The sequence below is a fragment of the Saccopteryx bilineata genome, chromosome 4 (genome assembly GCF_036850765.1).
Source record: "Saccopteryx bilineata isolate mSacBil1 chromosome 4, mSacBil1_pri_phased_curated, whole genome shotgun sequence".
NCBI lineage: Eukaryota > Metazoa > Chordata > Mammalia > Chiroptera > Emballonuridae > Saccopteryx > Saccopteryx bilineata.
In genome coordinates this window covers 208,938,944-209,515,659 of record NC_089493.1, presented here as the reverse complement: position 1 = coordinate 209,515,659, position 576,716 = coordinate 208,938,944, and the positions used below count along the sequence as shown (strand labels likewise).

At 37.5% G+C, this 576,716-nt stretch overlaps 2 protein-coding genes, 1 non-coding gene and 1 pseudogene across 5 annotated transcripts; 3 read left to right on the top strand and 1 right to left on the bottom strand.

Moving 5' to 3' along the window:
• Positions 1–99,149: 99,149 nt before the first annotated feature.
• Positions 99,150–484,605, bottom strand: XRCC4 (X-ray repair cross complementing 4). 3 transcript variants are annotated; one of them, XM_066273726.1, is made up of 8 exons: positions 484,531–484,605; positions 455,815–455,963; positions 447,755–447,930; positions 360,657–360,823; positions 354,338–354,490; positions 352,806–352,909; positions 257,602–257,740; positions 99,150–100,444 (listed from the first exon to the last, which is right to left on the bottom strand). In XM_066273726.1, exons 2-8 carry the CDS (start codon positions 455,951–455,953, stop codon positions 100,333–100,335), a joined length of 990 nt encoding a protein of 329 aa, XP_066129823.1. In that variant the 5' UTR covers positions 455,954–455,963; positions 484,531–484,605; the 3' UTR covers positions 99,150–100,332. The 3 variants fall into 3 exon arrangements, with proteins under 3 accessions (XP_066129823.1, XP_066129824.1, XP_066129825.1); XM_066273727.1 differs by lacking the exon at positions 484,531–484,605 and adding an exon at positions 450,712–450,803 and having other exon boundaries at positions 455,815–455,958; XM_066273728.1 differs by lacking the exon at positions 99,150–100,444 and adding an exon at positions 255,323–256,204.
• A 119-nt stretch (positions 484,606–484,724) lies between these two features.
• Positions 484,725–511,688, top strand: TMEM167A (transmembrane protein 167A). The gene is made up of 4 exons (XM_066273724.1): positions 484,725–484,834; positions 497,131–497,240; positions 501,951–501,985; positions 507,512–511,688. The coding sequence occupies exons 1-4, from the start codon at positions 484,832–484,834 to the stop codon at positions 507,580–507,582; spliced, it is 219 nt and encodes a 72-aa protein (XP_066129821.1). The 5' UTR covers positions 484,725–484,831; the 3' UTR covers positions 507,583–511,688.
• Positions 498,997–499,133, top strand: LOC136336735 (small nucleolar RNA U109). The gene has a single exon (XR_010731557.1). It is a non-coding gene; the product is annotated as a small nucleolar RNA U109 (small nucleolar RNA).
• Positions 511,689–563,685: 51,997 nt separating the features above from the next.
• LOC136335636 (60 kDa heat shock protein, mitochondrial pseudogene) lies at positions 563,686–567,034 on the top strand (annotated as a pseudogene).
• The last annotated feature ends 9,682 nt before the right edge of the window (positions 567,035–576,716 follow it).

The window sequence follows — 576,716 nt, the reverse complement described above, 5'->3', positions numbered from 1 at the left end:
ACCAACATGGTGTCACTGAATACGCACTTGGGAAGAGGTACATACAGTGGACCCTGTGCTGGATTGTACAAGTCAGGTGCAGCTCACCAGTACAGTCACTGAACTACTGTTTCAACAGGAGTCAGCTAGATATTTTCTGTCAGAGATATGGTTCCCCTCTGACATTCTCTCCTAAAGACGCGTGCTTTGTAGTGCCCCAGTTCCCTCAGTCCTGGCTGTTTCCCACACATCTCGCTTGTTGCCAGGCTCTATTCCCAGCTTCCAGCCCATACTTCCCAACTTTCTGATCTTCATATGTTATATAAAATGATAATTTAAAAAACATTATAAGTACAAATTTTTTGCCTCAGTCATGTACTTTACCAGAAAATTTAATAATAAAAAAATATTACTAGTTAGGCCTCTCTTCAGCAATAACCACTGCAAATTTTTTGATATGTAGCTTTCTAGACATTTTTATTTACATATTTTCATAATAATGTGTATATACATATATTTTAAAATTTATTTTGTATCTTTATAAGTGTATAAAATAATACTACACCACATGTTTTATGATCCATTTATAGCTTCAAAAAATATTATAATTTTATAACTGAGGGACATAGAATTAAAAAGAGAGGTTACATGGTAGAAAACAGAATCCAAACTACAGTTGTTTCTCAGAGAGCTAAATCCATTAACTGTATCTTGCTAAAAGGATTCCTCAATTCTGTAAGCATTAAATACTAACCCTTCTTTTGAAAATTTCATAATATACTTTAGCATATTAAGTATTCTAAGTATTCCTGTATTTTTTTACTCAGTACTTACTGAATAAAATTATTACAATACTAACACTAATGCTATTAATATAATATAACAATACTAAATAAAATAATTAGTAAATAACTTCTTTCTCATGAAATACCTATTTCACAGAACATTTTTTAAAAATTTTAAGCTTCTGTTTGGATGTACAATGACTCACTAATTCAGTCTTCTACTACTGGAATGATCACTGACTCCAAAGCTGGGAGGGACATTTTGGAAGCAGAGTGGCAAAAGTGCACACACTTGACATTTCCCTCCAGAAGCTGATACACTCAGTGCAGCTCCTCTCGGAGCTCTCAGAAGCACGAGGTGGGACAGTATTTTTTAGTCTACACAATAATGTTTATTCTCCTTCTAGTGAACATTCCTTTGCTCACAAGTCTCCCACTCCATCTCCAAGCTCAGTAGAGGGGAGCTTTATTTGTTATTATTGTTGTTTGGGTTTGGTTTGATTGCCAGTTTTACCATAACATTATCACTGTTGGTATTTAAGTGAAAATAAAAACCTACATGTTACATTCTAGAAATATAAGTCATTGATATGAGGATAGCTAGAGCAAAGTGCTCACAGTTATAGGAAAGAGTAGAGACAAAAAGATGACTGTGTTCCCGCATTCTGTTTCCAAACACAACAACTTCTTAAAGGAATTTATAGAGACCACTACTTATGCTTGAAAATAGCTTAAATTGGCCTGACCTGTGGTGGCGCAGTGGATAAAGCGTCGATCTGGAAATGCTGAGGTCGCCAGTTCGAAACCCTGGGCTTGCCTGGTCAAGGCACATATGGGAGTTGATGCTTCCAGCTCCTCCCCCTTGTCTCTCTCTTCTCTCTCTCTCCCTCTCTCTCTCTCCTCTCTCAAATGAATAAATTAAATAAAAATAAAAAATAAATAAAATAAAATAAAATAAAAATTTAAAAAAAAAAAAAAGAAAATAGCTTAAATTACTGAAGAAATAGTAAAGATTTCTAGTATCCTCCAATTTAAAATATTAAAAAAGTTTAGTAATCTAAGCTCAATAACATGCATGTTAATAGATAAAGATTAATATATAAAAAGCAGCTGAATTTCACCTTAAATGTTATAATAAGTAATTTATCTTTAACAAACTTAGATGCGGCCCTGGCCGGTTTGCTCAGTGGTAGAGCGTCGGTCTGGCGTGCGGAAGTCCCAGGTTTGATTCCCTGCTGGGGCACACAGGAGAGGCGCCCATCTGCTTCTCCACCCCTCCCCCTCTCCTTCCTCTCTGTCTCTCTCTTCCCCTCCCGCAGCCAGGGCTCCATTGGAACAAAAGATGGCCCAGGCGCTGGGGATGGCTCTTTGACCTCTGCCCCAGGCACTAGAGTGGCTCTGGTCGCGACAGAGCGCTGGGGATGGCTCTTTGACCTCTGCCCCAGGCACTAGAGTGGCTCTGGTCGCGACAGAGCGATGCCCTGGATGGGTAGAGCATCGCTCCCTGGTGGGCGTGCCGGGTGGATCACGGTAGGGCGCATGCAGGAGTCTGTCTGACTGCCTCCCCGTTTCCAGCTTCGGAAAAATACAAAAAAAAAAAAAAAAGAAGAAGAAGAAGAAAGAAAGAAAAAGAAACTTAGATGCCTTTTGGAACACTTCAACACTTATTTTTTTGGGAAAGCAAATCTGTTTGAGAATTTAGTTCAGGCTGCTTATGTTTTATACCTATTTTTTTCCTTCTTCCAGAGAGCCTATTTTTCTTAAACCTATTTTACTTATTCTATTCTAAAACCATTTCATTTTATACCTCAAAAAATGGATAGATACTTGGCATTTTTATTAAAATCAGCATATGAAGTTGAAATTAGTGTTCTAGATGAGTTCATGGATACTTTTAAATATCTCTATAATCCACAAAATGGCTACAATTATTATACTCAGTGTCTGACAAGTCAGGAACCATAAGGTAAATTCATGTTTAAAAAGTGTAATGATACCTTGATTTATCAATGTCACTGCATTAAATTTAATATAAAATTAAAAAAAAAATTTTAAAAAGTATAATGGCTGTTTTCAAATAATATGCACACTATTTTTTCTTCAACCTCTGGACAGCTTTTTAGATGCAATATCTTTAAGTTGGACAATGGGTCCAATTTCTCATCTGTAAAGGAACTCTTAATACACTATTTCTTTATATTTTCAAACTCAAAGATATTAAAAAATCTGAGAAGCTTTCAGTTAAACACACATGTACACAATAATCCCACCCAAGATTTTTGCCTTGTTTAATCTAGCATTTCCTAAATACAACTTCTAGATGGAAAGCTCCTGGAAGGCACAGACACTGCACCCTAGCACGTATCAAAGTTACTAGCACTCAGAGATGTCAAGTATCAGATGAATGGATGAATGAATGAAAAATGAATGAATAAAGTTTGAGAAACCAACAACTAAGTCTGTTTAGCATTCCACATTGGACATATTTATAAAAATGTAATTCCAAATGAAACTTGTTTTGACACCTTAAAGAAGCCAATAATATGAGTGTCCTTTGCAGCCTTTAACATCTAGTACAAGTCTCACTCCCTCTAAGACTCCTTCTCTTATTATTCTAATTGTTATCAATGTTCTTCTTTGAAATTTTATAGCATGTTTAGTCTCTACCATGTAATTTAGCACTGAATTATATACTGTCTTATAGAATTCACTACAGTATGTTTGATTTATGACTATTGGACTTCTGGCTATGCATATTGTTAGTGCTCTGTGAATGATAACTATCATATAATAACAAGCAGGCAGTGAACAAATAAGCCTCTAAATTATTCTTGTTATATAATTACTAACTATATAGCCCATTATGTTGATAAGGGTCATTTAAAACTATTATATTATTTGGTTACACAATTATTCCATTTTATTGATGTAAAACTAAGAACCAAATAAGTCAAGCAGTGTCTCAATTATGAGATATTCATTAGATTATGGGTGAAACCCTGGCCTTTATGATATCCAAAATCCATTTACTTGCTTTCCAATCTGTTTTTTGAGTTGCTCAAGCTAAACCTTCCTCTCAGAACCCATCCAGTCTCCAGCCTTTCTGCCCTGAACAACTTTTATCCCCAAAACTAATGTCTAGACGTGATGATTCAAGAGCAAGAAGGGAGAGAGAGAATAAAAGAGAAAAATCCGAGGAGAGGAGAAAAAGGGAAAGATGCTAAGAAGTGGAGACCCAGGCTGGAAGACTGGAGGCCTACCTGGCCAGCAGATGTGTTTTGTTTGGCCATCACAGAGCATTATTTTTTAAAAGTGAATTCATTGCCAACTTTTAATATGGCAAGTGTTCTCATGTATATTTCTGGCTTCTCTTGAAGAAATGAGACAATGGCAAATTAGGCTCATATTTCTGCTGTGTGACAATTGGCTCCAGCTGAGTAATGGCAGCTCCCTTCAGGCAGGTGTGTGCCCTCTAGCGTACCTCAGTCCCAGCCCCCTCTCTTCTTTAATTCCAGGTAACTTCACTCTCCAGCCTCTTCAGGAATTAGTTGCTATTTCTTCAGCATAAAGAAATAGGTGAGCTTTATTTTATAGTTATCTCTTCCCATCTATCATGTTTATTTTAACATAAACATTCAATTGGAGGACTACAAAAGTCAAGCTTATTTTTAGCTGAATGAATTCATTTATTGAACAAATATTTACTGAGTGCATAATGTATATCTGGCATTGATTAGAAATCAGTTTCATTACTTCAAAGTTATATCTTAGATTTCCCCTAATATGACTATTGATTGCAAACAATATTAAATAGTCTTATGACTAAGATACAAATACTTTTAATAATAAACAATTTAGAATCAAATTTGTTATTGAATCTAAGCATAGCTTTAGGGATACCAACTGATGAAATAACACTGTAGTAGATCTAAGTGCACAAAAGTGTTTATTTGAACATTTTAAAGATTTCTGATGTTTTCTCAACTCTGCTACATACAGAAAAAAAAAATACAATTTTTAAATTTAGTTTGCCTCAAGAAGCCAGAAAGATTTTGGTTTGAGGATAAACAGATGAGCCAGAGTTTATTACCTAATTCCTTTATATGTTACCTAGAACTTTGAGTAAAGAAAAAGGTGAGAGCAAAGCAGATACACATAGATAAGTTTCTCTAAATCTTATTATTATTCCCAGACATCACCTTAAAGATGCTATCATACTACTCTGAGAAAATACTGAATTTCATATGGCTATACCTTTAATTTCTGTTTTATTATAGTAAAGGTAAGGCAGGAATTATGATGTTAAATGAGACCATTAAAAAGGTTTTACATGATGGTTTATCTTGTGTATTAGTGCCTTGTGGCTGCCATAACAAATCGCTACAAACTTAGTGACTTAAAACAACAGAAATTTCTTTTCTCACAATTATGTACAAGAAGTTGGAATCAAGGTGTTGGTGGGGCACCCTCCCTCTGAACTCGGTATGGGAGAACCTGCATTGCTCGGCCAGCTTCCTGTGCTCCCAGGGGTTCCTTGGTTTGTGGTTGCAAAATTTGGAAATCTGCTTTGGTCTTCACAGGACCTTTTTCTTCTGGGTATGTGTCTTCTCTTGTCTCTTACAAGGGTATTTGTAATAGGATTTAAGGTCCACCAGTGTAATCCAGGATAATCTCATTTTAAGATCCATAAATTAATAACCTGTGCAAAGACCCTTTTTTTCCTAATAAGGTCATATTCACAGGTTCCAGGGGTTAAGACATGGACATATTTTTGGAGCGTAGTTCACCATTAGTGAGGCTATGCCATATTTCACTGTTTGAGCTTGATACACTTGGTAAAAATATTTATACCATACAGATTTACTATTTATACTTAATTCAAGGTAGTGCTCATGGTTAATTCTATAAACATTTTTTTTTCTTAAGTGAGAAGTGGGGAGGCAGAGAGAAAGACTTTTGCATGAGCCCTGACTGGGATCCTCCCAGCAAACCCTCTACAAAACAATGCTCTGACCATCTGGAGCCCTTGACCTGGTGCTCCATTGCTCAGCAATTGAGCTGTTTAGTGCCTGAGGCGAGGCCATGGAGCCATCCTCAGTGCCCAGGGACAACTTGCTCCAATGGAGCCATGGCTGCAGGAGAAGAAGAAGAGAGAGAGAGAGAGAGAGAGAGAGAGAGAAGGGGGAGGGGAAAAGGTGGAGAAGCAGATGGTTGCTTCTCCTGTGTGCCCTGATTGGGAATTGAACACATGTGAAGCCAAGGCTCAACCAATGAGCCAGCTGGCCAGGGCCCAATTCTATAAACATTTTAATATAAAAGTCTTGGTCAAAAACAGAAGTCTTTTTCTGCCTTTATTTCTCTATGAAAATTAAATATGATTTGTGACATGTCTGCCTGTTTTTGACGAATTTTTAAATATTAGTTTTGCCATTTAAATAATATAGTAAGCTCTGAAAATCCAAGAACTGTGTCTTATATTTATTTCTGTTTTTTACCCAATACTTTAAACATACTAATACATATATATATAGATATTTATTGCCTGCTTTTTTATTACTACATTTATTTTGAAATTAGTCTTTCTCCATGGTCTCTGTAGAGACTTTGTTAAGGGTATGAATGTACTAGAGGAACAAGGGCAACTTTTGTCTGACAGTGTGTTTTCCTGTGGAGGCAGAGGGAAGCATGACCAAGGCTAGCTCTAGGCTTGTAATTTCTTAATTCTCCCTTCACCCCTAGTCTTTCCTTATGGCTGTTGAAATCACCTATGTACCTGCTTCTAGAAGGTGTAGGTAAGAAGAACAAGGCTTTAAAGTCTGTTCAAGAGCAGAGGTACAAGAATCTGGCTTAAAATGTTGACAGACTCCTTTGAGTGGCTTAGTTAGAAGTGAGGCTTTACCAAATTGCCACTCATGAGGTTGTATCAATACCTTAGTTAGAACTGTGTTGAACAATTTTCTGGGAAGGAAGAAAAGCAGGGGGGTAGAGAGAATGAAAGATTTTTAGTTTGAATATATACTAAAATCAATAGAAGAGTTAGTTTTAGGTTCAGAGAACTTCCAAAGGTTTTTGAGACATACCAAGAGATATCAGAAAAAGAGAAATTAAACAAAAGTCTGTAGAAAAGTAAAAAAAGTAAATAAATTTTTACTAAGTTGGACGTTGTAGGAAACAAATTAAAACAGAATGTCATGAGTTGGCTGGGGGCACTTAGTAGTAGAGAAAAACTAACACAAAGGAAAACATGTGTTTGTGGAGCCCGCTAGAGAAATACAGACCCTCAGCTCTGCAATTGCAGTGTGGGTGACCCGTCAGTCTGGCTGTGAGAGAGAATCATTAGCACTATTAAATGACTATGTCTGTCTGCTGCTCAGATAATCAGAACCCGGGCTGAGCTTTTGTAGCAATTCTCTTGCTATTTCACTGTTAACTAAGATCACCTCTCCTATGCGTCTTTAAACCTCCACCGACAGAACTCATGGATCTTTTTTCCTAGGTGGAGATAGAAAACCTAGTTTAATCTTATCCTTTTGTTTATTTTAAGTAGAGGTTACTTGGATTCCTTTAAGCTACATGAAAATATTACCCAGGAAAAGATTTCACTTCAAACTGAAATAACTTTATTAATCTAAAACCCTAGAATAGACTCTAAATGGTTTTCCTTTAAACAAGGAAAACTGTAAGACACAGCGTTCGGTGAGGATATGGATGAAAGGTTGGTTTCTATAGACAGTTCTGCTCAGGAGGTGTGTGAACTCTACTAGCCTTTTCTGTCTGTCTAGCCAAGGCACTTCTAAATGTTCTAGGATTGTTTTCAAACCAAATTGATAACAAACTAAAAAGACCCAGTCTGAGTTTTCTGGACCTTATCTTTATTCCTTCAAATGCCTACTACCCTGTAAATGTGAAACACAGGTAAAAATCAAATCAAACATGGTCAAAAAATACATTTTCTTTTACCACAATGAGTATCTCTGTGATTTTCTGGAAAGCAAAAGCAAAGACAGGGTTGAGATGTGTGTCAGGTGGAGAAAGGAGAAACTGTGGGTAGGATCCATCAGCCCCAGAGAACAAAGCTCTCTCTTGTTCTGGTGGAGAGGGCACTGCCTGGGACTGTGTCCACTAGGTGGCGATTCCTCTCTTACTTTAGCCCCATAATCAAAGAACCCATCTGCTAAGCAGTGCCATGGGCATAAAAAAGGCATATATGGGTCATCTACTTTTAAAATTGCTTTTCTCTAAAAATCATAGTTTTTAATAGTGGTGAGAATAATCCAGATCTCTCTTTTAAAGTGAAAATTGAATACTATCATTTTGGAAGATTTTATAACAAAGTTCTGGGTATTTTAAGCATAGTTACAGACTTTTGAGGCTGAAAATAATCTTAGATTTGGTCCTCGTTTAGCAGATGAGATACTGAGAACAAAGGACATCAAATCAGTTGCTTCAGAGTAGATTGTAAGTGGGAGAACCAGAATTAGATTCCATGTCATTTGAGTTATCCTGATCTAGGTTAAAAGTCAAGTTCTAAACACAAAACTGAATGCTGAAAATGCAGAAATAGCAAAATAACATCTGTCTTGAATCAGCACTTCTGGTATAGTTAGAGACACAAATAATCTAGCAGGCAATAACAATAAAGAGAGTGTATTAAACAATGACCAGCAACATCTGCCTGGTGCTCCGAGAAGAATAAGTCATATGACAAGACAAGAGCAGGCCCTAAGAAAAGTGAGGCAAGTCTGGGAGAGGAGGCAAGCCCAGAAGCTGACCAAGAAGTCAAACAAAGGCAAAGGTTAGGTGTTAGGAGCCAGAGCTTTGGTTAGCAATAGAGCACATAAGTGCCAGAGGTGAACAGTGAGACAGCGCGTAACCAGGCTCGCTCCAGGACCCCTTCAGAGTCAGACTGCTGCCCAGAGCTAAAGCCTGGGCCAGAGGGTAGAAAACAGCAGTGCTTCAGGAGTCAATCCCAAGGGCAGCCAGAGGACCAAGGCAATGAGGAAAACACCTTGATGAGGAAGCTGAGCAACAGTTGATCAGGTAACCCAGTAAGGATATAAGAATCTAAGGTACAAGTCCATTTTACCCCAGTCAGGAAGCATCTAATATGCTTTCTGCTGGGACAAGAAATGGTCACAAGACATGAGTAGCCTACAATCTGCTGGCAAGCACAAACAAGTAGAATTCAATCCTTCCTTTCCCTTTTCTTCTCTCTCTCTCTCTCTCTCTCTCTCCCTCCCACCCTCCCTCCCTCCCTCCCTCCCTCCATCCCTCCTTTTTCTTTCTTTCTTTCTTTCTTTCTTTCTTTCTTTCTTTCTTTCTTTCTTTCTTTCTCTCTTTCTCTCTCTTTCTTTCTTTCTTTTGTTCTTTCTTTCTTTTTTTCTTTCTCTTCTTTTTCTGTTTTTCTGATAAAGCTAATAGAGATTGAGTTTACTCACCTCACAGTTGCACCTAACTATGGTGTTACCTTCATCAAAACTTTAACAAAATTAGTATGCAAAATTTCAAAAATTCATGCTCATCTTAAAATGTATTTAAAATTTGGTGAAAGAGAAGGTGAGAAAAGGTATTACAGTAGGCAAGAGGCCCTTGTGAAAGGAAGCTGTCCTGGACCACCTTTGTGAAGAACCCCCAACTGTGTGTGACCTCCCACATGTGCTGCCAGCAGCAGCTTCCTGCGCACAGGAGGCATGCGCCTGGGAAGGAGGGAGCCAACACACAGAGGAAACTGTCTGTGAGAAAGACAAGTCTCCTTTTTGTCTAGAAACTGAATTCTGGATCAGGCCATTATTAATCAACTCCTGCACAAATTTTGCCTCTAGAGCTTACAATGTTTTCTTTTTTCTCTAAAAGGAAATTGACTTTTCAGATCACGAAGAAAAGCCCCTGGGTGGGTGTCAGACCCTCACACTGTAATATCACCACAAAGCAAGGGCAGACTGTTTTCTGTCGGATGCTGACTGCGCTCCACTTCTCTAATTCCTGTCTTGAAATGTTTCACTCAACCCAAATATAAACCTTGGCTTATTTTTGGTTTGAATTTTTCAAGATTGTTCAAATGAGTCTGGAATATGCCACTTATCTGGGACATTAATTTCTGAAGATATGATTCATGTTTTTGTCCTCCAAAGCCAATATGGGATTATTTTCATAACAACTCAGTATGTCGTGACCCTTGAGGAGGGCTTGTGGGTGGCTAACAGTGTTCTATTTCTTGGCCTATGTGATGGTTCCACAATATTTTGCTTTATAACCATTTATGTTTTATACTTTTACTCATTTGTATTACATTTCATAGTAAAAAGCTGATTTTAAAATGTCACGGTCTATGTCTTTGAATTTGTGAGGCCCTTCGGGAAACAGATGACACCCTTGCAAACCAAATGGAGTAGTCTCCCCTTATCTGTAGTTTTGCTTTCCACATTCTGAAATTTTTAAATGGAAAAGTCTATTTATAAGCTTTAAATTGTGTGCTGCTCTGAGCAGCATAATGAAATCTTGTGCTGTCCTGCTCTGTCCCACCCAGGATGTGAGTCATCTCTCAGTCCGTCATCTCTACCAGGCATGTGCTCCCTGCCCGTTACTCACTTAGTAGCCATCTCAGTTATCCGATCAGTTATCAGAGAAATAGAGGGACAAACAGAGAGAACTTAGTACAGTATATTGGTATAATTGTTCTATTATTAGTTATTGCTGTTAACCTCTTACTGTACATAATTTATAAATTAAACTTTACCATAGGTATGTATCTATAGGAAAAACAATATATACAGTGTTTGTTACTATGGGAGGTTTCAGGCATCCACTAGGGTCTTGGAACATGCCCCCCACAGATAGAGGGGGCACTATAACAGTATTCTATGAGATCAACTGACAATGAAAATCTAGTTTCTAGCTATATAATAAGTCCTTTTACCGTGGCACTTTGGAAGCATTTTCATACGTCTGTCCACTGTCTTTCTAGTGACTACAAACACCTCGCAAGTATCTTTTTGCTTTCACTCCTTGGAACCCCACGTGAGAGGGTGTTGACCCAGTTAACCACATGGTATAAATTAAGAAAATGAGAATTCTGAAAGTAATTGTTTTATGTTTAAATTCTATCTTTTGAACTCTTATGTCTTAGTTTTGGACTTTTTCTCTGAGGAGGAATGTATACGTGGCATTGTGCTATCTGCCATTCATTCTCCTGAGAAAAGTTAGCTGACCTCCAAAATCATTTGCCCTTCTGTTAGCTTACTCTAGGTGTGTTAGTGACAGAACACAAGGCTTGGGGGCTCCTGATTCATGTTTGCTACAACAGACCTGTGTTTTTAATCCTTTCCCGAATATTCTGCTAGTTTAAACTGATCATCTGTCCTTCTTTGTTAGAAGTGTCTATATAACTCCACATAATTCTAGACACAGTTCGTGTGAGTGTGACACTGCCAAGTTTAGATCCACTCAAAATTTGTGGTTTCAGTTTCAATCTGACCTGGAACCTTTTTTTTTTTTTTTTTTTTTTTTTTTTTTCCATTTTTCTGAAGCTGGAATCAGGGAGAGATAGTCAGACAGACTCCCGCATGCGCCCGACCGGGATCCACCCGGCACGCCCACCAGGGGCGACGCTCTGCCCACCAGGGGGCGATGCTCTGCCCATCCTGGGCGTCGCCATGTTGCGACCAGAGCCACTCTAGCGCCTGGGGCAGAGGCCACAGAGCCATCCCCAGCGCCCGGGTCATCTTTGCTCCAATGGAGCCTTGGCTGCGGGAGGGGACGAGAGAGACAGAGAGGAAAGCGCGGAGGAGGGGTGAAGCAAATGGGCGCTTCTCCTGTGTGCCCTGGCCGGGAATCGAACCCGGGTCCTCCGCACGCTAGGCCGACGCTCTACCGCTGAGCCAACCGGCCAGGGCTGACCTGGAACCTTTAGTGTTTGGGTACATATAATCTTGGCAAAAGGTTTTGCTTCCTGTTTCTAAGAATGAACTATTATTAGGCTTAAAGGCTTCTTGCCCATCTAGTACTTAGAAAGGAAATTTTCATGTGTGAATGAATTTATCAGAGTAAACATTCATAATAACAAAATAAAATCTGGAAGAATCAAATAAAAAACATAAAGAAAATATACTTGATAAAAATCATTTGCATTTAACAGAAGTCTAAAACATTCAAAATAGCTTATAATTTTATGTATTTAAAATTCTAAAGAAAAAATTCTAGATCCTAAAACTGACTTCTAAAGTATTTTATTATCATAAAACTAAATGAAATAACTTTCATTTAGTTTATTTAAAAAAGAAAAAAACAACTGAGGCTGGAAATCAGGATACAAAGATCAGAATTTCCTCTGCCAACAACAAATTACTATGTAAATATTGTTAACCTCTGCTACTAATTTGTTTAACTTTTTTTTCATAGATAAGTTAGTGTCTTTTATTTTTTGGTATGAAAATACTTTATTGAAAAGAATGATGCAAATGTGGGAAGAAAAGAGAAATGAACATTTTGATAAAGCTTCCTGAAATTGTGAAGGTGAATGGAGTTACGCACCAGAGGAAGCTGTCCCCATTTACCACGGGAAAGCCAGTCTGAAGCTTCACTCCCATTGTCACTGCTCTCAGGGCGGGCTTGTCAAAGATGCATACTGTGAGGCCAGATGTTGGAACCCCTCTCTTGCACAAGTTTATTTACATGATCATCCATTTTTAAAATGGATTTCACTTGTTTATTTAGATAATAAGTCTAGAGGAGGTCAAACAAATAGGAGTCATTTTTGTCCGTAGCTAGTTTTACAGTTAGCAGGAATAGATCTATGCATTGTCTGTCATACACACTTCATTGCAGTCACCCTGCTTTCTTATCATCAGGGGTGGCCTTATTGATAACCTGAGGCAAATTTGTCCACCTTTCTGGTTCTGCAGTCCTGGTATTCTTTTGGGGTACCTACAAAGAGGATGTGGTCATCGTGTCAGGTGACTGAGAAGAGCTGGCTGTTGCATGATTGAAGTGATGTGGCCCTTGGGACAGGTTGAGTCTAGAATGTCGTGGTGAAGTGGAGGCATGGCTCTGAGTGGCAGACCAGAACAGAGTTCCAGGTTCCAGCCAACCATGGTTGAGAAAGGACAGTACAGTCATTCTCTGCAGTTAGCATTTGCCCACTCACTAAAATGTTTACATGTAGTTTGAATTGAGAAGAGAATGACAGACTTGTGCTTTGGTCATGATGGAGTAACAGAGACCAGATAAATCCTTTCATCTTAAACAACTAGAAAACATGACAAAATAAATGGAACAATAACTTTATGATATGGGACAACAGGACTTACAAGACAGTGATCCCACAGAAGAGCCACAAAGGGAGTGTCTAGTGCCTGGAGGTATTTTGTAAGGCACAGCACATTGCAATGTGCAATGTACAAAAGACATTAGTTTCACTGAGTTGAAGAGATAGAAACCAGAGTTTTGAAAGGCCAAGGAGGTTAGGATTCATGGGACAGAGTGTCAGAGGAAGGAAATGTAAAGAGAAAGAGGGAGAAAGAGAGAGAGAGCATTCTGATATCTAAGACTCAAGGGGTCCCCTCGAATCTTGGACTGAGTACTGATCTACACAGCCATAAAACAAAAATAATGAAGACCAGGAAAGAACCACTAGAAAACAGCAGGCTAAAAATTACCGGAGCTCACACAAGGTTGGAAATATTTCATGTTTTAACCAGTTAGAGTAGAAAGATCCTGTCATATACAGTGCTTTGGGTAGAATCCTCTGAAGAGTATCCCCTAAGTCATGGGACTAAATTGGCCTTAGATAAAGGTTGCTCTATATCTGCCCTAAAAAAGCATAAATATAGCCAAGAAAGGACTCAGCTAATTTCTAGACTTTAACTGAATGCCAGACAAATACTCTTCAAAGGAAAACAATAAAATCTAGCAAAATAATGTAATATTCATAACATCTGTTATCTAATCAAAATTTACTAATCATGAAAAGAAACAAGAACATATGATCAACAACTAGGAAAATAATTAATTGAAACAAGCACATATAATTGAGATGATAGAATTGACCTACATACAAGGACATTAAAGCATCTACTATCAACGTGCTTCCATTTTCAACAAGGTGGAGGAAACATGAACATGAGGATCAGAGAAAAGGAAGATATAAAAACTACCCAAATAGCATTCCTAGAGATAAAAACTAAAGTATTTGAAATAATAATAACCATGGATGGGATTAATGGCTGATTAAATACTGCAGAAGAAAATATCAGCAAACTTTAAGTGACAGCAATAGGAACCATCTTAAATAAAGGAGAGAGAATGAGACAGAGAACTAAATCTAATAAACAGAATCTGACTGAGCTGTAGAACAATATCAATAGGACTACCACCTATATAGAATTACAGTTTCAGAAGAAGGAAAAAATAACAGAAAAATATATGAAGAAGTAAAGATAACATTAATGTCTGTTTTCAGACAAATAAATGTTGAGATAATTTATTATCAGAAAAGGGAGTTTTTCAGACAGAAGGAAAGGTTGGCTCTGCATAAAAAAGACTGTTAGCAATGGTAGGTATACATTTTTCTCATTTTTAATGTTAAAAGACAAATATTTAAAGCAAAAGTAGTAGTAGTGGTGTACTGTGAAGTTTATAATTTTTGTAGCAATAAAACATACTTGCAACATATAAATAACAGATGGTTTGTTTGCAAAATATAGAAATAATTTCTATGACTTAATAAGAAAAAAATTCTTTCTAATAGAAGGGAAAATACAAATGGCCCATAAACATGTGTAAAGCTTCTCAACCTCATGAAAAATTAGGGAAGTATAACTTAAAACCACGAGATCACACTTAAAATCCATCAATTGGAAAAGTTAGAAAGTTTGACATTTGATGTTGGTAACAACATACAGAAATAGGAACTTATACTCTTGTTGGTATAATTACTATGAGGAGAGGGGGTACATGCATTGTTTAGTAAATTCCAGTCATAAGTATTGTCTCCAGAGAAATTCTTACTAAGCATACTGGAAAATCTATACAAAAATGTACATCATGACAATCTGTAAGAATAGAGACTTTGAAACCTAAACATATGCTGACAAGTGAATGTATAAGTTACATTATGGTATATTCTACAATGGTGCACCACTGAAAAAACAATTTCTAGTTATATGCAACAAGGAATAAATCACAGAACCATAACATTAAGCAAAAGTTGCAAGTAACATATTGCTCATCATTTATGATACAATACAGAGCAAGCTAATATAAAATATTCTTGTTCATTTTTCTACTGGACCCTTTAGTATATTTACTATGATAATATTAAATCTCTGATATAACTTGGCTATCTCTGCACCTGATTCTGTTGACCATCTGACTCTATTTTCCTCTAGACTATGGGTCAAATTTTCTTACCACTTGGCATGACACAAACTTCTTTATTATGTGCCCAGTATTGTGTGTAAAAGAACAGTGGAAATTCAAATAATATTTACCCCTAAACTATGGCAAGCTCTACTTCTGTCATGCCACTAGTACTGACAATTAGTCAATCAAATCTACAGATTAGCTGGGTCTGGGTTCTGTTACAGCTTTAGTTATTCAGATCAAATAATTTGATGGAGGCATCAGGACCTTCCCTTTAGCATGGCTTGAGATCTGAGTCTCCCAAAACTCCTGAGACCTTTTTTGTGCTCTATAACCCAGCTGCCAGCTCTTTGAATGTGGGGGCTCTCTCTTTGCATTACTGCCTTGAATGCAGGCTTTTTGGGTTTCTGGAGAGCTCCCTTTGCTCTCTTGTGCTCTTATTAGCCTTCTGTATCCCAGGAAATTTCTTTCTGCAGTTTTGGGAGGTCTGACATGATGCATTCAATGCAGGCCTTGAAAGTATTGAAGAGCCTGACCTGTGGTGGCGCAGTGGATAAAGCTTGAACTTGGAATGCTGAGGTCACAGGTTGAAACCCTGGGTTGCCTAGTCAAGGCACATATGGGAGCTGAGGCTTCATGCTCCTGCCCCCACCCTTTCTCTCTCTCTCTCTCTCTCTCTCTCTCTTTCTCTCTCTCCTCTTTAAAGTGAAAAAGAAAGAAAGAGAGAGAAAGGAAGGAAGGAAGGAAGGAAGGAAGGAAGGAAGGAAGGAAGGAAGGAAGGAAGGAAGGAAGGAAGGAAGGAAGGAAGGAAATCTTGAAGAGATTTTACTCTCTTGCCCTCTCCAAGATCTCCAGATGCTACCTTGTCTCAAGGAAAGCCTGGGGATCCTCAGAGGGATTACTCTCCATCCCCCTGGGGTGACTCCAGCCTTTAGCACTTGATTCACAGGTTCTCTGAAAAGCCCCTGGGAAAGAGCTAGTGGGAGGTGGAGGTTTGCTCTAGGTCAGGGACAATTTGAGATTGTAATCTATCACACCAGCTAATAGGCAGCTGCTAAACGTCTGTTAAAAGTTTGACTAGTGTTTGTCACTCCCTTCTGTGGCAGATTTCTTCCCCTGTGCAGCAGAGGTGACAGTAGTCATGGATTGCTCCTTCTGTGGGAATGGCTAATTGCTTTTGGGATTTTAGTTCATTCAGTTTTCTTCACATCTGCAGTGCTCTGATTAGTTTTATATACCAAAATTTGTAACTTCTCTGGTGTGATAAACTTTTGTGATATACAAAAGATGAAGTTTGCATTTTAAAAAAGAATTCACAAACAGGTCCTTTAAAATTGTGTTGATTTGTTGCTAATTGAAAAGTATTGTGCAATCATTATCAAAATTCCAGTTATACAAATACTACAACCTCAGATACATAAATATTGATAGTCCCTCTTAATCCCATCCCACAGATATAACACATGTAAAAATTTGCTGAACTATTTTTCTAAATAACAAACACTATTTGTAAACTCAAAAATAATCTGATTGATCACAATTGATCTTTAACACAACTGTGTATGTTGACTGAGGTGAGTTAAGGCTATTCAATTATACATGTGATTAGGATAGATGGTGATTCCAAATACAAATGTTCTTAACATTTATAAATAGCATGCAATAACTTTCCTCTGCTCTTTTCTCAGGGAGTCTTGACCCTAATCTTATGACAACAGAATTTCACTGTAGAAAAATAACCATAGTGACATTTGGACTGAAGATCTGCACTGACCAAAGAGAAACAGATTAGCTGAAAGACGATTGCAATCAATTTAAGGGGCATACTTGATGGATAGCTTGATAAGAGAATCTGTGGAAATAATACCATTGGGCTGTTTTGTTAAAACATCAGGCAGAGCCCTGGCCGGTTGGCTCAGCGGTAGAGCGTCGGCCTAGCGTGCGGAGGACCTGGGTTCGATTCCCGGCCAGGGCACACAGGAGAAGCGCCCATTTGCTTCTCCACCCCTCCGCCGCGCTTTCCCTCTCTGTCTCTCTCTTCCCCTCCCGCAGCCAAGGCTCCATTGGAGCAAAGATGGCCCGGGCTCTGGGGTTGGCTCCTTGGCCTCTGCCCCAGGCGCTAGAGTGGCTCTGGTCCCAACATGGTGACGCCCAGGATGGGCAGAGCATCGCCCCCTGGTGGGCAGAGCTTCGCCCCTGGTGGGCGTGCTGGGTGGATCCCGGTCGGGCGCATGCGGGAGTCTGTCTGACTGTGGCTCCCTGTTTCCAGCTTCAGAAAAATTAAAAAACAAACAAACAAACAAACAAAAAAAAACATCAGGCAGAGATACAAAATCAGTAAGATAAATATATTATGTAAATACAAATTATGTATATATACACATATGACTTGGCTTATATTGTCCTGGAGGCCAAGAAGTCCCATGATCTGCTCTTTGTAAACTGGAGACCCAGGAAAGCCAGTGGTGTAAATTGGTCTAAGTCCAAAGGCCTGAGAACCAGGGGAGCTGATGGTGTAAATCCTCATCTGAGGCCAAAGGCCTGCGAAGGGGAAAAGTGTGGGTGGGGTGCTTATATAAGTCCAGAGACCAAAGACCACAGAAACAGGAGCTCTGATTTCCTAGGAGAGAAGAAGATGGATGACCCAGCTCAAGAAGACAGAGAACTCACCCTGCCTCTGCTATTTGTTTACTTAGGCTCTCAATAAATTAGGTGATGCCTCCCCACATTGGTGAGGTGGGATCTTCTTGATTCAAATGGTAATTTCTTTCAAAAAGATCCTTATAGACACACCCTACAGTAATGTTTTACCAGCCATTTGGGCATGCCTGACCCAGTGAAGATGACATAAAGTTAACCATCACAAAGCATTACTGAGACTGAAGAAACAGAAAACCATTGACTTATCTGAAAAAAATTGTGGATATAGAAATATTGTTCTTGCTTTTTCATCATTGTTAATAACTTTTTTAAATGGGTGTATGAACCTATTATAAGATAAAGAATTTTTTCCTGCAGACTTCAAATGAGAATAAGAATAGCACATTTCAGGTACTCCTTCTTTAAAAATTAGGAATATTAGATATCAATTAGTAAAAAGAATAGTTTCTGGTTGTGTAACAGCATGCTGCAACAAATATTTCAGCTTGGAGACTCAAAAGTTCTAAAGGCACATTGTTTTCTTAAGGAATAAGTTCAGTCTCAATAGACTATCTCAGTTTATGTCTATTTAATGGCTTATTCTGTCAACTTTACAGCATATGTTTCTCAATCATTGAACAATCATTATAGACTGCCTACTCTATATGCAAGGTGATGTGCTGGATGCTATTGGTGCTGGGATAGAAACATAAACAAAATCAAACAGACTCCCCGCCCTTTTGGTGCTTACACTCTGGGGAAGACAGATAGATACTGCTCGAGTAATCACAGTTAGTAATGGAAAGTTACAAGTGGAGATAAGTGCTCATCTTCTAAAGAATATGTTTTATAAAAGCATATAACAGGAGAACCTGACCTAAACTGAGATTGTCGGAAAAGGCTTCCCTGAATCTGAGATCTAAAGGATGACTGAGGGTTAACCAAGTGATGAAGAGATTTGGTTCAAACAAAATAAACAGCATACACAAAGGCCATGTGTCAAGTGTTTCTTTAGGGATTTAGGACTAGTGTAACCAAAAAGAAGAAATCAAGTGAGCTAATGGTTTGAGATATGGCACAGATGCATGCAGACATCTGAGCATGTAGAGTTGTAAATGATTTAAGAGTTCTCGTCTTCATCTGAACAGCACTAGGAAGCAATAAGGGTGATTTGGGGAACATTGCGGGAGGGCAGTTGGAGAGTGACTTAATAACATAAAAGGAAAACATTTTGAAAATGTCATTCTATTTTCAATGTGGGGAAAATTGGGAGGAACCATTGATGCCGGGAGACTAATGAGTAGAGTTTGCCACAGAGACTTGCTGGGAAGAAAAGTTTCTGTACCAAAATGTTGTCAGTATAAAATGAGAGAAATAAAGTATCATTTGAGATATTTCAGAGGTGAAGTCAGCAAGACTTGATGATAAATTTGAATTGGAGGAGCTAAGGAAAAAGGAAGCAGCAAGGGTAAGTTTCAGAATTTGGCTTGCATAATTGATTGCACAGTGGTGCCTTCTGAGGTGGGAAGCACTGTGTAAGGATGAGTCCTTAGCAGAAGATGATGAATTTGATCTTGGATATTTTAAGGATAAAGTGCCTTTGCAAAACCTAAGTGGAACTGTCAAGTAATTATATTTATAGATTTAGAGTTTAGAGAGGATGTTCAAAGTAGATTATTCATATTACTAAGATAAATATCTAAAGTATAAAAATGAAAGAAGTGGTGGTGGGGGGGGTTGTAGAGTGAAAAGAGAAAGAGAAAAACACAACTATGGCCATGCTTGAAGAATCTCAATGTACAACATGTGTCTTTCCTGACATGATGCCCAAGAAGGACGCAACATCACTCTGGTAGTATTTCTTCTCCAAAAGCATTACCCAATTCCATTTATAAGATAAAATGAGAAACTCAAATTAAGGAGCATTCTACAAAATAATAGGCTTCTATGGTTCAAAGAGTCAATGTCAAGAAAATGAAAAGAAGACTGAAAAACTGTTTCAGAATAAATATATCTATACAGAACATAAAGACTAAATGCAATGAATGATGCTGAATTGAATCCTGGAGCTTTTAGATGCTACAGCAATCAAAGGTGGTAAGTGATACAGCCTTATGGCATAAATAAATAGCCAACCATTCACCACTAGATTATCAATGACAAAATGGCAGGAACCATTTGAGTCTTATTTATTACTATATATCTAGTAACTAACACCCAAAATGCTTCACATATATAGGCACTCAACAAATATTTTCCAGGGCCTGACCTGTGGTGGCGCAGTGGATAAAGCATCGACCTGGAAATGTTGAGATCGCCAGTTCGAAACCCTGGGCTTGCCTGGTCAAGGCACATATGGGAGTTGATGCTTCCAGCTCCTCCCTCCTTCTCTCTCTCTGTTTCTCTCTCTCTCTCTCTCTCTCTCCTCTCTAAAAATGAATAAATAAAATTAAAAAAAAAGAAATATTTTCCTAAATAAGGAATGCATAAATGAGGAATGTTTACTTGGTAGATTTTTAGATCTATTAATTATTATTCCCACATTCTGAACTTAGTTGGTCTCTCAGCCAGCTGCCATTTTTGTTCCCTGATCTTCTCGGATCCTGTAGAACAGGGGTCGGAAAACTTTTTGGCTCAGAGAACCATGAACTCCATATATTTTAAAATGTAATTCCATGAGAGCCATATAACGACTCGTGTATGTTATGCATTATTCAATAAAAATTTGGTGTTGTCCCGGAGGACAGCTGTGATTGGCTCCAGCCACCCGCAACCATGAACATGAGTGGTAGGAAATGAATGAATTGTAATACATGAGAATGTTTTACATTTTTAACATTTTTTTAATTAAAAATTTGTCGCCCTGGCTGGTTGGCTCAGCAGTAGAGTGTCGGCCTGGCGTGCGGGGGACCCGGGTTCGATTCCCAGCCAGGGCACATAGGAGAAGCGCCCATTTGCTTCTCCACCCCCGCCCCCCCTCCTTCCTCTCTGTCTCTCTCTTCCCCTCCCGCAGCCAAGGCTCCATTGGAGCAAAGATGGCCCAGGCGCTGGGGATGGCTCTTTGACCTCTACCCCAGGCGCCAGAGTGGCTCTGGTCCCAGCAGAGCGACGCCCCGGAGGGGCAGAGCATCGCCCCCTGGTGGGCAGAGCATCGCCCCTGGTGGGCGTGCCAGGTGGATCCCGATCGGGTGCATGTGGGAGTCTGTCTGACTGTCTCTCCCCGTTTCCAGCTTCAGAAAAATACAAAAATACCAAAAAAAAAAAAAAAAAATTGTCTGCGAGCCAGATGCAGCCATCAAAAAAGCCATATCTGGCTCACGAGCCATAGGTTCCTGACCCCTGCTATAGAATGATAAGTGGGGAGAGCATGTACTTGACTGTTGCTCACATTATCCCCTGCTTCCTCTCCTCTCCCATAGTGACTAAGCCATTGACTTTCTTGCCTACAGTCACTCCATGGACACACCCATAAAACTGAGAATTTCAATATAGTTCAAAACCAGAAGAAAGTCCATTATCCCCAAAATAACTCTTTTCCCCCATTATACCACTCTAACTATTATTCCAAATCCCAATGTCTGGGATTTTCACTGCTTTTTATCCTGGAGAGCAGCATAATAACTTTTTTATTAAAAATGAGCCAGTTTGTTGGTACCAAATAAAGGCTATTGTTTCCTATAGGTAGCAGGACCATTTTGATCAATCTTAATATTTTCCATTAGTGCCTTATACATGGTACAACCATGACACACTCTCTCACTTTCTCTTTCACACACACACACACACACACAAATACATTTATTGTCTATGCAACACATTTCACAATAAAGACATTAATTGATCTCATAGGTTTCCAGTCTGCAAAACAGAAGATAGTTGGGGTTGATTAATGAAAGACTCCAGTATGTTTTATTTAATTGTGTTAAAGAAAAGAGGTCTGTATCTCCAACTGAACAATTTATGCTTCATTAAATTCCCCTCTCATCTTTGTACTTCAGGTATTTTGATTAGATGGCAGCTCTATTTTGAATGGCTCATTCAAGCATGACAAGATGCCAGTGGGAATCTGGAAAAGCAATAGAATTAAAGCACCCTTTACATCTGGAAGACACTCCTCTTATGTCTTCCAATACTCAATTGAACTATGTGGTTCATAAATATTCATAAGTCTGAAAACAGTATCTTAGATAAATGAACAAATATTACAGAATTCCTTGATGGGAGGCTCAACTAATATGGCAACATTAGAAATTTATTTCTACAGAAGTGAAATGTTTGCCTCATCTGGCACATATGAAAGGGTGTGGAGCTCTATCTATTTTTAATTTTAGTATGCATAGAATATTAACCTCTGAGTGATTAAATATGACCCACAAATATATAAAGCTTTCAAGTTGTAAAGCTTGAAAACTTATTTTCTGAAATTGAATGATACACTGTATATTTAAATATTTCCTTTGAAATAAGTTTAATGTCACTCCAAATATGAGCTATTTTTATATTCATATCTTGACTTAATTTTACACAAATAAGGAAGTTAAACGTTTAAATATGTGGGGATAAGATTTTATCTGAGTTCCTTTACCATTATCATACCTTCACAGAGAATCAGGAAGCCTGTAATTTCATTGTTACAAAGCTGAGAATCTTAAACTTGTTTGTCTTTGAAGATAATGAAATACTAAAGGTATTACAGATTCATTTTCCAATAAGCATTTACAGTACTTTTAAGTTGTTTATATTCATGAGCCAACAAAGTCATATAAAATAATTCTTTCAACTCTTATGATTTCAGCATACATAATTTTTAACCAAAACGCAGCCTCCATGACTAGATGCTCATACTCCTTAAAAAAAGAAAAGCCCCCTGTTTCTCCGCGGCTTCTTCATCACCCTGCATACTGTTTGACAAAATGCCTCACAGTGTATCCTCTCAGTTGCTGACATCCACATCATGGAAGTGGAGCTAGTAGTTACAGCATTCTCTTTGCATTTGTTTTCTCTTTCAAGATGAAAAACAAGAGCTTTTTAAAACAGTTTAATCACATTTCTCAGTGGTATAGGTTAATTCCAGAACAAAGTCAATGAAATATAAAGACTTTCAGAGAAAAGACGGAAAACCTGGAGAAACCATTTGAGACAGTATCAACGATACTCATGAACTGAGCCTTAACTGACAGATTTAATTATTCAAAGGCTACCTTACAATGTCACAGGCTTTCCTCTATGTCTGGGCAAATACTTTTAACAAAGATCGCCTCTTTAGCTCATTGACTATCTTGCATGCACAGAAGTCTTTCTGCCTGCTGGTGTTTGTTTCACGTGTCTCCTTTCCCTCACAGGGGCCGTGGCTCTCCACCTCCTGCCTCCACAATAACTTCCCTTAAACAAACATCCTTTAAAAAAAAGCAAAGGCAAAGAAAATCCCCACTCTCCATTTTTGTTTGACTTATCATACATTGATGTTAAGCTTTCCCAAAGATAGGTGAAAAACAGGCTTGGACTTTGCCACTGGTGGCTTTTTTTACAAGATCTCATCTTTTTAAGTATTCTGACTTATTATTCTGAACAAACAACAAACAATAAAATCTGTCTCTTTCAGGGTTTTTCCCCCCTCACCAGGAACTGGTTATTTGTGAACCTTGCCATCTTGACAGTAATAGTCTCCAGTGACAAAATATATACTGAGGAAATGACCAGGGTTCAGGTAAAAACAAACAAAAACAAAAAAACCTTCACAAGTTATATGTCTCTAAGTTGGCATCTTCTAAGTAATGAGAAAGAGTCAGAGATCAAAAGATACAAAAAGTAAACATACCAATAATCTCTCATTAAGAAAAGAAAGCATACACAAAGAGGAAGAAATGACCCTTTTTTGTCACTGAGCCAGGAAGGGTGTGACCTGTGTGCTCCCAGGTGTAGGATTATTGCAGGCTCCAGTTCAGCCTGTGCCTGCAGACATGTAGTAAGGACATTTACAGTGTCCTTAAAAGCACATTGCCTCTTAAAAGCAAGAAGATTGTTCTTAACTGTGTGTGTGCAGGGCAGGCGGAGGGCAGCTGAAAGAGGATAGAGTTTCTTTATCACACAGAGCAACTACTTCCCACATGAGGTCATATAAAAATCTACCTAGCACAATATCAAAATGATATAAAGCTTTTACTTATATATTATATATAAACAAAGAAGCTTAATGTAAAGGAAAAAGTACATGGTTGAGGGAATATCCAGAAATTAAACATTTATACTTTGGATATGTTACTCTTTACTTTACCTGTCTTTTTAAGTTTCCTTAGAACTAACTGTAGGTTTCCTTCTAATGTAAATGTTCATCCATAGATAAATAGGTTGATAGATCTGTATAGAGAGATATCTATTAAATGTTGATATAAATGGAATTCAATATAGGATAGTAATTCCCTCTATATATAACATATATCTATTACACATAACAGAGATCTCTATATTTCAATATATATCATAGAGGTATCTATCGATATCTATCTATCTATCTATCTATCTAATCTATCAGAAGGAGTCAATAGATTCAGTTACACAGGATAAGAATTCTAATTCATTTCTTCTTGAACTTTATTTCTATACACAACTTTGTACGCAAGTATGTGTACTGTGAATTAATGCTATTTTGTTCACTAATTATTTTTGAATTTCCTTCTTCCAGGCACCAGGTGAGAGTGCATTTCCCTGCCTTTATGAAACGCAATGAGGATATGTGAATGCCTGCTTGGTCAGTGAAATATGAGCAGAAGCAGTTTGCTTCACAACCAGGTAGAGATTTTGAGATTTGAGTGTTTCTCACATCACATTCCCTTCCATTGTTGTGGCTATGGTGAAAGTACATAATGACATGAGTCTCTGTCAGTCTGGCTGTGAGTCTCTGGATAAAGAGACTCCTGACAGCCTGTGCTGGGCGTTAAGTGTCAGTAAGAAGTACATTTTTGCTGGGTACAATCGCTGAGATGTGGGCATTGTCTGTTACCACAGCAAAACCTAGTCCAGAAGTTTGCATCATTTTTTTTTGTAAAAAGACAGATAGTAAATTTCTTTCTTTTTTTCTTTATAAACCTTTTAAAATTTTTGATAGTTTCCAGATGTACAAAAACGAGCTTCAGTCCAGATTCAATCTGGGCCTTAGTCTTCCATCATCTTAACCTAGACTATGCTGAGTGTTAAAGTTACTTATCTTTTCTCTGCATCATTCTCCTTAACTGTGAAATAGAGCCCAACTGTCTTGATTATTCTATCAAACTTTGCCAGGCAAGAAAAAGAAGAATTTGAGATAGAATTATTTAGAAAAAGATTTGTTATATGCTATGTAAAATGTTATTTCAACCTAAATAATGATACACAGCAATACTTCCGAACAAAAATTGTTAAAAAGAAATATTTTCTTCATCATATTCTATTTATTTTAATGTAAATACCCTGTTTCAGATGAGGCTTTCTTTGTCACATCTAGGTGTGCCTTACAGAGTGTTCTGCATACTCACCACACAGACACAGTTCTTGGGAGGGAGAAGAATGAGGCAATTGCACATATTGTATCCACAGAATAATTTTAAACATAATACCTGAGTTTAAAACATAATACTGGGTTTAAAAACAATACCCAGTGGAATTTCTACTGACCCCAATACACTCTGGGCAGCCTTGTTTTGCCTCTTACTTGGTACTGAGCTCCTTGAAGTTGTCATTGCTAGCTTGACTGGTCAAAGTCTAAATGCATTCGGCTTCTCTAAGTTCTGCATTTGCACAGCCCTGAAACCCAGCTCTAAGTATACGGCATCTCTGGACAATTTGCCTGGAATACTGGGACTTGAACACCAGTCATTGGTAATGATAAAAACTAATGTCTCACTAAGAACTGAAACTTCGACAAATGCCAGTTATCTTGGTTTAAAAAAAAAACACAAATTCAAGCCCTGGCCAGTTGGCTTAGCGGTAGAGCATCGGCCTGGTGTGTGGAAGGTCCCAGGTTTGATTCCCGGCCAGGGCACACAGGAGAAGCACCCATCTGCTTCTCCACCCCTGCCCCTCTCCTTTCCCTCTGTCTCTCTCTTCCCTTCCTGCAGCCAAGGCTCCACTGGAGCAAAAGTTGACCCAGGCGCTGAGGATGGCTCCATGGCCTCCTCCTCAGGTGCTTGAATGGCTCTGGTTGCAATGGAGCAACATCCCAGATGGGCAGAGCATCACCCCCTGATGGGCTTGCCAGGTGGATCCTGGTCCGGCACATGTGGGAGTCTGTCTTTCTGCCTCCCTGCTTCTCACTTCAGGAAAAAAAAATTTTTTTTTCAGGAGTAAGCATTGGAGGGGAGAAGCAGAAGAACAATTTTTGGTTATTTGAGTTTTTAACCTTTCTAGACTAATTATTTATAAGAATTAAGAGAATTTACTGTAGCCATTTCTGAAGAACTTCAGGCTTTTAAAAGCAACAGAGCTCTAGAGAGAGAGACCTTGCCATCTGTGATTGAAAATATATTGCATTGGATTACTTCACTTTCTTATATGATAATCATCTTTATTTGCTGTGTTATCCAAACCTAATTCTGTATTTGGGCTCCAGAAGGAGTAACAAATATTTTTCATTTAGAATTGCATTAGGATGCTTTAAGTTAACAAACCCAAGGAAGGGGGAATTATGAGACAATAAAGAAAATAAAAGCTAAATTAAATATGCTTCAGATATATTACATAGATCTCTCTCTCTTTTTCTTTCCCTCTACACACACACACACACACACACACACACACACACACACACACTATTTTATTACATGGCTGGCAAAAACTTGAAAAGTATAATAGTTGGGCCAGAATAGATACTTCTGCAACTCATAAAGAATTATAGAATGTTTTCCATATGATGATATTGGTGATATTCTGTAAAATGCAAAAGGAAGGAAAAACATGATAGAGGACCTTGTTTAAAGTGGTAAATAATGGTCTATCGCTTGAATGGAAATTGCCTTCAACTGAACTGATCTAGAGTTCTTCACGCATCTCCATCCTTCCTGCCCTGAATCACCAAAGTCCAAGTGCCTGGGTAATAGTACAAGAAACTGGAGTCTAGAGGCCTCAGCTCAAGTAAGAATTTTGCAGCAAGTAGCAATGTGACATGAGGAAAGTTACTGAACCACTCTGAACTTTTACTTATTCACCTAGAAAGTGTGGATAATGATTATGATACCTCTTCCCCTGAACTGGCGGTGAAGGTACTTAGAGATCACTTTGTGTGAAAGCGTCTACATTGTGACGCATGTGTTACATTATGTGCTTAATAACTGTGGATATAAATCTGGGTCAATATGTCTGAACCAAATTATCAGTGATTCAAAAATGCACATAACTTTTTTTTGAATTTATTTATTAAATTTAATGGGATGACACTGATAAATCAGGGTACATATGTTGAGAGAAAACATCTCTAGATTATTTTGACATTTGATTGTGCTGTATACCCCTCCCCCAAAGCTAAATTGTCTTCTGTCACATTCTATCTGGTTTTCTTTGAGCCCCTCCCCTCCCCCAACCCCCTCTCCTTCTTCACCCCATCCCTCCTCCCCCCACCCCCCACCCCTGTTGCCATCACATTCTTGTTCATGTCTCTGAGTCTCATTTTTATGTATGGATTCATATAGTTCTTCTATGTATGGATTCATATAGTTCTTAGTTTTTTTCTGATTTACTTATTTCACTCCGTATAATGTTATCAAGGTCCATCCATTTTATTGTAAATGATCCGATGTCATCATGTCTTATGGCTGGGTAGCATTCCATAGTATATATGTACCAAAGCTTTTTAATCCACTCGTTTTCTGACGGACACTTGGACTGTTTCCAGATCTTCACTATTGTGAACAATGCTGCCATAAACATGGGGGTGCAGTTCTCCTTTTGGAGCCGTTCTATGGTGTTCTTAGGGTATATTCCTAACAGTGATATAGCTGGGTCAAAAGGCAGTTCGATTTTCAGTTTTTTGAGGAATCTCTATACTGTTTTCCATAGTGGCTGCACCAGTCTGCATTCCCACCAGCAGTGCAGGAGGGTTCCCTTTTCTCCACATCCTTGCCAGCACTTATTCTGTGTTGTTTTGTTGATGAGCGCCATTCTGACTGGTGTAAGGTGATATCTCATTGTGGTTTTAATTTGCATTTCTCTAATGATTAGTGATGTTGAGCATTTTTTCATATGCCTATTGGCCATCTGTATGTCCTCTTTGGAGAAGTGTCTATTCATCTCTTTTGCCCATTTTTGAATTGGATTGTTTGTCTTCCTGGTGTTGAGTTTTACAAGTTCTTTATAAATTTTGGTTATTAACCCCTTATCAGACGTATTGTCAAATATGTTCTCCCATTGTGTAGTTTGTCTTTTTATTCTGTTCTTGTTGTCTTTAGCTGTGCAAAAGCTTTTTAGTTTGATATAGTCCCATTTGTTTATCCTGTCTTTTATTTCACTTCCCTGTGGAGATAAATCAGCAAATATTATATATTGCTCCGAAAGATGTCCGAGAGCTTACTGCTTAAGTTTTCTTCTAAGATGCTTATGGTTTCATGGCCTACATTTAAGTCTTTTATCCATTTTGAGTTTATTTTTGTGAGTGGTGTAAGCTGGTGATCTAGTTTCATTTTTTTGCAGGTAGCTGTCCAATTTTCCCAACACCATTTGTTAAAGAGGCTGTCTTTACTCCATTGTATTTCCTTACATCCTTTGTCAAATATCAGTTGTCCATCGAACTGTGGGTTTATTTCTGGGTTCTCTGTTCTGTTCCATTGATATATATGCTTGTTCTTATGCCAGTACCAGGCTGTTTTGAGTACAATGGCCTTGTAGTATAACTTGATATCAGGAAATGTGATACTTCCCACTTTATTCTTCTTTTTTAAGACTGCTGAGGCTATTCGTGTTCTCTTTTGGTTCCATATAAATTTTTGGAATATGTGGTCTATATATTTGAAGTATGTCATTGGTATTTTAATTGGTATTGTATTGAATTTATAGATTACTTTGGGTAATATAGACATTTTAATGATGTATATTCTTCCTAACCATGAGCACGGTATATGCTTCCACTTGTTTGTATCTTCCTTGATTTCTTTTATCAATGCTTTGTAATTTTCCGAGTACAAGTCTTTAGTCTCCTTGGTTAAGTTTATTCCTAGGTACTTTATTTTTTTGGTTGTAATTGTGAAGGGGATTGCTTTCTTAATTTCTCTTTCTGACTGTTCATTGTTGGTGTATAAAAATGCCTCTGATTTCTGAGTATTGATTTTATATCCTGCCACTTTGCTGAATTCATTTATCGGGTCCAATGGCTTTTTGACTGAGACTTTAGGGTTTTCTATATACAATATCATATCATCTGCAAATAATGATAGTTTTACTTCTTCTTTTCCAACTTGAATTCCTTTTATTTCTTCTTCTTGTCTGATTGCTGTGGCTAGGACTTCCAGGACCATGTTAAATAAGAGTGGTGAAAGGGGGAACCCCTGCCTTGTTCCTGATCTTAAGGGGATTGCTTTTAATTTTTGCCCATTGAGTATAATGTTGGCTGTGGGTTTCTCATACATGGCTTTTATCATGTTGAGGTACGTTCCCTGTATTCCCACTTTGCTGAGAGTTTTGATCATGAATGGGTGCTGGATTTTATCAAATGCTTTTTCTGCATCTATTGAAATTATCATATGGTTTTTCTCCTTCTTTTTGTTTATGTGATGAATCACATTGATTGATTTACGAAGATTGTACCATCCTTGCCTCCCCAGAATAAATCCCACTTGATCATGGTGTATGATTTTTTCCATATATTGTTGGATCTGGTTTGCTAATATTTTGTTGAAGATTTTAGCATCTATATTCATCAGAGATATTGGCCTATAATTTTCTTTCTTTGTGTTGTCTTTGCCTGGTTTTGGAATCAGAATTATGCTCACTTCATAAAAGGAGCTTGGAAGTCTTCCTTTCTCTTGAATTTTTTTAAATAGTTTGAGAAGGATAGGAGTTAGTTATTCTTTGAATATTTGGTAGAATTCCATTGTGAAGCCATCGGGCCCCAGACTTTTCTTTGTTGGGAGTTTTTTGATAACTGTTTCGATCTCATTTGTTGTAATCGGTCTGTTTAGGTTTTCTGATTCTTCCAGATTGATTTTTGGAAGACTGTATGTTTCAAGGAACTTGTCCACTTCTTCTAGGTTGTCTAGTTTTTTGGCATACAGTTCTTCATAGTATTTTCTTACAATATTTTGTATTTCTGTTGTGTCAGTTGTAATTTCTCCTCTCTTATTTCTAATTTTATTTTTTTGAGTCCTCTCTCTCTTTTTCTTGGTGAGACTAGTTAAAGGTTCATCAATCTTGTTTACCTTTTCAAAGAACCAGCTCCTAGTTTCATTGATCCTCTGTATTGTTTCTTTAGCCTCTATGTCATTTATTTCTGCTCTGACCTTTATTATTTCCTTCCTTCTACTACATTTGGGCTTTACTTGCTGTTCTTTTTCTAATTCTTTTAGATGCAGGGTTAAGTTGTTTATTTGAGCTTTTTCTAGCTTCTGAAAGTGTGCCTGTAGTGCTATGAACTTCCCTCTCAGCACTGCTTTCGCTGTGTCCCATAAATTTTGAGTTGTTGTATGCTCATTGTCATTCGTTTCTAGGAATTTTTTTATTTCTTCTTTGATCTCATTCTTTTTTTTTTTTTTTTTGTATTTTTCTGAAGCTGGAAACGGGGAGAGACAGTCAGACAGACTCCCGCATGCGCCCGACCGGGATTCACCCGGCACGGCCAACAGGGGCGAAGCTCTGCCCACCAGAGGCGATGCTCTGCCCCTCTGGGGCGTCGCTCTGCCGTGACCAGAGCCACTCTAGCGCCTGGGGCAGAAGCCAAGGAGCCATCCCCAGCACCCGGGCCATCTTTGCTCCAATGGAGCCTTAGCTGCAGGAGGGGAAGAGAGAGACAGAGAGGAAGGAAGGGGTGGGGGTGGAAAAGCAAATGGGCGCTTCTCCTATGTGCCCTGGCCGGGAATCGAACCCGGGTCTCCCGCACGCCAGGCCGACGATCTACCGCTGAGCCAACCGGCCAGGGCCTGATCTCATTCTTAATCCATTCATTATTTAACAACCTGCTATTTAGTTTCCATGTGTTTGAAAATTTTTGAGCTTTTCTGTTGTGATTCATTTCTAGTTTCATGCCATTGTGATCAGAGAAAGTGCTTGATATGATTTCAGTCTTCTTAAATTTGTTGAGAGCACTTTTGTGCCCTAACATGTGGTCTATCCTAGAGAATGTACCATGAGCACTTGAAAGGAATGTATATTCTGCTGCTTTAGGGTGAAAGGTTCTGAAGATATCTATTAAATCGACTTGATCTAAGTATATTCTTTAAGTCTGCTGTTTCTTTGTTAATTTTCTTTCTTGAGGATCTATCTAGTGATGTTAGTGGGGTATTGAAATCCCCTACTATTATAGTCTTGCTGTTAATCTTGCCCTTTAAATCCATCAAAGTCTGCTTTATATATTTAGGTGCTCCTATATTAGGTGCATAGATATTTATAATAGTTATATCTTCCTTTTGGATTACTCCCTTTATCATTATGTAGTGGCCTTCTTTATCTCTTACCATATCCTTTGTTTTTTTTTTGTTTGTTTTTTTTTATTAAATTTAATGCAGTGACATTGATAAATCAGGGTACATATGTTGAGAGAAAATATCTCTAGATTATTTTGACATTTGATTGTGCTGTATAACCCTCCCGCAAAGTTAAATTGTCTTCTGTCACCTTCTATCTGTGCCCCTCCCCTCCCCTAACCCCTCTCTCCTTCTTCACCCCCTCCCCCCTCCCCCAACCCCCCCACCCCTGTTGCCATCAAATTCTTGTTCATGTCTCTGAGTCTCATTTTTATGTCCCTTCTATGTATGGATTCATCTCAGTTTTTTTTCTGATTTACTTATTTCACTCCGTATAATGTTATCAAGGTCCATCCATGCTATTGTAAATGATCCGATGTCATCATTTCTTATGGCTGAGTAGTATTCCATAGTATATATGTACCAAAGTTTTTTAATCCACTCGTCCTCTGACGGACACTTGGGCTGTTTCCAGATCTTCGCTATTGTGAACAATGCTGCCACAAACATGCGGGTGCATTTCTCCTTTTCGAGCCGTTGTATGGTGTCCTTGGGGTATATTCCTAAAAGTGGGATAGCTGGGTCAAAAGGCGGTTCGATTTTCAGTTTTTTGAGGAATCTCCATACTGTTTTCCACAGTGGCTGCACCAGTCTGCATTCCCACCAGCAGTGCAGGAGGGTCCCCTTTTCTCCACATCCTCGCCAGCACTTATTCTGTGTTGTTTTGTTGATAAGCGCCATTCTGACTGGTGTAAGGTGATATCTCATTGTGGTTTTAATTTGCATTTCTCTAATGATTAGTGATGTTGAGCATTTTTTCATATGCCTATTGGCCATCTGTATGTCCTCTTTGGAGAAGTGTCTATTCATCTCTTTTGCCCATTTTTGGATTGGGTTGTTTGTCTTCCTGGTGTTGAGTTTTACAAGTTCTTTATAAATTTTGGTTATTAACCCCTTATCAGACATATTGTCAAATATGTTCTCCCATTGTGTAGTTTGTCTTTTTATTCTGTTCTTGTTGTCTTTAGCTGTGCAAAAGCTTTTTAGTTTGATATAGTCCCATTTGTTTATCCTGTCTTTTATTTCACTTCCCCGTGGAGATAAATCAGCAAATATATTGCTCCGAGAGATGTCGGAGAGCTTACTGCCTATGTTTTCTTCTAAGATGCTTATGGTTTCCCGGCCTACATTCAAGTCTTTTATCCATTTTGAGTTTATTTTTGTGAGTGGTGTAAGCTGGTGATCTAGTTTCATTTTTTTGCAGGTAGCTCTCCAATTTTCCCAACACCATTTGTTAAAGAGGCTGTCTTTACTCCATTGTATTTCTTTACCTCCTTTGTCAAATATCAGTTGTCCATAGAACTGTGGGTTTATTTCTGGGTTCTCTGTTCTATTCCATTGATCTATATGCCTGTTCTTATGCCAGTACCAGGCTGTTTTGAGTACAATGGCCTTGTAGTATAACTTGATATCAGGAAGTGTGATACCTCCCACTTTATTCTTCTTTTTTAAGATTGCTGAGGCTATTCGTGTCCTTTTTTGGTTCCATATAAATTTTTGGAATATGTGTTCTATATCTTTGAAGTATGTCATTGGTATTTTAATTGGTATTGCATTGAATTTATAAATTGCTTTGGGTAATATAGACATTTTAATGATGTTTATTCTTCCTAACCATGAGCACGGTATATGCTTCCACTTGTTTGTATCTTCCTTGATTTCTTTTATCAATGTTTTGTAATTTTCCGAGTACAAGTCTTTAGTCTCCTTGGTTAAGTTTACTCCTAGGTACTTTATTTTTTTGGTTGTAATTGTGAAGGGGATTGTTTCCTTAATTTCTCTTTCTGACTGTTCATTGTTGGTGTATAAAAATGCCTCTGATTTCTGAGTATTGATTTTATATCCTGCCACTTTGCTGAATTTATTTATCAGGTCCAGTAGTTTTTTGACTGAGACTTTAGGGTTTTCTATATACAATATCATATCATCTGCAAATAATGATAGTTTTACTCCTTCTTTTCCAACTTGAATGCCTTTAGATTAGCTATTATCAACAGGACAGGTAATACGTGTTGGAGAGGCTGTGGAGAAAAAGGAACCCTCATCCACCATTGGTGGGAATGTAAAGTAATAGAACCATTATGGAAAAAAGTATGGTGGTTCCTCAAAAAATAAAAAATAGAGCTACCATATGACCCAGCGATCCCTCTGGGTATATGCCCCCAAAACTCAAAAACACTGGTATGTAAAAACACAAGCAGCCCCATGTTCATTGCAGCATTGTTTACAGTGACCAAGACATAGAAACAACCAAAAAGCCCTTCAATAGATGATTGGATAAAGAAGAGGTGGTACATATATACTATGGAATACTACTCAGCCATAAGAAATAATGACAGAGGATCATTTACATCAACATGGATGGACCTTGATAACAGCATACTGAGTGAAATAAGTAAATCAGAAAAAACTAAGAACTATATGATTCCATACATAGGTGGGACATAAAAATGAGACTCAGGGACATGGACAAGAGTGTGGTGGTTATGGGGAGGGGAAGAGAAGGGGTGTGAGGATGGGAGGGGCACAAAGAAAACCAGATATAAGATGACAGAAGACAATTTGACTTTGGGTGATGGGTATGCAACATAATCAAATGTCAAAATATCCCGGATATGTTTTCTCTAAATCTATGTACCCTGATTGATCAATATCACTACATTAAAATTAATAAAAAAGAAAAAAAAGAAAAGAAAAGCCCTGCCAGGTGGCTCAGTGGATAAAGCATTGCCTGCTGTGCTGAGATCTTGGGTTCCATTCCAGATCAGTGCATGTTTAAGAAGCAATCAATGAGTGCACATGTGAATGCAATAATTAAGTAGAATAGTGATATAATGCTTCTCCACCTGCCACAAATAAATGGAAAAGTAAACAAAACAAACACACAAACAAAATCTTATATCAAAATGCAAAAAAAAAAAAACCCCAAAAAAGAAATCTGACTTTTTCTTTCTTGGAGGAGGAGGATTGGCTAACAATAAGATTATGGTAATTATAATAAGAGGTATTATTGAGTACCTATTATTTAATCCCCTCAACCACCTTAAATATGAGGTGCATATTAGTTTTTTCTCATTCTACAGATGAAGTAAGTGAGGATAAAAAGGCTAAATAATATCCTCTATGATCATACAACCACCAAAGGGAAAGCCAGGACTTAAGTAGCCTCTGTGTAAGGTGAACGCCCCTGCTCTTACTGAGTCATTACATAAACAGCAAAGAAATGTTTACATAATTTGGGATTAAAATTGTACCCAACTCCCTATTACTTTATCTAACGACCCTCCCCAATTTAATTCTCAGAACGATTGATCAATGGTTTCCTGGCATAATGCACGGAGGAGCAGAAGTAGGTTTACAGTTATCCACATGGAAAAATAATATAATAATAAATAATATTACAAGAATAAACTTCCATGCACTCACAACTGTAAACCTACTTTTGTCCCACCTGTACATTATGACTATAATGAAAGCCTCTTGCAAAAACAAGTATTTCCTCAGAGACAAAAATGCAGGGAATAGAACATGAAGTTTCTCACACATAATGACAGGGATGCAGATTCTCATCTAATTAGTGGAAAGTTATAACTGCATTGCTACTTTCCTAAAGCAGATATAATCTGCTACACTCATTTAAGGCATGTGTGCATCCAGCCACAAAAACAAAATGGAGAACAGTTCAAATTAAGTTTTATCATTTGTTCATATACATGTCTCTTTGGTCACACCTGCTTAATGAATAATAGCAGACAAGCACACAGCTAATAAGTTACTTTAATAGGATAATGTAATGGCGTGTGAACTGGTACCTCCTGGGAGAGTGAGTGACAGATTCCAGTTCTCATTACTGTGTACATTAGTCTCAGAGAATTCATTAGTGTCCAGTGTGGTAGCTCTGTGAGTAACCTTAATTTGGAAAAAGAGACAGGAGGCCTGTGTGCCCGAGAACTCTAAAGACAGATGATCTAAAAATGAAGGCTTTTAGAGCAGAGGACTCTACTGAGCAGATAGCAGTTGTTCACCTAGTTTTCCAGGTACTGGTGACAGCTCTCTTCCTACTAGACACCACAGACAGCTCCTGGGTTTCCCTCACCTATGAGAAGGCAAGTTTAATGCAGGGTGTTTCAAAGGGACTACGCATTTACATGACTTATGTCCATTGTAAATGACCTTTATATTTTACAGAAGGACAGCAGAAGTCGAGACAAAAATGCAACTTGTCAATGATACTGATATGGCATTCTTAGGTAATGGTTTTAACCCTCTCTCCCAAACTGCTACCCAAGCATGGTATTGATTGATTCTTAAATCCTATATGTGCTATATCTGCCACATGCTGGTAAAGATACTTTTTTGAGCTAGCTTCAAAACAAACACAATTTTCTGTTTTCTGGTGAATTAAAAGTGCCAATACGGTAGTTACTAAAAAGTTTTCAAACAATTTTGTTGACAACCCTTAGTAAGAAATATGTTTACATGCAACTGATACCCATATAATGCTGATATTTATTTAGGTAAAATAATGTTTCAGTAATAGTGATGCACTCTTATCTGTAGTGTCTTATTTTCATTTCTTTATTTAGTTTATACCATTCTATTGTTATCTACTCTATTTTTTTAATATTGGTTTTTAATATGTTGATTCTATTTTGAAAATTGATTTTACCACTTACCAATGAATTAAGCTTTGCAGTTTGAAAAACTGTATGAAAGAGCCATATCTCAAAGCAAAGACTTTTTTCACACTAATTTTTATAAGAATAATAATTTAATTATTGAATGCTTATTATAGACCAGGTGCTGTGCCATTGTTTCACAAAATGTCTAACTTAATTTATTCTCATAGCAAAGATAAAAGTGGATATTATTTTATTTCTCTGATAAAGAAATTAAAATCAAAGAGCTAAAGAAAGTTGTCCTAGTGCACATAGCTGATGAGGGCAAACCACAATACTGGCACACATTAGGTATATAGTAAGTACACTGGGGAACAAAGTTTTTGTTGCATCCACAAAAACACTTGTTCTTACCTAATTCAAGTGTGCTGATCTCAAATCTGACATTAGTTTTCTCTATAAGCTACAGGTTTTTTGCAATTCAAAATTTTAGGTTTTCATCTTATTGTAAAATTTTCAACATTTAGTTTAATATAATGAAGTAGAATGTCTTCTTGGGCATCATCTTTGTGAAAATATAATTTATATAATGCAGTGAATACACTAATACACTAAAAGATATGATTACATCAGAATTTGTCTATAATTTAGAAATAGAATATATTAAAACACTTATTTTCATCATAAAATTTGCACAAAACTTATCTAAATTCTATTCAGGCAAAAATTTGCAATTGTAGCTCTTGCGTTTCTGTACTTGTTGAAGACAATCTCGTTTGATACTCCAGCAGTAGTCTGCTCATCACTAACAGCTCCAAGATTTTCAGGAAACTATCAAGGTGACTGTTCAGGAAGTGAATCTTTTTTTTTTTTATTAATAATTTTATTTTTTTTAATGGGGTGACATCAATAAATCAGGATATATATATTCAAAGATAACAAGTCCAGGTTATCTTGTCGTTCAATTATGTTGCATACCCACCACCCAAAGTCAGATTGTCCTCTGTCACCTTCTATCTTGTTTTCTTTGTGCCCCTCCCACCCCCTATCCCTCTCCCATTCCCCCCTCCCCCCCGTAACCACCACACTCTTATCAATGTCTCTTAGTTTCACTATTATGTCCCACCTACGTATGGAATAATACAGTTCCTGTTTTTTTCTGATTTACTTATTTCGCTTCATATCATGTTATCAAGATCCCACCATTTTGCTGTAAATGTTCCGATGTCATCATTTCTTATGGCTGAGTAGTATTCCATAGTGTATATGTGCCACATCTTCTTTATCCAGTCATCTATTGATGGGCTTTTTGGTGGTTTCCATGTCCTGGCCACTGTGAACAATGCTGCAATAAACATGGGGCTGCATGTGTCTTTACGTATCAATGTTTCTGAGTTTTTGGGATATATACCCAGTAGAGGGATTGCTGGGTCATAAGGTAGTTCTATTTGCAGTTTTTTGAGGAACCACCATACTTTCTTCCATAATGGTTGTACTACTTTACATTCCCACCAACAGTGTATGAGGGTTCCTTTTCCTCCACAGCCTCTCCAACATTTGCTATTACCTGACTTGCTAATAACAGCTAATCGAACAGGTGTGAGGTGGTATCTCATTGCCGCAGGAAGTGAATCTTAACGCTCATGTTACATCCAATGTCGCGGAAAGCCAACAGCATCCTTTGAACCAGAAGTTCATAGTTTTCTGCTTTTTTGTTGCCAAGGAAGTTCTTTGTAACTGCCACAAAAGACTGCCATGCTGCTTTCTCCTCCTTATTCATCTTCCTGGCAAATTCTTCATCACGTATGAGGGTTTGAATTTGAGGTCCATTGAATACACCTACTTTTACCTTCTCGAAAGACAAGGTAGGAAAAGCAGAAATAATATGTTGAAAGCATTCACTTTCTCTATTCAAAGCCTGAACCAACTGCTTCATTAAGCCAAGTCTGATGTGAAGTGGGGGAAAAATTATCCTGTCTCGATTAACTACAAGTTCATTCACAATATTTTGCATCCCTGCTTCCAGAGCTTCACGTTTTGGCCACTCATACTTCTGCGTCCAGTGTTTCTCCCGAGCTCGGCTGTCCCACAAACACAGAAAGCAAAGATACTTCGTGAAACCTCTCTGTTGTCCTAGCAAGAAATTTACCATTTTAAGATCCACACAAATGATCCAGTTATGTTCCTCATACTTCAGAAAGTCAAGGACAATTTTTATGTCATTCTTACTATACTAAGTCATTCAATTCGGGTTGGCTATACTGCTGAGGGGTTAATGATTGCTTGGCATCAGAAGAAGACCCTTCAGATTCTACAACCATTTCCTCATGCATCTTATTAAAATACACTAGATCACTATGTGCAGTGTCTTCATCCTTAGAAGAAATAAAACCATTAAAAACTGGAATTAGGAGTGTCTCAGAGTGTGGGATAGGTCGTATTGCTGAAGGAATATTAGGATATGTGATCATATGCCATTTTTTCTTGCTGATGCCCTTTGTATGGATCAGACAGAAATAACAGTCACTGCTGTGGTCCTTAGGTTCACGCCAAACCATGGAAATACCAAAAGGCATTCCTTTGCACTTTCCTGTTGTCAGTCATGAAGCATTTCCTCACAATTATGACAGACAATATGAGGAGCCCAATTCTTGTCTTGATCACCCAGGGGAACTTGAAGATAGGCAATATATGCATGTGTCAGAAGTGATGAAATAGTGCGCCTTTGACGTTAAAGTGTGTAACAGCCACATATATAACAGAAGGTGTCAGGACTATTCTTACATTTATGCCTACTCGAAGAAGCCATGATTCAACCTTAAAACAAAATAAGAGGGTGTTTTTATCAGATAAATTTTTTTACATCTAAAAACAACTACTATTATGTATAAGTGATGTTTGTAAAACATTTATTGTCTTGTGATTATGTTCAATCCAAGAGTCATTGCCCTTTAACTCCAATTTAAAACCAATGCATGCCATTAACTGTAACAAAAAGAAATTAAAATTGCATAAAAATTAAAGCATGCACCAAGAAACGGATTTCATATTTGGAACAGCGATGCTGAAATATATAGAAACAGTTCTAAAACCTCATGCAACAAGAAAATGAAAAAAATTGTTCCCCTGTGGTATTGAATGAATGAATGAGTTGTGGTTGACAATGAGTTCACAAGCCTGCTGACTTTTGGTTACTCTATGTATTGATAACTAATTCTCATTGCAGCATTTCTTTCTAAACCATAGTCTAACACTTTGGTTTTAAATTATCTCAAAACAAAAATAACAATTTTTATCTAAAAATGCAAACAATTCTTCCTTGATTACAATGGATGAGAATAATAATAATAATGATAATGGCTAATATTTATTGATTACTTAATATCTGCCAAGTATTACTCTAAGTGTTTTTATATATATCAAAATAATAGTAGACATTCCATAAGGTTTTCTGCGAATTAAATGCATTTAATTTTTCATCAAGCTTTAGGCATGTACTATTATTATCTCTGTTTGATAGTGGAGAAGAGTGAGACACAGAAAGGTTAAGTGACTTGTCCAAGGACCTACAACCAAAAACACCCAAGAAGACTGTCTTAGAGGCTAAGTACTTGCTTGACCTTTACTCCCCACTGTAATCACTAACGATTAGCTAAACTTTTCTCTTATCACTAAACCAAGGTTGACTGCTGCCAAAGCGAGCACAATAAGAAACGTTCAAACCTTCGGTGGAGTGTGCTGTCCATGACAAGACACTAACCTCTCCAAACATACTCCCAGTTTCTTCATTTAGGAGCATTTTTTTGAAGGTTTAGACATAGCCTATATTACTCAACACAAATATTGAAGATTATAATTTCAAATATACTATATTTTTACATCTCAGTATTTATAAGGTTAGTAATAAAACATACTTGTTCAGAAATTAGTCATAATTTCATATTTAATAAATTCAAATTAAGAAATATTTGGATATTTAATAGCAATTTGCCTGCTACGATAATGCTGGAGGACTAAGAAAATACATTCTCAAATATAGCCATGAATACCTTAGTGGGTGCAAAAACAGTGGTGGAACATTTCATTGCCAGAATTTAAGTGATTAATGCCAGAGCTCGAATGGGAAGTAAGTTAAGGCCAGGAGCCAGGTTCACAGCTGATCCCATGAGGAAGCAAGAGAACATAACCAAGAAGGTTGTCCAGAATACAGATGAGCATTACAGAATCCTGCAAGCTAAGTTTTTTTCCTACTGATTTGAGAGAGAGAGAGAAAGAGAGAGAGAGAGAGGAAGGGAGTGAGAAAGACAGGAGGGAAGGGAGATAATAGATGATGATGATAGATAGATAGATAGATGATAGATAGATAGATAGATAGATAGATAGATAGATAGATAGATAGATAGATGATAAATAGATAGAAGCATCAACTCTTTGTTCCACTTAGTTGTTCCATTTAGTTGTATATTCATTGATTACTTCTCATGTGTCCTGACTGGGGATGGAACCTGTGACTTTGGTGCACCAGGATGATTCTTTACCCACTGAGCACTGGCCAGGGCCCTAGAAGCCAATCTGTAATGAGACTTTCCTTTCTGGTTCCCAGATTATCTCCTACATTAGGTGATGCCCATAAGACTTGCCATTAAATACAGTGGATGAAATTGGTTAGAATATTTGTAGCATCAAAAGACAATGCCCTTAGATACACATGACTTTCCTCTTCTACCTTAGGCCAACACTAAACCACATTTTCTATCCTCTTGACATTCTAACCAATGAAATATGGGTAAAAGTAATGTGCCTGGTCTCTAAGAACTTTTCTTGGGATCTTCTAGTCTCGCTTTCTTTCCTCATCATTTTACTGAAAGACAACAGGAAATCTTGTATTGAAGCAGGAAGCAAATTAGGTGGTCAAATGACTGGGTGGGGCAGTACCCCCAACCTGCATTAGAAAGTGGGTACTAAACTTTTACTGTATTATGCCACTGAGATTTTTATAACAACTAGCATTACTTACCCTAACTGAAACCATGCTAGAGTATAAACATTGGTACAAATGTGTTTTAAATAAAAGATTGTGATTAGTATTTAGTGTTGAAACTGGGAAACTGGGTGTGTTATTTGCACTTGTGGCCTTGCCTGCAAAGGTCTGAGAATGGGTGATCTTGCTTGGAGCCATGGCTGCTCCCAGTAGGCACTCTGGCTAGGCAGAATATATAGTCATATCCCTTCTCTCTTCATTAAACGTGCCAGAACTGGCTGAGGGACACACTGCCCTGCCCTCAACAAATCAGATGTGCCCTGGACTCCTTTAAGACTCATGTGATAGAGTCTGGGAAAACTACCCAAGTTCATAGCCTGTCTTCAACTTGTGGTAGCTGTGTCAGTCGGCAGTTTGATAAAAATCTTTGTGCTTATCTCACTTATCTGTCAAATCATTAAAATCAATACTATAATGCTATTTTTCAGTTTGCATCTTCTGTGTTCTCACACCATTAGAAGAAAGAAACATTCTCTTGGCTTTACTTTCAAATTTATGAAGTAAGAAAACTTTCAAATTCTAATTGCCTTAAAACACTCACAGGCACAAGATCCTAGAACTGAAGTCTTGGTCTAGGTGCGGTATCTGCCCCCTTCCCTGCAGATGAATGGAAAATTTTATAAGACATGAACCTGGCCCTCACTTTCTGTTGCCCAAGCCTACCTAGTCTTTGTCACAGTTCTCAGTATGGCTGGGTTACAATGGGAAGTTTAAGACCATCTTTTCTAGCATGGTTGTAAAGAATTAACTCCATTATAAGCCAAGATTTTGGTAGAGAGGAGGGTTTTCAAACTAAGACATTCTCCATTCCCCCCCACCGAAACATGGCAACAGGTAATATTAATGTTTACTAGGACATTTTTGTCCTTTCTCTTTCGTTGAACACCGTATTATGGTGGCAGCCAGACTCTCTTATGAAGGTAACATTGTAATTGTTGGCCAAAGTATATCAGTTTTGCTTTTCTCCATTTCAAATCCAATTAAATGTTCATAAATTTAAAAAGAGAACAAATGAGGTAGAAGCAGAGACCATAAATGTGACCAACGGTAACGTATCAACAGAAGAGAAGTTGTTGATGCTGCAATGATGATAATGGCTCAGACTTGCTTTTTTTTTTTTTTTTTTTTTAAGTGTGAGACAGGGAGGCAGGGAGGCAGAGATACATCCTCATGTGCCCCAACTGGGATCCACCCACCAAGCCCCCTACAAGGCAATGCTTTGTTCATCTGGGGCTGCTGTTCCATTGCTTGACAACCAGGCTATTTCAGCACCTGAGATGAGGCCATGGAACCATCCTCAGCTCCCAGGGCCAACTTGCTCAAACCATTTGAGCCATGGCTGCAGGAGGAGAGGAGAGAGAGAGAGAAGGGGAGAAGGAGGAATGGAGAAGCAAACAGGCACTTCTCCTGTGTGCCCTGATGAGGAATTGAACCCGGATTTCCATACACCAGGCTGACGCTCTACCACTGAGCCAACCAGCCAGGGCCAATCACTGAGACATTTTATTCACACCTAATAAGTGATATGTATCTAAAATTTAATAAAAATATTTGTGACAAAGAGTGTCTTCAAGGAGAGAAAGAAATATTTATATTTGGAAACAATGCAATGCATTTTGTTTGCCTCTTCCTTCCTTCCCTCCTTCCATTTTTTCTTTTCTTCCTTCTTTCCTTTAGGTCAGGATAGACAGTAAAGGAAATGGTGAGTTGTAAGAGACTGAACATTGGGAAGTAAAGTCAAATCACAAAACACACTCCATGTTTTGAATAGAGGGGAAAGAAGCAGGAGCTTGAAGGTATTATCCTAAGTCAGTGGCCATGGGTGTTGACAGTTCAAAGCAGCAGCAATAACCATATGTGGGAGATTGGCTCCACTGTATTATTTGAGACATTTCTTGTGGCTCTGTAGCTTTTCAGTCTGATATTCGTATGATCTCAGCAGATCAATCAACAACCCAACATGCTTTCTTTTTCTTTTTTACATTTTCCTTCGAAGAATCCTAGATTTAAAATAAGACGCTCTGTACTCATCTAATATTTTTCCCACCACAGTCCTAGAATCAAAAATTTCTCCAAGGAGCCCTCATTTCTTGGTAGAGAATGTTATTTAGAAACAAATGAGCTTGAAGTGCTTGATTCTATTGGGGTGTCACTATTTCTAGACACTCTCAGAACCATATATTTCTTGATATATCTAATTTCTATATTCCTTTGTATATTTGCATGTGTAAATATATATGCATATATATTACATATATATTTATTTCTGTATTTCTCTCTGTATATATGCAGATATGTGTTTACTATATGCCTTATGTAGCTAGCTATCTTTCTTTAAATATACAGACATGAGTTCATTCTGATCACTCTGACTCTAATCCACTATGACAATTTTCACTTTTGTTTGTAACTTCTTTCTCTGACAGTGAGAATTCACACTCCCAATATTATAATGTATTTACTTATTTGTTCAACCCTAAAAATATACATGTACTATAAAAACTGCAAAACTATACCTTGTGAGAAATTTACTAGCAATAGCACAGTTTTAGTGTACAGTTCCTTTTATATTTAATCTTACAGCATCAGTAAAAAACTATTTTTCCACATTACTTCATTTAGTTTCTTTCTTCCTCATGCCCTTCAGCAAAGTTATTTTATACACTTGTATTACAGTTAGATTCATTGGTCACATTCTGTATCTCATCCTGGGTTCTCTCAACATCCTGGTCAGTTTTTCACATTTGCGAATAGGATGCACAGTGTACATTACAGCTCTGTGGGTTTTGGTAAGTGCATAGCATCAGGTGTTGGATCCCGCGGTACCATAGCAACCAGCTCTGTCACTCATGATTGCCCTGTGCTTCCACTTTGTAGTCAACTTCCCCATCCCTTTACTCAGAACCCTGGAGATACTCATCTATTTTCTGTCCCTATGATTTTGCCTTTTCCAGAATGACCTATAGATGAAATCATATTCTACATAGCCTTGTATGTATGGCTTTCACTTTTCAAAATGCAATTAAAATTCATAAGTGCCATGTGTGAATTAGTAGTTCACATCAGGATTCTACTTTTAGACAGAAGCCTATGTCATGTTTTATTCTGAAGATCTGGAGTAGAGAAACATTTTATATGCTCAGTACTAGAAAATTTACTATTCTCTCATTGACATTTAAAACTCCACTTCTGGGCCATGCACACTGTGTTAAGTGCTGATAATTCCCCAGTGAAGGACAAACTCTCACCCCTCACGAAACTCCCAATATACTGTCACTGCACCAAAAGAGCAAAACCATGCAGAAAATGATGCACGTAGAAGAGCTACCTCAGCCAGTCAGGACCCAAGCCAACCCCACAAAGGAAGTGACTGACACCTTCATTGAAAGGTAAAGAACGAGGAGAAAGTAGGAGTAGTGAGAAAGTAGAAGTCAAACAGAACAGGTAGGGATGCAGATGGTTCTAGACCATAGAACAAGTATTAGTACATGAAGATTGAAATATATTCAGAAAAGATGAATCCTGAAATTAGAAGAGGGAATGAAGAGGATAACATGGCAGGTGACCATCAGGAATAGCTTTGTCAGCCATGTTAAAGTTCTTTTTTTAATGGAATTTATTGAAGTGACGCTGTTTCACAAAATCTACAGGTTTCAAGTGTACAACTCAACAAAACAAAACGTCATCTGCACACTGCATTGTGTACCCATCGCCCCAAGCAAAGTCTCTTTTCATCCCCATTTACTCCCCCTTTGCCCACCTTACTTCCCCTCCCCCTGCCCGTTTCTGGCCATCACCACACTGTTCAAGTCTTCGAAGTTCACCCTGAAGGGAGACTGCACCCAGGCCTGGGCACCCCCATCAGTCCTCACCTCCCACGCTGAAACCACTCACCTCCTGTTTATCTCCCACTTTCTTAGTGAGAACAGGGAAGTAAAACGGTACATTTTGGAAAACATAGTAGTTTAATTTTTCTATTTTGAGGTTGAAGTGAATGTAAGCAGTAACTTACATTAGCATAATGCTTTTCACAAGGATGAAGATGACCAAGTATTTGGAGTCAGAATTAAAAACATGCTTTTCTTCATGAAGAAAAATAAAAATCATGATGACAAATGCAAAACTGTGAATAAGATTAATAAATTCATTGTGCTTCTAATAATAAAGATTGGCTCAAAGGGCTGGGCTATTCAAATTTTTTTTCTCCAAAGCCAGTTGACAACTCCATGGCCAAACTATGAATGTTTTCACTGTACATTGACAGGGAAAAGGCTACAGCAGAAAACAAAATAAGTATTGGATGCAGAGAGCCATTTGGTGCCTAAAATGTTTGCTTCTCTTCTTTTACTTACTGACATGCAATTAACACCATAATGACTTAAAGGAAAAAAAGAATTGTCAGTCATCTCTTTCTTCCTGAAAAAGGTATTTGATAAAAATTTCTCTCATTCAGTAAAATAATCTCATTGGAGGTCTATTGAGTGTGTCAATATAAAGAAGGAATTAGACTGGTAATTTAAAAAGATACAGTTAATTACATTTAAATTTTCTATCAGAAATAGTCTTTTTAAAAGGGAATCTGAAGCTACTGTAACTCTGGCCAGTTATCTAGCCATCTTTTCTTACACTAGCATTGGTAATTGCCTATTGATGTGAATCCATGTACTTAAAATATGGTGACACTAAGACAGAAAAATATATACTGAACCTACATCTACCTATAAACTTCCTCCTCCCTGAATTTTCTTCACAATACCATTTAATGACTCCTCTGGAAGATACTATTAGTATCCACTTTTTACAGTTCAGGAAAATTAGGCCTACCAAGGTTAAATAATTGCTTAGGGTCACAAATCTGGTAAGAGGGTATGAGCTGGAATTGAACCAGATCTCCTTGATTCCAAAATCTGTGGTACCCATGTGCAGTTTGCTATCTGCTTTTCAGTAGTGGGATTTCGCTTGTCAATCTTTTTAGTAACTGTTGTCATCAACTACACATATGTAATTTGCTTCACCAGACCTCTACTGAGTTGCATTGAGGCTGTTGTCAGTTTCTTGCTATGATGAAAAAAAAATGCAACCATTAAATTCTTATACCCACTTCTTTTCCCATTTATGCAAATGTATTTAAAGGATAAATTCCTATATATTATATAGAAAAGGCATAATATAATTGACCAATTTTTAAATTTCTACATATAATAGTAGAGATAACATTTAATCTCTTGATAGAAAATTAGTGTTTCATTAAGGTGACCAATCATCCTCCTTTAGGGAGGACAGTCCTTCTTTTGTAACTTCCATCTTTCCTTGAAAAGTATCCTCCTACAAGTCCTCCTTTTTGATATTGGAAGACTAATCTGTAAATGTCTGTATTTGATCGATGCAGAGTCAATCCATTGCATGTATTTGTATTTGACACGAGGATTCATCAAGGATCAATACAGTGCAGAGAGATGTGATTAAGAGATGCATGCACTCTGCACCGGAAACCTTGAGAGAGTGCACAAAATACCAAGCACACAAATGGCTTTGTGTACTTTTTACTGAAACACAACATGACACATATAACATTGTAAACTCACGATTATTTCTTTCTTAGTGAATATTCAATCATAGACAGGTAAGCACAATTCATGTTTTATTAATTCATTATCTATTTAATAATTTCCAAATACATATAATTTTATTTACAAGTATTTTCCCGAAATTTGAGTTTTAAAGTGGAAGTCTAACCTCAAGCTATATCTATTAATAATGCATTTTGAATAAATAGTTACAGTTTTATGTTTTTTAATTAAAAAATAATAAATACACCCAAATACTACTCCAAATTAGTGGTTTTGTATGATATTTAGTTTTTGTTAATTTAGCTTCTGGAAAATTTGCCTACCATGATATAATGTTTTCAGTTCCTAATATGCTTGCATCATTCATGTAGCTCTATATTTTATTTTTAATTTTTAATTTTATTTAAGGGGTAGAAAAATCAAAAAAGAGAAAATTCCATTTCAATGACAAATTTAAAAAGGAATTTCCATTCCTCATATCAAAGAAAGATAACATTGTTTTCTGCAATATTTGCAGCAAAGAATTTTGTATTGCAGTTGAGGGCAGAGCAATGATAACGAAACACTTGACCACCAACAAACATAAGCAATCATTAGATGCATCAGCTTCCAGTTGTAAAGTAACAAGTTTTTTTAAAACTTCAAGTTATTCTGAAAATGAAAAAACAGTTGGCTGCAATGGAGGGAACATTTGCATTTCATACCATAATTCACAACCAAAGTTTTTGTAGTATGGATTGTATGACTAAATTATTGAAAAAGTATCACAATGCAAAATTTTCATGTGCTAGGACAAAATGCGAGGCTCTTTTGAAATCAATATTTAAAAATGACTGTGACAAAATACTTACAGAGGACTTGGAAACTGCAGCATCTGTAATGATTTTATCAGATGCATTAAATCATGATGAAATTTAATTGTATCCAATAATAGCAAGATATTTTAATGTTACCAAGGGCATTCAAGTAAAACTTTTAAATTTAGAATCCATAGAGGGCGAAACTTCTGAAATTTTGTCAAACCATCTATAGAGAGTAATAAATGAAAACAATTTGAAATCCAAAGTTGTTGCACTAATGGCTGATAATACAAATACAAATTTTGGTGGGTGAAGGCGCAAAGGGGTGAATAATGTGTATGTAAAATTACAAGAGTTACTCCAAAAGAAAATACTAGGAATAGGTTGTAATGCACATATTTTGTCAAATGCAATCAACACAGCATCATGTGCCATGCCAATTGATGTAGAAGTAATAATAACTACAATTTATTTGCATTTTAGTCATTTTACCATTCATGTTGCTACTTTAAAACAATTTTGTGAAGAAGCAAATGTTGAATACAAAATCTTTTAGGATACTTGAAAGTCAGATGCCTTGCTCTAACACTCGCTATAGACCGTGTTCTACAATTATTTGAGCCTCTCTGTTCATATTTTTCAAGTTTAGACAAGTGTCTAAAATCCTGGAATCATTTTTTAATAATAAAATATCTGAGATATTAATGTATTTTGTACATAATCAAGTATCTATTTTTCACAGAACTATTTAGAAGATAGAAAGTGAATGCATTTCATCTACGGATGTTAGTCTTATTTTGAATGACTTTATCCTTCAATATAAACCTCGTTTTAAAGAAAAATTTCTCCTTTAATTATAAAAAGAAAATTGTCAGACTTAGAGGAATCAAATCCTGGATAACAGAAAAGTTCATCAAAGAAGTGCATTTTTACCAGACATGTTTTCAATATATCGAAGAATGGTCTGAAACAAACATCAATGGTGTTTTTTTACATCATCGTAGGCATATTGGACAGATATTGAATCTTGTCTTGAATTTTTATCTAAAAAAAATGCCAGACTTCAAAATAGATGACAATTTTCTCTTTGAAGAAATTAGAAGACTGAATATATATTTAAATTCTGAAAAATTAATACAATGGGAAAATGAACATGTCAAAATTGATAAAAGATGAGTGGAAATATTCAACCATTTCAAAAATGAACATATTCCATGTGAAAATTTATTCTTGGTCAATTTCCATTGTGCTGCCCTGGAACTAATGCAGCAGTTGAAAGAGTTTTTTCAATTGCTGATGATTTTTGGACGTGAGAAATCAAGATTGAATGTTAATACTTTAGCTGCAGCACTTGCTGTGAAATTCAATATGAAGAATATTTCTTGTTCAGATATGTCCAATATATTGTTATAAAATGATATATTGACAAAAATTATAATTCAATAGAAAAATAATATCTAAATGAGTACTTTTTTCTTACAATTATTATTAAAAATTAGTAGGCATGTAAGCATAATTACAATATAAAAGATTACAAATGTTTGTTATGCATTTATGATATTATAGTGTATTATTGTTGCAATGAATAAAATGTTTCTTTTATTTACAATATTGTTTTCTTCAGTTTATTTTTTGTCCTCCTTTTCACTGTAAAGAAGTTGGTCATGAGAGCTTTAATTCTTCTAGAAGTTGTAAAATACATTTTTTAAAATTTTTCTTTGTAGCTATAGTCTGAGATTGATCCCGGGGAACATAAAGTCACCGAGAGACCAGAGTACTTTGAAAGAGAGTGGTACAAGGATGTTAAAAATAGGTATAATTCTTGAGCACATTATTACTATTTTCAAAGGCACTATTTCTCATATGGGATAGCCTAACCACTACTTTCTAAAGGTATAGTTTGCTGATTATGTAAGAGAAGTCATGTAAAATTCTTAACATAATGCCTGGCTCATAGAAATCAGTTAGTAAGTATTCATTATTATTATGTGTCTATCAGTTGTGAACATCTATCTTTTGTGTGTGTGATATTACTTTTAGTATCCAAATCTCCAGCGAGTTAATATATAATATAGTATTCATTCATTCATTTAACAATACTTACTGATCACCTACTATGTATTACCAGACACTGTTTTAGATGTTGGGGATACAAGGGCTCATAGAAAATGATTTATATACAGCTATCAAAGTTCTTCAAAATCAGATGTATTTTCACTCAGAAATAACATTAGCTAAAATAATATTCTTTAAAGTGGAATTTAGGACATTTAATTATAACCTTAAAGATTTGGTGTTATTTTAAATTGATTTTGATACTTTTTTAAAAATGAAAAATGAAACCACTGTTTATGGGTCAATAGCTAGTGGGAATTCTTTTTACAGCTGCCCGGTGTCATTTATCTTGATCAGACACTAAATAAGCCTCTTTTTTTTTTGTAATTTACAAGATCATTATGTTTTTTATACACTGGCTTCTGGAACACCAAAGAATCCAGCTTAAACTTTATTTTCATCTATCCATGTGGAAAAATAATATGTAACGGGGTGTCTAAATCCCACATTTCAACTCACCTGCTTTTAAAATTTCAGTTGAATAAAAATATCAACTGATAACACTGCAGAAAGCAAGAAATAAATGTATATTTCAGCAGATATACAAAAAATAAACTACTGAGTTTTTTAAATTCAATAATTTAATATCAAATAGGATATACTTTCCTTTTCAGTATATTTTTAGCCTCTCTGTAGATCTATGCATTATTATGCTTATATGTATGTGTATAAATATGCACAAATATATATGTAGTTATGTGTGTATATAATAAGCACACATATATACATATACATATATATATCTTTTTTTTTAACACCAGGAATAGTATTTAGTGGACAAGTAGCCATCTTCTTATTGTTATTTAAGTCTATATGTATGATTTGGAAAAGTTAGTTAGGGATCTAAGTCTGCCCAGAATTATGTCATAACAAGGTAATATGGCATCTGATTATGTGAAAGCTAGATATTTACACAAAGAGGTCAGAAACCAGCTGGCTACAGATAAACTAGAGAAAAACCAACAAATATTCTAAGCATGTTCTTATACTGAATCTGCTATGTACTTGCAAGCTTAGCACGATTTTGAGAGACCCAGATATTGAGAATGTTTTCCAAGTCAGCACAAATCCACTCAAAAATATTGTGTGTCTTGCAACCCAAATTATCCCAAAGGCAATAAGAAAGCATGTTTATTTTTTCTTTGTATGGTATTATTTAAAAAATACAATGTTGTTTGGAAAAAAACTGAAGCAACATTTTATTCTTTGATTTAGGGAAAACACCCTCTTAGATTCAATAAAACAACCTGGGGTTATTTTTATATATGCTTTATTTTTATTCTACAGATCTGAACTTTTGTTCAAATCGGATTTGGGATGGAAAGCCAATTGATTTATCTGGACTATTGCCAACATTGGAAGGAGACTGATATGAAAAATCAGCTCTGTAACTGTCTGCCTCCTCTCCTATCTTCTACTCTTCCTGCCTTTCTTCTTTTCTATTTTCTTCTTCTTTCCCTCCTTTTTTTATTTTGTTCCCTTTCATTTACTTTTATCCCCCTCACCTTCTTCTTATTGTTTTATGACTCTAAAAGATTAATAATCAATATCATAGAAGATTATATAGGTATATTAAAACTTGGGTCACTTAAAGTAAAAAAAAAACCCTATTAATGAATTGTTGAAATTATTTTATCTTCAGCAACTATTTCCTTCTCTTCAGAAGATTAAAAGTATATTCTAAACTGGGTAATGGATTACAGGAAGAGAAAGAGAAGCTAGAAATGTGATATTTCAGAGTTATTCCTCAAAAATAGAGAAGACCTCCAGTGAGAAAAAATGGTGACAAACCACAACTGTATATTCAGGTCTTTTAACAAGACGAGAAATAGGCTAGGATCTCAATGTTAACACTAGACTTAAGATAAAATGTCTTAAATTCATTGATGGAAGCATCACTAACTGTTATATTCATTGTATGATACCTTTATTGATTGGTTTTTAAACTCCTGATTGTCAAGATTATTACAATACCACCTACTTTGTGTGAGGTTAAAAAAGTACTCGATATTGGTATATGGAGCCATTTGTGTTAGAATGTTTAAACACCATAAAAAAAGATCCATACAAGTATAACCCATGGATTTGCTGATTATAATGTGCATTAGCTAATTGATGGACTTTTAATATCTGGTAGAAAAAATTGCTTTACCACAGAGAGATTTTGACATTTACAGTAAAACTCCTTTTATGAACATTTGGTTTTAATTATCTTGAAGATCCAATTTAACTCTTTCTTATACTTGTATAACTTTTCATCTGGCCAGTCTTTCAATATAAAAGAAAAATGGTTAATGATCGTCTTTCAGCAGAATATAGTGGAGCAATGGACCACAGCCTCAAGCGCAAGAGGGAAACACAAGTAGTTATAGAACAGTCGTGATGCAATGGCCTCTTTGTCACTGTGGCTTCGGGCACCCAAGCAAAGTCAAGATAAAACAGTTGTAACACAAAGCTCAAACGTCAGCATACACTTGGGCCTGGCAATCCTGTCTAAAGCAACTAATCCTCCCCTGACTCATGTCTCTCCTCCTCTCATTTGCCCCAGTGTCCACTTCTGCTTCACCGTTCCTTGAAGTTAAAAGAATTTATGAAACAAAATGTATTCTTTCACAATAACTAGTTTTTCCATTTCGTGTGCAAAAGGGCTGCCTGCCTTTGGGTTCTTCTTCCCCAGACCAGACCGAAGATGCAGGAGGTCCAGGTCAGACACTGCACACCGTCCTGCACACTGAGAAGCCTGGGATTGTCAGGAGACTGTAGTTGTTCCTTTGCAAATAAGGGATTGCAGTAGATGAGTTATCCATTCCTAGTAAGCCCCAATGAAAGCTTTGCTTTCTATTTCTTAAAGTGGAAACAGCTTTGTTGTTGTTTTTTCTCATAATTATGATAATATTTGAGGCTTACTCTATAAATATCAGAGATTCTAGAAAGGTAAGAAAAGAGATCTCAGCTGCGGCTTTGCTAGCTGGTACAACCATTTTGTTGCATACTATCCTATAATTTTTAGTAGGCATTCAAATATCTACTTATTTGTGAGTGTATGTGTGTGTGTGTTAAAAAGGACATAATATAAAATTTACCAGCTTAAACTTGTGAGTGTGCAGCTCAGTAGTGTTAAGTTTATTCATATTGTCCTGAGATATGTTAGTCTGAGAGTGTTTCTCTATCTCCCCTATTCTCACTAAAAAAGAAAAAAAAATTTATGAACATTATAATGAACATAAATATTTGAATATAATTAATGAATTATTTTCTAAGGAAATTCCTAGAAGTAAAATTGCTGAGTGAAAGTATGTATGCATGAAAAAAGAAACCCATATTTCATAGTAATACATGCACATAAAAAAGACCAAACATTACATTTTTTGTGTGTGTGTAATAGAGAGAGGAACAGATAGGGACAGGAAGGGAGAGAGATGAGAAGCATAAATTCTTCATTGCAACACCTTAGTTGTTCATTTATTGTTTTCTCATATGTGCCTTGACCAGCGGGCTACAGCAGACCGAATGACCCCTTGCTTGAGCCAGCAACCTTGGGCTCAAGCTGGTGAGCCTTGCTCAAAAAAGATGAGCCCATGCTCAAGCTGGTGAACTCAGGGCTTCAAACCTGGGTCCTCCACATCCCAGTCTGACACTCTATCCACCGTGTCATTATGATCAAAGTTAGTCTTTTTCCCCATGCTTCCCCATCCTCAGCTCATTGCCCAGATAGGTCCAGAAGCAACTTCGGAATATTGGCCTTTTTCCTTCTCTTGGTCCCCTGCCACAGTTATTCTGGAACACCAGATCTCAATCATCACTACACAGTCGAACCACCTCAATAGCTGTTTTAAAATATAGATATTTGGACTTCATCCCAAACCATTTAAAGCAGAATCCCTTAAAATGGGGTCTGGGATTTTGTCCATTTTTGCATAATATTTTAAAGCTTCCCAGGCTTAAGGCTCCATTGGAGCAAAGCTGGCCCGGGGCGCTGAGGACAGCTCGGTGGCCTCCGCCTCAGGCACTAGAAGGGCTCTGACTGCAGCAAAACCCCAGATGGGCAGAGCATCACCCCCTGGTGGGCATGCCAGGTGGACCCCAGTAGGGTGCATGTGGAAATCTATCTGCCTCCCGCTTCTAACTTCAGAAAAATACAAAAAATAATAATAATAATAATAAAAATAAATAAAGCTCCCAGGTTTTAAATGGTGCATAGCCAAAGCTGAGAATCACTGTTTTGGAAGAGTGCTACTCAAACTTTAAAGTGCATATAACCCCTGATGGGTCTTGTCACAATGCAGATTCCATTGCAGTAGGTCTGCCATGAAGGCTGGGATTCGACTTTTCTAACAGGAGATGTCAGTACTCCTGGTTTGCAGACCACACTTTCTAGATAATAATAAATATTCTTGTATTTACTGCTGTAGACAATAGGCAGAGCCTCGCTGAGACAGAAGAGAAGAATTTGCTCATTTTCATTATTCCCTCCTACCTCCTTTACTCAGTGTTTTATGTATCATTACTTGTAGTTTTTTATTGGATATTTGATAATTGTAGATCACTAAACTCCTGTTTATTTCTCACATTTTGACGGCATTTTAAAAGGAGGTTAGCATTCTAATTTTCTCCATTTTTACTCTCATACTTTTATTCCATTTCTTCCACAAGCAAATAACCCAATTAGTTAACATTTTTGCTCTTTCCTGCAACCACAGGCATTTCCATGTTATGACCCTGGTTTGCCTCTTAAAGGAGAAAACCAACAAACCGAGTTGCCATGTTACGCTTTAATGCATAAATACACACTGTGCTAAGTGACACACTAGGCAGCATTGCCTTTTCCAGAGGGCATCGTACGGGAGTCTGGGTCACCCACAGACTGTTCCTAGCAGGGAGACCCATGGATGCCTTAAAATCATAGTATTTAGTTTGTTTTCTACTTTGATCAAGATTTTCTAGTACAATCCTTCAATCCCCCTAGAATTTGGTTATTTGTCCTTAAGTTTTTCCACACTCTAAGCCAGGGGTCAGGAACCTTTTTGGCTGAGAGAGCCATGAATGCCACATATTTTAAAATATAATTCCATGAGAGCCATACAATGACCTGTGTACGTTATGCATTATCCAATAAAAATTAGGTGTTGTCCAGAGGACAGCTGTGATTGGCTCCAGCCACCCGCAACCATGAAAATGAGTGATAGGAAATGAAAGGATTGTAATACATGAGAATGTTTTATATTTTTAACATTATTATTTTTTTTTATTGAAGATTTGTCTGTGAGCCAGATGGAGCCATCAAAAGAGCCACATCTGGCTGAGAGCCATAGGTTCCCGACTCCTGATCTAAGCTATACTGGCTATTTTGCAAGCCATTGATTATCCCAGAAACGTTATCCTCTGAGGCTTATTGTTCCATTTCCCTTAGGACTGGCTGCTTCCCAGCCCTGCTGCTACCTGGGACATCCCTGTCCTCCTCTCTCTCATTGGGTCTACTGTTTCCGCCTTCCTAGAAAACTATCTTTTCTGCTGAAGCGCACTACAGTAGCGAACAGATGACACAATGGTGATAAGTCCACTTAGGGCTTCTAACTTTGAAATATATTTATAGAGAATTCTTGTAAAAAATCTTTTTACTTCAGAACTATAAAGATACCAATCTGAATCTCTCTCCTTTGTGACTTGTGAGTTTTTTCTTCTTAGTTTTTAGGTTCTTTGTAGTTATATCGCTCTGAAATTTCACTAAATGTGCTTAAGGGTATTTTTTTTTTTCATTAATGGAGTTGGGTACTCAGTGAGCCATGTCAGACTTAAGATTCTTGTCCTTTGGCTCTAGCACATGTCTTTTTATTATTTGCTAGAATAATTCCAACACTTCTTTGTCCCTTTCTTTCTGAGGCATTCATGAGTTGAATACAGGCCCTCTGAGTTTCTTCCTCATCTTTTTCATCAATTGCTTTTTGTTTAACATTTTGGAAGATTTCCTTAATTATCTGTATGTCTAACACCTTTTTAATTTTGGCAATTATATTTTAAACCTCTAAGACCTTTTCCTCATTCCATTGTTCTACTTCTTTATTGGTAGATGTAATAGTTCCTTGAATTTTTTGAGAATATTTATAAGCATGATTTCTAAAGTTCTTTTTATGTTCCTAAAATCATTTCAGTCTCATCCAAGGATATTTTTATGACTTTTGAGCTTCGGCATTTCTCTTTGCATATGGCTAGTTCTCCTGGCCCTCCAGCAACTGCTCTGTTATTGAATAAGGAGGCCTGAGTAGATAGAGTGGATGCTTCTGCTTTGTGTAAATAAGACTGTTTTCCTAGTAGATTTCTCCTTTTGTGAAATTCCTTCCCGTGGTGTGCTAAGCGGTGCTGACTGGTAAACTGTGACTGAGGATCAGTGCGCAGGAGGTTGTCAGGCTGAGTGCCTGCAAAATGCCTAGATGATAATGGCTTCCTTCCGGGCACCAACAAATTTAGAAATGTTATCTTTTCCCAGTTTGCTCCATTTCTTTAGAAAGGAGCCATGTTTTGCCTGGAGGTGACATCCAGCTGCCCCCACACTGTTTATAGTTGTGGATAGGGGGTGAGGAACTCAGAACATATTCAGACCTTTAAGTAATCGTCCTGGTTTTTAACTCGGCTCTCACTCTTCCCACTGTTGTGTCTACTGACTCAGCACTGAAGGCATCTCTGAGGTGCCACAGGCAGATGAGAGTTCTTTCTCCATAGAGCTGGCAGAGTCTATTCTAGGCTGATGATTTCTCGGCTTTTTTATTTTAATGGTTCCTGTCTACTTTCTGTATTCTAGAAATGTATTAATTATCTCACCCCTTAGTGACACACATATCCCCATTCACTCTCATTTATTGTGCCAGGCACGGGGCTCTCTGCTATTAGTGTTTCTTTCCCCTTCCCCTGCTTGGCTGTCTATCACAGGGAAGTGATCCTTGCAAATGACATTTCTATGCCAGCCAGCTCCCATCTAGATCCAGCCAGTGGAAGGGCTGGTGAGTTATTGAAGACAGGGCAGTGAAGAAAGCAGAATATTTCTTCCTTCTCTTTTTGCCTTTGGTAGCATCTCAAGAAGTGACTGCATTACTTCTGTCTTGTTCAATATCTCCTGATCCCAAACAAGCCCCTTCACCATGATTTCACCTCCTGTCATATAGTTCTGGCTCCTGGCTTCTGGCAATAATACCTTCTTTGGTCCCTAGCCTAGTGGTCATAGAAGTACCTAATACTGCTAATTTATCTGGCTTTTTAAAAAATATACCCACACCTTCAAAAAATAGTTACTCATATTGAGTTCTCTCCAATGATCTGTTTAGCTCAACTTTCCTGGCTGAACTCTGAGAGATACAGACATAAAGGGGTATTCTATTCTTTATTTCTATACTTTTAATTCAATGAGGTTTTGGAAGAAATAAGTAGTCAATGCATGTATTCAGTCTACATTTTGAGGGTTTTTAAAATACATATTGCCAAATTGCCTACTAGAGTATTTGTATCAAATTATATTTCCTCTAACAGTGTTATGGTGTCCATATCCTGACACCCTCAAAACACAGGGGATAGATTCTTCTTTTTAATTATCATGTTCAATCTTTGTACAAGAATCCAAAGAAACTTCAAATTTTCTTGGATTAGAAGATCTCATATTTGTGTTGTGCTAACAGCTGGGAAATGATCTATGAGGAGATAGAGACAATAGTCCTGGCCCAACATTTGATTCAAAATGGTTGCCAAGTTACTAAGGAGCCCAGAATCCCAACAATATGAGAAAGACACACAAGGCAACCTTTCCAGTGTCTGCTTCTGATATCCAAGAGGAAGGAATTATTCTGGCTCTCTAGAAAAGTAAAGTGCTCCAAGATAAATAAAAATCATTTCTGAGATCCAAATTGTTAAAACATGACTCAGAGAACAGAAACTGTCTCAAAAAAGACTGAGTCAAAATCAACTCGTAATTTCCCTTCCTTGTAGATTAGAAATTCACTGGAAAAAGTTGCCACCTGTCTACACAGGCTCTCCCTTGGATTTCCGCTGGAGGACTAAGAACGGAAGAAGATACTGGAAATAAGGAACCTCTGGTTTCACCTTCTGGAGTACTTTCACAATTGCAACCCTCACCGAAATTGTGTGGAAACATCAATTTGGAGTCCTGATTAGCCACATCTGTCTGTGACTCAGTCCATTTTATGGTGGCTTTGCTTGATATTTATTTTCCTTGCTACAATGCTCTCAAAATTCATCATCTTATCAACTGCATCCCACGCATCAAAGACCTCTCCTGTGCTTTCTACGTGCTCTTTATCTGCACAGAGTATATTGAGATGTTCTTTTTCATCAACTGTGCTATAAAGCACATAATTCACACTCTTTGGCCTCACTTTTCTTACTTTTCAGATAAGGCTAACTGATCATGAAACTTCCACCCAGCTCTGAGCAGGAGCTATGATGGCTGAGAAATAGCTGTCCACAGGAAGCCCAGTTAGAGAGAGCCTTCAATTCACAAAGGGCCTCAAACTTGGCCATTTGATTTTGCCTTCCAAAGAAAGGCCAATAAAATGTATTATTTTTATGTATTTAAAGCATGAGTTCAGTACTTAAAGGTGTTAGAATTTTTGCTATTCTGACCTAGAATTTTTTCTTCTTTTCTTATATTTTAAGAGACTTAGAAAGTGGAAGGGTTTCAGATTTCTCTTGACATCTGAGAGGGCCAGGCCTTATTACTCAACCAGTCGGTTCCCATCTCTCTCATTCTCCCTATGGTCTATGAACAGGTTGCTGTGGGATGGAGAAGAGATTTGGTTTTATGAAATAACGAATTGGTGTTCTGACTCTGTTTTAGTGACTGCTGGGGTGGAGCCCAGTAACTCTGCCAAGTGAAGATTAGCTCCAGCACTACTTCCCTTTTTCTGGGGGTTCAGTCCAAAATCACAACGAAAGAGAAATACCGGAAATTCATGGTGAAAATGGACTTCAGTTATAATAACCACCAGAAATTGTTTTCAAAGCTTCAAAGAAAGAAAAGTGGAAAACCTCTTCAAACACATTCACACACCATCTGTAATTTGCCTAGTGTATACCATTGTTAATAACTATTTCTAATGAGACAGATAAAGAGCCAAAGTAGCCCACAGATTGGGCCAAATCAGGCAAAACAAATGTCCCTGGGACATCTTTTATTTCCTTTGACCACAATTTTTTATGGTTTCTTAGTGGTCTTGTCAGTCAGAACCCATTCTTTTGAACCCTCAGAATCAAGAAAAGATTCACAAGTAATTTTACAATATCACTTTATATAGTCACAGAGGTTGTAAAAATGCATGAAGTATATGTCTTACTTTATATCTAAGGGTTTTAAATTTAATCCAGTTAGTTCCTTATTATAAAGGAGACATCAAACATTTAGTGTGATGATAACATTTTGTGTATGTTGGTCTTTTATTTAAACACAGGTTTGCTTTTAGAAATCAATTTGCTTTTCAGTCTGCTAGTGTGTCACATAGGAAGTAACTATGTAGGGTTCTAGAAATCTGGGTGCCAACTGCTCTGTGCTGTTTGGCTCAGCATGCAAACTAATTTGTCCTTATAAGATACGGCTTTTCAGACGTATTGTCGAATATGTTCTCCCATTGTGTAGTTTGTCTTTTTGTTCTGTTCTTATTGTCTTTAGCTGTGCAAAAACTTTTTACTTTGATATAGTCCCATTTGTTTATCCTGTCTTTTATTTCACTTGCCCATGGAGATAAATCGGCAAATATATTGCTGCAAGAGATGTCAGAGAGCTTACTGCCTACGTTTTCTTCTAAGATGCTTATGGTTTCACGGCTTACATTTAAGTCTTTTATCCATTTTGAGTTTATTTTTGTGAATGGTGTAAGTTGGTGGTCTAGTTTCATTTTTTTTTACAGGTAGCTGTCCAATTTTCCCAACACCATTTGTTAAAGAGGCTGTCTTTACTACATTATATGCTCTTACATCCTTTGTCAAATATCAGTTGTCCATAAAGGTGTGGGTTTATTTCTGGGTTCTCAGTTCTGTTCCATTGATCTTAATGCCTGTTCTTATGCCAGTACCAGGCTGTTTTGAGTACAATGACCATGTAGTATAACTTGATATCTGGAAGTGTGATACCTCTGACTTTATTCTTCCTTTTCAAGATTGCTGAGGATATTCATGTTCTCTTTTGGTTCCATATAAATTTTTGGAATATGTGCTCTATATCTTTGAAGTAAGTCATTGGTATTTTAATTGGTTATTGAATTGAATTTATAAATTGCTTTGGGTAATATAGACATTTAAATGATGTTTATTCTTCCTAACCATGAGCACGGTATATGCTTCCACTTGTTTGTATCTTCCCTGATTTCTTTTATCAATGTTTTATAATTTTCTGAGTACACGTCTTTAATCTCCCTGGTTAAATTTATTCCTAGGTACTTTGTTTTTTTGGTTGCAATGGTGAAGGGGATTGCTTCCTTCATTTCTCTTTCTGACAGTTCATTGTTAGTGTATAAAAATGCCTCTGACAATGGGAGAATATATTTGACAATATGTCTGATAAGGGGTTAAGAACCAAAATTTATAAAGAACTTGTAAAGCTCAATACCAGGAAGACAAATAATCCAATCAAAAATGGGTGAAAGAAATGAATAAAATTTTCTCCAAAAAGGACATACAGATGGCCAATAGGCATATGAAAAAATGCTCAACATCACTAATCTTTAGAGAGATGCAAATTAAAACCACAATGAGATATCATCTCACACCAGTCAGAATGGCACTCATCAACAAAACAACACAGAATAAGTGCTGGCGAGGATCTATTCAATGAAACAGAACTCTGCACTGCTGGTGGGAATGCAGACTGGTGCAGCCACTGTTGAAAACAATATGGAGATTCCTCAAAAAATTAAAAATTGAACTGCCTTTTGACCCAGCTATATCACTTTTAGGAATATACCCCAAGAACACCGTAGCACTGTTTGAAAAAAAGAAATGCACCGCCATGTTTATGGCAACATTGTTCACAATAGCGAAGATCTGGAAATAGCCCAAGTGTCTGTCAGTGGACAAGTGAATTACAAAGCTTTGGTATAGGCCCTGGCCGGTTGGCTCAGTGGTAGAGTGTTGGCCTGGCATGCAGGAGTCCCAGGTTCGATTCCCGGCCAGGGCACACAGGAGAAGCGCCCATCTGCTTCTCCACCCCTCCCCCTCTCCTTCCTTTCTGTCTCTTTCTTCCCCTCCCGTAGCCAAGGCTCCATCAGAGCAAAGTTGGCCTGGGTGCTGAGGATGGTTCTGTGGCCTCTGCCTCAGGTGCTAGAATGGCTCTGGTTGTAACAGAGCGATGCCCCAGATGGGCAGATCGCCCCCTGGTGGGCATGCGGGGTGGATCCTGGTTGGGCGCATGCAGGAGTCTGTCCGACTGCCTCCCCGTTTCCAACTTCAGAAAAATACAAAAAAAAATGCTTTGGTACATATATACTATGGAATACTACTCAGCCATAAGAAATGATGACATCGGATCATTTACAACAACATGGATGGACCTTGATAACATTATACTGAGTGAAATAAGTAAATCAGAAAAAACTAAGAACTGTATGATTCCATACATAGGTGGGACATAAAAATGAGACTCAGAGACATGGACAAGAGTGTGGGGGTTATGCGGTGGGGGGAGAAGAGGGAGAGGGTGGGGGAGGGGAGGGGCACAAAGAAAACCAGTTAGAAGGTGACGGAAGACAATTGGACTTTGGGTGATGGGAATGCAGCATAATCAAATGTCAAAATAACCTAGAGATGTTTTCTCTGAACATATGTACCCTGATTTATCAATGTCACACCATTAAAATTAATTTTAAAAAAAGATACGACTTTTATCTTGCCACTTATAAATGAAAGCTGTCCCTCTCTCAGACTTCACTACTGCTCTGCAATGACCTATTCCAGTCCAACCCAGTTTGTTGATAATGGCTGTGGCAAAAGTGCCATTTCTATGTATTTCCATAATGAAATGTTGCTCTCCATTCTCAGCTCACATGGCTATATGAGCATGTCTTCTCCATATTCCAGGTGATTCCAAGAGGCCAAGTATGATTGTAGATAACAGATGATGTCTCTGTTTTATAAAAACTGTTTCTCTGGAAAGAAAGTATTTAACAAAAAATCTCTGCAGGTATCTGAAAATTCAGTCCTAAAGCAACAATAAAAACATAACAAACACACAAAAATGAAAAAGCTAAAAATGTTCCATTTTAGATAATATCTACCAACATAGAGATATAAAAAGAAAGTCCATTCTTTTACCAAGTGTATCAAGATCCATGACTAACAAGCCTACAAATAGCCAAGGGCTGGCCTTCAGGATGAGAAAGCGTCTCTGACTGTAGCCTTAAGCATTGGTGGGAGTATATAGTGGTGTGATTTAAGAAATCCTGGGGCCCCAGGCCGTCTGGAAAGCACTTTTGCACCATGAATTAGGCTGTGGCAACTGCCTCTTTGCAGCATATGCCTTATCTGTGCTCAGATAAGAAGTACATGTGAGCAGGTCTCATTGGAGAGGAAGCTGACTTCTAAAAGGAGGTTAAGTGGCTGGCTGGACAGCCAGGCATGGGAGATCCCTTTTATCCTGCTGTGATGCTATCTCCACCCTACTGAAGAAAAAAAAGTATTGCTGGAATTATCCCTCACTGGGGCAGACATTTGTGCTATTTGCAGTCATCTGGGAAAATGTTTCCGGTTAGCAGTAAGAAACATGTACTTCTCCTGTTTCAGAGGTCATCATGAATGGGGCAGGTATGGGCTTAATTCTTTTTGGCAGTCACATCCTGAAGGGAAAGAGGGAGCCAGAATGATCTCACAGACAAACAGAAAGGAAGAGCAAGTTTTACACCCACTGGCTCTGGAACAATAACCAGTTCCCCTTGTCACATCTGGCTTCAGCTAAGCAACGTACTTGAGAACTAACTGTCTTGCCAGCCACTTCGAATAGAATCTTTAACCCCTTCTATCAATAGATCTGTGCACCATGGCATGGGAAAAATGATCCATTACCAGGTTCAAACATAACACAATTTAAACTCCTTTTGTTCTTCTTCACATTTAAGATGCTGGGGCAACACTATTGATAACGTCATATGCTACATGGTGGAAAGGCTCAAGTCCAAACTCTGTGACTCACCTCCTTATGACCATCACATTAACCTATTCTGGGTCCTCCTGTTCAGGATGCTGGTTGATGTATGGCTTTTCTGCCTTGAAAAACATGCTCCCTGGTTAATATTCTGTGTCTCCCAGTAATCTATTTGCTTTGAGATAGGGCGAGACCTCACAACCATCATTCTTGAGTAACTCACATGGTTTTGCTATACTATAAAACCATCAATATCTGTATAATATTTTCTTTAAATTGACTCACTTTTCCTATTCTTTTAAAAGATTATATCACCATTGTCAAAAAATAGAGTAGATTATTTGCCTTACATAAAAGGTAGCTATAAAATATATACACAATAAATGGAAAAAATGCTTAAAGTTTAGGTAAATATTGTTACCTCATGCTAAAGACTCTGTATGTGAAGCATAGAAACTCTGTTAAAAAAAAGAAAAAAGGAACAATGGAAGAAGGGCAAGCTGAGTGTTACATATGTGCCAACACTAAATGAAGAGATTCTCCTTTGTGTGATCAGAAAGATTGAAAAAAATTGACAAAGCAATCAATTTTTCATCAGCAGACTCAAAGTAATGATGCTGGGTGACTGTGCCATCCTCTATGCTGTCTCACTTTGGGAAATAATTCAGTGGAGAGTTTTTTGGAAAACATGTCTAAATTCAAAAAAGCATTCCTACTGCTTAGTTAGGCTAGTGAGAAAGAGAACTTGAGTTAGGGTAGATGTTGCTTTTTCTCCATAATCAATTCCATTCAACACTTAGTATGAACTATGTGCTCAGTATTTTAAGTGGCTAATTCTCTTACTGGAGAGAAAAGAGGAATACATTGCAAATAACTATAGAACAAGTCAACACTCAATTAATGGTGCACATAACTACCTGGGCAGATGACAGCACACAAGGACCCTTGGGGCTCCTCTGTATGAGTAAGGCACAAAAAAAGTCCCCTAGGGGAAGACAAATTAGAAACAGGGGCCACCGCTGAATAGAAGTGCCCCTTACCCTCTGTTGGTCTCAGAGAATGGCAAGCAAAGGACAAACAGGGGAAGGTGGGATTTCTGCTTGGACTTTGCCACTCCTGGACTTATTACTATCAATGTTCAAAGGAGGGAAAGAAACCCTACTCAGACTCCTAAATAACTGGCCCTTGGATGCTCTATATTGTTTTCCAAGATCTGATGGTGTGTGTTGTGCACATTATGGACCAAGCAGTGCTTTAGCAAAAGGAAAAGAGTAAATTAAACAAGTTTCTTGTTTAAACATTGAGAGTGTTTTAAAGAACAGATTTTTAGAATTAACACAATTATTAAAATGTTAAAGAGAATGTTTTTTTTTTTTTTTTGTCATTCGGTGGTTTTATACATGTTTTCTAGGAAAAGCAATAGCAATAGCCCAACCTTCTCTAAGTAAGAAGATTGGGTCATGCAAGACATTATACTCTCGATGTCTGTAGGTTGAGAAAATACATAATGATCAAAGGCTGCTATTAATCCAGTGAAGCAAGTGAATTTCTATTTTATTCATCACCTCATCTATAGACATTTCAAAGAAGAATAACATGACACATTATTTATTTAGTCTACCCATACGAAATGTGCATATGGACTTACAGACCCCTCACAATAAATTCTGCTACCCTTGGGGGTCCAAGACCTACTGGTTGGGAAGCACAGACAAGGACAGGCTTATGATTGATGACAACAAGGAGGGCCTGGGGCACATCTGCTGGTCTTCCATTGCTTTTGTCATCATGACCCTTGGCATTTTCTTTCTGAAACTCTGCACTCTGATTTGTTTACTGAAAATATTTTCTGTATAAACTTCAACAAATTGGTTATGACTTTTCACAGTGGAAACATTGTTTTCATGCTAGAAAGTGAATTGCACTTTGAACAAACACTTGTGCAACTGGGAGAAAAGTCATTTTCAATTCAAGGTGCAACAGTTCTTCTATTGCATCCAAAAATCTTTTATTCCTTAAGCATTCACTGTACGACTCTTTATACCTTTGTGACATATGTATCTAATAAAAAAGTGAAAGCAAAAGAATGTCTTCCACCCCAGTCTAGCTTCTTCCCTTTACATTGTTATCCAACAGACCCTGGTTGGCAAACCACAGCTTGTGAGCCACATGCGGCTCTTTGGCCCCTGGAGTGTGGCTTTTCCACAAAATACAATGTGTGGGCGCTACCTCGATAAGGAATGTACATACCTATATAGTTTAAGTTTAAAAAATTTGGCTCTCAAAAGAAATTTCAATCGTTGTTCTGTTGATATTTGGCTCTGTTGACTAATGAATTTGCCAACCATTGCAACAGACCAACAAAATCTAACAATAACATTACTACTTGCTGCACAAGCATAGCTAAGTAATATTGTAAACTTACTTTATGAAGGCTTTCTGAAATTTTAATTCATTTTAATTCTAGCAAATTTGTTAGAGCTTGTGATTCAAAATGTGCTTGTGAACTTCCTCCAGTTGTACTATCTTGTTTGGGGGGTCAGCCATTTGTGTGATCCTAGAAGGATTCTGACTGTCATACAAGCAGTTCTTTTGGTTTTTCACATACGTGTTTTCCTGCAGTCATCTCCTCTCTCTGCTGCAGAAAACGACTTTCTTTTATCGTGGCACACTTCCCAGTAAACTTGTCTACATTTGCTGTTCACATATACTCATATCCTAACCAGTTTCAACCCACTCCACTCGGGCTTCTGTCCCCATGATGTCACTGAAAGAGTGCTCTCATCATGGTCACAAAGTACTTTGATATAGACCCAACAGTCACTTTTTGGTTCCCAGCTTGCTTGCTTTCTCAGATGCATCTGACATGTTGACACTCCCTCTTTAATAGTTCCTTAAGTTTATTTCCTTTATACTCTTTCATGTATTTATTGAGAAAGACTTGTTCTGGTATAAAGAATAGAATAGTGAAAATGAAAGACTGTGCTCTTGTCTATGAATGACAGTATTAGGGAGACAGAGAAACAATATACAACGGCAATAGTGTGTTGAATGTTATGGTAGAAAAATACAATGCTGAGAAAGGAGCTATAAAGAACACTGAATCAGGATTTGTATAGTCAGGGAAAACTTCCTGAGAAAATAATATTTAATTCAAGACTTGAAAGGTGACTAGGAGTTAGCCAGAGAATGTAGGAAGTGTAGCGAAGGGTGCTCACGACACAGGGGAGAGTAGATGGAAGGTGTGGCAGTGGGGAGAGAGCAAGCAGGGCTGAGGCAGTTCAGTGCAATCAAATGTGGGAGTCTGGGGGTAGAAAAGGGTAAAAATATCACTGAAGTGAGGAGGCATTATTTTGTGACAGGCATTGTAAGACAATTTAAGGAAGTTGGACTCTTACTGAAGGCAGCAGGGAGCCAATGAAGAATGTGGAGCTGTAAAATGACTGAAGTGGGAGAAATGACTGGGATGGAGCCAGGTTAGAAAAAGAAGGACTTGTTAGGAGTCTGTGACATGGATTTAGACAATACTTGGTGGCAGTGTTAGTGGGGATAGAGAGAAATGGCCATTGCAGAGGAAGAAACAACAACATTTACTGATTAGTTAGGGGCCAGGAAGGGGGACAATCCCTGGGCAGAGAGGCAGGGAGGCAATAATAACAACCATGATGAGATATATGGTAGTGCCCTTTACCATTGTGGAAAGCACCTAAGTAGGAACAACACGTAGCTAAAGGTGGAGGGAGACTATAAATTCCTTTGGAGTTTGTGGACGCTCTTCAAAAGAAGACACATTTGGACAAACAGTCTGTGGGGACCCTGAAAGTTACTGGCTCTCCTCTGTCTCTCTCAAGGATAAGTAAAGGAATAAAGGAAGTACTGACATTTTTTCTGATCCTAGGAGCCTTCTCAAGGAGCATGTGAGTGACCCACAATACGATATGTTCCGAGTGGGAGTGACAAGCTTCTGGGGTGTGGGCGGGATCTGCCTTTCTTCTAAGCAAGAGGACACCTTCCATGTCAGACAGAAGCCACAGCTCATGGTCCACAGCTCTGAGAACTGGGTTGTCAGGGAATCTGCAACAAGAACTAGAGTGCTAAAGGTCATATGACTTCATTGTCAAGTTCTCTGAAATATGCTTTAAGAGGCCTCCGTGGTCACAGGGTTTAGGGTTTAGGGGTGGCTCTGAAATAGCAAAAGTCTGAGCTGGGGACTCTTGTACTTTCTCAGGGTCCTGGTAAACATCTGGCAATATATCCAGGTTTGAGGTCAGCAAATCAGGCCAAGTTTAAATGAGTATAGATAGATGAAATATAAAGGAAGAAAATATTAGTATTTTTCATCGCAGCATTGTTGGCTTATACATTTCCTTTTGCTTTTTTAATAGTGTGTACCATTTGCAGTAGAGGTCTCATTTCTTGCAAGATCATTGCTTTTGCAATTATATCTGGAGCAATATATAAAACAGATCATAAAAATGAGGAACTATACTTCAGTCCTTTCTAAAAAAATTTATATTAATAGATATTTATTTAATGCCAATATATTTCTGATACCCCTAGTTGAAATATTTTTGCTTCTCTGTGCTACTGGTGGGACAAAAGTGAAAAAATTCAAATATTATTATCTAAGGGGACCATTTTTTGTTTGTTTTCAACATGCATTTCTCTGTTTGTATTCCCATTATCATCCTATGTCTCTCTCCATGCTAATACTTTATAGAATAATACAAGTTGGTTCTTCAAAAGGCTAATACATTGTTAATGTAGTGTATTTCCCTTTAGGCTGTCTGTTAGGAGTCCCCAGAAAATTAAATTGAGTATATCTTAATGATAGAAACTTTTTCCACAAATGAGTAAACTTCTAAGGACTATGGCAGGGTTGCAAGGACTAGAGCTCATCAGTGACCTGGATTTCTGTAAGCGGGGCGGTCAATTTCTCCAGAGCTCCTTACACAGGGGTGGCCAGCTCCCTGCTGCTGTGTTAGTCACTGTTAGCCACACCAGGGTGTGATGAAACTCAGTTTACAAAAAAAGCAATTGTTGTGTTGCCCTCAGGGGAGTGTTCAGTTAGTCACCATGCCTCCCTCATCATACTGCACCCATCCTTCCTCCTGTAACAGTTTTGACTAAAATGGAAGTGTCAGTAGATTAACACTAATAATCCTGCACCCATAATGCAGCTCTTCTTATGAACTAGGAGCTATGCTAAATGCTGTTTAACACAATCTCATATAATCCTCAGAACCACTTGTGATGTGGAATTATTGGCTGCAGTTTAGAAATTACAAAACTCAAGTTCAAGGAGAGGAATGCATTTTCCAAAAGGTCACCCAGAACTGGGGCTTGAACTCGACTCTGATTCTTGAATCTGTTTCCTAGTCACTGGACCATGGCTTGCAAACTTCGTTCCCAAAGGATGAGAAGGCAGAACTCCAGGATCCTCCCCTAACCACAGTAACTCTTTCATTGTTTTATATATTAAGGTTTGGTGTAAAACTCACATAAATAAGTGTTCAGAGCCATGTTTTCAAAACAGTTTGAAGATCCTGTGTTCGCTAGGTTGTCTCTGTACAGCGTCTGAACCGGCTGTACATCTGTCGAACCCAGAACTGCCCATATTGTGCACTCTAGAGCCACAAAATAATTGTTTAAAAGGACAGCCCCACTGGTTGGCTATAAAGTGTACAATCTTATGTTAATAACTCTGGGTTAGATCAATGAAAGCTCGCTAAATTAATCACATGACAAGGCAAAGGGTAGCCCAGTACAAGTTAACTCTCCTGTGGCTTTGGCATCAATTTATTAGCTACCTTGTTACTCAAAACTATCTCCAAACAAGAGCCATAGACAGGTACATTTTGCTAGTGGGAAGGCTAGAAACAGTTACAGTAGTGGGGACCCACTGAAGAGATCATGAAAGATGAAATTGGAGAGATGGAGAAAAAAGAATTTTTTTCCCCCTAATGGACCAGTCCTATATAGCAGACTTTTTTTTTTTCTTTTCAGAGACAGAGCAAGATTGAGAGAAAGGGATAGAAAGGGACAGACAGACCAGAATGCAGAGAGATGAGAAGCATCAATCATTAGTTTTTCGTTGCAACACCTTAGTTGTTAATTGATTGATTTCTCATATGTGCCTTGACTGTGGGCCTTCAGCAGACTGAGTAACCCCTTGCTCAAACCAGAGGCCTTGGGTCCAAGCTGGTGAGCCTTGCTCAAACCAGATGAACCCACACTCAACTGGCGACCTAGGGGGGGTCTCGAACCTGGGTCCTCTGCATCCCAGTCTGATGCTCTATCCACTACATCACTGCCTGGTCCCTTTATTTATTTATTTATTTATTTATTTATTTATTTATTTATGTATGTATTCATTCATTCATTCATTCATTTATTTATTTTAATGAGAAGGCTTTGACTCATTGAAGAATGTATTTCCAGGGTAACAAATCAAATTTAATTTCTTATAGCCCATTCTAAGAAACTATATAATGAGTCTCTTAACAATTTTTCCTAATGACAATTCTATAGTTAGAAATGTGTTAGTCTTCATCCTAGACACAGCTATCATTGCACAGTTCAGAAATAATAATTGAGAGTTTACTACATAGCATGAAAGCCTTGTGGATTCAAAACGTTACTATGACCTGATAAGCAAAGGAAGTCCAGATTATAGTGAAGTAATGTGTATAAACCACTCAGCAATATATGCAGATGGTTTCCTGCACAAAACTGTTCTTCAGACTTTTTGGACAGGAAGCAGATCCCGAGAAATCTTCCATTTTTGATGCTATGAGCAGTTATTGTATTCCAAGAAGTGAGACCCAGAGCACACAGCCTTTTTATTCTGGAAGAAAGAACCCAACATTCACTTCAATTCTAAAAAATAAAATAAGTAAATATTTTGTATGCTTGGGGAAGAAATAACAACCTGCATTTAGGGACTTCTAACTCAGAGTAAGGTCTTTACTTTAGACACATATGTTGGTGTGATCTAGTGGAATTCTCTTTCTATTCAGATTGAGTTTAAGGCAGAAAAAGTTTCTTTTTCTTTATATGGATGTATGCTGCCTTATGATAGTACTGTGTATTATTGTTTATTGTAAGGGAGACCCTTTCAAAGCGGACAGGCCCATGGTATGTGTGTGTATGAGAGTGTACATAAATGCATGTGCTCATGTGTTATTGTTCCCATATGTCGAGATCTTAACATCAGAAAATCTGAAGACTGCAGGAAAATTGGGTATGTCTGAACCTGATAATTTATAAAAGGTGTGACTGGGCTTGGAACAGCTCTGTCTGAACTGCAGATGCCCTATACTTGGTGTAATAAGTTACTTAATAGCCTCAGCTTGGGAGATATTGAACCACTTGCTTGCAGAAGTATAGTTAAGGCCCAGGCTGAGGCAGGGGGGCTTCCCTTGGAAAAAGAACTGTCTTCCTAGAAAGAGGAAGACCCTTGGATATGTAATGACCGGCCAGGATGCAGGCTTTAGGATGAGGACATGAGAAACTTCTTTTTCCTGTGGAGCCTCATGACAGATCGGCAGGACAAGGATAAACATCAGAGGAGACTCCTATTGAGCTCACGTGTGTGCTGAATGGTGTGTGTTGATATGCTGGCCCTGGCATCATGGCCACATGATGCGGTGACTCCTTACAGGTCTGCCTACTATAAATTAAGTTAGTCAGTGTGGTACATGTCCCTTTCATTTTTTCTGACCTTTCAGGGTTTTAAACATTCAAGATTGCAGTGTGAATAAGATTATAACTGCAGAATGACCATAGAATTTAGCAAGATGGAGGTCATTGGTGAGCTTGATAAAGACTTATTTAAAGTAATAATCCGTTCTCTGCTGTGCTTTTGAAAATCAAAGAAGGCCTGATACCCCTTTTTGGGATGAAGCAGTATAATGCAGCAGTAACAGCTTAAGGAAACCCTTTCTATATTGATGAAGTGAGCAGTGGCCTGCAGAAAGAGCTGAAACCTCAGGTCTGAGCCGGACGGCTGGTTGAAATGATGAACAATGACCCAGATGGACTTGTAGAGAGATCCTAAGAGTCGCAGAGGATGAACACTCAGCTCTTTATTTTGGATATTTAAAGTTAATATGAATATGAAATGTAATTATCTCTTCAAAATAGTGATTTCATTTCTTTTGGATTTATACTCAGAAGTGGGATTGCTGGATCATGTGGTGGTTCTATTTATGATTTTGTGAAGAAACTCCCCCATTTTCTATGATGACTGAACAAGTTTTCATTCCCATGAACAGTGTACAAAGGTTTCCTTTCTCCTCATCCTCACCAATACTTGTTCTCTTTTGACTTTTTGATGCTAGCCATCCTAACAAGTGTGCAGTGATATCTCACTATAGTTTTAATCTTCATTTCTCCGATGATTAGTAATGTTGAGCATCTTTTCATGTACCTGTTGGGCATCTTCATGCCTTCTTTAGAAAATGTCTATTCTGGCCTTTTGCCCATTTAAAAAATCAGGTAAATTGGTCTTACTTTGCTATTTAGTTATATAAATTTCTTATATATTTTGGTTATTAATCCCTTATAAGATATGTGGTTTGCTAATATTTTCTCCCATTCTACATGTTCCCTTTACATCTTGTTAATGATTTCCTTTGTTGTGCAGGAACATTTTTTTCACACTTCTAATATTTTTGTTATTGATTTTAATTTACTGTGTTTACATATATTCTAGTGTCCCCCTGAATGCATCCCCCTGCCCCGTTTCCTCTTCAACAACTCCCTTGCCACCCTCCCCCCAACGCCCTCTCCCTGTCCGTCCAGGATTTGCTCTCTATAACGCCAATTCTGTGTTATGTGTATATAGTTTCACCAATCTCTTTTCCTTCTCTGATCCTTATCCTCTCATTCCCTTTCCCTCTGTTTGCTTTTCCTCTGGTCCCTTTGATCCTGCCTCTGTCTCTATTTCGTTCCTCAGTTCCTATTGTTCATTGGATTCCTCAAATGAGTGAGATCATATAAAATTTTTCTTTTTTCTGCCTGGCTTATTTCACTTAACATAATAGTTTCCAGGTCCATCCATGTTGTCACAAAAAGTAAGATTTCCTCCTTTTTCATGGCTCCATAGTATTCTATTGTATATATGTACCACTGCTCTTTAATCTACTCGTTCACTGATGGACACGTGGGCTGTTTCCAGATCTTGGCTATTGTAAACAATGGTGCAGTAAACATGGGACTGCATTTATTCTTTTGAATCAGTGATGTGGTGACTTGGGATATATACATGAGAGTGGGATGGCTGGGTCAAAGGAAGTTTCATTTTTAATTTTTGGAGGCATCTCCATACTGTTTTCCACAGTGGCTGCACCAGTCTGCATTCCCACCAGCAGTGCAGGAGGGTTCCCTTTTCTCCACATCCTCGCCAGCACTTATTCTGTGTTGTTTTGTTAATGAGCACCATTCTGATAGGTGTGAGGTGGTTTCTCATTGTGGTTTTAATTTGCATTTCTCTAATGATTAATGATGTTAAACAATATTTCATCTGCCTATTGGCCATCTGCATGTCATCATTGGAGAAATGTCTATTCATTTCTTTTGCCCATTTTTTTTTAAAAATAAATTTTTATTTTAATGGGGTGACATCAATAAATCAGGGTACATATATTCAAAGAAAACATTTCCAGGTTATCTTGTCATTTAGTTCTATTGCATACCCATCTCCCAAAGAGAGATTGTCCTCTGTCACCCTCTATCCAGTCTTCTCTGTACCCCTTCCCCTCCTCCCTCCCTCCTTCCCTCCCCCTACCCCCTGTAAACACTACACTCCTGTCCATGTCTCTTAGTCTCGCCTTTATGTCCCCCCAACATACGGAATCATGCAGTTCCTGTTTTTTTCTGATTCACCATTTTCACTCCGCACAATGCCATCAAGATTCCACCACTCTGCTGTAAGTGATCCAATGTCATCACCTCTTCTAGCTGAATAGTATACCATGGTGTATATGTGCCCCATCTTCCCTATCCAGTCTTCTATTTTTTTTTACAGTGATTAAAAGCCTTTAAGCAAACTCTTGGCCAATACAGCAAGAATCCATAAGAGAGTAGTGTCCTTAACATGTTCACCAAGTCCAAGTTGGCCCCATCACCATGCCAAATCCCTGAAAAATGCAACCCAACCACTGTTCAGTCTATTAGGAGCTGTCACAGGGAGCAGGAATCCAGGAAAAGTTCACATCCAGGAAAAGTCCACATGGCACTGGAATTGTTTTCACCATTCTATACTTTGCAGCTCATGTCCAAGTCCCAATGACCGCTGCTTCTAGCTGGTAATGATTCAGGTAGACTGGAAAAGCCATTGCAGCATGTGTGGATATGGAGCTTCTGTTCTCCTCTGCCTGGAGAGATGAGAGCAGGTTGCTTTTCCCTGGAGCTCTGCGACTGTGGCATGGTAAAGAGAACCTTGGGATACACTAAGCTGGGTGGCAAAGGTAGATTCATAATAGAAGTTGGCAAAAGGGGAAAAGAGAGCTCTAAATTAAGAGTAGGTCCCAGCCTGAAATATGAGTGGGGCATTGAGGTAGGAGGGATAAAGGAAACACTATATATTAAGCAAAGCAGCAGGAAATAGGACTATCAACACCCACAACAGAGATCTTTGAGGGAAGAATAAAAAACCTGACTATTCAGGCAAAACATAGTTAAGTGGCCCTTGTGCAAATGAGATCAGTTTACCTGCTTCTTGGAAGAAATACCCTAGGCTCGTCCACAGTGTTGCAGATGGGGCCGACGGCCCTGGGCACCTTCAGCCTTCAGTGGCAAACCCCAGCTTTCTGGGCAAGGTTAGGTCATAGGTGGCTGGAGCAGGGCTGGAAGAGACTGAACCCTCCCTTAGAGGGGTGAGGGGGAAGCCTACCTTCCAGTGTCCCTGTTTCCTCACAGCAGAGGCATGTAAGCCTGGCAGGCTTTAGCTCAATGACCTTCCTTTCCACTATTGAAGCAGGACCCAGATGACATCCTATGAGACCCTTTTGGGGCGTTGGAGCCTTTAAGGGTGTATCCTAAAAGCTGGTAGTTCCCCTGATCTCTATTGGGCTTTTTCTGCCTCTAGGTATCTTAAAAGCCATGCTCAGAAGATCTCGCTGAGGAGTTTGAGGATCCCCATCTGCCTATATAAATCTTATCCATATATCTGGAGCTATTTGGAAAAAGACAAAACAGTGTTATTAGCTGGATCTAATAAAGAAGGTAGTAGTTTGCAGGTGAAAAAGATTTGGTGTCTCCTGTTCATCAGCATTCAAAAGAAATGTAAATTTATTTTTTTAAGTAAAAAGCATGATATGGTAGACCCATAGGAATTCTAGGATATGACTACCTCCTTTTAATTTTTTTCTTTTAAATTGACCTTAAAATGTTTGCTGAGTACATTTTAATAATACCTTAACTTTAAAGATTGTAAGCATGACAAAATACAGTAAATGCTTTTGCTCCATATGCAGGAGCATTTTCAGTTTAGGAAATCCAATAATAGAACAATGCATACAGACAATGAGCTATAACATGCTTAGCAGCCTCTCCTGTTCTGACAGAGGTTACTATAGATCCGGAATATGTATCCACTGTAATGTGGACATACGACTGTTTGCCAAATGAAGGTATATGAGTAACATCCATCTGCCAAAGTTGTCCTGGTAGGGGTCCTTGAGGGTTAACTCCAAATGAAGGGGCAGTATAGGACCCCTTGGACAGGATTTCCCAATCTGCTGTGCTGCTTCCCGAGAAAGTTGAAACTGTTTACACCGGGCTGCAGCGTTCTGGTGATGAATAGTATGAGACTGACTTGCTCGGTCTGTCATGGTTGCTCCATATAATTTTCTTTTGGGTAGCTTGCTCAACAAGGGCATTTCTAGGCCCTGGCCGGTTGGCTCAGTGGTAGAGCCTTGGCCTGGTGTGCAGAATTCTCGGGTTTGATTCCCAGTCAGAGCACACAGAAGAAACTCCCATCTACTTCTCCACCCCTCCCCCTCTCCTTCCTCTCTGTCTCTCTCTTCCCCTCCCGCAGCCAAGGCTCCACCAGAGCAAAGCCACCCTGGGCACTAAGGATGGCCCCATGGCCTCTGCCTCAGTTTCTAGAATGGCTCTGATTGCAACAGAGCAACACCCCAGATGGGCAAAGCATTCCCCCCTGGTAGGCATGCCAGTTGGATCCCGGTCAGGTGCATGCGGGAGTCTGTCTGATTGCCTCCCCATTTCCATCTTCAGAAAAATACAAAAAATAAATAAATAAAAGAAAAAAATACAACAACAAAAAAAAGAGAAAAAAAAAAAGAAGAGAAAAGAAAAGCAAGAAGAAAAAAATAGGGAATTCCCTTGTCTAAAGCTCCAGGGAGCATGGAGTGAGCTTGAGTATATCCTATGAAACATGGAGCTCTATGTTGACATATAAGTCTTTGAAGAAGGAGACACTGCTGAAATAGTTCATCAGCATTTGTCCCTATGACAGCAGTCTTTATAGTGGAAACACCATAAGTAAATATTTGCTGTCTGTCTATAGATTAAAGGGGGAATATGGCAAAAGCTGAAAAGCCATGATCTTTGTGCCCCTCCCCTCCCCCAACCCTCTCCCTCTCCTCCCCCCACCCTGTAACCCCAGCACTGTTGTCCATGTCTCTGAGTCTCATCTTTATGTCCCACCTATGTATGGAATCATATGGTTCTTAGATTTTTCTGATTTACTTCTTTTGTTCAGTATAATGTTGTCAAGGCCCATCCATGTTGTTGTAAAAGATCCTATGTCATCATTTCTTATGGCTGAGTAGTATTCCATAGTGTGTGTGTGTGTATATATATATATATATATATATATATATATATATATATATATATATATACACACACACACCAGAGCTTTTTAATCCACTCGTCCTCTGATGGACACTTGGGCTGTTTTCATATCTTTGCTATTGTGCGCAATGCTGCCATAAACATGGGGGTGCATTTCTTCTTTTCAAAGAGTGCTATGGTGTTCTTGGGGTATATTTCTAACAGTAGTATAGCTGGGTCAAAAGGCAGTTCGATTTTATTTTCTTGAGGAATCTCCATACTGTTTTCCACAGTGGCTGCACCAGTCTGCATTCCCACCAGCAGTGCAGGAGGGTTCCCTTTTCTCCACATCCTTGCCAGCACTTATTCTGTGTTCTTTTATTGATGAGCGTCATTCTGACTGGTGTGAGGTGATATCTCATTGCGGTTTTAATTTACATTTCTCTAATCATTAATGATGTTGAACATTTTTTCATATGCCTATTGGCCATCTGTGTGTCCTCTTTGGAGAAGTGTCTATTCATTTCTTTTGCCCATTTTTGGATTGCATTGTTTGTCTTCCTGGTATTAAGTTTTACAAGTTCTTTATAAATTTTGGTTATTAACCCCTTATCAGACGCAATGTCAAATATATTATCCCATTGTGTAGTTTGTCTTTTTGTTCTGTTCTTATTGTCTTTAGCTGTGCAGAAGCTTTTTAGTTTGATAAAGTCCCATTTGTTTATTCTGTCTTTTATTTCACTGGCATGTTGAGACAAATCAGCAAATATATGGCTGCGAGAGATGTCAGAGAGCTTACTGCCTATGTTTTCTTCTAAGATGCTTATGGTTTCACGGCTTACATTTAAGTCTTTTATCCACTTTGAGTTTATTTTTGTGAATGGTGTAAGTTGGTGGTCTAGTTTCATTTCTTGCAGGTAGCTGTCCAATTTTCCCAACACCATTTGTTGAAGAGGCTGTCTTTACTCCATTGTATTTCCTTACCTCCTTTGTCAAATATCAGTTGTCCATAGAGCTGTGGGTTTATTTCTGGGTTCTCTGTTCTGTTCCATTGATCTATGTGCCTGTTCTTATGCCAGTACCATGCTGTTTTGAGTACAATGGCCTTATAATATAACTTGATATCCAGAAGTGTGATACCTCTTGCTTTTATTCTTCCTTTTCAAGATTGCTGAGGCTATTTGTGTTCTCTTTTGGTTCCATATAAATTTTTGGAATATGTGATTTATATCTTTGAAGTAAGTCATTGGTATTTTAATCAGTATTGCATTAAATTTATAGATTGCTTTGGGTAATATAGACATTTTAATGATGTTTATTCTTCCTAACCATGAGCACAGTATATTCCTCCACTTATTTGTATCTTCCCTGATTTCTTTTATCAATGTTTTATAATTTTCTGAATACAAGTCTTTAATCTCTTTGGTTAGATTTATTCCTAGGTACTTTATTTTTTTGGTCGCAATGGTAAAGGGGATTGATTCCTTGATTTCTCTTTCTGACAGTTCATTATTAGTGTATAAAAATGCCTCTGATTTCTGACTATTGATTTTATATCCTGCCACCTTGCCGAATTCATTTATCAGGTCTAGTAGTTTTTTGACTGAGACTTTAGGGTTTTCTATATACAATATCATATCATCTGCAAATAATGATATTTTTACTTCTTCATTTCCAGTTTGGGTGCCTTTTATTTTTTTTTTTGCCTGATTGCTGTGGCTAGGACTTCCAGAACTATGTTGAATAGGAGTAGTGAAAGGGGGAACCCCTGCCTTGTTCCTGATCTTAAGGGGATTGCTTTTAATTTTGCCCATTGAGTATGATGTTGGCTGTGGGTTTGTTATAGATGGCTTTTATCATGTTGAGGTATGTTCCCTGTATTCTCACTTTGCTGAGAGTTTTGATCATGAATGGGTGCTGGATTTTATCAAATGCTTTTTCTGCATCTATTGAAATTATCATGTGGTTTTTCTCTTTCCTTTTGTTTATGTGATGAATCACATTGATTGATTTGCGAATATTGTACCAGCCTTGCCTTCCAAGAATAAATCCCACTTGATCATGGTGTATGATTTTTTTCATATATTGCTGGATCCGGTTTGCTAATATTTTGTTGAGGATTTTTGCATCTAAGTTTATCAGGGATATTGGCCTATAATTTTTTTTGTGCGTGTGTTGTCTTTGCCTGGTTTTGGAATGAGAATTATGCTTGCCTCATAAAAAGAGTTTGGAAGTCTTCCTTCCTCTTGAATTTTTTGAAATAGTTTGAGAAGGATAGGAGTTACTTCTTCTTTGAATATTTGGTAGAATTCACTTGTGAAGCCATCAGGCCCAGGACTTTTCTTTTTTGGGAATTTTTTTGATAGCTGTTTCAATCTCATTTGTTGTAATTGGTCTCTTTAGATTTTCTGATTCTTCCAGATTGATTTTGGGAAGATTATATGATTCAAGAAATTTGTCCATTTCATCTAGGTTGTCTAGTTTTTTGGCATACAGTTCTTCATAGTATTTTCTTACAATATTTTGTATTTCTGTTGTGTCAGTTGTTATTTCTCCACTCTCATTTCTAATTTTATTTATTTGAGTCCTCTCTCTTTTTTTCTTGGTGAGTCTCATTACAGGTTCATCGATCTTGTTTACCTTTTCAAAGAACCAGCTCCTGGTTTCATTGATCCTCTGTATTGTTTCTTTAGCCTCTATGTCATTTATTTCTGCTTTGGTCTTTATTATTTCCTTCCTTCTACTACATTTGGGCTTTACTTGCTGTTATTTTTCTAGTTCTTTTAGATGCAGGGTTAAGTTGTTTATTTGAGCTTTTTCTAGCTTCTTGAGGTATGCCTGAAATGCTATAAACTTCCCTCTCAGGACTGCTTTTGCTGTGTCCCATAAATTTTAAGTTGATGTATACTCATTATCATTTGTTTCTAGAAATTTTTAAATTTCTTCTTCGATCTCAATGTTAACCCATTCGTTATTTAATAACATGCTATTTAGTTTCCAAGTGTTTGAATGTTTTTCAATTTTTCTATTGTGGTTGATTTCTAGTTTAATGCCATTGTGATCAGAGAAAGTGCTCGATATGATTTCAATCTTCTTAAATTTGTTGAGACCACTTTTGTGCCCTAACATGTGGTCTATTCTAGATAATGTACCATGAGCGCTTGAAAAGAATGTATATTCTGCTGTTTTAGGGTGAAAAGTTCTGAAGATATCTATTTAATTGAGTTGATCTAATATGTCCTTTAAGTCTGCTGTTTCTTTGTTAATTTTCTTTCTTGAGGATCTATCTAATGTTGTTAATGGGGTATTGAAATCCCCTATTATTATAGTATTGCTGTTGATCTTGCCCTTTAAGTCCATCAAAGTCTGCTTTATATATTTAGGTGCTCCAATATTAGGTGCGTAGATATTTATAATGGTTATATCTTCCTTTTGGATTGCTCCCTTTATCATTATGTAGTGACCTTCTTTATCTGTAACTATGGTCTTTGTTTTGAAGTCCATTTTGTCTGATATAAGTATTGCTACCCCAGCTTTTTTTTCATTTCCATTTGCGTGAAATATTTTTTTCCATCCTTTTATCTTCAGTCTGTGTGCATCTTTTGATTTAAGGTGTGTCTCTTGTAGACAGCATATAAATGGGTCCTGTTTTCTTATCCATGCAGCTACCCTATGTCTCTTGATTGGATCATTTAATCCATTAACATTTAAGGTTATTACTGATATGTAATTGTTTATTGCCATTTTTTTCTTTAAAACTGTATTCCTCTTTTGCTATATTCTTTTTTTTCCTTTGATCTGTTTACAACAGGTCCCTTAGCATTTCTTGCAGCCTTGGTTTGCTTGCAGTGAATTCCTTGAGTTTTTTTTTGTCTGTAAAGCTTTTTATTTCTCCTTCAATTTTAAATGATAGACTTGTTGGATAAAGTAGTCTTGGTTGTAGGTTCTTGTTCTGCATTACTTTGAATATTTCTTGCCATTCCCTTCTGGCCTCAAGTGTTTCTGTTGAGAATTCGGAAGTCATCCTTATGGGGGCTCCTTTGTAGGTGATAGTCTTTTTTTCTCTAGCAGCTTTTAATATTTTCTCTTTATCACTTAGCTTTGGTATTTTAATTATGATATGTCTTGGTGTTGGTTTCTTTGGGTTTCTCCTTAATGGAGTTCTCTGTGCTTCCTGAACATGTGAAATGTTTTCCTGCCTTAACTGGGGGAAGTTTTCCACTATGATATGTTTGAACAAAATCTCTATCCCTTGTTCTTTCTCTTCTTCTTCAGGAACCCCTATGATGCGGATGTTATTTCTCTTCATGTTGTCACAGAGCTCTCTTAGAGTTTCCTCAGACTTTTTGAGTCTCTTTTCTTTTTTCTGCTCTGCTTCTGTTCCTTTATTTATCGTGTCCTCTAACTCGCTGATTTGATTCTCTGCTTCATCCATCCCACTTTTAATTTCTTCCATTGTATTCTTTATTTCAGATATTGTATTTGTCATTTCTGACTGATTCTTTTTTATTATTTCAATGTCCTTTTTTATATTTGTTATCTCTTTATTTAGGTTTTCATAATGGCCATCTATGGTTGTTCTAATATCTTTGAGCATCCTAACAATCATTATTTTAAACTCTGCATCTGGTAATTTGGTTATATCTGATTCACTTAGGTCCTTTTCTGGGGATTTCTCTTGGTTTATTTGTGTTGTATTTCTCTGCCTCCGCATTTTCTCTTCACAGGAGTGGCTGTGATCACGCGCGCGGGTGCACAAGTGTTGGTGGCCTTGGCCTTTGCCCCGCCCCCATGTGTGACGTTATGCTCGATCCTGAGGGCACTGGCGAGCACCCTTGCTCAGCTGCGGGTCTCTGACTGTTTCTGGGCTTTCGCCATGCCCTTGCAGGAGGAGCCTGCTTGAGGAATGGCTGCTAGCCTTGGCTCTACCGCCAGGCAGGACTGCGTGTCCAAGCTCAGCTCAGTGGCAGAACTCCGCCTCTTCTGGCCTTTTGGCTCCACCCCCGTGGGAGGAGCCGGCTACCAAGTCAGACCACAAGCCTGGGTTGCATGGGCAGGGCAAGGCTGTGCTCCAGCGCCCTTGCTCAGGGGCTGGTCTCCACCCTATTTGGGGTTCCTGCCCTTCTCCCGCAGACTGGATTACAGGCTCCTGGCAGCTGATCTTGACTGCTTTTGCACGCTCCCTTTTCCCCAGCTGGGCAAGATTGAGCTCACACCTGAGCCCAGTGGTGGCCAGCTGGCTTCCGCCCCTGCCAGCGGAACTGCGCTTTTGTCTCCTGCTGCCGCCCGCCCTCCAGCGAGCCCTCAGCCGATTGGGTGGGGGCGTTGCAGCTTGGACCCTAAGACTCACTACTGTAGACCCAAAAGCTCCCTCCTTCTATGCGACTCTGCTCTGAGTGCTGCAGGGGAGCTTGTTTGGCTAATCTCCTGCTTCCCTTTGCTGGTATTGTGTTTCTGGGGGAAATATTCACTTCAGCTTTGGGGAGTGACTCGTCCCAGGGTTTAGGGTGGCTATCTCCAAAATGTTTCTCCCTATTGCTCCTAGATTACACTCTCTTCCTGTTACTCTGGTCCTCTCCTCTCTTCTGTCCCCTGGAGCCCCGGGTGAGTGGTTGTGAGAGAGATGTTCTGCGCGGTCCCATTAAGAAGGATCCTGGGTCTGAGAAATCAGACTCTTTCTCACAAACAGTATCCTGACTTGTTTCCAGCTAAATACTGTCCTTACGCCTCCTCTGGGCTCTGGGGCTGCAGGCTGGGGCTTTGTTCCTGGGGCTCAGGACCCTCCCCTCTATGCTAAACTCACTTCCCGCCACGTGAGTCTCTCCCGGCTGCCATTCGCTCCAGGGAGCTGGGCAGCCCTCTCCGTGTTTCTGCTTTTCCTACCAGTCTCGTTGTGGCTTCTTCAGTGTTCCTTGGTTGAAGAGTCCTCTTAGTTTAGTCCAAAGTTGGTTTTTCCAGATGATAGTTCTTAAAATTAGTTTGTAATCCACTTTGGTTCTGGGAGGTAGATGTTGGTACATCCACCTACTCCAGTGCCATCTTGTCTCTCTTTGCCCATTTTTGATTGGATTATTTATCTTCTTGGTATTGAGTTTTACAAGTTCTTTATAAATTTTGCTTTTTAACCCCTTATCAGAACTATTGTTGAAAATATTATCCCATAGTGTGGTTTGTTTATTTATTGTGTTCATATTGTCTTTTGCTGTGCAAAAGCTTTTTAGTTTGATATAGTCTGATTTGTTCATCTGTCCTTAATTTCCCTTGCCCGTGGAGACAAATCAGCAAATACATTGCTGCAAGAAATTTCAGAGGGCTTACTGCCTATGTTTTCTTCTAAGATGCTTATGGTTTCATGACTTACATTTAAGTCTTTTAACCATTTTGAGTTTATTTTAGTGAATGGTGTAAGTTGGTGGTCTCATTTAATTTTTTTGCAGATAGCTGTCCAGCTTTCCCCAACACCATTTGTTAAAGAGACTGTCTTTACTCCATTGTATGCTCTTACCTCCTTTGTCAAATATCCATTGTCCATATAGGTGTGAGTTTAATTCTGGGTTCCCATTGATCTGTATGCCTGCTCTTATGCCAGTACCAAGCTGTTTTGAATACAATGGCCTTGTAGTATAACTTGATATCAGGAAGTGTAATATCACCTACTTTATTCTTCATTTTCAAGATGGCTGAGGCTACTTGTGTTCTTCTTTGGTTCCATATAAATTTTTGGAATATCTGTTCTATATCTTTCAAGTATATCATTGGTGTTTTAATAGGAATTGCATTGAATTTATAAATTGCTTTGGGTAATATAGACATTTTATGATGTTTATTCTTCCTATCCATGAAACACAGTATATGCTTCCACTTGTTTGTGTCTTCCTTGATTTCTTTTATCAATGTTTTATAATTTTCTGAGTACAAGTCTTTAACTTCCTTGGTAAAATTTTCTCCTATGTACTTCATTTTTTTTGTTGCAGTAGTGAGGGGGATTGTTTCCTTAATTTCTCTTTCAGTCAGTTCATTGTTAGTGTATAAAAATGCCTCTGATTTCTGAATATTAATTTTATATCCTGCAACCTTGTTGAATTCATTTATCAGGTCTAGTAGTTTTTTGACTGAGACTTTGGAGTTTTCTATGTATAGTATCATATCATCAGCAAATAATGATATTTTATTTCTTCTTTTCTAATTTGGATGCCTTTTATTTAGTCTTCTTGTCTGATTGCTGTGGCTAGGACTTCCAGAACTATGTTGAATAAGAGTGATGAAAAGGGAACCCCTGCCTTGATCTGATCTTAAGGGGATTGCATTTCATTTTTGCTCATTGAGTATGATGTTGGCCATGGGTCTGTCATAGATGACCTTTATCATGTTGAGGTATGTTCCCTGTATTCCCACTTTGCTGAGAGTTTTTTTAAATTTAATTTTATTTATTCATTTTAGAAAGAAGAGAGAGAGGGAGAGAGAGAGAGACAGAGAGAGAGAGAGAAGAGGGAGGAGCAGGACACATCAACTCCCATATGTGCCTTGACCAGGCAAGCCTCAGTATTTCCAGGTCGACACTTTATCCACTGTGCCACTACAGGTCTGCTGAGAGTTTTGATCATAAAAGGGTGCTGTTTTTTTTCAAATGCTTTTTCTGCATCTACTGATATTATAATGTGATTTTTATTCTTCCTTTTGTTTATGTGATGAATCATATTTATTGATTTGCAAATAGTGTACCAGCCTTGCCTCCCCAGAATAAATCCCACTTGATCATGGTGTATGATTTTTTTCAAGTATTGCTTGATAGGTTTACTAATATTTTGTTGAGAATTTTAGCATCTAAATTCATAAGGAATATTGGCCTATTGTTTTCTTTCTTTGTATTTTCTTTGCCTGGTTTTGGAATCAGAATTATGCTCACCTCATAAAAGGAGCTTGGAAGTTTTTTCTCCTCTTGAATATTTTGAAATAGCTTGAGAAGAATAGGAGTTACTTCTTCTTTGAATATTTGGTAGAATTTGCCTGTGAAGCCATCTGGCCCAGTGCTTTTGTTTGTTGGCCTTTTTTTGATAACTCTTTAAATCTCATTTGTTGTAATTGGTCTGTTTAGGTACTCTGATTCTTCCAGATTGATTTTTAAAAGATTATATGTTTCAAGGAATTTGTCCATTTCACCAAGGTTGTCTAATTTTTTGGTGTACAATTCTTCAGAGTATTTTGTTACAATCCTTCGTATTTCTGCTGTGTCAGTTGTTACTTCTGCACTCCCATTTCTAATTTTTTTTAATTTGAGTTCTCTATTTTTCTTGGTGAGTTTGGTTAAAGGTTCATCAATCTTGTTTATCTTTTCAAAGAACAAGCTCTTGATTTCATTGATCCCCTTGTATTGTTTTTTTTAGACTCTATATCATTTATTTCCACTCTGATTTTTATTATTTCCTCCCTTCTACTTCTTCTGAGTTTACTTGCTGTTCTTTTTCTAGTTCTTTTAGATAGAGGGTTAAATTGTTTATATGAGCTTTTTCTAGCTTTTAAGGCATGCCTGTAATGCTATGAACTTTCCTCTCAGGACGCTTTTGCTTTGTCCCCAAAATTTTGAGTTGTTGTATGCTCATTTTCTTTTGATTGCAGGAAGTTTTTTATTTCTTCCTTGATCTCATTGTTAACCTATTTGTTATTTAATAACCTGCTATTTAGTCTCCAAGTGTTTGAGTGTTTTTTAGTTTTTCTATTGTGGTTGATTTCTAATTTCATGCCATTGTGATCAGAGAAGATGCTTGATATAATTTCAATCTTCTTAAATTTATTGAGACTCTTTTTGTGTTCTAACATGTGGTCTATCCTAGAGAATATACCATGAGCACTTGAAAAGAATGTATATTCTGCTGCTTTAGGGTGGAAGATTCTGAAGATATCTATTATATCCAGTTGATCTAGTGTTTCCTTTAAGGCTGCTGTTTTCTTTGTTAATTTTCTTTCTTGAGGATCTATCCAGTGATGTTAGTGAGGTATTGAAATTCCCTACTATTATAGTATTGCTGTCGATTTTGCCCTTTATGTCTATCAAAATCTCTTTATATATTTAGGTGTTCCTACATTAGATGCATAGATATTTATAATGTTTATATCTTCCTGTTGTATTGCTCCTTTTTTCCTTATGTATTGACCTTCTTTATCTCTTACTATAGCCTTTGTTTTAAAGTCTATTGTATCAGATATAAGTATTGCTACCCCAGCATTCTTTTTCATTTTCATTGGCATGAAATATTTTTTTCCATCCCTTTTCTTTCAGTCTATGTGTAGCTTTTGATTATGTCTCTTGTAGACAGCATATGTACGGATCCTGTTTTCTCATCCATGCCCTACCCTATGTCTTTTGACTGGAGCATTTAATTCATTTACATTTAAGGGTATTATTGATATATAATTGTTTATTGCCATTTTATTCTTTAAATCTACATTCCTCTTTTACTAGATTTTTTTCCCCTTGGTTCTATTTACAACAAGCCCCTTAACATTTCTTGCAGCATTGGTTTGGTTGTAATAAATTCCTTGAGTTGTTTTTGTCTGGGAAGCTTTTTATTTCTCCTTCAATTTTAAATGATAACTGGATGTGAGGGCGATCTGGCTGCAACATTTGTCACCCCATTGATCGCCAATGTTGATTCGGCTGATCTGGCTGGCTAGGCGGGTGTCCCTTTCCTCCTTCACCGCTCCATGTGCATCCCTCCCAAAGCTGTGTCCTTGGTCAAAGAGGACGACCTTCCCCACTAGAGGAGAGGACCGTTCTTTGGTCAAGGGTATATGAGTAGCTGCGCTCCCCTGCTAGAACCTCCAAACAATTTTAAATGATAACTTTGTTGGATAAAGAAGTCTTGGTTGTAGGTTCTTGTTCTGCATTACTTTGAATGTTTCTTGCTATTCCCTTTTGGCCTCAAGTGTTCTGTTGAGAAGTCAAATGTCATCCTATGGGGGCTCCTTTGTAGTTGATTGACTGCTTTTCTCTTGCAGCTTTTAGCATTCTTTCTTTATATCTTAGCTTTGGTATTTTAATTATGATGTGTCTTGGTGTATGTCTCTTTGGGTTCCATTTTAATGAGATTCTCTGTGCTTCTTGAACTTGTGTGACTTCTTCCTGCATCAATTTAGGAAAGTTTTCAGCTATGATTTCTTCAAACAAGTTCTTTATCTCTTGATCTTTCTTTCTCATTCAGGAACCCCTATTATGAGAACGTTGTTTTTCTTCATGTTGTCACAGAGCTCTCTTAGTGTTTCTCAGATTTTTGATCCTCTTTTCTTTTTGCTGTTTTGCTTAAATGCTTTGACTTATCTTGTTCTTTAAATTGCTGATTTGATCCTCTGCTTCATCCAGCCTGCTTTTAATTCCTTCTAATGTAATCTTCATTTCTGACATTGTGTCTGTCATTTCTGTTTGATTCTTTTTTATGATTTTATTGTCCTGTTTGATGCCAGCTATCTCTTTGTTTAGGTGCTCATTCTGTTCATCTATTGTTGCTCTAATATCCTTAAGCATCCTAACAATTATTATTCTAAACTGTGCTTCCAGTATCTTGTTTATTTATATTTCATTCAGTTCTTTTTTTGGGTACAGCTAGTGCTCGACTTACAACCATGAGTGGTTCTGACTCACCAGTTTTAACATGATTTGGTTGTAAGTTGAGTAGGCTATATGTACAGTACTGTGAAATGATGTTATAAAAATCTTTAAGTCATATTTTCTTTCAGTATTGTTATATATTATAATTTTCTTTGTTCATTTTATGCTGTTTGTATCATCTCTACACCATTTTGTTTCTTATTTTTACATTCGTCAGGTTTAATTAAAACACTGCATTACCAGTACAACTGGTTTAATATTTGCAGAGACAATTTCCTCTTGGTAGACATCTAGGGAGGGGTTTGATGAAAAATATCCAAGACACAAAACACAAATTGCTGTACTGAATCTGGGATAGCAGTTGAAATGGTGCACATGGAGATGGTAGTGCTGCTGGAAGTTGGTCCACACTGTTGTATGCCCAGCTGGACAACGCTTGCGCTGCCAGATGCGGAGCAGTCATGGCTAGCAATTGTGGTCATAAAGTCAAATGGTTATAAATTGCATAGGTCGTAAATCGATCAATATTTGTATTTCTCTTGTTGATTCATTTGAATTGCACTTCTCTGTCTTCCCATTTTTCCTCTGTATGGATTAGATACCACTCTAACTATGGTTGTTAGGTCCTGAGCTGATGCTTTCCATATCTGGCCACCGGATATAACAGCCCTTGACCTCCCTGGCCAGAACCTGGCACAGACCCTTGGAGGTCACTGCTTTTGATTGGCCCTTAGCAACCTTCTTGGTGCTACAGGTGATCCCAAATTTGTGGCTGCCTTTGCTGGCCTTGATGCTGTTTTAACTATCAGTTGCACTCCTATGCTGGCTTTCATCTACTCTTGGCCAGTGTGTGTGGCCTCTCTATTCTTGAGGTGAGGTCTTTATTCCAGCCAGCCACCCCCCGCCTCCTCCTCCTTAGGCACTCGGGCACCAGCACTGGCTCTTAGGCTGCAGCTCGAGCTGCTCCATGGGCATGGTGGACTCCTTGCCTCACTGGGCTTTGTTCCCTGCAGGCACACAGCACCCCTCGATAGCCTCTGCCTCCTGTGGTTGTGTGGGATGCCGAACCCTGCTGGGTTCTGCCCTGCACCTATGCAGGGGGGCACCTCGCCCTGCTGGGTTCCACCCTTGCTGGTGCATGAGAGGCTTCTCTGGACTCTGCCCTCAATAGCCTTGCAGGCCAAGAGCCATGCCTGCAGACCAAGTGCCCTGGCCACTACCACAGCTGGGCCCTCCCACCCTTCGGAGGGTACTCAATAGGTTGGGGGAGGGCGTGTAGCCCTGACCTCAGCACTCAAATCCTGTGTCCCTAATTTATCCCCTGCTTCTAAGCATCTCTCTGCAGTAACCTGAGCAGGAGAGCCTCTGGTGGGTGAGATAATTGCTTCCCTTTGCTGGCTTGGTTCTCCCAGGAAGAATGGTCACTTTAGGTTTGGGGAGTGACCCAGTAAAGGGGTCAAGGTGGCTGTCCCCCACAGTCTCTCCCTGTGCCCCTTATACTACACTCTCCTCTTGCAACTCCAGACCTCTCAGTGCTCCCTGCTCCTGGAGCCCCGGGTGAGTGGCTGTGAATGAGGTTTTCTGCGCAGTTCCTTTAAAATGGAGCCTGGGTCAAGAGTTCATTTTCCCCCTTGCAAACAGTAACCCAGCTCTTCTTTTAGTTAACTACTGTCTGTACGCCTCCTCTAGTCTCTGGGGCTCCAGGCTGGGGCTCTGGTCCTAGAGCTGAGAGTCCTCAACTCTTGGGGAAACCCTTCCTGCCATGAGAGACCCTCTGGGCTGCCGCTCACTCCTGGGAGCAGGGCAGCCCTTTCTGCATCTCCACCTATCCTACCAGCTCAGTGTAGTTCCTTCCATGATGCTTGGTTATAGATTCCTCTTAGTTTAATCCAAAGTTGTTTTTTCAAGATGACTGATCCTAAGTTAAGTTATAATTCACTTTGGTTCTGGGAGGTGGGAGTTGTAATATCCTCCTATTCCATCACTGTTTTCTCTCCCAGAAACATTTTTGCTTGATGCAGTGCCACATTAGTTTGTTGCCTGTGGTTTGGCATTAATCCCAAAGAACCATTGTCTAGACCCATGTTAAGGAATTCATGTTTAAGTTTTTTCTAGAAGCTTTATCATTTCAGAGCTTATATTTAATTATTTAACACATTTTGGGTTGAATTTCCTGCCTAGTGTAAAGATCCAATTCAGTTTTCCTAGGACCATTTCATTGAAGAGACTCTCCATTTCCCTTTGTATATTCTCTGTGCCTTTTTTGAAAATTAGTTCATTGTAGCATTTTTATTTATAGTACCCAAGATATGAAAGAATACCTGTTTCCATCAACATGAATAAAGAAAACGTGATTTTATATAAAGTATATAATGCACTATTATTCAGCCTTTAAGAAGGAAATCCTGCCATTTGCAGCAATATACAGTGTGTCCGTAAAGTCATGGTGCACTTTTGACCCGTCACAGGAAAGCAACAAAAGACGATAGAAATGTGAAATCTGCACCAAATAAAAGGAAAACTCTCCCAGTTTCATACCTATTCAGTGCAGTTTAATGTGGGCTCACGCACAGATATTTTAGGGCTCCTAGGTAGCTGTCCCATATAGCCTCCACAGACTCGTCACTGACTGATGGCCTACCAGAACGGGGTTTCTCCACCAAACTGCTGGTTTCCTTCAACTGCTTATCCCACCGAGTAATGTTATTCCTATGTGGTGGTGCTTCGTTATAAACACGCCGATATTCACGTTGCACTTTGGTCACAGATTCAAATTTAGTGAGTCACAGAACACACTGAACTTTCCTCTGTACCATCCACATCTCGACTGGCATGGCCGTGGGCTGCTCCGCTGTATACATGGTGTTACATCATCATCTGCGCATGCACACATGCTGCCACATCATCCTACAGAAACTGGGAGGGTTTTCCTTTTATTTAATGCAGATTTCACATTTCTATCATCTTTTGTTGTTTTCCTGTGACCGGTCAAAAGTGCACCATGACTTTATGGACACACTGTAGATGAACCTGGAGGTCATTGTGCTAAGTGAATTCAAAGCCAAACACAGAAAAATAAACATCACATGATCTCATTTATATGTGGCATCTAAAAAAAAGTCAAATTCATAGTAACAGAGAGTAAAATGGTGATTATTGTAGTCTGGGAGTATAGGGAAAAGGAAAGTTATTGATTAAAGGGTACAAACTTTCAATTATAAGATGAATAAGCTCTGGATACCTAATGTATAGCATGTTGACTATAGTTTATACAAATGTATCATATACTTGAAATTTGCTAAGAGAGTAGATCTCAAATATTCTCACCAAACACACACAAAATTATAACTATGGGATGTAATGAATATGTTAATTAGTTTGATTGGGGTAATCACTTTGAAATGTATACATATATCAAAATATATTCATCGTAAATATATTTTGTCAAAAATAAATAAAACTAAAATAGTAAAAACAATTTCATTTTTAGCCTTACATTGATGAACTTGGACATATGATTTACATATAGAAACATAAAATTTGAACACTACCAATACTAAGAGTCTGATATTGTAATTTAGACCAACCTTTCCAGTTTGATTTAGTAAAGGATTTATTCTAATAAACTTTCAGTGAGCCCAATCAATAGACCATCTTATGGCTCTTATGTTTCTCATGATAGAAATTGAAATCTACATCAAAATATCTCTGGGCAGGCCCTGGCCAGTTGGCTCAGTGGTGGAGCGTTGGCCTGGTGTGCAGTAGTCCCAGGTTCTATTCCTGGCCAGGGCACACAGGAGAAGCGCCCATTTGCTTCTCCACCCCTCCCCCTCTCCTTCCTCTCTGTCTCTCTCTTCCCCTCCCGCAGCCAAGGCTCCATTGGAGTAAAGTTGGCCCGGGCACTGAAGATGGCTCTATGGCCTCTGCCTCAGGTGCCAGAATGGCTCTGGTTGCAACAGAGCAATGCCCCAGATGGGTAGAGCATCGCCTCCTGGTGGGCATGCTGGGTGGATCCCGGTTGGGTGCATGCGGGAGTCTGTCTGACTGCCTCCCCGTTTCCAACTTCAGAAAAATACAAAACAAAACAAACAAACAAACAAAATAAAACAAAATATCTCTAGGCATCTACTATGAACCAGCACCATCCTAGGCAATAAAATACAAGGGCAGAATAAAACAGATTAAATCCCTGTTTTAATGGTGTTTAAAATCTGGTGAGAAAAAAAGTCAATAAATAAATAAGCACATCATATAACATGCCAGTTTCTAGTAAGTGATTTGGAAAAATAACTAATCAAAGCAAAAGAAATTATAGTGTGACAGGTAGGGTGAGGAAGGTGCTATTTTATATTGGGTGGTCAAGTAAGACCTCCCTGATAACATGATAGTTAATCAGAAACATGGAAAAAGCAAGGGAGCAACTATGTGGCTGAAGGGAATAGTATTGCAGTCAGAGAAACATGCAAACACAGGAGATACTTGGTTTCTTCCAGGCGCAGCAATGACGTGTTTAGGGCAGAGAGTTGGCAGAATAGAGTAGGAGATAAAACTAGAAAAATGGAGTTGGGGACAGATCATTAGAGCCTTATAAATCATGGTAAAGATGTTGGCTTCTGCTTGAGTGTGACAGGACAGCACAGGAGAGTTCCAAGTAGAGAAGGAACTCAATCTAACATTTGAAAATGCTCACTGGCTGCTATAGAAAGAGAGTGCACAGAGATTAGTTAAGAGGCTACTACAATCACACAGGTAAAATAGGATGCTGGCTTATTTTAGCTATGAGGTGGGTTTAAAAAAAGAAAATCAAATTCTGGGGGTATGTTGCTCATAAATTGGATGTAGGTGGAGAGAGAATGAGGTAAGTCATGGATGTATCTAAGTGTTTGGGCTGGGGGCTCCTACTCATTGAAAATAGTTGTCATTTCTGAAAAGGGAAAGACTGGTAAAGAAGTATGTTTAAAGAGAAAATAAAGATTTTGGCATTAAATTTCTAAGGTCTATTGGACATCCAAGTGAGAGGCCAGAAGACACAGAAGACATTGGCATTTTTCAGTGTATAGTTATTTAAAGTCATGGACTAGATAAGAGCATTTAGAGGGCCGATATTGAGAAGAGGTTTAATAACTGACTCCTTTATAGAGGTTGAGAAAATTAGGGGGAAGCAGAGAAGGAGTAAAGAAGGAATAGCCACTGGAAAAGAAGCAGGAAAAAATAATGAACAAGAAACCAAGTGTCTTAAGTTATGTGTTGCAGTGTGACTAAGATGAAGATTTAACAATGACCATTGACTTCAGCAACTTGGAGATACTTTGTAGCCTTGATAAAAACTCTTTGGTGGAGTGGTTGGTGTGATGGCTATTAGAGTGAATTTCAAGAGAGAATGAAAGATGTATTTATAGCACGGTTCACTTGGGACCATGATATGGAGATAGAAATATCCTAAATCTAGAATTGTTCTTTAATGATGCAGAATAATCACCTATGTATCAAAAAATCAAGTTACACTGAGAGTTAATGGACCTGTTAAAAAGAGTCATCAAAGGGAGTATAATCCCTCTAAGTTGTCTGATGAAGGTACATCACCAATGGTAGCAGAGGGCATAAGCTGAAGAATGATCTGTGTAAGAATATGTCTGCAGGGTTCATTTAGTTATTATTTGGAGCTCCTCCTAGAAAACTGAAAATTTCTATTTTATAGTTGTGGGAACTAAGGGAGGACACAGTAAATGTGTTGACACAGTCCCTGACACTGAGGCCATCAGAAAAACCATCTTAACTATTATTTTTACTTAAATTGAACTTAGTTAGTAGGAGTTCACTTACTCAGTTTTATTCTATTCAGATTTTTTATATTTATTTATTTTTTTATTTAATTAATTGTATTTACATAGATTCTAGGGTCACCCGGAATGCGTTCCCCCTACCCCTGTACTCCCCTCAGCATCTCCCTGCCCCCTCCCTGCAGTGCCCTCCTGCCTTCCCTTCAGGTCCATCCCGTCTTGCTCCCACCTTGGCACTTTGGGATAACATTTTTGAATAATGCAATGGGTAGTGAGTCTAGGTATGGAATTTATTGTTCTCAGTGGGCACATTTTTGGTGTTTGTAAATTATGAATCAGAATGAAATGGTAGTTCTAAAAATAAAAGCCAGACACAAAGAGGTTTGTTTTTAACCTTCGAAGGGCGTTATAACAGTATATGTCCCTTCTGGGACAAAAGACATAATGCTTTCCCATGACCCAAAGTGAAAGATCACTTCACTGTTCTTGGGACAGCATGGAACACATACTGTGTTAAGCAGTTATATAGTATTTTACTGTTTTTATCTTACTTTTTCCGCTTGCTCGTTACCTTTACTTTGGCAGAGTGTGGGATGTGATGACCTAAATTGGGCTTATGCACACCTAACGCCCAGATTCCGGGACAGCATGTTCACTTTCCTGCTCAATAACATAAGGCTTTCCAGAAGTTACCCAGAAAGAGTCCCACTGAAGGCAAATGTCCTGTCAGTTATGGCACAATCTGAAACACTATTTGAATGCGATTCCCATTGCCTTTTGAGCAGATTGGTCACATGAAGCAAATTTATAGTACAGTGAGTGGTATTGCCCAAGGTGATGGATCTTCCATCTAATGGCCTCTGAGTGCAAGTCTCATGAACCATAATGCTTTTTGCACATAAGCCTGAGAATGCCCAGTGCAGATTTTACCAAATAAGGTAAAATCTCTTTCTGCACACAGGGTTCTAAAAAACTACAGCAGGCAATTTGAAAAATATTGGGTTTGCCTCTCTTCACCTTTTTCTAAGCTTACACCCCCATGGGTTTTTGTTAACATTTAAAAAAGATATTTAAAACTGCACTTCAGCCACCTTGTAAAATGAAAGAGTACATTGTACAGGCACCAGAGGTACACGTCAGTGTTTTTATCAAATTCAGGGTCCTGTTCTGCTGCACTAATTGTAACCATGTGTTGAAAACGCAAGACAGAATTTTCAGCTGCTCTTTAATTAAATGGAATAAAATAAGGACAAAACCTTACATTTCTTTGTCACGAGAGGCTGCTGGTTTGCTCCGTTTGCAGGACTGATGGATGGTCATGGGCAGGGCTGCTGGCACCTGCTTCGGGGCTCCAGGGACCCTGGGAGTTGACTTTAATCTGGAAGACATTCTCAATGACTCTGTGATATGACCTAGCTAGGTCCACAGAAAGCCCGGTTGCAAATGTTTCTCTCATAAGGAGAGAAGGGAAATGATAAAAAAAAATTATTTCCAAGTATACTGGAAGATTGACTCAGGACAATTTTAAATATTTTTATAAAGTTCAGGTGCTGCAAAAATCATTAGTGAGGTAGAAATATTGCCTCATCATGCATTTGCCCATCGAAATTTGTGCAGAAATCGTGGCCAATATGTGTCTACTAGAAAGACAATGAGAAATATTGTCTCAAGTGTTCTGTTTGAACATGAAAAATATATAATTTGACTTTTTTTAAAAAGCGCTCTATCTGCCACATTATACTTGAGGGTTGTGGGGAGGCTACTCTATCACTCTAAATTGTCCTGGGATGAAAATCCCTAAGAATAATAGGTTAGTTCACAATGTTTCCTTTCAGCATTTAAATTGCTCTTTTACAATACTTCGTTCTTTAGCATCTGTTGAATGGCAGCAGTGTATTGAAGTCCACTCCCTCCGTCCTCACAAAGTTGGGATCCAGAGCTGATACTTCTGCACAGAGTGCTGAAGGCTTATGGGAGACAAGTAAATATTTCTTCCAACAGAACAGCTATACTTACAGCTTCCAGAAAGAGTTGCAAGGAAAGTGAATTAATGACAGTGACAGGAATTCCTCCAAAGCTGCATATTTGGTAGGAAACGGGAATGCCGAAGCCCTGCCTCAGGTGCCAGTGTCCCCACTCAGGATCACCTGTCAGTCCTGCTAACAGAAGGACACATGCTTCTCTCTCATTCCCTGCATGTACAGATAGCTCTGAAATACCTTTCAGAAGATTCTGGTGGGATGGAGCATACATCGTCCATTGGATGGCTGCCTTGATAAGGCATCCCTCCACTGGCCTTTGCTCCTTTTTATGCTTTCTTTCCAGCACTCCTACTTCCCAGGATCACATTCCCAAAGAAATAGACTATGACTCAGGCTCAGCTTTGGGAGGAATGCAGAATAGAGACTTAGGAGGGTTTTGTATGAGCAGGTTCCATAAATATTGTCTAATCTACCTACATTTATTTGCTGGCTGTGTTTTTTCTCAGATAGTAATTAAGTTGGAGACTGTCTCTAAATCAAAAGTAAGTGGTTCAGAACTAACCTATCTTGTGTTTACTGGATAATGGCCACCAAAATTGCTCCTGCCTTTGATAGAAACATCTACTGTCAAAATGGATTGTGGGACTCTAATCTCTCTTCCCATTTCTATAGAACCGGGAGCCTTGAGGGACAAAGAGACCCACACTCAGAAAGCAGAGTTCTCTGTGACATTGTGAGATAAAAGTTTAGGATGAAGAGCCCCCAAAAGAAGGAAGAAAAATAAACATAAACAATAAAATTTACATTGAATATTATTCAACTAGAGGAAAAGAAAATGAAAAAGTGAGACATGGGTTGGTAAATGAGAGGGTATGTGGCTACGTGAAAGGGAAACATGAGGAGAAGGTAGGTTGAGAGTGTTTTAGTTTGAATAGGTAAGAGAGTTGGGAGTCGGGATAGGAATAGGTGGACAGTTCGTTATGGAATAGCCACAGAATGCTTGTGGTTATATATATTTTAAAGTATCCTTCTCCCATTACTAAAATACAGAGAAAATCACTTCAGGTTGCCACTAAACCACTTGCAAATGAAATCTTCCCTCCTGAGAAGCATTTATTAGAAGCTGCCAGATCAGCAGTGAAAATTTTAATTCAGATAATAGGTACAAATGGATGCATGAATAGTTCTTTTGTGGTTATATCATTCTCTCATACAAAATGTTACCTATCTATTTTTTTGGATTTCCTGCTTTGTAGGTAAATTCATGAGGCTTTATACAAATTTAGATGTCAACTTCATTTTATTAAAAATGAATTCTATAAGTAGTACTGAGTGAAAGAATGAGAGAGATATAAAAGAATGAGGGTTAGCTGCTCTTATGAGCAATATCTGTCAAGTGGTTCCTTGGGTGGGCTTACTTCTCCATTCCCAGATGTCCAGGAAGGGCCCTGTGACCTGAAGTTTTCTGGCAGTAGTCCATAATTCCTTAAGGAAGTGTTAGAACTGTGGAGCCCAATTATTGACATGTCTTTATGACCTGACTTAGGTTCACACTCCCATACAGCCCTAGCCAACACTACTCCTGAGATCCCTTCTGAATTGTCTCCTTCATTCCGATGATTCACAAGGACACAAGTGGGCATCAGCCCCATGCTCCCACTTTCCAGGAGCTGCAGCCCTCTCCTCCCATTTGGCACACAGCTTCATTCTCGGCTCTCTCTCCCCAGCCTGTACTATCCTCTCAACCTCTCAACTGGATCTTTTATCTTCTGTAGATCCTCAGCCATAACTTTCAATTTTTTATTATTCTCTTCATGCCACTTACCCTACTATTTCTTGATCTTACAATTTGTTATATACTGATTTGGGGCACCAAACCCACATCCCCAATAGTTCACACTTTAAGAGCAGGCCCCAAACTTCACTTGGCACAATATAGCTCTACAGCATCTGAGTGCTCATACTATTCACTGCCACATCCAGTGTTCAGCTCAGAGACGGGCACAGACGCTTAACAAATATGTGGTGAATGGACGGATTTATCCTTAAATTCTTTACATGGCCCAGTTCTGTGTTTTGTGCATAACTGATCCTTTATAAAGATTTGTTGAATCACATTTACTCAAGAAAGAGCTGCTTGGCTTTAAAACACAGGGTCTAGTATTTTACAAGTTTCTATTTGCTTGTCCTTTTAAAACTGGGTCATAAATATATTTCTTCTTGAGATGGGACTTTTCTTTCATGAATTTTCCTAATGAGCCCTGAGCCATACCTAACGCCAGGACCAAGGATGACACATTTTAAGCTGAAAAAACCTTCAAAAATGCAATAATCTTATTTTAGAAAGGAGGGCACTAAGGTCAAGAAAGTTGTGCTGCATTATCACTCAGTTCTGGCACTTTCCATTTCAATGTTCTTCTGCAACAAGTGGACAGACAATGGAAAAATATGAGGAAAAACCATGGTATGGAATGACAGGATCTGAACCTCTCAATACCAGATGGACAAGGCGAGGAACATACACCAATCCCTTGAATTTTCCCACACTAGATTTAAAGAAGAAACCATGCTAAGAGGCTTATGCTCTGTTCTAACCAGCTGAATCAATCTGACACAGCAATGGCCGAAAAGGTCATAATCCTGGAAAAATACAATAAAAATTCCAGAACTATTATAAACTTCATAGGTTCTATTGTTAGGATTATTTAGGAAACACTTTCTGTATATCCCTCTCTCACCATTAGTGGGTTAGCAGCTCTTCCTCTTCTTCTCTTCCACTTAAAACAAATAACACACACATAGAGCTGTATACTGGTTTTGGTTAGTCATTTGAGGTCTATTCAGATGACATAACATTATTTTGAGATTGAGATACTTTATGTACAAAATTATTTTAGAAACATCCAAAGTAAATCTTAGATTACATGAGGTTCATTATTATAGTAAAGTTCCTATGTGGCTGAGTAGAAATTATATATCAATTTTTCATATATTTATATTTAGTTAAATTTTTTGTCTTAAATAGAAGCCACTATGAAAATAAAAATGCAGTAAATTTCTATTTAAAATATTTTGTTGTCATTGACTTAGTAAAATCCTGTTTTTGATATAAACAAACATGAAATATTTCCTGGGGGTGAAGACCCCCATCCAGTTGAAAGTCTATGCATAACTTTGACTCCCCAGAAACTTAAGTTGTCCTTTGATATTTGTAGAGCACTAGTTCTAGGATGCCTATGGATACTAAAATCTAAGATGCCCCAATACTTAGACAAAATTATGTAGAACAGTACATAGTTGGCTTTCTACATCTGCAAACTCCCAATGACAGATCAAAAACTGTACAGGTATTAATTTTAGAAAATATACGTATAGGTGGACCTACTCATTTCAAATCCTGTGGTTGAACTGTATATATTATTTATAATTAATCACAGAAGATACTTGAGCTTTCTGAAAAATTATTTCTTTGTATCAAAACATCCAAATTTCAATTTTTAAATGAGTTTACTTTCAAAATGGCTTAGTAACTTAAAGAACTATTTGAGTGCTTACCATGCTGCAGACATGCACTTATTCATTCAATACACACTTAGTAAGCCTCTACGGATCCAGGCCTGTTCTAGGCGCAGAGGTGAGAGGGACGAGGCAGAGGACATGCATCTGCTACAGTGGGGTTTTTTCTCTAAGATTGAAAGGAGGGAGAAAGAGCAAGAGAGCTAGAGATATTCAAAATATAATTCCATACACAATAAAAAGAAATTTCAATGGAATGGAGTAACTGGGAGTGTGCACATCTTTAAAGAGGATATTTCAGGGAAAGCACCTCTGAGGAGGTGACATTTGATTCTGTATCTAAAACGATGAGAGGAAATCAAGCACTCTAGGCCGCAGAGCAACAGTCCAATGGTTTTGAGATCTGGCCTACTGGAGGGACAGCAAGGATAAAGAAATCAAAGAAAAAGAAACATAAATCAGGGAAGAGATGGGCAGGGGCCTGATCAGTTCAGATCTTCTAGGTTGTTGTGGTAAGGGGTTTGGACTTTATTCAAAGAGGCAACAGACTACTATTGGAGAGTTTTAATTCAGGTGGTGAAATGACTTTATCTAAGATCTTAATTTAATTTTTTTAAATTTTTTATTTACAGAGACAGAGATAAAGTCAGAGATAGGGACAGACAGAAAGGAAGGGAAAGAGATGAGAAGCATCAACCCTTTGTTGTGGCACCTTAGTTGTTCATTGATTGCCTTCTCATATTGTCCCCTGACCGTGGGGCTACAGCAGATCGAGTAATCCCTTGCTCAAGCCACTGACTTTGGGCTTAAATTGGTGAGCTTTGCTCAAACCAGATGAGCCCACGCTCAAGCTGGCGACCTCAGGGTCTCCAACCTGGGTCCTCTGCATCCCAGGCCGATGCTTTATCCACTGCGCCACCACCTGGTCAGGCACTTTATCTAAGATTTTAAAATGCAGTTTATCTTGATTGCAGAGGAGTAGAAGATTATGCAAGGAGACCAGTCAGAAAACTGATGTAGTAGACAAAAAGAGAGAAGTAGATAGAGTCACGTTGTATTTTGGAGAACTGACTGACAACCAGTCAGAGTGGATGGGTGTTGGGGGGCCAGGTGAAAAAGGTGAAGTGGATTAAGCAAGGAAAGAAACTTTTAAACACAGACAGTATAAGGACTGCAGGAGGGAAAGAGGTTGGAGGAAGTGAAGGAGGGTGAAGGAGGGGATAGATGATGGAGGAGACTTGACTTGGGGTGGTGAACACACAATGCAATATACAGATGGTGTGTTACAGAACTGTACACCTGACACCTGTATACTTTGTTATCAACCAATGTCATCCCAATATGTTCAATGAAAAAATTAAAATAGAAAAAAAGGGAGGAGAAAGGCAGAAGCACCAAGGAGGACTGGCTTTTTAGCCTGAGTGCAACTAGCTTTGAGGGAGAAGACTGGAGAAGAAATAATGGTGGGATATAATCAAATCTCTGCTTTAGATGTGCTAAAATATCCAGGTAAAGGAATAAGCAGACAGATGGACTCCAATGGATTTTTAAGAATCTCCTTTTGTGATAAATTAGTGATAAATATATTCAATATATACCGGGTAAGGCAAAAGTAGGTTTATAGTGGTGAGTATACAAAAAGTTTATTCTTATATTATTTATTTTATTATTATTTATTAATTATTGTATTATTCTCCATATGAACAATCATAAATCAACTTTTGCCCCACCCTGTGTATGTGTGTACTCTATAGTCACACACACACATATATATATTATACTATTCTAATACTCTAGTTTTGGAGATATCAGCATCTAGATGGTATTTAAAAACACAGATAAGCTAGGGAGATAATGTAGGTAATAAAAACAATAGGGCTGAAGATTCAGCCCACAGTACTTAAACATTTAACTGTTGGATAAGAAAAACTCAGTTATGAGGTCTAAAAGCTGAGTGGCCAGGAAGAAAAGGTATACAAACAGCATATATATTGCAAAAGTCAAGTGAAGAAAATGTTTGCTGAGGAGAAGTCTTTGACTGTTAAATGTTGCTGAGAGGTTTAGTAAGGTGAGGATGGAGAATGGACCAATTTTTGGATTTATCAACATGGGGGTTCTTCTTAACTTTGAGTAGCATGGAGGGAATGAATGTCCACCTGAAGAAAAGGAATATAAAATGAGAGATTAGGAAGTAGAAACTGAATATTTTTAAAAAGTTGTGCCAGATGTTACTGAGTTTAATATGACATATAAAAATGACAAGAACCATGTCGCTATAGAGGGTCCCCATAATGTGAAATAAATCTTTTATCAATAATTTCCAAAAACATTCCTTTTTATAATATAAAAAGGTTACATTTATATTAGTAAGCACTTTATGAAGACCTATCAGTATAGTAAAGGAAAAAGCTAAGCTAAGTGACATTTTATTACAATACAGAATCTTCAATGCATCAGAAATTGTATCATCAGATTTTCAGGTTGCTTGTATACAAACTAAAAATAGGTTTTATACATCATTCCACAAATTAAAATGCTCAGACATAACTGTTCTGAATAGGATTATTAAAAAAAAAACTAGACATTTTCTTTGTCATATTTCCAAAATCATCCTAGACAAGATGTTAGCTACCACACATAATATGTGTGAACTGAATGAGATAACAAAAAGTGAGTTTTTATGTAATTATAGGCATGCTGAATGAATAGTTTAGAATAATGTACCACTGTCATCAAATCATATCTTTCTTTATATACACGTGTAATCCATTTTGCACAATGGTTTCAACTCAGTGTGTATGTAATTAAACTTTAATGAAGAGCTGCTGCTGAGTTGAAATTTTGCTTTTTTTCAGTTTAAAGAAATGAACAGAAAACACACTCTATTGAACATCAAAGTATTTTTTGGAGACAGTTAAATCGCATCAAAGAGGTCTTCTGAACTACTGTTTCTCAGAGTCTCTAAAGACATGTTTTCCATTGAGCTGAGCTTCTCTTCCAATGTCTCAGGTAGTGGAGGATCAAGCCTAGAGTAAAAAGAAAATCAAGATTATTTTATTTAAAAAAATTTCATATAGAGTAAGAGAAAATTAAGAGATATTAAGTAAAATAAAAGGTAAATCCTGTTTCAGAATTGGTTTTAGAAATTTAGTTTTCTATGCTGTGTTAACATAAAGAAAGAGATGAAGGGAATTTAATCATGTTAACTGCTTTAGAATTAATCTGCCACTATTCCTATTCTGAGGTCACAAAAAGTTCAAGGGCCTACAACAATACTCATTATTAAAGTAGAAAAATAAAATAACCTCTGTGCACTAAGTATTTTTAGGCTAAGATATAGATGGTTTCTAAAGCTATTTCATCAATAATTCTATCCCAATTTTCCTTTTCCTTTTCCTTCCTTAAATTCTACGGACTAACATGCATTTTAATCTCAATAGAAAGTTCTGATTGCATGACTATCTTTTCATGGTCATTTGATTATAAGTGTGAATGTAACAAATAATGACCACATTTTAGCAGCTGTTGATTCACATTCATTTACTAAATCTACATAGCTTCATTTAGTAACCAAATTTTATTCAGTTCCAGTACTGTAGTTACATCATTGGACTGACCTATTTATTTATGTAAATGTTCTTTTTGAGTCCTAGGATAAAAGGCATAGTCAATGACTTAAATGGTTTTAAAAACCAGTTTAAAAAATCTGGGCGGGGCGGGGGAGTAGCTCAATCTGAAGCAGTTTAGGAACCCATGGATATATCTTCATATAAACCTTGTCAGTGCTTTTTTATGAAACCTAAATAAAATATGCTTAATTAAAATATGCACAGTTAGAGGCAGCTTCAAGAGCAATTATAACTAGGTCAAGTCAACACAGCAATATTTAGTAATATTCCTAACTTCAAAGGCAGAGGAGGAGTCAGAGCGCCTTGGGAGAGCGGAGAGAGCAAGACTTGAAGTCAGGACACAGATCTGCGTCCGGGCCTGTTTCTATTAGCTATGTCTGTGGCTTTAGGCACATCATCTAACCTGACTGGACTGATGTTCTCTCACCTGGAAAACTGATAAACAATATTTGCCTCAGAGGTGGTCTAAAGATTAAATGAGGTATTGTAAATAAAAACACTTATATGTTGTTAAAAAACAATTGGAAACTATTAATATTAGCAGCGAATATTGCATATACTACAAAAGAGCTCCTACTAACAGCTTCCCTAATTTAAAAGAATAACCAATTAAAAATCCCCAAACATTGAATATGTTTTTTAGATTATGAATATCTCAAAAAAGCCTGCATCTATACAGGATTTAAAAATAAATTCACACAGGAACCTGCTTGGCTTCATGACTGCATACATACAATTAACCACGGCTAGCTGCCACTAGACCTGGCATGTGCTCCATCTTATTTTGAGCAAGCTGAATTCACATTACATTACCCTCACTGGAGTGCCAAGGTGCTGGGAATGCACTGTCAGATAATAAGTACTACACTCTTCTGGGGGTTTCAGTGTTAAAATTAACAATAAAGATGGACATAATTATTGTGATGTGTAACTAAATATCTAAAAATGTATTCCATAGGGTGATAAAATTATACAGCACAGAATAAAAGTATAATTAATACATGTATAAGTTTTCAATTTCAGCTCAAAACGCATTAAACCTTTTTTTACCCTAAATGTCTTTTTTTTTTTTTTTTTTTTTTTTTTACAGAGACAGAGAGACAGTGAGAAGGATAGATAGGGACAGACAGACAGGAACAGAGAGAGATGAAAAGCATCAATCATCAGTTTTTCGTTGTGGCACCTTAGTGGTTCATTGATTGCTTTCTCATATATGCCTTGACTGTGGGGCTACAACAGACCAAATAATCCCTTGCTCAAGCCAGGGACCGTGGGTCCAAGCTGGTGAGCTTTTTACTCAAACCAGATGAACCTGTGCTCAAGCTGGCGACCTCGGGGTCTCAAACCTGGGTCCTCCGCATCCCAGTCCGATGCTCAATCCATTGCACCTCCGCCTGGTCATGCTGGCCCTAAATGTCTTAAGAGTTGCTTTTACTCCTAGCAAAACAGAAAGCTGAATTATTTCATTTAAAAAGTCCGACTTGTCTGTGGTCTAGACCAGAACACAGAGATCAATTTAATTCTCAAAAATTAGCATAAGACAAAAGGACCCCTCTGAAGTGACAAGTCTGAAGGAAATAGATTCCAGTGCTCCACTAATAATTCCCATCTTCTTCTAAAGTCAAGAGGAGCTTAAATAGATTTAGCCTTTTTAAAAAAAATTTTTTTTAATTTATTCATTTTAGAGAGGAGAGGGAGAGACAGAGAGAGAGAGAGAGAGAGAGAGAGAGAGAGAGAGAGAGGAGAGACAGAGAGAGAGAGAGAAGGGGGGAGGAGCTGGAAGCATCAACTCCCATATGTGCCTTGACCAGGCAAGCCCAGGGTTTCGAACCGGCGATCTCAGCATTTCCAGGTCGACGCTTTATCCACTGCACCACCGCAGGTCAGGCCTAGATTTAGCCTTTTTTGTTCTTAGTGCCAAGTACAGAATTGGTGCTAAATAAAATATATTCAATAAATGGAGATCATTATTCTACAGCTTTCATATCCCTGGTAAGTCAACAGGATAAATTTAGAGTTCTCCCACAACCAATAAAAAGGCTTAATCATTTTTACAAATAATAAATATTAATTTTAATACTTTTTATAAATTCTGAAAAATACAAAGAAAATAAAAATGTTCATTCCTATTTTACATTATTTGTATTTTTATATATATTTTTTTACAAAAATGGAATCATGCTATATATATAATTTCCAGCTTGATGTTTTTACTCTATAAAATATTAGCAATGTCTTTCTTGTATGTTGAAAATGTAGGTCTACATTCATTATTAATCTTAATTAGGTTGTACTAACCACTACCTCGGATGAATATATGGCTGGGTTCCATGTTTTAATGCTCTTATAAACAACACAACAATTAATATTGTTATACATATATCTTAGCACATTTACATATTATTTTTTTCATGAAAATGCTTATTTTAAGATATCATGCGTGGAGGTGAAATTTGAAGGAAGCCTGTATGTATAGTTAATAGAGTGAGCTAAACAAGTCACTTGAAACTTGGGAGTTTCTCTCTGTATAATTAAATCACAACCATTAGTTAGAGCCCATTTTAAATTCCATGAAGACTTTTTTTTTTGGTCATTCCACTTTCAGGCTGATTTTTCTTGTCTTTGATCATCTGAAATATCTGATATCTGCACCCTATAGTTCAATACATAGTTTTATTTATCCAGTCAGTATTTGGTGAGTATATCCTATCAACAGCTCAGTGTGTTAGGAAATATGACCAATCTGAAAAGGTTAATACATGATTCCTGCCCTCAGGAAGCTTTCAGTTTGATTTTTTACTTTCTCTAATTTTCTTTTCAAATGTGTCTTTCCATTCTAAAAGAATTAAAAGCAGCTTGAAGGCAAAAACTATGTAGTAAATTTTTTTTTTTCACAGTGATTTATCCTTCTAGGAATCTTTATAAACATTATATTGATAGTTAAGATTCAGGTAGATTTTCAGCTAGTTTTTGTGGACAACATGGTTCCACAGGAGACATTCTGAATCCTGGGTCAGGAAACCTTTAGTAATGCTCTATCACATTGAGATTTTGGTCAGGTGACTGCACTTTTCAGAATCTCCGTTGCTAATTTGTGAAGAGTTAGGGTTAGTAGAAATAATCTTGGAATTCTTTTAGTCCCTGAATTCTGATACAGTTAAGCTCAAATAGTTGAACATAGACTACTTTGCAAAATACATGTTCTCAATAAATATCTGTAGATAAATGAATAATGTGAATTAAAGAGGAAAGATTAATGACAGAATAGATACTGCCTTTGTACGGTAAAAGGCTAAAGTATAAGGACTATTTCAAATAAAGGAAATAAAAGAAACTTCTCTACATGGTGACAGTCTCTGTCAAAACTGTCTCATGTTCTCAATAATATAGTACAGTCACATAGAGTTCTATGTTTGATTAGCCTGATTTCACACTGCATCTCTCTTTCACTCACTCTCCCTCACATACCAACTGAAATCAAAATTACACTAACACCATACAATTAAAAATGAAAACTGTAGATCAAAAGTTAGATATTTCAGGAGAAACATCTCACTTTGTTTCCTAAAACATTAGAATGAATGTTTGATTTCTTTTTTTAACATTCTGTCATTTTAAAAAATGCCATTTCTAGTTAATTGGCTCATTTTGTAAAGGTATTTTCTCAGACAAGCTTAATATATATTGGCATTATCATAGCTGAAATATCAATCTTTTCTTATTCAAATGAGAAGCATTAGATTGTTTAGAGTAAATTACTTGCATTTCATAACATATTCTGAACATAATATTTCTGAAAAATGTCAAGATGCTAATCTGAGCAAACAGAGAGGTCCAGGAAAATGTGTAACAACTGACTGAATTGTGGCACTTGAAAAATAATGTTTATTTGACTACGACACAAAAAAATGGTTCCAAAATAAAAAAATCAAAAGTCAATTTTGATGTGACCTATCTATATGTCTATCTGTACTATATACATAAAATTCAAAGGCAAACTTTAAAACATTAGAAAAAAAATAAAAGAGATTGTCTTTAACTTTTTGAGTAGTACAAACGTTCATGTATGTCCTCATGTCTCCTGACCATACAGGTCAGGATTTATTTTAAAATCAATTTACTTTAAAAATGTGTAAGGCAACATTTAAAAAAGGCAAATCTATGTACTTTTAGTTTCCATAAATTGGTTATCAAATGTGATTTTAAGTTAATAAAACTGTAACTGAAAGTAATTTTATTTTCTGAAAAACAAAACAAAACAAAAAAACTCACTCCCGGGGGTCAGTGAGCATTTAAAAAACTCACTACTAAAAGCGTTAAGATTTTAGGATAGAAAGGATATTTTTAAAAGAGAGAAAGTGAAAACATATAGGTGAACACTGACAAACTCAGTTACAGTAGAAGCATTAGAAGTAAGTACTTCTATTTATCACCTTAAAGAGAATGAATAGACAAGAACAAATTGGATGGAGATAATATATACAACATAGGCTACTAACAAAGAATTACTACCCAAATCCTATGTCAGAGAAATGGTGGCGCGAGGGATAATCCTGATTTCTCCTCTTGAAATTTCAACCACTAAGCACAGAGAAAAAAAAAAATCTTAGGGGCACCCAAAATTACACACCAAAGGTATGACTGGGTGAAAAAGTGACTGAATATATGATGGAGGGTGGGGCATTTCGCTTTCTACAATGATCTGAGGTAGGGGCACTTTGGTTGGGAGCTGGGTGAAGGGGAGAGACTGAGCTAGTGGGAAAGGAGCTGAGTTAGGGTGGGTGCCCAAACAAAAGAAAGAACACACCGGCACTGCCTGATCCCAGACGCCAAGTGAGTGCACGGGTGGTGAGATCCACCTAAAATTACTAGGATGGTGCCCGCATGGGCTGGAGCCAGCATCTTTGCGCATTTCTAGCTCCACGATCACTGGGGCGTTAGCAACTCAACCTAGCATCACCAGGATGGGGACTGAGCAGGCACGCACACACGGGCGAAAGTATATAGCCCAAGATTAACAATGTGAGGCACCTGCCTGGGCACCAGCGTCTTTGGGTACTACCAGCTTCACGATCCCCAGGATGGGGTGCACACAGGGGCTGGGGTGCTTAGCTTGAGATTATCAACACTAGATACCTGCATGAGTATCAGAGTCTTTGGGCATTCCTGGCTTCACGATCTCCAGTACCAGGTGCGAGCACGAGCCAAGACCCTTGGCCTGAGAATACCCACGCTGGGCACCTGAATGGCGGCTGCTACAACCAACTGTGTGCGTTGCTGGAGTCATGGGAGCTGGACACACATGTGGCCTGTCATGGGCTACCAAGCAGCACAAGCAGGAAAATCCCGGGGAGATTAAAACCGCAGTGCTCTGAGGCATGCCAGATATGCCCGCTGGCCCATAGAATTTTGCCTGTGTGTAACATAAAGGAACTTGGCCCTTGGTCTGTGCCCTGCTCTGCCTGCTCACGCTGGCAGCTCTGGTTCCCACTGCTTTCCCCAGAACTGTGCTTTGGGCAGTGCTGGAGGGGGCACCTGGCTGTGCATAGATTCCCTTCTTGCAAGGATAGTAGCTGAGGCGGACCTCACAGCTAAGTCTCCAGGCTGCTAGCTCCAGTGGGAGGGACGTGCCGAGAGGTGCCTGGAAAACTGAGACCTCCATTACCAGAGCCAGATAATTGCAAAGTCCTAACAAGCCCCACCTGCCACCAGGACTGAGGCCCAGCCTATGTCATTGTCACAGCGACACACCAGCAGAACTCTGCCCAAGAGTCCTGCAGAGGCAAAACTCGTAGTTCATTGCCACCTGCTGATAAAAGAAGAAGCTACCTCTCAAAACCAGAAAAAAATTACATTTTTAAATGCTTTTTGTCATTTTTACTTCTTTCCTTTTTCATTATTTTCCTTTTGAAATATATTATCCATAGTTGTTACATTTTTTATTTTTATTTTTGTGAGGGTTTCATTTCAGAAACCCTTACTACTGTTTTTTGTTTCTTTTATCTTTGTTTTGTATTTTTTTTGTCCTTTCTCTTTATTCTCCCTTCTCATTTCTTCTCCTTTACCTCTTTTTCCTTTTTATTTTTTTCCATTTTTTTTTTGGTCTCATCCAATTGTCATTTATCAACAAATTATTATATTTTGGACTCATATTTTTATTTCTGGCATTTTGCTTCTTTTTGACTTCATTTTTTCTCTTTCTTGTCATCTCTTCTCAGTTCTTGTTCCTTGTTCTCTGTAGTTTTTGTTCCACTTATCATTATAGAATTTTCATTTTTTCACTGTATTTTCTCAACTTTTATTTTCTTAATTATCTCTTATTAGTATTATTAACAATATCACTCTCAAATGCCATTAAGAAAAAAAGAAGTCTCTGTGTAAAAGACAGAGACATACCTCAGATAGATGATGAAAAATCTCTAGAAAAAAATTTCAACTATGTGGAAACATTGGAGTTAAATGACAGGGAATTAAAAATTAAAGTCCTAAAAATACCCATGAAATACAAGAAAGCTCTAAAAGACAATCTAGTGGGCTCAATAAAACAATTTAATGAACAAAAAGAATACTTCATCAAAGAAATCAAAACTATAAAAAGGAACCAAACAGAAATGAAAAACACAATACATGAACTGAAAAATGAGGTGACAAGCTTAACTAATAGAACAGGCCAGATAGAAGAGAGAATTAGTGACATAAAAGACAGGCAGCTGGAAATACTACAGAGAGAAGGAGACTCATGAATTCAAAAGGATCAGAAAGCCCTACAAGAATTGTCTTGACTCCATAAGAAAGAGCAATATAAGAATAATGGGTATATCAGAAGGAGAAGAGAGACAAAAAGAAATGGAGAACATATTCAAACAAATAATCGATGAGAATTTCCCAAGCCTGTAGAAAGAATTAGAGCCTAGAATCCAAGAAGCAAATAGAAAACTGAGTTACCGCACCCAAGCTGACCTACTCCAGGGCACATTGTAATAAAATTATTAATAATAAAAGACAAAGAAAAAATCCTCAAGGCAGCCAGGGAAAAGAAGAATACAACATATAAAGGAAGGCCCATTAGGTTATCATCAGATTTCTCAGCAGAAGCTCTGCAAGCCAGAAGAGAGTGGACCCCAATATTTAAAGTACTAAAAGAGAGAAACTTTCAGCCAAGAATACTATATCCATCAAAGCTTTCTTTCAAATATGAAGGGAAAATAAAAACATTCACAGATAAAGAGAAGATGAGGAAATTTATCCCCAGAAAATTCTCATTTCAGGAAATACTAAAGGGGGTTATCCAACCAGATATGAAGAAAAAAAAACAAACCAAAATCACAAGCAAAAGATCCAAGAAGAGCACAATAAAAACAACAAATCAAAAAAAGGGAGAAGACAAAAATTAACAGTAACAAAGGAGGATGGAATGCAGAAACATTAATGAGATAATGTACTACAATGATTATGATATATATATTCTTTTAACTACCTAATGGTAACCACCCCTGATAATACCACTAAAAAAGAAAAAAACAGAGAAAAAAATGTATGGAATACAACCAAACAAAAACAAATGACAGAAAAACAAAAGAGAAGAACCAAACAAGAAACACAGCTATTAGAAAGCATTATATAAAATGGCAATAGGAAACCTTCAAGTGTCAATAATTACATTAAATGTAAATGGATTGAACTCACTAATAAAAAGACACAGAATAGCAGAGTGTATCAAAAAAGAAAATCCAACTGTATGCTGCCTTCAAGAAACACATCTATGCTACAAGGATAAAAATAAGTTCAAAGTGAAAGGTTGGAAAGAGATTCTCCAAGCAAATAACATCCAAAGAAAAGCAGATGTAGCCATAGTCATATCTAATAATGCTGACTACAAGACAGCAAAGGTAATCAGAGACAAAGATGGTCATTTCATAATGATAAAGGAAACATTGAATCAAGAAGACATAACACTTCTTAATATATATGCACCAAACCAAGGAGCACCAAAATATATAAGACATCTACTAAGTGATCTAAAAATAAAAACTGACAAAAATACAATCATACTTGGAGACTTCAATAAACCACTGATGGCTCTAGATCATTCATCCAAACTGAAAATCAATAAAGAAAAATAGGCCTTTAATGATATACTAGAACAATTGGATATGATAGACATCTACAGGATATTTCATCCCAAAACACCAGAGTATACATTTTTTTCCATTGTACATGGAACATTCTCAAGAATTGACCATATGATGGGCTACAAAACTAACATCAACAATTCAGAAAGATTGAAATTATACCAAGTATATTCTCTGACCACAAAACTTTGAAACTAGGATTCAACCTAAAAAAAGAAGTAAACAAACCCACAAAAATGTAAAAAACATCATACTTTTAAAAAATGACTGGGTCAAAAAAGAAATATTAGCAGAATTCAAAAGATATATACAGACAAACGAAAATGACAATATGACATATCAGAATCTCTGGGATGCAGCAAAAGCAGTAGTAATAAGAGGGAAGTTCAAATCATTATAGGCTTATATGAATAAATAAGAGAGAACCCAAGGAAACAACTTAACATCCCATCTTAAAGAACTAGAAAAAAAAGAACAAAAGCAATCCCAAACCAGCAGAAGAATAGAAATAATAAAAACTAGAGCAGAAATAAATGAAATAGAGATCAGAAAAACTATAGAATCAATAAAACAAAGAGATGGTTCTTTGAAAAGATCAACAAAATTGAGAAACACTTGGCAAGACACACTAAGGAAAAAAGAGAAAGGACTCATAAACAAAATCCAAAATGAAAAAGGAGAAATTACCACAGATATCATAGATATATAGTGGATTATTGGAGAATACTATGAAAAACTATATGCCACCAAATTTAACAATCTAGAGCAAATGGATAAATTCCTAAAACAATAAAATCATCCCAGACTGAATCATGAAGAACTAGAAAGCCGAAACAGCCATAAGCAGGGAGGAAATAAAAACAACTATCAAAACCCACCACAAAAATAAAAGTCCAGGGTCAGACGGCTATACTAGTTAATTCTATTAAACTCAAAATCTTCCAAAAAATTGAGAAGAAGGATTACTTCCAAACACATTTTATGAGGCCAACATAACCCTCATACCAAAACCTGGCAAGGAAAACACACACAAAAAAGAAAACTACAGACCAATATCTCTAATAAAACAGATGCAAAAATCCTAAACAAAATACTAGCAAACCGAATACAATAACACATTAAAAAATAATTCACCACAATCAAGCGGGATTCATCCCAGAATCACTAGAATGGTTCAACATATGTAAAACAATTAACGTAATACACCATATCAACAAAAAGAAAGAACAAAAACCATATGATCCTATCAATAGATACAGAAAAGTCATTTGATAAAATAAAACATCATTTTATGTTTAAAACACTCAACAAAATGGGTATAGAAGGAAAATATCTCAACATAATAAAAGCCATTTATGACAAACCATTAGCTAGCATCATATTAAATGGCAAAACACTGAAAACTTTTTTTCTAAAATCAGGAACAAGACAATCTCTCCATTCCTATTCAACATAGTGCTGGAAGTTCTAGACAGAATAATCAGATAAGAAAAAAAACTAAACTAAAAGGCATTAATACAGAAAAAGAAGAAATAAAGGTTTCACTTTTTGCAGATGATCTAATCCTGTATGTAAAAACCCCAAAGGATCTTGAAACCAATAGGGGTATGATTGCAAGATACAAAATTAACATACAGAAGTCAATTGTTTTCTTACATGCCAACAATGAAACTTCAGAAAAAAAACTCAAAAAGATAATCCCTTTTACAGTTGCAACAAAAAAAATAAAATACCTAGGAATAAACATAACAAAGAATGTAAAAGACCTACGTAATGAAAACTACAAAGCATTGTTAAGGGATATTGAAAAAGATAAAATAAAATGGAAAAATATTCCTTATTCTTGGGTAAGAAGAATAAATGTAGTTAAAATAACCATATTACCCAAAGCAATATACAAATTTAATGCACTTCCCATCAAAATTCCAAAGTCATTTTCAAAAAAATGAAACAAAATATCAGGTTTATATGGAACCATAAAAAATCCTGAATAGCAAAAGTAATCCTAAGGAAAATAATAAAGCTGGGGGCATTACAATACCTGACTTCAAATTATACTACAGAGCCACAATAATCAAAGCAGCATGGTATTGGCAGAAAAATAGACACTCAGACCAATGGAGCATAACAGAGAGCCCAGAAATGAAACTGCATATATATGGTCAAATCATCTTTGATAAAGGAGCCAAATTCACACAATGAAGAAAAGAAAGCCTCTTCAACAAATTGTGCTGGGAAAACTGGAAAGTCATGTGCAAAAGAATGAATTTTGACTAGTTTGTCTCTTTGTACAAAAATTAATTCTAAATGGATCAAACATCTAAATATAAGATGTGAAACAATAAATTACATAGAAGAAAACATAGGTACTAAACTCATGTACCTTGGCCATAGAGAACATTTTATGAATTTGATTCCAAAGGCAAGAAAGTAAAGGCAAAGATAAATGAATGAACTACATCAGACTAAGAAGCCTTTGCACAGCAAAAGAAACTTACAACAAGACAAACAGACAGCTAACTAAATAGGAGATGACATTTTTGAATAATAGCTCAGATAAGGGGCTAATATCCAAAATATATAAAGAACTCACAAAACTCAGCAACAAACAAGCAAACAATCCAATAAAAAAATGGGAAGAGGACATGAACAGACATTTCTCCCAGGAAGAAATACAAATGGCCAACAGATATATGAAAAGATGCTCATCTTCACTAGCTATTAGAGAAATGCAAATCAAAACTACAATGAGATACCACCTCATACCTGTTAGATTAGATATTATCAACAAGACAGGTTAACAACAAGTGTTGGAGAGGCTGTGGAGAAAAAGGAAGCCTCATTCACTGTTAGTGGGAATGTAAAGTAATACAACCATTATGAAAGAAAGTATGGTGATTCCTCAAAAATTAAAAATAGAACTACCACATGACCCAGCAATCCCTCTACTGGATATATACACCCAAAGCTCAAAAACACTGGTACATAAGGACATATGCAGCCCCATGTTAATCACAGCATTGTTCATGGTGGCCAAGACATGGAAACAACCAAAAAGCCCTTTAATAAATGACTGGATAAAGAAGATGTGATACATATATACTATGGAATACTACTCAGCCATAAGAAATTATGACATAGGATCATTTATGACAGGGGTCGGGAACTTTTTTGGCTGAGAGAGCCATGAAGGCCACATATTTTAAAATGTAATTCCATGAGAGCCATACAATGATCCATGTATGTTAGGCATTATCCAATAAAAATTTGGTGTTGTCCCAGAGGACAGCTGTGATTGGCTCCAGCCACCCGCAATCATGAAAATGAACTGTAGGAAATGAATGGATTGTAATACATGAGAATGTTTTATATTTTTAACGTTATTATTTTTTTTATTAAAGATTTGTCTGCGAGCCAGATGCAGCCATCAAAAGAGCCACATCTGGCTCGCAAGCCATAGGTTCTAGACCCCTGATTTACGACAACATGGATGGACCTTGGTAACATTATACTGAGTGAAATAAGTAAATCAGAAAGAACTAAGAATTGTATAATTCCATACATAGGAGTGACACAAAATTGAGAGTCATGGACATAGATAAGAGTGCAGTGGTTACCAAGGGGAGGAGAAGGGAGGAGAGGGCGTGGGTGGTGGGAGGGGAGGGGCATAAAGGAAACCAAGTGAAGGGTGATGGAGGACAATTTGACTTTGGGTGATGGGTATACAACATAATCAATGTCAAAATGATCTGGAGATGTTTTCCCTAAATCTATGTGCTCTAGTTGACCAACATCATGTAGGTACAATTAATTATCTAAATAAAACTATATGATATATATATATATATGTAAAAAACTACAACCCAAAGAATTCCTACAAGCAATAAAATCTTGATATAATGAAAAAACATGCCAAAGACTACAAGGTTTTTTTGAAACTTCCAAGAAGAGGAAACAGAGAGGGAAAATAAGCATATTGAGCTCAACTTCATTAGTAACCAATAAAACGCAAATGAAAACTAGTATGAAATATTTTACATGAAATTAGTAAAGATGAAAATGTCTAACAATAGCAAAGATCACTGAGGACATAGAGTACAGGATAAGTTACTACTGGTAGGAGTGTAAACATTTGAAACCACTCTGTATAACAATTTGGCCATAACTGCCCAGGGACATGAAGATGTATGTGCCTATACCAAGTTCATTCCTAGGTACATACTTTACAGAAACATTTTCCTATGTGTGTGAGCAGTTATGTACACAAGTGTTTATAGTTGAATTGTTTCTAACAGCAAAAAAGTAAAAACTACCCAAGTGTCTCTCCACAGGAATATGAGCAAATAAGTCAGAATTTTCACATAGTAAACTACAATATAACTGCATAGATACATGAGTCTCAAACATAATGCTGAACAAGAGCAAGGCACAAAATATATGTACAATAAACACAAAACCTTAGTACTGCTTTTGAACACTGGTATATGTATGTTTGAGGGCATGTACGTCAGTATATCTGTGTACATACATAATATTTCTGGATGTTATTTGCTCTCCCATGACAATGCTCTCAATTTCTGGGTTTTGTAGCTTTGGCTGGTGTGAGGATGGTGAAAGAGAAGAGGGACAGGGTGGTTATAGTATAAAGTACACTCTAGTATAAGGTGTAATTTAGTACAGTATAGAGGGTTCTGTTTTAGATTATAGGTAACTCTGAATTGACTGCAGGATATCTAAATGGCAATAGATGAATAGGTAAATGATTACACAGATGGAACATTCGGGAGAGATGACTGGATTCCATGTACAGAGAGAGCAGTCACTGCCATAGCTCTGGCCTCTGAACAAATAAGTGAATGAAGAGATCATCTAGAATGTCCACCAGAAGAAAAAAAAGTTTAGTATGAAATCCTGGAAAATATTAAAATTGTAGGGAGGGAGAGAGAGAGAGAAATTGAGTAAGAGGAGACTGAAAAGGAATGAATCAAGAGGTGTGAGGAGAACCAGAGAGGTGTATTGTCCCAGAGGCCATGGGCCAAGTTTATTTTGTGTGCCCACAGCAAGTTTCTGCCCAAGTGCTGGCTTTCTGTACAACTCAGACAGCTGAACCTGTAAACATACATTACATAAATTATTTCCACTCACTAACAATTATCAGAGGTGAGAAGAATAGTCTGGAAGGATACTGCTATGCTTGTGATTTATTACAGATGGGGAAAAAAGGCAATGTTTTCTTGTGGGAAGAAGAAATCTTAAATTCTTGGACTACAGTAGTCACAGCAAACATCTAGTAAAATGGTCAATCCCTGGCTGACTACCGAAGCAGGGCATTTGGAAGTAGGTGGAACAAATATATATGGCTTTGTTTTACTAGCATCTTCCCTAGCATTTGTCCACCTCATCTCTGACTTTCTCCTGGGACTGGGATAAAGGTCAGATGTGGGATAAGGGATGAAGATAAGAGGTAACATAAGAGCTATGTACTGGGAGAGAATTAGCCCTGAACATCTGGCTGAAGCACACATTATTTGCAAATAATAAAATCCTAATATGTAATGGTTTATTTTTTAGGCTATAACAAATCAAACCTTCATCAAAATGACCAGAAGAAACAGCCAAATCAAAGTATTAGCTACTTGCTACTATGAAATAACTAGGCAGCTATCATACTGGCCATAACAGAGTTTCTGTTATGGAGTAAAGTCAATTATGAAAACACCTTTTAAATGGAAAAGTTTTAAATAATGTGGTGAAAGATTTGACATTGCCAAAGTTCCCACTGTATTTTCAAATTAAATTTTAGTATTTTTAAAAACATAAAAAAGCAAATAAATAAATAAATAAATAAATCAGGTAGAAAATTAAAAGACTCAAGTAGAAGGAACTGAGTATGTGATTATGTCATTCTTTTCTTTTTTGTTTTTGTGTTCCATTTTTATTTTGATGTGAGCTAGTCTTAATTGAAAAATTCTCAATTTTTTTGTTGCTGGTATTTCTGTCCTCTTGCGGAAAGAAACAGATGATAAGGAGACCAGGAAAATCATGTCTGTGAGGATATAACTGATGTATTATATCATGGCATGGTAACTTGGGAATCTGGAAGTTTAATTTACTATGTTATAAGTTTAAGAGTCATAAAATTGGTGTTCTCTGGAAGTTTGAGCTATTATTAGTTCCTTTTTCACTATGTAACATCCCAGTAATAAATGCAGGTTTATAATATCATGAATTTATCTGGTCCAAGAACACATCTAATGCTTGAGTTTTCCCTGATGTATTACTACCAAGAGGAAACCATCATGCTCTGTCTCAATGCTGGTAATGATGTTACCAATTCTCCTTCACTTCCTGTTCCTTGATAGCATCTTACCCATTGTTTCTAGTTTTGTTTTTTGCATCATCAAAATAAACCTATTGTGTTCTGTTCTCTCTGCCTAGAATACTCTCTTTCCACCTTTACTAGACACAGACATCCACTATTTTAAAAATAAAATCAAATTTTATCTCTTAAAAACTTTGATCTTAGAATAAAGGGGGAAATTAGCTAAAAATTTCTAGTTGATCTTATAAAAACCAAACTATCTCCTAAGTAAATTAACAGACTGAAGTCATAGGGGTTCATTAAAACAAGTATTGAACGTTGTCTGGAACTTACTAGACCTAGATGACATTTCATTGAACTGAGGAAATGAAAGAAGAAAATTGAAACTTTATTTTCTGGCAACTATAGTGACAAATAGCAGATTTGCATTCACTATTTTCAATTAAATCTTTAAAGATGTACTTTTCTAATGAATATTACTTTGCTGTACAAACTTTTCAAGAGCAAAAAGAAAATGGAAATACAGTTTTGAAATAAGTAATTTTGAATGAAACAAAGAAAGGAGAATTATGAAGAGTGAATATACATGATGCTAAATGTTCTGACATGCTTTATATGTATTGGGGAAAAAAGATAATTTAAAAATTTCTCCACAAAATATATATTACAGATTTGAAAATAACTTTTCTAGTTCTATGTAATTCAGTGTTTAAAGTTAAAATCATTAGGATAAATATGTTCATAATCCACAAGGATGCCAAAATTTGTGTTGGAATTTCATAATCATAAATTGGATGATTCTGTCACTCTTGTACTTTATTCAGACAAATAATACCACTTTAGTAATTCATTACATGATCAATATTAAAGTCTATATATGCTTTAAACAAATCAATACCTGGAGAGACAAGATGGCCACAGAGTAGGCGGATATTCCAACGCCCACATCCCAGAACCAAAGTGGATTACAACACAATTTTGAGAACAGTCATCTTCAAAGACCAACTTTGGACTAAACTAAGAGGATTGTACAGCCAAGGACCACCAAAGAACCCATATTGAGACTGGTAGAAAAGGCAGAGATGTGGAAAGGGCTACCTGGCTCCTGGGAGTGAGTGGTGGCCCGGAGGGACTCTCGCAGTGGGGAGTGCCCGGCAAGTTGTGGGTTGTGGGTCCTCAGCCCCAGAACTGGAGTCAGAGCATAGAGTCATGGAGCCTGGAAGGGGCAAACGAACTGTATTTGGCTGAGAAAGAAGCCTAGATACAGTTTGAGAGAAAGAGACAGAACTCTTGAACCCAGGCTCTGTCTTAAAGGGACCACATGGAGAGCCTCACTCACAGCCACCTGCCCGGAGATCTGGCAGCAGGGAGTGCTGGGAGGACTGAAGTTGCCAGGGGAGAGAGTGGTCTCAGAGGCACAGGGGGAGACACTTTGAGGAATGGATACCCTAACCCCTGGGCTAAATCATGGCCCAAATCTAATGTGAACATTTTTCCTTGGAACAGCAACACCAGCAAAGGGAAGAAGTTACCCTGCCCATTGGAGGCTCCCCTGCCCCAGTTAGAACAAAGAGGGACTTAGAGGCAAGCAGCATATTAGGTACACAGGTAGTGAGTGCTGAGATCTGAGCTACACTGCCTCCCCACATTGCTAAGTACTCAACAGGGGCAGATGGGCCCACGGCAGTGGGGCGCAGCTGCAGTAACCAGCACAGTCCGAGCAAGTGTGCGCTGGCCTGTCTGCAGAGGCGAGAGCGAAGCTGGAAGCTGTGGCAGCCACTGTGGAGTTCTGAGCTCGTGCACAATCCCGCCCGCCCTTGCAGGCAGAGGGGGCCCAGATGACAGCAGAGGCGGTTCAAGCAGCTGTGCTCAGGACCCACCCGCAGAGGCAGAAGCCGTGGCAACTGCTGCAGAGCTCCGAGCTGGTGTGCAATCACACCTGCAGCATGAGCCTGCCCCTGGTGGCGGCTAAGGCCTGGGCAACCTCAGGGGTGATCAAAGCAGGTGCGCTTGGGCCCATCAAGGGCAGCGGAAGCATCAGTGGCCACGGAGGTGGACCGGCACAGGCAGCGCCTGAGCCCAAATGCCTGAGGCGGCAACAGCGAAGGTGTGGGGCGGATGGACAGACCACAAATCGGGAGCACAGAGCCACACCCACTGAACCTCTGAGACAACACCCTTCTGAGTGCTGAAAAAGAAGAAAAAATAAACTAAAATAAATAAAAAGTCTAGATAGAAAGGCATCCCAGATTAAGGGGCAAAAGCCACATCTAATACCGTACCTAATCACTGACTTACAGTACTGAGCTCAACAAGTAGCCAGCAATGAGGCAGCAGAAAGTGAATCTCAGAGGAACTTTAACTTTTAAGGGAACTTCTCCAGGACAAGAGTAGATAAAAGCCAGCCTAGGAGTGCAGCTGATATTTACAATGACACCTGGGCCTAGCAGAGACAGCCATAAGATCTGGATCACCTGTAGCTCCAAAAAGGTAGATAAGAGCCAGTCATAGGCAATGACCCCCACTGATCTGCGCCAGGCTCCAGCCAGGGAGGGCCTGGGCAGACACATCCAGAGGCCAGATACAGAGAGCATCAGTTCAGGACCTAACAATCCTTGTTAGAGTGGTATCTTAAGGAAGGGCTCTGCACACCTGACCCAGCTAAGACATAAAAAACACTGACACAAATAGCAAAAGGAATAGTGATAGCAGATAAATAGTACACAGAAGATTACAAATAACAGCTGATGCCAAACCAAAAAGACCTAGAAACAACACAACTGAAAATTGGAGGCAGACAATACCAACTCTAGGCTCAGCTAGCTACAAAAATAACACACTCAAAGAAAGAGTGTATATACAAAATGGGAAGACAAAGAAATGCACTCCAAATGAATTACCAAGAGAAATCCCCAGAAAAAGAACTGAATGAGATGGAAATAAACAAATTACTGGATGCAGAGTTTAAAAGAATGATTTTTAGGATGCTCAGTGATCTTAGAGCAACAATGGATGGACATAATGAACACTTAAATAAAGAGATAACAAGCATCAAAAAGGACATTGAAATAGTAAAGAAGAACCAGACAGAAATGACAAACACAATATCAGAAATGAAGATTACACTAGAAGGGAATAAAAGCAGGCTGGATGAAGCAGAGGATCGAATCAGCAAATTGGAGGACAAGATAAGTGAAAGCATGAAAGCAGTACAGCAAAAAGAAAAAAGGATAAAAAAAATCTAAGGAAACTCTAAGAGAGTTCTGTAACAACATAAAGAGAAACAATATCTGCATAATAGAGGTTCCTGAATGAGAAGAGAAAGAACAAGGGATAGAAACCTGTTTGAAAAAATTAGTTGAAAATTTCCCTAAATTGATGCAGGAAAGAGTCACACAGATTCAAGAAGTGGAGAGAACCCCATTAAAAAAGAACCCAAGGAGACCCACACAAAGACACATTATAATCAAAATACCAAAGCTAAGAGATAAAGAAAGAATAACAAAAGCTGCAAGAGAAAAACAGTCTATCATCTACAAAGGAACCCTCATAAAAATGACATCCAACTTTTCAATAGAAACACTTGAGGCCAGAAGAGAATGGGAAGAAATATTCAAATTAATGCAGAACAAGAACCTACAACCAAAACTTCTTTATCCAGCAAGGCAATCATTTAAAAAAAGGAGAAATAAAAAGCTTCTCAGACAAAAACAAAAAAACAAAACAAAAACTCAAGGAGTTCATCAGAACCAAACCAGTGTTGCTGGATAAAAGACTTAAATGTAAATTGGAAAATCATAAGCATCTTAGAAGAAAACATAGGTAGTAAGCTCTCTGACATCTCTTGCAGCAATATATTTGCTGATTTATCTCCACATGCAAGGGAAATAAAGGACAGGATGAACAAATAGGACTATATCAAGGTAAAAAGCTTTTGTACAGCTTAAGACAATATGAACAAAATAAAAACACAAAACATAATGGGAGAACATATTCGATAATACATCTGATAAGGGGTTAATAACTAAAATTTATAAAGAACTTGTAAAACTCAACACCAGGAAGATAAACAATCCAATAAAAAAATGGGCAAAAGAAATGAATAGACACTTCTCCAAAGAGGACATACAGATGGCCAATAGGCAGGTGAAAAATTGCTCAACATCACTAATCATTAGAGAAATTCAAATTAAAACCACAATGAGATATCACTTTACACCTGTCAGAATGGCGCTCATCAACAAAACAACACATAGTAAGTCCGGTGAGGATGTGGAGAAAAGGGAATCCTCCTGCACTGCTGGTGAAAATGCAGACTGGTGCAGCCACTGTGGAAAACAGTATGGAGATTCCTCAAGAAATTAAAAATGCAACTGCCTTTTGATCTTGCCATCCCAGTTTTAGGAATATATCCCAGGAACACCACATGAATGATTCAAAAGGAGAAATGCACCCCCATGTTTAGGGCAGCATTGTTTACAATAGCCAAATCTGGAAACAGCCCAAGTGTCCGTCAGTGGACCAGTGGATGAGTGAATTAAAAAGCAGTGGTACATATACACAATGGAATACTATGGGATCATTAAGATAAAGAAAGAAATGTTACTTTTTGCGACAACATGAATGGACATGGTAACTATTATGTTAAGTGAAATAAGCCAGGCAGAGAAACAACAATACCATATGACCTCACTAATTTAAGGAATCCAATGAACAGTTTGAACTGAGGAGCGGAATAGAGACAGAGGTGGGATCAAAGGGTCCAGAGGGAAATCAGACAGAGGCAAAAGCAGATGATAGGATGGGATGAGAGCAAAAAAGCAAAACTGGGGGGAAGGTGTTGTGGAGAGGAGGGCAAAAGGGGAACACGGGGAAGAGGGAGGAAGTATTCGGGGGAACACTAGAATCTATGTACACCCAATAAATTAAAATAAAGTAAAATTTAAAAAAAAGTGAAAAAAAAATCAATACTTCAAAAACCCAATATTAAATTCCACTTTTTCCGCCGGTTCGAAACCTTGGGCTTGCCTGGTCAAGGCACATATGGGAGTTGATGCTTCCTGCTCCTCCCCATTCTCTCTCTCTCTGTCTCTCTTTCTCACTTCTCTCTCTCTAAAAAAAAAAAAAGAAAAAAAAAATCAATAAATTCCACTTTTTCCTGCAACCTTTCAAATTTTAAATTGGTGTATGTGATATTTACCACTGTTGACCTAGGCATGTAAACATAGAAATCTGTCATTTTGGTAGAAAAATTATTCTACACAACCTTAATTTTAAGATAGGTCATTGGTATTGTACTTGGTATGCTACAAATACTCTACACTAGAAGATTCTCAAGTTGAAAAACTGCTTTATCTGGCCTGGTTCATAAATGTTCCAATGATTGCATGAATTAATTAATGAACAGATAGTCTGAATAAATGAGGTTGATGATATTAACAAGAAGGCTCAATATAGTTAAGCAGCCTGCCCAAACCACACAGCCAATAAGCATGGAAGGAAGCAGGCAGGCAAGTCAATCACGGAGCCCTGGTATTAGCCTAGCTTTCCCTCACTCCAAAATCCACACCCTTCATGCCACCCTGGTGTATTAGGGTCACTAATTCTTGCTTCTATTCCAGAGGTAGGCAGGTTGGTGCTGGGTACTCTGTCTTGAAAAGTAGTTCCATGAGATACTCCACAAAATTAAACCTGTGGTCCAAAATGTTGAAAAATATTTAATTTTCTCTACTAAATTCTGTTTCATGTGTAGGTTACACAATAAAAGCTATGGAAGTTCTTCCATAAATAAACTGTTTAATTAGGTTGTTAGGTAAAATAAAAGCAAGGTGCAGAAAATGCAGTGTGTGTGAGTGTGTGTGTGTGTGTGTGTGTGTGTGTACATAGATTAATATATTTTTCAAGTGCTTTAAAAAAAAGAAGCTTGTTTAACAAGGGTTTCCTAAGTGCATTTCACATTTGAAGCCTTTTTCTGTCTCTTAACTATTATCATTCCAAGAAACTCTTGTTCTCTGGAATGGTAATTACTTGCTTCCTCATAAATATAACATTTACTAGCCTTGTACTAAAAAACCTAGTGGAGCAATTATGGAAAATAAGAACACAGAATAAAAAAGGTAGAACTCTACTCAGCTACTAAGAAAAGTGCAAAAACCAGGGGCAGACAACAGTACCCAGCCATGCAGGTCAGAGATGTCTAACAAAGCGGGGATCAGCAGTGAGAGTTTCACCACAGTGTGGAAGCAGCTGTTTTACTTTCCTGCTGCTCCTGTAACAAATTACCATAACATAGTGGCTGAACACAACACAAATTCATTATCTCACAGTTCTGGAGGTTGGCAGTCTGACCCAGATCTCACTGGGCTGAAATCCAGATGTTGGCAGAGCTGTTCCTTTCTGGAGGCTCTCTTGGAGAACATTTTCTTGCCCTTCCCGGCTTCCAGGGGCTAACCTCTGCTTCGTCTTCAAAGCCAGCAATAGCAGGTAGAATAGTCACATCATACCACTTTGACCCTACTTCCTTATTCACGCCTCCTTCTGTGACTCTCTTTCTGCCTCTCATTCACTTAAGGGACTTTGTGATACATTAGACCCACCCGAATAGCTAGTATAATTTAGCTACTCTAAAGTCAGCTGATTAGCAACCTTAATTAATTTGCAACCTTAATTTCCCCTTGCCATGCGATCTAATATAGTCTCAACTTCTAGGAATTAAGGCATGGACATCTTTGGGGATGCCAGAGCAGGTAGGGGGGTGAGACATCTTTTGGCTTACTCCTCCAGCCTGAACTTTGTTAGGGCTCAATTGTGATTCCAATCTATCAATTTTAATATACTTCAGAATAACTGAATAGAGAAACAGATTGAGTAAAAGCAGGATATGGAAGGCTTTAGCTAAAAGAAACCCTCAAGCTGGCTGAAGGTGGCATCCACAAGATCTGTGCAATATAACCTGAAGCTCAAAAGAACCCTGTAGGGTCTTCTTAAACACAAACTAAATTAGAATCATTGAGACAGGCTGGCAATCACTATTATCCATCACCTACCCATCCACTATTTATCAAGTGCTTATGATGGTCAGAGACGGTGCTAGATGCTTGGGCTATAAAGGTGAGCAAACAAACAGTCCAAGGCAGAAATAACTCAGAACTGCTGAGAGGTATTTCCAGTGGCCCAGGTCTTGGGGATAGAAAAACAGGAACAGTGTTGGTTTCACCACAACAATTCCAAAGAGTAAGGCTGTGAAAGAACTACAATGCCACCCTCATGGGCATGTGACCTGTGCTGTCGGTCACACAGGGCCACAAGCTTAGAAAGGCCTCACGCCTGGTTTAATGTTCTATTATCACTATGTTGAAATTATTAATGATTTTGAATAAAAGTGGTCTGCATTTTCATTTAGTACTGGGCCTGCAAATTATTGTAGTCTATCCTGACCAGTATGTCCTGGTCACTTCAAGTGACCTTTGTATACCAGACCCAAATGAACCTAACCAAGTGCTCAGACTTGTTTTAGACCAATAAATGTAGCTTAAAGGAAAAAAAAAAAAAACCCAACTATGTATGGATGTATGAACTCATTGCATTGTAACCAGAATCTAGTTTTGATCCTTAATGAGCAAAGCCACAAGTAAGCTTTTCTAGCACTTAAAAAAAACCCTGCTTTTTCTTTTCTGGGAAATACTTAGAGAATATTTTCACTGGTGTTTTTTTTTTTCTTTTTGTCTGCAAATAAATAAATAAGAATGTATTTTCCTGGCAAATAAATTCTCTGTTTTGTTAGGCTTCTCCCTCTCCTCCTCTTCCTTTTTCTCTTTAAAGTTTTACTGTCCTTTGTTTATAGTAAGAGAACATAGTTTCTACTTTAATTCATAGGTTTTTCCATTATTTCAGTCCTTGGTAGTGGACTTTGTTCTTAGTGTTCTCAAAATTACCTGATTAATTAATTCCTCCGCTCACAAAGCAGCAAACTTGTCATCAGGGTCATCCTGTGTCAATTTCCTATCTCCTTGCCTTTTGATTTGCTGAATACTGGTCTGCCCCAAATCTTTTCCAAACATTTCTATAGGCTTTTCATGGAATGAATAACCAAGGATAATTCTGCAGACAGAATTTTTCTTTTAAAGTTTCACACATAATTTAATTCTACCTGACACTAAAGAAGGAATAATATCAATTCTACACACTCTCATCCACAGAAGAGAAAAGGGGGCAAAGCTTCCCCCACCCCCGTCAATTTAGGAAATCTGTATAACTTTTTTTTTAAATTTTAATTTGTGTTATTATGAATTCAAGTGTCTCACCCAAAACAACTCCCTCACTCCCACCCGCTTGTCTCCCATTACCCCTCTTTGCCCCTAACCACCTACCTTCCTCCCCCTTTCCTCTGGGACTTGCAGTCCTGTTATCTGTATCTCTGTGTTATGTATATATAATTTCACTAATCCTTTCACCTTCTCTGATCCCATCCCCTTATCTCCCTTCCCTCTGACAGCTGTCCCTCTGCTCCCTGTGACTCCATCTCTGCCTCTATTCTGTTCCCCAGTTCACTTTATTCATTAGGTTCCACATATAAGTGAGATCATATGGTATTTATCTTTCTCTGCCTGGCTTATTTCACTTAGCATAATAATCTCCAAGTCCATCCATGCCATCGCAAAAGCTAAGAATTCCTTCTTTTTCATGGCTGCATAGTATTCCATTGTGTATATGTACTACAGTTTTTAATCCACTCATCCACTGATGGATACTTGGGCTGTTTCCAGATCTTGGCTATTATAAACAACGTGCAGCCAGAATTTTTAAGGAAGAAGACTGTTTTGTAACATCACCAACATCAGGTAACTTCTATATAAAATTAGTATCACATAATTGATATACAAAATGAACAAACTAAAAACTATTTGTTCAGAAAATGTACTAATTCAACTTGGTATTACAGGTGAATGTAAAGAAAGTCACTCCTCAAAATTCTGAGCGATGTTCTGTCTGTCCAAAAGAAACAGAAATAATCAGAACCCTGGAAGGAGGTAGATGAAAACAATCTATGAAATTCTGTGGAATTTGACTTTAAATTAAAATGATTAAACTTTTCATATGGTTTAAAAAATATAACTAAATGAAATTAAAACAAAGTTGTATAGGGGCATAGAATGTTTTTTTTTAAAAATCACTGTATCTCACAGTTGGTAGCAATTCCCTGTGTAGATTAAGGCAGTGAAAGCCAAGAAGAAAACAGTCTCTGTGCTCACATGACTGGAGAAAGACGCACCTACACTCTTGCCCTGGAAAAATTTAATACACACAAGGTATTATGATTCCAATAAAAGTTCACATGTCACTACTAAACTTTTATTTGTCATACTAACGTAAGTGAAGTAATTTCAAATGTTATTTAAAAGTTAAAATCAACAGAAAACTGGGTGACGTCACGGAAATGGCGCCGTGAGAAGCGCGTCCGACAGCTCTCCCCTAAATCACAACAAATTTATCAACTAGAAACAGAAAAATTTATCCTCGGAGCATTCCGGAGTTCCACACCAACTGAAAGCAAAAGGACTGTTATCACTTGAATCTGAGAGATGAGGGTGTGGAGGAAGCTACCGCAGCAGCGACGCTCATTCAAGCCGCGAGGGAGTGCGCCTGCGTGCTATCAATAAGACCACCCTCAGATGCTGATAAGAAAGAGGAAATCGAATATTATGGATACAAAAGAAAGAGAGGTAACACAAATAGATGTGGAAAAATCTATGGAGAAAAGACTTAACATATTGGAAGCCTTGGAGCTAAATGACAGAGAATTTAAAATAGAAATCTTAAAAATACTCAGAGATATACAAGAAAACACAGAAAGGCAATATAGGGAGATCAGAAAACAACTCAATGAACACAAAGAATATATTACCAAGGAAATTGAAACTATAAAAACAAATCAAACAGAAATGAAAAACTCAATTCACGAGCTGAAAAACGAGGTAACAAGCTTAGCTAACAGAACAGCCCAGATTGAAGATAGGATTAGTGAAATAGAAGACAAACAACTTGAGGCACAACAGAGAGAAGAAGAAAGAGACTCAAAAATAATAAAAAATGAGAAAGCCCTACAGGAATTGTCTGACTCCATCAGAAAGAATAACATAAGAATAATAGGTATATCAGAGGGAGAAGAGAAAGAAAATGGAATGGAGAATATACTCAAACAAATAATAGACGAGAACTTCCCAAGCCTGTGGAAGGAACTAAAGCCTCAAATTCAAGAAGCAAACAGAACACCGAGTTTTCTTAACCCCAACAAACCCACTCCAAGGCACATCATAATAAAGATGACACAAACCAATGACAAAGAAAAAATTCTCAAGGCAGCCAGGGAAAAGAAGAGTACAACATATAAAGGAAGGCCTATTAGATTATCATCAGATTTCTCAGCAGAAACTCTACAAGCTAGAAGAGAGTGGACCCCAATATTTAAAGCCCTGAAAGAGAGGAACTTTCAGCCAAGAATACTATCCCCATCAAAGCTATCCTTCAAGTATGAAGGAGATATAAAAACATTCACAAATACAGAAAAGATGAGAGAATTTATCAACAGAAAGCCCCCACTCCAGGAAATACTAAGGGGGGTTTTCCAACCAGATTCAAAGAACAAAAGAAAACAACACCACAAGTAACAGCTCCACCAAGAACACAATAAAACCAAACTTAAACTGTGACAACAAAGGAAAAAAAGGGGGGAGAGGATGGAGATTAACAGTAGCAAAGGATGATGAAGTGCAGAAATACTTATAAGATAGGGTACTACAATGAATATGGTAGGTACCCTTTTCATTACTTAATGGTAACCACCCTTAAAAAAACCACCACAAAAACACTTGACTTAAAAAAGGTAGCAACAGAGGAAAGAAGTATGGAACACAAACAAACAAAAACAAATGATAGAAAAACAAAAGAGAAGAATCAAACTAGATACAAAACTAACAGAAAGCAATTTATAAAATGGCAGTAGGGAACCCACAAGTGTCAATAATTACACTAAATGTAAATGGATTAAACTTACCAATAAAAAGACACAGAGTAGCAGAATGGATTAAAAAAGAAAATCCAACTATATGCTGCCTACAAGAAACACATCTAAGCAACAAGGATAAAAACAAATTCAAAGTGAAAGGCTGGAAAACAATACTCCAAGCAAACAACACCCAAAAAAAAGCAGGTGTAGCAATACTCATATCTAATAATGCTGACTACAAGACAGAAAAAGTACTCAGAGACAAAAATGGTCATTTCATAATGATTAAGGGGAAGTTGAATCAAGAAGACATAACAATCCTTAATATATATGCACCAAACCAAGGAGCACCAAAATATATAAGACAGCTACTTATTGACCTTAAAACAAAAACTAAAAAAAATACAATCATACTTGGAGACCTCAATACACCGCTCACGGCTCTAGATCGGTCATCCAAACAGAGAATCAATAAAGATATAGTGGCCTTAAACGAAATACTAGAACACCTGGATATGATAGACATCTACCTGACACTTCATCCCAAAGCGACAGAGTATAAATTTTTCTCTAGTGTACATGGAACATTCTCAAGAATTGACCATATGTTGGGCCACAAAGACAATATCAGCAAATTTAGAAAAATTGAAATTGTACCAAGCATATTTTCTGATCATAAAGCCTTGAAACTAGAATTCAACTGCAAAAAAGAGGGGGAAAACCCCACAAAAATGTGGAAACTAAACAACATACTTCTAAAAATGAATGGGTCAAAGAAGAAATAAGCGCAGAAATCAAAAGATATATACAGACAAATGAAAATGAAAATACGACATATCAGAATCTCTGGGATGCAGCAAAAGCAGTGATAAGAGGGAAGTTCATATCACTTCAGGCCTATATGAACAAACAAGAGAGAGCCGAAGTAAACCACTTAACTTCACACCTTAAGGACCTAGAAAAAGAAGAACAAAGACAACCCAAAACCAGCCGAAGAAAGGAGATAATAAAAATCAGAGCAGAAATAAATGAAATAGAGAACAGAAAAACTATAGAAAAAATCAATAAAACAAGGAGCTGGTTCTTTGAAAAGATCAACAAAATTGACAAACCCTTGGCAAGACTCACCAAGGAAAAAAGACACAGGACTCAAATAAATAAAATCCAAAATGAAAGAGGAGAGATCACCACAGACATCATAGAAATACAAAGAATTATTGTAGAATACTATGAAAAATTATATGCCACCAAATACAACAATCTAGAAGAAATGGATAAATTCCTAGATCAATACAACCTTCCTAGACTGAGTCATGAAGAAGCAGAAAGCCTAAACAGACCAATCAGCAGGGAGGAAATAGAAAAAACTATTAAAAACCTCCCCAAAAATAAAAGTCCAGGCCCAGACGGTTATACTAGTGAATTCTATCAAACATTCAAAGAAGACTTGGTTCCTATTCTACTCAAAGTCTTCCAAAAAATTGAAGAAGAAGCAATACTTCCAAACACATTTTATGAGGCCAACATAACCCTCATACCAAAACCAGGCAAGGATGGCACAAAGAAAGAAAACTACAGACCAATATCTCTAATGAATACAGATGCTAAAATACTAAACAAAATACTGGCAAACCGAATACAACAACATATTAAAAAAATAATACATCATGATCAAGTGGGATTCATCCCAGAATCTCAAGGATGGTTCAACAAACACAAAACGGTTAACGTAATACACCATATCAACAAAACAAAGAACAAAAACCACATGATCTTATCAATAGATGCAGAAAAGGCTTTTGATAAAATACAACACAATTTTATGTTTAAGACTCTCAACAAAATGGGTATAGAAGGAAAATATCTCAACATGATAAAGGCCATATATGATAAACCATCAGCCAACATCCTATTAAACGGCATAAAACTGAGGACTTTCTACCTTAAATCAGGAACAAGACAGGGTTGTCCACTCTCTCCACTCTTATTCAACGTGGTGCTAGAAGTTCTGGCCAGAGCAATCAGACAAGACAAAGAAATAAAAGGCATCCATATCGGAAAAGAAGAAGTAAAGCTATCACTTTTTGCTGATGATATGATCCTATACATCGAAAACCCGAAGGACTCCACAAAAAGATTATTAGAAACAATAAACCAATACAGTAAGGTCGCAGGATACAAAATTAACATACAAAAGTCCATAGCCTTTCTATATGCCAACAATGAAATATTAGAAAACGAACTCAAAAAAATAATCCCCTTCACGATTGCAACAAAAAAAAATAAAATACCTAGGAATAAACATAACAAAGAACGTAAAGGACCTATATAATGAAAATTACAAAGCATTGTTAAGGGAAATCGAAAAAGATACAATGAGATGGAAAAATATTCCTTGTTCTTGGATAGGAAGAATAAATATAATCAAAATGGCCATATTACCCAAAGCAATATACAAATTTAATGCAATTCCCATCAAAATCCCTATGAGATTTTTTAAAGAAATGGAACAAAAAATCATCAGATTTATATGGAACTATAAAAAACCCCGAATAGCCAAAACAATCCTAAGGAAAAAGAATGAAGCTGGGGGCATTACAATACCTGACTTTAAACTATATTATAGGGCCACGATAATCAAAACAGCATGGTATTGGCAAAAAAATAGACACTCAGACCAATAGAACAGAATAGAAAGCCCAGAAATAAAACCACATATATATGGTCAAATAATCTTTGATAAAGGGGCCAACAACACACAATGGAGAAAACAAATGGTGTTGGGAAAACTGGAAAGCCACATGCAAAAGAATGAAACTCGACTACAGCCTGTCCCCGTGTACTAAAATTAATTCAAAATGGATCAAAGACCTAAATATAAGACCTGAAACAATAAAGTACATAGAAGAAGAAATAGGTACTAAAATCATGGACCTGGGTTTTAAAGAACATTTTATGAACTTGACTCCAATGGCAAGAGAAGTGAAGGCAAAGATAAATGAATGGGACTACATCAGAATTAAAAGTTTTTGCTCAGCAAGAGAAACTGATATCAAAATAAACAGACAGCCAACTATATGGGAACTGATATTTTCAAACGACAGCTCAGATAAGGGCCTAATATCCAAAATTTACAAAGAACTCATAAAACTCAACAACAAACAAACAAGCAATTCAATAAAAAAATGGGAAGAGGACATGAACAGACACTTCTCCCAGGAAGAGATACAAATGGCCAACAGATATATGAAAAGATGCTCAGCTTCATTAGTTATTAGAGAAATGCAAATCAAAACTACAATGAGATACCACCTCACTCCTGTTAGATTAGCTATTATCAACAAGACTGGTAATAGCAAATGTTGGAGAGGCTGTGGAGAAAAAGGAACCCTCATTCACTGTTGGTGGGACTGTAAAGTAGTACAACCATTATGGAGGAAAGTATGGTGGTTCCTCAAAAAACTGCAAATAGAACTACCTTATGACCCAGCAATCCCTCTACTGGGTATATACCCCAAAACTCAGAAACATTGATACGTGAAGACACATGTAGCCCCATGTTCATTGCAGCACTGTTCACAGTGGCCAAGACATGGAAACAACCAAAAAGCCCTTCAATAGAAGACTGGATAAAGAAGATGTGGCACATATACACTATGGAATACTACTCAGCCATAAGAAATGATGACATCAGATCATTTACAGCAAAATGGTGGGATCTTGATAACATTATAAGGAGTGAAATAAGCAAATCAGAAAAAAACAAGAACTACATGATTCCATACATTGGTGGAACATAAAAATGAGACTAAGAGACATGGACAAGAGTGTGGTGGTTACCAAGGGTCGGGGGGAGGGAGGACATGGGAGGGAGGGAGGGAGAGAGTTAGGGGGAGGGGGAGGGGCACAGAGAACTAGATAGAGGGTGACGGAGGACAATCTGACTTTGGGCGAGGGGTTTGCAACATAATTTGATGACAAAATAACCTAGACATGTTTTCTTTGAATATATGTACCCTGATTTATTAATGTCATCCCATTACCATTAATAAAAATTTATTAAAAAAAAAACAAAAAACAAACAAACAAACAAAAAAACTATTGATAACAATTGTGTGTTATGTTTGCCTAACTGTATGCACTGTGTTCTATATACATTTTCTCATTGTGATATCTTTATAATTATGTAAATTACCAATTTTCTCAAGATTTTGTACTAATGTTTATTTTGAGGAAACAGAGTAAGTAGACCATATTGCTCCATTAGAACCTTAACTGATACCAATTTGGTCTCATTTCTTTAAATATCCTATTGCAATCAATGCCTTAAGAAAAATATAAATATAGAAATATTTAATCATAATTTGCAAAAGTCATAGAGAAAGGTTTTACATGGCATTCAGAAATGTCAATAAGAAACTTAATGAAATCGGTTTCATAAATGCATTGATTTGATTTTCCAAAATGTAGGACTGGCTATAGTATGTATTTATTAAGCCTTGAACACACAAATTACTGGTAAGTAAATAATCAATTAACAATTGAAACAACCATTTTTACCTATCTGATCTTAATTTGCTGTTATAAGAAAGCTATACATCTCAGCCTTGATTATTTGTTATCTGAACAATATAATTAGCTTTTCTTCTTGCCTTTTATGTCTTTCTCTTTTAACCCATCTTCCAAATGCTACTAATTAGTTATCTTTCTACACACAAGTCTGATTACTACTTTCTACACCTATAAGGCCACAGTTGTAACTCACTTGGCATGGAGTAGAAGAAAAGATATTGAATAACTTCTGGCTTCATGTCTATCTTTCTGGCTCTAACTATCCAATGCTCTTCCATACCAAACTTTTGGTCATCTACCAAACACATCATTTTCTCTTTGTTACCATCGCTTTCTACACAGTTCCTTCAGCTTGAGGACTCTGTCTCCTGTCTTCTCAGCAGGTTGCTACTCATCATTCAAAGCCAAGTTTAGATGTCACCAATTTGGAGAAGGCTTCCATATTCTCCAAGGCAGCAAGATTAATTATCTTCTATTTGCCAGAGTTCATCTTAAATCAAGTAGGTCTTTGTTCCTATAACCATTGCCATGTAACAAACCACCCTAAACTTAGTGGCACAAAACAATGATCATTTTATTATGCTCATACTTTCTATGAATCAGGGATTTGGACAGAGCACAGTGGGGATGGCTTGTCTTTGTGCCATTGTGTCAGGGCCATTGCTAGGAATATTGGGAAATGGGCTGATACAATGGCTGAGAGCTGGAATACTCCAAAAGTTCCTTCACTCACATTGGGTGCTTGGACTGGAAGCCCTCAAAGACTATTATGACTACTGTAGAGTCTTGGGTGGCTCGGCTTCTTGACAGCATGGCAATTTAGGGTAGTCAGTCTTCTTACATAAAAGCTTAGAGCTAGAAGTGTAAGGTGGCCTTTTCTGACCTATCTTCTAGATATCATACAGTATCACTTCTACATTCTACTGGTTACAAATGACTCAAAAGCCCATTCAGATTCAAACAGGGGAAATGAAAGGAGTATCAACCACAGACTTTAATCTGTATATCTTTGACACATGTTTGTAAGCAACTTGAGAATAGGCACACAACTTAGAATCATTGTTTGATTCAGAATTTGGCACAATTCCTGGAATAAAAAACTATGTATGGGAACATTGACTAAAAAGTGTCTGTTGAAGGCATTTGCCTTTTTGTGTGAGTATGTATTCTTTTCTTCCTTTTTTTCTTTTAAAGGCATTTGTCTTTTTTCCCTTAAAGTGAGTATGAAGAAACTATAGCTAGTCTTATATGCTTTACACAAACTAAAAAACATTCCAGACCAGAAGGACAACAATATAAACTTTTTAGAAATGCCATCACATAAAGTAAAATTAAGCCTCATTCATGGTTTGGCAAGAAAATTTTAATTACTGGCCAGTAGTTAGCTCACTTTTTATTATGAATCAAATTATTAATGTTTTTCCAAGTATTTTAAATGTTTTTAAAATTATGAACTTTCAAATGCACACTAATACTATTAATTTAGTTATAATCCACTCTACTACAATGTTTGGGAAGGGAGAGATGTGATTAAATAAATGGTGTGTCAATTCTCAGGGCTAGCAGCCTCACTAATAAATGCTGGTCTACTTCTTTTTTTTTTTTTTTAAGGTGTGAAGTCTGGAGTTTATTTGACAACTATGAAATGAAAACCTCATCAGGCGCGTAGGAAAAGGAGACGCAAAACAACCGGCAAACTCCAGAACCCGCAATGATTCAAAGGGTCAGGGGCCACAAAGCGTCTATGTGGCCGACGGGTTAAGCCAAACAAGCACATTTCTTCGCGAACAGGTCAAGAAAGCGACAGGCGCGTGCGGAACTGGACCGGTTCCGAGACCCTGGGGTGTTTCTTGGGTGATCGGCCCTAGTTTCCCCCGCTAGGTTGTGCGGGATCCACGTGGCTCCTGGGTCTGTGCATCCTCTGAACCCTGGAGAATCAAGTGAGTGACAAAGCTCCTCGGCCCGCGCACCCGGGGCCGCCGCACAGCCCTCCAGCCTTGGCTCTGGGCCACAGCTCCCTCTGAAGAAAGCTCAACCACAACCCGAACCCCGGGTTCTTACTATAATGAGGCCAGAGAAGCCCCTTCCACCTCTACTTCTAATTAAACATAAACTCAAAACCCAACTACTAGTTAGGTGAATTTTCTATTAACTTAATTTTTTTGTTGTTGTTGTTGTTAGAATTATTTAAGATTTAGGAATGTCAGCCAATTAAACATCTTCTATCTGGCTATTGAGAAATAATAAAAAACAAGCAATTATACCTTCCTTAAAAATGCAAGTAAAAGTCAAAGATGAAAAAATCTTTATCATTTATTCAGAGAAAAAATTGTAACCCTCTTAGCAGCAAGGAAATGTTACTATCAACAACAAATCAAGAAGGAGAATCAGATTTCAAAAAATCAGAAAACATAAACAGAAATTAAAATGTTGAACCAAGAAATTCTAACACTTGTTTGGAATGAGGAAAACTGTTATCTGTAAATTCACATTCAGTTCCAAAAGACAACCATGGAAATTGAACAGGCTAAAAACATGCATGGAAAATATTTAGCTACATTCTACAGTCTGAACATAATCACCCTTAAAATATATTAAAACTCCAAATTCCTCTCAAAACGTTACTGGGTCTTTATGTATGGGTAAAGATCTTAAATCTCATTCTTTTAAATTGCTGTCCATAGTGCATTCATTCTTTTACTGCTTTCTGTGAAAATAGACCCATTTGTCATGTATCAATAGGTATTTCCTACTCTATCACTGAACACTTTCTATAACTGAAAAATTTGGAAGTGATTAAGAAGCAATTTAAAATGGCATTTGTAAGAATGTAGGTTTCCAGAAGATAGGAACCATGGTTATCTAAGTACAGTACAATTAAAATTTCTTTTTGAGATCTCCCATTCAAGTACTAACCAGGCTCAACCCTGCTTAGCTTCCGAGATCAGAGGAGATCGGGTGCGCTCAGGGTGGTATGGCTCTAGATCAATTAAAAAAATTTTTTTTTAATTTATGATTTTAGAGAGAGAGGAAAGGCAAGAGAGAGAGAGATCAACTGGTTGTTTCACTTATTTATGCATTCACTGTTTTTTTCTTTTTATTTATTTATTTCTTTTTTTAAAAGCTGGAAACGGGGAGAGACAGTCAGACAGACTCCCGCATACGCCCGACCGGGATCCACCCGGCACACCCACCAGGGGCAACGCTCTGCCCACCAGGGGGCGATGCTCTGGCCCTCCGGGGTGTTGCTCTGCCATGACCAGAGCCACTCTAGCGCCTGGGGCAGAGGCCAAGGAGCCATCCCCAGCGCCCGGGCCATCTTTGCTCCAATGGAGCCGTGGCTGCGGGAGGGGAAGAGAGAGACAGAGAGGAAGGAGGAGGGAGTGGAGAAGCAAATGGGCGCTTCTCCTATGTGCCCTGGCCGGGAATCGAACCCGGGTCCCCCGCACACCAGGCCGACGCTCTACCACTGAGCCAACCGGCCAGGGCCCACTGTTTTTTTTTCTTATATGTGCCCTGACCGGGGTTTGAACCCTGTGAACTTGGTATATTGGGATGATGCTCTAACCAACTGAGCTCCCTTGAGTGGGCTAAGTATAATTTAACCACATATGGGAGATTTGTAGCATAGGAGTTATTGCTTTATAAAGTTTGTTTTTAAATTCAGAACACATATTTTAGAAATATTGTAAATAATAGATTTTCTCAGATCATACCACTAAAGCTACATATTTAACTTATGATTTAAACTATTAGAAAGTAGAAATCATGAGCACTAGTAACACAATTATAAGAACCTGTTTTTCATACATTCTATACTTCAACCAGCATTTCTTAGTGTAAAGCACTGTGCCAGTCTCTAAGATGAATAAATAAAATATAACTCCAGACGGAAAAATCTCACAATCTGGTTGAACACAATTTTAAATATGCTGTGATAAAGTATGTACAAAGTATTGACTTATAAGATTAAAAAGTATTTAAATTTATAAACCTAGATGTCAGAAACACATCTTTCCTTATAGACAGCTTATTTGTATTCATAAAATTTTTTATTTATTTATTTTTTTCATTTTTCTGAAGCTGGAAACCGGGAGGCAGTCAGACAGACTCCCGCATGCGCCTGACTGGGATCCACCCGGCATGCCCACCAGGGGGCGATGTTCTGCCCATCTGGGGCATCGCTCTGTTGCATCCAGAGCCATTCTAGCACCTGAGGCAGAGGCCACAGAGCCATCCCCAGTGCCCGGGCCATCTTTGCTCCAATGGAGCCTCGGCTTCGGGAGGGGAAGATAGAGACAGAGAGGAAGGAGAGGGGGAGGGGTGGAGAAGCAGATGGGCGCTTCTCCTGTGTGCCCTGGCTGGGAATCGAACCTGGTACTCCTGGACGCCAGGCCGATGCTCTACCACTGAGCCAACCGGCCAGGGCCTGTATTCATAAAAATTAACATGTTATATATAAAATGCTATTTGATGTTCACTGCATGGTAATTTTCCATAACTCTAAAAGACATACTTGGTTGTTATGGATTAAAAGTAATACTTACAAACAAACAAGCAAACAAATAAAGTGGTTCTTACTCATTTATAGCAATAACCATTTTCTTTCCTTAACCCTTTGAGTAGTATTAACAGTCACGTACATCCTCGTGCCTTCTGACCATCCACAGTACGACCAATTTATTTTAAAAATGTGTAAGGCAACATTAAAAAAAGAAAAATGTTATTCTTGTTTCCTTAAATTGGTTATCAAACATGATTTTAAGTTAATAAAACTGTAACTGGAATTAATTTCATTTTTTGAAAAAATACTCACTCCCAGGAGTCAGCAAGCATGAAAAAAACTCACTACTCAAAGGGGTAAGCAACTTTTCTCACAAAGATAATAAAATTAATTGTGTATCAGTCAACAATATTTAAGGGAAACGTTTATTTATATTCATGAGAATTTTATTAAAATAATGATAGACCCTATTAGATGTCCAGGTAAATTCAACCCAAAATATCCAATGTTTAGGTGAGATGTGGTTAAAAGGCTATTTCCACATCTGAATGGCCCTACTAGGTCTAAAATTCTAGTACTGTATTTTCAAGATAGAAGCAAATAGTGCAACTTTTAGGTTTCATCCAGGTTATGAAAACTACATTTTTCATATTACCTCTTCTTATTAATTTATTTTGGGTGTTAAATCATATCAAATAAATATTCCTTAGAATGAAATAATTACTATTTAAAATAAACATAAGGTTAAAGAAATAATAAATTTCCCTAATTGCTTCTTAAGAAGACTAGAATTTCAAACACAGAAATTCTAAATCCTAAATCAATCCTAGTGAATGCAAGCAACAACAAAATTATTTACTTTTTGGTATATAAAGTAGTATATATATACATATTACAAAGACTTCAAAAACTTCAGAATAGAAAAAATAAAATAAAAATTATCCTTTGTTCATTCACCTGTTGATATTTTAGTAAATGTCTTTTTTTTAATTCAATCAAAATTCTGTTGAAAGTCTCTCCAAAGTTGCCTAATCTATCACCAAAAGTAATAGCCGTTATTAAATGTTTTTCTTACTACAGGTATGGTGTTAGGTTTCTTATTCATGTAATTAATTGTCATAATAACCCTATGTCCTGTTATGGTCTCTCCTTTCCAAACGAAACCTTTAGCTATTTGAGCAACTCATGCACCCGTTCTCACAATCTGTAAAGGGCCAAGGCAGGACTGGCCTCCTCCAGGCTCTTACCCAGTGCCCCTTTCCCACTTTCTCTTGTCTCAAATGTCTTGCCCTTCATTGTTACACGCCCGAATTCTATCTATCCTTGAAGGCTCAGCTACATGCTACATCCCTCATGAAATCTGCTTTGAACTCTGCCTCCCTGAAATCTCATACCACACATCATTAGAGAATTATTCTAACAAAAAGTAAACTAATTCTGCTCAAGACAACTTAGCTTTATGTGTTGCTTGAGTAATTATAATGTGTGAAATTAAAAGCCCATGTACAGCAAATATTTCTGAAAGTGGAAAATGTGTTTAAAGTCAGATTATAAACGCTATTTTTATTTAAAGTTATTAACATCACCATCTTGATTGACAATACTTAGTAAGCATTTAAAAGTGAATTATGCTCCACTGGACATTGTCTGCATAACATTAAATTGACATGGTCACTGCCCTCTTTGAGCTTACAATGTAAAACAGATGTCATGGTATAAATAAACATAAAAAAAATAAAGGTGCTCCTATACATATGTTCAACAATGGAAATACACTGTATGACATGCTTATATTATATTCCAGTCACAGTGAAAGTGTTGTGTGTGTGCGCGCATGTGTAGGAAATTGAAATGTTCATAGTTGGGGTCGAGGTAAGAATTTTTTAAACACAGGTTTTATCTCTGTAAGAAGGCAAGAGCTCACATCTGTACAATTGGGACTTTATTAGAAGAATACAGATGTCAATCACCACAAAATAACCACTGTACACATGTGAACCAGATGCTTCCATGTAAAATAACCCAGGGGGCTTCACAGATGAATCACTGAAAGCGTAATTACACATCAGTCCTAGTTTATTAGTAACAGGTCCACTTATGTGGAAGCCATCTGGTACTATCCATCCTGAAGTAGTGGAAAATACAAAAACGGGTACTTTGTGATGTTCAAATATAAACTCTTCTGCTGCTGCTTTGCTATATTATCCTTGTGGTGGGGTAAGTGATAATTATATGTGTTCAGTCCAATGTCTTGGGGAGAGATGGCTATGGCTGCCTCTTATTAGTTAAGATTGTGCTAATAAGTTTACATTTTATCCTCTCCTTTTCAAAGGATTTTACTTCAACAGAAAATAAAATGTTTAGTGGCCACAGAGGTCCTATATATCTAATTAATGACTGTTCAGGTAAATATTCATTTATAATACCTCAAAATGTGAGCTCCTCTTAAATTGTTATAAATGTTACCTTCTGCATACAGTTTCAATATTGATTCAATACATTGATTCCCGGCAGATTGACAAAGTCCATGTAAAAGCTGTCAGGAAGTATCTATGCTTTACAACACTCATCCTCTGAGCTCCCAGGGTCACTAGTCTGTCTTTCATAAAACTGTCTACCTCTTTATATTTACAATCGATTTGCACGTTTTTTTCTGTGTTAGAGCACTGTGTGACAGATAGAAATGGAACTCTTTAGTTAACAACAAAAACATCAAGAGGATTTAATTTTCTGCTTCAAAGAGACTCTTTAAAACAAAGAAAGCCAGCATGCCCAAGTCTACTTCTGTGGAATACTTTGTTTAAAAACTACAGCAGGAGAGCCCAGAATTCAAAGGCATCTAGACTATTGTATCCCACGATCCCTGCTGTACTTACTGTAAGGCTAAGATAGAGGCACTTCATTCTTAAATAATCTAGGCCCTTGGGACATAATACTGAGTATAATGCTTTTGTCCTGGAATGTGCTTCCGTTTCTTGGAATACATAGTCGAAAACTCTCCTGGTAGCTTGATTTGCTGTCTTCCTCTTTCCCTCCATTCTTAGAATGTTTTCTTACAGAAATTAAAAGAGAAGACCCAAATCTATTAGCTTAAATCACTTTTCTGTGGCTTCATTAAAAAGTTTTATGTAATATTTGACACATATACTATGCACATAACATGTAAATATACATATTATAAAGCATAATAAATAATCAAATTCCTGTATTGCACTTAACTTCACTTAAGAATACAAAATTACCAATATGGCTACATCCAAAATTCTCCTTCTCCACCCTGCTCCCTTGCCTCTCCAGAGGTATAACCCTATCCTATATTGTGTTATTCATTCCTTTGCCTAGAAAAAATGTTTTATTATACATATACATATTTCTAAATATCTTGTATAAATATTGCTTTGTTTCTGAGTTTTATAAAAATAAAATTGCACTACAGCTATCCTTCTGTGACTGGCTTCTTTCATGCAACATTAAGTAACTATGAGTCATCCATCTCATTCACTTCACTCCTGTGTAACATTATATTGTGTGATTTTTATATACATGTATGTGTGTGTATTGCTAATACAAACAATGCTGCTATAAATATTCTTATAAAAAAATTTGAGAGCACATATATTCAAATTAGTCTTTGCTGATATGCGTAGGATCTAATTGCTCTGGGTCATACTGTATGTGCATGCATCTTTTTTTTTGTTTCCATGTAATAATGCCAAATTGTTTTTCATATTGTTCAAACTAATTTTCTCTCCCATTAGCAGTGTTTAAGAGTTCCTGTTGATCAATGCCTCTTCAATGCCTGATACTGTCAGAAATTTAATTTTTGCTAATATGACATTAAATGATATCTCTCTGAATAATTTAAATTTTATTTTTTAACTTGAAAAAAAAGTTGTAGGAATAATATTATTTGAAAACAGGCTGCCAATATGATGCCCTTGTTACCTCACTATTTTAGTGAGTATGTGGTAAACATAAATGTCCTTATTAACATTATCTTGATCACATACAACCATCAAAATGACACATTGCTGCCATCTAATTCTTAGCTTACAGTCTGTTTCCAATAGTCAATAATACCCTTTCTAACAAAAATATCCAGTTCAAAATCACACCTTACTTTTGTAGTCATAGCTCTTTGGTTTTTTCTTTCAGTTCCTCAGTTATCTTTTGAGGCACTTTTGATGATTACTGGTCAGTTATATTATAGAATATACTTAATTGAGTTTGCCTGATATTTCTTCATGGTCTGATTAAAGTTATGCACCTTTTACAGGATTTAGAGAGAGAGGAAGGGAGGGAGAGATAAAAAGAGAGAAGGGGAAAGAGAAAAAAGAAAGAAAAAGAGAGAGTCATAAGTTTGTTGTTCCACTTGTTTGTGCATTCATTGGTTGATTCTTGTATGAGCCCTTGTATGACTTGATTGGAAATCGAACCTGCAACCCTGACTAATTGGGACAATGCTCTAACCAACTGAGCTACTCAGCTACTACTGTTCTTATTGCATCTGATAAGGTAGTGTATCATTTCAGTTTGTACAACTGATCTGAAGAAATGTTTCTACTTCTAATGAGTTTTTGCTAGGTACATATTGGGCAAATGAGTTTGTAAAATTTGTATTTTTTTGAATTTGTTCATTTTTATTGTTAAAAAATGGTGCTTGGCAGCCATGTGTGTACTTGCCCTCAGAATAGGGCAGTTGATTGCAAATTACAGATTGCATTCCTGCATGAGAGGGGCCATTGTTTTGCTGATGTTTGCAGGAGGAGGGGTTTTCGTTGCCCCAAGCAGTTTTTCAGAGAGAGGGGAGAGAATGCAGAGTGCTGAGGAAGAAGCCAGTTTGTGCAGAGAGAGAGAAGGTGTGCAGATGGGAAACCAGAGCTGAGGGGCTTTTGCCAGCTTCACTGAGACTGGTGGGGCCTTTGATTCTAGGAGGAACCAGAGAAGATTCTCCTGGTTGTGGAACTGTTGGGCAGATAAAATATATTATGCTCACTTTGTTAAAGATGGCACTGCCCACGTGGAAGCCCATTGCCCAAGTGATTGCTTCGGATGGGCGTGATTGTATTAATGTGTGTTGGGGGTGGGTTGTGGGCAGGCAGGATCCTTGTAGCCTGGGGCTTGGTTTTGGGACTAAGCCTTTCCCACCCTTTTTGCTGTAGGGAGGAATCCCATTATACCTCATATAAGTGACTTTGTATCAGAGACTTCCTTGTTTGTATATTGGATTAAAGGTTTCAATTTCTATACTATAAAATGGGGGCAGACCAGGAGCTTGTTCTCTCTTGGTTCCTGAGATTAGCATTAGAGCAGAGAGCAGATTGGAGAGCAGAGAAAGGCCACGTGGAGGAAAGGAGAGACAGCCAAGATGGCGGAGTGCTGAAGGAGAGGCCAGTTGGTGCCGAGTTTGTGCAGAGAGAAGGAGATGGGGGACAGAAGTGAATGAGGCTGGTGAGGTAGAAACCTTTGATTCTAGGAAACTTGGATAAGTCAGTAGCTTTGTGAGCACTGAATGAGTGGGTTTTGGAGCCCAGTGTGCAAGCTAGGATTAAAGGTAATGGCCCACCAGTTCGTGGCTCTGTTGTGTCATTACCGTCTGTCCAAATTCAATGTGAACCTGCATGGGCCAGGTGGCTGTGATGGTGGCCCTGGCTACTGGCTTTACAGGAATCAAAGAATGTTGTCAGGGCTTTGGGAGCCCTGAATGAAAGAGAAGTGTTTGTTCTGTGTGTTTGCTTATCAGCCAGTGAGAAACTTTAATAAAGGAATGGGCCACCATTTTTTGGCTCCCCTGTTTCTTTACCATCTGCAGAAATCCAATGTGAACCTGAATGGCCATGATGGCGGCGGCCACTGGCCCTACAGTAGTACATAAGAAAATTCCTACAAATCCTAACTTTTGAAAAATTTTTATTAAGATAAATTTTACAAAATTTCTATGCATCAACTGATTTGATGACATAGTTTTTCTTTTATCTATTAATATGGTATAATTATTTCTTCTTGAAATAAACCTGACTTTTCAATCATATATATTTTATGCTTAAAAATAGATAGCTAGATTTATTTTTGTAATACAGTTCAGGATTTTTGTGCTAATGTTAAGGAATAAAATTGGCCTGTCATTTTCTTTGTCAAACTCTTGCTTTGTTTGTTTTTGGTTCTGGAATTGTGGTTATGTTAGCCTTAAAGAATTAGTTGGGTATTTTTTTCCCATGTACTTTGTCAGAAAAGTTTGATAATATTAAAATACCTTGTTTCTTGAAAAACCTGAGGCCTTTCTTCTAAAAAAATTAGCGTTCTTTTCTCCCCACTGAGCTAGAAGGCACTACCCACAGGTATTCAAGGCCTAAGAGTCTTCCAAAGGCTGTGCTCAATCAGCGTTTTTATCTCCAGGAAGCCTTGCTTTTCTGTTTGTTTATTTTCATAGCAAGGTGCCTGCTTTGGCTTCATTCAGCTTGTTGTTTAGTCTTAAAGAATTCCAATAACTTCAAATTCAGTTTTGTGTGCACTAGAAATAAATACATAAATTTGTAATTTATGCAGGACTTAGTTGTATTTTAGTAAAAGGATTCCTTAGAATATTTAGTTTGCTACATTGTCAGAAGGAGATTCAGTGGTTTTAACTTAATAATAAGTAGTGTCTTGTTATGGAGAAAGTACCAAGTTTGGAGACAGATAAGGCTGGGTTAAAATCATGGTTCTGTCACTGTAGTAGTCATGTAACTTTGAGGAAGTGTGAACTTTTCTGAGCCTGTCTTCTCTTTAAATTGAGGATACTAACTCTTGCTTAATATGGCTGTTCAAAAGTATATAACAGAATATAACTGACATTTACTGGACAGTAAGAGCCTGACATTGTTAGAAGGGCTTATAGATATTAAACCATTTAATCTTCCCAATAGCCTATGAGGGTAGTATTATTATCATCTCCTCTGCACAGTTGTGTAAAACTAGAATATGTTAAGTAACTTGCCCAAGGTCATAAAACTAATAAGTGAAGGAGATGGGATTCTAATCTAGAGTCTGAATCTGTTGTTAAAAAAAATACTGTTATGATTTGCAATACTAAATTATTTAAGTTATGTTAAAAGTCTATCATAGTACCCAACACGTAATAAGTGCTTTGAATAGCTAAATTTTTTATAATAGTAATATAATTATTAATAGGCAAAGAATTTTTAAGGTGAATAGCTTTGATTATGAGTCAGAAACATTTCCAGCCTCACTCAAAGGGGGAATGTTGATTTTGGAATTAGGTCGTAGTAGGGAGTAGAATAGGAAATATCTGCCATGTCAAAAAAGACTGTTCTGTTCCACATTGTGGTAGGCAGTAAGTTCATTAAAAAAAAAAACCCAACTTGACAAGTTTCCATTTTATCTGTGAAAGTATCGAAAAGCGAGAAGAGATCCCATTCTACATGATTACCCAAGACTCAAGTCAATCTTCTGAGTTCCCCATAAGTCTATTTTCAAATGATTTTTAGTTTGCTTTTACAGAGGAGGCTTAAAAAAAATTAGATGAAAGCAATAGATAAATTATCTTGAGTCAGTCAAAATCTTGAACTCTCCTAAAGTGACTGACTCCCTAGTGTCAAATAGGTCACAACCTTGGCAAAGTCTTATAGCTAATTACCACAGCATATTGTTTTCACCCTAGAATAAATAATAAAAACTGTTATTTTCCCTTTTCTAACTACACAAAAAAGCTATAAAAATACCAAAAGCCAATGCTACTGTTTGCACTTAAAAAGAAAAAAAAGCATTGATACAGATATTCTGCTGTTTCTCTTATATTTGTTAGGTTGGGGCAAAATTAAGGTCTGTTGTAATTCTAAATAAATTAGCACAGTATCCTAGGTACAACTGTGACTTTTGTAAATTCACATCGGAGTACTGGCTGATTAACTGGTAGTTATTTTTAAGTCTAATGTCCCTATTATTGTTAAATGGTGACAAACAAAAGTAATTTCTTGTCTACAGACTAGCAGAATAAATAATTCTGGAATGACTGAAATGCCCAGGGTTAGGGTGGCATAGAAAGAAGCTAGAGTGATAAAGACAGAATAAGATAATATTTTTGTTAACAGAATAGCCAATGGATACAACTTATGAAAAATTCTTGAAAATTAATGGAAAGGTATACATGTTTATATAAAAAGATGGAATTACTAATGTGTAAGGTCCGTGGATAATGGGGGATGGTCACGTGGGGAACCCAGACCCACGAACTTTGGCTAGGACCACCCACAACCAAGCGCTCCAAAAGAGGCTTCACAGGAACATTTTGGAAAAAAGTGACCGTCTGTCAGCCAATGAGATTTCGTTACGTCGTATTAGCCCGACTTCCCTAGAGGACCCCTTTAAATATCTCCCACACGGGTCACTCCTTGCGACTTCCCTGGCCTCCATCTGGCCTCCATCTTTCCTGGGGCCAGGGAACGTTGCCGGGTGGGATGCACTGTACTCAATAAAGCCTTTTGTTATTCCACACTTGGTGGCTCCAGCCTCCTTCCTTCCTTCTGGGGGGGGGGTACCTTACATAATGTACATGAAATGCTTGGATACATGATTACAAAACTTTGAGAAATATATTTTTAGAAGTCATAGATATCCTTTGTTTTTCATTAAAATGAAAAGTAGAAATTATAAAATATTAAAATGAATCTTTCTGTAAGTGAATATTAGCAGATGTTTTGCTCCTAGAGGTTACCATACTATGAAACTATTATCCCAATTATCCTAAGTGATATGGGGGGGGAGAAAGAAACTATGCTCATAGGAATAATGAGACAGGATTTCTTAAACTATGTGCCACTCATCATATAAGCATAATTATTGTGTTTATGAATAAAATATTTTAGAGCTTTATCAATAGGAAAGCTCTCTTGGACATTGATAAAAACAAAGAAACACAGAATATTGCTATCTGTGTAAATGATTTCTAACATTTCTTTCAGTTCTGTTTATTTGCATATAAAACAATGATTTTGGACTGTTTTCAGAGGTGATTATATCATAAAACTTCTGCCAAAATAATACATAAAGTGAGATCTCCCTGACTAGCTGAGTTCGCAAATCTATTGTTAACTGGGGTCTAGAAAAGGCTCAGTTTACCAAGTGTTTGGCCGGGAGCCAGAGAGACCTAAGGAAGGGCCTGGGAGCCCCAGGGCTCTCAGGTGAGCTGGAGAATGCTGTGGGTGGGGGTAGTGTCAGATTTCTGCTTTGGGAAGTGCCAGTGTTTGGCCTCTTTCTCTATACAATTGAAAAGTTTGATAATGCCTAATGCTGTGAAGGGTGTGGGAATGAAATTCTCAGAATACAGTAACCTGCTAGGTTCAATTTCTTGGCTGTGGAAAAAGAACCAAAATCAACAGATGCCTTTTTACTTTTACTTCCCTTGTTGGTCCTGGATAAACTAATTGTCCTTGATTATTTATGTGTTTAACCCTCTTTGTTCTATAGCCAAATCATGGATACCTGATGCATGTCATAGTAAATCTCCATCATATTCAGAATATCTTTTCTTCTAAATTTTTAAAAAATATTTTATTTATTGATTTTTAGAGAGAGGGGGAGAGAGAGAGAGAGAGAGAGAGAGAGAGAGAGAGAGAGAAGGGGGAGGAGCAGGAAGCATCAACTCCCATATGTGCCTTGACCAGGCAAGCCCAAGGTTTCAAACCAGCAACCTCAGTGTTCCAGGTCGACACTTTATCCCACTGCACCACCACAGGTCAGGCCAGAATATCTTTTCTTTACCATTCTTTTCAGATACTTAAATCAACCTTGAAAATACATAGATTTTAAAATGCATCAAACTCTGCCCAGCAAAAATATTTCTAAGGTTCCCTAACACAGTGTCAGATGTATTGTTCAGTCACTCTCAGTACTTCTAGTGTTTAATTTTGACAAAAAAAAACAACAGAAAACTGAGCTCTTTCTATTTTTTACTTGGCCAAAAATTTCCAGGCAAAATTTTTATATATTCAAATAAAATGGAAAAAGAGAAGATAAATATTTTTATTAAAATTGTTGCCTTATTTTTATTATAATCTAAGGGGCTGGTAATTATTTGTATAAATTAGAATGAATAATCTCTCTTTCCCTAACTCATAAAATTCAGACAATATTGAGATGCTTTAATCAAAATTTCCATGTAATAATCTCTCCAAAACCCTCAGCTTCTGGCAGTGACAAGGTATAATAATTATCCTTTATACTTTTGTAACAATGAATGTTTCTTTGTTTCTCATAGTGTATATGATATCACACTTTCTATAAAGAATGCTTTATAGCCTTACACTTTTTTTGGATAACCACGACTAATCAAAATTTAAAAAATCAGTAAAAATTATTTTAAGGTTTAATATTTCCTGAAATAAAATAAGCATTTCAAAATACATTTTGTATTACAAAACTCACCTTACTTTTTGTGTTTCTGCATTTTTGCATTCTCTTTCTTGCTTGGAAAACTCTTATTTTTACTTCAAGCCTCAGGTCAGTTCCTCAAAATAAATTTATTAAACTTGATTTGACCCCCACTTCCTTTCAACATCCCTCCAACAGGACTTTCACTGAATATAATTATTAGTGTTTGCGTTTGTCTCTTTCACTAAATGTGAATGCTTTAGTTTATTGAATTCCTATGACTGCTGTAACCAATGACCACACCTTTTGTGGCTGAGAACAACACAGTTACTTTCTCAGTTCTGGGGTCCAGAAGGCCAAAATCAGCATCACTGGGCCAAAATCAAGGGGTTGGTAGGTCTAGGCTCCCTCCTATCAGATAGGGGGAATCTTTCCCCTGCTTCTCCCAGTTTCTGGAGACTGCAGTGTTCCCTGGTTTAAAGCCACACCACTCTAATCTCTGCCCTATTGTCCCATTGCCTTCTCTGTCTCCACCATATTTCCCCGTACCTTCATTTATAAGGATACATACACCTCAATTTGGGTCCACTTCAATACTCCAGAGTATTCTTAAAACAAAGTTTTTGCCATATATCGTAACATTCACATGTTCCAGGGATTAGGACATGAACACTTATACCAGCGGTTCTCAACCTGTGGGTCGCGACCCTGGCGGGGGTCGTTCGACCCCCGTATTTTCCGATGGCTTTAGGCGCCAGGGTCGCAACCCACAGGTTGAGAACCGCTGACTTACACCATAAGGGAGAGGTATTTTATGCATGTTGATACCTTCAGTCCTTAAAAAAATTGCCTGGCACGGAGAAGATGCTATATAACCATAGGATAAGCAAATATCTAAGTTCACCAAAGTCTGAATTATATAAAAGTCATGCAAAATTAAGAGTTTATAGTGTTTAGTAGAATTCAGTATTGAGAATAACTGACAGGAGGTTTAACAGGCTAATAATGTTTTTTAGTGGCCATGTATAGTAAATAACTGAATTTGTTTTATGATTAGGTTCTCATTCAACATCTAACAATATTCAAGAATTATGGCCCTGGCCGGTTGGCTCAGTGGTAGAGAGTCGGCCTGGTGTGCAGGAGTCCCAGGTTCGATTCCCGGCCTGGGCACATAGGAGAAGCGCCCATCTGCTTCTCCACCCCTCCCCCTCTCCTTCCTCTCTGTTTCTTTCTTCCCCTCCCGCAGCCAAGGCTCCATTGGAGCAAAGTTGGCCCGGGCACTGAGGATGGCTCTGTGGCCTCTGCCTCAGGCGCTAGAGTGGCTCTGGTCGCAACAGAGCGATGCCCTGGATGGGCAGAGTGTCGCCCCCTGGTTGGCGTGCCGAGTGGATCCTGGTCGGGCGCATGCAGGAGTCTGTCTGACTGCCTCCCTATTTCTGGCTTTGGAAAAATACAAAAAAAAAAAAAAAAAAAAAAAGAATTATGCAGACATCAATAAGGAAAAAAATTTCCAGCAAGCACAATTTAAAAGTAATTAAGTAACTTTTTAAGTAATTAAGTGTGAAAACAGAGCATGCAGTAAAATAAATAACAGTAAAAAGTTCATTATTTTTCCAAATAAAAATATAAATCACATATTTGTGGATTATATTTAAAGGATTGTTTTATTTTAAAATCACAGATACTAGATAATGAAATATTCACTAACTCAGAGAAATCAATTGGATCTCTTAGATATTGAATGTTAATGCTTCCAGTGAATGTCTAGCTGGTTTCCTGGTCTTTGTGCCATTTTATTGTGATTTAATCAAGGGTAATGAGAGACAGTATGACAATACATTACAATTTATTTGCATCTTAATAATGATTGTTTTTTTATAATGATTTGCATCTTAATATTCATCTTAATAAATGTCTTGATGTAGGCCATTCTCTAGGGAATACTACATCTCTACAATTATATTATCTTCCTATCTGTATTCTACGATTCCAGTTAATGCTATGAAATGAGCCCTCTACATATGCATCTATAAGGTGGACACATCTAATTCACTTGCATACTTTATGAGATACCAAGTTGTTAGTATGTTTGTTGTATGGCCAGTAGCTGCAGCCGCCGTCACAGCCACCTGGCTTTTGAAGGTTCGCATTTAATTCCAGCAAACTGTAATGAAACCGTGGAACCAAGAACTGGTAGGCCATTACCTTTACTCCTAGCTCACACTCAGCAAGTGAGTCAACAAAAACACACTGGGCTCCAAAACCCAGTCATTCAGTGCTCACAAACCTACTGACACATCCGAGTTTTCCTAGAATCAAAGGCCCCACCAGTCTTATCCCCTCTGGTTCCCCACCTCCCTTCTCCTCCTTGCACAAACTGGCTTCTCCTTTAGCACCTGCCCATCTTGACTGCCTCTTCTCCAACAACAACTTGGCTTCTCTCCCCTGGAACAATGTGTTCTCCTCCTCTCCAAAATTACCTCCTAGTTCCTTCTTTTAAAACCTTTTTGTGGGATAATCCCTCCCCCAGCACACATGAGCATAACCAAGCCCCTTTCCAAGCAGGAAGGTAACTACCTGCCCCACGTGGGCAGTGCCATTTTTAATTAAAAGTGAGCAAAACCAAATAACACAAATTCTACAGACTTATTTGTCCAACATTTGTTCTCCTAATGCATTTGAAATTGACGGCAATTTGAAAAATAAGAAGTTAACACGTTAAATTATTAATATATGTTGTGACTTTAGAAAACATATAAGATTACCAACAATTCAACCTAAGTTTTTCTGTATTAATGACATTAAATGTTTCCATGGAGAAGAAGAATCTCAAAGCTCTAAAAACACTTACTGGTTAAGAGTTAGAGATTTTCTTCATGTATTCTGCTAAGTCATTCCAAAGTAACTGATGAAATTTGTGGCAAATTTTGTAACTAAAAAAATGAAGTGAAACAAATGTTGTAGTCATGATGCTCAAAATTATTGTTTACTGAATATTAGAACAACACTATCTAATGAAGGTTATCATCTGTATCCTCTAAATTATTACTTCTTTTACAATAAAAATTAGAACTTTTTTATGCAATCAAATGATTTTCTTTCACGGCCATGTTTTACCTAAATAGAGTGTTAAATGATAATTATCAAAGTATAGAACTATGTTACTGTTACCCTTTTATTAGAGCAAAAGATATAATTTATTTATTTGACTGTGACATATAGCTGTGATAATGCAAAACACAGTTTATTCTTATACTATTATTTTTTTATTTTAGGTTTCATTTGCTTGTACATATTTATTTTAGATTTTTACATCTATATTCACAGGGAAGGTTGGTAACTACTTTTTCTTTTCTATGTTATTCCCTTATATTAAGTTCAAAGTGCTTTTCTTAATTATAGGTTATTTACTGTTTCCTATGGAAAGAGAAATCCTATGGTATTTTCTAATCTACTGTTGTGAAAAGGAGAAAAGAATAATTTTTTTATTTTTATTAATTTTAATTTATTGTGTTAACATGGATTCAAGTGTCCCACTCAATACAGCACCCTCGGCCGCTACCCCTGTGTCCTCCCCATTACATACCCTTTGGCACCTACCCTCTAACTCCCTCCCACCCACTCTGGGGTTTGCTGTCCTGTTATCTGTATCTATGTATTATATATTTATAATTTCACTAATTCCTTCACATTCTCTGATCCCATCCCCTCATCCCCCTTCCCTCTGACAGCTGTCCCTCTGCTCCCTGTCACTCCACCTCTGCCTCAATCTCATTCCTCAGTTCCCTTTGTTCATTAGAATTCCAAATATAAGTGAGATCATATGATATTTGTCTTTCTCTGCCTGTCTTTTTTCACTTAGCATAATAATCTCCAGGTCCATCCATGGCATCATAAAAGGTAAGATTTCCTTCTTTTTCATGGCCACATAGTATTCCATTGTGTATATGTACCACTGCTTTTTAATCCACTCATCCACTGATGGACACTTGGGCTGTTTCTAGATCTTAGCTATTTTAAACAATGCTGTAATAAACATGGGGGTGCATATCTTTTTTGAATCAGTAATTTGGTATTCTTAGGATATATTCTAAAAGTGGATTAGCTAGGTCAAAAGGCAGTTCCGTTTTTAATTTTTCAAGGAAACACCATCTTGTTTTAAACAGTGGTTGTACCAGTCTGTATTCCCACCAGCAGTGCAGGAGGGTTCCCTTTTCTCCACACCCTCGTTAGCACTTATTATGTTTTGATTTGTTAATGAGCACCATTCTGACAGGTGTGAGGTGGTATCTCACTGTGGTTTTAATTTGCATTTCTCTGATGATTAGTGATGTTGAACATTTTTTCATATGCCTATTGGTAGTTTGTATGCCCCTTTGAGGAAGTGTCTATTCAGTTTTTTGCCCATTTTTTAATTGGATTGTTTATCTTCCTGGTGTTGTTTTAGATGTTGTTTATAAATTTTGGTTATTAAACCCTTATCAGATGAGTTGGCAAATATATTCTCACATTGTGTGGATTGTCTTTTTATTTAATTCATGGTGTCTTTTCTTGTGCAAAAGCTTTAGTTTGATATAGTCCCATTTGTTTATCTTGTACTTTATTTCACTTGCCCGTGGAGATAAATTGGCAAAAATATTGCTACAAGAGATATCGAAGAGTTTACTGCTTATGTTTTCTTCCAAGATGTTCATGATTTTGCAATTTACATTTAAGACTTTTATCCACGTTGAGTTTATTTTTGTGAATGGTTTAAGTTGTTGGTCTGGTTTCATTTTTTAAATGTACCTGTCCAATTTTCCCAACACCGTTTATTAAAGAGGCTGTCTTTACTCCATTGTATGCTCTTACCTCCTTTGTCAAATATCAATTGACCATAAAGGTGTGAGTTTATTTCTGGATTCTCTGTTCTGCTCCACTAATCTGTATGCCTGTTTTTATGCCAGTTCCAAGATGTTATGATTAAAATGGCCTTGTAGGATAACTTCATATTAAAAAGTATGATACCTCCCACTTTATTCTTAATTTTGAAGATTGCTGAGGCTATTTGGGTTCTTTTTTGGTTCTATATAAATTTTTGGAATATTTGTTCTATACCTTTGAACTATGCAATTGGTATTTTAATAGGAACTGCATTGAATTTATAGATTTCTTTGGGTAGTATAGACATTTTAATGTTTATTCTTCCTATCCATGAACACGGTATATGCTTCCACTAGTTTGTATCTTCCTTCTTTTTTCAATGTCTTATGATTTTCCAAGTTCAAGAGTTTTAACTCCTTGGTTAAATTTAAACTTAGGTACTTTATTTTTGTTGTTGTTGCAATAGTAATGGGGATTGTTTCCTTAATTTCTCTTTCAGACAGATTATTGTTGGTGTATGAAAATACAACTGACTTCTGAATATTAATTTTATATCCTGCCACCTTGCTGAATTCATTTATCAGGTCTAGTAGTTTTTTGACTGAATCTTTAGGGTTTTCTATGTACAGTATCATGTCATCAGCAAATAAAGACAGTTTTACTTCTTCTTTTCCAATATGGATGCCTTTAATTTCTTCATCTTATCTGATTGCTGTGGCTAGGACTTCCAGAATTATGTTGTATAAGAGTGGTGAAATGGCCCTGGCCGGTTTGCTCAGTGGTAGAGCATCAGCCTGGCGTGCAAGAGTCCCAGGTTCAATTCCCGGCCAGGGCACATAGGAGAAGTGCCCATCTGCTTCTCCACTCCTCCCCCTCTCCTTCCTAACTGTCTCTCTCTTCCCCTCCCGCAGCCGAGGCTCCACTGGAGCAAAGTTGGCCCGGGTGCTGAGGATGGCTCCATGGCCTCTGCCTCAGGTGCTAGAATGGCTCTGGTCGCAACAGAGCAACGCCCCAGATGGGCACAGCATCACCCCCTGGTGGGCATGCTGGGTGGATCCCGGTCGGGCGCATGTGGGAATCTGTCTGACTGCCTCCCTGTTTCCAACTTCAGAAAGATATAAAGGAGAAGAAGAAAAAAAAAAAGAGTGATGAAAGGGGGAAGCCCTGCCTTGTTCCTGTTCTTAAGGGGATTGCTTTTCAATTTTTGCCCATTGAGTACACTGTTGGCTGTTGGTTTGTCATAGATGGCCTTTATTATGTTGGATCATGTTCTCTGTAGTCTCACTTTGGTAAGAATTTTGATCATAAATGGGTGCTGGGTTTTATCAAATGCTTTTTCTGCATCTATTGATATTATCATGTGATCTTTATCCTTCCTTTTGTTTATGTGATATATCACATTCATTGATTTTCAAATATTGTAACAATCTTGCCTCCCCAAAATAAATCCCACTTGATCATAATGTATGATTTTTTAATGTATTGCAGGATCTGGTTTGCTAATACTTTGTTGAGAATTTTGGCATCTAATTTTATCATGAATATTGCCCTATAGTTTTCTTTATTTGTAGTGTCTTTACCTGGCTTTGGAATGAGGATAATGCTTGCCACAAAAAAGAGCTTAGAAGTCTTCCCTACTCTAAATTTTTTGAAATAGCTTGAGATGGATAGGTGTTATTTCTTCTTTGAATGTTTGGTAAAATTCACCTGTGAAGCCATCCAGTCCAGGACTTTTGTTTGCTGGGAGTTTTTTGATAACTGTTTTGATTTCATTTGTTGTAACTGGTCTAATGTTTAGGTTTTCTGATTATCCCAGTATGAGTTTTGGAAGATTGTATGTTCCTAGGAATTTATCCATTTCATGTAGATAGTCCAATTTTTGACATATAGAGCTTCATAGTTTTTTCTTACAATCCTTTCTTTGTATTTCTGTGATATCAGTTGTTACTTCTCCACTTTCATTTATTTGAGTCCTCTCTTTTTTTCTTGATGAGTCTGGTAAACAAGTTCGCCAATCTTGATTACCTTTTTAAAGAACCAGCTCTTGGTTGCATTGATCTTTGGTTTTTTTTGTCCTCTATGTCATTTATTTCTGCTCTGATCTTTATTATTTACTTCCTTCTACTTCCTCTGGGCTTTATTTGTTATTCTTTTTCTAGTTCTTTTAGATACAGGGTTTAGTTGTTTATTTGAGCTGTTTCTTGTTAAGGTATGCCTGTAATGGTATGAACATTCCTCTCCAGACAGTTTTTTTTGCATCTCATAAATTTTGAATAGTTGTATGTTCATTTTCATTTCTTTCATGGACATTTTTTATCTCTTCTTGATCTCGTTGTTAACCCATTTGTTATTTAACAACATGCTATTTGGTCTCTAAGTGTTTGAATGCATTTTAGCTTTTCTACTGTAGTTGATTTCTATTTTCATGCCACAGTGATCAGAGAAGATGCTTGATATGTTTTCAATCTTCTTAAATTTATTGAGACTTGTTTTGTGTCGTAACATGTGGTCAATCCTAGAGAATGTACCATGAGCCCTAGAAAAGAGTATACATATATCCCGCTGCTTTGGGGTGAAAGGTTCTGATGATCTCATATTAAATCCAGTTGATCTAGTGTGTCATTTAAGGTCACTGTTTCATTGTTAATTTTCTGTCTGGAAAATCTATACATTGATGTTAGTGGGGTATTAAAATCCCCTACTATTATAGTATTTCTATCAGTCTTGCCCTTTATGTCTACCAAAATATGCTGTATATATTTACATGCTCTTATATTAGGCACATAAATATTTTTAATGGTTATATCCTCCTGTTGGATCACTCCTTTTATCATTATATAGTGACCTTTTTTATCCCTTACTGTAGCCTTTGTTTTAAAGGCTATTTTGTAGATATATGTATTGCTACCCCAGCTTTATTTTTCATTTGCATTTATGAAATACTTTTTTCCCCCATCCCTTTACTTTCAGTCTATGTGTATCTTTTGTTCTGAGATGGGTCTTATGTAGACACATATGTATGGGTTCTGTTTTCTTATCCAGGCAGCTACCTTATGTCTTTTGATTGGAGAATTTAATCCATTTACATTTAAAGTTATTATTGATATGTACTTATTTATTGCCATTTTATTCTTTAAATCTACAATCCTCTTTTCTTCCATTTCTTTTTTTTCCCTTTGCTCCCTTTACAGCAGGTTGCTTAACATTACTTTCAGTGCTGATTTGGTTCTAATGAATTTCTTGAGTCTTTTTTTTTTCTGGGAAACTTTAAATTTTTTCTTGAATTTTAAATGATATCCTTGTTGGTAAAAATGTTTTGGTTGTAGGTTCTTGCTTTGCATCGCTTTGAATATTTCTTGCCAATCCCTTCTGGCCTCAAGTGTTTCTGTTGAGAAGCCAGATGTCATCCATATGGGAGCTCCTTTGTAGGTAATTAACTGCTTTTCTCTTATAGATTTTCGTATTCTTTCTTTATCCCTTAATTTTGGCATTTTACTTATATGTCTTAGTGTAGGACTCCTTGGGTTCCTCTTTAATGGGACTCTCTATGCTTCTGGAACTTGTGAGAATATTCCCTTCATAAATTTAGGAAAATTTTTAGCTATAATTTCTTCAAATAGTTTCTCTATCCCTTGTTTGTTCTCTTCTCCTTCAGGATCCTCTATGATGCAGATATTGTTTCTCTTCATGTTGTCACAGAGGTCTCTTAGAGTTTCCTCAGGCTTTTTTCATCTCTTTTTGTTTTACTGTTTTACTTCTGTGCTTACGTTTATCTTTTCTTCTAAATTGCTGATTTGATCCTCTGCTTCATGGAGCCTGCTGTTGATTCCTTGTAGTACAGTCTTTATGTGACTTTATATTTGTCATTTCTGAATGGTTCTATTTTATTATTTCAATTTCCTTTTTTGATGTCCGCTATCTCTTTATTTAGGTGTTCGTTATGTCCATCCATTGTTGCTCTATGATCCTTGAGCATCCTAAAAAATCATTATTTTAAACTTTGCATATGGTAGTTTTGTTACTTCCATTTCATTTAGTTCTTTTTTCTGGGGATTTCTCTTGTTGATTCACTTGGGTTGCATTTCTTTCACCATCCATTTTGTCTTTGTACTAGGTAGCACTATATAAATTTAAAATTTTTGTTGTGTTTTTATGAGGAAGATGAGCTCGATGGTACTGCCCTCTAGGCCACCTGTTTTCCTTGATCTAGGAATGTTTCTTGAGGGTAGTAATTTCCTTCTTGTTATATGTGAGTACTGAATGCAGTTGCTCCTTTTGGGAGTATATTATTCCTTCAGGCAGGCTGGCTCTAAGCATCAACCTTGATATGTGTATTACACACTGTGCAATGTCTGTCCTGTTAGGCGTATATATTCTCCACAGTGTCTGGTGTCTGATAGAATCCACCTTTGGGCGTGTTGCTTGTGTAGCTAGCTGAGTCTAGGTTTGGTGCTGTCTGCTAACCACTACCATTTGTGTTGGTTCTAGATCTTCTCGGGATGGCGTCAGCTGTTGTTTGTAACTTGCCATGGACTACCTGTCTGCAGCTACTGCACTTTTTTCTGTTTGTGTCTATGGTTTCTGTTCCTGGGTAGTATGGGAGGGGCCAACCTGTGTATAAGAATTATCTTCCTCCTGCTTAGAGGTGACAGAAGTTCTGTAAAACCCCAAGCTCTGTAAGATTTGCCTCCACTTTTCAGCTGCTTCTCCTCCTCTTGCAGCTGCCTGGTCTTCTCACAGTATCTTCTGTAGAAAGACTGTAGTGTGGGCTGAAACTGGCCTCACTCAACCAATCACTCTACCAGTTGCACGTTTGGTGAGTTAGGGCAGCTGGGGTTGTGAATACAATGTTTGTGGGACCCCCTACATCAGGGGTCTCTTGGTCAGGAATTCAGTATGGGGAATGTGGCCCCTACCCCAGAGCCTAGTCCTGTAGCCACTAGTGGATACTCAAATTTTATTTCTCCCCAACAAAGTGAGCAGCAGGTTCAGATCGAGTGTGGCCAACAGTCCCCTCTACAGAAGGTCTTTCAGCTGGTGAGACCCTGGTCTCAGGGAGGAAAACTGAGAGAGTCTTCTGCTTGGTTTGACTGTGTTCCCACCCCAGAAAGTGGCTAAGCCCCTTGATCAGATCCAACCACAGGCTCACAGGGACCCACACTTTAAATGTCCATGCTCCAAGCATCTCTCCCATCCCCCTGTGGAATCTAGCCCAGCAGAGCAGGATATTTAGCACCCAGGCTGGCTGACTGTGAAGCGCCACCCTATCCAATACAGATGACCCCCTGTTCTGGTGCTGATCACAGAAAGTAGAACTCACCTTGCTGGGGCAGGAGTGAGGAGCCTTTCCTTAGGATACCACTCTAGCAAGGGTTGTTAAATCCTGAACAAATGCACTCTACAGCTGGTCACTGGATGTTCCAGCCCTGGGCCTCTTGGCAGGAACCCGGCACAGACCAGTGGGAGACACTGCCCTTGACTGGCCTTCAGCAACCTTCTTATAGTTATATGCAATCCAGAGTTTGTGCCTGCCTCTGCTGGGCCGAGCTGCTCATGAAAATACCAAGCTGTACAGCTAAGATGGCTTTTAACCATACTGAACCCCAGGGGAAGATCTGCTTAAAAAGCCAAGGTTCCCTGAGTCCAACCTCTTGCAGCCTTTTTCTGCTGGCTGCTTGTTGGGCTTGGCCACTGAAAACACCTCTGGAAGAGTCTAGGGCATCTGGCAATTCAGGGATTAGGAAGGGTGGTGGGTGTGGCTCTGTCCTTCAGCCTCAGGTGTCAGTCTGTCTAGACTTTTTTCACAGACCTCAGTAAGGTGTGGCCCCAGGAGTCTGGTGGGTGTGGACTCTGAGACCCAGAGGTGTGATCTGTCTGCAGTCTGAACAGTTTCTACTGAGTCTCACATGAGGCGGATTCACCAATCCTAAACTCAGGAGCATGTGGGGAAAAACTCTAGTCTCAATACCAGAAAACTGAGTCACCGACAGACCCCCTGCTTCCTGGTTTCTCAGCATGATCCAATCTTCATGGGTGGCACAGAAGAGATTCCAGAGGGCAGGGCTGTTGTTCTTCCCCAGACTGATGCTGCTCAGAGAGGACTGCTCCACTCAAGAAAGGTAGTGACTGCAGTATTGAAGAATGACTCAGCACAGGGGTTTTGGTGGTTACTTCCATAGTGTTTCTCCCTAGGCCTCCAACTTTACACTTTCCTCATGCAACTCTAGTCCTTTCAGCTCTCTGTCCACCGGATCCCCAGGTAAGTGGCTGGGAATGAGATTTTCTGTGTGGGCCCTTTAAGATAGAGCCTGTGTCTCTGAGAGCTCCATCTCTTCCTCACAGACTGAAATCTGGCTGTTTTCACTTCCAAATGCTGTGTGGGTGCCTCTTCTAGGTTCTGGGGCTCTAGGCTGGGGCTCCAGGACAGGGGTTGAGGACCCACACTTCTCAGGGCAACCTTCCCCACAGTGAGAGTCCCTCTGGACCCTCAGCCACTGTTTGCTCCTGGGAGTGAGGCAGCCCTTTCCACATCTTTGCCCTTCCTACCCATCTTGGTGTGGCTTCTTCTGTGATCCTTGGTTATAGACTCCTCTTTATTTAGTCCAAATTTGGTTTTTAAAGATGATTGTTCTTAAATTAAGTTGTAATCCAATTTGGTCCTGGGAGGTGGCAATTGGAATGCTGCCTATTCTGTCACCATCTTGGAATCCCTTCTTATACTATTATTTATTAATTATGGTATTACTTTCCATTCCAACAACTGCAAACCTACTTTTGCCTCACTTTGTACATTAAAGTAACATTTACTAAAGGAAAATTTTCCAGTGTTAGGAGGTATTTGAGATAAAAAGGAGCTATCTTATATGAGAATATGGTTAAATAATAATGAAATAATGTTGATAAAAATTAAGATTTCATTTAACCTTATATTCTTGTATGGACATAAGATGTCTAGCAGTTCTTTACTCATAAAGGTATCAGTACCAAATAATATATTATCCTTATGAAACTGATATATTAGTGAAAAAAGAGACAAACAAATAAAATACATATAATTTAAGAGTGAATGAAATGCTCAATGGTGAAAGATTTAAAAAGAAACCAGATTGGTAGTGGAATGAGATTATAATATTAGTAGGGTAATAAAAGATAGTCTTACTGAGAATATGAGATGTGAGCTAAGATGTGGAAGAAGATCAAATTGAGGCACATTCCAGGCCAAAGATGCTACTGCAAAAGTAGGACTATTACTGATGTGTTTGAAGAATATGAAGAAAGCTGATGTGACTCAGAGTGAACAAATGGGAGTAGAATACAGCTCAGAGAGGTAAATGGAGCAGACAGCAACCCAACATAAATAGCCTGCAACAGCAGACTTACTATATGTGTGATGAAAAATTTATCCATTAAGATATACTTTGGGGCCATTACCAAGAATAGGTTAGATCTAAATGTGCTGATATTTACCCAATCTCCCAATCCCAATCCCCTCTGATGGCTATCAGTATGTTCTCCATATTTATGAGTCTGTTTCTCTGTTGTAAGTTGATTTTGTTCATTAGGTGCCACATAAAAGTGAAATCATATGGTACTTGTCTTTCTCTGCCTGGCTTATTTCACTTAGCATAATAATTTCCAGGTCTATCCATGTGGTCACAAAAGGTAACATTTCCTTCCTTTTTACAGCCTAGTAGTATTCCATTGTGTAAATGTACTTCAGTTTTTTTTATCCGTTCGTCTACTGATGGGCACTCAGGTTGCTTCCAAATCTTGACTATTGTAGATAATGCTGCAGTGAACACAGGGGTGCATATAGTCTTTTGAGTAAGTGCTTTGGGTTTCTTTGGACATACTCCAAGAAGTGGAATGACCAGGTCACAAGGCAGTTTAATTTTTAATTTTTTGAGGTAACTCCATACTGCTTTTCACAGTGGCTGCACCAGTCTGCATTCCCACCAACATTGCATGAGGGTTCCCTTTTTTCTACATCTTCCACAACACTTTTTTTTTGTTGATTTATTGATAATAGCCATTCTTACAGGTGTGAGGTGATATCTCAAAGACATTAAGTAAAAAAAGAAAGAAAGAAAGAAAGAAAGAAAGAAAGAAAGAAAGAAAGAAAGACAGAAAGAAAGGAAGAAAGGAAGGAAGAAGAAATGTATACACACAGACAACCAGGTGAGGACTGCAGAAGGGAAAAGGGGTGGGGGTGATAGAGGAGGGTAGAGGGAGAGAAATGGTGATGGAAGAGACTTGACTTGGGGTGGTGAACACATAATGCAATATACAGATGATGTGTTATAGAACTGTACACCTGAAACCTGTATAATTTTATTAAATAATGTTATCCCCAGTAAGTTTTTAAAAAGTGTTGGTATTAAAAGATGTCAATGGACAGGGTAAGTACTGTGCATACATCATGATCACATTTATTTACATTAATATGTGGTCTTTATGTCAGGAAAAGAAAAGCTTTCCAAAAGGATTACTGAGAAAGAGTTAATAGCAACCTTTAAAGAGATGGTCCAGAGGTGGGGTGGAATACAAGAGAGGCTTTTCCTCTTAATTTATGCATGTCCATACTACTTTTTAACCATCTCTCTATATTACTTTTACTTTAAAAGGACAAGAAAAAGAGCAATTTATGTATCTGCAGAATGGTCTCTTTTCAGTGAAACCTCATCAGCAGTTGATATCAGAATTTTGCCTTTTGCCCTTTAGATGCCAACTCAGCATCCTGAAATAAATTGTGCAAGTATTGTTTCCTAATTTCCTTTCTCCAAGCTTATTCCAATGATTTCACTAAGAAAAATCAGTTCCTCAATTTGAGCCTCTTGGTTACTTAGTAATTACATAAATCTTAGCACTTTCATTCCCATACCTTCAGGACCAACCATGCTGACATACATACTAACCAACTAGAATCACACATAACTCTATATTCTTTCCTCCATCCTGCAGATAAACTATGTCCTCCATAATCCAGAAATGCATTTCCTACTCTTCTCAGAAAAATGGACTCAAAACTCTCCTCTCATATGAAGACTTGCTGAATTCACTTCCAAGTTATTTTTATCACCTAGAACTTGCAAACATAATTTATTCTGTATTAACCACATGCATGTATTAGTTTTGTTTTTCATTTAGGATGTACTACTCTTGGTAAGAACAGAAGCTAAGTCTTTTCTGTCTGTAGTATCTTTCCATCTTGATATCAAATATTGCTCCTCATACAATAGGCATTCTTATCCATGTTGCTACAACAACTGACTTAGTTTTATTAATTCATATTTCCTAAAAGAGCAAGCCTATAAAAACATCGGGGATGATGAAGTCCAGACTGGGCATATAAGTTACCTCGTAACGTCTGTGTTGAATTCTGCGGGTTTTCCTGCTCATCTTCTATTGCACTCTCATTCTAGGATAACTGCAGGCGCTGGAAAGTGAGAAACTATTTCCCATCCTCTGTAAAACTACTTAGATATCTGGAAGGTGAAAATGAGTCAATGGACACCTTCTTGACTCATTTTAGTGTCTTTCCTCCACCACCAAGCAAATTCTTGATGCCGACTGAGTAAGAGGCTTTTGTGTGGCAGATTCCCGTGTCCATTTTCCAGCTTCCTGTGTGTCATGAGGCAGTTGTGGCAGAGGTGGTGACTAGAATGCATCGTTCCATAACCATTCACCAGCTTCGGAGCCACGATGCATAGAAGCTTCCTGGCAAACAGATCAGAGTTATGGTAGTGGCCTCTCGTGTTCAGGTGGCAGCCCGATGCAGACATTCTAGAGGCCCACTGGAGCCCAGTTCAGGCTTTCCAATGACTTCACGAGCACCTAATGCCTCAAATGCATTAATTTTCTGTGGCTACATTATAAAAACCTTGATGGCTTCAAAATAGAAATTTATTCTCATATAGTTCTTGAGGCTGTGAGTCTGAAATGCATCTTATGGGCTAAATCTAGGTGTTGGCAGGCCTGTGCTCTCCTCAGGGGCTCGAAGTAAATTCATTTCCTTGCCTTTGCAAGTGTCTACAGCTGAATTTCTTGCATCCCCTGGCTCATGTCTCCTTCCTGTACATTCAAAATCAGTAGTTCAGTATCTACTCTCTCAGACTTTCCTACCTCATAGCCTCTTTTTCTCTGTGTCAAATCTCCCTCTTCTTCATCTAATAAGGACACTTGTAATTGATTTGGGGCTCATCTGGGATAATCCAGGATAATTTCTGCATCTCAATATCCTTAATTACAGCTGCAAAATCTATTTGCCATATAAAGTAACACTCACAGGTTCCAGGGATGAGAACATGGGTATCTTTGAGGGTTATTATTTACCCTACTACCTCTGCCATTCTTTTTCACATGTCACTGTATGAGGGAACATATTCTCAGATTTCAGACATTAGAAAGTTGTTACCTTTGGGGGGGGAGAGGCATTCTTCTGCCTGCCATGGTAAGAGATATGGAATAAAAGTGAAAACATGATACAAATATCATTATACTTTTTTTTGCTGCCAGAAGGATTTTTTCTCTTTTATCTTCCCAACTCCTGCCCCATCCTTCCCACTTGGCACTGACTCCTGCACCTCTCCTAGATAAACCTCCTGCCATGGCCCATCAGCCCTCAACAAGTGACTACCTGCTTCCTGGCCTTTGTTCAGCCTGCTTATTGTAGATGGAATGGGTTCCTCCTTTCTTTCCATACAGCTTCGATGCTCCCTTATTACTGTGTTGACCAACAGAGACCCTCCCTACTCACCAGCTTGAGCGCAGGGGCACTAGCTTGAGTGCAGACTCACCAGTTTGAGCGCAGACTCACCAGCTTGAGCGCAGGGTTGCTGGCTTTAGCATGCTATCATAGATATGACCCCATGGTCACTGGCTTGAGCCCAAAGGTTACTGGCTTGAAGCCCAAGGTTGCTGGCTTGAGCAAGGGGACACTTGCTCTGCTGTAGCTCCCCCCCCCCGTCAAGGAACATATGAGAAAGCAATCAATGAACAACTAAGGAACTGCAACAAAGAACTGATGCTTCTCATCTCTCTCCCCCTCTCTTTCCTGTCTGTCTGTCCCTATCTGTCCCTCTCTCTGTCACCAAGAAACAAACAAACAAACAAAAAAAACTGATGCTAAATAAAGTCTGATTATTTCTATTAGATAATTTCTTCCCTATTGACTTAAACTATTTGCCTGACTAGTGTTTTTTAACCTTTGTCAGATATACTATTCACAAAAATTAGTGGATATTTCAAAAATGAATATGAAGCTATAAAATATCCCCTAATTTTTTGTGAGATATATATTCCTGTTTTTCCACTGTATGTAAATTAAAAGAATATATACCATTTCTTTGTATGGTGGATTATATAGAAAATATCTGTGAACAAGTCAAAGAAAGATAGAAAAAGTTCTTATGGATGTTTTGTATTATATCTTGGCATTTGTATTGACAGTTAAAAGTTCACTTCCAAATAATTTAAACTCTTATAAAGTGATATTTAATGTGTGCCCAATTTGAACTTTGGTATAAAGTTCCTGAGAGTTGCAGCTAAATCTGTCCTCCTCCTGGTCCATGACATTCTGCTTATAATGCTCTTAAAGCGTTTTTAAAAACCTCTTTGTTGTTTTCTTAAGGCATACATCCTGTTTTGCATTAAAAGTACAGATTTTGTGCATTTGTTCATCCGTTAGCTAAATTTTAAGTCTATTCAGAAAACTGAGAAAGCTGGTAGCCTGTCATATTGGAATGTAGTGTGAACTCTCTCAGAGTTGTTTATAGATGGGCCATAAATAGAACCATTAGCTGTCCTCTACAATTCTTGCTCTTACCCCAACCCCCAAAGAACCAACAGAAATAATGTATAACACTTTTTACAACAAATGAGTAAACACTGCTAATTTGAACTAATGAAATGAAAAATCCCATCAGAATTCCTTAAACACTTTTAAGAGTTTAAAAATTCTTCTATTAGCAAGAAAGTGTGCTAGATGGAAACATTTTGGGGAAAATTCTTGTCCTTCTTTTCAATATTTGTCTATAGATCTCTAAGTCTAATCTCCAGAGACCAGAATATGCAATGGGGGAGAGGGAGCGAAGGTAAGCACGCCTCCCTCTTGCAGAGTAAAAGCCTTGAGTTTCAAATACAAGCAATTCTGATTACTTACTTCCATAGCAATGAGGTCTGATGAAAGAGTTGAATACTGAGTTACAAAATATTCCTTCCTCCTTTCCCTTTCCTCTTGGTGTGTTCTCTTCTTTGTTCTGTGTTTAGTGCCACATGAGGGAAGAAAAGAAGCCACAATATGACTCAGGGTTTCCAGTCTCTCTAGTAGAGACACTGGCCCAGCTGTGACGCAGACTCCTATTGCCTAACCAGCCCGTCCAGCAGAGCTGGGAGAGAGACTGCTGCTGTGGCTTTGCTAGCATCATCCACAGTCCATCACTGCCATGGACTGCTTATTTGGTTTGAAAACCCTAAACTACACAAGTATCAAAAAACAATGGCTAGGAACTATGTCACTCCAATTCTATGATACTATCACTCCCTGTTGATTATAAAACTATTCCTCTTATCATAAAATTATAATCATTTTATACTAAGTCAATCTTAAGAGTCTACAATCTTAAGAGATTTACTTGATTATTTGAATGTTTTAAGTTTGACCCTGCTTTAAAATATGACTAAAGTCCAACATAAGAATTTAAAAATAATCTGCAATTTCATTTACTGAAATGTTTCCTTTTCATGTTAAACATTAGATGAATATATAAATGGCTAATCTTGAATAAAGTTTATGTGGTGACACATTCCATGATTTTTTTGATAAGTGCCCATTTTCCTATTTTTTTATCACCATGAACACTTACTGATAGATATATAAGCACTGATTATGCATCAGCTTATCTAGTATCTCAATATTTGATGAGGACCATCTGCTCATCAGGAATTCGTATTCCTTTGTGGAAAATTCACTGGAATGTTCAGGGAAAAAATTGGTATGGTTAATTGTTTTTGCTTTTTTTTCCAGATAACTGAGCCCTTATGAAAAAGCTTTTTGCAAAGTATATATTTTTATTTTCCTGACTTAACAAATAGAGGCTGCAGATAAAAAATAAACACTTCTTTTGTGTGATCATCCTGGGAATAAGTTCTCATTGTGCTGATTCTGAAGAAATTATCTGAAATTACCTGGACATTGTTATTTAAAAAAATATGTATTATAATCTTTCTCTCTTTTAATTAATTCTGCTCAATTTTCTAATTACTGAGGCTTTGTAAAATTAAAATGTAGCTATAATTAGAAAGTATAACATTCAGAAGACGTACTATAACACTGTGTCAGGAGAGTGGAGCTGACTATGCCCTGAGATCTCGGGTCAACTAGGAAAAGCCCCTTGATTGCTCTGCCCATCCCCTGCTTTGTGAAGTGGCATCAAGAATAAATTCACGAGAGACAAGATGGCCATGGAGTAGGCAGACTTCCAACTCCCACCTCCAAAACCAAAGTGGATTACAACTTAATTTTGAGAACAGATATCTTGAAAGACCAACATTGGACTAAACTAAGGGAATTCTATAGCCAAGGACCACCGAAGTAACCGCACTGAGACTGATAGGAAAGATGGAGACGTGGAAAGGGCTCCCTGCTCCAGGAGTGAGTGGTGGCCTGAAGGGACTCTCACGGTGGGGTGGGTGGCCTGGAGAGTTGAGAGTCCTAAGCCCCAGCCTAGAGACCCAGAGCCTAGAAGAGGCATACAGACACTATTTAGCTGAGAAAGGGGCTGAGATGCTGTTTGCGAGAAAGAGACATACCTCTCGGACCCAGGCTCCATCTTAAAGGGACCATGCAGAAACCTTACAGCAACTACCAAGGGCTACGGGAGCGGGGAGCACTGAGAGGACTGGAGTTGCCAGAGGAGATTGTAGTCTCAGAGGCACAGGGGGAGACACTTTGAGGGACAGCCACCCTAACCCCTGGGCTGAGTCACTCCCCAAATCTAAAGTGACCATTTTTTCCTGGGAGCACCAACACCAGTAAAGGGAAGAAAATACCCTGCCCACCAGAGATTCTCCTGCTCCAGTCAGAGCAAAGAGGCTCTTAGAAGCAGGCAGCACATTAGGGACACAGGTACTGAACACTGAGGTCGGAGCGACACCACCACCCCTACGCTGCTGATTACTCGCCCAGGGGCAGGGCAGTCAGAATGAGTGTGCAAGCCTGCCCACGGTGGCAGAGGCCAGGGGGGTGGTGGAGGCTGTCCAAGTGGGCACGTGCAAGCCAGCCCACAGAGGAGGAAGCCAGGGCAGCTGTGGCACCAGCAGTGCCAGAGCCCAAACACCTGAGGCGCGGCAGTGGTGGTGGCCAGTGGGCAGAATGAACACACATCAGGAACATAGAGGCCACACCCACTGGACTCCTGTGGCCACACCCTTCTGCGGACTGAAAAAAAAACCCAAAAAAACTAACGAACTAACCAAATAAATAAAAGTATGGATAGAATGACACCTGAGGCTAAGGGGCAAGCCACATTTAATACCTTATCTAATCACTGAATTACAGTACTGAGCCCAACAAGTAGCCAGCAATAAGAGGCGGCAGAAAGTGAATCTCAGAGAAACTTAAACTTTTAAACAAACTTCCCCCAGGCCAAGAGTAGATAAAAGCTAGCCTAGGAGTGCAGCTGATATTTACAACAGCACCAGAGCCCAACCGAGGCAGCCACAAATTCTGGATCACAGGTATCTCCAAGAAGTTTGCTAAGGGCCAGTCATAGGCAATGACCCCCACTGATGTGCACCAGGCTTTGGCCAGGGAGGTCCAGGGCTGCATATCCAGTGGCCAGTTACGGAAAATATCAGTTCAGGACCTAAGAACCATTGTTAGAGTGGTATCTTAAGGAAGGGTTCTTCACATCTGACCCAGCTAAGACATAGAAAATGCCGACACAAATAACAAAAAGAATACTGATGGCAGATAAGTAGTCCATATCAGATTACAAACAATAGTGGATGTCAATCAAAGAAGACCTAGAAACAACACAACTGAAAATTGGAGTTAGACAATACCAACCCTAGATGTCAATCAAAGAAGACCTAGAAACAACACAACTGAAAATTGGAGGCAGACAATACCAACCCTAGACTCAGCTAGCTACACAAACAACACACCCAAAGGAGTAGTCTATACACAGACAAAATAGGAAGACAGAAAAATGCAATCCAAATGAATCAACAAGAGAAACCCTAATACAGAACCAAATGAGATGGAAATAATCAAATTACCGAATGGAGAGTTTAAAATAATGATTGTTAGGATGCTCAAAGATCTTAGAGCAACAATGGATAGATATAATGAGCACCTAAATAAAGAGACAGCAAGATCAATAAAGACACTGAAATCATAAAAAAGAACCAGTGAGAAATGATGAATATAATATCAGAAATGAAGACTACACTAGAAGGAACTAAAAGTAGGCTGAATAAAGCAGAGGATAGAATCAGCAATTGATAGGACAAGACAAATAAAAGCACAGAAGCAGAGCAGCAAAAAGAAAAGAGACTCAAAAAGTCTGAGGAAACTCTAAGAGAGCTCTGTGAAATGAAGAGAAACAAAATCCGCATCACAGGGGTTCCAAAGGAGAAGAGAAAAAACAAGGGATAGAGAACTTGATTGAAGAAATCATAGCTGAAAACTTTCCTAAATTGATGAAGGGAAAAGTCACCCAAGTTCAAGAAGCACAGAGAATCCCATTAGAGAGGAACTAAAAGAGACCTACACCAAGACACATCATAATTAAAATGCCAAAATTAAGGGATAAAGAAAGAATCCTAAAAGCTTCAAGAGAAAAGCAGTCATTTACCTACAGAGGAGCCCAAATAAAGATATCTTACTTCTCAACAGAAATACTAGAGGCCACAAGAGAATCACAAGAAATATTCAAATGCAAAACAAGAGCCAACAACCAAGACTTCTTTATCCAGCAGGATATCACTTAAAATTGAAGAAGAAATAAAAAGCTTCCCAGACAAAACAACAACAACAACAAAAAAAAACCCCACAAAAAACAACTCAGGGAATTCATTACAACCAAACCAATGCTGCAGGAAATATTAAGGGGCCTATTGTAAACAGAATAAAGAGAGAAAAAAATCTAGAAAAAAAAAGAATGAAGAATTAAAGAATAAAATGGCAATAAATGATAATAAATAATGGCATGGATAAGAAAACAGGACCCATACATATGCTGTCTACAAGAGACCCATCGCAAAACAAAAGAGATACACAGACTGAAAGTGAAGGAATGAAAAAAAAATTTCACGCAAATGGAAATGATAAAAAAGCTTGGGTAGCAATTCTTATATCAGACAAAAATATTTTAAAACACAGGCAACTGTAAGGGATAAAGAAGGTCACTACATAATGATAAAGGGAGCAATACAACAAGAAGATATAACCATTATAAATATCTATGTGCGTAATATAGGAGCACCCAAATTTGTAAAGCAGATTTTGATGGATATAAAGGGCAAATTCAACAGCAATACTATAATAGAAGGGTATTTTAATACCCCACTAAATCAATGGATAGATCCTCAAGAAAGAAAATTAACAGAGAAACAGCAGCCTTAAAGGACACACTAGATCAACTGGATTTAATAGATATCATTAGAACATTTTATCCCAAAGCAGCAGAATATACCTTCTTTTCAAGTGCTCATGGTACATTATCTAGGATATACCACATACTATGACACAAAATGAGTCTCAATAAACTTAAGAAGATTGAAATCTTATCAAGCATCTTCTCTGATCACAATGGCATGAAACTAGAAATCCACTACAATAGAAAAACTGAAAAACATGCAGACACTTGGAGACTAAACAGCATGTGATTAAATAATGGATGGGTTAACACTGAGATCAAAGAAGAAATAAAGAATTTTTTTAAACAAATAAAAGTGAACATACAACAACTTATAATGTATGCGACACAGTAAAAGCAGTCCTGAAAAGCAAGTTCATAGCATTACAGGCATACCTTAAGAAACAAGAAAAAGCCCAAATAAACAAACTAACCCTACATCTAAAAGAACTGGAAAAAAAACACAAACAAACAATGCCCAGAGGAAGTAGAAGGAAAGAAATAATAAAAATCAGAGCAGAAATAAATGACATAGAGGTTAAAAAAAATATAAAGAAAATCAATGAAACCAAGAGCTGTTCTTTGAAAAGGTAAATAAGATTGATGAACCTTTAACCAGACTCACCAAGAAAAAAAAAAGAGGACTCAAATAAATAAAATTTAAAATGTGAGTGCAGAAGTAACAACTGACACAGCAGAAATACAAAGGATTGTAAGAAAATACTATGAAGAACTTTATGCCAAGAAATTAGACAACCTAGGCGAAAGGGACAAATTTCTCGAAACATACAATCTTTCAAAAATCTATCTGAAAGAATCAGAAAACCTAAAAAGACCAATTTCATCAAATGAGATTGAAAGTTATCACAAAAAATCCCAACAAACAAAAGTCCTGTGCTTGATGGCTTCACAGTTGAATTTTACCAAATATTCAAAGAAGAACTAACTACTATCCTTCTCAAGCTATTTCAAAAAATTCAAGAGGAAGGAAGACTTCCAAGCTCCTTCTATGAGGCAAGCATAACCCTCATTCCAAAACCAGGGAAAGACACTAGAAAGAAAGAAAACTATAGGTCAATATCCCTGATGAACTTAGATGCTAAAATTCTCAACAAAATATTAGCAAACTGGATCTAGCAATATATAAAAAAATCATATATCATGATCAAGTGGGATGTTTTCTGGGGGGTTGGGGGGGCAAGGCTGGTATAATATTCACAAAACAATCAATGTGATTCATCATATAAACAAAAAGAAGGATAAAAATCACATGATAATATCAATAGACAGGAAAAAAGCATTTGATAAAATCCAGCACCCAAATATGATCAAAACTCTCACCAAAGTGGGAATACAGGGAACATACCTCAATATGATAAAGGACATCTATGACAAACCCACAGCCAACATCATACTCAATAGGCAAAAATTAAAAGCAATCTCCTTAAGATCAGGAACAAGGCAGGGGTGCCCCCTTTCACCACTCTTATTCAACATAGTTCTGGAAGTCCTAGCCACAGCAATAAAACAACAAGAAGAAATAAAAGGCATCTAAATTGGAAAAGAAGTAAAACTATCATTATTTGCTGATGACATGATACTGTACATAGAAAACCCTAAAGTCTCAGTCAAAAAACTACTGGACCTGATAAATGAATTCAGAAAAGTGGTAGGATATAAAATTAATATTCAGAAATGGGAGGCATTTTTATACATCAACAATGAACTGTCTGAAAGAGAAATTAAGAAAACAATTCTATCCACTACTGCAACAACAAAAAAATAAAGTAATATGAGTAAATTGAATGAAGGAGGTTAAAGATTTGTACTTGGAAAATTACAAAACATTGAAAAAAGAAATCATGGAAGATACAAACGAGTGGAAGAATATGCCGTCTTCATGGATAGGAATAATAAGCATCATTAAAATGTCTATATTATCGAAATCAATCTATAAATTCAATGAAATATCAATTATAATACCAATGGCATACTTTAAAGATATAGAACAAATATTTAAAATATATATATGGAACGAAAAAAGAACACAAATAGCCTCTGCAATCTTAAAAAAGAATAAAGTGGGTGGCATCTCAGTTCCTGATATCAAGTTATACTAAAAGACCATTGTACTGAAAACAGCTTGGTACTGGCATAAGAACAGGCATACAGATCAATGGAACAGAACAGAGAACCCAGAAATAAACCCACACCTTTATGGACAATTGATATTTAACAAAGGAAGTAAAAGCATAAAATGGAATAAAGAGAGTCTCTTTAACAAATAGTGTTGGGAAAATTGAACAGGTACTTGCAAGAAAATGAAACTTGACCACCAACTTACACCATACACAAAAATAAACTCAAAATGTATAAAATATTTAAATTTAAGTTGTGAAACCATAATCATCTTGGAAGAAAACATAGGCAGTAAACTCTCTTACATCTCTCACAGTAGTATATTTTTTGCTAATTTATCTCCATGGGCAAGTGAAATAAAGGACAGGATGAACAAATGGGACTATATCAAACTAAAAAGCTTTTGCTCAGCTAAAGACAATATGAACAAAATAAAAAGACAAACCACACAATGGGAGAACACATATTTGACAATAAGTCTGATAAAAGGTTAATAACCTTAATTTATGAAGAACTTGTAATATTACTGAACCTAATAATCCAGGAAAGTAAACCACCCAATCCAAACAATGTGCAAAAGAATGGAACAGATACCTATTTGAAGAGGACATACAGATGGCCAATAGGCAAATAAAAAAACGTTCAACATCACTAATCATTAGAGGAATGCAAATTAAAATCACAATGAGATACCACCTCACACCCGTCAGAATGGCACTCATTAACAAAACAACACAGAATAAGTGCTGGCGAGGATGTGGAGAAAAGGGAACCCTCCTGCACTGCTGGTGGGAATGCAGACTGGTGCAGCCATTGTGGAAAACAGTAAGGAGATTCCTCAAAAAATTAAGAATGGAACTTCCTTTTGATCCAGCTATCCCACTTTTAGGAATATATCCTAAGAATATCAAATCACTGATTCAAAAGAAGAAATGTATCCCCATGTTTATTGTAGCATTGTTTACAATAGCCAAGATCTGGAAAGAGCTCAAGTGTCCATCAGTGGATGCATCGATTAAAAAGATCTGGTACATATCACAATGGAATATTATGCAGCCATGAAGAGGAAGGAAATCTTACCTTTTGTGACAACATGCGGGGACCTGGAGACTATTATGCTAAGTGAAATAAGCCAGGCAGAGAAAGAAAAATATCATATGACCTCACTCATATGAGAAATTTAATGAACAATGTGAACTGAGAAATGGAATAGAGGTAGAGGTGGGATCAAAAGGACCAGAGGGTAAGTGGTCAGAGAGAAAGGGGATGAGAGGATGGGATCAGAGAAGGAAAAGAGATTAGTGAAATTATATACACATAACACAGCATTATAGAGAGCAGGACAGTAAATCTTGAAGGGAAGAGGGGAGGGTGTTGGGAAGAGGCATCAAAGGGGGTATCAAGGGGAACACAAGGGTGGGGGGGAGATATATTTGGTTGGACACTCGAATATATGTAAGTAAAATAAATTAAAATCAATAAAAAAATTAAAACAAAAAAACCCCACACAATATAACTGACAGCACTCGTGTAAAAAAACAAAAAACAAACAAAAAACCCAATAAATCCAAACTACATACTTTTCAGGACTATTAAAGGGTAAATTAATAATAATATAATGATAATAACAAGATATATATGAAAAATAAATAAATATAGGTAGGTTAATATTTAATTTTTATAAATCAGAATATCAAGTATTTTACAATTCTATTTAGATCAACATTTTCCAAAGAAATGGCTGAGAGTTTGCATTTTGAACTAAGACTAAATTGGGATGGCTCCCTTGTTGCAGAACACATTGTTTAATAAATCTTTACTTTAATGTTTTTTGACAAATTTGGGTGAATTTCTCCAGAATAACCAATTTAAAAATGTATTACTTATATTAAGCTAAAATGCTATTTATTTTATTAAATTATAGACATACATATCTTGTGAGTATAACTTTGATTTATTACTATGATTTTATCTAAGAACATACTGAATTGGTTATTTTCTAAAATATTATTATACTGATTGTTTCAATAAACATTTTACCAACTCGTATTTGAGAATAGGTTATATGTGTATGACTTTAGTTAACACTGATGTTTTATTGCTGTGGACATATACCACAATAGTTACGGTAGCAAAATTCTTATTTGCAGAGTAAATATTTTTTCCAGGATCGATTGAATTACAGAGTAATCCAATTTATAGAATTTGTGTTAATTTTTGAAAAGGTAATACATGTAGTTGGTACAAAATTTTTTAAAGGTACAAAATAGTACAGAAGAAATAGCTCTTTCTTTCATCCTTATACCATTAGCCAATAATATAGTAGTTAGCTCTAGGAATTAACCACTGTTACCAATTTCTTAGCCATACTGCTAATAAAACTGTGATTTAATTTTTCCAAATCTATATATTAATTCAGTCTAAGTTAATGTGATTGACCACAGTGTGGGACAGAATTCTCGAAGGGTGTTCCTCAGAGTATAAATCCTTTGACATGTTCTAGTAAAAAGAGTTTACTTATATCCAATCATTTTGGGCAATACAATAAATTCCTAAATGTACTTTGCAACTTAAATGATGTATCTTAAGAACTCTCAGTTTTTCCAGCAAGAAATATGTGTAATTTTGTTTAACAGCATTTCTTAAACTTATTTTACCACAGAACATTTCTTTCCACTTCTTGAAGAACACTAATAAGCAACCTGTCAAATTAACTCATTAGGTAAAACTAGTAATTTAGTTGAAAACAAGATATAAATATTGCTTTATGAACTGTATATAATAAATGTATCATACTAAAGCAAAATGTGAATAATAGAGGAAGCTGAGTTTGGTATATGAAAACGCTCCACACTGGTTTCTCCATCTTTCTAAAAATCTAAAACTGTTCTAGGAAATGAAGTCTTTCATGAAAAAAAGTTAATTTGGGAGCTGTAAAGAGAAGATAAAATAACACTAAGAGGTAAGTTAAGAAAACCAAAACTTATAGACTCAGCTGTACTGAGTTGCTGTTGGGAGGCCTTGGTCAATTCATTATGGTTTTCTTGGTTGCAAAATGATGACTAAGGTTGGTTTCTTTCTTTTTGTTCCAATCATTATCAAATGTTCCCCAAATATGTATAAAGGAGTCATAATTCATTTATACGTTTATTTGTTTTTAATTCAGAGATTCAACTTCTGATCAGCAATTCTATTTAACAAATATTTTTAGTTATATAAATATTAATGCAAACTAATTTCAGCCTCTTGTTTTTGTTCTTATTATTATTTGTTTTTGTATTTTTGTGTGTGTGTGTGTGTGTGTGTGTGACAGAGACAGAGAGAGAGACAGAGAGGGACAGACTGGCAGGAAGGGAGAGAGATGAGAAGCATCAATTCTTTGTTGCGGCTCCTCAGTTTCCTTAGCTGTTCATTGATTGCTTTCTCATATGTATCTTGATGGGGGGGGGGCTACCGCAGAGCAAGTGACCCTTGGCTCAAGCCAGCAACCTTGGGCTCAAGCCAGTGACCTTGGGCTTCAAGCCAGTGACATTTGGGCTCAAGCCAGCAACCATGGTGTCATGTCTATGATTCCATGCTCAAGCCAGCTACCCTGCTCTCAAGCTGGTGAGCCCCTGCTCAAGCTGGAGGAACCTGTGCTCAAGTTGGCGACCTTGGGGCTTTGAACCTGGGTCCTCTGCATCCTAGTCCAACATGCTACCCACTATGCCATTGTGTGGTCAGGCTCTTTGTTTTTTTCTTAAGTGAGAAGCGGGGAGGCAGAGCGACAGACTCCTGCATGTGCCCAACTGGGATCCACCAGGAAGTCCACTAGTGGCGATGCTCTGCCCATCTGGGGCCCTTGCTCTATTGCAATCAGCACCATTTTAGTGCCTGAAGCGGGCCATGGTGCTGTCCTCAATGCCTGGGCCAACTTGCTTCAGTGGAGCCATGGCTGTAGGAGGGGAAGAAAGAGATAGAGAGAAGGGACATAGGGAAGGGTAGAAGGATGAAGAAGCAGATGGTCGCTTCTCCTATATGCCCTGACCCGGAGTCGAATCTGGGACATCCACACACTGGGCAGAAGCTCTACCACTGAGCCAAGCAGTTAGGGCCCAATTTCAGTGTCTTTAAAAGGAAGTTAGTTTTTATTTTCTGAAGCAAGTAAAACATTACTTTTAGGGCTTTATCTAAATATCAATTGATGAAAAAATTGATGGTTTATGTGAAAATTTTATAGAAGCAAAGTAGAGATAAATTTCCTCCAGAAATTAAATGACTACATATTTGGGAATGCACTCAATTCTTGATTATCTGGTAGAAGATAACTTTTACACTTTTGAAAAATATCTGTGAACTGTGTTCTGAAATCCTAGATTATTAATAAATTAATTTGTGCCATATTGTTATTAGTATTGTAGTTTTATTCTAACCACATTCTGGATAATTTGTGGTATCCTTTCCATCTATTTATCTTCTAATTATGTCAGTTAATCAAGGGTTGACTATACTTGAGTTCAATGTAATTAGTTTTACCATATTCTCAAATTGTTTTCTAATTGGCCACACATCATCTGCAAATATTATAAAAGTTTTCATTAATTATATTTATAACCATTTTTGAACTTGAAATTGCATTCAATTGAATCATTACCTCAAACCCTTCATCCTTAAAACAGTTTATTCCACATAATATTAACTAAATATAAGTAGGCTATGTGGTGTTCTTTATCTCCTTAATTGAATTTTCTATTCTGTTATTTGTAGGGTTTTTCTTTGCTAGATTGCACTAGATTTTCACAAGTTATTGTACTATAAAATTAAGTATATTTTAGTTTTTTAAAGATTTGTCATAAAAATAATTTCTCTCGCCTGACCAGGCTGTGGCGCAGTGGATAGAGCATCGAACTGGGAAGCAGAGGACCCAGGTTCAAAACCTGGTCCCTACAGAAAGGAAACCCCAAGGTCGTCGGCTTGAGTGCGGGCTCATCCAGCTTGATTGAGCGTGGGCTCACCAGCTTGAGCGTGGGGTTGCTGGCTTGAGTGTGGGATCATAGACATGTCCCCATGGTAGCTGGCTTGAGCCCAATGGTCACTGGCTTGAGCCCAAAGTTTGCTGGATTGAGCAAGAGGTCACTTGCTCTGCTGTAACCACCTAGTCAAGGCATATATGAGAAAGCAACAATAATCAACTAAGGTGACACAATGAAGAATTGATGCTTCTCATCTCTCCCCCTTCCTGTCTGTCTGTCCCTGTCTCTCCCTCTCTCTGTCTCTGTCTCTATCACACACACACACAAAAGTAATTTCTCTTTTCTATAATTTAGAAGTATTGAAAATTGTTGCTGATATATAATATAATTCATATACTTATTATACCACCATAATTATAGTTAAAATGTTCTCGTAATAAAAATATTTAGTCACCAACCAACATGTAGGTGATGTCTTCAATCTATATTATATAAAGCTGTTCTTACCAATGCATTTTTTGCCTTAAAATTATCCAAATGAGTAATATTTGAAACTTTTCTATATACATAAACAGATACTTTAATTTCATTTATTGCTAGTGCAACAGTGTAGTTTAAAACATGGACTATAGGTTGTCACTATCCAAGTTTGACTCCCTTTTACACCACTTTTTTTCTGTGACTCTCTGTGTCTCAGTCTCCTCATGGGTGAAATGGGGATAAAAATACTATCTCACAGAATTAGTGAAAAGATTAACTGACGTAATATATGTAAAAGCATTTTAAAAATTTGTTTTTAAAACACTTCTGAGTTATTTTTCCTTGAATCAAGTCTTGTATAATTTGTTTTATATTAAAGATGAAATTTATGTGTCATAATAAGCTCTTTTATACTTTTTTTTTTTGTATTTTTCTGAAGCTGGAAACGGGGAGAGACAGTCAGACAGACTCCCGCATGCGCCCGACCAGGATCCACCTGGCACGCCCACCAGGGGGCGACGCTCTGCCCACCAGGGGGCGATGCTCTGCCCATCCGGGGCGTCGCTCTGCTGCGACCAGAGCCACTCTAGCGCCTGGAGCAGAGGCCAAGGAGCCATTCCCAGCGCCCGGGCCATCTTTGCTCCAATGGAGCCTTGGCTGCAGGAGGGGAAGAAAGAGACAGAGAGGAAGGAGAGGGGGAGGGGTGGAGAAGCAGATAGGCGCTTCTCCTGTGTGCCCTGGCTGGGAATCGAACCCGGGACCTCTGCACGCCAGGCCAACACTCTTTTATACTTTTGATTACATTTATTCCACTTATACATATAGTACAATTCTTGCTAAATTTTAGCTTATGAATTTGAATGCTTGTTTGTAATATTTGAAATGCTAAAAGTCTATGCAAAATCTTACTTAAAAGAACTAAAAATGCTGGTGTAAGTGTGCGTGTGTACATACATACATACTATTTTCTCCCTTTAATAGTGGTAGAAAGCTGACAAGAACTAAGGAAATAGTAGGTGAAAATTTAAGGAAAGGCGGGTCCCTAGAGAGGTAAGGAGAACTGAAGTTTTTGTTGTTGTTTCACTTGAGGACATTTACTGGAACTTAGTGAACTAATGCTGTAGTTTTCAAAGAGTTTTGGAACATAGTGTAAACAGACAGTGACAAAGTCCACAGTTTGCCCACAGTACAGACCTTCTTCCATAAAGGTGGGGCATCACAGATTTACTTGATAACCACAAACCTGCCCTTGGGTAAATTTGTAGCCCAATTAAATTAATGTGATTTGAGTAGTTAAAAGAAAAAAAGAACCTCAATTGGATGTGTTAATTAACTCAAAGGTTGGAATCCTTTCACAATGTGTATTAAATCATCACATTCTACCCTTTAAATATATTAAAATTTTATTTGTCAATTATACTTCAGTTAAGCTGAAAAACATACAAACAAACAAATAAGAAAACCTTTAACCACGAAGTTTAAAGTGGTTGAGGATCATTAGTGCCCCTAAGTGGAAGTAGTAATGACAGATACTTTTTCAGGGAAAACACCTTCACACTAGGTCTCAAAAAATTCCCAAAAGGAATTTTCCAAGAAAAATGAGTATCACACAATAAATAATTACTTAATTCAGAGGAAACAAGACTTATAAGTGAAAACAGTAGAAATAGGAACAAAAATCGGTTGTGAAGACTTCAAACATTAATTATGCTGACAACAATAAGATAACGCTTACTGCATTTCAATGAATAAAAAATACTCTAAGACAGTGGTCCCCAACCCCTGGGCCACAGACCGGTACCAGTCCATGGGCCATTTGGTACCAGTCCACAGAGAAAGAATAAATAACTTACATTATTTCTGTTTCATTTATATTTAAGTCTGAACGATGTTTTATTTTTAAAAAATGACCAGATTTCCTCTGTTACAACCGTCTAATACTCACTCTTTGATGCTTGTCTCGGTCACATGATACATTTATCCATCCCACCCTAAAGGCCAGTCCGTGAAAATATTTTCTGACATTAAACCGGTCTGTGGCCCAAAAAGGTTGGGGACCACTGCTCTAAGAATGATAATAGGAAACTATAAAGAATGACAAAGCAGATTTTAAAGAGAACCACATACAATTTCTAAAAATAAAAAATATAATACTCAAGCCTGACCAGGCGGTGGTGCAGTGGATAGAGCATCGGACTGAGAACCCAGGTTCGAAACCTGAGGTCGCCGACTTGAGCCCAAGGTCACTGGCTTGAAAAAGGGGTCACTCACTCGATTGTAGCCCCCCGGGTCAAGGCACATATGAGAAACCAGTTGATGAACTACTAAGGTGCCGCAACAAAGAATTGATGCTTCTTATCTCTCTCCCTTCCTGACTGTGTCCCTATCTGTCCATCATTCTGTCTCTCTGTCTGTGTCACAAATATTTATATGTATAACATAGTTGAAATTTAAAATTTAATGTCCAGTTTAAAGAGATCAGTCTTTCATATCTGAGGAATTAGGAAACTGAATATAGGTGAGAAGGTATTATGCAGAATTCAGCAAAGAAAGTCAAAGTAATAGAAAAGAAAGATTCAGAAACATGGAAAATAGAGTGGATGGTCAAATTTAAGTGTAATTTGAGCTCCAAAAGGAAGGGACAGAGAGAATGGGGCAGAAGAGATATTTTATGAAATAATGACAGAAATGTTCAGAACTGATGAGTGACCAATCATGATCCTTAAAAAGCACAAGCAAAAAAACAAAAAGAAATCCACACTTGAGTGTATCATAGTGAAACTTCTGAACACCAAAGACAAAGAGGCAACATGAAAAATAGCCAGTGAGAAAAAGCAGATTGCCTCACAAGGAGTGAGTGTGAGACTGTCACCAAATTCTCAGCTTCCCATGATCTAAAACTTTAGCATGATGAAAGAAAATACTAGTAACCCAATATATCTCCAGTAGAATCACGAACAAAATTAAGTACAGTTGACCCTTATATCAGACAATCTGAATAACTCAGGTCTACTTATAAAAATATTTTCCCAATTAATACTGCAAATGTATTTTCTCTTGCTTATGATTGTCTTAATCACATTTTCTTTCCTTAGCTCACTTTATTATAAGAATACAGCATATAATACATATAATGTAGAAAATATGTTGATTGACTATGTTATTGATAAGGCTTCCAGTCAATAGTAGGCTATTAGAAATTAAGTTTCGAGGAGTCAGAAGTTATACAAAGATTTTCAATTATGCATTGTAACCCTGGCATTGTTCAAGGGTCAAATGTAAAAATAATTTCAAACCTGTAAAAATTGAGAAGTCTGCCTCTAATAGAGCTTCATTAAAAGAAATTCTAAAGAATGCATTTCAGATAAATGGTAAATAATCCCAGATAATAGTTCTAAAATGCAAGAAGTAAAAAAGGACCATAGAAGTTACAAATTTGTAGCTTATTTAAGTGAGCACTGGCTCTACATACAAAACAACAATAAAAATGTCTCAACATTAATAAAGACAAACTATTCCTAAATACACAAAAATATCATATAAATAGTGGGCTACTTCAAATTAAACACATTGATAAGAATAAAGTTTAAAGAACTTAAAGTCTTCCAAATCATTGTGTTGTCTGAGAAGAGTCAATGGGTACTTGATGGATTTTATACTTTAATAAGTTAGTAAAGCATGTTGGAATTTTAGAGTAGCCACCAAGAGAAACAGAATTATTTCCTCCAAAATAGTAAAGGACAAAAGTTGAGAGACAAAAACTCAGGTGAGAATTTTAAAAATCCAGCTAAATGCAAAATACCAGAAATATTTTCCAAATGTAATGTATATGTAAAGGCTATATAAAGGTAGAAAGTTACAAGGATGGAAAAAAACATGTAGCAGATAAGCTTTAATCAAAAGAAACCTCACATGGATGTAGTATGTTTTTTAATGGGATACAAGCATTACTAGAAAAAATAAGAGCCATTTTCTAATAAATAATAATAATAGTAATAAAGATTCCATTCTTCAGGAAGATAACTATTTTTTCTAATAATATAACTTCACATTGACAACCACAGGTGACACAGACAAATTTATTATCACAGTGGGAAATTTAACACATCTTTTGTCATAAAATAAGCAGAGGAAAATGGGTATGGATATACAATTTTAATAGTAAGATTAAAAACATGCCCCACGGAGCCTACACTGAACAGTACCCAGCAAGTGGAGACACATTTTTTCCAACACATGCATATTTACGGTGTCATAAGACAATTTTCAACAAACTCCAAAGGACTGAGTTAATACTATATGTAATCTAAACTCTGCTACTTAGTTTTATGACTTTGCTGAATTTCCTTGACCTCTCTGAGCTTCAGTGCTCTAAACTGCAGAATGGGGTTAATAATGGCAAACTTTAGCAATGTACGCAGAGACCCAGAGATGATGCATTCAAAAGTTCCTGCATGCAGTGAAGTGTGGAGTTTAATCTGAATGGATTTAAACAAGAAATGGCATGATTAAATATGTTTTAAATTAAATTAATCTGAATGGATTTAAACAAGGAATGGCATGATTAAATATGTTTAAATTAAAATGTTGGTATCAAGTAGAGAATATCTTACAGAAAAGGAAAACTGAGGGCACGAAGATGCATTAGGAAGAAATTATAATAAATCAGATGAGAAATAATGAGGGCTTGAAGAGCATCTGAATGAAAAGATATATCTTCACAGAAACTCATGTTCCTATTTAACAATTTCAGTCCCAACGAGAACTAACAGTAACTGGGCCTACTTAATACAGTATATGGCTAGTATTTTAAAATCCTTTGGTGATGCCTGACCAGGCAGTGGTACAGTGGATAAAGCATTGGACTGGGATGCAGAGGACCCAAGTTTGAGACCCCGAGGTCACCAGCATGAGCAAGGGTTCATCTGGTTTGAGCAGAGCTCACCAGCTTGGACCCAAGGTTGCTGGCTCAAGCAAGGGGTTACTCAGTCTGCTGAAAGCCCGCGGTCAAGGCACATATGAGAAAGCAATCAATGAACAACTAAGGTGTCCCACGAAAAACTAATGATTGATGCTTCTCAGCTCTCTTTGTTCCTGTCTATCTGCCCCTATCTATCCCTCTCTCTGACTCTCTCTCTGTCTCTGTTAAAAAAAAAATTCTTTGGTGAATAACTAAGGATCTAAAGCAAAGAATTTTTAAATTCCTTATAAATAGACAATTTAAGAGGCAATCTTTAAAGCAAATGTCTCTATGACCTATCAGAAAGAGAAACTGAGCTGTGGTATCTTTATTTTGCACATGTATTTTCTCCCTCTCTTTATCCTTTCTTTTAAAAAACATTTTGTTGAATTTATTGGAGTGACACAATAAAGTTATAGAGGTTTCAGGTGTACAATTCCACAACACATCATCTGTACATTGTATCGTGTGTTCACCACCCCAGTCAAGTCTCCTTCCTTCACCATTTATCTTCCCCCCTTTAACCTCTTCTACTTTTAGTAAGTCTATTTTTAAAGCATCCTATAATCTCACTCTTTAATACTATCTAAAATTTATAATCCTCACTGGTAGATATTTCCCTTTCCAAACCAAACCTAAAAGCAAAAACACTGGCTATCTTTGTTACCTGATATTAACAGGTATCTCTACTACTTATAGATGGCTGTATTCAGGCAGTAATCTTAGAAAACTCAAGAAAAAAATGTTCCTAGGCATGGAGTTTTGAAGAAATTCAGTTCATAAATTCAAATGAGACAAAGGATAAACAAAAATCTTTTTCTTTAGAATTTGCATTTATAAGGAATCTTATGAACATAAAATTGCATGTAACTAAAATATGAGTGAGTGAAATCCAAATTATATTGCATAATACTGCTGTGCAGTACAGTATTCTATATGAAAGAAGTTCCTCCATAAGTTAGTTTTATTTTTTGCCATTGACTAGAAGCCCACACGTGGTATGATGCATGATTTCAATTTAGGAGGAATAACATCTGCCCAGTGTAAATGACAATAATATATATATTATATATATATATTATTATAATATATATTATAAGAAGAGCTATAGCAGAGAATGCCGAGGTTCTTACTTCTCATAGGATCGATTCAGTTTTCATTTGCACATCCTATACAAGACTGTCATCATTAAGGTAAGCAAGTGAGGTTCACTTAAAGTGAAAGGGTATGCTGAAATAAACTGTCAGGATCAGACGAGGAGCACAGGCAAAGGGCAAAAATGGACTCTGAGGGATTTTACACCTTGTCTCTGTCAATCACTTTGAAACTCTCCCAAACATTACATCAAATAAAGTCAAACTCAAGAGAGATTTGAAATTTATATAATTCATATAGAACAATGCTAAATATCCCTGGAGCTGCTACTGGGAAAGGAGAGCAGAGGAAGAAAAGCAGATCAAGGTCATCTTTACCTGCTACTTCTCTCTTATCTCCCTATTGAAAGCATCAAACTCTATTTCGAATCTGACAACACATCATCCCTTTTATCTCTCATCTCGATCACAAAAGCTTCCTAACTGGCCTCCCAAACTTCTATCCTTGCTCACTCTCAATCAATCTATCACCGAGCAGAAAATGTGATCTCACAAGTCAATCACATAACATAATTCATTGTTTAAAACCCTGCAAAAGGCTTCCCAAAATAGAATAAAATAATCCAACTCCCTTAATTCAGTCTCCAGGGTCTGCATAATTCGGTTTCTGCCTACCTCTCCAAATTTCAATTACCCCTCTCTCCCAGCACCCCCCCCCCCCACACACACAAGTAAGTATCTTACTAAGTGATCTGGAACAAAAAAAATGCATGTGTCCTAGCTTAGTGCTCAAGTGGCTTACAAACTGAGAATAGAGGCAAAGCATGTGCACAGATACCAGGAAAAGTGGGTCAAACATTAGATAATGTGTTTAATGGCCTATAAACTTAAAGAGGAAGAGAGACTGTAGTTGTCATTTCCAGGACGGTTTGGTAAAAGAGGTCACTTTTGAAGAAGAAGGCTATAAAAGAAGAAGAAAACAAGAATTTTCAAGCAAAAAGAACAGTTTAGAGGGAAATAGTGAACGGATGAGGTATATTTGAGGAATATCAGTTTAACTTGAGAAAAGTACTGATAAATAAAACACAAGCTACTATTAAAAGGTCTGATTATAGATGTTTGATCATACTTAAAAAACATCATTTCCTTTAGGAAGAGAGGGAAGAAGCTATGCTGATACATAAAAGGAATATGATTAATGACAAATTAAAAAAAGGGTAAAGAATGTTTTCTGCTGCGTCCATGACACAGTCTCTGGCACGGCAATCTGGGAGTGCAGCCATGGAGAGAGCAGCTTACAGAGGCTGACAACACGGAGTTCCATACCCTCATTTACATATGAAATACAATTGCTAAATAAAATTGCACTGAACGGGAAACAGGCCTACAATAAACTTTACTTTTATTTCTATTGTTTATGAAAACTGAAACTAATTCTATTGAGTTAAAAAGGATCACTTCATTAAGTGATTAAATCTGTCATTAAATCTACAATAAAATAAGGACTCAAATTCCTCTTGTGAACTAAGAGAAACCCAAAATCTATTTTTGTCATCTAGTATAGTAACAAATAAAAATATGCATTTGCTAAAATAAAAATATGCATTTGCTAAACTGTGAATTTATGAACATATAATTTAGTTAATATACTACTGCTGAAATAACTGAATTAAAAAGAAAAGAAAGGGTTGCCTGTGAATTAAGTTCACTGGGATATTAATTAGCCTATAAGAGTGGGAATAAAGTATACTGCTGTGTTTAACTTGCAGAATCATAAATTAATTTTATCTATAAGAGGAATAAGCCATTTCATTAATTTTGGAAATATAGTACTATTCAAAATGTCATTCAATAAAATAATGCCATTTCAATATCACAAAGCAAACAGTGGGAAAGTAAAGTGCATATTTAAAGATTTGCTTCAAATTAGATTCTGGAGCTTAAGTTTGTGGGTAATGAATGAGTACCACAAAACCCAGAATTCTTCAGCAAAGAAATTAGTCAATTCCAATTATTTTGGAGGATATTTACTAGAAGTAGTAATAATTGTAATAAAAAACAGCTCTGGCCAAGTACTTTCCAAACTCCCACGAGTCACTTCAGTAAAAAGTGTTTTACTCCTAAACACATTTGAAAACTGTTCAATAAATCTAACATGCAAATATGCACTGTGAATCTTAGGAAAGCATTGTAATCCTCAGAGTTTTCCAGAAGTATATATCTAGGGAACCTGCTATTTGACAGGTACTTTTTACCATTTCAGGGAATAAATTCTAGGATGCTACTCTATAAGAAATTATGCAATTCATTTTTCTCTACAAACTTTGCTAGTTTTGCTTCACTTTTCTTTACAACTTATTCACAGGATGTCCTCAGGTCCCAAACCTTGCCCTACATCACTGGTAGTCAACATGGCCCCTACTGCCCACTAGTGGGCGTTCCAGCTTTCATGGTGGGTGGTAGCAGAGCAACCAAAGTATAAATAAAAAGATAGATTTAACTATAGTAAGTTGTTTTATAAAGATTTATTCTGCCAACCTTAGCGAAAATCTGACATAAAGTACTTGGTAAGTAATTATTATTATATGCTTTAACTTGCTGTAACTCTGCTTTATAAATTTTATAAAGTAAAGTTACATCCCTACTTTATAAATAACCATTACTGTGGAACCGGCGGGCGTTTAGAAAATTTTACTACTAACAGCGATACAAAAGTGGGTGGTAGGTATAAAAAGGTTGACTATCCCTGCCTTACATAATACATACACGCATGCACACACACACTATATATAGTATATATATGTAACATCTATCATCTATCTATCTATCTATCTATCTATCTATCTATCATCAATGTATCTATCTCATCTATCAAATTTACCCTTCTTGGGCAACACTCCAGGAACCAGACGTTTTCTCCTTCCATCTCTCCCAAATGAACCTCTGACTTGTGCCTCCAAATCAGTGGTCACAGAACAATACCTAATAAATTAAGATGGTTTGGCAGATAAAGTGGTAACTAATCAGATCTATAGGAATTTAAAAAGAATAGATCTGGCTGTTTTAACCTAAGAAAATAAACCACAAATACTACAGTGATACAAGGATAGATTATAAAAAGATGTTCTATTCTGCTGACTCAACAACTATTTACATAGCACTTACAAGTAAAATTAGTACAAATATCGATCGACTTATGACCTATGCAACTTACGACCATTTGAGTTTACGACCACAATTGCTAGCCACGACTGCTCCGTGTCTGGCAGCGCAAGCCTTGCCCAGCTGGGCATTCGACAGTGCGGACCAGCTTCCGGCAGCACTACCATCTCTGCGTGCACCATTTCAACTGTTATCCCAGACTCAGTACTGCAATTTGTGTTTTGTGTCTTGGATATTTTTCATCAAACTCCTCTCAAAAAGTCTACCAAGAGGAAATAGTTTTTGCAAATATTAAACGAGTTGTACTGGTAATGCAGTGTTTTACTTAAACCTGACGAATGTAAAAATAAGAAACAAAATGGTGTAGAGATGATACAAATGGCCTAAAATGAACAAAGAAAATTATGATATATAACAATAATGAAAGAAAATTATGATAAAATATGACTTAAAGATTTTTAAACATCATTTCACAGTACTGTACATATAGCCTACTCAACTTACAACCAAATTGTGTTACGACCGGTCTGTGGGAACCAATCGTGGTCATAAGTCAAGCACTAGCTGTAGTAGATTTTTATCCAAAGAAAGCACTGCTTTCATACTTAGGAAAAATACTACTTAAATTTATCATTGTTCTTCTTCAACCATTCTGAACACAAATTGTAAAAATTCAAATAGAAAAAAAGTTGAGCAAATTTTATAGAAAACCTTTACAAAAAGCATTTTATAAATTTCATAATTGCATAATCTTAGTGTAGACTATAACATACTGTACAATTATATAATTTATAAGCTGAAATTATTCTTACTAATGACATAGCCCAATATACTCATTTATAAATGAAATTTTAAAGGGGAGGAGGGATGATAAATGAACTCAAAGCCATACAAATTTATGGCAAACTAGGGCTTAGAACCCAGGACGTTAAGTTATTTGTCCTTTAAGCTTTTCATTTCACCAGAATACCCCCTCAACTTTTTGTTTTGTTTTGAAAAATCTTCATACATTTCAGAAAAAAGTACACAAATACATTTTGAGTTTGTGTTTTACATACACTCCATAAGACTCACTTTTTTTTTACCTCAAAAGTGGAGGGGGAAATGACTGTGTGTATCATAGAGCAAAAAATATGGTATTTTAATAAATATTTTAACACCATTTGTTTCAGAATATTTTTTTCTTATTTTCCTCCTAAAAACCCTAGGTGCAGAGGAAAAAGATGGCAGCAGAGTAGGCGGATGCACAGACGCCCAGCTCTCAACACCAAACTGGAATACAAATCAATTTAGAAAAAATAACCACGAAAAACCAACTCTGAACTGCAAGAACAGCTCTCAAAAACCAAGGAGCAAAGAAGAAGCCACAACAATCCTGGTAGAGAGCACCAGAATCTCCTCTGCTTACAGGAATGCAGGGGGGAGTGAGGCTGAGAGCCCAGATGGGATCTCACACAGGGAAAAGAGCAGAAACTACTGCTCACAGCCACTTGCCTGGCGACCAGGGAGTGAGGTGCATTGAAAAGACGAGCTTATCTCCCAAGTGGAAAGGACAGGGAGAGGGACAGACTGTGAGGGGCTAAGGAATGCAGGAAACAAACTAAAAAAGCTGACTCATCTGTGCTAGAGGCGGCCATAGCTGGGGGAGGGACTGAACCTTTCACAAAACAGAGCTGAAGTGCTTCCAGATCAGAGATCTCCGGACAGCTCTCCAGCTCGAATCAGCGCAACAAGACACAGCTGAAAACAAGAAGTGGGGAGGAGGGGCAGTAACTCAGGTCTCCATGGAGATCTGAGATACACCTCCCCCTACTGAAGCTGAGAAAACACCCTGCCCCCAGTGAGATTAACTGAAAGAAGAGGCCTTCAGAGTCTCAGGTTACACCCATCACATTCCTGGATACAGTTTCAAGGAAGCCCCCTGCTGATAGCAGAAAACAAGACTATCACCTGTTAAGAAAACAAACAAATCAAGACTTCAAAGCTGCCCAAATTCGAAAGTGGATTACAGATAACAGCTGATACCAACCCAAGAAGACCTAGAAATAACACAACTGAAAACTGGAGGCAGACAACACCAAGCCTAGACTCAACCAACTCTACAAATAAAACACCCAAAAAGAGGATGAGAAGACAAAGGAGTGCAATCCAAATGAAACCACAAGAGACACCTTCGAGAGATGAACAGAGTGATATGGAAATAATCAAACTTCCAGATGCGGAGTTCAAAATAATGATTGTAAGGATGCTTAGGGATCTTAGAACAACAAGGATGGTCAGTATGAAAACCTAAATAAAGAAATAGCAAGTATAAAAAAGAATCAGTCGGAGATGACAAATACAATATCAGAAATAAAGACCACAATGGAAGGAATTAAAAACAGGACAGATAGAGCAGAGGATTGAATCAGCAAGTTAGAGGACAAATGGAATGAAGGCATGAAAGCAGAGAAGAAAAGAGAAAAGAGACTCAAAAAGTCAGAGGAAACCCTTAGAGAGCTCTGTGACAACATGAAGAGAAATAACATCCGCATCATAGGGGTTCCTGAAGAAGAAGAAAAAGAACAAGGGATAGAAACTTTGTTCAATCATATCATAGCTGAAAACTTCCGTAAATTAATGCAAGAGAAACTCTCACAAATCCAAGAAGCACAGAGGACTCCATTAAAGAGAAACCCAAAGAAACCTACACCAAGACACATCATAATTAAAATACCAAAGCTAAGCGATAGAGAAAATATTAAAAGCTGCAAGAGAAAAAAAAAGTTATCACCTACAAAGGAGTCCCCATAAGGATGACATCTGAATTCTCAACAAAAACACTTGATGCCAGAAGGGACTGGCAAGAAATATTCAAAGTAATGCAGAACAAGAACCTACAACCAAGACTACTTTATCCAGCAAGGCTATAGTTTAAAATTGAAAGAGAAATAAAAAGCTTCCCAGACAAAAAACAACTCAAGGAATTCATTACAACCAAACCAATGCTGCAGGAAATGTTAAGGGGCCTGTTGTAAACAGATCAAAGTGGGAAAACAATATAGCAAAAAAGCAATACACCTTTAAAGAAGAAAATGTCAATAAACAACTACATATCAATAATAACCTTAAATGTAAATGGATTAAATGATCCAATCAAAAGACATAGGGTAGCTGCGTGGATAAGAAAACAGGACCCATACATATGTTGTCTACAAGAGACACACCTTAGAACAAAAGACACACATAGATTGAAGGTAAAAGGATGGAAAAAAACGTTTAATGCAAATGGAAATGAAAAAAAAGCTGGGGTAGCAATACTTATATCAGACAAATTGGATTTTAAAACAAAGGATATAGTAAGAGATAAAGAAGGCCACCACATAATGATAAAGGGAGTAATCCAACAGGAAGATATAACTATTATAAATATCTATGCACCTAACATAGGAGCACCTAAATATATAAAGCAGACTTTGATGGATTTAAAGGGTGAGATCAACAGCAATACTATAATAGTAGGGGATTTCAATACCCCACTAACATCATTAGATAGATCCTCAAGAAAGAAAATTAACAAAGAAACAGCAGACTTATTGGAAACACTAAATCAACTTGATTTAATAGATATCTTCAGAACCTTTCACCCTAAAGCAGCAGAATATACATTCTTTTCAAGTGCTCATGGTACATTCTCTAGGATAGACCACATGTTAGGGCACAAAAGAGCTCTCAACAAATTTAAGAAGACTGAAATCGTATCAAGCACTTTCTCCGATCACAAGGGCATGAAACTAGAAATGAATTACAACAGAAAAGCTCAAAAATTCTCAAACACATGGAAACTAAATAGCAGGTTGTTAAATAATGAATGGATTAAGGATGAGATCAAAGAAGAAATAAAAAAATTCCTAGAAACGAATGACAATGAGCATACAACAACTCAAAATTTATGGGACACAGTGAAAGCAGTGCTGAGAGGGAAGTTTATAGCACTACTGGCACACTTTAAGAAGCTAGAAAAAGCTCAAATAAACAACTTAACCCTGCATCTAAAAGAATTAGAAAAAGAACAGCAAGCAAAGCCCAAATGTAGTAGAAGGAAGGAAATAATAAAGATCAGAGCAAAAATAAATGACATAGAGGCTAAAGAAACAGAAGATCAATGAAACTAGGAGCTGGTTCTTTGAAAAGGTAAACAAGATTGATGAACCTTTAACTAGACTCACCAAGAAAAAGAGAGACAGGACTCAAATAAATAAAACTAGAAATGAGAGAGGAGAAATAACAACTGACACAACAGAAATACAAAATATTGTAAGAAAATACTATGAAGAACTGTATGCCAAAAAACTAGACAACCTAGATTAAATGGACAAATTTCGTGAAACATACAATCTTCCAAAAATCAATCTGGAAGAATCAGAAAACCTAAACAGACCAATTACAACAAAGGAGATCGAAACAGTAATCAAAAAACTCCCAACAAAGAAAAGTCCAGGGCCTGATGGCTTCACAATGGAATTCTACCAAATATTCAAAGAAGAACAAACTCCTATCCTTCTCAAACTATTTCAAAAAATTCAAGAGGAAGGAAGACTTCCAAGCTCTTTTTATGAGGCGAGCATAATTCTGATTCCAAAACCAGGCAAAGACAACACAAAGAAAGAAAATTATAGGCCAATATCTCTGATGAATATAGATGTTAAAATCTTCAACAAAATATTAGCAAACCGGATCCAGCAATATATGGAAAAAATCATACACCATGATCAAGTGGGATTTATTCGGGGGAGGCAAGGATGGTACAATCTTCGTAAATCAATCAATGTGATTCATCACATAAACAAAAGGAACGAGAAAAACCATATGACAATTTCAATAGATGCAGAAAAAGCATTTGATAAAATCCAGCACCCATTCATGATCAAAACTCTCAGCAAAGTGGGAATACAGGGAACGTACCTCAACATGATAAAAGCCATCTATGAGAAACCCACAGCCAACATCATACTCAATGGGCAAAAATTAAAAGCAATCCCCTTAAGATCAGGAACAAGGCAGGGGTGCCCCCTTTCACCACTCTTATTTAACATGGTCCTGGAAGTACTAGCCACAGAAATCAGACAACAAGAAGAAATAAAAGGAATTCAAGGTGGAAAAGAAGAAGTAAAACTATAATTATTTGCAGATGATATGATATTGTATATAGAAAACCCTAAAGTCTCAGTCAAAAAGCTACTGGACCTGATAAATGAATTCAGCAATGTGGCAGGATATAAAATCAATACTCAGAAATCAGAGGCATTTTTATACACCAACAATGAACAGTCAGAAATAGAAATTAAGGAAACAATCCCCTTCACAATTACAACCAAAAAAAATAAAGTACCTAGGAGTAAACTTAACCAAGGAGACTAAAGACTTGTACTCGGAAAATTAAAAGCATTGATAAAAGAAATCAAGGAAGATACAAACAAGTGGAAGCATATACCGTGCTCATGGTTAGGAAGAATAAACATCATTAAAATGTCTATATTACCCAAAGCAATCTATAAATTCAATGCAATACCAATTAAAATACCAATGACATACTTCAAATATATAGAACACATATTCCAAAAATTTATATGGAACCGAAAGAGAACACGAATAGCCTCAGCAATCTTAAAAAAGAATAATAAAGTGGGAGGTATCACACTTCCTGATATCAAGTTATACTACAAGGCCATTGTACTCAAAACAGCCTGGTACTGGCATAAGAACAGGCATATAGATCAATGGAACAGAACAGAGAACCCAGAAATAAACCCACAGTTCTATGGACAACTGATATTTGACAAAGGAGGCAAGGAAATACAATGGAGTAAAGACAGCCTCTTTAACAAATGGTGTTGGGAATATTGGACAGCTACCTGCAAAAAAATGAAACTAGATCACCAGCTTACACCACTCACAAAAATAAACTCAAAATGGATAAAAGACTTAAATGTAAGCCGTGAAACCATAAGCATCTTAGAAGAAAACATAGGCAGTAAACTCTCCGACATCTCTTGGAGCAATATATTTGCTGATTTATCTCCATGGGGAAGTGGAATAAAAGACAGGATAAACAAATGGGACTATATCAAACTAAAAAGCTTTTGCACAGCTAAAGTCAACAAGAACAGAATAAAAAGACAAACTACACAATGGGAGAACATATTTGACAATACGTCTGATAAGGGGTTAATAACCAAAATTTCTAAAGAACTCGTAAATCTCAACACCAGGAAGACAATCCAATCCAAAAATGGGCAAAAGAGATTAATAGACACTTCTCCCTTTGGACATACAGATGGCCAACAGGCATATGAAAAAATGCTCAACATCACTAATCATTAGAGAAATGCAAATTAAAACCACAATGAGATATCACCTCACACCAGTCAGAATGGCGCTCATCAATAAAAGAACACAGAATAAGTGCTGGCGAGGATGTGGAGAAAAGGGAACCCTCCTGCACTGCTGGTGGGAATGCAGACTGGTGCAGCCTCTGTGGAAAACAGTATGGAGATTCCTCAAAAAACTGAAAATCGAACTGCTTTTTGACCCAGCTATCCCACTTTTAGGAATATACCCCAAGGACACCATAGAACGGCTCCAAAAGGAGAAATGCACCCCCATGTTTGTGGCAGCATTGTTCACAATAGCGACGATCTGGAAACAGCCCAAGTGTCCGTCAGAGGACGAGTGGATTAAAAAGCTTTGGTACATATATACTATGGAGTACTACTCAGCCATAAGAAATGATGACATCGGATCATTTACAATAACATGGATGGACCTTGATAACATTATACGGAGTGAAATAAGTAAACCATAAAAAAAACTAAGAATTATATGAATCCATACATAGAAGGGACATAAAAATGAGACTCAGAGACATGAACAAGAATGTGATGGCAACAGGGGTGGGGGTGGGGGGATGGAGTGAAGAAGGAGAGAGGAGTTGGGGGAGGGGAGGGACACAAAGAAAACCAGATAGAAGGTGACAGAAGACAATTTAACTTTGGGGGAGGGGTATACAGCACAATCAAATGTCAAAATAATCTACAGAGGCTGAAAAATAAATATATGTTGACCTTTAAAAAAAAAAACCCTAGGTGTGTCCTATGGTCAGGTGTGTCTTATAGAGTGAATAATAAGGTACTTAAATGTTTACAGATTAAAATCATTAGCAGCATTTTGCTTTATTTTATTTAAGAGAGAGTCAGGGGGAGAGAGAGAGAGAGAGACAGGAACATTGATCTGTTCCTGTATGTGCCTTGACCAGGGATTGAACCAGCAACCTCTGCACTTTGGGACAACACTCTAACCAATTGAGCTATCCAGCCAAGGTATTTATTTTATTTTTATCTAAATTTATTTATATCTATCTGCTGATTTTGAAGTCTTGAAAACACATGTATAATCTACCCAAGGCAACTAACTCCAAAACCTAATAAAATAATGATTTTGTGAATGTACTACATTTCCCCTTCAAAAATGACATTATTATTACAACTAAGAAGGGCAGATTTTTACCTGCCAATATTCATGAGGGGTGGTGATTTCACAACATTCTTATAGGGTATCATATAGTATACAATCAATTTTATATGTGTGTGTATGTGTATATATATATATGATTGCTAGTACACTATATGTAACCTATTTCCTAGATTGCCTTTAGCACCCCCACCAGGAATGCAGGAGAACTACTGCAGCCCAATGTTCCCATATCCCTGAAGAGATAACTGGTGCCCAAGAAGCAATAAAGACTGCGATTAGATCAGAACACCATGGAGAAGAAATGACAATTCTGGGAACCGGCCATCCTGATTGATGACTCTTACAATGCCAGGAACCACCTATCCTGCATTATGACTAACTGCGTGCCCCCATTGTACAACCTCACCTGAGAAAGTATATAAACAACCCTCGCAACTGTTTAGGCTAGGATATGTCCCTTGTCTTCCCAAGTTGCTGGCAATCTTTATTAAAGAGTCCTGTTTCCCTCTCTGAACCAGTCTCTGTTGGCTATTGTGGCGGCAGGTGACCCATACTCCAGACCAGTTGTAATTCTACAAATCTATGAATAGTGAATACTGACAAAAGGACAAAAATTTAATTTGTTTAAATTAGAAAAATGAAACCATAGAGAACTTAGACGACTTCTTGTACTAATTTAGAAAATCCTTGAGCTCTCTGAAGCACTACATGAGCTCTTAAATGAGAAATCACAAATAATGAACAATTTCAATTTATGCATATAATAAAGTGAAACAGATTGTTTCCAATCATCTTTCCATCAAGAAACTGCCAGCTTGAGCCACAACGTGCTTTATAAAGTTTCCAAGTAGTGAAAGTTGATATTTAACAGATAATCCTTGCAAATCACATTGTGAAGAAGATAACAGAATTCCTCAAATGTAGTTATCATGCAATAATATTTACAGAACAAATGGAATACGGGTGCATATTAAAATTTTTATTTTGTTAAACTGAATTATTATAATTGGACACTTAATATATAATTCTATTTAATGTATATAGAATTCAATTTTTATATTTCAATTGTACAAATCTAATTTAGTCAAAATAAGAATATTTCAGTTATCTATTTGTTCACAGATTAAGCAAATTTAACTTATACCATGAAGGAGATGTCCAATTTCACTTCTGAAATGTAAAGAGCTTGACTTTGTCACTCCTATCCTTTTAAGAACAAGCTGAATAAAACTGAAAATCAACAACTTTTCTTGGACTAATCAGACACCTGAGGTTGCAGAGCAAACCACTGCCCCAAAATCTGGAAAGACAGGTTAATACGAGAGCTGCTCCTGAGATCTGCTTACGTGGAGTGGAGGCTCCCAAAGCCATAATTGGTAGAAACATTTAAATGGGACTTTCAACGGACTACTGAAAGATGAATATAAACTAGCTTGAGAGTGAGGAGATTCTGGGTGCATAGTCTTGGGAAATCCTCACCTTTTCCTGGACTTTACTCCAGGAACCCCACCAGTTTCTCCAGGTGAGGATCTAAAAAGATCCCCTCCTGATTCTGGCAGAGGGAGGAAAAGAGTTATTATTGTGAAATATAGCCAGAGCCTCCATAACAAAGGCCTATTCTCCAGGGTAAAAGCTTTTTCCCACCTGGGGTAAGGATGCTTCTCATGCTCCAGTCCCCTTTATTTTTCTTATCTACCTAAAATGGAAGAAGAAAAACCTATAACACCAGAGAAATACTTGTGAAGGTCATAGCCCCAAGACACAGGTCTGTAATAGATTGAGATTTAATCATAAAAATATAGAATACTTCTGTCCTATACCATACCATCACACAAACAAGTTTTTAGTAAACAGCAGTGGATTACAGTTGAAAGAGCTAGAAGACACACTGTCTGAGGAAGTACTCAGGAAAGCCCAAAGAGGGGGAACAAAAACAAGGATACCAGGGGGCTTTAATGCTTCTGAGACCTACAGCTATAAGAAACATTAAAAAGAGCACAGCTTTTAGCCACAGTAACATAAATCCTCACATAAATTCACTTCAGTCCCTATAACTTGACTCATGTTCACCTTTAGAGAAACTATTAGAAGTAATGCTAAAAAATAAGAAAAAATAAACATAGTCTTAAGAGTAAAAGGGAGCATCAGAATCAGACTCAGATATGGAATAGATGTTGGAAACATCACACAGGGAATTTAAAATAATCAATTTAAAATGATCAATATGTTAAGGGCCCTAATGAAAAACTAGACAATCTGCAGAAACAGATAATTAATATAAGCAAGGAGGTATTTACTCCAGAAAAGAACCAAAATTCAATGCTAGAACTCAAAAGCACAGTAACAGAAAGAAAGAATACATTTTGTTCTCCAAAAGACTGGACACAACAAATGAAAAATAAATTAGTGAGCTAGAGTATAGGTCAAGAGAAACTACTTAAACTGAAAAGCAAAACATTCAAATGAAAAAGAAAAGAACATCCAAGAATCGTGGAACAATTTTTAAAGGTATAACATACATACAGGGAATACCAGAAGGAGATGAAAGAGAAAAGAGTAGAAGGAATAGCTGAAGTAATGCTATCTGAGAATTTCCTGAAATTAATGATAGACACCAAACCACATATCCAGGAAGGTCAGAGAATACCAAGCCAATTAAACATCAGAAACACACACATAAACAACATATATCTAGGTATGCATATTCAAATGGCATAAAACTAAAGACAAAGAGAAAATCTTGAAAAAAGCAAGAGTGGGTAAATATCTTACCTATGGAGAGAAACAGTGAGACAATGAATAGACAAAACTCTATTTTCTTTAGTGGAGTTCAAAGTAGTTAGTTTTACCATATTCTCAAGGAACAAGGTAAGAATTATAGTGGATTTATCACCAGAAACCATAAGATAATAAGAAAGTGGTGTGAAATAAATTGTTTAAAGAAAGAAGCCTTACTAACCTAAAATTTTATATCCAGTAAAATTAGCCTACAAAGTTGAAAAAATGGCTTTCTTAAACAAACACAAAAATATAATAGACAAGATATAACAATCATAAGCATATATATGTATATGTAACTGATAATAATGTCATAATACATGAGGCAAAGCTAATAGAATCGAATAATAAAATAGACAAATCCACTATTAAAGTTGGAGATTTTTAACATTCTCTTTTCAGTAACTGATAGATCAAGCAGGAATAAAATCAGTAAAGATACGTGGACCTAAACAATATTGTCAATCTCCTTGATTTAACGAACAGTTATGAAATCCTCCATCAACAGCAGACTACACATTTTTTTCAGGCTCACATAAAACATTCACTAAAGTAGACCACATACTGGGCCATAAAACACAACAATTTAGAAAGAATAGAAATCATACAAAGTATGTTCTTAAATCATCATTGAAATAAACTAGAAATCAATAACAGAAATTCTATGGCTGGAAAATCCTAAAATATTTGGAGATTAAACCATGTATTTCTAAACACATATGTCAAAAAAGAAATCTCAGTAGAAATTTAAAAATATTTTGAAGTAAATGAAAATACAACTTATCAAATTTTATAGAAAACAGCAAAAGTAGTGTATAGAGAGAAATTTATAGCTTTGGACTATAGACCGAAAAGAAGAAAGACCTAAAATCAATAGCCTAAGCTTCTATCTGAGAAAACTAGAGAAAGAAGAGAAAGTTAAGCCTAAAGCAAGCAGAAGAAAATAATTAATAAATATTAGAATAGAAATCAATGAAATTAAAAACAAAATAACAAAAAATCAACCTAAGAAAAACTGTTTTTGAAAAGATGAATAAAATTTATCACATTAGACAATGTATGTAAAAGTAGCTTGTAAACTGTAAACACTTTGTAGAACACTGCATTTTTTCATTCACTTAAAATATGTTCAAATAAGAAATGAATGTAACATAATACAGATGGTCAAAACATTGATAGCAATTTAGTATTTTGAATATTATATGGATGAGAATGCATCATGAGGATTTTATTATATTTCTAGATATCTGTCTGCACTTCTGTTCTGCATCATTTAAAATGGGAGCAAAGAAAATTGTCTGCAGTATAAAATGGCATTGTAAAATTATCATGCTAAAGTAATCAAATGTCAAAATTAATAAAATTTAACCAAGCTTTATTTTTCAACCCTTAGGATGAACATTTATGGAATAAAGTACAGAGAGTTGTGCTATCCTCTCCTTGTTTCCCTAAAATCTTGGGTTGTAGACTGTTTGAAAATACATGATTTTGCAATAAATTTTTCTCTTCCCCCCCATTGTCCCTGAAACCTTAAAAATGGGCAGAATAGTAAGTGTACTACAGACCTTTTCAATATGTATCCCCTCTTTTCCAAGCTCCTATCTGAGAACATGCTGACAACAACTGTGAAAAAAGGTCAGAAGAATGGGGTTAAAGAGTCATTAAAAATCTGCATTATTACTCCCTAGTCTAAAAATCCTAGCTATGTAATACATGCCAATGAAATTGGAATCCTGCACAGGCCAACCTAGAACACTGATGGTCAATTAAATTATTATTAGTGGCAGCCTTTTACTGCTGATTACATATCTGCCTAACTGGTGACCAAGTAGTGTCGACTCTACTTCTTTTACATTGTCTGCATTTGTTCCATAATTTTTATCAAGTCTTCAACTATTTTAGGTGTCCATCTTTAGTTGTCTACATTATTACACTGACCCTTTATTGTACATCTCTCTCCACATTCTTCCTTGTCTCAATCTTCTTATGTTCCAAGCTTGTACTTGTTAGTTTTATGTGCTAACTGGCTGAGCTAGAATAACCAGTTACCTAATCAAACACTAATCTAGGTGTTGCTGTGAAGGTATTCCATAGATGGGGTTAACATCGGCAATCAGTTGACTTTCAGTAAAGGAGATTTCCATCAATAGTATGAGTGGGCCTCATCCAATCAGTTGAAGGCCTTATAACAGAAACTGAGGTTTCCCAGACAGAAATTCTGCCTCAAGACTGTAACATCAACTCCTACCTGAGTGTCCAGCCCACCTGCCTGCAGTATATATTTCATGCTTGCCAGTCTCAACAATGTGTCAACCAATTTCTTAAAACAAATCACTCTAGAAAAATACTATATATAAATACACACATATGTGTAAATAAAGATGTATAACACACACACACACACACACACACACACACACGCATGCACGCACGCGCACACACACCCCCCTTCCTATTGGTTCTGTTTCCCTGAAGAGCCCTGACTGACATGTGACTCTGTATTTGTTCTCTTCTGCCTTAGGCTTCTCAGTGATTTTGGCACAATGCATTGGTCTTTGGCATTTAAAACCAAGAAGATGTTTAGTATTACTAGAATAATAATGGTCCACAATTTTATTCTCATCTGATCTAAGCAGCAATGGAAAAATACATTTTCACATGATAAAAGCCTCAAACAATGGATTCAGTTCTTAATCCGTTTTCATCACCGATTAAGAAATTCTTTTTTGTATGGGTTTCAAGATGTACACTACACATTATGCATTTGCATTCTAGCTGAGAATAAAAAACAATTTTCACACAAAAACCTTACAATGTTTCATGATCTATATCAGTAAATTTTATAGCATGTTAAATGTGCTAAGACTCTGTGCTACATTACTATAAATTTAGAATATTTTCAAATAAAAATTCCATTAACAATAAAGAAAAACACTACCATACAACATGTACCACGCTATGTAGTTTATAGATTCTCATTCAATACTATAACAAGAGAAAACAACTAAAAAATTATCAGCTAAGGCCTCCCATTATATTCATTAAAAGAAGAGAAAAATGAAGTTTAGTATGTGAAGTAATTTGCCTAGGGTCAAAATATCTAGGAGGTAGTAGAACTCATAATCTTGAAGCCTGTGTTGATATCTGTCACTTAAGAAAGGCATACTTTTGACTGAATAGAACTCATTCCACTTTTCTAAATTATGTTGACATTGTTCTAGTTATGGAAGAACAGAGGCCTGTGGTACACAGATTTTTGGAACCACTTTTAGGGTAGAACAGTCATGTGACTAGCAGATAATCAGACAACATCTGAAAAATAGCATTTAATATATGTAGACTATGAAGCAGAAAATACCAAAAAAAATAATAGCAAATATCTTTCAATAATTTAATTCATATCTATTTAATTTTTAACAAACATCAAAATTAACAAGAAACTGATGCTTGGCAGAACTGACTTAGATAGCAATCTGTGTTCATTGGAACCTCACTGTCTGTTCCCACTGCAGAGTGGGATTTCTTTTTTTTTTTTTTTTTTTTTTAATTTTTTTTAATAAATTTTTATTAATGGTAATGGGATGACATTAATAAATCAGGGTACATATATTCAAAGAAAACATGTCTAGGTTATTTTGTCATCAAATTATGTTGCAAACCCCTCGCCCAAAGTCAGATTGTCCTCCGTCACCCTCTATCTAGTTCTCTGTGCCCCTCCCCCTCCCCCTAACTCTCCCTCCCTCCCTCCCATGTCCTCCCTCCCCCCCCCCCACCCTTGGTAACCACCACACTCTTGTCCATGTCTCTTAGTCTCAATTTTATGTTCCACCAATGTATGGAATCATGTAGTTCTTGTTTTTTTCTGCTTTGCTTATTTCACTCCTTATAATGTTATCAAGATCAGAGTGGGATTTCTATATGCAGGTTTGTTTTGGAGAATACATTTAGACCTGGGTCTAAACCTTACTTTGCCATGTGTCCTTGGGAAAGCTCCCTGAATCTCAGTTTCTTTTTGTATTAAAAGAGGATAATAAGATTTACCTTTTGTTGGGCAGATAAAAAATATTATGCTCACTTTGTTAAAGATGGCGCTACCCATGTGGAAGTCTGTCGCCCTGGTGATTGCTTGGGATGGGTGTGATTATATTAATATATATTGGAGGAGGGCTTTTACGACAAAAGGTTTTAAAAGGAAGAGAGATCATGTTGTTCCAGGAGAAAAGTGATTATGTTCTAGGACCGTGATGGCGAATCTTTTTATAAAAACTGCCCACTTTTGCAGTGCTGGTCAACCAGGTCCCTCCCACCCACTAGTGGGCATTCCAGCTTTCATGGTGGGCCAATCGTGGTGCCGTTTGTTTGTTCACTACCAGCCACCAGGAGGGACCAGGTTGACCAGCACTGCAAAAGTGGGCAGTTTTTATAAAAAGGTTCCCCCATCACAGTTCTAGGAGGAGCTCATGCTATAGGAGAGCAGAGAAAGGCCACGTGGAGGAGAGGAGAAGCAGCCAAGATGGCAGAGTGCTAAAGGAGAAGCCTGTTTATGCAGAATTTGTGCAGAGAGAAGGAGATGGGAACAGAGGTGAATAAGGCTGGTGAGTTAGAAACCTTTGATTCTAGGAAACTCAGATAAGTCAGTAGCTTTGTGAGCACTGAATTGAGTGAGTTTTGGAGCCCAGTGTGTATTTTTACTTGCCCACCAGGTGCAAGCTAGGATTAAAGATGATGGCCCACCAGTTCTTGGCTCTGTTGTTTCATTACTGTCTGTCCGAATCTAATGCAAAACTGCATGGACTAGGCTGCTGTGATGGTGACCATGGCTACTGGCTTTACATTCCTTGCAAGATTGTTGTAAAGACTAAAGAATCTACATAGTGTAATAGTAAAACATAGTAGGTATAAATAAATGGTGGCTGCTGGTATTATTATTATATTTTATTATCACAAACTTAGGAGATTCCTGCATTATAAGAGTACATTTTGGAGAATCACTTCAGAGAGCCACTAAGTGAGGGAGAAGACCACTCTTGGCTGCTTTGGGCATAGAATAAAGGTGGCAAGCTGTCAGTAAAGAAAACACATGGGTCAGAAAGGTCCAAGAACTGTAACAGGGAGTCATTTAGACATTTCAGACAAGAACTTGCTTAACTGAAGGAAACAAATTCACACAGACAGATCAATTCATAGTCCACTGGTCCCAAGAGTCAGATTTAAATTTCAGTCAGAGAAGTGTTGTGCCAGACCATCCCATCTCCAGAGCCTCGCCCAGCTACGGGTATTATCTCATTAACCAGGAACTAAGGGCTGGATTGTCTGGCTTTTCTAAGGGAACACATGCCAAGGGCAGGGGATCTTAGACTAATTCCACTTCTGATTCAAACAAACTTTAAAAAAAAAGGAATAACAAGCTCCTGTGAAAAGTCATGTTTTTAGTTTTTATAAATCAGATGCCACATTCCAGGAGGGTGGAGTGAAAGCAGAGACAATCCGGTCTGTGCCTCCACCCGTCTGAACAAAGCCCAAAGGAATTGTCAACAGGGACAAAAATATATTAGAATGTAGCTTTAAGAACATATTCGTGGTTTTCAACTGAATTTCTTTCTTTTAATTTATCAAGGCTATTTTGGTGAAACGGTCCCCCCTTGACTAGTATTAATTTGCTGTGCAATACAGCATCTCAGCATATTTGTCTTTGATTGCTATGTATTTCCCAAAACTTTGAACAAATAAGAATGAGTGAAAAGATGCTTACTTTCAATTCCTTTGTTTTTGTCAAACAGTAGTAGTTCAAACAGCATTAAAGATATTACACGGTGTTTTCAAAGACAGTGGAATTATCTGCTTTTGTTCATGAAACAGCAGTGGCTCTACCATTCTCTATCCATCCCTTCTCTGTCCTGATATAGTCCAACAGCACCCAGAATCTATCCATATACTCTTAATAGTTTTTAAAAATTATTTTCTATATTTAGACTGCTCTTCAGATCAGGCTAAAACATCCTCCAAGATACTCACTTCCACCCACTTAATTTCAACCCCCACCTGTAGAGGTAGCCTGAAACAACAGTTGCTATTTCAGAACATTCTGCTTTTACTAATCACCATTATAATGTATGTCCAATTTTGCAACTTGCTTTTACCAAGCTATAAGATTTTCTACGGTACAGTACATAATCATATACAGAAGTCACAAGATTACTGAAAATAATGCTGGACACACAGCAGAATCTAGGCCTGTTCAGAGCCAGGAAATTTTTGGTATGACATTAACCTCTCTATTCTCATTTTTTAATAATCTCTATCTCTTATAGGTTTTGTGTAAAAACTAAATGAAGTAGAGAGAGTGTGTGTGTGCGTGCATGTGTGCTTTCAAAGCTGTACAATTTTATGTATAAATAAAATAGTATTTCTCCAATATTGGAAAAATAAAATCAGGTAGTACAACTGATCTAAAAGTAAACACTATAGGTATTTAACCTCACATTTTAACCGAGAAGTGTCAGAAAACTGTGTCAGTATTAAAACTTGTAGCTAGTGACACAGTCATCCCTAGCTTAAAATGCTGCACTGGAAATACTGATAGAAGGTTTAGTCATAAGAAAACACATTTGCATCTAAGTTCAAGTTATTAAATTGATTGTTTAAAAATCTGATTCCATTTTTAATTGATGAGGTTCTGTACTTGAGTCTCAGAGTAAATGAACAGGAACAGCAACTCTGATGTATTAAAACTATTCAAATGATTAAATTTGAAATGAGATTGCAAAACTGTAACATTTAAAAATATTTTAAAATGCCACAAATTGACTACATGCGATATTCAAAGCAATGACTTTAGTTTAAAACTACTCAATAAATGATTTCAATAGAACTTACATTTTTTTTAAACAAAAGTTGTTTATAAAATATAAGCCTGAAAGATTTGCATTTGAAGTAAATTAAGTCATTAAGATTCTTGAAGAAAATGGTTAGGAAAAAAATAATTATAAAGTTCCTCATTTGTGTTTTTCTTTCTCATGAATAAAATCATCAATAAAAATGATACCACCTTCACTTTAAATAAAGATGATTGCTTTTCATTATTTATTATTCACTTTTTGTTGGCTATGGGTTGGTAGAGATTTAGGGGAAGTAAGTGATGTTTCTGAATATTTCCATTTTTCTTTGTTTGAAATATATTACCTTCCACTATTTTTTCAATCTCTCAGCCAATGGCTGCCCAATTTTCACCTCTCAACATTAAACCAAAATAAGAACCATGGGAAAGTGCTGACAAAGATATATATATATATATATAAATCTTTGTAAAAATATATACTACACAAAGCCATTACATTTCAGAGGGGGTGCCAATGGGATCATAGCACGATAGCTCAGAGATGAGTTCAGATCCTGAATGAGCACTTCCCAGCACATTCATGTCTGAGGAGGAAGGTGGGGCACATGGAATCTGTGTCTAACGTCTATCTGTAGATGCCAAAGGTCAAGGCAAACTGTAAGCATTATTTGAGGTAGATTTAGTTCAAATACAAATTAAAAATTCGAGTGAACATATATATTTAATAAATAAGTGGAATAAAGTATATTATAAACTCTAATATTGTAAATCAGAACGAGTCATGATGGTTTTAGGATCTGTTTTAATGCCCTAGTTTGTGCCAATTTTTCTACAAGAAATTTTGATCACTGTCACTTCAAAAGTAATCAGATTTCACTCACAGGAAAAAGTAAAAAATATCACAATGATAAATGCTGCAACTAGGTAAACATAAGTGAGAAAAATGAAAATTACGACTATTCATTTTACAAATTGGGTAGATAGCAGAAAAAGCAAATGAAATTAGAAGATCTCAGGCTCCCAGCTTTTGCTTCAGTATATTGAAACATTTTGGTCACAGTTTCTTCAAATATGAAATGAAGGATTGGACTTAATTTTCAACAATCTCTAAAATCTATGATATTTCATGGGAAAAAATTGATAACAATAGCAGACTTAGAAAATCTATGATTTGAATGCCTAAAATGGTAAGCTAGGAAATTTACAGTGATTTGTAGATTATTTACTGCTGTCAACAATTTGTTTTTCAAAAACCATTTTTTGGCCCTGGCCAGTTGGATTAGCTATAGAGCATCGGCCTGGTGTGCAGGAGTCCCAGGTTCTATTCCTGGCCAGGGCACACAGGAGAAGCGCCCATTTGCTTCTCCACCCCTCCCCCTCTTCTTCCTCTCTGTCTCTCTCTTCCCCTCCTGCAGCCAAGGCTCCATTGGAACAAAGTTGGCCCAGGCACTGAGGATGGCTCCTTGGCCTCCGCCTCAGGTACTAGAGTGGCTCTGGTTGCAGCGGTGCAACGCCCCAGATGGGCCCAGCATCACCCCTGGTGGGCATGCCATCCCGGTCAGGCGCATGCAGGAGTCTGTCTGTCTGCCTCCCCACTGCTTCTCACTTTGGAAAAAAATAAAAATAAAATAAAATAAAAAACAACGCCATTTTTTGTCTGGCTACAGAAACACATATTATCTATAGACAATGTGGAAAACAGAGATAAACCCAAGTAAGAATAAAAATGAGCTATAGTCACTACACAAAAGACACCTGAGTATTCCATTTGTATTGCATAAATTACTATTATTGAACCCAAAGGATTTAAAAAAAAATTTTTTTTTAATTTTCTGAAGCTGGAAACGGGGAGAGACAGTCAGACAGACTCCCGCATGCGCCCAACCGGGATCCACCCGGCACACCCACCAGGGGCGAAGCTCTGCCCACCAGGGGGTGATGCTCTGCCCCTCTGGGACGTCGCTCTGCCGCGACCAGAGCCACTCTAGCGCCTGGGGCAGAGGCCAAGGAGCCATCCCCAGCGCCCGGGCCATCTTTGCTCCAATGGAGCCTCGGCTGCGGGAGGGGAAGAGAGAGACAGAGAGGAAGGGGGGGGGGTGAAGAAGCAAATGGGCGCTTCTCCTATGTGCCCTGGCCAGGAATTGAACCCGGGTCCCCCGCACGCCAGGCCGACGTTCTACCGCTGAGCCAACCGGCCAGGGCCAGGATTTCAAATTTTTATTCTTATGAGCAAATTCTTTTTCCTTGTTATTTTTTCCATAATATGGAAAAATTGAGATGGTTATCAACACACTTCAATGGAACACTATATTCTAAGAAGTGCTGTTTTAAACCATTCATTGACTTGAACAATTTTCTAATACTGGACATTTAAATTGCTCCCAATTTTAGCTAACTCCACTTGTAGCACTTGAATCAGATTCTATTTCTTTCTTACATATTTCCTCATCTTTCTGATAATGCTAAATAGGTTACTATTAAATATTCTCTTTGAAGCACCAATAATTCCTTTTTTAAAATGTCATTGGACGCCTAATGGATTAGCTTTTTGCTCTTTCACAGTGATCTCTCAATCAATCAGCTTCTATGCAGGAATAATTAACAACGCTTATAGTTCCTTTTGAAGAGGAATACATTTGTTACGTGGCACTCAGGACACCATATGTATTAGTTTCTTTAAGTCTTGTTTTGTGTGTATCTAAGCTTTCCTTAAACTGTTCAAAAGCTTCTGACCCTGGATTCCCAAAAATGAACAGTAGGGAGCAGATTTTCAAATAAGAAGAGACACTGGAAATCATCTAATCTATGTTCATCATTCTATAGATGATGCTGCTGAAATCCACAGTAGCTCCTTAGAGTCCAAACTGTGACACAAGGACAAATCATACTTTGCCTCTGTCCCCAAGGAGTTTACAGCCTAGTGGTGGATACTAACACATAAATCAACAAATACTATACGGTGTGAGAGACGCTATCAGAGCATGAGGTGGTACGGGTACATGGAAAGATAAATCTGAGGAAAGCCACAGTTGTACTGTACTTTGAAGAGGAGGATGAGTCAGTGAGGTAAAGAAATGGCAAGGCTGGACAGCATCTAGGCAAAGGTAAGCATAAAACTCTGGAAGAACTTGTTATAATTCAGCATTATAAAGAATGGACATAAGAAAGTCACTGACGAGGCCAGAGGGAGATGAAATTCAAATGCCCACAAGTTACATAAGTGGGTGAAAGTTCATGGATAAAGACTGTGGTAAATTAGACTAAAGAAACATACTGACTGTTCAGTAAGTACAGCTAATTGCTACCATATAAGGGATAATCTCATAATTTCAAGGGAAGCCAGAAATTTTTCAATTTTTACATTAATGTTGGTAACAAATTTTTAAGAAAACATGGACAAACCAGAACAAACGCATATGTGAGCCAATTTTGCTTACAGCCTTCCAGTTTACAACCTCAGGGCTAAAGAGTTAGGCAAAGGGCAGGTCAGGAAACGCTCTCTACACTAAGCAAAGTGGTTTGGACTTTATCCTGAAAATGGTAAAAACTTAACAAAAGACTTTAAAGCAATTAACATATAGGAAGAATCACTCCGAAAGCTGTATAACAAGGGATCAAACCAAAGTGGTGACGGGGACCTGGAGAGGAAGAAACAAATTTGAAAATGGTTAAATAAGGCATATAGGTTTACAGTGGTTGGCAAACTCATTAGTCAACAGATCCAAATATCAACAGTACAATAATTGAAATTTCTTTTGAGAGCCAAATTTTTTAAACTTAAACTATATAGGTAGGTACATTCTTTATCAAGGCAGTGCCCGCACGTGGTATTTTGTGGAAGAGCCACACTCAAGGGGCCAAAGAGCCACATGTGGCTCACGAGCCTCAGTTTGCCGACCACTGGGTTAGGAAATTACACAGCTGACACTTAAACTGTGGTCTTTAGGCCTGATCAGGCGGTGGCGCAGTGGACAGAGCATTGGACTGGAATGCGGAAGACCCAGGTTCGAGACCCAGAGGTCGCCAGCATGAGCGTGGGCTCATCTGGTTTGAGTAAAAATTCACCAGCTTGGACCCAAGGTCGCTGGCTCAAGCAAGGGGTTACTCGGTCTGCTGAAGGCCCATGGTCAAGGCACATATGAGGAAGCAATCAATGAACAACTAAGCTGTTGCAATGCGCAATGAAAAACTGATTGATGCTTCTCATTTCTCCGTTCCTATCTGTCTGTCCCTGTCTATCCCTCACTCTGACTCTCTGTCTCTGTAAAAAAAAACCTGGCATGTGCTGAGAATACAGAAATAAACTTTAAACTGAGGTCTCCAATATCCTTGCTCAATATTCTTGTAACTCTATTAGTGTTGTAGGATTTTTTTTTCCCAGTGGAACGTTATTTAGTTACAATTAGGTTGGAACGCCAGAATTTTTTTCCCTATTCAAACTCTTAGTGTAGTGTAGGTAAATACTACACTAAAAAAAATGTCAGGAAAGAGGATAGAGAAATCATGAGTAGATAAACAGTGGGCCTATACATGGACAACAAATATAGCCCCTCCTAACCATGCTTCATTTGGCTAACACTTTATGCCAGTTTAAAGTAAAAGATATATAAAGATATCATTAAGTATTTAGTAAAGGAATAGGACTATTTTACTCCATTACCACCTCAAAAAGTCTATGACTAAAAATTACTCAATTTATTAGTTTCTGGATCATCTGCATTGTGGTTTTCTCTGCATACTTAGTGGGAGTGAAGACTACGGCTTTATTTTGGTTAGTACATTGTTTTTGTTGTTCAAGGAAGAACTGAGACAGACAACAAGCAAGTTAAATGGAAAGTGAACTCATTTGGTTGAGTGAAGTGATGTCAAGGTTGAGTGTTTGCTCTCTCAGCCTTCTGGATGGGAACTAGACCCCATTTGTCTGGCTGGAAAAAGATGAGCTTATGAAAGGGCACTTGTTAGACAGTTCTGTGACTAAAACCTACTTCCACTACCTGCTTGAGAAAAAGATGAAAATGCTATGGTTTCCTTTATTAAACAAGATATTAATTTGTTTGTAAAATTATTAAAGAATTATTGTACTAGCATTTCTGTGTTATACAATCACAATTGGTAAGGAGAGAAAATAAGACTTTCAAATTTTAACAGTTGAAAATTTGTCATATATTTGTCAGTTTATAATAACAAGATAGCTATACTGTTATTCTGACCCTCTGTCTGCTTACAGTAAAGGGGTCAATAGTCACTTCATGGTAGTGGTACTTAACTATCAATCAATGTTGTCTTGTAGTGATTTTTTAAATAGTAGTATAATGTATTAAGAATATGCTATAGGTGGACAAGTCTCTGTATTCCAATGGTTGAAATAGGTTAGGTTATCCCACAGTAGTAAATACCCCAATATCTCAGTGGCTTGAAACAATAAAGCTTTAATTTTTCATTTGTGCCACATGTCCAGCAAGGGGTGGCCTGGGGGCTCCACTCTGTGCTGTCCTCATTCCAGCACCTAGGATGACAGGGCAGCTACCAATATTGCCAGTCACTGTAGTGGAAGGAAAGGAAGTTCACTTGATCAGAAATCACACATGACACTTTTAACCAAAACTTGCTGGTAAGAACTAGTCTCATAACTTCACTCAACTATATCTAGAGGTTCAATTTTACCATGTTCCCAGAGAGGAGCAAGTTGGAAATATTTAGTAAACAGAACTAATGTCTATCACAGTTACCCAAATAACTGTGCTATTATGGTTTCGTGTATTTTTGTTTTCTCTACCTGGCTGGGCAGTGAAGTTAAATCCTAACTTAAAAGAACTTGTACCAAAATTTTTCTGATTCAGTCATTATACTGAATGTATAATGTTCTGAATGAAGAGAACAGCTTAATTTAAAGTGTGATTTTAAAAAGTAATTATGTCCTTTTGGAACTTCCCCCCAATATTTCATATATTTAAAAATCCAGTTCTAATATCATACTAAATTTTCCAGGAACAGATAATTAAAAATTTCAGATGTATGGAGAGCAGAGAAAGCAATCACCTGGCTATAAAATACATAATAGAAAATGGACTGAATTAATTTTTCCACAGATGTTATAATCTATTAAAGAAGAGCCTGAAACTCTGGTACTACAATAATATCTCTCTTTTCACCTTCAGTGTATTTGCTATTTAAAGCTACACATTAGGAACCACTCAAACTTTGTTGAAGAGAAACACCCACCCATGTTGACTGTTCTCACTTTTAAGATAGTTCATAACCATAAATCCCAAATGTCTAGGACTCTCAAATCTTTATCTCCAGACCACATTTCTTCCAGAAACTCCAGATTCATATATCTTGAGATTTCTGCTTTGATGTTTGCTAAGTATTTTAAATTTAACCTAGCACAAACAGGACTTGTTAATTTGTCTGCTCTGCAAACCTGCTTCTTTCTTCATCCTTCCCATGTCTGAAAACAGTAACATTCACCTAGTTTCTCAAGCCTGAAACATAGAAATCCTCCTGATTCCCCTCTTTCCTTATTCTCCTAATAAAACCCAACAACAAGTCTTGGCAACTTTACTGCTAAAACAACTCAGGATCTAGGGCCTCCTTATTTCCCTACATAGACCAAGCCTCTGGTAACTTTTGCGAGTACTACTATGAACCTCCTATTGGATCTCTCTCACTAACCCCCACTCCCACATCTATTTCCCATAGTGATCATAGCAGTCATTAAAAAAACCACAACACATTATGACATCAGAGAAATGACACCAGGAGGAGCGCTACCGATAAATGTCCCCAAAATTTCAACAAGTTATTCAACCAGAGACAGAAAAATCTATCCTTGGAGTGTCTGGAAGTCCTATACACTGAAAACGATGCCAAAACAGGTTACAAAGTGCAAAAAGCCTGGGGAGAGTGGTCCCAAAGAGTGCTGAGGCATATTGGACATGCATAGAGGCTCATAGAAAGATACCTTGAGAGCAATTGGCTCCCAGCCCTACCTGATTATGCTGGCGGCTCTGACTGCCAGAGCCTTGCCCAGAGCCCTGCACAGAGTGGGGATAGAGTGGGGATTTGCCAGCTCTTTGAGTCTCTTACTCTCTAGGCAGAGGCAGCGGCAACCTCATAGATGGATCATCAGGCTGCTAATTCAGGAAGGAAAGACTAAGAGAGAAGCTCTGGGAATACAGAGCAATACATTGTGGGAGCCTGCAAATGCTTACAAGCCTTGACTACCAACGAGACTGAAGCCTAATATATGACATTGCCATAGAGACTTATCAACTGCAGATCTCTACTTAAGCGTGCCACAGGGGCAGAGCCTGGGGTACAGAGTCATCAACCAGAAGGAGGGAGAGAAAAGAAAAAGGAAGAAGACAACCTCTCAAAATCAAGAAAAATCCATAGACTTTATAACATTTTCCATTTTTTTTATTTCATCTTCTTGTCTTTATTATTATTTTTTCTCCTCCACCTTTGTCCGTTTAATTCTCTGCCCGAATTATTCTTTCCCCTTCTTGAACTACACTACCCATAAGTGTTACATTTTCCATTTTCTTTCTTTTCTTCTTCCTTTCTCTCTGTGAGGGTTACACTCCAAAACCCTTAACTCTCTCTCTCTTTTTGTTCTTTTTTCTTCTTTTCCTTTTTCCCTTTTTCTTTTTTCTCCCTTTCTATTAGTTTCCTCTTTTCTCCTTTAATTTTCCTCTCATTCAATCCTCAATCATAAACAAATTATTTTATTTGGGGCTCAAATTTTTTTCTTTGTGGCATTTTGGGTGCTTTTGACTTCGCTTTTTAACTCATTAGCAATCCCTCCAATCCCGGCTCTCTATTCTACCTAGTTTTTGCTCCACTTAATACAATAGTAATTTATTTCCTTTTTCCTGTTTTCCTTTTATCCCTCTCATTATATCTCTTAGTCAACCATCACTTACAAGCAAATCATTTTATTCTTGACCTAAATTTTTTCCTTTTTTGCATTTTGTGGGTCCCTACTTTCTTTATTGCCCTTTATCACTTTTCCCCAACTCAAGCCCTCTGTTATAGGCAGTTTTTGTTCCATTTAGCACAAAATAATTCACAGTTCATCACAATATTTTCTCAAGAAGGAGGGGAGAGAAGAAAAAAAGAGGAAAATAATAAATTTTTTTATTTTTTTTACTTTTTATTCTTTATTAATTCTCATTAGTGCTATTAACAAAACCCCTCTCAGATGCCATTAATGAAAAGGAAATCAAATATTATCGATACAAAAGAGAGATGTTGCACAGATAGATGAGGAAAAATTTATGGAGAAAAATTCAATATATTGGAAACCTTGGAGCTAAATGACAGAGAATTTAAAATAGAAATCCTAAAAATACTCAGAGATATACAAGAAAACACAGAAAGGCAATTTAGGGAGCTCAGAAAAAAACTCCATGAACACAAAGAATATATTACCAAGGAAATTGAAACTATAAAAACAAATCAAAGAGAGATGAAAAACTCAATTCATGAACTGAAAAACGAGGTAACAAGCTTAGCTAATAGAACAGGCCAGATAGAAGGTAGGATTAGTGACATAGAAGACAAGCAACTTGAGGCACAACAGACAGAAGAAGAGAGAGACTCAAAAATTTAAAAAAATGAGAAAGCCCTACAGGAACTGTCTGACTCCATCAAAAAGAATAACATAAGAATAATAGGTATATCAGAGGGAGAAGAGAGAGAAAATGGAATGGAGAACATATTCAAACAAATAATAAACGAGAACTTCCCAAGCCTGTGGAAAGAACTAAAGCCTCAAATTCAAGAAGAAAACAAAACACCGAGTTTTCTTAACCACAACAAACCTACTCCAAGACACATCATAATAAAATTGGCACAAACCAACGACAAAGAAAAAATTCTCAAGGCAGCCAAGGAAAAGAATACAACATATAAAGAAAGGCCTATTAGATTATCATCGAATTTCTCAGTAGAAACTCTACAAGCTAGAAGAGAGTGGACCTAAATATTTAAAGTCCTGAAAGAAAGGAACTTTCAGCCAAGAATACTATACCCATCAAAGCTATCCTTCAAATACGAAGGAGAAATAAAAACATTTACAGATACAGAAAAGATGAGGGAATTGATCATCAGAAAACCCCCACTCCAGGAAATACTAAAGGGCTTTTCTAACTAGATACAAAAAAACAAAACAAAACCATAAGTAAAAGCTCCACCAAGAACACAATAAAACCACATTTAAACTGTGAGAACAAAAACAAAAAATAGGAGAGGACGGAGATTAATAGTAGCAAAGGACGATGGAGTGCAGAAGCACTCATAAAATAGTGTACTACAATTAACATGGTAGGTACCCCTTTCATTACTTAATGGTAACCACCCTTGAAAAAACCACCACAGAAGCACATGACTTAAAAAAGGTAGCAACAGAAGAAAGAAGTATGGAATATAAACAAACAAAAGCAAATGAAAGAAAAACAAAAGAGAAGAATCAAACAAGATACAAAACTAACAGAAAGCAATGTATAAAATGGCAACAGGGAACCCACAAGTGTCAATAATTACACTAAATGTAAATAGATTAAACTCACCAATAAAAAGACACAAAATAGCAGAATGGATTAAAAAAGAAAATCCAACTGTATGCTGCCTACAAGAAACACATCTAAGCAACAAGGATAAAAACAAATTCAAAGTGAAAGACTGGAAAACAATACTCCAAGCAAATAACATCCAAAGAAAAGCAGGTGTAGCAATACTCATATCTAATAATGCTGACTACAAGACAGCAAAGGTAATGAGAGACAAAGGTGGACATTTCATAATGATAAAGGGGACATTGAATCAAGAAGACATAACACTTCTTAATATATATGCACCAAACCAAGGAGCACCAAAATATATAAGACAGCTACTCATTGACCTAAAAACAAAAACTGACAAAAATACAATCATACTTGGAGACCTCAATACACCGCTGACGGCTCTAGATCGTTCATCCAAACAGAAAATCAATAAAGATATATTGGCCTTAAACAAAATACTAGAGCACTTGAATATGATAGACATCTACAGGACATTTCATCCCAAAGCGACAGAGTATACATTTTTCTCTAGTGTACATGGATCATTCTCAAGAATTGACCATATGTTGGGCTACAAAAATAACATCAGCAAATTCAGGAAAATCGAAATTGTACCAAGCATATTTTCTGATCATAAAGCCTTGAAACTAGAATTCAACTGCAAAAAAGAGGGAAAAAAGACCACAAAAATGTAGAAACTAAACAACATACTTTAAAAAAATGAATGGATCAAAGAAGAAATAAGCACAGAGATCAAAAGATATATACAGATAAAAAAACCCCAACAACATTAGATAATGTCATTTCCCTCCTTAAAGTCCACCATTACAGTCTGAATGAAATTTAAAGAACTTTGGCCATCAAAGCCTTGTGTGATCTGACCCTATTCTGTTCACTGATCACATATTTACACCATATAGCCCTCTCTCCCTTTCCCATCATAGGAGTCATTTTTCTTTTACTTCAACATACCAGGTTTGGCTCACTTGAGGTCCTTTGCATGACTTGTTTTCTCCTGGTCTTTGTAGAGAGGTCTGCTTGTATCTAGGTTCCCTTTATATGAATTCCTTACAGAGACCTTCCATGACCATTCTATATAAAGAAGAACCATCACATCACTACCTTTTACATCACCCGCTTTTAATTATCTGCATATCTCCTGTTTATTATGTGATATGTGCTTGTTTACTTGTCTATAAGTATATCTAGAATGTAATGTCAAATGTTCTGCTTATTATCATACCTTCTCTGCCTAGATCTGTTCCTAGACCAGTGGCTGTCTCATGCTAGGCACTCAGCAAATGTGCGTTGAAAGATACTTTTGATTTGAGTAAGCACACGGTATATACTATCAGCAAGCAAGTACCAATGTTACATAACACAATACTTCTAAGTTCATCTTTGACTGCTTTCTAATTATTCTGCTATTTTCAATGACAAAAATATGAGAATATAAATTATTAAACATAAAAAATAAGTTAAATGCTTTCAGAGTATAGTTTTCCCAAGAGTAATTAAGTTGACTTGGAAGATAATTTGCATTCAAACCTAGACGGTTGGGACAGTGGAAGAGGAAAATAATATAATAAATACAAGAGGAGCAGTAGTAACCAATATTGAACAATTACCACATGCCTAGCACGTTATCTTTGTCATCTTGCTAATTTCAGTCAGGTGTGTATTACTATTCCCATTTTATAAATTAGGTTATTGAGACTGAGAGTGATTAGTAGCATGCCCCAAAGCAGACAAGAACTGTCAAATCTGTATCTAACTCCTTCCACTATGGGGTACCCTTAGAGGGCAGTTTTATGGTAAGTCCTGATTAAGGAGGAGCAGTGGCTTCTACAGGTATAAAATTAGAGGTATCTCTTTCAGAGAGCTGATGGCCTTTTAATAGAAATAGAGAGAGAGAACTTTACTTAGGTGCAGCGTCTTCAGGTAGCAATATCATATTTCATTGTATTTATTAACTTTATATTGTATTACATTTTATTTACTTTAAAGTAATTCTGATTTTTTTTTTTTTTGTATTTTTCTGAAGTTGGAAATGGGGAGGCAGTCAGACAGACTCCTGCATGCACCTGACCGGGATCCACTCGGCATGCCCACAAGGGGGCGATGCTCTGCCCATCTGGGGCGTCGCTCTGTTGTGACCAAAGCCATTCTAGTGCCTGAGGCAGAGGCCATGGAGCCATCCTCAGTGCTTGGGCCAACTTTGCTCCAATGGAGCCGCGGCTGCGGGAGGGGAAGAGAGAGACAGAGAGGAAGGAGAGGGGGAGGGGTGGAGAAGCAGATGGGCGCTTCTCCTGTGTGCCCTGGCCAGGAATCGAACCTGGGACTCCTGCACGCCAGGCCAACACTCTACCACTGAGCCAACAGGCCAGGGCTAAAGTAATTCTAATTTTAAGTGATTTCTGGCAGCTTAAATAAGTTTATTTAATTTAAAAAGTGAAGTAATTTAATAAATAATGTTACCAAAAGATGGCAAAAACTGAGGAGGTAGGTGGTGGAACTCAGATACAACACTAATCCAAATGGTGTCCTCCTCATGACTGGAGTCTGGAAAAGTCATGACTGTTATACTTATTTTTTCAGTGGATTTAAAAAAAATTAGGGATATCTCAGGTAACACCCATATTAACAGAAGTGTGATATCCCATTATTCCCTGCACACCACATCTGAGACATAAGTAGGCTCTTGGGACATGTCTTTAATGAAACAATGAATATACATTCAGTGAAAAGCAACAAAGAAATTGACCATATGAAACGATGTTATATTTAGGAATGTGGATAAATTTATTTATTTATTTATTTTTAAAATTATTTTATTTTATTTATTCATTTTAGAGAGGAGAGAGAGAGAGAGAGAGAGAGAAAGAGAGAGAGAGGGAGGAGGAGCTGGAAGCATCAACTCCCATATGTGCCTTGACCAGGCAAGCCCAGGGTTTCGAACCGGCGACCTCAGCATTTCCAGGTCGACGCTTTACCCACTGCGCCACTACAGGTCAGGCGGAATGTGGATAAATTTAGGCTCTATTATCTTGAAGAAGAAAAAACTCAGAGGATGAAATGGTCTCCATATTCAATGGACTAATATCTTATGTGGGGATTGTGTTCTAATGATAAGTCTTAATGCAAAAATCAAACTATCTTGAAAAACCCGTAAGAAAATAGTATATACTCTAGCATAATATACCAATTTCAACTGGGCAAGTATCACAAGGTTTTCCTTCTATTTTTGATAAATTGCTATTTGCTTTCCACCAAACAATAGAAAATAAAAGTAGTTGCCTTGTGTTTAGTGGTTAAGGTTGCATGAAAAAACGTTTATCTTTAAATATTGTTTATGTTATGGAAGGATAATGGGAACTCAGACAGGTAAAGGCAAAGGAGATATGTTTCCCATTTCATCTTCAATCCATGGCACGTGTTTGAATAGAATGTCTAGAACTATTTAAACTGTTCCTTTCTCCTATCTTTCTCCCCTGCCCCTTTTCATAGCTGAAGAGGGGAATGGAGAATACTGAATATGTATAAGTTGTATACAGTTAGAACATGACTCCACTCTACACGAGTGACTTCATGTAGAAATGTGTATGATATGTGACACAGAAGGCAGATCTAGGGCCAGTGGATGAACACTACTGAGTGAAATGGGCTTTTAATTAAAGAATTAAGCTATAATTGGAGGAGAAAGAAGGGAAAGAAGGAAAAAGAAAGAAGAAAAGGCGGGAGGGAGGGTAATAAAGTCTCAGAATGAAAATATGTATATATAAAGGTTAAAAGTTTATTTTTCAGATTGGGCTCTTGTGAATATCTGTCAAATCCTCCTTCGGAGGTTTGCTATTAATAATTATATTTCATGAATTAAATTTTATGCTTTGCTGTCATTATTTTAAAAATTATCCTCTTAATTTAATCTATTCAGTGGTGTTTGATAATATATCATTTATAACTGTTATGTTTAAAGTAACTTCAGAATCCAGGCTCATATTTATTACCAGTATTGTAAAATCCTTTTTCTGAAGGAGTTAGCACCTAAGGCAGATAGGTAAAAAGAGAATTTCTACATAATATGTTAATCTTTAAAATACATATTATACATATCCACATATAGGAAAAAAGAAGGGATTTTATTAGCTTTTACATAGTAAATATAGTTTGTAAGAATATCTAATGTAGCCAAAAAGGAAAAGATAAACGTGTGCTATTGATTAATCTTCCCGTGCTGTTTTATTTCATAAACAAAGTTGCTAAAGATACAGCCTATAACAACTTTTTTTCTGTATTTCTACAAGTACAGGACAAAGCACACAATAATGCTAGTAATGATACCATTGCTTTATTCAATACACTGGGAATTTATCTTCATTTATAATAATAACGTGGTGGCACAGTGGATACAGCATTCACCTGGAACACTGGGGAAACTGGTTCAAAGCCCTGAGGTCACTAGCTCAGAGTACCAGCTTCTCAGTGCAGAATCCCTGCAGGGGATCATCCACATAATCCCAAAGCTGACCACCTTTGGGAATATGCTTTTGAGTCCAAAGGTTCCTGGCATGAACAGCCCAAGGTCACTGGCTTGAGCAAGGGGACACTGACATGCCCTAGACAAGGCTCATAGGAGAAGTTAAATGTACAATTAAAGTGAAAGCAATAATAAATTGATGCTTCTTGTTCTCTCTCTCCCTCTATATTTCCCTTCCTCTCTCTCTCTCTCAAAAAAAAATTAACAAAAAAAAATTATACATTTTGTATAATTATACATTTTGTAATATAAAAATTATACATTTTGTAAATTATTTATTTATTTATTCATTCATTCATTTATTCTTTTCTTTTTTTTTATTTCTTCAAACCCTTGTGTCGAGGGCTGACTTTCAATAGATAGCAGCGAGGGAGCTGCTCTGCTGTGTGCTATGTACGAAACCTCGACCTAGAAGCAGATGGTCCACGAATGGTTTAGCACCAGGCTCCCCTCCAACGTGCAGTGCGTGATAGGAGCGGGGGCAGCCCCCTTTCCGGAGAGGAGGGGCTTTCCGCACCGAACCCCAGTACTGACGCGGGGCTGGGCACGGACACACAGTGGCCCGCCAGCGGAATGGCGGGGGGACTGGCTATCCGAGGCTCCACAGCCCTGCCATATTGTTCTGCCTGGATGGGATTCTGATGTAGAGGCATTCAGTCATAATTCCACAGATGGTAGCTTCACTCCATTGGTTCCTCATATAAATTTTATAAATGTATAACTTTTAAGGAATTATTTAAAAACTAAAATTATTGTAAAAGATTTATAATTAAACAATTTAACTGAAAATACTTTTGTATAATGTTGAAACAAACATGTCTGTTTTTTATCCGTTAGTAATGATTTACCAAAAATAAGACAAAATTTTTGAATATTTATGGATAATTATCTATTTTTAATTTCTTTTTTTTTTTTTTTTAAATTGTGGTCACTCTTTTTATTTTTAATTTTTTTTTATTATTTATTTACTTTTTTAGATTTTATTTATTCATTTTTATTAGAGAGAGAGGGGAGAGAGAGAGAGGAAGAGATAAAGAGAGGACAGGGGGAGGAGCAGGAAGCATCAACTCCCATATGTGCCTTGACCAGGCAAGCCCAGGGTTTTGAACCGGTGACCTCAGCATTCCAGGTCGAAGTTTTACCCACTGCGCCACCACAGGTCAGGCTATTTTTAATTTCTTTATTTGGATCTTTTGTACCTTTTTATTTTTATTCTCATATTTGATTTCTTTCATTTGCTAACATCTGTAACTTATGAGGCTTGTGTATTTTTATTTTGACATAATTATGTAGTTAATACTTTCACGCAAGCTTAGAACCTGACACAGCCTTCAATTCTATTGTGATAAAATACTTTATTTCATTTCAAGATGTTTTAATACAAACTAAATATCTATTTGACATTTAGTTGTATATCATAGTAGATGAATTGTTCTAGAATTTCACTGTTAAAATGCAAAATTTGAATGTAGCATACCAAATAAAAAAATAAATATACCTATTATTCTTTCAATATTGAACTATAAATTATGAGGAGTCATTTCCTTTGATTAATAAATCTGCTGACTAGATATGATGAATATTTATACATTATTCTATATTGGAGGAGTTCTTAAAATGCCTGGAACAGTCAATATTATCAAGCCAAATTTAGAGAATTTTGTGTAAGTCTTTTCAATGATAGGAGCATAATATATATGAAATATATATTAAATTCACTTTATCTAAAACATATTATAACAGTTTTCTATTAAAATTTTATGATAAAGAAATTCAAATCTGTCAGTAATTTGAAATCTATCATAAATGCCTGTAATAGCCTGAGGAAATTATAAGTAAGGGTTGTTCCCAGGGTGAGTTATAAACATGGAAATACTTTATTTAAATATGTATGTAATCGTATTTGAAACATTATTTTGAAATTATGTTAAAATAGAATTTAAAATACACATACTTATAAGACTAAGCGTCTAGATACATATAATAATCATGCCTTAAAAAGCCATAAAGCTATGGTTAATATTAAATTTGCTTTTGATGAATATTAATATTTTGTTTTTTTTGTGTAGTTAAAAAAATCAACTCAGGATCGCTTTATACTTTAAAGTATAACTGCTGACTCTATTGGCAAACATATAATAATGCATATGATCAATCTTTACTTATTTGAGTTGCAAACACAATTAATCAATCATCTTTGAAGTGCACTGACCATAATCAGTATACTCTGGAGCAAGTCCAGGGGGCCATTAATCAAAACATGCAGAAGGAAAGCGAGAACCGCAGCTTGAACAGTTAGGTAAACACTAAGTGCAGTTAATGAAAACCTATCTCGTTTTAAAGCCACCAATGTGTTTACTTTTGCATCTAAGATAAACATTATGATAAAATTAAAGTTGTGTAAAAAATGAGGTTTGCTCATGATGACCAAAGTAAATATATAGCAATTGCACATACATTTTATGTCCCTAACTTGACAATAAAAAAGTTTAAAGTTCAGTTACCAAAAATCTTGAAGAATTATATATCTGAATCTGATAAATAATATTCTCCATGTAAATTAAGCACACATACACAGACATTTTAAATATGTTGAGGTTTAAACTAGAAAGAAAGCAATAAATTATTAGGAATTTTTAAGAATTAGGTATAAGTATGAAAACAGATTCTTTTTGAAAGAACAGAATGACCAACTTCCATATTCTAAATTGGCATATACAAATGATTAAATTGTAAAAAATAAATATTTGAGTTAGTTGGAAATTAAATTTTCAATGATTAGTAATATAAAATATGACTGAATATAATCACATATACATCAAATTATGCAATTGCTTTTAAATCCTGGGTTTCCAATTGTGTTACTTTCCTTCAAAATTAACTTATTGATTACTAAATAGAAGAAAAGAGATTTGCTGAGTTAATACATAAAAGGGTGTGGGCTATCCTCATTTCCACAAGAATTATGAAGAAAGAAAACAATCCAGAGTTCAAAATTCTATACACAGAATTTCCTTCCCAAGAATTGGTTTCCAAAAGCCCAGGAAAAATAGTGCTTTAAAAATAACAGTACATTATATTCTTAAAGTGTCCTACTGAGATAGTGCTTTCATTCACATGATCTCATCTGACCTCATATTCGTGTTGAAAGGTGGGGAGGAGGTATTATTAACCCAATCCCCGTACTAACAGAGCTTTACAGTTCCATTTCTACTGTGTTACTATGTAGGAATTTTGAACAAGTAGTCAAACCTCACTGAAGCTCAGCCTTAGTCAACCATTAATAAATATGGATATAACTAAAGCCCTACTTTATAGAGGTGTGGTGAGAATTAAATGAATTAATGAAATTTAAGTACTTAACACAACATCTAGTGCACAGTTATCAAATTAATATTAGTTATTATTGTTATTTTTGAAACAGTATAATAAGGTAGCTTTAAAAAGTATATAGTCTTTGGAACAAGATGTTCTAGATTTGAAATAAAAGATGTGGCATTTGTTTTGAGGCAAGTTATCTAATCTTTCTAGGTCTGAGCTTCCTGATAAATAAAATGTATATTGTTAAGTGAGATGTGCATTCAAAAGGCTTAGCACAGTATCTAAGATATAAATTTTAATGAATGTTACATATTATTATTAATAGATTGATCTAAGATTTTGTGTAACTATAAAACATCATTAACAAAAATTAAAGGGCAAATGACAAGCTAGGAAAAACAAGATTAACACTCTTGGTTATACATAACTCTCATAAAAACAATAGGAGAAAAACATCTCCAATGAAAATCATCTTAGGTTATGGACAAATAATAAAAGATGAAGTTCCAATAATCAATATATATCGAAAAAAATAGATTTATGTAATGTTTAGATACAAAAATTAAACAATGAAATACTCATTGATTACATGGTTTAAATAATCTCACAATAATCAAAATGAATGGGAAAACTATAGAACAAAAGGCAAATACTGCTTGTGGGAGTACAAATTGTTTAGCGTTCTGGAGGAATTGTGGCAAAATATAACAGAGGACTAACAAGTATATAGCCCTCTAATCTAGTAATTCCATTTTTGGAAATTCTCTTAAGGAAAATAAAAGTAATATGTACAAATTTATGTACACATATACAACATTCTTTATAAAAATACAAATGTGAATTAGGCTGAAATGTACAGTATAGGAATTGGTTAAAGAAATTATGAGATATTTATACAATGAAATACTATACATAAAATGTTGAAGTAATGTATTTATAAATTAGAAAATTTATAACATCTATTTAAAATTTAAAATAGCAGGTTATATCATAAGTGGTATGAGCCTTAATTTATAAATAAAGTGTAGAAGAAAAGATCTGCCAATATAGATAGTACTATGGTGTACAATGGTGGTTGGCCCCAGCTGAGTGGGATTATAAATTTCTCTTTGTGCTCGTAATTTTTTTCTGTTTTCTGATTTTTCTAAGCATGTGCTGCTTTTATAATTAGGAAACAAATAAACCTCATTATATTGAAAAATAAATGCTTCTTTTAGTAGGTAAGTATATAAACTGTGGTGCATTTAGACAATGAAATTGAGAAACTGTGCTAATCTGTGCCACATCTTTTCCTGCTCCGTATAGCCAGCCATATGGACTATGTGATTGTGTAAATCTGGCTAATTAGAACATATAGTTAAATCTAAAAGTGTGTGTGTGTGTGCTGTTTTGCCACCTACCACTTGCCTAAAATGTAACTACACAATTACTTATTGGAACCACTTAAAGATTCAGAATACTCAGTTAAGACTTTACTCCAGTTCAAAAAGCAACATTTGTGAAGTTTTAATTTCATAATATTTTTTAAAATTTTATTTAGAGAATTAATTTTAATGGGGTGACATTGATCAATTAGAGTAGATTCAGAGAAAACATCTTCATATCATTTTGACATTTGATTATGTTGTATACCCATCACCCAAAGTCAAATTGTCCTCCGTTCACCTTTTATTTGGTTTTCTTTATGCCCTTTCACACCCCCACCCCCTCTCTCTCCTCCCTTCCCCTCCCCCTGGTAACCACAACACTCTTGTCCATGTCCATGAGTCTCAATTTTGTGTCTCACCTATGTATAAAATCATATAATTCTTAGTTTTTTCTGATTTACTTATTTCACTCAGTATAATGTTATCAAGGTCCATCCATGTTGTCATATATGATCCTATGTCATCATTTCTTATGGCTGAGTAGTATTCCACAGTATATATGTACCACCTCTTCTTTATCCAATCTACTATTGAAGGGCATTTTGGCTGTTTACATGTCATGGCCACTGTGAACAATGCTGTGATGAACATGGGGCTGCATGTGTCTTTACGTACCAATGGTTTTGAGTTTTGGGGGTATATACCCAGTAGAGGGATTGCTGAGTCATATGGTAGTTTATTCTTAATTTTTTGAGGAACCACTATACTTTCTTCCATAATGGTTGTACTACTTTACATTCCCACCAACAGTGGATGAGGGTTCCTTTTTCTCCACAGCCTCTCCAACACTTGTTGTTACCTGTCTTGTTGATAATAGCCAATCTAACAGGCATGAGGTGGTATCTCATTATAGTTCTGATTTGCATATCTCTAATAGCTAGTGAAGATGAGCATCTTTTCATATATCTGTTGGACATTTGTATTTCTTCCTGGGAGAAGTGTTTATTCATATCCTATTCCCATTTTTTTTTACTGGATTCTTTGATTGTTGTTGAGTTTAGTCAGTTTTGTATATTTTGGATATTAGGCCCTTATCTGTGCTGTTGTTTGAAAATATCATCTCCCATATAGTGGGCTGTTTGTTTTGCTGTCAGTTTCTTCCACTGTGCAAAAGCTTCTTAGTCTGATGTAGTTCCATTCATTTATCTTTGCCTTCACTTCCTTTGCCTTTGGAGTCAAATTCATAAAATGCTCTTTATGGCCAACGTCCATGAGTTTAGTACCTATGTTTTCTTCTATGTAATTTATTGTTTCACATCTTATATTTAGGTCTTTGATCCATTTTTAATTAATTTTGATACAAGGGGACAAACTGTAGTTGAGTTTCATTCTTTTGCACATGGCTTTCCAGTTTTCCCAGCACCATTTATTGAAGAAGCTTTCCTTTCTCCATTGCGTGTTTTTGGCTCCTTTATTGGAGATGATTTGACCATATATATGTGGTTTTATTTCTGGGCTTTTAATTCTGTTCCATTGGTCTGAGTGTCTATTTTTCTTCCAATACCATGCTGTTTTGATTATCATGGCTTTGTAATATAACTTGGAGTTAGGTATTGTAATGCCCTCAGTTTCGTTCTTTTTCCTTAGGATTACTTTGGCTATTCAGGATTTTTTATTGTTCCGTATAAACCTGATGATTTTTTGTTCCATTTCTTTAAAAAATGACATTGGAATTTTGATGAGAATTGCATTAAATTTGTATATTGCTTTAGGTAATATGGACATTTCAACTATATATATTCTTTCTATCCAAGAACAAGAAATATTTTTCCATTTCATTGTATCTTTTTTTATTTCCCTTAACAATTCTTTGTAGTTTTCATTATACAGGGCCTTACATTCTTTGTTATGTTTATTTCTTTATTGTTGCAACCGTAAAAGGTATTATTTTTTTGAGTTCGTTTTCTAATGTTTCAATTTTGGCATATAGGAAGGAAATAGACTTCTGTATATTAATGTTGTATCCTGTGACCGTACTGTATTGGTTTATTGTTTCTAATACTCTTTTTTATGGAGTTTTTGTATTTTTCAATGTACAGGATCATATAATCTGCAAAAAGTGAAACCTTTATTTCTTTTTCCCAATATGAATGTCTTTTATTTTCTTCTCTTGTCTGATTGCTCTGGCTAGAACTTCCAGCATTATGTTAGATAAGAGTGGAGAGAGTGGGTATCCTTGTCTTGTTTCTGATTTTAGAGGAAAGGTCTTCAGTTTTTTGCCATTTAATATGATGTTAGCTGATGGTTTGTTATAAATGGCCTTTATTATGTTGAGATATTTTCCTTCTATACCCATTTTGTTGAGTGTTTAAAACATAAAATAATGTATTTTATCGAATTTCTTTTCTGCATCTATTGATAGAATCATATGATTTTTGTACTTTGTTTTGTTGATATGGTGTATTACGTAACCGTTTTAGGTATGTTGAAATATCCTTGTGATTCCGGGATGAATCCCACTTAATCATGATGAATTATTTTTTAAATGTGTTGTTGTACTCAATTTGCTAGTATTTTATTTAATATTTTAGCATCTGTACTCATTAGAGATATTGGTCTGTAGATTTCATTTTTTTGTGTTTTCCTTGCCAGGTGTTGGTATGAGGGTTATGTTGGCCTCATAAAATGTGTTTGGAAGTATTGCTTCTTCAATTTTTTGGAAGATTTTGAGTATAATAGGAACAAAGTCTTCTTTGAATGTTTGATAGAATTCATTAGTATAGTCATCTATACTTTTAGTTTATGGCCCTGGACTTTTATTTTTGGGGAGGTTTTTGATACTGGTTTCTATTTCCTACTTGCTTATGGGTCTGTTTATGATATCTACTTCTTCATGACTCAGTCTAGGAAGATTGTATTGTTCTAGGAATTTATCCATTTCTTCTAGATTCTAAATTTGGTGGCATATAATTTTTCATAGTCACCTATGATAATTCTTTGTATAGCTATGATATCTGTGGTGATTTCTCCTCTTTCATTTTGGATTTTGTTTATATAAGTCCTTTTTTTCCCCCCCTTATTGAGTCTTGTCAAGGGTTTGTCAAATTTGTGGATCTTTTCAAAGAACCAGCTCCTTGTTTTATTTTTTCTATCGTTTTTCTGTTCTCCATTTAATTCTGCTCTGATTTTTATTATTTCCTTTCTTCTGCTGGTATTGGGTGGCCTTTGTTCTTCTCTTTCTAGTTCCTTAAAATGTGATGTCAAGTTGTTTACTTGGGCTGTCTCTTGTTCATTCATATGTCTATAATGATATGAACTTCCGTCTTATTACTGCTTTTGCTGCATCACAGAGATTCTGATATGTCATGTCATTTTTATTTGTCTGTATGTATCTTTTGATCTGTTTTTATTTCTTCTGTGACCCACTCATTTTTTAAAAGTATGTTGTTTAATTTCCACAGTTTTGTGGGTTTGTTTACTTCTTTTTCACAGTTGAATTCTAGTTTCAAAGCTTTATGGTCAGAGAATATGCTTGGTATAATTTCAATCTTTCTGAATTTGTTGATGTTAGTTTTGTGGACCAAAATATGGTCAATTCTTAAGAATGTTCCATGTACACTGGAGAAAAATGTATATTTGATGTTCTGGGATGAAATGTCCGATAGATGTCTATCATATCCAATTTTTCTAGTGTATTGTTTAAGGCCAATATTTCTTTATTGATTTTGTTTAAATGAATGATCTAGAGCCGTCAGTAGTTTATTGAGGTCTCCAAAAATGACTGAATTTTTGTCAGTTTTTATTTTTAGATCTGTTAGATGTCTTATATATTTTGGTGCTCCTTGGTTTGGTGCATATATATAAAAAGTGTTATGTCTTCTTGATTCAATGTCCCCTTTATCATTATGAAATGACCATCTTTGTCTCTGATTACCTTTACTGTCTTGTAGTCAGCATTGTTAGATGAGTATGGCAACACCTGCTTTTCTTTGGATGTTATTTGCTTGGAGAATTGCTGTCCAACCTTTTACTTTGAATTTATTTTTATCCTTGTAGCTTGGATGTGTTTCTTGAAGGCAGCATAGAGTTGGATTTTCTTTTTTGATAAGAAAAAGAAAATCTGCTACTCTGTATCTTTTTGTTAGTGAGTTCAATCCATTTACTTTTAATATAATTTTTGACACTTGAGGATTTCCTATTGCCATTTTATATATTGCTTTCTGATAACTCTGTATCTCGTCTAGTTCTTGTCTGTTGTTTTCTGTCATTTGTTTTTGTTTGGTTGTATTATATACTTCTTTCCTCTGTTCTTTTGTTAAGCCATGTGTTTCTGTAGTGCTTTTTTCAGGGGTGGTTACCATTAGGTAATAAAAAATATATATCATATTCATTGTAGTACATTATCTCATGAGTGCTTCTGCACTCCATCCGCATTTGTTACTGTTAATCTTTGTCTTCTCCCTCTTTTTTTTGTTGTCACAGATTAATCTTGTTTTCATTGTGATCTTGCTGGAGCTTATACTTGTAATTTTGTTTTGTTTTTGTTCTTTGTATCTGGTTGGATAACCCCTTTAGTATTTCCTGAAGTGATAAGTTTCTGGTGGTAAATTTCCTCATCTTTTCTATATCTGTGAATGTTTTTATTTCTCCTTCGTATTTGAAGATAGCTTTGATGAATACAGAATTCTTGGCTGGAAGTTCCTCTCTTTCAGTACTTTAAATATTGGGGTCCACTCTCTTTTGGCTTGTAGAGTTTCTGTTCAGAAAATATGATGATAGCCTAATGGGCTTTACTTTATATGTTGTATTCTTCATTTACCTGGCTGCCTTGAGGATTTTTTCTTTGTCATTTATTGGTGATTATTTTATTAGGATGTGTCTTGGAGTAAGTGTGTTTGGTTAAGGCAACTCGGTGTTCTGTTTGCTTCTTGGATTCAAGGCTCTAATTCTTTCCACATGCTTGGGAAGTTCTCATCTATTATTTGTTTGAATATGTTCTCCATTGCATTTTCTCTCTTCTCCTTCTAATATAACCATTATTCTTATGTTGCTCTTTCTGATGGAGTCAGACAATTCCTGTAGGATTTTCTCATTTTTTTAAATTTGAGAGTATCTTTCCTCTTCTCTCTGTACTGTCTCTAGTTGCCTGTCTTCTATATCACTAATTCTGTCCTCTATCTGGCCTGTTCTATAATCTAAGCTTGTTATATCGTTTTTCAGTTCATATATTGAGTTTTTTATCTCTGTTTGATTCCTTTTTATAGTTTCAATTTCCTTGGTGATGCATACTTTTTGTTCATTGAATTGTTTTTTTCAGGTCTCTAAATTGCCTTTCTGTGCTTTCTTGTATTTTCCTGAGAATTTTTGGACTTCAACTTTTAATTCTCTGTCATTTAAATCCAAGGTTTCCAAACAATTGAAATTTTTTTTTCTCAAGATTTTTCATCATCTATTTGAGCTACATCCCTGTCTTTTGTTTCCATGATAATTGATTTCTTTTTCCTTAATGGTGTTTTAGAGTGGTATTGTTAATAACAATAAAGAGATAATTAAAAAATAAAATAAAAATTGAAAAGATACAATGAAAAAGTGAAAATTCTAGTATGATAATTGGAACAAAAACAAAGAGAACAGGGAGCCAGAACTGAGGGAAAAATGACAGAGATAAAAAAATTGAAGTAAAAAACACACAAAATGCCACAAAGAAAAATATGAATCCCAAATTGAATAATTTGTTGATAAATGACGATAGAATGAGAGACAAAGAAAATGAATAAAAAGAGAAAGGAAGAAAAAAAGTTAAGGTTTTTGAAATGTAATCCTCATTAAAAAAACAGGAATAAAAATGTAACAACTATGGATAATGAAGTTCAAAAAGAAAAGGAAAGAATAAAACAAAAAGCAGATAAAATGACCAAAGTGGGGGAAAAAAAGAAAAAACAATAAAGAAATTATAAAAAACATAATTCTTTCCTGGTTTTGAGAGTAGCTTTTTCCTTTTTCTTTGGTAGGTGGTGCTGTACTACAGGTTTTGCCCCTGTGGGGCTCTTAAGCAGAGGTTTGCTATTGTGTCACTATGGCAATGATGTAGGCTGGGCCTCAGTCCCGTTGGTAGGCGGAGCTTCTTAGGGTTTGCAGGCTCCAAAAATGTGAGACTCTATTAGTTTTTCAGGTGCCTTTACCCTCAGCTCTCTCTCCTGAGCTAGCAGCCTGGGGACTTAGCCATGAGGTTTGCCCCAGCCACTGCGTGCAGAGCAAGACACTTTAAGAGCAGCCTGCTTCTTCCTCCAGCACCGCTCAAAGCACAGTTCTGGGTAAGGCTGTGCCAACCAGGGTCACCAATGAGAGCAGGCAGGGCTGGGAGCCCATTGCTGATCTAGTGCCTTTCTAAGGGCCGGTGGACAGGTCTAGTACGTCTCAGTGTGCAGCGGGCTGGGAAATGATTGCAGATCAGGCGCCTTTCTAAGGGCCCCCAGGTATGTCTAGTACTCCTTAGGGCTCTGCAGGTATAATCTCCACAGGTTTCTCCCTTGTACCCTGTTTGGTAGCCCGCAGCAAGCCACATGTGTACCCAGACTGCATGACTTTTGCAGTGCACACGGGGGTCTGCTCCTGCCCACTTAGGTGCACAACGCCTGTGATCCCAGTTAGTGTTGGAATGCAGGAATGTGCTTTGTGACCTGTATCGGCTCAGGGAGATGCCCTGTCTGGATAGGTCCAGGCCTAGGGATCCCGGCCCTTGTGCGCTTCCGGTGCTGTTGGTTGGAGAGCCGGGATCACACAGAAATGCTGGCTACAGCCCACACAGAAGTCCACCACTGACAATCTCGGGCCTAGCTCCTCCACCCGCGAACATGCGTGCCCACGCCAGAGGTGCCAGGTGGAGCCACTCGCACATCACCTGCGATTGTGGACCCGGGAATGCACAAAGCCCAAAGCCGCTCCAGTGCTGGCTTCTGTGGGCAACCCACCCCACAATCTCCATCGGAGTCTGTCGCCCCTGCTAGCCCCGAGTCCGTCTGTGATCTCAGGCCCAGCCGGCACACTCTGTTCTCTGCTTGATCATCTGGCCTATCCCAACTTCTTCCCTCTGCCCCTAGTCCTCTGTTTCTCTCAGTTCCAGACGAAAGCGGTCCTTCCTCAGGTCAGTGAGGAAAGCAGAATACTCCATTCTCTGTCTTATTTCATTCGGAGTGGATTATATATTCAGTCACCTTTTCACCCAATCATACCTTTGTCTGGTGTATGTGTATTTCAGATGCTCCTGCGATTTTTTCTCTGTCTTTAGTTGTTGAATTTGTTGAAATTTCAGGGGGAGATATCGGGAGCACCCCTCATGGTGCCATTTTTCTGATGTCACTCCAATTTCATATTTCTGAGGTTGTTTAGATGAGGGTGTTAGAACTCTGTGTTTCAGAAGACACCCATCACATAGGTAGAAGACCAAATCATGTATGTGTACTTTGCATGAGCTATGTGAACCTAGATAGTTTTATTGCTAGCCTACAGAAATAGACTATATAAAATTATCTAAAGACTATACATGTATTTATTTGTATTTTTGGCCTAAATTATTGTAAGGGTTGTATTAGGCAGTTGAGATGCTGTTGATCTGCTCCTTATAGAAATATACTAGGTGTTTCAATTACCACACTTCTTTTAGAAAATGGCCTGTTGCTCCCAGCAGGAACCGCTGTTGAACAAGCAGACTGTTTCCTAAGTAGTACAATTGTGGGAAAGAAGAGATTAATATTTTATATACATATCATTTTTTTCATGAGATGTATTTAATGTCTAATACTCTAAAATGAAGGTAGATAGGTTCTTATAGTTTTAAGAATTTTGAAAGTTCATATCCCAAACTAAAATCCCTACAGAATGTTACCCCAGAAATGTTACTAAGCCTTTTGGAAGAGGGCAGGCAGATTTCATGAAGATGCTGTGCTGAAGTACATTGAAAAGTGATTAAACAAAGTCAAATGGATTACTTACTATAGGGCTCCTCAGAGCCTTTAATTTGCAAATCTCCAAGTTTTGGGGGTTGGAACACATAGAAGTGTGGGAGCTATGCTGTGCTGCAATTTCTAAATTTATTTGAATATAGGACCCTTTGCAGAATAGTTGTTAAGATTTCTTTTATCTAGTTCTACAGAAAGAATTCTGTGAATGGTATCATAAAAAATAAATTCTGGACTCATTATCATCTAATTTCAATAAACATTTTGACTTTCCTCCCTCCACTTATCTAAATCTCAGAACTGAAGGTATTTTATTCCTAGCTATATACATTTAGCTCATTTTTCAGACTAATGCTTTTTCCATTTAAGTATCGTTTCAGAAGGAGCACAAAATTAAGTTAGAATTGGTTCGGTATGTAACAAGAACTTCACACTACAATTCTGGTGACTAATCCTGTACAGTACAACCCTGTGTGAGTCTCTGGCTTAGTTTCCAGTATAATCCTTACTTGATTGCTGCCTGGGTTTGGCTTTCTTTGTGACCACCACTCTGGGTCTGAAGCCCTATCCTGAGACAAAGTTGTTTTTATTTGTTTGCTTGGCTTTATTTTTTACAGGAACAGAGAGAGAGTCAGAGAGAGGGATAGATAAGGACAGAAAGACAGGAACGGAGAGAGATGAGAAGCATCAATCATCAGTTTTTTTGTTGCAACACCTTAGTTGTTCATTGATTGCTTTCTCATATGTGCCTTGACCGCGGGCCTTCAGCAAACCGAATAACCCCTTGCTCAAGCCAGCAAACTTGGGTCCAAGCTGGTGAGCTTTTTTATTTTTGCTCAAGCCAGATGAGCCCGCGCTAAAGCTGGCAACCTCGAGGTCTTGAACCTGGGTCCTTCCACATCCCAATCCGATGCTCTATCCAGTGCATCACCTGGTCAGGCCAAGACTAAGTTTTAAATAATTTTATTTTTTTTAATGGGGTGACATCAATAAATCAGGATACATATATTCAAAGATAACAAGTCCAGGTTATCTTGTCGTTCAATTATGTTGCATACCCATCACCCAAAGTCAGATTGTCCTCTGTCACCTTCTATCTTGTTTTCTTTGTGCCCCTCCCCCTTTCCCTCTCCCATTCCCCCCTCCCCCCCGTAACCACCACACTCTTATCAATGTCTCTTAGTTTCACTTTTATGTCCCACCTACGTATGGAATAATGCAGTTCCTGGTTTTTTCTGATTTACTTATTTCGCTTCGTATCATGTTATCAAGATCCCACCATTTTGCTGTAAATGTTCCGATGTCATCATTTCTTATGGCTGAGTAGTATTCCATAGTGTATATGTGCCACATCTTCTTTATCCAGTCATCTATTGACGGGCTTTTTGGTTGTTTCCATGTCCTGGCCACTGTGAACAATGCTGCAATAAACATGGGGCTGCATGTGTCTTTACGTATCAATGTTTCTGAGTTTTGGGGGTATATACCCAGTAGAGGGATTGCTGGGTCATAAGGTAGTTCCATTTTCAGTTTTTTGAGGAACCACCATACTTTCTTCCATAATGGTTGTACTTTACATTCCCACCAACAGTGTATGAGGGTTCCTTTTTCTCCACAGCCTCTCCAATATTTGCTATTACCTGTCTTGCTAATAATAGCTAATCGAACAGGTGTGAGGTGGTATCTCATTGCTGTTTTGATTTGCATTTCTCTAATAGCTAAAGAAGATGAGCATCTTTTCATATATCTGTTGGCCATTTGTATTTCTTCCTGGGAGAAGTGTCTGTTCATATCCTCTTCCCATTTTTTTATGGGATTGTTTGTTTGTTTGTTGTTGAGTTTTATGAGTTCTTTGTATATTTTGGATATTAGGCCCTTATCTGAGCTGTTGTTTGAAAATATCATTTCCCATTTAGTTGGCTTTCTGTTTATTTTGTTATCAGTTTCTCTTGCTGAGCAAAAACTTCTTAGTCTGATGTAGTCCCATTCATTAATTTTTGCCTTCACTTCTCTTGCCATTGGAGTCAAATTCATAAAATGCTCTTTAAAACCCAGGTCCATGAGTTGAGTACCTATGTCTTCTTCTATGTACTTAATTGTTTCAGGTCTTATGTTTAGATCTTTGATCCATTTTGAGTTAATTTTTGTACAGGGGGACAAACTGTAGTCCAGTTTCATTCTTTTGCATGTGGCTTTCCAGTTTTCCCAGCACCATTTATTGAAGAGGCTTTCTTTTCTCCATTGTGTGTTGTTGGCCCCTTTATCAAAAATTATTTGACTATATATATGTGGTTTTATTTCTGGACTTTCTATTCTGTTCCATTGGTCTGAGTGTCTATTTTTCTGCCAATACCATGCTGTTTTGATTGTCGTGGCCCTATAATAGAGTTTGAAGTCAAGTATTGTAATGCCCTCAGCTTCATTCTTTTTCTTTAGGATTGCTTTGGCTATTCGGGGTTTTTTATAGTTCCATATAAATCTGATAATTTTTTGCTCTATTTCTTTAAAAAACGTCATTGGAAGTTTGATGGGAATTGCATTGAATTTGTATATTGCTTTGGGTAATATAGCCATCTTGATTATATTTATTCTTCCTAGCCAAGAACGAGGTATATTCTTCCATCTCATTATATCTTTTTCAATTTCCCTTAACAATGGTTTATAGTTTTCATTATATAAGTCCTTTACATTCTTTGTTATGTTTATTCCTAAGTATTTTATTTTTTTTGTTGCAATCGTGAAGGGGATTATTCTTTTGAGTTCCTTCTCAGTTGTTTCATTGTTGGCATATAGAAAGGCTATTGACTTCTGAATGTTAATTTTGTATCCTGCGACCTTACTGTATTGGCTTATTGTTTCTAGTAGTCTTTTTGTGGATTCTTTGGGGTTTTTGATGTATAGGATCATATCATCTGCAAAAAGTGATACCTTTACTTCTTCTTTTCCGATATGGATGCCTTTTATTTCTTTGTCTTGTCTGATTGCTCTGGCTAGAACCTCTAGTACCACATTAAATAAGAGTGGAGAGAGTGGACAACCCTGTCTTGTTCCTGATTTAAGGGGGAAAGCCTTCAGTTTAGTGCCATTTAATATGATGTTAGCTGATGGTTTATCATATATGGCCTTTATCATGTTGAGATATTTTCCTTCTATACCCATTTTGTTGAGAGTCTTAAACATAAAATTGTGTTGTATTTTATTGAAAGCCTTTTCTGCATCTATTGATAAGATCATGTGGTTTTTGTTCTTTGTTTTGTTGATATGGTGTATTACGTTAACCGTTTTACGTATGTTGAACCATCCTTGAGATTCTGGGATGAATCCCACTTGATCATGATGTATTATTTTTTTAATATGTTGTTGTATTTGATTTGCTAGTATTTTGTTTAGTATTTTAGCATCTGTATTCATTAGAGATATTGGTCTGTAGTTTTCTTTTTTTGTGCCATCCTTGCCTGGTTTTGGTATGAGGGTTATGTTGGCTTCATAAAATGTGTTTGGAAGTATTGCTTCTTCTTCAATTTTTTGGAAGACTTTGAGTAGAATAGGAACCAAGTCTTCTTTGAATGTTTGATAAAATTCGCTGGTATAGCCGTCAGGGCATGGTCTTTTATTTTGGGGGAGGTTTTTAATGGTTTTTTCTATTTCTTCTCTACTGATAGGTCTGTTTAGGCTTTCTGCTTCTTCTTGACTCAGTCTAGGAAGTTTGTATTGTTCTAGGAATTTATCCATTTCTTCTAGGTTGTTGAATTTAGTGGCATAAAGTTTTTCATAGTATTCTACAATAATTCTTTGTATATCTACGGTATCCGTGGTGATTTCTCCTCTTTCATTTTGGATTTTGTTTATATGAGTTCTTTCTCTTTTTTCCTTGGTAAGTCTTGCCAAGGGTTTGTCAATTTTATTGATCTTTTCAAAGAACCAGCTCCTTGTTCTATTAATTTTTTCTATAGTTTTTCTGTTCTCTAATTCATTTATTTCTGCTCTGATTTTTATTATCTCCTTTCTTCGGCTGGTTTTGGGTTGTCTTTGTTCATCTTTTTCTAGTTCCTTAAGGTGGGAAGTTAAGTGGTTCACTTGGGCTCTCTCTTGTTTGTTCATATATGCCTGAAGTGATATGAACTTCCCTCTTATCACTGCTTTTGCTGCATCCCATAGATTCTGATATGTCGTATTGTCATTTTCATTAGTCTGTATAAATCTTTTGATCTCTGCACTTATTTCTTCTTTGACCCATTCATTTTTTAAAAGTATGTTGTTTAGTTTCCACATTTTTGTGGGATTTTTTCCCTCTTTTTTGCAGTTGAATTCTAGTTTCAAGGCTTTATGATCAGAAAATATGCTTGGTACAACTTCAATTTTTCTGAATTTGCTGATGTTGTTTTTGTGGCCCAACATATGGTCAATTCTTGAGAATGATCCATGTACACTGGAGAAAAATGTATACTCAGTCACTTTGGGATGAAGTGTCCTGTAGATGTCTATCATATCCAGGTGCTCTAGTGTTTTGTTTAAGGCCACTATGTCTTTGTTGATTCTCTGTTTGGATGACCGATCTAGAGCCGTCAGCGGTGTATTGAGGTCTCCAAGTATGATTGTATTTTTGTCAGTTTTTGTTTTAAGGTCAATAAGTAGCTGTCTTATATATTTTGGTGCTCCTTGGTTTGGTGCATATATATTAAGAATTGTTATGTCTTCTTGATTCAGTGTCCCCTTAGCCATTATGAAATGGCCATTTTTATCTCTGAGTACTTTTCCTGTCTTGTAGTCAGCATTATCCGATATGAGTATTGCTACACCTGCTTTTTTTTGGATGTTATTTGCTTGGAGTATTGTTTTCCAGCCTTTCACTTTGAATTTGTTTTTATCCTTGTTACTTAGATGAGTTTCCTGTAGGCAGCATATAGTTGGATTTTCTTTTTTAATCCATTCTGCTACTCTGTGCCTTTTTATTGGTGAGTTTAATCCATTTACATTTAGTGTAATTATTGATACTTGTGAGTTCCCTATTGCCATTTTATATCTTGCTTTCTGTTAGTTTTGTGTCTTGTTTGATCCTTCTCTTTCGTTTTTCTATCTTTTGTTTTTATTTGGTTGTATTCCATACATCTTTCCTCTGTTGCTATCTTTTTTATCTCATGTGCTTCTGTGGTGTTTTTTTCAATGGTGGTTACCTTTGAGTAATGAAAAGGGTCCCTACCCTGTTCATTGTAGCAAACTATTTTGTGAGTACTTTTGCACTCCATCATCCTTTGCTACTGTTAATCTCCATCTTCTCCCCCTCTTTCTTTTTGTTGTTGTCACAGTTTAAATTTGGTTTTATTGTGTTCTTCTTGGAGCTTTTACTTGTGGCTCTGTTTTTTTTTTGTTCTTTGTATCTGATTGGAGAACCCCCTTTAGTAATTCCTGGAGTGGGGGTTTTCTGATGATAAATTCCCTCATCTTTTCTGTATCTGTGAATGTTTTTATTTCTCCTTCATATTTGAAGGATAGCTTTGATGGGTATAGTATTCATGGCTGAAAGTTTCTCTCTTTCAGGACTTTAAATATTGGGGTCCACTCTCTTCTAGCTTGTAGAGTTTCTGCTGAGAAATCTGATGATAATCTAATGGGCCTTCCTTTATATGTTGTATTCTTCTTTTCCCTGGCTGCCTTGAGAATTTTTTCTTTGCTGTTGGTTTGTGTCAATTTCATTATGATATGCCTTGGAGTAGGTTTGTTGGGGTTAAGAAAACTCGGAGTTCTGTTTGCTTCTTGAATTTGAGGCTTTAGTTCTTTCCACAGGCTTGGGAAGTTCTCATCTATTATTTGTTTGAGTATGTTCTCCATTCCATTTTCTCTCTCTTCTCCCTCTGATATACCTATTATTCGTATGTTATTCTTTTTGATGGAGTCAGATAATTCTTGTAGGGCTATCTCATTTTTTTTAATTTTTGAGTCTCTTTCTTCTTCTCTCTGTTGTGCCTCAAGTTGCTTGTCTTCTATTTCACTAATTCTCTCTTCTATCTGACCTGTTCTATTAGCTAAGCTTGTTACTTCGTTTTTCAGCTCGTGAATTGAGTTTTTCATCTCTGTTTGATTTGTTTTTATAGTTTCAATTTCTTTGGACATATACTCTTTGTGTTCATTGAGTTGTTTTCTGAGCTCCCTAAATTGCCTTTCTGTGTTTTCTTGTATATCTCGGAGGATTTTTAGGATTTCTATCTTGAATTCTCTGTCATTTAGCTCCAAGGTTTCCAATATATTAAATTTTTTCTCCATAGATTTTTCCTCATCTAGCTGTGTTACCTCTCTTTCTTTTGTATCCATGATATTCGATTTTCTCTTCCTTAATGGCATCTGAGGGTGGTTTTGTTGATAGTATTAATGAGATTTAATAAAGAATAAAAAGTTAAAAAAAATAAAAAATCAAAAAGAGTTGTTTTTTTTAAAAAAAAAATTAATAATGAAATAAAGAAAAATAAAATAATAATTTTTAAAAAAAGGAAATTATTCCCCCCCTCCTTTTTTCCTCTCCTCTCCCCTTTTTCTTGAGAAAATCTTGTGGTGAACTGTGAATTATAACAAACAATGCCTGTGATGGAGGTCCTGTATTGGGGAAAAGTAATAAAGGGGCAAAAAAAAAAAAAAAAAAGGAAAAAAAAAGGGGGGGGGCGGTATGGACCCACAAAAAGCAAATAAGGAAAAAATTTGGGTCAAGAATAAAATGATTTGCTTTTAGGTGTTGGTGTTGTCTAAGAGTTATGATGAGAGGAATAAGAGAACGGAAAAATGGGGGGACAAATTAAAAAAATACTATTGTATTTAGTGGAACAAGAACTAGATAAAATGGAGAGCCAGGGATGGGAGCACTGCTAGTGAGATAAAAAGGTGAAGTAAAAAACCCCCAAAATGCCACAAACATAAGTTTGAGTCCCAGATAAGATAATTTGTTTGTTATTGAGGTTTGAATGAGAGGAGATGTAAAGGAGAAAGGAAGAAACTAATATAGAGGGAGAAAAGAAAGAGAGAGAGAGAAAAAAAGAGGGAACCACTAAAAGAAGAAAAAAGAAAGGAGAGAGAGAGAGTTAAGGGTTTTGGCGTGCAACCCTCATAGAGAAAGGAAGAGGAGAAAAAAGATAATGGGAGATGTAACACTTATGGGTAGTGTAGTTCAAGGAGAGGAGAGAGTAAGACCGGTAGAGAGTTAATCGGCCAAATTGGAGGAGGAAAAAAAGTATCAAGAATGAAGATAAGAGAAACAAACGAACAAATATAATAAAATGGGATAGGTTATAAAGTCTGCAGATTATTCTTGATTTTGAGAGGTTATCTTCTTGTTTTTTCTTTTCTCTCCCTCTTCCTGGTCGGTGACTCTGTACCCCGGGTTCTGCCCCTTTGGCATGCTCAGGTAGAGGTTTGCAGTTGATAAGTCTCTATGGCAATGTCATGTATTGTGCTTTAGTCTCGTTGGGAGTCAAGGCTCATTAGCTTTCATAGGCTCTGACAGTGAGAGAGTCCGTGTTCCTGGAGCCTTTCTCCTAGTCTTTCCTTCCTCAATTAGTAGCCTGATAATCCAGCTATGGGGTTGTTGCTGCCTCTGCCTGGATAGTAAGAGGTTCAAAGAGCTGGCAACTCCCCACTCTATTTCCACTCAGCACAGGGCTCTGTGTAAGGCTCAGTCAGTCAGAGCTGCTAGCATAATCAGGCGGGCTTTCCGCCCACTCAAAGACCTCTGGCTCTGCCTCTCTGTCCGGTAACACAGGCGGGCACCCACTTCCAGGGTGCTTGGAGGAAACTCTCATTCACTATCTGCGCGCGCAGACCAGGATATCCGGCCAGTAGTCTCACGCTCTGAGTGAAACCCCCAACCGCATGGAAATTTGCAGCGCTGGAATTCGCTCTCGCTCCGTCCCCGTGCGCGGCTTTTGCAAGGCGCTGGGGCGGCCCGAGATTCCGCTTTTGCCCACACAAAGGCCCCTGACTCTGCCCCTCTGTGCGATAACACGGGCGCGCACTGCCGAGGCACTCGGAGGAATCGCTCACTACCTATCTGCGCGCGCACACCAGGATATGAGGCCGGCCGCGTTTCCCTGAGGGAAACCCTCACCAGCACGGAAAATTTCCACCGTTGGAATTAGTTCTCGCTCCCTCCCGTGCGCGGCTTTCCCAGGGCGCTGGGGCTGCCCAGAGATTCTGCTTTTGGCCCACAGAAAGGCCTCTGACCCTTCCTCTCTGTGGGGCAACACGGACACCCACTTCTGGGGCTTAGGAAGAGATCTTTCGCCCACTAACTGCGCACCAACCAGGAGAACGGGTAAAATGGCTGTCCTGCTTGTCTTTCTTTGTTTGGGTTTGGCACGAGTGTTAGCTAGTATTGCCCGGCTTGCCACAGGAACAGTTTTTCCTCCACTAGGATCTCCGTGCCACAGCCTGGTTCGGCCTTTTGTGCGCGGCCTGGATGTATTCACCCCCTTTGCCCGCCTCAGTTTCTATATTCACAGTTACCAGAGAAAGCCGCCCTGTTTAGGTTAGTGAGGAAGGCGGAGCATTTCTTACTCCCTATTTCCTTCAGGATTTGGTTATATATTTAGCCAATTTTTCACTCGACCATACCTTCGGGTGTATTGTGAAGCATCTGGAGGCTCCAAGTATAGGTTTTTCTGTTTCTGGTTGAAGATCTTGTTGAGTTTTGGGGGAGATTTATCGGTATCACTTCCTACTCCGCCATTACTCTGACGTCATCTCCCACAAGACTAAGTTTTAATTTATAGGCCTCTTGTTCAAATGCTAATTCCAATATCTCTTAAAACCTGTTTCCGTTCAAGCAAGGGAACCTATAGAAAGAAGAAAGCAGCTAAAAGAAGGTAAAACAGAATGTCCAAGTGGGTTGAAATGGGTTGAAACAGTTGAATATGTAACAAGAAATAAAGTTCATTTAATTTGAGCATTTTGTTAGTCAATTTTATTAACTGGCTGCTAATCTCAACGACACTGGGACATTGACTCAATTTAGCCAAATAAGTAAATAATTAATGAATTAACCCATCAATTTTTAAAAATAATCCAACTAGTCTAACTGGCCACAATTGACTTCCTGTCATATCAACAGAATGCTATAAATAGGCTTTTACTGTATTCACTATTTTTTTAGGATGTTAAAAATAATGAAGAGCTCTTAAATTTGAAAAATACATAAATATAAAATTCTTCCTTGATTATTATATCATATGATAAAGCATGACCTCATTAAAAATTTGAGCTGGGTGCATAATAGAGCCCAAATGTAGTGCTATTGCATTTAGCTACATATTGTGCTCTTGTATATTTATAGAGAATCATTTTGAAATGTTCTTGTTGATATTCTGCATTCTACTATATAAATATGAAAGAAATTTCTCTATTTTTGTAGTCTTTGTGAGCTGGTCCATTTGTTTAACATATGGAATTAAAAAGTCATACTGAATAATTCTACAAATCACAATTTGAAATGGTGCAAGATAGTAAATAGCAAGGAATGCACAGCATATGGCTGTGCTGGTGCTAGTTGCAAGAACATAGTGAATGTTCTTCAAGCCTAATCTTACTGTGTGATAATCATATCACACTAAATTTTTAATGAATATTAATATATACAAGATTTAAAAATTTCAGAGTTTTACTAGAAGCAGGAAATCATCTAAGATCTAAAAATATTCCTGAAATATACAGTTACCAAAAAAGGCAAAATAGAAGTATAATTCTGGACCTCAGGACTGCTAACACATGCCAGTTTAAGCTATTATCCCTGGAGCACTCAACATAAGTTTCAGTATGTTTTCAATTTTCTAGTTTCCTGTGTTTCAAAAGAACAAAAGTTTTTATTATTAGAAATCCTAAAGTGTACATTAACCAGTTTGAACGCAGAGTTAAAAAGGAGAAAAAGAAATTAAGAACAATAGCTTTAGTTTAATTTAAATGATGATATCTAACAAGATACAATAATTATCAAACTATCAGTTTTCTAGTCAATCTGGTAAGTTTATAACTCTTAAAAAGAGGGTTTTTTTTAAAAACCATCAAAAGGTAGGAAAAACAGAAGAAAAGTCCTCTGTGATGAGAAAAAACGGAAATGCTCTCATGTCTACAAAGAAAGGCTGAATTTTTCACCAGGGCCACACTACCATCTTGTTCTGGCCTCTGACCAGCCCTCAGCCTCATTACACTTCCTCCCTTCCTTGATCCCTCCACTGCCATCATTCACACATTTCACCTGGGGGCATACTCACAGCCCACTTGCTCCCCTTAAACACTCTGTTCTCCAAACCTAGATTATACTCCTCTTTACCCTTCAGAGCTCAAAAAATGATTCTTCCAGCCATATCCCCCTCCCTGTGTTTCCTCTAAATACTGAAATACTTCTAAAGTTTTCAAGTACATATATATCTATGTAATGATATAATTAATGTCTTCTCTCATATACACTAAGCTTTATGAGATTGGGGACTATGTAGTTTTCTCAGCAATGTCCCCCAAATCCTCAGCATGCAAACATTCTGTTAATGAGTGATGGATGAATGAATGAGGGAAAGCCATAGATCTTCTGTTCCAAACAAACAATAGTATCTACTGTGCATTTTTTGGTCAATGTAAAATCATGTGGTAGTCATACAATGAATGCAAATGCTATTGAGGGGCAAAGGATATAGAGGAAATAACATTGTGAGAATCTGACAGAAATATTTTATATGAAGTATATGCTTAGAATTGAAAACAAGTAATGAAGTCAGGCTTTCCAGGTATCTTAAAAAGGATAGAATGATTAGTATGCCATGATAATATAAACTGTAAACACAAAGCTTTATGTGCAATCTTCTCTTCACCACTAAGTAAAAAAATTTTGTAAAACATACAGTTCCAGTTCATCTTTTCTAGTTAAACACTGCTAAGAATAGAAGGAAAATGAAGATGGCAGAAATACCTTTGTTCATGTATAAAATTATTTAAGTATTCAGAATTTTAAACACTCTAGATAATAATCATCTAAGAATTACTTCTGTTGAATGCCATTAGAACATACTCTTAAGATACCCCATCCAAATACTTCATTTACTTTTATCATACTACAGGTATATAAGCAGGCAATACCTTCTTTAATAAATTGAAAGGACACACAATGTAGTCAAATAGCTTCATAAACAGTAGTGACTGGTTAATGCTTAATTAACAGTATAATCTGTTAAGGCAACAGCAATCACAAAATAATAATAATTCAACCGGTTTTATGGCTAAATTTGGTGAGTTGAAATAACTCATGCATATAAAGACAGTGTTTATTCTCTTTTATGAACACTGGAGAATATGTCATTGATTTAATCCATTGAATCATTCAGTAGCTGTGTGACTTTGGGTAAGTTACCTCTTAGAAACTGTACAATCCAATTTTTGACATCAACAGAATTGGCTCAACATTTCCATAGTAAAAAGTTTCCACTTAAGATGGTATAATAATTTTTTAGAGTGAACTGAGGGACTTTGAAATTTACATTTGTTTTGGGTTACAAAATAATTTTAAGACATTGGGAGTGCTACATTATTTTTAGAATATTCAAAACACACTGGACTATTGAATTATAAAAACTGTGACCATTACTAATACACTATTTAGCTTCCTTTTCAAAAATATTTTAATTTTTCTATGATTAAAGAATAATTATTTTCATATAAGAAGAAAATTAAACTTTTTTTAAATTTAATTAAATTCTAAAGCTGGAAACGGGGAGAGACAGTCAGACAGACTCCCGCATGCGCCCGACCGGGATCCACCTGGCAAGCCCACCAGGGGTGACGCTCAGCCCACCAGGGGGCGATGCTCTGCCCCTCCGGGGCGTCGCTCTGCCAAGACCAGAGCCACTCTAGCGCTTGGAGCAGAGGCCAAGGAGCCATCCCCAGTGCCCGGGCCATCTTTGCTCCAATGGAGGCTTGGCTGCGGGAGGGGAAGAGAGAGACAGAGAGGAAGAAGGGGGGGGGGTTGGAGAAGCAGATGGGTGCTTCTCCTGTGTGCCCTGGCCAGGAATCGAACCCGGGTCCCCCGCATGCCAGGCCAAAGCTCTACTGCTGAGCCAACCGGCCAGGGCTGAAAATTAAACTTTTTAAGTTGGGATATTATCTTCATTATAGCTTTTACACTCACAAATTAATGTGCTAAATTTTCCTGTATGGATGAGGTATCTATCATCAATCACAATAGATCCACTCATTAAATGGTGTTTTAGAGTCTGGACACTCTGAAAAATCACCTTTGCTTTGCCTGGTTCTTTATATTTGTCTGAGGGAAAACCTGTTGTCTGTCTACCACAGAAAAACAGAGAAAGGAGCGAAGAAAAGGTCAGAAGTAGACATTGGACAGGCCTGAATCATTATTTGCTCTTTTGTTTAATATTAAATCCTGAAGTGTTATGCATAGTTATTATCCAAAGCAAATAAACTTACATAAGATTTCACTTTTCCATTTTTAATGTGACATAAGCAAAATAGAGCCAGACTCACAGAGAGTTCAGCTGACAGCTCTGGGGGGGGGGGGCAGGTAGGTAGGGGTGCTGAAGGGATTGAGCAAAAAAAAAAAAAGAGAAACTACTGGATAAGGACAACATTGTGATGACTGCCATGAGGGGAGTAGATGAGGGTAGGAGGGGATCAATGGTGATGGACAGAGACTTGACTTGGGTGGTGAACACACAGTACAGTGTGTAGATGATGTGTTGTGGAAAACTGCACTGGAAACTGATAGATACATGAATTCACCAGAACTTCCAACTGCCCTTTTGCTGTTCCGCTTGTCTATCTGACCCCACCATCACTGGACTATCACCCCTGAAGCAGAACAGTTCTAGGAAGCTGGTCAACCGCCCCAAGAAGAAGCATTCCAGGAAGCTGAAATTGTAAAACTGCAGAAGGGAGCATACCAGAACTGCTGACTTAACGCACACCTGCTCAAAGCTCTCCCCTACCCTATAAAATTTTGCCTCAGCGTCTGTTTCTGTGCCCTTCTCTCAGAGAAGTGCCCAGCAGGTCTTTCTCCTCTAATAAAGCTTGCACAACTGGTGTTTGAGTGCCATCTCATTCTTACAGAAACCTATATAATTTTGTTAACTAATGTCACCCAATAAATCCAATAAAAAGGAAAATATATATAAAACTTACTAATATCTTATAGAACATGATAAACATTTCCATTGTAGTGTTCAGAAACATTTCCTGGTGAAGACTATTTTGTGTTTTCACTATTTAGTATTTTTATTGGTACAAATAAATTTACTACAAAGTTTTTTTTATATTTGATATGTTACAGTTTGCCTGTAAACTTTGAAAGTTTATTTATAAATTGATTGAAATTTCTCTGCTGAAAAATAATGCAATGTTTATCAAATGCAGCTAAATTAAAATTACTACTTCATAATGCCAAATAATCAACTCAGAAGGAACTGGGTTGTTATAACCATGAATATAAATTAAATATGATGCCCAAGTAGAACTTTATGACTTTTTAATACTGATGTGATGGTGAGATGGAATTGGAAAGTGCATCAGTTAGTTCAAAGCAGATCTAATATAGATCAAAAGTGGGTCTCAGATTATAATACAGTGTTCTAAAACCACTTCCACTGTTCAACTTTTAAAAATTTGGTACATGATTTCAAAGATTCCAATTTAGATTCTTACGGCTGCTGTATTCCTTTCATTCTGCTCTTGCATCCGCCAAACTCCATGTATTATTTCCACCTCTCAGTAGTAGATTATGAACAACTTGAGGCATTGGACCAGGTACAGGCTTTAAAAATAAAACAGTGACTGTGCTGCTTTGAAAGAATAACTAAATCTTCCTAAGCCTTGCTTGTTTCCCCTCTGCAAGAAGGGGAAATTAATAACTGCCTTGTAGGGTTTGTGTAAAATTTAAATGAGAGCTAACCTGTGAAGCATTTAACATAAATTTTATTTATCTCTGTACCTCTCTCTTCTAAATCTTGTCAGTGTAACAAGAATAGTACCATAATGAATGCTTAAATAAACTGAAAATTACTCTAATTTTGTTTTATAGATTAATATTAGTATAGTTTACTGTATACATATATAGAGAGATTAGTATAAATTAGTACTTGGTTTTTTAAGAGTACAAAATAACTGAGGGCATTTAGAAATGTACTAAAATTTTTATATTGTGAAATACTTATAAATATATACATAAATTAAAAATGAATAAATTTCTTATCTATAGACATCTTATATTTTTAATCTTATATTTTTTCATGAATTTTGATTACTAATAGCTAATAAACATGTAAGTAATTTTTTGCTAACTTGTGTTTGTGTTTTGAAAGTGGTAAATTGTTCAAAGTATAATAGGGTTATAGATATTAGGAGAGATTTTACAGATAATCTAGTTCAATCCTTTCTTTGTACACATAAGAAAACTAAATTCCAGAAATATGAAATAACTTGTAGACATTTAAAAAGAAAAATTAAACTTCATTATCAATGATAATTCCTCCTATTTCATTTGTTTTTGAAATGGAGAGCTAGAGAAGGCAAGAGAAATCAAAGAAAAAATGTAGAAGATGCCCAGTGGAAATACATGAAGGGACTAGAGCAGGGGTCAGAAATCAATGGCTTGTGAGCCAGATGTGGCTCTTTCGATGGCTGCATCTGCCTCACAGACAAATGTTTAAAAAAATAATAATAACGTTGAAAATATAAAACATTCTCACATATTACAATCCAATTCCTATCGCTCATGTTCATAACTGCGGGTGGCTGGAGCCAATCACAGCTGTCCTCCGGGACAACACCAAATTTTTATTGGATAATGCATAATGTACACAGGTCGTTGTATGGCTCTCACGGAATTACATTTTAAAATATGTGGTGTTCACGGCTCTCTCAAACAAAAAGTTTTCTGACACCTGGACTAGAGGGCATAGAATTTCTTAAAGAAAGGGTTAAGGGAATTGTAAAGTTTAGAGTTAAGAGCCAACATCTTTTCAACCCTAAGTAAGAATCGACCCACATCTGCATTTGTTTGGGAGGTTAACAGCTAGAGCACATTCACCTAACTGATATACATATTGATGAGAACTTATCAGAGTAAAAAGGTGGTAAGGAAATAGAAATAGGCAGTTTTACATTTAAAAACAAAAATAGGAAGAAGACAAGATGGCGCTGGAGTAGGCGGAAATACCAACATCCACCTCCCAGAACCAAGTGGATTACAAACTAATTTTAAGAACTATCATCTGGAAAAACCAACTTTGGACTAAACTAAGAGGACTCTTCAACCAAGGAACACTGAAGAAGGCACACTGAGACTGGTAGGAAAAGCAGAAATGAGGAGAGGGCTGCCCAGCTCCCCAGAGTGAACAGCAGCCCAGAGAGACTCGCGTGGTGGGAAGTGAATTTAGCAGAGAGGGGAGGGTCCTGAATCCCAGGAACAAAGCCCCAGCATGCAGCTCCAGAGCCTCGAAGAGGTGTATGGACAGTATTTAGCTGAAAACAACTCAGGATACTGTTTGTGAGAGACTGATTTCTCAGACCCAGGATTCTTCTTAAAGGGACCACGCAGAACACCTCTCTCACAACCACTCACCTGGGGCTTCGGGGAATGGGGAGAGAGGAGAGGACCAGAGTAGCAGGAAGAGAATGTAATCTAGCAGGCACAGGGAGAAACATTTTGGGAGACAGCCACCCTAACCTCTGGGAAGTGTCACTCCCCATATCTGAAGTGAATATTTCCCCTGGAAGCAGCAATACCAGCAAAGGGAAGCAGGACAGCAGCCAAACAAGCTCTCCCACCGCACTCAGAGCAGAGTCACTTAGAAGCAGGAAACTTTCAAGACTACAATAGTGAGTGTTAGGGTCTGAGCTATAGCGCCCCCTCCCACATGGCTGAGGGCTCACCGGAGGGCGGGCAGTGGCAGGACATGGAAGCGCGGTTCTGTCGGCAAGGGCGGAAGCCAGCTGGCCACCACTGGGCCCAGGTGTGAGCTCAGTCTTGCCTGGCTGGGGAGGAGGGGGCATGCAAAAGCAGCCAAGCCCAGCTGCAGGCAGCCTGCAATCCATCCTGTGGAAGAAGGGCGGGAATCCCAGAAGGGGTGGAGAACAGCCCTTGAGCAAGGGAGCAGGAGCACAGCCTTGCCCCGCCCGTGGAACCTAGGCTTGCGACCTAACTTGGGAGCCGGGTCCTCCCGCGGGGATGTAGCCAAAAACCCAGAAAAGGCAGAGTCCCGCTATTGAGCGTGGGCACGTAGTCCCACCTGGCCTATGGAGCTAAGGCTTGCAGCCGTCCCACCAACGGGATCCTCCTGCAAGGGTGAGCCAAAAGCCCAGAGGCAGGTGGAGACCCGCAACTGAGCAAAGGTGCTCACCCCTGACCTCGGGGCAGAGCATAATGCCACCCACGGGGGCAGGGCAGGGCAAAGGCCAAGGCCCCCAAGGCTTGAACACCCAAGCACTTGATCACAGCCACTCCCATGAAGGAAAGGCGGAAACCAGAGCAATAGTCCAAGTGGGCAGGCACCGGCAACGCCCCTACCCAAACGCCCTATGCAGCAACAGCAGGGGGGGTGGGCCTGCAGACAGACCATACAAAAAGAACAGAGGCCACACCCAGTGGACTACAGTGGCCAAAACATTCCTTCACACCAGGGGTCCCCAAACTACGGCCCGCGGGCCGCATGCGGCCCCCTGAGGCCATTTATCCGGCCTCCACCGCACTTCCGGAAGGGGCACCTCTTTCATTGGTGGTCAGTGAGAGGAGCATAGTTACCATTGAAATACTGGTCAGTTTGTTGATTTAAATTTACTTGTTCTTTATTTAAAATATTGTATTTGTTCCCGTTCTGTTTTTTTTACTTTAAAATAAGATTGTGCAGTGTGCATAGGGATTTGTTTATAGTTTTCTTTATAGTCTGGCCCTCCAACGGTCTGAAGGACAGTGAACTGGCCCCCTGTGTAAAAAGTTTGGGGACCCCTGCTTTACACAGAGAAAATGAGAAGGCAGAGAAATGCAACACAAATGAATCAAGAGAAATCACCAGAAAAGGACCTGAATGAATCAGATATAACCAAATTACCAGATGTAGAGTTTAAAATAACAATTGTTAGGATGCTCAAAGATATTAGAACAACAATAGATGGTCATTACGAACACCTAAATAAAGAGATGGCAAATATAAAAAACAGACATTGAAAGAATAAAAAAGAATCAGTCAGAAATGACAAATACAATATCAGAAATGAAGAACACAATGGAAGGAATTAAAAGCAGGATGGATGAAGCTGAGAATCGAATCAGCAAATTAGAGGACAAGATAAATAAAGGCATGGAAGCAGAGCAGAAAAAAGAAAAGACACTCAAAAGTCTGAGGAAACTCTAAGAGAGCTCTCTGATATGAGAAATTTCTGATATGTTATTTCTCATGAAGAGAAATAACATCCGCATCATAGGGATTCCTGAAGAAGAAGAGAAAGAACAAGGGATAGAGACTTTGTTCAAGCATATCATAGCTGAAAACTTCCCTCAATTAAGGCAGGAAAACATCTCACATGTTCAAGAAGCACAGAGAACTTCATTAAAGAGAAACCCAAAAAAAATCAACACCAAGACACATCATAATTAAAATACCAAATTTAAGTGATAAAAAGAAAATATTAAAGCTGCTAGAGAGGCCCTGGCCGGTTGGCTCAGCGGTGGAGTGTTGGCCTGGCATACGGGGGACCCGGGTTCAGTTCCCGGCCAGGGTCCATAGGAGAGGCGCCCATTTGCTTCTCCATCCCCCTCTCCTTCCTCTCTGTCTCTCTCTTCCCCTCCCGCAGCTGAGGCTCCATTGGAGCAGGGATGGCCCGGGCGCTGGGGATGGCTCCTTGGCCTCTGCCCCAGGCACTGGAGTGGCTCTGGTTGCGGCGGAGCAACGCCCTGGAGGGGCAGAGCATCGCCCCCTGATGGGCAGAGCATCGCCCCCTGGTGGGCAGAGCCTCGCCCCTGGTGGGCATGCCAGGTGGATCCTGGTCGGGCGCATGCGAGAGTCTGTCTGGCTGTCTCTCCCCGTTTCTAGCTTCAGGAAAGGAAGAAAAAAAAAAGCTGCTAGAGAAAAAAAGACTATCACCTAAAAAGGAGCCCCCATAAGGATGACTTCCAACTTCTCAACAGAAACACTTAAGGCCAGAAGGGAATGGCAAGAAATATTCAAAGTAATGCAGAACAAGAGCCTACAACCAAGATTATTTTATCCAGCAAGGCTATCATTTAAAATTGAAGGAGAAATAAAAAGCTTTCCAGACAAAAACAATCTCAAGGAATTCACTACAACCAAACCAAGGCTGCAAGAAATCTTAAGAGGCCTGTTGTAAACAGACCAAGGAGAAAAAGAATATAGCAAAAGAGGAATACAATTTTAAAGAATAAAATGGCAATAAAAAATTACATATCAATAATAACCTTAAATGTAAATAGATAAAATGATCTAATCAATAGACATAGGGTAGCTGCATGGATAAGAAAAGAGGACCCATACATATGCTGACACACCTTAAAACAAAAGATGCACATAGACTGAAGATAAAAAGATGGAAAAAAATATTTCACATAAATGGAAATGAAAAAAAAGCTGGGGTAGCAATACTTATATCAGACAAAATGGACTTTAAAACAAAGAATATAGTTAGAGATAAAGAAGGTCACTACATAATGATAAAGGGAGAAATCCAACAGGAAGATATAACCGTTATAAATATCTCCACACCTAATATAGGAGCACCTAAATATATAAAGCAGACTTTGATGGATTTAAAGGGCGAGATCAACAGCAATATTATAATAGTAGAAAATTTCAATACCCACCTAACATCACTAGATAAATCCTCAAGAAAGAAAGTTAACAAAGAAACAGCAGTCTTAAAGGACATACTATAGATCAACTCGATTTAATAGATATCTTCAGAACATTTAACCCTAAAACTGCAGAATATACATTCTTTTCAAGTGCTTATGGTACATTCTCTAGAATAGACCACATGTTAGGGCACAAAAGTGGTATCCACAAATTTAAGAACACTGAAATCATATCGAGCACTTTCTCTGATCACAATGGCATGAAATTAAAAATCAACCAAAACAGAAAAACTGAAAAATACTCAAACACTTGGAAACTAAATAGCATGTTATTAAATAACGAATGGGTAAACAATGAGATCAAAGAAGAAATTAAAAATTCCTAGAAACAAATGATAATCAGCATACATAAACTCAAAATTTATGGGACATAGCAAAAGCAGTCCTGAGAGGGAAGTTCATAGCATTACAGGCATACCTCAAGAAGCTAGAAAAAGCTCAAATAAACAACTTGACTCTACATCTAAAAGAACTAGGGCCCTGGCCGGTTGGCTCAGTGGTAGAGCGTCGGCCTGGCGTGCAGAAGTCCCAGGTTCGATTCCCAGCCAGGGCACAAAAAAGAAACGCCCATCTGCTTCTCCACCCCTCCCCCTCTCCTTCCTCTCTCTCTCTCTTCCCCTCCTGCAGCGAGGCTCCATTGGAGCAAAGATGGCCCGGGCACTGGGGATGGTCCTTGGCCTCTGTGCCAGGCACTAGAGTGGCTCTGGTTGCAACAGAGCGACGCCCCGGAGGGGCAGAGCATCGTTCCCTGGTAGGCAGAGCGTCGCCCCCGGTGGGCATGCCGGGTGGATCCCGGTTGGGCGCATGCGGGAGTCTGTCTGACTGTCTCTCTCCTTTTCCAGTTTCAGAAAAATACAAAAAAAATAAATTAATTAAAAAAACTAGAAAAAGAACAGCAAGTAAAGCCCAGAGCTAGTACAAGGAAGGAAATAATAAAGATCAGAGCAGAAATAAATGACATAGAGGCTAAAGAAACAATACAGAAGATCAGTGAAACCAGGAGCTGGTTCTTTGAAAAGGTAAACAAGATCGATGAACCTTTAACAGAACTCACCAAGAAATAAAGAGAGAGGACTCAAATAAATAAAATTAGAAACGAGAGTGGAGTAATAACAACTGACACAACAGAAATACAAAATATTGTAAGAAAATACTATGAAGAACTGTATGCCAAAAATAGACAACCTAGAGAAATGAACAAATTCCTTGAAACATATAATCTTCCAAAAATTAATCTGGAAGAATCAGAAAACCTAAACAGACCAATTACAACAAATGAGATTGAAACAGTTATGAAAAAACTCCCCAAAAAGAAAAGTCCTGGGCCTGATGGCTTCACAAGTGAATTCTACCAAATATTCAAAGAAGAGCCCTGGCTGGTTGGCTCAGCGGTAGAGCGTCGGCCTAGCGTGCGGAGGACCCGGGTTCGATTCCTGGCCAGGGCACATAGGAGAAGCGCCCATTTGCTTCTCCACCCCTCCGCCGCGCTTTCCTCTCTGTCTCTCTCTTCCCCTCCCGCAGCCAAGGCTCCATTGGAGCAAAAGATGGCCCGGGCGCTGGGGATGGCTCTGTGACCTCTGCCCCAGGCGCTAGAGTGGCTCTGGTCGCAATATGGCGACACCCAGGAGGGTTGCAACATGGCGACGCCCAGGATGGGCAGAGCATCGCCCCTGGTGGGCAGAGCGTCGCCCCCTGGTGGGCGTGCCGGGTGGATCCCGGTCGGGCGCATGCGGGAGTCTGTCTGTCTCTCCCTGTTTCCAGCTTCAGAAAAATGAAAAAAAAAAAAAAAAAATTAAAAAAAACAAAAACAAAGAAGAACTAACCTCTATCCTTCTTAAGATATTTCAAAAAATTCAAGAGTAAGGATGACTTCCAAGCTCCTTTTATGAGGCGAGTATAATTCTGATTCCAAAACCAGGCAAAGATAACACAAAGAAAGAAAATTATAGGTCAATATCCCTGATGAATTTAGATGCTAAAATCCTCAACAAAATATTAGCAAACCGGATCCAGCAATATATGAAAAAAATCATACACCATGATCAAGAGAGATTTATTTTGGGGAGGCAAGGCTGGTACAATATTCGCAAATCAATCAATGTGATTCATCACATAAACAAAAGGAACGAGAAAAACCACATGATAATTTCAATACATGCAGAAAAAGCATTTGATAAAATCCTGCACTCATTCATGATCAAAACTCTCAGCAAAGTGGGAATACAGGGATCATACTTCAACATGATAAAGGCCATCTATGACAAACCCACAGCCAACATCATACTTAATGAAAAAAATTAAAAGCAATCTCCTTAAGATCAGGAACAAGGCAGGGGTGCCCCCTGTCACCACTCTTATTCATCAGAGTTCTGGAAGTCCTAGACAGAGCAATCAGACAAGAAAAAAAAAAAGGCATCCAAATTGGAAAAGAAGAAGTAAAACTATCATTATTTGCAGATGATATGATATTGTATATAGAAAACCCTAAAGTCGTAGTCAAAAAACTACTGGACCAGATAAATTAATTCAGCAAGGTGGCAGGATATATAATTAATACTCAGAAATCAGAGGCATTTTTATACACTAACAATGAACTCTCAGAAAGAGAAATTAAGGAATCAATCCCCTTTACCATTGCAACCAAAAAAAATCAAGTACTAGGAATAAATTTATCCAGGGAGATTAAAGACTTGTATTCGGAAAATTATAAAACATTGATAAAAGAAATCAGGGAAGATACAAACATGTGGAAGCATATACCGTGCTCATGGTTAGGAAGAATAAACATCATTAAAATGTCTATATTACCAAAGCAATTTATAAATTCAATACAATACTGATTAAAAGACCAATGACTTACTTCAAAGATATAGAGCACATATTCCAAAAATTTATATGGAACCAGAAGAGAACATGAATAGCCTCAGCAATCTTGAAAAGGAAGAATAAACTGGGAGGTATCACACTTCTGGATATCAAGTTATATTATAAGTCCATTGTACTCAAAATAGCCTGGTACTGGCATAAGAATAGGCATATAGATCAATGGATCAGAAATGAGAACCCAGAAATAAACCCATACTTTTATGGACAACTGATATTTGACAAAGGAGGTAAGAGCATACATTGTAGTAAAGACAGCATTTTCAACAAATAGGGTTGGGAAAATTGGACAGCTACCTGCAAAAAAATGAAACTAGACCACCAACTTAAACCATTCACACAAATCAACTCAAAGTGGATAAAAGACTTAAATGTAAGCCATAAAACCATAAGCATCTTAGAAGAAAACATAGTCAGTAAGCTCTCTGACATCTCTCGCAGCAATATATTTCCTGATTTGTCTCCACAGGCAAGTGAAATAAAAGACAGGTTAAACAAATGAGACTTTATCAAACTAAAAAGCTTCTGCACAGCTAAAGACAATAAGAACAGCATAAAAAGACAAACTACACAATGGGAGAATATATTTGACAATGCATCTGATAAGAGGTTAATAACCAAAATTTATAAAGAACTTGTAAAACTTAATACCAGGAAGACAAACAATCCAATTCAAAAATGGGTAAAAGAAATGAATAGACACTTCTCCAAAGAGAACATACAGATGGCCAATAGGCATATAAAAAAATGCTCAACATCACTAATCATTAGAGAAATGCAAATTAAAACCATAATGAGATATTATCTCACACCAGTCAGAAAGGCGCTCATCAACAAAACAACACAGCATAAGTGCTGGCGAGGATGTGGAGAAAAGGGAACCCTCCTGCACGGCTGATGGGAATGCAGACTGGTGCAGCCACTGTGAAAAACAATATGGAGATTCCTCAAGCAATTAAAAATCAAACGGCCTTTTGACCCAACTATACCACTGTTAGGAATATACCCCAAGAACACCATAGCACTGTTAGTAAAGAAGAAATGCACCCCCATGTTTATGACAGCATTGTTCACAATAGCAAAGATCTGGAAACAGCCCAAGTGTCCGTCAGTGGACAAGTGGTTTAAAAAGCTTTGGTACATATATGGAATACTACTCAGCCATAAAAAATGATGACATCGGATCATTTACAACAACATGCATGGACCTTGGTAACATTATACTGAGCGAAATAAGTAAATCAGAAAAAACTAAGTACTATATGGTTTCGTACATAGGTGGGACATAAAAATGAGACTTAGAGACATGGACAAGAGTGTGGGGGTTACAGAGTGGGGGGAAGGAGAGGGAGGGGGGTGGGGGAGGGGAGGGGCACAAAGAAAACCAGTTAGAAGGTGACGGAAGACAATTGGACTTTGGGTGAGGGGAAAGTAGCATAATCAAATGTCAAAATAACCTAGAGAAGTTTTTTCTGAACATATGTACCCTGATTTATCAATGTCACCCCATTAAAATTAATAAAAAAAAGAATTTGTTTCACGGCTAATTCAAGAGTTAGAAGAATAGTATAAGGATGTTGATTCTGCTTCTCAGGCCACATTCTACAAAAGGGCCCCCAAGAAAATTGGTGATTTGTCTCCTCTGATTTTGCCAAATGGTTTTAAAAAAATAGGTCAGGAATGCCCTGAAATGGAACTAACAATACATTGGCATAAATTTAAAGGACTTTTAGATACTGGGGCTGATGTATCTGTTATTGCTAAGCTACACTGGCCTCCTTCCTGGCCCAGTCATGCAGCAGCCACAGAATTACAAGGTATAGGGCAGAGTAAATTCCCTCAACAAAGTTCTAGTTTTTTACATTGGAAGATTAAGAAGGTCATTCTGGATTTTTTTAAGCCTTATGTGCTCCCTGAATGGCCAGTTAATTTGTGGGGTAGAGATATTTTGAAAAATACAGGAGCGTTGCTTGTCAGTCCTAATGGTTTAGTGCAGGGGTCCCCAAACTTTTTACACAGGGGGCCAGTTCACTGTCCCTGATACCACTGGAGGGCCAGACTATAAAAAAACTATGAACAAATCCCTATGCACACTGCACATGTTTTATTTTAAAGTAAAAAAACAAAACGGGAATAAATACAATATTTAAAATAAAGAACAAGTAAATTTAAATCAACAAACTGACCAGTATTTCAATGGGAACTATGCTCCTCTCACTGACCACCAATGAAAGAGGTGCCCCTTCCGGAAGTGCGGTGGAGGCCGGATAAATGGCCTCAAGGGGCCGCATGTGGCCCGTGGGCCATAGTTTGGAGACCCCTGGTTTAGTGAGAACTCAGATGCTTGATCTGGGATTTTTGCCTACTAAGGGACTAGAGAAAGAACAGCGAGGAATTCTCACCCCCATACAAATGTCACCCAATACCAGAAGGTGTGGATTAGGATATCAAAATTTAGCATAGGGGCCTTGGTAGCTTCTGCTACCCCAATAATGCATTGTGCAGACCCAATTACTTGGAAATCAGATAATCCTGTATGGGTAGATCAATGGCCCTTTTCTCAGGAGAATCTTAGGGCAGCTGCTCAATTGGTATAAGCGCAGCTGCACCTTGGGCTCATTGAACCATCTAATAGCCCATGGAATACACTTCCATATTTTGATCTTGTTGCCTCCTGGGTTATCAAGGGGCATAGGCGACCCTTACAGCTTATAGGTTTTGAGCCTCAAAATTATTGTTGTTCCTTTTTTCAAAGGATCAACAACAATGGCTCTGGGAAACTTCCACTAAATGGCAAATCGCTTTTCCAAATCAATGGACAACATTATACTGAAACAGTCAACTTAAAATCAGGTCAAAGACTAGAATTATATGCCATTATCATGGCTTTTCAGCATTTGCCATATTCCTCCTTTAATATATATAAAGACAGCAAATACTTATGGTTTTTTCCACTATAAAGACTGATGACTTAGGGACAACTGCAGATTAACTATTTCAGCAGTTTCTTCTTCTTCAAAGACTTACTTGTATGTCAACACAGAGCTCCATGTTTATAGCATATACTCGAGCTCACTCCATGCTCCCTGGAGCTTTAGCACAAGGGAATGCCCTTGTTGATCAAGCTACCCAAAAGAAAATTATTTGGAGCAACCATGACAGATCAAGCAATTCAGTCTCATACTATTCATCACCAGATCGCTGCAGCCCTGTGTAAACAGTTTCAACTTTCTCGAGAAGCAGCACAGCAGATTGGTAAATCCTGTCCAAAGGGTCCTATACTACAATCTGTCCCTTCATTTAGAGTTAACCCTCAAGGACTCCTACCAGGACAACTTTGGCTAATGGATGTTACTCATATATCTTCATTTGGCAAACAGTTCTATGTCCACGTTACAGTGGATACCTATTCTGGATTTATAGTAACCTCTGTCAGAACAGGAGAGGCTGCTAAGCATGTTACAGCTCATTGTCTGTATGCATTTTTCTATTATTGGACTTCCTAAACTGGTTAAACTGACAATGCTCCTGCATATGTAGCAAAAGCATTTACTGTATTTTGTCAAACTTCTCGAATTATGGGTATTTCTTACAATCTTTAAAGTCAAGGTATTATTAAAGTGTACCCAGAAAATATTTTAAGGTCAATTTAAAAAAATTTAAAAGGGGGGAGTCATATCCTGGAACTCCTATGATCTACAATATCATGCTTTTTACTTTAAAAAATTTAAATTTCTTTTGAACAGGAGACGCCAAATCTTTTTTCTCCTGCAAACTTCTACCTTCTTTTATTTGATCCAGCTAATAACACTGTTTTGTCTTTTTCCAAATAGCTCGAGATATACAGAAAAGGTTTATATAGGTGGATGGGGATCCTCAAACCCCTCAGCGAGATCTTTTGAGCATGGTTTTTAAGGTACTGAGGGGCAGAAAAAGCCCAATAGAGATCAGGTGAACTACCAGCTTTTAGGATATGCCCTTAAAGGCTCCAACATCCCAAAGGGGTCTCATAGGATTCCATCTGGGTCCTGCTTCAATACTGGAAAGCAAGGTCATTGAGCTAAAGCCTGCCAGGCTTACATGCCTCTGCTGTGAGGAAAAAGGGACACTCAAAGGGAGGCTTCCCCCTCGCTCCTCTAAGGGAGGGTTCAGTCTCTTCCAGCCCTGCTCCAGCCACTTATGACCTAACCTTGCCCAGAATGCTGGGGTTTGCCACGGAAGGTTGAAGGTGACCAGGGCTGTCGGCCCCATCTACGACACTGTGGATGAGCCTAGGGTATTTCTTCCAAGAAGCAGGTAAACTGATCTCATTTGCACAAGGGCCACTTAACTATGTTTTGCCTGAATAGTCAGGTTTTTTATTCTTCCCTCAAAGACCTCTGTTGTGGGTGTTGATAGTCCTATTTTCTGCTGCTTTGTTTAATATATAGTGTTTCCTTTATTCCTCCTACTTCAATGCTCCATTCATATTTCAGGCTGAGACCTACTTCTAATTTAGAGCTCTCTTTCCCCCTTTTGCCAACTTCTATTATGAATCTACTTTTGCCACCCAGCTTAGTGTATCCCAAGGTTCTCTTTACCAAGCCACAGTCGCAGAGCTCCAGGGAAAAGCAACCTGGTCTCCTCTCTCTAGGCAGAGGAGAACAGAAGCTCCATATCCACACATGCTGCAATGGCTTTTCCAGTCTACCTGAATCATTACCAGCTAGAAGCAGTGGTCATTGGGACTTGGACGTGAGCTACAAAGTATAGAATTGCGACAACAATTCCAGTGCCATGTGGACTTTTCCTGGATGAGGACTTTTCCTGGACTCCTGCTTCTTGTGACAGCTCCTAATGGACTGAACTGGGGTTAGGTTTCATTTTTAGGGATTTGGCATGGTGTTGGTGCCAACTTGGACTTGGTGAACATGTTAAGGACACTAATATTTTATGGATTCTTGCTGTATTGGCCAAGAGTTTGCTTAAAGGCTTTAATCAATGTAAAAAAAATAGAAGACTGGATAAAGAAGATGTGGCACATATACACTATGATATACTACTCAGCCATAAGAAAAGATGACATCGGATCATTTACAACAAAATGGTGGGATCTTAATAACATTATACAGAGTGAAATAAGTAAATCATAAAAAACCAAGAACTGCATGATTCCATACATTGGTGGCGCATAAAAACGAGACTAAGAGACATGGACAAGAGTGTGGTGGTTACAGGGGGGGGGGGAGGGTCACAAAGAAAACTAGATAGAAGGTGATGGAGGACAATCTGACTTTGGGTGATGGGTATATAACATAATTGAATGACAAGATAACCTGGACATATTTTCTTTGAATATATGTACCCTGATTTATTGATGCCACCGATTAAAATTAATAAAAATTTATTTATTAAAAAAAAAAACAAAATAAAGCTTAATCATCAGTATGAGAACAAAAGGTCCACAATAATATAATTAGCAGGCAATTCAAAAAGGTAATAGAGTTTATATCAACTTTTAAGTATAGTAGACAAAATAAATATTGGCATGGTTATCTAACCATGGAAAATAAAATGAACACAATATCGCATACATGTTAGTAGAAGCAAACACACTGCCTTTAGTAAAAAGTCTACATAAAGTATTTAGTCTTTGATTTGGATCTAAACTTTTTTCATCATTGTACCAGGTATATAAAAAACCTGTTTAAGCAATATATGTATTCAGAAAATGTTAGTAATCTCAAAACCTTATATTTAGTTTTCACATAAGGAAGAAAGATTTAAGATGCAGCTCTCCAACATAAAACAAATATATTATTTTATTCTTCACCCAGACCCTGAAATCTTCATCAGACAAAACAATTAGACCAAAATTCCTTGAGGACAGAGGCTATGTGTACCTTTCTGTTCTTCTGAATCTGCAGCAGCCAACACTATCCCTGGCACATTCCTGATACTCATTACTTATTTACTTACAATTTGACGGAACGAAATACGAAGTTATCTGAATATTTCAAATTGTAATTTTATTTTCCTCATATTAACCTATAGGAGTTTGCTTACAGTAATGTTTGCAAATTGGATATATTTTTCATTCATTATTTAAGAGATAATACAATAAATACTGTGAACTCTATAAATCAGGAGGGGGTGTAATGAGCTAATGAATAAATTTACATAATATATACAAGCCAATTAAGAGTAGCAGCCCACACTGGGTTTCCATATGTATTGTCTGAAGACATAAGCGAACCACCATTATACTGATGACATATTCCAGTACTAGTAGATCAGGCCAATTGCAGAGAGAATAAAAACCTAATGATAAAGAGACAAAACAATTCCAGTATTAACTGTAAAATTCTTATTTTTATGTAAGAAACTCAAAACCTCCCTCCTGTTAGTTTCCTGGGGCATGTGCCTGTCTTGGTATTTTTAATTTTTTTTTTGAAAGAAAAAGGAAGTGAGAGAGAAGCATCAACTAGTTGTTTCACTTAGTTGTGTCATAGATTGCTTCTTATATATGCCCTGACTGGGGCTGGAACCAGTGACCTCAGGGTCGAACTGAAGGCCCCAGGATCCAGAGGCAACCATGGGATGAACCTGAACCTGCAACCTCGATGCTCTGAAAGGAGCTCTATCCACTGTGACACCAGCCAGGGACTAACTTGGCATTTTCATCGTGTATAACAGAATTCTAAAACTTTTTACTCTAGGACTCCTTTATACTTTTAAGTTTTTGAGGACTTCAAGAAATTTTGTTTATATAGAGACTATATTTGTCATATTCAAAATTAAAACTGAGAAAAATTTAAAAGCTTTATTAGTTCACTTAAAACCAAAAACAAATCCAAATATAATAACACAAATAATGCATTCCATATAAAAAATCATTATTTATTAAGGAAAATGTTTTACACTTTTACTAATCTGCTTGTTGGCTGGCTTGAATAGAAACCATTGGATTCTTATTAGAGTCTGCACTCAATCACATGTGATGTTATTTTACCTGAACTACATTAATAAAATCTGGCCTCACACAGGTATTGAATTGAAGAAGAGATACCTTCAGATCACCCCAGATGCCTCAGGAAGGCCCAGGGGTCCTCATTCCACACTTTGAAAATCACTGGTCTGTAATATCATCTGTCATATGACTATTGTTCAATGACCATTTGCCACATTAATGAAAAGTTTAAAGAAAAAGAAATTTTCAGACATATATAACATATATCCAAACATACAAATGATTTGTACATTTTTTTGATTCAACTGATAACATTCATTATAGATGACTGTTTTGCTGCAGTGAAATGTTTATTAACTCAATTTCTCAATTCACCCTGACTATATTGGGATGCAGATCAAAGGAAGGATGGTAAGAACTAATGAGTGAACTATAAAAATAAAATATGTAAGTTCTAAACCACTTTATTGAACATAAACTGGATTATAATATTTTTAGTATCTTATATGCCATTTCTAAAAACCAAAAGAAAAAACTGTACTCATATTTTTGGCACTTCTGTTTTAAATATTAACAGAAATTAACTGAATGCCAGGGAAAATATATGGATTGAAACATTTTACAATTTCCAAAATAATAATTTTTATTCTTTAATAATAACCTTAAATTCAGAAATAAAAATATAATTTTTAAGATTTTATAGATTTTGTAATATTATCTCTATTTGACAAAGAATAAGATGACTTACTTTTCCTTTTCTTGAAGCTGACATTCCTGAGTAGCCATTTTAGGTCCTGTTCCGAGATTTTTCTGCATCCTTTGCTTCCTCTTTCTACTTGGTGCAATATCAGTGACATCAGGACTTGAAATGATGGAATCATCTTTTCCTAAAGTAGGTAAAATAAAATGATATAAAAATGTGATCCAACAAAATTATGCATATAATTTGTGAGTAAAGTATCAGTTTGCTGCTTTAGCACTGATACAAAGCGACACAAATAAAGATAGTAAAATTAGGCCCTGGCCAGTTGGCTCAGTGGTAGAGCATTGGGCTCCTGTGTAGAAGTCCCAGGTTCAATTCCTGGTCAGGGCACACAGGAGAATTGCCCATCTGCTTCTCTACCCCTCCCCCACTTGTTTCTTTTTCTCTCTCTCTCTCTCTCTGTCGCTCTCTCTTCCCCTCCTGCAGCCATGCCTCGATTGGAGCAAGTTGGCTCAGGGCACTGAGGATGGCTCCATGGCCTCTACCTCAGGTGCTAAGAAGAGCTCTGTGGCTGAGCAATGAAGCAACACACCAAATGGGCAGAGCATCGCCCCCTGGTGGGTATGCCAGGTGGATCCTGGTCAGGGCGCATGCGGGAGTCTGTCTCTGCCTCCCCTTCTCTCACTGAATTAAAAAAAATAGCAAAATTATTTTTGAAAAAATCATGTAGCCTTGAAGTAAGCCAGTTAGATAGTATGTAATACTTTAATACCAATATAAAACATAAAGTATATTGAATACATGGGATAATTTGACCAAAATTGTCTTTGCCTATCTTGGGCACCCACCTTCCTAAATGTATCAGAGGCAGTTTGATCTCTCAGTGCTAGAACTAGACAGAAATGTCTCAGAGGCACCTCTAAAAGGTGTTCAGATAGAAAATTAATGCTGCAGGAATAACAAATCAAATTGATACTAAACAGCAATTATAAGCAGGAATGAGACTTTCTATCTATGAGGATTGAGCACAAGAAAAATGTAAGATAATATTAATGGATGTCTCTAGTGTAGCTAAATCATTAAATTGTCTAAAATTCTTTGCTGTACATAAACAGATACAACAATAGAAACATGCTTGATTTATATTCTTTATTCTCTTATAAAAACAGCTTAGTTACAAAGAGCTTTAGGGAAACTTAGAATTCTTTCTTCCAATACACAGTCTAATCCGCTATAATACATACTTTTATAAAAGAAAACAGCTCCTTTGCTACTGGTAAATAATAAACATTATGAATATGATTTGGACTTTGGATGTCCTCCTAGTTCATATGATATATGATTTTTTTTTCTAGCATGTTAATGTGTTAAAGTGTTCAGGGATAAGCTTTCATCACAATTAAAGAGAAAGTCTTAGCAATATATTATATAAGGGCCCACAAAAATGAAGATGAGGGCTAAAAATCTTTGTACATGGCCATTCCTTTAGCACAACTAGGAGCTGGTCTGGTGAACTTTTCCAAAGTTCAGCTCTCTGCTAAAGCTGCAGTTACAGCTGAACAAACTGTAGAGACATTTTTCCCTGATCTTGATTTAGATATTTAATTTTTTTTTTTTGTATTTTTTCTGAAGTTGGAAATGGGGAGGCAGTCAGACAGACTCCCGCATGCACCCAACCGGTATCCACCCGGCATGCCCACCAGGGGGCAATGCTCTGCCCATCTGCGGCATCGCCCTGTTGCAACAAAGCCATTCTAGTGCCTGAGGCAGAGGCCTCAGAGCCATCCTCAGCGCCTAGGCCAACTTTGCTCCAATGGAGCCTTGGCTGCGGGAGGGGAAGAGAGAGACAGAGAGGAAGGAGAGGGGGAGGGGTGGAGAAGCAGATGGGTGCTTCTCCTGTGTGCCCTGGCCGGGAATCGAACCCGGGACTCCTGCACGCCAGGCCAATGCTCTACCACTGAGCCAACGGCCAGGGCTAGATATTTAATTTTGATGAAACTATTGGAATCAAGTGCATTTCATAATTTCTATCCCCATTGAAGAGTAAGTGTGATACAGGGTGCTGACTGCGGTGCTGGGTGCAAATGTTGCTAAAGAGTTAATATTTTTATTAGAACTGTAACTAGAGAACTAAAACAACCTGAACCTGGAAAGATTTTATGTGGTCTGCTCAAATCCTAACTTCTTCCTGCTGTGCGCCTGGTGGTCTCAGCACACAATTCCGCAGGAGAGCTGTTCAGGCACACACTTAACACACTCTGGAGGAAAAAACTGTGCTTTGAGCTCTCGCTCTGCTGTTCATGCTTCTGAGTGAACTGAGATCACTCTGACACTGTTGAAACTCTTGAAACGCTTCTTTTTCTTTTTTTATTAAAATATATTCCATTTCTGAGAACATATATGCTGGATACTTTGCTATGGATTTTACATGTATTATCTTATTAATCTTTAACTTGGTGAAGTATTTACTATTACTACCTTTACTTATTAGGAAACCAAGTTAGTTAACTTGCCCAAATCATAACAACCTGTGTTTTTATTTTATCATATGCCAATTAAAAAATGTTTCTCCATAGTGGATAAATTAGTCTTTGATCAAATATTAATTGAATGCTCATCAAAGCATATTTTACTTTCCAAAGTTGTTTAAGTAATTAGAACATGTAAGTTCCACTGTACTTCTTGTACACTGTTTCTAATTACCCCTAAAAATGTATTGGGGATAGAGAAGCATAATCATTTTAAGGTGAGAGGAGGGGAGATAGTGAGACAGACTCCTACATGCACCTCAATTGGGATCCACCCAGCAACCCCATCTGGGGCCAATGCTGGAATTAACCAAGGGATTTTTATTGCTTGAGGTTGATGCTCAGACCAACAAGCCATCCTCAGCACCCAGAGCCGATGCTCAAACCAATGGAGCCTTGGCTGTGGGAGGGGAAGAAAGTGAGACGCGAGAGAGGGAAGGGTGGAGAAGCAGATGGTCACTTCCGCTGTATGCCCTGACCGGAAGTTGAAGCCGGGACATCTACATGCACAGCCGACACTCTACCAGAGACAACTAGCCAGGGCTGAGAAGGGTAAGTTTAAAAAGGGTGTTTAGCCCTGGCCGGTTGGCTCAGTGGTAGAGCATCGGCCTGGCGTTCAGGGGTCCCAGGTTCGATTCCCGGCCAGGGCACACAGGAGAAGCGCCCATCTGCTTCTCCACCCCTCTCCCTCTCCTTCCTCTCTGTCTCTCTCTTCCCCTCCCGCAGCCGAGGATCCATTGGAGCAAGGATGGCCCGGGTGCTGGGGATGGCTCCTTGGCCTGTGCCCCAGGTGCTAGAGTGGCTCTGGTCGCGACAGAGCGATGCTCCGGAGGGGCAGAGCATCACCCCCTGGTGGGCAGAGCGTCACCCGCTGGTGGGCGTGCTGGGTGGATCCCGGTCGGGCTCATGTGGGAGTCTGTCTCTCCCCGTTTCCAGCTTCAGAAAAATGCAAAAAAAAATAAATTAAAAAAATAAAAATAAAAAGGGTGTTTATCTGACCATATTCAAGCTGAATGATTTCCTTATTTTAATTAAACTAGGAGGTAACTAAGGAAGAAATGTCTGGTTCACTGAATTCTTAGTCCTCTCTCATCTAGGATTTGTTTACTCAGTCATAAGCAATCAACAGAGTGCAGGCTTATCTATGAACAAAACTAACAAAAATGTCTATGTCTGAGTTAGAGGACCTTTCAACTGTAGACTTGAAAAATGGAGAAAGGTCATCTGACCAGGCAGTGGCACAGTGCATAGAGCATTGGACTGGGATGCGGAGGACCCAGGTTTGAGACCCCGAGGTCACCAGCTTTAGCGCAGGCTCATCTGGTTTGAGTAAAAGCTCACCACCTTGGACCCAAGGTCACTGGCTTGAGCAAGGGGTTACTCGGTCTGCTGTAGGCCCATGGTCAAGGCACATATGAGAAAGCAATCAATGAACAACTAAGGCGTCACAATGAAAAACTGATGACTGATGCTTCTCATCTCTCTCTGTTCCTGTCTGTCCCTATCTGTCCCTCTCTCTGACTTTCTCTGTCTCAGTAAAAAAAAAAAAAAAAGAGAAAGGTCACATTTAATGACATGTTAAACATCTAAAAGGAAAGAATATTAATTTTAAATTATAATGTATAGTAATTAAAAAAAAGTTTAATTGAAAAAATTTAAAAAATGTATAGTAAAAATTTTTTTTAAAAGTCACCAAAAACTTCTGCTACTCATTTTAAAACTCTAAATAATGACTTAGACATTGGCACCTAAAAGGATGTTCTATATGTCATATGGTTATATTATTTGTTATAACATCTACAATTTACTTTAAAACACAATGCCTTTAAATGTGAATGTTAGGCCTGGCCTGTGGTGGCACAGTGGATAAGGAGTTGACATTGAATGCTGAGGTCACTGGCTCAAAACCCTGGGCTTGCCCAATCAAGGCACATATAAAAAACAACTACTATGAGAGTTGATGTTTCCTGTCCCCACTCACACCCCTAAAAAGAATATGTATGTTAGGGTGAGCTATAATCCAGGTGTCGTTAGCATGTATAGACCAGAAACAGTTTGTTTGGATTCTAATAATTTCCATACTCTTAAAGAGGATAGTAGAGGCACTTTTGCAATCTATAGCTAATCAATAGTTGGTAATTTGTTAATTAGTATACTAAGTGACAAAGACATGTCTATCTCTTAGTGAACACATGACAGGAAGACAAGCATGACAAATATTGCTTATGGGCTCTCATGAGTGAAATTACAGCCTTCTAGATTTACAGATTGGCTAAAATATTTTAGAGATCACCTCTGTGCTTTTATGAATAGGCAGGGAATAGGAACCCCCCGAGGTCTTTGCAATATGAGAGATGGTGCACTGTGCTAAATATTAACATGGTTCTGTGTCCAGTTGTGAACTCTGGGCAACTGTGGTTGCCTGGTGCCAGGAGGAACCATCACTCCTGCGTTGGGAACCTTTATATTTGCCAAAGTAAACATTTTATATGACGAAGTGACTGGAACACCTAAAAGGACAGACAACTGGAATTTCTTTAAGCTCACAGGGTAGGTTCGTGAATTATTTTTTGCTTATTTACTAGTAAGTATTTAGTTGATAACTGTATTCATAGGAAAACAATCTGATAATTTATCATCATTACCCCCACATTTCAAATTTCTTGTCTTTTACCATTATTTATCACAAAGAAACAAGAGTTATATGTAACCAAATTTCAGGTCAGTTAACAGCAGTTTGTTCTCCCCATTCTCCTGATCAAGCTTCCATGTTCAAGTGTTGCTGCCACTGTTATGAGGAAAAAGGGTTAGTATAGAAGCAAACTACTGTTGAAACTGAGTATATCTTTTTTGGTTTGTTTGCATCCTGGAATACAGTCTTCCCTTCAGTTTATTACATACATGTAATCTCAAGTTGTAAAATAGTCTCTTAATTTATATGTTCACTTAAAATGAAGTTTTTATAACATTTATATAATCTTCAATAAAAGGGAAAATGCTCCATCCTACCCTTTCCTCTCCTCTGCAATGCCAGAAACCAGGAAAAAGAGGTGCTATTCCAACACTGGGTACTTAAGTATTAAAGCTCTCATTTTAAGCAGCCCTCAAATTTGAGGCCATCCTACCTCTAGCCTCCATTTGTGCTAAAGTTTGGTCCTCTCATTCCATTTGGTCTCAGTGTTTGATGTTTTATGTCTATTCTGACATTGGATACCTTCAACAATGACTGTGAGTCTCAAAAGAAGCAAAGCGGTTTTATCCACAACAGAAGAGATCTGACTCCCATCTACAGCAAGTCAAACATGGGACACCCAGAATGTCTGTATTATTCACAACCTGACATATTTTTAAGGGCAACAATTAAAGCTTTCATTTTCAAGTCCTGCATCCCACTTTTTTTCAGAGTTTGAATCAAAATTATTTTATTGGGTACAATATTATGTAAGACTTGGTGCTTTCTATTTTCACATGTAAGCCTAATTTGCTACATTATTGTTCTCTTTGACTAGGACATTAAGGTTTCCTATGTCACGAACCTGAGGACGTGGTTGAGGGAGAAAATGGCTAACTGGCAATAAGCAAAACATCACAAAAATGGAAATTTAAAATTTCTAATAAATTCCAAAAGTATCAGTTCTCTACATGAAAAAGGAGATAATGAGTATAAAAATCAATTCATTTTAATTAAGCTTATACATACTCATTTGAGATATGAAGAACTTGAGTAGAGTTGGAAGAAAAGGAAATGTTCAAAGGGTAATCAGAAGGAATGTAACCTGGTTAGAGTAGTATTCATGGGAGAGAAACATGCAGGAAATGAATGGATAAGAACGGGCAGCAGGGAAGGGAAAAAAGCTAAAAAGAAGAAAGAGAGATATGTTACGTAAATGGGAAGTGGATAGAGCGTTGGACTGGAACACAGAGGGCCCAGGTTTGAAACCTCAACGTGGCCAGCTTGAGCACGAGCTCATCTGGCTTGAGTGAAGGGCTCACCAGCTTGGACACAAGGTCACTGGCTTGAGCAAGGGGTCACTCGCTCTGCTGTAGCCCCCCGGTCAAGGCACATATGAGAAAGCAATAAATGAACAACTAAGGTTCTGCAACAAAGAATTGATGCTTCTCATCTCTCCCTTCCTGTCTGTCTGTCCCTATCTTTCCTTCTCTCTGTCTCTGTCACTAAATAAATAAATAAATAGCTGGGAAGTTTTCAAATCCAGGCAAAAGTGTATAAACTTGATTTTGACTAAGGAATCATTTTCTGAGTCTCTACCTCCAGAATTCTCAGTTTTCAATATTTATCAATCACTATCATGACAGTGTTTCTTGCACCATTTCCAACATTTTTGAATAAAGAAAACAAACAAACAAAAAAAGAAAAACGATTGTAGTAAGTTTACTACAGCTGACATACTTATTGGCAGAGCTGTTGGATGAATTTCAAGTTATCATTAGGTTCACTGAATCTAGAAAATGGGGATTCTTTACTGGAGCCTTGTTATTGGTAAAGGATGCTCCACAGAAATCCACACTTGTTCCTGTCTGACAGAAGGACGGCAGGAGCTTGGAGGCAGGAGCTCACACATGGTGGGGCAGGCTGCTGGCTCCCTGAGTCCTCTCCATAACCAGAGGAAACAATCGACACTGTCATCTAAAGCGCAGGTGATCTGCATAAATCCCATGGGTTCAACTACCTTGTAAAGTTAAGTCTCTGACCATTGAACCCTTAAATCTCAGTATTTTTGAAAACATATTTTGTTTTAAAATGTGTTTTATCAGGGGCTCATTATTGTCTCTTGTTTAGGTATTTCCCCTCTTCATATGATATAGAGCTGCACACACAGCTATATAACTCTGACACAGACTGCCACACTTCATTCTACCCCCACCCCAAACAAAACCTAACTCCAGCACCTGCGCAAAACAAAAAAATTAATGTCCCGAGGCATGCTATTCATGGTAATGGCTACTAAGCTCTTATGTTAGATTATTGAATAAAAGACTCTCTGATCTTAAGGTCTCTTGGCTATGAAGAAGTAAATGTGTGCTGTTTGCAGAAGGCCATTCCAAACAAAAAACCTTCAGTGGTTCCCATGTCTTATAAACTAAAGTCCAGAGATCCTAGCCTTGCGTTCAAATCCCTCTAGTATGTGACTCACCTGCCGCTCTGATCACACCTCCCACAAATCTTTTATCATAGTATGTAAATTAATTCCAAGGGCTCCAGGGTTCCTACATCTTCCTCTTTCGTCCTTACTTTTTGCCTTGAATGTTTTCCAGGCCTCTACAAGCTCAACTGTGTGCTCCCTCCCAGTACAGCTCATGTCAGTCACTTCAGGAACCCGAGCGGCTCCCATCCACAGCAAGCTCTCCTTTCTTTGCAGTTCGAACCACTCATTTTACACACACTATCTTGTGTTATTCTTATTATGTATAGTTTCTGTTTCTCCAATTAGATGATAAATACGCTAAGGCCAGAGGCCATGTTTTATAGTTTGCTATGTTCCTAACATATTACCCAATAGTGTTATACATAAGAAATATAAAGACGTGGCCCTGGCCGGTTGACTCAGCGGTAGAGCGTTGGCCTGGCGTGCGGGGGACCCGGGTTTGATTCCTGGCCAGGGCACATAGGAGAAGCTCCCATCTGCTTCTCCACCACCCCCCTCCTTCCTCTCTGTCTCTCTCTTCTCCTCTCGCAGCCAAGGCTCCATTGGAGCAAAGATGGCCCGGGCGCTGGGGATGGCTCCTTGGCCTCTGCGCCAGGCGCTAGAGTGGCTCTGGTTGCAGCAGAGCAACGCCCCAGAGGGGCAGAGCATCACCCCTTGGGGGGCAGGGCATAGCCCCTGGTGGGCGTGCTGGGTGGATCCCGGTCGGGCGCATGCGGGAGTCTGTCTGACTGTCTCTCCCCGTTTCCAGCTTCAGAAAAATACAAAGAGAAAAAAAAAAAGAAATATAAAGACTTGAACTGTATTTTCAAATCAAAACTTAACTACCTATGGACTTCTGGATGAGGTGCATAATTCTACTGTTTACCTTAGACATATTACAGGTTTTCTTTAAGGTCCTCAGCTGAGAAATCTATGTTAACTATGATTTCTGACATGATGAAATGAGAGAAAATAAACTGTTTTATAAATCACAATATCAGAAATATTTGGTATCAGCATTAGAGTATTATTAACAGTATGTGTGTCCTTAAATTTAAACTGAGATCCATTTAGAATTTGAAGATCTTTTAGACTATCTTCTATAACTTCTTAGAGACATAAAAATAAAATAATAATTAAAAAGATATATTTATGGTATTTCAAATTCAAAATAAACTAATTGTTACAGAACTATCATCTGTTAAGAATATAGAGTATCAGCCCTGGCCGGTTGGCTCAGTGGTAGAGCGTTGGCCTGGCATGCAGAAGTCCCGGGTTCGATTCCCGGCCAGGGCACACAGGAGAAGCACCCATCTGCTTCTCCACCCCTCCCCCTCTCCTTCCTCTCTGTCTCTCTCTTCCCCTCCCGCAGCCGAGGCTCCATTGGAGCAAAGATGGCCCGGGCACTGGGGATGGCTCCTTGGCCTCCGCCCCAGGCGCTAGAGTTGCTCTGGTCACAACAGAGCGATGCCCTGGAGGGGCAGAGCATCGCCCCCTGGTGGGCAGAGCATTGCCCCCTGGTGGGCGTGCCGGGTGGATCCCGGTCGGGCGCATGCGGGAGTCTGTCTGACTGTCTCTCCCGTTTCCAGCTTCAGAAAAATACAAAAAAAAAAAAAATATATATATATATATATATAGAGTATCTAATTGGCTATGACTATTTTTCGCTATTTTATTCATTTATCCACTTTACAAATATTTATTAAGTGTTTATAATCAATAAATCATTTTATTTTATTTTATTTCAAAAGGTATAAAATATAGAGGGATAAAGAAAAAGTCCAAACCTTAACATATTACTTGAAGTAAATCTGAAACTTCATAAAATAAAACTTACTGTTTCTTTCACCAGGAAAACCAACCAACCAATGACTCAAACTATCCTGTGTCTCTGCAGTTTGTCTTATTGACAGGTAAAAAGATAACCCAGAAAAGAAGCTGAGATAAGGTTGGTAGCATCATACTTCAAGATACAGTATCTTGAAGTGCCCTATCTAAAGGTAGTAAATTTCTAATCTGACCAAACAAGCAAACAATATTTTCCCTCACCATTCATCAACTAGCCCTTTTCCAAATCTGTAATAAATTGCCACCAAATTTTCACTATCTAATCTGAATAACAACAGATGACCATTTTATACAAAAGGTTAATAGTCTAACATACTAATCAGCAATCACCAAATAAACCAATAATTAAATTGCACTGAACACTTAAAAGGGTGTGTGTATCCATGTACATACACTTTTCCAAAAGTCAGGCTCCTTTCGTAGCACAGTTGGAAGTCAGACTTACTGACAAATACCTACTGACACTGGGGGGTGACCTAAGAGGTCATTGGAAAGCCAATATTCTCAATATCAGAGGCAGGATGGGCCACTAAAGATAAAGTACAGAATTCAGAGGTACAGCATTAAGAAAAAAATAAGTTGAATATATTAAGTTATTATTCTATACCTACAAAAGAATCTTATTTTTTAATTAAAATTTTTAGTATCACATGAATTCCATTATATTAAGGATGCTATCATTCTCCCACTTATGCAACAAATATTTATTGAGTATATTCTATATGTCAGGCACTATTCAAAAGACACCACCAACATGTGTTCAAAAAGTTTATAACTGAGTAGTGCAGAAGAACACACTATTTTCAAGAAAGTCTAATTCACACAAGCAATTGTAAAGGAATTAATTTGGAGGTTCTACGGTACACAAAGCTTTCTAATCTCTTACTATTTATTTCCAAATTATTCTGTGAAGCTTCAGTTTTTCTTTTTCATTATCAAACACTAACTATAATTTGATTTTTTATATTGTTTTTCTTCTTGTGTGGATATGGCTTTTAAAAGCATAATCATCAGTATCAGATGGCTGTGACATAGATTTCCCAAAAGAGAAAATTAAAAGATTAGCTCACTCTGAGCAAACCGACAAGAAAATACATGGTTTCATAAAACACTAATTTAAAATAATATATGTTCATGGTAGTATTACTTACAATAGCCAAGATATAGAAGCAACCCAAGTGCCCATCAATAGATGAGAACATAAAATGCTGTCATACATATATATATAATGGAATATTACTAGGCCATAAAAAGAATGAAATCTTAAAAAAAAAAGAATGAAATCTTACCATTTGCAACAGCATATATGAACCTAAAGGGTATTATGCTCAGTGAAATAAGTCAGTCAGAGAAAAACAAATACCATATGATTTCACCTGTACATGGAATCTAAAGAACAAACTAAATGAATAAACAGAACAGAAACAGACTCATAGACAGAGAACAGATTGATGGTTGTCAGATAAAGATGTTAGGGGACTGTGTGAAAAAGCCAAAGGGAAAAAATATTAAAAAGAGTAGAATTCTATTCACAATTATATTACAAAAAATAAGAATAGTTGCAAAGTAAATTCTGGGTCAAATTTTGAATATGTCTATGAAAGAGAAAACACAATTTCCATTGCCCTGATGAAGTATGTTGGGTAATTTCATAAAAATTATATTTTAACCGGCCTGACCAGGTGGTGGCGCAGTGGATGGAGCATCGGACTGGGACACAGATGATCCAGGTTCAAAACCCCAAGATCGCCGGCTTGAGTATGGGTTCATCTGGCTTGAGCACAGGCTCATCAGCTTGAGTGCAGGGTTGCTGGCTTGAGCGCAAGATCATAGACATGACTCCATGGTTGCTGGTTTGAGCCCAACGGTGCTGGCTTGAATAAGGGGTCATTTGCTCTGCTGTAGCCTCCCTGCTGCCCCCAGTCAAGGCACATATGAGAAAGCAATCAATGAACAACTCAAGAACTGCAACAAAGAACTGATGCTTCTCATCTCCCTTATTGTCAGAAAGATTGTATTTACTCTTTAAATAAACATGGACTATTAACTAAAAAAAAAAAAAAAAAAAAAAAAAAGAAAAAGTCTGGGTTTCAAAGTAGAGTTTAAGGATGTTTCAGAGAGAACTCAACATATCTTACAACCATTATGGAGGAAAGTATGGTGGTTCCTCAAAAAACTGAAAATAGAACTACCTTATGACCCAGCAATCCCTCTACTGGGTATATACCCCAAAACCTCAGAAACATTGATACGTGAAGACACATGTAGCCCCATGTTCATTGCAGCACTGTTCACAGTGGCCAAGACATGGAAACAACCAAAAAGCCCTTCAATAGAAGACTGGATAAAGAAGATGTGGCACATATACACTATGGAATACTACTCAGCCATAAGAAATGATGACATCAGATCATTTACAGCAAAATGGTGGGATCTTGATAACATTATAAGGAGTGAAATAAGTAAATCAGAAAAAAACAAGAACTACATGATTCCATACATTGGGGGAACATAAAAATGAGACTAAGAGACATGGACAAGAGTGTGGTGGTTACCAGGGGTGGGGGGAGGGAGGACATGGGAGGGAGGGAGGGAGAGAGTTAGGGGGAGGGGGAGGGGCACAGAGAACTAGATAGAGGGTGGCGGAGGACAATCTGACTTTGGGCGAGGGGTACGCAACATAATTTAATGACAAAATAACCTAGACATGTTTTCTTTGAATATATGTACCCTGATTTATTAATGTCATCCCATTACCATTAATAAAAATTTATTAAAAAACAAAACAAAACAAAAAAAAACATATATCTGAATTGAAGCTATACAATTACCTTTTTGGGTAGTCCTTTATATGGCCCCATCACCTTCTTAGATAATTTCCTCACACTTGTAATAATTTATGTAATATTTATAAGCTCCATAAAGGTACAGGCTGACTTGGTTCTATTTGCTGTAGTATAAGACTGACTAGCACAATCTCTGCATGCAGTGTTTCTGGAATAAATGTTAGTTAATTAACTGATACAAATTCTCAAATGCTGCAAGAGTTAATAATAAATAACTTCTTAAAAGTTATTTTGAATCAATGTTAAATATGTACTACACTATTGGTTAACTTACTATACTTGCTAGTGCCAGTCCAGTTAACAATAAAAGAAAAATATTAGTCGAGAAAAGCAGTTTATGAAAGAGAAAAATTAGCCTCCAATTTACATCATTTTTATAGTTAAAACTAATAAACACTAGAAAGAAGTTTTAATGGTTAACAGATTTTGGAAAACAAAACTACAATTTTCCAGCTTTCACCAGCTTTATGAAAGGGTCTCTGCCCGTCACCAACGTCATAAAATGTTTGGAGCCAACATAAAGCTTTTACTGTTGTACATGAGTCAAAAGTATGGTCTTCTGTCAACTTAAGACTTTTTAAATGTTTTCTTCAAAGAGATTTAAAGGTTTTTAAAATTTTCATTCTCTCTGATTTTGGTCAACTTTTAATAAAACCTAGACTTTCTATAGAGCTTAGGATTTCATTGAACTAGCACAAATTTAAAAATTGGATAGAAATAAAATATAAAACCTTTATAAAGAAAAGATTCAGGGAACTAAGATAATGTTTATGTTGAATTAATACTACAGAAGTATCTTACACCTGACTTTGTTAATCACTTTCTAATGACTATGAGCAAATAATGTACCATTTCTGTGAAGGTTTTTCTTTTAGTTTATAAAAAGGTGTAAAAAAGTTAGGCCAAATAATTACTTCTAGTATAAAAGTCTTAATTCTATAATTTAAGTTATTATGCTTTTCAAAGATGATTGTGTCACCTGATATTGGTAAGAAAAGCTAAATACACTTTCAGATCATTTTGAAACACTTTTAAGTTAATATTGAGTTAAATGCCTTACCCAAGTGAAAATGTTTTTCGTTAGAATTATCATTTCCAAACATACACATGTTTTTCTTTATATTACAATTTCATAGTGTTTATGGATATTTTCCAATAAAACCTCGTAAAGTTTCTAATTTTAAAACAATTATTTTATATATTTTTATGTCATAATACTCAAAATCAGACAAACAAGAGAAAAATTTAAGCATTGTTCTGATGAAAACAATAACCTTTCGGAAATTATAATTTGTCATGAATGTTTACTCTTTACATTAGCCCTTACGTATATAAAGTTTATCATGTTTCAAAATCATTGTTAGTGATCATTGTTAGCAATGTGTTAACTTCCCACTTTCAGCATGGTGTCTTAGTAATGAGAAGTCTCAGTAAAACCCTTCCTGAGGCCACTAGTCCCACGGCTTGTCAAGAGCCAAACTGGAAATCTTTTTAATTCCAAAACTTCACTGTTCATATCCAATAAGTACCCCCTAAAAAGTTATTAAATCTGTCTGATAACTCTCTGTATCCAGTACTTTCAAAATCTCTTGTCTAGATTACTGTTATAGCTTAAAAATGGCCAAAGCAGTTACAACTCATTCATTCCTTATAAAATGCCTATGAGAATATTTCTAAAACTGCAAATCTAAGTCATGTCCTTTTTTCAATGTCCTGAAGACAAAGAAAAACTTCCCTAGTGCACTTTAATATCTCTTTCTTATCATGGTTCAACTTCCTTTGACAGCCTTACTGAATTTTGTCTGATGTACCATCCTCTCTCTCTTGGATTTTGCACATGGGCTTTTCTTCCAAATACAGGGTTTCACCACCTGAGTACCTTGCAAACTCTCACCCTCCTTGATATCTTAGTACAGATCTCACCCTGTCAGGTACCTCAGAAGTCTGGCTAGATGCCCCTCCATAGGACCCCCACAATAGCTTTTACTACTATCACTGCAGTATAGAGGCGGTTATGGTCACAGATTAAGAAATATGAAGTAGGGAAACACGGTTTTGCGTTCTCCTTGGGAATATTAGATATAGTGGGGTTGAGTAAAGCCAGTGCATATAAAAATAATCACAATCAAAATTACCCCTGAAAATTCCTTAGACTGTCCATTAAATATGGTAATATATAGAATATATAACTCTGTATGGTAATAGTCACACATACATATTTAACAAATACTATAATATATAGTTTCATCAAAAAAATGTATTTAGGCCTGACCTGTGGTAGCTCAGTGGATAAAGCATCGACCTGGAAATGCTGAGGTCGCTGGTTCAAAACCCTGGGCTTGCCTGGTCAAGGCACATATGGAGTTGATGCTTCCAGCTCCTCCCCCCTGTCTCTGTCTCTCTCTGTCCCTCTCTGTCTCCTCTCTAAAATGAATAAATAAATAAAAAAACAAAAAAACAAAAAAAAACTGTATTTAGTAAGAAAATTACTCAAGGTTTTCAATAATCTAAACACTGTAAATATAGAAAGATTCAACTTGCTAGCTCTCAATTAAACTGAGTCATCCTTATCTTCTATGGAAGATGTATCAGTTCCTCTAATGCTTCCTGAATCAAATTTCTCTGAGGTTCCCAATTAATGTTTCATTGTTTTCTTTCCTAGATGAAGGCACCACTGACTGACTGGCTTGACTACCTAACTAGTACTTACGATTTCTTTGTCAATAGGCCCAATACGTGTTCATAAGTTTTTCCCATTGGTATTAACTCGTCAAGCCTGCTGACTACTAGTAGATATACACTTGTTAAGTGGTACAGCAGGTAATCACAACTACAGTGTGTCCGTAAAGTCACGGTGCACTTTTGACTGGTCATAGGAAAGCAACAAAAGAGATAGAAATGTGAAATCTGCACCAAATAAAAGGAAAAGCCTCCTAGTTTCTGTAGGATGATGTGGCAGCATGTGTGCATGCACAGATGATGACGTAACACCATGTATACAGTGGAGAAGCCCACGGCCATGCCAGTCAAGATGTGGACGGTACAGAGGAAAGTTCAGTGTGTTCTGTGGCTTGCTAAATTCAAATCCGTGACCAAAGTGCAACGTGAATATTGGCGAGTTTATAATGAAGCGCCACCACATAGGAATAACATTACTCGGTGGGATAAGCAGTTGAAGGAAACCGGCAGTATGGTGGAGAAACCCCATTCTGGTAGGCCATCAGTCAGTGACGAGTCTGTAGAGGCTATACGGGATAGCTACCTAAGGAGCCCTAAAAAATCTATGCGTGAGCTCACATCGAACTGCACTGAATAGGTATGAAACTGGGACAGTTTTCCTTTTATTTGGTGCAGATTTCACATTTCTATCGTATTTTTTTGCTTTCCTGTGACTGGTCAAAAGTGTACCATAACTTTACGGACACACTGTATTTAAAAATATTATTTTTGAGAGATGACGTCAGAGTAATGGCGGAGTAGGAAGCGATACCGATAAATCTCCCCCAAAACTCAACAAGATCTTCAACCAGAAACAGAAAAACCTATACTTGGAGCTTCCAGATTCTTCGCAATACACCCAAAGGTATGATTGAGTGAAAAATTGGCTAAATATATAACCAAACCCCGAAGGAAATAGGGAGTAAGAAATGCTCCGCCTTCCTCACTAACCTAAACAGGGCGGCTTTTTCTGGTAACTGTGAATATAGAAACTGAGGCGGGCAAAGGGGGTGAATAGATCCAGGCCGCCGCAGCAAAAACGGCCGAACCAGGCTGTGGCTCAGAGATCCAAGCCGAGGAAAATCTGATCCTGTGGCAACCCGGGCAATACAAGCTAACACTCGTGCCAAACCCAAACAAAGAAAGACAAGCGGAGCGGCCATTTTACCCGGTCTCCTGGTCGGTGCGCAGTTAGTGGAAGAGAGATTTCTTCCTAAGCCGCGGAAGTGGGTGCCCGTGTTGCCCCACGGAGAGGCAGGGTCAGAGGCCTTTCTGTGGGCTGAGGGCAGAGTCTCTGGGCAGTCCCAGCGCCCTGGGAAAGCCACGCACGGGAGGGAGTGAGAACTAATCCCAACGGTGGAGATTTTCCGTGCTGGAGGCTGTTTCACTCAGAGCGAAACGCGGCCGGCCTCATATCCTGGTTTGCGCACGCAGATAAGGAGTGAGCGATTCCTCCGAGTGCCTCGGCAGTGCGCGCCCGTGTTATCGCACAGAGGGGCAGAGTCAGGGGCCTTTGTGTGGGCCAAAGCGGAATCTCGGGCCGCCCCAGCGCCTTGCAAAAGCCGCACACGGGGACGGAGCGAGACTCAATTCCAACGCTGCAACTTTTCCCTGCGGTTGGGGGTTTCACTCAGAGCGTGAGACTGCTGGCCGGATATCCTGGTTGCAGACAGTGAGTGAGAGTTTCCTCCAAGCGCCCCGGAAGTGGGCGCCCGCTTGTGTTACCGGATAGAGTGGCAGAGCCAGAGGCCTTCGAGTGGGCGGAAAGCCCGCCTGATTATGCTAGCAGCTCTGACTGACTGAGCCTTACCCAGAGCCCTGTGCTGAGTGGAAATAGAGTGGGGAGTTGCCAGCAATTTGAGCCTCTTACTATCCAGGCAGAGGCAGCAGCAACCCCATACCTAGACTATCAGGCTACTAATTGAGGAAGGAAAGACTAGGAGAAAGGCTCCAGGAACACGGACTCTCTCACTGTCGGAGCCTATAAATGCTAATGAGCCTCGACTCCCAACGAGAATAAAGCACAATACATGACATTGCCATAGAGACTTATCAACTGCACACCTCTACCTGAGCGTGCCAAAGGGGCAGAACCCGGGGTACAGAGTCACCGACCAGGAAGAGGGAGAGAAAAGAAAAAGCAAGAAGATAACCTCTCAAAATCAAGAATAATCTGCAGACTTTATAACCTATCCCATTTTATTATATTTGTTCGTTTGTTTCTATTATCTTCATTCTTGAGACTTTTTTTTCCTCCTCCAATTTGGCCGATTAACTCTCTACCGGTCTTACTCTCTCCTCTCCCTGAACTACACTACCCATAAGTGTTACATCTCCCATTATCATTTCTCTTCTCTTCCTTTCTCTCTATGAGGGTTGCACTCCAAAACCCTTAACTCTCTCTCTCTCTCTCCTTTCTTTTTTCTTCTTTTAGTGGTTCCCTCTTTTTTTCTCTCTCTCTCTTTCTTTTCTCCCTCTATATTAGTTTCTTCCTTTCTCCTTTACATCTCCTCTCATTCAAACCTCAATAACAAACAAATTATCTTATCTGGGACTCAAACCTATGTTTGTGGCATTTTGGGGGGTTTTTACTTCACCTTTTTAACGCACTAGCAGTGCTCCCATCCCTGGCTCTCCATATTATCTAGTTCTTGTTCCACTAAATACAATAGTAAGTTTTTAATTTGTCACCCCATTTTTCCATTTTCCTCTTATTCCTCTCATCATAACTCTTAGAAAACCAACACCTAAAAGCAAATCATTTTATTCTTGACCCAAATTTTTCCTTATTTGCTTTTTGTGGGTCCATACGCTCTTTTTTTTTTTCTTTTTTTTTTTTTTTCTTTTTCTCTTTTTTGCCCCTTTATTACTTTTCCCCAATTCAGGCCCTCCATCACAGGCATTGTTTGTTATAACTCACAGTCCACCACAAGATTTTCTCAAGAAAGAGGGGAGTGGAGAGGAGAGGAAAAAAAGAGGGGGGGAATAATTTCCTTTTTTAAAAAATTTTTATTTTATTTTATTTTTATTTCATTATTAAGTTTTTTTTAAAAAAACAACTCTTTTCGATTTGTTATTTTTTTATTTTTTTTAACTTTTTATTCTTTATTAAATCTCATTAATACTATCAACAAAACCACCCTCAGATGCCATTAAGGAAGAGAAAATCGAATATCATGGATACAAAAGAAAGAGAGGTAACACAGCTAGATGAGGAAAAATCTATGGAGAAAAAATTTAATATATTGGAAACCTTGGAGCTAAATGACAGAGAATTCAAGATAGAAATCCTAAAAATCCTCCGAGATATACAAGAAAACACAGAAAGGCAATATAGGGAGCTCAGAAAACAACTCCATGAACACAAAGAATATATGTCCAAGGAAATTGAAACTATAAAAACAAATCAAACAGAGATGAAAAACTCAATTCACGAGCTGAAAAATGAAGTAACAAGCTTAGCTAATAGAACAGGTCAGATAGAAGAGAGGATTAGTGAAATAGAAGACAAGCAACTTGAGGCACAACAGAGAGAAGAAGAAAGAGACTCAAAAATTAAAAAAAATGAGATAGCCCTACAAGAATTATCTGACTCCATCAAAAAGAATAACATACGAATAATAGGTATATCAGAGGGAGAAGAGAGAGAAAATGGAATGGAGAACATACTTAAACAAATAATTGATGAGAACTTCCCAAGCCTGTGGAAAGAACTAAAGCCTCAAGTTCAAGAAGCAAACAGAACTCCAAGTTTTCTTAACCCCAACAAACCTACTCCAAGGCATATCATAATGAAATTGACACAAACCAACAGCAAAGAAAAAATTCTCAAGGCAGCCAGGGAAAAGAAGAATACAACATATAAAGGAAGGCCCATTAGATTATCATCAGATTTCTCAGCAGAAACTCTACAAGCTAGAAGAGAGTGGACCCCAATATTTAAAGTCCTGAAAGAGAGGAACTTTCAGCCACGAATACTATACCCATCAAAGCTATCCTTCAAATACGAAGGAGAAATAAAAACATTCACAGATACAGAAAAGATGAGGGAATTTATCATCAGAAAACCCCCACTCCAGGAATTACTAAAGGGGGTTCTCCAATCAGATACAAAGAACAAAAAAAAAACAGAGCCACAAGTAAAAGCTCCAAGAAGAACACAATAAAACCAAATTTAAACTGTGACAACAACAAAAAGAAAGAGGGGGAGAAGACGGAGATTAACAGTAGCAAAGGACGATGGAGTGCAAAAGTACTCACAAAATAGTTTGCTACAATGAACAGGGTAGGGACCCTTTTCATTACTCAAAGGTAACCACCATTGAAAAAACCACCACAGAAGCACATGAGATAAAAAAGATAGCAACAGAGGAAAGATGTATGGAATACAACCAAATAAAAACAAAAGATAGAAAAACAAAAGAGAAGGATCAAACAAGACACAAAACTAACAGAAAGCAAGATATAAAATGGCAATAGGGAACTCACAAGTATCAATAATTACACTAAATGTAAATGGATTAAACTCACCAATAAAAAGGCACAGAGTAGCAGAATGGATTAAAAAAGAAAATCCAACTGTATGCTGCCTACAGGAAACTCATCTAAGTAACAAGGATAAAAACAAATTCAAAGTGAAAGGCTGGAAAACAACACTCCAAGCAAATAACATTCAAAAAAAAGCAGGTGTAGCAATACTCATATCGGATAATGCTGACTACAAGACAGGAAAAGTACTTAGAGACAAAAATGGCCATTTCATAATGGCTAAGGGGACACTGAATCAAGAAGACATAACAATTCTTAATATATATGCACCAAACCAAGGAGCACCAAAATATATAAGACAGCTACTTATTGATCTTAAAACAAAAACTGACAAAAATACAATCATACTTGGAGACCTCAATACACCGCTGACGGCTCTAGATCAGTCATCCAAACAGAGAATCAACAAAGACATAGTGGCCTTAAACAAAACACTAGAGCACCTGGATATGATAGACATCTACAGGACATTTCATCCCAAAGTGACTGAGTATACATTTTTCTCCAGTGTACATGGATCATTCTCAAGAATTGACCATATGTTGGGCCACAAAAACAATATCAGCAAATTCAGAAAAATTGAAGTTGTACCAAGCATATTTTCTGATCATAAAGCCTTGAAACTAGAATTCAACTGCAAAAAAGAGGAAAAAAATCCCACAAAAATGTGGAAACTAAACAACATACTTTTAAAAAATGAATGGGTCAAAGAAGAAATAAGTGCAGAGATCAAAAGATATATACAGACTAATGAAAATGACAATACGACATATCAGAATCTATGGGATGCAGCAAAAGCAGTGATAAGAGGGAAGTTCATATCGCTTCAGGCATATATGAACAAACAAGAGAGAGCCCAAGTGAACCACTTAACTTCCCACCTTAAGGAACTAGAAAAAGAAGAACAAAGACAACCCAAAACCAGCCGAAGAAAGGAGATAATAAAAATCAGAGCAGAAATAAATGAATTAGAGAACAGAAAAACTATAGAAAAAATTAATAGAACAAGGAGCTGGTTCTTTGAAAAGATCAACAAAATTGACAAACCCTTGGCAAGACTTACCAAGGAAAAAAGAGAAAGAACTCATATAAACAAAATCCAAAATGAAAGAGGAGAAATCACCACGGACACCGTAGATATACAAAGAATTATTGTAGAATACTATGAAAAACTTTATGCCACTAAATTCAACAACCTAGAAGAAATGGATAAATTCCTAGAAAAATACAACCTTCCTAGACTGAGTCAAGAAGAAGCAGAAAGCCTAAACAGACCTATCAGTAGAGAAGAAATAGAAAAAACCATTAAAAACCTCCCCAAAAATAAAAGTCCAGGCCCTGACGGCTATACCAGCGAATTTTATCAAACATTCAAAGAAGACTTGGTTCCTATTCTACTCAAAGTCTTCCAAAAAATTGAAGAAGAAGCAATACTTCCAAACACATTTTATGAGGCCAACATAACCCTCATACCAAAACCAGGCAAGGATGGCACAAAAAAAGAAAACTACAGACCAATATCTCTAATGAATACAGATGCTAAAATACTAAACAAAATACTAGCAAATCGAATACAACAACATATTAAAAAAATAATACATCATGATCAAGTGGGATTCATCCCAGAATCTCAAGGATGGTTCAACATACATAAAACGGTTAATGTAATACACCATATCAACAAAACAAAGAACAAAAACCACATGATCTTATCAATAGACGCAGAAAAGGCTTTCGATAAAATACAACACAATTTTATGTTTAAGACTCTCAACAAAATGGGTATAGAAGAAAAATATCTCAACATGATAAAGGCCATATATGATAAACCATCAGCTAACATCATATTAAATGGCACTAAACTGAAGGCTTTCCCCCTTAAATCAGGAACAAGACAGGGTTGTCCACTCTCTCCACTCTTATTTAATGTGGTACTAGAGGTTCTAGCCAGAGCAATCAGACAAGACAAAGAAATAAAAGGCATCCATATCGGAAAAGAAGAAGTAAAGGTATCACTTTTTGCAGATGATATGATCCTATACATCGAAAACCCCAAAGAATCCACAAAAAGACTACTAGAAACAATAAGCCAATACAGTAAGGTCGCAGGATACAAAATTAACATACAGAAGTCAATAGCCTTTCTATATGCCAACAATGAAACAACTGAGAAGGAACTCAAAAGAATAATCCCCTTCACGATTGCAACAAAAAAAATAAAATACTTAGGAATAAACATAACAAAGAATGTAAAGGACTTATATAATGAAAACTATAAACCATTGTTAAGGGAAATCGAAAAAGATATAATGAGATGGAAGAATATACCTTGTTCTTGGCTAGGAAGAATAAATATAATCAAGATGGCTATATTACCCAAAGCAATATACAAATTTAATGCAATTCCCATCAAACTTCCAATGACATTTTTTAAAGAAATAGAGCAAAAAATCATCAGATTTATATGGAACTATAAAAAACCCCGAATAGCCAAAGCAATCCTAAAGAAAAAGAATGAAGCTGGGGGCATAACAATACCTGACTTCAAACTCTATTATAGGGCCACGACAATCAAAACAGCATGGTATTGGCAGAAAAATAGACACTCAGACCAATGGAACAGAATAGAAAGTCCAGAAATAAAACCACATATATATAGTCAAATAATTTTTGATAAAGGGGCCAACAACACACAATGGAGAAAAGAAAGCCTCTTCAATAAATGGTGCTGGGAAAACTGGAAAGCCACATGCAAAAGAATGAAACTGGACTACAGTCTCTCCCCCTGTACAAAAATTAACTCAAAATGGATCAAAGATCTAGACATAAGACCTGAAACAATTAAGTACATAGAAGAAGACATAGGTACTCAACTCATGGACCTGGGTTTTAAAGAGCATTTTATGAACTTGACTCCAATGGCAAGAGAAGTGAAGGCAAAAATTAATGAATGGGACTACATCAGACTAAGAAGTTTTTGCTCAGCAAGGGAAACTGATAACAAAATAAACAGAAAGCCAACTAAATGGGAAATGATATTTTCAAACAACAGCTCAGATAAGGGCCTAATATCCAAAATATACAAAGAACTCATAAAACTCAACAACAAACAAACAAACAATCCAATAAAAAAATGGGAAGAGGATATGAATAGACACTTCTCCCAGGAAGAAATACAAATGGCCAACAGATATATGAAAAGATGCTCATCTTCTTTAGCTATTAGAGAAATGCAAATCAAAACGGCAATGAGATACCACCTCACACCTGTTCGATTAGCTGTTATTAGCAAGTCAGGTAATAGCAAATGTTGGAGAGGCTGTGGAGAAAAAGGAACCCTCATACACTGTTGGTGGGAATGTAAAGTAGTACAACCATTATGGAAGAAAGTATGGTGGTTCCTCAAAAAACTGCAAATAGAACTACCTTATGACCCAGCAATCCCTCTACTGGGTATATATCCCCAAAACTCAGAAACATTGATACGTAAAGACACATGCAGCCCCATGTTTATTGCAGCATTGTTCACAGTGGCCAGGACATGGAAACAACCAAAAAGCCCATCAATAGATGACTGGATAAAGAAGATGTGGCACATATACACTATGGAATGTGCCATAAGAAATGATGACATCGGAACATTTACAGCAAAATGGTGGGATCTTGATAACATGATACGAAGCGAAATAAGTAAATCAGAAAAAAACAGGAACTGTATTATTCCATACGTAGGTGGGACATAATAGTGAAACTAAGAGACATTGATAAGAGTGTGGTGGTTACGGGGGGGAGGGGGGAATGGGAGAGGGATAGGGGGTGGGAGGGGCACAAAGGAAACAAGATAGAAGGTGACAGAGGACAATCTGACTTTGGGTGGTGGGTATGCAACATAATTGAACGACAAGATAACCTGGACTTGTTATCTTTGAATATATGTATCCTGATTTATTGATGTCACCCCATTAAAAAAATAAAATTATAAAAAAAAAAAAAAATATTATTTTTTCTCCCTCTGTAAAGTCTACATTTACCTGAAAAATAGTCAAATAGTAAAAATACATATGTATATGATGTCACCCCTGTATAATTTATAAATGACTACAATGTCTATATTTCAATTTCTCAAGGTATTTTAATCATGAAGTGGAGAATGGGGATATAATAGCACAGCAGACCTCACAGAGTTATACATCTTACTCTACTAGAAATTCATAAAATAGCTTTTGCACAAATGCATTTACCACAATGTTTAATCATAACAAAAAGATAAGCTGTTACTATGAAGGGCTAGTAATTTTTAGGTATTATAATTTTGTATACGATGAAAAAAAGATAAGATTACCAATATAAGAAAGATCTTTCCAATAAACTAAATGCTGCATGTATCTCTACTTTTTTCGTGTGTGACAGAGACAGAGAGAGTCAGAGAGAGGGACAGATAGGGACAGACAGATAGAAAGGGAGAGAGGTGAGAAACATCGATTCTTCGTTGCAGCTCCTTAGTTGTTCATTGATTGATTTATCATATGTGTTTTGACTCGGAGGGCTACAGAAGACCGAGTGACCCCTTGCTCGAGCCAGTGACCTTGGGCTCAAGCTGGTGAGCCTTGCTCAAACAGATGAGCCGCGCTCAAGCTGGCAACCTTGAGGTCTCGAACCTGGGTCCTCCTCATCCCAGTCTGATGCTCTATCCACTGCACCACCGCCTGGTCAGGTTCCACTTTTTTATATTTCTAATTATTCCATAATAAATTTACATTTAGAAAAATGATCTATCATGATGCCTGGTATGTTGTAAGTGCTCAAAATATTGGTGAATAGGCCCTGGCCAGGTGGTTTAGTAGATAGTGTCATCCTGGCACGCCAAGGTTGTGGGTTCAATCCCCAGTAAAGGCACATAGGAGAAGCAACCAATGAGTGCACAACTAAGTGGAACAATGAGTTGATGCTTCTCTCCCCACCCTTTCATATCCACCTCTTTCTCTTTCTCTCTTTCCCTTCTTCTCTCTCTCTCCAATCAATGAAAATATTAAATATATATTGTTGAATAAAAATACCACCAAGTAAAATGCTTAAGATTTTATAAATAAAATAAAATCTAAAAGACAGCAAAACTTTTGTAATTAAATAAAACATAAAAGTTTGGTTTATTCTTTAAATCTATAAACATGAGCTCTAAAAAAGAAGAGGCCTGCAGTAGTCAATATAAAGCAAATATTGAATTCAGGCCTAATACATTAAACTAGAGCTGGCATTTAAAATGCCCTTGTGCGAATATTCTAACCCTGTACAAAAGAACATACTGTTTGTAAATAATGGTTACCAGACATCTTAGCCCAAGAGCACACTTACACAAGGGAAGTCACAACACAGATGGGAAAGTACCGAAGAAAAAAGTCAACATTTTTGTTACTGTTTGTAAAGCTAGATCTCTATCTATAGCATACATATATGTTATATATAGTTGAAAAAGAAAAATTATAAATGCTCTAAATAAAAATAAGTATTATGCCTCAGGAAAAAAAAACTGGCAAGAAACCTAGACAAATAACTCAAGATAGAAAATATAAAAACACAAAGAGGAATCCTCAAGAATTCAACCAAAAAAAAAAGTATTCTACAGATGACACCTTTCTTGTAGGTCACATGATTGTTATGAATGACTATGCAAAGTGGTTTAAATTCACTGTCCGACTAATTGCCATTGAATTTATTTTATCAATTTGAATAGCAGAGGAAAAAGTGGTAAACTTAATAGGTTCATTAATTACCTGAGTAAAAGCTAATGTTATTTTCTAGGAGTGGAATCAGCACAAAGTTTCTGCTTAACCTTCTGGATTAAGGTTTCAATAGAAACATAAAAATAACACTTACATTCTTCTGGATACCATCTTTGATGCTAACCCGAATAGTTTAGTAAAGCCTGACCAGGTGGTGGTGCAGTGGATAGAGCGTCAAATTAGGACTCAAGTTCGAAACCCCGAGGTCACTGGCTTGAGCACTGGCTAATCTGGGTTTAGCAAGGCTCACCAGCTTGAGCCCAAGGTCATAGCTTGAGCAAGGGGTCAGTCCATCTACTGTAGCCCCACAGTCAAGGCACATATGAGAAAGCAATCAATGAACAACTAAGATGTCGCAACGAAGAATCGATGCTTCTAATGTCTCTCCCTTCTTGTCTCTCTGTCCCTATCTGCCCCATTCTCTGTCTCTGTCACACACACAAAAAAAGTTTAGTAAATATATTTTAGAGAATAGTGTAAGAATGATTTTGGGGATCAAAATTCAGATTCAAAAGACAGATTCAGCAAAATCAGGCATAGAAAAGGAAATGTTTTCAGTTCCATCCCGACCTCAAAGGAAAAAAATTATTTTTCATTTTCTGTTGCATGATGTTTTAGAACTGTTTCTATATATTTCTGCATTGCTGTTCCAAATATAAAATCCATTTCTTGGTGCATGCTCTAGTTTTTATGCAATCTTTTTGTTACAGTTAATGGCATGCATTGGTTTATAAATTGGAATTAAAGGGCAATGACTCTTGGATTGAACATAAACACAAGGCAATTAATGTTTTACAAACATCACTTTTACATAATTGTAGTTGTTTATAAATGTAAAAAAATTATTATCTGATAAAAACACCCTCTATTTTGTTTTAAGATTAAATCATGGCTTCTTCGAGTAGGCGTAAATGTAAGAATAGTCCTGACACCTTCTGTTATATATGTGGCTGTTACACACTTCAATGTCAAAGGCACACTATTTCATCATTTGTGACATATGCATATATTACCTATTTTCAAGTTCCCCTTGGCGATCAAGACAAGAATTGGGCTCCTCATATTGTGTGTCATAATTGTGAGGAAATGCTTCATGAATGAACAAAAGGAAAATGCAAAGGAATGACTTTTGGTGTTTCCATGGTTTGGCGTGAACCTAAGGACCACAGCAGTGACTGTTATTTGTTTGATCCATACAAGGGCATCGGCAAGAAAAATGGCATATGATCACATATCCTAATATTCCTTCAGCAATAACCTATCCCATATTCTGAGACACTCCCGGCTCCAGTTTTCAATGGTTTTATTTCTTCTAAGGATGAAGAACGTGAACATGGTGATCAAGTGTATTTTGACAAAATGCATGAGGAAATGGTTGTAGAAACTGAAGGGTCTTCTTCTGATGCCAAGCAGTCATTGACCCCTCAGCAGTTTAGCCAACCCAAATTGAATGACTTAGTAACTGAGATTTGGGCCTATCAAAGAAAGCAGCTGAGCTATTAGTCTCCATGCTTCAAGAAATGAATGTACTTCACCGGTCAGCTAAAGTATTCCATTTCAGGAAGCATGAACAAATTTTGTGGACTTTTTTTCCGAAGACAAACACTTTGTTTACTGTCATGATATCAGTAGTCTTCTCAGCCAGCTAAGTTTTAACACTTACAGTCCAACAGAATGGCGACTATTTCTTTACAGCTCTAAACAGAGTCTGAAATGTGTTCTCCTAAACAAAAGTAATGTTTATGTAGCGGTTCCAATTGGTTATTCAACTCATCTGCGAGAAGGTTATGACATACAAATTGTCCTCGACTTTCTGAAGTATGAGGAGCATAACTGGATCATTTGTGTGGATTTTACAATGGTAGATTTCCTGTTAGGACAACATAGAGGTTTCACGAAGTATCCTTGCTTTCTGTGTTCGTGGGACAGCTGAGCTCTGGAGAAACACTGGACACAGAAGGAGTGTCCAAAATGTGAAGCTCCAGAAGTAAGGATGAAAAATATTGTGAATGAACCTGTAGTTAATCGAGACAGGATCATTTTCTCCCACTTCACATCAAACTTGGTTTAATGAAGCAGTTTGTTCAGGCTTTGAATAGAGAAAGTAAATGCTTTTAACATACTATTTCTGCTTTTCCTGCCTTGTTTTTTGAGAAGATAAAAGCAGGTATATTCGATGAACCTCAAATTCGAACCCTCATACGTGATGAAGAATTTGCCAGGAAGATGAATAAGGAGGAGAAAGTAGCATGGCAGTCTTTTGTGGCAGTTACAAAGAACTTCCTTGGCAACAAAAAAGCAGAAAACTATGAACTTCTGGTTCAAAGGATGCTGTTGGCTTTTTGCGACATTGGATGTATCATAAGCATTAAGATTCACTTCCTGAACAGTCACCTTAATAAGTTTCCCGAAAATTTTGGAGCTGTTAGTGATGATCAGACTACTGCTGGAGCATCAGACGAGATTGTCCTCAACAAGTACACAAATGCAAGAGCTACAAATGCAAATTTTTGCCTGAATAGAATTTAAATAAGTTTTGCGCAAATTTTATGATGAAAATAAGTGTTTTAATATGTTCTATTTTGAAACTGTAAACAAATTTTGATGCAATCATATCTTTTAGTGTATTAATGTATTTACTGCATTATGTACATTATTATATTTTCACAAAGATGATGCCCAAGAAGACATTCTACTTCATTATGTTAAACTAAATGTTGAAAATTTTACAATAAGATGAAAACCTAAAATCTTGAATTGCAAAAAAACTGTAGCTTGCAGAGAAAAACTAATATCAGATTTGAGATCAGCACACTAGAGTTAGGTAAGAACAAGTGTTTTTGTGGATGCAACAAGATTTTTTCCCCCAGTGAATTGTCAGATAATTACAAGTGGGCCAATTAATAGAAAATGTCAACTATCCTGGGAAGCTTTCTCAGAACCAACATAGTCTTAAATCCACAAATTACCAAAATTTTGTTTTAAGGAATTTTTAAAAATGTAGATCATATAAAACTGTCCATCATAAAACAACCCTTAAGTAAATTGGGGAACAACTCTATTCAACTCTATTTTAACATTCTGAAGGTTGTAAACATAAGAAGCTGTGTTTTCTAAATTTACTTTAAAAATACTTCCTAGCTTCCCTATTAAAATTTATTATTATTTGAGGAACTGGTGTTCTTTACAAGATATTTTGAAAATGACATTGATTAGAGAAGTTCTTATACAGGTGTAGAATCAATACAAAAAAATTACCTATGAATTATACTTTCTTTAGCTGGTGGGTTTTTACCATTTCCCCTAACCACCAAAACTATCCTTAGAGCAGTAGATCTCAACAGGTGGTACATTTTATGATTATCTTAGGTGCTTAAAAAATGTAGAATCCCAGCCCTCACCTGCTAAAAATTCTGACTCAGTAATTCATGGGTTGTCATCTATGTTTCTGACAAGCTTCAACAGGTGATTATCTCATACAGAACTGTGTCAATGAAATAAGTATTCAAATGCCAATTACCAGTGCTAACTTCAGAGTAGAGCCAGAAAACTAAAGTTCTGTGATGAGTACTTTAAATCTTCATGCAGATTTGTTATTGTCAATTCGTCAATATTCCATATCTTAAGAGTCCATTTTCATACAGCTGAAGCAATTGTTTCTTTGTTCATATGACTCTCTCCTAGGTATGTGCATTAATCTGGGAACCATTAGAAGGGCAGTGACAGAGATAACTACCAGGCAGTAGAGAGATGCATACTTACAAACTTTGTTATCCAAATCATAGACAATATGACATACATTTTACTCAAATATTTAGACAGCAGAGACTTTCATCTCTTCTTCAGAACCCTAAAATATCAGCACAGAGTAGTAAAAGTACACTAGATGTAAATTAGGAGACAAAGTTTGATCCTCAGCTAAGTCACCAGCTCTCAGTTAGACAAAATAAATAAATAAATAAATAAATAAATAAATAAATAAATAAACAAACAAACAAATAAAATTCATTAGCCTTAAATTTTCTAAACTCAAAAATTATTGGGTTACACTAGAAAACTATGTAAGGTCACTTTGTATTCTAACTTTCAAACGTATTGAAATAAATACTTTGAAAAACAGAAAATCTCATCCTGGCCTATGGATGTCCCAGGTTCGATTCCCAGTCAGGGCACACAGAAGTGACCATCCATTTCTCCAACCCTTGCTCTCCCCTTTCTTTCTCTTTCTTCCCCTCCCACAGTCATGGCTAGATTGGTTTGAGTGCATCAGCCCCTGGTGCCAGGATGGCACTGTGAAGCCTCGCCTCAGGTGCTAAAAATAGCTCTGTTGCAAGCATGGCCCCAGATGTGGGTTGCCAAGTGGATTCAGGTTGGGGCATATGTAGGAGTCATTCTCTCTGTCTCCCCTCCTCTAACTTGGAAAATAAAAAAAAAACCTGAAAATCAACTTTGAAAGGTCACATTTCTAAATTCTAATAAGACTATTCAATGAAAATGTCTAATTGTTATTTTAATCAAACAGAAATTTAAAATAATATTATTTTTTAAAATAGGAATTTATCTTAGCCTATTAGGGTTGTGATAACCACATAGTCCAAACCAGGTAGAAATTTATTTCCCACAGTTCCGGAAGTGTAGCCTCCGACCCGAGGACCCTCACGGTTAGGCTCTGGTGAAAGCCCTCTCTGGTTGGCTGCGTGCTGACTTCTCGCTCTGTCTTCACATAGTGAGAGTGGCAAAGGAGCTTTCTCAGACCTCTTTTATAAGGACATTAATCCCATTCATGAAGGCGCCATCTTCATGACTTAAACACTTCCCACAGACCCTAATTCTAAATATTCTCACATTGGGAATTGGGATTTGAACATGAATTTGGGGGTGGGGAAGGGACACACACAAGCGTTCTGACCACAACAGAATGCATATCATTTGCATCTATCATTCATACAGGGAGGCACAGAGGATGTATGACTGCTGACACAGAACACTGACAACAGTAAGATTTTGAAGAAAAGTTAGCATATGGATAAAAATAGTTACTGTAAATAATAATAGAAAATACCTAGCTACATTATTCTAAGTGTTTCATTTAAATTAACTCATTAAATCATAACAACTCTATGGGATAGGTAGGATTATCTTCATATTCCATATGAGTAAACTGTCACTGAAGAAACATTAAGTAAAGTACCCAAGATCACAAAGCAGGCAAGGGAGACAGAATATAGACCCATGCAACTTTTATTATAAAACTAATATAGATAATTACCTAAATATTAGTGTCATGAAAACCATGTATTAGATATCTTCCCTTAATAACATTTTATAAAATTTCCCTTTATAAAATTAATAGATACAATCTTTACTTATAAAGGGAAAATAATGAAGAAACTACACTGAAACTGAAAATATATACAGGCAGCCCCCAGTTTATGAACGAGAGAGGTTCTGTAGGTTTGTTCTTAAGTTGAATTTGTAAGTAAGCTGGGACAGGTACATTTATCTATTTCTTTTTATTTTTTAATTTTTTTCCTTCTATTGCAAGTTAGAGGAGAGGAGATAGAGAGACAGACTCCCACAAGTGTCTTGACCGGGATCCATTTGGCAATCCCCCTCTGCAGCCCATGCTTTGACCATCTGGGACTATGCTTGCAACCAAGCTATTTTTTTTAGGGTCTGAGGAGAATGCTCGCGGAGCCATCCTCAGTGCCAGGGGCTGATGTGCTTAAACCAATTGAGCTATGTATGTGGGAAGAGAAGAGAGAGAGAGAGAAGGGGGTAGGGGAAGGATGAAGCAGGTAGTCGCTTCTCCTGTGTGCTCTGACCAGGACATCCACACACAGGGCAGAAGCTCTAACTCTGAGCCGATTGGCCAGGGCTATACATTTACCTATTAAATGCAACTTAGATGTTTGTTTGTTTTTATAGATTTTATTTATTCATTTTAGAGAGGGGGACAGAGAGAGAGAGAGAAAGAAAGAGAAAAGAGGGGGGGAAGAGGAGCAGGAAGCATCAACTCCCATATGTGCCTTGACCAGACAAGCCCAGGGTTTCAAACCGGTGACCTCAGCATTCCAGGTCGACACTTTATCCTCTGCGCTGCCACAGGTCAGGCGACAGATGTTTGTTTGTCTTAACATAGTATTTATTTTTACCTTTCGTTGCATATAAATACTTACACATTTTCAAATACAATTTTGGATGATGCAGAAGATGATGGACTTGTTGGAGAGGATGGGGCTGGTGTTAAGAGAGTCAAGGTTTGATTCTGCTGCTGGAGTCAGTTTCTTGAAATAGGTATCAAGGGAGGTGTATACAGAACTTTTTTTCTTCTTCTTTTTTTAAAATCATAATTGGCCCTGTAGCCATCAGTAACTGCATGGTAAACTTCAGTGACCCTCTGTGTATCAGGATTATGTTCCTCTATTTTTGCCATTCCTGCTTCAATACAATGAAAAGCATCAGCTAACTCTTTTGTGGAAAACATTTTGGTTCTAGAGTTTCTAGGTCCCTGCTTTCTTCCCTATCTGCTGCTCTAGTTCCATAAGGTTTTCAGTGGTTAGCTATTTGCCATGGGAGTCTAGTAACTATGTAATATCATTTTCACTGATGTCCAACTGCAGTTGATTATCAATAGCCCTTATGGCACACTGTTCAAAAGTATGAGTTGTACATAGGTGGATGTTTATAACTCAGGAATTTACTGTACTAAAATAAATCACCTCCCATTCTTAACACTTGGTTTTTTAAAAATGTTCAAGTGGCAATAAGAAATTTTGTAAGTTTAAATTTTTCTGTCTTATTGAAAGTAGTTCAATACCATGTTGTAAACTTTTGTAATAGTAACATTAAACATAATTCTGCAAGATTTAAACCATGGCTACCCGTGGAACAAGATAGATATTAAGCCCACCATGTCACTCAAAAGAACTACCTCAAATCCTGAATTTAGGAAACTATAAAGAGTACAAAAAAGGAAAAGTAAGCAATTCAATTGAACTCTCAAGGTTGGGCAACAGGACAAGTGTGAGTATACATTGATGCCATCTTTCTACAGAAATCAGGATTTATAGGCAATTATCCAGATAAACTGGCAAAATGCAACTGTTAGCTTTCAGGGAAACACCTGGAACCTCTCTGCCTCAGTTACCCGGATGAACTCCGTCACCACTTTGAAAGGCCCGACCCTGATATTTTTTATTATATCACAATAATACAGAGTAATTTTAGATCCAAATTAATATTTTTAAATCAAGAAAGAAAGCAGAGAGAGAGAGAGAGAAGAGAAACAGGAAGAGTAAAGAAGGGAAAACAGGAAGGGTAAAGAAGGGGAAGAGGATGGGGAAGGAAGTGAAGAAGACAGATCAAGAAGGAACTATGTCAACCCAATAGGTTAAAAAGTAAAATTAGGAGATGACGTCAGAGTAATGGCGGAGTAGGAAGCGATACCGATAAATCTCCCCCAAAACTCAACAAGATCTTCAACCAGAAACAGAAAAACCTATACTTGGAGCTTCCAGATTCTTCGCAATACACCCAAAGGTATGATTGAGTGAAAAATTGGCTAAATATATAACCAAACCCCAAAGGAAATAGGGAGTAAGAAATGCTCCGCCTTCCTCACTAACCTAAACAGGGCGGCTTTTTCTGGTAACTGTGAATATAGAAACTGAGGCGGGCAAAGGGGGTGAATAGATCCAGGCCGCCGCAGCAAAAACGGCCGAACCAGGCTGTGGCTCAGAGATCCAAGCCGAGGAAAATCTGATCCTGTGGCAACCCGGGCAATACAAGCTAACACTCGCGCCAAACCCAAACAAAGAAAGACAAGCGGAGCGGCCATTTTACCCGGTCTCCTGGTCGGTGCGCAGTTAGTGGAAGAGAGATTTCTTCCTAAGCCGCGGAAGTGGGTGCCCGTGTTGCCCCACGGAGAGACAGGGTGAGAGGCCTTTCTGTGGGCTGAGGGCAGAGTCTCTGGGCAGCCCCAGCACCCTGGGAAAGCCACGCACGGGAGGGAGTGAGAACTAATCCCAACGGTGGAGATTTTCCGTGCTGGAGGCTGTTTCACTCAGAGGGAACCGCGGCCGGCCTCATATCCTGGTTTGCGCGCGCAGATAAGGAGTGAGCGATTCCTCCGAGTGCCTCGGCAGTGCGCGCCCGTGTTATCGCACAGAGGGGCAGAGTCAGGGGCCTTTGTGTGGGCCAAAGCGGAATCTCGGGCCGCCCCAGCGCCTTGCAAAAGCCGCACACGGGGACGGAGCGAGACTCAATTCCAACGCTGCAACTTTTCCCTGCGGTTGGGGGTTTCACTCAGAGCGTGAGACTGCTGGCCGGATATCCTGGTTGCAGACAGTGAGTGAGAGTTTCCTCCAAGCGCCCCGGAAGTGGGCGCCCGCTTGTGTTACCGGATAGAGTGGCAGAGCCAGAGGTCTTCGAGTGGGCGGAAAGCCCGCCTGATTATGCTAGCAGCTCTGACTGACTGAGCCTTACCCAGAGCCCTGTGCTGAGTGGAAATAGAGTGGGGAGTTGCCAGCAATTTGAGCCTCTTACTATCCAGGCAGAGGCAGCAGCAACCCCATACCTGGACTATCAGGCTACTAATTGAGGAAGGAAAGACTAGGAGAAAGGCTCCAGGAACACAGACTCTCTCACTGTCGGAGCCTATAAATGCTAATGAGCCTCGACTCCCAACGAGAATAAAGCACAATACATGACATTGCCATAGAGACTTATCAACTGCACACCTCTACCTGAGCGTGCCAAAGGGGCAGAACCCGGGGTACAGAGTCACCGACCAGGAAGAGGGAGAGAAAAGAAAAAGCAAGAAGATAACCTCTCAAAATCAAGAATAATCTCCAGACTATATAACCTATCCCATTTTATTATATTTGTTCGTTTGTTTCTCTTATCTTCATTCTTGAGACTTTTTTTTCCTCCTCCAATTTGGCCGATTAACTCTCTACCGGTCTTACTCTCTCCTCTCCCTGAACTACACTACCCATAAGTGTTACATCTCCCATTATCATTTCTCTTCTCTTCCTTTCTCTCTATGAGGGTTGCACTCCAAAACCCTTAACTCTCTCTCTCTCTCTCCTTTCTTTTTTCTTCTTTTAGTGGTTCCCTCTTTTTTTCTCTCTCTCTCTTTCTTTTCTCCCTCTATATTAGTTTCTTCCTTTCTCCTTTACATCTCCTCTCATTCAAACCTCAATAACAAACAAATTATCTTATCTGGGACTCAAACCTATGTTTGTGGCATTTTGGGGGGTTTTTACTTCACCTTTTTAACGCACTAGCAGTGCTCCCATCCCTGGCTCTCCATATTATCTAGTTCTTGTTCCACTAAATACAATAGTAAGTTTTTAATTTGTCACCCCATTTTTCCATTTTCCTCTTATTCCTCTCATCATAACTCTTAGAAAACCAACACCTAAAAGCAAATCATTTTATTCTTGACCCAATTTTTTCCTTATTTGCTTTTTGTGGGTCCATACGCTCTTTTTTTTTTTCTTTTTTTTTTTTTTCCTTTCTCTCTTTTTTGCCCCTTTATTACTTTTCCCCAATTCAGGCCCTCCATCACAGGCATTGTTTGTTATAACTCACAGTCCACCACAAGATTTTCTCAAGAAAGAGGGGAGTGGAGAGGAGAGGAAAAAAAGAGGGGGGGAATAATTTCCTTTTTTAAAAAATTTTTATTTTATTTTATTTTTATTTCATTATTAAGTTTTTTTTAAAAAAACAACTCTTTTCGATTTGTTATTTTTTTATTTTTTTTAACTTTTTATTCTTTATTAAATCTCATTAATACTATCAACAAAACCACCCTCAGATGCCATTAAGGAAGAGAAAATCGAATATCATGGATACAAAAGAAAGAGAGGTAACACAGCTAGATGAGGAAAAATCTATGGAGAAAAAATTTAATATATTGGAAACCTTGGAGCTAAATGACAGAGAATTCAAGATAGAAATCCTAAAAATCCTCCGAGATATACAAGAAAACACAGAAAGGCAATATAGGGAGCTCAGAAAACAACTCCATGAACACAAAGAATATATGTCCAAGGAAATTGAAACTATAAAAACAAATCAAACAGAGATGAAAAACTCAATTCACGAGCTGAAAAATGAAGTAACAAGCTTAGCTAATAGAACAGGTCAGATAGAAGAGAGGATTAGTGAAATAGAAGACAAGCAACTTGAGGCACAACAGAGAGAAGAAGAAAGAGACTCAAAAATTAAAAAAAATGAGATAGCCCTACAAGAATTATCTGACTCCATCAAAAAGAATAACATACGAATAATAGGTATATCAGAGGGAGAAGAGAGAGAAAATGGAATGGAGAACATACTTAAACAAATAATTGATGAGAACTTCCCAAGCCTGTGGAAAGAACTAAAGCCTCAAGTTCAAGAAGCAAACAGAACTCCAAGTTTTCTTAACCCCAACAAACCTACTCCAAGGCATATCATAATGAAATTGACACAAACCAACAGCAAAGAAAAAATTCTCAAGGCAGCCAGGGAAAAGAAGAATACAACATATAAAGGAAGGCCCATTAGATTATCATCAGATTTCTCAGCAGAAACTCTACAAGCTAGAAGAGAGTGGACCCCAATATTTAAAGTCCTGAAAGAGAGGAACTTTCAGCCACGAATACTATACCCATCAAAGCTATCCTTCAAATACGAAGGAGAAATAAAAACATTCACAGATACAGAAAAGATGAGGGAATTTATCATCAGAAAACCCCCACTCCAGGAATTACTAAAGGGGGTTCTCCAATCAGATACAAAGAACAAAAAAAAAACAGAGCCACAAGTAAAAGCTCCAAGAAGAACACAATAAAACCAAATTTAAACTGTGACAACAACAAAAAGAAAGAGGGGGAGAAGACGGAGATTAACAGTAGCAAAGGACGATGGAGTGCAAAAGTACTCACAAAATAGTTTGCTACAATGAACAGGGTAGGGACCCTTTTCATTACTCAAAGGTAACCACCATTGAAAAAACCACCACAGAAGCACATGAGATAAAAAAGATAGCAACAGAGGAAAGATGTATGGAATACAACCAAATAAAAACAAAAGATAGAAAAACAAAAGAGAAGGATCAAACAAGACACAAAACTAACAGAAAGCAAGATATAAAATGGCAATAGGGAACTCACAAGTATCAATAATTACACTAAATGTAAATGGATTAAACTCACCAATAAAAAGGCACAGAGTAGCAGAATGGATTAAAAAAGAAAATCCAACTGTATGCTGCCTACAGGAAACTCATCTAAGTAACAAGGATAAAAACAAATTCAAAGTGAAAGGCTGGAAAACAATACTCCAAGCAAATAACATCCAAAAAAAAGCAGGTGTAGCAATACTCATATCGGATAATGCTGACTACAAGACAGGAAAAGTACTCAGAGACAAAAATGGCCATTTCATAATGGCTAAGGGGACACTGAATCAAGAAGACATAACAATTCTTAATATATATGCACCAAACCAAGGAGCACCAAAATATATAAGACAGCTACTTATTGATCTTAAAACAAAAACTGACAAAAATACAATCATACTTGGAGACCTCAATACACCGCTGACGGCTCTAGATCGGTCATCCAAACAGAGAATCAACAAAGACATAATGGCCTTAAACAAAACACTAGAGCACCTGGATATGATAGACATCTACAGGACATTTCATCCCAAAGTGACTGAGTATACATTTTTCTCCAGTGTACATGGATCATTCTCAAGAATTGACCATATGTTGGGCCACAAAAACAATATCAGCAAATTCAGAAAAATTGAAGTTGTACCAAGCATATTTTCTGATCATAAAGCCTTGAAACTAGAATTCAACTGCAAAAAAGAGGAAAAAAATCCCACAAAAATGTGGAAACTAAACAACATACTTTTAAAAAGTGAATGGGTCAAAGAAGAAATAAGTGCAGAGATCAAAAGATATATACAGACTAATGAAAATGACAATACGACATATCAGAATCTATGGGATGCAGCAAAAGCAGTGATAAGAGGGAAGTTCATATCGCTTCAGGCATATATGAACAAACAAGAGAGAGCCCAAGTGAACCACTTAACTTCCCACCTTAAGGAACTAGAAAAAGAAGAACAAAGACAACCCAAAACCAGCCGAAGAAAGGAGATAATAAAAATCAGAGCAGAAATAAATGAATTAGAGAACAGAAAAACTATAGAAAAAATTAATAGAACAAGGAGCTGGTTCTTTGAAAAGATCAACAAAATTGACAAACCCTTGGCAAGACTTACCAAGGAAAAAAGAGAAAGAACTCATATAAACAAAATCCAAAATGAAAGAGGAGAAATCACCACGGACACCGTAGATATACAAAGAATTATTGTAGAATACTATGAAAAACTTTATGCCACTAAATTCAACAACCTAGAAGAAATGGATAAATTCCTAGAAAAATACAACCTTCCTAGACTGAGTCAAGAAGAAGCAGAAAGCCTAAACAGACCTATCAGTAGAGAAGAAATAGAAAAAACCATTAAAAACCTCCCCAAAAATAAAAGTCCAGGCCCTGACGGCTATACCAGTGAATTTTATCAAACATTCAAAGAAGACTTGGTTCCTATTCTACTCAAAGTCTTCCAAAAAATTGAAGAAGAAGCAATACTTCCAAACACATTTTATGAGGCCAACATAACCTTCATACCAAAACCAGGCAAGGATGGCACAAAAAAAGAAAACTACAGACCAATATCTCTAATGAATACAGATGCTAAAATACTAAACAAAATACTAGCAAATCGAATACAACAACATATTAAAAAAATAATACATCATGATCAAGTGGGATTCATCCCAGAATCTCAAGGATGGTTCAACATACGTAAAACGGTTAATGTAATACACCATATCAACAAAACAAAGAACAAAAACCACATGATCTTATCAATAGACGCAGAAAAGGCTTTCGATAAAATACAACACAATTTTATGTTTAAGACTCTCAACAAAATGGGTATAGAAGGAAAATATCTCAACATGATAAAGGCCATATATGATAAACCATCAGCTAACATCATTTTAAATGGCACTAAACTGAAGGCTTTCCCCCTTAAATCAGGAACAAGACAGGGTTGTCCACTCTCTCCACTCTTATTTAATGTGGTACTAGAGGTTCTAGCCAGAGCAATCAGACAAGACAAAGAAATAAAAGGCATCCATATCGGAAAAGAAGAAGTAAAGGTATCACTTTTTGCAGATGATATGATCCTATACATCGAAAACCCCAAAGAATCCACAAAAAGACTACTAGAAACAATAAGCCAATACAGTAAGGTCGCAGGATACAAAATTAACATACAGAAGTCATAGCCTTTCTATATGCCAACAATGAAACAACTGAGAAGGAACTCAAAAGAATAATCCCCTTCACGATTGCAACAAAAAAAATAAAATACTTAGGAATAAACATAACAAAGAATGTAAAGGACTTATATAATGAAAACTATAAACCATTGTTAAGGGAAATCGAAAAAGATATAATGAGATGGAAGAATATACCTTGTTCTTGGCTAGGAAGAATAAATATAATCAAGATGGCTATATTACCCAAAGCAATATACAAATTTAATGCAATTCCCATCAAAATTCCAATGACATTTTTTAAAGAAATAGAGCAAAAAATCATCAGATTTATATGGAACTATAAAAAACCCCGAATAGCCAAAGCAATCCTAAAGAAAAAGAATGAAGCTGGGGGCATAACAATACCTGACTTCAAACTCTATTATAGGGCCACGACAATCAAAACAGCATGGTATTGGCAGAAAAATAGACACTCAGACCAATGGAACAGAATAGAAAGTCCAGAAATAAAACCACATATATATAGTCAAATAATTTTTGATAAAGGGGCCAATAACACACAATGGAGAAAAGAAAGCCTCTTCAATAAATGGTGCTGGGAAAACTGGAAAGCCACATGCAAAAGAATGAAACTGGACTACATACAGTCTCTCCCTCTGTACAAAAATTAACTCAAAATGGATCAAAGATCTAAACATAAGACCTGAAACAATTAAGTACATAGAAGAAGACATAGGTACTCAACTCATGGACCTGGGTTTTAAAGAGCATTTTATGAATTTGACTCCAATGGCAAGAGAAGTGAAGGCAAAAATTAATGAATGGGACTACATCAGACTAAGAAGTTTTTGCTCAGCAAGGGAAACTGATAACAAAATAAACAGAAAGCCAACTAAATGGGAAATGATATTTTCAAACAACAGCTCAGATAAGGGCCTAATATCCAAAATATACAAAGAACTCATAAAACTCAACAACAAACAAACAAACAATCCAATAAAAAAATGGGAAGAGGATATGAATAGACACTTCTCCCAGGAAGAAATACAAATGGCCAACAGATATATGAAAAGATGCTCATCTTCTTTAGCTATTAGAGAAATGCAAATCAAAACGGCAATGAGATACCACCTCACACCTGTTCGATTAGCTGTTATTAGCAAGTCAGGTAATAGCAAATGTTGGAGAGGCTGTGGAGAAAAAGGAACCCTCATACACTGTTGGTGGGAATGTAAAGTAGTACAACCATTATGGAAGAAAGTATGGTGGTTCCTCAAAAAACTGCAAATAGAACTACCTTATGACCCAGCAATCCCTCTACTGGGTATATATCCCCAAAACTCAGAAACATTGATACGTAAAGACACATGCAGCCCCATGTTTATTGCAGCATTGTTCACAGTGGCCAGGACATGGAAACAACCAAAAAGCCCGTCAATAGATGACTGGATAAAGAAGATGTGGCACATATACACTATGGAATACTACTCAGCCATAAGAAATGATGACATCGGAACATTTACAGCAAAATGGTGGGATCTTGATAACATGATACGAAGCGAAATAAGTAAATCAGAAAAAAACAGGAACTGTATTATTCCATACGTAGGTGGGACATAATAGTGAAACTAAGAGACATTGATAAGAGTGTGGTGGTTACGGGGGGGAGGGGGGAATGGGAGAGGGATAGGGGGTGGGAGGGGCACAAAGAAAACAAGATAGAAGGTGACAGAGGACAATCTGACTTTGGGTGGTGGGTATGCAACATAATTGAACGACAAGATAACCTGGACTTGTTATCTTTGAATATATGTATCCTGATTTATTGATGTCACCCCATTAAAAAAATAAAATTATAAAAAAAAAAAAAAAAAAAAGTAAAATTAAAAAAAATAATTTATTATTTTTCTGATCAAATGCAGTATTTTAAAATCTTTCAAAAATTATTTACTCTATCCATATTTGTTGCTTAGATGAACAATTATTCCTTTTAAAGAGATATCAAATAAATATTTTAAGATTAAAAATTTAAATAAAATGACACATTTTAACACTCATGAAACAGATTTTATGAAATTATTCAAAAAGTTATTTGTCAAGTATCTCATTTATTTTATATTTATTAATGTGTTATTTCTTTAATAACATTAAAAATTATATCCCTAGGTTCCTAGTAGCTAAGCATTTCTGTTTTGTTTGTTTTGAATAATAAATTATTTTAAAATATACTAACTCAAACTTGCTACACTAAACATGGTAAGTCCAAATATCAATAAAGTCACTTTGTAGCCTCCTTTCCTCAAGTCTATATAGCAACAGATTAATTTCAGAATCTCTTGTTTCAGTAATTATAATAAAGAAAACATGGTACCCTAATGATTTAAGCCATGAATAGTTTTTTATTACCAAAACACCTGTTGCTATTTCCAAACCTATTTTCATTAAGTATAGAAGAATGTTGACTTTGTTACCCGAGATCATCAAAAGCTAAGAAAACAAACTTTTGTTAACAGAACCATTCTCAGAACACTTTTCTCAACTCAAGTGATTTTAACATACTGGTCCTTCTCAAGATAGGGTTTTTATAAAGTAGTTTACACTAATGTTTCAAGCTGGTGTGATTTATCATTGCTATGTTACTAATAATATGTTGCCATACTTGATTTCTTCAAAATAGTAGTAATATTAGCATGGATATATAAAACTGGCCTCAGCAAAAAATAATTTCTATAAAGGTGAATTTTATTTATCAAAACTCATGTAAAAGTATTTTTCAATTTCTCAAGTAGAAATGATTGGTTTTCAACATTGAACAAGTGGTAGTTGGTACAGGACTACGCTTCCTGAAACAAGGGAAATGCAAGAGGTGAGACCAGGATCACTCTTTGTGACTGGTGGCACTTTCTGGACCTCAGCACAGGGTGGTAAGTGGAGCCCAAGCAGAGCGTAATGACTACACTCAACTGAAGGGGCAGAAATCAGTGTTTGGTGCCACTGAAATAGTTGGAATCTGCAGGACAGAGGACCAAAAAACTAATAGGACATAAAACTGAGCCCCCACAGGAGTCACTAGGAGTTATTGGATGAATAATAAACTGCACATACACAGAGCAGGACTGTAAGGTCCAGCAAAAACCAGCTACTGATGCGCTGAATAGAATACCATGAGGGTACAAACACATGGAGGTGTAGAACTTCCGAGTGGGGGAGCAAAATGCCACACTGAAATGCTGAGTGTTTGGGTGGCACTACTCAAAGGAAGCCTATCCTAATTAAGCTTGAAAAACATGAAAAAAGGAGCTTATTTGCCAGTAAATGAAGTGTTTTACTGTTAAACTCAACACTCTTCAAAAGAAGACAACAGACTTTCAACCACATAGAACTGCCAGTGACCAATGTACAGTATAACAAAAAATTACTAAACACATTAAATAGAAATTGTGGTCTATAATAAGGAAGAAATCATTAATATTTCGAGTACATGATGAGAAGAGTTATATCCATTTTTCTTCTATAGTTACTATTGTAAAACAATACAATACTTGGAATTATAGAAATATATCTTTAATTATACCCCTCCAATTCCAAAACCATTTTAACTTTATACATTATCTCAAAAAGATATGTCATTAAGAGCTTTCCTTCATCTGCCACATCTTACTATTACTTACTCCACCCTCCATTTAGACTTTCTCAGTGATAGGGAAATAGCAAGGTAGTTTTGCAAAGCTCTGAATATCAATTTTCTGCTTGCAACCAGGAAAGCTGGTTAGGTCAACAAATCTAACACATCTCTCTGTCTTGATTTTCCTTTTTTACATCATTTAAATGTGCTTCCAATTTCCTAATATAGTGCCTCCTTTATCCTGCTGACAATAGTATTCACGATCAATACTCTTTATCTGCTCATATCTCTTTGCTAGCTCTCATTTTCATGAAGTTAGTCTGCAATCTTTTCCAAGGTATCTATGTGCTATATATAGATTGCCTTTTTTTTTTCATGGTAAGCAATTCCTTGTTATGGACTGAATTGTGTCCTCCTAAAATTTATATGTTGAAGTCCTAACACCTAGTATACACATCAGAATGTGACTGGTTTATTTTTGTCCTTTTTGTTGTTGTTGTTCTATCCCTCTCTCTCTTTCATCCAGCCTGTCTCCAACAGCTGTCAGTCCACACTCTATGTATGAGTCTGTCTCTATTTTGCTAGTTAGTTCATTCTGCTCACTAGATTCCACATATGAGTAATATTATATGGTACTTATCTTTCTTTGACTGGCTTATAAAGACTTAAGTCAATTAAAAAGAAAAAGTATGTGACTATTTAGAGATAGGGTCTTTAATTATTTTTATTTATTCATTCATTTTAGAGGGGAGAGAGAGAGAGAGGAGGGGGGAGGAGCAGGAAGCTTCAACTCCCATACATGCCTTGACCTTGACCGGGTCAGGGTTTTGAACCGGCAACCTCAGCATTCCAGGTCGACGCTTTATCCACTGCGCCACCACAGGTCAGGCTACAGATAGGGTCTTTAAAGAAGGAATTAAGTTAAAACAAGGTGATATGAATGGGCCCTGACCCAATATGATTGGTCTCCTTATAAAAAGAGAGACGCCAGGGATGGGCACACAGGGAGAGCACAGCAAGAGAGCAGACAAGACAAGCAAGAGAAAGGCTCATAGAAAACTAAACCAGCAACACCTTCATTTTGGAATTCCAGCCTCAGAAATGTGAGAAAATAAATTTCTGTTAAGTCACTAGCCATAGTATTTTGCTATGGTGGCCTTAGGAAACCAGTATATTCCTAAATTCCTAAATATATTTTCATTTTTGCTGGATCATTCACTCATTCTTAACTTTGTAAGACTACCTTAATGACACTGCACCCACTGAAGTAAGACAGCATGGAGTCAGAACACTCACCAACTACTGCTCCTTTTAGACTATTATTCCATCATTACATCTTGATCTTTAAAATGCTGTTTGATTTTGAATGGAAACAATACATTAGCAGAGAGAGAGAGATAAGTGTGTGTATCTTGGTTAAGAATACAAATAGTAATGTGGCATTTCAGAAATGAGTTTAAGAGTGAGCTGTATATACAGTGTGTCCCTAAAGTCATGGTGCACTTTGGTCACAGGAAAGCAACAAAAGATGATAGAAATGTGAAATCTGCACCAAATAAAAGGAAAACCCTCTCAATTTCTGTAGGATGATGTGGCAGTATGTGCACATGCAAAGATGATGACGTAACACCGTGTATATAGTGGAGCAGCTCACAGCCATGCCAGTTGAGATGTGGACGGTACAGAGGAAAATTCAGTGTGTTCTATGGCTCGCTAAATTCGAATCCGTGACCAAAGTGCAACGTGAATATCGGCGAGTTCATAACGAAGCACCACCACATAGGAATAACATTACTCGGTGGGATAAGCAGTTAAGGAAACCGGCAGTTTGGTGGAGAAACCCCGTTCTGGTAGGCCATCAGTCAGTGACAGTCTGTAGAGGCTATACGGGATAGCTACCTAAGGAGCCCTAAAAAATCTGTGCATGAGCCCACATCAAACTGCACTGAATAAGTATGAAACTGGGAGAGGTTTCCTTTTATTTGGTGCAGATTTCACATTTCTATCGTCTTTTGTTGCTTTCCTGTGATGGTCAAAAGTGCACCATGACTTTACAGACACACTGTATGATACCTAGATTTGAATACCAGTTTCCGGGTATACTATCTGTGTAACTGTGGGCAAGCTATATATCTCACTGTGGGTAATAACAGTACCTACTTTTGGTGAGTTGAATATGTTAATATTTATAAAGCATTTAGCCTGGCACATTAGCTGTTACATAAGTGCTTGTTATTATCAAGGAAACTGATTTTGGATGGGATTGGTGATAAGTGTAGGGAAAAGGGCCAACGTGATGAAAAGGTTGAAGTAGCAAGAGTTGATTACAAACTTTTTAGAAATTTGGAGGTAAATTAAGATTAGATTCAATAATAATTTTAACAATAAATAGAGCAAGATAGAAGGATTATTTACTTATTTAAGATAAAAGAGAATCAAAATGTTTACAATCCATTAAAAGAGATTTAGTGAAAGCAAATAGGCATAATGAAGAAAAACATAAACAGATTAGAATTTTCAAATAATGTGTGGGGCAGAATTTTTTTGTTTTTTTGTTTGTTTGTTTTTAATAATTTTATTTTTTTAATGGGGTGACATCAATAAATCAGGATACATATATTCAAAGATATCAAGTCCAGGTTATCTTGTCATTCAATTATGTTGCATACCCATCACCCAAAGTCAGATTGTCCTCTGTCACCTTCTATCTTGTTTTCTTTGTGCCCCTCCCCCTTTCCCTCTCCCATTCCCCCCTCCCCCCCGTAACCACCACACTCTTATCAATGTCTCTTAGTTTCACTTTTATGTCCCACCTACGTATGGAATAATGCAGTTCCTGGTTTTTTCTGATTTACTTATTTCACTTCGTATCATGTTATCAAGATCCCACCATTTTGCTGTAAATGTTCCGATGTCATCATTTCTTATGGCTGAGTAGTATTCCATAGTGTATATGTGCCACATCTTCTTTATCCAGTCATCTATTGACGGGCTTTTTGGTTGTTTCCATGTCCTGGCCACTGTGAACAATGCTGCAATAAACATGGGGCTGCATGTGTCTTTACGTATCAATGTTTCTGAGTTTTGGGGGTATATACCCAGTAGAGGGATTGCTGGGTCATAAGGTAGTTCCATTTTCAGTTTTTTGAGGAACCACCATACTTTCTTCCATAATGGTTGTACTTTACATTCCCACCAACAGTGTATGAGGGTTCCTTTTTCTCCACAGCCTCTCCAACATTTGCTATTACCTGTCTTGCTAATAATGGCTAATCGAACAGGTGTGAGGCAGAGTTTTGCAAACTGCAGCTATGATCGACTACTGAGTTATAAAATAAATTAAGTGAATGGTAACCTGATTTTATAAAATAAAGTATCTTAGAGAATATCAGAGTTCATGAGATATAAACAAGGATAAGTAGTATTTCATAAAATGTATTACCTTAACACACACACATACAAATGTGTTTACTTGTTAAAATATGAAATATATTTTACTGTTACTCTCAGAAAAAAAGTTGAAAACCTTCTTACCTTAAAGCAATAAAGCATTTTTTACAAAGACAGACTTCTTCTTAGGTGAAATTAAAAAAAAAATCACTGAACTGGACCTAGGTAAGTACTATTCTATTAAACAGAATTAATTCACCATGTACATTATATTTATTACAAAAGAAACAGATTCATGTAAAATTATGTTGTGCTTCCTGGATTTTAAAATAAATAATGTGAGTGCAATTATTTAACAAATGCATTAACTTAAAAATCTAACATCTCAACTTTTATTTTCTTTGTAATACTGAATTTTTAACATAGTGAATAAATCACTCTTTTAAAGTCCTGTGGGACAGTCATAAGATATTAAATATAAACACTAGTTTCACACACCTTTATTACTTATTTTGAGTTACCTTAGAAACACCTCAAAAATAATCTTTGTTCTTCCTGACAATGCCATTGGGGACATGTTTAAGAGTTCTCACTATCTCACAGTATTGACCTTTTTTTTTTTTCCCAGAGACAGAGTCAGAGAAAGGGATAGATAGGGACAAATAGGAACAGAGAGAGATGAGAAGCATCAATTATCAATTTTTCGTTGTGACATCTTAGTTGTTCATTGATTGATTTCTCATATGTGCCTTGAACTGGGAGCTACAGCAGACCGAGTAACCCCTTGCTTGAGCCAGTGACCTTGCTCAAACCAGATGAGCCCGCGCTCAATCTGGTGACCTCGGGGTCTTGAACCTGGGTCCTCCGCATCCCAGTCTATCCACTGCACCACCCCGTGGTCAGGCAATACTGACTGTTCTTGGTGATCCTGCACACTTATATGGCTTTAACTATGACAGAATCTAACTTAGTATGCTATTTTTTTAAATCTATAGAGTTCTATTTCTGGGAAAATTTTTTGATCTGAGCACAAATTTAACAAGTGAAAAAAATTACATCATTAGTTTGATTACTAGTCTATCTACCTGCTAGCTTAAGATAGGAACCTAAAAGTCAGAATGCCCATTAAATCAAGTTCTGTTAATTCTATCTCTAAATAGCTCAGTCTCTTCTCTCTGTAGCTCAGAGGACACTGTTTTCTCTCTTTTTATTCAATACTCTTTTTATTCATTTCTGCATTCTGGGTTCCTCTTTCTGGTCCATCCTCCAAACTCTAATCACAGTTATCCTCCTAAAAGGTTAGTTTAATTGTATTACTCTCTATTCAAGTCATTTCTCACCATTCTGTCACAGATAACTGTACAACCTGCTTCCCTTCCCTAAATACACCTTATTCTTTTTAAAAAAAAATACCTTCGTGTCCTTGCAAATGTTGTTCTCTCTACCTGGAATGTTCTGCACTGCCTTCTCAACTTGCTCACTCTTTAGCTCTCCTATTTACTCTTTAATATACATTTCAAACATCACTCACTCTACAAACCATAGATGGAGTCTGTCATTACTTCATTCTTTGCTTTCATGGCACTTTCTACATCGCATTTTAAATATTCATTCATTAATCATTCATTCTTTAACATATACTGAGTACTTTGTACACTTGCTACTTTGCATGCTTAATACATGTTTAGATGTTTCTTTCCTAAAATACAGGTTTAATTAACTCCTAAAAGAAAAAGAAATTTAATGTGCGATCTCTGGAACCAGATATCAGGCACAATACCTAATAGGCATTTAACAAATGTTGAATTAAATAAGTTAATTTGATGATTTCTAAACCACGATTTTCTTCCACCCTCCAATTATTTATATTTTTCCCAACAAAATTTAAAATTTGTGAAAATAAAATTATTACACATTAAATTATTAATAGTATATAGTCTAGTATAAGCAGAAATTAAACATCTTTTCTAAAGAGATACAAGTCTACTTAAGAGCTGTGAAATCATTAACATCTATTTGTGGTCTCTTAGCAACTAAACATTTCTTTTTTTTTTTTTTCTTTTTTTTTCCTGAAGTTGGAAATGGGGAGGCAGTCAGACAGACTCCCGCATGCGCCGGACCGGGATCCACCCGGCACGCCCGCCAGGGGGCGGTGCTCTGCCGCAATCAGAGCCATTCTAGCGCCTGAGTCAGAGGCCACAGAGCCATCCTCAGCACTCGGGCAAACTTTGTTCCATTGGAGCCCTGGCTGCGGGAGGGGAAGAGAGAGACAGAGAGGAAGGAGAGGGGGAGGGTTGGAGAAGCAGATGGGCGCTTCTCCTGTGTGCCCTGGTCGGAATCGAACCCGGGACTCCCGCAAGCCAGGCCGACGCTCTACCACTGAGCCAACTGACCAGGGATAAGATACAGACTTTTTAAACTGTAAGGAACTAGGCAAAATAGGATTAACTTTTCTTTTAAGAAATGTTTAGTTGCGGCCCACCACCCCCTGGCGGGCATGCTGGGTGGATCCCGGTCCAGCGCATGCAGGAGTCTGTCTGACTGCCTCCCCGTTTCTGGCTTTGGAAAAATACAAAAAAAATAAATAAATAAAAAATAAAAAAGTCTATATCTTAAAATTTTTTACATTTCCTGAGAAAATGGTTTTTTTATTATTATTACTGATGAACCTCAGAACCATATAGCTAAAAGGTATGAATTAAGCTTGCTTCTTTTATGAACACTGAATTGATTCATGGAAAAATCAAATTTCAACTTTGGCAAGATCACCTTGCAAATACAGTTAGTTCTCTCACTTTGTGTCTCTTAGTATTTACTATTAGTATTTACATCTTTCTCCCTCATTCTCTAATGTTTTTGTTATTTAAAATAAGGCTGAAAATTAGAGAATTTTCTCAAGAAAATGTTTTGTGAACATTTGGCAACACCTACTGACCCAAATAATCACAAATAGAATTATTAGAGCACAGTAGCTTTGTTTAAATTTTGAAAGCGCCTGATGATAGGAGGGCTCATTGTTTATCCTAACTCATATTTCTCTAAAGCCTGGTAAATCCTATCCCAAAATTAAAAGCATTTGTTCAAGCAGTAAGAACTTATTTTCTGAAAATCACCATTGTATCTCTCCATAAATCGCTTATCAAATTCTACTGAGATTAAATTCCAGGAGTATATTTTTAAATATGTGAATTACTAGAATGAATACTATTAGCATATTTAAAAATATTTCTAAAAATTTAAATAAAATAGTAATATTTATTTGCATTTAACAGTAGTACTCTTACCATCACTACTAGCACCACCAAGAGTAATAGTAATATTAATAAAAATGCTGTATTCAGCTAAATTTTATTGAGTATGACAAGTACTGTATTGAATTATGTTTAATAATATATAATGATAATATATAATGTATAATACATATTTAAAGAGGCTTAAATTTAAATATTTTTAAAACTTATATAGTTTCCCATTAATACAGTGCCCCCCTTAGCCATCCAAATAAGAAGAACCATACATTTTCCTGGAGACATAGGAGAAATGTTATAGCACAGGCAGAATTATCAAATGCCTTAGGACTTCCCCAAAAATCAGACGTGAGGAAAACAAAGTGGTGATTTAAGCAGTGAGCCACTTAAATAATCTCTTTAGAATCATTCTGATGGCAACAGGCAAAAGAAAATTTAGGAATATCCTTCTAGCAAATAGCATTCCAATTTCCTCCTGGCAATTCCCCTGACCTCATTACAGAACAAACAGTAGACTCTAAATGCAGGGGTCGGGAACCTATGCCTCGCAAGCCAGATGTGGCTCTTTTGATGGCTGCATCTGGCTCGCAGACAAATCTTAAATAAAAATAATAATAACATTAAAATATAAGACATTCTCATGTATTACAATCCATTCATTTCCTACCGCTCATGTTCATGGTTGCGGGTGGCTGGAACCTATCACAGCTGTCCTTCAGGACAACAACAAATTTTATTGGATAATGTGTAATGTACACGGGTCGTTGTATGGCTCTCATGGAATTGCATTTTAAAATATGTGGTGTTCATGGCTCTCTCAGCCAAAAAGTTTCCCGACCCCTGCTTTAAATGCATTGGAAAACTGTAATTGATCTGGGTCTTTTAAGTCTGCTATTTTTGTTAATTTTCATTCCTGAGGATCTATCTATTAATGTTAGTGGGTATTGAAATCCCCTACTATTACAGTATTGCTGTTGATCTTGCCCTTTATGCCCATTGAAATCTGCTTTATATATTTAGGTGCTCCTATATTAGGTGCATAGATATTTTTTTTTATTAAATTTAATGCAGTGACATTGATAAATCAGGGTACATATGTTGAGAGAAAATATCTCTAGATTATTTTGACATTTGATTGTGCTGTATACCCCTCCCCCAAAGTTAAATTGTCTTCTGTCACCTTCTATCTGGTTTTCTTTGTGCCCCTCCGCTCCCCTAACCCCTCTCTCCTTCTTCACCCCCTCCCCCCTCCCCCAACCTCCCGCCCCTGTTGCCATCACATTTTTGTTCATGTCTCTGAGTCTCATTTTTATGTCCCTTCTATGTATGGATTCATCTTAGTTTTTTTTCTGATTTACTTAATTCACTCCGTATAATGTTGTCAAGGTTCATCCATGTTATTGTAAATGATCCGATGTCATCATTTCTTATGGCTTAGTATTCCATAGTATATATGTACCAAAGCTTTTTAATCCACTCGTCCTCTGACGGACACTTGGGTTGTTTCCAGATCTTCGCTATTGTGAACAATGCTGCCACAAACATGCGGGTGCATTTCTCCTTTTGGAGCCGTTCTATGGTGTCCTTGGGGTATATTCCTAAAAGTGGGATAGCTGGGTCAAAAGGCAGTTCGATTTTCAGTTTTTTGAGGAATCTCCATACTGTTTTCCACAGTGGCTGCACCAGTCTGCATTCCCACTAGCAGTGCAGGAGGGTTCCCTTTTCTCCACATCCTCGCCAGCACTTATTCTGTGTTGTTTTGTTGATAAGCGCCATTCTGACTGGTGTGAGGTGATATCTCATTGTGGTTTTAATTTGCATTTCTCTAATGATTAGTGATGTTGAGCATTTTTTCATATGCCTATTGGCCATCTGTATGTCCTCTTTGGAGAAGTGTCTATTCATCTCTTTGCCCATTTTTGGATTGGGTTGTTTGTCTTCCTGGTGTTGAGTTTTACAAGTTCTTTATAAATTTTGGTTATTAACCCCTTATCAGACATATTGTCAAATATGTTCTCCCATTATTTAGTTTGTTTTTTTATTCTGTTCTTGTTGTCTTTAGCTGTGCAAAAGCTTTTTAGTTTGATATAGTCCCATTTGTTTATCCTGTCTTTTATTTCACTTCCCCGTGGAGATAAATGGGCAAATATATTGCTCCGAGAGATGTCGGAGAGCTTACTGCCTATGTTTTCTTCTAAGATGCTTATGGTATCACGACCTACATTTAAGTCATTTATCCATTTTGAGTTTATTTTTGTGAGTGGTGTAAGCTGGTGATCTAGTTTCATTTTTTTGCAGGTAGCTGTCCAATTTTCCCAACGCCATTTGTTAAAGAGGCTGTCTTTACTCCATTGTATTTCCTTACCTCCTTTGTCAAATATCAGTTGTCCATAGAACTGTGGGTTTATTTCTGGGTTCTCTATTCTGTTCCATTGATGTATATGCCTGTTCTTATGCCAGTACCAGGCTGTTTTGAGTACAACGGCCTTGTAGTATAACTTGATATCAGGAAGTGTGATACCTCCCACTTTATTCTTCTTTTTTAAGATTGCTGAGGCTATTCGTGTTCTCTTTCGGTTCCATATAAATTTTTAGAATATGTGTTCTATATATTTGAAGTATGTCATTGGTATTTTAATTGGTATTGCATTGAATTTATAGATTGCTTTGGGTAATATAGACATTTTAATGATGTTTATTCTTCCTAACCATGAGCACGGTATATGCTTCCACTTGTTTGTATCTTCCTTGATTTCTTTTATCAATGCTTTGTAATTTTCCGAGTACAAGTCTTTAGTATCCTTGGTTAAGTTTACTCCTAGGTACTTTATTTTTTTTGGTTGTAATTGTGAAGGGGATTGTTTCCTTAATTTCTCTTTCTGACTGTTCATTGTTGGTGTATAAAAATGCTTCTGATTTCTGAGTATTGATTTTATATCCTGCCACTTTGCTGAACTTATGTATCAGGTCCAGTAGTTTTTTGACTGAGACTTTAGGGTTTTCTATATACAATATCATATCATCTGCAAATAATGATAGTTTTACTCCTTCTTTTCCAACTTGAATGCCTTTTATTTCTTCTTCTTGTCTGATTGCTGTGACTAGGACTTCCAGGACTATGTTAAATAAGAGTGGTGAAAAGGGGCACCCCTGCCTTGTTCCTGATCTTAAGGGTATTGCTTTTAATTTTTGCCCATTGAGTATGATGTTGGCTGTGGGTTTCTCATAGATGGCTTTTATCATGTTGAGGTATGTTCCCTGTATTCCCACTTTGCTGAGAGTTTTGATCATGAATGGGTGCTGGATTTTATCAAATGCTTTTTCTGCATCTATTGAAATTGTCATATGGTTTTTCTCCTTCTTTTTGTTTATGTGATGAATCACATTGATTGATTTACGAATATTGTACCAGCCTTGCCTCCCCAGAATAAATCCCACTTGATCATGGTTTATGATTTCTTCCATATATTGTTGGATCCGGTTTGCTAATACTTTGTTGAGGATTTTAGCATCTATATTCATCAGAGATATTGGCCTATAATTTTCTTTCTTTGTGTTGTCTTTGCCTGGTTTTGGAATCAGAATTATGCTCGCCTCATAAAAGGAGCTTGGAAGTCTTCCTTCCTCTTGAATTTTTTGAAATAGTTTGAGAAAGATAGGAGTTTATTCCGTAGAATAGAGTTGTGAAGCCATCAGGCCCTAGACTTTTTTTTTGTTGGGATTTTTTTGATAACTGTTTCAATCTCATTTGGTGTAATCGGTCTGTTTAGGTTTTCTGATTCTTCCAGATTGATTTTTGGAAGATTGTATGTTTCAAGGAATTTGTCCATTTCATCTAGGTTGTCTAGTTTTTTGGCATACAGTTCTTCATAGTATTTTCTTACAATATTTTGTATTTCTGTTGTGTCAGTTGTTATTTCTCCTTTCTCATTTCTAATTTTATTTATTTGAGTCCTCTATCTCTTTTTCTTGGTGAGTCTACTTAAAGGTTCATCAATCTTGTTTACCTTTTCAAAGAACCAGCTCCTAGTTTCATTGATCCTCTGTAATGTTTCTTTAGCCTCTATGTCATTTATTTCTGCTCTGATCTTTATTATTTCCTTCCTTCTACTACATTTGGGCTTTACTTGCTGTTCTTTTTCTAATTCTTTTAGATGCACGGTTAAATTGTTTATTTGAGCTTTTTCTAGCTTCTGAAAGTGTGCCTGTAGTGCTATGAACTTCCCTCTCAGCACTGCTTTCGCTGTGTCCCATAAATTTTGAGTTGTTGTATGCTCATTGTCATTCGTTTCTAGGAATTTTTTTATTTCTTCTTTGATCTCATTCTTAATCCATTCATTATTTAACACCCTGCTATTTAGTTTCCATGTGTTTGAGAACTTGGGAGCTTTTCTGCTGTGATTCATTTCTAGTTTCATGCCGTTGTGATCGGAGAAAGTACTTGATATGATTTCAGTCTTCTTAAATTTGTTGAGAGCTCTTTTGTGCCCTAACATGTGGTCTATCCTAGAGAATGTACCATGAGCACTTGAAAAGAATGTATATTCTGTTGCTTTAGGGTGAAAGGTTCTGAAGATATCTATTAAATCGAGTTGATCTAGTGTTTCCAATAAGTCTGCTGTTTCTTTGTTAATTTTCTTTCTTGAGGATCTATCTAGTGATGTTAGTGGGGTATTGAAATCCCCTACTATTATAATATTGCTGTTGATCTCGCCCTTTAAATCCATCAAAGTCTGTTTTATATATTTGGGTGCTCCTATATTAGGTACATAGATATTTATAATAGTTATATCTTCCTGTTGGATTACTCCCTTTATCATTATGTAGTGGCCTTCTTTATCTCTTACTATATCCTTTGTTTTAAAGTCCAATTTGTCTGATATAAGTATTGCTACCCCAGCTTTTTATTCATTTCCGTTTGCATGAAATGTTTTTTTCCATCCTTTTACCTTCAATCTATGTGTGTCTTTTGTTCTAAGGTGTGTGTCTTGTAGACAACATATGTATGGGTCCTGTTTTCTTATCCACGCAGCTACCCTATGTCTTTTGATTGGATCATTTAATCCATTTACATTTAAGGTTATTATTGATATGTAGTTGTTTATTGACATTTTCTGCTTTAAAGGTGTATTCCTTTTTGCTATATTCTTGTCCCACTTTGATCTGTTTACTCAGGCCCCTTAGCATTTCCTGCAGCATTGGTTTGGTTGTAATGAATTCCTTGAGTTGTTTTTTGTCTGGGAAGCTTTTTATTTCTCCTTCGATTTTAAACGATAGCCTTGCTGGATAAAGTAGTCTTGGTTGTAGGTTCTTGTTCTGCATTACTTTGAATATTTTTGCCATTCCCTTCTGGCCTCAAGTGTTTCTGTTGAGAAGTCGGATGTCATCCTTATGGGGACTCTTTTGTAGGTGATAACTTTTTTTTCTCTTGCAGCTTTTAATATTTTCTCTTTATCGCTTAACTTTGGTATTTTAATTGTGATGTGTCTTGGTGTAGGTTTCTTTGGGTTTCTCTTTAATGGAGTCCTCTGTGCTTCTTGGACTTGTGAGAGTTTCTCTTGCATTAATTTAGGGAAATTTTCAGCTATGATATGATTGAACAACATCTCTATTCCTTGTTCCTTTTCTTCTTCTTCAGGAACCCCTATGATGCAGATGTTATTTCTCTTCATGTTGTCACAGAGCTCTCTAAGAGTTTCCTCTGACTTTCTGAGTCTCTTTTCTCTTTTCTTCTCTGCTTTCATGCCTTCATTCCAGTTGTCCTCTAACTCGCTGATTCGATCCTCTGCTCTATCTATCCTGTTTTTAATTCCTTCCATTGTGGTCTTTATTTCTGATATTGTATTTGTCATCTCCGACTGGTTCTTTTCTATACTTGCTATTTCTTTATTTAGGTTTTCAAACTGCCCCTCCATTGTTGTTCTAAGATCCCGAAGCATCCTTACAATCAATATTTTGAACTCCGCATCTGGAAGTTTGATTATTTCCATATCACTCAGCTCATCTCTCAAAGGTGTCTCTTGTGGTTTCATTTGGGTTGCACTCCTTTGTCTTCTCATCATGGTGTTTTAGTCTGCCTCCAGTTTTTAGTTGTGTTATTTCTAGGTTTTCTTGGGTTGGTATCAGCTATTATTTGTAATCCACTTTCGGATTTAGACAGCTTTGAAGTCTTGATTTGTTTGTTTTCTTAACAGGTGATAGTCTTGTTAACTGATCTCAGCAGGGGGCTTCCTTGAAAGTGTAACCAGGACTGCTGTGGGTGTAACCTGAGATGCTGAAGGTCTCTTCTACCAACTAATCTCACTGGGGGCAGGGTTTTTTCTCAGCTTCAGTAGGGGGAGGTGTATCTCAGATCTCCATGGAGACCTGAGTTACTGCCCCTCCTCCCCACTTCTTGTTTTCAGCTGTGTCTTGTTGTGCTGATTGGAGCTGGATAGATGTCTGGAGATCTCTGATCCGGAAGCACTTCAGCTCTGTTTTGTGAAAGGTTCAGTCCCTCCCCCAGCTATGGCCACCTCCAGCACAAATGAGTCAGCTTTTTTATTTCGTTTCTTGCATACCTTAGCTCTTCACAGTCTGTCCCTCTCCCTGTCCTTTCCACTTGGGAGATAAGCTGGTCTTTTCAACCCACCTTGCTCCTTGGTCGCCAGGTAAGTAGCTGTGAGCAGTAGTTTCTGCTCTTTTTCCTCTGTGAAATCCTCTCTGGGCTCTCAGCCTCACCCCCCCCTTCCGTTCCTGTAAGCAGAGGAGATTCAGGCACTCCTTACCAGGATTATTGTGTCTTCCTCTTTGCTCCTTGGTTTCTGAGAGCTGTTCTTGCAGTTCAGTGTTGGTTTTTCATGCTGATTTTTCCTAAATTGATTTGTATTCCAGTTTGGTGTTGAAAGCTGGGCGTCTGTGCATCCGCCTACTCCGCTGCCATCTTTTGTATCCCAGGAGCATAGATATTTATAATGGTTTTATCTTCCTGTTGGATAGCTCCTTTTATCATTATGTAGTGACCTTCTTTATCCGTTACTATAGTCTTTGTTTTAAAGTCTATTTTGTCTGATATAAGTATTGCTACTCTAGCTTTTTCTTAATTTCCATTTGCATAAAATATATTTTTTTCTATTCCTTTACATTCGGTCTACATGTATCTTTTGTTCTCAGGTGTGTCTCTAGTAGATAGCATATGTACGGGTCCTGTTTTCTTATCCACACAACTACCCTATGTCTTTTGATTGAAGCATTTAGTCCATTCACATTTAAGGTTGTTATTGATATATAGTTGTTTACTGTCATTTTATTCTTAAATCTACATTCCTCTTTTACTAGACTTCTTTCCCCCTTTGTTCTGTTAACAACAGGCCCCTTAACATTTCTTGTAGCACTGCTTTGGTTGTAATGAATTCCTTGAGGTTTTTTTTTTTTTTTGTCTGGGAAGCTTTTTATTTCTCCTTGAATTTTAAATGATAGCCTTGCTGGATAAAGTAGTCATGGTTGTAGGCTCTTGTTTTGCATTTCTTGCCATTCCCTTATGGCCTCTAAAGTTTCTGTTGAAAAGTCAGATGTCATCCTTATGGGCGTTCCTCTGTGGGTAATAGACTGCTTTTCTCTTACAGCTTTTCGTATTCTTTCTTTATCTCTTAATATTTATATTTTAATTATGATGGGTCTTGGTGTTGGCTTTTTGGGTTCATCCTTAATGGAACTCTCTGTGCTTAAACTTGTGTGACTTTTTCCTTCATGAATTTAGGAAAGTTTTCAGCTATGATTTCTTCAAACAAAGTCTCTATCCCTTGTTTTTTCTCTTCTTCAGAAACCCCTAAGATGTGGATGTTGTTTCTCTTCATGTTGTCACAGACTTTTTGAGTCTCTTTTCTTTTGACTGCTCTGCTTCCATGCCTTCATTTATCTTGTCTTCTAACTTGATAATGTAATCCTCAGCTTCATCCATCCTGCTTTTAATTTCTTCCATTGTGGTATTCATTTTTGATATTGTATTTGTCATTTCTGACTGATTCTTTTTTATTATTTCAATGTCCTTTTTTATACTTGCTATATCTTTATTTAGATGCTTGTTATGTCCATCCATTGTTGCTCTCACATCTTTGATCATCCTAACAATCATTATTTTAAACTCTGCATCCGGTAATTTGGTTATTTCCATCTCATTCAAATCTTTTTCTGGAGATTTCTCTTGTTGATTCATTTGGGTTGCATTTCTCTGCCTTCCCATTTTGTGTATAAGAAGGAGTCCGATGGGTGTGGCCTCTCTGTTCCTTAGGGGTGATCTCTCTGCAGGCCCGCCACCCTCTCTGCCATTGCCCCAGACATTCAAGCACAGGTGTTGCTGGCACTGGCCCACTGCAGCAATTGCTGAGGTATCCATCTCACCTTCATGCGCTGGACTGTGTTCACGTGCCAGGGCTAGAAAACTTGACCGGCCCAGCCTCTGCACTTCCTTCAAGGGAGGGACTGTATTTGTGTGCCTGGCTTCAATCCCTTGCCAGCATCCTGCCTCCACCCTGCCCCCGAAGGTGGAACTTCACTCCTGTATTTGGGCTGCAAGCCATGGCTGGCCCAGCCTTTGCCTTGCCTCCATGGGCGGAACTGTGATCGTGCCGGGCCTCAGTCACTGCCATCCCTGGCTTCCACCTCTGCAGGTAGGACTGCGCTTGTGCCTGGGCACAGCCACAGCCAGCTCCCAGCTTCTGTCTCCACCGATGAACCGCGCATCTGCATCTCACCACCACCCATCCTCTGGTGAGCACTCAGCAATGTGAGGGTGGCAATGAAGCTCAGACCTCAGCACTAAATACTGTATCCATGATGGCTCCCTTCTTCTAAGCAATTCTTTGCTCTGACTGTAGCAGGGGAGCTTCTGTTTGGCTGGAGAGCGGCTTCCCTTTGCTGGTATTGCTGGTTCCAGGAGAAATATTCACTTCAGATTTGGGGATTGACTCAGACCAGGGGTTAGGGTGGCTGTCCTCAAAGTGTTTCTCCCTGTGCCTCCTAGAATACACTCTCTTCCTGCTACTCCGGTCCACGGAATCCCGGGTGAGTGTCTGTGAAAGAGGTTTTCTGTGCGGACCCTTGAACGAATCCTGGGTTTTGATAAATCTGTCCCTCGCAAACAGTATCCTGGCTTGTTTTGCAGCTAAATACTGTATATACACCTCTTCTCATCTCTGGTGCAGCAGGATGGGGCTTTGGTCCTGGGGCCCAGGAACTTCCATCTCTGCTAAACTCACTTCCTGCCACAGGAGTCCCTCCGGGCCGCCACTCGCTCCTGAGAGCTGTGCAGCCCTCTATGCGTTTCTGCTTTTCCTACCAGTCTCAGTGTGGCTTCTTCAGTGTTCCTTGATTAAAGAGTCCTCTTAGTTTACTCCAAAGTTAGTTTTTCCAGATGATTGTTCTTAAAATTAAGTAGTAATCCACTTTGGTTCTGGGAGGTGGAAGTTTGTACATCCGCCTACTCCATTACCGTCTTGCCGCCACAGTCACATATTCATTTCTTAATTCAAAACTGGACAAGTCATTTCAGATAAAAGTCCTAATATTCTACTTCCTGGACTTGGACAAAAAAAAATGCCGAATTTACCCATGTATAAAACTCTGGCTTTTTCAAAAAATTGAGGTCTAAAAACTAGGTGTGCTCTTATACAGTGGTTGTAGATTTTTTTTACGTGCATTTCCCGCCTTTCACACTTGTTTTTACCCTCATAGTCATAGATTTTTTTTACTTGCATTTCCCACTTTTTCTTGCTTGTTGTCTTTGTGCTCATTGTTTCACACTTGTACTGGTATATTACACTGGGGAACAATGTTTTTTTCATTATCTGTTGCATGAGGTTTTAGAACTTTTCCTATATATTTCTGCATCGCTAATTCCAAATCTAAAATACGTTTTTTGGTGCATGCTCTAGTTTATATGCAATTTCAATTTATTTTTGTTACAGTTAATGGCATGCATTGGTTTTTTAAATTGGAGTTAAAGGGCAATGACTCTTGGGTTGAACATAACCACAAGGCAATTAATGTTTTACAAACATCACTTTTACATAATTGTATTGGTTATTAAATGTAAAAAATTATTATCTGATAAAAACATCCTCTTCTTTTGTTTTAAGATTAAATCATGGCTTCTTTGAGTAGGCATAAATGTAAGAACAGTTCCGACACCTTCTGTTATATATGTGGCTGTTACACATTTCAATGTCAAGGGCGCAATAGTTCATCATTTGTGACACTTGCATATATTGCCTATTTTCAAGTTTGCCTTAGCAATCAAGACAAGAATTGGGCTCCTCATATCGTGTGTCATAATTGTGAGGAAATGTTTTGTGACTGGACAAAAGGAAAAGGCAAAAAAATGCATTTTGGTATTCCCATGGTTTGGTGTGTGCCTAAGGACCACAGCAGTGACTGTTATTTCTGTTTGATCCATACAAAGGGCATCAGCAAGAAACAATGGCATATGATCACATATTCTAATATTCCTTCATCAATACGACCTATCCCACACTCTGAGACACTCCTGATTCCAGTTTTCAATCGTTTTATTTCTTCTAAGGATGAAGAAAGTGAACATGGTGATCAAATGTATTTTGATAAGATGCATGAGGAAATAGTTGTAGAATCTGAAGGGTCTTCTTCTGATGCCAAGCAGTCATTAACCCCTCAGCAGTTTAATCAACCCAAATTGAATGACTCAGTAAGAGATTTGGGGCTATCAAAGAAAGCAGCTAAGTTATTAGCCTCCAGACCTCTAGAAAAAAAATGTACTTCACTCGTCAGCTAAAGTATCCCATTTCAGGAAGTGTGAACAAATTTTTGTAGACTTTTTTTCTGAAGACAAACACTTTGTTTACTGTCGTGATATCAGTAGTCTTCTCAGCCAGCTATGTGTTACCACTTACAGTCCAACAGAATGGCGGCTATTCCTTGACAGCTCTAAACAGAGTCTGAAATGTGTTCTCCTATATAATAGTAATGTTTATGCAGTGGTTCCAATTGGCTATTCAACTCATCTGTGAGAAGGTTATAATGACATACAAATTGTCCTCGACTTTCTGAAGTATGAGAAGCATACTGGATTATTCCTGTGGATCTTAAAATGGTAAATTTCCTGCTAGGACAACAGAGAGGTTTTATGAAGTATCCTTGCTTTCTGTGTTTGTGGGACAGCTGAGCTCGAGAGAAACACTGGACACAGAAGGAGTGGCTGAAACGTGAAGCTCTGGAAGTAGGGATGCAAAATATTGTGAATGAACCTGTAGTTAATCGAGACAGGATCATTTTTCCCCCACTTCACATCAAACTTGGCTTAATGAAGCAGTTTGTTCAGGCTTTGAATAGAGAAAGTAAATGCTTTCAACATATTATTTCTGCTTTTCCTGCCTTGTTTTTTGAGAAGATAAAAGCAGGTGTATTAGATAGACCTCAAATTCGAACCCTCATACATGATGAAGAATTTGCCAGGAAGATGAGTAAGGAGGAGAAAGCAGCATGGCAGTCTTTTGTGGCAGTTACAAAGAACTTCCTTGGCAACAAAAAAAAAGCAGAAAACTATGAACTTCTGGTTCAAAGGATGCTGTTGGCTTTCCGCGACATTGGATGTAACATGAGCGTTAAGATTCACTTCCTGAACAGTCACCTTGATAGTTTCCTGAAAATCTTGGAGCTGTTAGTGATGATCAGACTACTGCTGGAGTATCAAATGAGATTGTCCTCAATAAGTATACAAACGCAAGAGCTACAAACGCAAATTTTTGCCTGACAGGATTTAAATAAGTTTTGTGCAAATTTTATGATGAAAATAAGTGTTTTAATATGTTCTATTTTGAAATTGTAGACAAATTCTGATGCAATCATATCTTTTAGTATATTAGTGTATTTACTGCATTATATACATTATTATATTTTCACAAAGATGATGCCCAAGAAGACATTCTACTTCATTATGTTAAACTAAATGTTGAAAATTTTACAATAAGATTAAAACTTAAAATCTTAAAATGCAAAAATAACTGTAGCTTATAGAGAAAAACAAATGTCAGATTTGAGATCAGCACACTCAAATTAGGTAAGAACTAGTTTTTTGTGAATGCAACAAAAATTTTGTTCCCCAGTGTTATGATTGGTTATGTTTTGCCACATCCTTCCCAGAAATGGCTCAGAAAAAAATTTTTGTACAGTGCTGAATTCAAGTTAAAAGTGATTCCGTTTGCAAAAGTGAAGGGAAATCATGCTGCTGAATGTAAGTTTGGTCCTCCTCCAACTTAGAACTCAATCCGAGACTGGCTATGGGAAGAAGAAACCCTACTGAAAATACCATGGCAGAAGAAGGCCATTAGAAGCAAGTCAGAAAAATGGCCTGATTTAGAGAGAGAATTGAAGATATGGATTGAAGAGCAAAGGGCAATTGGAATTCCTGTGTCCACAAAGATGTTTCAACATGAGGCATGAATAAATAGCTGATAAAAAAGTTACTGATTTCAAAGGAGGACACAATTGGTGCTTCAGGTTCATAAAATGTGATGGACTAAGCATCCACACATGCATCAGACTTGCCCAAAAGATGCCTGAAAGGCATTAGCAGAAGGTCCTTGAATTTCATCGTTTTGTCATTTAATGTCAGAAGACATATCAGTCTGAGTTGGGACAGATTGCAAATGTCGACAAAATCCCTTTTCAATTTGATGTCCAAAGTAACAGAACTGTTGATAAGAAGGGGGTAAAAAATGTAACTGTGAAGACAAGTGGACATGAAAAGAGCCACTATATAGTTGTTCTAGCTGTTGTGCCAATGGAACCAAGCTGCCTCCTGTGCTGATTTTCAAATGCAAAACAATGCCAAAAGAAGACATTCCTCGAGGAGTGATTGTTCATGTTCATTACAAGAGTTGGATGGATCAGGATGGGATTAAGATCTGGTTGGAGAAACTTTGGAGGAGACCAGGCGGGCTTTTTACACAAACCTGCCCTATTGGTGCTTGATCAGTTCAGGGCACACATAACAAAAAACACAAAGAAAATTGCTGCAGAGAAAAAAACAAAATTTGTCATCATATCTAGAGGCTTGACATCCTAGCTCCAACCACTTGATGTCAGTCAGCATTAACAAACCATTCAAAGCTGCCATAAGAGATGAATGAAACCAATGGATGAAGTCTTCTGGGGATAATTTGACACCAGCAGGAAGAGTGAGAAAACCAACCATAGGAGAAGTTTGTACCTGGGTGAAAAGATCCTGGGATAATATAAAGATTGAGATCATTGTCAGGTCATTTAAGAAGTGTTGCATTTCAAATGTCATAGATGGAAATGAGGACAAGGCAGTATATGAAGACAGTGATTCGTCATCAGATACAGATGAAGACAAGCTAAAGGACAGGAGTTTTGACAGTGATGATGAGCTGTTTGAATTCTATGATGAATAAAATGTGAGTTCAATAAGTTTATGTAATACAATTTTTTTTCAAATTTTGGGCTCCAAAATTAAAGTGCGTCTTATACATGGGAGCGTCTTATACCTGGGGAAACATGGTATGTGACACTCTGCTCCTGCACTTGGTTTTTTACTTTAGGGACCATCCTACTAAAGACCTCTCTGGAGAACTCCCTAGTAAGATTTTTCATAGATCTTATATGGAACTATTAGGACAATTCAATATGACAGAAAGATGTTGGTTCCCCACTAAGAATAAAGCATTGTGCTGATTCTGAGAAGCAAGAGGAAATCATAGTTTTATCCTTTTTCTGAAGGAGCTCACAATCAGGCAAGTACACAACTTACTATATTGGTGGCATTTGTTGTGTGCATTTTTAAATTTATGAGAACTGCACAAAATGTAAAAGGTGATTTTGGTGAATAGGTTGATGTAGAATATTGTAACTGCTTATTTTTGTGAAAATACTTTATGGCGGCATAATTAGTTTGCACTCTGCATTTAAAAAATATTTTGGATATGGTTTCAAGGAAGAAAAAAATTTATCAGGAATAAAAGTTTTATTTAGGGTAATGTCCAACAAAACAGAGATTTAAGCCAGGTCGACCTGCAGATGAAAGGAGTATATTTTGCAGAGAAAGTCACTAAAAACACCTTGTTAAACACTGTAAAGTCCAACAGAAGAGGGAATTTTGACTCATTTAAACACTAACAAATGACAAATCCATGTAAGTGGATCTCACAGGCAGTTTATAATCAATCATAAGCAATGAATTTGTATGTAAATGCCATACCAGCCAAAAAACAGAGAATGAATAAAGTCTTTTAGGCTAATTTGGATATAACATAATGTTTAAATAAGTGTTATGCAGCTTAGAGAAAAACAACTAGTATATACCATAATTTATTCTGAAATAGGTAGGAAATTTCACCAAATAAAAGCCATCACTGATGGACTTTGCTTAGCAATATTATGATGCTAAAATAAACTCTGAGTTAGTCCCGATTTTATGCCACATAATAACAATGAAAGTCCAAATTTGTCAGCATTTTACTAATGGTAGTTAAACAACATAGCAGGAAAATGAATTAAAAATAATAACCTTAATAAATCCAATTAAAAAAGAAACAATCAAAATAAATAAATCAATAAATAAACATACAAACAAAATATTTAGAACAGTACTTGACAGTGTTGCAAGGTATGGCATCTACTAAGTTTTCAGCAGTAAATACAAGGACTGTCAAACCATAAAAAGCTGTTATAAAACATTCTAATAATACAGATCTATTAAAAGTCCCTTTGCTTTAAAATAATCTGAAGGAAAGGGCTGCAAATTTAAAAAGATTAGCCATGTACTAATCTTGATTAGGACTGGAAAGTAAAAGTTCCCTCTTTGCTCTGCACACTTTCCCTCTTCTCCCATTCCATCCTCAGAAGTCAACATAATTAACATTTTGATGGCTATACTTCTAACCTTTTTGTACATAAACAATGAAGTATGAATAGCTACATATTTGTACAAATACACATGCAATTTGATATGTCGGGTCATATTATATATACAAATTGTTACACAACATGATTCCTCCCTAAATAATTTGTGGCTATCTTTTCTTGTCAAAATGAATACATCTATATCTTTACTCAACACGCACACACAACAACAACAATAATAATAATAATCCAATTTAAACCACATTTACCATGTTCATCTCAAATATATTTAATTATACCGTGAAGAATTCTTTTACCACTTAATAAAGAAGTGTTAAGAATCCTACTTGTGGAAAACAGTATGGAGATTCCTCAAAAAATTAAAAATCGAACTGCCTTTTGACCCAGCTATCCCACTTTTAGGAATATACCCCAAGAACACCATAGACCTATTTCAAAAGGAGAAATGCACCCCCATGTTTATGGCAGCATTGCTCACAATAGAGAAGATCTGGAAACAGCCTAAGTGTCCATCAGTGGATGAGTGGATTAAAAAGCTTTGGTACATATATACTATGGAATACTACTCAGCCATAAGAAATGATGACATCGGATCATTTACAATAACATGGATGGACCTTGATAACATTATACTGAGTGAAATAACTAAGCCAGAAAAAACTAAGAACTATATGATTCCATACATAGGTGGGACATAAAAATGAGACTCAGAGACATGGACAAGAGGATGGTGGTTACCGTGGGGCAGGGGTGGGGAGGAGAGAAGGGGAAGAGAGGGGCACAAAGAAAACAAGATAGAAGGTGACGGAAAACAATTTGACTTTCGGTGATGGGTATGCAACATAATCAAATGTCAAAATAATCTGGAGATGTTTTCTCTGAACATATGTACCCTGATTTATCAATGTCACCAAATTAAAATTAATAATAATAAAAGAATCTTACTTGTGCAAGGATTGTGCTGGGTGATGCAAAAATAACACTAAGTCAAATACCTTTTAGAACAAAGAACAAAGAATGAGAGAGAAAGAAAACAATATCTAAAAATTTCCTTGGAGTCCATAAATTCCTATATAAAAAGTAACACTGATAAGAATAATACTAATGCATATGCTTTACAGAGTGCAAATACTTTCACACATATTATTGATATATGACTTCAGACTCCTTAACCGTTATAGAGGTAAGGGACTAGTATTTTGATTCCCAATAATAAAGGGAAGATCAGACATGAGCTCTCAGCTCACAATCTAAATCTTTTCCACTAAAATGGGCTATGCCTCTCCTTACAAACACGTATTTTACTTTCACGATACTGAAATTCAAATAGAAAGTAACATAATGTAGTACCATGTAAAACATGTTGGTTATTACAATTTAATGTTATATTTAAACAAAGAATCATAATCCAAAAGAAATTCTTATAAGACAGTAAGTTTTCCTTTTCAGAATTACAAAGAGCTGGTGATTCAAGGGATGTAAAATTATCCTTCTAAGAGAGAACATAGATTAGTTCTTTTTTTTTTTTTTTTTTTTCTCTCATTTTTCTGAAGCTGGAAACAGGGAGAGACAGTCAGACAGACTCCCGCATGCGCCCGACCGGGATCCACCCAGCACGCCCACCAGGGGCGATGCTCTGCCCACCAGGGGGCGATGCTCTGCCCATCCTGGGCGTTGCCATGTTGCGACCAGAGCCACTCTAGCGCCTGGGGCAGAGGCCACAGAGCCATCCCCAGCGCCCGGGCCATCTTTGCTCCAATGGAGCCTTGGCTGCAGGAGGGGAAGAGAGAGACAGAGAGGAAAGCGCGGCGGAGGGGTGGAGAAGCAAATGGGCGCTTCTCCTGTGTGCCCTGGCCGGGAATCGAACCCAGGTCCTCCGCACGCTAGGCCGACGCTCTACCGCTGAGCCAACCGGCCAGGGCCATAGATTAGTTCTTAAAGTATATACTTTTGTTTTTAATTTTTTATTTCTAACTATGCATGAAGTCAAGCCATAGAAAGATGCAAAAAAAGTGATGGCATCTTTGTTTTACAATGAAATGGTATTTTAAGCTGCCAATCACATTCTTTATAAAATGAGCTCTAAGAAACTTGGCTCTGAAAATAGACTTCCCAACTGATAGTATGTCTATGGGAGTTTCTGAATATAACTATCAGATGCTATTTTTTGTTTTGTTTAGCTTTGGGTTTAAAATAACGTATAAAAGAAAGGTTGTTACATAAAAAGCAATTACATTTTTAAAATAAATGATTCATTATTTCTGGCTTACTTTGTAATGGATATTACAGCAAGTTATAATACTTTGTACACACAATGCATTAAAGATAGTATTCATGTGAACTATGATTCTAATGGTAGCAAAGTCTAATTTTATTTGACTTTGTAAGCTGTACCATAATATAGCAAAGAACAATCTCTTGTGAAGGCTTGATCTGCAGTTGAAAAACAAAGAAAATAAATCTTCAGAGTTTTCAAAAAGACAGTCACATTAATTTCCATTTGAAATTCACATTGTTTAATGAGGAAAGTGGCCAGAGGTTTGTCAGGTAAACTAAACCTATTTATATGTTTCAAAATCTCTAGAAAATTGATACTATTAAATTTTTATTTTAAAATGTAATGTTGCCTAACTTAATAATTTTGAACTTCCAAATCAAGTATGCTACAAATATCTCTATGAAACATAATAACTAATAAAAGTGAATACAAAAAAAGCACAGAAAGTATGAAGAAGTTCTATTTCATAAACATTATTTACTAAAGATGGAATTTCATATCAAAAAATTCTGTATAAAATGGCAAATTAAGAAGTATACAAAATATTGTTATGTACTTTATTTAATTTTCAATAATCTTGCATTCTGTTGGAAATATATAAATTAACTTCCTAATAATGCAAATATTGAACTGCAGAAAATGGTACAACTGCATTCCTCACTTAATAAGATTAAAAATATATAGTAATTGCCATATTAAATATGAACAATATAGAAGTAAAGATTATGTTTAATTTTTACTACCACATTATTTCTTTAAATTAATTTTAATATATTGTGATAACATGGATTCAAGTGTCCTACTGAATACAACACCCTCCCCCATGTCCCTATCTAAACCCCTTTTGCCCCCCTTCCCCCAAATACCACCCCCTTCCCCTCTGGAACCTGCTGTCCTGCTATCTATTTCTCTGTTTTATGTATATATAATTTCACTAATCCTTTGACCTTTTCTGATCTCAACCCCTCATCTCCCTTCCCTCTGAAAGCTGTCCTTCTGCTCCCTGTGACCCCACCTCTGCCTCTATTTCGTTCCTCAGTTCATTTTGTTCCTTCAGTTCCACATATAAGTGAGATCATATGATATTTGTCTTTCTCTGCCTGGCTATTTCACTGAGCATAATAGTCTCCAGGTCCACCCATGTTGTCACAAAAGGAAACATTTCCTTCTTTTTGAAGGTCACATAGTATTGCATTGTATATATGTACCACTGCTTTTGAATCCAATCGTCCACTGACGGACACTTGGGCTGTTTCTAGATCTTGGCTATTGTAAACAATGCTGCCATAAACATGGGCGTGCATTTCTTCTTCTGAATCAGTGTTTTGGTATTTTAGGATATATTCCTAAAAGTGGGATAGCTGGTATTTTAGGATATATTCCTAAAAGTGGGATGGCTGGGTCAAAAGGCTGTTTTACTTTTAATTTTTTGAGGAAATGCCATACTGTTTTCCACAGTGGCTGCACCATTCTGCATTCTCACCAGCAGTGCCAGAAGGTTCCCTTTTCTCCACAACCTCACCAGCACTTATTGTGTGTTGATCTGTTAATGAGTGCAATTCTGACAGGTGAGGTGCTATCTCATTGTGGTTTTAATTTGCACTTCTCTGATGACTAATGATGTTGAACATTTTTTCATATGCCCATTGGCCATCTGTATGTCCTCTTTGAAGAAGTATATGCTTAGGTCTTTTGCCTATTTTTTAAATTGAATTATTTAGCTTCCTCGTATTAAGTTTTAGAACTTCTTTATAAATTTTGATTACTTTAACCCCTTATCAGACATATTAGCGAATATATTCTTCCATTGTGTGAGATGTATTTTTATTTTGTTAATGGTGTCTTGTGCTGTGCAAAAAGGTTTTTAGTTTAATATAGTCCCTTTGTTCATCCTATCTTTAATTTCACTTACCCATTGACATAAATCAGCAAAAATATTGCTACAAGAGACATCGGAGAGCTTACTGCCAATGTTTCCTTCCAAGATGTTTATGGTTTCACAACTAACATTTAAGTCTTTTAACCATTTTGAATTTATTTTTGTAAGTGGTGTAAGTTAGTGGTCTAGTTTCATTTTTGTGCATGCACCTGTCCAATTTTCCCAACACTATTAAAGAGATTGTCTTTATTGTATGCTCTTGCCTCCTTTGTCAAATATCAATTGACCATAAAGGCATAGGTTAATTTCTGGGTTCTCTGTTCTGTTCCATTGATCTGTATACCTGTTCTAATGCCAGTACCAACCTGTTGTGAGTACAATGGCCTTGTAGTATAACTTGATATCAGGAAGTGTGATACTTCCCAGTTTATGCTTCAATTTTCAAGATTGCTGACGCTATTCGTGTTCTTTTTGGTTTCATATGAATTTTTGGAATATTTGTTCCTATGTCTTTGAACTATGCCATTGGAATTTAGTAGGAATTGTGTTGAATTTATAGATTGCTTTGGGAAATATACACATTTTAATAATGTCTATTCTTTGTATCCATGAACACGGTATATGCTTCCACATGTTTGTATCTTACTTGATTTCTTTTATCAATGTTTTGTAACTTTCTGAGTACAAGTCTTTTACCTCCTTGGTTAAATTTAGTCCTAGTTACTTTATTTTTTGTTGTTGTTGCAATAGTGAAGGGGATTGTTTCCTTAATTTTTCTTCCAGACAGTTTATTGTTGGTATATAGAAATGCCACTGAATTCTGAATATTAATTTTATATCCTGCCACCTTGCTGAATTCATTTATCAGGTCTTATAGTTTTCTCACTGAGACTTTAGGGTTTTCTCTGTACAGTATCATGTATCAGCAAATGATGATAGTGTTACTTCTTCTTTTCCAATTTGGATGCCTCTTATTTCTTCTTGTCTGATTGCTGTGGCTAGGACTTGTAGAACTGTGATGAATAAGAGTGGTGAAAGGAGACACCCCTGCCTTGTTCCTGATCTTAAGGGGATTGCTTCTAATTTTTGCCCATTGAGTATGATGTTGGCTTTGGGTTTGTCATATATGGCCTTTATCATGCTAAGGTATGTCCCCTATATTCCCACTATGCTGAGAGTTTTGATCACAAATGAGTACTGGGTTTTATCAAATGCTTTTTCTGCATCTATTGATACTATCATGTGATTTTTATCCTTTCTTTTGTTTATGTGATAAATCACATTGATTGAGTTGTGAATATTGTACCATCCTTGCCTCCCCAGAATAAATCCCACTTAATCATGACGTATGATTATTTTCATGTATTGCTGGATCTGGTTTGCAAATATTTTGTTGAGAATTTTAGCATTTAAGTTCATCAGGGTTATTGGCCTATAGTTTTCTTTCTTTGTAGTGTCTTTGCCTGGTTTTGGAATGAGGGTTATACTTGCCTCATAAAAGGAGCTTGGAAGTCTTCCCTCCTCTTGGATTTTTTGAAACAGCTTGAGAAAGACAGGAGTTAGTTCTTCTTTGAATATTTGGTAAATTCGTCTGTGAAGCCGTCCTGTCCAGAAATTTGTTTGCTGAGAGTTTTTTGACGACTGTTTCCATTTCACTTGTTGTAATTGGTCAGTTTAAGTTTTCTGATTCTTCCAGATTGGGTTTTGGAAGATTATATCTTTCTAGGAATTTATCCACCTAGGTTGTCCAATTTCTTAGTATACAGATCTTTATAGCATTTTCTTGCAATCCTTTGTATTTCTCTGGTGTCAGTTGTTACTTCACCACCCTCATTTCTAATTTTATTTGAGTCTTCTCTCTTTTTTCTTTGTGAGTCTGGTTAAAGATTCATCAATCTTTTTTACCTTTTCAAAAGAACCAGCTCCTGGTTTCATTGATCTTTTGTATTTTTTTTAGCCTCTATGTCATTTATTTCTGCTCTGATCTTTATTATTTCCTTCCTTCTATTTCCTCAGGGCCTTATTTGTTTTTTATCTAGTTCTTTTAGATGGAAGGTTAAGTTGGTTATTTCTATTTTTTTCTTGCTGAAGGTATGCCTGTAATGCTATGAACTTCCCTCTCAGGACTGCTTTTGCTGTGTCCCATAAATATTGAGTTGTATGTTCATTTTCATTTGTTTCAAAGAAATTATTGATTTCTTCCTTGATCTCGTTGTTTACCCATTCTTTATTTAATAACGTACTATTTAGCCTTCAAGTGTTTGAATGTTTTTCAGTTTTTCTACTGTAGTTGACTGCTAGTTTCATGCCATTGTAATCAGAGAAGATGCTTGATATGATTTTAATCTTCTTAAACTTATTGAAACTTCTTTTGTGTTCTAGCATGTGGTTTATCCTAGAGAATGTACCATGAGCACTTGAAAAGAATGTATACTCTGCTGCTTAAGGTTCTGCTGCTGAAAGAATCTGAAGATATCTATTAAATCCAGGTGATCTAGTGTGTCATTATGGCTGCTGTTTCTTTGTTAATTTCCTGTCTGAAGGATCTATCCATTGAAGTTAGTGGGGTATTAAAATCCCCTACTATTACAGTATAGCTGTTGATTACACCCTTTATGTCCATCAGAATCTGCTTTATATATTTAGGTGCTCCTATATTAGGTTCATAGATATTTACAATGGTTATATCCTCCTGTTGGTTTGCTACCTTTATCATTATGTAGTGACCTTCTTTATCACTTACTGTTGCCTTTGTTTTAAAGTCTTTTTTGTCAGATATAAGTATTGCTATCCCAGCCATTTTTTCATTTCCATTTGAGTGAAATACTTTTTCCATCCTTTCACTTTTAGTCTATATTTATCCTTTGTTCTGAGGTGGGTCTCTTGTAGAAAGTATCTGTATGGGTCCTGTTTTCTTATCCATTCAGCTACCCTATGTCTTTTGATTGGAGCATTTAATCCATTTACATTTAAGGTTATTATTGATATGTAGTTGTTTATTGCCATTTTATTCTTTAAATCTACAGTCCTCTTTTTCTAAATTTATTTTTCTTTGACCTTTTTACAGCTGGCCCCTTAACATTTCTTGCAGTACTGGTTTTGTTGTAATGAATTCCTTGAGTTTTTTTTATTGTTTTTGTCTGGGAAGCTTTTTATTTCTCCTTCAATTTTAAATGATAGCCTTGCTGGATAAAGAAATCTTGGTGGTAGGTTCTTGCTTTACATCACTTTGAATATTTCTTGCCATTCCCTTCTGGCCTCAAGTGTTTCTGTTGAGAAGTCGAATGTTATCCTTATGAAGGCTCCTCTTTAGGTAATTAACTGTTTTTCTCTTGTAGCTTTTATTTGTATGTAGTATTCTTTGTTTGTATTTTATGTAGTATTCTTTCTTTGTCTCTTAACTTTGGCACTTTAATTATGATGTGTCTTGGTGTAGGCCTCCTTGGGTTCCTCTATAATGGGACTCTGTGTCTCTTGAACTTGTGTGACTTTTTCCTTAATAAATTTAGGGAAGTATTCAGCTATGATTTCTTCAAACATGTTCTCTATTCCTTGTTTGTTCTCTTCTCCTTCAGGATCCCCTATGATGTGAATGTTGGTTCTCTTCATGTTGTCACAGAGCTCTCTACAGTTTCCTCATACGTTTTAAGCCTCTTTTTTGTTCTTTTTTTTTTTTGTGTGTGTGTGTGGCTCTCCACTGCTTTTGTTTATCTTGTTCTCTAAATCCCTGATTCAATCCTCTGCTTCATCCAGCCTGCTGTTAATTCCTTCTACTGCAGTCTTCATTTTTGATACTGTATTTGTCATTTCTGACTGGTTCTTTTTTTATGATTTCAATGTCCTTTTTGATGTGTGCTCTCTCTTTATTTAGGTGGTCATTGTGTACATACATTGTAGCTCAAATGTCCTAAAAATCATTTTAATCTCTGCATCTGGTAGTTTGGTTACTTCATCTCATTCAGTTCTTTTTCTTGGGAATTCTCTTGTTGATTCATTTGGCTCACATTTCTTTGTCTACCCATTTTGTCTGTGTATAGGCTCCTCCTTTTGGCATGCTTCTTGTGTAGTTAGTTAAGTCTGGGGTTGGAGCTGCCTGCCACTAGCTAGCAGTTATCTTATTCTTAGATCTTCTTAAGTTGGCATGAGCTGTTGTTTGTAACCTGCTGTGGGCTACTTGTGTGCAGCTACTGCTCTTTTTGTGGCTCATGTCTGCGTTTTCTGTGCCTGGGTACTGTGGGAGAGGCCAACCTGTGTATAAGGATCAGCTTCCTCCTGCTTAGAGCTGAGAGCAGCTCTGTAAAAGCTCCAATCTCCATAAGATTTGCCTCCACTTTCCAGCTGCTCTACCTCCTCTTGCAGCTCTTCCCAGAGTCCTCTGTAGAAAGACTGTAGTGTGGGCCCAGACTGGCTTCACCCAACCAATTCTTCTACCAGCTACAAGCTAGTTGGGTAAGGGCAGTTGATGTTGGGAATACAACGTTAGTGGGACCCCCTACTTCAGGGGTCTCTTGGTCAGGAGCTCAGTACGAGAATTGTGGCCCTACTCCAGAGCCTAATCCCTCAGCCACTGCTGAGTACTCAAATTTTATTTCTCCCCAAGGTGAAAAGCAAGTTAAGATTGAGTGGAGTAGACAATCTCCTCTATAGAAATTCTTACAGTTGATGAGACCCTGGTCTCAGAGAGGAAGACTGTGAGAGTCCTCTCCTGAGTCTGACTGTGTCCCCCAGAAAGTGGCTATGTGCCTTGACCAGATCCAACAATAGGCTCACAGGGTCCCACACTTTGAATGTCTGTGCTCCAAACCTCTATCTTTTCCCCCTTTAGATTCTATTCCAACAGGACAGGATATCGAACACCCAGACCAGCTGACTGTGTAGCTCCACCCAATCCAATGTACATGAGCCACTGTGCAGGTTCTGATCACAGAGAGCAGAACTCAGCTCAACTAAGCCACGTGTGAGGAGCCCTTCATTAGGATACCACCCTAGCAAGGGTTGTTAGGCCCGGAACCTATGCTCTCTGCAGCTGGCCACTGGATGTGCCAGCCCTTTGCAGCCCTGGCATAAAACTGATGCAGACCAGTAGAAGACACTACTCGTGACTGTTCCTCAGCAACCTTCTTGGAGCTACAAGCAATCTAGAGTTTGTAGCTGCCTCTGCTGGGCCCAGGTGCACATTAAAATATCAGCTGCACATGTAGGCTGGCTTTTATTCATGCTGGGCCTGGTGGAAAGTCTGCTTAAAAGGCCAAGGATTGCCTGACCTGTGGTGGCGCAGTAGATGAAGCCTAGACCTGGAATGCTGACGCCGCTGGTTTGAAACCCTGGGCTTGCCTGGTCAAGTCACATATGGAACTTGATGCTTCCTGATCCACTTTTCTATCTCTCTCTCTTTCTCAAATGAATAAATAAAATAAAATAAAATAAAAAGGCCAAGGATTCCTGAGTCCTTCCTTCTGCAGCCTCTGTCTGCTGGCTGATTGTTGGTATCTGGAGTCTAGAGCCTACAGCAATTCAGGGATTAGGAAGGGTGGTGGGTTTGGCTCTGCCCCTTGGCCCCAGGTTTCAGTTTGTTCAGTGTTTTTTCACAGACCTCAGTAGAGTGTGGCCCCAGCAGTCCAGTGGGTGTGGCCTCTGAGTTCAGATATGTGGTCTGGCTGCCCAGAGTTTCAACTGAATCCTCTTGTCAGGTGGATGCTGCAGTCATAGATTCGGGATAGTGTGGACATGTAACTCCAGCTTTAGCACCAGAAAACTGAGTCACTGATGTGCCCCCTGCTTCCTGGCCTCTCAGAACAACCCATCTCCCTAACTGGAGCAGGAGAGACTCCTGAGGGCAGAGCAGTTGCTTTTCCCCAGGTTGGTGCCACTCAGACAGGATTGCTCCACCCAAGAAAGATGGCGACTGCAGTACTCAAGAATGACTCAGCACAGGGGTTCTGGTGGCTGTCCTCCACAGTGTCTCTCCCTGTGCCTCCAACTTTACACTCTCCTCATGCAACTCCTGTCCTCTCAGCTCTCCCTCCACTGGAGCCCCGGGTAAGTGGCTGTGAACAAGATTATCTGCACGGGCCCTTTAAGACAGACCTTGTGTATCTGAGAGCTCAGTCTCTTTCTCACAGACAGAAACCCTGGCTTATTTTACCACCAAATTCTGTCTGGGTGCTTCTTCTAGGATCTGGGGCTCTAGGTTGGTGCTCTAGGACTGGTCCTAAGGACCCACACCTCTTAGGGCATCCCTCCCACAGTGAGAGTCCCTCCAGAACCTCCCCCGCTCTTCACTCCTGGTAGTGTGGCAGCCCTTTCTGCGTCTCCACCCTTACTACCAGTCTCCGTGTGTCTCCTTCTGTGATCCTTGTTTATAGAGTCCTCTTCATTTAGTCCAAAGTTGGTTTTTCAAGATGATTGTTCTTAAATTAATTTGTAATCCAATTTGGTCCTAAGAGGTGGCTGATGGAACGTCTGCCTACTCGGTCGCCATCTTCCTTCCTCTTAATATAGTATTTTGCAAACTTAGTCATAAAACTCATTTTTATCAAGAATATTTTAACATTTGTCTCTTGGAAAAATTTTAATGGAATAAAGATAATTTCTTAGAAGATATTTCTCTACTCCATGTTTATCTTCCTGCTGGTACTCAATTTTAATCATATTTTTTTCCAAATAAAAACTATTGGGAATGCATTCAAAGCAGGGCATATATCATGTTCTTTAGAATATGTCACTGGTCTTTTGAGTTAACAATAGAATCATCCCTGAATTGCTATCATCATTGTCACCAGTACTGGTCCTAGCAATTTTAATAAACTTGTGATCACCAAGGAGACATACTGAAGAAAGAGTTTAGGTTGACTTGTATAAACTTAGTTAATGCATCTGGTAGTCATCACAATATGTTTCATCGTAATGCCTGAGAGTGTCATAGTATATGTATGAAGCCTCATATCTCAAGTTTAGCCCACATAATTTTTTTTATTATTATTAAGTGAGAGGAGGGAAGGCAGAGATAGATTTCCTCATATGCCCTAACCAGGCTCCACTGGACAAGCCCTCTATGAAGGGAAGCTCTGCATATCTGGGGATGTTGCTCGGCAACAGAGCAATTTTTAGTGCCTGAGGTGGAAATTTCACAAGACATACTCAGCCCCTGGGGCCAACTCCCTCTAACCAATCTAGAGCCATGGCTGTAGGAGAAGATGAGAGAAAAAGAGAGAGAGAGAGAGAGAGAGGAAGGGATAGGTGTGAAAAAGCAGATGGTCACTTCTCCTGTGTGCCCTGACTGGGAATCAAACCCAGGATATCCATACACCAGGAGATGCTATACCACTGAGCCTACTGGCCAGGGCCAGAATAATTTTTTTAAGTGCCAACTCATATTGCTACACCATTCCCAGTTTCCTACTATGGCCATAAAACCCATCTTAAATAATAAATAATGAAGGGTAGCAAGACATGTGAAAGAATGAACTATGTATATTATTTAAATTCTGGAGTTGTTTCTGTTGATCTTAATCACCCTTTGGTGGGATTAAGTGATGACGCTAATTTGCATTAGATGAATCCTTTGCAAAATCCAGTTGGTCCCTATTTCCCTGTACCAAGGGAACTGACAATATTAGGTTGAAACACATTAAATTTGGCATTATTGACATCATAGGTTCCATATTACAAACATAGGGATGATGGCAGCATCTTGCCTAACCACATCATAATCAAAAGAGAGGACTATAAATGTTTAAGGTAAAAGGGAAAGCAGGATATCACAAAGGGCTTACAAAAGAGAATGCAATCAGTACTGGTGATGTAACTTTGTACTAAAAATCAGCATCTAGTTCACATCAGCTCAGTTCTGAACATTACAGAATTTTTTATTTTTTATTGAAGGATGTTTACTACCAAGATTCACATGCTACAAATGAAAAACTAAATGACAATTTTTTTTAAACAGTAATAGCTATATACCTATTGTAAATGAATACTCATTAATTATTCATCAATTTCTAAAACCCAAGATGTGGACTTAATTTTTCAGTAACTGGGTACTGGTGAAATTATTCTAGTAGTTCTTGAAAATATTTATTCGTCTTCAAGAATCAGGTTAGATTAGAAATTAGTGGCCTTATTGTGACCTAAAGTTCTAAAGTTATCACGTAAGTTAAATTTACATTAGACTGTAGTAGGTCACTGATGTATATTGTCATCTTTACAAGTCCTACTTCAGACAGAAATTTTTAAAGCATAAAAGTTCATGGTTTTTCCTTCCAAGTTATTTATAATCAATATGACATATCTAAATGTATTATCATAATGAGAAATTCAATATGAAATTAAAGTTTAATTTACTACATACACTCAAAATTATGAACAAGTAGTCATCATTCATTATAAAAATTGGCACATATTACTTTGTCATTATAGAATTGAGATTAAATTTAAAAAAAAAATTTAAAACAAGAGCAAAATGCATAGGTGTAAAGGAAATTCCTTGACCAATCCATTTCACCAAACATGAAGGATTTCTAAAAGTGGAATGGAAATGAAAACTCTTTCAAGAGATGACCCTCAGTTTTGCTTTTTTCCAAGTCTGGACAACAGTCATTTTACCTCCCCTTCCTTTTTGACTAAAAAGATCTATTTTGTTCACTTTCCACAAGCAAGCATTAAGAATAAAGTCTTGCCTAAATATAAGACCTGAAGCAATAAAGTACATAGAAGAAGACATAGGTACTAAACTCATGGACCTGGGTTTTAAAGAGCATTTTATGAATTTGACTCCAAAGGCAAGAGAAGTGAAGGCAAAGATAAATGAATGGGACTACATCAGACTAAAAAGTTTTTGCTCAGCAAGAGAAACTGACAACAAAATAAACAGACAGCCAACTAAATGGGAAATGATATTTTCAAACAACAGCTCAGATAAAGGCCTAATATCCAAAATTTACAAAGAACTTATAAAACTCAACAACAAACAAACAAACAATCCAATAAAAAAATGGGAAGAGGACATGAACAGACACTTCTCCCAGGAAGAAATACAGATGGCCAACAGATATATGAAGAGATGCTCATCTTCATTAGTTATTAGAGAAATGCAAATCAAAACTACAATGAGAGGTCCTTTTATTCTCTGCCCATCTTATGCTACCCTTTTCTTGAACTACACTACCCATGAGTGTTACATTTTATTTCTTTTCTTCATCCTTACTCTCCCTTAGGGTTACACTCCAAAACCCTTAACTCTCACTCTCTCCCCTTTTGATTTCTTTTTGTTCTTTTTTGTTTTTTTCCCCTTTCCTTTTTTTCTTCCTTCGTTTCTCTCTTTTTCTTATTTTTTCCTTTCTATTCGTTCCTTCTTTTCTCCTTTTACTTTTCCTCTCATTTAATCCTCAATCACTATCAAATTATTTAATTTGGGACTCAAGTTTTTTTTTGTTTTTGTTGTTTGTTTTTTTTTCTTTTCTGCTTTTGTTTTTGGTTTTCCATTGTTTGTTTGTTTTTGTGGCATTTTGGGTACTTTTTACATTGCTTTTTAACTCACTAGCATTCCTCCCAACCCAAAGTCTCCATTGTATTTAGTCTTCACTCCACTTAATACAACAGATTTTTACTTATTATTTTTATTTTTTTCTTCTTTAAATATTATTTTTTCTCTCCTTTTTTCAGTTTCCCTCTTATCCCTCTCACTATATCTCTTAGTCAACCATCACTTACAAGCAAATCATTTTATGCTTGTCTAAGATATCCTTTTTTTTTTTTTTTTTTTTTGCATTTAGTAGGTCCCTACTCCCTTTTTTGCCCCTTGAACTCTTCACCCCAAATCAGGCCCTCTGTTATAGGCAGTTTTTGTCCCATTTAGCATAATATACTTCACAGGTCATCACAATATTTACCTAAAGAGGTGAGAGGAGGGGAGAAGAAGAAAGGAAAAAGGGGAAAATAATAAATCATTACTTGTTTTGAGTGTGGAGTGTTTTTCTTTTTTTTCCCCCCCCTTTTTATTCTTTATTAATTCTAATTAACAATATCAACAAGACCACCTTCAGATGCCAATAAGAAAAAGGAAATCGAATATTATGGATACAAAAGATAGAGAGGTAACACAAATAGATGTGGAAAGATCTATGGAGAAAAGATTTAACATACTGGAAGCCTTGGAGCCAAATGACAGAGAATTTAAAATAGAAATCTTAAAAATACTCAGAGATATACAAGAAAACACAGAAAGGCAATTTAGGGAAATCAGAAAACAACTCAACGATCACAAAGAATATATTACCAAGGAAATTGAAACTATAAAAACAAATCAAACAGAAATGAAAAACTCAATTCACGAACTGAAAAACGAGATAACAAGCTTAGCTAATAGAACAGCCCAGATAGAAGATAGGATTAGTGAAATAGAAGACAAGCAACTTGAGGCACAACAGAGAGAAGAAGAAAGAGACTCAAAAATAATAAAAAAGGAGAAAGCCCTACAGGAATTGTCTGACTCCATCAGAAAGAATAACATAAGAATAATAGGTATATCAGAGGAAGAAGAGAAAGAAAATGGAATGGAGAATATACTCAAACAAATAATAGATGAGAACTTCCCAAGCCTGTGGAAAGAACTAAAGCCTCAAATTCAAGAAGCAAACAGAACACCGAGTTTTCTTAACCCCAACAAACCCACTCCAAGGCACATCATAATGAAGATGACACAAAACAATGACAAAGAAAAAATTCTCAAGGCAGCCAGGGAAAAGAAGAATACAACATATAAAGGAAGACCTATTAGATTATCATCAAACTTCTCAGCAGAAACTCTACAAGCTAGAAGAGAGTGGACCCCAATATTCAAAGCCCTGAAAGAGAGAAACTTTCAGCCAAGTATACTATACCCATCAAAGCTATCCTTCAAGTACGAAGGAGATATAAAAATATTCACAAATACAGAAAAGATGAGAGAATTTATCATCAGAAAGCCCCCACTCCAGGAAATACTAAAGGGGGTTTTCCAACCAGATTCAAAGAACAAAAGAAAACAAAACCACAAGTAACAGCTCCACCAAGAAAACAATAAAACCAAACTTAAACTGTGACAACAAAAGAAAAAAAGGGGGAGAAAGGATGAAGATTAACAGTAGCAAAGGACGATGAAGCGCACAAATACTCATAAGAAAGGGTACTACAATGAATATGGTAGGTACCCTTTTCATTACTTAATGGTAACCACCCTTGAAAAAACCACCACAAAAACACTTGACTTAAAAAAGGTAGCAACAGAAGAAAGAAGTATGGAATACAAACAAACAAAAACAAATGATAGAAAAACAAAAGAGAAGAATCAAACAAGATACAAAACTAACAGAAAGCAATTTATAAAATGGCAACAGGGAACCCACAAGTGTCAAGAATTACACTAAATGTAAATGGATTAAACTTACCAATAAAAAGACACAGAGTAGCAGAATGGATTAAAAAAGAAAATCCAACTATATGCTGCCTACAAGAAACACATCTAAGCAACAAGGATAAAAACAAATTCAAAGTGAAAGGCTGAAAACAATACTCCAAGCAAACAACACCCAAAAAAAAGCAGGCGTAGCAATACTCATATCTAATAATGCTGACTACAAGACAGAAAAAGTACTCAGAGACAAAAATGGTCATTTCATAATGATTAAGGGGAAGTTGAATCAAGAAGACATAACAATCCTTAATATATATGCACCAAACCAAGGAGCACCAAAATATATAAGACAGCTACTTATTGACCTTAAAACAAAAACTAACAAAAATACAATCATACTTGGAGACCTCAATACACCGCTGACGGCTCTAGATCGGTCATCCAAACAGAGAATCAATAAAGATATAGTGGCCTTAAATGAAATACTAGAACACCTGGATATGATAGACATCTACAGGACACTTCATCCCAAAGTGACAGAGTATACATTTTTCTCTAGTGTACATGGAACATTCTCAAGAATTGACCATATGTTGGGCCACAAAGACAATATCAGCAAATTTAGAAAAATTGAAATTGTACCAAGCATATTTTCTGATCATAAAGCCTTGAAACTAGAATTCAACTGTAAAAAAGAGGAGGAAAAACCCACAAAATTATGGAAACTAAACAACATACTTTTAAAAAATGAATGGGTCAAAGAAGAAATAAGTGCAGAGATCAAAAGATATATACAGACAAATGAAAATGAAAATACGACATATCAGAATCTCTGGGATGCAGCAAAAGCAGTAATAAGAGGAAAGTTCATATCACTTCAGGCCTATATGAACAAACAAGAGAGAGCCCAAGTAAACCACTTAACTTCACACCTTAAGGAGCTAGAAAAAGAAGAACAAAGACAACCCAAAACCAGTCGAAGAAAGGAGATAATAAAAATCAGAGCAGAAATAAACGAAATAGAGAACAGAAAGACTATAGAAAAAATCAATAAAACAAGGAGCTGGTTCTTTGAAAAGATCAACAAAATCGACAAACCCTTGGCAAGACTCACCAAGGAAAAAAGGCACAGGACTCAAATAAATAAAATCCAAAATGAAAGAGGAGAAATCACCACAGACATCATAGATATACAAAGAATTATTGTAGAATACTATGAAAAACTATATGTCACCAAATACAACAATCTAGAAGAAATGGATAAATTCCTAGAACAATACAACCTTCCTAAACTGAGTCATGAAGAAGCAGAAAACCTAAACAGACCAATCAGCAGGGAGGAAATAGAAAAAACTATTAAAAACCTCCCCAAAAATAAAAGTCCAGGCCCAGACGGTTATACTAGTGAATTCTATCAAACATTCAAAGAAGACTTGGTTCCTATTCTACTCAAAGTCTTCCAAAAAATTGAAGAAGAAGCAATACTTCCAAACACATTTTATGAGGCCAACATAACCCTCATACCAAAACCAGGCAAGGATGGCACAAAGAAAGAAAACTACAGACCAATATCTCTAATGAATACAGATGCTAAAATACTAAACAAAATACTGGCAAATCGAATACAACAATATATTAAAAAAATAATACATCATGATCAAGTGGGATTCATCCCAGAATCTCAAGGATGGTTCAACATACGTAAAACGGTTAACGTAATACACCATATCAACAAAACAAAGAACAAAAACCACATGATCTTATCAAAGACGCAGAAAAGGCTTTCGATAAAATACAACACAATTTTATGTTTAAGACTCTCCAAAAAATGGGTATAGAAGGAAAATATCTCAACATGATAAAGGCCATATATGATAAACCATCAGCCAACATCATATTAAATGGCGTAAAACTGAGGACTTTCCACCTTAAATCAGGAACAAGACAGGGTTGTCCACTCTCTCCACTCTTATTTAACGTGGTGCTAGAAGTTCTGACCAGAGCAATCAGACAAGACAAAGAAATAAAAGGCATCCATATCGGAAAAGAAGAAGTAAAGGTATCACTTTTTGCTGATGATATGATCCTATACATCGAAAACCCAAAGGACTCCACAAAAAAATTACTAGAAACAATAAACCAATACAGTAAGGTCGCAGGATACAAAATCAACATACAAAAGTCCATAGCCTTTCTATATGCCAACAATGAAATATTAGAAAACGAACTCAAAAAAATAATCCCCTTCACGATTGCAACAAAAAAAATAAAATACCTAGGAATAAACATAACAAAGAATGTAAAGGACCTATATAACGAAAACTACAAGACATTGCTAAGAGAAATAGAAAAAGACACAATGAGATGGAAAAATATTCCTTGTTCTTGGATAGGAAGAATAAATATAATTAAAATGGCCATATTACCCAAAGTAATATATAAATTTAATGCAATTCCCATCAAAATTCCTATGACATTTTTTAAAGAAATGGAACTAAAAATCATAAGATTTATATGGAACTATAAAAAACCCCGAATAGCTAAAGCAATCCTAAGGAAAAAGAATGAAGCTGGGGGCATTACAATACCTGACTTCAAACTATATTATAGGGCCACAATAATCAAAACTGTATGGTACTGGCGGAAAAATAGACACTCAGACCAATGGAACAGAATAGAAAGCCCAGAAATAAAACCACATATATATGGTCAAATAATCTTTGATAAGGGGGCCAACAACGCAAAATGGAGAAAAGAAAGCCTCTTCAACAAATGGTGTTGGGAAAACTGGAAAGCCACATGCAAAAGAATGAAACTCGACTACAGCCTGTCCCCGTGTACTAAAATTAATTCAAAATGGATCAAAGACCTAAATATAAGATCTGAAACAATAAAGTACATAGAAGAAGACATAGGTACTAAACTCATGGACCTGGGTTTTAAAGAACATTTTATGAACTTGACTCCAATGGCAAGAGAAGTGAAGGCAAAGATAAATGAATGGGACTACATCAGAATAAAAAGTTTTTGCTCAGCAAGAGAAACCGATACCAAAATTAACAGACAGCCAACTAAATGGGAACTGATATTTTCAAACAATAGCTCAGATAAGGGCCTAATATCCAAAATTTACAAAGAACTCATAAAACTCAACAACAAACAAACAAACAATCCAATAAAAAAATGGGAAGAGGACATGAACAGACACTTCTCCCAGGAAGAAATACAAATGGCCAACAGATATATGAAAAGATGCTCAGCTTCATTAGTTATTAGAGAAATGCAAATCAAAACTACAATGAGATACCACCTCACCCCTGTTAGATTAGCTATTATCAACAAGACCGGTAATAGCAAGTGTTGGAGAGGCTGCGGAGAAAAAAGAACCCTCATACACTGTTGGTGGGAATGTAAAGTAGTACAACCATTATGGAGGAAAGTATGGTGGTTCCTCAAAAAACTGCAAATAGAACTACCTTATGACCCAGCAATCCCTCTACTGGGTATATACCCCAAAACCTCAGAATCATTGATACGTAAAGACACATGTAGCCCTATGTTCATTGCAGCACTGTTCACAGTGGCCAAGACATGGAAACAACCAAAAAGCCCTTCAATAGAAGACTGGATAAAGAAGATGTGGCACATATACACTATGGAATACTACTCAGCCATAAGAAATGATGACTTCAGATCATTTACAGCAAAATGGTGGGATCTTGATAACATCATATGGAGTGAAATAAGTAAATCAGAAAAAAACAAGAACTACATGATTCCATACATTGGTGGAATATAAAAACGAGACTAAGAGACATGGACAAGAGAGTGGTGGTTACCAGGGGTGGGGGGAGGGAGGATGCAGGAGGGAGGGAGGGAGAGAGTTAGGGGGAGGGGGAGGGGCACAGAGAAAACTAGACAGAGGGTGACGGAGGACAATCTGACTCTGGGTGAGGGGTATGCAACATAATTTAATGACAAGATAACCTAGACATGTTTTCTTTGAATATATGTACCCTGAAATATTAATGCCATCCCATTAACATTAATAAAAATTTATTAAAAAAAAAAAACTACAATGAGATACCACCTCACACTTGTTAGATTAGCTATTATCAACAAGACAGGTAATAGCAAATGCTGGAGAGGCTGTGGAGAAAAAGGAACCCTCATTCACTGTTGGTGGGACTGTAAAGTAGTGCAACCATTATAAAAGAAAGTATTATGGAAGAAAGTGGTTCCTCAAAAAACTGAAAATAGAACTACCTTATGACCCAGCAATCCCTCTACTGGGTATATACCCCAAAAACTCAGAAACATTGATACGTAGACACATGTAGCCCCATGTTCATTGCAGCATTGTTCACAGTGGCCAAAACATGGAAACAACCAAAAAGCCCTTTAATAGAAGACTGCATAAAGAAGATGTGGCACATATACACTATGGAATACTACTCAGCCATAAGAAATGATGACATCGGATCATTTACAACAAAATGGTGGGATCTTGATAACATTATACGGAGTGAAATTAGTAAATCAGAAAAAACCAAGAACTACATGATTCCATACATTGGTGGGACATAAAAATGAGACTAAGAGACATGGACAAGAGTGTGGTGGTTACCAGGGGTGGGGGGTAGGGGGGGCGTGGGAGGGAAGGAGGAGAGGGGGAGGGGGAGGGGCACAAAGAAAACTAAATAAAAGGAGGACAATCTGATTTTGGGTGATGGGTATGCAACATAAGTGAATGATAAGATAATCTGAACATGTTTTCTTTGAATATATGTACCCTGATTTATTGATGTCACCCCATTAACATTCATAAAAATTTATAAAAAAAAAAAAAAAAAAGAATAAAGTCTTGACTACTTAAGCCAAGTATTTAAGGTATGCTATTCTCTTTATAAGTGATGGTTTCAGAAAAGGGTCTGTGGCAATTCCTTAGCAAGCCCTAACAAGAAATTTATATAAATATATTGATATGATGATGAAGCAGCCATCTTGTATTTTTCCACAGGAGGGAAAAGTCCTGAAGAGAAGAGAATACAAAGATAAAAAACAAAACAAAACAAAAAAAACCAAAAACCTTTTTCTCTATGACATTTGGGACATAATGAATTATCCAACCATGGAAATTCTTTGTGTTCAAGTTCACTATGTGAGTTAATAAACTCCTTATTGTCACCTATAATAGAGTCTTTGTTACTGGTAGCTGAAATCATCACAAATGGAGAACAAGCTAAACAATTCATAATAGACAACAATCATGACAATGCATGTCACAGAGCACAGTGCTAACCAAGAAAAAACATTTAAATAATTTAAGATAACTATTTCCTAACTACTTAAGGTTTAATACATCTGTATTTAGTATAGAACTGCAACATGCTTAATATTAGTTTGTGCATTTTTATATATTTTGACATGTGCCATGAATGGGGTAAAAACATTTTCAAAGTATACTATATACATCTGTCATCAGTAAACCAATACGGGCAAACACAAAAATCAAATACACTAATTAAGTTTTTAATTATTGCATTCCTTTTAATCCTTAATAATCGATTAAAATACATGCTAATTGACTCATCATCTATAAGGAAAAGAAGTAAAGACCAAATTAACAGAATTTGGTAATTTCAATAAACAAAGTAGATCAGTTGAAAAAAAATATCAACTGGAGCACACAAATCTAAAAGAATTGAAATTAAAAAAAAATTGAAATTACAGAAAATACCATAAGAAACACAGTGAAAACTCTTACATATAGAAAAGTCTAATGTTAGTGTAATTGGATTCCCAGAAAGAGAGAAGAGAAAGAACAGGATAGAATCAATATTTGAAAAATTATTGGCCAATTATTCTCTAAAACTGACTAAATATTTCAAGCCACCAATTCAGGAAGCTCTACAAATCTCAAACAGGAAACAGACACATGCAAAGTACAAGTAGGTACATCAGAGAAAAGCTGCTAAACACCAAAGCCCCAGGATAAAGTTAGCAAGAATAAAGACATTAACTTCATAGGAACATCAGTGTGACTAAGAGATAACTCCTTAATAAGAACAAAAAAAAGCCAGAAAACAAGGTAGTGACATTATCAAAGTGCTAAAAAAGAACAACTGTAAACCTTGAGCTCTCTATCAGCAAAATTCCTTTCAAACTATAGGCTTACCAAAAAACCAAAACTAAGAGAATTTGTCAAAAGCTGACTATGCACTAAAACAAATATTAATGAAAGTTCTCTAAGATTAAATAAATACATAATCCTGAATGAAAACACGTAATGAAAAAATAAATAAATAATAAGGTAAAGCTGTGAATAAACATAAGTGAATATTGACTATTCAAAACTACAATAATGCTTTATGAGGTCTAAAATATATGGCAAATTTAAATATATGTTACAACAATGAATAAAGGTGATAGTGTTAAGTGGCATTAATGTGACCTAAAGTCCTAATGTTATCTAGTACATTAAATTTACATTAGACTATAGCAGGTCACTGATGTATGTTGCCATCTCTGGGGTAACCACTAAAACAAAAATATAAGAGTCAATAATTAACAAGTTAATGAGGGTAGAAATGGAAAAATAAAATAAAAAGCAAATACTATCTCAGTAGAGCTAAATATAATATAAATATAAAATAATAACTACATCAACTACAAATTATTTCAGTCATCACTCCAGTTAAAAGACAAAGATTATCAGACATTATAAAGAACAACTATATGTTGCTAACAAAGAACAGATATGAAATATATGCAAAGTTGAAAAGAACAGAGTGGGAAACATGGAAAAATATATGTAAATACCAAAGAATAGAAAGTTAGCCTGACCAGGCGGTGGCGCAGTGGATAGAGCATTGGACTGGGATGCTGAGGGCCCAGGTTCGAGACCAAGGTCGCCAGCTTGAGCTCAGGTTCATTTGCTTTGAGCAAAGCTCACCAGCTTGGACCCAAGGTAACTGGTTTGAGCAAGGGGTTACTCGGTCTGCTGAAGGCCCACGGTCAAAGTACATATGAGAAAGCAATCAATGAACAACTAAGGTGTCGCAACAAAAAACTAATGATTGATGCTTCTCATCTCTCTCCGTTCCTGTCTATCTGTCCCTGACTATCCCTCTCTCTGACTCTCTCTCTGTCTCTGTAAAAAAAAAAAAAAAAAAAAAGAAAGAAAGTTAATATAGCCATAGCATTATCAGACAAAAATAACTTTAAGAAGTATTACTAGACACAGTGAGAGATACTGGTATAAAATAGTCAATTTACCAGAAAGATATAATTTTATATCAACCATCTAATGTAAACTAGCATAGAGTATAAATTTGTATTTAAAACTATAAATCTATATATTTTTAAATGTCTAGATGGACATTTAGTAGTGTTATTTAATACTTATTTAATACTTACCTTTTCACCTAAGCCTTTTAATAGAAAACTGAGTATATCATCCTTCCCCTGCCTTATTTGCTTTGCCATCAAACTAGCGGAGATATGAACCTTCACATTCATCTTAATGGTGCATTAGATTCATCCAGCTACATCTTTAATGTATACTCATTCTGATAAGAAAAAGAGGTCATACATGCTACCCTTTCTTTTTAGAAGCGTTATATAATTTTATTTTCAAATAATAATGCTTTTTGAGGTCTAAAATATATGGCAAATTTAAATACATGTTACAACAATGAAAAAAGGTGATGGGGTATAAAAATCAAGGTATCAAATATACTTGACTTTAAAATATAAAACCATACTCACAGGTTCTAAGATTTTAACAAATTTGTGTTCTATTTAATAAGTCCGAAGAACTTGAGCAGAGGAAGGGCCTCAGAGGTGCACTCTGAGGTCAGACTACTTGGGGTTGGAACTCTAACTCTCCACCTTTCTAGCTGTGTTTTCTTGAGCAAGTTCTCTAAAGCAACATTTCTCACATGAGTTGCATGGAATAGTGAAAAAATTCCTAAGGTCTTACAATTTTGAGAATTGTTTCACAGCATATTATATCCTTCATCACTATGCACATTAGCATATTCAAGACAAAGAAGTTATTCAAAAAAGAAAAAGAATTTGTTTAATTATGTGACCATGTAATTTTTTCTTTTATATGTATTGCCCATTGAAACATCATAGAAATGATAAGTTATGTCAAGTCGCCATACTCTATAAAATCCTAGTTGTAGATGCTTGAAGCTGGTACAGTTGTAGCCTCCTAGCTGGCTAACCTCAGATTAGAACATCCATTGGTCCAACCCACTTATCAACTGCTGCCAACATCATTACTTCCACCAACACCACTGTGGATGTATCACACTCCAATACTAATTAAGTGAGCTCTCTTTCATCCAGACATAACAGCTGTCAGTCCTCATGCCCACCCAGGTCTTGACAAAACTTCCACACTGACCAAGCTGAGGAAATAAGAAGTAGGGCAACAGCAATGGGGGCAGCGCTATGTAAGAACTCTACAGATTTCCAGTTCTTACCTGTATTTCAGCAACTTCTCAAGCACAAACACTTCATATTGCTTTTTGCCTTTTGTGAATTTAAAGAGCATTGAAATATTTGGGGTTTTATCTAGTTACTTTTTGGGGGAGAGGATTTGCCAACCTCCTCATTTATCCAGAGCCAGTGACAAATGTTCTTAATAGAATTTCTTTTTATTTGTCTAATAACATATAAAGATGTAGAAGTGATTGCTGATAGGTGGTTCTATCAGTTATATTTTAACAGTGGGGTATAGAGAAATTATCATAGATTTGCTAACAACTAATGGTACAATTAAGAATTCTCAGGTAAATAAATATTAAGTCAAAATCTGAAGCAATTAACATACAAAGGAAGTGAGGAAGTGAGATACGTCAGACAAAAAAATACTGTATGTTATAATTTATATCTGGAATCTAAACAAGCTGAATTTATAAAATGTTTTAGTAATATAATGTTGTAGTAATATAAAGAAATATAAAAACAAAAATATGGAAGATATATAAAAGTAATTAAGATATAATATTTAAAAAATTAAGGAAATTAAATAAAGTTATGCCATCTGGATAGGAATTAATATAGTGGGTGCAGATGTAATATACAGACACTGACTTTCGAGCAGGGCCCAGTTAGTGTGTGTGTGAAGTTATACATAGATAAGAGGTGGCTTGATGTCATAACTGTAAGTTAACGTAAATAAGAACATCTTAAAAAGTGGTTTGATGTAACATTTCAGTAGATTAACATAAAAGGGGTTCCCTGCGAGAAACTCCCAAAAAGGTGGTTTGAGGTGATAACCCTGTAGATTGACACCTGTTAGAAGGCATTGGCCAGAAAAGGTACTAAAGCTGAGGGGCCCCGGCTGCAGTAGTCGCCCAGACTCCAACGTGAACATGGACTGTCTCCACGCCGCTCTGAGCTCTGACCAAAGACAGCAGAGAGGAGCACACTGACGGGCCCCCTTAAGCTGTACCCAGGCATGCCAGAAGGATTTGTGAGTAATAAATTGCCTGTGTGATCTTGCAACTAACTCTGTGTGTCAGTTGTGTCTTTCCTTCAGTGGCAGGTAGTGTCGGCAATTATTAGTAGCATCCTCATAGCAGCCTCAAGAGTAGTCTCAAAAAGGCTGCCAGCCTGCTGATCAGTAGGAGTGTCTCACTGCACGGGGAAGTCGAATCAGGGACACCTGATCGACGCAGAGCTTGGGCTGTACTGGGACATAAAAGAAAAAAATAAAATGGTAGCTACCAGAGGAATGGGGGTGGGGAAACTGGAGAAATGTTGTTTAAGGGTACAAACTTGCAACCACTAGATAAAATAAGTCCTAGAAATCTAATGTATAGTATAGTGATTATAGTCAACAATACTGTATTACCAAAGTTGCTAAGAGATTATATTGTAATTGTTCTCAGTACAAAAAAGAAATGATAAATATGTGGCATGAGAGAGATGTTAGTTAACTGCATAGTGATAATCATACTTTAATATGTAAATATATCAAGTCAACATATTATACCCCTTAAACTTATACAATGTTATATGTCAATTATATCTCAACAAAAACATAAAGAATAAACTCAATAAAAATATGTAGATTCTGGAATTTTCTCCACAAGCGATATATTTTAATTGTTTAATCTGATGATGCTAAATATCTTTCTGGAGAATTTATATACAAATAATACCTCCCTTCCCTTTGGGAGAAAAAGTGTTCTCCTTATTCTACTGCATCAATGGCAATTTCCTTAATGTTAGAAAATTTCTAAGGATTTTTACATTATCTCAAAAGAGATGTGAAATGTGGTTAATTTATTGTTATAAAAGGCAAATACTATCTCATTTTCCTCTCCTGAGTTACCAAAGCATTTAACCTTTCTGAGCCTCTGTTCTTTCATTTGAAAAATAATGAGCTTGAACTACATAGAAGATATAGAACTATACAAGATAGATTTCTCAGGCATATAATGTCATTCTCCAGCAACACTACTAATGTGGAAAAGCCCACATTGCTAGGAAATACACTCAAATTGCTTTGCCAGTTTTGTGATAGACTTTATTATTTATTAAATCAAGATTTTTATTTACAATTTATAAATAAGTAAGTCTATGACACAAGTTGGATAGCATTAAGGGAAGAATCTGTGATTGTAAAGCTGAACTTGTGAGTAATCTCTTTGGCAGTACATGTTGTTATCCCCTCTGTGAAGAGACATTCACTATTCGAGGCAACAAGCTCTTTGATACTTGGAAATTTTGGATTCTGTTCTATTTTTAAAAGCTAGTATATCAGTATTCATCAACTGTTTGACATAGTCATTCATTTAGTTTCAAAAAGGCTTTTCTATAATCACACTTCCTTTCAGGAAGCCCACCAACTAAGAAGAAGCCTAAATTACTGATAGCAATTTCACAGGGACATTCTGGTTGGTTAAGAAGCAGGAATAATTAAACTAATGTGCTAATCTCGAAGTAATAATTATGCAGAAAAGTAACAAGAAAGCTTATTTTATTTGTTTTTAGTGGTTGTGTACCTTTAATGTGAAGCTAATATGGATAAAACTTTCTAGAATAAATATTTCTCTTATTTGTACTTTTAAGCAAGGCTGATTTCATTGGTTTCTAATTGTAAGAAAGACTGTCAATTTCTACTAATAAAACTAATTATAATTTTAAAATATTGATTATTTGAATAACTAGAAATAATAGATAACTTAAAATAATTGAGACCATTAAAATAATTCCTCTTTAGGAGTCAAGTAAGTTTTCAAATTGCTTCACAAGAAAGACCCTATTTCTATGAAATAAATGCAACTTTTCCACTAAATATTCATATGCATTTTGAATTATATTACAACTTTAAAATGTTTGCTAATAATGACTAAAATTCAAAGAATATTCATATACATTTAAAAACTTTTCACATACAGTTCTATTATTAGAATATCAAATGATTATGAAAAATATAAAATATGCATAATCATAAATTATTTTTAGGTTATATCAGATATAGTTGGGGTAAATGGCAGGCAACTTTAGATGTATTACTGATAGTTCTGGCACTCAAATGTTATATTAATTATGTTTATATCTATATATATTTTGGTGAGGTTCTATTATTCAGAGGACCTAGTTCAACTTGAAGCATCTCAACAATCATAGACATCAACTGTTGTTTTATAATATCTACTATAACCTAACAAGTTTCCATTGAATTAAAACAAACAAACAAATTTAAAAAACCCACTTTGGAGCCAGGAGGAGTCCTGACTAACTAGGAAATCCTTAAAGTCACAAGAGTTAATACCACTAGATGGGGAGTGAAAACGGCCCATCTTCATTTTTAATGAAGGGGTTGAGCTAGAAATAGAGATCCCAGTAACAACCTTAATCTAAAGAAATAAAGTTTGTAATACCATTGTTACCTTCTAGATATTCTGTAGGTCCAGACATACAAAAAGTAAATTTTGCTATAGAAAAATATAAAATGTAGTTATTGCACTGGTATAGACTAGACAGGGATGCTTAAATCTCAGAATATTTCAGAGATCTTTTTTTTGCTAATAAACTGTTAATAAATAGTTTTTTATACTATTTGGTATAGTTCATATGAGCATGATTTAGTTTATTACATTGGATTACTTGGCATTAGTTATTTCCTCAACAATCCTAATGATAGGGAAAAAAATTTAAATTTGGAGAAAAAAGTAATAAAACAGATTGCTTATTCATAGAAACTATAATATTCATATCCTACTTCTGAATACATATATAAAATATTCAAACAGATATTTTTTCTTGAATGAATATTGTGGAATCACTAAATGATCTCTCACAAAAACCTCTTTATCATGCAGGATGGGATGTAATGTGAACAACTCATGAAAAAATTTGGTTACAATAAATAATAAAAGTACACTTACATAATAAAAATTACTGCCAACTTACACATTTAACAATGTAGAAATGGCTTTCTGAAAGATTGAGTACATGTATTAAATCCAATTGATTTCCTTTTCTCTTGTTTTTATTATAGGAAAAGCACACATGTACCTGCAATATCTAAAATAAATTCACATATTTACTTATACTCTAAGGATAAGTATTTTATTGTCAAGAACAAGTATAGAAAGAAATTGTTACAACTCTGCCCCACACATGTAGTAAGAATATGTAAAATACCAAAAGACAAAGCTGTGATTAAAAAAAAATCCCATGTTCTAAGAATATATTTTCTCTCTGTAAAAGAATGAATTATTGAATATGGTAAATTATAAGGAGGCTCGCTTTGCTGTTTAACATGTACAATGTTTTTCCTCAGGTCTATAGAAACTGGTTCTTAATTCAATACCAAATAGTTTAGAACCGAGGTTCACTGTTTTCCTAGCAAACTTCAGTTTCCTGAGTATTCCTCACTAAAGCAGAAGCAGAGGGATAGTTAAAGCTCTATTAAAATGCTCTTAATTCTTGACATCAAAACTTGCCAAAAGCAATTAAATGCAAAAAAAAAAAAAAGAATTAGGGGTCTATACATCAAATATATATGTATGAATTAGATATGAGTTAAAGAAAATATGCCATGTAAAGTAAAAAAATAATCAAGGAACTAAACATTTTTGAAGGGAAGAGAAATTTTGCCAGATTTAAATACTAACTTAAAAAGATTTGCTTAAAAGAAACAACACATAAAGGACCCCATTCTCATTTACCCAAATTTAACCACACATTTTCTCTTCAACAATAATTTTCATCTACTTGGTGAGATGCTCTGAATAAGGAAGAAAATCAAAGGCCATTGAATTTAATAAAAATTGTGAATGTTTAAATTGGAATGAGTACAGATATTCTTTGTGAGCTTTTGATTACATTTTATTATTAAAGAATGAGTTAATTTTAAATGGGTCACTAATGTAAAACAAGCATTGCCTCCAATGAAAAGAAATTTGACTCTGATGTACAAAAGCAAGATTGTGTGATACAATTCAAAACTAATTAGTCAGATTAATAAATCAACTAATTTAATCCACACCAGTAAGTTTCCATGATTGCAATTAGATACCTTCCTGTGTGTTTGTACATTTATTCTCCCTTCTTTTCTGTCATTATGCCCATGCCCCTAGTTAAATGAATCCTGCCACTTGTCAATTTGATCCCATCTTCTCTTATCTACCTTGAGACAGTATTCTACCAATTCCTTACTTGTACCTTCAAAAGGGCATCCTCCCCAACTTCAAATTCATATATTCAACTCCCTATTCAATATCTCAGAAATAATGTTTCTAAAACACAATCCTTAACTTTCTTCTTTCAGTCTTCCCCAACACGGTAAGTCAACTGTGTGCCTTCTATATTTCAATCCAACAAACTTTTATTATTGGTGCCTATCTTTCTTTCATGACTCAGACTCATTTTATCAGCAACTCTTGCTGCCTCTAAACATATCTAGAATCAGCCTATTATTACCTTCACTGCTTTTGGTCTGGTCTAAGCCACTCTCATCTCTTCGTTCATTATTGATCTACCTTTCCATGTGTTATATCTTCTGTGCTTGCCACTCTATAGTATACTCTCAACACAACAGCCAGATTAATCCTATTAAAACTGAAAACACTTAATTGTAAAAATACATGTACCCCATGTTCAGTGAAACATTATTTACAACAGTCAAGACATGGAAACAACCTAAGTGTCCTTCTATAGATGACGGGATAAATATGGTACACATAAACAATGGGCTACTATTAAGCCATAAAAAATGAAATATTGCTATTTGCAGTGCCATAGATGGATCTTCAAAGTATCATGCTAAGTAAAGTAAGTCAGACAAAAAAGGAAAAGAGCCATATCTCTCATATGTGGGATAGAAAACAGAAAGCAACAAATGAACAAATACAACAAACAGACAAACTCAGAAACAGACAACCCTATGATGGTTGCCAGAGGGGGAGGGGGTGGGGGAAAGCTGAAGCTGGTAAAAGGGGTCAAATACAATACATAGTGACAGAAGGAGACTGGACTTTGGCTGGTGAACACACAATGTAATATACAGATAATGTATTATAGAAGTATATACGTGAAACTTACATAATGTTATTAAACTATGTTACCCCATACATTTTTTAAATTGAAAAATAAAACTTAAATCAGATCATGTTACCTGTTTAAAATTCTACAAAAGTCTCCACTATAACTCAAAGTAAAGTTGAAATCATTACTCTAAGGCCCTACACATGATCTGGCCTCTTTCTGATCTGCACTCCCATCTTTCCATTTTCTCCATACGTCCCTCAGTACTACTGCTTGAAGCTACCCAGCCAGCTCTCCACACCAGGGCCTCTGTAATTAGCTGCTCTGTCGGCCACAGATGTCCACCCAACATACAGACTATCACCTTCCGACCCACGCCCTTTCGAGTGCTCAGGACAAAATCACAGCCTTCATCCTATGCCTCCCTTACATTTTCTGTCATCTCTCCCTGGTTTAATTATCTGTTCATCACTTAACATATTTTATATTAAATTTATTCATTTTCTTGTTGTCTGACTAAAATTTAAACTCCACAAAGACAGAAATTTTTCTATTTTCTTCTAAACTCCACACATAATAGAATCAAAAATATATTTACTAAATAAATGAACCCAACATTGATTTTGAGAATATTAAGCTTATGTCATAACCATGGAAGTAGAAAATTAGTTCAGGGGCTTCTGCCTCTAAAAAGATCTATGAAACTCTAGTAAAATAATCCATGGGTTTAAAAACCTGAGGGACTGAGAAAGGCTCAGTTACTTTAAAGTGCCATTTCTGCTTCTCTTCTCACCGACCCCATCTCACCGCATTACAAATCCTTTTGTGAACAGTGAGGGACAGTCTCAGCCGCAGGGTAAAGCATTCTAGATCACCCTGCTTCATTACACCGCCCAAAGCTCTAGCTAGACTTCATCCCAAATGTTAAAGGCAGCCAAGTTTGAGTTGATATTTAACATAAAGGCATATAGTGCTTAATGCTTCTGCATCCTTGTTTAACAATAAAGGGTATACCTTGGTTTGTATGTGAAGTGTACATGCTTGCTTGTTTTGTTGTTGCTAATGAATTGCTGCATTTTACAATAAATGTTCATGGTTAACATTAGTGTTTGAGGTTTTAGGCTAAAAACCCTAAGAAATATTTTGTAGAGAATTTTTTTTCATAGCACTTTTCATTATGGATTATTATCATTAAAATTATAAGCCCAAGTAAAATATTCAAAAAAGTGAAATAAATTTACTTATTTTACCTGGAGCTGAAAATGAGGAATCAGGCAGGTTGTTACCTTCCTCATCAGTACTTTCATCGTAGACTGTATCTCTGTCCACGGCAATGTCAGAACATGCAGTTTCCCTAGAAAAAAAGAAAATGAGAATTATAAATTATTGGCTAACCCCTGACTAGATAGCCAACTCACTAGTAAGTAATTATAGAAAATATCCCTGGAAAACATTATAATTAAACAAACATATATACATTGAAATTATTAAGATTGAGATGAAAGCACTTCAAAGACTATATCTTGGCCCTGGCCGGTTGGCTCAGTGGTAGAGCGTCGGCCTGGCATGCAGAAGTCCCGGGTTCGATTCCCGGCCAGGGCACACAGGAGAAGCGCCCATCTGCTTCTCCACCCCTCCCCCTCTCCTTCCTCTCTGTCTCTCTCTTCCCCTCCCGTAGCCAAGGCTCCATTGGAGCAAAGATGGCCCGGGCACTGGGATGGCTCCTTGGCCTCTGCCCCAGGCGCTAGAGTGGCTCTGGTCGCAACAGAGCGACGCCCCGGATGGGCAGAGCATCGCCCCCTGGTGGGCAGAGCGTCACCCCCTGGTGAGCATGCCGGGTGGATCCTGGTCGGGTGCATGCGGGAGTCTGTCTGACTGTCCCTCCCCGTTTCTAGCTTCAGAAAAATACAAAAAAAAAAAAAGACTATATCTTAACTCTCGTAAGAACAAGTTTATCTTTAGCTAATCTAAATATGGTTGTGTGTTTATTATAATCAACTCTTAAATCAGTTTCTTATCACTAATTCATTTATCAAAATACTATTTTCTGTGGGTGACAGTGTTCAGTATTTTACTGATCTCAAAGCCGTTCTGCCTTTTAACTCCTGAAAACTCTGAGTCAGGTACTTTTATATTCTTATTAGGGAGATTCCCAAATAAGGCACAGAAAATTTAAAGGACTTGCCCAAAGTCATGTAGCAACATATATGTCAGTGCCAGACCAATATTTGAACTAAACCATCTGACACCAAATGTTATATTCTTTAGACTATGCCATTAGTAAACCTATGTTTTTTCTCAGATTCAAGGCAACAAACCCAAACCTGTATCTGCAGATGTCTAAAATAATTATAATTGTCCAAGCCATAAAAGCCATTAATCACCTATGATTCTTCCTTAAAAATCAAGTACACATCTACTCTCAGAACCACCTGATTTGAAAATTAACTATTTCTTAGACATCAAGGTTACAAATGTGTGTACCACTCTGTAGTTGTGCAGAAGATTAAAAATTTTAATTAATATATTTCCAAGTGCTAAGAATTAAACAAATAATATTTAGGTAAGCCTCATGCCAGTTTCATGATTTAAGTGCAGGTGTGACAGTGGGCAGATCATGTTGAGAATTCTCCGTCCTCCTGCAACAGCAAGAGTAGCCAACCCTAGACTCTCAAGTGACCTCATATTACTAACAAGATGGCACCTAACCTTCATTAAGTTTGGGAAGAAATTACACTTAAATTTATGCATCTGCCACCTCAAAATAAACAGGTCAAAATACCTTTCAGGATCGGTGTTCTTTTCTTCTTCTTGAACTTCACTTAACAATTGGTGTAAGCTTCTGATCTTCGCTTTCTTCTCATTCAGCACGAGGATAAACCGCTTATAAAGATCCGTCTCCACAGTTTCCTTAGCGCTAACACATCTTTCAAACCTGAAATATCAATTAACAAATGTATAAATAAAGCATGCTGTTTTTCATAGCATTGATATTATACAATCAAATACTGAAGATGATTTGAAGAAAACTTTTCAAGAAAAATATAATTAGAAATCATTTTTACATGCTTTCATTGATTTAATTTAAAGTTTTATATTGATAGCTAAACAAATAATTAGAACTTATAGTTTATTAGTGTTAGTAATTTATGTACTGAGATAAGAATCAGAATTGGAAACTGATACCAAAAAAACTTTTAAAATATCTAAATGCCTAAATGCAATAACTCATTCATATGTCTGGTTTATATACAAATGAATATTTTTCTGGGAAAAATTTCAAACAAGAATAACTAAAGCCTATGTTTCCTTTCCTTTGTTAATATTACTGTAATAGCAACAGTGATCTTGTTTTGTGATTAAGTGATTTACCTAATCTGTTTTCACTAGATTATGAACAGCTCTGGGCCAAGAACAACTCACCGAGTTGTAGCTTATAACCCAGTACCATGCCCACACAGTCACATACGTACAATGAATGAAAGTATACAACTTGAAAGTTCCAGGGAGAGGTTAATGAAACAGCAAATGTGAAACATTATATATCCGTATTAGATATAGAAGACAAAATAAAATTCTCTTTCATTTCTAATTCTTTCTACAATATTCAAATGAGCTAACAAGAGATTGTACTAATTTTAATCTCCCATAACACTATGTAAAGAAAGTAGAGGTTGCATGTACTTGATATGTGCATGTACACACATAACATGAATAAATATCTACTTAAAGATTCAAATATAAATTATTTCATGTAAAATCTGCTTTTAAATTTAGTCTAGCTCTGCCTAGTTTTCTCTTTACCATATTTTTCATTTGTGCTTCTGTTCTTCTATGCAAGTACCCTAGTAGTTTCACTATATGTATATATTTCATATATTTATAATATATATTTGCATATATTTATTTTATATTTTATATATGCTAATACATAAAATTCTTGCAGTGAGATAATTAGAAACAAAAATGTCAAAATTTGATACCTTTGATATATATGCCCTTATGCTTTCAACAACGTACCTATCTAGAGATACAAAGAACTAGGGCCTCATGGTATGAAGAGAAACATATGGCAATACATTTTCTGGGAACAACTACAGCACTCTTATAGCACAGTCATTGGCTGTGAACTCAATTCATAAAGGCATTGTGCCCCTGTGTTTTATTGGCTGCTTTATCTTTAGTATCTATCATAGAATTGTGCATTCGACAGATACTGAGCAGCTATTTATGAGATAAATGAATAAAGCCAGTGACTTAATATGGGCACCTCATGAGGAAATGGAGAACGAGTGATTCTGAATTTTATATTTTCACTCCTTTAACAGTGAATATTTTTTCATTTCATTCAGCTTCTAAAAAAATTTGTGGTAAATATTAATATAATAGTACTCCTTCCCTTAAGCAAAGTTCTCTGAGAAACAAGTAAATCAAAAATTTGTGGGGGGGGGGGGAGAGCTAAAGTTGAAGAGCTGCCAATATTGATGGTCTGTTTTAAGTAGAAACATGTCACAGCTTTTGTATTTCAGATATAAAGTGTTATGTAAATATTATTTCTCATTTTTTGTACTATTTTCTAATATAACATAATAACAAAAATTTTTTTAAAATAGAACACACATACTATTAAAATACCTGAGTATATAATAATGAAATACTTTAAACCTATAGAAAGTAAAAACCTATTATAAAAAATGTACACTAAAAGTCTTGTATATCATAATTTATTATATAAAATTTTAAGAATGATAACCAAATAGTAATTTATCTAATTGAAATACATAGTTTCCATATAAAACACTTAAATAATTCCTAATTGAATGAGTCTGAGCACTATTCAACATGAATTTAAAAATGAAAAGATATCAAAATAAAATATATAATTTGTCTAAAATATTATTCATCTAAATAGTGTCATGGTCACATTGTCAAAGGCAACAACATTGCTGTAGTAGGAGAGCAAACTTGGTAGAATAAATAGCATCCTCTGAGTTAAACTTGCTCAGTTTTAACATAACTTTAAGATTTATTTCAAGCAAATTTCTGATCATGAAACTGGATAACACTTCCTAAACAAAGCTGGGAGTGGGGGTTGGTTGGGACAGAATATCACTGAACATTTTCAGGAAGTAAATTTACTCTTCATTATTAATTTATCAACAAATTCAGAGAATGCTATCCTTTTATTCACTATTCAGTTACTAAAAGGTACCTACCATCCCCCATAAACTATATTTAATGCCTTTATGTTACTATTCCTTTCATATTACTTGTCTCATGCCAACCATCTACCGCAAGAACAAAACAGGTATTAGTAAGTGGGGCCATTCAGTGGAGGAGAGACGTGGGATTCACTGCTAAGTTTAGTGGTACTAAAGGAGAACTCATATATAATTAGATCAGACCACAATTAGTCCAAGTTCAAACCTGATGAAACCATAAAAATAACTTCAAACAGGAAAGGCCTAGATAACGCTTCATCTTTGCAGTGATGACTGGGACAAGAGAAAAATATGTTGTTTAATTAGTAACTTATGACTGAGGTATCTAGGAACTTGGACCAAAGGATAGTAATTTGTTTTGCTTTGAGAGAGGTGGGTAGAGAAAGAGACAGGAACATCGAGCTGCTCCTGTATGTGCCCTGACCAGAAAATCGAACTGCCAGCCTCCATGCTCTGGAATGATGCTTCAACCAACCGAGCTATCTGACCAGAACATGATAGCAATTTTAAAAAATTAAAAGAATAAAAACTATTAAAAAACCCTGAATATTCACAATACAATATTTAGAGGGAAACAAAGAATCTAGGAATAACAAGTTTAAAAAACAACAAAACTAAAAGCAAAAACAAGGCAATTTCATACAGAAATGCACCCCCCAAAATAACAGATTAAATGATAACCCCAAATAAAACAATAGATTCATAAATGGGAACATGTTTGAAACAGCATAGTAATCCTAACATTTACAATCAGTTCTGGACACATTTATACTCAGGTCAGGGTTGTACAGCAAAAGAAAATATAAACGGAGTTCAGAGAACAAAGAATGCTAAAAAGTACTGGAAAGGAAAGCTGTGGTCAAAAGATTTAATACACCTTAAGAATGGAAGAAGATGGTAAACATCTGGTCCTCATCCTTTCTGAGGACAGAACAAGAGGAAATGGCCTTCAACGACAGCTTGAAAGACTTAGATTACCAGTAGAGGTAAGGAACACTTTTCTAACTGTGACTGTCCTTAAACATTGTAATGGGCTAACAAGAGGGGTTGAAAATATCTCTTGAGGTCTTTAAAAATCAGACTGAATTCATCTTAATGTAATGTGACCTTAATTTGAAGGCAGAGAGATGGAATATTAAAACTTTCAAGGTCTCTTCTTATTCTAATGATTCAATGTGTCAACCCAATTCAATTTGCTGAAAACTGTCTCAAATTAGAGGTTTAATAACTAAAATCAGAATAAAGCCTGAGAGTTTCTAACTTGATGTCTAAATGCAAGCAAAAGACCTATTCAGTAACATGGAACATGGGAGTTATTTAAAATTAAATAGTAAAAATTAGTGAAATAAGTATCGCTAATAGTGTAAGGATTTACATACATATTTCTAATGTTTTCTTTATCTAAACTATTCAAAATTAAATTTATCAGCAATGTCACTTGTTCAAAATAAAACTAAGCCCAGAATTATTAAAAAGTAAATAAAATAACAGCAAATAAATATATTAAGTCTACACATTAAGGCTCATGCTTTTTAATCATACTGTAATTCTTCATTCCTTATTCAAACTTTATTTTCCCTCATTCCAAATGGAAATAGTTTTAGAGTTGGCTCTGATTATAATAATAATGCATATTTAAATACCAAAATATATGCAAAAATAAAGTATGAAAAATAATACAATAATTAATAAATAATAATACAAGATTAAACTCTGTTTTGTATACTTGCAATTATAAACCTTCTTTTGCCACACCCTGTAGATAAAGCTACTAACATACCATCTGGTATATAATCAAGAACCTAGAATTCTCTAGCATGAACTCTCAGTTTGGAAGGTTACCCCAATAATCCAGTATTTACAAAAAAAATAAAAATAGCTGAAGCATAAGGCAGGTAATAAGATACATGGCTGTACTTTTCATCCAATAAAAAACCTTTTTCCACAATAACACAAAGGCACTTTCTGCATACTGTATTTTTTGCTCCATAAGACGCACCTGACCATAAGACACGCTTAGGGTTTTAAGGAGGAAAATAAGAAAAAAAATATTCCGAACCAAAGGGTATATTAAAATATTTAATAAAATAACATATTTTTCGCTCCATAAGACGCACAGGCATTTCCCCCTCCACTTTCGGAGGGAAAAAGTGCATCTTATGGAGCGAAAAATATGGTAGTTCAGAAAATACCAACTCAAGCATCTGTGTGCCTTAATTATGTGTACTTCTCACACATTACAGCACAGGGCACAATTTCTCATCTTTGTTCCTGCTGCTTTCCCTTCTATGGCAGTGCTGTTGAATACTGATGAGATAATACCTCTTCAACCTCTGGAAGATATTTTAAAGCAATTTGTCCAAGTACGAAGTAACCAATCTACATTTTTGTGGGCAATTTTTGGATCAAATATCCTATCATCCTAGGGTATTTTGAGTTTTTAATAAAATGGCTTATCATGCACACAATACATCTCCTTTAATTTATTTTATATACAAGTAGGCCCAAAAGCATGCATTCTAACAGACATATTTGATACTGATTCAAACATGAATAAAATACAAATTAAAGAGCAAAATTCTTATTTTTTCTATGGTTTCCTAGTAGTTATATCTATCTAAATAGATATAGATGATATAGATATGGATATAGATATAGATATAGATAGATATAGACAGACATAGATATATGTAATGTAGTTGATTCAGTTTCACTAATTTTATATGACTGAAGACAAAATTAATTCAGAACTAAAAGAGAACTACTTTCTTAATATAATAACTGAGAGCCAAATATAACCAGGTATTAGGAACTTGATTTTGTATGTCTTTCATTAATTAATAAAAATTATTAAATGAAGACAAATCATTTCTTTTAGTCAACCTCATTTTTATGTACATATATTAATAATACCCTTTACTTATTCTTCATGTACACCCCATCTATACTTACTAATGTCCTTAAAAACAATCTCACTGATTGTCCTAAAAAGACTCTAAATTAGAATAATATCCTTATGCATTAGAGCTATGACTAGTTCAAATGAAAATATCTACTGGACACACTGGATGTAATAATAATTATTATTATATATATTCCATATAATTCTTTCAGATATTATTAAGATATATATGTACAAACATATGCATGTTATACTATATATGTATCTGTAGAGATACAATGTTCATAAGATACATTTTATTTTCTTCAAACATCTGAGTTACAGTAAAGTGACACAGGCTAAACCTTGGGCCCACCTCGATTATAACATAGTTGAGAAAATGCATAAGAAAAAAAAAGTGACTTTCCTTTTCACCTTTTAAAAAATAAGAGGTAAAATCAGAAGAATAAAAGGCTTTCAAATGTCTTTTCCAGTAGTCACAATTACTTCATCTTTTAAAAATGCTGGTAATATGAATTTTCAATCAATCAAAAAAAATAAGTCTCCAATAGAAGCCAAAACACACATAATTTGAAATAGTTGCCATTCATATAAAAATTCCAAATAAGGAATCCATTGTTCTTATTTATGTTTTGTATCTTTTCTTATTCACTACTAATCCTATAACTTGAGCTAAAATAACCCTTAAAGTATCAACTTCTTAAATTTTTATTAATATTAATTGATTCTGATTCTCATTGCCCAATCACTCCTTATCATTTATAAGTTTGCTAGTGCAACTAAATACAAATGATCTAAATGTTAATGTATTACTATAAAGTACAATAGTGACTAATAATTTAGTTTAGTTATATTATTTAAGGTAAAATTAATGGCAAACTTATTTGACATATATGCTACAAATTTAGAAACCATTACCTTAAAACTACAATAATCTAAAGAGAATTTAGTGTTTTCATAATACATTATATACACACCGTCCTTGAACATCATTCCAATCTCTCAGAAGCCTTTCATTTTCATTCCGCAGGTGCTCATTTTTGGCTTGGTTGTCTGCAATGGTGTCCAGACAGTCACAAATAAGTCTTCTAATGACTTCAGCTGGGCTTGCAACTTTCTCTAGGTTGAAGGAACCAAGTTTGAACTAGGATGAAAGGAAAAAATGATTAGCTTTGAGAGATTATCAAAATTGAGTAGCCCAGTTTTAAATACTTAAAATTTATTCAGAGGAGGTCAAGTTTGATTGAAATACACTAAGTACATTTACCAGATATAGAATGAACAAAAAACTGGGCAATTTCCAACTTTCTTAGTAAAGTTTATCATATAAGTCAACATATAACCTAAGAATAATTTTTGTAAGTAGTAAGTCACTCTGCCACCTCCTAGCAGGAGAAAAAAACCCATAAACACCATATAAGCATATTATCACGTTTGCTACAACCTTATTTAAGTCACTCACCTCAGATTAAGAAAGTGAATTATACATGAAATGTGTGTGTGTGTGTGTGTGTGTGTGTGTGTGTGTGTGACAGAGACAGAGAGAGACACAGAGAGGGACAAACAGGAAGGGATAGAGATGAGAGGCACCAATTCTTTGTTGCGGCACCTTAGTTGTTCATTGATTGCTTTCTCATATGTGCCTTGACCAGGGGAATACAGCAGACCAAGTAACCCCATGCTCAAGCCAGCAACCTTGGGCTCAAGCTGGTGAGCCTTGCTCAAAACAGATCCAGAGACCTGGGGGCTTCAAACCTGGATCCTCTACATCCCAGTCCGATGCTCTATCCATTGCGCCACTGCCTGGTCAGGCTACATGAGAGTTTTTAATGCTAGTTTTTGTTCATATTGATGGTAAAATGAAATAATTGACTTCAGTTATTTCTGAAGTAAGAGCAAAATTTTGGTAACAGCTAAGAGAAGAGTAGGGTTTTAGAAAACTGATAAACCTGGGGACAACATAGAGTATCAAAACCAGTAACTTATTACTATCAATTTTAAACAATGTCAATTGTCAAGCTTAAATGCTTTTGTACAAAGGTAAGACAAGAAAATCTTAATTCGTATTCTAGTGGGCACTTTAACAAGATCATATAATATAGTTTCAGTTATAATTATGAAATTCTGAAGGGAACACAAGTTCTCCTTTTGGTAAAGATACTGAAACAATAATTAACAATTATTTTTCTGAAGCTGGAAACAGGGAGAGACAGTCAGACAGACTCCCGCATGTGCCCGACCGGGATCCACCCAGCACGCCCACCATGAGGCGACACTCTGCCCATCCTGGGCGTCGCCATGTTGCGACCAGAGCCACTCTAGCGCCTGAGGCAGACGCCACAGAGCCATCCCCAGCGCCCGGGCCATTTTTGCTCCAATGGAGCCTCGGCTGTGGGAGGGGAAGAGAGAGACAGAGAGGAAAGCGCGGTGGAGGGGTGGAGAAGCAAATGGGTGCTTCTCCTGTGTGCCCTGGCTGGGAATCAAACCCAGGTCCTCTGCACGCTAGGCCGACGCTCTACCGCTGAGCCAACCGGCCAGGGCATATGTTGATTCTTATAATCCATGAACACAGAACATCTTTCCTTTTCACTGTTTCTTTTTCAATCTCTTTTGATAATGCTTTGTAGTTTTCAGTATATAGGTCTTTCACATCCTTTGTTAAGTTTATTCTTAGGTATTTTACCCTTTTGGATACAATTTTCAAGAGAATTTTTTTTTCATTTATTTTTCTGGTTTCATTGTTAGTATATAGGAAAGCAGTGGATTTTGTACATTGATTTTGTATCTTGTGACTTAAACTTGGTTAATGTCCTGGGAACTAAGATTCAACTCCTTTTTAAAGTGGTACCAGAAGGATGTCCTGTACAAACCTCAAATTTCAAATTCCAAAAGAGAACCCACTGTCCATCTTTCTCAACAGTGCACTAGTACCTCCCTGTGTATTCCACTAAACATTCACCATTTGGTAATAATTGGGTGGTCTAGTGTAGTGTTTTTCAACCAGTGTGCCATGGCACACTAGTGTGCCGTGAGACATGGTCAGGTGTGCTGTGGGGAAATTAAACATGGGTCCCCAAACTATGGTCCATGTGCCAGATACAGCTCGCGGAGACTATTTATTCTGCCCACTGCCAGCTGCCTTCATCCGAACATAAACATTCCCCTCACAATCCCTCCAGCTATCAGCGACAGGAAGAATGGAGGCACAGGGAACGCTCACTGACCAATCACCTTCTAGGATTCATCCCGACCACTAGTGATGAACCAATAGTAGGCCGCCTCTCATCCACATCCAGGAAGGTCCCCCCCCCCCCCGCTCGGGCTGCCACGCACTTGTCATTGTGTGGCCATGGTGAGTAGTTGAAGCTGCTACTCCTCCCCATGGTCCCGATTTCTAATCCTGGTCAGGACTGGATGTAAATATTGCCACCACTAGATGAAGCCTTAGCCTCAGCTGGTTATGTCTATCCTGATGGTGTATATAGATATTTGACCTTTTTCTTTTTAAAAGAGGCCCCTGCAGAGGGTGATATACAATGCATCACAATGCATCATAATGTTATCTATATTGTATACGGCCTCCTGAAGGGTCATCTTCATAAAGAGCTCAAATCTTTATATACACCATCAAAACAGACAAAACCAAGGCCCCTGCACCCAGCTGACCATGGGATTTGAACCCACAACCTCAGGGAGAACTCTAGTATTTATCAGAATCCTTACCTAGAAAGCAAACTTCTTAATCTGACAGTAGAGATGCTCTGAGGACTTATGATGTTACACAAGTACCCAACATTTTCTAAAATTGATTTTGTCCAGTCTCTATATATAGAGAGTATTTGCCAAATTGATTTGAACCCATAACCTTGATGAAAGCTCCAGTATCTATTAGTGGGACTGTGTATATGAGGGGATACATGGGACTGTATATATGAGGAATGTTACATGGGACTGTATATATGAGGGGGTTATCCTTTTTTATTTAACTTTTTTTTAATAAATGTAATTTATTTAAACTTTAAATAAATTCTAACAGAGTGTCATTTTGTGTCATTTTGGTAGGTGGTGTGCCCCAGGATTTTGTAAATGTAAAAAATGTGCTGCGGCTCAAAAAAGGTTGAAAATCACTGGTCTAGTGGATGAGTATGAACATCCATCGTAGCATTAAATTATTCATTTTTCCAGATGCTCATCTTCTTTAGTTATTAGAGAAATGCAAATCAAAACTGCAATGAGATACCACCTCACACCTGTTAGATTAGCTATTATCAACAAGACAGGTAATAGCAAATGTTGGAGAGGCTGTGGAGAAAAAGGAACCCTCATACAGTTGGTAGGAATGTAAAGTAGTACAACCATTATGGAAGAAAGTATGGTGTTCCTCAAAAAACTGAAAATAGAACTACCTTATGACCCAGCAATCCCTCTACTGGGTATATACCCCCAAAACTCAGAAACATTGATATGCAAAGACACATGCAGCCCCATGTTCATTGCAGCATTGTTCACAGTGGCCAGGACATGGAAACAACCAAAAAGCCCATCAATAGATGACTGGATAAAGAAGATGTGGCACATATACACTATGGAACACTACTCAGCCGTAAGAAATGATGACATCAGATCATTTACAGCAAAATGGTGGGATCTTGATAACATTATACAAAGTGAAATAAGTAAATCAGAAAAAACCAGGAACTACATTATTCCATACGTAGGTGGGACATAAAAGTGAGACTAAGAGACATTGATAAGAGTGTGGTGGTTATGGGGGGAGGGGGGAGAGGGAAAGGGAAAGGGGGAGGGGCTCAAAAAAAACTAGATAGAAGGTGACAGAGGACAGTCTGACTTTGGGTGATGGGTATGCAACATAACTGAACGACAAGATAACCTGGACATGTTATCTTTGAATATATGTATCCTGATTTATTGATGTCACCCCATTAAAAAAATAAAATTATTTAAAAAATTATTCATTTTTCCCCCCTGTACTAAGCTAAAAGCTGCAAAAGAATTGGGGCTATCTTTTTTTTTTCTTTACTCATATTAGTATCCCATTCTTACATGGTAAAACATAGAATGTATTTATTCATTCACTAGCTATACCCAGCCATGCATTGCTGTGGCTCAGTCTGGTTTAATGGAAAAGAAAGAAAAGAGAAAGCACACGTTTAATTTCACAATGCTTTGGGTATACAATATTTTTTGTTGTTCCATTGTCTGTGCAGATATAGAGATGGTCTGGTTTGCCAATTCTAGAACACACAACATATAATTGTCCATGTGAGAAGCAATCTGTGTCTAGATCTAAACCACACAATTCTAAAGATTGGCCCTGAGCTTTGTTGATGGTGATTGCAAATGCCAATCAAATTGGGAACTGCAATCTCTTAAATTGAAATGTCATATCCGTTGGAATCATAGGAATGCGAGGAATGAAGACATCTTCATCTTTGAAAGGTCCTGTCAAGATTGTTGTTTCTACAATGTTGCTCACTAATTTTTTTACTGCAAGCTGCGTGCCGTTGCAAAGCTTTGGCTGGTTGATATTTTGCAACATGATAATTGGCACGCCGATTTTCAATTGCAGTACATGTGGTGGCATCCCTGGCAGATCGAGTGAATCCAAAAATTCTGTTGGATAATTAACCGCTTCATCTGCTTTCACAACAGTGTCAACGGACTTGTATGTGACTGCCTTGCTTTGAATGTTAGACTGAATAATATTGTTAAGTTTGTAGACATCTTTGTTCTTGGCCGCAAGAATAGCTTGTTCACTCAGCCAATCGTGATTCTTATAATTGGTTGAATGTTGGGAAATACTTTCTCAACCAATTCTTCTTTTGATGTCATTAAATTGCAGAAGTTATGAGGCAATGAAATTCGTCCTGAGGTCAGATCAACCGGCACCTTTCTGTTCCCAGTTTCCAGCAATTGATGTGAGAATATCTCAGCTGATTGATTGTTTTGCAGCTGGACATGCATATTTGTAGTTAATGTTAACGTCTTGACATGTCGTCACAAAGTAAGAGTATTTCAGGCAAGCATTTATTTCATCTGCTGGTGTAGATCGAGGAATTACAGGTAATGTTTGCCTGAAATCTCCTGCAAGCAATATTAATGCGTTCCCAAATGGTCTGATATTTCCACGGAAATCTTGCAATGATCGATCAAGAGCCTCGAGAGATTTTTTATGCGCCATTGTGCATTCATCCCAAACAATAAGTTTGCATTTCTGCAATACTTTTCCCATGCGGGATGCTTTGGAAATGTTGCACGTGGAAGTTTCAATGAATTGAATGTTTAATGGCAATTTCAAAGCAGAATGAGCAGTTCTTCCACCTGGTAGCAATGTTGTAGCTATTCCGGACAATGCAAGAGCTAAGGCTATGTCATTTTGGGATCAAATTGCTGCCCAAATCAATCTAATTAAAAACATTTTACCAGTTCCTCCTGGCACATCTAAGATTTCTCCAACCCTGTTATTGACAGTTTGCATTATTTGATCGTAAATGCCTTTTTGCTCAAGCATTAGCTTAGGAATATTTCATTGCACATACGACAAAAGATCACCCGTGTTGTAATTTTGTTCACGACGCAATTCTACATTGAACGAAGCAGCAGCAGATGGATTCGGTGATGGCATTCTCAGTTGATTGAGAACTTTGTTCGCGATTTCTAAGCACAAATCTTCAATCATTATCAATGCTTCGTTGTAGATTTCTGCTGTGAAATCCATGTTCATATTTGAATTTTCCCTGCATATTCAACGGAAAATATCTTTAGCCATGTGCAATTTATATTTCTCCCATAACTCTGTTGGAGATGAAGGAGAGCAGGCAGTCAATATGATCGCAAACAATGCACGGATTTGATTTGGATGTGACGTGTTGCACATGTCATTAATACATACATCCCAGTGTCGGACATTCTCCAATAAATTCAGAGGCTGATGTGCACTGTGAAAAGTGACATTTGTAATGCCATTGACAATTCTCAATTGCTGGAAAGACGTTGGTCTGGGCACATTTACAAACAGTATGCAAAGAAAAAAGCATTCATCTTGATTAGGATGCACGGTGTACAGTCTGCCTATCATAGTTTCTTTGAATATGCCAGGTTGTCCGTCGACTTGCTCTCCTTGTTTGCATCATTAAAGTGATTTTCTACTCGCATTCCATATGTAATATGTAGGCACTTCCGAATACAGCAGTGTTTTCACAAACGCATCATTTTGACATAACGTGAAGAATGCAGTAAACATTGTAGCCGGTGGATTCAAAGCCATTTGTTGCACATTTGCATCTGTGAAATAAACTATATTCACGGAATGAATGCTATGGTAAATGACACAGCTCAATTCCAATGCAATATCACACAAAATAATTAAAATGAAAATAAATCAAAATCTATAAAAATTCAATTTAACAATGCAATCGGAAGCATTGAAATGAAATCGTAAAATTGGAAATTTGGAAATCATAAATGGATCGTAAATCAGAAACACTGAAATGGAATCATAAAATATTTAGTATAGCTTGTGTTGCTTTTACGTCCAACAGATGGTGCTGTTTTTCAAAAAAGCATGTTTTTACCTGTCACAGGTACGACATCTATATAATAGTAGGTATATAAAAACGTGCATATTCGAATGCAACGTTGTGTCAAAATTTCAAAGCAATCGGTAAGAACTTTCTGAGATTTAAGATTTTGAACAAACGAACATTTACATTTTTATTTATATAGATTTATCAGAGGTTTTGAGTATGTATGCTAGGCATGGAGACACTGTTGTGAGTTAGATATACAATGTGTCTACTCCTCTGGAACTTATATTTTAGTAGAGGGAGTTGATGATACACAATAATCAAATAATTTCACACAGTTGTAGATTCTATGAAGAAAATAATATGAGTAATGAGATAATTACTAAAGGGCAGAGTATCCTTAGCAAAACCATGGACATCATGAGATAATAAATGTGTATGGTTTCAAGAAGCTAAATTTGTGGTTAACTTGTTACTCAACAATACAGAATAAATACAAATATGTTTCAATCTAAAGAAATAAAGTACCCTGGCTGATTTGTTCAGTGCATAGAGCGTTGTTCCGGTGGTCAGGGCACGCATGTGAAGCAACCAACCATCTGCTTCTCTCCCCCTCCCTCTCCCACTTCTCTTCCTCTTCCCCTCTTCCAGCCAGTGGATCAACTGGTTCGAGTGTTAGCCCTGGGCACTGAAGATAGCTTGATTGGTCCAAGCATTGGCCCCAGACAGGGGTTGCTAGGTGGATCTGGTCAGGATGCATGTGGGAGTCTGTCTCACTAGTTCTCCTCTTCTCACTTAAGAAAAGGAAGAGAAAAAAGAAAGAAAAGAAAAGAAAGACAAAAACCTTCTTTAATCCCTTAATCCCATATCCGTGATTCCAGCTACAGTCCAGCAAAACTTCTAAAAATATATGTGTAGTATCAGTGCTGTCCAGTACAGTAGTTACTAGCCACATGTGGCTTTTTCAATTAACTGAAATTAAAAATTAAACTCTCGGTAACACAAGCTACATTTTAGTACTCAATAGCCATATGTGGTTAGCAGTTGCTAAATTAGATAGCAAAGATATAAAATCTATAATCCTAGTAAGGTTTATAAAATAACATTAATGTGCTTCTTCAAGTATTATTATTTTTTTACATTCCATTCTCCCTTTAAATACTTTATAATAAAGGCTTCTCATGATCTGGCCCATGACTACCTCTCCAATGTCAGCTCTTACCATTCCTCCTGCCTTTGCTATCTCCCAGCACTTGATTCCTTTAAGACTTGAATAGGTCAGTTATTTTCAAAACGTAATAAATGGGCAGAATGATGTTCTCCCAAAAATGTCCATACCCTACTTCCTGGACTGTGTGAGTATGTACTTCCCATGACAAAAAGGGACTCAGCAGTTGTGCTAAGGTTATAGACCTTGAGATGAGATTATTTTGGATTATTTTGGTGAGCTAAATCAATTCACATAAATCCTTAAAGTCAGAGAACCTTCTTTTCCCACCTCTAGTCAGAGAGGCATGTATTTGAAGAGAGGCATAGAAAGATGCAAAATTTCTGGCTGTGAAGATGGAATAAAAAGACTATGAGCCAAAAATGCAGGTGATTTCTAGAAGGTCGAACAGGCAAAGCCATGGGTTTTCCTGTAGAGCTTCTAGAAAGGAATGCAGCTCTGCTGACATTGAGTTTAACTGGGTTGGACTGTGTTAAAATTTTAACCAACACAACTGCAACCTAGTGAATTTATGTTAAGCCACTAAATATGTGGTTGTTACAGTAGTAACTCAAAATGAAAACACTGTCTGTGGTAGGTTAAATAATGGCTGTCCCATGATATGCAAATCACCTCATACAGCAAAAGAGACTTTGCCGATGTGATCAAATCAAGGATCTTGAGATGGGTCTATTATCATGGGTTATTTAGGTGGGGGCCCAACATAATCACAAGGGTCCTCATAAGAAGGAAGCAGGGGATTAGACTAAGCAGAAGCCAATGTGATAACGGAAACAGATTGAAATGTACACACAAGTCAAGGAATGCTGGCAGCCTCTAGAACAGGGGTCCCCAAACTACGGCCCGCAGGCCACATGCGGCCCCCTGAGGCCATTTATCCGCCCCCCCTGCACTTCCGGAAGGGGCATCTCTTTCACTAGTGGTCAGTGAGAGGAGCATAGTTCCCATTGAAATACTGGTCAGTTTGTTGATTTAAATTTACTTGTTCTTTATTTTAAATATTGTATTTGTTCCCGTTTTGTTTTTTTACTTTAAAATAAGATATGTGCAGTGTGCATAGGGATTTGTTCATAGTTGTTTTTTTTATAGTCTGGCCCTCCAACGGTCTGAGGGACAGTGAACTGGCCCCCTGTGTAAAAAGTTTGGGGACCCCTGCTCTAGAAGCTGAACAATGTAAGAAAATCACCAAGATTTATTAATCTGTTACAGTGGTAACAGGAAATTAATACAGGGTCTCTGCGCATTCTTCCTAGAAAATTCTCCTTGAACTGCACATGGCTTCAAGTCTATATTCAATGTTACCTCTCTAGAGACACTTTTCTAACTACTCTAACTACTATCTAATCATTCTAGAATCCTTCAAAAAGTCCTACAAAAAAACACCAATAGTGCAGGTACTAAGAAACAATGTTTTAGGATCTTCATAGTAGTTGTCCTCATCTTAAAACATTTATTTAGATAAATAATTACTTAATAGAAAAAATGTCTATAAGTTATAAAATTTAGCATCTAAATTTGATGAGATTGAAAGGAATTAGAAAGTATTATGGATGCTAACCATGCATTCAATTTAATTTTGTAGCAAAGAAAATGTAATAAAAAGATAATAAGGTAGTTTCAGTTCAAATAATAGCAAAGTAAGCTGCACTAGACTGAACCTCCCAGAGATAGCAATTATATACACTGAACTAAAAGAAAACAAAGAAAAACTATTCAAGGAACTGGAAAATGACTAAGAGAAGGCAGCAATGGGAGAGTACTCAAAAGAGAGTGGGGTCTATATTTACACAACAGATCCTTATAGGGCACTCCCTGGTCCTAGCGCTCATGTATAAGTAGAAACCACACTTACTGATTTAAGGCATCAAAGTACAGAATTCTGGGCTACACACACTAAATAAATGAATTAAAAATAGGAGAGACTATCTCTTTTTTGTTCATTAGATTCCAGAGAAAAATGAAATCATATGGTAGTTGTCTTTTTCTGACCCCAATAAAATCAATCAATCAAACTTTTAAAAATAGGAGAGAAAAATGTAATAAAATTAGAGGATTAGTATACTAGAGGATCAGTTAAAATCCACAGAATGAAATTAGCCCAAAGTGAAAACAAAATGGAGAAGAAATTTAAAAAGTTTAAGAAATGCATGAACTAAAAGATTTAAATTTCCAGATGGAAAGAGTCTACTAAGATTCCAGCAAACTGGATTAAAACAGAACTTATATTAAGACATAGCATCATTAAATTTTAGAACATTTGGGACACAAAGAGAATTCTAAAAGATTACAGAGCAATAAAATAGATTACATCTGAATGATCAGGAAACAAAATCACAATGGAATTCTATAGAGATTCTAGATTCCGCAAGTCAATGAATTAATGTCCTCAAAATAGTAAAGAAGATATTCAGAGAATATGTTCCACCAATGTGATAAAATAAACCAAATTATAACATAACATTCTTCTAACAATAAGTAACATTTATTGAGTATTATGCTTTAGGCATTATGACAGTTGATAGAGAAGTCTCTGTGGGGCTAATAAGAAATAAATTCAGGCCCTGGCCGGTTGGCTCAGCGGTAGAGCGTCGGCCTGGCGTGCAGGGGACCCAGGTTCGATTCCCGGCCAGGGCACATAGAAGAAGCTTCCATTTGCTTCTCCACCCCCCACCCCCTTCCTCCTCTCTGTCTCTCTCTTCCCCTCCCGCAGCCAAGGCTCCATTGGAGCAAAGATGGCCCGGGCGCTGGGGAAGGCTCCTTGGCCTCTGCCCCAGGCGCTGGAGTGGCTCTGGTCGCAACAGAGCGATGCCCCAGAGGGGCAGAGTGTCGCCCCTGGTGGGCATGCCGGGTGGATCCCGGTTGGGCGCATGCGGGAGTCTGTCTGACTGTCTCTCCCCGTTTCCAGCTTCAGAAAAATACAAAAAATAAAAATAAATAAATAAAATAAATTCAGATTTTTTTTTTTTTTTACTTTTTTTTTTCTGAAGCTGGAAACAGGGAGAGACAGTCAGACTGCATGCGCCCGACCGGGATCCACCCGGCACGCCCACCAGGGGCGATGCTCTGCCCACCAGGGTGCGATGTTCTGCCCCTCCAGGGCGTCGGCTCTGCCGCAACCAGAGCCACTCTAGCGCCTGGGGCAGAGGCCAAGGAGCCTTCCCCAGTGCCCGGGCCATCTTTGCTCCAATGGAGCCTTGGCTGCAGGAGGGGAAGAGAGAGACAGAGAGGAAGAAGGGGGTGGGGGGTGGAGAAGCAAATGAGCGCTTCTCCTATGTGCCCTGGCCGGAATCGAATCCAGGTCCCCCGCATGCCAGGCCGACACTCTACCGCTGAGCCAACCGGCCAGGGCTAAATTCAGATTTTGAGCTCTGGGTTTAAGACTAAAACAGTATAAGAAATATGTGAAATGTCAAAAAATTTCTGTAGAATCCTACATGAAAACTTCTTAATTAAATATCAGTCCTTTAGTTCCTACCATGTCTATATACAAGGCAATCTACATTATAGAATGATGAATCAGATAGAATATAGGCTCCACATAAATATAAAAGCAGTAGTATTTTATAAGGCCTACAATGTTAGTAGATTAATTTCAAAAAATTCAATGCAAGCTACAATACCACAACCATAAATTTTCAACATTTAAAAGCTCAAAGTGTAAATGTAGCCAGACTAAAATGGTGAAATATTTCAGGACTAAAATTACTGCTTGCAATAAAATAATGTCATTAATGCACAACATATCAACTGTTTTGTGGGAACTATGTAAAGAAGTCCTGTTGCATACCTTGCTGTTAACAAATATTAAAACCAGAAATTTAGTTTCAGTGAAGTCCAAATAAAAAAAGAATTAACTATTTTGGCATATTATAGTTTCAGTTCTGCAAACTCTTTTTTATAAAGCAATCTGAAAGGAGAACTCTTACCCATTACCAAAAATGTCCAAATGGTATAGCAGTTACTGTATTTTGACAACGTACTTCAGTTCACTTAACGGGACACTAAAGGATGAGTCTCTAAAACTAAAGTGAAGGAGTTGTGGTAGAGAGGGTAGCATTTTGAAAATACAGAATACACTGAAACAGTTGTATGAAAAGTTGTATTCATGGATAAACAATGTCAGATGCAAAATGAATGAATATTCAATAAAATTCTAAAGGATGATTTTTCTTTGTATGACTTAAAGGGTCAGATCACAGTTTTACATTCAACTACTAGAAATGCTTTCGCACTTCCTGTCATTGTTATATTAGGAGAGAAAAAAGCATTCCCCTTAATAAACCAGTTCAGAAAACTACATAATGTAGATGCTTTAAAAATTATCATCATTTTATAAACCAGTGTCTGATTATAAATTAAAGAAGACCATGATGCCTGTCATGTACAGAGCTCTTTTTTTTGGAAAGGTTTATTTAATTTTTAAACTGGATAAGGAAACTTCTGCAAATACATGGCAATGTATTTGTATTCTAATTCATAGGCAATTGCACGGGTAGCATTTCAAAAGAAAAAATAACTACTATATAACATTGAAGAATTGTTCAGCCTTATAATTTCAACTCAGTAAATATTTTAAGGGAATTTTTCACCAAATACTAATATACACCTCAAAGGTACAATGAACAATAAAGCAAGACCCCTGTCCACAAAGAGACTTATATAGAAGTGTTATAAAAAGGAGCTCATTGATATCATATTCAAAATTTTTCACAAGTATATCAATCTCAAAATAGATTTGCACATTTGAGGGATAATAGTAGCAGTATAAAATATTAATCAAGATATCAATATATAGAACCATAATTGAGAATCTTAATATCAAAACTGGCTATAGCTACTACGATGTTGGATTTTATGCATCTACTTTATTGGGTCACTGGATGTTTACCCTGCCAGCTGAGTAAACATTACTGTGAATATGTCTGTGAGGGTGTTTCTAGAAAAGAATAACATTTAAATTGGTGAACTGAGTAAAACAGATTCCCTTCCCCCATGTAGGTGGGTATCATCCAATCAGCTACGAGTGAGAATAAAACAAGGCAGAGAAAAGTTGGATTCATTCTCTGCCTGACAAGTTGAGCTTAGTGAGACACAGGTGCTCTTCTGCCTTCAGCATTCCTGGTTCTCCAGTCTTCAACCTGGACTGAAATTCTACACCAGCAGCTCTCCAGTTACAGGCCTTTGAACTACATCACAGGCTTCTCTGAGTCTCCAGATGCCAATGGCAAATGATGAGACTTCTCAGTCAACACAACTGTGTGAGCCAATACCTTATTATAGTTATATATATTATATTTACATATAATATGGATGTATTCTATTGACTATTTCTCTGAGCAAAAAACCACCTCTAATACAACTTTATAGAATCTATATATTAAAGATAACTAATTTCCTAAATTCCTCCACTGTGCTCTAGTCATCCATCCACTGGCCAATTCAATTTAAAAAAAAAACGTGATGAGGATAACTACTTTTATGCAATTTATTTTTAATAGGTGTGAATTGAACATTATAAATAACAAAATAATGACTGGAACAGTATCTAAAAATAAAACCAGAGTATTGCAAATAGTGACTGTTATTGGAACATATACACAAAACAATTTCTTGTAGACAGCTCACGACATTACTATGAATTACCACTGAAAAAAGGAAAAGTCTAGAATGTTTTGAACCTATGAGATTAACACAAAAACAGGGTCAGAAAGAGAAGTTGTTCACAATTTAACTAAGAAAGAGAAAAACAGCAATGATGCAAATTTTCCCATTGTTATGGTCTCATCAGAACTACTCTGTCGTGGATTAAATATGGTTTTCTTTTCATTGCCCAAATCAATCTATGACTCTTTTTAACATGAGTAGCTACTTCTAATACCATGCAAAAATATTTATGTAGAAAGTTGAAGAGAATATTTTTTAAAATGTTCAATATGACATTTCTGAAAAACGGAACTAAAATCTGCAGAGGGAAGGACATCCTCAAAGTCTAACAAGACAATTTAAGTATGTATAGCACCATACTTCTAGATTTATAATTGTTCAATAATCCCATTTAAACTGTCACATTTTAATCGAATCATAAAGAAGTGTAGTAGAAATTTCATCAATAATCTGCATTTAATTTTCCAATAATGAAGCCCCCATCATTCTCAAAACATCTTTAAAAATCATAGTTTACAAATATCCTTTAGTGACTAGCAATGGTTAGGAAACCTAGTTAATAAATTATTAAAAGTTATTGATTGGTGGATGTCAACAAAGAGAAAGCTGTTCAATATCTATCAAAGAAAGGAACCAGAGCCAACTGGAAGCCCTGCTTTCTCTGTGTTCTCCAGAAGGCTGAGCATATAACACTGTCAGGGAGTCCCAAGTCCCAAACTGCAATAAAAAGAATAAAGAGATTAAGACACTGATAATGTTGAAGGATTTCTACCACCACTGCCGTGAACATAGTAATATAACGGATTATTCTTTGTAAATCAAAATGACTCATTATTTTTGGTGGAGAATAAAGTATTTTTTAAAGATTTTTCAATAGTTCTAGACAGCTGATACATACTTTTAACTGTATTGTCTTTTGGGCAATTATATGGACACATAAAATCAGTAAATCAGTGTGAAGTAGAATCAGTACCATTCAAATCAATTTCACTGAGTTCCTAGCATGGGTCAGAGACTGTGTTTGGGGCTGAGAATGAAAGCATAGATAAAACATACTTTCTGTCCTTATGGAAATCTGGCAGGAGAAGCTGAAATGTTATCATCCAACTAAAATGCAACATGGTTTGAAAAGAATGAATGGGATAAAGTTAGGAAAAAATACGAATGCCATGCCAAGACATTTAGCCTTTATTCTCCAGGTCAGGGCTTCCAATGTCAACTGTCTTCAAGGGCAGGGGAGGTAGAGTAAATAAATAAAGTTGATGGGCTGGCAAACTATAGAGAGCATTTCCCATCTACATGAGCCATCACCAGGTAATAGTACTAGATTCTTGTTTATAAAAATGTGGGTCAGATTACTCAGACTTCTAATTTTTCAAGAGAGGCCAGAAATCTAGATTTTTAGATACATATAAGGTACTGATTTTAATTGTTGGAAACTTGTTTAAAAATATTTCTAAATGTAAGAGTACTGATTTTAATTGTTTGAAACTTGTTTAAAAATATTTCTAAATGTAAGAGTCAAACATAACATTTTTATAGGACTTATTTGGTCCTCTGCTACACACAACTAGGTGACTTCAATGATTTTTAAGCAGAATAATGTGATTAAATTTGCATTTTAGGAATGCCCCTCTGGTGGTAGATAAGAATGCGTAGGAGGACCAGAGCCTGGAAGATCAGACATTTGTTAAAGTTCCTACAAAAAAGATAGTAAACTTAAACCACTGTCATAGAAAAGTACAGACAGATTCACTTAAGTGAAAAAACTTGAGAACTAGACATTATATAAATTGAAGGGAAGCAGCAAATAGGGAAATATGAAAATATGAGAATAAAGCTAACTGAGAGAGTACAGCTCTAATACTGTGAATTAAAGTAGTGGGAAAGACCAGGATGGAAGAAGTTGGACTTTGAAGAGAATTAAAGAGTCTTCCTTTAACAAAAAGAGGAGGAAAAGAATACAGACATATAAGAAGATATAAAAAGGAAAATGAATACATACCTAATAGCCTCTGTTTTAGTGGTAGACAGAATTCCCTCAAGATTCTCATCCACTGGTGTATATGCATATATAATCTTCTCCTTTTATATTTGAGCAAAAACTTATGAATTTAATGAGATACTCACATGATTAGGTTATGTTCCACAGCACAGTAGACTTTAAAAAGTGAAGATTATTCTGGCTGGATATGATCAAATCAAGTGAGCCCCTAAAATGGACTTTCGTGAAAAACAGAGATTCAACTTGAAGGAAAATCTCTATTGCTAGATTTGAAAATGGAGGATGCCACCAGAATGACCTCTGCAAGCTGAAAAGCACCCTTCACTAACAGGCAGCAGGGAAATGAACGCTGCCAACAAACACATGACTTTGGAAGAGGACTCCGAGCTCCAGAGGAGAATGCAGTCCTGCTGAAACTTGGGGACCAGCCTTGTGAGATCCTGAGCAGAGAACCCAGTTGTGACATGGCTGGACTTCTGACCTATAGAAATGGAAGATTACCTTTCAAAATTGGTAACAATTTGTTGTACAACAGAAAACTAAAACACTTAGTAATTTAAAAATAAAGGTTTTTTTGAATGAAACAACAGGGATTGCTTCAAGATAAGGTTGGTGGAACTGCCAAAAATGGCAGTCAAGCTGAATTTACTTTTTAGCAACTCTGGCTCATCAAGTTTACCCAAATGCCATTATCAGGCACAAGATGATTCACTAAAAAGAAAAGTAACTTCCTGTGTTATATAAAATATTAAGTTATATACCAAAGGAGTTGGACAGGTTTTCAGAGGGGACTTCCATGAAAAGACTATAGAGAAAGCAGACAGATACAGCAAATTCACAAGATACAAAGTCATTTCTTTGGTAGTTAACAAATATGAAAAATGTTATCAAGTAATTCCTAAAAACTTCAGAAGGTTCTAGCCATCATAATTGCCATACACAAGAACATCAAGTTTCTTCATTCAGTATAATGACTTTCTACTAAAACTCTAAAAAAATTAACATAAATATCATATAACTGTTTCAGAAAGTTGTTTTTTTTTTCAGAGACAGAGAGAGAGTCAGAAAGAGAGATAGACAGGGACAGACAGGAATGGAGAGATGAGAAGCATAAGCATCAATTATTAGTTTTTTGTTGCGCGTTGTGATACCTTAGTTGTTCATTGATTGCTTTCTCATATGTGCCTTGACCATGGGCCTTCAGCAGACCAAGTAACCCCTTGCTCAAGCCAGCGACCTTGGGTCCAAGCTGGTGAGCTTTGCTCAAACCAGATGAGCCCGCGCTCAAGCTGGTGACCTCGGGGTCTCGAGCCTGGGTCCTCCGCATCCCAATCCGATGCTCTATCCACTGCGTCACAGCCTGGTCAGGCAGAAAGCATTTCAATAATTATAGAAATAAAAGTTATGAAAGAATTATATTATTACAGTCCTGTTGGCATTTAATAACTTAAGTCTTTTGAAATCATTCTGTTTACTGTCTGGTTTCCACAGTAATAAACACACAGCCTGTTTATTTTAAATATTTCATTCTAAAATAAGAATGATTTTTTCCCTCAAATTCATACTGCATACTAACCAAGATCCCAAGCCAAAAAGAACACAAGAGACCAAATGTGTAAAAGACAAGTAAGATCCAATATGAACATTATCCAGTCTTTAGATTAGAGAAGAAAAATGTCAAACTCCAGCTGTTCTAACTTAATAAAAGGAGAGCCCAGATTGGCTCAGTCCTTGTCTCTTAAGGGAGACAAGCAACCCATGACATAAAGTGTCCGTTTTGTTCATTATATGTCAGTAAGCACAGCACCTGCCTTGCGTTTTAACTTTCCCTTGTCAACTTGCAACTCTCCCTAAAATGTTCAGCAAAGTTCTCTTTATATCAAAAGTAAAAGTCTATTCCAAATCAAGGATTATAAGAAACTCAATCTCTGAGAAAACAGAACTTAAAATCTTGAATTGTCCTCAAGTGAATAGTTTCAAAGGAGGTATTTCTCATTGCCCTGTCAGCATATATTCTAAACAAAAGTGCTTCCCTTTAAACTTAGTGAAAAAAAAAAAGGGGGGGAAATTAAACTATGAAAAAATGATTATTTTTCATAGTTGGTTCAGTGGTTGAGCATCAGCCAGGCATGTGAAAGTCCTGGGTTCAATTCCCGGTCAGGGCACACAGGAGAAGCAACCATCTGCTTCTCCACCACTTCCCCTTTTCTTTTCTCTCTCTCTCTCTCCACCCCCCTCTCTTTTCTCCTCCCATAGAAATGGCTTGAATGGTTTGATCAAGTTTCTCCAGGTGCTGAGGATGGCCCCATGGCCTCACCTCAGGCACTAAAATAGCTCAGTTGCCAAGCAATGAAACATTGGCCCCAGATGAGCAGAGCATTGCCCCTGTGGATTCCGGTCGGGGCACATGCGGGAGTCTGTCTCTCTGCCCCCCTACTTCTCACTTAATAAAAAAATATGACTATTTTCCAAGAAATAAGGAAATAAATCTGAAATATATCCATTTAAAAGTGTAAGCATAAAATAGATAGTAAATGAGAATGTGGAAAATATTAAAAGCAATTTACATTTTGCAAATTTTAATTCTCAATCAAGACAATCTAACACATCAAATCATCACCTTCCATCACCAGATCCCTTGGGTTCATCCCGCCTGGCACTCTGATCAAACCTGCTCCATGATGGACTGGGACTAAACCCACTGTATTGCTGTAATCTGGGTTTCCCTTCAGCATCATGTTGAGGATTTTCTTCACTGTACAAAGGGTGTGAGCTGAATGCTTGGCTCATCAATCTTTAACTCTGTTAAATATGCTTTTAGAACTACACTAATTCTTTGGCTTCAAGTTCTGATATATACAATGTTTTGGCTGCTGCTCAATTTAAAATATTTTATAATCTTTAAATTTCTTCTTTGGCCCATGAATGTCTTATATGTGTGCTGTATATTTGTGGGGAAGATAACCATTTTATAGTTGTTATTACAGAAAATTTGAACTATAGGTTGATTTTCTGGTTGAGGAGTCCATTGTGGCCTACTATATAAATATTTTTATGTTTTAGTATGCTTGAAATATCAGGTACATTCTCGAATTGTTAAACAAATCTATCATCCATCCATATATCCATCCATCCATCCATCCAAGTGATATTGTTAAAATATACTGTTCAAATCTTCTCTTTTATTGCTATTTTATCATTTGCTTAATATATTGCTTTTTGAGAGAGGTGTTTTAAAAACTTCCAATGTGATTTTAAATTTTTTAATTTCAACTTCCAGTTGAGTCAATTACTGCTTTCTGTATTTTGAGGTATGTTGCCAGGTGCATACAGGTTCTCAGAATTATAATATCTTCCTAGTCATTTGGTCTTCTCTATTTCTAGCAACACTCATTGTCTTAAAGTTACTTTTCTGTGATAATAAAAGTCCCTCAGAAATTATATTTTAATTCACATCTGTTTGCAAACTTTATGATCTTTATGTTTTAGATGTATTTCTTATAAACAGAATAATGTTGGACTTATTATTTTATAGAATCTAGAATCTGCTTTTAATAGGAGAGTTTATATTCACATAATTAATTTAATGATTTATTTCTACCATCCTATTTTATTTTCTACATATTTGCCCTTTGCTGCTTTACTATGCTTATTATTCCTTTAATATCTGCTTAGTCACTTAAAATGTTTATTTTATATTTCCTTGCTTTTTATATTATTTCATGTTTTGTGATAATAATCTTTTATATTGTGGCTGCTGACTATATCATGTTAAATGATTCATGTGGATGGAATTTTTATTTTGAACTTATCTTCAGAGGGGTATTCTTTCCATAAGATTTCCATTTGCATGGGCTTTGCACTAGCTTCTGGATAGCTTAAAATTGGCTTTTGCAAGAGTTTTGAAATTACTTATGACAATCTCTTGGCTTGAAATCCTATGTTATAAGAACAGAAGAATTCTGACTCAATTCAAAAATGTACACATGAGGCTCCCTCCCCTTCTTTCCTACACTGAATCCCTAACATCCTAAACCACATAGGTTTGGTAAACTCAAACCCATAGAATTTGTACACTGGATCAATGACCTCTTTGACCAATGAAGTACAACTAAGTTGAACAATAAATGAATGGTTCTCTCTCTCTCTCTCTCTCTTTCTCTCTCTCTCTCTCCCTCCCTCCCTCCCTCCCTCCCTCTCTCTGTCTCTCTAAAATCAATTAATTAAACCAATCAAATAAATTATTTAAAAAATATCCCCTGGCTTCAAGTTACCCTTTCATTTCTGTACCCTGGAGGTTTTGCAACCCCCACCCCTTTTCTTGTGTCACCATTTCTATGTACTTGGAACAGACAGAAGATCAGATATCACAGGTTACTCCCAGAAATCTATACACTTTCCTAATCACTCATAATACTTTCATGAATATTACTTGGTATATACTGAGTATATCAGTTAATTAGGTATCAGTATACCTAATGAGCTCAGCACAAATGTGAATGACAAGGCATGTCATTTGCCCACTTGCAGTTTATAAAAGACCTGAGGATTATTCAGCATTCTCCTCAGCAATTTCAACATACAATATAACCACTATTCCAATTTTCTATCCAGGACATAAAATCCTCTAATTCCATCTTTTTCATAATAATTTTGCATTAAATCTAATATAAAACAATTATATCTAATGATTACCCTAATCACAGATATGTTTATCACCTTAAGAAACGCTAAGGTGGCCCTGGCCGGTTGGCTCAGTGGTAGAGCGTCGGCCTGGCGTGCAGGAATCCTGGGTTCGATTCCCGGCCAGGGAACACAGGAGAGACGCCCATCTGCTTCTCCACCCCTCCCCCTCTCCTTCCTCTCTGTCTTTCTCTTCCCCTCCTGCAGCCAGGGCTCCATTGGAGCAAAGTTGGCCAGGGCACTGAGGATGGCTCTGTGGCCTCTGCCTCAGGTGCTAGAATGGCTATGGTTGCAACACAGCAATGCCCCAGAGGGGCAGAGCATCGCCCCCTGGTGGGCATGCCAGGTGGATCCCGGTTGGGCGCATGCAAGAATCTGTCTGACTGCCTCCCCATTTCCAACTTCAGAAAAATACAAAAAAAAAAAAAAAAAAGGAATGCTAAGGTATTTTCAGGAACAATATCTCTTTACAGAAACTGATTTTACTTTAAGAGGTTATCTTTATTTAGATAAAAGGTGTATTTCATTATGTCCAAGTAGTAAAACTCTGGATGCTATTTTATAATAGGATTATCTTAAATCTTTATCTACTCAAACAGTAGTTTCTTTAACAGTTCAAACTATTTGTAGTCTTTAGAGAAAAAAACTTTAAATTATTTATAATAAAATAAACAATAAATGAAACACAATTGTAATTTATATCATCCATAAAGCAATTTGATATTCCTAACAACTTTCATATTATCAACTATGAGTTTAGTCATCATAATTTCTTATAGTCTTTAACAAAATAAAATCAATATGCTTCATAGATGCATTCATTTTTTTTTTTTTATTTACTGACTTTAGTGAGACAGGAAGGGAGAGAGAGAGAGACAGAAACATAGATCTGTCCCTGTATGTGCCCTGACTGGGATCAAATTGGCAACCTTTGCCCCTTGGGACGATGCTCTAACCAACCAAGCATTCCAGCCAGGGTCATAGATGCCTTCTTATTTAACCTGAAAGAAAACATGAGATTGATCTTAAGAGAACATACTTTAAAATATTACCTCTCCAAATATGTCCTACAAAAAATTTTTAATTTCCTGTTTTTAAGCTTAATATCTAATGAGTAATGATTTTTGACTTTTCAAAAAAATAATTTATTGAAAATATTATTCTGTAAAACTTGTGTAACAAACTTATCTCTGAAAAACAAAACAACTTAAATATGTGAGAATAGCTCCCAGGCTGTGTTAATCGAATAAAATTAATTATTATAGATTTTATTTCAAATTTCATGGCAATTTAGTACAAAGTTGAAGTTTTTTTTTTTCTATTTAGTAAATTCTTATGTACACAGCAGAGGTCCTTAGGGTGAATAAGACTTCCTAACAGATGTAATTTCTAAACATCAGGAAAGTTAACAAAAATTATCCTTTAACAACCAATAGTGCTTTGTTTTTGTTTGTCTTTGTTTTTGCTTTGTTTTGATTTAGAAACTTAATGCCCTCTATTATAGAATTTCTTTTAAAATTCCATACAAAAGTTTTTTGACATACTGGCTACATTTTTGAAGACCTTGGTAATCCTGTACATACACAAAAACATAAACCTTTCTACTAGCTACTAGCATTTTTAAAGCCACTATGTTCTCAGGAAGCATATTTCTAATTTATTGTTTCAAGTTAAGAGTATTTCCAATATACACTAAAGTTTTCCTTCTCATTTGATGACTGTTTCTCCAAAAAGACACAATGTTTTAAACATTACTGTAGTGACAAGTATATCAAAATCTTACGGGAGATGACGTCAGAGTTATGGCGGGGTAGGAAGCAATACCGATAAATCTCCCCCAAAACTCAACAAGATCTTCAACCAGAAACAGAAAAACCTATCCTTGGAGCCTCCAGATGTTTCGCAATACACCCGAAGGTATGGTCGAGCGAAAAATTGGCTAAATATATAACCAAACCCCGAAGGAAATAGGGAGTAAGAAAAGCTCCGCCTTCTTCACTAACCTAAAGAGGGCGGCTTTCTCTGGGATCCGTGAATATAGAAACTGAGGCGGGCAAAGGGGTTGAATAGATCCAGGCTGCGGAACAAAAGGCCGAACCAGGCTGGGGCACGGAGATCCAAGCCGAGGAAAAACTGATCTTGTGGCAACCCGGGCAATACAAGCTAACACTAGCGCCAAACCCTAACAAAGAAAGACAAGTGGGGCAGCCATTTTACCCGATATTCGGGTCGGCGCGCGCAGATAGTGGGCGAGAGATTTCATCCTAGGCCCTGGGAGTGGGTGCCCGTGTTGCCCCACAGAGAGGCAGAGTTGGAGGCCTTTCTGTGGGCCAAGGGTGGAATCTCTGGGCCGCCCCAGCGCCTTGCAAAATCCGCGAACGGGGACAGAGCGAGAGCCAATTCCAACGCTGCAACTTTTCCCTGCGGTTGGGGATTTCACTCACAGCGTGAGACTGCTAGCCAGATATCCTGGTCTGCGCGCGCAGATAGTGAGCAAGAGTTTCCTCCAAGCGCACCAGAAGTGGGCGCCGCCTGTGTTACCAGACAGAGTGGCAGAGCCAGAGGTCTTTGAGTGGGTGGAAGCCCCGCCTGATTATGCTAGCAGCTCTGACTGACTGAGCCTTACCCAGAGCCCTGTGCTGAGTGGAAATAGAGTGGGGAGTTGCCAGCTCTTTGAGCCTCTTACTATCCAGGCAGAGGCAGCAGCAACCCCATAGCTGGATTATCAGGCTACTAATTAAGGAAGGAAAGACTAGGAGAAAGGCTCCAGGAACACAGACTCTCTCACTGTCGGAGCCTATAAATGCTAATGAGCCTCGACTGCCAACAAGACTAAAGCACAATACATGACATCGCCATAGAGACTTATCAACTGCAAACCTCTACCTGAGCGTGCCAAAGGGGCAGAACCCGGGGTACAGAGTCACCGACCAGGAAGAGGGAGAGAAAAGAAAAAATAAGAAGATAACTTCTCAAAATCAAGAATAATCTTTATAACCTATCCCATTATATTATATTTGCTCATTTGTTTCTCTTATCTTCATTCGTGATATTTTTTTTCCTCCTCCAATTTGGCCAATTAACTCTCTGCCGGTATTACTCTCTCCTCTCCTTGAACTACACTACCCATAAGTGTTACATCTCCCATTACCTTTTCTCTCCTCTTCCTTTCTCTCTATGAGGGTTGCACTCCAAAACCCTTAACTCTCTCTCTCTCTCTCCTCTTTTTTCCTTTTTCTTCGTTTAGTGGTTCCCTCTTATTTTCTCTCTTTCTTTTCTCCCTCTATATTAGTTTCTTCCTTTCTCCTTTACATCTCCTCTCATTCAAACCTCAATAACAAACAAATTATCTTATCTGGGACTCAAACTTATGTTTGTGGCATTTTGGGGGGGTTTTACTTCACCTTTTTAACTCACTAGCAGTGCTCCTATCCCTGGCTCTCCATTTTATCTAGTTCTTGTTCCACTAAATACAATAGTAATTTTTTAATTTTCCCCCCATTTTTCTGTTTTCCTCTTATTCCTCTCATCATAACTCTTAGTCAACCAACACCTAAAAGCAAATCATTTTATTCTTGACCCAAATTTTTTCCTTATTTGCTTTCTGTGGGTCCATGCACCCTTCTTTTTTCTTTTTTTTTCTTTTTTTTTTTTTTGCCGCTTTATTACTTTTCCCCAATTCAAGCCCTCCATTACAGGCATTGTTTGTTATAATTCAAAGTTCACCACAAGATTCTCTCAAGAAAGAGGGGAGAGGAGAGGAGAGGAAAAAAGGAGGGGGGTAATAATTTCCTTTTTAAATTTTTATTTTATTTTATTTTTCTTTATTTCATTATTAATTTTTTTAAAAAAACAACTCCGATTTTTTATTTTTTTAACATTTTATTCTTTATTAAATCTCATTAATACTATCAAAAAAACCACCCTTAAATGCCATTAAGGAAGAGAAAATAGAATATCATGGATACAAAAGAAAGAGAGGTAACACAGCTAGATAAGGAAAAATCTATGGAGAAAAAATTTAATATATTGGAAACCTTGGAGCTAAATGACAGAGAATTCAAGATAGAAATCCTAAAAATCCTCCGAGATATACAAGAAAACACAGAAAGGCAATTTAGGGAGCTCAGAAAACAACTCAATGAACACAAAGAATATATGTCCAAGGAAATTGAAACTATAAAAACAAATAAAACGGAGATGCAAAACTCAATTCACGAGCTGAAAAACGAAGTAACAAGCTTAGCTAATAGAACAGGTCAGATGGAAGAGAGGATTACTGAAATAGAAGACAAGCAACTTGAGGCACAACAGAGAGAAGAAGAAAGAGAATCAAAAAATTTAAAAAATGAGATAGCCCTACAAGAATTATCTGACTACATCAAAAAGAATAACATAAGAATAATAGGTATATCAGAGAAAGAAGAGAGAGAAAATGGAATGGAGAACATACTCAAACAAATAATAGATGAGAACTTCCCAAGCCTGTGGAAAGAACTAAAGCCTCAAGTTTAAGAAGCAAACAGAACTCCGAGTTTTCTTAACCCCAACAAACCTACTCCAAGGCATATCATGATGAAATTGGCACAAACCAACGGCAAAGAAAAAATTCTCAAGGCAGCCAGGGAAAAGAAGAATACAACATATTAAGGAAGGCCCATTAGATTATCATCAGATTTCTCAGCAGAAACTCTACAAGCTAGAAGAGAGTAGACCCCAATATTTAAAGTCCTGAAAGAGAGGAACTTTCAGCCATGAATACTATACCCATCAAAGCTATTCTTCAAATATGAAGGAGAAATAAAAACATTCACAGATACAGAAAAGATGAGAGAATTTATCATCAGAAAAACTCCACTCCAGGAATTACTAAAGGGGGTTCTCCAATCAGATACAAAGAACAAAAAAAAAATCAGAGCCACAAGTAAAAGCTCCAAGAAGAACACAATAAAACCAAATTTAAACTGTGACAACAACAAAAAGAAAGGAGGGGGGGAGAAGATGGAGATTAACAGTAGCAAAGGACAATGGAGAGCAAAAGTACTCACAAAATAGTTCGCTACAATGAACAGGGTAGGGACCCTTTTCATTACTCAAAGGTAACCACCATTGAAAAAACCACCACAGAAGCACATGAGATAAAAAAGATAGCAACAGAGAAAAGATGTATGGAATACAACCAAATAAAAACAAAAGATAGAAAAACGAAAGAGAAGGATCAAACAAGACACAAAACTAACAGAAAGCAAGATATAAAATGGCAATAGGGAACTCACAAGTATCAATAATTACACTAAATGTAAATGGATTAAACTCACCAATAAGAAGGCACAGAGTAGCAGAATGGATTAAAAAAGAAAATCCAACTATATGCTGCCTACAGGAAACTCATCTAAGTAACAAGGATAAAAACAAATTCAAAGTGAAAGGCTGGAAAACAATACTCCAAGCAAATGACATCCAAAGAAAAGCAGGTGTAGCAATACTCATATCTAATAATGCTGACTACAAGACAGCAAAAGTACTCAAAGACAACAATGGCCATTTCATAATGGCTAAGGGGACACTGAATCAAGAAGACATAACAATTCTTAATATATATGCACCAAACCAAGGAGCACCAAAATATATAGGACAGCTACTTATTGACCTGAAAACAAAAACTGACAAAAATACAATCATACTTGGAGACCTCAATACACTGCTGAAGGTTCTAGATCAGTCATCCAAACAGAGAATCAACAAAGACATAGTGGCCTTAAACAAAACACTAGAGCACCTAGATATGATAGACATCTACAGGAAATTTCATCCCAAAGTGACTGAGTATACATTTTCCTCCAGTGTACATGGATCATTCTCAAGAACTGACCATATGTTGGGCCACAAAAACAACATCAGCAAATTCAGAAAAATCGAAGTTGTACCAAGCATATTTTCTGATCATAAAGCCTTGAAACTAGAATTGAACTGCAAGAAAGAGGAAAAAAAATCCCACAAAAATGTGGAAACTAAACATACTTTTAAAAAATAAATGGGTCAAAGAAGAAATAAGTGCAGAGATCAAAAGATATATACAGACTAATGAAAATGACAATATGACATATCAGAATCTATGAGATGCAGCAAAAGCAGTGATAAGAGGGAAGTTCATATCACTTCAGGCATATATGAACAAACAAGAGAGAGCCCAAGTGAACCTCTTAACTTCCCACATTAAGGAACTGAAAAAGAAGAACAAAGAAAACCCAAAACCAGCTGAATAAAGGAAATAATAAAAATCAGAGCAGAAATAAATGAATTAGAGAACAGAAAAACTATAGAAAAAATTAATAGAACAAGGAGCTGGTTCTTTGAAAAGATCAATAAAATTGACAAACCCTTGGCAAGACTTACCAAGGAAAAAAGAGAAAGAACTCATATAAACAAAATCCAAAATGAAAGAGGAGAAATCACCACGGACACCGTAGATATACAAAGAATTATTTTAGAATACTATGGAAAACTTTATGCCACTAAATTCAACAACCTAGAAGAAATGGATAAATTCCTAGAACAATACAACCTTCCTAGACTGAGTCAAGAAGAAGCAGAAAGTCTAAACAGACCTATTAGTAGAGAAGAAATAGAAAAAACCATTAAAAACCTCCCCAAAAATAAAAGACCATGCCCTGACGGCTATACCAGCGAATTTTATCAAACATTCAAAGAAGACTTGGTTCCTATTCTACTCAAAGTCTTCCAAAAAATTGAAGAAGAAGCAATCCTTCCAAACACATTTTATGAGGCCAACATAACCCTCACACTAAAACCAGGCAAGGATAGCACAAAAAAAAAAAAAAAAACTACAGACCAATATCTCTAATGAATACAGATGTTAAAATACTAAACAAAGTATTATCAAATAGAATACAACAACATATTAAAAAGATAATACATCATGATCAAGTGGGATTCATCCCAGAATCTCAAGGATGGTTCAATATACGTAAAACGGTTAACATAATACACCATATCAACAAAACAAAGAACAAAAACCACATGATCTTATCAATAGACGTAGAAAAGGCTTTCAATAAAATACAACACAATTTTATGTTTAAGACTCTCAACAAAATGGGTATAGAAGGAAAATATCTCAACATGATAAAGGCCATATTTGATAAACCATCAGCCAACATCATATTAAATGGCACTAAACTGAAGGCTTTCCCTTTAAATCAGGAACAAGACAGGGTTGTCCACTCTCTCCACTCTTATTTAATGTGGTACTAGAGGTTCTAGCCAGAGCAATCAGACAAGACAAAGAAATAAAAGGCATCCATATCGGAAAAGAAGAAGTAAAGGTATCACTTTTTGCAGATGATATGATCCTATACATCGAAAATCCCAAAGAATCCACAAAAAGACTACTAGAAACAATAAGCCAATACAGTAAGGTCGCAGGATACAAAATTAACATACAGAAGTCAATAGCCTTTCTATATGCCAACAATGAAACAATTCAGAACAAACTCAAAAGAATAATCCCCTTCACAACTGCAACAACAAAAAAATAAAATACTTAGGAATAAACATAACAAAGAATGTAAAGGACTTATATAATGAAAACTATAAACCATTGTTAAGGGAAATCGAAAAAGATATAATGAGATAGAAAAATATATCTTGTTCTTGGCTAGGAAGAATAAATATAATCAAGATGGCTATATTACCCAAAGCAATATACAAATTTAATGCAATTCCCATCAAAATTCCAATGACATTTTTTAAAGAAATAGAGCAAAAAATCATCAGATTTATATGGAACTATAAAAAACCCCGAATAGCCAAAGCAATCCTAAAGAAAAAGAATGAAGCTGGGGGCATTACAATACCTGACTTCAAACTCTATTATAGGGCCACGACAATCAAAACAGCATGGTATTGGCAGAAAAATAGACACTCAGACCAATGGAACAGAATAGAAAGTCCAGAAATAAAACCACATATATATAGTCAAATAATTTTTGATAAAGGGGCCAACAACACACAATGGAGAAAAGAAAGCCTCTTCAATAAATGGTGCTGGGAAATCTGGAAAGCCACATGCAAAAGAATGAAACTGGACTACAGTCTCTCCCCCTGTACAAAAATTAACTCAGAATGGATCAAAGATCTAAACATAAGACCTGAAACAATTAAGTACATAGAAGAAGACATAGGTACTCAACTCATGGACCTGGGTTTTAAAGAGCATTTTATGAATTTGACTCTACAGGCAAGAGAAGTGAAGGCAAAAATTAATGAATGGGACTATATCAGACTAAGAAGTTTTTGCTCAGCAAGAGAAACTGATAACAAAATAAACAGACCACCAACTAAATGGGAAATGATATTTTTAAACAACAGCTCAGATAAGGGCCTAATATCCAAAATATACAAAGAACTCATAAAACTCAACAACAAACAAACAAACAATCCAATAAAAAATGGGAAGAGGATATGAACAGACACTTCTCCCAGGCAGAAATACAAATGGCCAACAGATATATGAAAAGATGCTCATCTTCTTTAGCTATTAGAGAAATGCAAATCAAAACTGCAATGTGATACCACCTCCCACCTGTTCCATTAGCTATTATTAGCATTACAGGTAATAGCAAATGTTGGAGAGGCTGTGGAGAAAAAGGAACCCTCATACACTGTTGGTGGGACTGTAAAGTAGTACAACCATTATGGAAGAAAGTATGGTGGTTCCTCAAAAAACTGAAAATAGAACTACCTTATGACCCAGCAATCTCTCTTGGGTATATACCCCAAAAACTCAGAAACATTGATACGTAAAGACACATGCAGCCCCATGTTTATTGCAGCATTGTTCACAGTGGCCAGGACATGAATACAACCAAAAAGCCCGTCAATAGATGACTGGATAAAGAAGATGTGGCACATATACACTATGGAACACTACTCAGCCATAAGAAATGATGACATCGGAACATTTACAGCAAAATGGTGGGATCTTGATAACATGATACGAAGCGAAGTAAATAAATCAGAAAAAAACAGGAACTGCATTATTCCATACGTAGGTGGGACATAAAAGTGAAACTAAGAGACATTGATAAGAGTGTGGTGGTTACGGGGGGGAGGGGGGAATGAGAGAGGGAAAGGGGGAGGGGGAGGGGCACAAAGAAAACAAGATAGAAGGTGACAGAGGACAATCTGACTTTGGGTGATGGGTATGCAGCATAATTGAACGACAAGTTAACCTGGACTTGTTATCTTTGAATATATGTATCCTGATTTATTGATGTCACCCCATTAAAAATATAAAATTATTATAAAAAAAAACACAAAACCTTACATTATAAGTGGATAAATAAGCAACTTTTCCAACTAAAAAATCTGAGATACAAAAGTAAAATTCATAGCTACAAAAAATTACAGATCATTTCATGCCAGAAACCGTTAGGACTTGCTCATGATTTGGATATTAAAGTTATAAATATCAGAAGTCTACTGATATAATCCATGATTCTTATTTTTACATTTGGCCTTTTCCCACTATGCTTTATTTTGTTTTGTAATGCTTTGTTGACAGGTATACAAATATAGAAATGTGTCCATTCAGATAATTTCATTAATAAAATTTGATTTTCAAATTTGGAAATGCTGACGACTAGAGAGATATCAATCAATGATACTGAGTCAGTTTGTACAATCACAGGACAATCTAAAGAGAACTCTTATTTGGGATTTCCTAATTCTTATTTATTCAGAAGTATCTTTCTTTTTTTCAAATTAGTAAACAAATAAGAAACACAATTGCATGAATATAAGTTACTGTAAAGAAAACTGAAATCAGATCTGAGGGACTACAAAACAGTGATAGGAACTGCTGCAAACAGCCACAGATGTCCACCACATGACAGCTAACATGCTGACTGACCATGAGGGAAGTGATGAAAGTCCTCTGACCCCCTTGTATTTGTCGTAATGTATGATTAGCCATCTGTTCTTTGTTTGTAGAAACCCAATAACTTTAGAGATGTATTCACATGAAAAAAAAACATGTATTAAAAGCAGAAAGGAGCCCAGGCTGGTTGCTCAGTTGGTTGGAGTGTCATGTTGATGCACCAAGGTTGCCTTTTGGGTACCTGAACAGTAAATGTACAAGGGTCAACCAATGAATGCATGAATGGGTGGAAATGACAAATTGATGTCTGCTTCTCTCTCCGATCAATAAATAAACATGTAATTGAAAAACCAAAAAGGAGATGAAATGATTCAGTGGCCAAATCTGTAATACATTTTAGTAGGTATATATTAAACCTTCTAAATATATTTATTTCTTCCTTCCTTCGTCAATAAACAAAGCAGGTAAACAGGTCAGGAGTTTACTAAAATTAGTAAACTCCATTAGCCATTCTTACAAATTGATTATTATTAAAATAGGAATCTAGCAAGCAGGGTGGCCTAATGTACAAGGAAATTAGCATATTCACTGTAGAAAATAAAAAAAACTTAAAATTTATGAGTTTTGATTTCAATGGCTACTCAAAAACTGAGGCAGATTTGATCAAACAATGGAAACAAGATGGTGATGAGTAGACGGATGTAGCAACTTCCACCTCCCAGAACCAAAGTGGATTACAAACTAATTTTAAGAATCATCATCTGGAAAAACCACCTTTGGACTAAACTAAGAGGAATCTTCAACCAAGAAACACTAAAGAAGACACACTGAGACTGGTAGGAAAAGCGGAAACACGAAGAGGGCTGCCCAGCTCCCTGGAGTGAACTGCAGCCAGGAGAGGCTAGCATCGCAGAAAGTGAGTTTAGCAGAGAAAGGAGGGCCCTGAGTCCCAGGAACAAAGGCCCAGCCTGCAGCCTCAGAGCCTAGAAGAGGCATATAGTCAGTATTTATCTGGAAACAAGAAAGAATACTGTTTGTGAGAAAGAGACTGATTTCTCAAACCCAGGATTCTTCTTAAAGGGACCACACAGAAAACCTCTCTCACAACCACTCACCTGGGACTCCGGGGGACAGGAAGAAAGGAGAGGTCTGAAGTAGCAGGAAGAGAGTGTAATCTAGGGGGCACAGGGAGAAACATTTTGAGAGATAGCCACCCTAAACTCTGGGACGAGTCACTATCCAAATCTGAAGTGAATATTTCCCCTGGAAAAAGGAATAACAGCAAAGGGAAGCAGGACACCAGTCAAACAAGCTCTCCCGTGGCACTCAGAGCGGAGTCTCTTAGAAGAAGGGAGCTTTCAGGACTACAGTAGTGAGTGTTAGGGTCTGAGCTACAGAGCCCCCACCCACATGGCTGAGGGCTCACCGAGGGTGACCAGCAGCCGGACGCCAAAGAGCATTTATGTCGGCAAGGGCGGAAGCCAGCTGGCCACCACTGAGGCCCAGGTGTGAGCTCAGTCCTGCCCGGCTGGGGAGGAGAAGACAGGCAAAAGCAGTCAAGCCCAGCTATGGGCCGCCTGCAATCCAGGCTGCAGGGGGAAGGGTAGAAACCCTGGAAGGGGTGGAGTCTTGCCCATGAGCAAGGGGGCAGGAGCACAGCCTTGACTTGCCCACGGAACCAAGGCATGTGGCCTGACTTGGGAGCCTGCCCCTCCCGCAGGGTTGAAGACAATAGCCCAGAAAAGGCAAAGTCCCGCTACTGAGCAAAGGAGCACACCCCCGCCCTCAGGGCTGAGGCTAACATCACCCAGGGAGGCAGAGCGAAGGCCAAGGCCACCGAGGCTTGTACACCCAAGCACGTGATCACAGCCACTCCCATAAAGGAGAGGCAAAAACTATAGCAACAGCCCCAGTGGGCAGTCATGGGCAATGCCCATGTCTGAATGCCCTAGGCAGCAACAGCAGAGGGGGTGGTGGGCCTGCAGACAGATCACACCTAGAAAACACAAAGGCCACATCCAGTGGACTCCAGTGGCCAAAACCTTCTTTTACACAGACACAATGTGAAGGTAGAGAAATGCAACACAAATAAATCAAGAGAAATCCCCAGAAAAGGACCTGAATGAATCAGATATAACAAAATTGCCAGATGCAGAGTTTAAAATAACAACTGTTAGGATGCTCAAAGATATTAGAACAACAATAGATGGTCATTACAAACACCTAAATAAAGTAATAGCAAATATAAAAAAGTACATTGAAATAATAAAAAAGAATCAGTCAGAAATGACAAATACAATATCAGAAATGAAGAACACAATGGAAAAATTAAAAGCAAGATGAATGAAACTGAGAATCAAATCAGCAAGTTAGAGTACAAGATAAATAAAGGCATGGAAGCAGAGCAGAAAAAAGAAAAAGAGACTCAAAAAGTCTGAGGAAACTCTAAAAGAGCTCTATGACAACATGAAGAGAATTAACATCTGCATCATAGGAGTTCCTAAAGAAAAAGAGAAAGAACAAGTGATACAGACTTTGTTCAAATATATCATAGCTGAAAACTTCCCTCAATTAAGGCAGGAAAATATCTCACAAGTTCAAGAAGGACAGAGAACTCCATTAAAGAGAAACCCAAAGAAATCTACACCAAGACACATCATAATTAAAATACCAAAGCTAAGTGATAAAGAGAAAATATTAAATGCTGCTAGAGAAAAGAAGGCTATCATCTACAAAGGAGCCCCCATAAGGATGACTTCTGACTTATCAATAGAAACACTTGAGACCAGAGGGAATGGCAAGAAATATTCAAAGTAATGCAGAACAAGAGCCTACAACCAAGACTACTTTATCAAGCAAGGCTATCATTTAAAATTGAAGGAGAAATAAAAAACTTTCCAGACAAAAAAAAAACCTCAAGGAATTCACTACAACCAAACCAAGGCTGCAAGAAATGCTAAGGGGCCTGTTGTAAACAGAACAAAGGAGAAAAAGAATATAGCAAAAGAGGAATACAGTTTTAAAGAATAAAATGGCAATAAACAATTACATATCAATAATAACTTTAAATGTAAAAGAATTAAATGATCCAATCAAAAGACACAGGGTAGGTGCGTGGATAAGAAAACAGGACCCATACATATGCTGTCTACAAGAGACACACCTTAAAACAAAAGATGCACATAGACTGAAGATAAAAGGACGGAAAAAAATATTTCATGCCAATGAAAATAAAAAAGAAGTTGGGGTAACAATACTTATATTAGACAAAATGGACATTAAGACAAAAACTATAGTAAGAGATAAAGAACATCTCTACATAATGATAAAGGGAGCAATCCAACAAGAAGATATAACCATTATAAATATCTACGCACCTAATATAGGAGCACCTAAATATATAAAGCAGACTTTGATGGATTTGAAAAGCGAGAGCAAAAGCAATACTATAATAGTAGGGGATTTCAATACCCCACTAACATCACTAGATAAATCCTCAAAAAAGAAAATTAACAAAGAAACAGCAGACTTAAAGGACATACTAGATCAAATCAATTTAATAGATATCTTCAGAACCTTTCACCCTAAAGCAGCAGAATATACATTCTTTTCAAGTTCTCATGGTATATTCTCTAGGATAGACCACATGTTATGGCACAAAAGCAGTCTCAACAAATTTTAGAAGATTGAAATCATATCGAGCACTTTCTCTGATCAGAATGGCTTGAAACTAGAAATCAACCACAACAGAAAAACTGAAAAATACTCAAACACTTGGAAACTAAATAGCATATTATTAAATAATGAATGGGTTAACAATGAGATAAAAAAAATATTTTAAAATTCCTAGAAACAAACGATAACGAGCATACATCAACTCAAAATTTATGGAACACAGCTAAAGCAGTCCTGAGAGGGAAGTTCATAGCATTACAGGCATACCTCAAGAAGCTAGAAAAAGTTCAAATAAACAACTTGACCCTGCATCTAAAAGAACTAGAGAAAGAACTGCAAGTAAATCCCAGAGCTAATAGAAGAAAAAAAATAATAAAGATCAGAGCAGAAATAAATGACATAGAGGCTAAAGAAACAATATAGAGGATCAATGAAACCAGGAGCTGGTACTTTGAAGAGGTAAACAAGATTGATGAACCTTTAACAGAACTCACCAAGAAATAAAGAGAGAGGACTCAAATAAATAAAATTAGAAATGAGAGTGGAGAAATAACTATTGACACAACAGAAATACAAAATATTGTAAGAAAATACTATGAAGAACTATACACCTAAACACTAGACAACCTAGATAAAATGGACAAATTCCGTGAAACATATAATCTTCCAAAAATTAATCTGGAAGAATCAGAAAACCGAAATAGACCAATTACAAGAAACGAGATTGAAACAGTTATCAAAAAACTCCCCAAAAAGAAAAGTCCTGTGCCTGATGGCTTCACAAGTAAATTCTACCAAATATTCAAAGAAGAACTAACTCCTATCCTTCTCAAGCTATTTCAAAAAATTCAAGAGGAAGAAAGACTTCCAAGCTCCTTTTATGAGGCGACTATAATTCTGATTCTAAAATCAGGCAAAGACAACACAAAAAAAGAAAATTATATGCCAATATTCCTGATTAATTTAGATGCTAAAATCCTCAACAAAATATTAGCAAACCGGATCCAGCAATATATAAAAAAAAAATCATACACCATGATCAAGTGGGATTTATTCTTCGGAGGCAAGGCTGGTACAATATTTACAAATCAATCAATGTGATTCATCACATAAACAAAAGGAAGGAGGAAAACCACATGATAATTTCAATAGATGCAAAAATAGCATTTGATAAAATCCAGCATCTATTCATGATCAAAACTCTCAGCAAAATGGAAATACAGGGAACATACCTCACCATGATAAAGGCCATCTATGACAAATTCACAGCCAACATCATACTCAATGGGCAAAAAATTAGAAGCAATACCCTTAAGATCAGGAACAAGGCAGGGGTGCCCCCTTTCACCACTCTTATTCAACATAGTTCTGGAAGTCCTAGCCACAGCAATCAGACAAGAAAAAGAAATAAAAGGCATCCAAATTGGAAAAGAAGAAGTAAAACTATCATTATTTGCAGATGATATATTGAATATAGATAACTCTAAAGTCTCAGTCAAAAAACTACTAGACCTGATCAATGAATTCAGCAAGGCAGCAGGATATAAAATTAATACTCAAAATCAGAGGCAATTTTATACACTAACAATGAACTGTCAGAAAGAGAAATTAAGGAAGCAATTCCCTTTACCAATGCAACCAAAAAAATAAGTACCTAGGAATAATTTTTTTTTTTTTTTTTCATTTTTCTGAAGCTGGAAACAGGGAGAGACAGTCAGACAGACTCCCGCATGCGCCCGACCGGGATCCACCCGGCACGCCCACCAGGGGCGACGCTCTGCCCACCAGGGGGCGATGCTCTGCCCATCCTGGGCGTCGCCATGTTGCGACCAGAGCCACTCTAGCGCCTGAGGCAGAGGCCACAGAGCCATCCCCAGCGCCCGGGCCATCTTTGCTCCAATGGAGCCTTGGCTGCGGGAGGGGACGAGAGAGACAGAGAGGAAAGCGCGGCGGAGGGGTGGACAAGCAAATGGGCGCTTCTCCTGTGTGCCCTGGCCGGGAATCGAACCCGGGTCCTCCGCACGCTAGGCCGACGCTCTACCACTGAGCCAACCGGCCAGGGCCTAGGAATAAATTTATCCAGGGAGATTAAAGACTTGTACTTGAAAAATTATAAAACATTGATAAAAGAAATCAGGGAAGATACAAACAAGTGGAAGCATATACCATGCTCATGGTTAGGAAGAATAAACATCATTAAAATGTCTCTATTACCCAATTCAATGCAATACCGATTAAAATACCAATGGCTTACTTTAAAGATATAGAACACATATTTCAAAAATTTATAAGGAACCAAAAGAGAACACGAATAGCCTCAGCAATCTTGAAAAGGAAGAATAAAGTGGGAGTTATCACACTTCCAGATATCAAGTTATACTATAAGGCCATTGTACTCAAAACAGCCTGGTACTGGCATAAGAACAGGCATATAGATCAATGGAACACAACTGAGAACCCAGAAATAAACCCATACTTTTATGGACAACTGATATTTGACAAAGGAAGTTTGAGCATACATTGGAGTAAGACAGCCTCTTCAACAAATGGTGTTGGGAAAATTGGACAGCCACCTGCGAAAAAAATGAAACTAGACCACCATCTTACACCACTAACAAAAATAAACTCAAAATGGATAAAAGACTTAAATGTAAGCCATAAAGCCATAAGCTTACATAAGCTTCTTCTTTCTTTCTTAGAAGAAAACATAGGCAGTAAGCTCTCCGACATCTCTCGCAGCAATATATTTGCCTATTTATCTCCACGGGGAAGTGAAATAAAAGACAGGATAAACAAATGAACTTTATCAAACTAAAAAGCTTCTGCACAGCTAAAGACAAGAAGAACAGAATAAAAAGACAAACTACACAATGGGAGAATATATTTGACAATACGTCTGATAAGGGGTTAAGAACCAAAATTTATAAAGAACTTGTAAAACTCAATACCAGGAAGACAAACAATCCAATCAAAAAATGGGTGAAAGAAATGAATATTAGCAAACCGGATCTCCAATACACTTCTCCAAAGAGGACAAACAGAGGGCCAATAGGCATATGAAAAAATGCTCAACATCACAAATCATTGGAGAAATGCAAATTAAAACCACAATAAGATATCACCTCACACCAGTCAGAATGGTGCTCATCAACTAAACAACACAGAATAAGTGCTGGCGAGGATGTGGAGAAAAGGGAACCCTCCTGCACTGCTGGTGAGAGTGCAGACTGGTGCAGCCACTGTGGAAAACAGTATCCATTCCTCAAGAAATTGAAAATCGAACTGCCTTTTGACCCAGCTATACCACTGTTAGGAATATACACCAAGAACACCATAGCACTGTTTCAAAAGAAGAAATACACCCCCATGTTTATGGCAGCATTGTTCACAATAGTGAAGATCCGGAAACAGCCCAAGTGTCTGTCAGTGGACGAGTGGATTTAAAAGCTTTGGTATATTTATACTATGGAATACTACTCAGCCATAAGAAATGATGACATCGGATCATTTACAACAACATGGATGGACCTTGATAATATTATACTGAGCGAAATAAGTAAATCAGAGAAAACTAAGAACTATATGATTCCATACATAGGTGGGCCATAAAAATGAGACTCAGAGACATGGACAAGAGTGTGGGGGGTTACGCGTTGGGGGGGAGGACAAGAAGGGGGTTGGGGGAGGGGAGGGGCACAAAGAAAACCAGTTAGAAGGTGATGAGAGACAACTGGATTTTGGGTGATGGGAATGCAGTATAATCAAATGTCAAAATAACCTAGAGATATTTTCTCTGAACATATGTACCCTGATTTATCAATGTCACCCCATTAAAATTAATTTAAAAAACTCAGTAAGATTTTAAAGGCATATGTCAAACAAGAATTTAAGATAGTAGTACCAAACAAATTCTGGTATCAGTAACCAAGTGTTTACTGTATGAAATTAGCATGAAACTATGAATCCAGATTCAAGGACAAGATACAAAATAAAACCTATTTATTGAAGTTCTTTATGATTCTAGTAGACAAGACAAATGAACAAATCTGCTGAGTGAAGGAAAGGTACTTCATGAGTAACCTGGAGCAACCTAGTCTTCTAATAGCACTTAACTGAGTTCTAAAAACATAGTCAAATACATCGTATTGAACTGAATTCAAAGAAAGTTGACTATATTAATAAATATTGATATTCCTAAGAGTTCTTCAATGAGTATTATTTTTATTCTGTTATCTATTAAAAAGTATGATTTGTAATCATAAGGTTGTTAAGGTAAAATTTTCTGATAATTCAATCAATAAGAATAAAAAGAACTGGAAACAATATGGTCATTTACTAGCTACATGACACTGTAAGTTTTCTCATCTGTAAAATGGGGATGATAATCTGCTTCCATTCATTCGGCAGTTTTATTTTTTAATAAGTCATTTTAGATTTTAAATAATTATGAATGTGTAAAATTGTTCATGGCTGAACTGTGTGATACACTATGACTTTCACATTAAAAAAAGGGAATCTAGACACAAACCTTATACCCTTCACAAAAATTAAGTCAGAATGGATCACAGACCTAAATGTAAAATACAACACTAACTGTCCTAGAAGATAACAGGAAAAACCTAGATGACCTTGGGTATGGTGGTAAGCTTTTAGATACAACATCAAATGCACAATTCACCAAAGAAATAATTGGTAAATTGTACTTCATTAAAATTAAAAACTTCTGCTCTACAAAAAACAATGTCAAGAGAATGAGAAAACAAGCCACAAATTGGGAACAAATATTTACAAAAGGCAAATATGATAAAAAATTGTTATAAAAAATACACAAAAATCTTTTAAAACTCAACAATAAGAAAACAAGCAAACTAAAAAAAATGAAGCAAAGACCTCAAGAGACCATCATGCCAAAGATATACAGATGGCAAATAAGCATATGAAAAGAGGCTTCAAGTCACATGCTAAAATAAAATAATGATACTCCACTACACACCTATCAGAATGGCAAAAATCTAGAATACAGACAACACCAAACGTTGGGAAGGGTGTGGGACATCAAGGACTCTTTCCTTGTTAGTGGGGATTACAAAATGGCACAGCCACTTTGGAAGACAGGGGTTTCTTACAAAACTAAATATATAATCTTACACTATGATCCAGCAATAACACTCCTTGGTGTTTATCCAAAGGAGCTGACAACAAATGCACACAAAAACCTGAATATGGATAACAACTTTACTCAAAATTGCCTGAACTTTGAAGCAACCAAGATATGTCATTCAGTAAGTTAACAGATAAACTGTAGTACATCCAGACAACAGAATATTATTCAGCACTAAAAAAAAAAAAAAAAAAAAAAAAACTATCAAGCCATGCAAGATATTAAGGAACCTTAAATGCATATTATTAATTTAAAAAAAATCTGAAAAGGTTATATGCTCTATGATTTTTCTTTTAGACATTTCAGAAAAGATAAAACTATGAAGATAGTAAAAAGATCAGTGAACCTGACATAAACTATAAACTCTAGGTGATAATGATGTGTCAGTGCAGTGATGTGTCAGTGTCACCAATTATAACAAATATACCACCCTGGTTGGGGAGGCTGATAATGGGGGGAGGCCATCCATTTGTGGGAACAAGGTCAGGAAATCTCTATATGTTCCTCTCATTTTTCTGTGAACCTACAATTGCTCTAAAATTTTGTCCAAAAAAATGAAAGATATAAGATCAAAATTTAATTGGAACTATAACCATGTAAAAGTCCATCAACTGATTAATGCATAATCAAATTGTGGTCTATCAATGCAATAAAATATTATTCAACAATGAGAAGGCACAAACTACTCATACCAGCATGGATGAATCTCATATAACCTTATGCTGAACAAAAGAAACTAGACATATAAAATTACATACTATGATTCTATTTACATAAAGTGCAAAAACAGGTAAAACTAGTCATGAGAAAAGTCAAAAGAGGGGCCGTGTACAGCGGATGAGGAGTAACTGGATGGGAGCATAGAGAGCATTCTATGGTGATTTTCAAGTTCTGTATATTCACTGAGGCAGTGGTGCATACATTTTTAAAACTCACCAAACTATGTATTTAGGATTTCTACATTTGACAGAATATAAATTTTATAAGAAAAAAAAATGTGTGTATAACCAGCTAGTTAAATAACCAAAAGTATTGCCATATACTTAGTGCTATATTTAATATTGAAGGTTGCTTACACTTAAAAACCGATTATTTTGCAATAATTAACACTTTACCAAATAAATATTAAGGATTTCAGTTTGGAATATGTTTAAGTCATAGATCTGCGACATACTCCTTAATTTCAGCATTTCCTTCTTTGACTAAAAAATAAGCCTTTTAGTAAAGATTCATTGATTTCTTAGATCTCTTCAGTCCCTAAAATTATTATCTCACTCAGGAACTTAATTTGATCATATTTTTTTGTATTTTCAGGAATGACTGTTGATTACTTTTAAAGTACATCACTTAGAATATTTTAATATTTTAATGCTGAGGACCTACTACCTTTTAAAGAATAGCTACCATATCTTAGTTAATAAATGCAATTGACATGGTAATGCTCAATTTGCTTAATTTTGAAATGTTTTACATTTTATATGTTGTTACTTAATGCTGGATCACCAGTGGAACTTTTTTGTTTTCTTATGGATAACCATTTTCACATAGAAATAGTTTTATTATTTCATAATAGTATTTGTATATAGCACAGTTAGTGGCAAAAAAAATTGTTTTGAGATATCAATTTATCAGTTTTTCTCTCTCACTTAGTAAGTGACTTAATTCCCACAGACAATCCTTTGTGATATCTAGAACTTAAATTTGTGCATAGGGAAAAAAATTATTTTATATCACAAACTTAGCATACCAATGTAAAGTTCTTTAATACCAAGGATAAACTGGGAGTCATAGGTTTTTACTCTTATTTTTCACAGAAAATTTTATCATTTAGTTTTAATATTTTTATTAAGTTTTTCAAATTATACCAAAAACACATTAAAATATTAACATAATAGACTATACAGCTAGTGTTTCTTTAAAAAATTCTTATATCTCATATCATTAAAAAACAATGTTTAAAACGATGAGGCAAAAGGAAACAAAAAGCATAAAACTCAGCCAGAATGAGTTTTTATACAAAACACACAAAGTAAAGACATATGTAATAACTGGAACTGAACTGTTAAATAAATATTATTTACTCAACTACATGACATATAATTTGTTACAAGCAAAAATATAATTGTAATCATATTAGTTGCTTCAGATGACATTGACGAAAAATCATAATTATACAATACAGTAATATATAATTTTATAATATATACTCAAAATTGAATAGCATTCTATATACCTAATAGAAACTTTTCAGTAATTCAGCAGAAATCTGCTTCTCTTCCATATCTGTATTCCATGCATCAAAATCAGAAAAGTATGAGTATTCCTAAATATGTTGTTCAAATTATTCAAAAAATTAAAACTTATTTTATTGGCCCTGGCTGGTTGGCTCAGTGGTAGAGCATCGGCCTGGCGTGCAGGAGTCCCGGGCTCGATTCCTGGCCAGGGCACACAGGAGAGGCGCCCATCTGCTTCTCCACCCCTCCCCCTCTCCTTCCTCTCTGTCTCTTTCTTCCCCTCCCACAGCCAAGGCTCCATTGGAGCAAAGCTGGCCAGGCTCTGAGATGGCTCTATGGCCTCTGCCTCAGGCACTAGAATGGCTCTGGTTGCAACAGAGGGACGCCCCAGATGGGCAGAGCGTTGCCCCCTGGTGGGCATGCCAGGTGGATCCCGGTCGGGCACATGTGGGAGTCTGTCTGACTGCCTCCCCATTTCCAACTTCAGAAAAATACAAAAAAAAAAATCTCTAATTTTATTAAATAGCTGAAAAACACTGTAAGTGTAAATTTGTTTACATTTTATTTACATTATTAATTTTAGTGAGAGAGAAATGAAAAAAAGAGAAAGAGAGAAAGAAACATTGATCTGTTCCTGTTTGTGACCTGACTGGGAATTGAACCGGCAACATCTGTACTTCAGAATGATGCTCTAACAAAATGAGCCATCCAGCCTGACCAGACGGTGGCGCAGTGGATAGAGCATTGGACTGGAATGCCGAGGACCTGGGTTCGAGACCCCGAGGTTGCCAGCTTGAGCGCAGGCTCGTTTGGTTTGAGCAAAAAGCTCACCAGCGTGGACCCAGGGTCACTGGATCAAGCAAGGGGTTACTCTGTCTACGAAGGCCTGCGGTCAAGACACATATGAGAAAGCAATCAATGAACAACTAAGGTGTCGCAATGCAGAATGAAAAACTAATGATTGATGCTTCTCATCTCTCCATTCCTGTCTGTCTGGCCCTGTCTATCCCTCTCTCTGACTCTCTCTCTGTCTCTGTAAAAAAAAAAAAAAAAAATGAGCCATCCAGCTAGGGCTGTAAGTGTAACTTAAAAGCAATATTGGAAGTGTCTGTTTAGGCCCACTGTCCATATTTTTTAAAGGATTGTTTGTTTTTGTTGTTGTTGAGTTCCATGAGTACTTTATATATTTTTGTGGGAATGTAAACTGGCACAGCCACTATAGGAGACAATAAGGAGTTCCTTCAAAAAAAAATTAAGAGTAGAGTTACCATACAACCCAGAAACCCTCTTTTGGGTATCTACGTGAAGTTTTTGAAAACTATATACATGCCTGACCAGGCGGTGGCACAGTGGATAGAGCGTTGGACTGGGATGTGGAGGACCCAGGTTTGAAATCCCGAGGTCACCAGCTTGAGCGTGGGCCTCACCAGCGTGAGCTGAAACTCGCTGGCTCCAGAAAGGGGTCACTCGATCTGCTGTAGCCCTCCCCTCACCCCCACCCCGGTCAAGGCACATATGAGAAGTCAATCAATGAACAACTGAGGAACTGCAATGAAGAATTAATGTTTCTCATCTCTCTCCCTTTCTGTCTGTCTGTTCCCCTCTCTGACTCTGTCTCTGCCAAAAAAAAAAACAAAAAAACCTATATACATAAAGATACAGTGGTCCCTCATCTATCACGGGGGTTAGGTTCCAGAACCCCTCCACAATAGGCGAAAACCCACGAAGGAGCAACCTTATATTTATTTTCTTATTTATATATATTTTAAGGCTTTATAAACCCTCCCCACATTCTTATAAACCTTTCCCACACTATTATAAACACTTCCTATGCTCTTAAACATTTTCTACACTCTTAAACCTATGTAATTTTAATATATAAAATTCTATATTTGTACTCACCAGTGAATGTACACTACGTATTTTATTTTGACTTAATATCCTTTTAATATGTTAACATTTTAAAAAATTTTTTATATTGTTTTCAATTTTTTAAGGCTAAAAAATGCTTATTTTACTGCAAACATAATTAAAATAATACATAAAAATACCTATGTACCGCAAAATCCTGAGATATAGTGAAAAATCCACGATACAAAATTAGATATACACAATTTAAAAAACCACAATACAGCATGACCAGGTGGTGGCACAATGGATAGAGCATTGGACTAGGAGGTAGAGGACCCAGGTTTGAAACCTCAATGTCTCTGGCTTGAGCACCGGCTCATCTTGTTTGAGCAAGGATCACCAGCTTGAGCCCAAGGTCATTGGCTTGAGCAAGGGGTCACTCAGTCTGCTGTAGCTCCTCACCCCATCAAGGTACATATGAGAAAGTAATCAATACACAACTAAGGAGCTGCAATGAAGAACTGATGCTTCTCATCTCTCTCCCTTCCCTATCTGTCCCTATCTCTGTCTCTGTCACACACACACACACAAAATCCGTGATACAGTGAGACTGTATAAAGTGAACCATGATATGGATAGGGACAACTGTATATGTACCCCTATGTTCACTGCAGCATTATTCATGGTAGCCAAGACATGGAAAGAACTAAAGCATCCTTTGATAGATGATTGGATAAAGAACATGTGGTACATACATACAAAGGAATATTACTCAGCCATAGAAAAGATGAAATACTGCCATTTATGACAACATGAATGGATCTTGAGAATATATATTATACTAAGGGAAATAAGTCAGAAAGAAAAAGTCAAGAACCATGTGTAGGATTTAATACTGAAAACAACAAATGAACAAACAAGACTATCAAACAAAAACTCATAGAAACAGACAACAGTATGGTGGTTATGAAAGAAGGGGGCATGGAAAGAGTAAAGGTGTTCAAATATATGGTGATGGAAGTGTATTTGACTTAGGGTGGTAAACACACAATTCAATATACAGATGATGTATAATAGAATTGTACACTTGAAACCTACATAACTTCATTAACCAATGTTACCTCAATAAATTTAATAAATAAATAGAATCGATACTAGATAGAAATTACTATTACTAGAATTTAGGTCTTCTGCAGACCCAAAATCTATCCCTAAGACTCACATATACTATATGGATCATTACATAAAAGGTTTTTTGGACCTGAACTGTGTTGGCGCAGTTCAAAACCCCAGGTTTGCCTGGTAAAGGTACATATGGGAGCTGATGCTTCCTGCTCCTCCTCCCTTTCTCTCCCTCTCTCTCCTTCTGTCTCTCCTCTCTGAAATGAATAAATAATAAAAAATAAATAAAATGAATAAATAAAATCTTTTTTTTAAAAGGAGTTTGCTTTTTTAAAAAAAGGACTTTTTGCTTCCTATTCAAATAAATCACCTTGAAACAAGTATAAATATAGCAGCAGATGCACACAAAAAAATAGATGAGTAGAAGAAAAAAATAAGGGTGATGTAGAAGGTACAACTGAGATAACCATATAAATCAGAACATACAAAGCATTTTCTAAATGAAGTCTATTAAATAATGAATCTCCCCGGGAATGCAATGAAAGCCCTATCACTTACCAGTATGTTGAGATCTAGCCCAGACAAAGCACTTACGAAAATCTCATAGTGATCAAACTAGTATTGGCAAAGGAATTATTTTGATGAATGTCTTAAATTTTCAACTATGTTTGTCATTCAAAACACAAAGAAGACAAGTTACATTCCCTGAAGAATATATCAGTAAATAAATAATGAATGAAGACATTATTTCAAAATGAAATGTTATGTTCTTCACAATTTTCCAAGATGTGCTGTAGAGTTGGGTTCCTGAACCTGAGTAATTATGTTAACCAATGTCACCCCAATAAAATCAATTTAAAAACAAATTACATAAATGTCTTAAAAGTATTCTATATGTTAAATTACCATTATTTGACCAATTCTAATGTCTATTCTTACGGTTTTAACAGTATTAAGTGCACTTTTTTATATATTGGAAAAATGTCTAAACTAGAATCACCTAAGAACTATTTCCACACTTAAACTTTAAATCACTCCTGTTAAACTAGTCTAAGATGAATCTTTACATGTGAAAATTTAATCCATTAAGGATAGAATTAAAGATTTGGTATATGTTAATTTTGTACTGTAACTAATTAGTTTCCAATTTCATCTTATGTAAGACCACATAAAATCAATGCTTGCACACCAATTTTAAGGTCAAGTAACATGTATGGAGCAATTAGTTTCATACACTACTTACTAAAATATAATAACTGAGGGAAAGCTTCCTAAGGATGACAAAAGTAATATTTTGGTATAGTGTCGTAACCCATTCCCTCTTTAAAAACACATCAAAAATCTCTTCAGTGAGTCTGATGAGGACTGCCCCAATATATTTAGATGTATACTATGAATATATTAAGATTTTTACTTTCTGAATATAACAAGAATCATATATACCTTGATTATATTTCTAGCAGGCCAGATTATAAACCTTGTATTTAGTAACTTACATTTTTTAATCCTTTTTTAGAGCAGATTTAGGTTCACAGCAATATAATGAGGTAGACACAGAAATTTCCCATATACCTCCCAAAGGCACAACCTCCCCCACTGATATGCCACAGCTTACCTATCCATCCACCCACTGGAGGACATCGGGGTTGCTTCCCACTTTGGGCAATTATGAATGAAGCTGCTATTAACATCTATGCATGTTTTTGTGTGTACATAAAGTTTATAGTAACTTTATTTATAATTGCCAAAACTTAAAAGCAACCAATACAGGTATAGGCAAAAGTAGGTTAACAGTTCTGAGTCCATGAAAGTTTATTCTTGCATTATTATTATTATTAACCTACTTTGGTCCACCCCTCTGTCTTTTAGTAGGTAAATGAAAACATAAATTGTGGTAATTTAAATTTAAAACAAAGAAACAAAATTAATTTTCAAATATGTGATCATTATAATACTGAATATGCTTTTCAGAACTATATCTATCTTCTTTCTCTTTTCTCAACACCAAAGTGGAGAATTATTTCTTTTAAACAATGAGTGAAGGGGTAAGGAGAGAATTCTGGACAAGCTGAGATCAGCAAGAATAGAGAATATAAAAATTGTATAATTTTTGGGGAGAAACTAAGAAGCATACACTTGTGTCTACATATAAAAAAGATTGGGAATGATAAGAGGTGAAGGAGGATGAAGAAAGAGGCCAGGTAACGAGGGTCTTAAAAGGTATCTTAAAAAGCTTGAGCCATGCCCTGTATTGTACTGAGAAGCTCCTTTTGATAGGTTCAGCTGACTGGTAAAGAAATCACTTACATAAAATAATACTAAAAATAACTCCACTGATTGGCTATAACATCTTTAACAAATGCGACTATAATAGGTTCTCCAAAAATGTATTTCCTACCTTATTACCAGAACCTATAAATACTAACTTATATAGCAAAAGATGTGTTTTAGTTAAGGATCTTGAGAGAAAGCTTATCTTCCTTATATGAGAAAGTCAGAGGAGTTTTCACACACACACACACAGTCACACAAACGTGATATGACAATGAAGTAGAACTTGAAGTGATATAGCCACAAGCCAAGCAATATAAAAGATAGAAAAGGCACAGCCTACCTGTGGTGGTGCAGTGAATAAAGCATCAACCTAGAATGTTGAGGTCACTGGTTCGAAACACTGGGCTTGTCTGGTCAAGGCACCTATGGGAGTTGATGCTTCCTGTTCCTCCCCCTTCTCTCTCTCTACAATGAATAAATAAGATTCCAAGATGGTGACAGAATAGGTGGACTTTCCAATGGCGACCTCCCAGGACCAAATTGGATTATAACTTAATTTAAGAACAATCATTTTGAAAAACCAACTTTAGAATAAACGAAAAGAAGTCTATAACCAAGGATCATAGAAGAAGCCACACCAAGACTGGTAGGATGAGACTAATAGGAAGGACAGAGTAGCTAAAAGGGCTGCCCGAATCCCCGGAGAGAGTGGCTGAGGGTCCTGAAGGACTCTCATTGTGGAGAGCTTTGCCCTGAGAGGGGAGGTTACCTGACTAGAGCCCCAGAGCCTTGAAGAGGTGCCCTCACAGCATTGGGAGTTGAGAAAAGCCAAAGTTTATATCTGTGAGAAGTAGACGAGAGCTCTCGGAGACAGGCTCCGTCTTAAAGGGGCCATGCAAAAAATCTCATTCACAGCCACTTACTTGGGGCTCCAGCAGAGGGAGGGCTGCAAGGACTAGAGTTGCATGAGGACAGTGTGAAGGTTGGAGGTCCAAGAAGAGACACTGTGGGGATGGCCACTGAAACTCCTATGTTGAGTCATTCTCCAATACCACAGTCGTCATCTTTCTTGGGTAGAGAAGTCCCTTCTGAGTGGCATCAGCCTGGGGAAAAGTAACTCCTTGCCTTCAGGAGTTTCTCTACCCTAGTCACAAATACTGGGTCATTCTGCAGAGTCAGCCAGGAAGCAGGGGGCCCATCAGTGAGTCAGTTTTCTGACATGGAGGCTGGAGCTTCCCTCTGGACAGACTGAAACCTGAAGCTGAGGGGTGGGAACCACACCCACCACCCTTCCTAACCCTGAATTGCTAAAAGCTCTAGAGTCTACCAGAGGTTTTTTTTCAGTGGACAAGCTTAACAAGCAGCCAGCAGACAGAGGCTGCAGGAGGCAGGGCTCAGGGAACCCTGGCCTTTTAAGTGGACTTCCCCCCAAGCCCAGTGTGGGTAGAAGCCAACCTAGGTGTACAGCTTGGTATTTCTATGTGCACCTGAGCCCAGCAGATACAGCCACAAACTCTGGATTGCTTGAAGCTCCAAGAAGGTTGGTGAGGGCCAGTAATGGGCAGTGTCTCCCACTGGTCAGCACCAGGATTCCTCCTGGGAGGCCCAGGGCTGGCACATCCAGTGGCCAGCTGCAGAGAGCATCAGTTCAGGACCTAACACCCCTTGCTAGTGGGATATTCTAAGGAAAGGTTCCTCACATTTAGCCCAGCTGAGGCAAGTAGCACTCTCTATGATCAGCACTAGCACAACAACTCATGTGCCTTGGATAGGGTGGACTTTCACAGTCAGCCTGCCCAGGTGTTAGATGTCCTCCCCCGCTGGGCTAGAATCCACAGGGCGAAGGGCGAGAGGCTTAGAGGAAGAACATTTAAAGTGAGGGTACCTGCGAGCCTATTATTAGGTCTGGTCGAGAAACTTAGCTGCTTTCTGGGCAGGGGGGCACAGTCAGCCCAAGGAGAGGACTCTCTCAGTCTTCCTTCTTGAGACCAGGGTCTCACCAAAGAGGACTGTTGGCCCCACTAGATCTAAACCTGAAGCTCATCTTGCTGAAGATAATAAAATTTGAGTATCCAGCTGTGGCTGAGTGATTAGGGTCTAAAGTAGAAGCCACATTCCCCATTCTGAGCTCCTGATCAAGAGACCCCTGAAGTAGGGGGTCCCACTAACATTGTATTCCCAATATCAGCTGCCCTAACCCACCAAGCTTTCAACCTGTAGAGGGATTGGTTGGGTGAAGCCAGTCTAAGCCCACACTACAGTTTTCTACAGAAAACACTTTTCATCAGAAAAGTGGAGGCAAATATTACAAAGCCTGGGGCTTTGACGGAGCTACTATCATCTCTAAGCAGGAGAAAGCTGATCCTTATTCACAGGTTGGCCCCACCCACACTACCCAGACACAGGAAACACAAACAGCAAACAGAGCAGTAGCTTCAGACAGGTAGCCCATGGCAGGTTACAAACAACAGCTGACGTCAACCCACAACCTAGAACTGACACAACCAGTAGTGGGTGGCAGAGAGCACCACTACTGATTCAGCTAACTATACAGGCACCATGTACAAAGGGGGAGTCCAGCACACCAGAAATTGTGGAGAATAAATATGCCAAACAGGACAGACACTGCGGTGTCTAATACACATGATCAAAGTTGACCCTTAAAATAGCCAGCCTGAAGGAATAACCACACCCATGAAAGGACCAGCTGTATTCAATACTCACATACAACAGGATAGAAAATACTACCCTCAAAAAGCATTCCTAGAACAAGGAAAACAGGTGGCCTAGAAGTCAGTACTACTGAGCCCATCTTCCTCATAAAGACACCATAACAAATTTCAAAGTCAGATAGTGCTACCTAATACACAGACCAAATGTACATAAAATACTAACCAAATTAATTAACAAGAGAAATCCCCTGAAAAAGAATTAAATAAAATGGAAGAAACCAAACTACCAGACTCAGAGTTTAAAATAATGATTTTTAGGATGCTCAAGGATCTTAGAGCAACAATAGATGGTCATAAAGAGTATCTAAACAAATAGCAAGCTTCAAAAAGGACACTGAAATCATAAAAACAAACCAGTCAGAAATGATAAATACAGTATCAGAAATCAAGACTGCACTAGAAGAAATCAACAGCAGGCTGGATGAAGCAGAGAATCGAATCAGTGATTTATATGACAAGACAAACAAAAGCACAGAAGCAGAGCAGGAAAACAAAGAGAGGCTCAAAAAGACTGAGGAAACTCTAAGAGAGCTCTGTGACAACATGAAGAGAAAACATCTGTATCATAGGGGTTCCTGAAGGAGAAGAGAAAGAACAAGGGATAGAGAACCTGTCTGAAAAAATTATAGCTGAAAATTTGCCTAAATTGATGAAGGAAAAATTTACACAAGTCCAAGAAGCACAGAGTCCCATTAAAGAGGAACACAAGGCCTACACCAAGACACATCATAATTAATGTGCCAAAATTAAGAGACAAAGAAAGAATACTAAAAAAGCATTTAATTACCTACATAGGAGCACCCATGAGGATGATATCCAACTTCTCAACAAAAACACTGAGGCCAGATAGGATTGGCAAGAAATATTCAAAGTGATGAAAAATAACCTAAAACCAGGACTACTTTATCTAGCGAGGTTATCCTTTAAAATTGAAGGAGAGCCTGACCTGTGGTGGTGCAGTGGATAAAGCATCGACCTGGAAATGCTGAGGTCACCAGTTCGAAACCCTGGGCTTGCCTGGTCAATGCACATATGGGAGTTGACGCTTCCAGCTCTTCCCCCCTTCTCTCTCTCTGTCTCTCCTCTCTCTCTTTCTCTGTCTCTCCCTCTCCTCTCTAATAAAATGAATAAATTTTAAAAAATTGGAGAAATAAAAAGCTGCCCAGCCCTCCCCCCAAAAAATTCAAGGAATTCATAAAAACCAAACCACTACTGCAAAAAAATTTTAAGGGCCAGCTGTAAAAAGAGCAAAAGAAAAAAAAAATCTAGAGAAAGAGGATTGTTGATTTAAACCAGGGGTAGTGAACCTTTTTATACCTACCGCCTGCTTTAGTATCTCTGTTAGTAGTAAAATTTCCTAACTGTCCACTGGTTCCACAGTAATGGTGATTTATAAAGTAGGGAAGTAACTTTACTTTATAAAATTTATAAAGCAGTTACAGCAAGTTAAAGCATATAATAATAATTACTTACCAAGTACTTTATGTCGGGTTTTTGCTGTTTGGCAGAATAAATCTTTATAAAACAACTTATTATAGTTAAATCTATCTTTTTATTTATATTTTGGTTGCTCCGCTACTGCCCACCATGAAAGCTGAAATGCCCACTAGTGGGCGGTAGGAACCAAGTTGACTACCACTGATTTAAACAATAAAATAGCAATAACTGAGTACTGTATTTTTTATTTTTTTAAGCTGCTGTGGGTTCCTGGACAACTAGAAGAGTATTTGATCATTAAAGTCTCTTCACATTTGTTAGTAACTATTTGTTAGTGCTAGTGGTTGTTAATACTGCTGTTGAGTTGACATTGTTGAAATATTATTGTGGTATATTTTATTAAATATTTTGACACACCATTTTGTTCAAAATATTTTTTTCTTATTTTACTCTAAAATCCTAGGTGTGTCTTAAGGTCAGGTGCATCTTATAGAGCAAAAATCAAGGTAGATATCAATAACAACTTTAAATGTAAATGGACTAAATGCTCCAATTAAAAGACATAGGGTACTTGCATGGATAAAAAAACAGGACCTGTACATATGCTATCTACAAGAGACCCACCTCAGAACAAAAGATACACACAGACTAAAAGTAAAATATGAAAAAAGGTATTTCATATATATATAGAAATGAAAATAAAGCTTAGGTAACAATACATATATCTGACAAAATAGACTTTAAAACAAAGGCTATAGTAAGGAATAAAGAAGGTCACTACACAGTGATAAAGTGAACAATTCAACAAGAGGATATAACCATTGTAAATATTTATATGCCTAATATAAGAGCACCTAAATATATAAAGCAGATTTTGATGGACAAAAAGGGTGAGATCCACAGCAATACTATATATAATAATAGGAGATTTTAATTCCCCACAATCATCAATGTATAGATACTCCAGACAAAACTAACAAACAGCAGCCTTAAAGGACACACTAGATCTGTGATGGTGAACCTTTTTATAAAAACCACCCACTTTTGCAGTGCTGGTCAACCTGGTCCCTCCTGCCCACTAGTGGGCATTCCGCTTTCATGGTGGGCCAATCATGGCGCTGTTTGCTTGCTCCGCTACCGCCCACCATGAAAGCTGGAATGCCCACTAGTGGACGGAGGGACCAGGTTGACCAGCACTGCAAAAGTAGGCGGTTTTTATAAAAAGGTTCGCCATCACCGCACTAGATCAACTGGATTTAATTGAGATCTTCAGAACCTTTCACACCAGAGCAGCAGAATATATATTCTCCTCAGATGCTCATGGTACATTCTCTAGGATAGACCAAATGATAGGTCAATAAATTCAAGAAGACTGAAATCATATCAAGCATCTTCTCTGATCACAGTGGCATGAAACTAGAAATCAACTACAATAGAAAAACTGAAAGCCATTCAAACACTTGGAGGCTAAATACCCGATTATTAAATAATGAATGGGTTAACTATGAGATCAAGGAAGAAATCAATAATTTCCTTGAAACAAATGAAAATGAATATAAAACAATTCAAAATCTATGGGACACAACAAAAACAGTCCTAAAAGGGAAGTTCATAGCATTACAGGCATGCCTTAAGCAAGAAGAAGCAGAAATAACCAACTTAACCCTGCATCTAAAAGAACTAGAAAAGCAACAAAAAAATAAGGCCCGGAGTAAATAGAAGGAAGGAAATAATAAAGATCAGAGCATAAATAAATAAAATAGAGGCTAAAAAGCAATACAAAACATCAATGAAATCAAGAGCTGGCTCTTTGAAAAGGTAAACAAGATTGAGAAATCTTTAACTAGACTCATCACAAAAAAAAGAGAGAGGACTCAAATAAATAATATTGGAAATGAAAGTGCAAAAGTAACAACTGACACTGCAGAAATACCAAGGATTGTAAGAAAATGCTATGAAGATCTATATGCCAAAAAATTGGACAACCTAAGTGAAATGGATAAATTTCTAGAAATATACAATCTTCCAAAACTCAATCTGGAAGAATCAGAAAACCTAAACACACCAATTACAACAAATGAAATTGAAGCAGTTATCAAAACACTCCCAGAAAACAAAAAGCTTCCCAGACAAATTTTATCAAATATTAAAAAAATAAATAAATAACACCTATCCTTCTCAAACTGTTTCAAAAAATTCAAGAGAAGGAAAGATTTCCACGCTCCTTTTATGAAGCAAGCATTGTCCTCACTCCAAAACCAGGTAAAAACACTACAAAAAAAAAAAAAATTAGACCAATATCCCTGATAAACATAGATGTTAAAATTCTTAAAAAGGCCCTGGCCGGTTGGCTCAGTGGTAGAGCGTCGACCTGGCGTGCAGAGGTCCTGGGTTCGATTCTCGGCCAGGGCACACAGGAGAGGCGCCCATCTGCCTCTTCACCCCTCCCCCTCTCCTTCCTCTCTGTCTCTCTCTTCCCCTCCCGCAGCAAGGCTCCATTGGAGCAAAGATGGCCCAGGCGCTGGGGATGGCTCCTTGGCCTCTGCCCCAGGCACTAGAGTGGCTCTGGTCGTGGCAGAGCGACGCCCCGGAGGGGCAGAGCATCGCCCCCTGGTGGGCAGAGCGTTGCCCCCTTGTAGGCGTGCCGGGTGGATCCCAGTCGGGCGCATGCGGGAGTCTGTCTGACTGTCTCTCCCCGTTTCCAGCTTCAGAAAAATACAAAAAAAAAAAAAAAAAATTCTTAAAAAAACCTGACCAGGCAGTAGGGCAGTGGATAGAGCGTTGGACTGGAATGCCAAGGACCCAGTTTCGAGACTCCGAGGTCCCCAGCTTGAGCGCAGGCTCATCTGGTTTGAGCAAAAGCCCACCAGCTTGGACCCAAGGTCACTGGCTCGAGCAAGGGGTTACTCAGTCTGCTGAAGGCCCACGGTCAAGGCACATATGAGAAAGCAATCAATAAACAACTAAGGTGTCGCAATGCGCATTGAAAAACTAATGATTGACGCTTCTTATCTCTCTGTTCCTGTCTGTCTGTCCCTGTCTATCCCTCTCTCTGACTCTCTCTCTGTCCTTGTTAAAAAAAAATTATAAGGCATTAAAAAAAGAAATCAAGGAAGATACAAACAAGTGGATGCATATACTGTGTTCATGGTTAGAAAGAATAAACATCATTAAAATGTCTATATTGCCCAAAGCAATCTATAAATTCAATGCAATTCGTATTAAAATACCAATGGTATACTTCAAAGATATAGAACAAATATTACATATATGGAACAAAAAAAAGAACACGAATAGCCTCAGCAATCTTGAAAATGAAGAGTAAAGTGGGAGGTATCACAGTTCCTGATATCAAGTTATACTGTAAGGCCATTGTACTCAAAACAGCCTGGTACTGGCATAAGAACAGGCATACAGAACAATGGAACAGAACAGAGAACCCAGAAATAAACCCATGCCTTTATAATCAATTTATATTTGACAAAGGAGGTAAGAGCATACAGTGGAGTAAAGACAGTCTCTTTAATAAATGGTGTCAGGAAAACTGGTCAGGTAAATGCATAAAAATGAATCTAGACCATCAACTTACACCAATCACAAAAATAAACTCAAAATAGATAAAAGACTTAAGTGTAAGTCATGAAACCATAAGCAGCTTGGAAGAAAACATAGGCAGTAAGCTCTCCAATATCTCTCATAGAAATATTGTTGCTGATTTATCTCCATGGGCAAGTGAAATAGAGAAAAAATAAACAAATGAGACTATATCGAACAAAAAACCTTTGCATAGCAGAAGACACCATGAACAAAATAAAAAACAACCCACATAATGGGAGAATATATTCATCAATACATCTAATAAGGGGTTAATAAACAAAATTTATAAAAAACTTCTAAAACTCAACACCAGAAAGGTACACAATCCAATTAAAAAATGGGCAAGGGACTTGAATAGACACTTCTCCAAAGAGGACATACAGATGGCCATAGGCATATAAAAAAATGTTCAACATCATTAATCATCAGAGAAATGCAAATTAAAGCCATAATAAGATACCACCTCACACCAGTCAGAATGGCGCTCATTAACAAATTAATACACACAAATGCCTGCGAGGATGTGGAGAAAAAGAAATCCTCCTGCACTGCTGGTGGGAATACAGATTTGTGCAGCCACTGTGGAAAACAGTATGGAGATTCCTCAAAAAATTAAAAATGGAACTGCCTTTTGACACAGCCATCCACTTTTAGAAATATATCCTAAGAACACCATATCACTGATTCAAAAGAAGATACGCACCTCTATGTTTATTGCAGCATTGTTTACAATAGCCAAGATCTGGAAACAGCCCAAGTGTCTGTCACTGGAGGAGTGGATTAAAAAGCAATGGTACATGTATGCAATGGAATACTACATAGCTACAAAAAGCAGGAAATCTTACCTTTTGTGATGGCATGGATGGACCTGGAGAATATTATGCTCAGTGAAATAAGCAGGCACAGAAAGACAAATATCATATGATCTCACTTATATGTGGAATCTAATGAACAATGTGAACTGAGGAACAGAATAGAGACAGAGGCAGGGTCACAGGGAGCAGAGGGACAGTTTTCAGAGGGAAAGGGGATGAGGGAATGGAATCAGAGAAGGTGAAGGGATTAGTAAAATTATATATACATAACACATAGATACACTTAACAGGACAGCAAATCCCAGAGGGAAGAGGGTTGTTACAGGGAGGGGTCAAAGGGAGTATATTGGGGGCACGTGGTTGGGGTGTCATTTTGAAGGGGACACGGACACTTGAATCCATGTTTACACAATAAATCAAAATTATTAAAAAATGAATAAATAAAAATATTTTTTTAAAAATAGAGAAAGGCACATACACAATGTGAATATGGTCTTTAAATTGCACCCTTACAATGGTTAAGATGGCAAATTCTATGTTATGTGTACTTTACCAAAATTTTTTTTTAAACTGAGAAAGAAAACTAGAAGATGCAAGAAACAGATTCTCCCCAAGCGTCCCTGAGAGTGTGGCGTTTCCTACAAAAGGCACATTGATTTGAGATTTCTGGCTTCCTGAACTTAGAGAATAAATTTCCCTCTGAGCCATTCAGCTTATAGCCACTTGTTATTGCAGCCCACAGCAAACTAATACCTGCTTTTTATATTAGAAGGAAATATACTGTGGAAAAACTAACAAATGTCTTCAGAAAACTAAAATAGATTCATTAATGTATATTTTATTCTTAAAATAAATGTAATAAAATTAAATTCTGAACTTTATAGAAAACATACACCATAAACATGACAGTATTTTCTTCACAGGATAGCATTTTATGAGACTATTATATACCAGTGACTTTCACAACTGAAAGAAATGAGAAACTAAAATATTATTTATTATGCAGGTGGCTTTCCTCCCAGTATTTCAGGCTTACATACTGTCAAAAAAAAAAGTGATTTATCAAGAACAAGAACTGTCACTGAACCGAATCCAGAAGAAATTATATTTTCCTTTGCAATAAGATTTACAGTCAATCCCATCCATGAAAAGTTTTGACATATATTTTTATCAGACTCTAAAACTGATGAATTCAAATTACTTCCATGAAGACTATAACATCTTTAGTTAATATAAACATGAAGGAAGCTATTTTACTTCAGCTGTGCCTGTATTAAAAAATAAACAAAAACATTCAAAACCAGAGATACATTTTTCCATTTTGATTGCCAATGTTCTATGTTCACTATTATTTCCAATACACACATTTCTGCTGAAATTTACCACTAGGGAAGAGTCTGAAGTTGGCTGGAGAAAAATATCAGATGTCAGTACATAAAAATGTTAACTGAGATGCGTTTTGATGTGAAATGAAGAATTGTTTTATGATAAAGATTCAATTCAGCAAAGATTATTCAAAACCTGACATAATTAAAATATTTTCTCTATACATTGGTTTCCTAAAGCACTTTGTAACTACAGACTTACCAAGTAGTACTCCAAAGTGGAGTTATGGTTGGCCAATGTGGTAGAACTACTTGTAATTCCATAAGAATGACCTAAATTTATTCTTTTCTAAGCCTATATAACATAAAGCATACTAATTCACAACTACAGTTTTAGAAATTTTAAAAAATGAAACAAGCAATATTTCTCAATAACTAAGGTAGGAAATAGCTGTTCCCAGTTCTTTTGTTTTGTTTTGTTTGGTGACAGAGGCAGAGGGAGAGACAAAGAGAGGGACAGATAGGGACAGACAGGAAGGGAGAGAGAAGAGAAGCATCAATTCTTGTGGCCCTTTAGTTTTTCTTTGATTGCTTTCTCATATGTGCCTTGACTGGGAGGCTATAGCAGAGCCAGTGACCCCTTGCTCAAGCTAGTGACCTTGGGCTCAAGCCAGCGATCTTGGGCTTTAAGCCAGCAACCTTTGGGTTCAAGCCAGTAACCATGGGGTCCTGTCTATGATCCCATGCTCAAGCCAGCAGACTCCGGGCTCAAGCTGGTGAGCCCATGCTCAAGCCAGAAACCTCAGGGTTTTAAACCTTGGTTCTCTGTATCCCAATCCAATGCTCTATCCACTGTGCCACTGCCTGGTCAGGCCAAACTATACTATACTGAAAACTGTTAATTCCCCTGCTATTGCTAATAGTTCAATATTGGTTTCTGATTATTCAAATTTTAAAAAAGGTATGGCCATAATTTTTTTATATTAGGATTTTTAAATTTTTTAAGTGACTAAGATTTAAATTTAATGCCTAAAGAATATTTAACTGCATATGTAGGTACAATTGTTATAGGTCTTTAAATATATTTATTTTAAATACTGTTTCAGTAAGTAAATAAAAATTAAGTTTAAAAGAATTCTCTGGAAAGATCCATGTTCTTTTCTTCTTAAATTTTTAATGCTAAGATAATAATGGATTTGCATGCAATTGCAAAGTAATACACAGAGATCCTGTGTATACTCTACCTAGCTTCCCATATGGTGATATCTTGCAAACCTATAGTGTAACCTAATGACCAATAAATTGACATTGATACAATCTACCCATCTTATTCAGATTTCCGCAGATCTGTATTCATTTTGAATGTGAGTACAAGTTTCACTGAATTCTACCACCACAAGAATGTCCCATGTTTCTTTATTCCTAATCCTTGGCAACCAGTTATCTGCTCTCCATCTCTATAATTTTGTCATCTTAAGAATTTTGTGATGTAAATAAAATCATTTTGGAATTGGGCTTTTTCACTCAGCACAATTCCTTTGAGATTAATGTAAGTAGTATATATAAATAGTTCATTAGCTTTTATTGTTTAGTATTCCATTTTAGATGTACCACCGTTTGTTCAACCAGGCACAAGTTGAAGGACATACAGGTTGTTTCCAATTTGACTACTAAGAATAAAGCTGCTATGAACATTATTAAACCATTTTTGGATGAATGTAAGTTTTCATCTCTGATTGCTACATCATATAATTGTATGTTTAGTTTTATAAGAACCAGCCAAATTGTTTTCAAGAATGACTGACAATTTACATTCCCACTAGTAATGTATGTATGATACTATCTATCCACATTCTCACCAGGATGTCACTGTCACTTTTTTTAAGTCACTCTGATAGATGTATAGTAATATTTCTGTTTTAATTTCATTTCTTTAATGACTAGTAATGCTGAATATCATTTTATGTGCTTATTTGCCACCTATATATTTTTTTACTGAAAAGTCGTTTGCCCATTGATTTCTTTTTTTTCACTCTTGCATTCTGAGAGTTCTTTATTACTTTAGACACTAATCTTCCCTTGGATATGTAGTTTGTAAATATTTTCTCCAGTCTGTAGATTATCTTTTCATCCTCTTCAGAGGGTGTTTTGCATAGCAAAACTTTTAATTTTTTAAAATCCATTTTATCAATTTTTTCTTTCATCAATCATGCTTTTGGTGCCATATAGTCATAACAACAATTCATTTCTGCCATGTAGCACAAAAGCAGCCACTGACAATATGCAAACCAATAAATGTGGCTGTGTTCCAATAAAACTTTATTTAGAAAAATGAGGCAGGCAGAATTTGCCTGGAAACAGTAGGTTGCCAGCTCCTGGCCTAATGTGCTGTTTTAGAAAATTTAATCTCTTTTTTTTTCTAAAATAACACCCACAATTACAAGCAAGCAAACCATTCCCATGGCCCTGTCAAGGATGGAACGGCTGTCTCCTGATGATACACTGCCAGCTGCTTCCATGTGATGCCCAAAGAGTTAATTACAGCTCCACCCACCTCTCACAGCTGCTTAAAACCAACATGTCTGGATGCTCTGACAAAGATCTATGGATGATGATTTTCTTTTCTTGCAACACTGATAGAATTAAAAGAGTAATTAACTCTCTGAGTAAAATGTTTAAGCCTACTGTTTTGTTCATGAGAAACTATTACTTGTCAAAAAAGAAAAGATATTTAGTTTATAACATAAAAATATGATGCTGTTATAAACTTGACTGTCCACAAAGGTATTCAAAGTTTAGTGTGCAAATGAAAACTGGGAGTGTCAAAAACTATCCCAAAGGAAAATAGCAATGTGCATAGAAACACTTCTCTATTTTTTCAAAAATACCACACTAATTGAGCCAAACACTAAACAATGACTTTAAGCATTTATGCTACATACTATATATATATAGGGTCCACGACCTCCAAAAAAGTAAAGCACAGCATTTAAGAGAGGTGAGTTCAATAATTACAATACTTAGGTCAACATACAGGGTGCTAAGGAAACATAGCTTAAGAAACGAAGGAGGTGTGTGTTGATACCTGAGCTAAGTCTCAAAGTACTAGGAGTTCGTTAGAATAAGAACAGTGAGAACTAGTAGCCCAAGCAGGAAGAATTTGTTGGTAGAAATAGACAGGAAAAGTAGGAGAAAAACAGATCATAAAGGGCCTCATATGCCATGCTAAAAAGTTTAATTTTATCTGAGAAATGTTAAAATATTTTAAGCAGGGAGTAAATATAGATGTATCATATTGAGTCTAATAAGAAATTATTTTGTTTAAATAAGTATTTATCTATAAATTACATGCATTGTAAATAAGCCATGTAATTCTAGTTACTTGATGCCAACACTTGCTAGGCCAATGCACACACCATCAGAAAAATATTACTATTCCCATTAGAAGTGGGCTGAGACAAAGAAGTTTAATAAAATGCCCTAGGCCACACACTGCCTGAAAGGACTGCATTGAACCAGGAGTTATCTATCACCAAAGTCCATCCTCTTCTCCTTACATATTGGCAACCTTCTCTAAATCTTTACCCTTAGTCTATCACAACAAGCAATAACGTGAAATCACATCAGACACAGACTTAATATAGGCAAAATCAATTCTACAGGCTTATGAAAAAAGTACAAATACTTTTGGTACAACAAAGCACCTAAGTTAAAGGTAACATTTTTGTACATGGTGCTCAGCAAAAAGAGTAGCGATATCTTTTATCACTACAGGAAAAACCACCAGTGCTGGAATTATTGGTAGATGGTGCCATAGATATTATACTTAATGGCAATTTAAAGGACTTTCAAAGATAATGTTGACTACTTTCAACTTTTACCTTAGACACTGACTCTAATATTTAGCTCTCCAGCATAACTGTAAAATAATACACCATGATTTATAATAACTCATTTTCACTTAACCTACAACTCTCTTTGTTGAGAGCCATAGGCAAACAAAACACTTAAAAAGTGCTATATGTTTATGTTTATAGGAGAATAGTTATGTAAGAATTTTGTTTGTATTTTAAATAAATCTTTTTAAAAACTTGATATATTAAAAAAAAACACAAGCTCAATTTATAAGGCATATACTTCAATATAAAAAAATCCTACTGACCAGCAGACTATGAATTATACAAATACACAATTCCCTGAATAATTATGTTTTCTTTATCATGGAGGCAAAAATTCTAGCCAAAATAAATCCTAAAAATACTTCACACTAATTTACAGAATAGAGAATAAATTTTCAAAGTTAGGATATATTTTTGGAATAAATTTCATAGCACACAAATCCAACAATCTTTCTCATTGTTAATATATCATCAATGCAAGGACTTGTGTGTGTACACGTGCACACGTGTATATTTATATTGAACCCTCAGGAAGTGGTGAATACTTACATAAGTCTTCAATGCATCTATATTTTCTATAAAAGTCTAACTTATTATTAAAACACACTTTTTGACCCTAATTGAACAGTTAAAGAACCTGGGAAACACTTTAAACTCCAAGTGACCTCTGCTATCCAAACACTCTACATGAGACCACACAGTTATATTACCATTCAAACCTTGATCGACCAAATTGTGCTTAGGAAGCTTTTAACACCAAGAGGCCTCCCCTGCAAAGTAAAACACATTCTTCATTATGATAGACTGCTATAAAGATGCATCATTCAAAGATAACCAATAAAATTGATATCAGAGTGACAGCTGCTTTTTTAATAATCTCAAAAATCCCACTGTAGTGGCAAAACCTGTAGACAAACAATACAAATAAAATATTTTATAAAGAGTGATAGCTTTGTAAAAATGCTATTTAGGTAGTATGTACAATAAGATGTTTGCTATACTACAGTTAAAGAAAATATAATTTAGCTACCATTTAAGATTCAATATAATTATCAGGTTTAAAATTTATAGCAAGGAAGTTTCTCCTTTTTAATAGTTTTATTTATTTTTTTATCTTTTAACATAAAATCACAGCAGTTCACACACTTGGATGCAGGAACTACGGAACTTAGAGCAAGCACTCCATCTCAGGCTCAGCAGTGCAGTTTGTTTAGGTGGCAGCAGCCCAGGCAGCCTAAGCCTCAGGAGCCCCTGGGGCCCTCTGTGGGTGGTGCGTTTTAGCCTTGCAGCTGGGCTAGCACACAGTACACCGGACAAATTGTTATTTTAATAGAAATAAACAATACCTTCTGCCCTCATTACTCAAAACCTTGAAACAGTGCTGCTGTTTGAACATTTACAACTGGCCAGAGAGCAGCTTAGTGGGTTAACATATTAGTGCATTTATAAATCAGTTCTAACACCACCATCTCTTTTGGTGAAACTACTTCGGTTGGGAGTGAATATTTCAAAAGATTGAGTCATACAGATATGCAACTTCTTTGATCACTGCTTCAAAAGACTAAAAGGAGAGAAATAATTAAGAATGCTAGAAATATTTGGACTTTGTTATGTTAAATGAATTATTCATTTTGCTTTAAAGATGTCTTTATTCATTATGCTTCTATTAAAGTATGGCATGCAACAAAGTCTAACATGTTATGACATATCCATTACATCTATTTCCTTTATCTCAAAAAAATCAAAATATTGTCAAACAGTAGTAAGATATTGCAACATACCTCAATATAGTTGAGCTACTTGAAGAATAGATGCTAAACTTGATCAATTAAAGAGAACAAGGGCCCTACATAAATTCTGTGAACAGCAGAATACAAGGTGTGATATTATAATTTATAAGATATTTGGTCTTCTTCCACAATTCTTGGATTGCAGCTCTCCAAACATTTGGGATTTTGCAGTGCTGAGAGCGATAAAAAGTATCTATTATTATGTTAATTTAAGTGACTTTCAGACCTGACCTAAAAGTGGAGACAGGTTTCCAGGAGAACCAACCACAAGATTAGAAGTTTCTAAATTTACAACCTTTTCCCAGGATCTTCAAGGAGGACAACGGACAGAAAGTTGAGTTCAATTGCCAATGGCCATGACTTACTTAGTCCAGTGACTTTCAACTTTTTCCATATCATGGTACATATAAACTACTAAAATTCTGCAGCCAATCTGACAAAAAAAAAGGTATAATTTTTATTCTTTCACACCAGACTACTGTTGTGTTGGTTTTTGTCATTTTTTAAAATTTGATAATCTAAGGGAAAAGAGGTCAGTGCTCCTGACTAGTCAAGCACTGCATGTTTTAAAAATTCTTGCAGCACACCGGTTGAAAATGGCTGACTTAGTCAATCATGAATGTGTTATGAAGCCTCCATAAAAAACCCAGGATGTACCCTGGCCAGTTGGCTCAGTGGTAGAGTGTCAGCCCAGCATGTGGAAGTCCCAGATTCAATTCCCAGCCAGGGCACTGAGGAGAAGCACCCATCTATTTCTCCACCCCTCCCCCTCTTCTTCCTCTCTGTCTCTCTCTTCCCCTCCCGCAGCCAAGGCTCCATTGGAGCAAAGTTCGCCCAGGCGCTGAGGATGGCTCAGTGGCTCCAATGAAGCAATGACTCAAAGGGGCAGAGCATCGCCCCCTGGTGGGCATGCCGGGTGGATCGGTCGGGCACATGCGGGAGTCTGTCTGTCTGCCTCCCCCCTTCTCACTTCAGAAAAATACAAAAAAAAAAAAAAAAAAGAAACCCAGGAGGACAGCACTTTGGTCCTTTTTTCAGAGAACTTCCTCGCTGGGGAACCAGAACAATTCCATGTGTGACCTTTCTGGGTCTCAAGCTCCATAGAGAACAAAAGCTCCTTTGTTCAGACCTTGTCCTATGTATCTCTTCATTTAGCTGTTGCTTTGTATTCTTTAATATCCTTTTATAATAAAACCCATAATCTAGTAATTACCATGTTTCTCAGAGCTCTGTGAACTATTACAGCAAATTAATCAAACCCAAAGAGGAGGTTGTAGAAACCTCTGATTTAGAGCCAGTTGGTTGTAAGTAAAGGTAACAAACTGGACTTGCAATCGGTATTCTGAGTTGCAGGAGGTATTTGGAACCTCTAATCTATAGCAAGTTGGTTAGAAGTATAGGTAAGAGCCTGGTTTTGTGGCTGGTGACTGGTGTGCATGTTGGGAGGGGGGGTGAGTCTTGTAGGACTGAATGCTTAACCTATGGAATCTGGTGTCACAGCTGGGTATATAGTGCCCGAATTGAGTTGAATTCTTAAATACCTTGCTGGTGTACAAGACTTGTTAGTGTGTGGGGAATCCCTACCCCACCCGCCACACTGAAATTAAGTCTGGGAACTTAATTTAATTGCGGGATTTGCCAGGACAATCCTGCTTCATAGAAACATGTGGTTTGAGGAAAGAACAAGTGAAAGGTCAAGGAATGAGGAACCTTTGATTCCTGGGGGGCCATGTGATCACCCAAGGTGTGGAGCAGCTACTGTGTTGCAATTAGTTACCACTAAAGGTAAAAGTTACCATTGGAATTTAGACTCCTGGGGAGTTGGTTCATTTGATGCACAAGGAAACGCAAACTAATAAGAAAATGGTTAAGTACACAACTCACTGGCTATCAGTATCTGTAACAGCCATAAGGAAAGTGAAAGAAAGTACTGGGTCAGGCCTTAATGCTAAATCAAACTTAGATTTGGGTCAAGGAAGCCCATTCACCATATATAGTATAAAGAAGACTTCTCTCCCATTTCAAGATCCATAAAAAGAAACATTAACGAATTGATGCAAATTTCTGCTGGATATAGAAAGCAACAGGAAATGAAACTATAAATGAATGTGGTCAAATAACATATCAATAATATGATCTGATAATTAAATACAAAATATACTGTATACTGTGTTTCAATATTCTGACTTCAAGTTCCTATTTTGGATAAGACTATTAACTATATAATGCTGCAAAAATAAAGTATTATAAACTACTGTTTTTGCTAGTTAGAAATGAAATTCTTACACCTTGTGCCTGACCACTGGTGGTGCAGTGGATAGAGCATTGACCCAGGATGCTGAGGGCCCAGGTTTGAAACATGGAGGTTGCAGACTACAGTGCAGACTTATCCAGCTCCAGCACAGGGTCACCAGCTTGAGCACCGGCTTGCCAGCATGAGCATAGTGTTTCCAGCTTGAGTGCAGGAACATTAATATGACCCCAAGGTCACTGGCTTGAGCCCAAAGGTCGCTGGCTTAATCACTGGCTTGAGTCAAAGGTTGCTGGCTTCAGCAAGGGGTCACTGGCTCAGCATGAGCCACCCACTCCCACCCTCACCCCCGTGGCACGTATAAACAACTAAAAGTGAAGAAACTACAAACTGGTGCTTCTCATCTCTCTCCCCCTCTTTAAACTTATCTCTTCATTTGGACTATATTTGATACAATTTCTTTACTTGTGTCTTCACTACAACTTCTTTACTATTATCATTACAGTGAATGTCCTAATGAAGCTATCTGTTTGTTCTAGGAAAAGTCTTTCACTCACTGATACCTCCACTCTTCACATACAGACCTAAAGAAAGTACTTAACACAATACATTATATAAAGTGGGCACTCAATAAATATTTTTAAAAATATGAAGTTATAAACGTATCTTTAAGGACTTGTTTTACATTCCCATTAACTAAAAGTTGAACACTGAGGCTATGAACTGGTAAGTAATGTCAAATCTGGCTCACAGACTCATATCAATACTGATTTCTTCTAGTGAACCAGCAAGTAGCCCAGGAGCACTGTGAAGACAGTGCTCCAAGATGCTCCCACCATTCAAAGATGGCACAAAGGAGAAACTCTGAGTTAATTCAATTACTTGTGTCATAAACAACTTAAATGAGGATCAAAAGTTAAGCCAAGCCTGACCTGGTCGTGGCGCAGTGGATAGAGCGTCGGACTGGGGTGCAGAAGGACCCAGGTTCGAGACCCCAAGGATGCCAGCTTGAGTGCCGGCTCATCTGGTTTGAGCGATGCTCACCAGCTTGGACCCCCAAGGTCACTGGCTCCAGCAAGGGGTTACTCGGTCTGCTGAAGGCCCGCGGTCAAGGCACATGTGAGAAAGCAATCAATGAACAACTAAGGTGTTGCAACGCGCAATGAAAAACTAATGATTGATGCTTCTCATCTCTCTCCGTTCCTGTCTGTCTGTCCCTATCTATCCCTCTCTCTGACTCACTCTCTGTCTCTGTAAAAAATAAATAAATTAATTAATTAATTAAAAGTTAAGCCAAAAGGGTTCCAGGTAACAGAACAAGTAATTGGTCCCATAGTAAAATATAAAATTATCTAAAAAGCAAGAAAAAAGAAACTACAAAGATTAAGATGAACAGATAGCCACCATAAAATAGCAACTATCATTTATTAGGTACCTGCTGTGTATCAGGTATGATACTAAACAATTTTATACACTAATCTCACTTTAAACTCACATTTGTATATGAAATACGTATTAATTATCTACACTTCTTAAAAATGATAAAACTGAGTCAGTTCAGAGAAGTTAGGAAAATTTTTGAAGGTTAGAAATCAGTATGATATGTAGCCAGAATTCAAACTCTGAATTATTTGTCTTCAAATCAAGTACCATTAATGAATTTGAATAATGTTCTTTCTTCCAACAAATAATTTTAGTTCTATTCTCCAGCAGGGTATTTCATAGTTACAACAAAACAAATCATTTTGTTTTTCTAGGTAACCAAAACTACAAAGAACATCTAAACACCTTACATTCAGACTCCTGAACTTAGGAGGAAAAGGGAAACAGAGAAGAATAAGGGAAATAATGAAAAACATCAATCATTTTTTGTGTGTGTGTGACAGAGACAGAGCGAGAGACAGAGGGACAGGTAGGGACAGGCGGACAGGAAGGGAGAGAGATGAGAAGCATCAATTCTTTGTTGTAGCACCTTAGTTGTTCACTAATTGCTTTCTCATATGTGCCTTGACCAGGAGCCACAGCAGAGAAAGTGACCCCTTGCACAAGCCAGCAACCTTGGGCTCAAGTCAGTGACCATGGGGTCACGTCTATGATCTCACGCCCAAGCCGGCGACCTTGTGCTCAAGCCGGTGAGCCAGTGTTCAAGCTGTATGAGCCCACACTCAAGCCAGCGACCTTAGGGTTTTGAACCTGGGTCCTTCCTGTCCCAGTCCGACACTATATCCACTACACCACTGCCTGGTTAGGCAATAAACACTGATCTTAGTTGTCACCTTAACTGACATCCATATGAGAGTGTATTGTAATTTAGTAAAGTATAATAAAAGTAAGAATGCTAATACTTAATGAATGCCTTCTGTGTGACAGGCACTGTCCTAGGTATTGGGAATACAATGATAAACAAGACAATTTCAAATCCTCCTCCATGGAATTTTATGAACATATAAAAATAAATATACTATTTCTTCCTTTTTAGGGACTATTCATTAACAAATAAAAACTTTAGAGAAATCCATTATCTCAATGTAACGCAGACACTCATATTAATAATGTAAACCATGAAAAGCTTTCCTGCCCCTGAACACACAAACAGTCACTGGGAAAGGTAACCGAGATCAAACAAATTGTCTATCTGCCAAACCTGGGCTTATTGCTGGTTCTTCCCTTGACTCTTCTAATTCAGTTTGAAATAGCTCAGAGAAAGTCCCCTTGTTTAGTCTCACATATCTCACCATTTAGACACTTTTTTCTCAGGTTCAGCCTAACTGGTCCTCTGCTTACTTTCATTTCATAAAACTCTTTTGAGTATCAATACACAGCTACTCACTGTCCCTAGAAATTTTTTACTTTTCAAATACAGGCATGAATTTAATTAGACAAGGCATAAACTAGGACAGCAGAAATACTGATTATAAAGAATTAGGCCAGAGTACCAATTTCTGAACAAACAAAAAATTCAACAATATAAACATACTTGTGTTGAAATATGAAGAAAAGCCATGAGATCATAAGGGACTGGAGAGCTCAAAAGCTACATATAGATCTCTGCTTCCAGTCATGGACAGCTCGCTCCCGTAGGACCAACCTATGATCACAAAGACAACCATTATACACTCTAAACAGAATGATTTTTAAAAGACTTGAAAGCACAAGGGGTTAATTAAAGTAGGCAGAATCTGAAAAAGGGGAATCACACTGAAAAAGATTTCCATTCTTATGTGGCTTTTAGCCTAAGTGAAGACCCCACTCCCTGTCATAAAGAACAGCTAAAATTTAATAGAAACCACAGTCTTACTCTCATGTAGGACTGGAGAACAGGGCTGGGGAAGCAGCAGCAAGAAGAGAAAGGAAGAATGCTGGAAAGGATAGAACCAGAAAAAGGAAGTTCTAAATTCTATGCATAAACTGTTCAAATTTCTAGTTAATCCCCAAACCAAGTATGTGAGTGACAGACTCTAAGCAGCCCTCTTAGGGTAAAAAGAACTGACCTGATATTTCAGCTAATATTCACCACATGAGAAATAGAATTTGAAGTTGGGGTATAGCTAAGTTAACTGACGTAAAAAAACCTAGACAAAAAAGAAAAAAAAATAATATTCTTCAAATGAGTCTAACAAAATCCATTCTCTATATCATTCACAATGTCTAGGCCAAATCTAAAATTTCTCCAGAAATGAAAAATCAAAACCATCCTAAAGCCACAACCCATAAAACTACTGAGGAATAATATAATTTATCCAGATGTTGAAATGAGAAGATAAAGAATTTAATTCAACTAACTATAACCAAGAATTTAAAGTAAAATATAACCATAATAAAGGGAAGCTAGAACAGTTAAGTGGAAAAAGAAAAGTTATAATGAGCCAAGTAGAAATATTGAAAATTTTAAAATGTTAAATTTTAAAAACCATTGTATTGAGATAAAAAGAGATTCCCATGAGTTGGAATAAAGATCAATATATATATAAATGACCTAATCTGAAGAACAGAGAGAAAAAAAGATTTTTAAAATAAATAGAGCCTCAGGAATCTTTCATTCAAGTCCCAGAAGGAAGAACAGAGAGCATGAGATTAAAAATATATATTTGAGAAATAATGGCCAAGAATGTCCCAATTTTAGTGAAAGACAAATTTACAAATTCAAGAAACTCAGGAAACCCTGCAAAAGAGATTTTAAATTCCACTCCTAGGTATATATCATGGCCAAACTGCTGTGAACCAAAGATAAAGACATAATATTAAAAGTAGGCAGTAAAAACATATTATATACAAAAGAACTATAATTCAAACAAACCTTAACTTCTAGAGACAACCAAAACAAAAGGCAAGAAATTAACATATTGAAATTCCTAAAAGAGCCCCTCCCTGGTTGGCTCAGTGGTAGAGCGTTGGTCCAGCACATGGATGTCTCAGGCTCAATTCCTGGTCAGAGCACACAGGAGAAGCGCCCATCTGCTTCTCTTCCCATACCCCCCTTCTTGCTTCTCTCTCTCTTTCTCTCTCTCTTCCTCTCCTGCAGTCACAGCTTGATTGGAGCAAGTTGGCCCCCCGCGCTAAGTATGGCTCCATGTCCTCTGCCTCAGCTGCTAAGAAGAGCTAGGTGGCTGAGCAACGGAAGCAACAACCCAGATGGGCAGAGCATCCGCCCCCTATTGGGCTTGCCAGGTGGATCCCGCTGGGAATGCATGGGGTAGTCTGTCTCTCTGCCTCCCTCCTCTTACTAAATAAAAAGAAAAAAAATTCCTAAAACACACAACAAAAGTTGTCAATCCAGATTCCTTTGTCAAAAAAAAAAAAAGATTCCTCAATACTCTCAATACTGAAGGCAAAATAACAGAAATTTAAGATAAAATAAAACTAAGAATTCATTGCCAAAAACCCTATAAGAAATACTAGAGAAACTTCTTCAGGCTCAAAGAAAATGACAACAGATGAACATATGGATAAAAAAAAAGGGGGGGGGGGGTCTTGGCCAGTTGTCTCAGCGGTAGAGCATCGGCCTGGTGTGTGTAAGCCCCAGGTTTAATTCTTGGCCAGGGCACACAGGAGAAGCATCCATCTGCTTCTCCACCCTTCCTCCTCTACTTTCTCTCTGTCTCTTCCCTTCCCCCAGCCAAGACACCATTGGAGCAAAGTTGGCCCTGGTGCTGATGATGGCTCCATCGCCTCTACCTTAGGCACTAGAATGGCTCCGGTTGCAGCAGAGCAACGCCCCAGATGGGCTGAACATTGCCCCCTGGTGGGCTTGCTGGGTGGATCCCAGTTGGGTGCATGCAGGAGTCTGTCTGCCTGCCTCTCCCCACTTCTCACTTTGGAAAAAATACCAAAAAATAAAAAAAAAAAGAAGTGAAAGAAATGGTAATATCAATCCAACAATATAATATTAATTTTTTTGTTTTTAGAAGCTTAATTATCCTGGATAATTTAATCAAATGGGTGAACTTGTTACATAAAGTAGTGAATATCTTTCAAATTAAGTAACTTAGTACTTTTATATTACATTTTTATATGTTCATTTCATTTATAACAGACTTTACTGAAGTATTTTTGGTATAATGGTTGTTTAAATAAAAACTAACAAAATTGATTCTCCAAATATCAAAACAGAACTGGAGGAGGATTTTGATAAATTATTTAATCTTTGAATCACCCTAAAAAAAATCTAACCTTATTCTACAGGGTTATAAGGAGCCTACATAATAATATGCAAAAAAGTTTATCACTTTTCATCCAAAAGTATTCTGTTACTGATAACTATTGATATCTCTATATTTAAGTGGTATTAAATATAAAAGATTGGCTGATATAACAGAAATTATATCATAAGCATTACATACCAAATTGACAAACCCATTGAAAAACATTTATGCTAATCAAGGATTTGTGAAAATTATTTAAATTTCTCTGAAGTTACTAATGTCTAATATTTAGCACTTAGAAATAAAAATAAAATCACAGCTAGATCTTTGAATAACAATTGAGAAACAACATTCAAAGGAAATAGGTGTATCTGGGAAGTCATCTTACCAGTAGCCATGTACAGAATGGTTTCCTTTTGTCAACATAATCAGAATTAAGGATTATTTCTTAAAACATAAGGAGGCTTACCCTGAAAAAATTTCAAAGAGCCTCACAAACTTGGCCAATATACTCAGCGTATCTTAGCTGCACGTGGATGTGCAATTTGTCTTGCCAGGATCCTTTCCTTTTCCTGCTGCTCCCTTAGCCAAAGCACTCCCAAACATAGAAATGGACTATCATGAGTGCCACAGTACTTTCATAAATCAATTCAAAACAATTTTGAGCACATTATCTACAAAATTAAGAGACATTACATGGCAGATAGCACCATATGCTTTGAAGTCACACCATCTGTGTTCAACTCCAGCTCCGTCACTCATAGCTCTGTGGCTTTGGATAAGTTACATACCACTGAGCATTAGTTTCCTCTGTAACAGTTTCCATTCACGATACTAAGATGAGAACAGGACCTATTTCAGAAAATCATCAGGCTTGTATATAGCATAACATACAAAACATAGTGGTTATTTTCATCATTAAGCATAGTAAAAGAGTGAAATATGACAATTACAAGGTCCCAAATCTTAAACAGCTATAATAGCTGAACACAAATAAATTTAAATAAAATTTTAAAATATAGAAAACCTATACAAATAGCAAGAAAGGCATAACAGTTTCGAAAAAATGAAGAAGTGAAAACTTCTTGAAGGATAAGGCATTTCCACATACCAACAAAAATAAGCTCTCTCCATAGGACACAATCCATAAAAGATATTTAAAGAACAAGGACCATAGAAAAGTGACCAAAATGTCTGATTCATTGTCTGTTATTAAGAAATTAAAACAGTCCCAGAATATCTGAGCCCTGACCTGTTCCAGATTAACGTTTTGGGAAGTTAACACCAAAGCAGCATAGTGAATAAATCTTACTGTAACACTTTAAATTTAAAATATACCCCCCAAAAAGAGCTAATGTCTCTAATATATGTATAAAGAACATTTTTAATTAATTAATTAAGACAATTAACATTAACATGATGACATTGGTCAATCAGAGTACATAGATTTAAAAAATATCCACATCATTTGGACAGTTGATTATGCTGTACACCCATCACTCGAAGTCAAATCATCTTCTGTCACCCTATATTTTCTCTTTAAGCCCCTCCCTTTCCCCTAAACCCTCTCCTTCTCTTCCCTTTCCCTCCCCCTGGTAACCACTACACTCTTATCTATGTCCATGAGTCTCATTTTTGTGTCCCACCTATGTATGCAATCATACAGTTCTTAGCTTTTTTCTGATTTACTTATTTCACTCAGTATAATGTTATCAAGGTCCATCCATGTTGTTGTAAATGATACTATGTCATCATTTCTTATGGCTCATACTCCATAGTATATATGTACCACCTCTTCTTTATCCAATCCTCTACTGAAGGTCATTTTGGCTGCTTCCATGTCTTGGCCACCATGAACAATGCTGCAATGAACATGAGGCTGCATGTGTCTTTATGTACCCATTTTCAAGTTTGGGGGGACATATACCCAGTAGAGGGATTGCTGGGTTATATGGTAGTTTATTCTTAACTTTTTGAGGAACCACCATACTTTCTTCCATAATGGTTATACTACTTTACATTTCCACCAACAATGAATGAGGATTCCTTTTTCTTGACAGCCTCTCCAGCACTTGCAAGTACCTGTCATGTTGATAATAGCTAATCTAACAGGTGTAAGGTGGTATCTCATAGTAGTTTTGATTTGCATTTCTTTAATAGCTAGTGAAGATGAGCATTTTTTCATATATCTGTTGGCCATTTGTATTTCTTCTTGGAAGAAGTGTCTGTTTATGTCTTCCCATTTTTTTATTAGATTGTTTGCTGCTGAGTTTTGTGAGTTCTTTATATATTTTGGATATTAGCTTCTTATCTAAGCTGTTATTTGAAAATATCATCTCCCATTTAGTTGGCTGTTTTGTTGACAGTTTCTTTTGCTGTGTAGTAGCTTCTTAGTCTGATGTAGTCCCATTCATTTACCTTTGCCTTTACTTCCCTTGCCTTTCTGGTCAAACTCATAAAATGTTCTCTACTGCCAAGGTCAATGAGTTTAGTACCTATGTTTTCTTTTACGTAATTTATTGATTCAGATCTTATATTTAGGTCTTTGATCTATTTTGAATTAACTGTTGTGCAAGAAGACAAATTGTAGTCAAGTTTCATTCTTTTCCATGTGGATTTCCAGTTTTCCCAGCAGCATTTATTGAAGAGGCTTTCTTTTCTACATTGTGTGTTTTTGGCTCCTTTATCAAAGATTATCTGACCATATATATGTGGTTAGATTTCTGGGCTCTCTACTTTGTTCCATTGGTGGGTGTGTCTATTTTCCTGCCAGTGCCATGCTGTTTGATTATCGTGGATCTGTAGTAGAGTTTGAAGTCAGGTATTGTAATGCCTCCTGCTTCATTTTTTTTCCTCCTGGGATTACTGTGATTAATTGAGGTTTTTTATGGTTCCATATAAACCTGATGATTTTTTGTTCTTTTAAAAAAAGCATTGGAATTTTGGATGGGAATTGCTTAAATTTGTATATTGCTTTGGGTAATATGACCATTTTAACTATATTTATTCTTCCTATCCACGAACAGCAATATTTTTCCATCTCATTGTGTCTTTTTAATTTCCTTTAATAACGTTTTGTAGTTTTCAGTATATAGGTCCTTTACATTCTTTGTTATGTTTATTCCTAAGTACTTTATTTTTTAGTTGCAACTGTAAAAGGGATTATTTTTTTGAGGTTTTTTTTTTTTGAGGTTTCATTGTTGGCATATAAGAAAGCAATAGACTTTTCTGTATATTAATTTGGTATCCTGAGACCTTATTGTATTGGTTTGTTTCTAATAGCCTTTCTGTGAAGTCTTTGGGGTTTTCTATAGACAGGACCATATCATCTGCAAAAAGTGAAACCTGTACTTCTTTCTCAATATGAATTCCTTTTATTTCTTTCTCTTATCTGATTGCTCTGGCTAGAACTTCAGGCACTATGTTGAATAGAAGTGGAGAGAGTGCACAACTTTTCCTGATTTTAGAGAAAAAGTTTTCAGTTTTTTACCATTTAGTATATTAGCTAATGGTTTGTCATAAATGGCCTTTATTATGTTGAGTTATTTTCCTTCTATTCCCATGTTGTTGAGTGTTTTAAACATAAAAGGATACTGTATTTTATCAAATGCCTTTTCTGTATCTATGGATAGGATCATATGGTATATTATGTTAATCATTTTACGGATGTTGACCCACCCTTGTGTTTCTGGGATGAATCCCACTTGATCATGATGAATTATTTTTTTGATGAGCTGTTGTATTTGGTTTGTTAGTATTTTGTTTAGGATTTTTGCATCTGTATTCATTAGAGATATTGGTCTGCAGTATTCTTTTTTAGTGTTGTCCTTACCAGACTTTGGTATAAGGGTTATGTTGGCCTCATATAATGTGTTTAGAAGTACTGCTTCTTCTTCAATTTTTTGGAAGACTTTGAGAAGAACAGGAACCAAATCTTCTTTGAACATTTAGTAGAATTCACTACTATAGCCATTTTGCCCCGAACTTTTATTTTTGGGGGTGTTTTTGATAGATGTTTCTATTTCTTCTCTGCTTATTGGTCTATTTAGGCTTTCTACTTCATGATTCAGTCTAGCAAGATTCTATTGTTCTAGAAGCTTCTCCATTTCTTCTCGATTGTTGAATTAGGTAGCATATAATTTTTCATAGTATTCTGCAATAATCCTTTATATATCTATGGTATTTGTGGTAATTTCTCCTCTTTCATTTTGGATTTTGTTTATGTGAGTCCTTTCTCTTTTTTCCTTAGTGGGTCTTTCCAGGGGTTTCTCGATTTTATTCAAAGAACCAGCTCTTTGTTTTATTATTTTTTTCTATATTTTTTCTGTTCTCTATTTCATTTATTTCTGCTCTAATTTTTATTACTTCTTTTCTTCTGCTGGTTTTGGGTTGCCTTTGTTCTTTTTCTAGTTCCTTAATATGTGATGTTAGGTTGTTTATTTGGGATCTCTCTTATTTTTTCATATAAGCCTGTAATGATATGAACTTGCCTGTTATTACTGCTTTCGCTGCATCCCAGAAATTCTGACATGTATTGTTATCATTTTCATTTGTCTGTATATATCTTTTGATCTCTTTTATTTCTTCTTAGACCCAGTCATATTTTAGAAGTATGTTGTTTAATTTCCACATTTTTGTGGGTGTGTTTACTTCTTTCTTACAGTTGAATTCTTGTTTCAAAGCCTTATGGTCAGAGAATATGCTTGGTATAATTTCAGTCTTTCTGAATTTGTTGATGTTACTTTCGTGGCCCACCATATGATCTATTTTTAGGAATATTCCATATACACTGGAGAAAAATGTATACTCTGATGTTTTGAGATGAAATGTCTTGTAGATGTCTAGTATGTTCATTTGTTCTAGTGTTTCATTTAAGACTGATATTTCTTTATTGATTTTCTGTTTGGATGAATGATCTAGAGCCGTCAGTGGTGTATTGAGGTCTCCAAGTATGATTATATTTTTTTCGGTTTGCACTTTTAGATCAGTTAGTAGATGTCATATATATTTTGGTGCTCCTTGGTTTGGTGTATATACATTAAGGAGTGTTATGTCTTCTTGATACACTGTCCCCTTTATTATTATGAAATGTCCACCCTTGTCTCTGGTTACCTTTGTTGTCTTGTAGTCAGCATTGTTAGATATGAGTATAGCTACACTGCTTTTCTTTGGATATTATTTTCTTGGAGAATCATTTTCCAACCTTTCACTTTGAATCTATTTTTATCCTTGTAGTTTAGCTGTGTCTCTTGAAGGCAGCATGCTGTTGGGTTTTGCTTCTTGATCCATTCTGCTACTCTGTGCCTCTTTATTGGTGAATTCAATCCATTTACATTTAATGTAATTATTGTCACTTGAGGATTTCTTATTGCCATTTTATATACTGCTTTCTGACAAATTTGTGTCTTGTTTGGTTCCTCTTTTTTGTTTTTCTGTCATTTGTTTTTGTTGGTATTACATACTTCTATCTTCTGATTCTTCTTTTTTTAAGCTATGTGTTTCAGTAGTGACATTTACAGAAGTGGTTACCATTAGATTAAAGAAAAATTGTCATATTTATTAGAGACCAGTATCTCATGAGTGCTTCTGCACTCCATCCTCCTTTGTTACTGCTGATCTTTATCCTCCCCCCTTTTATGTTATTGTTGTCACAGATTATCCTTGTTTTTATTGTGGTTTTGTTAAAATTTTTATTTATTTATTTTATTTATTTATTCATTTTAGAAAGGAGAGAGAGAGGGAGAGAAGAGAGAGACAGAGAGAGAGAAGGGGGAGGAGCAGGAAGCATCAACTCCCATATGTGCCTTGACCAGGCAAGCCCAGGGTTTTGAACCGGCGACCTCAGCATTTCCAGGTCGACGCTTTATCCACTGCGCCACCACAGGTCAGGCTTGTTAAAATTTTTATTTGTAGTTTTGTTTTGTTCTTTGTATCTGGTTGGATAATCTCCTTTAATATTTTCTATAGTGGGAGTTTTCTGGTGATAAATTCCCTCAGCTTCTGTATGTCTGTAAATGTTTTTATTTCTCCTTCATATTTGAAGGATAACTTTGATGGATATAGTATTCTTGGCTGGTAGTTCCTCTCTTCAGTATTTTAAATGTTGGGGTCCATAGAGTTTCTGCTGAGAAATCTGATGATAGCTTAATGGGCTTTTCTTTATATGTTATACTCTTCTCCCTAGTTGCCTTGAGGATTCTTTCTTTGTCATTGATCTGTGATAATTTCATTACGATATGCCTTGGTGTAGGTCTGTTTGGGTCGAGGTAACTCAGCATTCTATTTGCTTCTTGAATTCGAGGCTCTGACTCTTTCCACCGTCTTGGGAAGTTCTCATCAATTATTAGTTTCAATATGTTCTCCATTCCCTTTTCCCTCACTTCGTCTTCTAATACCCGTTATTCTTATATTGCTCTTCCTGGTGGAGTCAGACAATTCTTGTAGGGCTTTCTCATTTTTTTAAATTTGTGGGTCTCCCTCTTCTTCTCTCTATAGTATCTCTAGTTGCCTGTCTTCAATGTCACTGATTTTCTCCTCTATGTGGCCTGTTCTACTGGCTAAGCTTGTTACCTTATTTTTCAGTTTGTGTATTGAGTTTTTCATCTCTTTTTGGTTCATTTTTATACTTTCAATTTCCTTGGTAAAATATTTTTTTATTCATTAAGTTGGGGTTTTTTTAACTTTTTTTTCTTTCTTTTTCTTTTTTTTTTTTACAGAGACAAAGAGTCAGAGAGAGGGATAGACAGGGACAGACAAGAACGGAGAAATGAGATGCATCAATCATCAGTTTTTCACTGCGACACCTTAGTTGTTCATTGATTGCTTTCTCATATGTGCCTTGACCGCGGGCCTTCAGCAGACTGAGTAACCCTTTGCTCGAGCCAGCGATCTTGGGCTCAAGGTGGTGAGCTTTTGCTCAAATCAGATGAGCCCGCACTCAAGCTGGTGACCTCAGAGTCTCAAACCTGGGTCTTCTGCATCCCAGTCCGATACTCTGCGCCACCGCCTGGTCAGGCCATTAAGTTGTTTTCTGAGCTCATTAAATTGCCTTTCAGTGTTTTCTTGTATCTTATTGAGTATTTTTAGAGTTTCAATTTTGAATTCTCTGTCATTAAGTTCCAAGGGTTCCATGTAATTGAGATATTTTTTTTCCTGGAGTTTTTCATCATCTATCTGAGCTATGTTTGTGTTTTTTATATCCATATTTGATTTCCTTTTCCTTGGTGGCATTTGCAAGTGGTATTGTTAATAGCCCCTGCAAGAGATAATTATTCCTTTTTCTGGTAGGGGGCGCTGTACTACAAGATTTGTCTCTGCGAGATTCTTGGGTGGAGTTCTGCTGAGGCAACACTGTCGCTGTCTAATGATGCAAGCAATGCCCTGGCATTAGTAGGAGGGGCTTGTTGTTAGGGCTTTGAAATTTTATGGCTCTAGCAATGACCAAGCACAGGTCCTCTACGGCCCTCCTCCATGTCCCAACAGAGCAGGAGATCAAGCACCCAGGCACCCTGGCCTCTCACAGGAGAGAGCAGCCTGGAGACCCAGGGGAGCAATGTGAGATGGGGAAGCTGGGGTGACATAGTCCAGTCCCTCCTCTGATACCACTCTAAGCACTCAGAGCACAGACCTGGGCAGGGCAGAGGCTGCACACCACAAGCTGGTGTCTGAACTCCAGGAGCAGCTGCGGCATTGAATGCAGATCAGGAACATTCTGCCAACACACGCAAAACTCCCTCTGCAAGCCGGAGCCCAAGCTTCCAAGCAGGTGGGGCGCAAATCCCAGATCAAGCGTGGCTGAGGCCACAAGGCTAAACTCTACGGGCAGACCAAGCATGCCCCAATGCCCCATGGGCCGATCTCTATACGCTATTCGCACACAGTTCTTGGGAACGCCAGCACTTGTAATCGCTCAGCCCTGCAATCACGGGTGCAGCAGACACCAGGAAACTTCCCTGTTCTTGGTCATCACCCCTGTCTCAGCTCCATCATCACAGACCCTCCTCTTCTTCTGGCTCTAGCGCCAGGACAAAGCCTGCACCAACAGTGCCTCCCTCCCTCAGGTCCGTGAGGAAAGAGAAAAACTCAGTCCTCTGGCATTTATTTTTCTTCGGTGCTTTGGCCCACCCTTTTGTGTAATCATACCTTTGTCTATCTGGTGTGTGTATATTTCAGGTTCATCTGGGGTTTTTTTTTCTGCGTATAGTTGTAGAATTTGTTGAAATTTCAAGGGCAGAGATTGGGAGTATCTCTCATGCCGCCATTTCTCTTATAAAGAACTCTTAAAATTTGAAGGACAAAACACCAAAAACCAATAGGAAAAATAAAAGACATGTACAGACAAAACATAAAAATATATAACATACAAATAACCCTTAAAAATATGAAAGGTATTCATAATCACTTCAAATAGGAGAAATGCAAATTCAAATAACATTGAACTACCATTTCACACCTAATACATTGGAGAAAATTAAAAGTATAACAGCATGTTCTAGGCAGGCTGTGGGGAACTGGATATGTTGCTAGTGGTGTTGCAAGCCCGTCCAATACTACTGAAGGGAAATTTGGCAATATCTAAGAAAACAATATACAACCCAGAGGCGAGTAATTATGGAAGAGATGCCTGTCTTAATTTTTGTGGTACATCCACAGATTCCTAGACTTATTTTCCCCTGCACCACACACACAAAAAAGCAAAATCCAACTACCTGCTTCCTAAAAGAAACTAATTTAAATGATGAAAAAAATAGTCAAAAGCAAAAGGATGAAGAAATATATATAATGCTAATCCCTATCAAAAGAAAGGTAAGAGTTGGTATATTAATATATAAAGTAAATTTTAGATCAAAGAATATTAAAAGTTAGAGGGTCATTGCATAATGATAAAGGGGTCAAATTAGCAAGAGGACATGACAAACTTTAATGTTTTATACCTAATCACAAAGATTCAAAATACATGAAGTAAAACCTGATATAAACAATCCATAATTACAGTTATAGACTTAAAACACATTCTCACTCATTGTTATAACAAGTAGAAAATACACAAGACTTTAGAAAATTTAAACAAGATCAACAAACTTGATCTAGTTGACATTAATAAAACAATCTACCCCAAAACAGAGAATATTTATTTCAAGTACACAGCAACCATTGAACAATGGAGAGCACAGTATTGGCCTTGATGCAAGTCCAAATAAATTTAACAAACTATAGAAATGATCCCTGAAAGTATAGTCTTCCAAATAAATTTAAAATGATTCAAGTCATATAAAATATTCTAACAACAATGGAACTAAGTTAAAAATCAATAATACAAAATTATCTGAAATATCAAAAAAATTGGAAACTAAATCACAAACTTCTATATAATTCATGAGTGAAAAATAAAATCAGAAAGGAAATTAAGTACTTTAAATTAGATGAAAATGAAAATATGACATATCAAATTTGTGAAATACAGTTAAAGAAGTACTGGGAAGCAAATTTTGATCCTAAAATGTCTATATTAGGTAAGAAGGTCTTAAATCAATGACTTCAAGTCCACTTCAAAATGATAACTGATATAAGAGTTATACTACCTACTCTTTGAAAACTATAAACAACTGCTGAGTAATTAAGGAGTACTAAATCAGTGTTTCTAAACCTTGGTACTACTGACATTTTGGCCTAGACAATTCTTTCCTAAGGAAACCTGTCTATGCATTGCAGGATGTTAAGCAGCATCCCTGTCTTCAACCCCTGCATGTCAGTAGCTATTGCTTGACATGACAATCAAAAATGTCTCCAACCATTGCCAAATCTCCCTGGAAGAGCAAAATTTCCACCAGTTGAAAACCACCTTCCTAAAAAAAAGGAGATCTATATCTTGTTCATAGGTCCTAGGACTCAATATAGTTAAGATGTCAATTCTGTAGACTCAATGCATTCCCCATCAGGATTTCAGCAGTTATTTGTAGAAATTGATATTGATTCTAATGTTGAAAAAGAACAAAGTTGAAAGATTTAAATAATCTAATTTCAAAATTTATTATAAATTTAAGTAATTGAAACAGTTTAGGATTTGCACAGAAATAAATAAATTGATCTATGGAGAGGAAGAGTCTAGGTATAGATCTATTTAGATATTTATATAGACATAGATAGTTAAGTGATTTTCAACAAAGTGCAAGAAAACTCAATGGAGAACTCAATAAATGATGCCAGAACAACCAAAATGTCTATAAACAAAAATTCAACTTCAAGATATACCTCATCTTATATACAAAAATCAATTCAAAATGAATCATAGACTCTAAATATAAAATCTAAAACTAAAAAAAAAATCATATATGAGAGCTTAGGAGAAAATCTCTATGTAATTTAAGTTAGGAAAAAAATTATTAGACAGCACACCAAATATTCTAATAGCATGGTCCTCAAACAAAAAAAAAATTACTTCTTCAAAATTAATTTCTCCTCTTCTCCCACAAACAGGAATAAGTATTCCCAAATCATATGTCTGATAAGCAACTAGTATGCAGAATATATAAAGAATTCAATGAAACTGTTAAAAAAGTACTCACGAAAAGATTTACTGTACATTAACATATATAGCTGATTCACAATACCCCCCAACTGGAAATTCCTTACATTTCAACCAGTGAATGTGGTATACCATATAATGGAAAATTACTCAGCAATCAGAAGGAATACATTGCTGACACATAAGACAATGATAAATCTCAAAAACATTATACTATGTAAAGTTATGTGCAAGAGTATATACTGTATTGTTCCCTTTACATAAAATTCTAAACCAGGTAAAGCTTATCTATAATGACAGAAAATAGTCCACTGGTTGCCTGGGGTCTGGAGGGTAGGCAACGCTGCAGGAGGAAAGGAGGTAATGGGTAATGACTGCAAAGACGTATGAAGGAACTGCCTATGGTGATAAAACCTGTACATTTAACATAGGTAAATTTTATTCTATGTACACTACAACTAAACAAAAATAATAGTTTTTAAAAAACTGATTTTAGACTCATAGGATTGAGGCTTAGATTTCACACTACCTAACTTACAACCTCTACTTTCCTTAAGAACTCACTTATGCTCCCACAAGTGTTTCCTCACATATGACGAGTGACAATACCAAGTCCATGTGATGAAGGGGAAGTAAATCTTAAAAGGGATTAACTGAAAGGTAACCAGCAAATATTAGTGTTATTAACACACAAAACCCCATTTACAGCATAGTTTTTACATGCTACCTTCTACTTCTACTTTTTAAGTTCTTTCCTGAACAATCCCAGAGTAACTAAAAAAAATAAAATATAATGCCTTCGAGCTGTTTCTTATAAAAGAAGCAAACAGGTCCTGGCCAGTTGGCTCAGTGGTAGAGTATCAGCCCAGTGTGTGGGTGTCCCGGGTTCAATTCTGGTCAGGGCACACAGGAGAAGTGCCCATCAGCTTCTCCACCACTTTCCCCTCTTGTTTCTCTCTCTCTCTCTCTCTTTCTCCCCTGCAGCCATGGCTAACTGGAGCAAACAGGCCCCAAGAGCTGAGGATGCCTCCATGGCCTCTGCTTCAGGCACCAAGAACTGCTCGGTTGCTCAGCAACAGAGCAACACCCCAGATGGGCAGAGCATCACTCACTAGTGGGCTTGCCGGGTAGATCCCGGGCAGGGTGCATGCAGGAGGGAGTCTGTCTCTGCCTCCCCTTCTCTTCCTGAATAAGAAAATAATAATAATAATAATAATAAAGCAAACATTTTAAGTCAAAGCAAATCAATACAAAGCAAGAAAATAACTTCACAAAGCAAAAAAATATAACCAAAAAAAATCTTTAAAGCAATAATTCAAGAGTCTCTTCAATGGCTTAACTTGAAAATACAAACTTTGAGCAAGATTTCTGGACCACTTACAATACAGATTTAATTCCCACACTCTAAAAAGGCCAGGAAATTATAAAGTGTTTAATATAAAAATGGCAGATGTGTACAAATACTTCTATCATAGAAATAAAGAATACTACAACTTCTTTTCAGGCATTCAAACAACACATTTGCAACCCATACTCCCACAAACCTGAAAGTCATTAGTATTTTTGACGAAGTATTTGGCAGAGAACCATAATAAATGCTCCAATTCTGATATTTCATCTGGAAATGGGACACATGGCAATAATATAGGATTTTGAACTCTTGTGTTTAAAAACAACATTGGCTGCTTTTGGTTAATAGATTTTACCCAAAAGTAATGCATGCAATTTTAGGGTGCTGGTTTAAAAGAAAGGGTACATGGTTCTTTCCCTTCTCTTTAACTCAGTCCTTTTTCTGGAAAGGTGAACATAACAGTGAATCCTGAGCAGCCTTCTGAACCATAAGATAAAACATACCTGTTAAAAATAGCAAAGCAACATGATTAAGGAAGCCTGACCCTCCAACATCATAAAGCCATCATGTTAACCCAGGACTGCCAATTTGGATTTTTACATCACAGAGAAACAAACTTTCATGCTATTTAAGTCATAAAATTTTCAGCCTAAACTGTATCCCAAGCCACATCTCATGGTGGGGGCCAGGGAGATGGATGGAAAGGAAAGACAAATCAACTTTACCAGAATTCTAACGGAGACCTGTAGTCAGTTCTCATGTGTGTGATTGTGCGTACTTATGTATATTGTTTAATTTTCCTTCAGTCTTCTTAGCTTTCCTTCATTAGGGCTATTTTTAGAAATAAAAAACTACAGTACTTTAGAGGATCTAAATTAAATCTAAAAAATCATTTTAAATTTTTATAGATAAGAAAACAAAGATGTGAACAAGTTAAATGATGAGCTCAAGGCTATTCTTAAAAAATAATTAGGTCTTTATCTTGTAGTTCATGAATGCAACTTTCTTTTAAACAGCAAATTATGAAAGCAAAAAAGGAAGAGAAAGACATTATTAATTAAGATGTACTGTTTGCATGACAAAGTACATACTACTATAAAATCAGTATGAACTGTGAAAGGCAGAGCGCTGATGAGTTCCAAACGCTGGCACTAGAGTCTGCTTTCTTCCAGTACAATCTACTGCCAGTTCAAGAGCACTGGTGATGGTTCCAAAGGTTTGTTCTGTCCAGAGAAACAGAGTTAGTGTCTAGCAGATTATTCAACATTTTTTCCAATGGGAATTTAGCTAAATGAAAAGCATCTATTTTATCTATAAAGAAAAGCCAATTAGAGCATAAATTAAAGTGTAGGTGTTTGAACTCAAAAGCAACCTGATGAAAACTATGTGTCTGCCCACTCCCACCTCCCAAAATGTATACAAACATCAACATACACATTATACATTTAAAATATTTCACTGCTTTGGAAAGTGACAATTCTTTCACTCTGATAAAACATGAGAGTATTTCAAAGAAGTCAATTTTTTAAATATAAAATTAGTAGCTATTTTATTTTTTTATTTAAAAAAATACAAATATAAATTTCAAATGTCTTGTATGACTAAAATATTCAAAATGCTCATACTGTGATCACCAACACAGAATTAGACACATGCTTAAAAACCTGGACTCATAGAGTTAGGACTATGGTAGCAAATATACTTAAAATTTATAGACTACACTTTGCCATGAGAGAGTAACTCTATGTCAACAAGCAAGAGAATTCACTATAACTTTTTTAGTTAAATCTAAATTCATTCTTTTATTTTCCTCTAAGTGTAGGAGATCATATTTGGCAATAATCAGGTGTCTGTGTCACCAAGGAGAAGATTACGTACTCATTTAAACTTTTAGGTCACCAAAACACAATTAACCTTTAAAAGTATTCTGCCATGTTTCCATTGTCTGCAAGTTTTTGCCAGCAGATGGATTTACAAGATACTGTCACTCAGAAATTCAATATGCAGAAACACATCCTAAAGTCCTGAAAGATTCCCAGAACAGTTTGGTCAAACAGACTTGTGATTTTCATCTACATCCTTACGGCTGATTGCAGTATTCCAGTTTTAACCTCCTTCAAATATCCAAAAATATCCCTCAAGTAAGCCAAGCCATGAATAACTCCTTTTCTGTAAGAGTAGCCTTTCTCTTTTCTCATAAGCAAGTTAATAAATGAATAAATAATGAAGCAGCTATCTAAATGGCAAATAGTGACTTAAGACATATACTTTAATAAACCAATACACTTTTGCCTGACATGTGGTGGCGCAGTAGATAGAGCATCTACCTGAGATGCTGAGGTCCCAGGTTAGAAACCTCAAGATTGCTGCCTTGAGCACAGGATCATAAACATGATCCCAAAGTTGCTGGCCTGAGCCCAAGGTCACTGGCTTGATTGAGCAAAGGGTCACTGGCTCAGTTTGAGCGCCCCAGATGAAGGCATGTATGAGAAGCAATCAATGAACAACTAAAGTGATTCAAGTACAAGTTGATGCATCTCATCTTTCTCCCTTCCTGTCTCTCTGTCTCTCCCTCCCTGTTTCTCTCTCTCTCACTCTGTCTCTCTCTCTCTCCCTCTAAAAAAATAAAATAAAATAAATAAAAAATAAACCAATACATTTTTAATAACTGAGAATTTCATATTCTGTTCCCATTTTTTGAGAAAACCTGTTGAAAAGGTAGGGGTTAAAGGCTTTGGTTCTGAAACAGTTGATTAGTTTCAGGGTGGTGAGCAAGATATCTTTCTGGATTGCTGTCACAGTTTCTGATGCTAATGCACGCCAAGCCAATTGTAAAACACATGAGTCATGAGGACTTGAAGTTCTTTCTTCACAGAAGCAGCAAAACTAGATGTACAGCCAAGCATGGTAGCTACTCCATCCATGCCCAATGTACCAAACACCACTATTCACCAAGTCAAAAGTCTTACAGGTTTCAAAGATCCCTCACAAAGTTGGAATCCGTTATGCTTTAGTAAACACACAACAGATAAAAACTAGAAACTGGCTGCATGAAATAAAGTTAGTTATTACACACAAATTAAATATGAATGTTGAATGGGAAATGGCATAACTTCCAATGTGACAATGATCTGTGTAAAAATATTAAAAGATACTGTCAGCAATACAGAAGTAAATAACATCATCGAACTGTACAGGAAAGAACATTGTAGTAAGTAACAGAATTTCAGTAGCCAGTTCAAACCCTCTTATTTAACCTATTTTAAATGATCATTTTAAGGCCTCAGTTTATTGAAACTTATAAACATTAGCAGCTAATTAGAAAAGTATATATCTTCTGAATAGAAGTAATTATTAAAGCTAGTCTCTCTGTATTATTCTCTATATACCAGTAACATATATGAGAAAAATGACTCCATTTGTTTCTTCAAATGTTTCTCTAATTAATGAAATCTCTTTACTCATTCTGAATTAGAGGTTTTTTAAAAATAAATTTTAGGCCCTGGCCGGTTGGCTCAGTGGTAGAGCATTGGCCTGGCGTGCGGGGGACCTGGGTTCGATTCCCAGCCAGGGCACATAGGAGAAGCGCCCATTTGTTTCTTCACCCCCCCTTCCTTCCTCTCTGTCTCTCTCTTCCCCTCCCGCAGCCAAGACTCCATTGGAGCAAAGATGGCCCGGGCGCTGGGGATGGCTCCTTGGCCTCTGCCCCAGGCGCTAGAGTGGCTCTGGTCGCAGCAGAGCGACCCCCCCCCCCAGGGGCAGAGCATCGCCCCCTGGTGGGCAGAGCATCGCCCCTGGTGGGCGTGCCGGGTGGATCCAGGTCGGGCGCATGCGGGAGTCTGTCTGACTGTCTCTCCCGGTTTCCAGCTTCAGAAAAATACAAAAAAATAAAAAATAAATAAATTTTAAACTCAATTTAGTTCTAGCAAAAATTGTCAATAACTCTTTAAACTTAATGTAATAAAGATAAGCCTTCTTCTTCTATACAGCTCATATTTGATTGATATACCGCTGACCAAACACAAATAATTTAATCTCCAATTACCCCATAAATTAAGGTAAAAATATACAAATAGTATGATACTTTTAATAAATAAGTCACCCATCTTGATCTGAATTGGTATAGGAACTCAGCAGGACAAATAGCAGATATTCTTGTTTGTAAAGTATGTAAGTTTTGGAAAGCCTGAGCTGGAATTATTTTTCTATTTTAATATTTCTAAGTTTGATTATATAAATAAAACATCTTAATTCCTACTTAATTACATCATTTTATAATTTCAAATACATTCTAATAAGTAGAAAGTTTCACGGCCCTGGCCAGTTGGCTCAGCGGTAATGCTTTAGCCCAGTGTGTGGAAATTCCAGGTTCGATCCCAGTCAGGACACACAGGAGAAGCAACCATCTGCTTCTCCACTCCTCCCCCTCCTTTGCTCTCTTCCCCTCTCCCAGCTGTGGCTCAAATGGTAAAGTAAAGTTGGCCCCGTGCACTGAGAATCGCTCCACAGCCTCACCTCAGGTGCTAAAATAACTCGGTGCCCGAGCAACAGAGCAGCGGCCCCAGACGGGTTGAGCATCACCTGGTAGGGGGCTTGCTGGGTGGATCCCGATCAGGGCACATGCAGGACTCTGTCTCTGCCTCCCTGCCTCTCACTTAATAATAATAACAATAATAACAAAATGAAAAATTTGTAAATATTATATATTCAAAGATAATTGCATTATTTACATTCTTTCAATATTTTCCCAAACTTATTTCAATAGACCTTGCACAATGGTCTAAACTTCTCAACTCACTTTTCAAAACTACTCATTAATTAAGTAAATCAGAAAAAACCAGGAACTGCATTATTCCATACGTAGGTGGGACATAAAAGTGAAACTAAGAGACATTGATAAGAGTGTGGTGGTTGGGGGGGGGGGGAAGAGGGAAAGGGGGAGGGGGAGGGGCACAAAGAAAACAAGATAGAAGGTGACAGAGGACAATCTGACTTTGGGTGATGGGTATGCAACATAATTGAATGACAAGATAACCTGGACTTGTTATCTTTGAATATATGTATCCTGATTTATTGATGTCACCCCATTAAAAAAATAAAATTATTTAAAAAAAAACAACTACTCATTCATGTAATTATTTCTAAAAATACTTATTTAAAGTATTAAAAACTAAATACATTTTTCTAGTAATTATTTTTCATAATTCATTAAAATAAAGCATTGACTGTACTTTGAAACACTGTTCCAATTTGGAAACCAAGTACTTCTCAAACTTTTGAGTTATTCTGGGATTAATATGCTAGTTACTTCATAATTCTTCATAAATGCTCTGACATTTTACCACATATTGGAAAGTTTTACTTACTGAAATGTCTTTCAGGTTTTTCTCAAAGGAGAAATGACCAGATTCTTTGGAAAAATTAAACGTGTATGCATCAGCTGGTCCTGCTCCTGACACCAATGCTTTTCTCAGTTCATCCACATATTTCTCTTTTTCCATTGCCATGTCATCAGCTTCTTGGGAAATCGCTGATTCACAAACTGAGGAAGACATTAACAAAAAGTTTTGAAACAAAAAATAAATTTCTAAATATATAAACATAGTTTTTACCTGTTGCTAATAATTTATCACTTATTAACAGAAACTTAAATAAAAAGTAAAATCAGGCCTGAACTGTGGTAGTGCAGTGGATTAAGCATTGACCTGGAACACTGAGGTCACCAGTCCAAAACCTTGGCTTTTCTTGGTCAAGGCACATATGGGAGTTGATGCTTCCTGCTCCTCCCCTTTCTTTCTCCCTCCTCTCTAAAATGAATAAAATCTAAAAAAAATATTAAAAAGTAAAATCAAACCCACACCATATATTTTTAAATCAAATTAAACCTTTTAAGTAAAAGCATAATTTTTGAGATATTTAGTCTCAAATCTTATCTGAAAGTGTTAAACTCCTTGCATTCTTTCTCTTCTCCGATAAAACGCATGTATTGTAAGTTATCACAGAAACTACTGCCTCATCACTAGAGAAATCATTTCCTATAATTATTTAAAAATTCAGTATTTTATATCTTTCTTCCTTGCTTTCATTAAAAAGATGAAAGAGTTGAGTGTCTTTCTCACTCCCATGAGCAGAGTGAAATGAAAGTAAAAGTGGAGTTCCTTCTTATCTCACTATATGCCGACAACAGAAAAGACGAATGAAGGGAAGTGATAAGGAAGGAAAGGAAGGGAACTAATATTTAGAGCAGCGGTTCTCAACCTGTGGGTTGCGACCCCGGCGGGGGTCGAACGACCAAAACACAGGGTCGCCTAAAGCCATCGGAAAATACATATTTATCCACCAAGCAAGCCCCCTACCAGGTGATGCTCTGCCTGTCTGGGCCACTGCTGTGTTGCTTGGCCACCGAGCTATTTTAGCACCTGAAGCAAGGCCACGGAGCCATCCTCTGTGCTCTGAGCCAACTTTGCTCAAACATTCGAGCCATGGCTGCAGGAAGGGAAGAGAGGAAGAGAGAAAGTGAAAGGGAGATGGGGGTGGTAAGAAGCAGATGGTCGTTTCTCCTGTGTGCCCTAACCAGGAATTGAACTTGTGACTTCCACATGCCAGGCCAACACTCAACCGCTGAGCCAACCGGCCAGGGCTTATTTTTCAAATTACAAGATTTAATCTACATTTAGGATGTGTCATTTGGAATGTTTGTGTGATTGAGTGTTTTGTGTGTCAAATCAGGCTACGATAAAGATGAAAGACCATATATTTACTGTTATATTTAAGGTTACATTTATCTATATCATTTTCATAACACTAAAAGATAAAACATTTTCATTTTACAAATGAGAAAAATCAATGCTCAGAGAGATCAAGTAATAGTCTAGGGTCATGGAGTCAGAAGGTAGTGAACCTGGGATTCATATTTACGTCCCTCTGGTTGTTCTGGTTGGAGATGAGGGAGAGATATTAGATACTGGATACATTATTTTCTTCCATTATATTAAAAAACATATGGGTATGAAGTACTACAGAAAACAATGAAATCTTGATTAAAGAATCCCTGAAAACACAACACAGCTTTTCAAAATGTTAGTCTGTGTGCTATCAGGTGTCTGGAAGCCCCTGACAGGCAATGGGAAGATAGTCTTGGAACCCATATATATTTCACGAGCAACTTTCAATAATAAGTGTGATATTGAAATGAGTCTCAACACAGCCTTTGAAAACAGGTAAGGATAAAAATATCTTATATGCTTATGTGATTTTATAGCTTCTGAAATATTTTGACATTTTTTCTCTCTGAAGCAGATGCATATTAATATAATCACTATCAAATTTACTGAGTTTTCAAATGCCCTATTACCTTTTCTGAAACAATCTAAAAATAAAAAGACAGATGCTTCCAGTATTTTTGTTTATATAATTTTGAACAGTTGCAAATACCTAGGAAAAGCAATTATTTCAGAGACATAAAAAATAAATCTGTAGAAGCCATCTTTAATACAACTACAGCCAAGTTATAAAATGCAAAAGAACATAAAGAGATGTTTATTGATAAAACATCTAGTTAAAAGTATAAATTTCATTAAAATGAAAAGATTCCTGTCTGAAAATATTTAATAAAATGTATTATTCAATTCATTTATTTAAAAATGCGTCATGAGCATCTACCATGTGCCAGACACTACTCTGAGCACCAGGGATACTGTAGTTAAAGAGAGACAAAAATGCCAGGCTATGGAGCCAAGATTCAAGTGCTGACATCTTAGATATCCTCTAATGTTGCTCCGTCTGTGAATGCCATGTTGATTATTATTAGGGAATATTTCATTTTAAGAAGAACATATAAAAGAAAATTTTCTTTCCTAGTTGAATTTATGTACATGACTTTATTATATATATCATATATATCTATATAATTTTCATTTGATCCCTTCACCTTCTTTCACCCAGCCCCCCACCCCTCTGATAGCCATCAGCCTGTTCCATGTAACCATGCCTCTTTTCTGTTTTATTCCTCAGTTTTATCTATTTACACTTCTCTGTTAAAAACTATGTTTAACAACAAAGTTATTTTTGTTAAACTATGTTTAACAACCATGGATTTTTAAATGTACTTGAATATTTCCTATGATAGCAGATGTGAAATTTTGACTGCCTATTTAGAACTTCAATCATAAAAATACAACTTGGTCATCAGTTTTGAATTTTATGCTAAGAGCATCTGGAGGAAGCACAGCTATTAGAACTCATTGCCCCCGAAACTTCAGTGACCAGGATTAAAAGCCATGGAAATAATATAATAAATTCAGCAAGAATACAGCTGACTCACTTTGTATGTCATGAGAAGAGAGCAGGCCAACATGATCACAAAACAAGAAATTGTTCTCAGACAGGTAGGACCAAGAAAGCATCACTTTAACACTGAAAGTAGGTGAACATGTAAGAAAAGATTATTTATTTTGCATCCTCATGTATAACAAACCATAAATGCATAACTTAGGTTTGTGTCTGAGCTCAGGTTTCTTTCTGGTTTCACATAATGGACCCACTGTCCTACTTCACTTATTAAAAATCCTTTTCCCACTGAGCCCTGTCACACAACCTCCATACAGGCCACCAAATACCAATGTTTAAGACAAATATAAGTAGATATAATTATTTGATTAAAAAGAACTACTAAAATTTAATTTACTCTTCAATGAAATTTAAACTACTCCAGAGATGGATAAGTTTCTTACTGCTAACTACAATTCTTATAAAAGTCACATAATAGTCATCGATCATTAACCCACTTTGTGACTTACCCCTGTGATATTATGACCCCTATAATGTTGAAGCGATGACAGACCACAAGATAATTAGACCCCAGAACACTCATTAGATAAAGCAGTGCTAATGAGAAAGAAACCAGGGAGTTTAGTGTGTGGGAGATTAAAAAGAACCCCACATCCTTTTAATTTCACTCAAATGAAAAGAGAAAAAAACTATCCAAATTGAAGGCTGCAGCAATCAAAACGTACAAAAAACAGGATGAGGTATAGGAAGGAAATCCATTTTCATGTTTCAATTATTTAATTGTTTCAATGTTCTTAATCATATTATTGTCTATGTGTAAAGTGCCAAACCAAATTATGTTTATGTAATAAAAGCCTTAACTGAACATGGAAATAATGTTATATTATTTGGTTTCAGATTTAGTCCCTGATTTAAACAAGAAAATAGAAATAATGAAGGTATAAAATATATGTGAGATTTAAAACTATATAAGATATCTCTGAAAAGAAAATAACCATAAATAAATAGTGCACCGTAAAATTTTCTGTTTGAAAGCTTATTTAGAACAGGAAGTCAATCTACCAAATAATACAGAACTTTAATATCACACTTTTGTCATACTAAATTCCATTAGCTGGAAAATAAACAGTAAAACATATTGCATTAATATCACGGTCAATAAGAAATATGAAACTGAATTTTTCATTTTACTATATGCTAGCTCTAAAATGAATAGTTCACTTTCTTTTTTTCCCTAATCAGTTTCATATATTTGGAACATCCTTTCATTCTTTTTGTCAAAAAATCTCAATTAAACATGTATTTTCTAAGTACAAGCCAAGATATTTATACAGAGTGGTTGACAAATTATGCAATCCTTGCTCTATGGCCCTAGTCTAGCAAAATAATGTACTGCTCACAAAAATCAGGGGATATTTCAAAATGAATATGAAGCAATAAAAAAAAGAATATTTTTTTTATTAAACAAGAACAACAGAAAAGCAAACAACAAGTCAAAGAAAGTTGTCTGATTATGCAAATGAGATGCAAAACCAACTTTTACTTCATTGGGGAACATGCACTGTACCAAAAGCTGAAAGTACTGGAGTATCTGCATGCTCCCTGATCTCCTAATTTTTGTATAATAAATAAATTTTATCTATTAATAGTATTAAGAACTGTCAGCACATTATGTAAGCCTTAACAAAATGTTTCATAAATGTAAAATTAACTTAAATTTCTGGGTAAATTAAGATTTAAATAATTTAATGAAATTATTCTTTTTTCCCCAAATGCTTAATAAAATTTTTTTAAACATACAGGGACCGGCCAACTGGCTCAGTGGTACAGCACTGGCCTGAGTGTGGATGTCCAGGGTTTCACTCCCTATCAGGGCACACAGGAGAAGCAACCACCTCTTCTCTACCTTTCCCTCATCTCCCTTCTCATTTTCTCTCTCTCTCTTCTCCTCCTGCAGCCATGGCTCAATTGGAGCGAGTTGGCCCCAGGTGCTGAGGATGGCTCCATGGCCTCCACCTCAGGCACTAAGAAGAGCTCGATTGCAGAGTAACAGAACAGTGCCCCAAATGGGCAGAGCATTGCCCCCTGGTGGGCTTGCTGGGTGAATCTCAGTTGGGGCATATGTGGGAGTCTGTGTCTGCCTCCCCTCCTCTCACTGGAAAAAGGAAAAAAAAAGAGAGAAATTTAAGTTACAAATATAGTATTCATCCCATCCAAGCAACCATTTCACCTAGGACCTGCCCCCTGCACTATGCTGGTGGAATTGAACTCCTTCCCCCAATGAGTGGAATTAACCTACTGCCACGGTTTTCAGCCCTCACGCTAGCCTAAAACAGAACTATTGCCACCTGAGTCCACCTTCATCAACATATGAGGAGCTAACCTGACAAATCTACCTCTACTCCTGCACTACAACAACCAACCAACAGATTTATCTTACATAAAAATTTACAGCTTAAATAGATACCATAACAGGTATTGTAAACACTACCCTTGAAATATCTTTATTTTACAAAAATCCTTATATCAACATTCCTTGCAATCTGTCCTAAAAAACAAACAAACTCACAAGTATAAAGACAGTTTGACTGCGTTATGTAACTTTTTTTTTTTAATTTACTGAATTTACTGGGATGGCTTTGGTTAACAGAATTGTGTATAGGTTTCAGGTTTACAATCCATTTGTATCTGTGGTCATCAACAATGTCAAGTCTCCTTCCATCACCATTTATCCCCTTATACCCTCTTCTACCTCCCCCACCTCCTTTTCCTCTGGTAATCATCATAAAGCTGCCTGTGTCTATGAGTTTGTTGGGGGTTTTGGGGTTTTTTTGCTTCATCTTTTCACTTCTTTTTACCCAGTCCCTCAAAACCCCTCCCCTCTGACAGCTGTCAGTCTGCTCTCTGTATCTATGAGTCTGTTTCTTTTGATTGTTTGTTTGTTATATTTTATTCATTAGATCCCACATATCAGTGGAATCATATTATACTTGTCTATTTGACTGGCTTTTTCACTTAGCATGATGCTCCCCAGGTCCATCCATGCTGTCACAAAAGGTCAGATTTTCTTTTTTTTACAGCTGAGTAGTATTCCATTATATAAATGTACCACAACCTTTTTATCCACTCATCTACTATAAATCAACAAACAAGTGTTGGTAAGAATATGGAGATAGGGAAGCCTCGTGCACTGCTGGTGGGAATGCAGACTGGTACAGCTACTGTGGAAAGCAGTATGGAGTTACCTGAAAAAATTAAAAATCAAATTGCCTTATGACCCAGCAATTCCACTTATGGGAATATATCTAAAGAAACCCAAAACACTGCTTTGAAAGAATATATGCATCCTTGTGTTCATTGCAGCATTATTTATAACAGCAAAACTCTGGAAGCAGCCCAAGTGTTGGATAAAAGAACTGTGGTATAACAGAATTTTAAACATTTAAGAAAGAAACAAAATTTCAGCACATATGTAATTTTAAAAAATGATATAATATTGCCCTGGCCGTTTGGCTCAGTGGTAGAGTGTCGGCCTGGCGTGCAGGAGTCCTGGGTTTGATTCCCAGCCAGGGCACACAGGAGAAGCACCCATCTGCTTCTCCACCCCTCCGCTGCGCCTTCCTCTCTGTCTGTCTCTTCCCCTCCCATAGCCAAGGCTCCATTGGAGCAAAGTTGGCCTGGTCACTAAGGATGGCTCCATGGCCTCTGCCTCAGGCGCTAGAATGGCTGTGGTTGCAACAGAGCAACGCCCCAGATGGGCAGAGCATTGCCCACTGGTGGGCATGCCAGTGGATCCCAGTCGGGCTCATGTGGGAGTCTGTCTGACTGCCTCCCCGTTTCCAACTTCAGAAAAATACAAAAAAAAAAAAAAAAAGTTATAGGCCCTGGCCAGTTGGCTCAGTGGTAGAGCATCGGCCTGGCGTGCAGAAGTCCCGGGTTCAATTCCCGGCCAGGGCACACAGGAGAAGCGCCCATTTGCTTCTCCACTCCTCCCCCTCCCCTTCCTCTCTGTCTCTCTCTTCCCCTCCAGCAGCCAAAGCTCCATTGGAGCAAAGATGGCCCGGGTGCTGGGGATGGCTCCTTGGCCTCTGCCCCAGGTGCTAGACTGGCTCTGGTCGCAGCAGAGCAACGCCCCGGAGGGGCAGAGCATTGCCCCCTGGTGGGCATAGCTTCGCCCCTGGTGGGCGTGCCGGGTGGATCCCGGTTGGGCACATGCGGGAGTCTGTCTGACTGTCTCTCCCCGTTTCCAGCTTCAGAAAAATAAAAAAAAAAATTTTTTTTTAATTATATAATATCAAATGTTAAAAACATATTTCAAAAGTTGATAGAGGATATAAACAGTATGTAAATTAACATAACAAAATTATTTTACCTAAATCACTCACAGCTGTAGAAATGACTGTTGCATAGCCAAAGAAATTATTTTACTGTATAACTCGTGGAAAAATACTTTAGATAAATATTAAAACTTTGCTATATTAGTAAAACATAATTCTAGCTTTTTAATTTTATACCTGCCATGTTCCATAAATTATTTCTGGGCCATTATCCTTTTTAAAAGGATTATCACCAAAGATAAAAATAATCAAATGTCTATTTCATAAAATAATTGCCAAAATTTCATATTTAGGTTTGAACCTTGTATTATAAAGTTTTATGCTGTGAGTTGTTTAGTTTTGGTACAAATGTGGTACATCCTCATAAGATAACTCAAACATAAGTATATAAAATAAAAAAAAAGCACCACTACACTCACCCAGCCAATCCAAACCCTGGACCCAGCCGACCCGTCTCCCCTGCCCCCCAATATTTCCCTGGAGTCCTGAGAAAAGACACATGCAAAAAGTACTATTTATGTTTTGTATAAAGAAGTCATTTAAAAAGTTCAACCAAGTCCGAGTACTAAGGCTCAAGTGATAACCAGAATTTTCAGGAACACACACTTTTATTTCTCTATCCTTTATTAATACTTATAGGAAATGGCATTAAATATTATAATTCTGTATATAATTTAGACATCAGTAACAAGTAAAAGCAATCAAGTTAATCTTACCCAATATCTGTTAAGCAATACTCTAATTTGAAGTATCACTGAGAACTGAAAAATAGGTTATTGAAATTTTGCTTTTAATATTACCTGTCCCGGTCCATGCTGACTGGCCATCAGTAAGTATAATAACAAAACCAGATCCTAGTGTTTTCTCCCAAGCAATTTGTAGAAAATGAATTATATCAGGTTCAGAAGCAAGACTGATTCTGTTTACTTTTTTCTCCATTTCTGGTCACCTATTATAAAAAAATAAAATTATAATTTTTGCAAGAAACTGTTGGTATGACACAGTGGTTTTTTCTGTATTTGTCCCTCAGTTATAGCACCCAAAAAAAAATAAGTTTGAAAAAACTACAATAGTTAGCCACCAAACTCAAATCATTATTCTGTTCAGTACTGATTCACAATATTTACAGACGAGAGAAGCAGAGGCCCATAAATGGCAAATGATTTGCATAAGTCACGTAGCTAAATAAAAATTATCTCCAACAATATAAAGGTTAAATTTTCCACAAGACTCCACAGACTCACTGTCTGTAGAAAATGAAAACAGAGAGTAAGCACAAAGACTAAGAAAACAAAATGTCATGACCCAACAGCTGGCAGTACCCAGTCAGTCATGCCTTCCCTAAGAAAACAGTTTCCAGGCTCAGTGACCCACCCACTCAGTCCACTGAGACAGGGACACCTTGTAATAGAGATGAGTTATATTGAACTATCACGGTCTAAAACCAATCATTTCTTTTTGCATTTTTAAAGCTTTGTATTGAAGTATTATCCCTTATATATACAATGAAAAGTATACATATCAAAAATATGCCTTTATGAATTTAACATTGAGCAAATCCATGTAAGCAATACCTAAATCAAAAACATTACCACCTAAGAACTCATTCTCAAAATACCTCCCTTCCAGTCACTGTGTCCCCAAAGAAACACTCTCCTCACTTCTAATAAAGTTAGAATTTGAGTGTTTTTGTATTTTTATGTAAATTTAATTATACAGAGTTTTTTATTTCCTGTCTGGCTTCTTTTGCTCACCATTTCAGAAATTCATCTCTATTGTTTCTCAGAGCTGTAGATCATTCTAATGGTTGTATACTACCCTATTATATAGTGCACAATTTATTTATTCATTCTACTAGTGATAGGCACTTAAGTACTTTCAAAGTTTTGACCATTACAAACAGTGCTGCCATAAACATTCTAGCAAATATCTACAGAGTATATACATATGGTCAGTTTTAGTACTATACAGCCAGAAGTTTTCTAAAAGGTTTGCACCACTATATACTTGGTATATGAGTTTCCTCCACACCCTTGCAAACATTTCTCATCTTTTTAGTTTTAGCCATTTTGATAGGTATGCAGTACTACATTGTGGTATTAATTATATTCAATAATTCCCTGATAAGTAATGAAGTTGAGTACTTTTCTATATATATTGGATATTGGAATATCCTGTTTTGTGGATTATCTGTTCAGTTGTCTTTTTCTTATTGGTGTTCTTATCGATTTGTTCTTTACATTTTGGATATTAATCCTTTATAGATATATGTACTATGAATATTTTCTTCCACACTGTTAGTTACCTTTTCGCTCTCAAAATGGTATCTGTAAGTGAAACATTCTTAATTTTAATGAAGTTACAATTTATCAAAATATTTATGGTTATACTTTTTGTGTCCTACTTAAGAACTCTTTGGACACTGAAGATGTTCTCCTATGATTATCTGAAAGCTTTTTAATTTTCTCTCTCCCATTTAGATCTGCAACCATCTGAAATTTATTTTTGTGCATTATGTCTGGGAGAGGTCAAGATACAGTTTTAGGTCAAGATATGGTTTTTTCCACATGGATATCTAACTGACCCAGTACTATTTTTTTAAGATTTTATTTATTCATTTTAGAGAGGGAGGGGAGAGAGAGAGAGAGAGAGAGAGAGAGAGAGAGAGAGAAGAGCAGGGGGCAGAGAAGAAAGCATGAACTCCCATGTGTGCTTTGATCAGGCAAGCCCAGGGTTTTGAACCGGCAAACTCAGCGTTCCAGGTTGATGCTTTATCCACTGTACCAACACAGGTCAGGCCTGACCCAGTACTATTTTTAAAGACTATCTTTTCCCAACTGTACCACTGTGCTGCTTTTGTCATCAGACATGTGACTGAATGTATGTAGAAGGTCTAACATTGTTTTTTCAGGGGTACCATTTTATATTTTATATTTGGCTTGTCAAGGTTACACTGAATAATGATACTGTTGCTGTGATCCAATACATTTATAATCTCTCCCTGACCTGCCATTTAAAAATTTGATAAACCTCCCTCCTAAGTATTAAAATCATTAATGTTAAATGTTATCAAGCTCCAGTACAGGCTTCTATGATTTGACATTAGAAATAAGCTTCTCACAGGAATCAATCACTACTCAATAGGTAACCTGCTGTTATCTCCATTTAAATTACAAAGATTCAGGAGAGTCCTTTGTAAAATTTACCCACTCTGCCAGTCTAGCAATATTATTTTTTCAAAGAGGAATAAAATAAGACAGACATTGTCTTAGTGATCTACTCTCATTTTTAATGATTAGGGTTTTTTTCCTAGTGAATTCAAAAACCATTCTTCTGGTAATTCACTCTAGAATCTTACCCAAATTGACCTCAAACTTACTAGACTCCAGCATAACACATATTATTTAGTTCAAAGCAAATAACTACATTTTTCTAATATTAGAATATCCTTTGACTATGTGTACCTCATTAAAAGATAAATAAGCTGTAAAGCTACAAAATAAAGCTAAATAAATGCCCTAAAATTATAAATATGCAAAGAATAAACATTATAAAAAGTCAAAATCAGGAACAGAGCACAAACTACAAAAATGGAAAATTATAGAAAATTACTATTTAATCACATAGCAAGAATCTCTTACTAGACGACCTTAATAAAACTAAAAGAATATACTTTAACCTCTTATGCAGGGGGAAGAATGTAAATTTCCTTCAAATTTTTATGACCAATATACATAACATGCTACAAAAATCCAGAGGTATATTATTAACTGGCATTTTATAGACAACTAATTAAGTTTTAATAAAAGCAAATTTTTATACAGAATTTAAATTTTCTTTTTCAACTTAAACCTGTTATTTTCTCATAAATGAAGCATATTTTTCTCAATTAACAATGAATAGGAAAATACAAACAACTCACTTCATCAGCTCTTCACAGAACAAGCTAACTTACTACAGATCTCAGTCTTTTGGGGGTGGGAAGTATGCTTAAGCAGAATGCTAGTGCTACCTTACAGCACAAGGAAGCTGAGAAACTTCCATAATAAAGAGAAAAATCTAGAATTAAAGAGTACAAGATACTCCCAAATTGATGAATTAGCAATAATTCTAATCTACCTAGAGTTTACTCAGAAAAATATTTATTGTTCTTCCCAGTAAAAGACAAAGTTATAGCCTGATCAGATGGTTGCACAGTTGGTAGAGCATTAACCTGGGACGTTGAGGACCCAGGTTCAAAACTCCAAGGTCAGCCCTGGCTGGTTGGCTCAGCGGTAGAGCGTCGGCCTAGCATGCAGAAGTCCCGGGTTCGATTCCCATCCAGGGCACACAGGAGAAGTGCCCATTTGCTTCTCCACCCCTCCGCCGCGCCTTCCTCTCTGTCTCTCTCTTCCCCTCCCGCAGCCAAGGCTCCATTGGAGCAAAGATGGCCCGGGCGCTGGGGATGGCTCTGTGGCCTCTGCCTCAGGCGCTAGAGTGGCTCTGGTCGCAACATGGCGACGCCCAGGATGGGCAGAGCATCACCCCCTGGTGGGCAGAGCATCGCCCCCTGGTGGGCGTGCCGGGTGGATCCCGGTCCGGCGCCTGCGGGAGTCTGTCTGACTGTCTCTCCCTGTTTCCAGCTTCAGAAAAATGCAAAAAAAAAAAAAAGCAAAAAAAAAAAAAAACTCCAAGGTCGCCTAGCACAGGCTCATCTGGCTTGAGTGTGGGGTCATCAGCTTGAGCATGGGATCATATACATCAGTGGTCCCCAACCTTTTTTGGGCCACGGACCGGTTTAATGTCAGAAAATATTTTCACGGACCGGCCTTTAGGGTGGGGCGGATAAATGTATCACGTGACCAAGACAAGCGTCAAGAGTGAGTCTTAGACAGATGTAACAAAGGGAATCTGGTCATTTTTTAAAAATAAAACATCATTCAGACTTAAATATAAATAAAACGGAAATAATGTAAGTTATTTACTCCTTCTCTGCAGACCGGTACCAAATGGCCCACGGACTGGTACCGGTCTGTAGCCCGGGGGTTGGGGACCACTGATATACATGACCCCATGGCCACTAGCTTGAGCCAGGTGTCACTGGCTCAGCTAGAGGCCCCTGGTAAAGGCACATAAGAGAAAGCAATCAATGAACCACTAAGGTGCCACAACTATGAGTTGATGCTTCTCATCCCTTCCTATCTGCTGTCTCTCTCTCTCTGCCTTGCTAAAAAAAAAAAAAAAAAAAAAAAAAAAAAAAAAAGACAGTTATAAAATAACATAACCATACTTGGCCTGACCTGTGGTGGCACAGTGGATAAAGCGTCGACCTGGAAATGCTGAGGTCGCCGGTTCGAAACCCTGGGCTTGCCTGGTCAAGGCACATACGGGAGTTGATGCTTCCAGCTCCTCCCCACCTTCTCTCTCTGTCTCTCTCTCTGTCTCTCTCTCCTCTCTCTCTCTCTCCCTCTCTGTCTCTCTCTCTCCTCTCTAAAATGAATAAATAAAATAAAATTAAAAATTAAAAAAAAAATAACCATACTTTAGTCACATCAATTAAGCATGCTGATATTTTTAAAATACATCAATTTGTAGGGTTGATTACATCATAGTCACTCAAGAAATTATTTTTAAATATTTCATTTAGTCAAAATTTTTTTCCTACATCAAGGCCATCTTTGCGTAGATGTACTTAATTCTTTTTTTTTTTTTAATATTTTTATATTGATTTTTAGAGAGAGGGGAGAGAGGGGGGGGAGGAGCAGGAAGCATCAACTCCCATATGTGCCTTGACCAGGCAGGCCCAAGGTTTTGAACCGGCAACCTCAGTGTTCCAGGTCGACGCTTTATCCCACTGTGCCACCACAGGTCTAGATGTACTTAATTCTGAAATGCTTTATCATTTGTGAATATTTCTTAGACCAATTAGTCAATACTCATAACATGTAGTAAATTACTCTCAAGTTCTGTAATTCTTAAATTTGAAAATTACTGGAAAATGTGTCACTGGTTCTCTGTGCTAATAATTGAAAAAGGCATAGTTAGAAGCTAACATAATTCTAATGAGAGGAAGGAGGGTAACAGAAACTACTTATAAAGGCCACATTTCACCTCTGCAGAATTTATGTACAAATACACTAATACACACACACTTACACAGAGTATTTCTTCTGAAATGTGCCTCATAAACCACAGTTATTGTTAGCAATTAAGATAACTTTGTGAAAAGAAAGCACAGAACTTAGAATTACTACTCTAAAACAGCAGCTGGTTTCACTATTACTTTTTATCATATTTGAAACAAGTCACAAATTTTAAATTATAGAGATAAATTGGTTTAAAATTCTATATTCCAAACCCCATCTCATCCTACTCACAGTTATATAAAAGGTTTTAATTTCAGCCCTGGCCGGTTGGCTCAGCGGTAGAGCGTCGGCCTGGCGTGCGGGGGACCCAGGTTCGATTCCCGGCCAGGGCACATGGGAGAAGCGCCCATTTGCTTCTCCACCCCCACCCCCTCCTTCCTCTCTGTCTCTCTCTTCCCCTCCCGCAGCCAAGGCTCCATTGGAGCAAAAGATGCCCCGGGTGCTGGGGACGCCTCCTTGGCCTCTGCCCCAGGCACTAGAGTGACTCTGGTCGTGGCAGAGCGACGCCCCGGAGGGGCAGAGCATCGCCCCCTGGTGGGCAGAGAGTCACCCCTGGTGGGTGTGCCGGGTGGATCCCGGTCGGGCGCATGCGGGAGTCTGTCTGACTGTTTCTCCCCGTTTCCAGCTTCAAAAAAGAAAAAAAAAAAAAGGGTTTTAATTTAATTTCAGTATCTTAAAAAAGATGTTTAGAAATAAGATTAGTTTTAACAACAGCTTTGAATTATTAGTGTTTCAAATATTTTCCAATTTTCTGAATAACTCTAGGGACTCATCACAGAAAGAAAATTATATTACTTTAAAGATTCTATTAGTAAACTCAGATTTGAAACCATAGATGCCAAATGTAAACTGTGTTTAATCACTTAACATATTAATAGCTCAAATGTGACAACTCAGTTTTCTGTATTTTGTGTCTCACATAGCCTTAGAAATCAACTGAGTCGTAAATTACTAATAATTTACTATTTAAACTAGTTTTAAAAAGTACTTCATTCTTTTACTTACTGAGGTCACCCTCTCATTAAATATCAAATACAAAATATCTAAGAATCAACAGAAATAAGAAAAAAAGAATGGCTGGGCATGTTTTTTTAAGATTCAGTAAGAACAAATAACCTCTTTGCTTTCATCAGCCATGTAAATATAGTCAACCATAATTTTGGGGGTGTTGTTGTTTGGGTTTGTTTGTTTGTTTGTTTTGCTCCAACAATACTTGAAGAAAGGGAGGGAGGTGAAATCCTCTTCAGAGGGACAGACTGATTAGGACCATAAGAAAGCCTAGGTTATGTTTCCTAAGGGCACTAAAGGTTGAACTAGTATCAGCACCTCTCCCAGCCAGAGCCAAGGATCTAAGACAAGCCTGCAGGTGGAAACAGTTGGGTCCCACCCCAATTTGTACATCAGTAGCTTTATTGAGGCTCAGAACAGTTGATAATTGAGAAGCTTATCTTTAGTACTTTGTGTCTTTGATACTTGGCTTCTGTCTTAGAAGAGAAATTAAGTTGTTGGCTGGTATGCAATTGATGTGATCTACACTCTGAACAAATATCATTCACAGTTGCCTCTGAATAAACAAGACACTTTTTAAATTAGTTTACAAAGGATTTTGTATGCCCTTTTGGATGCTGATAAGGAGCAGTGCAGAAGCCAACTCTTAGGTCAGCTCAAGTTAGTGACAACACTATATCATTGATAACACCATTTTGAACTTGAGCTTCTTTCATTTTCCTTTATAGTTATGGTTTTCAAGCTGCTTGGGCTGCAGGTGTTCAAACGTCCGGCAGCTTTGCCAAGGAGTTGTACTCACAGATTAGAAAGAGCTAAATGCATGTTTCTAATGAAGCAATTAAACTTAAGTGCCCCTTATTGAGAAAAGTAGGCTGATACCTAAAATGAGTCTGGAATAACAGCACACAGCACATGCTGTTAGTAGTCTGTAATTAGACTCCTGAACACATTCTTTTGTTTGACCTTATTTATTTTTTAGAGGAGAAAAAAGAAATATAAATTGTAAACCAAAAGTGTGCTGATATATTTTTTAAAGTTCTATCACATTACAAAAATTCAAGGACCATATATAATTGCTTGATAAAAGAAAAGAGGTTTAGGCAATAAACATTGAGCTATTTATTTTTGCTAAGACATACATCATACAACAATTCAGGGAAATTAAGTGTAAAGGAAAGGACCATGTTCCTGTTTACTATTTTTTAAAAGCATTGACAGTTCATGTGTATCTTACTGTCAGAACTTCCACATTGCAAATTTTTATATTAATAATTTATTCCTAGCATATTCATTATTAATAACATGTCAACTTGCTGGCTGCTGTTACCTTATGTTAAAGTTATTTTTTGAAAAATGACCATAAAATCAATTGACCTTTTAGTTTTCAAAGCAATTAAAACAAAAATATCAAGCTAACCATCTATAAAAATGCTTTCCTGAAATGTCTCCAAGTTAGAATTTCCTAAATTGCAAGGGTAAAGAATTTATAGGATTTAAGCCCTGATCAGTTGGCTCAGTGGTAGAGTGTCAACCCAGTGTGTGGAAGTCCTGGGTTCAATTCCTGGCCAGGGCACTCAGGAGCGCCCACCTGCTTCTCCACCCTACCCTCCCTCCTTTTTCTCTGTGTCTCTCTTCCACTCCAGCAGCCAAGGCTCCATTGGAGCAAAGTTGGCCCGGGTGCTGAGGATGGCTCCATGGCCTCCGCCTCAGGTACTAGAATGGCTCTGGTTGCAACAGAGCAGCAGACCAGATGGGCAGAGCATCGCCCCCTCGTGGGCGTGCCGGGTGTATCCTGGTCAGGTGCATGTGGGAGTCTGTCTCTTTAGCTCCCCACCTCTCACTTCAGAAAAGTAAAAAGAATTTATAAGTCTATTAAATAGCTTTCCAATCATGTTAGGATTATCTCCATTTTATTAATTTTGAAAATGAAAGAACGTGACTATCTGTCCAGGTTCAGCTAAGAAATCCTGATTTTAACTCTGAAATCCCATGTCCTAGGAAACCTCCCAACCCAGGCAAACTAGAAAGCTTGGTTAATACTCTAAGTAACACTAATTAATTAAGACTGTGGGTATAATCTTATTAAAAAACTTATAATATACAGCTGATGTTCAAAGAAGACATTACATTAACAATCTGATGCTTCAGAAATAACACATTAGAAATATAAAATGAGTCTAAAAAAATAAGGCTTCTCTGCCATGGTCACAGTTCATTCTCAATTCTCTCTACAACTGTGGAATGCCAGCTGCTGCCATTCCAAATATCGTATTACCGCTCTTTTCCTCTGCTAATCTTTTACAAATACCATTAATAATCATTACTTTCAGTGATTCATTTAAATTTCACTTCCTCTTCTTTCTTTTCCCTTACCCAATGAAATATTTAAAAACAATAAAATGGCCTGAATAAATTTCCCACATAAAATCTAACACATAGGTTTCCAAAACGCCCTTAAAATTGGACTAAAAGTTCCAAGACCATGGCTTATTTTGTATTCATCAAAAGGACACCCTTGATTACAAACGAGGGCAGATGAAGAAGATTACACTTTTCATTTTGGAAACTTTCTAAACTTTCCTAAGAACACTTCAGTTCTAATTGCAGAGTTTCATGAGAGAATGACACTTAACAGAACTGAAGAGATAAGATAGCACCTGAAATACAGCGTTACTAAGCAACAGTCTTTTTCATGTAGAACTTAGTCATTATGATTTCTGAAGCCTCGAAATTTGGAGACCTCTCATATTTTACTTTCAGAAGAGTGAGGGTGTTCCTATATACCACCATCAGTGAAGCTAAAATACAGTCTTTTCTACAAGAAAAAATGTGCTGCTCAGAAATGAAATTTAACTAAAAGCATTTGTGTGGAAAAAGAACAAGTCTTGCACTGTACATTTTCTCATTCACAAACCCACCATTAACTTACAACTACACTCATTTATCTCCCTAGTTTCTAATGGCAAACGAGGAAATGAATGATAATGTTGGGGTACAAATGAGAGTTAATCCTGAAAAAAAAAAGCACAAAATCCTATAATATATCCATCCTCAACTGGTGAAACTACCTAATTCAGCCACACAAAAATATTTAGCAACCATATGAAACTATCAATATTTAACAATTTTTAACCCACAAAAAATAGTAAGTTATAAATAGCACACAAGGATTACACTCCTAACTGAATTACACACTGGCCCTTGCAGCACTTTCGACCACACCTCTGAATATATTTTGGACAGCTCTATCAAAAGGAAGTTCCAAGACAGAAGCAAAGATTCAATTCTGAGTTCTGTTGGGTGATGCATTCCAAAATTGAACTGAAACCTTATACCTAAAATTTAAATCAAAAATTTATATTTTGAAAGCAAGGGTACAAGTCCTAATGCCTCCAGGAGCTATGCAGGACAGGTGTAAGCCCATATATATTACTCCCCTGTTATCCACGAGGAACCCTATCCTTGGATGCCTGGAACCAAGGATAGTGCCAAACCTTATATATATTATGTGAGAATCTTAAAAGCAGCAATAGAAAAACAACTTGCTACATACAAGGGAAATTCCATAAGGCTATCAGCAGCTTTTTCAGCTAAAACTTCACAAGCCAGAAGGGAGTGGCATAATAATAAAAGTGCTGAAAGAAAAAAACTTCCAACAAAGAATTAATTCTCTAGCTGGCAAGTTTATCAATCAGAGTTAAAGAAGAGATTAAGAGTTATCCAAATAAGCTAAAGCTAACAGAGTACATCACCACTAACCCAGCCTTATAAGAAATATTAAAGGGACTTATTTAAGCTGTAAAGGAATAACACTAATTGATAATAAAAAAAATACAGTGGTAAAAATCTCATTAAAAAAGATAAATATAAAGTAAAGCTAATGGATCACTCACTTATGAAGCAAGCATTAAGGTTAAAAGACAAAACTAGTGAACTTAAAACTGACAATAATTAGTTCAGGTCTGCATAAAAAAGAAGATGCAAAATGTGACATTAAAATATAAAACATAAGGGAGAGTAGTAAAAATGTAAAGTTTTAGAATGTGTTCCAATTTAAATAGCTATCAACTTACAAAAAGGCTTCTAAATACATGGAATGTTATATATGAAACTTATGATAATCACTAATCAAAAATTTATACTAAATACACAAAGGAAATGAGAAAAGAATCAAAACATAACACTAAAGAAGCCATGAAATGACAAGAAAAAAGGAACAAACTAAAAACAGCAAGAAAACAAGTAACAGGACATGATAAGTAAATACTTATCAATAATTACTTTAAATGTAAATAAACTAAATGCTCCAATCAATAAATTCAGAGTGGCTAAATGTATGAAAAGATCCATCACATGCTGCCTACAAGAGGATCACTTCAGAAGGACACACACAGGCTGGAAGTGAAGAAAGAGAGAAAGATATTCCATGCAAACGGAAATGAAAAGAAAGCTAGTGCAGCTATATTCTTATCAAAAAAAAGACTTTAAAACAAAGACAATAATAAAAGACAAGGATATTACATAATGATAAAGGGGTCAATCCAATAAGAAGATATAACATTTACAAATATATATGCACCCATCATTGGAGCACCAGAATACATTAAGAAAATATTAACAAGTTTAAAGGGAAATATTGACAGCAATACAGTAATAGTAGGTAACTTTAACAACCCCAATGACATCAATGGATAAATCAAATAGATAGAAAATCAATAAGGAAACATCAGCCTTAAATGACAGATTAGCCCACTTGAACTTAATAAACAGAACATTCCATCTAAAAGAACAGAAAATTCAGTAAAACCTCGGTCTTCATTGACTTCGGTTATTGTCGGTTTTGGTTTTTGTCGATTTTTTCCGTGAAAATGTTGTCTCAGTTTTCATCCGCATGCCCACATGACCTCGCTCCTAATTTTGCGAAAATAAAGGGCAACCCATGCATTCTCCTGCTCAGTGTGGCGTTGTTTCTCGTTGTGTGAGCATCACTTCGTGCTTCTAGCCAAACAATTCCATTTCTTTCCGGTGTTTTTGTGCTTTTTTTTTTCTTTAGATTTATTCATTTTTACTGGAGAGAGAGAGGTAAGGGGGAAAGAGATAGAGAGAACAGGGGAGGAGCAGGAGGCATCAACTGCCATGTGCCTTGACCAGGTAAACCCGGGGTTTCGAACCAGTGACCTCAGCATTCCAGATCCATGCTTTATCCACTGCGCCACCACAGGTCAGGCTATTTTTGTGCTTCTTTTTATTGATTGCGAGTGCTAATACCACAATTACATGTAAGTGATTACTGCGTATACAGTATTCAGTGTAATGTGTTTTTTGGTATGTATTTTGGAATGTCTAGAATGAATTAATTGGATTTACATTGATTCATATGGGAATTATTGCCTCAGTTTTCGTCTGCTTTGGATTTCGCCAATTGTTTTCTGACAGATTATCGAAGTAAACTGAAGTATCACTGTACTTTCTTCTCAAGTTGCATGGGACACTTTCCAAGACAGATCACATTAGGGCACAAAACGTCTCAGTAAATTCAAGAAGGCTGCAAACTGTACAGCATCTTTTCTGACCACAAAGTTACAAAACTAGAAATCAATTACAAGAAAACTGGAAAACCACAACATGTGGAAATTAAACTTAGTACTGAGAAAAACCAAAGCGTCAACAATGAAATCAAGAGAAATAAAATATACCTAGAGGCAAATGAAAACAGATATATCAAAATATATATCAAAATATTAAAATGGACCCTGGCCGGTTGGCTGAGCAGTAGAGCATCGGCCTGGCGCGCGGGGGACCCGGGTTCCCAGCCAGGGCACATAGGAGAAGCGCCCATTTGCTTCTCCACCTCCCCCCTTCCTCTCTGTCACTCTCTTCCCCTCCCGCAGCCAAGGCTCCATTGGAGCAAAGATGGCCCGGGCACTGGGGATGGCTCCTTGGCCTCTGCCCCAAGCGCTATAGTGGCTCTGGTCGCAGCAGAGCGATGCCCCGGAGTGGCAGAGCGTCACCCCTGGTGGGCGTGCCGAGTGGATCCCGGTCAGGCGCATGCGGGAGTCTGACTGTCTCTCCCCGTTTCCAGCTTCAGAAAAATACAAAAAAAAAAAAAAAGAAAAAAAATATTAAAATGCAGCAAAAGCAGTGTAAGAGGGTCAGAAGTTCATGGCAATGCAAGCCTATCTCAAGAAACAAGAAAAATCTCAAACAATCTAACTTTTACACTTATAAAACTGAGAAAAAGAAGAACAAATGAAACCTAAAGTTAGTACAAGGAAGGAAATGATAAAGATCAGAATGGGAATAAATAAAGACTAAAAATATATAAAGGTCATTAAAACTAAGAGCTGGTTCTTTGAAAAGATAAATGAAATTAAAAAACCTTTAGCTAAACAAACCCAGAAAAAAGGAGAGTCCTCAAAATAAATAAAATCAGAAATAAAAGAGAAGTTACAACTAATACCACAGAAATACAAAGGCTCAGAAGAGACTATTATAAACAATTACATGGCAACAAACTGAAAAACCTACAGGAAATAGACAAAATACTAGAAAATATACAATTTTCCAAAACTGAATCATGAAAAAATAGAAAATCTGAACAGACCAATTACTCTGAAGAAGATTAAATCGGTAATCAAAAACCTTCCAAAACAACAAAAGTCCAGTACCAGACTTCACTGGTGAACTCTAACAAACATTCATAGAAGATTTAATACCAATACTTCTCAAACTCTTCCAAACTCATTTTACAAGACTAACATTATCCTGATACCAAAACCCGACAAGGATACCACAAGAAAAGAAAATTACAGGCCAAAAATTTTGATGAGCACAAATACAAAAGTCCTTTAACAAAATATTAGCAAACCAAATTCAATAATACATTGAAAGGATCACAAACCATCATCAAGTGGGGTTTATTCCAAGAACGCAATGATGGTTCACCATCCAATAATCAAACAAACTGATATACTACATTAACAAAATGAAAGATAAAAATCATTTGATCGTCTCAATACATGCAAAAGAATTTTGACAAAATTGAACACCCATTTATGATACCAACTCTCAACAAAGTAAGTATAAAGAGAGCATACCTCAACATAATTAATACCATAAATGACAAACCCACACCTAACAAAAGATTTAACAGTGAAAAGCTGAAACTTTTCTTCTAAGATCAAGAACAAGACAAGAATGCCCACTTTCACTACTTTTATTCAACACAGTACTGAAAGTCCTAATCACAGTAATCAGGTCATAAAAAATAAAAATAAAAGACATCCAAATTAGAAAGAAAGAAGTAAAATTGTCACTAACATAGAAAAGCCTAAAAACTCCACAAAAAACAACAAAAAACTTGCTAATACTAATAAGTGAATTCTGTCATGCTGCAAGACACAAAACCCATATATAGAAATTTGTGGCATTTTTATACACTAATAGCAAACAATAAGAAATCCTTCTCTATGGATTTGGTGTTAGGATACCTTGGAACCTGGAGCTGTTGAGACAAAACTAAGATAGCAAAAAGTGGAGCTAAGGCAGTGGTAGTCAACCTAGTCCCTACCGCCCACTAGTGGGCGTTCCAGCTTTCATGGTGGGCGGTAGCAGAGCAACCAAAGTATAAATAAAAAGATAGATTTAACTATAGTAAGTTGTTTTATAAAGATTTATTCTGCCAAACTTAGCAAAAATAAGTAATTATTATTATATTGATATGTTTTAACTTGCTGTAAATCTGCTTTATAAATTTTATAAAGTAAAGTTACGTCCCTACTTTATAAATCACCATTACTGTGGAACCCGGTGGGCCATTAGAAAATTTTACTACTAACAGAGATACAAAAGTGGGCAGTAGGTATAAAAAGGTTGACTATCCTTAAGCTAAGGGGTGGGCAGCAGGTCGATCTCATTCCAGCAGCACTAAAACCTAGACCTAACCATGATGCCAAGAAATTTCTTTTTGCTTAAGCTATCTTGTGTCAGGTTTGAATTCAGACAGACTTTAGGATGTATTCTCACTGTCATTCACTGGTTGTATGGACTTTAGCAAATCCTTTAATTCTCTTAATCTCAATTATTTCATAGTACCTGCAAAAAGGTATTTTTTTCCTTTTATTTCATCAGTGGTATAAGTTTAACACACCCTTTGGGAAACACTGCACTAAACTCATAATATTCAACACAAAACAGAATGTTTAACATATATGCATATATTCTCTTCAAATTTAAAATACATGACATTTTTTAAAGACCTGGCAACTTTCTTATCGTTAGATAATAAATAACTGGTAACAGGTAGTTCAAGAAGACAACTGGTGAGTATTTTGATTATAGCCCTAATAATTGTAGAAGAAAACTATATATCTATTCAAAACAAAGGTTTAAGTGTTGGTTACATGGCAAAGAATAAAATGTTTTCCAAGTTTTAAAAATCACAAATTAATAAGTCTAGTGTTTTCTCCTTAAAACTCAACATCATAAATCAAAATACTGGCATACTCGCTCTAAAAGAGATCCCCAATTTAAATTCTAAAACTGTGCTTCTTTCTCTTCCACCTTTAACATACTGAAAATAGGTTAAAAGCCTTTTATGAATCTCTAGGCAAATTTTTTTTCATGTTTATCAAAGTGTTTACACAAACAACTATATGACCTCAAACTTTGTATCTATTCTTCACAATATAAACATAACATTATGTGTTCAAATGATTAGATTATTATAAAAGCCATCAATCACTGCTATCAGAAAAGAGAAGCAATGACAGGAGCAGTCCCAATAACCATAATTTATGATTTTCTGGACTATTTTTAGAACTAGCATTCAAAAACCATGAAGTTTAACTGTATTCTAGAAGTTTACATAACAAATATAAGACATTGTGGTTCCAATGATTTCATATAGAAGCTTCAAACATCCTTCTACTTTGCATCAAATGCAGTTATATTACAATGATATTCATGTGGGGATTAACAATGATAATGTGTGATATTCAACCATACCTATTGACTTTACTCTTTACTCCACAGATATTCTTGAGGCATAGCTGTCAGATAATAATCTGGACAAATATTCTGTTTAAACTTTAAAAATTTATGTTTTCTTCATTGCTAATTCTCACAGCACAAACTTTTAGTTTCCAAAAATAATATCTAAGTCATGACTTGAGCCAATTTTTGTAAGAATAATGTTTAAAATAAAGAGGTTGGTTCCTAAATGCAATATTAAGGAAAGATTTTTTGAAGTTCAATATCATAGCACAACTACTTTACAAAATTACAAATTGCAACTATACTGTCATTTTTTATTTATTTATTTATTTACTTACTTATTTACTTATTTAATTCCTTGTGGGAGAGACAGAGAGAGTCAGAAAGAGGAACAGATAGGGACAGACAGACAGGAAGGGAGAGAGATGAGAAACATCAATTCCTCATTGCGGTTCCTTAGTTGTTCATTGATATGTGCCCTGACCGAGGGGGGGGTTAGAGGGGGCTACAGTAGACTGATGACCCCCTGCTTGAGCCAGTGACCTTAGGCTCAAGCTGGTGAGCTTTGCTCAAACCAGATGAGCCCGCGCTCAAGCTGGCGACCTTGAGGTCTCGAACCTGGGTCCTCTGCATCCCAGTCCTACACTCTATCCACTGCGCCACCGCCTGGTCAGGCCATACTGTCATTTTTTAAAAATAGTTAAGTGAAGCCCAGTATGGAATTATCTCAGAATACTATATTGTATAGTATAGATACTTTGTATCTACTTACAAAGTACCAAAGAAGCATTTCTTTTATTATTATTATTTTAAATGTAACTTTTTAAGTGCCCCATATTTAACAGAAGTCATCCTATTTTCCCTGAGCAGCTGTTCATTTGGAAATATTCCTTATTTACTGATATACTATATTCAATGCTAGGGTCACAGTTCTTAAACAGGAACTTGGCAACTTCCAAATTGCATGGTAAATACTCAGCATGTCAATATTTATTCTGTCAGGACTTTGTTTTTCTCTTTTTCATTCTGTCAGGACTTTGATGAGTCTCTTCCACAATAGCAGCCTTTTATTTCTTAGCAGCCACTTCTTTCTGTTCCAATTGAGCAAGTTCTCTTTTTATTTGATAAAATTCTCATTCACTGTTCAGATAAAATTATAAGTAAGCTAAAAGTATCCTCTCAAAGACCAGATTAAGCTCTTTGCTTATTTCAATATTTTGGTCACTTCTGCTGGGTGAGTCAAGTTCAAAGAAACCAGAAACGAATTCAGGAGTGTCTGTCATGCAAGTAATATCTGTTTTTGATTACTTAATCTCAAACCGAATCAACTCCATTGCTGAGATTGAAAGCCACCAAAACATGGTTACATTATTTCCCTTTTTGTTAGTTCAAATGGCAGGCAAATTATAAAAGATTGGTTTACAGACTGCAACAATGATGATAATATTCAATCTGAATTCAACATGTCTATCACAAAAAGTAGTTGAAAAGATAACAAATCGATCATCATCCATTCAACCTTAATAGTAAATTCCCTATCATTGGGAGAAAATCTGCAACATCTCGTAGCCACCCTGTGATTTCCCAATTGCACACAAGCAAAAGTTTAATTTACAGCTATTGACAGTAATGGCATCTACAAAAGCATTATATGTCTCAGGAGCAGTTTGGAATTCTAGCATGGATTTCTTCTTCTGGGCAACAAAAGTCTCAGCAGGGTTTTTCTCCCAAGAGCCCAATTTCATTAACATTAAAAGCTTGCGGACTATAACAACCTTTTGTGTATTGATTTCAGGCAGTGTCTTAGAAAAAATCACAACTCAACTTTCTCATCAGTGGAGCAGTTTCACAAATGGCAAGAGGCAAATTGTCCATAGCTATAAAACACATTAACTACCTCCTACTTCTATAAAAAGAACCATCCTTCTATTATTTTAAAGACAGTCACCTTTATCCTAGTATAGCACAGTATAGCACAGAGAGCACTGATTTTATACTCAGAAGATAAAGCATGAAATCAAAACTCACTGCTTCATAGCTGAGTGACTTTGGTCATGTGAGTGTGTTAAAACATTCACTGACTATCTACGTACCCACAGTCTGATATCCCGAAGATGAACAAGACAAATTCCCAGCTCTCTAGTGAGACAGTGTAAGGCCAGCGGCCGCCACCATGGCCATGCAGATGCAGGTTCACATTGCATTCGGGCAGACGGTAAAAGAACCATGGAGCCAGAAAATGGTAGGCCATTCCTTTATTAAAGTCTCGCACCAGCAGAGAATCAAACAGGTAGGGAAGACCGCTTCCCTTTCTCCATCTCAAGACCCCACCAGTCTCAACACTCCGCAGCCAAACAGGTGGGGTGGCAATCAGAGCTCCCAAGCCCTGACTTGGTCTCCAGTTCCACAACCGGACTCATTCTCTGTACTCACCCTCTGACTCTCCCTCTGTACTCTCTGCACTCTTCAGCCAAAACAGGCTGGGGAAAAAACCCTTTCCAGCAAACAGCAGCAAACAATTGCCTATTGCCCATTGCCCCGGCAGGCTGCCGCCCTGCGGGCAAGCACCCGCAGCACTCCAAAGACTATGCACATGCAGCGCTGCCCCAACACAAGTGAGCAAACCTAAAAAACATTTCTTTATCCAACATTCCACCCCTTTTGCTCGCTTCACCATCTACACCACAGGTACCCCTGTGGGAAACATGAGGTACATTTAATAACAGTACAAGTTATACAATTGCAACAATCACAAAGGTGCCCTTTACAACCTCTCCCTGAGCACTCTGCCCAAGGCATAGTAAACTAGAGGCCCACCTCTAGCCCCCCACTCCTCAGGTAGGTGGGAGGGTCTCTGGGCTGTGTCCATGGACACCTTAAAGAGTCCTTGACGCTTCCCTCCAACTGGATGAGAGCAAGCAGCTTCCTGGTGCAGGAGACCTCCACCAGAGCTGGTCCCCGCCATCAGGGTCTCTCATACTGCCCAAAGGTGGCATGTCCATCCAACAGTAGCCACCGCCCCCCTCTTGTCACAGTCCCAGTCCACGATAGACAGCCCAGCTGTCTGTGCAAATCACCCAAGACAAAGGTCCATTACAGGCAACTAGGTTCACATGGGGCCTCAGGCCTCCCCCCTACCCCCCCTGCCATCATGGCAGTTCTGAAGACGCTGCCCCAAGAAGGAGCATGTGGTAACAGTGACCAGCCTCTCCTTCTCTGCTCCGGAGAGCATGATGCCGTCCACCCCTATGCCCCACAATCACAGCAAGCCTACCAGGGGCTCAGTAGGTACTCTTTGCTGCTGGGTTTTTACCTTCTGCACAACCTCTAGCCAAGCTCTGAGTATGCGGATGGCAGCTTCAGCCTGACCTCCTCATCCTCAGCAGAGGAGCTGGAAACACCTGCTCCCGCTGACTCAGAGCCACTCTGCTGGCACAGCTCCATCTTCAGCTCCTGCGGCTGCCGGCTCTTGGCCTGAAGCTGAACCTGCAGTTGTTCCTGCAACAACAGCCACTGCCAACGTTCAACCTCCAGGGCAAACTGCTACAGACCTGTGGATCAGTCCAGTTCTGGCGCCGCTGGTGCTCAGCAGCTTCAAACCCAGTGGGCCTCCTTTTCCAGCTCTCATTAGATTCAAGCCATTGCTGGTTCTCAGCCTTTAGCCAGCCCTGCAGCTCTTTGTGGAGGTTTTGACCTTGGGGAGCCTCTTGCACAGAGTTCTGTTTCCTCTCCTGGGGCCATAAAAAACAGCCAGCCCATGATCCCCAAAAGGACAGCCATGGGGAACCATACACTGGAGAGCAAAAGACCAGTCCTTACCCCACTCCTCAAGAGTGTCTGCGGCTCCATACCAATCTGACCAAATCCTGCCATCTGGGCCAGATGTAAGACCACTGGCCACCACTGTCGTAGCCGCACAGATGCAGGTTCACATTGGATTTGGGAGGACTATAAAAGAACTGTGGAGCTAGGAAATGGGGGCCATTCTGTAACAGCTGATGAGCAAACAGGCAGAAAAGATTGCTTCCTTTCTACCATCTCAGGACCCCATCAGTCTCAGAATTCCCCAGCCAAACAAGCCAGGTGGAAATCAGGGCTCCCAAGCCCCAACTCAGTCTCCTGTTCCACAACCCAGACTCATTCTCCGGACTCACCCTCCAGACTCTCTCTGCTCTCTCTCTTTTTCTGCACTCTCCAGCAAAACAGGCTGGGGGGGGGGGGGCTTCTCCAGAAAACAGTCCCTCCCCATGTCGGCAGGCTGCTGCCCTGAGGGCAAGCACCAGCAGTGTTCCAGACTGGACACACAGGGCAATGCCCCAATACAAGCCAGAAAACCTAAAAAAATTTGTTTACCCAACAGATACACACAGAGAAGTATTTGACAAGCTTACAAAGTGCAGAGATAGGGCGGGAGATTCTCTGAAAAGTAGCACAAGAGCCAGCCTGACACTTCAGGAAAAGCTTCCTTGAGTTACATCTTTTAAGATATGAATCTTAAAGGGGGAAAATGATTTAGGGGTGAAAGGAAAATGATAAGGAAAGACATTCAAGGCAGAAAAATCTGCATGAGCAAAGGCTTGAAGGTAAGAAATAGTATGATACATAAAAATGATAACAATCAATGTTTCGGATTGATTGTAAATCAAGGATTACAGATTCCAATAGCCAGTCAAGTTCAATTACTCAACCAAAACACATTGTGTACTTCTATGCCTTGGAAAGTATTTTAGAACTTGACATAAGGGAACAAGAAAGATAGAAATTCCTGCCTTTGTGAAATTCATATTTTAATAGATGAACAATTAAAAACACACCTAGTAAATATGTAAAATATGGTGATAAGTGCTATAGTAGGAGAAGATAAAACAGGGTAGAGGAAACTGGGGGTGCAGAGGCCAGTTGGGAGAAGAGAGGAATCAATTGCGAAGTTGCAATTTTAATTAGGAGGTTGAGGTAGGCTTTATTGAGAAGGTGACACTTGAACAAAAACACAAAGAAGTTGAAGAAATTAGTCATGTGGATGTCTGTGAAGAGCATTCAAGTAGATGAAGCAGTCAGCGCAAAGGCTACAAGGTGAAAATGGGCCTAGTGTGTTTAAGAAACAAGGAAGCCAGTACGGCTGGATAGGATGAAAGGGCAGAGAATACAAAGGAATGAAGTCACAGAGGTCATGGGAAATCAGACCATGTAGTCTTGTAGGCCAATGTAAGAATGTTGGCTTTTACCATGAATCAAACAAGAAGACATAAAAGGTTGTTAAGCAAAAAAGCAATGTGATTTTCATTTTTTTTTTTTTTCATTTTTCTGAAGCTGGAAACAGGGAGAGACAGTCAGACAGACTCCCGCAGGCGCCCGACCAGGATCCACCCGGCACGCCCACCAGGGGGCGACGCTCTGCCCACCAGGGGGCGATGCTCTGCCCATCCTGGGCGTCACCATGTTGCGACCAGAGCCACTCTAGCGCCTGAGGCAGAGGCCACAGAGCCATCCCCAGCGCCCGGGCCATCTTTGCTCCAATGGAGCCTTGGCTGCGGGAGGGGAAGAGAGAGACAGAGAGGAAGGCGCAGCGGAGGGGTGGAGAAGCAAATGGGTGCTTCTCCTATGTGCCCTGGCCGGGAATCGAACCCAGGTCCTCCGCACGCTAGGCCGACGCTCTGATTTTCATTTTTAATAAAATGTTTATTTTGGAATAATTCTAAATTCACAGAAAAGTTAGAAAAATAATAGAATTCCTATGAGGTATTTTTCCTCGCCAAGAAAGAAGGAAGGGGCCAGAGCCACAAAGTGTGGAATATAAAAGGCTTTATTGAGTACAGAGCGCATCCCGTCCGACGAGGTTCCCTAACCCCGGGGACACAGAGGCCAGGGGAGTCGCAAGGGCCCATGTGGGAGATATTTAAAGGGTCCCTAGGTTGGTCGAGCTAATATGACGTGGTGAAATCTCACTGGCTGATGGAGGTGTCACTCTTTTCCAAAGGGCTCCTGGGATGTTTCTTTTGGCGCACTTGGTTGTGGGCGGTCCTAGCCAAAGTTCCGGGGCCTTACCTTTCCCCATTATCCACCAACCTTACATTCTGACCTTTTGTGTTAAATAGAATAGGGGCGCCGTTTATTCATCTGACTACTTCCTGCTGATTAGGGGCATCGTGGGGAGGGGAGATTGGAAGGTAGTGGCTTTGAGGGTTGTCAGGAGGAACATCTGTTTGGTTGTGAGTTGAGAAACTTCACGGATGTGGTCCTATAAGGATTTTAAAAAAAAGAGGGGTAATGGGGGGATTTGTAGGGTCCAGCCTTTTGGTGAGCTGGAGATGGGTGGAATCCAGTGGTTCTCACTGCCAGTGGTCCTGTAAAGAGGCAAGCTTGAGGCAAAACTGCATGTCAGGAGTGGTGTAAAAAGGGGAAAGGAAGGGGTTCCATCCATTCCCATAACCAAGACCTGTGAGGGAATTAGAAGTCCAGAGTATGATGGCAAACAGAAAAGGCAGTTCCTGTGTCCACAAGAAATGAGATGGACTTACCCACTAGTTGCAGCATACCCTGGGTTCTCCGAGTTCAGGCCGTGTCCTAGGAGTTTGAGCGATGCACCCACCTGGCTGGCTCATCCTCCCCATTCAGGCGGCTTGTCCTCCACGTAGAGGCACTGAGGAAAAGCCTGTTGCCCAAAGGGACAATCGCTCCGCCAGTGACGGAGCTGTTTGCAGTCAAGGCAGGGCTCAGTGGGCAGCTGTGGGCAGGGGCCCTGCAGGGACCTGTGACCCTGCTTGCCACACTTAAAGCAAGCTGCTGGTGGGATTTCTCTTTGTGGCTTGGACTTGGGTAGGGCACTTTCTGTGCCTTGCCTCTGTTGCTCTGCCAGCCTCAGGGCTGCCACAAGAGCCTGGGTTTGGACTGTTACCTTCTGCTGCATGCAGGCCTGGCAAACAGCCTCGGCCTATTTCTACTAGTTGGGACCACTAAAAACTTTAAATGCCATGTTCACAGGTCCTGGATAGGGGTTTGGGGTTGAGAATAAAAGGAGGGGGGCTCGTGGGGAGCCCAGCACCCAGATCCAGCTGGAAACACTGGAGCCAAAGGCAGGACAGGGCCAGAACTTCCTGCAAGAAAATTGGAGTTGGGCGTTGGGGTCCTGCAAACCGGTATAAGAGCCAATAGTAGGTGGAAAATGGCCTGATGGAGGAGGGACTTAAGAACACAGTGGAGAAGGGAGGGGCCCCTGGCCAGCAGGGGAGGAGAAAGAGAGACTGGTATTTGCAGGTGAATAAAAAACAGGATTTTGCAAAGGGAGGGGGGGGGCTCTCAGCGGGAAGAGACCTGAGTGAAGAGGTCCTCAGAGGGACCAGAGAGAAGTCGTGAGAGAGGGGCACCCCCAGGGGTCAGGCAGAGTTGGGAGTCCATGAAGAAGGAAAGATCAGGAGTGGAGATTTTAGGTGAGGTTTCTCTGGACAGAAAAAGGGCCTGTGTGGTGGAACAGGCAGCACAGAGATTAAGGACGGGCGCGCGAATAATTAGAAGCCGTGAATGTAAGGGATCTCCAACCAGCTCCCAGCTTTTTTGGCAATAAATTGGTGAGGGTGTTAAAACCAAAATTCCCTTCAGGAGGCTAATCCAGGGGGTTCTGTGGCCTGGCCACAGCCGAGAACAGCTTCTTCTTCTTTAGGGAGGGAGATTCCTGTGCCCCCATGGCCACCCTCAGTCCTCAGAGTGGTCAGAATTGAGTATTGGCGTCCCAAAACTCAAGCTCTGGCCACAAACAGATAAGGTAAAGTGGATGTGCTCGGGACGTCTCCGTCTCCACGGGCACACACACACTAGGATGAAAAGATGTCCCTGACGTGGCTACAGTTTCGGACAGGAAGTCTCGGCGGAAAGAACTCAAGGGTGGCTGGAGGCAGGGGACATGGTGCACTTTAGCACCATGTGCTAAAGTGAGTGAAAGGTTGGAGATCCTGGTTCTTTCTCAGAGGGGAAGGGAAAAGGAGTGGTCCTTGTGGACTTCAAACTCCTCCTGGGTTTTCAGAACCAAAATGTAAGGTATTTTTCCCCGCCGAGAAGGAAAGAAGGGACTGGAGCCACAAAGTGTGGAATAACAAAAGGCTTTATTGAGTACAGAGCGCATTCTGCCTGACGAGGTTCCCTGGCCCCGGGGACAGAGGTTAGGGAAGTCACAAGTGGTGACCCGCATAAGAGATATTTAAAGGGTCCCTAGGGGGTCGAGTTAATGTGATGTGGTGAAATCTCACTAGCTGACAGAGGTGTCACTCTTTTCCAAAGGGCTCCTGGGAAGTTTCTTTTGGCATGGTTGGTTGTAGGCGGTCCTAACCAAAATTCCCGGGCCTGACTTTCCCCAGTATCCACCGACCTTACAGTTCCCATATACCCTTCACTCAGTTTCCTCTAATGATAACCCCTTCTATTACCATGGTGCATTTATCAAAACAAAGAAACCACACTGGTGCACTATTAACTGAATGCCAAACTATGTATTAAGATTTTACTAGTTATTTTCACTATCTTTCTTTTATTTCAGGGTTCAATCTAGGATACCACATTGCATATAGAATATTGCGTTTTAATACAATTTTTTACTTACATTTAAAAGTATTACTCTGGCTATTGTATGAGAATCGATTCTAGAGAGGGAAGGATTAAAGAAAGCAGGGAGACCAGATGGAACATTATTACTATAATCCAAGCAAGAAATGATAGTGGCTAATAAAAGACATCCAAACAAGAGAAGATCAGTATACTAACAGTAGAAATAGTAGGAAATGGTCAAATTCTAGGTACATATTATAGAGAGTGTCAATAGGATTTGCTGATGGATTTGATGGAATGTAAGAGTAAGAGAGGAGGATGACTCAAAATATTTGAATTTTAGCAATTGGCTATACTGAAATGGGAAAGAATGGGACAGGATTTGGGGGAAAGAAGTTCAGTTTGTGACATTAAGTTTGAATATCATTAAGTAAACAAGTGGAAACTGAATATGCAGGTCTGTGGTTCAGATAGAGAGGGGACTAGTAGTATGAATTTGGTAGTCTTCAGTGTATAGATGATATTTAACATCACCAAGACTTGATATCAAGAGGAAGTATAGACAGAGGAAAAGAAGAGAACCAAAGATTGAGCCCTGGAGCACTTCAATAATAAGAGGTCAGGAAGAATAGAGGGATACTGAGAAAGAGCAACCAATGAGGTTGAAAAACCAAAAGGGTAGTATCCTGGAAATCAAGGAAAGAAAATACATCATGAAGAAAAAATGATAAATTGTGTCAAAGGGTGCTTATAGGTCAAATATGATAAGGACTGAGAATGATCAATGCCTAGAGATCACTGGTGACACTAACAAAAGCATTCTGGGGAAGCGTGGGAGCAATAACCATTTTGAAATGATCTTAAATGAGAGCAGAATTCGCCACCCCAAAATATGCCTTTTCGGATAATGATTATTTTAAGCTGGTTATTTTTAAGAAACAAAAGATTTAGGGAAAACCTTTAACCTTCTCCCAAGTACTTACAACAATTTAGACAGAGGACCTGCTCCAGGAAAAGAGCCATCATCATAAACAACTATAGTTTAATATACTTGTAATAAAGAGGAACCTAGCAAGGCTCATTTGGTCAAACTCATCTCTGTATCCATTGTTAAAGATAGCCTGGTATACAGTTATTTATCAAACATTTGCTTTTCTGTCTCCATGTGTTTGCCTCCCTCACCTATGTAGTCTCAAAACACTACCCCTTATCCCTTCTTTTTGGCTCAAAATGACATATAAGCCTTAACTGCCCAATTTGTCTTCTGTCCTCATATTCTTATATAACCCCCATATGTACATATGCCAGAAACTTAAGCATTTACTCCTTTTAGAGTCTTATGTTATTAGTCCTGCCAGAAGAATGTTATAGGGTAGGAGGAAAAATTAGTTTTTCCTCTGCAACACATGAAAGAATAGGAAAAAAAATTGGATTTGGAACCTAGAGAACTCCTTAAAGGATTCCTGTTCAGAACAAATAAATGGAATTGGAAGTGGAGAAAGGTTAAGAGAATCGTTTTGTGAGGTAAAAGAAATAACATGCAGGTCAAACAAAACTCTTATGGGTCTTAATCTAAGAGCAATGGGAAAAAGTATAAAAATGAGAGTGGGGAGGAAAAACACTGGAACACAAAGAAGCTCAAACTTAGAGTATAAAAGCAACTTGAGGATCAGAGAAAACAAGTAGATAAGGAAAACTAACATATGTGAATATCAGTGAATGAAAAAAAGGCATATCATATAAAAGAAAAACTTCAGCCCTCAATATTAAATACAAAGTAAAAAAAGTGGGAGGAAGCGATCTAGTAGTAAAAAAGCAATACTAATTTATTTCAAAAACCTTTTATTGATTGTCTAACATGCAAGTCAATCAGCTCTATATCGTTTTCCCTCCCTTAAAGGAATGTTTAATTTAGTGACAGAGAAAGCCAGGCACACAACAATAAGCAATGCCTACTGTGTACTTATTAAATGCCAATTTGTTGGTGAGATGATTTACTTGTATTAACCCATTTTATTCTCATGACGCTGGAGAAGTATATGTGCTCTCTCCACAAAAATATATAAATATGCACTATTTTTACATAAAATTCTAGGGAGCCCATGAAATCAAAGCTGAAAATACTCTGCTAGATGCAGGAAAGGTCATAATCTTTGAATGACAGTCAGATTTTAATTTTAGTAACAAAAGGGTCTAAGAAGATTTAGTAAGAAATGAGAATCCCTAGCAGAGCTGCTAGAAAGACTTTTAAAGTACTGTAGTTAGCAATGCAAGAAATGTAATACTGGCCCTGGCCAGTTGGCTCAGTGGTAGAGTGTCGGCCTGGGTTCAATTCCCGCCAGAGCACACAGGAGAAGCGCCCATTTGCTTTGCTTCTCCACCCCTCCCCCTCTCCTTCCTCTTTCTCTCTCTCTCTCTCTCTCTCTCTCTCTCTTCCCCTCCTGCAGCCAAGGCTCCACTGGAGCAAAGTTTGCCCGGGCACTGAGGATGGCTCTATGGCTTCTGCCTCAGGCGCTAGAATGGCTCTGGTTGCAGCAGAGCCACACCCCAGATGGGCAGAGCATCGCCCCCTGGTGGGCTTGCCGGGTGGATCCCAGTCGGGTGCATGTGGGAGTCTGTCTTACTGCCTCCCAGTTTCCAACTTCAGAAAAATACAAAAAAAAAAAAAAGAAATGTAATACTAAATGAGTTCACTGACAGTGAAAACCAAAAGCAGGGGGATTATGTGCTTGATGACCATGTAGTTTAATTACTAACTCCCCCCGCCCTTACCACAGGTCAAATTTATTTTGTTTGCTGTGTTACATAAAAAAATAAACATCATACATATATGTTCAGCTTCATTTATTGCCACTTGTGTTCCTCAATGGGTTACTTAATCTAGCAAATATTGTGCTTCACTATTTTGAAGCTGAAATCCCTAAGTGCCTGTTGGTCAAATAAGTTTGTATATATGATGTATAGGTTTGCTCACCTGTGGTTTGCATTGGGAGCTGGGCAGCTAGATAGAGTGGTCTGTGAGGTTGCAGGTTGTCCTCCTGCTTGGGAAGGGCCATTGTCTTGCTAATGTTTACTGGAAAAGAGATTCTGTCCCCACCACTGAGAGGTGCAGGAGGATTTCTTTTTCTCTCTTCTCCCTGATTTTTTGCCCTCCATGGGAAGAGCAGGTTTTCTGCTTTTCCCTTGGCTTCTCTTGTGGCTTGCCTGTCTTGGTGAGACACCAATAAACAGAATGGCCCACCATCCTCTTACTCCGCCATTTCATTATTATCTGCCCAAATCCAAAGAGAACCTGCATGTGAATGGCCATAATGGCAGTGTCAGCCCCTGGCCTTACAGTGCTCATGGCCTAAAATTAATTGTTATGCATAAATACAGTAAATCGACTGGAATTTTTAACAACTTCAGTTTCTAATGCTCTTCACAGGTAGCCTGGAGCACAGCTTCACACAGAAATATTACCCTTAAATGTTCATAAAGATCAAGGTGATATTCACATGAAGACAAAAAGTTATAAAGTCTAGACATTATTTACTACCTTAAATGCCACACTTGATGAGTTTGCACAACATAACTTCCATAATTAAGCCAAGTTTGTTTAATCTGAATGGCAAGACTTGTAAGGTACTAAGGGCTCATTTTTTGATAGGAAGAGGATACTGTAAATTTTTTATACACCTCTTGCTCCTCTCTTTCCCATGACCATTACATTTCTCCAAGGAAATTCCATCTTTATTCCTCTGCTGCACTCTCATTTTCCCATTAATAAAGCTCAGTGAATACTTGCTAAAATTGTATAGTTGACCAATTCTGTACAATTCAGTAGATTCAAAGGTAAAGTTCGTTTTAAAAAAAAAAATCTTTGTGTGATAGCAAACAATGCAATCACAGATAACAGAAATCAAATGTTTTAAACACCATGTTGCCCTGAACATTGAAAGCTCTCATAATTTCGCCAAATACAGCATACAAATCAACACTTTATGAGTTTCTTTCCCTTTTTTTTCTCTATCCACCTTCTGAGTTAATAAAGAATTTAAAAAGTAACATTGTGGAGGGGGGAACCCCTCAGCCACCTGAAAAAAACAGTAAACCATACATTTGGAGCCAGAGTTGCCATAATTTTTTGAATCACTTAAGGAGGCAGAAGGATAAATACTAAATAATCCCCCAAACTATCAAACTGAACCATCAACGCGCCTGTTTCTCCATCTAGAATATAAGAAGACAAAAAACGGGGGAAAATAACCTCACTTACTAGGATTATTAAATAATACTACTACTAATTAAAAGACAAATTTGGCATGTGATTTGTGTTGCTGATGGATCACTTCTTTAGAGTACATACTCAACTACCGAATTCAGGGAAGGGCAGTTGCTTTCCATTTATCTCCACAGCAAGTTCTTTCCTGGAAAAGTTTCAGTATCAGATACAACCCACTGACAGTTTACAGAAAGCAGGGGCTTGGGAGAGAGAAAAGGCTAGTGGTAGAGAGATGAACAACACATTCCAGATTCCAGGGTCCTCCTAATCCCAGAACCATTACAGGGCATTTGAAAGGCTCTTTAATCCAAACAATCCCTGAGGTGCCAAGGGAGAAACTGAAAAGGGGTCCCAGTAGGTGCACGCTTGTGAACCGGGCAAACCCAGACGTCCCCGAATTAACAAACCGAAGGCCCAGTAGCTAACAAGTGGAAGAGAAATATCCCCGCACAGCGGAGTTCTAGATGGAAATAACAGGAAACTAAAAATAATAATTAATAATAATTACAACACGAAACAGGAAAAAAAAAAGGTGACTGGACTCCAATTACTGTTACCAAGACAGGTAACCCCCGACTTCCGAAACCTACCTCTCAGTGATCCCACTTCCGGTTTCCTCCAAAAAGGCCCGCTACCACACACAGACATCCCGCAGCCAATGAGAGTGTCCTCTACTTCCGCAGGGGTGCGTGACGTCACTTAATACCGCCTTATTCCGGTTAAGAGGAACCTATTCTGGCGTCTAAATCACGGCTCAGGAGGCGGTGTCCTGGCAGGCCCAACCGGAACGCCGGAAGAACCGAGCGGGGCAGGCGGAGCAGGCGAGGCGTGCACGCCTCTTCCGCCCTGGGCCCGGAAGGGTGATGTGGACGGGGCTTCTCCGGCCTCATTATGGTAAGAACCCGGGGTTCGGGTTGTGGTTGAGCTTTCTTCAGAGGGGGCTGTGGCCCAGAGCCAAGGCTGGAGGGCTGTGCGGCGGCCCCGGGTGCGCGGGCCGAGGAGCTTTGTCACTCACTTGATTCTCCAGGGTTCGGAGGATGCACAGGCCCAGGAGCCACGTGGATCCCGCACAACCTAGCGGGGGAAACTAGGGCCGATCACCCAAGAAACACCCCAGGGTCTCGGAACCGGTCCAGTTCCGCACGCGCCTGTCGCTTTCTTGACCTGTTCGCGAAGAAATGTGCTTGTTTGGCTTAACCCGTCGGCCACATAGACGCTTTGTGGCCCCTGACCCTTTGAATCATTGCGGGTTCTGGAGTTTGCCGGTTGTTTTGCGTCTCCTTTTCCTACGCGCCTGATGAGGTTTTCATTTCATAGTTGTCAAATAAACTCCAGACTTCACACCTTAATTTTACCTGTTGAATTAGTGGTCTTTGGGTCTCTCCTATTCCATTCTCTCAGCCTTAAAAATGCTACTTTACAAATGAGGTTTTAATGATTGGAGGTCTCGGCAGAGATAGTTTTTCTCCTAGGACCTTTCTGTACTTGGAGTGGTTTCTATCCTCGGGCCTTCCTCTCCTCCATTCACGTTTTTAAAGTTGTATGTGTTATTTTACGTTATTGCAGATTCCTTGGATAGTTTGGGCATCTGGAAAAAGGTGAAGCGAGCATGGCCAAAGGACAGATGGAGGCAGTGTGTGTAGTTGTTAGTGTAGTCTCCCAAGGTCTGTCTGAAGGCATTTACCTTAGCTGTGGTAAAATGCCAAAAACCTCTACTCCAGGCCCTCATGATAAATTTATGAAGTCTACCTGTTAATATTGCCATTATGAGCATATTTGAGGGGAAAGGATACCTGCCTTTTATTATGGCATCAAAAGCAACCACGATTCCCTAAAATGCTATTCTATGGGAATAGTTGCTAGGCTTTTGTTCCCAGAACTTTCTGCAGAATCCCATACAGCACAAAACCCTTAGACATTTAATTGAAAACTTAATTGTTGCTTCCTTTATGCTAGCTACTTTGGTTATAGCTAGGGCATAAGTATCTTCCCTCAAGGAGCATATGGCTTACAGAGGAGATGACAGTTTATGACAAGGTATTCGTTCCTTGGACAAGGATACGCTCCTGCTTCTTTCCCCATTGTTGGGCAGATAAAATGTATTATGTTCACTTTGTTAAAAATAGGCGCTGCCCATGTGAGGCTGTCGCCCAGGTGATATTAATGTGTGTTGAGAATCCTTTGTAGCCTGGGGCTTGGTTTTGGGATTAAGCCTTTCCCACCCTTTTTTGATGTGGGGCGGTACAATCCAATCATGCCTCAGAGAAGTGACTTTGTATTAGAGACTTCCCTATTTTGTATATTGGATTAAGAGTTTGGATTTCTACACTATAAAATAGGGAAGGAGCGGGAGCTTGCGCTCTTGGTTCCTGAGATTATCATTAGAGGAGAGAGCAGAGGAGAGCAGAGAAAGGCCACGTGGAGGAGGCCAGGAGAAGCAGCCAAAATGGTGGAGTGCTCAGTGAAATGCCAGTTTGTGTAGAGTTTGTATTTGGGATAAGGAAGGAGATAGGGAACAGAGGTGAATAAGTCTGGTGAGCTAGAAACCTTTGATTCTAGGAAACTCGGATAAGTCAGTGGCTTTGTGAGCACTGAATGTGACTGGGTTTTGGAGCCCAGTGTATATACTTTTACTTGCCCGCCGGGTGCAAGCTAGAATTAAAGACTATGGCCCATCAGTTTTTGGCTCCGCTGTTTCTTTACCGACTGTCTGAATCCAATGCGAACCTGCATGGGCCGGGCGGCTGTGATAGTGGCCCTGGCCCTGCCTGCTGGCTTTACACCCACATATAAAAAAGATAGGCGAGATACAATTGACTGCCAGACTGTGTGTGAAAAGTCAGTTTATAAGCATTGTTTTATTTCAAGTCCACAACTTCCTAGTAGTTGAAGGAAGTCAGGGACATGGGTAGCCAGGACTCAAAACTTATTTTAGCCCTGGCCGGTTGGCTCAGTGGTAGAGCGTCGGCCTGGTGTGCAGAAGTCCCGGGTTCGATTCTCGGCCAGGGCACACAGGAGAAGTGCCCATCTGCTTCTCCTCCCCTCCCCCCCTCCTACCTCTCTGTCTCTCTCTTCCCCTCCCGCAGCCAAGGCTCCATTGGAGCAAAGATGGCCCCGGGCGCTGGGGAAGGCTCCTTGGCCTCTGCCCCAGGCGCTGGAGTGGCTCTGGTCAGGACAGAGCGTGGCCCTGGAGGGGCAGATCATCGCCCCCTGGTGGGCGTGCCAGGTGGATCCCTGTCGGGCGCATGCGGGAGTCTGTCTGACTGTCTCTCCCCGTTTCCAGCTTCAGAAATAAAAAAATTTTAAAAAAATAACTTATTTTAATGTCCAAATGCCAGAGATTTTTATGCTGATCTTAATAGAAACACCGTAATAGAGAATAAAATGTCTTAGTGATTTGTCACTCTCAAGTATACTATGCCAATCAGTCATGGGTGAATAATAAAAACAATTGCCAGGTGACTACTTTTTCACTTCTGCTCTGCTCCTATGAGCTTCGGATGTCAGCATTGAGTTTGCACCTAAAATGCTTATCTACTCTGTAATAGATAATGACTTAAATCTGAATTACAGTATTTTAATGAATTCATTTTCTTAAATGCATTTCAAGGCCATAAAATGTTTATCAGCATTAACAGTTTAACAGCTATCAGACATAAACAGTGATAATTATACCATATAAGTATTCATACTTTTAAGGGCTTCAGAATTTTGTGTTCTCCCTAACTTTACATCCTTCAATAGTCATCTCAAGTTTCATCTCTTCCCACAAAGGCTTCCCTGCCTTTTCTTTTTTCTATGCCTTGTAGGCATCCATACTCATACCTCCAGTATCCCACTAGCAGAGCACTTATCAAAAAAAAAAAAACCAGCAATAGGGTTTTGCCTATATTTCTCATCTCTCTAGGCAGAGTTCTTAAAATAAGAGAATGGGTTTTTTAATCTCTACATCACAGTGTCAATAAGAGTTAGTGTTCAAATGAATGAGAACACAAAGTCATGTAAGAGTTGCTCAGTGTCTTCATGGACTTTACAAGTCCAGTGGGAAAAATAAATAAATAAATTCTACTAATATGTAGAAAGACAATATATGCAGTGGAAAGACTGTGGACTTGAAACTGAGCCAAACGAGGTCAATCATTCCCAGTTCCCATCTTTTACTTGATTAACTTAAGGAAGTTTATCTTCCTCTGTTGGTGTATTAGTTAACTCCCATTTCGTGTTCAACAAACCCTGCAGAGTAGAAGCTGTTCACATTTTACAGTTAAACTGAGTATAAGTGAAGGGGTGTGAAATATTCTCCCTCATCTTGTAGCAGAGAAAATATTAGCACATAAATTCTAATAAAACACAACAAAGGGTTATTCTGACTGGGAACTGCAGCAGAAATATCACCAAGGAGGTAACACTGACCTGTATGTTCAAGAGTGATAAGGGATTACCAAAGGAATCATTGGCTAGAGCTGGATAGTGTCTCTATTCTTTAGACATATAGTATATAAAGGAAAGGGCAGTTACGGAGCTAAAGGGCATCAAGTTGAAGAGTTGTTTGGAAGTTAAGCAGTGAAATGATGATAGAGATGAGACTAGAAAGATTGAGGCCAGATCTTGAAGGGCTTATTGCCGAATCAAGGACTTTATGTTTTGTTGAGATTTAATTGCTTGCCTGGTATAGACTTAGCAGAAAAAAGAACAGCGTGCATTTTAGAAAACCAACTGGAACACTATAGAGGTTGTATTTAAATAGAGGAATATTAAAATTATGGAAACCAATTTAGAAGCAGATGCAGTGATCCAAGTGGTAGATGATTAAAGCCTGAACTATTTTTATTTTTTTAATTACTGATTTTATAGGGGAAGGGAGAGAAATATTGATTTATTTTTCCACTTATTTATGCATTCATTGCTTGAATCTTGTATGTGTCCTGTGAATGCCTCAACTCTGGACAATAGTAATTAGGTTAAAGAAAAGAATAAATAAGAAAACCATTTTGAAGGTGCTTAGTAAGAGTTAATGAAACACAACTCCAGTTCCGGTGATTGATTGGATTGGAAGGAAATACTGGTTAAGTACCACTCTGCCAGGCACTTGACATACAGTGTTTTATTTAAAGGTTTAATTTATTGACCACATTATACTTAATAATAAAGTGTCTTGCCCAAGATGACACTACTTATAAATAATGAATCTCAAATTTAAATTTAAGAGCTCTGTCACCATTTCTTGTGCTCTTTTTATTATACAAAAATGCCATTCAAGAAGAAAGGTTTGGTGTGCCTTCGTGGTTGGGGGAGTTGGTTAAGATGATAATTCTCTTGTTGCTATTACTTTGCACCATTAACATGAAAGAGAGATATCTTCTTAGAATTATAAAAATATTTTTGACCTCATAACAGCCATGACGGTTACATGGACCACACCGAAAACCATTGCACTGGCTAATTAGGTAACTGATGTGGATGCTGGTCCTCTAGCAGAGTGGCTTACAAACCCAATTGCAAGTAAAAACTTCCAGGGAGCTTTGAGAAACTGTAAATGCCCAACTAAGTCCAATTTTCTGGGCACTGATTGTCTTAAAAGCTCTCAGTAATTCTAATGTCTAGCCAGAGTTTTTACCACATTTGACTCTGTACTTGGAAACTTTTCTGTTTTATCAGTCTTTGTCTTTTCTGACTGCATGGTCAGTTTTGTTTTGTTTTTTTCATAACAGGATTTGCACTTTGTCCTTCATAATATTTTCTCTTGTCAAAATCATTTATCAAGGACACATTTGAAGCATTTATTTCTTCATTTAAGTCTACGTTTTATAATAGTTACATGTACACTATCTCTTATTGACACCTTCGACACCTTCTTACCTATATTTAGGTCTGAATTATCTGTCAAGTTATCTCCAGAACCAAGCAGCAGACACAGCAAACACCTTGTAGGTACCATGACAATAAGATGAACATAAACCTAAATGACCACCAATGTCACCAGTGGAGAACAGAGTTGATGTGCTTCTACTCTGGACTGTAGCTTGACTCGTAGCCATGAAAGTTATTAATTTTAAGTGTAAGTGTAAGTAGAGAAAGTCTACACTTTTGAACAGGACCAGTGAGATCAAATGGCTATTTCGTACAGCTGCCTCATTTTACGTGCAGTTAAACTGATTTGTAGAGATGCTGCTTTACCCAAGAACAAATTTATATTCTTGGATTATTCATTAAATAATCCAAATGTTTACTAGCCACTGGTTCTAAGAGAAGCTGATGTGTTCTTAACATTGAACAATTAAGCAATCCTGGTTTCTGGGTTTTAGTTAAACTAAGATAACTTTTACATTTGGTACAGTATCATTGCTACCTTGAATAAGCAACAAAGGTTGAACTTATGTGCTAATAACGCCAAAAGAACGTGTTAAATATTTCTGTGTATTAGTTAAAATCTTTTTGATCACCTGTATTAATTATGTTGAGAAAATGGGATATTTGTGTGTGTTTGCACATTCACATACAGACTTACATTTATCCCTGTATTTCCATGTTTTTCATTTGAAGAGATAATAGTGGTACATATGAATTACAAGTATAACCTAGTTGGAAAATACTGACCTGACCTAGATTTGTAAGTGATCAAGTGCTGACCCACTTTTCCAGTGCAGTGTAATTTTTATCACAATTAGGTCAGGAATGTCCTTTCTGGGTTTCCTTTCCAGACAGGGATAAATGACTTTAGTTTTGTGTAAAAGCAATAGTTACCAAAACAAGTAAAATTGCTACTATTTGGAGCTTTAAACATTTAGATCTTTGGTATTCAATTCTTGTTGAAAGTGAATTTCAGTTAAACTGCAAGAATTAAATATAGAAATAGAAATCTATTTCCCATGTAGAAGACAGTCAACATTTAAAGCTCCCACTGTTATGCATATTGAAGACCTTTAATTAACAAATTGATTAAACAGTTTATTTTAATAATCTTAATAAATAAATAAGCTACATGTATCTTAAGGATCCAAGATTAATGAAAATACTATAGACTTATTGAAAATCTTATGGTTAGCAACCAGTCATTGTGGACTCTGTGAGCAAAGCACTGTTTAGCATATTAATATGTGTATATCTGCTGCTTTTCTCATTGTTTCTTTGTTTGAACAGATATGCTGCTTGGATATTTCCTCCTTTTTTCCCTCTATTTCTAATGTTATGAATGGTTCCTTTTACTTGGAAATATTTTTATTTATACATCTAAAGACAAAACCCTATATTGAATTCTTGTTTTTATAATCAGACTTAGTGAATATAGATTTAACATTCAGGAATGATTCTGAAAATAAGACATTGTATCTATATAGATAAAATGACAAAAATTGAGTCTGAAATAAATATTAACTTTTCAAACTTACTTCCCTGTAGCAAATTTTAAAAAAATGTCAACATTGCCAGTGATTTCACATTTGGACATTAAGCTTTGCATTGAACAATTTCTGTCTAATCATTGAGAAATGATTTCTTGTACTGTAGCAGTGGCCAAATGAAAGTCTGAGTTATTTTCATTATTTCAAATGTCTTAAGGAATTGTGATTTACTTTAGAACAGTTATACAAAACAACTGACTCATCAAGTTTATTTTCTTCTGGTTTGGATGAAATAATTTAGTACAGTAATTATTTGAAGTATGTTAAAAAATTGACTAGCTATGACTAGTGTGATAGAGCTGGAGCATGGAGGGGTAGTAGAAGGAGTTTCTGGAGAAAAACAGTGAAGGATCTCCAGTGCCATTTTTTAAAGAAGACTGAGCACAACTGTGAGAGTAACGGTCAAACGTCAAAGCAGAAGCGCTGTATTCCACGACCCCCAGGTTACCATTCTGATCGTATGTGAGGTTGTTTGTGCTCCAGGTATCCAAGTAACCCTGAGTTCAGGGAATGTTCCTGAATACCTCTATAAAAAGGAAATGTTTGTAAGGTGTGGTAGACAGAATGCCCCCCCCAAAACCCCTGCAGATGTTATCTCATTATCTTACTTGGTAAAGGAGACTTTCCATATTAAGAATTTTGGAATGGGCCAAGTAAATATCTTGAGTTATGAGGAGCGGAAGCGATTTTTCATAGTGATCTTTGTAAAAGGGAAGCAAAAGGGACATAGTCACAAAAGAAGTGACTATAGAAGTCAGAATGATGAGATGGGTTACTAGCTAAAGGTTGTGGGCAGCCTCTTAGCACTGAAAAAGGCAAGAAGATAGTCTTCCCTAAAGCCTCCAGAAGGAACAAGTTGTATTGTATTTTATAACTCCTTGGTTCCAATGTGCATAATTTAATATATGTAGCTATCTTTATTAAACTGGATAGCATACCATTATATAACTCCCTAGCATTGTCCCAGGGTGTCCTCATGGAAAACTAGGTAAACCTGAGATTGGAGAATTGTTTGAGGTTCTATAATTTTCTGCCAGCCAGCTTGCTCACTCAGTTGTCTTAACTTCTTAACTATCTCTTACACCAGGGGTCCCCAAACTACGGCCCTGCGGGCCACATGCGGCCCCCTGAGGCCATTTATCCAGACCCCGCCACACTTCCGGAAGGGGCACCTCTTTCATTGGTGGTCAGTGAAAGGAGCATAGTTCCCATTGAAATACTGGTTAGTTTGTTGATTTAAATTTACTAGTTCTTTATTTTAAATATTGTATTTATTCCCGTTTTTTTTTACTTTAAAATAAGATATGTGCAGTGTGCATAGGGATTTGTTCATAGTTTTTTTTATAGTCCGGCCCTCCAACGGTCTGAGGGACAGTGAACTGGCCCCCTGTGTAAAAAGTTTGGGGACCCCTGTCTTACACATTAGGTGGAGTCAGAAGACTACACATTGTCCCATATGAAAGCACCTTAAGGCTGGCTGAACATTTAGATACTAAAAGTATATTACCTCAGGCCTTTATTTTGCCCTACAGCCTGGGTTCTTACTGTAAACGTAAGAATATTTGCCCCTGGTTTCTGGATTTTCAAAGTAACATTGACAAGTAAATATAAATACAAAGGAGTATGTGGAGGTTTTCTTGAATAAACAAAATATTCAGCACTCTGATCTACACATTTTTAATAATCTGCATTATTAATTTGGAATCTTAAGTATGCCCTTGGATTTGTTAAAATATTATTTATTAGTGTTTGTTTTCAAGTTTCTGTTCATCCAACATTTTTCCATGACTACTATGTACTATTTTGTGTAGTAGTCACAGGAATCGATAAGAACCTCAATAAAATAAAGGATACAATTACAGTACAGTCTGATGGGTGCTATCATAAGCAGCTGTGTGTGTAACGCCTACAAAGACCCTGAATCTGTTTGTTGTGGAGAGAAAGGACAGGGAAGACTTCGGAGAGAACTCTTGCATTGAGACCGGACCAAGTTTGAGTCTCTTCACTAGGCAGGCAAAAATAGATGAAAAACAACAAAACAAAAACAGAATATCTTGAAAAGAATTTCATGACTTAAGAGATCTGGAAAAAAAAATTAAACAGTAAAAAATAAAATTTACTATCCTTATCACTTTTTTTTTTATCATCTTTCCCTCTATTTTGTGATCAAACATGCTTCCTTTTTTCTTAGCTTCTTCCCTTTGCTTTAATAACACTCCTATTTAAAATCCCAATTATTTTTCTACGGAACAGGAACATCTGTTTCCTTTAACCCTGAGTCTAAAATTTTATTTCAGTGGCCAACAGATGCTAAGCATTAAGAGGAATGCTTAGGTAGGCTAAGCAGTGGTAGACTAATTTCTGTAAGTTTGAAACACTCTTTAGACCAGTCTGAGTACATCTAAAAGACTTTACCACCTAAGATTATTTGTTTAAATTTTAGGGTTGTAAACCCCAGGAGCAAAGTTGTATGTATTATATATTACATACTTGTAAATGATTTTCATTTGTAAATGGTTTCACATACAAATGTATAAAATACACCCCACTTCTTTAATAATAAGCATATTTTAAGTGCCTCTTAAAATCTTTTGTTATGAAAAAATTAAAACATAAAAAGGTAGAAAGAAGAGTACAGTGAAGCCTCTCATACTCAGCATTTAATCAACCCCACACCTTCCACCACACACAAACTGAATTATTTAGAAACCAATCCCAGACACTGTATCATTTAAGCATGTTTCTTTAACAGTACATTCAGGGAAGGAAAAAATACACATTGCAAAATCGTGAATTTAGATACTCCATTAGGAAGGTGATAAACATACTTTGCAAATCCATTTTCCAGCCACTAAAATCTTTGCTGAATACAATAAATCTGCACATTATTCCCTGAACATGCAAATTCCTGATTCTTTAGGATGTATTGCATGTTTTTATCTCATCTAGAGCCTACTTTCTCTTCTTTGCCCTTCTAAGTGTGCTCTCAAGGCTTGATTCTCAAGGCTTTCTACCTGAACCTTTTCCTGACTTGACTTTATGAAAATAGCACTTTTTTGTCAGAATAGCTCAATAGTTACATATGCTACAGTGAGTTGCTATTTAGTATTTTAAATACAGATATATGTACTAACTTAGTTGTAACTGCTATATGCCTCAGTTGTCTCACATATAGAATAAGGGTTTAATAACATTACATATGAGGATAAATAAGATAATCCAAACAAGTACTCGGTGAATATGTTATTGCCATTAGCTCTTATAAAGTCCTGGAGGAAAGAAATCATGCTATGTACTTTTTAAATTTCATGTATAGCCTCATACCCCAGAGTAGCTACTAAATACATGTTTAGTTATGTTGGTTGGAAGGAAATCTGTGTTTTATGTTTCATGAGGTTATCAAATACTATATCTACTTATTCATGTTAAAAATATGGCCTTTGGAAGGTAAGTAAGCATTGTGAGGTACTTGTGTTTTCTATCTAGAATTGGTTGTAAGTTCATTTAATAATTCCTTTCAAGTTATAAAATTTCTATTACTTGCCTTCACAGATGCAAAATTAAAAATTCAATGAAAATGGCATATTAAACTTTATCTTTGCTATATCCATGAAGAAATGATTTTCATAGAAAAACAACTGTTAAAATAATGCAAAAGATTTTTGCTTATGTTTTTCAGACTATAAAACTAACACTTAGAAATTCAAAAAGGCTGAGTACTTGTATTGGTTAAAAATCTTCCAGAGATAATCACTGCATTCTCCCCTCTTCTTTGCATGAAAGTTTACATAGCTAAAGATAAGATTGTGAAAAAATAGTGTGCAACTTTTCCTACCACTTAAGCATAGTATGTAATAAGCATTTTGTCCTTAGTGATATTGGTAAATAGCATGAACCTATAAAAAATGTTTTGAATGGTTTATAAGTATTCTAAAAATGTACCCTGGCCAGCTTGCTCTGTGGTAGAGCATCAGCCTGGTGTGTAGATGTCCTAGTTTGATTCCTGGTCAGGGCACACAGGAGAAGCAATCATCTGCTTCTCTACCCCTTCCTCCAACCCCTCCTCTCTCTCTCCTTCTCTCCCTCTCCTTCACCCTCTCCCTCCCTCTCTCCCTCCCCTTTTCTGCAGTCATGGCTCTATTGATTTGAGCAAGCTGGCCCCTGGCACTGAGGATGGCTCCATGGCCTCACATCAGGCACTAAAAATTGCTCTGTTGTGGAGCAACAGAGCAACACCCCAGATGGACAGAGCATTACCCCATAGGGGGTTTGCCGGGCGGATCCCAGTCAGGAGCATGCAGGCTTCTGCCTGTCTCTCTGCCTCCCCTGCTCTCAATTAAAAAAAAAAAATGTGTGAAAGGTTAAAAATATGACAGTTTTTGCCAGGGTTAGTTCTTTTTCTTACAGTTTCATATGAACTTCAAAATCAGTTCCTAATTTTAAAAATAACTTGTTGGTATTATGTTCATTTTAGATTTACAGGTTAGCTTTATAATGTTTTCGTCCATTATCAGAACCACTTCAATAAGTTCTTTATTCTGGACAAAGACTTGACTTAGGGGTAGGGGGTGAATACACAATAGGGTGTACAGAGATGTGTTGCAGAATTGGGCATCTGATACCTGTATAGTTATTTTAACCAGTGTCACCCCAATAAAATTCACTTTAAAAAAATAAGAAAGTATCCTTGAGAATGAGAAAAGAAAAATAAAAAGGAATACCTCATTCTGGCTCTGTGTTCTTTAGTATGTTTTAATGTTTTGACACTTATTCTTTGATGCTAATTTGCATTTCATGTTAAGCTTATTTCTAGATATTTTGCTATTATAAATGAAGTCTTTTTTTTCATTATGTCTTTTAATTGATAGTATAATCATGAAAGGTATTGATTTAAATATTTTAATTATCTCCCCAGCTACCTTACTTAATTCCCTTATGGTCTGTAATTGTTTTTCACTAGATTCTTTTGGGCTTATATATATATATATATAAAAGAGTATTTCTGCACTTACTATTTATTCAGTCATCTCTTATTGGGCTCCTGCTGTTTGTCAGGTGCACAGTCAGGTGCTGGTGACTGGGTCTGACATGACAATGTCTCCTCTTCAGGAATGAGTATTGTAATATAAAACAGTTTGCTACAGGAACAGGAAGGTTTTTATATGAATATAGTGACGGGACAAAACTGAGTTCAGGGAGACTTCAGCAGTGAATGAGCAAGTGCTTTTCTTTCACCAAAACCAAATAATGAGTCAGTGCATGGAACACAAATGCTTAAATTATAAAGCATTTTTATCCTTAAAGAATTTTATAATTGAAAGAAACTTCAGCCAATATTTAGTCTGTCTCTTCACTCTACACCCAAATGTACAGGTGTGAAACAGAGACTTGGAAAAAGGCTAACGATTCAGCTGAGGTCATATCGCCAGCTACTAGCCAAGCTTGGAGCCTCCTTGTCCTGCTTGTAGGCTGGGCCTCTAGAACACCTGTGTTAATTACATATTGATTCGGCTTCGGTGAGCTGAAATATATAGATTCATGGCATTTTTTGTCCTGTTTTTAAAGTTGTCAAATTTAGAATTTTTGTTACATGCTCTCCATTCTTTAGCCCAAAGAATGAAGAAGAAAGTAGTCTCTCAGAATACCTCAGTATTTTGGTTTTAAGTGTTCTCAGTCATGTCATTCTGCTTGCCTTTTTAAAGAAAAAAGTATGATTCTTTATATGATCTTGTTTGGAACGTCTTACCTATGCACTTCTTTTGATATTAACTTTTCTTTTCTCTTCTTTAGTCTGCCATTTTCAATTTCCAGAGTCTGTTGACTGTAATCTTGCTACTTATATGTACCTGTGCTTACATCCGATCCTTGGCACCCAGCCTCCTGGACAGAAATAAAACTGGGTATGTTACTAATGATGTCTAATCAACCAAATTAGGTTTTATAGACATTGATAGGTCTTATAGACGTTGAATGTAAATTACTGTGAACATCATTAAACAATTTCATTTCTATATGTAACTTAGTTTTGTATTAATATTTTACATTATTTTCTTGTCTGTTTTAAAAATCCAAAAACTTTATATTCACAGAATCTTATTACATAAAAAGATGAATATCAGAAGTGACCTAAAATTTATTAGACTGAAAAAAATGTATATTTAAAAAAAGATGCAAACGATATTTTTTAGGGGGGTTAAGAAAATAGAATAATTACTAATTTGTTATTATATTTTGGAAGCATGAAACACTTTGCACACACTGTGTCCATAAAAATAATAATATAGACATTTCTTCTCTAGTTCAAGATTGCTCTAATCATATGAACTCCCTGTCTGTACTATAAATTAAACAGCTTTAAAGAAATGTATTTACCTTATTTAAACAGTAGTGTTAAATCTTGGGCATGTCACATTACTTACTAGGTTCATAGCCCCCAGAAATTTGAGTTTAATATTATAACATACAGAATTAAATTTTAAAGTGCCATGTTCATAATACAGAAGTAGATATTGAATTTAACCAAAAAGAAGAATGTGCTGAAAGAAAGAGACCAGGCACCTGGCCATGTAGCTCTGTTGGTTAGAGCTTAGTCCCGATACGCCAAGATTGTGGGCTTGATCGTTGGTCAGGTTCTATACCAGAACAGATTTATGTTTCTATCTCTCTAAAACCAATAAATAAAAATTTTAAGACAGAGAGACCATGTGGTAAAAACTGTTTTTTCTTTGCCTTATATATTTATTAATTTTTATGAATAATTGTCTTAATCATTTCTGGATAAGAACCTGTATCTCACTTAACTACCTTTAGAAATAAAAAGACATAATGTAATAGAATATTTTATATAGAAATAATTGTCTGAAGCACCATTTTTGTTTTTAATGGGAAGAAAAAGGCCAAATTAGGATCCTGCAATGTCAAACACTAATAAAAGCTTCTACAAGAGACCAAGTGGTTGATATTCAACTATAAGAGTAATAATTTCTACTTTCATTCCTTCAATTCTATTATATACTTCGAGTCATAACTAACATTTATTCAAACATCCCACTATCTAAATTATTTGACTTTTTTTACTCCTTTCCTTTTATTCCTTAGGGTTGTTTGAACATGTATAAAGGAATAAATAAAACTCTTAACCATTTTTGAGTATTGAAAATCAGCAATTCTTTTCTAGTAAACTGATAACCTGTCTCTGTTGGCCAGAAGGATTTTATTTAATTTTGTAAAGTTAAAAACAGATGCTATTTACCCATCAGTTTTTATGACAGTGCGCCCTTCTTTGTAGACATTTTCTTCTCATCATTCCACTTTTTTTCTGAACTCATTGCACTTAGTCATCAGCACTCACTTTAATATCTTGTCTATTTGTTGAAATTACATAATCGTATATACTTCTTACTTGTGTGTGAAGTCTTTTTACCCAACCAACTTTATATTCTCCTTCCCTTCCTCTGTAATCCCAAACTATTAGCCTAGAGTTAAAGCATATGGTAGAAACCAGTAAACATTGTCATTGATCAATAGCTGGGATTTCTAATATAATACATAGCATCTATCGAATAACATACTACTAAATGTTTGTTTCATTATGAATAATCACATGGTAGTAGAATCAAATAGTTTTACTTGATCGATCCTATTTTGAAGAGTGGGTTGCATGTGGAAACACGTCTGCCCCTTTTTGCTTTGGGAGCAGGGATACTTCCATTACATGCTACATTGAAAAAGGAGTTCTCAGGGCTGCCAACCTTGCAGTAGAGGTTGAGTAGTAGTATATTTCTCCTACATAAAAGACCAAACAAACAGTATGCCTATTTTTACATTTTAAAATATATGCTGATATAGTCAACTGTTTGAAAGCTTTCATAAAAACAACTTTCTATTTATATAAATATTAAGCTCCATTTTATTTTGAATTGTATATAAGAAATATTTTCTTTGAGAAAAAAATTTATAGGCCTTTTTTATTACAATACATATTTTTATAAGACTCATCATAAACTTTTCTTTGTTATAGTGTAATTCTATGCTTATGTGGAGATGTGGAGGTTGGTTGTTTAAATTGAGTTCTAGATGACTTTGCTGTTGAAAATAACAACTTAATTTTTTGCTACTTCAAGTAACATAGAAATAAAAAGCAGCAGAAAAAGGTTGCTCTTTGTCTCATTTCCTATTTTTATAGATCTAATAGTTTTATCAGCAGAATACTTACTGGCCTATAGCCGTAGAAACAGTTTTTTGCAACCACTAAAATTCCTGTATTTTGCCTGACCAGGCGTTGGCGCAGTGGATAGAGCGTCCGACTGGGATGCGAAGGACACAGGTTCGAGACCCCAAGGTCACCAGCTTGGACCCAAGGTCCCTGGCTTGAGCAAGGGGTTACTCAGTCTGCTGTAGCCCCATGGTCAAGGCACATATGAGAAAGCAATCAATGAACAACTAAGGTGTCGCAACGAAAAACTAATGATTGATGCTTCTCATCTCTCTCCGTTCCTGTCTGTCCCTATCTGTCCCTCTCTCTGACTCTGTCTCTGTAAAAAAAAAAAAAATTCCTGTGTTTTAATAACTATCATTTGGAATATTACAGGAATATGTTTAAATGATAAATATGTTTTTAAAATAAAAGGCTGAAGTTGGTACTGGTACATCTCTCAGTGACCAAGTTGGGAATATTTTATATTCAGATAGCTTTTATGTGCTAACTGTTGTGTACTGACTTTCTTATGATACTTAATAGAATATTAGACCCGAAAAGATCTTGACTGTGATCATATGGTTTCCAATGTGTTCTGTGGGACTTGAAGCTTCCCCATGGAGGTCTCCAGGTATCCTGCCTCTGAGTCCCTCACCAGAGTAGATTTAATTCAATAGGGCATATTATAATCAGTGGGTTTTTAGAATCAGGGAACTATGACATTGCAGGTCACTAACCAGTGGTCTTCTGTTTTTTGATGAAATATAAGCCGGTTTCAGAGTTACTGTCACATGTACCTTTAATCTAACTATTAGTGAACACAGCACAGGTTAGTCACTATTCTAAAGACTGTGTAATAACTCATTTAATCCTTTTCACAACTACATTGAGTACTGAATGCTAATAAAGAGATAAAATAACTAGCACATAGTTATGCAATGAATTAAGTAAGATTGAATTTAGACACAGTCTGGTCCTTATATTATTCTACATTACTTCCAAGAGTATATATGGTTTTTGTCTTTTTATTCTTTTTCTTTTTTTTCATTGATTTGAGAGAGAGAGAGAGAAGCATCAACTTGTTTCATTTAGTTCCATTTAGTTGTGTACTCATTGATTGCTTCTCATGTGTGCCCTGACCGGGGGTCAAACCCATGACCCCCAGCATTCCAGGACAGTGCTTTATTCCCTGGGCCACCTGGCCAGGGCTTGTCTTTTTATTCTTATAGTAAAATTATTTCACTTGTCAGAATGTCCATCCTTCAAACTAACTTGTATTTTTACCTATTTCATTTCATCTGAAGTAAGAGACTTTTTGCTTTGAGGTCAGGAAGTTTTTATACTTCAGAAGAAGAACATGTATAGAACTTAATTGAACCAGTATTTTCTTTGTCTTCATCATTCTAATATAATAATTATTAGCCAGCCATCTCTTTGGGCAAAGAGAGTATAATATAAATTTTTCTGAAATTTAAGTATTAAGATTTGTTAGGCCAATTATAACTTACCACAATAAGTAATATTATCTTGATTTGTAACCATGTATAATTTGTAACCATGTAAAATAGTCTGTGAGACCAACAAAATAGTTATTTACGGTATTTTTATTTTTTCTGATATCTGTTCATTGAATAACTCAACTTGCTTTTTCCTTTATTTTCCCTCTGATACTTTTTATACGTCAAATAAGTGATACATCCATATATGTATTTAATTTATAGCAAAGTCATTTATAGAATTTTTTAGTTTTGATAAGTTTCAGTACCTTGTCCATCAGTTCATTTAAAAGCCAGCATAATGAAAAAGAAATGTTAGAGGCAGAAATGTTAATGACTGGCACTTACTTGGATGTTGTCCTCGTGCAGTTTACAGTATTTCTGAGCATAGACAATAGACAAATCATTACAAGTTTAATGATTAATGCAAATAGGAAATAAAGGAGCTAGCCTAAAGGGAGTTAATTAACTCATATACAGTGTCCCTACACTAGGATTTTCTACTTGTATTGAAAACATAGACGCTTATTTTTGTATTCTTCCTTACTGAATGATACAGTAAATCCTCTCACTGGTGTTCATCTTTACAGATTATTTAAATACAGAGCTACATTTTTTTAAAGTCAAAGTAGTAAGCCCTTGTGCAAATTTTTGCCACTCCCACATTAATTTACCCCAGGTTAACCTCTGACACTACATACATTTCAGTTAGTAACAGATTGTCTACATTGATGGTTGAGAAGTTACTGTGTTCTACCTTCCTGCATAAGTGACATGTGGCTCAACATCCAACAAATTTCAGTTTTGAAGCAAAGCATCAGAAGTTACAATACTAGTATAATGAATTCTCTCTATAAAACTAGGAGAATGATTGACCTTTCCAGTAATCAGCAACTACTCTTTTTTATTTTATGCAGATTGTTGGGTATATTTTGGAAATGCGCCAGAATTGGTAAGTGTCTTTGTATACTCTTCCTGCATTTCTTCAGCTGTAGATTGTCGGCCAGTTTACCTGTTTCCTGTTCGTAGGAGTCAAATGTCAGTTTTTGAAGTGCAGGCTTTCTAAATTTCTACAAGTTTGCAAAAGTGTTTAGAATTCTACCAAATTCTTTTCCTTATGTTTTTTAAAGCTAGTTTGGTGAGTACCTCTTGATACTTTATATGCAGGAAGTTGATGAGAAAAATCTGTCTTGAATTCAAGTATCAAATACTATGCATTCATGGTTTTAAGAAGATTTTATACAAACATACATAATTTTATGCACATAACACTTATAGTGGAGAGTATATGGTTCTGTATAATGTATATGAATTTGAGGGTAAATTTCTCTTCATTGAAAGGCTTGCTGAGCAACTATCTAAACATAATCATTTTATTGCCCTATGCTAAGTCATAAAATGTTATTTGTTGCCTTTAGAAAACATTAACTTTTGTCTATTAAACCCATGTGGTAGTAGCTGAATGTTATTCTGATTGATTACAGTTAACATAAATGTGGTTATGTTTTAACTCTTCATAATAAGATTAGTAGCATCTTAAGTGTATTTATGTTTAGGTAGTAATATACTCTTTCCGTATTCCCTTGTCTGTATAACATTTAGCACAGTGCCCAGCAGCACACAGTAAACTCTCAAAATGATTGGTAATGAATGAATTAAAATGTGTTACATTGCAGTAATTCACCGGTACTCCTGAATAATATATTATATTCTCTTTTTAACATGCCTCGTTCCATGAACAACTACTTCGGGGCTTTGGTACTTCTACCACTTGGACTAAAAAATGACTGTTTCTTGTCCTCTTTAGAATTATTTACATGATCACCTCAAAAAAAATGACTTTTATACTCTTTTTCCAACATTGATTTAAACATACCTTTTTTTGTTTCATAAGGCAGTTGGCCTTTCCTAATGAAGACAATAGTCTAATTATCCAATCTAACAGCTACCTGAATTCCCTAAACTAATTTCTTTAAATGGGACAGAAAATTTCAGAATCATCTTTTTAGATACATTGTGTTCCCTTCAGAGTATTATGTCTTATTTTGGTTGTCACTCCTCAAAGATGTGGAAAATTTGGAACATGGTCTGTAACAAAATTAAACCTTGAAAAATACAAACTAAATTCTTTATAACACTTAGAAATTTTTCTAAAGAAGACCTAAGAATTGATGTAATACATAATTAAAGATAATTACATGATAACCTAGTATCAGCTAAGTATTTAAAATTAATATTAGGAGTTTCAAACTCTTTAAAGCATCTTCTAAGATTCTGTAATGCTAGTGGTCGAGGCCAGGCAGGTTCCCATTGAATTCGTGCAGATGGTTAGGAACTGTGGAGCCAGAAAGTGTCAGGTCATACCCATTTATTGGAGGCTCACAAAGACAGGCAAGTGAATAAACAAAAGGAAAAGAGCTAATAAAGGAAAATCTGCTGTTTGCAATAAGGTCAAGGGAGCAGGAAAAACCGCACTTCATCGTGGAGGAAGAGCCATGTAGGAGAATTGCCGCCTAAGGAGAGCACCCACAGCCTTACACGTCGCTGCTACACACACACACCAATCAGGCAGAGTGCTCGTAGCTGCTAAACCCTCAAGCAAGCTAGCACTGCCGTTTTCCCCGCACATTCTATGTTGTTAACATTGAAGTAATTTTGAGACAGCATCTTTTCTTTTCTTGAACTTTTCACAGTTGAAGTTGTTAAGTACGATACTACAATAAATTATCTAAAAGTCCTTTTTTAAAATCTGTTTAGATGAGATTATATGGTTTCTTGGCCTTTAGGTTTCTTCCTGTAGAAAATAATAGTATAAGTGTATAGAGCTTCACAGGAAAGTTCTTCTCTCAAGGCCCTCCAGTGTATTGACTATTGAAGCAGACAAGAATTCAGTGAGCATTTTTAACTGTTCTTCCTCGGTGTTCTTTGTCAGATTTTATTATCTCTTTCAGTGATAGACATGAGAATCTTTTCACTCTTTTTTATTTTCTAAGAAATATTATTGACCTTAAATTGGTAAAGCACAGATACAGCCTAGATAAGTGGTTGTCAGTCAGGGGACATTTGACAATGTCTGGACATGTTTTTGTCTACTAGAATTGGGATATAGGTCAGGGATATTGCCGAACATCCTGTGATGCTCAGAAGAGCCTCTTCCAACAGAATTAGTCAAAACGTCAGCAGTTGAGACTGACCAACCTAGATTTACAGAGCTTATGGGCGCAGGTTTAGCTGGGATTCAGTTGGCTCAACAGTTGCAAGCCCTGAAATAACAGAAAAGATCTAATCACTTCAGAAATAACCTAAAGACGGAGATAAAGAGATAAAATAGCACCCTCAATGGCTAATGCTGATAGCTAATGGTAAATGTAAACATACATAAACCAACTGTTTGCTCAGAGCCAAGTCTCCCAGAAAAAGAAATAATATTGTCAAGGAACAGAATGGTAAAAATAATCTCAAGTAAACTGCGAAGAGTAAACATAATGGAAGAGCAAGACAGTTTGAAGGAGTAGAGAGAAGATCACTAGGGGGCAGGGGTGGAGGGATTGAGAAAAAAGAAAAAGAAAGCTCATTGACACAGATGACAGTGTGATTGCTCGGGAGGGGGAGGGAGTTAAGTGGGGTGAGTACACAGTACATTGTAGAGGATGTGCTATAGGACTGTGCACCTGACACCTATATAATTTTGTTAACCACTGTCACCCCAATAAATTTCAGTTAAAAAAAGGAATTCTAAATATTCATTGATACAAATATAAAAGTATGGAGTTAGCAGGCTAAGTTTAATCTCAGTATTATCATTAAGTTGCTAATTTAGAAATAAAATATTAAGGTATTTTAAATCCATTTCATGTAATAAATAAGAGAAGTACAGCTTCATTCATTAGCCAACCCAGATTATTCTTGTTCACAAATGTTACTTGAAAGTAGAGCTAAAATTTTAGGACAGCTAGTTTGTAGCTTTCTTAATGCTTTCCTGTTGTCTCATCTATTTTTATGTCTAATTATAAACTGCCTTTTTGGTTTTGCTTGCTCATTTATTCTTTTTATTTTTCTCTCTTGAGTATATGAATGCCATAAGTTAAATAGTTAAAGTATTCATTCTTGCCAATTATATAAAAGCATTAGCTTTTTATTTTGGCAAAGTGGTTTAGAAAATGCTTAGGCTGATATGCTGCTTTCCTAAGCATATGCTCCTCTTATCTTGACACAGAATATATCCACAAAGAAAGGATGCAGTTTTAATGGGAAAAGGCCCAGCTAAATCATCTTATGTTACACATCACATTACAGCAACTGTTTCACATTCACTTACACAGAACCAAGACCAAACAAGAAGTAACATTCTTACCCAAGTTCAACCAAAGATGTTTAACTCTCCACATGGCAATCTCTTTTAAGAAAATTAAAAACAGGAAAATGAAATCCACATGTAAATTATGGCATTCTAAGTTAGAGGATGAGGAAGAAACTTCCTCAAAAACTAACTTCTAGCAGATGGAAAATATAGAACAATATTAATTTATCTTTTAGGTGTTTAATAAGACTGTTGGACAAAAAGATTTTCTAGCCCCCCATAAGAATGACAGGCTTGCTTATGAAACCTACCTGAAATTGGTCAGAATGTTTTTTTTATTTTGTTTAATAACTTGAAGTTTTTTATTTAGCACCAAAGGAATTAGCATTGCTTAGAAATAATAACCTGAAGATGCCCTGGCCAGTTGATTCAGTGGTAGAACCTCCGCCTGGCGTGTGGATGTCCTGGTATCAATTCCTGGTCAGGGCACACAGGAAACGCACCCATCTGCTTCTCCACCCTTCCCCTTCTCCCTCCCCCTCTCTCTCTCCCTCTCCCTGTCTTTATCTCTCTTCCTCTCCCTCTCCTCGCCTCCCCCCTCCTGCAGTGATGACTCAGTTGGAGCTAGTTGGCCCCAGGGGCTGAGGATGGCTCCATGGCCTCTGCCTCAGGCACTAAGCTCAGTTGCTGAGCAACAGAGCAGCATCCCAGAGGGAAAGAGCATCGTCCCCTAGTGGGCTTTCCGGGTGGGTCCCGGTTTGGGCACCTGCAGAAGTCTCTGTCTCTCCTCTTCTTACTGAATTAAAAAAATTACAATAATGATGTGAGGAGATTTTTAGTGTAAATTTTTTTTTTCTAGTTGAGGTGGTAATATTATGAAAACATTCTTCTCTCACCTTTTAGATTTTCCTTTAGCTAGAAATAGTCCATTTAATGTCTATGGATAGAAAAGCATTTTCAGAAAAACACCAAATATTTATTTTATTTGAATGTGAGTAGTATCTTTTATAAATATTGTCAATGAATAGACACAAAGATATATATTCACTAACAATGTAACTGCATGAGCTCAACTGAGGATTTTAGTTGATAAGGGTGGTCAAATTTGGTGTTTTTCAGAGGTAGTTAACTGAACTTGCTAAGTGAAATAACGAACTTGGTACTGGAAAAGGGCTGGTTTTAAACATCACAGAAAAACACAAGTGAGGAGTATGTGAATCATCTACTAGAGGGTACTGGTACACACCCCAAGTTATTTCTAGAAGTAGCACATCAGTTTTTCTTCAGGCTTTCTCATATGTCTCCAAGGCAGCACGTAAATGCCTGGCGCTTTGTGGTGGTGTACAGCTTTGCAATTACTGAAGAAACTGGAAAGAATAATGAATTTGAGTTAACTCATAATCACAAGATTTTAATCTCTTTGCAAGACCATTTTACAAGCCAACTCCAGATCTATTTCATGCAAAAGAAAGTTATCTGATAAAAACACTCCTTAAACACATGTGAAAATTGACTTATACTGAAGTTCTACATTTCTGATCCAGAATATTCATACTATAAAAAATATAAAAATTTCAATAGGAATTCCATCTCAGAAATTTTTTCTAGTATGTTTTATTAAGCATCTTAGTTTATGCCCATTCTTAAGTGCAGTTTTGTATTGATCACCCTCTGTTTAGTCTTATTCACAAATGCTTATTTTTCCCTTTAAAAGTGTCACAAATTGCTGCCATTGAGGAAAATAATGTGGCTAAAGAATTGTATATTAAATTTCTTATGGGTGGAAATTTCCCTTTCTACAGAAAAAAATTAAATGATATTTGACCTGAATTACATTTGAGATCGTTTCTCTTGGATCTCTGTCCTGCATTCTGAGTGGTATTTTTCAACATCTGGGTTTATGCAGCAGCACAGGAATGGCGCATTAAGGGTTTTCTAAACAAGTGAAAAGGAGGTGGTTTCAGAAATAAATTGATATAGTTTTAGAGTATTCTCTGTCATACTTGCTTTTATGTTGCATCTAGTTCTTATTTTGCCCACACCATTCCTCTAATGTTTGGGCCTCATAACAAGAACTTTGTCTTGGTTCTTATGTAGCCTTCTCCCATAGTAAGTAATAAAAAGTTTAATGTTAGCTACTCATTTAATCAACATGAGTATCTCCCTTGTTTTCAACAGGTGAACGGAAGAGTCCTTATGTTGCAGTGTGCTGTATAGTGATGGCCTTCAGCATCCTTTTCATACAGTAGCTTGGAAAAATACCTGAATGTAAATGCCATCAGATTTCAATATAAAAGAAGGAATTATCTGTAGAAAATAATGGAAAGAATGGTTAACTTTATCTCTGAACACTGAATGGGATAGATTTCCAGCTGCTGTTCTCTATTTTGGTATTGGACCAATGTTCTATATAATTAGGATGTAACCATTTAGTACTCAGAGAGTTTGTAACAATCATTCTCAGTACTGTCATTACAATATTACATTCTACAAATGTCATTTTGTTGTCTCTGATACCAGTTTTTAGTGAGGTATCTCTAAGGCACATAGTAGAAAAAATAGGTAAATTATTCAAGTTGCTTTCACTGTGATTTGAAAGTGATACATCTTTATAGAATAAGACAGTATATTGAACTAGCTTTTCTATTGAAAAAAAAGGGTTCAATTTGTGTTGATAAGAATTACATTTATATTTAATAATACTTGCTTTACCTCTGGCCACACCATTTTGAGCACTAACCAGAGTACCTCTACTCTTCATAAACTCTGTTCTTTATTACAAGTTTTTAAGCTTTTTAAAACAGTCCTGCTTAGTTCTAAGGAGGAAGATAAATGAGATGTGACTTAAGAGCAGTATTGGGAAAATGTTTATATTTAACAAAAAAAAAGAGTTTAGGACAGCTGACTTGTTTAGTAGCCTCTGCAACCTCTCTGGTTAAGTATGGATTAACGTCTTAAGCATAAATTTGACCAGCTGTCATTCTTTAAATAAAACTACATTCATAGAATAAAAAGAAAACTAGAACAATTAAAAAATTATAATCCTATATGTGTTTTTTCAGTTATTTTTAGATTCAGGTCTCTCCTTATCTTAATTACCCTAAAATACAAACTGTATTTTTGTTTTTTAATATAGCACTTTGAATCCAGTTTATGTTTTGTCTGTCATCTTGAACTGGAATCTCTTATAGATATAACTTAGTAGGTGGTAATAGATAGTTTTCAAATCTACAGATTGATGTACCACAGCCTAAGTGTCTTTGAGCTTTGCTAATCAAGGGAGGGACCTTAGTAATTTTAATCGAGGCAAGAGGAGCATTGGGAATGTGACTTACAAATTTTGTAGTAGGGCAGTTTGAAATGAGTTTGCTAGTAACTCTTCAGAAACAACGTATAGAACTGAAAGCCACCTGTTTTTAAATACTAAACTACTTGGAAAGAATTCTGGGAAACATCTAAGAAAAGCTTGATATGCATTGCCTGCTTTTTTCCCCCAGATAAAAGCTGCTGTAAGCTGTCAATACATTTGTTTATTTTACATTTTTTACTTACCTAAAGCTGGTTAAAAGTTGTATATTTTGCTTTAGATGGGGAAACAGGCTATGATATTTTTTTCTACACTTACCAGCATATACATGCAGAGCAAGTCACCTTTCTAGGTCTAGTTTCTTAGTGGCCATATGTTGTCCAACTCTGCTGCCAACTAGACTTTCCAAAAACTATGTCAACTTTTATATGCTACATGAATCTAATATTTCAAAAGGGGGGACAAATATTCTAGATAATCAACTTTAAGACATGTTTTGGTGTTTTGGAAGGTGTAAGTAGAATATAGAGGAAGAAGTAATTTCTTTGGGAAATTTGGCAATGCATATTATTGACTCCAGCAATTCTGACCTTTTGAAACACAAGCTCTTTTGAAGGTGGGGTAAAGACACAGGATTCTATCAATAAATGCAATTATCATTTTCTTTAATGTATTGTTTTCAAAGTATTGTCACTGAATCCTGTTCTGTAACCCAGAGGGCAGTGTAGGTAGTTTTAAGCCCACAGAATATTCAGCTGTTCCCTTTGTGACCCTGATAGGATGGTAGGATGCATGCGAGTTTTAAGGATGAGTTTAAGCATCCGATGGACTGCCTCTCACATAGTCTTTTGTGGTACTGGATGGGATAATGGCACTGAAGTCCACAGATTGCTAGATTCAAGCACTCTCCCTAACCTCCTTCTGGAATCCAGAATCTTTTGATTCCATATCTCCTGGAATATGTTCTGTGCTGGTTGGCCTCATCTGTGCCAGGAATGTGTCTTCTTTCTAAGGAATCTCAAAAGATAGTCAATTAAAAGGCCACATAGTATGTTGAGTTCCTTCTGTGGTTTAAAAAAAAAAAAAGTTTAGCCCTGGGCAGTTGGCTCAGCGGTAGAGTGTCAGCCCAGCATGTGGATGTCCTGGGTTCAATTTCCGGTCAGGGCACACAGAAGAAGGGATCATAGGCTTCTCCACCCCTCTTCCTTCATTCTCTCTGTCTCTTATCTCCTTTTTCTCCTGCAGCCATGGCTCAGTTGGAGCAAGTTGGCCCCAGGTGCTGAGGATGGCTCCATGGCCTGTCTTAGGCACTAAAATAGCTTGGTTGCCAAGCAACAGAGCATCTGCCCCAAATGGGCAGAGCATCACCCCATAGGGGGCTTGCCAGGTGGGTCCTGGTTGGGACACATGCAAGAGTCTGTCTTTCTGCCTCCCTGCTTCTCACTTAAGGGAGAAAAACAATGTTTAGAATTGAGTCCAATGTCATTTTAATGCCTGTGCTCTTGTTCCGGGCTGAGTGCTTTTAGATGTTCAAATTCAAAATAGCCCTTCTGTACTAGAGATAACTAATTAATTTGTAATAGATTATTTTATCTTAGTAATAGCCGACCAGTCTAGTTTTATCTTAGGACAAAATAGAGGTTTGAATGAAGTAACTCCTCCAGGTTTACAAAGTCAAAAATGAACAGATCTCTGCTTAGCTTGTAGAAAGACCTAGGACTTGTAAATAGAATATTTATATTTCAGTATTCTTTCAAGAAGTATTTATAGAGTGCATAGGCAAGTACACAATTTCTTCCCTCTGTAGTCATCAAGTAGTAGTGGATCAGAGAGATGAAGTTACTTACTATACAAAGTGCTATGTGATAGCATTTATTATTGAGATAATGCTAGAATTTGAAAAGAAAATAAAGGGTGACAACTCAGAGATATGAACTTTCTTTCAAAGAAACAATGCTTAAGCTGAATTTAAGAGCAATATTCAAATGCACCAGTAATAAATTTTTTAGAGTGTAAGTAACTAGTTTATACCACTTGGGGATTAGTAAAACAAGCCTAGAAAGGTTAAACAGAAAGGGTCTGTATTTTTCTCATTATGATCTATCACCTACTTCAAATTGAAGTTGAATATGTGTTTCCTTAGCCTGACCAAAAAACAACAGACAAGAAACAAAAATCCTTCCTTGATGTATATATATAAACAAAGTTGAATATATCTATGCTAACCTTAATTTGGCCTGGGAATACAATAGTATATTCTCCAGAGATTCACCTACTAAGTATATAAAGCCAAGGTAACCTGTCAGGTCAAATATTTTTAGGAACTCTGTCACTCTTACTCCATCAATACCAAAAGCAGGTATGATTGTTAAAGCACACAACGAGACAAGAAGTAGACATGGTTGCATTGTCTATATTTTCTGAGTGTACCAAAAAGATTTCTAATAAGCAAGGACTTAACACTCTTTTCAAAGCCTTTGAGAAGTTAATGGGTCACAGGAAGCTAAAAACAAGAATGGAAGATTCTTAGGGATCGCTCCTTTCTTGGGTGTCCTCAAGCAGGTGTTCAGAATGTAAGCAGCTTTGAGTGCAGCAAGTCTTCAAGTAACATTTTGTTATAATGTTGATAAAATGCCTTAGGAACTTAATTAACTTGTTTATTATTGCAATTTATCAATGAGTGGTAGAAATTGATTTCCTTGTACATCATCTCATTGAAAGTTCACAGAACCTATTGATGAAGTTAAGTGAGGACTTTACTAGAATACTGTTGTGACTACTTCACAGCCTTGCTCTCAATAATCATCAATTTACACTAGCTTCCAAAAATAGCTTAGTAATTATGTCATTTATATACTGCCTTCCATGGTGTCTTTTATTTTGCCCTAAATTAATCCCAAAGTTATCTGAAATGCCATGCTATAATCAGAAAATGGGAGGCCGGGTGGAAATACCGATTTCCTGTGATTTTAAGAGTATAGAGAATCATCCTACCTTGCTTAGTCTAGATGCCTGTGGTGTATAATAAAAATCAAAATAAACTCTCAAGAGCCTCCTAGTTTTTATTGTCAGTGAATGAAAGTTTCTTTATAGGTTAAAAATATTGAAATTGCCATCTTTTGAGTAAGATGGGAATAGAGAAGTGGTTCTGTTTGTTTTACCTTCATATTTTAATGGTTGGTCAAGATGAGTTTTGGGAGTTTATATGTTTTTGAATTGTTTTGCAGCTTAGAACTGTTCAGTCTTGTTGCTGTTTGTTTGAGTCTTCAAGAGTCTAAATACTTACTTTAAATAGGAAGTCATTAATTCCCCCTGAGGTAGTCAAAATCTGATTCTGAATGAAAGTGAGTTATTAATTCACAAATATTTTTTAACCTCAACTGAAAGCCTTCAGATGCCCAAACATTCTAGCAAGTAGCTACCTTTCTGTACAAAATCTGTGAGCAGTGACCATCAGAGTTAGACTATTCAGCCAATTTATAGCATTTATTGAGAAATATGAAAATGCTTGTATGTACTACGTCTGGCCTTCTGCTCTTGTCTTTGCAGCACTGAATTAACAGGCAAACTTGTTAGACCTGTTACTAAAAATAATTTGCATAATCAAATAAATTGCAACAACTATACAGTGGTGGGCAAAAGTAGGTTTACAGTTGATATGAAAAATAATACAAGACTAAACTCATACTCATGACTGTAACATACTTTTGCCCACACCTGTGTCTGTAGTTGAGTTTGAATTCAAAGTGTTTCAGGTGTGAATAGAAAAACAGTATCTTAGTTGTTTCCTTCAATATGTATTGTAAATACCTCACTGCTCCATTTTATTACCAGTTGATGTGAGACCAGAATCACTGAATTTCTGATTTGTAACTGCACAAAAAAATTCAAAATGGCTTTTCTTGAGACGTTTGAATTTAACATAGGAAAGCAAATCTGCTTCCATTTCAGAAGAGTTGCATTAATAAACTTAACCATAACAGATTTGGATAGGGGGGCACAAACACTGGAAATAAGGGTAGTCACTGAACACACTTGGAGTATGAGAATGTAGGAACTGAAACACCCAGACACTACTAGTGTTTGAGCTTGCTTTGGCAAGGGAAGTGGCCCAGGAACAAATGTGTAGTGATTGAGGATTTGTGCCCAAAGTTCCAAATGCTATAATTTATGAGCCACTTAATGTTTTTTATCAACTACTATGTCTAGGCTAAATGCTGGAAAAATAATTTGCAAAGATACTAAGCTGTTCAAAGAGAAATAAGGAAATGTTTAAGACGTGAAGGATTTCAAGAAGGCTGGCATCAAAGAAGGAATATTTGCAGTATTGAAATGTTAAAGAAAAGTGATCTGCAGGCTCCAAGTAACACGAAAAGGTTTGACCTTGGAAATTAAAAGTTTCAAAGTTAGACTATTCTCAATATTGTTTCATTATTGGCTCTTGGAAAACAATACCATATTTTCCTTTTTATTTTATTTAATAAAAATATTGTTTATTCTTTGGTTATTTTTGTTTTACCTAATGTTGAGTATTTATAAATGGAACTTCTTAAATCTTGGAAAATAGAGTACTCTGACATATATATATAAGAAGTTTACAATATGAAAATAAGAGCTGTAGAACACAAAATACCAGGTCATAGAGTTGGATGAGTTTTCTGAAAATTTAGTTTTATAAGTAATCTAAACCTCATTTAGATCTTTGTTAATGGGTCACTGGTCTTTAGCTCTAAATCAAAGCCAAAATAATAGTGACATAGTTCACACCCATCATGCAAAATAGCATTCATATTCTGGTAACTCCAATGTTGAGTTTTTATTAAGGATTATCACAACATCTTTTCAAAAAAGTGTAATTGAATCTGTTAACAGAAAGGACATAGAAACTATTGAGATGGTTCTTAAGTCCTTAGGCAACTAGATTGACCTGTCATGAAGAATAGAAATAGTGGTAGACTCAGGATAGTTTTTGTGCTCCCAAGAAATGTGAAATGAATCCCTTGGCATATCTGCCTCCACAGGTAGAATTCTTCATATGTCACTTTACGTTCCTAGAAAAATATGAGAATTGGTTGTGTCACAGTGTTAGCTTTAGCATACACAAGGTGGGGCAAAACCAATGCAGCTGCTGTCATGGAACCTGTGTTCTTGTAGGAAGACCAATTAATCAATGGTTAATTAGATAAGCATACCCAACCTCTAGTAAGGACCCTGAAGAAAACAGGATTATTTAAATGGAGTCAGAAAAAACCATTCCATGGACCTGGTTACGCTAAAACCCAGAGACAGGAAAAGAGCTTGGGACTTGAAGTGGTCAAGAAATGTATAGGGTAGCATAAAGAATATTCTGAGACAAAGAATGGTGTAAATTGAATAGAAAAATGAGCCAAATCATGCAGTGCTTTGAGCTAAAGAAAAAGTCAAAGGCCAGCAGACATGCTTAAGATTCCACTACACAATTGGAGAGGTTTAGTAGTTTTTCTAAGGCTGCTGTCTTTGTGTTAAATATCGGACCTGAAACCCACTGGGAAGGGAAGGCTAGAAGCTTCAGGATGGAGTAAAACCCTTTTATCAGTTCTTAATGTTCTGATCTTAGCACTGTGGGTGTCCTGAAGAAAGACCAGAGCCCTTCATCTGGGAGGTAAACACATCTGGTCTAGGAGTCAGAGAAGCTGAAGAAAATAGAGTAGTTGTAGGCCCAGCCATCACCTCAGGCTAACAAAGGTAGCACATCTGTGAGAAAAGGTATGAATGAGCTAAGAAAATGGCTGCTGTTTCACCTCTGCCCTCCACATTTCACATAAGACTCCTGCAGCCCAAACTAACCAGAACCCCAGGGAAAGGAGTTCTGGGAAATGTAGGCTGGCCTAACCAAATTGATGTGTTACAAGGTCATTATGACCTCACATACCCTTCCACCTGGATCACCTCCCAGCAAATTCTATTTTATGTATCCCAAATAAAGCTCTTCATCTTCTTGTCTAATATGTTTCTACATTTCCCTATTTTTGTAAATGGTACTTTTCTTCAATGTTCAAAACTTCCTAATCTCCTAAAAACTTCTCTCATTATCCCTCTCACTCCCATCAATCTATAACTTAGTGTTATCATTTTAATTTCTGCGGTACCCACTTCTATTGTATGAGTTCAAACTCACCAGGTGATTACAAAATCCCAAACATTAATTTCATATTCAGTTTGATATAAGCCCCATCCTGGAACCCTAGAAGTACGAGGGCAGTCTCCCCTACAAAGACACAGGATGCGTTACGGTGGAGGAGCCAGCATGCTGTTGTCATTATAAACCAAGAAAAACACCGTAGACAAGATGAAAGATCTAATAAAAATGTGTTCCTATTCCTGATCCTAAAACTTTAACAGCTGGGCTTTCCCATGTGGAATAATGTTACATAAATAACTCAGCCAGGAAGCAGAGGGGCTGTGAAGAAGTCCAACAAAATGATAGATGGTCTTGGACACTCTGAGTAGCACACCCAATGGAGTTACCACAAAAAAAAAAAAAAGGAAAGAAAGAAAAAGGCAGCCATTGGAAGGTGTTGGTGAGCTGGTGCTGGTATGATCAGCAGACTTGACAGTACCTAAGTCATGTATTACTAATTCAACAGAAGTCTCCTATTTCACCATATTTACATTCTAATCTATTTCACAGGGACCTGTTTTGCTCCATCCAAGTTTGTCATATTTAAATTAGTCGTGGAAATCTAGAGAAATTGGCTCTCAAAAAATAAACTTGTTGAGGCTTTAAAATAACTCCATTCTTTTTTTTTTTAAGATTTTATTTATTGATTTTAGGGGGTGGGTGGCGAAGAGTGGAAGCATCAACTCGTAGCAGTTGCTTCTCGTTATGTGCCTTGACCAGGCAAGCCCTGGGTTTCAAACCGACAACCTCAGCATTCCAGCTCACCACTTTATCTACTGCACCACCACACATCAGCCAAGTCCATTCTTATATTTAATTTTCTCTTAAAGAGGACAAAAATTACTCAGTATATCCCATGTAGTATTCTTATCCACATAACCTAGAAATAGCTCATGTTGCATTCCTTATTCCCATGTCTTCCTTCCACTGAAGTGTACCTAGTCGCAGTCGTGGCACAAACGCCAATGCTGTGAGAAGATGGAGAGAACAGCGCTGCAGCCTGAGAGGGACCTGGGCTCTCCTTACGTAACTAGCAAATGCTGACGCAGTAGCAATCTGTGTACTAGTACAGAACTTCAGGCAACTCCATCTCTCTCTGGTTTGGATTGCCTCCACTTAGAATTCTCAGCAATTGCTTATAAATGATGAAGCTCTCTTACAGAGTAAAGATTTTTTTTTTTTCAGGCATTTTCTTGGAAATGCCTTTGTAGGTCAAATAAATTTGTAAATATGATGTATATGTTTGCTTCCTATAGTTTGCATTGGGTGTGGGGGACAGGCTGTAGGCTGACAAGGTCCTTATATCGTAAGGCTTAGTTTTAAGACTAAGCCTTTCCCACCCTTTTAATACTAAGATCTTCTATAAACTGAGCTTTTCCCCACATGTTGCATTTTTCTTTTCCTTGACTGTTACATGGTGGGGCGAGTGCACTCTCGTGAGGAATACCATTTATACCTCAGATAAGTGGCTTTGTATCAGAGACTTCCTTATTTGTATACTGGCTTAAAGGCTTTAATTTCTACACTATAAAATGAAGCAGAATGGGATCTCTCTCTCTCTCTCTCTCTCTCTCTCTCTCTCTCTCTCTCTCTCTCAGATCCTGCCATCAACATTACAGTAGAGAGGCAGCCAAGATGATGGAGTGCTGAAGGAGAAGCCAGTTTGTGCAGAAAGAAGGAGATGGGGAACAGAGGTGAATAAGGCTGGTGAGGTAGAAATCTTTGATTCTAGGAATACTCAGATGAGTCAGTGGCTTTGGGAATCCTGAATGGAAAGGGGAGTGTTTTCCCACTGTGTGTATTTCTCGCCTACCCGGTGCAAGCTGGGATTAAAGCACCACCAGTTCTTGGCTCCATTGTTTCAGTACTGTCTGTCCAAATCAAATGCAAACCTGCACAGGCCAGACTGCTATGATGGTGGCTGCAGCTACTGGCTTTAGAGCCTTCTATCCCTGTGTGGTTGGAAGTTCTACCTTGTGAAATGTACCCAGGAATTAACCTTATCAGAAGTTATGTGAGGGCTCCTTTTAGTCTTTTTGAAGAGTTACAGTAGACATTCTGTGATTACAACAGTGGGTCCTTGCATACCAGGAGCTACCATCGTGGCCATTCACATGCAGGTTCCCATTGGATTTGGGCAGACAGTAAAAAAATGGCAGAGTCAGAGGATGGTGGGCCATTCTGTTTATTGGTGTCTCACCAAGACAGGCAAGCCACAAGAAGACACGGGCAAGGGATCAGGGAGGCCCCTGCAATGGTAATAGCAGGAACCGAGAGAGCAAGCTCCCAGTCTGCCCCGCTTTATAGTATAGAAATCAAAACCTTTAATCCAATTTACAAAACAAGGAAGTCTCTGATACAAAGTCAATTGTCTGAGGCATAATGGGATTCCTCATGAGAGTGCACCACCCACATCACGCAGCAGTCAAGGGTGTGGGGAAAAGCTTAGTCTTAAAACTAAGCCTCAGGCTATAATGACCAGCCTGCTTACAGCCTGTCCCACACACACAGTGCAAACTATAAGTGAGCAAACATATATATCAATTTACAAACTTATTTGACCAACATTCAACCCCTTTTGCTCGCTTCACAATCTAAACCACAGGTATCTTTCATGATGGTCACTGTGTAAGTAGTGGGGTACATTGCATAAACAGAAACAGTACAAACTACAGCAATAGGATTAATAAATCAAAAGCTATGGGTGAAATGAGAGAGCTGTCAGTGGCATCAAGAGAGGCAAATCAGCCTGGCCTGTGGTGGTGCAGTGGATAAAGCGTCGACCTAGAACGCTGAGGTCGCTGATTCAAAACCCTGGGCTTGCCTGGTCAAGGCACATATGGGAGTTGATGCTTCCTGCTCCTCCCTTACCCTTCTCTCTCTCTCTCTCTCTCTCTCTCTCTCTCTCTCTCTCTCTCACTCTCTCGCCTCTCTAAAAATTAATAAAAATAAAAAATTAAAAAATTAAAAAAAAAAAAAAAAGAGGCAAATCTTTTCCCTCTGGCAGAATACAGGCCAGAGTTTTGTCTGCAGACAGCACCATAGCTGGTATCAGAGACTGCCCTGAGCGGGCACACCAAACCTTATTGGCCAATACACCAGCATCTGCTGGTTCTATGTGTAGTAAAATAGGAAAACTCATTATTGAACATAAAGAAATTACGAAGCTGCCTTTCATAATGCTGTCCCCTGAGCACTCAAGGGATAATTCTACCTTAGGTGGCCAGGTGCTGGTTGCCCAAGGAGTTAGCTGGAGGTCCACCTCTAGCCCCTTTCCCCATGGTGCCAACAAAGCCACCCGTCTCAGGCACACTCACCGATGAATCTGCCTCATCATTTCCAGGGTGGGCTAGAGGGGTATGCCCTGTGACATGAAATACTGTCACCTGCTTCTGGTGTCCTATTTCCCATAAGTCCTGCCACATGGCCTGACCCCATAATGGATGGTGCATTACCATCCACCGGTTAATGTGCCAAGTAGCAATCCAAAGGGTCAGTCCACGATAGACAGCCCAACTGTCAGTACAGATCACCAGAGGTGAAGGTTCATTATGGGAAAATAGCCAAACAGCTCTTAATTCTTCCCATTGTTTACTTTGGCCTGTACCCGTGTCCATCAAATAGTCTCAGTGGCTGGATTGAAGGCTACAGCCATCCATTTGGCAGGTTGGCCCCTGCTGCAACCATCAGTATACCAGTCATCCTCAGGGATGGGCACCTGCCCCTCCTGGTAGGGACTGACTTCAGGTTCTGCCTCCTGAGCCCCAGTTGCACCTGACTCTAAGGTCGCATAGGTGACTGGACCCAAGACTTCCTGCAGTTCTGCCCTCAACAGGCTGGTGCTAAGAGCATAGCGTTGTTGCAGGTAGGCACCCCACTTGGCCAGGGTGGACATTTGGGCCATACCACTAAGTGGTTTGATCACCTAATCTCTCACCCATCCTGCAATAGGGTATGTTGTCTTCACTGTAACTGGTGTTGTGGTAATGGCGGCCAATTTCTCCATCTCTGTTCCAGAGAACATGATGCCATCCACCCCTATGTCCCATAATTGTAGTAACCAGGCTACCAGGGATTCAGTAGGTTTCTGCCTAAATTGTGCCCCTAACTCCATCAGCTCTGCCTGGGTGTAGGGCCAGACCACAGAGTGTTCCATTACCTGGGCAGGAGGCTGTGGCTGCCCCTGAGGGACTCTTCACTGATAAGTTTTTACGTTCTTGGCGACCACTGGTCAGGCTCTCAGTGTGTGTATGGCAGCTTCAGCCTAAGCCTTCTCATTCTCTGAAGAGGTGTTGCAAGCGCCTGCTCCCGCTGACTCAAAGCCAGTCCACCGGCACGGATGCTGCTGCTCCTTTGGCGACCATTTAGGCTCCTGTGGCTGCTGGCTTTTGGCCAGAAGCTGAGACTCGAGCTCTTGAATCCACAGTTGTTTCTCCAACAACTGCTGGTGCAAACGTTCAGCTTCTATGGTAAACTGCAACTCACAAACCCGTAATTCCTTTTCTAGTGCTCTCTCCAATTCCAGCCTTTTTTGCCGTTTGATTTGCAATTCATACTGAAGCTTTTGACCTTGGGCAGCTTCTTGCACAGAACTCCTGGTTTTCTCTTGAGAAAAAAACACCCAGCCCATGGCCCCTAAAAGGACAGCCATGGGGAGCCAGGGCAGCAAAAAGTCCTCCACCTCACCCCTTAAGGGTGGCGGCCCCATACCGATCTCCAAATCCTGCCACAAACTACGCCAGTTATAAGGCCAGGAGCTGCCATCATGGCCATTCACATGCAGGTTCCCATTGGATTCCGGCAGATGGTAAAGAAACGGCAGAGGGGATGACGTCAGAGTAATGACGGGGTAGGAAGCGATACCAATAAATCTCCCCCAAAACTCAACAAGATCTTCAACCAGAAACAGAAAAACCTATACTTGGAGTCTCCATATGCTTCGCAATACACCCAAAGGTATGGTCGAGTGAAAAATTGGCTAAATATATAACCAAACCCCGAAGGAAATAGGGAGTAAGAAATGCTCCACCTTCCTCACTAACCTGAACAGGGCGGCTTTCTCTGGTAACTGAGAATATAGAAACTGAGGCGGGCAAAGGGGGTGAATAGATCCAGGCAGCGGCACAAACGGCTGAACCAGGCTGCAGCACGGAGATCCAAGCCGAGGAAAAACTGATCCTGTGGCAACCTGGGCAATACAAGCTAACACTCGCACCAAACTCAAACAAAGAAAGACAAGCGGGGCGGCCATTTTACCCGGTCTCCTGGTCGGCGTGCACGCAGTTAGTGGGCGAGAAATTTCTTCCTAGGCCCCGAGAGTGGGTGCCCGTGTTGCCCCACGGAGAGGCAGGGTCAGAGACCTTTCTGTGGGCCGAGGGCAGAGTCTCTGGGCAGCCCCAGCGCCCTGGGAAAGCCATGCACGGGAGGGAGGGAGAACTAATTCCAACGGTGGAGATTTTCCATGCTGGAGGGGGTTTCACTCAGAGGGAAACGCGGCCGGCCTCATATCCTGGTCTGTGCGCGCAGATACTGAATGAGAGATTCCTCCGAGTGCCTCGGCAGTGCGCGCCCGTGTTATAGCACAGAGGGGCAGAGTCAGGGGCCTTTGTGTGGGCCAAAGCGGAATCTCGGGCCACCCCAGCGCCTTGCAAAAGCCGTGCACGGGGACGGAGCGAGACTCAATTCCAACGCTGCAACTTTTCCCTGCGGTTGGGGGTTTCACTCAGAGCGTGAGACTGCTGGCCGGATATCCTGGTCTGCGCGCGCAGACAGTGACTGAGAGTTTCCTCCAAGCGCCCCGGAAGCGGGTGCCTGCCTGTGTTACTGGACAGAGTGGCAGAGCCAGAGGTCTTTGAGTGGGCGGAAAGCCCGCCTGATTATGCTAGCAGCTCTGATTGACTGAGTCTTACCCAGAGCCCTGTGCTGAGTGGAAATAGAGTGGGGAGTTGCCAGCTCTTTGAGCCTCTTACTATCCAGGCAGAGGCAGAAGCAACCCCATAGCTGGATTATCAGGCTACTAATTGAGGAAGGAAAGACTAGGAGAAAGGCTCCAGGAACACGGACTCGCTCACTTTCGAAGTCTATAAATGCTAATGAGCCTTGACTGCCAACGAGACTAAAGCACAATACATGACATTGCCATAGAGACTTATCAACTGCAAACCTCTACCTGAGCGTGCCAAAGGGGCAGAACCCGGGGTACAGAGTCACCGACCAGGAAGAGGGAGAGAAAAGAAAAAGCAAGAAGATAACCTCTCAAAATCAAGAATAATCTGCAGACTTTATAACCTATCCCATTTTATTAAATTTGTTCGTTTGTTTCTCTTATCTTCATTCTTGATACTTTTTTTCCTCCTCCAATTTGGCCGATTAACTCTCTGCCAGTCTTACTCTCTCCTCTCCTTGAACTACACTACCCATAAGTGTTACATCTCCCATTATCTTCACTCTTCTCTTCCTTTCTCTCTATGAGGGTTGCACTCCAAAACCCTTAACTCTCTCTCTCTCTCTCCTTTCTTTTTTCTTCTTTTAGTGGTTCCCTCTTTTTTTCTCTCTCTCTCTTTCTTTTCTCCCTCTATATTAGTTTCTTCCTTTCTCCTTTACATCTCCTCTCATTCAAACCTCAATAATGAACAAATTATCTTATCTGAAACTCAAACTTATGTTTGTGGCATTTTGGGGGGGTTTTACTTCACCTTTTTAACTCACTAGCACTGCTCCCATCCCTGGCTCTCCATTTTATCTAGTTCTTGTTCCACTAAATACAATAGTAATTTTTTAATTTGTCCCCCCATTTTTCCGTTTTCCTCTTATTCCTCTCATCATAACTCTTAGACAACCAACACCTAAAAGCAAATCATTTTATTCTTGACCCAAATTTTTTTCCTTATTTGCTTTTTGTGGGTCCATACGCTCTTTTTTTTCCTTTTTCCTTTTTTTTTTTTTTTTTCCCCTTTATTACTTTACCCCAATTCATGCCCTCCATCACAGGCATTGTGTGTTATAATTCACAGTTCACCACAAGATTTTCTCAAGAAAGAGAAGAGAGGAGAGGAGAGGAAAAAAGGAGGGGGGGAATAATTTCCTTTTTTTAATTTTTATTTTATTTCATTTTTCTTTATTTCATTATTAATTTTTTTTTAAAAAACTTCGATTTTTTATTTTTCTATTATTATTTTTATTTTTTTTAACTTTTTATTCTTTATTAAATCTCATTAATACTAACAAAACACCCTCAGATGCCATTAAGGATAAGAAAATCGAATGTCATGGATACAAAAGAAAGAGAGGTAACACAGATAGATGAGGAAAAATCTATGGAGAAAAAATTTAATATATTGGAAACCTTGGAGCTAAATGACAGAGAATTAAAAATAGAAATCCTAACAATACTCAGATATACAAAAAAACACAGAAAGGCAATTTAGGGAGCTCAGAAAACAACTCAATGGACACAAAGAATATATGTCCAAGGAAATTGAAACTGTAAAAACAAATCAAACAGAGATGAAAAACTCAATTCACGAGCTGAAAAACGAAGTAACAAGCTTAGCTAATAGAACAGGTCAGATAGAAGAGAGGATTAGTGAAATAGAAGACAAGCAACTTGAGGCACAACAGAGAGAAGAAGAAAGAGACTCAAAAATTTAAAAAAATGAGATAGCCCTACAAGAATTATCTGACTCCATCAAAAAGAATAACATAAGAATAATAGGTATATCACAGGGAGAAGAGAGAGAAAATGGAATGGATAACATACTCAAACAAATAATAGATGAGAACTTCCCAAGCCTGTGGAAAGAACTAAAGCCTCAAGTTCAAGAAGCAAGCAGAACTCCGAGTTTTCTTAACCCCAACAAACCTACTCCAAGGCATATCATAATGAAATTTACACAAACCAACAGCAAAGAAAAAATTCTCAAGGCAGCCAGGGAAAAGAAGAATACAACATATAAAGGAAGGCCCATTAGATTATCATCAGATTTCTCAGCAGAAACTCTACAAGCTAGAGGAGAGTGGACCCCAATATTTAAAGTCCTGAAAGAGAGGAACTTTCAGCCATGAATACTATACCCATCAAAGCTATCCTTCAAATATGAAGGAGAAATAAAAACATTCACAAATACAGAAAAGATGAGGGAATTTATCATCAGAAAACCCCCACTCCAGGAATTACTAAAGGGGGTTCTCCAATCAGATACAGAGAACAAAAAAAAAAACAGAGCCACAAGTAAAAGCTCCAAGAAGAACACAATAAAACCAAATTTAAACTGTGACAACAACAAAAAGAAAGAGGGGGAGAAGATGGAGATTAACAGTAGCAAAGGACGATGGAGTGCAAAAGTACTCACAAAATAGTTCGCTACAATGAACAGGGTAGGGACCCTTTTCATTACTCAAAGGTAACCACCATTGAAAAAACCACCACAGAAGCACATGAGATAAAAAAGATAGCAACAGAGGGAAGATGTATGGAATACAACCAAATAAAAACAAAAGATAGAAAAACAAAAGAGAAGGATCAAACAAGACACAAAACTAACAGAAAGCAAGATATAAAATGGCAATAGGGAACTCACAAGTATCAATAATTACACTAAATGTAAACGGATTGAACTCACCAATAAAAAGGCACAGAGTAGCAGAATGGATTAAAAAAGAAAATCCAACTGTATGCTGCCTACAGGAAACTCATCTAAGTAACAAGGATAAAAACAAATTCAAAGTGAAAGGCTGGAAAACAATACTCCAAGCAAATAACATAAAAAAAAAAAGCAGGTGTAGCAATACTCATATTGGATAATGCTGACTACAAAACAGGAAAAGAACTCAGAGACAAAAATGGCCATTTCATAATGGCTAAGGGGACACTGAATCAAGAAGACATAACAATTCTTAATATATATGCACCAAACCAAGGAGCACCAAAATATATAAGACAGCTACTTATTGATCTTAAAACAAAAACTGACAAAAACACAATCATACTTGGAGACCTCAATACACCGCTGATGGCTCTAGATCGGTCATCCAAACAGAGAATCAACAAAGACATAGTGGCCTTAAACAAAACACTAGAGCACCTGGATATGATAGACATCTACAGGACATTTCATCCCAAAGTGACTGAGTATACATTTTTCTCCAGTGTACATGGATCATTCTCAAGAATTGCCCATATGTGGGGCCACAAAAACAACATCAGCAACTTCAGAAAAATCGAAGTTGTACCAAGCATATTTTCTGATCATAAAGCCTTGAAACTAAAATTCAACTGCAAAAAAGAGGGGGAAAAACCCACAAAAATGTGGAAACTAAACAACATACTTTTAAAAAATGAATGGGTCAAAGAAGAAATAAGTGCAGAGATCAAAAGATATATACAGACTAATGAAAATGACAATATGACATATCAGAATCTATGGGATGCAGCAAAAGCAGTGATAAGAGGGAAGTTGATATCACTTCAGGCATATATGAACAAACAAGAGAGAGCTCAAGTGAACCACTTAACTTCCCACCTTAAGGAACTAGAAAAAGAAGAACAAAGACAACCCAAAACCAGCCGAAGAAAGGAGATAATAAAAATCAGAGCAGAAATAAATGAATTAGAGAACAGGAAAACTATAGAAAAAATTAATAGAACAAGGAGCTGGTTCTTTGAAAAGATCAACAAATTGACAAACCCTTGGCAAGACTTACCAAGGAAAAAAGAGAAAGAATTCATATAAACAAAATCCAAAATGAAAGAGGAGAAATCACCACGGATACCATAGATATACAAAGAATTATTGTAGAATACTATGAAAAACTTTATGCCACTAAATTCAACAACCTAGAAGAAATGGATAAATTCCTAGAACAATACAACCTTCCTAGACTGAGTCAAGAAGAAGCAGAAAGCCTAAACAGACCTATCAGTAGAGAAGAAATAGAAAAAACCATTAAAAACCTCCCCAAAAATAAAAGTCCAGGCCCTGACGGCTATACCAGCGAATTTTATCAAACATTCAAAGAAGACTTGGTTCCTATTCTACTCAAAGTCTTCCAAAAAATTGAAGAAGAAGCAATACTTCCAAACACATTTTATGAGGCCAACATAACCCTCATACCAAAACCAGGCAAGGATGGCACAAAAAAAGAAAACTACAGACCAATATCTCTAATGAATACAGATGCTAAAATACTAAACAAAATACTAGCAAATCGAATACAACAACATATTAAAAAAATAATACATCATGATCAAGTGGGATTCATCCCAGAATCTCAAGGATGGTTCAACATACGTAAAACGGTTAACGTAATACACCATATCAACAAAACAAAGAACAAAAACCACATGACCTTATCAATAGATGCAGAAAAGGCTTTTGATAAAATACAACACAATTTTATGTTTAAGACTCTCAACAAAATGGGTATAGAAGGAAAATATCTCAACATGATAAAGGCCATGTATGATAAACCATCAGCTAACATCATATTAAATGGCACAAAACTGAAGGCTTTCCCCCTTAAATCAGGAACAAGACAGGGTTGTCCACTCTCTCCACTCTTATTTAATGTGGTACTAGAGGTTCTAGCCAGAGCAATCGGACAAGACAAAGAAATAAAAGGCATCCATATCGGAAAAGAAGAAGTAAAGGTATCACTTTTTGCAGATGATATGATCCTATACATCGAAAACCCCAAAGAATCCACAAAAAGACTACTAGAAACAATAAGCCAATACAGTAAGGTCGCAGGATACAAAATTAACATACAGAAATCAATAGCCTTTCTATATGCCAACAATGAAACAACTGAGAAGGAACTCAAAAGAATAATCCCCTTCACGATTGCAACAAAGAAAATAAAATACTTAGGAATAAACATAACAAAGAATGTAAAGGACTTATATAATGAAAACTATAAACCATAGTTAAGGGAAATCGAAAAAGATATAATGAGATGGAAGAATATACCTTGTTCTTGGCTAGGAAGAATAAATATAATCAAGATGGCTATATTACCCAAAGCAATATACAAATTTAATGCAATTCCCATCAAACTTCCAATGACGTTTTTTAGAGAAATAGAGCAAAAAATCATCAGATTTATATGGAACTATAAAAAACCCCGAATAGCCAAAGCAATCCTAAAGAAAAAGAATGAAGCTGGGGGCATTACAATACCTGACTTCAAACTCTATTATAGGGCCACGACAATCAAAACAGCATGGTATTGGCAGAAAAATAGACACTCAGACCAATGGAACAGAATAGAAAGTCCAGAAATAAAACCACATATGTATAGTCAAATAATTTTTGATAAAGGGGCCAACAACACACAATGGAGAAAAGAAAGCCTCTTCAATAAATGGTGCTGGGAAATCTGGAAAGCCACATGCAAAAGAATGAAACTGGACTACAGTCTCTCCCCCTGTACAAAAATTAACTCAAAATGGATCAAAGATCTAAACATAAGACCTGAAACAATTAAGTCCATAGAAGAAGACATAGGTACTCAACTCATGGACCTGGGTTTTAAAGAGCATTTTATGAATTTGACTCTACAGGCAAGAGAAATGAAGGCAAAAATTAATGAATGGGACTACATCAGACTAAGAAGTTTTTGCTCAGCAAGAGAAACTGATAACAAAATAAACAGAAAGCCAACTAAATGGGAAATGATATTTTCAAACAACAGCTCAGATAAAGGCCTAATATCCAAAATATACAAAGAACTCATAAAACTCAACAACAAACAAACAAACGATCCAATAAAAAAAATGGGAAGAGGATATGAATAGACACTTCTCACAGGAAGAAATACAAATGGCCAACAGATATATGAAAAGATGCTCATCTTCTTTAGCTATTAGAGAAATGCAAATCAAAACGGCAATGAGATACCACCTCACACCTGTTTGATTAGCTGTCATTAGCAAGACAGGTAATAGCAAATGTTGGAGAGGCTGTGGAGAAAAAGGAACCCTCATACACTGTTGGTGGGAATGTAAAGTAGTACAACCATTATGGAAGAAAGTATGGTGGTTCCTCAAAAAACTGAAAATATGACCCAGCAATCCCTCTACTGGGTATATATCCCAAAAACTCAGAAACATTGATACGTAAAGACACATGCAGCCCCATGTTTATTGCAGCATTGTTCACAGTGGCCAGGACATGGAAACAACCAAAAAGCCCATCAATAGATGACTGGATAAGGAAGATGTGGCACATATACACTATGGAATACTACTCAGCCATAAGAAATGATGACATCGGAACATTTACAGCAAAAGGTGGAATCTTGATAACATGATACGAAGCAAAATAAGTAAATCAGAAAAAACCAGGAACTGTATTATTCCATATGTAGGTGGGACATAATAGTGAAACTAAGAGACATTGATAAGAGTGTGGTGGTTACGGCGGGGGGGGGAGGGGGGAATGGGATAGGGAAAGGGGGTGGGGAGGGGCACAAAGAAAACAAGATAGAAGGTGACAGAGGACAATCTGACTTTGGGTGGTGGGTAGGCAACATAATTGAACGACAACATAACCTGGACTTGTTATCTTTGAATATATGTATCCTGATTTATTGATGTCACCCCATTAAAAAAATAAAATTATTAAAAAAAAAAAAAATTAGAAACAGCAGAGTTGGAGGATGGTGGGCCATTCTGTTTATTGGTGTCTCATCAAGACAGCCAAGCCACAAGAGAAGCCAAGGGAAAAGCAGAAAACCAGCTTTTCCCATGAAGGGCAAGTGATCAGGGAGGCCCCTGCAATGGTGATAGCAGGAACCAAGAGAGCAAGCTCCCGGGTCTGCCCTGCTTTATAGTGTAGAAACCAAAACCTTTAATCCAATATACAAACAAGGAAGTCTCTGATACAAAGTCACTTATCTGAGGCATAATTGGATTTCTCATGAGAGGGCCCCACCCACATCATGCAATCAGTCAAGGGTGTGGGGAAAAGCTTAGTCTTAAAACTAAGCCTTAGGCTATAATGACCTGATCTGCTTACAGCCTGTCCCCCACACCCAATACAAACTATAAGCGAGCAAACATATATATCATATTTACAAACTTATTTTACCAACAATGGCCCATCACTGTGTGTATTTATTGCCTGCCAGATGCAAGCTAGGATTAAAACTAATGGCTCACCAGTTCTTGGATTCATTGTTTCTTTACTGACTGTCCGAATCAGATGCGAACCTGCATGGGTCAGGCTTCTGTGATAGTGGCCTTGGCTACTGGCTTTGCATTTGGCATAGTCTGTGGCAGGATTCAATACAGATCGGTAAGGAGCCACCACCGCATTTGAGCGGTGGAGTAGAGGACTGGCTGCTGTTATGGTTCCCCATGACTGTCCTTTTGGGGACTGTAGGCTGGCTGACTTTTACAGCCATGCGTGAGGAAACAGAGCTCTGTGGAAGAGACTGACCGGGACCTGCAAACTGAGCAGTGGAAGGAGCTGGAGCAAACGTGGGAGAAAGATGTCGACTCTGGAGCTGGAGGAAGCACTGGAGGAGGAGGCCGACCAGCTTTATGAGATTCACCTGGAAATGGAGCAGCCACTAGAGGAGGAATCACAGGTTCATGAGTTACAGCTTTCCCTGGATTTTGAGGAGAGCCAGCAGCGGCAGGAGACCAGGGCTGGAGCTGCAAGGCCTGCAGAGCAGAAGGTGGCAGTGGCCATGGACTCGAGCCCGGCAGTGGGAGCTGATGTTTTCAGTTCCTCTTTGGAGGATGAGGAGAATCGGGCTGTGTTGGTCAAATAAGTTTGTAAATATGATATATATGTTTGCTCGCTTGTGACTTATATTGGGTGTGGGGGACAGGCTATAAGCAGGCCGGGTCATTGTAGCCTAAGGTTTGGTTTTGGGACTAAGCTTTTCCCCACACCCTTGACTGATTGTATGATCTGGGTGGTGCACTCTCATGAGGAATCCAGTTATGCCTTGGATGGGTGACTTTGTATCAGAGACTTCCTTGTTTGTATATTGGATTAAGGGATTTTGGTTTTCTACACTATAAAGTGGGACAGACCAGGTGCTTGGACACACAGTTCCTGCTATCACAATTGCAGGGGCTTCCCTGATCCCTTGCCCTTCATGGGAAGAGCTGGTTTTCTGCTTTTCCCTTGTCTTGTTCTGTGGTTTGCCTGTCTTGGTGAGACACCAATAAATAGGATGGCCCCCCATCCTCTGACTCTGCCATTTCTTTATCGTCTGCCCGAATCGAATGGGAACCTGCATGTGAATGGCTACGATGGCGGCTCCTGGCTTTACAACTGGTGTAGTCAGCAGGATACAGAGATTGGTATGGAGCCACCACCCTTGATGGGTGGGATAGAGTACTGGTTGCTGCTCTGGCTCCCCTTGGCTGTCCTTTTAGGGGCCATGGGCTACATGTTTTTTACTCAAGAGGGAACTGCCCAAGGTCAAAACTTCAGTATGAATTGCAAATAGAACGGCAGAAAAGGCTGGAATTGGAGCGAGCACTGGAGAAGGAATTACGGGTTCGCGAGTTGCAGTTTACCCTGGAAGCTGAACGTTTTCACCGGCAGTTGTTGGAGAAACAACTGCGGATTCAAGAGCTCGAGTCTCAGCTTCTGGCCAAAAGCCAGCAGCCACAGGAGCCTAAATGGTCACCAAAGGAGCAGCAGCATCCGTGCCGGTGGATTGGCTTTGAGTCAGCGGGAGCAGGCGCTTGCGACTCCTCTTCTGAGGATGAGAAGGCTCAGGCTGAAGCTGCCATACACACACTGAGAGCCCGACCAGTTGTCGCCAAGAAGGTAAAAACCCATCAACAAAGAGTCCCTCAGGGGCAGCCACAGCCTCCTGCCCAGGTAATGGAACACTCTGTGGTCCGGCCCTATACCCAGGCAGAGCTGATGGAGTTGGGGGCACAATTTAGGCAGAAACCTACTGAATCCCTGGTAGCCTGGTTACTACGATTATGGGATATAGGAGTGGATGGCATCATGGTCTCCGGAACAGAGATGGAGAAATTGGCCGCCATTATCACACACTCTTCCTTGAGGCAGCGTCTTCAGAACTGCCATGGCAACCCAGGAGACCATACCCTATTAGAATGGATGATGGCTGCCATTTGTATGGTCTGGCAGAATGCTGGAGAACTGCCAGGGGCAATGAGTCAGTGGCAGTGCTACAGTGAGTTAGTAAAGGTCCTTCGAGAACTAGGTATGAAGAATGCTGTTTTCAACCCTGGGTCTCGTGGGCCAGACGAGGAAGTGTTTACGGCCAAAATGAGGGAATTTGTCCTTGCTAGCGCCCCGTCAACCCTTTTTGGGTCACTTGTGGCTATCTTGGGCCCCTATGTGGGGCAGCCCATCAGTGCAGTTACACAGATGGTAGCAGATTTTGGAGAGCTGGAGGCCGCTCGGGATCATAAAGCAGTGAGGGCTGCTGCCTATGTTTCCCCCCCAACTAACAAGGGAAACAGGCCTGTAAAGTTTACCCGAACGCAGATGTGGGTAGACTTGATTGCGGCTGGAGCAGATAAGGGGAAATTGGATGGCCAGTCTAATAAAATTCTTTTGGAGCTTTGGCGGCAGCTTAAACCAGAACAGAAGTTCCAGCCACTGAGACGAAAGGCCCCAGCAGCTACCAATAAAACGTTTGGTGCACGCACAGCTCGGTTACAAGATTATATGATAGAGACGTCCGAGGTAGAGGGGAACTCCCAAGACCCATTGTACCAGTTTGAATAGGAAAAAGGCCAAGGGACCCGTCTAACGGGGATGGGCGGGGACCGGAGGCCACATGTGGAAGTGGCTATCCACTGGTCCCCTTCCAATGTACAACAGGTGTTGGCCTTGGTGGATACAGGTACAGAACAGGTTTCCCTTCTCTATGGAAACCCAGAGCGGTTTGCTGGGACCCCAGTTGCCACTGACGATTATGGGGGCCAAACTGTTCAAGTGAAGCCAATAACTATTCCATTGGGGATAGGGAGACTGCCTCCTAAGTCATATAAGGTGTATGTATCTCCTATTCCTGAATATATTTTGGGGGTAGATGTCTTGCAAGGACTGTGGTTGGAAACTACAGCTGGGGAGTTCCGGCTGCGGATCAAGGTTGTGAAGGCATGCATCACATTGCGGGGACATGCATCACATTCCCCTTTGCAATTACCCGTCCCTCGGCGTGTGACTAACACCAAGCAGTACCGCCTGCCAGGTGGTTATGAAGAAGTCACAGGGACAATCCTTGAACTAGAAAAGGTGGGGATCATCCGGCCAGCACACAGTCCTTACAACTCCCCAGTATGGCCTGTGCGCAAAGCAGATGGAACCTGGAGAATGACAGTAGATTACAGGGAACTTAATAAAGTTGTTCCCCCTTTGCACGCTGCTGTTCCCTCAATAGCTAACATGATGGATCGGCTAAGCCATGAGTTGGGGACATACCACTTTGTGGCAGACTTGGCCAATGCTTTTTTCTCTATTGATATAGCCACAGAGAGTCAAGACCAATTTGCCTTCAGTTAGGAAGGGAGACAATGGACCTTTACAGTGTTACCCCAGGGCTATTTGCATAGCCCCACCTTGTGCCATGGGCTGGTGGCTGCTGACCTGACTAAATGGAAACAGCCAGAGGTAGTCCGCATGTACCATTATATTGATGATATTATGCTAACTAGTGATTCTCTTTCAGAATTGGAGCAAGCAGTCCCTACCCTGCTATCCCATTTGAAAGCATGTGGCTGGGCAGTTAATGAGAACAAATTACAAGGACCTGGGTTATCTGTTAAATTCTTGGGAGTTGTCTGGTCAGGTAAGACAAAAGTTATCCCTGACACAGTTATAGATAAGATTCAAGCATACCCCGTGCCTACTACGGTAAAACAGTTACAGGAATTCTTAGGTTTGTTGGGGTATTGGCGAGCATTTATACCGCATTTGGCTCGGTTACTACGCCCCTTGTACAACCTTATTCAAAAGGGGGTTCACTGGGATTGGACTGAGCAGGCGCAAGGTTCATTTGCAGCTGCTAAGAGAGCTGTCAAGGTGGCACAGGCCTTGAATGTGTTTGATCCTGCCAGGCCCTGTGAGCTGGATGTTCATGTAACCTCGGAGAGGTTTGGATGGGGCTTGTGGCAGCGGACAGAGCGCCTATGGCAACCTATTGGATTTTGGTCCCAATTGTGGAAAGGTGCTGAAGTTCGTTACTCATTAGTAGAGAAGCAGCTGGCAGCTGTGTATGCTGCCCTCCTGGCAACTGAGAGTATTACAACCACAACACCAGTTACAGTCAAAACAACATACCCTATAGCTGGATGGGTGAGAGATTGGGCAACTAAACCACGTAGTGGTATGGCCCAAATGTCTACCCTGGCCAAGTGGGGTGCCTATCTGCAACAACGCTGTGCTCTTAGCACCAGCCCATTGAGGGCAGAACTGCAGGAAGTCTTGGGTCCAGTCACCTATGCGACCTTAGAGTCAGGTGCAACTGGGGCTCAGGAGGCAGAACCTGAAGTCAGTCCCTACCAGGAGGGGCGGGTGCCCATCCCCGAAGATGCCTGGTATACTGATGGTTCCAGCAGGGGCCAACCTGCCAAATGGATGGCTATCGCCTTCCATACGGCCACTGAGACTATTTGGATGGACACGGGTACAGGCCAAAGCAGCCAATGGGCAGAATTAAGAGCTGTTTGGCTAGTTGCCCATAATGAACCTTCACCTCTGGTGATCTGTACTGACAGTTGGGCTGTCTATCGTGGACTGACCCTTTGGATTGCTACTTGGCACATTAACCGGTGGATGGTAATGCACCGTCCATTATGGGGTCAGGCCATGTGGCAGGACTTATGGGAAATAGGACACCAGAAGCAGGTGACAGTATGTCATGTCACAGGGCATGCCCCTCTAGCCCATCCTGGGAATGATGAGGCAGATACGTTGGCAAGGGTGCGATGGTTGGAGACTGCACCTGCAGGTGATGTGGCACAGTGGCTCCACCGGCGCCTGCTCCATGCAGGACAGAAAACTATGTGGGCTACGGTTAAGGCTTGGAACTTGCCTGTGTCCTATGCAGAGGTACTTGCAGCCTGTGAGCAATGTGCAGTATGTTCCAAGGAACACCCTCAGAGACCACTGGTGTCACCTGGACAGATCCAGAGGGGTCATGTCCCACTGACACGATGGCAGATAGACATCATTGGACCCTTACCAAAGTCAGAAGGGTACCAGTATGCAGTCACTTGTGTAGATACTGCCACCGGGCTGCTTGCTGCTTACCCCGCTCATAACCCTGACCAGAGGGCAGTCATACAGGCTCTGGACCGCCTGAGTGCTGCATACGGGCGACCGCTGGTCCTTGAAAGTGACAGTGGTACCCACTTCACTGGTTCAACAGTGAGGCAATGGGCTCAAAAGCTGGGGGTGGACTGGAAGTACCATGTTCCCTACCACCCCCAGGCTGCTGGTATCATTGAGCGTTATAATGGACTCTTAAAGCAGGGACTGCGACAGGAGGGGGGCACCGGCTCTCTTACTGGATGGACACGCTGCTTGTGGATAGTACTTCGGATTTTGAATGAGCGACCTCGACGGGGAAGCCCAGCTCCAGTAGAGGCCCTCCTGCATCGGACAGCTGCCCCTATTCAGTTGCAGATACGCACCAAGGACATTTTACTCAAGCCAGGTTTCAGACAGCAGGGCAACGTGCTCTTGCCTGCTCCAACAGCCCTTCTTAAAGGACAACGGCTTCAATGGACTTGGCCCTGGACTTTACAGGCCCCCCATCTGAGATGGGTGGCCTTGTTGGCACCATGGGGAAAGAGGTTAGAGGTGGACCTCCAGTTAACTCCTTGGGCAACCAGCACCTGGCCACCTAAGGTAGAAGTGTATTATCCCTTGAGTGCTCAAGGGGACAGCATTTTGAAGGGCACCTTTGTAATTTCTTTATGGCCAATAATGAGTTCCCCTATTTTACTACACATAGAACCAGCAGATGCTGGTGTATTGGCCAACAAGGTTTGGTATGCCCACTCAGGGTGGCCTCTGGTGCCAGCTACGGTGCTGTCTGCAGACAAAACTCTGGCCTGTATTCTGCCAGAGGGAAAAGATTTGCCTCTCTTGGTGCCACTGACAGCTCTCTCATTTCGCCCATAGTTTTTGATCTGTTAATCCTATTGCTGTAGTTGGTACTATTTCTGTTTATGCAATGTATCCTACTCCTTGCACAGTGACCATCATGGAAGATGCCTGTGGTTTAGATTGTAAAGCGAGCAAAAGGGGTGGAATGTTGGTCAAATAAGTTTGTAAATATGATATATATGTTTGCTCGCTTGTGACTTATATTGGGTGTGGGGGACAGGCTATAAGCAGGCCGGGTCGTTGTAGCCTAAGCTTTGGTTTTGGGACTAAGCTTTTCCCCACACCCTTGACTGATTGTATGATCTGGGTGGTGCACTCTCATGAGGAATCCAGTTATGCCTTGGATGGGTGACTTTGTATCAGAGACTTCCTTGTTTGTATATTGGATTAAGGGATTTTGGTTTTCTACACTATAAAGTGGGACAGACTAGGAGCTTGGACACACAGTTCCTGCTATCACAATTGCAGGGGCTTCCCTGATCCCTTGCCCTTCATGGGAAGAGCTGGTTTTCTGCTTTTCCCTTGTCTTCTTTTGTGGTTTGCCTGTCTTGGTGAGACACCAATAAATAGGATGGCCCCCCATCCTCTGACTCTGCCATTTCTTTATCGTCTGCCCGAATCCAATGGGAACCTGCATGTGAATGGCCACGATGGCGGCTCCTGGCCTTACAGGCTGGAGTTGCGATCCACAGTCTCCAGAAGATGAGAGCCCAGCAGCAAGGAGCACTTGCTATGTCCCTGGTAGGTCTGTGATTTGGGGACACAGGAGTGGATGCCATAATGCTCTCTGGAGCAGGGATGGAAATGCTGACTGCCATTGCTACGTGCTCCTCTTTGGGACAGTGTAAGACCTGCCTGGATGGCAGGGATGAGGGGGGTGGCTGAGGCCCCATGTGCTTGGACTGATTTCCTGGACTAAGACCGGAGTGGGCACTGGCTCCTTTGTTGGATGGGCTTATGGATTTTGGACAATGTGAATACCCTGATGGGGCTGGGGGCAGCTTTGCTAGAGGCCCTTCCCCTGCCCCATGAAGCTTTTCTCAGGGCTAGAAAGAAGGCTGAGGACATTTTGTGCTTTTGGCAAAGTGCTCAGAGAACGGTGAAGTGTACCTCTGTAATTGTTGAAATTGTATGATTTGTCATGTTGTTGTAATTTGTGTAATGTGCCTAATTTCCTTGCACAGGGATGCCGATGATGTAGATTGTGAGTAGTAAAGTGAGCATAGGGGTGGATTGTTGGGCAGTTAAAATATATTATGCTCACTTTGTTAAAGATGGTGCTGCCCACATGGAAGCCCGTCACCCAGGTGATATTAATGTGTGTTGGGGGCGGGCTGAGGGCAGGCAGGATCCTTGTAGCCTGGGGCTTGGTTTTAGGACTAAGCCTTTCCCACCCTTTTTGATGTGGGGTGGTACAATCCCATCTTGCCTCAGATAAGTGACTTTGTATTAGAGACTTCCTTATTTTGTATATTGGATTAAAGGTTTTGATTTCTGCACTATAAAGTGGGGCAAATCAGGAGCTTGCTCTCTCTCTGTTCCTGAGATTAGCATTAGAGAGGAGAGCAGAGAAAGCCCACATGGAGAAGAGGAGAAGCAGCCAAGATGGCAGAGTGCTAAAGGAAAAGCCAGTTTGTGCAGAGTTTGTGCAGAGAGCAGGAAGGAGTTGGGGAACAGAGGTTAATAAGTCTGGTGAGCTAGAAACCTTTGATTCTAGGAAACTTGGATAAGTCAGTAGCTTTGTGAGCACTGAATGAGTGGGTTTTGGAACCCAGTGTGTGTTTTTACTTGCCCGCTGGGTGCAAGCTAGGATTAAAGATGATGGCCCACCAGTTTTTGGCTCCATTGTTTCCTTACCGATTGTCCGAATCCAATGCGACCTTGCCTGGGTCAGGCTGCTGTGATGGTGGCCCTGGCTACTGGCTTTACAATTGATCTCTGAGTAACTGTTGTAAAGTACTGTACCCCCAAATGTTGTAAAGTACCCATACCTCACTTCCTCAGGTTTACATAGAGACACCAAGTTCAGATGAATTTTGAAGGGTTTTATTAAAAGTAGGAAATTTATTAATATGCTGGCTGCATATGACTAACATGGGGCATATCTGACCCAAATCGTGCACGTCAAACACATCTCAGAGGCTGGTTATACACCTTTGACCACATACAGGTTGGGGGGACATGACAGCATAAAACAATCATTAACAAGCTTATAACATTTGTCTAGGGGATTTATAAAAAACGTTAAAACTTTCAGGGTAACACAATGGTGATATCATTTTACATATCAAAATACATTTGTAAACCTTTTAGTATCTATCTCTCCTCCTTTGCCTAGAAGCACACGTTAATCTCAGGATTCCAGGATGGCTGGGAGAGCTAAGATCAGTGTAGGATGATATGTAAATTTTGTCTCTTATTAGAAGGGAAAAGAAATTCTTCAGATAACCTTAATCCTTTTAGAGAACTAAAACTAAGAGGTCCAGTTGTCCTTATAAGTCAGGAGATTTCTATATCCTTTTCCCTTCATTTTCCAAAGAAAATATGAGATAGAAAGCCTGACTTTTCCTCTTTAAAATGGCATTGCCAATACTAAGTTTTATTCGTAGATTTAAATTTTGTAGTAAGAAAAACATTTTCATTATTTTTAAGTATAAAAGGTGTCATGGAATTTTGTCTCCATATGACTCTGAATGAGCACATATCACCATCCCTCCAACACAAGGCTTGTAATGCGGTAAGGTGCCAGAGAACTGTGTTTCAAAAATGAAAAGTACACAAAAAGAAAAATAATAAATGTTTTCAGTAATCTCATTAGTCCAAAATAAACATCATTAACTATTTATGTTAAGATTGCTAGGTAAAGATGAAACATATATACAGTGGTACCTTGAGATATGAATTTAATTCGTTCTGTAACTGAGCTTGTAAGTCAGTCAACTCGTATATCAAACTGCCAATACTGGACCTGTACGCCAATGTGCCAACTAGCAGCAGCTTCCTGAATCATGCTCGTATCTTGAAATTTCGCTCGGATCTCGAACAAAAATACAAACCGAGTTGCAAGCTCGTATCTTTAAAAAATCGTATGTTGGTCTGTTTGTATCTCAAGGTACCACTGTAATTTACTTTAGAAAATGGAATAAAATAATGCATGCTATTTGATATGCTCCCTCTTTCACAATATATTTTGAACATCTTTACATAAATTACAAATGTTTGCTATTATACCATTCTTAAATAATTGTAGAATATTTCATACAGAATACAATAAGATATATATTTCACCTATAGCTTGTCATTAGAAATTATATTTTTACATTTCAGAAATAATACATTTCAAATAACTGCATGGCACAAATCATATCAATGTCCACTAAGATTCATTTTTATCACACATATACTTAAGTTAAATGGATATCCTAAGTTTGCAATCCAGTTTTTTATTATGAGTAAGAGGCGCACATAAGCAAAAAAGATGACTGCTTACTTCTGGTTATTTCAAGGACTTTTGAAAATACCTCCCCACTCCACCTCTACCTACGAACTGAAATCATACCATTAAAAAGCATAACATCCATATTTTTTCAACCTTTAATACAGTAGGACCCAATACACCTGTTGGGCAGATAAAATATATTATGCTCACTTTCTTAAAGATGGTGCTGCCCACGTGGAAGCCCATTGCCCAGGTGATGGTATTGGTTGCCCTTCTTGCTTGGGATGGGCATGATTATATTAATGTGTGTTGGGAGCGGGCTGTGGGCAGGCAGGATTCTTGTAGCCTGGGGCTTGGTTTTGGGACTAAGCCTTTCCCACCCTTTTTGATGTGGGATGGGCACTCTCATGAGGAATCCCATTATGCCTCAGATAAGTGACTTTGTATCAGAGACTTCCTTGTTTGTATATTGGATTAAAGGTTTCGATTTCTACACTATAAAAGGAGAGCATAGAAAGGCCACATGGAGGAGAGAAGAAGCAGCCAAGATGGCGGAGTACTGAAGGAGAAGCCAGTTTGTGCAGAGTTTGTGTAGAGAGAATGGGATGGGAAACAGAGGTGAATAAGGCTGGTGAGCTAGAAAACTTTGAATCTAGGAAACTCAGATAATTCAGTGACTTTGGGAACCCTGAATGAAAAGGGAAATATTTTCCCACTGTGTGTATTTCTTGCCCACCAGGTGCAAGCTAGGATTAAAGTTAGTGGCCCACCAGTTCTTGGCTCCGTTGTTTCTTTACCCACTGTCCGAATCCAATGCAAACCTGCATGGGCCAGGCAGCTGTGATGGTCGCCTTGGCTACTGGCTTTATGTTGGTCAAATAAGTTTGTAAATATGATATATATGTTTGCTCGCTTGTGACTTATATTGGGTGTGGGGGACACGCTATAAGCAGGCCAGGTCGTTGTAGCCTAAGGTTTGGTTTTAGGACTAAGCTTTTCCCCACACCCTTGACTGATTGTATGATCTGGGTGGTGCACTCTCATGAGGAATCCAGTTATGCCTTGGATGGGTGACTTTGTATCAGAGACTTCCTTGTTTGTATATTGGATTAAGGGATTTTGGTTTTCTACACTATAAAGTGGGACAGACCAGGAGTTTGCTCACTTAGTTCCTGCTATCACGATTGCAGGGGCTACCCTGATCCCTTGCCCTTCATGGGAAGAGCTGGTTTTCTGCTTTTCCCTTGTCTTCTTTTGTGGTTTGTCTGTCTTGGTGAGACACCAATAAATAGGATGGCCCACCATCCTCCTACTCTGCCGTTTCTCTACCATCTGCCCGAATCCAATAGGAACCTGCATGGGCCAGGCGGCTGCTTTGATAGTGACAGCCATGGCTCCTGGACTTACACTTTACAACACTTTAAATCATCCCCCTTCCCCACTACCACCATGAGTCTTCAATGAAGTACCTGCCTGCATTACGTGGGGGTACCAGCTGCTGAAGTACCTACTATATTCAGATTCAGTTCTGTTAAACATTTCAGTACACTGAGCAGAACAAAGGCATTCCCCTGGCTGGGCAAAGAAATCAGGCATCTGAGATGTGAGAGAAACAAAATAGTAGCAGACACAGAAACTTGATAAGTAAGCCAAGGCTTTGTGTGCTATAGAACATTCAGACAGAGTAAAACATCATACAAAAGCCTGAATGTCCTGCAGTTGTAGGAAGTCACCCATATAACCTTGAACCCTCTATGACTTGGATTGGGGAACTTTAGTTAAAAGCCCTGAGTGGATGTATCTTGGATGCAACCACCAGGAAACTGTGTGAGTGAATAACCTTTGTGGAGACACAAAGGAATGCATGTGAATGGCCTTTAGAAAATTAGCCTAGAAGTTCTAGATTGCCTCTCCCTTTGAGCTTGTTAATTAGCAAAATAAAAGAATGTACTGACCACATTAGCCTTTTCTCCAGTTCAGCAAAACGGCCATTAGTCATTCTTTCCACTTATCACCTGGTCTCCCTCCCTTGTAATCCTGTTCTGCTTCTGATCAATAAAAGCTAAGGGAGAAGAAATTCCGGAGGTCTTTTTTGCCTCCCTTGACAAACCGCCTCCTCTTCCGCTTGACATCAGTTTTTATTTTGAGTAGGTTTTTTCCATGTGACACTGGTCCTTCCCAGCGGGCTAGAGTACTACATGCAGTGATCTATCTACTGACACCTTTGTTGCCACAGTATTTTAGTCTTTCATGGGGCAGTGGGGCTATAGCTCTATTTTAATAATGGAAGTTGTGGGGGATTGTATGGCCAGTAGCTGCAATCACCATCACAGCCATCTGGCCCGTGCAAGTTCCCATTTGATTCGACAGATAGTAATGAAACAATGAAGCCAAGAACTGGTGGGCCATTACCTTTAATCCTAGCTCGCACTCGGTGGGTGAGAAATACACAGAGTGGGAAAACACTTCTGTTGGTCAAGTAAGTTTGTAAATATGATATGTTTGCTGGCTTATAGTTTGCATTGGGTGTGGGGAACAGGCTGTAAGCAGGCAGAGTTGTTATAGCCTAAGGCTTAGTTTTAAGATTAAGCTTTTCCCCACACCCTTGACTGTTGCATGATAGGGGATGGAGCATTCTTATGAGGAATCCCATTTATGCCTCAGATAAGTGACTTTGTATCAGAGACTTCCTTGTTTGTATATTGGATTAAAGGTTTTGATTTCTATACTATAAAATGGGCAGAGGAGTCCATACAGGAGGAGAGCAGAGAAAGGCCACGTGGAGGAGAGGAGAAGCAGCCAAGATGGCAGAGTGCTGAAGGAGAAGCCAGTTTGTGCAGGGAGAAGGAGATGGGGAACAGAGGTGAAAAAAGCTGGTGAGGTAGAAAACTTTGATTCTAGGAAACTTGGATAAGTCAGTGGCTTTGGGAGCCCTGAATGAAAAGAGAAGTGTTTTCCCATTGTGTGTATTTCTAGCCCGCTGGGTGCAAGCTAGGATAAAGATGATGGCCCACCAGTTCTTGGCTCTGTTGTTTCATTACCATCTGTCTGAATCAAATGCGAACCTGCATGGGCCAGATGGCTGTGATGATGGCCATGGCTACTGGCTTTACAACTTCCCTTTCTGATCAGGGCTCCCAAAGCCACTGACTCATCCGAGTATTCCTAGAATCAAGGGCCCCACCAAACTTATTTACCTTTGTTCCCCGTCTCCTCTCTGCACAAACTGGCTTCTCCTTCAGCACTCTGCCATCTTAGCTGCCTCTCCTCTGCAATGCTGATGGCAGGATCTGAGCTAGAGTGCCCCAGTCTGCCTCATTTTATAGTGTAGAAAATTAAACCTTTAAGCTAATATACAAATAAGGAAGTCTCTGATACAAAGCCATTTATCTGAGGCATAAATAGGATTCCTCATAAGAGTGCACCACCCCACATCATGCAACAGTCAAGGGTGTGTGGAAAATCTTAGTTTTGAGAAGATCTTAGTATTAGAACAGTGGTAGTCAACCTGGTCCCTACCGCCCACTAGTGGGCATTCCAGCTTTCATGGTGGGCAGTAGTGAAGCAACCAAAGTATAAATAACAAGATAGATTTAACTATAGTAAGTTGTTTTATAAAGATTTATTCTGCCAAACTTAACAAAAATCCGACAAAAAGTACTTGGTAAGTAATTATTTTTATATGCTTTAACTTGCTGTAACTCTGCTTTATAAATTTTATAAAGTAAAGTTACTTCCCTACTTTATAAATCACCATTACTGTGGAACTGGTGGGTGGTTAGAAAATTTTACTGCTAACAGAAATACAAAAGTGGGCGGTAGGTATAAAAAGGTTGACTACCCCTGTATTAGAAGGATGTTGAAAAGATCTTAGTATTAAAAGGGAGGGAAAGGCTTAGTCTTAAAACTAAGCCTTAGGCTATATAATGTCTCCCACACCCCATGCAAACTATAAGTGAGCAAACATATATATCATATTTACAAACTTATTTGACTAATCGAGATCACTTTATAGAAATTTTTGATAGAATTCATTTATTTGTTTATTCTACAGAATGGGATGTTTATGAAGCCTTCAAATGGATATTAAAGTATTGACAGGGAAAGATGCACACAATCTATTAAGCAATAAAATCATATTACATAACACTTTATGCACTGTGACATCGTAGTTTAAAAAATTCTGTATATGTGCATGCACACAGACACACATTTATAGAAAATGAAATATAAAAATATATACCAACATGCTAGTAATAGCTTTCTCTAGAAGGCAAAAATAACTGGTTTTTCTTTCCCATTATTTTTTTAAGTCAGTGTTTTTATGGTAAACATATAAGCTAAAAGGCATGTAGGAGCATTTGAATTTTATGCTCTACTTTTTTTCACGCTTGTTATTTTCAGATCATCTGACCCTTGCTGGGACTTGCTTTATTGATTTTTTCCTCTTTGTTTCATTCCCATGAGCATATGAAATGTCTCTGTTGTTTTATTTCCAAATCTGTTGCTTTATCTTTTTTTTTCTATACTTTCTACCATACTCGAGTTCTCAAACTAGATATATCATACGAATTTGAAGTATTTAAGGATGGTCACTCCTCATTTGCCTTTGGAAATCCAGAATGTGAACAGTATTTAGTAAACTTTCATCCATTATGTAAATTCTTAATTCTTTGAAGAGGCACAAATGGACTAAATTTATCCCCTAATGCCCTGACTTCAAGCACTTTCAACCATCAAAAAAAGTAAATCATTTAAATTTAAAACTGACAAGAAGCAGACTCGGTTATCTCCAATGTATTGCTAAAGAAATGGTCTGCCGAGGGTTTTGTGTAAAGACAAAAGATAATAAACTTTAAAATGTGTATACTAGTCAATGAATGTTTTAAATATACAACAGAATGAGTGCTCCCAGTTCCAGAAATAAATGCCTTGCATTGAACATAAAATTAGTTCTAACTAAATTAGCTTATTTTTTGAGTGAAGAAACTCAATTCTTCTCTATCTTAGATAAAAAGAAATATATCTATCTGGTATTAGATGGCACAAAAGTGTCAACTTTATAAATTTTCCTGATTCTCTGGTTTATGACAATGATGACAAATGTTTCTCCATCCATTTTACATGCCTTAGAAAATACTAGAGAATTTGGTGTTCATTATTCCATTCAATCATGTACACTTTGAGGCTATTAAAAAAATTAAGGATTTGACAAGTCTTATTAAGAAAATTTCTACATGAATGATTTTGTAGTAGTTATCTATGGCTTTGGACATTTAAAAATGTTGTTCTATAATCCTGTTAATTACTGCAACTAGTTACTATATGGCACGTGGAAGAAGCATATTATAAGAGTTGTGGCTAATGATTGAAGTCTTCTTTCCTGCCCAATGATCTATTCTAACTGAGAGTTTAGCATATCAAAAAGATGTCTAAGAACTAACAGTTAGAAAAGGAATAGAAGTGTGTCAATAAAGCATAATTTATTAATTTTAGGATTGTTGATAAGCATAGTTTATTGATTGAAAAACTTCAGGATTTAATTAATTTAATTTCTACTTTCCAGGTGTATGACTTCTTTACTGACGACCAGAGCTCCATCAAAGGGATTGGAAATCATGACTGAGCTCTTTTGATAGATATCTGGTATAGCCTAACCATCAAAATATAAATGTATGCTCAATACTCTTTTTCTTAAAAAAAAAAAAAAAAAAGTCAATCTGATTGAAATAGACTTTTTCCTTTTATTCAGGGTTTCAGATCCTTGCCCTCAACTCTGGCACTTTCATGGAGATCATGTGTGTTTGAGTGATGGGTAGTTGGCATAAATTTCCTGAACTGGACCCTTTTGGAGTGCCAGCCCAGATTATTTTTCCTGCTTCTTGTGGAACAGCACTACATGGGACTGATTTTTCCAGGTGTTCTGGCCAATGTAGACAGTCAGATTATCCCCTGCCCCTGGCCATTTGAATCTGGTTTGACAACAGTGAATCTTGGAATAAGTAAAGTTAAGATGCATTAATGGCAGCATTCTGAGGACACATTCATAAGAACCCTCAAAAAACTTGCCTACTTTTTTTCTTTCTTTTAATTTTATTTTTCGTGCCTAAGTAGCTGAATTTTGTTTCTGTTGTTTGAAAATAAAATACTATACCTAGTACGCTCCTTTTGGGGAACAGACCAGGGTTCAAGTATAGTACGTGCAAGTTATTCCAAGACTCTCACAATTGCATAGCATTATTTTATATCCACTAGAATCAGAAATGGTTCATTGTCAAGTGCTTCTCTTAATAACATCTTCTAGAACAAGTGGTGGGCTAAATGTTTCCCATCTTCTAAGTAGGATCAGGACAACTTGATGAATCAAGCAACAGCTAATTGATACCTTTAAACACTGGAAAAGTCCACAAGATATGACATAAGTGGCATCTAACCTACTTATGACTAGTCATAATTATACTTCTTATTTCTCAAGCACTTTATATATATTCAAGTTCTTTAATAAAGAGAGAGTTCTAAGATCCCTCAAAGTATCCAGAGGTTTTTAGATAAGTTATAGGTCATCTTTTCATAATGAAAAACAACATATGAAAGGGATTCAAAGGACGCGTTGAATTCCTGCCAGCTTGCCTTGACAGTCCATCTACTCCTCCAAACAGCCTTCTGATGTAAAAGATTGGCAGAAACCATTTTATTTTCCACACCAAGCATTCATTAAATTTGTGGTAATTAAGATCATAGCTATAATGCCAGTGGCCGAGGCCAGGCAGGTCCACACTGGATTTGAGAAGATGGTAGAAAAACTGTGGAGCCGGAAAGCATTTGGCCATTCCGTTTAATAAAGTCTCACAGCAGCAGACAAGCACACAGGCAGGGGAAACTGCCTCTCAGGCAAACAAACTGCAAGAATGGCCCCTCACAGTGGCAGGAAGGCAATCCACACATCTGCAATCTCCCTGAGTGCAAGCACCCATAGCCTTATATAGGCCATACACATGTGGCGCTGCCAGGTGCTCACACACTAATCAGGCAAAGTGCTCGCAGCTGGTAACTCCACAAGCAAGCCTAACACAGCTGCCCCACAGTCTCCCATTTGGGTAGCATTCTTTGGATTCTTAAGACTTAATTTGAACAAAGGACTTCAATCTTAGAAAATGTTAAAAGCCATTAATCTAATCTACTCCTCTCATTTGACTTGAAGGTCCAGAGTACCATATTTTTCACTCCATAAATGAATCTGACCATAAGACACGCCCAGGATCTTAAGGAGGCAAATAAAAAAAATTTTCTGAACCAAATGGTGTGTTAAAATATTTAACAAAATATACCACAATAATATTTCAACAATGTAAACTCAACAGCAATATTAACAACCATTAGCACTGTTATTAACAAATGAAAAAAGACTTTAATGTTCAAATACTCTTCTAGTTGTCCAGGAACTCGCAGCAGCTAAAAAAATGAACATTCGCTCCATAAGATGCACGGGCATTTTCCCCTCCGCTTTTAGGGAAGAAAAAGTGTGTCTTATGGAGTGAAAAATACGGTATTTCTGAGATGTAGTTAATAATTGGTTCATCTGAAATGGGAATATAAACTTCCTGATCCTTTTCTATTTTTCTTTTCCATTGAGCTTATTCCAAATTACACTAACTCAAAATGCCATATTATTGCACTTATATGTGAAATCTACACAAAATAAACTAACAAAGTAAAAACATACTCATAAATACAGAGAACAGACTGACTGTTGACAGAGTGGAGGGATGTTGGGGGGACTGGGTAAAAATGGTAAATGAATTAAAAAGTACAAATTAGTAATTAACAGAATAGTCACAGAGATGTAAATTGCAGCATAAAGAATACAGCATAGTCAGGCCCTGGCCAGTTGGCTCAGTGGTAAAGCATCGGCCTGGCATGTGGATGTCCTCGGTTCGATACCCAGTCAGGACACACAGGAGAAGCACTTATCTGCTTCTCCACCCTTCCCCCATTTCTTTCTTCCCCTGTCTCTCTCTTCCCGTCCTGCAGCCAAGGCTTCATTGGAGCAAAGTTGGCTGGGCACTGAGGACGGCTCCATGACCTCAGGCACTAGAATGGCTCCAATTGCAGCGGAGCAATGCCCCAGAGGGGCCGAGCATCGCCCCCTGGTGGGCATGCTGGGTGGATCGTGGTCGGGTGCATGCAGGACTCTGTCTGCCTCTCCCCACCCCCTACCCTACTTCTTACTTTGGAAAAATACAAAAGAAAAAAAAAGATCATAGTCAATATAATGACTATGTATGGTGCCAAGTGGGTACTTGAAATATTAGAGGGATGTGGGGAAAACAGCTGTGTTAGGCTTGCTTGCAAATTTACTGGCTGCAAGCACTTTGCCTGAGTCATGCAGTGCCTCATAGGCATGGCCCGTGTAAGGCTGCAGGTGCTTTCCCTGAGTGGCGATTCTCCCAGATACTCTCCTGCCATGGTGAGATGCAGTTTTCCTTGCTCCCTTGCCCTTACTGCGAATAGCAGATTTTCCTTGCTTTATTAGCTCTTTCCCTTTTTGTTGTTTACTTGCTCACCTGTCTTTGTGAGCCTCCAATAAACGAGTATGACCTGACGCTTTCTGGTTCTGCAGTTCCTCTACCGTCTGCCTGAATTCAGTGGGAACTTGCCCGGCCTTGGCCACCAGCATTACAGGGACCACTCTGACGAGATCGGGCGCGTTCAGGGTGGTATGGCCGTAGACTACAGGGACTACTCTGTAAAGTACATAATTGTCTAACCACTAGGCTGCACACCTGAAACAAATATAGGATAATATTGAATGTAAACTATAATTTAAGATTAAAAAATAAATAAAAAAGAAAACATTTCTCTCAATCTTTTTATCATTAAAAATAAAATGCATGGTCTCAAATAACTGAGTAGTACTGACTAACCCAATGAATTTAGGTGTGGTTGGTCCAGAACTATGATTAAGAACTGAGAATAGGACTCTGGTTGTTTATATATAGTATTTTCAGCTCTATCCTCCATATTTTTGCTTTTTTCTCACCCTTATTCTTTTTTTTTATTATAGCATTAATGGCTACAACAATTTCAGAATTTTTCCCCTTACCATACAATTCACAGCAAAAGAAAGTATCTCTTCCTTAGTTCCTGATGAAGAGTAGGTAAACTCTTTTCCTATAATTCTCCAGCAAAAAATTCCTCCACATTTCATTGGCCTAAGTGGGCTCTTATTCTTGTTCCCAAACCAATGACTAAGACCAGGGGATATCAGATGCTCTGATTGGGCAAAACTGCTGAAATTACAGGGTCACTGACAGTAAAAGAAATTAAGGTTCCTAAAGAAAACTTGCCAGAATTATATACTCACCAGAAGAAAGGCGACACCCATGCTAGGGAGACAACTGACTCCTCTACATATTCCCAAGTATTTTCTCTAGGAGAGGGTGGAGCCATAGTTAATAAACTAGAATAAAAGAACCAGCACATTTTAAGAATGACAGTAATAAGCAGGCTTGCTCACTAGTAATTCAGCCAATTTGTTAATAAGACTCCAGTTGGTAGTGAATAAACTATACACTAAGCTCAGGCTTAGTCAGGGAGGAAGGTAGACGAGCAAAGCTCAGACTGGCCACATAAAGAATTCTTGGTTCTCCATAGTGCAGGAATTGACAAACTATGAACCACAGGGCCCATTTCTATATGACCCTCCAACTAAAAATGATTTTTATATTTTTAAATTATTAATATATACATATATATAATATTTTATCACATGGCAATTATATTAAATTTAAATATCAGAGTCCATAAACAAAATTTGACCAGAATAGGCATATTCATTTAGCTACATGTTGTCCAGAGATTCTTTTGAAATGTTTACTGTCTGATGCTTTATCGAAAAAGTTTGCCAGCCCTGATTACAAGACATTGGTACTCAGAGTCGAAAACCTGTTAGATATGCTAAATCTTGAGCCCATCTCAGATATTTTTAATCAGAAAATCTACAAATGAAATTCAGCAATCTGTGTTTTTAACAAGGCATCTAAGTGACTCTGATGCAGGCTAAAGTTTGAGGACCTGCTGCTATAGAAGGATATTAAGATGAAAAAGATCTGAAGGCCTGACCAGGCGGTGGCGCAGTGGGCTGGGACATCGGACTGGGATGCAGAGGACCCAGGTTCAAGACCCCGAGGTCACCAGCTTGAGCGCGGGCTCATCTGGTTTGAGCAAAAGCTCACCAGCTTGGACCTAAGCTCGCTGGCTTGAGCAAGGAGTTACTCGGTCTGCTATAGCCCCCCCGTCAAGGCACATATGAGAAAGCAATCAATGAACAACTAAGGTGTCGCAACAAAAAACTAATGATAGATGCTTCTCATCTCTCTCCGTTCCTGTCTGTCTGTCCCTATCTATCCCTCTTTCTGACTCTCTCTCTGTCTCTGTAAAAAAAAAGAAAAAAGATCTGAAGTAGAGGAGCACTGTAGAGTGTTTTCTGATACAAATACACTAGAGCTTAATAATGAAAAAAATAGTACGAATAATTGTAATGTATATAGCAAATTCTGCTTTATATTCATGATCTAATTAAAATCTACTATGAAGTAATTACTATTATTATTCCATTTTGTAACTTAAAAAAAATTAAGGCTTCACAAGATTAAATGTGTAAGGCCAGTAGCTGTGGCCATCATGGCCATCGCTGCCAGGCAGGTGCGGGTTCACATTAGATTTGGAGAGATGGTAAAGAAACAGCGGAGCTGAAAACTGGTGAGCCATTCCTTTATTCTAGCCTCGCAACCAGCTGGTGAGTAAAAACACACACACGGGGTAACAAAACCCACTCACCATTCTCCGGTTCCATACCAGGAGAATCTTTTCCGGTTTTTCCTAGAATCAAAGGCCCCTACCAATATAAGTCACCTCGTATTTTCCATCTGCACACCTTCTCCCTTCTCATCTCTGCACAAACTGGCTTCTCCTTCAGCACCTGGCCATCATGGCTGCTTCTTTCTCTCCAGCACTCTTTCTCCCTGCTCTCACTTTGCAAAAACATAGCCTCCTTCTTCTCTTCTTAAAAATTTTTGGCATGAAAACCCCTCCTCCAGCAACATTTTTTTTTTTTTTTGTATTTTTCTGAAGTTGGAAATGGGGAGGCAGTCAGACAGACTCCCGCATGCGCCCGACTGGGATCCACCTGGCATGCCCACCAGGGGGCGATGTTCTGCCCATCTGGGGCATCGCTCTGTTGCAACCAGGGCCATTCTAGCGCCTGAGGCAGAGGCCATGGAGCCATCTTCAGCGCCCGAGCCAACTTTGCTTCAATGGAGCCTTGGCTGCGGGAGGGGAAGAGAGAGACAGAGAGGAAGGAGAGGGGGAGGGTGGAGAAGCAGATGGGCACTTCTCCTGTGTGCCCTGGCTGGGAATCGAACCCGGGACTCCTGCATGCCAGTCCAATGCTCTACCACTGAGCCTACTGGCCAGGGCCTCCTCCAGCAACATTAACATTACAAACCCCCTTCCTAAGCAGAAAGGTAATTAGCAGTTTCACCTGGCAGTGCCATTCACGTGGGCAGCAGCCATTTTTAACAATAAAAGTGAGCAAATCCCCAAAATACAGATTTTACAAACTCATTTTCCCAACAAAGTGACTAGACATAGTTTAAATAAGTGGTGGCTCTAGACTCAAATCTCTTCATGTCATATGTCTCTGAATTTTGTCAGCTAGAATAATGAAAATGGTCCTGAGAAAAGAAAGTGACATGTGAATGCCATTAGTAATGAAATCAGTGGCATACATTTATATGAAGTTAGAGGCACTCATAACTTCATCCTTTTCTTGTCAGGGAAACTAGTGTCCACTAACTAGACATTCATCTTTTCTTAAGTAGTTCTAGAGAAAATGATCACCACTTATGGCCACCTACCAAAATTTATTTCTTTGTCCTTTTCTATTTTACATACATTTAAAAAGTAAGATTTTTCCTCCCTATTATTGTCAGATGATGGAAAGTCTTTGATTTTTGTTTTACTATTTAGATTGTAATTCCTTATGCTTTTGTTATTTTTTCACATAATTGTCAACATAGTTTACTTTGGTCTATTTTAACATGACAAGTTTTCTTTTTCTGGGTGAAGAGATTGACTAGAAAGGGAGAATAAATGGAGTGAAGGAAGTGGGGGAGAGATGAGGAATAAACATCAGAAGAAGTAGACATAGGAAAATAAAACAAAAAAATTCTTGATACTGCAGGATATCAAATCTAGGCTAAGGCACCTGATACCAGTAATTTGACCTTTCTATATTAGAAAAACAAAACCATGTTGAGATACTCTTGTATTACACCTGAGAGGTATAATTTGAATTTTGAACAGTGTTTTGTCCATTTGGTGCACATGTAATCCATGATCTTTACAGGTTTCCAGTTCTTCAAATGAAATTCACATTTCCAGTTACAGTTACAAAGACTAGAGAGTATAGCTCTATGTTCCTTAAAATTGCATTGGAAATGTACAAAAATAAAATTTAAGTATATTTTACATATAGAATAAACACTTAATAAGAGCTGGTATTGATTTCTAAGGATAAAAATTCTCAGGTTAATCTATATGGCTATAGTTAAACAATTGACCTAAGGGATCAAGGGCAAGTGAGAGAAAATGTTGCTTTGTGTCACAAAGTATCTGATTCTGTATATTTAATACATTTAACCATTCTCCAATATGTGGAGTATATCATACAACTTTAGCTGACTATATGCAGATTGATTATCAATTGATTGGATTAGCCTAGACTATTAGAAAATCGCTTTTTCATACAGTGAGTCCTTGCAAAGATGGAAAATGAACTAGATTAATAATTTTTACATTTTCTTGGGTTACAGATGTCTTAGGAAAGCTAATAAAGCCTTCCTATGAAGTATGAACATACCTATAAATAATTATGATTATATATTTAAGAGGTTATGAACTACAGATTATAATTTTTCTAACAATATGGATTTTCAAGAATTCTTCTAATTCAAAAATTCTTAGGTGATATGATTTCATTTTTCCAATCATCTGAATTAATATCAGTTAGGACCAGCTGGTGTCTTACCTCATAGCTAACCCACTGAGTTCCGGGGGACCTTGGTGAGGAGCCGCTGAAACCCACCTCCCCACAAACCTAACACAAACAATTACTAGGATATTTTGCATTATCAATTAATTACAATCCTGTTTCTATATATTTTTTAGTTTCTTAAACAAGGGATGGGTGATTAGAATTAATTAATTAATTAAGCTTGGTTTTTATGTGTTGATGTAATACTGGATTTCTCATTGTAGCTTCAGAAGATGCATTTTTCTAAACTTTATTGATTATATTTGCAGTTCAGAGATTTGCAACCTTTAAAAGTTACCAAACTTAAATCCTGTTTTGTACTGTGCCAGAAGACAGACTTGACTCATCAAATACATTTCACATTAGTTGAGGGAAAAAGATAATAAAATGACAATGATAGTCAGATTTATTTGTGCTAATTGACTGATACTAGAACTACTCTGATTGCTGAAGTAGTGTTTTTTATGTTGTTGCTGTCTACTCTCCATTTTCCATATGAGGAGATTTCCTTCAGAAATATTCTGAAAACAAACAAACAAAAAAAACAAAGGTAGTAAAAAGCTGTAAAGCCCATTGGGTAAATAAATGGTATAATTATGTATGACACCAAAATAAATGGAGGCTTTCCTTCTTCCAGTCCTGCTTTTTACTAATGACTCTGATAACTGAAGTGTTGGGTTTTATTAAATAAAGCAGAAGTGAATTCTCTAGAGACAAAAAGCAGCTATTGAGATTCATACCTGCTGAAATGGAAGGGGTCTCCTCCCTCTGGTAGCTGACAGGCCCATAATGAGCACATTTTGTAGCTGGAGAGAAAGAACAAGAAGATGAAAGGAAAATCTTTTTAAGGCTAGAAAAGAAGGGAAAATCCCGCTAATACAGTGAAACCTCTTAAATTGTTTTGCAAGAGGCAGAAAAAAAGAATACTATTTAAAGGTCACATGGGCTGTTTGAATGAGTCTGACTTTGAGAAGATAAATATTGTGTATGAGAATATAAGAATGTCTGTTAGAAACCACTTTCACAAAACAAACAAAAGAATCATCCTAAAATGTGATTAACTGATGTGCCCTGTTCACCACAGATGTTGGCTTTCAAATACTTCAAGTGAGGGGCTCTTTATTGGCTGAAGCATCTCTTAGGACCTCTAAAAGATTAAGAGTATGAGATGCTTCAAGCTTCTTTCTTTCTTTAAAAAATATGCATAAAGATTTTAAAAACACGGTGACTGCAATAATGTCATTTATTTTAAATTACACAATTAATCTATCATTAGTTTTCAAAAACCTCTTCTGCAACATGCCCATTGGCTTACTGTCTATTAAAGAACAATATTGTTTTTTTCCAGCCTCGAAAAAAAAAGTCTAATTGTAGTAAAATTTGCTCTCAAATCCAAATAGATTCTGTGACTTTAAATGCAAATTAACAAACTGTTCCTGAGGCAAGTGTGAAGCATTGTGACCATCATGCTGTTATTTAAAATGAATTTTAACCCCTAAGGCTGACAACAAATGCAAACCCAGATTGCCACATACAGAAGCCAAGGGGTCTGTTGGAATAAGATCTGCTGTTTCCATTGAAAACGGAGTGATGCGATAATGCCAGTGAGTGACTTGAATTGCTGAAATCACAGATATGATCTAGATAAGACTGAAGATAAAAAACTAGGGCAGCTATGAATGAAATTTCACCTTGGGTAGATGTGATTGAGGAGCCTTTCACACACTGCTGAGGTAACCAACATTCACAAATCCTGCCTCCTCCCCGACTCCAATCCATTGATAATGTCATGTTTCCAATGATTGATGCCCCTTTGGCTCCAGAGACTTACCCTGGGATCTGACAGAAAATGGTAGATCATTTAATTATTTTTAAATTAGAAAACCAGTGGAGCCCCAGAATCCTTGTATTTAAAATTGGGTCTCATCTTAGAAGCCATCTACATGTGAGGGCTCTAAATCATGTTCTGCTTATTATGATGTGTTTGTTTAGAACTTTCTACTTTATCACTGGCTCTACAATGCCTTAAATCAGAGGTCCCCAACCTTTTTTTGAGCCATGGACTGGTTTAATGTCAGAAAATATTTTCATGGACTGGTCTTTAGGGTGGAACGGATAAATGTATCACGTGACCGAGACAAGCTTCAAGAGTAAGTCTTTAGATGGATGTAACAGAGGGAATCTGGTCATTTTTAAAAAATAAAACATCGTTCAGACTTAAATATCAATAAAATGGAAATAATGTAAGTTATTTATTCTTTCTCTGTGGACCGGTTTCAAATGGCCCACGGACTGGTACCGGTCTGCGGCCCGGGGGTTGGGGACTACAGCCTTAAATGAATCACCCTCTGTATCTTCTTAGTAGCTAATGGCTCGATTCTTTAACACTGTTCATGGTACAGGCTAGTTCAGAGTAGTGGCTTGTTAAGAAAGCTGTTGCCAGTCCTGCTCTCCCTGAAATGTGGCTGGGTGCCTAGGAAATGAACTAGCTACTGCCTGGTAGAGGGGAGAATCTGAGATTGGCACTTGGCAAGGGCCTCCACTCTTGCAGCTGCTGAGTGCTCAATTATGACTGATGTGCTTCCTCAGCCCTGCACCAAGCCTCTTCATTGGCCATCAACACAGGACCTGGGTTTCAGAGCTGGAATAAAGCAGGGAAACTGGGCTGCCTTCTGTCCAGGGCAGAGTGGAGTACATTTGTCCAGCACAGATGCTGAAATGCCATGGACACATTTTCTGCTCTTCTTGCATGTCACAACCTGTGTAGCCTCCCATCATGAGCCTAATGTGATTGCTTGGGAAGCTTGATGGATTTTGCATGGGTATAAAAGTTAATCCAATTAAATTTATGAGGCAAAGACACCAATTCAGACAGAGCTTCATAATGCTGAGGAAGAACAGTCTCAGTGAGCGACTGCAGAGAAAAAGAGAGCCAGCTTTACTTCCTGTGGCTTAAAGAAAAGAATCCAGCTCAAACAGTGCTTCTCTAACTGGTTATTGTGCTACAGGCTAGGTGTCCTGTAGTACACCACCTGGGTGTGTTTGCTGAGTGTGCTATTTGTGAAGGAGTCAGAAAGTGTTTCTAGAAAGAACTGAGGATTCAGGATCCCCTGCATTACTGTGTGACTGCAAAGAACTGGACTTTCTGTGCCTGCGTTTTCCATGTGTCTCCTGCATGGGTAGCTACACAGATGGCTAGTCCTAGATGCTGCCAACAATTTTAGGATGAAGTTCCTGCAATGCCAACATGAATGGCATTGCAGGAATAGTCAACTTTTAAATTATAACATAAATTATATTTGTATATTTTCTTCCCATATCTCATGCTCGTTTCTACCCATCAGAGTGGGGCAAACTCCACACTGGGGAATTCTTTTCCCCAAGGCTATTACATAAAAAATTGGGGCCTTATCATTTTTTAAAATAATTTCCTTTTAAGAGCCACTCAGAGCACTGGGTGACAATAATTATTGTCAATTGATTTAGCTTGTTGATTGTGATAAACTTTAGTAAAACCTTGAAATTTTAGGATCAGAACTACATGTATTCCTATGTAACACTAAAACATTCTGTGTGGCTTTTATCTCTATTTTCAAGAGACTAAACTGAAGGAAGTATAATTTAAAAACCGAAATTACATTCAAAATAAAAAAGCACTCGTATTTTCCTCACATGCCAGCTGAGACCTGTCTTCCAGGCATCTTTTCAGAGGAAATTTACATTTAGCAAACTAAGACGTCTCCTGTTAAGTGTTTGTGTTGGTTTTCTGATGCCTCTGCAGTCTAAACAACTGATAATGTTAACATTTCATTTTTTGATTGGTGGCTTTGCTGTAATATGGATGCTGTCTTTTAATATTTCCATGTTTTGGAAATGTTCCAAATAAAATTTGAAAAAAGCTACATCTTTACCTCAAAGATAAACCCATAAAAAAAAAAAGCTGTTATTGGAAGTGTTCTGTATAGGGGTACTTCATTCTACCTTTCAGTGTCCTCACTGACAGATCCTTCAAGAAGTGGCTCTCCAACATTCCTTCTTTGCATGTACTTTTCAGATAATAAGGGAGAAAAATCAAGGATATCTCTTGACTCTGCAGGTGGTTTTTCATCGTGGCAAAGTCATCTCAGAGAAACTGCCATAGCAGAGTACTATTCCAGACACTTGTGGTGGCAGCCCAGAACCCCACTAGGGAGTCAAACACTTTCTGGCACCCTGTGTGCCTCTGGGAGATCTATTCCCTCTCCAGGCTTCTGGTGTTCATTTAATCTAACACTGTCCAACAGGAATGTAATGTGAGCCATATACATAATTCAAAATTTTCTATTGACTATACCAGAATAAGTTTAAAAAAGTGAAATAAATTTTAATAATATATTTAAATTAACCCACTATATCCAACCTGTTTCAACCTGTAAGCAGTATTATAAATTACTAATGAAATATTTTGCTTTCTCTTTGGTTATGCCAAATCTTCAAAATGCAGTGTGTATTTTGCACTGATAGTCTTTCTCAATTTGGTCCAGCTGCATTTGAAGTGCTCAGTAGTCATGTGTGGCTAATAGCTAGGGGAGCAGACAATGGTTTAATTATTTTCATCAGAACATGTAATGTTGCCTGAGGGACCAGAAGGAATTGATGTGTCTCCAAAGAATGAGCAGATTTTGTTTTCATCAAAAGTCTTCAAAATGCGTTATTAGCAAAGTGTTGCTTTGATGCATTAAACCAGGCAGTTACTCATTCCTTCAATATTTAGTGATTAATGAGCACTGAGCTGATCTAAAATACACCTGAGCTGACAACTTTGAAAGGTGAATAACAGAATTTCTACTTACTGACAGATTCATAATTTAATAAAGTTATATTTCAGAACTGTTTTAGATTTATAGAAAAATCATAAACATAGTATTTTTTATTCAATAATGTTTTTATATTAGTTTGGACTTACGGATATTTATTTTACCCTTTGGGTTATTATCCAATATACCTGATTTAATTTACTTTGTTGCTCAAATGACTTCAGCTTTGCCAAGACATTGGGAGCACTTTCAGGGGCTCCTGGATCCGACTTACTCCCATCTCTGTGGTCTTTTGGGTTCTGTTCCTCTTGTTTTGCTTTATTCTGTTTTTGAAAATTTGCTTCCTTCACCATGGATGCTCCAGAATCATCTTGTATATTGCCTCTCTATGCCCTAGAATAAGATGTTACTCTAAAAAGCCTAGGTTCCTTTTATTGGAGAATTATTTTTTAAAAACCAGAGTACTAGGTGCATAATATTTGATAAAGTATTGTTAGTAGTTTATAATTAGTGTCCTTGGGGGGAAAATGAGCAACATACTATTTGAACATTTTCCGAGTGACACATTTACACATGGTTAAATTTGAAGAGATCTGGAATCTTTAGCATAGTGCAATATTATTACCAAGGCATTTCTATCAATGACAATCCAGATGTAGGATAGAAAATGTACTTAAGTCAGACACATAACATTTCTCACATATTTTTTTGGCAACTCAAATATGAAACGTGGCAACTGATTAAAATATTTTATTGTATGTCATCTGAAAAAAGTCACATCAGTGAAATAGAAAAATAATTGTGCTGGCACAAGGGAAGATAAAAAACTACTGTCAAACAGAAAAAAAGAGTATTAAAATTATGCAGTTATGCTTGCTTGTATGTTCACTAGGTTGTAAGATATTTAAAGATTATTTAAATCTGGTATATAGCATACAAAAATTTCTTAAACTACTTAAGTGTTGCTATTTAACTTTATCATAAGCATTCAGTTCCATAATATTTAAATAAACAAAGAGAAACTGAAGAGTTTTCCATTTTTAAAAGAACAGAAGCTCCTATTGAATGATATTATATATCCTGGCCAATTCAATTGCTGAATTCCTTATCTTGCCTCCCTTTCCTTAACTTGCCCCAGTACCACAGAATCATTAAAAGCTTTTTTTAACAAGTCATGAAGCAATCATTTCTTAAGATAAAGTTGGATGAAGCCAAATGAATATTTCACTGAAACATTCCTGTGGAGCTGGTCTTGCGGTAAAGAAAGGAGACATTTCTTCTAACCATGGAAACACTAATGTAAACCAGTTCTGGTGTTTGGTTGGGTCTTCTACTGCTTCTAATTTCACAGGGCAGTGACTTCATTCCAGCCCTGCCCCACACTGGTTTGGTGATCTTACTTTCTTCATTTTGGCCACCCTAGCATTTTCTACAACCAGCTGCTCTTCCCACTCTTATTTCTCTATCTATACCCAGGCGGTAACTTCAGTTGTCACATGCATCTTGCTCCCACTTGCACTTAACTCATCAGGTATTTTCATTAACTCTTCAGTTTTGAGTCAATTTGGTCTAAGGAGGAGGAAAGCACACATCATGATGTAATGCAGAGACCATGATTTAAACCTATACTATTTCATACTCTTATCAAACTCCTGAAACAAAACACTAAAGATGATGAGTCACTCAAGTACATGTGATTAAGGTTCCACATTAAACCTGTATTTGGGAGTTCCATCCTCTTGCCAAAAAAAGATTTTGAGAAAACCAGAGCATGTATGTATTCTCAATTTTTCGCTCTCCTTAGACAAGATATGTGCATTAATATGTGTCCTCTCAGTCTTTCTCCTTCTTATAATAGTGTCATTTAATCCAAGTCAAGGATATTTCTAAAGATCTCTGAGAGTTACCCTTTACCTGTGTATGCAAACATCTTCTTCCTTCCTTGAACTTCTTTGTGAAGCTTGCTGTTTCATTTTTGGACGGGTTAATTTTAGAAACCTGTCTTTCATAGAGAACTGAAATTTATCTTATCATCTGCACCTATCACTACTGAGATCAAATGTGATATTACATGCAGACACTTTTAGAAACAGCAAAGCCCTGAATACATGTAAAATATATATCAATTTTTTTCTATTTTTGTTTTTATTTATTTATTTTTATTTTATTTTTTTACAGAGAGAGAATCAGAGAGAGGGATAGACAGGGACAGACAGACAGGAATAGAGAGATGAGAAGCATCAATCATTAGTTTTTCGTTGTGCATTGCAACAGCTTAGTTGTTCATTGATTGCTTTCTCATATGTGCCTTGACTGCGGGCCTTCAGCAGGCCGAGTAACCCCTTGCTCAAGCCTTGGGTCCAAGCTGGTAAACTTTTGCTCAAACCAGATGAGCCCGCGCTAAAGCTGGCGACCTCGGAGTCTCGAACCTGGGTCCTTGGCATCCCAGTCCGACACTCTATCCCAGTGTTTCCCAACCTTTTTTGTGCCATGCCCCACCTTAACCTTTCTAAAATTTTTATGTCCCCCCCTATGTAACATACATAATTTTTAACATTAAAAAATTGATTTGTTCACTTAATAAACATAAATGATAGGTTCTAGGAAGAAATCACTATGAAATTGTTAACAAAACACAGTAAGTAAAATTTCAAAACATATAATGAAAAACAGAAATTTAAATTCCAAATAATTTTAATACAGATTTTTCTATATTAATTAATTAATTAATGTATTTATTTATTTATTTATTTTTATTTTTTTCATTTTTCTGAAGCTGGAAACAGGGAGAGACAGTCAGACAGACTCCCGCATGCGCCCCACCGGGATCCACCCGGCACGCCCACCAGGGGCAGTGCTCTGCCCCCCAGGGGGCGATGCTCTGCCCATCCTGGGCATCGCCATATTGCGACCAGAGCCACTCTAGCGCCTGAGGCAGAGGCCACAGAGCCATGCCCAGTGCCCGGGCCATCTTTGCTCCAATGGAGCCTTGGCTGCGGGAGGGGAAGAGAGAGACAGTGAGGAAAGCGCGGCGGAGGGGTGGAGAAGCAAATGGGCACTTCTCCTATGTGCCCTGGCCGGGAATCGAACCCGGGTCCTCCGCACGCTAGGCAGACGCTCTACCGCTGAGCCAACCGGCCAGGGCTCTATATTAATTTATTATTTTAATTTAGTGTGATCCTTGCGCTTGATGCTTGCTGCACAGAGATTTTATATTAGGTTCCAATTTGGTTAGCTTTAGTCTCAAGTCTCCATGTTGTGTTATATCCAGCCGATTTCTTTTTTTTACCAGTAAATCATTTACAGCACTAAATCCACATTCAGCTAAAAATGAAGATGGAAATGGTAGCAATAGTTTTCTTGCACATTTGGTTGAATTTGGGTATTTGATTTCTGTTTCCTCACAAAGCCATGCCATCACTCCTTTGATATTAAATAAAGCTTTAACTGACTCATCATTTTGCAATTCTGCGAGTTCTTCTTGATACTGCATATTTGATATATCAGACAAATCCACTAACATTGGCTGAATCATCCATGTTGGGAAATCAATTTGTTTTAAATCAGAAAATCTTTCTTTTAAATCAGCCGATAGAATATTCAAATGATTGACAATAACAAGTAAAGCGTTATCAGTTACTTCACATTTTTGGAGCCAATGAAACTGTTTAAAGTTTTTGTTGTTAATATGTTTCTGACATAACTCAATATTGGTAATGAAACTAAATATCTTTGCTTTTGCATCGACAAGAGTTTTATTTGTTGCTTGAAGTTGCTTATTTAATATATTTAGTTTTTCAAAGATATCGGCTAAAGAACTCACAAATGCAGTACCATCTATTGTTAACAGATACTTCATTTCAGGTTTGTCGCTTAAAAAATCACTAAGAGTATCAAACAGTTCCATAAATCTTTTCAAACAGTTTCCTTTAGATAGCCATCTTACTTCAGTATGAAGTAAAAGTCTCACATGGTCTTCATTTGTTCTTCACAAAATAGCTTGAAAAGACGCTCACATTTGGCACTAGCTTTTTTTTTTTTTTAAATTTTATTTATTTATTTTTTACAGAGACAGAGAGTGAGTCAGAGAGAGGGATAGACAGGGACAGACAGACAGGAACGGAAAGAGATGAGAAGCATCAATCATTAGTTTTTCATTGCACATTGCAACACCTTAGTTGTTCATTGATTGCTTTCTCATATGTGCCTTGACTGCGGGCCTTCAGCAGACCGAGCAACCCCTTGCTGGAGCCAGCGACCTTGGGTCCAAACTGGTGAGCCTCGCTCAAACCAGATGAGCCCGCACTTAAGCTGGCGACCTCGGGGTCTCGAACCTGGGTCCTTCCGCATCCCAGTCTGACGCTCTATCCACTGCGCCACCACCAGGTCAGGCTGGCACTAGCTTTAATAGCATTAACACACTTTATTACTGTATGTAATACTTCATTCAGAACAGGCGAGATGTTTTTAGCTACCAAGTTTTCCCTATGAATAACACAATGCACAAGAATCATTTCTGGATTCGCATCTTTCATCAATTTTAAGCAGCCATTTTTCTAGCCCATCATATTGGGAGCACCATCTGCAGCACAAGATGTTATATTTTTCATTGGTATATCATTGACATCTAAGTAGTTTTTTAGCTTATTATATATATCTTTGGAGGTATTGGTGCTTTCTAATCTTTTACAGAACAACATTTCTTCAGCAAAATGTCCTTTATCAATATATCTTACGTAAGTTATCAATACTGCCTCACTGTCTCTCAAAGTTGATTCATCCATTTGCAAGGAGAATTTTCTTGTTTTCAGCTTTTCAATAAGTTGTTTTTCAATATCCTCACTCATTTCGTCTATTCTTCTGCTAACAGAATTGTTACTGAGTGGCATAGCTTTTACATCTTTGTCATCTTCTTCAAGAACCGTTTTAAGAAATGCTGATATTGACGGTTTTATTAAATTCTCTCCTATAGTGTGATTTTCTCCAGTTTTAGCAATGAATAAAGAAATTTGATAACTAGCCTCAAGAACACGATTATTAGTTGAAGTATGAGCAGTAAATAGAGACTTTAATGTTCTTTTTTCAAAATTTTTCTTTAAAGTTTTAAAGTAACTCAAATCTGAATTAATATGAGCACTATGTTTTGCCTTCAAATGCGCCTCAAGACGACCTCGTTTCATTGATTTGTTGGTCAAGCATTGCTGGCATAAAAGACAAAAAGGAATCCGCTCATCGTGAACAGCGGGTATGAACCCAAATTTTAAATATTCCTCTGAATATTGATGAGTTTTTTTCTTGCTTGCACCACTCATTTTACTATGGGCTATAATAAAAATAAGATCAATTAAAATCTAATATTAAAATATGTGTTAAAATATAATCAATGTGACATAGAGTAAACGTATACTAAAAATTCATATTTATTTAAATGTATATAACACATTTACTACACTACCACTGCAAATCAAAAGGTATCTCTATTTTTTCCACTTGACAAAATTTTCTGAAAAGTTATGCTTCTAAAATTAAAAATGTCGTGCATGCACTATTATAGCCCCAATAATATTTATAAAATATTAGTGCTTTCTAGCCTGATGCAAGAAGTACTTAATAAAGAGTTTAATATTGATAAAAATAAAATAAAATACTTACCAATTATAGCTATACAATATATATATATGTATATTTATTAAATCAACGAGCTTTTACAACAGTTTTGACTGACACTTATTTCAAATTAACACCAACTGAATGATGTGAAACACTACAGAAGTTGCGATGGGCCAATTAGGTGAGAATAACTGCGTTGTTTAGCGAGTTTTTAAAACGTCCAGGGTTCCCTGCGGCAGACGGCACGCTCCGCGGTGAACCCAGGACAAAGTTTACTTGACGACGCCAATCACCGAGTTGATATTTTGGTCTCGTCAAATGAAATTATACTTAATGATTATTTACCGCAATTATTTAAGAATTGCATTTTTTGTTAAATTTGGCACCGATATCTAGCATTGCATTTAAATGTCCCGGGGCGAAAGAGTTAAAGTCATGTCGAGTCCATTTTCAAATTGCCCCCCTTAACTATCGAATTGCCCCCCTGTGGGGCATGGGCCCCACGTTGGGAAACACTGCTCTATCCACTGCACCACTGCCTGGTCAGGTTCTTTCCCTTATTTTTAATTTTTCAGAATTAACCCCTCATTTAAATTAAAGGTCTCTCTACTCATTCAGTGCTGAATTCCTCTGGCAAGTGTGAATCTTCCTGAGGTTAGGAATGAGGTATTAGATAAGAGTTACATTTCTAAATTTAAAATCCAGGAAACATCTATGGTGTCTTCTCTTTCAGGTTTTTCCCTTTACTAGTGGTAAGATATGAAACATGAGGTAACTGTCTTCAGTCCAAGTAAATGTAAAGAACTGGCCATTCCTGTCTAAGTTCATGGGCATAAATGGCCAGTATAGCACTTTCCTGAAAGTGCTCATTGCTGACTGGTTCATCTCTCATACCTGCCAGTGAGCAGTGTCTTTGATTAGTAGCCTTCCTCTGAGTTCATAAATGTAAATGATCTTCTTCCATTGACTACATTAAGTTCACCTCATGTCTCACTTTCTCTGACAAGTATTGGAAACAGGTCGAGCACGCCTCTGTGGACTTTTGGTTTTTTATGGTCAGGTCCCTGGCAGGGTGGATGTAAGGCCAGTAGCCGTAGCCACCATCACAGCCGCCTGGCCCATGCAGGTTCGCATTTGATTCAGACAGACGGTAATGAAACAACAGAGCCAAGAACTGGTGAGCCATTACCTTTAATCCTAGCGTTATTCACCTCTGTTCCCCATCTCCTCCTCTCTGCACAAACTCTGCACAAACTGGCTTCTCCTTCAGCACTCTGCCATCTTGGCTGCTTCTCCTCTGCAATGCTGATGGCAGGATCTGAGCCAATTTTTTTCTTTTTAAAAAATATTTTCTTATTTAGAAAATGAATTTTAACACGGTGACATTGATCAATAAGTGTACATAGATTTCAGACAAACATCACTTCATCATTTGAATAGTCAATTATGTTGTATATCCATCACCTAAAACCAAATCATTTTCTGTCATCTTATATATGTTCCTCTTTACACATTTCCCAACCCCCAAACCCATATGTCCCCTTCCCCCTTGTAACCACTGCACTCTTATCTATGTCCATGAGTCTCAGCTTTGTATCACACCAATGTGTGAAATCATAGTTTTTAGATTTTTATGATTTACTTATTTCACTCAGTATATATATATATATATATATATATATATATATATGCCACATCTTCTTTATCCAATCCTCTATTGAGGGGACTTTGGTTGTTTCCATGTCTTGGCCACTGTGAACAATGCTGCAATTAACATGGGGATGCATGTGTCTTCGAGTTTTGGGGGTAAATACCCAGTAGAGGAATTGCTGGGTCATATGGTAGTTCTATTCTTAATTTTTTGAGGAGCCACCATACTTTCTTCCATAATGGTTGTACTACTTTACATTCTTATCAACAGTGAATGAGGGTTACTTTTTCTCCACAGCCTCTCCAACACTTGTTATTACCTGTCTTGTTGATAATAGCCAGTCTAACAGGTGTGAGGTGGTATCTCATTGTAGTTTAGATTTGCATTTCTCAAATAGCTAGTGAAGATGAGCATCTTTTCATGTATCTGTTGGCCATTTGTATGTCTTCTTGGGAGAAGTGTCTGTTCAGGTCCTCTCCCCATTTTTTAATGGAACAATAGCTCCAATAAGGGGTTAATATCCAAAATATACAAAGAACTCACAAAACTCACCAACAAGCAAGTAAACAATCCTACTAAAAAAAAAAAAATATATATATATATATATATATAAAATTTATCATGTAGAGTTTGAAAATTTGCCAAGCACACACTGTCCTATCCAGGTCACTGGAATAGATGAATATGAGAATAGGCAAAGAAGCTACCTTGCACAAGTTTCTGAAGAGTTCCTTCCAGCCTGATATTCCATTAATTTATGTTCTTTAATAAGTTCTTTTTAAGTGGTGAAAGAAAAGGACCAATCTAAACCAAAAGCTAGAAAATAGGAACTAAGCTAAAACAGCAAGAAACCCAGGATCCATGAATTAAGGCTGATCAAGGGCCAGAGAAGCAGGGAGAGGTTAGTGTGGCTGAATCATCCTTGTGGGTTGATCTCTATTATTGAGCTTAATGGAGGCAGTGGTATCATTTCCTGCTTCTCTCCTCATGGGCAAAGACAGCCTCAGAGTACTTGAGAAACTGCTCTAATTCTGAGCCCACCAAATAAAAAAATAGGACTAGTAGAAAAAAGAGTCCCAGAGGAGGGCTTGAGAAGAGTCCCAAGTTTGCTCTCAGAACATCATTTTGGGAGCAGTACTTAAGGCTGGTTGGGTGTGCTCAGCTTCTACACCATGCTATGGAAGAACTGCCCTGCCAGAAGTCCTGCATTGGAGGCTCAAATGAGGACAAGGACAGAGCAGTGCAAATGTGACAAGGCAAATGTGACAGGGACTTTCATATCCAGACTTCCACCATGGTCAGAAATGTCTGGGAGCTTTATGGAATTTCAAGGCCTGTAAGTAGAGCACCTTGATCCAAGAAACAGAGAGCACTTTGATACATCTGAGATAGCCATTGGGGGAATTCCAGGCTCATAAAAATTATGAAGCATTTCTCACAGAGGGTGTGAAATTGGTTCTATATTTAAAGAAATGATTAAATATGACTAACTTCTAGAGTCTTTGGAATTAAAATTAGCACTATATTAAGGTGACCAATCATCCTCCTTTAGGGAGGATAGTCTTTCTTTTTTGTAAGTTCCATCCTCCCTCGAAAAGTATCCTCCTACAAGTCCTCCTTTTTGATATTGGAAGACTAATCTGTGAATGTTCGTATTGGATCAATGCAGAGTCGATCCATTGCGTGTGATGTGATGTATTTGTACCTAAATGAGTACTTTTTTCTTAAAATTATTATTAAAAATTAATAAGTATGTAAGCATAATTATAATATAAAATATTACAAATGTTTTTATTGTGCATTTATCATATTGTGTATTATTGTTGCAATGAATAAAATATTTCTTTTATTTATGATATTGTTTTCTTCAATTTATTTTTGTCCTCCTTTTCGTTGTAAAAAAGTCGGTCACCTTAACTATATATTACTTGGAGCATAAATTTAAAGTTCATGTTAAGATGTAGGATATAATATATGACTTTATATCATGATAATTAAACCCTTATACCTAGTAAGTAACTTTATTTGTTTTCACAGCATCTTTAAATACTTTCTTAATCATGATTATTTCATAAATGCTAGCTTTGATAACAATCTTAACTTTTGGATGAGGCCTAATGTGGAAGAAATATTTTAAAATATTTGTTGTACACACAACTGCTCAATGTAATAAATATAATGTGAATTTATAAAATGGTCTTGGCCCAAGCAAAAGATCATTGAGATAAGATGTCTTCAAAGAATATTAATAATAAATAATTCACACCTTGCCTTGAGTGGTTAGCCAATATTAAGAGTTATGGTTTGCTTAACCTTTGCTAACACAGTGGATAAAGTGTCGACCTGGGACAGTGAGGTCTCCAGTTTGAAACCCTGGGCTTGCCCTGTCAAGGCCCATATGTGAGTTGATGCTTCCTGCTTCTTCTCCCTCTTCTTTCTCTCTGTCTTTCCTCTCTAAAATGAATAAATTTTTAAAAAGAGTTATGTATTTGGGGTTTTATATAACATCACACCTCTTAGAATACAACACAATAAGTCAAATTCTAAGTGGGAGTATATTAGACATTTTCTTTATTATTATTATACTTTCAACTTTATTATTATTGCTGCATAATTGACAAGTTAAAATTGTATATATTTAAAGTGTACAATCTGCTGTCTTGATTAATGATTATCACAGTCAATCAAGTTAATATACACATCACTTCACATTGTTATCTTTTTGTTGCTGTTGAGAAAGACTAAGATGTCTCTCAGCACTTTCACTTGTGGCTGACCGCCTGCTATTCACATGCCCTGCCATTGCCCTGCAGAAATGCTTCCTTTTTAGGAATTCTTCTCCAGATTAGGCCAGCATCTGGGACACTGGCTCCTCATCTTACTCCAGCTTATTCCAAAGATGTAAAATTTTGTGCAGATGCCTGCGTGTTAGTGCTTCAAGGTATAGACCTTTAATCCTGCTATAGCCATTGCTATGGGGCCAAAGGGAAGAACAATGATTACTGAGTTGGTAAGTCCAAAAGTTCCCAAATACAGTGTGACCATTGCAAAGTTCATTGACTTAAAAGATAAATATAAAAATATAGATGCTGTATTTGTTCAAGATCTTGCCTATAATAAAATGAAGAAACAGAGGATGGCACCACCATTGCTACTGTATTGGCATGCTCTGTGCCAAGAAGGCTTTGAGAAGATTCGCAAAGTGGCTCATCCAGGGAACTGAAGAGAGGTAGGATGTTAGCTGTTGATGTTGTAATTTATGAATTTAAGAAGCAGTCCAAACTTGTGATAACTACTGAAGAAATAGCATAGGTTGCTAGGATTTCTGCAGAGAGAGACAAAGACATTGGCCACATTATTTTCAATACAATGAAAAACATTTGAAAAAAGGGTATTATCATATTAAAGGATGGAAAAATGCTAGAAAATGAATTATAAATTATTGAAGATATAAAATTTGATTAAGGTTAAATTTCTCCAATCTTTATTAATATTGCAAAATGTAAAAAGTGTGAATTCTAAGCTGCTTTTGTTCTATTGAGTGAAAAGAAAATTTTTAGTGTCCAGTCTATTGTACCTGCTCTTGAAAATACCAATGCTCACCATAACCCCTTGGTGATAATTGCTGAGTATGTATATTGATGGAGAAGCTCTAAGTACACTTGTTTTGAATAGGCTAAAAGTTGATCTTCAGGTTGTAGCAGTCAAAAGCTCCAACTTTTTATCAACAGAAAGAACCAACTTGAAAACATGGCTACTGCTACTGGTGATGCAGTGTTTAGAGAAAAAGAATTGACTCTAAATCTTAAATATATTCAGCATCATGATTTAGGAAAAGTTGGAGAGGTCATTGTGACCAAAGATGATGCCATGCATTTGAAAGGAAAACATGACAAGTCTCAAATTAAAAAAAAAATGTATTCAGGAAATTATTAGCAGTTATATTCACAACTAGTGAATATAAAAAGGGAAAACTAAATGAATGTATGGCAAAACTCTTAGAGGGAATAGCTATAATGAAAGTTGATGGGACAAGTGATGTTGAAATAATGAAAAGAAAGACAGAGAGTAACAGACACCATCAATGTTACAAGATCTGCTGTTGAGGAAGACACTGTTCTGGGAGGCGGTAGTGTTCTGCTCTGGTGATTCCAGTCTGAGACTCATAAACATCAGCTAATGAAGATCAAAAAATGGGTATAGAGATGACTTTTTAAAAAAACATTCAAAATTCCTGCATTGACTATTCTAAGAATGAGGGTGCTGAGGGATCGCTGATAGTTGAGAATATTATGCAAAGTTCCTCAGAAGTTGGTTATGACACTATGCTTGGAGATTTGGGGAATATGGTAGAAAGGGAATCATTGGTTCAACTAAGGTTGTGAGAACTTCTTTATTGGTGCTGCTGGAGTGGCCTCTCTGTTCACAACAGCAGAACGTGTAGTCATAGAAATTCATAAAGAAGGGAAAGACCCTGGAATGAGTGGAATGGGAGGTGGTATAGGAGGCAGCATGCTCTAATTTCTAGAATAGTGCTTTACTCTTATTAATGATAACTGTGAGAGAAAGCTCAAAGCAGTGTTCTCCACCTGTAACTTCAGAGAAGTCAGCTGAAGGAACTAACCGAAGAAAAGGCTGGTGGATGTTTAAGAAAATCCTGTAACCCTGACAACATACAATGGTTTATTGCTGTCATTGTCCATGCCTACAGATAATTTATTTTGTATTTTTGAATAAAAAGACATTTGTACGTTCCTGACAACTAAGTGCAAGAGCCATGTACCAATGTACTCTTTTCAATTTAAATCACTGAGGCATTTTTCCTACTATTCTGTTAAAATCAGGATTTTAGTGCTTGCCATCCCAATGAAAAGTTAAAAAGAAGCCTTTCTGTGGAGAGTAAGAATAATTGTGTGCAAAGTAGAGAAATATCCAATTATGTGACAACCTTAGTGTAATAAAAGTTTGTTTAAAGTTAAAAAAAAAAAGACTTATTCTCTTAGCTTATTTCAAGCATACAATACGGTATTATTAACTCTATTACTGCACTGTATGTTAGATCTCCAAAACGTATTCATCTCACATAACTGAAACTCTGTGCACTTTGATTAACATCTTTTCATTTCCCCCACCACCCACCCCCTGGCAACCACAATTCCAATTTCCGTTTCTAAGAGTTTGACTTTTAGATTCCACATGAAGTATTTGTCTTTCTGTGTCTGCTTTATTTCACTTACCATAATGTCTTCTCTGTTGTTGCAAATGACAGGATTTCTTTGAATTTTATGGATGCATAGTATTCACACACACACACACACAGACAAAATATATACATCACATTTTCTTTTTTTTTTTAATAATTTATTTTTTTTAATGGGGCGACATCAATAAATCAGGATACATATATTCAAAGACAACAAGTCCAGGTTATCTTGTCGTTCAATTATGTTGCATACCCACCACCCAAAGTCAGACTGTCCTCTGTCACCTTCCATCTTGTTCTCTTTGCATCACATTTTTTTTATCCATTCATCCATCAGTGAACTCTTAGATTGTTTCCACCTCTTGACTATTGTAAATAATGCTGCAATAAATACGGGATCACAAACATCTCTTTGAGTTGCCTGTTTCATTTCTTTTGGATAAATACTTAGAAATGGATATGCTAGTTCTATTTTTAATTATTTAAGGAACCTCCATACTGTTTTATTTAGTGGTTGTACTAATTTGCATTCCTATTAACAGTGCACAAGGGTTTTCTTTCCTTCACATCCTCACCAACACTTACCTTTTTTTTCTTTTTGATGATAGCCATTCTAACAGGGGTGAGATGATAGTTTTGAGTTACATTGCCCTGATGATTACTGATGTTTAGCACCTTTTCATATAACTGTTGACCATTTTAATATCTACTTTTAAGAAATGTCTGTTTAGGTCCTTTTTTTTTCTTTTAAGAGAGAGACAGAGAAACAGAGAGAGACAAAGTGATAGGAAGGGAGACAGATGAGAGGCATCAACTCATAGTTGTGTCACTTTAGTTGTTCACTGATTGCTTCTCTCTTTGTCTGTTTTTTAATGACATTATCTGTTTTCTTGATCTTGAGTTGTTTGGGTCCCTTTTCTGTTCTGGACATTAACCTCTTATCAGATAGGTGTTTTAAAAATATTTTCTCCCATTCTGTAAGTTGATTGTTTCTTTTGCTGGGCAAGAAGCATTTTAGTTTGAAGAATACCACTTGTCCATAATTCCTTTTGTGATCTGTGATTCTGTATACATTTAGTACACAGAAAAACTGTCTAAGTATACTATTTAAGGATGACAATTTTAGAATAAAAATTAAGACCCACTTTTCATGAGAAAATTGGACTTAAAATGGAAGCAACAGTTTGTATGTGAGGCTACAAGTTCCATTAACTATCTTTACTTTTTTTTTAAACAGAATGTAAGGAGTGCTTAATGATATTTTTCTTAGCTGAATTCATGTACAGCACTAAAATCAACTTGATCTCTGCCTGTTCCTGTTTTTCATGTATCCTCCAAAAATTGATTTGTTTCAGGAAGATGAATTTCCTTTTTTCTTATAATACAGGGCATAGCAGACATTCACAATTTAATTAGCTACTTAAAAATACTTTCTGTGAAAGTTGATGTAAAGAAAACCATTCATTATGGCCACCTACTTGCAGCCTAACTTTCCTTTACCTTTCATGTAAACCTCCCAAGAAGTTTGCCCCAAGTGCCTAACACTCCTGAAATATATTCATTGACTACTAGAGACAGAATTAGAGGGTAGACCTTAAAGGTCATATAACTCAGCCCCCCCCCCCCAACACTCTCACTTCCAAGCTTCTTCTGGATTATGTCACCTCCCTTAGGTCCCAATGGAATGAGACATTTTAATTAAAACAGCCCATTTAGAAACACAGAGCAGCTGCCCATTTGGGTTGGCCTCAGTATTTGTGTTTGGGAGAGGGTCCTAGCTGTCTGGTTCACTCCAGAAAATTATTATAGATGATGCAGTTGGATCAGGTGACACATGGTTAAAAAAATAAACAATGCTCTTGCTGACACATGACCTACAACTAAGACAGAGGCTTTATAGTTCATGTGATGAAATGCTTGGCTCTAAGGAAATATCACTAGCTTTGTTTTTCTTAGCATGGAAAGCCTCATGTTTTCATATTTGGCTGAATCTCAACTGTGTCAACCTTGTGGTATCTCAATAGACTGGACCCCTCAAAAGCTGTTTTCTGCTCAGCAAGAATAACCTACAAAAGCTTTTTGAAATAAGAGACTTTAAGAGCCATATTCCATCTTCTCTGTGCTCTCGCTGGCTGCTGGCTTGCTAAGCTGGGGCTCTTTACCTGGTGGTCTGATGAGTCATGGTATTTGGAATAAAAGACAGAGAGAGAAAAATAACAAGGATATTTGGGTGCTTAGATATAGAGGCAATTAAAAACCTGCTGGGTGGGCTCTTTTCCTATAAGGGCTGATTTGGAAGATAATAGTGATCCCTTTGTGATGCCTATAAATGTAGAAAATGGAGGAGAAAGAGAATGTGAAGACAAACTCATCAGGATAGATAGTCCAGATTCTTGGTTAACTTTAAGTATTTTATAGTTTTTGGCAGATTTCTAAAAAGTTTACTTTTCAAAAATTTCAGCTATAGGATTGACTTTATGAACAACCTGGACAAAAGCAAGCTTGACCAGAGTGGAAAGTGTGTCTGGTGGTGTCAGCATCTTGTCTCTTAAACTAGTTTCTCCTGTGTTCTCACTTTTTGCTGACACTGGTAGCAGCTGCCAACAATCAATTCAGGTCAGAGACTTTGAAATTCCCTCTAATTCACCTTCCTCATCCACATATACTGACTTACTTTTCAAATACTTTTTGTCTCTTCCTTTTGCCACTGTCAACACACAAGTTGAGAGCTTGATCTTCCCACAGTGCAGTCGTGCAAACTCTCTACATTGTGTCCATTCTATCCATACTTCTAGAATGATCTTTCTAAAATTCCTGCTAAAAACCTTCAATGCCTCACTTTATCAAGATTAAGTTCAGATGTTTTACAAGCCAATCAACGTATGTTTGGGAGACATATGGCTAGAGTGTGGGTTCTGGAGTGGGAGTGGGAGTCTGTCTGGTTTTTTTTGCCAGCTGTGTGATCTTAGGGAATTACTTAACCTCTCTGAACTTTAGTCACTTCATTTGTAAAATAGAAATCATAACAGTATCCACCTTGTGGAATTGTTGTGAGGATTAAATTAGATAATACAAAAAATACTTGGCCCTGGCTGGTTGGCTTAGTGGTAGAGCATCAGCCCACCATGTGGATGTCCCGGGTTTGATTTCTAATCAGAGAACACAGGAGAAGTAACCGTCTGCTTCTCCATCCCACCCCTCCCTTCTCTCACTCTTCTCCTCCCACCTCCATGGATCAATTGGTTTGAGCAAGTTGGCCTCAGGTGCTGAAGAAGGCTTTGTGGGCTCCCACTCAGGTACTAAAAAAGTGGCTCAGTTGCTGAGCAAAGGAGCAAGGGACCCAGATGGGCAGAGTATTGCTCCCTACTGGGTTTGCTGGGTGGATTCTCATTGGGGCACATGGAGGAGTCTGTCTCTCTGCCTCCTCCCTTCTCAATAAAGTTAAAAAAAATACTTGAGCCTGACCAGGTGGTGGCATAGCAGATAGAGTGTTGGACTGGGACACGGATGATTCAGGTGTGAAATCCTGAGGTCACCAGCTTGAACACGGGCTCATCTGGTTTGAGTGGGGCTCACCAGCTTGAGCCCAAGGTCGCTGGCTTGAGCAAGGGGTCATTCAGTCTGCTGTAGCCCCTGGTCAAGGCACATATGAGAAAGCAATCAATGAATAACTAAGGTGCCACAATGAAGAATTGATGCTTCTCATCTCTCTCCCTTCCTGTCTGTCTATCCTTATCTGTCCTTCTCTCTGTCTTTGTCACACACACACACACACACACACACACACACACACACACACACACAAATACTTGATATGGTGCCTGAAAGCTGTTGCTCAATTCTTGAAAGTTTTAATATGTGTTGTTCTTGTTTTTACTTTTTCAGTTTCAGTATTTGCTATTTTCTCCCAAACATCCACATTTTTCAGCCATATTCATCTGTTTTCTGTTTCTGGATGATAGATTGTGATTTCTCACCATTTTTCAGGCCCTGTTCAAGAGGATGAGGTAGACTTGATAGAGGAATGCTCAAAGGAGTTAAGGGCCATTGGGAAGTTGCTAGACTTTGAGTTGAAGTAGGATGTTTTAATCCAGAAATCTCCCATAGATATGCTGAGAGATGAAATCATTGCTAGGGTCAAAGTGTAAGAGAGATTAGCTCCTTTATTAAGCCAACTGGAAGGATGCCAAGTTATAATAGTATACAGTTCATACAAAGCTGGTGAAAACTGGAATTTCAAGAAGAAAAGTTTAGCAAAACTGAGCATGCAATGAAAAAATTCTGCTCATGAGACACATCTAATTCTGCCGGAAGGGAACAGCTTTCCAAAGTGCCACACCATGTTGGGTAATGCTCTTCTTTGCATGATTACCCTTCTTTGTTTGTTGATCCCTTTCCATCTTTCAATGGCCACTTCAATTCTCCCCTTTTCTTTCAACCTTCCCTGACTTCCCAGTGTTACCTGCATCCTTCTGGTAGCTAACTATATTGCTTCTATTAGTTCACTGTAGTCATCTACGAGGGATGGGGAGAGAGGAGAGGACCAGAGTAACAGGAAGAGAGTGTAATCTAGGAGGCATAGGAAGAAACATTTTGAAAGACAGCCACCTCAACCCCTGGGACGAGTCACTCCCCAAATCTGAAGTGAATATTTCCCCTGGAAACAGCAATACCAACAAAGGGAAGCAGGACACCAGCCAAACAAGCTCTCCTGTGACACTCAGAGCAGAGTTGCATAGAAGAAGGGTGCTTTTGGGACTACAGTAGTGAATCTTAGGGTCTAAGCTGCAGTGCTCCCCCCCCCCACAAACACACACAGCAGAGGGTGCATCTGAAGGCAGGAGGTGGCGGGATGTAAAAGTGCAGTTCTGTTGGCAAGGGTGGAAGCCAGCTGGCCACCACTGAGGCCCAGGTATGAGCTCAGTCTTGCCTGTCTGGGAAGGAGGGGTCGTGCAAAAGTGATCAAACCCAGCTGCGGGCCACTGCAATCCAGCCTGCGGGAAAGGGGCAGGAGCTCTGGATGGGTCAAAGGCCCACCCTTGAGCAAGGGCATAGGAGGTCAGCCTTGCCCTGCCCGTGAAACCGAGGCTTGTGGCCTGACTTGGGAGCTGGCTCCTCCTGCGGGCGGTGAAGCCAAAAGCCCAGAACAGGTGGAGTCCCACTACTGAGCATGGGCACGCAGTCCCACCCAGCCAGTGGAACCAAGGCTTGCAGCTGTTCCATGAGCTGGCTGCTCCTGCAAGGGCAGGACGAAAGCCCAGAATCAGGCGGAGACACGCAACTGAGCAAAGGTGCTCACCCCTACCCTCAGGACTGAGCATAACACCACCTGTGGGGGAGGGGCAAAGGCCAAGGCCACTGAGGCTTGTACACCCAAGCACGTGATCACAGCCACTCCTGTGAAGGAGAGGCTGAAACCACAGCAACAGCCAAAATGGACAGGCACTGGCAACACCCAACCCGAAAGCCCTAGGCAGCAACAGCAGAGGGGATGGTGGGCCTGCAGACAGACCACACCTAGGGAACACAGAGCCCACACCCAGTGGACTCCACTGGCCAAAACCTTCTTTTATACAGATAAAATGAGAAGGCAGAGAAAAGCAACACAAATGAATCAAGAGAAATCCTCAGAAAAGGACCTGAATGAGTCAGATATAAACAATTTACCAATGCAGAGTTTAAAATAATGATTGTTAGGATGTTCAAAGATATTAGAACAACAATAGAATGCCATTACAAACACTTAAATAAAGAGGTAGCAAATATAAAAAAGGACATTGAAATAATAAAAAAAATCAGTCAGAAATGACAAATACACTATCAAAAATGAAGAAAACAATGGAAGGAATTAAAAGCAGGATGGATGAAGGAGAGAATCGAATCAACAAGTTAGAGGACAAGACAAATAAAGGCATGGAAGCAGAGCAGAAAAAGGAAAAGAGACTCAAAAAGTTTGAGGAAACTCTAAGAGAGCTCTGTGACAACATGAAGAGAAATAACATCTGCATCATAGGGGTTTCAGAAGAAGAGAAGAAAGAACAAGGGATAGAGACTTTGTTCAAACATATCATAGCTGAAAACTTCCCTCAATTAAGGCAGGAAAACATCTCACATGTTCAAGAAGCACAGAGAACTTCATTAAAGAGAAATCCAAAGAAATCTACACCAAGACACATCATAATTAAAATACCAAATCTAAGTGATAAAGAGAAAATATTAAAAACTGCTAGAGAAAAAAAGACTATCACCTACAAAGGAGCACCAATTAAGATGACTTCCGACTTCTCAACAGAAACACTTGAGGTCAGAAGGGAATGGCAAGAAATATTCAAAGTAATGCAGAACAAGATCCTACAACCAAGATTATCCAGCAAGGCTATCATTGAAAATAAAGGAGAAATAAAAAGCTTTCAAGAACAACAACAACAACAACAAAAAAAAAACTCAAGGAATTCACTACAACCAAACCAAGGCTGCAAGATATGCTAAGGGGCCTGTTGTAAACAGATAAAAGGAGAAAAAGAATATAGCAAAAGAGGAATACAGTTTTAAAGAATAAAATGGCAATAAACAATTACATATCAATAATAACCTTAAAAATAAATGGATTAAATGATCCAATCAAAAGACATAGGGTAGCTGTGTGGATAAGAAAACAGGACCCATACATATACTGTCTACAAGAGACACACCTTAAAACAAAAGATGCACATAAACTGAAGATAAAAGGATGAAAAAAATATTTCACGCAAAAGAAAATGAAAAAAAATCTGGGGTAACAATACTTATATCAGACAAAATGGACTTTAAAACAAAGACTATAGTAAGAGATAAAGAAGGTTACTATATAATGATAAAGGGAGCAATCCAACAGGAAGAGATAACCATTATATAAATATCTACTCACCTAATATAGGAGCACCTAAATATATAAAGCAGACTTTGATGGATTTAAAGGGCGAGATCAACAGCAATACTATATTAGTAGGGGATTTCAGTACCCCACTAACATCACTAGATAGATCCTCAAGAAAGAAAATTAACAAAGAAATAGAAAACTTAAAGGACATACTAGATCAACTCGATTTAATAGATATCTTCAGAATCTTTTACCCTAAAGAAGCAGAATATACATTCCTTTTAAGTGCTCATGGTACATTCAATAGGATAGACTACATGTTAGGGCACAAAAGTGGTCTCAACAAATTAAAGAAGATTGAAATCATATCGAGCACTTTCTCTGATCACAATGGCATGAAACTAGAAATCAACCACAACAGAAAAAATGAAAAATACTCAAACACTTAGAAACAAAATAGCATGTTATTAAATAATGAATGGGTTAACAATGAGATCAAAGAAGAAATTTAAAAATTCCTAGAAATGAACGATAATGAGCATACATCAACTCAAATTTATGGGACACAGCAAAATCAGTCCTGAGAGGGAAGTTCATAGCATTACAGGCATACCTCAAGAAGCTAAAAAAAACCCTGCAAATAAACAACTTGATCTTGCATCTAAAAGAACTAGAAAAAGAACAGCAAGTAAAGCCCAGAGCTAGTAGAAAGAAGGAAATAATAAAGATCAGAGCAGAAATAAATGACATAGAGGCTAAAGAAACAATACAGAGGATCAATGAAACCAGGAGCTGGTTCTTTGAAAAGGTAAACAAGATCGATGAACCTTTAACCAGATTCACCAAGAAATAAAGAGAGAGGACTCAAATAAATAAAATTAGAAATGAAAGTGGAGAAATAACAACTGACACAACAGAAATACAAAATATTGTAAGAAAATACTATGAAGAACTGTATGCCAAGAAACTAGACAACCTAGATGAAATTGACAAATTCCTTGAAACATATAATCTTCCAAAAATAAATCTGGAAGAATCAGAAAACCTAAACAGACTAATTACAACAAATAAGATTGAAACAGTTACAAAAAAACTCCCAAAAAAGAAAAGTCTGGGCCTGATGGCTTCACAAGTGAATTCTACTAAATATTCAAAGAAGAACTAACTCCTATCCTTCTCAAGCTATTTCAAAAAATTCAAGAGGAAGGAAGACTTTCAAGCTCCTTTTATGAGGCGACTATAATTCTGATTCCAAAACCAGGCAAAGATAACACAAAGAAAAAAATTATAGGCCAATATCCCTGATGAATTTAGATGCTAAAATCTCACCAAAATATTAGAAAACCGGATCCAGCAATATATAAAAAAAGTCATACACCATGACCAAGTGGGATTTATTCTTTGGAGGCAAGGCTGGTACAATATTCACAAATCAATCAATGTGATTCATCACATAAACGAAAAGAAGGAGAAAAACCACATGATAATTTCAATAGATGCAGAAAAAGTATTTGATAAAATCCAGCACCCATTCATGATCAAAACTCTCAGCAAAGTGGGAATACAGGGAACATACCTCAACATGATAAAGGCCATCTATGACAAACCCACAGCCAACATCATACTCAATGGGCAAAAATTAAAAGCAACCCCCTTAAGATCAGGAAAACGGCAGGGGTGACTCCTTTCGCCACTCTTATTCAACATATCTCTGAAAGTCCTAGCCACAGGCAATCAGACAAGAAAAAGAAATAAAGGCATCCAAATTGGAAAAGAAGAATAAAATTATCATTATTTGCAGATGATATAATATTGTATATAGAAAACCCTAAAGTCTCAGTCAAAAAACTACTAGACCTTATAAATGAATTCAACAAGGTGGGAAGATTTAAAATTAATACTCACAAATCAGAGGCATTTTTATACACTAACAATGAACTGTCAGAACAAAAAATTAAGGAAGCAATCCTCTTCACCATTGCAACCAAAAAAATAAAGTACCTAGGAATAAATTTAACCAGGGAGATTAAAGACTTTTACTCGGAAAATTATAAAACATTGATAAAAGAAATCAGGGAAGATACAAACAAGTGGAAGCATATATACCATGCTCATGGTTAGGAAGAATAAACATCATTAAA

Bases quoted from the DNA above. Each gene is read 5' to 3' on its own strand.
- XRCC4 (XM_066273726.1), bottom strand. From the start codon at position 455,953: ATGGAGAAAAAAGTAAACAGAATCAGTCTTGCTTCTGAACCTGATATA. The intron at 447,931-455,814 runs GTAATATTAAAA...TGTCTTCCTCAG, and splicing joins GTCAGCATGGACCGGGACAG to TTTGTGAATCAGCGATTTCC. The intron at 360,824-447,754 runs GTAAGTAAAACT...CTTTCATCCTAG, and splicing joins AAAACCTGAAAGACATTTCA to TTCAAACTTGGTTCCTTCAA.
- TMEM167A (XM_066273724.1), top strand. The intron at 497,241-501,950 runs GTATGTTACTAA...TATTTTATGCAG, and splicing joins CTGGACAGAAATAAAACTGG to ATTGTTGGGTATATTTTGGA. The intron at 501,986-507,511 runs GTAAGTGTCTTT...TGTTTTCAACAG, and splicing joins TTGGAAATGCGCCAGAATTG to GTGAACGGAAGAGTCCTTAT.